Source organism: Toxorhynchites rutilus, chromosome 1, assembly GCF_029784135.1.
Source record: "Toxorhynchites rutilus septentrionalis strain SRP chromosome 1, ASM2978413v1, whole genome shotgun sequence".
In the NCBI taxonomy this organism is placed as follows: Eukaryota; Metazoa; Arthropoda; class Insecta; order Diptera; family Culicidae; genus Toxorhynchites; species Toxorhynchites rutilus.
In genome coordinates, this window is record NC_073744.1 from 24,333,982 (window position 1) to 24,824,049 (window position 490,068).

The window sequence follows — 490,068 nt, forward strand, 5'->3', positions numbered from 1 at the left end:
ATCCGCCATTTTGTAGCGGTCGCCATCTTGGATTTTCAAAATCATGAAATACGCAGTTTTATAATGACTACAGAGATAAAGGTGTGTTCAAAATTTCAGATTAACTGCTCAACAGGAAGAGGGTCATATTTCAATTAATGTGGTACCGCGCCATAGACAAAGATGTTACATACAAACATACAAATATGTCACAGCTAAACAAAACCGTTTAAAAACTCCAGCTATCAAATCGAGCGCGATTAGCCACTCATTCACTCTCCTGCTCTCCTGCTCCACATCCCAATGAAACTCCTGTCTCTCACTCTTGCGCTATCGCACCGCATACATCTCCAGCAATTGCAGCTATATCTCTTTTGCTTACAATCAATTTCTAGATATCGTCCATCCTGCTTGGCGTCCGATTATAGAGTGTGGCCAAACCCCACCATCGCTCGCTTTATATAGCCATATAGTTAACGTTGTAGGACCGCCTATATTTATTTATAATCTCTTTTTTGTCTCCCTCCTTCGCTTTGTCCATACGGTTCGCCCGTACCCGTGGTTGCTTGTAATGAATAGCTGTTTGCTGCGGGAGCGCAGACAAAATGTATGGGAAAGTAGAGAATTCTTTCTTCCAATTTTTCATCAATTTGAACTTTATATGAGTTGAAAAACCGTAATGTGTAGCATATAAACAATTGCTGAGGATATTTCCTATCAATATGTGCATTTGGAACCAAAATCCATTCATTGATTGAGGAGGTATTAGCGTTCAAAAACTGAACACTTTTTCACACCGAAATATTGAAATGGGCCCCTATATTGAAAGGTTAGACGTAGTCCTACGTCAAAATTGATGGGTTATATCTACGATACAACTACAAGGTTGACGTGGGACCATCGTTGACCTCATAATAATTTGATTGATTTGATTAAATTATTGATTGAACGAAACAATTTTCGAACTCAATTGAATTTAATATATTTGCTGCGTAAGTAAAGAATTTGTACAAACGTCATGTAATGTAAAGCATCTTGGTTTTGATACATGTATGTATTTGCAATGCCAATTTCCCCCAGGCACCTTGGTTTCGAAATCTCTGTTAGGGAAATCGTAAATCGAGCCAATCAAAACGTGGTAGTTAGCCCGTTTGGATAGAGCTCTACCCCCAATTGCTTATCTAAGGAAAAATAACATTTTATGAATTGTGATAGATGCGTAGAAATGTTTCCTATCAATTGATGCAAAAATCTTTCCGATCTATAAGCAAATGTTCGAGTTATAAGCATTCGGAATCTTTCCTTTTTTCATGCATATCCTGTGTTTAGCTTTTCATTTTACCCCCGGAGAAAACCGGAATATAGTTAGATGTAGTCCCACGTCAAAAATTACAACTAGCTGGAAGCAGGGTTGCCAATAATAATTTTCAAAAAACTGGAAGATCGCTCTTTAAAAAACTGGAAGTAAACTGGATCCTGTAAAACAATTTTATTTTAAAAAGATTGCCTTTTAAACGATTTTTTACCCATTCCAATGATTGAGAAATATAATCTCCTTTGAAGCTTCGTGTCGTATTCATATGCAGTTCATAAAATGGCGAAATAAACAATTAATTAATCATATAAGTTGAGGAGATTAAAATGATGTTTTCCACTACTCGAACATTACTGTAAATCAATATTTGAGGTTTCATTTGGGTAAAACTTGAAAAATCTCGTTTTTTTTTTGTTTCATGTCCATCATGTCCTTCATGACATGTCATGTCCAGATTAATTAAGGTGCATAGAGACACGGAAATTAACACCAATCCTATTCTTTTTCTGCACTAATGTATGCAGTGATCTATGTATCAAAATTCTAGAATATTTTTTTCATTGGGTCCCATAATATTATTCAATTATAAAAAGAGCACATTCAATACCAAAGCAACACTGCTCCAGTGTTACTGTGGTATTGAAATTATAAAATATCGGTATTGAAAGGCTATTTCTCTCCAATTTTGATATTATTCTTTAGTATTCTACTTTTATATCAGACTTGTCCGAACTAAATTTGGGTATCAAGATCAAAATGAGGTATCCTTAAGTATTTCCTCCTGCTCGTGAATATACTTTTGAAAAAATATCCATAGTATACATACTTGCTAAATAAACACTCTAGTGCTTATGTATTTTATGCAAGGCCTGCATTTTTTTTCGAAATATGCATCAAATAGGAGAGTTTAGATCATGCGTAATATTAATGCTATTTAGAACTAAAAATCATTTGAGAGATCATTAAAAACGAATATCCCATTGATGTAAACGGGGACAAGATTACTTGGGTTTTATGTTCATATCAATCAAAGTCAATGGAACTCATTGACACTAAGGTCTTCTGAAATTTAAAATGATTTGGAGGGCCTATAACATTTGATGATTATATGAACTCAAAGCCAGCATAGCACACGGGCTCTATGAACCTATTTGGGTAATACTATGAACATTGCTAGTTGAAATGGTAGTTCAATTAGTCTCAACTAGGAGGACCTAGAAATTCGGAAGTGTAAGCAAGAAAAAAATAACACTGAGTTGAGTGTGAAATAAAAGAAAGATCAATCCAAGGTAAACGCAAATTGGATCGAACGATTGATAAATGTAAAAAAAAACTAAGTTGGGCCAGGGATAGGGTGAGTGAGGGATATTGTTTATATATTTTGAATTTATTTTACATGAAATGGATAAAACTGAAGCCATTAAAAACTGGATAAAACTGGATAATATTTGAACAAACTGGAAGATTTTAGGGTGTAACTGTTTGACTGGATTGAGTGAAAAAAACTGGAAGAATCCAGTTCAAACTGGAACATTGGCAACGCTGGCTGGAAGATTTGGAAAATGTGACGCGAAAATAGCGATGTTACAGCTTCATGACTCAACACTGCACATAGAATCGTTAAATGTTCATTCTTGAAGGTAATCGCGGAATTGCGAAAGCCGTGGATTTAGGTACTGCTTTGCGTTTAAGATTTTTTTTGTCTCGGCAGTTGATGAAATGTGCTGTTATTCCTTCGGAATTAAAATTGCTCTGGGGGAACGATATTGTTTTCATATATGAATGCAGCTAAACATTCGAGAAAAAAAATTCTCAGAAAGTTTACTGATAATCGACAGGGAGCTTCTTAGTCCATAGCACGTGGGTAATATGGGTTCTTTTCTAGGTTTGGGAAAATGAGTTATTTTTGCCTTTATTTTTTTAAAGTAGATGGATAGAAATAAAGCTCCATATATTTGTTGAAAATGTTTTGGCTAGGGGTTTATACACTTTATTATCATGTTTCTTAATTATGTTAATTAAGAAACATGATAATAAAGTGTTGAAAATACCATCAAAATCGGATGCTTTCATGTTATAAGTAAATTAAACAGCTGAGTGAATCTGATCAATAGTGACTTTTGAATAATTTGGAAGGTATGAGGAAATTGTGTTTAGAATTTCATACAATGTTCCACTTGTTGCTCATATTGACTGCAGAAGTCAAGCCCAATATTATGCGAGCGGGAGAAATATTCATTAAGTGGATTAGTTTTTTCGGAAAGATAATTTACAATGAATCATCTACCTTTAAAGGTGGAATTGGTTTTAGTTTGCACAGTTATAGTTAAACAATATGCAAATATTTATAACGGACTAATGATTCTGGATCTTTTACAAGTAAACTTTAAACTTTTATGTACAAAGACAAAATGTTCAAGAGTTCTATGATTCTTAATTATTGACCCGAAAACTTGTTTCAATAGCTTAAAAATAGCATTGGTAACAGGCTATTGAAATCACACAAATCTATATATAAGCTGACGCCCGGTTTGAAATGTTCGGGCTTTTTGCGTCGTTTACATCTTTTTGACCCTCCGAGAACATTTTTTCGAACTCCGATGAACGTTGTTTTGCTCCACCGAAACAGGTTCACCAGATGTCACAATCAATATTCGGAATGTGTTCGCCCACTTCATTTTGTTTTTCACACAAAATTCGATACAGATTCTATGATCCATTTTTGCAATAGGCAAAAATCGAAGATAAACCAAAACACGTGTAAGAAAATTAACTGAACATTCAAAATAGCCGTACTTGTCAGCATAAGTGAAAGACATGAGCACCAACATAATGCCACAAAAAAAATCTAGAATCAAATAGATGTAACCCGCGTAAATTCGAATGTCGCGATACTTTTTGAACAGGAATCCTATATCCTCTTTTTTAAATAAATAACTAAATCAAAAACAGTACGATAAGGAACGAATTAATGTTGAATTATTGTTAAAAAAGATTCAAAGTATACCATAGAAAAAAATCGGATATTGTAATACATTGTTACTTACTGTTAAGAATTAGTGTAAACAGAAATTGCACTCTAATGGACAAATGTGAATACTGCATAAAACGGTATAGATAATTTGCATCAAATAACTTGCTTTTCCAAAAAGTTCGATTGAAAATCTTAAGAGCAACAAATATTCAGAATTGTGCAAGCAAATGAATACTGTTTTTAAGTGTAGAAGTTTAAAGTTTCGTCTAGAAATCATAAGTGAATCGTAATAAGTAATAGTTTAGCAAAAGAGAAACAAAATAATTGTTTTTTTTTATTAAATGAAATAATTGTGTAATACAAGCTTCATAACAAACAAATAATAGTTCCCATAAATCCATAGTTTCTCCTAGAAAACAAGAAAAACAAGAATATTTGAATGATTGAAATGAATCGGAATAAAAAAACTTGTTATAATTTGTAAAAGTAGTTTTATATTCGACACATCTGTGTTTTGAGAAAAAGCGTTATGGAAAAAATAAAAACATTTATTTATATAAACATATTAATCATAATGCAATTGCAGGTAGCAGTATTTGAAGTCGATCGTTGACATTTTATCGACCCAATCTTGGCTGTCAAAACTGAATTTGGGTAGACAATAGAGGGGTCGATTGCGGACCAGTTATCTGTAAAATTCGGACCTGATTCGGTGCTGATTGGTCAAATCTAAAGGGTTGCCAATAATATTTTAAAATACATTTCAACATAATGTATTCAAGGTAAATACTCTTATACAAATTTTCATGAAAAAAAAACAGAAAAATATAATTTGTTGCAAAATTTGCAACAGTTTTACACTTTTAATCAACCAGATTAAACTATTCTTGAATATATGATACGATCACATATATTAAGGATTTGGAAAAATAGTCTCCAGAGAATTTATTTCATTTGGAAACTGACATCTCGCGTGGTTCAGCATCCCTGTTGTTCACGTTTGGTCGAAGAGAAGGCAAAAAGAAGAGTAAGAAGCCAGTTGTCATGTCTTGTCTTAGTTCACGATAAGTTGACACGATTGTCATCGGTACTGGCATCCTGACATGATGTTTGAGCGTGATTCGTCATTTACTTAGTTTAAAATGATCGGTTCTTTGATTCATGTTCAGTGGAGTAATACTTTCATTGGAATATCATTGTGGGCAATTTTCTAGCCAGGTTTCATCGGTTATCATCGATCCATCGTATTCACCTTTCCCCTCTTTTTAGTTAGATGTCATGGAAAGAGCGTTTAAAAATTTTGTTTATCTGTTTTGCTCGTCAATTCCCGTTACTTTTTTTTGTCAGAACATTTTGTACGATATTGAGTTGATATCCACCCGGGGGTTTCATTGTCACGGCCAAACTAAAACAGATGAAAATCGATAGCTCTCAGGCCCGTCTGTGGCAACAGCTAAATTGTGATAATCCTTATTTATAGGAAGAATCACATGAACAAGACTTAAGCAAACTTCCCTTTCTAAATAGGCTGTTAATTAGTATTTATTTCGGCGTGTACATCCCGATTACCAACAGAAAATGACTTTATGTGCTTATCACAGATTATCTCCGGTGCTAATAATCTTTCTGGCTCACGTGACGCACTGGAAACGCTTGCTCGGCAGCGGCTGGCCCCCCAGCCACAGCCCCATGCTAACGGCAGGATTCCGGATAGTGTGGTTTGTGTGGTTGGATCGTTATCCTCGTCATATTTTACTGTTACACTCTCTCCCTCTCGGTGCTGTCGCTCAGACCCCCTAATGGTGGATATACATGACTCGTATTCTGCTTCCCTTTTCGTTTGCCGTTTGGATCAACTTAGCCCTAGTTGCTGACGGCCAGTAGATCAAGGATATCAATTTGGCATGTTATTTATGCCACAGTATTCCTTCGGGACCGCAGAATTCTGGCTGGCTGCTGTCACCCAGACAGTCGTGGGCCCAATTTCTCCATAGCACCCATTACCTAGGATTTCTAAGTGAACACGGATTTTGCTAGGTCATGGGTTGTTTTTGAATCTCGTCGGATATCTTCGAGGAAGTGCATTACCACACGAACGACGATCGACATTCGCACTCTGTCTAGAGACAGGAAATGTTCCTTGTTGCTGTATATCTTTGTATGCTTTCACTGCATTTTTTTTTCAACTGAGAAAAATTTTTGCTCTCGATGTCTAAGACCATTCGCGTCTTAACTGTTTTCTGATGGTTTAGTTTCTTCAATTATGGCGGCCTTTAATTCGCTCTCCCATTCACCCGAGCTTAGATGCTTTTCGTTGGGATTTTTTTTCAGTTCCAGCTCCAATTTGCATTCCAGTTACGGTTGAATAAGAGACAAGGTCATATTTTTGCGAGGTACCTAGAGTTACACGTGCCGATACTCGGCTTCCATCCAAAGTCTAAATTATTACCGGCGATTTATCTATCGCTCGAATGTTTGGGGGTAAATCTGTGATTTTGAAGATGCCTTACAGAGGTGTGAGGGCGTATTTCTTCTCTCTCAAAAACGTTGAAAAAAAAAAATACGCCCGAGCTTGTGGATGTTGGCGTTATTGATATTGAGTCATGGTCATTCAATTCAGGTCATCCCCCAGAAGCTGCCAGGGGTACTGTGTTATTTTTAGAACAAACCGCGTAGCCCGATTGGGTTGAAAAAAAAACTTTTTCTCGTTACGTTCGGGATTAATCCACGCGGTGCAGATAAATGGTATTTTGGGCAGCATTCTTCGCACAACATCTGCTACCAGGAATCCGCCTGAATGCGGTTTTATCAAGTGCACACTTTTTTCCATTTGTGTAGACGAGTTCGGGTCCGATATTTCGTTCGCTCTAAACATTCGCCAAAACCACCTTATGTTTCCATCTCCAGAAGCTAATGGGGTTTGTTTGGTTAAAAACTTGCAAAGCACTTCCTGCGTTTGATGTTCCGCTACTTTTTGTTTTTTTTTGCGTGTACCATACGCTCTGTAGATCCTTCCGGTGTGTGGGGTGTAATTGCTTACCATTACTCGACTTGAGCTTTTTTTTTTGCACTTCAATTTTGTTGTTGGGGTTGTGTGTGCGGTTCTTTTTTACCACAGCATCCATTCGGAATGTGCGCCAGTATGGAAGAATGATCGCAAAGGCTCTCGCGGGAAAATACAGAAGATGCTTAGTCAGTGTAGTTTTCAAGTAGCTTGGTTGAGTGAGCACTCATGTTTACAACATGTGCGTTTTTTGTACCATGGCTAGGGGGGAAGTTGCAATAATAATTATATTTAATAAATGGCGAAGTATTTGGAAAAAAGGTAGTGCTGAGTAACACTTGTCTGTGTTTTTGACGGTTCTTGGTTTTGGGTTGTGGTTTTTTTTCAATGATTCAATTGAATCGTCTCTTATAGAATAACCGTCTTCGCGTGGGGTGCAAAAATTATGTAATACATACAAACGAGAGCTCGCTATTTTTGTAATAGCGATGCTCACAATAGTGCCAGAGATGGAGAAGATGGCTTAACGTGGAATAGGATATTTTTCGTCAGATATCTTCAGAAAAGGTAGCACCCAAAGAAGTCGTTCAAGTGCAACGAATTGTAATGGGTTTGTTTTCGCAGGAAAGGAACACAAAGTGTGCTCGTCATGAATGTTTGAAAATTATTGGAACGTAAGACTACGTTTAACAGGAAACTACAGTGTGTAACCTAAAATCTAAACAGGATCTAAAAAGTGGACATGTAACAAAATAATGAAAGACTATAGGCGTCCAAAGTCTTTTGGATCATTTCTGGATAGAGATGTTCGCATCAATGATTGAAAGTATTTCTTCCTATCTATCACAATAAAAAAATATACATGTTTTGAAACAAACTGTAGAATAATTGTAATTTTTTTCGAATTTCGTACCTTTTCCGCGTGGTTTACTTATCTCATCAAGTAAGCCTTATTTGAAGGTATCGTTCCAGGTACTGTGCAGCCATTATATTTTGTTTCACCATCACCGATATTCCACCTTCCTTAACCACCTCGGTCTTCCTTTGGCAACGCATGGAAACAAAATCAATGTGTGCGTGAATAAATGCAAAAGCACTCTCCACCAGACGGCATGAAAATCAGAGCGAACAAAATTGCATCTCTATGGATCGGTGGCGAGAGAGCGAAGGCTCATCGTTCTCCGGTAGAAACGTGCCTCTGGATGCTTCAACATTCAACTCGTCTGGAAAAATAGTTCTGAAAAGAACTGATAAATTCACTCCTTCTGCTTGGCAAACGGTGGAATAAAACACGTTGCGACAGGAACGAAGTGTTGTTTATGCGCGTTGTTTCTTCGTTCAGATTGTGACAGGAAAAACGATGCTTGTTTGCTGTTGCTACTGCGGACAATGTTGTTTTTGTTGTTGCTGAGGTTGTTCCAGTTGATGTTGCTGCTTTGCTACCGCTCCTATTGCTGATGTTGGACTGGGGACCCTGCTTTTTCGGATTCCACCTTTTTGGTTGGTGTTACCTAATTCAAGGTTGGCAAGTATGCAGTTGGCTGCTACCGCTTCGTAGCGGGGCAGTCATTTTGATGCATACTGACTGGCAGGAAAATCACACAGGTTGCAACGCAACGATTCGCTTCTCTTCAGAAACTCAGCAATGTGTGATATTTTCCATTGCTTCAAGTGAAACCGTGATATGATAAACAAAAACACGACAAAAATGACAATATCAAGATTAAAAAAATTGTTGTTTGCTCGCTAGCTGATGCGAGACTGATGCTGACTAAAGTGAGAACTTTATTTATTTGGTGGTTTTATTTTTTCCTTGTTTCCCTTGGTACTTATGTATTGATTATTCGAATTGCATTTCGCTGCCATTTCAATTGCACCCCTCCTTTTGGTCGGTACAATTTAAGGAACATTTAGCGCGTTAATATAAAACTTAACGTTTGGTAATTATTCAATTTTTCGTTTCATAAAATATAACCTCCTTTATGAGGATAGATGCGTGGAAAAATTTCAAATCAATTTATGTATACATTTGTTTAGCGATCTATCAAGAAATGATATACGCGCTACGGACTTCAATTACGACACAATTACATATTAGAGGAGGCGATCTGGCGTAGTGGTAACATCCATGCCTCTCACGCTAAAGGTCACGAGTTCAATTCTCACTCCCGACATTCTTCCAAAAAAGGAAGTAAAAGTGACGAACCAGCCAAATGAGTTGAAAGTTACTATAATACAGATAAAAAAAAACAATTACATATTTTGAACAAAACATCGCGATTCTGCTATTTATCTTATCTGTGTGAGTAATTTTGTGTACGATTAAAAAAAGCAAGCAGTAGTAATTTATAAACCATTTACAACGGAATTTACTGTATGCGTTTGTACGTTGTACGAGTGTTTACATTCAGTTGGCTATACTTCTATTTTCAGCTAGTTTTTTTCATCAATTCAAAACAAATGACTTAGAATAAAGAACGCACAATACTATAGCTATCCATAAAAAAATCAACTCTATGATTTCATTTGTACTTTGCCTCAAAATATCACGAAATCGTAAGTATGTTCAATGTAAATTCAATGTAATCAATGACGACACATTTTTTTGTATACCAATCTAATTCCACCCTGTTATGTGTCACACTGATATTTATAAGATTAGACAGTCGAACCTCCTGCCAAAAGCTAAGTTTTGTTTTTTGTTCGTTACTACCTGTTCAACGGTTACTTATAACAAACGGTCCTTTTTATGACCACCATTTGGAGTTTCACAAGAGTTAAAATAACAGATTTCTGAACAATGAAAACATTAACATTAAAAAAAAATGTTCCGAACAATCACAGCCCTACTTCAAACTTACGTTCGTGCCCTTAGAATCAGATCCTCCACCTTTTTTGATTTCCTGAGCGTTTTGGTACATGAATATCATGAAACCGTGAATGTTTTAAACATGTTTTTTTTGTATCTTCCATTCATATTGAATGTTTATAACGACATATTTTGATTAAAAATACACCTACTACTGCACCCTCCTATGTATAACATTGGACAAAAACAATATACTGAAGTGACAGAAACACTGAGAGTTCCATTTGGTCAATAAAATAATGAACTTCATGTTTGCTGTTTTCGTTTTTTATCGTATTAATTACTCGTACATTCTACCAATTGTGGCAGGATTGGCGATTATTATCCAGATTGTTCTGATCAGAAATCTGCTAGAACCGCAAATAACTAGCGACTCATATGTCTTATGTCATCTCTACAGTAGTGATGAGAGAAAGGGGAGTGAAAAACGTTTCTAGTTAAAGAAGAGTCACAGAGAAAAAAAAATCGGGAGTATAAAATCCGCACACACTCCAATTGCTCTAACTTTTAATCCTGTGGCTGAAATTAATTGAAATTGTGCGTAGGCATAGTTGAATGTGTATTGTTTACACTCTGTTAGTTGGTTTTATCAGATGCGCAGATGTTTTCAAAATGGTGACGAAAACCAGGGGTGACATTGCGCATTTCGAAACGAGTGATTTTTGTTCGTTTCGACCACTTTGACTTAGTTTTGTTTACGAACCCAAAAATTTTACATTTCTCTACGAGACAAATTTTACTCTAAATCTAGTACACTGAAAATATTAACTTGAAAAAACTACATAATACTAAGACCATTCGATTTGAGTTTGAATTTTCTCGAAACGAGTTACTCGTACGTGAAAAAGTTTTGCACGAGTACTTCGAGAATAAGGATCTGTTGCATCGGAAAAAAGTTGGGAATCGCGAATACCAAAACTCGAGCTGAACTACGTACGTTTAAGGTTCAGAAATCCCCAAACCGGGCGGGAAACAGAATACGGTCGCAAAAAGCCGTACCCGGAAGTTGTACGACCAGAAGTTAACGAAATCACACTGCTGCGTAATGGATGACGAGATATATATGAAAGCGGACTTCAATCAAATCTCAGGAAACCTGTATGTGAATGTCAAGAATAAGTTGGATGCTTCCGAGAACCTCCGGATACAGAAGATGTCGAAGTTCACCAAGAAGTTCTTAATTTGGCACGAGGGTCCGACCATCTTCTGGCTGGATTTGGCATCATGTCACTGCACAAAGGACGTGAATCGATTCTGAGCTCGTTCAGAACCTTCTGACGACCTTCTGACCTTCTGGATAAGGTCAAGGTTCGCGCATTCGGATATAAAAGCGAGCTGAATTAAATGGATGATGCCAAAACCAACTTTAATTCTTCCTTTTTACCCCCTGAAAAAGTGGTCCCCATTGCCTAGTGGTGAGCGTTGCGCTTGCCAAGATGGGGGCTTTGGGGTCGATTCCCGTTCGGGTCAGAAATTTTATCGTCATAGATCGTTTTTCTGGCTTGCACTGGTAAAAGGGAACTGTCTAGGGTAGAGATGGGCAAAACGGTTCGTTTCAGTGAGCGGCTCAGAGCCGTGCGCTCAATGAAAAGAGCCGGCTCATTTGAGCGGCTCGGCGGCTCTTTTCAAGAAGCAGTTTATTCGAGTATGGGACGTAAAAAATTAAGCTTGAAACAATAATTAGTGCAGAGAATAGAAAAAAATTATATTTCACAGAAGGTTTTCTCATATATATTTTTATTAAAAAAATCTTCATTAAACATTTTGATTTATGAACATTATTTTTTCAATGTTTCCTGACGTAAGTCTACTACGTCTTTCACTACAAACTTGTCCTGCTTTCGAAAAATTCGCTCACATGGTACTGAAGTCGCCGGAATACATAATATTTTCAAAGCAATTTCGTAGAGCCGCGGATAGATAGATTTCCTTTCCTCCCACCAAAGCAAAGGGTCGCTTGTTCTCAGCAAATATGGCTCCACTAAATATGTATCTAACTCAGCTATTGCAGCAGCTTCTGGATCATGTGGAGCTTGAAGATTGCCAACCAATGCATCAAACTCCTCCCATACAGATGACCGCGCTTCATCACCAACGATTGGTGCTGGTTCTGCAGGCGTGTATTCTATGGATGTCATTTTTAGCGTCCTTATCAACGACTGGTATGAATTGTTGTACTTTATATTATCCCCAAAACCTTGCTGCTTGAAGCGCGGATCTATCAGTATTCATTGGGCTACCAATTCGTCTGACTCAAGATCTGCAAATCGTTTTACCAGCTCCGAAATCAATGCATTACACAGCTTTTTTATAATCACGGGAACTGATCATCATGACGAACATGAACATGACGAATCATCAGTCGGGAGATTTAATTGTTGAAGGAACACGCTCAATGCTTGATTTGCATCTCATTCCTACATACTTTCACACGCTAATGTATCCCGAAGGCAAAATCCACAGCGTAACTACTTCCATCTCTTTCACCCTGTACTTGAAGAGGATTGTTAGAATGAGAATCAATCGTTAGGTTCATTTATTCATTTCTGTTTACACTCTCGTTGATCACATTCGTGATGACAGTGGTACAGTGTCGGCGTCTGGTGGCGACCTTTAATTCGGGTCCCAAACTCGATAGTGTAATTTCTGTCAGATCATCAGGAACGAAGGCAATTTAAAAATCTTAACAATTGAATGAAAATTTCTACATCATGTTATTTAACTACTCGAAACACTAATTCCTGACTATAACGCTATACATTCCCGACATTTTTATAGAAACTTTCCATTAGAATATAAAATTGCCTTCAAACACAATTTTCGTATGAGAATTTTTCACCATCTGCAAAAAAGTGTTTTTCATTGCAATAGAATACTAATTTTGTCTATACGGAAAAGTTAATTTTCATTCATAATTTCAATTTTAAAAACGTGTTATTATTATTATTATTTATTATTATTATTATTATTATTATTATAGAGTTATGGCACTTCTCAGCATTCAGCTGGAATATTCATCAGTGAGATGGCCCACCGGGACCGGCGGAAGAATACTCGCACCAACAATTTTATTGAAACCATCGTTCCTTGTCCCAATGATTTCTTCCAGCTCCACCACATTCGAAATTGTACTGAACGCCATTACCTAAGGCTATTGCGAACGAAAACGTAACTTTTCATCAATATTTTATAAATTTATCGATGCATATAAATATTCACAATAGGAAATGCAAAAACAAATGAAAAAATCTTTCGAAGTAAATAATCTTGAATGCGCTACGGTCGCAGATTTTTTGGTTATTAATCAACAGAAACAAAATGTCATTATTTGATCTATCGAACATTTTATTTTTCCACCAATTTTTTCTATAGGAGGTTTAATCGAATGGTTTTGTCCTACATCACAATGTATGTTTTTTTCATCGAAGAAGTGCTGTGGTATTTTTGCATTTTATTAGGTTTCTTTTATTGAAATTGAAACTTCTTCCGTACTTCATTGCTTGAAATCGAATTTATTGCCCAATAAAGTTATTCGAAATTAAAATGATGGTATTTGGTGGTATTAAGGTATTAAGGTATTAAGCTATCATTTGGTGCAAAAACTTTATAATATGATTGCTTTCCAAAGACATGAAAAATTATTAATGTTGCTGTTAGATTTTTCGAACAGCTGGTCGTTAGCTGGCTAACAAAGACGTTGTAACAAATGAGTTCTTGTAGCAAACATATTATTGAAAAATAAGCAGAACAAACTTAAGTTAAACGGTTTCATTGTGATTCAACATAAAAACAAACAAATAATGTACTGAAAGCTAAGAAATTATTAGACAAGTAACCTCTTCCTTCATTAACCCCTTGGCCTATGATTGAATTTCCAAAATAATGGACCAAATGCAAACAATTCGATGGGACCACATCGAATAATTTCACTACTTTTCTGAGCGTACTAGCGCCCTATGATATGCAAGTACACCACGAGTAAAATTCGATTTTGTAGGTGAAAGGGTTAATCTAGAAGAGATCGATATTGACCCCTTAGGGTAGAATGTTACATGAACCAACCTGTTATAAGAATGACAAATATTTTAGTAGAAATATTAATGTTGTAATTTGTATTAATAATTATTAATTACACTTGATTTTTACTGAATTTTATGCGTATAAGTATTCTGTATGAACGAGAAAAAGATAAATTTTTTAGAGAAATTTGGCTATAGAGGTCGATGATATCACTTCATTCTATAAAAGGGTCTCTTGCTCAAAATAGTCTGAGAACCCCTTATATGAAACATTAAAGAGACTCAAATAAAATCGTTGAGTTATGATGAAACCATAATCCGATGCCGTCTTGGACTTTCATGTTACATAAATATACTAGTCAAGTCCTTTCATTTGATACCCATATTGATGGGGTTCCGAAAAAAATACATATTTCGCTATTTTGTGATGATGGCCATTTTGGATTTCCATTTTTCATAAATAACTGTGTTCTACTAATCAAGCCCTTTCATTTGATACCCATATTTATGGGGTTTCAAGAAAATATGTAATCCGCCAACATTTACAAACATACAAACAGCCAAATAAAAGCTATTAAACAGCAGCATGGGAAACATATATTTCTTCCGCACTGCCGCAGGCCACGGTTCGTCACAACGAGTATACGATCCACGGCTCATCACCAAAAAGCCGGCTCTTAAAAGAAACACGGTTCTTTCATGAACCGCGGTTCTTTTTTGAACCGTGGTTCTCGAATGAACGGCTCTTAAATGAACCACGGTTCACAAAAGACTCACGGTTCACAAAAGTCCCACGGTTCACAAAAGACCCACGGCTCACAAAAGTCCCACGGTTCACAAAAGACCCACGGCTCATTTAAGAGCCGTTCATTTGAGAGCCGTTCATTCGAGAGCCGCGGCTCATTTTTAATGAACCGTGGGTCGTACGCTCTTCCTGACGAACCGGCTTAAATGAGCGGCTCGTGAGTGCTCGCCCATCTCTAGTCTAGGGTGTGGTGGGTGAGCATTGGGCATTGCCAGTCCCCTGGAAAAGCCACAAAAACCCGGAAACAGCTCCTCTAAGCGAATGGACGCCGCTATAAGCGTCTTCGCCCGGTCCTGGTGCTACTCGGGACGTAAAGCAGCAGTGCCACGATGGTCCTCCTGCGAGATAGTGGTTGGTCGCAGGCCTTGCAAGCCGCACCACTAAAACACCAAGCAACGAACGATACACAAGCAAAATTGTGAATCAGGCCATGTTGTAAAGACGTTAAGCCAAAATAAATAAATACCCCCTGAAAAATTAGTGATAATCGAATAAAAACTCGAATTTCGAGAATTAATTTTGTTTGTGGAGATTTTGAACCCTTTATACGGCCGAGGCAGTTATATTGCCAACCAGAAAATTTTTTTTTTTCGCTGCGCGTGGAATATTAGTTCAATATTTTACTTAACCAAAGGCTTCCAAACGTTTATGGCTGCCTAAAATGTACGTAAAATGTACGTAAGGTTTATGGCTGCCTAAAATGTAAAAATGTCGTTGAAATTGTGATAAATTTTTCACTGGAAACGCTATTTAGGGTCTACTATGTAAAGGATCATACAGTTTTCCAATAAAATAAGTGGTGTATTTGATGAAAAAATTAAATATTCATATAGACATTTTTTGTAAGTCTATATGAAAACACATTATTCTCGCTGCACTAGAAATATTGTTTTAATTTTTGCATAACCAAAGACACAATAAAGTGAGCTTACAAGGCAGCGACAAACAGTGTTTTTGGAGCTGTTAGGATTATGTTCTCTGAAGTTGGCGTAGATTCGTTGCCTAGTTTCCACGGCCTCATATTGAATTAAACGGTGCACCGTTTAAGCAGAAGGAGAAGAAGATCAGAAGCAGAGAAGCAGATCATCGAATAAAATGCTTTTCAAATCAAGCGAATAAGAATCAAACTTCGGACAACATTTATAAAAAAAATCAAATTTCGTACACTTAATTTTGTAATTATTTGAACGAAAATTACATTACCCTTGATTATAATTTATAGTCAACTGCGAAACACTTACCAAACAATCACAGATAACGGTGATGATAACTGATGAAACACGAGAGAAATTTAAATATTGATGAAGGGATAAATTCTACGTGCTCGCGCAAACGTCAAACACAAACGATAAGGAGTAGTGCTGTTGGATTTTTTCCTACTATGTAATAATTTACATGTAATTCTCAAATGAAGTGATGGTGAAACCAAGGGATTACTCTAAAGAAGCAATTGTGATATTAGTTTTATAGTTATATCATCAGTGCATCAAACATTTCAAGATATTAGAACAAATTGTCCGAAATATGATTCAGAACGTTATTCCAAACGAAAATCAAACTGACAGATCCAGACAACCAGTGAATATGATCAAATGAACTTTTGTTTTCGAATATGGTTTGAAGTTTATTTTCCCACCCAGTGTCATTTTCGTCTTGATTATTGAAGACATCATAATTTAATTTCAGTTGTTGTTTACTTTCAACCTGAGGCTGGCTGTGTGCGGTTGGTTTTTATTTGGTTCGGTATTTTATTGTACTGCTGCTCAAGTCCTTCTAAATCTACACAGGCAAAAGGAAGATTATGATGTGTATCCATTTGACCATCGTGTCTCGAAGCAATTGTTTATCAATCGCAAATCACATGACGGTAGCTAGAGCCACTCGTATCCGTTCTGCATATGCCCTTGTTTCCGTCTCGCCAAATGAAATCCAGCGCGATTTCTTGCAAAGTTCATTTCATCTATCTCTGGCGTTTCTGTTCTCTAAATGGCTCAGCGTGACTATTTTTTTTATTTTTGAGCTTTGACTCAAATTCACTGCCAGAACGAATATCGTTTCGAATGTGATGAGTATAAATTTGTTGCTTTTGATATCCAAAGTATCAATAACAGCGAAGATATGAACCCCACTCAATGTCGCATTCATTCATTACAGCAAATTTGTTCAAGCATCAGCGATATGAATAAAATGAATTCGTTCGTTATTGTCAACAATTCGCGTTGACGGCGGAATGGTGTCGACATCTGAATACGACATTAGTTTGTATGAGGCCAACTCTTCTCTATCAGATTAGTTTGCCCAAAGGCAGTTTTAAATTACTGAAATTTGTATGAAAATTTTTCTTGGCGTTATTTACCTACTACGAGTACGTTGTTCTGACCCTAATTTAAACTATTTTGTATGAATTTTCAGATATTCTCACCAAAACTTACCATTATAATATAAAATTAATATAAAATTAATCTTTAAATACAATTTTCGTATGATATTTTTTTACTACTGTCGAGCAAAAGTGATTTTCATTTACATAGAGTACTAATTTGATTTGGGAAAAATAATTTTCATTCATGTTTTTATTTTAAAAGCATGTTCATTTCTTCTGCAAACCCACATTGTCATGCCTACTCCCCCATTCCGAAATACGAAGCTCAATGCCGTCAACGCGGATATAATGAGGGCAGTGTGTTTCAAGTTGACAAAAGTCATTTAAACTGAAACAAAATCATATTCGTTATTCGTGAATATTTGTTGATATTCTAAGACACTGTTCCCTGGCATACAAAAACACATGAGTAAACAAAAATATTACTGTTTCCGTCTACTTATAATTCCCCGATCAAGACTGCAGATGCTTTGACCACGTTTAACGATTTTGATTAACGATAACTCCGAGCAGTTCCCATTTTCGCGACGCGCGAGAATCTCGTGAATATCAATGGGGTAATGACGGTCCTATATCAATACCTTGCAATTTCGCTGATCCAGACCATGAAGAGAAGCTCGTATTTCAGCAGAACATCGATCCGAAGCATACTGCCAATAAGACTTTTTTTTTCGATCTTGTCGAAACAAATCGCTGGAATGACCCCCACAACCTCAATGATCTCCAGAACCTCAATCCGATGGAGAGTTTGGGGGCGATTCGCGATGCCAGGATTGACAAAACTAGTGTTTCAAATAACAAATTAATTATTAAAATGCTTTTCTTTTGTTTTCAATACAATTTTTTTTCCTTTAAGCAAAACTTTTTTTCTTCCAATATTCCATAAGCGAAACTTGAAAAAAATGAAAAAAAACTACAATTTGTTTACTCTAATTTGAACCAAATAAATGAGACAAGTTCAAAACATTATGAGTCGGTCACTTTATTTTGTCTATCAGTGTACATTATCGCTCAATCGATCACATTATTCGAAAAGTAACCTGCATTAAAACGAATATGTGGTATGACGGTATGAATACTGAACAGAAAACTATGGTTTCCTTACATAATTACAGCCGTTTCAATATGTTATTGGTCATATTTTTGGAGTATCCTAGGAATATCTACAATTCCTTTTGTTTAGAAGTGAACACATGAATCTCGAGAACTATTGGAGTGCTTGGCCACGTTCAACCAATTGATGAAAAGAGACATATTCGAATCAAATTTCTTACCAACATTTTTTTTAAGTGCGCTATGCATCATCCTTCATGATAAAAACTGGCTATTTTTAAAGTTTGTTTCCTCTGGTCCCGGGTGATCTTTTCGAATCGGGAAATCAACACATCACTTCGATGAAGCATGATACGCCCATCGTCTTGAAAAGAAGACTATCGACAAGTTGTGTTTCGTCCTTCCAAAACTGATGAAGCGATGTTGTTTACATTTTGAGCACTTCCTTTCCGCTCCTCCCCATCAATCAAAAGACGGTCAGGAAGGGATCTCAAACAAGTTTTTTTTTTTATAAAACATGAAAATAATTTTTATGTCGAGCAGAAAACCCTTCGAATATTGAAATGGTGGGTAACCGATCAGTTATCGCGTCCTCGCTGCTATCCCAGTTGCTGTCAACGGAATATATGGTGGAAAATTAAAGTTTTCATTTTGAAATACACTTCATTAAAATTAATCTGATTAAGCGCCCAATTTTAGCATAAGGGCACCCGGTCATGTTCCAAACATAATTTTCTTCTACAGTGTTTTGGGAATATTTAGCTGTTTCTTATGCCGCAGACAACTTTCAGACATGTATGTTTACTTACGTTCTATTTATATATCCACCTACATGTGCCGAAATCCTTCCTCACTTCCCACTGTGTAGACCTCGCTAAGGTGACACGTGCCGCATTATTATTTTGCACCCGCCAACTCAGCCCCAGGATCTAAGCTTCTTTGAAATTTAACAACCATCGGTTGAGATGACAATATAGACGTGAGAATACAACCCCCCACCCTGGCCCGCAGCCCTCGCGTCGATTGACGGCGATGGTGGCTGCTGGACGCAGTCTCCAGCGAGCAATTCGGTTTTGACAAATCGGGTAGTCCCCCTACTAGAATCTACACTTCCGGGCGGGACGGAATATCTTCGTCACAATCAGGGAAGATAAATGTTGTAAACATAAATTCGACCGTGGGATCCAGAAACAATGACACCGCTAACAAGCCGGCCGAGAGATGTGTGTATATTCATCAATCACAAATCCTTTTTATCTTTCGGCGACTCAGTGAATTTATCAATTCGCCGAACGCTCGAACTCGTTTCGTTCTGATAACCGTGTTCATAACTCTTGTTGGTGTCCCATTGTGTGCAGGTCCAGGCAGCTGGTAGGCAGGCGGCATGTTCGCTTCTCCGAAACGAGCGCCAAACGAGCGAAACTCGTTCCCCGTCCTTGATAGTGTTCAGTGAGGAAAGTGCTTGGAATTTATAGCACATTTTATCTCGGGAGTTTTACGAAATCGGTAAGGAGGATGGTGCTGAGATCTTCTCTGCCCAGAGTAACGAACAGCGACGAAGAAAGCGTTTAACGATAGCTTTGGAAGAAATGATGCATTCTTGAGTGGTTTTAACTTGAATAGTGCCCTCTGATTATTTCATGAAGCTATGAAACACAAATCAAATTCATAGTTCGATGCAGTAACGAACGATCAGGGCACGCAGTATGTCAAGTTTAATTGAACTTTCCATTTGAAGAAACGAGATTCTAGGTATTATTTCCAGAAACCCACCTTAACCAGTTTTATGAATTACCCACTACTTTCTTATTATCGATTCGTTAATATCTATAGTCATACTCTCTTCATGGTCTTTCCCTGCAACCTTCTATGTACTTTAATACGACTTCATCAGCATTAGTTGATCCTATTCAATATCTACAAGCACGTACTTGGTACTTGGCCTTGTATCAAGAGAAAAGATAAGAAAATATTTTTTGGCATCTTCAGCATAGAATTGTTTAGCTAGATTATTTTACCTTGTTTACAGAGTCCAAATCTGAAACATATTTTTTCGAAATGTTTGAAAAGAGTGGCTTTGTACCACCTGGTACAAAAACCACCTGGTACAAAAACCACCTTGGTCATTTCATACATTTATCGTGGGCTTCAGAATCATATGAACGGAAGAACTGTTAAACGATCGTTGTATTTTACATTTCCCTCTGAAGTTCTTGCATCTCGCATGCGGGTACAAAAGTATCCGAACTTGCATGAATCAATAAATTCAACTTCAATTTTTTTTACTATAGAAGCTTTGAACTTGAAAGTTCATTCGCCTCTATATTTACAATGACGATTTCCCTAGGTTTCTTTATTTTGAAGTCTGTGATAGGGAAACACATCCCGTCTGCACATATGCTTGTGGGACTCATGATGCAATACTAGAGGCGAAGGAACTGCAAAGTTTAAATTCTCTCAAATACAAACAAGGAAGATATGGCCTTATGTTTCGCTTGTACTCAATATGCATAGTGATGATACTCTGGTTGCACCTTTTAGTTGGTACAATTTGAGGAGCACAAATCGGGCTAATCAAAACGTGGAATTTAGCGTGTTTTCATAATGTGGTACGGATGTGGTACTGATTTGAATGTTTTTGGTAGAATTTCTTTCTGTACAATAAACATCTCTGGGGGCTGGGATCAGCATATGAAAGACACGAAATAACCTACAATCATTTGTCCCGCTCACAAATAAGGGAGCAATTGGGTGTTTCGGTAACGCCAAACAAGTGCAGGGGACCGCTTGGAAAGCCGAAACTGGCCGCCATCTACAAGTACAAACTACGCCCGAAATGATTAAATGTATAAGTATGACTTAACGATCTTTCGGACGAAACACGGATTCCATGTTGACGGTTGATTTGAAGCGATCCATATATAACAAGCCAATATTTGATTTCATCATAAGATCGGATCCGGCCTTTAAGAAGGACTGACGTAATAAACTGGAACAATTAGTAATCTTTGGGAACAATGTCTAAGGAATGTGGCTGGTGAGGTAGTATTTTGACGTAGGACTACGTCTTTCATTTCCATACTGGGGTGTAAATTCAAAGTTTCGAAAACGAAAGCGTTACGCCGGAGAACGAGATTTTGAGCGTTAATAGCTCCTAAACAACTGAACGAAATGGTATGATAAACACTCCATTCAAAAGACAAAATGTCTACGCGTTAAATACTTGTTACTTTTTGATCCAAAAGCTTGTTTTAATAGCCTTAAAATTGCTTTCAAAACCGGCTATTGAAATCACGAATCGGTATAAAGGGTGTGTCACATCAAATTGCATCACGGAAAAAACGCTGTAGAAATTTATTTTTTAGGAATTATATCTTCAGCTTTCGCTTTAAAATCAGATAAGAGTGTATAGATCACGTTGGCCATGCTTCACTGTCAATTTTTCGTAAATTTGGAAAAATGTCGTCGAACGAAAAAGAGCGTCGTGAATTAATCCTGCGCACTCATTTCGAGAATCCGGAGTTGTCACATCGGGACATCGGTAAGATGGTGGGAATCGTCCAATCCACGGTCAGCAGAGTACTAAAACGATACTTCGAGAACCTAATCATCGACCGGAAGGCGAAGAACGGCAAAAATAGATGCTCCGTCAGTGAAAAAGATCACAAGCGCGTAGTTAAGCAGTTTAGACGTGATCCGAGAAGTTCGGTCCGGGATGTCACCAATAAGCTGAATTTGTCAAGTTCATTCGTCCAGCGGACCAAGCAGCGGGAGGGCCTGCGTACATACAAGGTTCAGAAGGCTCCTAACCGCGACGAAAGGCAAAACATGGTGGGGAAGACGCGAGCCCGGAAGCTGTACACCGAAATGCTGACGAAGCCGCATTGCCTGGTAATGGACGACGAAACCTACGTCAAAGCGGACTTTCATCAGCTGCCGGGCCTGTTGTTCTTCTCCGCAGAGGACAAATCCAGCGTTCCGAAGGAGATTCGCAAGCAGAAACTATCCAAGTTTGCCAAAAAGTACATGGTGTGGCAAGCGATCTGCTCTTGCGGAAAGCGGAGCGCCCCCTTCGTGATGACCAGCACGGTAAACGGGCAGGTTTACCTTAAGGAGTGCCTACAGAAGCGCTTACTACCACTATTGAAGCAGCACGAGGGCCCGACCATCTTCTGGCCGGATCTCCCTTCGTGCCACTATTCAAAGGACGTGTTGGAGTGGTACGAAGCCAACGGGGTCACCTTCGTGCCAAAGGAAATGAACCCGCCCAACGCGCCGGAGCTTCGCCCAATAGAGAAATATTGGGCGATTATGAAACAGGCCCTCCGGAAGAACCCAAAAGTTGTCAAATCGGAGGCGGACTTCAAGAGAAAATGGATTTCTGTTCAAAAAAAACTACAACCTGACGTTGTACAGCACCTTATGGACGGGGTAAAGAGAAAGGTGCGAGCATACAGGCTTGGGCTCGAAGTATGAATAAAAAGAAAATGCCAAAAGTTGTTTAATAGTTTTTATTTTACTGTCTAAAATTTTCAAAAGGATCGGTCTACTGGGCGAATTTCCACAGCGTTTTTTCCGTGATGCAATTTGATGTGACACACCCTTTATAAGCGAGCACCGCTCGGAAATCCACTCAGTTATAATTGAACAGTGATTGGAGCATGTTGTCGCTGTTGTGGTGAAGCTAACTTCGTTCATCATGAAAGCGCTGATGAACAGTGTCACTAAGAGCCTGTTTGCGCACCTTAGGCCAGAAGGGATCCATCGGGAGGAGAGGGATTCTACTGAAAAGACGACCAAGAGAGTACCAGCATCGAAAATTGGTTCCGTTTGATCCATCGGATCAGCCGCCACATGCATTTGGTTCTGTGATTTTTCAATTAAGTGTAATCAACAGGAAAGCTTCTGAAGATTATTCTTCCCCATCAGTAGAATATTTTCGTATCCCACATTGGATGCATAAAACCATGTGCCCCAACTTGACGATCTCGTTTTCGAATTCCCACAAATAATCAATTATTCATTCATTCAGAACGGATTCAGATTCAACTTCAAACAAATGATCACTAAATCAACGATAGTCCTGTGTCAACCTTGCGGTTATAACACAGATATAACCAACTTCCTGTTTTTTAGTTCATTTAAAGTTCTAGTTCATTTCTAGGTAATTATTGACATATCTGGGATCATGTGGTCTGACGTTGTCATGCTATAAAGTTATCCTGTCGTGTCTATTCTCCCATTCTGGTCGTTTTTCCTTCAGAACCCTTATTAATTTCAGGCGATACCGATCACCAGTAATAATATGAGTACCGGCAAGTTTGTTCGTTTGTTTTTCAAAAAATAATGCTTTATTCTGCAAAAATGATTACAAATTTAATATTCAAAGTATTGCTCATCGCTAGTCACAACTTTTTCCCATCTTTCTGACAATTCACGGATCCCTTTGCGGAAATAATCGGCCGGTTTGTCGGCTAACTACGACTCGTTCCAATTTTTGACTTCATCAGAATTGGAAAAAAAGAAGGTAGTAATCGGACGGAGAAATGTCTGGAGAATACGGCGGGTGAGATAGGATCTCCCATTTAAGCGTTTCCAAGTATGTTTTGACCGGTTCCACGACATGCGGCCGAGCACTTTCGTGCTGTAAAATAACTTTATCGTGTCTTTGCTCGTGGCCATTTTTCCTTCAGTGCACGGCTCAAACGCATCAATTGTCGTTGGTAGAGGTCCCCCGTAATGGTTTTATTCGGTTTTAACAGCTCATAGTAGCTCATAGTCGATGCAAAAAAAACCCTTTCTTTTATGCCGTTGGAGCAGTTGTTCGTACGTGAAAAACGGCGTTCGACGTCTCGTGGCTTCAGTTCATACTGTACCCAGTGTCCTATTTTTCGGATCATTCCCATTGCTTTTAAACGATCGGATATGGTTTGCTGAGCTACTCCAAGTGTATCTGAAAGTTCTTGTTGCGTTTGTGACGGATCTTGATCGACTAAAGCCTTCAATTCTTCATCTTCAAACTTTTTTTTTCGGTCCAGAACGTTCTTCGTCTTCCAAGTCAAAATTACCAATTTTTGAACCGTGCAAACCACGTCTGACACGTTCGCTCAGTTGGAGCCTGGTCACCATAAACTTCCACCAAAATGCGATGACTTTCCGACTTTCATATTGAAGTAATGAAGTAACTCTCCCCGACATTCTTCCGAAAATGGAAGTAAAAGTGACGAACCAGCCAAAATGTAGAAAAAAAATAGAAAAAAACTCTCGTTTTTACGAAATTCGACATATTCGATGTGGCAAAAAACTATGTTGTTTACGCTTCAACTTTTTGACATGTACTGAAAAAGACGCGCAATGACGAATGTATGGAAATTTGATTCCCTAGAATGATAATAAAGTTACGCCATCTGTGTAAAACCGAAGAAACTTACCGGTACACTTAATAGTTTCAGGCAGGTGTTGTCTTGAATTGTGTGTCCTGAATTTGTTTTGTTGGTTTTCCATGTTCTTCATCAGTCACATCAGAATTATTAAGAACTGAATCTTTTGATCCACTTCCCACACATTTAAGTTTTTTAACAACATTTAAGTCCTTAACAACATTTAAGTTTTCTTTGAAAAATTACTGCAAATGTTTGACTTTCAACATTTGTTTAAATTATCTCTATTGAGGAACTTTTTTTCTATTTAGAAAAAAATCAAAAACACGTCAAAGGCAAATATTTACACACAAAAATGTTACGAGTAAAAATTATTTTTCTGGAGCATCCCTACAAAAATGTCATATATTTCCGAAACTATAAAACATAGTAAGTTGACGTCTTTGACGAAAGTTAATACTTTAAGAAGATCTAAAAAATACACTATATCGCTATCTTGACTTCAAACAAAATTAGATTTAGTCGTAATTTTTTCAAAGAAAACATGAAAAATTTTTATTTTTTTTATTTTTATAGAGACTTTGCCTAATGTGGCATTCGCCTCTATTTATAGTTAGACTATTTCCCTGTAAAAGTGCTCATCTTCTGATGAATGGATGAATTGTTGGAAATTGTAAGGACTATTGATGTTTTTTTTTGAAAATTTCAAAAAATACATTTTTGAGAAAAATGAATTTAATTTTTAATTTTTTTTTCAGTATAATTTTTTTTTAATTTACTATTTTTTTATGAAAATTTAATCAATTTGCTATACTTCATTCTCTGGTCAAAAATTTGTGGGAATTGTAGTTATATATTTTTTTTAATCTGGCCCTATTAAAAAAATAGTCTAATTCTTTTTTCAATCTTTCAAGTATGCAAAGTTGCTTAAGTGACCCACAACGTTCCACTGCAATCTAAGCTATTGCTGCCAATGGCCAGTCGGGTTGGCATAAAATTCGTCAAAAATCACAATCCGAATTACAACACGGTTTAGACATGCCCCAAATTCTAATGTTTGCATCAGTTATATCAGAAATATTTTCAAAATTAGGCCTAGCCAACTACGCAGAACTATCAACACATTCCTCAAACTGATGTATTTAAAACTTTATATAAGTGAATCATTGAGAATTCATTGATTCGACAATAAAAGTACTTCAACTTATTATCAAGTACATGCATCCACGATTTTTATTCCGCAACTTGGCGGCATGATTCATCACCATACGGCGTGAATCAGAATTGTCAAACTTTGACATTGCACCCATACATACCTGCAAGCCGACGTGGTTTCGCCGTTGCCTTGATTTGAATCAATACGCATTTATTTGGTCCGCTGGTTTACGAAGCATCGATAAGCGTGGCTCGCTTATCTCGCTCCCATTGCGAGAGATTAGGTAGCCTCTATCGCGGTGAAGGTGGTGGCACTGTATCGACCAACACAAACGTTTCAGGGTTGTATCGTGGGAAACTAAACATGTATCGGTTGAGGGTTACATATGACCGTCTGGGACTCGGATACAGGGCTTACACCCGACGTCGTTTTACACCTTATCTCATTTTCGACAGTTCGATAATGGCAAGATAGTAAAACAGCGAGTGTACAGTTGCAGTCTCGTGGAAACAGGTGGATGTTCATTTAGTTCGGGACATTTCGATTGAAAACAGTTTGTGCAGATTGAGTTCGTTTAAAATTCCTTAACAATGGCTTTCAAAGACGTGATGAGGGGAATTGGAGGTAAAGCGATTGTCGAACAACTACCATGTGATACTACATGGGTGATTCATTATTCATGTATACTCAATTCCACTTTGCAGAATTAATCCTTAACAACAAGCTGGTCACCTTCCTTAGTGTGGCCTTGTTTGCCTTCATCATAACAACGATTGTGTTGGCCACCGAAAATAATAGCAATAAAGATGCGTTGGCGGATTGCCAAGCTCAATTGTCGGCGACCACGGCTCCCCCAATTCCACCCACAACCACCCTACAACCGGGCCCAGACACTACAACATTGGAATCGGAAGCAACGACAGTTGTAACGACACCTGAACCTCCTACTACCCAACCCCCGATAAATCCATCTGAAACAAAAACTCTGCTACAAAGGATGCTGACGGCGGAATCGAATACGAATCGAATCGATCGTAAACGATAATATTTGAATTGGATTTTGAAGCTAATGCGAATTACTTATTGTGCTCCTGTAATTTGTAGTTATTAACTGTGAATATAGAACTCGAGAATCATTCCTAACTCTGTCCATTTGGGCTGATTGATTTAGGTTCTAGAATTACCAGAATTCTCTATTTCCACTACATGCTCCGCTCGAGGATTTTTCTGAGTGATTCGTGAGAGGGGTGGGGTTGAAATTTGATCGATCAGTGGGGATTGATTGTAAACTCCTCTGCAAAAAAAAGTGATCTCCGAATCGGGGGTCCATTCCATCCAGGATTCATTCTTATTCATTATTGCGATTCCTGTTGTCGATGTAGTCTTCGAGGAATTGCCGTCTTCCGAGACTGTCATCAGTCAGTCTGGATATAAGTACCATCGTGTCAAATGGCTTAATTTCCAGGATTGATCAACAGTAATGTCAACTGTTGATATCCTCTGGGCTTTACGTTGGAGGTACATCAGACGCTGGAATCCCTGCAGTAAGCGATTGTAGTCGCTCGGTTCCACCAACACTATGTGACTATGATTGTGTCACATTTACCCGAAACCCACTCACTAACTCGAATGTAACAAATACCCGAATGCAACAATTACCCGAATGTAAAATCTACCCGAATGTGACACTTACCCGAAAGAAGGATATATTCGAATAATACCCAAATATTATTATTAGGAAGTATTTGTACATTTATTTCTGATCAGTGTATATTTCCATTCAAAAAGTATGCTCGTGGGTAGTGTAATTTGAGAAATAGTGGCGTTGAATAGAATCTTTTTCAAAATAATGTGAGAAATCAAAAATAATAATGAGAAATAAAAGAATGTAGTTTTATAACGTATTATGAAGTTTATCCATTTATATGGATGACGCAGCCCGTTTACTTAAAAGAAAGCTGACAATTTTGGTACATACGTATTATGACACTGAAGTGCAATTTTTATTATGAATTATTTTTCGCAATTAAATTTATTCTGAGATCAAAATACATTACATGTATAATTAACCAAGCATACGTAATGCATCAGGTAAACGTATGCCGTCCGACGTTCGCTAACGCTCGGAACTGACCTGACTAAAGTTTCAAGCAAACCGGGCAATCAGTGGAACACAGGTTTGCTAGCGAGAGGCCGCCGCTTCCGACGCCGGGTTGGCGGTCAACACGAATTGCGTCACCTCGGTGCCGCCTCGATTCCTCATCCTCGTTAAATAGGGACTTCGCCCCCATTACGTTGACCTCAGAATAAATTTTCTCACGAAATAATAAATTCATGATACAAATTGGGCTGCGGTGGTAAATAGGTAAGTACCATTTTTTATCAATTCTTTTCACATAGTCATGGCATTTATGCTTTATATTTTTATGTTAATCTTTTTACTGCGGCCCAATCTCGGAGAAATCCATCAGCAGGTACGGCGCGTTATGCGCATGTCGGTCGTTGTGTTGCGCCAGACCAGTGACTAGTGAGCAAAGTAGTACCCGGAGTTTTGATACCATTCTTAGGATTTAAAAATAATAATTGCAAATAATATAAAAATATTCATTTATTATTTATTTTAAATAGCTTTTTAAGTATAGCATTGAATTCATCTTAGGGATTTTGTCAATTATATCAATTAAAGAAACAATTTAATAATTAGTTTCTGTATGATATATCCTAGAACATAGGTCAACGCATAAACCTACATCACATTCTTTACATTTGTATCTACTTTCTCGACGAATGCAATGTTTGCTACATACTATTGTGAAGAAGTGAAAGACTGACGAGAGCATATATATAGGCCTTTCGTAGTGGAAAGGTTAAAATTACCCGCTTAATTTTCGAAATATTGCATAACCCATGCTCATTTTTGAATGATCTTAGGGATCAATACGGAAAGGAAAGAAGACGGCATGTCAATTGTGCCTACACTAATTTTTAAAATGACACCGCGAAGCCTTCGAAATCATTTTCAAATTTCCTCATTACAATTTTTCATTTCGCTTCGTATTTTTGTTACTTTTTCATGTTGTTTTGATTTAATTTTATTTATCAACAAGAGATTCGACGAAACTCATAATCTGGTTTGTCGGAATCTTTCCTTCTCATTCGGGTAAACATTCCATTCGGGTAAATGTTGCATTCGGGTATTTGTCACATTTGGATATTTGTCGCATTTGGGTAATTGTTCATTCGGGTATATGTTGCATTCGGGTATTTGTTACATTCGGGTGAATGTCATTCGGGTATGTGTTACATTCGGGTAAATGTGTTTCGGGTAAACGTGTTTCGGATGAATGGTATTCGGGTGAATGGGACACAACCGTAACTATATCCCTCCATATTGAAAGCACCACCAAACACTTTATAAATTTGCATAATGTTGAGAACATAAAATCGTGTAAGCAGCGTATATACAGGATATATACCATGTTCTTGGTGATATATGGTGCGCCTAACTAGCATATACATGCAAAAGTGGGAGCAATATACATTAGGGTTCCAATGAATGTATGGGAAAAAACCGACTCTTAAATGTCAAAAAGTTATCCTATACAAAATATTCACCATCTCGAAAAAACACGCTATGCCGAATTTCAGCTCAATCGGACTTAAGGAAGATTGGCGCAAAGCGGTCAAAGTTTGAGTTTTTTGAAAATCGTAAAATCACCCAAGGGAACAGTAAAGGAAACCAGGGGTTTCGAAAAAAAAAATTTGATGTCAAATGTCTTAAAATTGTATGAAACGTCGAGATCTAGTGTCATCTCGAAAAAAAAACGACACTCTGGGACACTTTTTTTTCGGAGTACGAAACGAAAAGTATGGTTTAGGGTGCCAATAAAAATAGTTATCTCGATTTTTCATTCGGAACTTTCTACGAAACGATAATATACCCTATGAAAAATATTAGCTCATTCGGACTTCATTTACTCGTGTCACAAACGTTAAAATTTGAGTTTTTTGAAAACCGAAAAATCACTAGAATTGGGGTTTTAAAAAAAATTATTGAGTCCCAGAGTGCCGATTTTTGACAAAAAAAATTTTCGAGATGACACTAGATCTACGTAAAAGTAGGTAATAGGAGACCGTTTTGCCATTTCAGTATCGTTGATTTATTTTTTTAGAAAAACCAAAAAAAAAACATTTGTTTCTAAATGGGTACATCAAAAGTCCACTTGCGTCAATTTTGTTTTACCGTGTTTTTTCATAGGGGCACCAATCGGTTTTGACAGCTGGTTGTTTACCACTGACACAAACATAATTTTCGTAGCTGTTTAGTCAACTTTTCGGGCGTTGTGACGTGTTTTTGTCGCTGGAGAAGCTTCCGGAAAATGGGTGTGTGCAGTGTGTGTGCAGGTTCAGCTGGTCATTCGGAAGCATCAGATGCTCGGCAGCGTGGCCGATCGACAGTGAAAAGGACCGAAACGTAAGACTGATGCAAGAACGTACAGGCTAATCATCCGAGAAATAAAGAAAACTCACGAACGACCGTTCGGGGGTTAAAGAGCTATATTGCTACCGAAAAAAACGATTTCAGTTCGCGAGGGACCATGTCAACAAGCCGCTGGAGTTCTGGAAGCGCGTTATTTGGTCGGACGAGTCCAAGTTCGAGCTGTTTAACAATAACAGACCAATCCGAGTGTGCCAGAAGAGCGACGAGAGACTCTAGGACCGGCATCTACAACCGACTATGAAGGATGGTGGTGGAAGCATCATGGTGTGGGGCTGTTTCTCATGGGTTGGGGTGGGGAACTTAGTGCAGGTCAACGGTTTTGTGACGGTTTTGCGATGTTTCGATCGAAATTCTGTGCGAAAATCTGGAAGAATCCATGCTGAAAGTGGGTCTGAAGGATAACTACACCCTCCAGCAAGATAACATACTGCTAAGAAAACAGCAGCATTCTTTCGATCGGCCTCGATCAAACTAATGATGTGACCACCCCAAAGTCCCGAATAGAATCCAGTTGAGAATTTCTGGGCGATTTCAGACAACAAGGTGGACAAAACTGACGTTAAGAACAAGCCAAACTATGATGCTGCGTTAAAGAAGGCGGACGAGCAGGACCCCCAATATCTCCGGAACCTCGAGGAGAGTATGTCAAACCGTTACCAGTTGGTTATCGAGGCCAAAGGGGGGCATATTGACTATTAATTATTTGTTTTTATTTTTTATTATTCTTTCAAATAAACCATGAAGTTGTTTTTTTTTGGGTCATACCCTAAAAATACCCATTTAGAAACAAAAGCCATTTTTTTGTTTTTTCAAAAAATAAATCGACGATACTGAAATGGCAAAATGGTCTACTAGTTACCTACTTTTACGTAGTATTGAATTTTAAAATTGGAACACTTTGGTTTCAAATAGAGGTGGATATTTTTGCGCCCATCAGTGTATGTTTGTAGAAATAAGAATCATTTAATTTTAGTGGGAGGAGTATATGAATGTTTAAAGTAAGTGGTGGTTGATCGTTGAGATAATTGCTGCGAAGAGATTCGAACCTCGGTTGTGTGGATTATCGAGCAGCAGCTATCTCGCACGGCTTTCTGAAATATAATTCTTGAGCTGCTCAAACTCGTACATTTGATAAGGAAGAGATGCAGATGCAAACTGTCTTCGGGTCTACTGTCATTTATCAGATAATTTCCCTCCCTAAGTGTAAATCCCCACCAGACGTCGACACTGTATATGATATAATATGTACTCATTCAGGATCTAATATGATTTACTGTTGAACGATTTCCCACAGGAATACGATTATTCGCACTAATACATTGTTTTCAATTATAAGTTTATGCGACTCACGAGCTGCATCTGCCTGATTTGTATATATGAAGTCGATTAGTTCGATTTTACGATAGTGTATATCATTCGATATGCTATATCGAATTATGACTTGATGTACCGTGATGAATAAAGTCGTGGTTTTCGCATTTTATATGATTTTATATATACACGATGTATACTTTGATCGACATTTTAAATTATTGTAATTCGATCCCACTTTATAAACGTCTCGGGATATGCAAGTTGATACGATTTAATATTTGCTGGGTATAGGAGGCGATTACAGCAAGTTGGTGACCGGTATAGAAAGTACTTGTCAACCTCCCCAAGCCACAACTTAACCACACACATCTTCAGTTATCTTAAGCAATACGTTGCTGAAGAAGTCGTTAGTATTAACACCGAGTCCCGCTGTAACGTTCACCTTCTCCCATCGAAATGGTCTCTTGGACGCACGCCTTCAGGATTTCCTCGGAGATTTGTTCGTGGTATGCGAAGGAGTTTACTTCAGCTTAGAAGTCAGCGCTTCCAACGTGGTTTTGGAGTTCGACAACAATTTAACGACAAGTATGGTCCAGTTTTATCTGTAGCGATCTAGAGAGCGGTTTGATGTGCAGCGAGAGCGTTATTTATTATGCAAATGTTTACTGATAGATAATTAATGGCTTTAAAGTGTGTTACATGATTCCCGCAATCCAATTGTGCAATTCCAAATGAAATCGTCCAAAAAATGCAGATTTTAAAAACATGTATTTTTGATTCGAATGAAAGTTTGTATTCCGTTTGGGTTGGAGGAAATATGAGTATTCCACAGCAATTGGGAATTTTTTGACTCAAGCGTAACTTTTGAAAAGGGCGTATCGATTTTAGTAGGAGAAATCTTTGATAATTTATATCTAAAAAAAACTATGAGTCGTACCGAAATAGTGTCTTAGAAAGAGTTATAGCGTATCGATGTCTAAACTTGGAAAAAATATACACTGATAAAAAAAATGAATACTCTTTTTTTATTTACAAAAAAAACTTCTATTTGCAATATCCAAAATATATATTTTTTAATTTTTTTAATTTTTTTTCATATAAAATAGAAGTCATGTAGAAAATTTAAAAAATGGGTCCAAGATAATAAAACTATTTTTGACGAACTTTGTGGAACATCGAATTTTTATGAATTTTCGAAACTTCGAATTTTTGTATGTTAACAATCATTTTTAACCACAAATTATGATTTCTGATGTGATTTAAAACAAAAAATCTCATTATAAATCTCCTTCTAAATGAAGCCAATCTCGAGATATTTTAATAAATATTTTTAATTTATTGTTTTTTTATAGTAAGTATAGCATATGTTTGTCGTGTTATACCGTCATGTTCATGAAATTTTATGAATTTGCTTATAATTTCCAACAACTTTTCCAAATACATCATTATGGTAAAAAAATATGTTTAGGAGTTACGTTGAAAAACATTTGATGACATGTGAGTTAACACAAAACGTAGCCATATTAAAATATCTTTTTTTTTCATCTTAATATAAACTTTTAAGGTATTTTTGCGCGCTATAATATAGTCCTTGACAGTGTTTTGTTTGGTTAAGTCGTTCGTGAGTTATAGTGTCGCAAATATGGAGCAAAATAAAGAGAAAATCCGACATATTTTACAGTACTATTATGACAAAGGCAAAAATGCATCTCAAGCTGCCAATAAAATTTGTGCAGTTTATGGACCCGATACAGTTTCCATTTCCACCGCACAACGATGGTTTCAACGTTTTCGTTCTGGTGTAGAGGTGGTCGAAGATGCGCCACGCTCCGGAAGGCCTGTCGTCGAAAATTGCGACAAAATCGCTGAATTAGCCGAGAAAGACCGGCATAGTAGCAGCCGTAGCATCGGCCAAGAGCTGGGGATAAGTCATCAAACCGTTATTAACCATTTGACGAAGCTTGGATTCACAAAGAAGCTCGATGTATGGGTGCCACACACGTTGACGCAAAAAAACATCTTTGACCGTATCAACGCATGTGAATCGCTGCTGAATCACAACAAAATCAACCCGTTTCTGAAGCGGATGGTGACTGGCGATGAAAAGTGGGTCACTTACGACAACGTGAAGCGCAAACGGTCGTGGTCGAAGCCCGCTGAAGCGGCTCAGACGGTGGCCAAGCCCTCATTAACGGCCAGGAAGGTTCTGCTGTGTGTTTGGTGGGATTGTCAAGGAATAATCTATTATGAGCTGCTTCCATATGTCCAAACGCTCAATTCGGACCTGTACTGCCAACAACTGGACCGCTTGAAGGTAGCACTCATGAAGAAGAGGCCATCTTTGATAAACAGAGGCCGCATTGTCTTCCATCAGGACAATGCCAGGCCACACACTTCTTTGGTGACGCGCCAGAAGCTCCGGGAGCTCGGATGGGAGGTTCTTTTGCATCCGCCGTATAGTCCGGATCTTGCACCAAGTGACTACCACCTGTTTTAGTCCATGGCGAACGAGCTAGGTAGTCAGAAGTTAGCCACAAAAGAGTCATGTGAAAATTGGCTATCCGAGTTGTTTGCCAATAAGGAAGCGAGCTTCTATAACAGGGGTATTATGAAGTTGGCATCTCGTTGGGAACAAGTCATCGAATAAAACGGCGCATATTTGACTTTTGTTGATGACAGATGATTGTAACTAATTTTATGAACAAATGAAAATTCAAAAAAAAATACCGCAAGACTTTTTTGACAGCCTAATATATGGCAATTCAAGCCAAAAAACTGGCAAATAAAAAAGGTGTAGTGTCGACACCACATAGCCAATATGGACCAAGTTTAAGTGAAGATGTTAAAAATCATGAATTTTATAGTGACGACGATATCAGTCGATCATTACCTGGGGAAAGAGACTATGTTTCTGTAGCCAAAGATGGGAAGCGTCAACAAAGGTTATTAATAACATCATTACGGGAAACTTTCAACAGATTTAAGGAACTTAATCCAAATTGCAAAATTGGATTTAGCTCTTTTGCATCAATGCGTCCGAAGCATTGCAAATTGCTGAGTAGTTCAGGAAATAATAACGTTTGTGTTTGTACATTCCATGAAAATGTAAATCTTATGCTTCATAGCTCAAAAAATATTCCTTTGACATTGAATGCAAAGAATATATGGAAAAAATACTATGTAACATATCAAATAGATCAAAATACTGTTACCTTCGTGAATGTAAAAAATGCCCAACAATGGACGAGTTTGGAAACTGGTTTCTAGATGAGCTTCAGAAACGCAATTTAATTGAAATCACTTATGCACAATGGATTTCTAATGATCGATGCGACATAGAAACCCTTGAAAAACCGGCGGACGAATTTGTATCGTATTTTTGCGAAAAAATAAGAAAATTACTTACACATTAAAACCCAACAGTCCACATTCCTTAACAATATAAAAGCTAATTTGCCAGAAAATGAGGTTGTTGTGATTTGGTGAAGTTCAAAGTTATCACTGGAACAATGATCAAGCAACAATCCATCCATTCGTTGTTTACTATAGACATGAAAAAGGTTCTCTGGCAAATTCAGGCTTTGTAGATATATCTGAAGTTTTAAGTCATGACACAATAGCTGTGCAAGTATTTATTTCTAAATTGGTAAAATTTTTTAAACAACAAATGCAAGTAAAAAAAATAAAATTCATGTCGGATGGTGCTGCATCCCAGTATAAAAATAGGAAAAATTTTGCGAGTTTATGTCAGTTTAAATCGAAATACAACATTGACGCTGAATGGCATTTTTTGCAACATCACACGGCAAAGGACCTTGTGATGCAATTGGTGGTACATTAAAACGGATGGCAACAAGAGCTAGTTTGGCTAGGCAGCATGAACATCCGATTACGAATCCAAAAACGTTATTTGACTGGGCTAGCAAGCGTAAAGAAGACTATCTTACAAAATTGTCATTTTCATATATATCACAAGAAGAATATGATCAGGGTGTGGAAGTATGATAACACCAAACAAATTCCAGGTACCCAAAAGTATCATTCTTTTGTACCTGTATCCGAGAATGAAGTAGCAGCAAAGTTGTACGCTAACGAGAATACAGCAAGTTATCATAATGTGTATAAAAATATAAGAAAATAATGAAAAAAATAAATTATATACAACAAAGTTGCTAGTTGATAAAATTCTAGTATTATACTAGTAAATTCTAGCTGAAAATTCTAGTATTATTAATAGTATCTCTTAAACTCCGATAAATATAGGAATTATTTGACCAAATTGTAGAGAATTATATTTTTTCCTTTTATAAATGTTGTGTTCTGTTGGCTCAACATGTATAACATGTTAAAAGTTTGTATTAAGATAAAAAAAAAACATTTTTTAATATCGCTACATTTTATATTAACCCACATGTGTTCAAATGATGTTCAACGTAACTCCTAAACATAATTTTTTACTATGATGATGTATTTGGAAAAGTTGTTGGAAATTATAAGCAAATTAATAAAATTTCATGAACATGACGGTATAACACGACAAACATATTAAAAAGGAATATTTACTATAAAAAAGACAATAAATTAGAAATATGTTTCAAAATATCTCGAGAATGGCTACATTTAGAAGGAGATTCATAATGAGCGTTTTTGTTTTAAATCATATCAGGAATCATTATTTGTGGCTAAAAATGATTGTTAACATACAAAAATTCGAAGTTTCGAAAATTCATAAAAATTCGATGTTCCACAAAGTTTGTCAAAAATAGTTTTACCATCTTGGACCCATTTTTTAAATTTTCTACATGACTTCTATTTTATATGAAAAAATTAAAAAAAATTTAAAAGTATGTATTTTGGATAAAGGAAATTAATTTTTTTTTGTAAATAAAAAAATGAGTACTAATTTTTTTTCTCAGTGTATATTTTTTTCATGTTTAGACATCAATACTCTAGAACTCTTCCAAGACACTATTTCCGTACGACTCATAGTTTTAGAGATATAAATGATCAAAGATTTCTCCTACTAAAATCGATACGCCCTTTTCAAAAGTTACGCTTGAGTCAAAAAAATCCCAATTGCTTAGGAAAACTCATATTTCCTTCAACCCAAACGGAATACAAACTTTCATTCAAATCAAAAATACTCATGTTTTGTCATTTGTCGATTTCATTTGTGATTGCTCAATTGATTCGGATCTACAATTTTCTCTTCTGTTGACTTAGCAACGACGTAAAAATTATTAGTTCGCCATTAGTTCGTTTGTCGAAAAGAGGTGGTTCCGAAGTGTGTATGCTAATATGAAGGGTGCTTGAGTGTAAGGAATTAAACAGGTAACGTTTGTTGGAAGTAGCTAATGTTTTCGGGTGGCAACAAATAATTAGTTTCTGAAAACTCCAAAATTCCTATCCAACACAAGCTTCGTAGAATTGAATTCTAGGTAGAGTCCAAGCGACAATAATCGCAGCGAAATACATCTGTCCGCAACATTGTAACGAAAAGCCTTATAGGACACATAGTAAGTACCACAACGACACACTTAAAAAGGGCGACACAGATCCAGATCTATTGTTCGAACCACAAATGCCGCCAGATAGAACCAACGGCTCCATTCGGAAGGACATAACTCGATTGCCTTTTGTCAGCCCGCTTCGGTGTTCTTCTATTGAAAGTGACTATTGATTGACAGCGAGAAGCGTTCCACGAGTAAGTAAAATGAGAAGACGGGGAAGGTGATGGATGACAGTGTGACAGCTATTCCCGGGCATGCAATATCCGCGCGGAGGCGGCAGGGTCAAAGCTCTTTGGTCGCATTTCCTTAAAGCGGCCACAAACGAGACGCACGAAAATGAATCGAAGAAAGGCGTGAGGAAATAATCTTTTCCCCTGAAATCATTCTATCATTTCACTTTCCACGAGCCGATCAAATTTACATCACACGCTGGCGGTTATGAAATTGTATGAAATAAATTCCTGTAAATGTTCGTCCCAAATGCCAATGATACACACATTCCATTCCTGTCGCCATCGATAACTGATTTTCAGAACGGCCGCCGGCATTTGGCATGCTATTTGTAAGTATATCGAACTGCGTTACTTCTTTCTAACCAAGAATTTCGTGAGAGAGCGAATGAATGGTAAGGATACAGCAGTTTCCCGGAACCCATCAATGTTTTAGGAACGAACGTGTTAGAATTAACAATACTGGTTAAATGTGCGCAGTGTTTTCTAAATTTCTAATGTATATATTGTTCTGTAATTCGGCAGTTTCAGCCAGGAGTATCCCCGTAGCTGAAAAAAATATAAGTAATTTGCCTTCAGAAAGAGCTTCTTCTTAAGAGGTTGATTTCGGTAAAATATTCCAACACGACCAACACATGACTCTTCTCGGGAGTGAAGGAAGATAAAGTCTCAATAACTAGACTAAAAACAGGTGAATACAAGCATCAATCAAAATAGAATCGGATTTGTTCATAAACCATGGAATTTCCACATAGTGTTAATTGTCCCCATTGTTATGTCTACCTTTAATATGAAATATTGTTACAGTGTAATCGGAGCTAGACTCCGTTCGTAACTCAGGTAACTCCTATGTCACCTGATAAATATCAGTGAGGTTTGAAAATAGAGTCAGTTCTATATTCAATCATCAACAAGACCACACGTATATTCTATTCTACTCCCGAAAAACCACCGAGGTCAAATTACAATGTACCACAGAAAACACCCGAATACTAGACCAAACATCGTAATGCAGCCGAGGGTACAGGATATATATGCCGGATGTTTTGGACGAGACCGTTGTAGAACGTGTCTCAGAGAAGAACATCCTGTGGGAAATCTCACGGGATGATCTGGCAAAGGTCAGAGGCTCGGGAAAGAGGAATGCTTCTACGGTGGAATTGCCGCAATTGCGCCCATTGGAAGAACTGATTTTTTTATATTATAAAAAACGGAAATATTCAGAAATCCTACAGTGGCGATCAAGATGGCCGACACATCGAATGTAAAAATTGAAATGTTAGTCAGCTCAAACGAGTTATACTGAATTGTAAGAATAGGATTACAAAAAAAAAAAGGGGGGCGACTTTTATATCTATCTTTTATATTATAATATGTGATTTTGAAGACTATATTATTTTTTGTGTTTGAGTAAATTAAAATTGAAATCATGAGTTATTGGGTAAAAAAACATGAATAACTTTGAATAGGACTAAGATATTGACAAGTTCTGCATCGCAAAATGTTGGTATTGATAAGCTCTAAAAGTCGTACGAAGACAATTTTGATGTACAATTTTTAACATAAAAGTTAGAGTAAAAAAACAGTTTCTTCATGGTTACCCTAATACAACTTAGATAGAAAGCGCCAAAAACTACTTTGTGTGAGATATTCGTTCTTTAGACAAAAACTGTCTTCAACAAAGTTGTTACATATGATAAAGCGCTCATTTTTATGTTATCAAAATTAGGGTGACCAAAATTGTCGATGAAATGAAAAATCTAAGTTTCTTATCTTTATAGATAAGTTCATAGTTCGACAGTGTTGTAGCCCCAATTATTTTAAACAACTTTGTAGAACAAAGCTTTTTTCTATCTTTTAATATAATCGATTTAGCGCTTTTTTTTAAAGTTGCATTAGGGTGACCATGAAAAAACAAGCTTTTTTGCTTCAACTTTTATATGTCAAATTCTACATCAAAACTGTCTTCATATGACTTTTAGAGCTCATCAATTCCAACATTTTGCGATGCGGAACTTGTCAATATCACAATCCTACTCAAAGTTATTGTTATTTTTCACCCAAAAACTCATGATTTCAATTTTAATTTTCTCAAACACAAAAAAAAATATAGTGTTGAAAATCACACATCATAAAGAATGAAATATGCTCTTTCAAATGCCGCTAATGAACTTTGTTTATGTTCGTCAAAAAAAAAAGGCAAACAATTGAAGAGAGCGTATTTTTGAGAAGAATATCAATAACTTCGAGTGAAATTGAGATATTGACAAGTACTGCATCGCAAAATGTTTGTATTAGTAAGTTCTAAAAGTCTTTCGAAGACAGTTTGTATGTAGGATTTTAAATATAAAAGTTAGAGAAAAAAAAAACAGTTTTTTTCATGGTGACCCTAACTTAACTTAGAAAAAAAGCGCTATATTGGTTATTTTAAGAGATAGAGAAAAACTTTGTTCTATAAAGATGTCTTCAATAACTGGAACTACAGTATTGTCGAACTATATTTACATCTATCTATAAAGATAAGAAAATTAGATTTTTTATTTCATGTCACCCTATTTTTGAAAACATAAAAATGAGCGCTCTATTATATGTAACAACTTTGTCAAAGACAGTTTTGTCTAGAGAATAACTGTCGAACTCTAAATGCTAATTTCCACTTAAATACACCTCCTGGACAATTGTGCATTGTAGTAAATTAGATTTTTTTTTATCCCGAACATTTTTGTTTTTTGACATTTATTGTTCAATCGATCCAAGATCACTGAGCTCGCAGCATAAATCAGTGCACGGAAACGTCAGTTTGACAGTTTTGCGTGGTAACAACATTGTTTTCTTTTCGAAGTGAGTGTGAACATTGTCAACATATCCTTATATCCCATCCTTTTCCTGAAACAAAATGTCACCCTTCTAAACTCGAGCAAGCCGCGAGTAATCGGTTCTCTACTTCATTAACATTAGAATTAATAAAAAATGTTTATGTATACTTGTAACTATACAGATAGGAGTTTGGCTCCTTCAAACTTATGTAACTGAGCCTGTAAAAATAAACGATTTAATAAAAAAAAAACATTGTTTTCGTTGCAGTTTTGCCCTTCGTTGCAGTTTTCACAGAAGAATGAGGTTAGATTCAATGCAGTGATCTACAACCAGAGACCATGTCCTAATTAATCAAACAATCGAGCAGTTTTGCGACGGTTTTCTATCCGCTATTTTTTGGACGTAAAGCAATAAATACGAGATTAATGTTTTAGCCAAATAAAAGTAATGTTCTCGAGTGGTGGAAAACGTCAATTTGATCTATTTTACCATTTTAAGAACTACATATAGATACTGCAAATAGCTTCGAAGGAGATTCTAATTCTCAAGCATTGGAATGAATAAAACAAATCGTTATAGATGAATCAAAGTCGATCTTCTTAGAATAAAACGGTTTTACAGAACCTAGTTTACTTCCAGTTTTTTTAAAGCACTCTTCTAGTCTATTGAAAAATATTATTGGCAACCCTGATCATGACTGAGATTTTCAGTCTCGAGTATCTTGGGTTGTAATTGCGAAAATAAATCAATCGTGTTTCTCAATATAAAGAATCGCCACTGTATGGCGACATGAATTCACAACTCTTTTCAATAATGTTTGTTCAAATCATAAACGATAAGCTTGGATGGTTGCCCTGCCTTTTAAAATTCTCAAAGTCTCTGTAACAGGGAATTGTTAGTTCTTGGAGTCCCTTATTTTTTCTATAAATATTCTATAAAATTGACAAAGCTACCAATGTAGAGAGATCTGATCAATTAATTTAAATGCCATTCGCTCAATGAACTTGTATAATACGCATAACAAATAAACAATAGCATCAGAATATAATTTTCCATCCATTATACAGCCTTTGGTAAATTTTTTATACCCAGTTAATTTGAACAGTTCAATGGAGACGGTTGCCAACAATAGCAGCATTCTCGCTAAGTTCCATCAACGGTGGAAAACAATTGCAAAGAAATTCTCTGAAGTGGAAAATTAAATCAGTTCGGTGTTTTATTTCAATTACTTTCCAACAATAGTGCATCCCAACGGAAAATAAAATTCGTTCCAGTTTTTGAATCAGTTTCACCGTTTAATAATATTTCAGCGCTTCGGTTCCCGGAGTTCTCTCGTTAATGCCGGTTTTTTTTCTGTTAGCTCCTCGAGAGGGGAAAAAGACTCCAATAATTATTGCTATTAAGTTACAACATTTCCCATTCCGAAGTGACTGATTGACGTTTGGGTCCAATAAATCACGCCTCAACTCGGTGAATCGCAGCCAATAGTCTACCGTCATAGCCTAGACCGTAAATTTCCATTTCAATCGCTTCTAGCGTATAGATTTACAACCCATTCGCCAGAGGCGGATAAAATAAACAACAACCTAGTACAGGGTCGATGTCCACTCCCCGACATCCATTTCCGAGCTGACATGTGTGATTGATAGGTCACTGGCGGTCCATTCCGGTGAACCGACTTACACCGCGACGAAACTCACATCCAACCGGGATGGGTACCATATTGCGACTGTGGCAGCGAGCTACAGCTGAATCCTGTCTGCGGAACTCAGAGTGAAATGCGCGAGATGTCTCTGCTCGTTTGTTTATCGTTGCATGTCGTGCTGTCATGCTACAAACAACGGGTCACGCAACATGGGCACTCTTGACGGTTGGCATTGATCTTGAAAAATGCTCTTGTTTCTGGAGGCTTGGCCCCAGAATCAACTCGCGACTCTTGGCGCTGAAATTATGAAAACTAGTCCCCGCTATTAGTCTCTATCGACGATCAATCGCCTTTCGACAACAATAACGAGAGCGAAAAAAAAAGAAACACCATCCGAATCACAACCCCAGATTAGCGCTGCGGGATTGACAGGTTGCCATTTGTCAAAGTACTGCTGTGTTCTGACGGACGGTCGGTACTTCGTCAGTTGCGCATTAGGAAAAGGAACGGCTTAATGGAAAAAGTAATCCTACACAACGTGTGTTCGCTTGGTTCGGCTTGGTTCTAGTCGAGTGGTTCCTTGCGCACGGACACAAACAAGTGTGAAGAATCTAACAAAACTCGAATCCGAAACGGAGGGGATTGACCGGATTGTCGGAATTCGGCACCGAGACAGCAGCGCTAGCAGATCTTTGGCAACAGCAACAATAATATGTATGCACAGATTTGTGTGCTACGGGGGAGAAAACGCAAGTCATAATGCGTGTTTGCGAGATGAACGGAATGGGATGGTTGAGATGGTAGGGAAATCATTGCCGTCCACTTTTCGGGGCTATCGAGAGAGCTTGAAAGATAATTGCACGATTTTAATGGTGGATTTCTAGCGGTTGCGAATGTGAACAGCATAGCGAATCCATGAGAATGGATGGTTGAATTGAATTTGGGTATTCGAACCGCAGGGGACTCGGCACTTACACGGTCGGTAGATCAAACTGTCTCGAGAATTTTGGGTTTCCTTTCTAATTCAATTTTCATCATAAGACCGTTATGTTTGTATGCTGTTGACAAACAGCATAAAAAAAATATATTGACGTAGGACTACGTCTAACCGGAAGATATAGGGGGTGAAATGGAAATCTAGGCACTGAACAAGTAGGAAAAAATGCAAGATTTGGAACGCTTATAACTCGAGCATTTCTCAATAGATCACAAAGGTTTTTGCATCAATTGATAGGAAATATATCTACGCATCTATCATAACGAATAACATTTCATTTTTCTTGAGATAAATAATTGAATAATTGTGAAATATCAAGCATTGTCCAAATGCACTATGTGCCCATTTTTGATTGGTCCATTTTGTGCTCCTCAAATCGTACCGACCAAAACGGGCAACCAGAGCAGTAGCGAAATACAATGAAGCACGATTGGAAAGGAAAAAGAAAAAAAAATGAACGAAACATTGGTCGCAGTCTCACACATGCGTAATTCTCGAGCCAGCCAGTCAGCTTAAAAATCCCCGGTCCGCTGCCGTAACGATCATTCTCATCCAAACCGTACACCACATCGGTTCGCATCACAACACATCAACAAACCAACCCAAGCAGCCATGTCTGGACATGGCAAAGGAGGAAAAGTGAAGGGAAAGGCAAAATCCCGCTCGAACCGTGTTGATCTGGAGTTCCCCGCAAGGGTAGCTAGGCCGAGCGCGTTAGTACCAGTGCACCAGTCCAACTAGCCGGCGTTATATAGTTTCGGCCGCCGAAGTGATCGAGTTGGCTGTTAAAGCTGCTCGCGACGATAAGAAAAAACCCGCATTCAGAACAGAACACATCAAGACAACAACAGGCAGTTGCAGCGAGCGGTGGGTGGCAAACGCAATCGCAAAACGGCATCAGGTAGCAGAAGAAAAAAGTTTGTTCTTTATACAAACTGCTTTGGTGGCAAATCCAGAACAAGGCGGCATCGAGGGCGTTCGAAATGTTTTTTTTCAAAACCACGAGTACTAAGTTTTCTAAATTGGAACCATTCCATAAAACAAGGCGTTTTCAGGACCATTAAACCTTCCAAAAAAGAGTTTAGGAAATACAGTTCAATGCTTTCTAAAACAATATCCAAAATAATAATAAAACACAAATTGATTTTTTCATAATTTGTTTGCCAGGATATGATGAGTATGTGAATTTGGCAGTTATTCTGAGCTTATTGATAGTTGGGGACTTTCCTGATTATTCAATTTTCACCAATTCTTAAATTGTTTCCAGATTGAAAGTACAGTAATTTACAATTAGTTCGACATTTAGCTAATTGGACGGACATGTAATGCGACTTATTTAGTTGAACATTTTTGTAAACATAGAGATCCAAATTATGACCCCGCATTGAAAGTCGACACTGTACCACTGTCATCGCAAATGTTCAATTACAGGTTAAAATCGCCTCCAATGCGACACTGAGTAATTTACTGTACAACATGTCACAAAGCGGGATGGGAAGAAATTTTCCAACTGTGAAGGCTGTGGCGAGTGGCAAATGCAATCCCTAAACAGAAAGGTTTAGCCGAACAAGATGGGGATATCGAGTAATAACAAAACAATAAACTCTTTAGATTGAATATAATTTTGTGATCCTGAAAAGGACCCTTTTTAGCCTGCATGTGAATCCAACGAGCGAACAAATCGTAATGAATGTATTTTTCTTTCTTTCTTTCTTTGTTTTTAAGAGGCTTTAAACTTTGAAGTTCATTCGCCTCTAGCCCAGTGGAGAGCCACAATAAAACCAGCCCAGAGGGGACTGTCGAAAGGGAAACCAAAAAACGCAAAAACACAACGCCAAAGGTTCTTTTCAGAACCACCAACATGTTCATAAAGAGTAAACAGTACACTCATCCATTTTTCAGGTAGATAGGTAGGTATTCACGTAGGAGAAGAAAATAAAACAATATATTTAAAATATATATTTAACAAGAGCTGTCCCCTTTGTATAGTCCTACGTCACTCCGGTTATGTCCCCGACATTACCCACCCGTCTTTTTTTAGTTTATATTTTAAATTAAAATCGATCCTTCCTACCTTCATGTAATGAAAGGAAGAAAAAAAGAAAACGGTAAAATTTTTACTTGAGCTTGGGTAGACTGTACACTTCGTAGTTGCTCTCCGCGATTGGCCTGAACCAGTGAAATTGCACAAAACACACTGAATGACGCTTGGGAGGAGCAAATCATTCTCATTGTGCATGTTTCGGTGATTCGAGCTCTTAAAAATCGATAACGACGCCGAACACGTCTTTACAGTCATCAGGGGAAGGGAAGGAACGTTAGTATGCTATTCGCCGCCCGAAGGCCAGAAGGGTCGCCTGTATAGCGTGGTTCCTTAGCGATTACCATGGAAGGAAAAATTCTTAGTGGCTTAGTGGTTACGATTCACTGTGGCGAGTGATGTGATTCTGAACAGGCGAACTCTCAACTATTCGGCAAAACGAGATTTCGAAAATAATATCCATTCTGACCTCAGAAGATTACCGATCAAATTGCTTTGAAATCTCTCGAACGATATATTTTCATTCATCACTCGTATTAAATTTTATTTTTTTTTCAATTATCTCGACCGAGGTTATTTAAGGCAACCTGAGAGGGTCGCCCAAAAACTCTTTTAATATTCCTCGAATGGACGATATATTTTGCAGCCTGAGAAGACCACAGAGGGAATTCCTGACTAAGGGGTATATCCATTTAATTCTATGCATAATAACCGTGGATAACAGCTATTACAACCATCCTCCTTAGGGGCTTTGGACCCTCTGCTCTGGTTCTCAATAATTCCAGGTCCATCATTCGCAGGCGAAGTTACATTTTTACTCTATGTTTAAAAAACAAACAAAAACCTTAAATTCAGACGTGGCAAAATTAAGCGAACAGCTCAAGCTTTTCTTAATAACAAAATTAAAATCTGTTCAGAAATGTTAACAGACAACAGAATCGAACATTTGGTATTTGGTGTCCAACACTGTCTGCAAGCGCCGTGGCATTGATCCGGATTCTGGTCACTGAAGACGGAGTACTCTCCCAGATATCTTCAATTGCCGTATTGAGCTCTCCTTTGTTTCTCGGATTTTCAAACGGTTATATTCAGTTTGACCTGTTTGTATGATTGTAACTTTGTATATTTGTCTGTAGCATTGTTCCACATCAATAGAAATTTAACTACCTGTTGGCCGCTTAATTTGAAATTCGAACACCTTCATCTCTGTAGTCACTATAAAACTTCGTATTCCATGATCTTAAGGTGATACTGGAAGGAAGCCACAATGGCGCTCATTTCTTTCATCTCTCCCCTCGGCCGTTAATCAAAAATTTTTACGAAACAGTGTGTACAAAATGATCGTTTTCGCACACTTCCCATCAAGTAATATCAACCAAACTCTAATCGATTACTCACAAGAAATTCTCAAATTTTCATCTGCTGTCGCAATGTGTAATGAAAAAAACGTGGGAAAATTCGAGCTAGTGCTCTAAAAGTTAAATTTTCATTATTCAATTTTCCACAACGGTTTTGTTTGTATTGGTGAAAGCATCGTTATTTTTTTGACACTGATGGCAGACAACATCATCGAAACAGTCATAAAAGCCACTCAATAAAATGTTATTCCTGAGTCTAAGCGTTTCATGTCATGAAAATCAATAAAATAAAATTGTGTTGATATCAATACAATTATTATTTTTACGTTTAATGGGTCTTCAGGTCATATCGAGAGAGGGGTGAGGGAGGGAGATGAAAGAAATGAGCGCCATTGTGGCAGCCATTTGTGGCTTCCTTCCACCTTTATCTTAAAGCTCTCCGTCGTGAATATGTGAAAAAAATACGATCAACGAAGAAAAAAAATTGTGTTATAACTTCATCTTAAGTTTTCCGCATTTACAGTCTACTGCCTTCGCGCAGAAAAGTAAGTTTCATGCATGATTTTCATTTTGAAACGTATTTATTGGCGATCTAACGTCCAAATCTACACCTAGGCGGCGCTGCGATGAAAGTGATGATGGTTTTATGAAAAAAATTACATCCATAAATTACAATGTTATAGTCATAAATCGATTATCCGGAGACTCGATTATCCGAAGTATTTTTTTTATTTTCGAAAATTTTGAATAATTTGGCCAATATGGGTATCAAATAAAAGGGCTTGACTAGTACAGCACAGTTATTTATGAAAAATGCAAATCCAAAATGGCCGCCACCACAAGATAGCGATAATATATATTCTTTTTTCCCAACCCCATCAACCAAATGTACCAAATGAAAATGCTTGTCTAGCAGAACAAATTTATTTAATAAAAATGCAAATCCAAAATGGCGGCCACTACAAAATAGCGGATAACATTTTTTTCCAGAGCCCCATCAATATGGATATCAAATAAAAGGGATTGCCTAGTAGAACACATTTATTTATGAAAAATTCGAATCTTCGGAATATTTTGATAATGTACTGTATACTATTAGTCAAATCAATTCATTTGATACAAATATGGAGGGGATTGCAAAACATACTTAGTCGACCATTTTGTGGCGGCGACCTTTTCGAATTTATGTTGCTCATAATGTTTTATAATTAAGTAGAGTTTTTCAATGGCAGTAGAATTAAAGGTATATTCCAAATTTCAAATATATCAGTGATCAGGAACGGGGTCCGATTTCAATTAATGTGGGACACTCCTACAAACACTCAATCATACATACAAACAGGGCAAGCTGAATGAAGCCATTAAAAAGTAAGTTTTATTTGGAAACTGCGGCCATCTTGGATTTGGATTTTTCATGATCTACTGTGTTCTACCAGTCGAGCACTTTCATTTGATACCCATATTGATGGGGCTTTGAAAAAAATATGGCGCCATTTTGTGGTGGTGCCATTTTGGATTTGCATTTTTCATAAATAACTGTGTTCCACTAGTAAAGCCCTTTCATTTGATATCCATATCGAAGGGGTTCTGAGAAAATATTTAATTCGCCATTTTGTAGTGGCCGCCACCTTGGATTTGCATTTTTCATAAATGAATGTGTTCTACTAGTCAAACCCTTTTATTTGATATACATATTGATCTGCCCAAATATGCATGGTTGACGTAAGCGCCAACTGTGTTTTCCTATTGAATTAAAATAACAAAAATCATATAACCCCTCCGGGTCACTTTGAATAGAGACAGATTAATCAATATAAATTGTTTCCAGTCATGATTCTTCAGCTAAAAACAAGAAAAAAAGCATTTTAGATCACTGAGCGGTGTCGGTGGTTACGTCACCTATGCAAACATGGGCAGTGATGGGGTTCTAAGAAAATATGTAATCCGCCATTTTGTAGTGACCCCCATCTTGGACTTGAATTCTTCTAATAGTCAATCCCTTTCATTTGATATATGGGGTTCTGAGAAAATATGTAATTTGCATTTTTCATAAATACAGCGCGGACTCGAATTATATACAGTCTTCGATTTCTTTTCACTGTATATAATCGAATTCTGTCCATAATCGAGTCAAAAAAAAATGTTTTTATTTGTTTTTCATGCACCTGAATATTTCCATCAACCAAATTGAAGCTCTCTAACCGCTCTACAATTTGTTCTTTGACACCTAACTTCTAGCTTTTTTAATTTTGCCGTAATATCGTTTTCAACAATTCAACTAAATTTTCAACTAAAATCTACCAAAAGCACGGTTTTTACTTCACTGAACTTATAATAGCCAATTCACTTTCACTTTAACACTGAACGATTTCATTTTCTCTTGAAATAAGCCATACTTGAAATAAAAAAAAAAAATATTTTTTCGAACTGTATATAATCGAGTCTAAAATTGTATATAATCGAATCATATATAATCGAGTCTGTATGTAATCGAGGCTGGCCTGTAACTGTGTTCTACTAGTCTAAAGTGACCAGATGGTCAGAGGTCTAACGCGGGACACAAAAAACAAAACGTTATGTATATACGTTATGTGAACATAAACCATACTTTAGCGAGTCTAAACTGATCGGTATTATTTCTTTCTGAGTATCCCGGCACTCAGTTGGGATTTTTCAGTGATTTAGATTTTGTTTACGCCCGAAAATCACTCGGTCAATCAGAGCATTTACGCCTGGCAAGCACGATTCAAATTCTACAATTTTCTTCAAATTACCGAATTGAATGCTCGAAAATTCCAATTCATTTTTCATCGATTTTAGTGTTAACGTATGCGTTCAAAAAAATGGACTAATTTCATATGGCGATGAAAGATAATTTATAGGAACAAATTTTCTTTAAATCTTACGTTTATCAAGTCTACAACAAACATGATTCAAGGCTGTTGATTCGCAGCACAGCACTGTCAAGCAACTTGATGATTTTTCCATACTGCAAGCTCCACCCCACAGCGAAGGAGTTGGACATCTTGAGACACTTTGTGTCCACCATATATAGCCGATCTGGTATTTACAATATCATCTCTTTGCCGCCCCTTAAGCCGGGAGATCGAAGCAACCGGCCAAACGGTGGAGAAGAATCTGACCAAAATGGACATATTTATGCGGAAGCGTCAGACGAGACCGGCCGTATCTGAGCAGCAAGCAATCACCCAGAAGGAGTAGCTTGAGGTGCTAGTGAAAAACTTATTTCCGGCGAAAGAAGTAAAAAACTTCTTTTCGTACTCATAATGAAAGACGAGACGTACTTGATGCTAGAATTCAACGAATGACAGGGGACCGGGTACTTTAGGTTCCCCAGGTAAGCGATGACGTCGAATATATCATTCACATCAAGCTCTCGAAGAAGGTCCTTCTCTGACAGACGTGAAGGAAATGTCCAAGCCGCTCTTCTTTCGAGTCATATGGTGAACGGGGAGATATATAGTACGAAGTGCTTGCCGGAGTTGGGAAAGTGTGTGGGTCTTTATGCCGAACCTGGGATCAGCCCATTATGCCAAAAGATCACTGGAAGATAAACAGCTGGAGATAAACATTGTCGTGAAGACCACCAGCCTTCCCAACATTCCCCAGCTGCGCCCGATAGAAAACTTTTGGACGAATGGCCAAAATAAGAACAGAGCCACGAAAACGTAAAATAACAAGCCGATATACATCTTTTCATCGGCCATGGTTCAGGTTCCGGCAAACTTCCGTAAGACCACCCTTCGCTTCATTAACGATACTTCATCAAACAACTCTGTCTCTTCCTGTCGAGTATACACTAGTTCTTCCGGTTTATTTAAAACGTTAAGCCCTGACCGAGCTAGGGGACCAAAGATGAACTTTTCGTCTGACTCACGTTGGTCCCTGCGGATCAATAGGGTACTTTTATAAAAGTCATGTTACAATTTTGTTGCTGTCGCTTCCTGTTGACACTCTCTAAACAAAAAGCCCAATGTCGTTGCGATGAAACCAGCTCAACGTATGAATCTTTGGATGCATTAGAAGCGCTCTTGAACAGTCTGCCAAATAAAAGTTTTTTTTTGAGGTTCAACCATTTAAGAAAATCAACATGATCAAATTGTGATATTGAAATATATTGATATCGCGGGACATTTTCGTTTCTTTTGCCAAATGCGGGACGTTTCGCGGGACGGAATCTTACGCGGGACATTTTGTTGAAATGCGGGACTGTCCCGCGTAACGCGGGACGTCTGGTCAGTTTATACTAGTCAAGCTCTTTCATTTGATATACATATTGATAGGGTTCTGAGAAAAAATGTAAGCCGCCATTTTGTAGTGGCCGCTATCTTGGATTTGCATTTTTCATAAATAACTGTGTTCTCTCATTTGATATACATATCGATGGGGTTATGAGAAACTATTTAATCCGCCATTTTGTAGTGGCCGCCATCTTGGATTTTCGAGATCATGGAATACGCAGTTTTATAATGACACCAAAGATAAATATGGGTTCCAAATTTCAGATCAATCGGTCAACAGGAAGGGGATTAAATTTATATTAATGTGGTACAGCGCTACAGAAAAAGTTACAAAGTCACAAACATACAAACGGGTGCAAGCTAGATTTTTTTTTTTTTATTAAATCGTTTATTTTTACAGGCTCAGTTACATAAGTTTAAAGGAGCCAAACTCCTATCTGTATAGTTACAAGTATACATAAACATTTTTTATTAATTCTAATGTTAATGAAGTAGAGAACCGATTACTCGCGGCTTGCTCGAGTTTAGAAGGGTGACATTTTGTTTCAGGAAAAGGATGGGATATAAGGATATGTTGACAATGTTCACACTCACATTCGCACTCACATTCATCATACTCAATTCTTAAGCCTATCTTATATCTAACATGTATTTACATTTCACCTTATTCTATTGTTAGTAAGAAGGGATTTGATTTCTCGCGAAGGAAAAGGAAAAGGAGAATATAAGGATATAAGGACAATCACACACGAAGATCGATAGCTTTTAGGAAGACATATATTTGGGACATGTAATCAAGGTCTAACCGAGCCAACACATCTCTCACCGGCACATTGGGCTGCCTTCCTCTAGCCCGAAGAGTTTTCTAAATTCGATCTGGCAACGAGATACTCCTCGCACGACCAAACAACGTGTTCGATGTCGTGGTAACCTTGGCCACAAGCACAGATATTGCAATCGGCAAGATTAAAACGAAAGAGTAGCGCGTCTAACGAACAGTGATTGGACATGAGTCGGGAGAAGGTGCGAATAAAGTCCCGACTTAAGTCCAAGCTAGATAAAACCGTTTAATAAATGAGTGCAAATCATTATTATATTACGTTTACCAAGAGAAAGTTCGTTTTTTTATGATTCGATTATCCGGAGTGAAAATAAAAACAATACTCCGGATAATCGAGTTCGACCTGTATGTATATAATGTTATTTTCTTACCTTTTTCAGTAGTGAAAACTGTATAAATGTTGACAATGGTTGAATCAAAAACGGAAATTTGAGAGCAACATCAAAAACAAGTAGGAAAATGCATGGTTCCTGCATGTGAGAATTCATTGGAAAGTCCGGAGGTAAAATATACGTGATTTGTTATTGAGTTTTAGGTTAATTTCTTAGTTCAAAAACAAAATCCAGATGTCTCACTATAGAAATCGTTTACGTTTTGCGTTAGATCGCCAATTCCACCTGAAATCGGCAAGATTAAAACGAAAGAGTAGCGCGTCTAACGAACAGTGATTGGACATGAGTCGGGAGAAGGTGCGAATAAAGTCCCGACTTAAGTCCAAGCTAGATAAAACCGTTTAATAAATGAGTGCAAATCATTATTATATTACGTTTACCAAGAGAAAGTTCGTTTTTTTATGATTCGATTATCCGGAGTGAAAATAAAAACAATACTCCGGATAATCGAGTTCGACCTGTATGTATATAATGTTATTTTCTTACCTTTTTCAGTAGTGAAAACTGTATAAATGTTGACAATGGTTGAATCAAAAACGGAAATTTGAGAGCAACATCAAAAACAAGTAGGAAAATGCATGGTTCCTGCATGTGAGAATTCATTGGAAAGTCCGGAGGTAAAATATACGTGATTTGTTATTGAGTTTTAGGTTAATTTCTTAGTTCAAAAACAAAATCCAGATGTCTCACTATAGAAATCGTTTACGTTTTGCGTTAGATCGCCAATTCCACCTGAAAATCCATTATCGTTATCGCTTCACAATGATAACAAACAAGGTTTAATGCTTTGTTCAACGCGAAGGCTTTCTATTCGTCTCGGTGACAAATTTACGTTAACTAAAACAAACGCCGCAATAATTCACCCGATTTTGTGAAGCAAGTTGGCTCTATTAGATTATCAGGCCCGAAGGCGATGAATTGAATAGTTAAATTGTTGAAATTTGAATAAGTTTTACTTCTCGCGTGACTTTTGAAAAGGTCCCATGTAACAAATGTAAACAAATCGAATTAATGGATGCACGCTATTGACGAATTTACGCAAAGCTGAGTCAGCTCATGCGACACCTACATTAGAGCTCAGAACTACAAAAGTGATGACGTTTGTTTATTCTGCGCACTTGAAAGTGCGATTCGGTCGTGATTATTTTCATTAATTTCTATTTAAAATCATTTTAGCCATTAAATGCCATCAGATCAGGTAAGAAAATTAAATTTTTGTCCATTTACAATAATCTCAACACCCGATTGAACCAAAGTCATAGATAACTTCCAGACATTTTTCAGAAGCTCAAACTGTGAATAATGACGATGCAATCGATATCATATCAAGTTGAATGATATCATTGATTATGCAGGGGCTTCCTTTCGACCGATACGAGAAGGATCTGCAATATTTGAAGCGCAACAAATGTTGCCTAGTGAAAAAATTTAATTTATAAAACTTGTACTAAATCATTCGTCATATGTTATGAATGAAACAATGTAAAATGATGGTTTTCTAACCATTTCAACGTAGAAAGAATACTTGAATCCGGGAAATTTGCAGAACATTTCTGATTTTTCAAAACAAATCAAACAAATTTCATACCAAAAAACAAAACATAATCATTTTACTCGCTGCGCCATCTGGTTGCAATTCTAACGTTAATCCGACAATTAGTTTTCAATCATTGAATGCATAAAAAAACAATCGTTCACGTTTCTATCTTCTTCATCGTTTTATCGCCGATGCAAAAAATATCCAATGTACAGATTCGGATTTTAAGCACTCGGCTGTTACTTCGGACGCCACCTTCCTCCGAAGCTAGAAACGTCCGAAGTAACACAGCAGTCAAAACAACACGAAGTCGTACTTCGGTCGTTTCGAATTTTTGTTTCTTTCAGGTATTGTTATCGATTTCAGTGCAATTCAACGAGTGTTAACAATAATAATCTGTCTTTAGAACGAAATGCTGATATTTGGATTGTTGTTTAGTAGTTAGTTTCAAATTCTTTTCGTGCAACGTAAAATGTCCAATGTGCAAACACGGGCAGTCAAAACGTCCAACGTAACATTTTTCGCTCCGATGCTTCTACTTTAAGCTCAAATCACGGAATAACAAATACGATTGGTTTTTCGAGAGCTATTATTGACTGCTAGTAGTGAAAGTAGTGATAAAGATCAATACCTTTTAAGACAGCTCGCGGAATAATTTTCGGGTCTTCAACTTCGTTTTTCTCGAGTTGACGAAAATGTTACATTGGACCTTTACAAAAGTTACGCGAGACTATAATTTTTTCTATAAATTTCTATAGTATTTCCGCTAAAACCTTATCATTATAATACATATTACATATCATTATAATATGTATATATTATATACCATCTCAATTGAACAGATCCAGCTTTAGTAAAAAGCTGTGGAAAAGACTGAGAAATATACATGTTGTAAAATCTGCCAATAATAATGATCAGTTTGAATACTCCGTTGATACCATCAAAGAATATTTTGGATCTAATTTCATCTCGGATAATACTAGCTTACCAGTTGCTCCTAGAAATGTAAATGGTTTTAAATTTTGCCATATAGCCGAATATGAAGTAATTACTGCTATACATTCTATAAAATCCAATGCAATAGGGTTGGATGGAATTCCTCTCAGGTTTGTCAAAATGATTTTGTCATTAGTTTCATTTGTTTTATAATGAATTTATGCGAGAAATATTCGAAGTTTCCTCAAACTTGGAAATGTGCAAAGGTTGTATCGATAAAAAAGAAGAATAATAATCAAAACTTGAACAATTTGCGTCTCATCAGTATTCTTTGTAGTTTGTCATTTGAAAGGTATTTGAAAGAATTCTGAAAAACTAAATTCATGATTACATTAATACTTCTAATTTACTTAGTGAATTTCAATCTGGCTTTCGATCAGGTCATAGTACAACTACTGCCTTTCTCAAAGTACATGATGAACTATTGATAATAAGGGAATCGCCCTTCTTTTGCTCATTGATTTTTCTAAAGCGTTTGATCGGGTGTCACATAATAAGTTATTGATAAAATTGACTGAGTAGTACTATTTTTCAAGTAATTCGATCCGTCTCATACAATCATACTTATCTCAAAGATCTCAAACTGTTTCGATAGATGGAAAAGAATCTCATTATGTGAACATAGTATCTGGAGTGCCTCAGGGATCCATTTTAGGCCCTTTACTGTTCTCACTTTATATAAATGATCTTTCAACTATTTTAAAATCTTGCCAAATTCATATGTTTGCTGACGACGTCCAAATATATTTATGCTCTACTAATCAGTCTAATCAGTCTCTTCGATAGATGGTTAACATTTTGAATGATGATTTGAAAAGAGTTTACAATTGGTCCGGTCAAAATCATCTTCCCGTTAATTTTGATGCTCATATCTCGAAATCGAGGTCGTTTGCTGTTCCCCGATATTCTCCTTGGCCGGAATGTTATCGAATATGTTGGCAAGTGTGCTAATCTTGGTTTTATTGTTACATCTGATCTTGATCCCGATGGACATGTACACTTTATGTGCTCAAAAGTATACAATGTACTTCGATATCTTAGGCTAACATCTAACATGATGAGTACTGAAATTAAATTAAAGCTTTTCAAATCCCTAGTTTTTCCTCTTTTTATATGGTGCAGAATTTATACTTAATACTTCAGTCAGAGCTCTGGATAGATTGCGAGTTGCTCTGAACAGTTGTGTCAGATACGTTTACAATCTTAACAGGTATTCCATTTCATGAATTTTTGAAGTTGCGTGCATGCTTAACTCTTTCCAAAATAATTAACTGTTCTTCTCCTCAATATCTACAACAAAAAATGCAAAGATTCCGAAGTTCGAGAATGAGAAATTTTATAATTCCTCAGTTCAACACGTCGCATTATGACAATACTCTGTTTGTGAGGGGCATAGCATATTGGAATCTCCTTCCGAATAGTGTGAAAAATAATTATATGATCGGTGGATTTCGGCGAGATAGCATAGCCTGGTTTGATGAGGGAAATCAGCAAATTTAAAAAAAAGAACAAATTAATTGATAGATAGAATAGTTAAGATTTTTTTAAAGAGATTGATGTATCATTGTATTCGCATTAGTATCTGGTTGCGGTAATTCAAAAGGTTCCACTTTACACCGCAGTGATCAATAGAATGAATAAATAAATGAAAATAATAATCATCAGACACAATCATTATTACCGTAAACCGGGGGCAAATTGATCACTAATTTCAGAAAAATGTGAATATTTCCGATTTTTTTTGTTAGATTTATACCTTATTATTTTTTAAATCAGTACTGGTGCTAAGGCCACAAAACGTTATGGTAAGTTTTGTTCGAAAAAAATCCTTAAGCGCTAATTTAGAAATTTTTTAGCGGAAAATTTGAAAATGTAGCTTCGGGGTGAAATTGATCAATCTATATTTTTCAGGATTTTCTAGTATCATATGCACAAAAATGTATACAAAATCAATTATTTCTTCACCTACGATTATTTTAATGATAATTCAAGGGTTTGAGGTTACAAAAACCTGATTTAATCCACCTAAAGGTGTGGTCATGCCTTTCCATAACTCGATTTAAACACTGAACTGCAGGTCATCCGGAGACCATTCGGGTTATCCTAATGTGGCCAAAAACCCTTAAAATGGTCACCAATGAGCTAGTTTTGACAAACCAAGATATGTTCGATATGTCGCATGATGGGATTCGGTTCTGGTCATTTGAAACCATATTTGACACCATATTGCCATCGTGGTGCTTTTTTGTAAAATAATTTTTTCTCACTTGTTTGAATAGTAGTGTTTGATTACCTATTCAACTCATCGAATATCGACTAGAAGTGAACTAATATGTTTAGCGTCTATGAATATTGTTTTGATTTGTTGAAAATATGTTTTTTACCATAGTTAAAAATGGAAACGAAAAAGTTATTCGGAAAAGTGATAATTTGCATGCAATTTAATAAGCGATTCGTTGAGAACCATTAACAAAAAGAACCTTCAGATGATCATTGAACATGTCAGATTGAAAAAATTTAAAACTAAAATGCACAGTGTTTGCCAAATGATCCACTCATTGAAAAAATCGTTTTCGTTCGTTCAAATATGATCTTTCAGGAAACATTTCCCCCAGCGGTATTCTATTATTGTTATGTGCTGCAAATCACGATACAAAAGAGAACGAGACAACTCTGCATCGGCTCGCACTTCATTGCACACCAGCATGCAAGCAAAGCTATCATATACGCTTTCAGTGCAGAAAGCTTATTTTCTTCTTTGCCTCTAACATATGCATACCGACCTCTCCATGCATCATGAAACAGCAGGATCGTACGGACCACGCAAAGCGAAAGATTCATATTCAGCTAATGTAGCAGATCCTGATTTTTAAGTCTCAGAGAGTGCAAACTATATGATTATTTAGCTCGATAGAGGCTAAGGGAAGGGTAGTCAGATTATATTTTCCATTTTTAACGCCGCTATCCCTTGAAATGTGTATATTCATATAGACCGCATAGTTTTACTAGCAACACCGCTCCAGTGAGAAGCAAAAACTCTCCCGTTTTATCTCTTTTCCCATTCGCTGCTCTCCGCAAATGGTGACGTAATGATGACGTAATTTTTCTTGTATCATTTATTGCTTTACACTTGTCTGTGCAGTGGGTTTCGCTATAGTAAAATGAGACGATATATGCGGTTCAAACTTGTATGCAGGCTTCGAAAATAGTGTGCCATGTTTGATACAACTCGAATATGCAAACAACAGTCTTCGTTCCTCTCTTAGTTTAATCACTAAATGTTACAAAAGTGATTGCTGACATTCATACAAGTATCTGAATGATCCTCTCATATTTGGTTATATGTTCGTGAGAGTTTACTTGCATGACACATTGTGTATCATTTGATTTTGATCGAAATCCAAACACTGAAAATGCATAATACCTCTGAAAATTTATGTTTGTGTTCAGTTATACGTTTGATCAATTTCACCCCGGTGATCAATTTGCCCCCGGATGACGGTACTCATTACATCATTATTTGGCATACCTTTATCACTGAAAAAACACAAGAAAAAGCGTTTTTCATCACTGAGTGGTTACGTCATCCATGCATATTTGGGCAGAGAACTCTTCATTATTGTCAGGATTTATTAGTCGTTCCAAATCGTTTAATAAAGAATCAGTTAAATTAATTCAGGAATGTAGAAATCAGAACAATCTTTTTCGTTTGTTCAAACGCTCTATTTTCCTCCTTTCTATTCAAAATGACCGATGCAAGACCACTTCACTGCTTGAATTATATTGCTGTCCATTATTTCACAGTCAAATGATCGAAATCTCGCGACGGAGAGTGACAACTATGACAGAGTAAGACATCAGTTGCATAACGACGAACTGAAGGGAGAACAGAGCACGCCAACTCGGGAAAAGTTATAACACATTTTCTTCCCTTTTAATGGCGAGGATAAATAATCTCTCAGCTGTTAAATACAGCATTCTGTCAAACCCTAGCTTGTAGCTGTTAAGGAGGTAAGTTGTCTGGATACGAATAACTTTCTCTGAATTTATTATGCTGCATCTCTATTCATTCATTCAGTAGAAAAACATTCACCATGTTCCTCCTTGCAGCAGCCTTTTTATACAGATATTTTAGTCATTCACCGAGATCGTCAATCGTTGAATGTTTCCATTTATCTAACCAGGCGAAGGAACGCAAAGCCATCCATCAGCACAGCACCCCTTCGACAATTTTTTCCTCGAACAAAACCTTCTAGTGAATCCACAATCAGAAATATCATTCTTTAAGAATGAGTTAAATCCACACAATCCAGGAGAAAAAAATCTGCGCTGGTTGCCTCCATAGCAAATTCACTTCTAGTTGAATGCACGAGATCTACTTTTCTTCCCCGTCCCATTGTTCCCGTCATTTGTTTTCCTCTCTTCCAGCCATTGAATCCCACTTAACCAACCCCTCGCCCCAACCCCCAATCGAATGATGCTGGGGCTGCTGAGTCACCTTTCGGCATGTTCTGCTTTGGTTTGGTGCCGTGCGATGGAAAGCGATTGAACTGTTCCGATTCGATCGGCGCACGGCAAAAAGCAAAATTCGTGGGAGATGAAATACAGCAAAGAGGCTGCGATCGGTTAATGATTTGGGGCATCAGCAGCAGCCGTAAGGAATGAAGGGGGGCACGAGCGAGTTAATTGCACTTTGAAAGTCAATGCGCAAAAAAAAGCAATAGAAAAAAATCGTGTGATAGAAGACTGTTTTTGGGAAAAAAAAATACATGGAAGGAAAATAAAATCAGGAGGACCGGCAGCTATGCTGAACAGGAAGTTGAAGAGGTTTAATTGCCAGGAATGTGGAATAGTTTTTTTTGCGTGTGTGGAAAGTTCAACGAATAGTTTCGGAGCGAACTGAATTCCAGAAGTTTTTGCATGTAATTGCCTGCGGGTGGCCGGAGAAGCGTGAACGGAATCGAGCGAACTAACAATAGTTCTGACTTTTTTGTGAGGATACCAAAAACCAGGAGATCGAATTTATTGTTTCAGGGGAATAAGTTCCAGAAGCAATGTCGGGTTTGAACTAAAAGTAAAATATGTAAACATTCCAAAGAGCGTCCAATTGTGTTCTATGCGACAGAATTCGATTGGAATAGTTTTAAACGATGATTGAAAAATGTTTCGCTTCGTTATGCACTGAGGACGTATTGGCTCGAACTTCTATTCGAGATAATTTGAGTTTGAGTTTTTTTCGCGTACTGGCATGATCAGGGTTGAGCATCACTTCCATAGGCAGGCATACATTTAATCAATTTTATACACACATTTTTGTTCCACGATCTTTCGCCTTCTTTCATGCAGCTTTAAAATACTATCCTACCAGAACAATTTTGTTTTCTCGTCGAAAACTGTTCCTAGTATTTTTTATCCAGTAGCGAGCAGTACTAATATTCCATTTCTGTTTCCGTACCCAGTCTATTTTATTCTATACTAGCTGACCCGGCAAACGTTGTTGCCATATGAATTATTTCAAGTGAATATTTTGGGTGGTAAATGAAACATATATAATGTATTGTAAACGTGTTCCAATGTTTCAACAGTCTATAAAATTAATCGAATGTGATCAACAAAACAGAAGAATGAAAAGATTTAAACGAAAAGATGTATAATGTTTCGTGGTTCAATGTATTCCATTGATGTAACTGACATGTTTGATCTCTTAAAAGTTAAACGTAATGGGAAAAAAGCAATATAATTTTGTCGTAAAGTAGAAAAATGAAATTAAGAAAATCAATATCAATTTAATATTGGAGTTTTCAAGATGGGCGGTTAAATTTATAACTTTTCATGAAATGGGAACAACGACACGTCAGATAATGTCAATGGAGCTGATGTACTTGGTTATTTTGCAGCGCAATTTTTCGTCGTTTTCATTCAATGGAGTATTCACATCGGTATTCTGAATTTAAAATACAGACATATTTCAACCATATTCACGGACTTGCAAATGTGTTTAATGTTTTACATCGAATTGCAGAACTCAACATTAATATGAACATTGAGTATTTTGCTCAGCTGAGGTGAATATGGTACTGCCCCAATGAGGTACATATGAGATGGAGCAGTAGGCAGAGTATATTTGTATTGGTAAATAAAATATGGTGTTGTCATTATTTGCATTCAAAAAGGAATGTATATGGAAGAGACAAAACAATATTTAAAAAGCCCACAATTTGATGATGTCATGAGCCAAAATGCAAATGAAATCTTGTAACTGATTGTTTTCTAATAGATGATAATTGTACTGTGACTTACTTCCATCATTTAAGGAGCAAAAACGACCAGAGAACAGTCGTCCTCGGAAATAGCTCTTTAATTTCTTAGCTCCAAACTATTTTTCTCAAATCACATACACCGGTACTGGGAGCCTCCAACATATCATCATATCATCGCGAAAATAACGAAAATTTGTTTGTTTATATGAAGGTGAGAGAGTGGAAATGACACACAAAAATATTACATGTCCTCTGCACACTATCTCATCATATGCGTATTCTTTCTCCACGAAAAGATCTGTTTTCAATTGATAAAAAAAACTTGCCGAAAAAAAAACGTTTTCATATGGATGCGCGAGGCAATTGACGAATTTACGCAAAGCTGAATCAGCTTATGCGACATCTACATTAGAGCTCAGAACCACAAAAGTGAGGGTGTTTGTTTATTTTACGTACTGAAAAGCAAGATTCGGTGGTGATTATTCATTTTATTTCAATTTAGATTCATTTCAGCCATTGAATGTCATCAGTATATGGTGAGAAAGTTGGAGTTTTGTATATTTACGATGGTTTCAACACGTGATTTGACCAAAGTCATAGATAATCTTCGAAAATTTTAAGTTTGATAATGCATACCGGTTATTGATACCATGGATAATTGCGATGGAATCGACATCATATCAAATTGGCTGATATCATTGATTATGTAGGGGCCGATACGAGAAGGATTTGCAGTATTTTTAGCGCAAAACATCCTATTCATCGTTCACTTAGTTGAAAAAAATTAAAGTTACAATACTTATAACAAGCCATTCCTCGTAATATACATAGCACATTGTAAAATGATGATTTTCTAACCTTTTCAGCGTGGAAAGTATACATGAAACCGGGAAATTTGAAGACAAATTCTGATTTTTCTAAAAAATTTAAACGAATTTCATACCACAAAAACAAAACATCCTCATTTTACTCGCTGCGCCATCTGGTTGTAAATCCAACGTAAATTCGTCAATTGGCGATCTAACGTACAAGTCTACACCTAGGCGGCGCTGCGGAGAAAGTGATGATGGTTTTAAAATTTGCACTGTTAATTTATGGAAGGTTTGTAGTTCTTTCCATAAATGACAATGTTATAGTCATAAAAGATTATTTCATTGCGATGAGTTTGGAAGAAAATCAATTCTGCGCAATTTTATATATAACATGTATAACATTTTCATACCTTTTTATATATAACATTTTCATGCCTTTTTCAGTAGTGAAAATTGTATAAATGTTGGCAATGGCTGGATCAGAAAAGGAAATTCGAGAGCACAATCAAAAACAAGTTGAAAAATGCATGGTTCCTGCATGTGAGAACTACCTTGGAAAGTCCGGAAGTGAAATATACGTGATTTGATTTTGAGTTTTAGGTTACATTATCATCATTTTCTTAGTTCTAAAACAAAATCCAGATGTCGCCAATTGGCGATCTAACGACGATCTAACGCAAAATGTAAACGATCGGTGAGATCGCCAATTGAATGTAAACACAAATATTGAAGTCACAATGTGAAAAGTAGCTATTCCAGCGCATGCTAATAATAATCCTTCTCATGGGTACTGCCCAACTATTGCTAGATTTAATGTCTGCATTATTGGTTTCTGTGAATGATTGTCTGCCATTGTCAATATTACTTGGTTGATATATTGAACATCAGGGTACGCTTGGGATCGTGTCGTTGGTGCAATCTTTAGGTGAAAGCTTTCTACTAATTATATCCGCCATACAAGGTGTTACAAGGTTTCAGATTCACGCAAGAACCATGTTTGTGGTAACAATATCGAAAAGTCACCCATATCCCACAATCCGATTGGTTTGAAACTCGACTTCACGATTCGATCGAGGTCATCTGTTGCATTCTTAAATTCTTTCCTCTCAAATTCAATAGTTCTCTATAAACGTGGCAACCTTGCCTTGTCGCAAAACAAACGTTAAAATGATTCATCCGTATTTGTGGAGCTATTTACTCTCTATCAGATTGGCAGACCTGGAAACAATGATTAATTGAAAATCTATTATGTAAATTTATTTATAATATAAAGTTAATATAAAGTTATCACCAGACAAGATTTTAATTCAAGATTTTTCCCATTTGCAGAGAATGTATCACCTTTTTACTGAGAACACATTTGATTTGTAAAGCTAATTCATTTAAAATTTTCGTTTTAAAAGCGTGTTTATTTCACCCGACAATTCATAATCATTTTTGGTTCACATAAATGGAACACGGAGCTCAATGTCGCCTATGTCGAATTGTATGGCAAGGTTGCCACATTCACACAACTCGATTGGTTTTGAGTCGAACGGATTACAGAATGCAAAAGAAGAATTGTAAAAGAATGCAATCCGTTCGGGTAATTCTGATTCGATCGGATTTTAGAATAAGGGTTAGTTGTTGATCAGTAGAATTCAGGAATTCCTAAGGAAATTACATTATCGATATCCTCACGGCCTATAGATTTTGTCGGCAAACCGAAATAAAAATGTGTGTATGAGGTTATTCTCATGTCTTCCATTCAACAGAATACGTCCAGCAATATGTGGGACCGATCCAGACATGACTCAATTTTTTGTTTGAACAAACGCTCTTTACCTTCGCGCATATGTCGACTATAAATTGTTGGGACAGCTCAAGACATCGTTGGTAACGTTAGTGCTATTGGAGAAAAACACGGAGAGAGTCGTATGAATTCGATGAATTCCAGATTATTGTTTTTCTTCGAATCACAATTTCTCGCATCACTGTGCAATCGCCGAATTTACACACGTGATCTCCAGCAGGTCTTTTATCAGGATTGATGACAATAGCGTGATTGTCATTTTGTAAACAGAGCAAGTGTGATTTGAAGTATTTCAATAATTCGTTGTGCTCATTCAAAAATACTTCCAGCTCGCCGGCGATACGTTTGGCTTTAGACGAAGTGAGGTTACTTGCCAATGTGTGGATGAAAGTTCGATGTAGCGGTCGTAGCTATTTACGTTTAACAACATAAATAAATTCTTTCTGTTTGAAAAACGAAGGACGGTTGAATTATTTGAATATTGTTTTTACAAAAATACTAAAATCACAAATCAAAAAAGTCACAGGAGGGTTGTGTCCGAGACACGACCGCATAGTAGACGTAGGATTTCGTTAGGCTATCTGTTGATTTTGGATATGTTTGAAGAATAACATCGTTAAACTCTTTGATAATGATTTTGTGGCCCTGAAAAAGGCCGTTTGGTTGTTGGATATTATTTGTTCTCTTCACCAGTGTTTACCGGATGATGTTGACAGAATGATGGTAAACAGTCGTTGGATGGCGCGTATCAGATAGAAGTGGCATGAGATATGACGATAACCACCTCCTGTAACCCTAGACTAAACTAGACTAAATATAATGTATGGATGAAATAAAGAAAAAAAACTCATCAATGTAATATAAGATAATTATCAATACCGAACACAATTATCATTTTTTCTCATCACTGAAAACATGTTACTTTAATATAGAGAAAACATATTTAAAATGGAAAAGGTAATTTTCTTTTATAATTTTTACTTTTTGAGTGTTTTTTAAACCCAATGTAAATTTTAATTGGACTAACAACACCTAATACTATATGTAGAGCATATGGGAAATCACTTTTTCAAATATTTCTTCTCTTTTCCAATTTTTCTCGCCGTTTGAAGTTTCTTTATGTGAAAATGACCACAACAAAACAGACAGCTTAAACCGAATGACCTGTTCTCGAGCGGGAACAAACCTTGGTTTTTATTTACGAAAATTGAAATAAATCGTTTCATATATCAAGGCATTTTTAACACAACTGTTACCATATACAATTTAACACTTACACTTGTGCTAAATATTTCACAATAAACGATCGGTCATTGATATGAAATTTCACGAAGCAACCAACATTAAAGCTCCAAATTTGATTGTTATTTGGTGCAATTAATCGTATCACTCACCTGACTTGCAATATAAAAATGCCCCCGACTTACAATATTTGCAATGCCGATCTCCCCCAGGCAGCTTGATTTCGATGTTTCTGTTAGGGGACACGTTTCGGTAGGAACAATAGTTCCCCCGACTTTCATATTTTTGTAATGCCGATTTCCTCCAGGCAGCTTGGTTTAGATGTCTCTGTTAGGGAACCGCCGCATGTGTCATCAATTTCGACCAATCAGACGTGGATATATCTGTTAGAATAGGGGTTGAGATTTTTCAATTGTTCAGTAGTTAGTTTCATGACAAATATTATTTTCTTCAATATAAAAAATGGTTATGTACCGAAATCGATTGACGCAAAAATTTCATCAATCCATCATGAAATGACTGAGCAATAAGCGTTTGAAATTGGTATATGTTTCGGGAACATATTGCAATAAGTTCCCGAAAGACGTAATCCTACGTCAAAAAAGGGCATGGGGGTTTAAATTTTTGGTTATATCAATTATTTGAAGCCAAACTTAAGAAAAAAATCGAAGGGATGTATCAGAGACACGACCGCATAGGACGCAGGACTACGCAATCTTTTGGCGTAGAACTACGTCTTACATTAAGGGTGCCAAATTAGAAAACAGGTAACGTTTTTATGAAATAAAGTTTTTGCTGCGAGCGAATTTAGCGATATGCATACCAATCGAATCTGAAATTTTCTAAGATTTGTTTGATATGCTCTACGTTATAATCCCATAGTCGGTATATGGTTTAAATTGATGAAAATTGGAAGCATTCCCATTTCCCCATACATTTGTTCTGTCCATTTTCGAACAGAGCTGTCAATAACGTGCAACTTATGCAGCCACTAGAATAGAAACAACGAAGGAGGATAGCGAAAAGAGAATATTTGCGAAGTAAACTCCACCATTGCATAGTAAATTTGCGATCTAACGTACAAATCTACACCTAGGCGGCGCTGCGGTGAAAGTGATGATGGTTTTAAATTTTGCAATGTGAGCTTATGAAAGGTTTGTAGTTCTTTCCATAAATTAAATGTAACAATCATACAAGATTATTTGATTGCGATGAGTTTGGAAGAAATTTAATTCTGGGCAATTTTATATATAACATGTTATTTTCTTGCCTCTCTGAGTAGTAAAAACTGTATAAATGTTGACAATGGTTGAATCAGAAACAGAAATTCGAGAGCACAACCAAAAATAAGTTGAAAAATGCATGGTTCCTGCATGTGAGAACTACCTTGGAAAGCCCGGAAGTAAAATATACGGGATATATTTTTCAGTTTTAGGTTACTTTATCATCGTTTTCTTAGTTCAAAAACAAAATCCAGATGTCTCACCGATCGTTTACGTTTTGCGTTAGATCGCCAATAGCGCATTGGCTCTGTTCTGATGTAACAAGCTCCTAGCTTTGTTGACGGTTTTGACCAAGAGTCGAGCAACGATTTTTCATAAACGGTCATTCTCGCTATGTTTCATTTTTATCGCTGCAATTGTGTACATCTATTAGACGCGTGTTTGATGCACGTTGAATGGCGATGCATGGAAGATGTCTCTCGTTAAATACTCAGTGCAATGCGTGCATTGTTATAAATAAACAAATAGCGTAACATGACCAATTAGTGTATTGTTCTTGCAAATGCAAGAAAGCTTCGTTGCTTCTCGAAATGATTTTACAAAACCACGCAAGCCATTAAACATTTTCAGGGTCCCCGGAACTTTTTACTAAAGAGTTAGTTATGGAATTTCGACGTAATCGCAAATAATATCCGAAATGATAAACCAGCAAAATTTCCTACGTCCTAAGCTATCGTGTCTCGGATACAACCCCTCGAATTTTTTAAGAAACAACGTTCATCTGTGAAGTTTCCGCTCGGCGCAAGTACTTAGCACAATTTCACATTGAATTGTTAATACTTCATATTGCAACCATCGTTATAATTCACATCTGTATTGATATTTCACTTTGATCACCGAAAGGGCGTTGGAATATTCGAAAAGTTTACTCAGGTGAACAATTAGTCACTGAAACGATAATTAAAACAGAATCTGCCCCTTGGTTAATCATAAAAAGCAGTGAATAAACTGTGTCGACAGCGCAACATCATTCCAATGCAACTTTGTAGATACAGTATAATGCTACATCTGGGCAGAATTTTGCATTTTTAACTACGACCTATGGGAGCATGTTACGTGCTACTTTTCAATTCCCCGGTACGTCTGTTTCCAAACATTCCCCCGGAGAAGTTTTTCCATCACGTTCGCACCTTCGACAGAATTCAATACCAATCGAACCACAATCCGCCCCCGCTTTCTACCTGTTGTGCGCTAACATTCCTTTGATCTATGAACTCACAAACAACAAAACCCACAAAACTTCACCTCTCCCCAGGCTTCCCAAAACAGCCGGAGGTGGCCAGTTAGCAAACTCGGTTCAATCTTCCATCCAAGGCGAAACTTTCGTAAGTAAATACGTGTGCCGCCCTCCCTTCGGTCAGTCCCGGTTGTGAGTGAGCTGTATGTCAAGGATGCCACCACAATTTAGATGGCCGCTGAAAGCTTTCCCCAAAAGAAAGCATATTAGCATTCTATCTATCGAACAAGTTTCTGTTTTGAAATAACATCGCTTTAAAGTGTGGTTTGACCTAAAAGTGGTTGCGTTCACTTACCGGGCTGACGTTTCGTTATAAATTCTTCAGGATGAAATGTAAATGAATGTTCTTTGATAGCTGTGAGTTACTTTTCCTAGCAAATAAACTAATCGTGCAATCGTGATGGTAGCTAATCTTATTACACACATCTTATACTATGCACACTGAATTTTTCCCAACGGTCGGATTCCACATATCCAGAAATGCCATCGAAGAAGGAGTAAGCTTCCGGTCATGTCACCAATACTGTATTCGCATATCCTTTTTTATGCTAGCTTCATTCCGATTCTTTTTTAACCTACACATCATGCCAGACAGGGCTGAAATCGTTTTCCGAGCCGTACTTCTCGTTCACCTAATGGTAAAATATTGGTGAAAATGGTTCATCATTGAATTCAGACAACCAACCCTGTGGGAAAGTAACTGCATCCAGCACCTTCGATAGCGGGCGAATGTTTCGCACCCGGCGAGGGAACACTAGAAGCCACGTGCCAAGCACCGACCGACCTGAACAGACTTGGAAAACATCCGTCCTATAAATCACAGCAAAACACTGTTGAGAGCCATATCCGGAGTCTTTCCCCACTCTCCATTTGGTTCCGCGCTGCAGCCTTATTTGTAAACATAACTCATTGTCACTCGAGTGAATATTAACTTTCATATTGAAATTAAGCGAATTATACGGTGATTGGTGGGAGAAAAAACAGGAATTAATGGTGGAATTGTAACCTTTCGCTATATTTCGTTTGCCAGAGGAAGTGATAAATCTGAGGTAATGATAGCTTATGTGAACGTATGAATCCATCCCAATTTTCGTGCAGCAATGTGTTCTCCGGAATGTAATCCTCATGCACGATGGTATTCTCATATGGACACACTTTCCTTCTTGGTGAAGAATGTCGAAATCGAGATGAAATGTGTGAGCAATTCAGTGTATCCAATAGCAGAAAGGTCACCCTACAGGAAACACCACCTCCCTTCAGCGGAACAATTTTCAATTTTCCCAGAAAATACAGAAAATTACATCCATCCCACCCAAACCACACTAATAATTGCAACGTATAAACATTTCCTGAAATAAATTCTTCACAGTGCTCGCATCTTTGTCATTTTACACCGAATGGCGATTGGACACGTTTCCACCTTCCCGAGAAGAGAGGGTTGACTCATTCTGCATTTCCTGGTTGACTTCGCTCGGTGAGGCCAACATCGATATAATTGTCAGTTGGTAGCGAGAAGCATCCCATCGGAATGTGTTCATCGTGTACCACATGCTGACGGCCTCAGGACGTCTTATTTCACGTCGTTGTTATTCCCCATGATCACTCAGAGTTAATTTATTGTTGCGAATGAGTTTTGAATTGATATCGGGTGTTCAGAAATGACAGACACATACAGTGTAAGCAAACAACATACTACGAGGACATAGAATCACGTAACTGAAGCGGTGTCCGGGGATGAAAATGTGTTACATACTGGTTGAAGCCATACGCATATCTTCATCGCGATATACCACAGAAAATGTAAACGGTTTTGTGATAAATTGACCACACAAATTGCGTCATAACTGTGTCTATTGTAGAATTATTTAATGGGGTTCTAACAAAAGGCGAATAAGAAGGAGAGAAGGAAGAAGAACCCCCCTTTATAAGAAGAATTATTATTCTGCGGAAGACACAAAACCATTCTCTCTATATTACTTGCGTGATTAATTATGTCATGGCAACACATCTTCAAAGCTTCTCCTGCCGTGGTAAACAAACACCATATCACGTACATTACCCATTGAAATAGAGCGGAAGTAGGAAGAAAATATTTCAAAAGGTACTTTAATCTAATAATCTAATAAACAATTCGAGAAAAATACAAATAAACTTATTTTCAATAAAAGTGTTGAAGAATGAAATCTTATAATTAAAACAAAGATACGGTTCGTTCAGATAACGATAACTAATCATCATAAACCAACGGATGGTCAGGTTTGAGCTGTCTTTAATTCACTCAAATTACAATGATAGAACAAATTGGAAAATATTGAAGGAACAATGTGGCTAGACATCTACTACGTGTTAGTTCGTCTCTTCGCCGAGTTCAATTTTGCAAGAAAACACATACTGAAAAACGTGTTCATATCAACGATATTCATTCATTTGTGCGAATAATGATAAAAAAAACTTGGCACATCTGTACTGCCGTTCTACAGATAGTTGCCATGTTACTTTTTGACGATTTTCACTTTTATTCATGAAACGTTGTTTTTATGCATAATCTTACGGAAAAACACAAAAAAAAACTTATAGTTTGTTCCCAGCTTTCAAAAAGCAACATCAAGCTCGATTGTTCCATGTTGATATTCTATTCATAACGGTCCCACCATGTATTTTTTGTAGATCCATATCGAATAAATCGGTTTAAGTACAAGAATTTCATGTCACACTTTCAGCAGGGCTAATGCACTCATTTCTGGTTTGGAAGAACGAACTAATTCTCACACAAATAAGGAAACGTTTCACAGAACACGTGTAAACCTTGTTAGCGAATGCCTAATAACAATGAGATTTATATTCGGCGAAGGTGTTGCAGATCACTCATTTCTTCATAAAACGATGTTTTTATGCATAATCTTTCGGAAAAACACAAAAAATCTTATTGATTGTTCCCAGTATATCAAAAAAACAACATCAAGTTCAATTGTCCCATGTTGATATTCTAGGCATAACAGTCCCACCATAAATTTTTAAACCCGTAATCAAGCATGATTGATTCAGTGAGGAGTTCTCATCACATTTCATTAAACAATAGTATAAAAAAAAACCCGGTGTATTGCTAAACTGAAATGCTTAAAGCTTTTGGTAGACAAATATGCGAGAAAACTTTGTTTGCGTTTTTCTCAGTTGCTGATTTTGGAACATGGGACAACTATGCGTAGAACGGCAGTGTAGTAAATGTTAAACCACTTTGACTCATATGTCTTTCAATACAAATGTCGCTAATTGAAATTATTTTTTTTTAATTTGAATTCGCGTTGACGACGTTGATCTTTAAGTGCGATACACATACAGCGTCACGGTCCCGTTAACTATTCATTTGGACCTATTTTGCCGACATCAAAATTACCGTTGACGGTGTGTGTGCAATAGAGTGCCAATGAAAATGGCCATCTCGAATTTTCAAAGCGAACATGATTAAAAATGCTACCCTATGCAACATATCAGCTCAATCGGACTTCATTTACTAGTGTCGACAGCGGTCAAAGTTTGAGTTTTTTGAAAACCGAAAAATCACCCAAGGATGGAGTAAAGGAAATCGAGGTTTTCGAAAAAAAATGTCAAGATTCTTCAATCACTTGCAAATAACATGTTACTCCGTTGCATAGAATACATATTTGATACAGATAATATTGCAAAATATAGACAGCTCAAATTGGATCATTCCTTCCTCGAGTTTTGCGCTTACCAACACATTTAGCTTACCATTTCTATTTATATAGATTTAGGAATTGCCTTCAATTCACGCAGCGAATTCATGTTTATGTCTTCAATGCTGTCAAAACTGATCCCACGAAGCGATAATTTGAGTTACGGAAATAGGAAAAAATCACATCCATGTCTCGTCGCCAGGAATTTTGCGTTGAATGAACGTGGGATTAGAATTCAATCATTCCAGCATGCCTTCAGCCACTTGATTGCGATGATTTTTTTTAAGAAAATTGAGATCTTTTGGCACTAGTAGTGCTGCAACTTTTCTCATGCCCAAAACAACAACCAAAATATAACGACCGATCTCGTGGGGGATATTTTATCTACGGGCTAGCTCTCTCAAACTTAAATGATTATTTCCGAGCGCCATTCTTTTCATTCTGACAATATTTTTAACAGATGAAGCGGTCGTCTCTTCTCGGTCGTTTTTGAATGCCTTATCCCATTCATACACCCGTGTTTTCGACATAGTTGAAAGTTACAAAATTCCGGTATATACAGATCAAACGCTCACGCAACAAATTTTAAAAACTTCTACAAAAGTGAACCGATTTTTATTAAAAAAAAAACACGTAAATAAAGCTTATTTTAGGATATTTTCGATATGACCACTCCTTTTTTCGCTAACGCGTTTTAAACGGTGAACAAATTTCTTCATGCACAACTCTAACATTACGACTTCGATGCTGTTGAAAATGCGAGTTATTTCTTCTTTAAGTTCCTCCAAATTTTGTAACTTATTAACATAGCAACGGTCCTTCACGTACCCCCAGAGAAAGTAATCGACAACGAGAAATGTTGAAATTCTTACCATAAGAGGACAAAGTTTCATTAAGGATTCGGTTGCTCGAGTAATACGATTTCACTAAAAATACACGTTCTTGTAAATTGTACATATTGACACTAAAAACCACTCAATCAGACTGAACGAGTAGCCGAATATCATCGTACCGAAGTGGGGAATATCATCGACGGAGCGAAACAAAAATTATTTTTTCGTGAAATTCGAAATATCATTCAAGATCTTACGGATTATTCGATTTGGATCAAATATGCACCGTTTTGTTGCATAATTTGTTGCCATGTTGAAGCTAGCTTCATAATGCCTCTCTGATAGAAGTATTGGCTTTTATTAGCCAAAAAAAAAACTCTACTAATCGATTTTCACAATCTTCTCTTTTACGCAGCTTAAAAAAACGATCCTCTAAGAATATGCTTTCTTCCACGTCGAAAATTGTTCATTGCATTTTTTACGCTGTCAATTGGCGATCTGACGTACAAATCTACACCTAGGCGGCGCTGTGGTGAATGTGATGATGTTTTTAAATTTTGCAATGAGAGTTTATGGAGGGTTTGTATTTCTTTCGATAAATTACAATGTTATAGTCATATAAGGTTTATTTCATTGCGACGAGTTTGGAAGAAAATTAAGACTGCGCAATTTTAAATATAACATGTTATTTTCTTACCTCTTTCAGTAGTGAAAAGCAATATACAGTTAGTTTTACTTAGCCAGACCCCAATATAATGTGTCGTGTTGTCAAAGGAACTAGTAGAGGCGAATGAACTTCAAAGTTTAAAGCCTCTTAAAAACAAAGAAAGAAAGAAAGAAAGGAACTAGAAGTTTGGCGTTACTCTGATAGAACACGACGCCTATCACATTGACTAATCCTGGAAGTTTGTTCTGAATCGCTGCCTTTAATTTGTCCAGTTGCGAGCAGAATTTACCGACGGGTTACTTAGTAGATACATATAATGCAGAATTAATTCACGATTCCACCAGACACAGAGTACGACATTTTTCGGAGGAAGGCCGCCTTTTAGAGTTAGTTAATCAATTGCGAAAGATTATGCAAAGACGTCGGACTTTCTTCAAATGCTTGCGATTAAAATTTTCAATACACTATGTAGTATTCTAAAAAAAATTAATAATATATGTTATACTCTAATACGGGTTTCAAATTATATACACCAATATATTATTTGCGATCTAACTACAAATCTACACCTAGGCGGCGCTGCGGTGAAAGTGATGATGGTTTTAAATTTTGCCATGTGAGCTTATGGAAGTTTTATAGTTCTTTCCATAAATTACAATGTTATAATCATAAAAGATTATTTGATTGCGATGAGTTTGGAAGAAATTTAATCCTGCGCAATTTTATATATAACATGTTATTTATTTACCTCTTTCAGTAGAGAAAACTATAAAAATGTTGACAATGGTTGAATTAAAGAAGGAAATTCGAGAGCACAATCAAACACAAGTAGAAATATACACGATTCCTGCATGTGAGAACTACCTTGGAAAGCCCGGAAGTAAAATATACGTGATTTGTTTTTGAGTTTTAGGTTACATTAGCATCATTTTCTTAGTTCAAAAACAAAATCCAGATGTCTCACCGATCGTTTACGTTTTGCGTTAGATCGCCAATACATATAAAAGTTGTGTAAAAAAAATGTAAATCTGGAAGGTTGACGTTTTTGCTCATAATCATCCGTTCAATTCGAGCATGGTGCTGACATCTGACACAAATGCGTAGACACTAGAAGCGTTACTGAACCTGGAAAACGTTACACCGTGAAGTTGTAGTCTTTGCTAGCGTGAGCCGAAAAGATAACGGCTCTCGTGCAATTCGGCCAGACACAACTTAACCTATTATAGACCAAGCATTCGAAGACTCGAACAGCAATTTTGATCATTTTTTATGTCTTTGAAATGCAACCATATGGTAATGTTTTTGCACCAAAAGATTAATTTATTAGCTACTATACTTACTATCAAGTTCATTCAGTTTTGTATAACTTTGTTGAACAATAAATTTGATTTAAAGCAAGTATGTTTGGAAGGTGTTTTCAATTTCAATTGAAAACCCCAATAAAATACAAAAATATGTGAACTTTTCTACAGTATTACTTTGATAAAAGAACATACATTGTGATATAGAGCAAAAATTGTTCGATTGAGCCTCCTACAAGAAAATGCTGGGACAGTTGAGTGTTCGAAAAATCGAACGTTGGCCATAACGAACTTTTTTTTCTGCCAAATCAATACCAACACATCTAACCTCCGCAGCGAATTTTGATTAGTTTACTTTGGAAAACGAAAGGTTTTTCATTTGTTTTTACATTTTCAATTGTAAATGTTTGCAAATATCAATTAATTTAGCAAATTTTATCGAAAATCTGTATGATTTTTTGTCCGCCATGACCTTAGGGGCTGTCCACATACCACGTGGACAACTTTAGAGGGGATAGGGGGTATGCGAATGCCCGCGCTTGTCCATGGTGAGGGGGGTAGGGTTTATGAATAATGTCCACGTGGACACGCTTAATAAGTATAGTGTAAATGAAATCTGAAATTTGTTCAGAATTTTCCAAGATTTTTCAAAAGTGTTCACCGTTCTTACTTCGAATTTTTTTTTATATAAAAGAATTGAGCTGTCTGAGAGTGTTACCCGGTCGAACATCCATCTTTTCCTCATATTGTTGAATTTTTTCACCGTAATGTATACCTTGAGACTAACTCGCATAAAATAACTATCTCGGGATCAAATGGGTTAGATACGCAAAAGTACGCATTACGCATTTCTCCTCATTTCTGATACATCTGCTTACTTTCCTTGTGATACCTGCAATCCAACATTGCACAGCTGTAGTGTCAATCTCTTTCGATAGTTTGTCCCGAAGTTTTATTATCTGTGCAGTGTTCTTAGCTATTTTTCCAAACTTCTTTATCCTCCGCTTCAAGATTACCCAATATTTTTCTATTGGGCGGAATTGAGGACAATTGGGTGGATCTAGGTTCTTGTCAATTAAATTCAAACCAAAACAACCAAAAAGTCCATCAATATCTTGACTTTCGCTCCATCAGGGCAAATATCTTGCCAAATCACGAACTTACGAGCAAAATTATCCATGAATGTGAATTGAAATCTGCCAGGGACATCATCTAGGTAAGATTTTTTGGCCAGGAAACTGTCCAAAATCCATCTTTAAGTATGTTTTCAAGTCAAGTAAGTCGTCAATTAGCAAGTATTCTTCGTTGTACTTCCTGAACATTTGGTCATATTTGAATAGTGACGGTTTACCAAGACGGGTCAAAGAAGCATATAATCCCACGTCAGAAAAAGACAACATCTTCTGAAGAGACTTCTTTCGAAAAAGAATCCTGGTTTATCGTTGCAGGAGTTACGAAAGGTTCATTTTTCAGTATGCAGCTTTTTCAGGAATTTGACCATTTTTTATTTTGTTTTCCTGGGCAAAGTGCAGATCTAACGAGGTATTAATTTTTTTTCCAGTGTTTTCGAAAACAACGACCTTACAGTACATTCCATTATCCATCACGACGCAACCGTATTTCATCAGCAAATTCTTGGAGAGCATTCTTGAACGTTTTTTTGGTTCTAGATTTTACCTCGCATTACGGTTCGATACAACTTGTGTCTTCACATTTCTCAAACCATCATTTGTTTGTTGAATTTAGGATTGCGAAGCTCGTGCCAAATTCTCCGTGTCTATCGGTGACAAATCCGAGGTCCGTTTGAAAAGAGCAACCACTTCCGAGTGAGTTTGGGATCAGTTACCTTTGCTTCGATCTCCTGGTTTCCTGTCGATGGTTAGACCTTCTTCAAAGGATTTGAAATACCGTGAAGTTTTGGACAGTTGAACAGTTCAGCCGACTCATGAGAGGATTGTTCTGATTTCAATTGCGTCCGTGCAGGATAGATTCGATCTCATCTTGACACTTAAAATAATAAATTTATTTTCTCATACTGCTTTACGATTCATTCTTTCTTAGCAAACTGCTATATTTTCTAATATATTGGTTTTTGATTCTCCAAAAACTTTGTCAAATATCCAAGATATGATTCTCTAAGAATCAGTTGCTATTAGAATTTGTCATAAGATATCATAATATACATAATGATAGCATGTGCTTTAAATAGTCTGTTCGAAACCTATAAGTGATGTTTTGATGCGGAAATCAACAATTTGAAAAATCAAGACTACATAAATGGAGTTTGGAAGAAACCGAAGAGCGATACGAATTAATTCTTGGGTAATGTTAGTGAAAAACTCAAAAGACAGGAAAAACACGACTTCTAATAAATCCAATTAGCTTTATTTTTACAAAGCCGATCGTTTGAATTAATATTACAATCAGGATAAAACAAGATTATCGTTACAGTTCCGGTAATTTAAAATGAGCTTTAAATACAGTCGCAATTCAATTATTTCCTGGATCCGAGAAAATGCAAAAAATGTCCACGTGGACAAGAGGGGAGGGGTTCAGTAAATGTCCACGCTTGTCTACGGTGGGGGGGAGTCTAAAATCATGCTTTTTCTGTCCATGTGGTATGTGGGCAGCCACTTAGGTGATGGCGGCCTGTAGAATTTCGTTTGTGGAGGAGCTGGAGGACCTGATCGGTACGTGTAACGAGGGTTCTAATGGGATTTCTTGTGTAAATGTTATTCCGCTGGGCCAAATAATAACCTCTCAACCCTCTATGCCATTGTTTTTCGCATTATTTTGGTACTTTGCCGGCCTTGGAAAATGTTCGATTTTTCGGGAAATGGATAATTGGGAAGAAATCATTCTCAAACAATGACATTTCTCCACGGCCACCAATAAAAATGACAGCATATGCTTTTGTTTGAAAGAAAAAGCCTGCCAGTAATAAGTTAAAATTACATGAAGTAAGACGTGTCCTATCTCACCTTAGGTGAATGTATTTATGTTTACACTTAGAGTCCTCCATCCTTCTGTGCTTGTTTGTCCCGGATTGTAAAATTGATGCATTTATGAATACCGTATATTTGCTAATTGAAGTGACGTTTAGTTCGCAGTATGTTTGTACTTGCAAAAAAAAAAGGATAGGTTATATCTATGATATAACGCAAGGTTGACGTGGGACTACCTTAGCTTAGCAATCATTTGTTTGTATTGATTAAAATTTTGATTGAATGAAACAATTTCCGAATTCAATTGAATTCAATATATTTGCTTTGTGAGTAAAAAGATTGTATAATGCCATGTAAGGTCAATTCATGCAATAGATTATGTTCTTCGTTGCTAGTAAATTTAATGACGGTCCTTTTACGTTTGGTATGATGACATCTTGGTTTTGATATCTATGTTAGGCAAACACATTTCAGTCAGAACAAAAATGACCCCAATTTGCATGTATTTGCAACGCCGATTTCCCCAGACACCTTGGTTTAGAAGTCTTTATTAGGTAAACACATTTCAGTCGGAACAAAAATACCCCTGATCTGCATGAATATGTAATGTCAATTTCCTCAGACACCTTGGTTCTGAAGTCTATGTTGGGGAAACACATTTCAGTCGGAACAAAAATAACACCGACTTTCATGTATTTGCAATGCTGATTTCTCTAACGCTGCTTTGTTTTGAAGTCTGTGTTAAGGAACACATTTCGGTGCGAACAAAAGTCTCCATACTTTCATGTGTTTGCAATGCCGTTTTTCCTAAGGATGATGGGTTTTGATGGCTGTGTTGGGGAAACCGTAAATCGGACCAATCAAAACGAGGTAGTTAGGGCGTTTAGATAACGCTTAACATTTTACAGTTATTCAATTGTTTATCTAATGAAAATTAACATTTTATTAATTGCGATAGAAGCGTAAAAATATTCCGTATCAATTGATGCAAACATCTTTCCGATCCAGTAAGAAATGTTCGAGTTATAAGCATTCGGACTATTGCATTTTTTCCTGCATGTTCTATGTTTAGGTTTTCATTTTACTCCCCATATAATCCGGTTAGACGTAGTCCCACGTCAAAAATGTGTGGATTTCGGCCAATGTTTGATTTTTCGAATAGTCATTTCCCGGAAAATTGAAGATGGAAAAAAATATTTCTTGAACATTGAGTTTTTTTTAGCGTCAACAATCGAAATTACACCAATGGCTTTCATCAAAAAAATATTTTTATAGCTTGGTCGTTAAGGGGTTAATGAGTGACTATGTGAGTTCTGAAAAAGCTTCTGATTCAAATTTAAAATGTATCTGGAAATGGTTTCCATAATGGTTATTATTTTCGCTGTGTCGTCTGCATTGAAATTGGACCATAACTTGTCGAGAAAAAGTCTACAAAAACTCTACCAACTATATTATCCGTACTATTCAAATTCCTCAAAGTGCATCGTTCACTTACATTTTCCCATCGCGAAGCCACCCAATTTCTCCCGAATCAGCAAAACGGTTCTCTCTCCCTGAACAGCTTCGCCGTCGCCAAGAATGCGCGCGCGGCGTGATTCAGCTTAACCTTGGCGGAGGGATGTTTATAGTCCGCCGGTGGCATTGCAACTTAATAAAACAACGCCTCGTCATTGCATAACACTGCTTGGTGTCTTGGTGTTTTGTTCTGGGGGGGGCCGAAGGCTGGCCAGAATCTACACGGTTGGCTCCGGGGAAGCGTTAGCACTCAGTCGTTGGCGGGTTTTCGAGCGAAGCGAACATTGCGGCAAGAATGTGGCTTATCATTGCTGCCCTAGTGGTGGCGGCGAATTCGCCAGCCCAAGTCAGCGGTGAAGATAATCGGTTAAGTGTGGTGGTAAATCCTAAAAACGTGATCAACTATATTAGCAAGGAGTTTGTGTGCTTCTCCGCGAAACCACGAAATGTGTTCGAGAATTCGCTGAATCCCATCAGTGAAAAAAGCTTTCTGATGGCGAAGAATTTGGGGCCGATGTTTTTGAAAGTGTACGGAGATTCGAGCCAGCTGGAATTGCAGATCGAAAGCCGGAACGATAGAAGTGGAGACTCGGATCTCATTCAGATCACTCCGAACGGATGGAGGGCATTCAACGAGTGGGCCCAACAAGCCGGTGTTATACCCATATTCGTGTTGGACTATGAGCAAGCAAATTGGAAACCAACGGGTGCGCTGAAGGTGCTTACAGTTGCGAAAAAATTGGGAGTACAAAACTGCCTTTGGCAGCTAGGACATGGTGGGTTCATATAATATATTCACTACAAAATATATGAAAGTATTTTCTGGATTTCTAGACAACATCACCAATGCTGTGAAGTATGTTGAGGACCTTCGTGCCTTCCAAGCAATTGTGAAGGCGTTCAATTTCTGGGGCGTCGTTGCAAATGATATCGACCCGTCGAAGGCAGGAATCGAAGAAACTCGATATTTCAACTTGAATGTGGACGATGTTGCGGATGCGATCACCGTTAACTAGTAGGTGTAGTCTAGTAGTCAGTACGCATTCATTCAAAATCTAATGATATTCTTTACAAACAGCGAACCATCAACGGATGAGCATCGATTGCAGCACTTTGTGCTTCAGCGTGAATCATATCTACGAGGTCCTTCGCGGAGCCAGCTACCCGTTTGGCTGGATGTAAAATTACCAACTACTATAACACCGGAAAACAGCTGTGATCTGACATGTCTCCGAGAGGGTCTCCAATACGCAACATTGCTGGGAGACGCCGCTCGTAATGGTTTCGAAGCTGTCTTCAAACAGATCACTCGTGCGGAGGTACAAGCCTATAGTTTGAGTTATCTAATTGCCCTTCTGCACAAAAATTCTATCGGTACAAAAGTATTTGACGTTCCACAAACTCGAAACTCTGAAAACGTTCAAATATATGCCTACTGCAGCGATAACTCGAATGGGTCACTCACCTTGATGGCCGTTAATCACCTCACAGAGGACATTCTGATCGGCACTAAACTGATTACCAAGCAGCCCTCGGCAGAAATTCAGCAATTCATCATATCTGCATCGAACGGACAAATTCTACTGAACGGCGAGCCGTTCGATTTCGATGCAAGCTTGGAGCCTGTTTACAAAATACAACCCGTACTGAAAGATTTCCAACTTCAGTTACCCGCTTTAGCGATCGCATTCTGGATCTTCCCGAATCTAAACCTGCGAGAATGTTCCGAGGACTATCAGGAGCTGCGAACAAAATTTTCCAGGAGTATCTCCGAGCAGGAAACGGCCGTGGAGCAGCTCCTACAAGAATTGATCGCCGAACGGGTCACACAGGACATCACTCAACTCAGCCGCCGTAAACGGTCGACGACGACGACGAACGACGGTAACATCGAGGACATTCTGATCAATAAACTTAGCAGGAAATTACGGAAGAGGAAAGCTCAGAAATCCGCCAGGAAACCTAGGCAGACGCCGAACTACCGCAGAAGACAACGAGCCGTGCGCAAGAAAGAGAAACGAATGGAGCGGAGAAATCTGAAGAAACAGAAGCATCCCCTGCGGGAGCGTGGAAAGCGTCGCATAAACCGACTCGCGCCCAACAAATTCACAAGCAAGAAAACGAAACGTTCGTTTCTGGCGGAAGCCATGGATCAGGTGCCAATGTTCGAACCCAGCCAGAACCCAGTGGAAGAGATGAATCGATCGGGATTCCCGCAGGGCGACGTCCACTTGGTGATTTCCAAGGAACCATCCGAAGATTATGTCTCTATCGAGGAGGCGACGGTGAGGAATTCTCAGATCAAGAAGTCCCGTCGGAAGAAGTTATCATCGAAAAGCGAGCCATCGGAACAGCATTTGCGATTTGTGGTGTCAACGGACGAAAAACCTGATTCGGGTGACTATGGAAACTCACCGAGGAGGTTGGATGTAGACCGGGAGCTAATCGAAGTACGGGATATCAAGGTGATCGAGCCAAGCGCGGTAACTGCGAGTCAAGCCGAACAAGGCGCGTTGGATAATAAGCACGACAAAAGAAGTACTATGAATGATACTTCAATCATAGTGGAGCCGATCCGTGTCTTCAGCATGGAGCAACAGAAAGGTGATTCTCCCACCGGACATTCAGAATTGAATCTATCCATGCTGCCGCAGTCCGAGGAAGCTGCTCACGTGGAACAGCTTAACCGAAGGAAACGCTCCGTAGATTCCACTGAGATTGAACGACTTGAGACGTTTGTCGTCAATAATACCAAATTGCAACAGAAGTTCACCGAAATGTTCGATACACTGCTTAAGTCCTTCAAATGCCCCAACGGATCAGCGGAGACCGAAGTCGAAGAAAAAAAGGAACGAACCAAGCGCGATGCCCAGTTGCACTCACAATCATGGGATTCGAGCGAACAATCGAACACTATTGCCCAGCGTGGCGCTTCAGCGGAATCTAGCGAAAATATGATACCAACGGGACAGGGGAAGAAGGTGAAGTCAACAAACAAGGTTGACTCAAATCATCAGGACACGTCCGATTCGTCCGATAACGGCGATCGGCCAGCAGTGACAATGCTGCGATCAGTAACCAACTTCATCAAAGGTATGACGACCCAATTTCACAGAATATTCAACAACTTATTTCCACGGACTCCAACGGCATAGTTTAGTAACGAGTGATTAGGCTAATGAATTAAAAAAATATTTTGAAAATTACTGCAACGTATTTCTTCTACCTTGATCGAGTAGATGGAGTCCCTTTCCAAAATACAACTTCCATGTGGCTGTCGAACTGTTATATGAAATTGCGAATGGGTTGTTGAAACTCAGTTGAAAACAGGTGGTGCTTGCATTGTAATATTTCCTCTCTTTACATCACTCGTCGAACGAACGCTGCATTTCATGCACAGTTATATATGAATATTGAAAATAAACGGTTCAAAAGTAGAACATTATTGACAGCACGGGTAGGTAAGCACACAAATGGGTAGAACAAATGAACAAATGAATGGGAAAATATATTTTTTTCAATTTTCGGTAATTTAGTTCGTTAACGGATTAGAATGTATAGCATATCAAACAAATATTAGAGAATCTCCGGATCGATTGCAAATCATCAAAATCCATCCGTAGCGTAGTATAACCAGTCTTGCCAATGGTCACCGTCGTATGACTATTTATGGAGACGTATGTGCTGTGTCATTAATGAACAGTCAAACGACCGTCGAACTAAAAATGTCATATGACATTTCGACTTTTTTTCGTTTTGTTCATTAGATATTCATCATCCCGTAATTAAACAACAGTGTTCACGAGGAACGCTCATCGCTTAAAACGCTCATTCAACACATTCGCACTTGATAGGGGAGAGTTTGACGGTTGCTTTGATATAAGCAATCCGTCTAAATACCATCCATCGTGTATGGATGTGTGAGGAGGTGGATGCATGTGTGCAGCTACGCTTGAATGCAGAATAAAAAGAGAAAAATGCATACCACTGCAGTGTTAATGTCAAATGCAGTGCTTGGAAATATCTGTTTCACATCAATCTTTTCAGTTGAATTTCCGACCACATTCGATAATTATACCATTGCATTCGGGATACCGAAGATGAACCAACGCCAAACCTCACAATAACAGCAAGCCACTCACAGTTGAATCATCCAGTTTCGTTCATTCTCTTTTTCGTTCTGCTCTGCGTTCACGGAATGTGAGCAAAAGGAAATATTCCTAGTTTTGTCATTCATTGATAATCATATACCAGTTCATTTACTATCAGCATCATTTTCGGACACTGACGAAATGTAGAAATTCGTTGAGGAAGATAACGAAGTACAGAATGCTCATAATAGTGACAAGAAATTAAATTGTTCAAGGTTTCCGTCTCAGTTAAAATGCTTTTCATTTTTCCGTCTCAGTTAAAATGCTTTCATTTTACATAGTGAATATGCATTTTCAATTCCACTTGTCAGAAATGCTTCAAAAGACTCCAATTCCGATGTTAAAAAATACTGTCTTGACTCAAATTTCAAACATTTAATTTTTGACTCAAATTCCGAATACACGAACATAAAATGGTGGTGTCCAAGACACGACCGCAATGGGAATATTTCGAGCTTCATTTTGCAAATGGATCAAACTGTGCTATAGGATTAGCGGATGAAATTGCCAACATTCAGCTTTGGCTGACGAAGTTTGCGTTCACTACTCGGATCATTCTCCAGAATGCTTCCTCGCAGTCCAAGCCTATGCAATCCTTAGCTGTGAGTGTGCATGCAGATCTTGCTCTTTTGTTGGCATGCGCCACCGATTTGCGTTGCTTTTTCGGAGTAACTTCAAATATTACTGAATAAGTAAGGCGCTGACTCAATGAGAAAATTACACACTTATCGGTATATTGAAAATGAGCAGTCACAACATTCCTGACAATTCAATGGCAATGAATAAATGAGAATGAATTCTCATGACTCAAACTTTAAGGAAAGCTCAGATAGCACAGAATGAATATGAATGAACACAGTTGTAAATGTGTTTGACGTCAAATGAATGACAGCAGCATCGACAAGCAAAATAAACGCGTTACACTGATAAAAATATATTTTCAATATTAGTTAACAAGCTCAACATTTCCAAGTCCTGGTCGAATGACATTAAAACTACAATCATATTAGCCGGAATTAAAGGATGAGCACGAATGTTAGAATGGAAATAGCATATTATCACCGTTTTTCTGGGTACGTTCGACAGAAAGAGAGAACATATAAACGTTCAATTGATGGTCGTGTTTGCTGCTGTGCGTTTGTTTCTGATGTGACTGTTAGAAACGAGCAGTGCAATTTTGGTCACATTCGCAATATATTAGGCTGTCAAAAAAGTCCTGCGGTATTTTTTTTTTAATTTTCATTCGTTCATAAAATAAGTTACAATCATCTGTTTTAAGTCAAATATGCGCCGTTTTGCTCGATGACTTGTTCCCAACGAGATGCCAACTTCATAATACAGGCCTCTTTTGTGGCTAACTTCTGACTACCTAGCTCGTTCGCCATGGACTAAAACAGGTGGTAGTCACTTGGTGCAAGGTCCGGACTATACGGCGGATGCAAAAGAACCTCCCATCCGAGCTCCCGGAGCTTCTGGCGCGTCACCAAAGAAGTGTGTGGCCTGGCGTTGTCCTGATAGAAGAAAATGCGGCCTCTGTTTATCAAAGATGGCCTCTTCTTAATGAGTGCTACCTTCAAGCGGTCCAGTTGTTGGCAGTACAGGTCCGAATTGAGCGTTTGGCCATAGGGAAGCAGCTCATAATAGATTATTCCTTGACAATCCCACCAAACACACAGCAGAACCTTCCTGGCCGTTAATGAGGGCTTGGCCACCGTCTGAGCCGCTTCAGCGGGCTTCGACCTCGACCGTTTGCGCTTCACGTTGTCGTAAGTGACCCACTTTTCATCGCCAGTCACCATCCGCTTCAGAAACGGGTCGATTTTGTTGCGATTCACATGCGTCGATACGGTCAAAGATGTTTTTTTGCGTCAACGTGTGTGGCACCCATACATCGAGCTTCTTTGTGAATCCAAGCTTCTTCAAATGGTTAATAACGGTTTGATGACTTATCCCCAGCTCTTGGCCGATGCTACGGCTGCTACTATGCCGGTCTTTCTCGGCTAATTCAGCGAATTTGTCGCAATTTTCGACGACAGGCCTTCCGGACGCATCTTCGACGACCTCTACACCAGAACGAAAACGTTGAAACCATCATTGTGCGGTGGAAATGGAAACTGTATCGGATCCATAAACTGCACAAATTTTATTGGCAGCTTGAGATGCATTTTTGCCTTTGTCATAGTAGTACTGTAAAATATGTCTGATTTTCTCTTTATTTTGCTCCATACTTGCGACACTATAACTCACGAACGACTTAACCAAACAAAACACTGTCAAGGACTATATTATAGCGCGCAAAAATACCTTTCCAACTATAGTATGACTCGATACAATGAATACAACTAGAACTACGCGCTTACAACGACACCTCACGGAAATACCGCAGGACTTTTTTGACAGCCTAATATATTGAACAGTAACTCTCGTGCAAGGGCAGTATGTGATGGTTGAGAGAAATGTCGACCGTTTACAACACTGGTTATAACCTTAATTTTATTTTCCAAAATTCTGATTTGGCACCCTTACTGAAAGACGTAGTCCTACGTCAAAATTCTGCAATCTCATTCCAATCCTAAATACCCGCCTCATCGTTACTCCAAGATTATTTCCATAGATAACCCGGGTACAGATATTGAATGAATCGTGATGTAGTCAAAAGCATAAGAGGGTTAATATCTCATCATAAATCTCTAACCATTAATATGTCCCGTTATCTTATATTTCTCAACTTTTTCATTGCCTCCAGATAAGATTGTATGTGTTCGGTGTAGCACACAAATTACGTTACACTAAAAATTCGGTTCCCTCCTCTTTTTGAGTGAACTAATAACAAGTGACACAATTTCGACCCATCTATACCCCGTCTTCTCTCGTCACGTAATTTGTGCCCGAAGTCCTAGCAAAGGCCCTGTCGCCCGGTGATTGAAGAGAATAAAGCCCAAATCCACCCCCAGTGGCCGGTTAGTGCTGCTAATATAACTGGTGAGAAATGAAGTACCTTTTGCTATCGTTGCACTTCTTGTTCTGGGTGAGACCCTACGAAGCGAAGGTACTAGTCGCAAAAGACACTAGAGAGCCGTCCGTCCACAAGCGACCATCTCTGGACACCTACAACGAGCAAAGGCGACATGTCATCGAAACACAAGAGCAGCGCTTTTTGGGCGCTAGCTTGACTCTGACCAACGAAGAGAAGATTGTGAATGGCCACATCATGAAGCTGAAGAGACTCGAACTGGAGGAAGGATTTAAGGATAGCTTTGATTTCATTCCGGCGCGACATTTCTTCGAAACGCTGGATCAACTGAACAGTTCAAAGCTTTTTCAATTGATTCGACGAATTCCGAAGGGAGCGGTGCTGCATACTCACGACACTGCAATGGGAAGCACACATTTGCTGATTAATGCTACGTACAGACCTTATCTGTGGCAAAAGGGTAGATTCAAGCGGAATACGACTTTTATATTCTCAAAAACTAAGCCCGTCGGAAAGGGTTGGGAACTTGTGTCTAATATTCGCAATGAAATGAAAGCTGAGATTTACGATGAAAAGTTGAGAGAGTTGTTGGAAATATACACCAAGGATCCAATCAATACCTATAGAAGCATCAATGTAGTGTGGGATAAATTTAAACAGATATTCGACACCCTAGCGCCAATTCTTACTTATGAACCAGTATGGAGACAGTATTACTATGATTCCCTGAATGAATATTATAACGACCAGGTGAACTACTTGGAACTACGAGGAGTTCTGCCAGAGGTCTATGACCTCAGCGGGAGGATTTACACGCCAGAGGAAGTTGTCCAAATATATGTTGACGAGACAGAGAGATTCATGAAAAACTATCCAAATTTCCTTGGGGCTAAATTCGTGTATGCTCCCCTACGTTTCGCAGGTGACGATGTTTTCCGTGGCGTTATCAACACGTTGAAGAGTTTGCACGAGAAGTTTCCTAAGTTTGTGGCTGGATTCGATTTGGTAGGTCAGGAGGATAAAAGAATCCCACTGTTGGAGTTCGTTCCTGAGCTTCTGAAGTTACCAGAGTCTATTCAATTTTTCTTCCACGCCGGAGAGACAAACTGGTTCGGAATGGAACCCGATTCAAATATGGTGGGTACCATTTACCGATTTGTTTTCAACATAACCAAATATAAACTTCTTGTAGATCGATGCAATCCTTCTAGGGACCAAACGAATCGGCCATGGTTTCGCATTAACCAAGCATCCCCTTCTGCTGGAGAAAATTAAACAGAAACAGATATGCGTTGAAGTTAACCCCATATCGAACCAAGTGCTCAAACTAGTGGAAGACTACAGAAATCATCCGGCTGCGCTACTCTTCGCCGATGACTATCCCGTGGTTGTGTCCTCCGACGATCGATGCTTCTGGCGAGCAACTCCACTGAGTCATGATTTTTATATGGCGTTCCTAGGAATTGCTTCCGCTCAGCACGATCTGCGATTGCTGAAGCAGCTGGCGATCAATTCAATTCAGTTCAGCGCTATGGACGGGGTCGACAAGGATAGAGCCATGCATAAATGGGAAGGTGTGTGGAATTCGACGATGAGCACACTCGCCTCCGACATATTGAGTGGAAAACTAGCCTAGATAAATAGTGTCTTATGCAGGAATAATTATTGTTTGTCTCTTTTTTGCTATTTTAGTTTATTGAGAAATTACTCGAAATTGTTCATGACAATATTCGATCATGACCCAACTATTCTACTGATCCTATTGTAGGGCGGTGCTTGAAATTCGTTAAACAATTTTACATAACCAAATAAACAACTTTGTACAGTCAAACCCATTTTTGAGATATCCTTTGTCGTGTGCTTTTTTGTGCGGTATAAGTTTTTTTTCGATCTTTAATATGTACTTCGTCGCACTTCCTATGTATTTTCAGCCAATTGACAGTCTCATGCTTTGATTTGTTTGTTTTAACGTGTAAGTAGAGGCCTAATGTGCTGCGTTCCAGAAATATTACGTTAAGTTTTATTTCAAAGCGTAAATTGTAGCTTGTTCGCAACTGGCAGTGACATGATATTTCATAGCAATAAGTTCCGACTTGTAAAATTTTGCAAAGTAAGAACTAAACTGGCTGTCGATTGAGAGGTTCAAGATGGTACGCTCACGCATACTAGTTCGCCATATTTTTCCTAGATACGATCTTATATTCTCTATGTACGCCATTCAAATTAAATAAACAAACGAAGAAAAAACTGCCAATCAATATTTCTGTTATTAATAGTGATTTTTATGAACATATGATATGAACCACCATATAAGAAAAACCAGAGAATGTTGAGTTTTTCGTATTAATGCTAATCTATCTGATTTTTTTCAACAGTTTTACTATTGATAATTATTTAATCATTAGAATTGGATAATTGGATTGGAATTCATCTTTTTCAGCCCAGTTTGAAGTTAAGTTCAATTTATGGTTCAATGGTTTTACCAGGGTCACCATTTGGAGTATTCAATGAATCAAATTCACAGATTTTTGAACAGTTACAAAATCTCAATTCAGAAGTAATTGTCCCCAATAATCAAAGTCCTATGTCAAAATTTCGTCCGTGCGTCTAGGCACTGAACCTTCTAACTACTTTAAGCAAACAAAAATGTTTTTAACAGTCTCAATGTATTATTGAATTACACTCGGCAAAAGATAGAGGAACAAAGTACGAAATCGATTTTTTACATGCTGTCACTTCGTAAAAAATCGATGCATGACGATGATATTGGGTGTACAAATATGTCCCAAACGTTTGACTCAATAAGTTTGCCATATCAAACCTACACATCGGACAACACTGAACACAACTTTATTATAAAGATAAGGGTTAAGGCTTCAAGTATCAGTGCGTATTGAATCCTCAAAGTCAAAACACTATTTTTCCCATCACTCCAAAAATGTAAAATTTCGTTCCAACAAAGCCGTTTTTGCGGGGAATTCTTTTGCATAACTGCAATCAAAAGAAGGCAGCAGATGAGATACATCGGATTCTTGCGCTACCATGAAGATGGGAGAAGCTTGTAGCTAGCGATGAACAGTAATTTGAATAATCTGTGACTTCTCTTCTTTTTATTATAAAATGTTGAACGTTTCAGAAAAACGATGGAAACTTATTCGTTCTTCCAATATATATCATTTTAAAGTTTCAACTTCAAGTTTTGGAATGTCCTCTAATTTACTTCAAACTTTGATCGATCGGCTAAAAAACGGCTGTACTAATCCAATTGAAACGTTCACAGGTGTTCAGGGGATACACTACGCTAAAAAAATGCCACAAAAAACCTTGTTTTAGCATCGATATAAAATACTGAAATATTTTTTTTTCGGCAATGCAACAAATTAATCTTGTACATAATTCAATGAAGTTTTCGAGGGGAAAGCGGTAATTTTTCATTGAAACAGTAATATCTCTGCATAAAAAAGTCCACCAGCGAAGAGAAGAAAACGTTTCTCCAGTGGGCGTTTTCTCGTTTCGACTGGACAAACCAAAATCATTTACCTTACATTAAAAACTGCATGATTTCATGCAACTTTGACCGCTTCTGTACTTTTGGAGACTTTTGGAGCATTAAAAAAACTTATTTCAATTTTGTAAACTCCAATACATTCTCAAAAGTTACCAGAACTTTCAATTGAATTTGAATAAAAAAAATGTTAAAAAATTGTTTCTTATATCAACATGGAATGTTAGGGAGTCTCCGTAGCCACATTGGTTGCGCGTTCGCTTAGTAAGCGATCGATCGTGAGTTCAAAACTCAGGGCCCTCATTGACCATCTTTGTGTTGTTACAGAATAGCTACGTCCACGCAACAATCATCAGCGATGGAGATCGATCCACGGTCGAAATAAGATCGATTCATCCATACAACTGCTCTGCTCTGCAAGACACATCGGGCTGCTGTTCTATAAATAACTCAACAATGATCAAACAACTGTCTCCGCTGTCCGGTGGTCCAACTGGATAATGGAAGAACAGAAAGAATACTCTTACGCCTAAATGGCTACTGTGTGAATGTACCATATGTAATGGTATAGAAGGAATACTGGCGAATGGCAACTGTGTAATGTGCTAATTATAGATATGATAACCATGTGACATGTACACGATTAAAATTCGGCTCTGTTACAGCTAAAATGCTAATGAGCCTTAAATAAATAAATGGGATAAAAAAAACATGGAATTTTATAATCCATCCCATAATGGGGCACATCGCTCCAGTATGGAAATAAATAAAGAGAGTTAGTCAGTTCCAGTGCTACCAATTCACTCAGATATTTTCTGCAATCGCTTTATACCCAAATGATTTCTGAAAAGCATAAAACCATTTTTAAATATCTTTCTTGTATTATGTGATAAGAACCAGAACGAACAAAATCATTTCAATGTTTCTGACTACTAAAATCCATCCATGATTAATTCAATTCAATTCTTTGTTTTGAAGAGGCTTTAAACTTTGCAGTTCATTCGCCTTTAATGCCATGATTAAGAAAAGTGCAAACCAAGGCGCCTCTATATATACCAGGTGAAACAATCATATGAAATGCACTTTCAGCCATATTGGAATTGCTGTCGGTATTGTTTACAATCAGCTGCCGGCGGCATCACTTTGCGTCAATTGATAGAAAATATTTCTAGGCGTCTATCACTATTGATAAAATATTATTGTTCATGAGATGAACAATTGAATAACTGTAAAATGCCAAGCGTTATTTAAACGCCCTAACTGCCAAGTTTTGATTGGCCCGATTTACGGTTTCCCCAATTCGCTTTGCAAGTATATGCAAGTCGGGGTTTTTTTTGGTGTTGAGTACTTTTGTACTCGCTGGTCGTTGTGCAGGCCGGAATATGTTTCCCTAAAAGGTACTTTTAAACTGAGAAGCCTGGGTAAATCGTCATTTCAGATACTAGAGGTGAATGAACTTTCGCGGTTCGAGAACTACGTAAACATGAGATGTGCAATAATTTCAGAGGGAAATGTAAAATACCATGATCGTCTGACAATTCTTCCGTTCACATATTTTCACATATATTTGCCTAGGACTAGCATATTATCCAACGTAAAAGGACCTTCATCAAATTTATTTGTAACGAAGAACATAATCTATTACAAAAATTTCGATGCTTTCTAAAGTAATATTCGAAGTGGTAAACAAGTGGATTGCATAATGTAATTGCGCAGTTCTACGTCGAAAATATGCGGTCGTGTCCTAAATACAACCCATTACAATTTTTAGCGTTCTCGGCGTTTGATAACAAAAATGCCTCGAAAATTCGAGATCATATGATGATTCTAACTGGTAGAAACGTAATGAAAGAATGATGTAATATGAATGCGTTTAGAATTATTTCTGTTGGTTTGCCTATTCGTGATGGTTATTGCTCATTTCATTACAAAGAAAACAAACGTGGCTACGTTGTGGATGTGAATCGTTGAAATATGTAGTAAAAATACATGTTTCATCCTGTTTTGCTTAATAGGGGCACCTTGCCCGGGCTTTCCCTACAAGTTATTTCTCTCGTGAGAATGTTATCCGGCCGGAAGCGAGCAAAAAGCCCCGATCGAGGGTATGCCGTACTGCCCGATGGTAAGTTGATTCGGAAAATATCTAATTGAGAAGGAAATGAATCCTTAATTACCGTTTTCTTCATTTGGGATATCTATTGGAAACTCGACTCAATAAATATGACTCACAGTTATCGCCTCTGAATTGGTTGCAAGCAACAATAACCTTAGCGTCGTGCACAAAATACGTAACGCTAAAAATGAGGTTTTTGGACCCCCTACCCCCCTTTGTAACAAAAAGCAACGCAAGACGAACCCCCTCCCAATCAAAGTCGTTTGAAAAATTTTTGGCTTTTTTTAAGTAATGAGAATATCAACGTAAAAAATCAAATATCAGCCCAAGTCGGAATCAAATGTTTAGACGAAAGTTCTTTATATGCGAGTAGAGCTTCGGAAGAACTTTCGACAAGTTTATAGAATTTCGAACAGAGATGGAAAATTAATGCTCTCATCTGTTGGGATTGGTGCTTTCAAATCATCTGGCGTTTAGCTGGGAAGACCATGAACTGGTAGAAATTGATGTTGATTTACACAAAAATAACTACTCCTTCGTTCAATGTGGCAGTTCCTGCCGTTACATTTCACTACCTGCAAAAGGTCTTGGGATGTCTTTACGTGACGAGCAAACAACTCGACTTGATATTGTACTAATTCCGCTTCGTCGATTTGGGAGTTTGCGGACTTAATAGGGGAATGTCGGGAAAGACGGACACCCCTGTATTATTAATAAATTACATTTTTATTTTAAATTTCAATTATATACAAACTTGCAATACAGTGTATCAATACCTGAGACACTAACTGTGTACACATAGCTGACTTTCTGTTAAATTTATTAATAAAAACAAAAAATAATCTACAGAGAGCAGCTCGATGTAAATTATCGTCTGCAGAAGATAAGGTTCTAATTGTTATCGAGTAATTTTTTGGAGTATTTTCGCTACATGAGTATTTTACCATCACTTCTCTTCCAATTTATCAGCGGTGAAGTTTTATCATTTTTACTCCAGAAATATTTATGAAAACAAAATACTAATCAAGTCGGGTAAGACGGACACTCCACCGACTTGTAGCGTGTACCACATATTTCATTTGTGAGCCCCTCGTACAATTAATTTCTTTATAAGCTCAGAGCTTTTCACTCCTCTGTGATAGTGTATGAGATGCCCGGCAGAGCGAGTGCCGGTTTCTCCTTTTTTTTCATTTTTCAAATTCAACTGAGTGCCGCGGGCTCCGATAGCTGGTGCTAGCTGTCGGCTGCAAAGCTCTCGTGACTGGACTTTCCGCTGACGAGATTTCTCCCAGCGACGGAGAGACAACCTTAAGCGTTTTCTTTTTACTTAAAATCGAATCCCCGGCGCGAGATTCGGCTTGACCGGGACTCGGAGGGTGATAGGTTAATGCCATAGGGGATTCCGGAAACAATTCCGAAAGCGGGTGAAGAATGACTTCGGTACGACTTTTTCTAAAAAAGAGTCTGATACAAAAAAAGAATAGTCCGCTGATCTGAGGATTCTAGCTTTTGCGGAACCACTTCAGTTCGAACCGTGGAAGAAGGCAGAAGTGGACAATCTTTTTTTTCCGAAATTGCTTCTTTTTGAAATTGTTGGAAAGGTAATTCAGTGATAATTTTTTTTGTGTTAGTTGCGCGAAATACAATTTTGAATTTATCCCCGTGTAGCGATAAATTAGTGAGATAGCGTTAGTTCACCAAAAAATCCCCCTAGAGTGCGAAGAAAATTACAGAAAGGTAAATGTGCGTTTTTCTTTCCCATGTGGCTTTGGGTTTTATAATGGTGGCATCACGTTTCTTTTAAATTACTAAAAGGAGGGAACCGCTTCTGGCCCCGCGAATCGGAACTGAGGATTGGCCAATATATATTCGGCCGACGCAACAATATATTTGCGATTCTCCAACGCATTCCGGAGAGATTGACCAGTTGCTATTTCGGTGGCTAAAGCAGTGCGCCACAGCGTCAACAGCACGGCAGCGGAAGCAGGTTTGCTATAATACCACCTAATTCAATTATCCAGAGTGAGTACCCCTTAAATTACATGCGCATGTCGGGGACAATAAGCGAGTCGTCGTTACCGACACTCAATGAATAGAGCCACAAAACCATATCCACAAAAATAGATTTCCCGCTGACGAGCGGTAGACAGATTATTTGAACGCACTCTTAACAGGATTATAATATGCTAGCTAGAGAAATCGGGGATAGAGTAGGTAGTTCAGACACCAGGACTTAAGCGGATGATCAAATGATCATGGGATCGAATCCCAAAAATAAATGTACATATAGTTAAATAAAAGTTTGTAGAGTATGTAGATGTAGGTGCAATTATATGAAGTAATGAAATGATTCTGATGTGTGGGGAATAATTATAATAAATAGCTAATAATTATATATGGAGATTGATTGTGAAAATGGAATTTTTATAGATTGAGGAAAATTTAAAAAAGAAATAACATGCGAATTTGAACTTTAAAACCACAAGCTGTGATGAATTTCTGCACAGAGAGAGGAATAAATCCCCATGTTGAAGCATAAACCACGTAATCCGCCCCCTCCCGCTTAGGTGAAAGAACTTCCCCGATTGCTGCGTTTCGCGAACAACTAAGTTACAAGAACAAGAAGGGTGTTATCATTGGATTTCCTTTATTTTGTAGTTTTAGTCACGAGTCGGGTTGACTCCTTTTTTCTCAGCCCCGCTTTCACCTCCGAAGCGATTGGGAAATGTTGTGGGGCTTCGATAGTTGGATCCAGTGATGACACTTACAGCCTCTCACTGTTCTTGAGAGTCGCTGGGGTTCTTTTGTAGCCCGTGATCGGGTGATTGTGAAAGGTTTTCCCTTTGGTGTTGGCTGATTGCTTTCCAGGTACTTGGGCACAGTCGTTTCTCGAGCCGGGAATTTGGCAAGAAAGATAAACCCGCCCTAAGGTTGGGTCTCAGAAGCTGGGCAAAATTAAACCGCGGTGGTTGGTCTCCCCTATGGGAGTGGCGCATAAGCCGGCCACCTACGCACAAAGCCCCGGTCGCGACTGGCTCTCGTTACATTTGGCGCCCAACGTGGTTTTGGCACGAAATTTTTGGAAACATATTTTGGGAAATATTTTCAGCTTCGAAATTTTATCCAATCATTTTCGGATAAATTTCTAATTTCGTGGATTAACAATAATTAATATAAAATATATTTAGGATTTATTTTTTTTCGGAATTTGAATTTGAATTATTTTGCACAAATTATATTACTCGCATATATATATTTTTTTTCTCTTCTATTATTTTCATACATTTAATATTAAACATTTTTGATTTCTAGCACAAGCATCTCATACATACACGAAAATAGATTCTGTTAACATAAATACGAAATCGGGAATAATTTTTTTTTCATTCCAATTAATAATTCTAATTCTACAATTGAAAGTACTATAATTTTTTTTTAAATTAATTATAAAATTATTGCTGGTACATCCAGAAGGCGCTGAGCTTCAACCTGTAATTAAAGAATAATAATAAATTGGTATTGTCTAATATTTTTTTGAGCAAAATGGAGAAATTTCCTTTTGCTGAACACTTGAATGAAGAAGAAGTGGATTATGAACTTTTGATACGAAACAAACAAGGCGATGAAACTAGCGGCTTGGATCTTTCGGGGAAACAAAGGCTCCTGAGAAAATTACTGAAATCGGATGCAAAAGCAGGTCGAAATTATCGTTCAAATTCTAGCATTCAAGTGGAGTTACCGATTATAGAAAAGAAGTTGGATGAGATTCGAACTACAGTATGGCGAGGTGGAGTAGATGGGAAATCGGAGTCGCGTCTATTGCACTGCTACTATCGGGCAAAAAGGAGTCAGTCGGAGAATGAAGATGAGAAAATATTAAAAAGAAATTTAGTAGGTCGTATTGGGGAGATGATGAAAAAATATCGACAATGATAATGATAAATCGACAAATTCCCTGCTTAATTCTCGAAAATTTGATTGGTTTTATCCAATCAAATTTTCGAAGGGACAGGTGGGATCTAATTGAAGAAAATTAGTCCAACCGTAATTGAAAAAAAAAAATAAATAAAAAAATTGGTATTGCTGTGTGAAACTAATTGAAGAGAAGATAACTAGATACTGAACTATTCGGAGAAACTGTTGGTTGACAATAACAATCACTACCAAAATAAGAAAAAAAAATTATTTCAACAACAAAAAACTTATAAATATAACCTTTACTTCTTCTACCTCTCCACTGAGAAGGATATACGAAGACGTAAATAAAATCTATACTATCGAACTTTGTCGAAAAATGAACTGATGAATATTGTCCATTCCAACCTCCGAATAATTTCGAAGGGAGAAGGAATTAGAGCAATATTCACCTTAAATGAACCGTAAACTGTTCCTGAATACCTATACTGCCCTGGACTATTCCAAGTATCAAAAGTATCGGTTACTCAAGAACATAAATTGAACTTTACCGATTATTTCTAAATTTCTAAACGCTGGAAGTATTCCAACTACGAAATAATCAAACTCTAAATCAATTCGAAAACAACATAAAAATCAGCATTCATTCACCCCTCGCTATGTAGCGACGCATTCATACACGCACACATACAATACTCTCACTTTATCGCCAATCCAACAGGCTCTCAAAAAAGGTAAACAAGTCAGATCGAAAAAAATGTGTGAAGCGTTCGGACGATGGCGAATCATAGGCGGAAAATGACTGGAAATGGACTACGGAGGAAGGTTTTCGAAGGTTGGTCGTTCCAATTTATCAGGTGTAAAGTTGTTTTCTTCTGTTGCAGGTTGATGATATGGATATTGGCGCGACTTGCATCACCGCACAGACTAAACAGACTAAAGACGAATATTTCGTTTTTGCAACAAATTGATTATCTCCTCCTTCTTTGTTTAACAGATGCCCACTAACTACGTTTGCAAGTGCAACCAGATATCATGGATGAATAAGAAGAGCGGTTTTTAAAACCTAATCCGAATTTGTCATTCTGAATGCCGGAAGCTATTTTGGACATGGAAAAATGATACAAATTGCCTTTTAGGTGATTATAGTTTAGCCTTTATGTTCGATCAATTTTAAGGCCTTTTTGAAGACCACCAAAACTTATCAAGTACATAAACTTGCATTTTCAGACGGCGGCAAAGACGGACACCTGGGGTGGTCATCCTTCCCACCCCAGGTGTCCGTCTTTCCCGCCAAGTGTCCGTCTTCCCCGGCTCAATCTTATTTTTTTTTAAATTCGGACACATTCATTTCTTCATTTCTGCCTCAAAGACAAATTTTATTATAAAAGGCCTAGACTATCAATTGGTGGTGAGACAGCTATATATTTTTTTGTGAAGTTCACGAAAAAATCAACGTTTACTTAAGGTATTCGTCTTTACCAAGATGGTAGAATTAACAGGTGGCTCGTAATTTACACTATTTAGAAAAGACGTATGAGGAATGGCAAGACGAAAAGTTTGGATTTGTTTATGTTATTACTTACGTTGGTATGGTTACATTTGATTTCGTCGAAGGTATTTGAAGCAGTATAATAAATAAACAGTTGTCGTTGAAAATAGTAACCTAGTAACCTTTATGCATATGCTTCCGCCAGCTGGCTCGGTCAATGTGATATGATTTAATCAAGGAATGCTTTGATCGTGGTACCGCCACTGGGGCATAACTTGCAGCTTTGTTTTTTGTGCTGGTTCATAACGGCAATCAACCATGCCGGCGAAACTGTAGTCAATGTTTAGTGTTGTTTGTAGAGATGGGCAAAACAGTTCACTTTGATGAACGGTTAGTGAGTGAACCGTTCATCTACGTGAATCAGTTCTTTTGAACCGTTCTTTCGTTTAGCGGTATTAAGAACAACATAGAATGTTGGCTGGAACCCAACATCAATAGACAGCTATTAATTGATATCGTTGGATTGGATAGTGTACGTATGGTATTTATGTAATAATTTAATTCGCACAAAATATGTGCAATTTTTCATATTCTGTTTTTGGACAACACACTGGTTCCATGTAAGATTACATATTTCATAATGGTCATTCAGGGAAAAAAATCAACAGCGATTTTCACTAACAATCAATCATACAAACAATCACAATAACACGTACACGCAATAGGCCAATCAATGAATTGAAAGCCACGAAAAAACTTTTTTCTCAACATGCCCTCACTATAAAATTTTATATTTACCTAATCCATGAATCGCCCCAGCTTCCCCCAGATTTTTTTCTGATAATCACGAAATATATGAATGTTAGACGGAATTGAAAGAATACATGTAATTGAAAATATATATTTTTGCTTTTAAAACTACGAAAATCTAATTTAATTTTTAACACAAAATTGAGTATACATTAACAAAATAAACCCTGCGTTAGATGCATTTTGCTCGTCATGACAATATCGTTTTATTTTCCTTACAAGCGTTCTCGTTATATTTGTTCATTCCGTCCAGCGCAAATCAGTTCAGCTGCACTAGTTCGTTCGCAAACAGTTCGCCCGCAAACACTTCGTTCTCAAACAGTTCGTTCCCAAACAGTTCACTCTCAATCAGTTCTTTCCCATACAGTTCACTCGCAAACAGTTCGTTCTGAACCAGTTCGTTCACAAGCAGTTCACTCTCCATCAGTTCACTCTCAAACAGTTCACTCGCAAACCGTTCTTTCGGAATCAGTTCGTTCACAAACCGTTCGCTCGCAATCAGTTCGTGGGGAGAACTACCGTTCTTTGAAAAAGAACGACCGTTCGTTCACTCTTTTCGGCGAACTAGTTCGTTCGTACCGTTCGTGAACGGTTTGCCCATCTCTAGTTGTTTGGATACCATCTATGTAAATAAGTTCAAACTTACGGGATACGTCCGAACGGCGATTCTGACATTACGTTTTACCTTCCACTTCACTTACCTTGGTCTTTACCATCCTTTCCCTATATTCTGCTTTGACGGGATATCCATCGATCACTAAGTTTTTCCACAAATTAGCTAACGATTCCCCTGCATACTAAAAATATTTTATTTCCAATTCCGGGTGCCTTGTTTCGTGTTTTTATCCAAGTGAGATCCCTCATGATCCGGAAAAGAGAGACAATCCAACTCAGTTGAATGCACTGCGTGCTGGAGAATTTGTAGCAACTAATATTGCATCAAAATTCAATTGATTAAAAGAAAAGATCGAAAATATCTATGACCTTTTTAAAACGAGGGTTCTCGTCTGGTCTTCCATTCACATTAATTATGGTTACTGGCTTGATTATTCTACGGTACCGAATAATCTCGAATTCGGGCTGTTCGCACGTACTTTGAAGATCGATCCCATGAGGAAATGCGTTCGAAGAACAGTGCCTTCCTGAACAAACTGCAACGTATATTGGAACACTGCATAGAACAACTTCAGCAAAGTGCCTTAGCTTTATTTTGCATCCTGCGATAACAGACGGAATAAGCTTATGTTTTCCAGCCATGACAAAATCATGATTCGGCCCGGCAGGTGCTTTTTAGACACATCTCCTCTATATCTCCCGCTCAGCGCCAAGCGAGCGTCATGATGAGTTGCTAGGCAACGATGGCTTCTCATCTTGTTTCTGAGAGAGACGCGCCGGACTCCCCGCTCAACATTTCTCGATGCTACTCTCGGTAAACATAAATTCTCTCCGCAATGCTATCACGAGACATATTCTCTGCCACATCTGTCAGCTGGTCCCGTGATAACATAGCATTAAGTTCTTTCAGTCATCATTAATTGAATGTCGTCTAGCTAGGCTGAAATTAAACAAAACATCACAAATGAACGTCGAAGATCTGTACTGGTTCGCTTTTACGATAGTCACCATCGTGGGCTTTTTCACCTTCAAGTTAATCACCAAGCACAGGCATGTTTTCACTGCGAGGGGCGTCGCATTCGAGAAGCCACACTTTCTCTACGGCAATCAGAATGATGTGCTGAACCAAAAGGTATCTTCGCTGGTGAATGTGGAACATCTTTACCGAAAGTTCCACAATGAAAGGTGAGACGGTATGTTTAACAGTTATATTTGAAAGAAAAAGTTCCTTTTTCATTTTAGAATCTTCGGCTTCTTCAATTACTTGAGCCCCATTTTCTACATTCGCGAACCGGAACTGATAGACAAGCTGTGGGTCCATCAGTTTAGCCACTTCTCCAACCATGGGTACTTTCTGGATGAAAGTAAAGATACGATTCTGGGAAATCAGCTGCATTTACTGAAAGGTGACAAGTGGTGCCAAATGAGGGCGCTACTCAGTCCGGCTTTCGAGACAAGGAATGTCGCTATGATGTGTTCGCTTATTCGAACCAACTCGTTAGATTTGGTGGACTATCTGGCCACGGTTGTGAACTCTGAGCTGGACTCGAAGGATTTCTTCCAGAAGCACACGTTTAACGTGATTGCCAGTTGTGCCTTCGGTTTGGAGGTGAACTATTTTAATAATGACAGAGACAAGTTCTGCGAGGTTGGCAGTTCGCTTGTGTTTGGGCAGAATCCGATGCAAGCGATTAAGACGATGCTGTTTTATCTGTTTCCTCGTTTGATGGGCAAGATGGGGATACGTTTGATGGAGGAAGGCGATGTTAAGTATTTTCTAGGGGTACTGCGATCGACTAGCCAACAGAGGGAGGACAGCAACGCAAAGCGTTGCAACATGATTCAATTCTTGAATCGGATTCAAAATGGCGAGCTAGAGACGGGAGAGAATGATCCGGAAGTTGTACAAATGCTGGGTTTCGCTGAACGGAAATGGACGGACGAAGAATTGATCGCACAGAGTGTTTCATTTTTTGGAAATGGCTTCGAAAGTGTGGTTAATCTATTGTCATTCGCTGCCTACGAACTGACAGCCAATCCAGAAGTGCAGGAGAAACTGTTCGCAGAAATTCAGACTACCCTGGGAGATGTCCCCCTGACCTACGAATCTGTCTCGAAGATGACCTACTTAGACATGGTTATCAATGAGACGCTGAGAAAATGGCCCGCCATGCCAACGCTGGATAGAGAGTGCTCCAGGGACTATGACCTCAATGAGGGGGATTACAGATTACAGTTCCGAAAAGGTGATTCTGTGTGGGTTTCAACCTGGGCGCTTCATCGCGATGAGAAGTACTTTCCGGAACCGGAACGGTTTGATCCGGAGAGATTCAACGTGGAGAATAAGTTGAAGATTATTCCTCACACGTATCTACCTTTTGGAGTGGGTCCGAGAAACTGCATAGGTAATTGTTATAAAACACGATGATTGGTGGTAATGCATCAGAATTTGGTTTCATATCATTTCAGGGATTCAATTTGCGCTGCTGGTGGCGAAAATAACACTCATTGATGTGCTGCGGAATTTCCAACTCCGCCCAGGTGACTCATTCACGCAAAACCTCACATTGGCGAAAGGATCTTTTTCCCTCGAGCCGGAAGCGAAAGGATTTTGTCTGCAATTGTGCACACGGTGATGTTCCCAGATGCAATTTTCTTAGTTCAAGTTTTAGTTTCTCATAGAAATAAAATAGTTTTAGTCATAGAAATAAACTGAAATATAAAGGATATATGATGCCATTATTTAGGTGAATGTTTTGTTTTTTATATTGAACACATTCAGCTATTTCAGTAAATATGCTTTTAATAGATATGCTATAGGATGCATCCGACAACCCGGGTGTTACTGTTATGTCCTGGCTCAAACATTTCAGCATATTTGTGTACTCAACTCGTTGCTTGCTGCCTACTGAGACCATACACTGGTCTGGGAATACTTAGCCCGTGAAAGTATTTCAAAAGAATGCCACTGCGTTAAAGCCTTCTTTTAATCTCTTTCAAATACGTTCCATTCATGTCTTTGAGAAATATCAAAAGCAATGTTATGATTTTGAGACTCTATCATTTCCCAGCTGAGTGAGAGATTGCGAATAAGCGCCATTACGCACACCAAATAAAGATCGGATTCGCGTTGAAAATATGGTTGTTTTAGTGTAATCATTAGAGAATGGATACACGATTTTTTTTATTAAAGGTCTGAAATACGTGTTTAGAAGTAGAAGTACGTCTAATCGGAAGATATAGGGGGTAAAAGGTAAATCCAGACACTGAACATTTAGAAAAAAAAATGATTTAGAGCGCTTATAAATCGAGCATTTCTTAATAGACCGCAAAAATGTTTACACCAATTGATACGGATTGTTTCCACGCATCCATCACAACGAATAACATTTTCCTTTTCTTGAGTTAAACAATTAAATAATTGTGAAATGTCGAGCATTGTCCAAACGCACTATGTGCCACGTTTTGATTGGTCCAATTTGTGCTCCTCAAATGGGACCGCCCCCATGAGCAGGAATATTAGGTGGAGCAGATGGTAGAGTTTGCGAGCGTAGTGTGCGTGATAGCATGCGCTGCCTCAGCTACCTTTCACATCGTGACGTCAGTATTTCTGTGTGTTTACAATCAATTGTCTTCCACATCCATGTGAAAACGTTATTTTCAGCAAGTTTTTTTATCAAATCAAAACAGATTTTTTTTTAATTTTCCACTGAATATGAGTATAATATGACAGCGTGCAGTGGATATTTGTGAAACAATGTCGGAAAAGAAGAATAAAAGCGATATTTTTGTATGTCATTTTCACTCTCTCACCTTCATAGAAACAAACAAAATTCAGTTATTTTCGCAGTGATATGATATTTTCAGGGGTCACAGTGTCGATGTACGTGATTTGAGAAAAATTGCTCACTTTTAAGCAACATTTCATTGAAAATGCTACTATTCCCGAGGACTGAGAATAAGACTGTTCTCTAGACCCTTTTGCTCCTTAAATGATAGAAGTAAGTCACAATACAATTGCCATCTATTAAAAACAATCAGTTACAAGATTTCATGAGCAACTTGGCTCATAAAATCATGAAACCGAGAGTTTTTTTAACATTCTTTTGTTTCTTCCATATATACTTCATATTGAATGCAAATAATGACAATATCATATTTTGTTTTCCAATACAAATATACTCTGCCCAAAGCTCCACCTCATATGTACCTCATTAGGTCCGACCAAAAGAAGCAACCAGAGTAACAGCGGAATATAATTTGGATACAACCAAAGAATTATATTGTAAGCCACTTCCCTTGCCCAGTAAATTTGGGTGTTGCTTTCCGGAAACATTCATCTTCTAACCGCTAAGCAGAGCTGATATAGCTCTGTATTAATTTAGAGGTGTTCTTGAGCTTATTGTTGGTTGCCCAGCAAACATTAAATTGTATAAAAAGCCATAACTGGAGGCGATGTACATACATCCAAGTCACATTGCGATTTGACCCGACAATGTTATGAATGGAATGTACGTATAAAATACCGCACATTGCGATATATTGTAGTATAGTAGTAGGATGATTGTCATTCCAATATACGACTTAATTCATCAATGATATTGAAAACAGTGTTTCGGCATTTACTACGGTTGTTAGTTTTTGCTGGGATGGGACTTTACGATCGATCATTTATTTTTTACGAATTCGAATTTTATAAGTGTGAATAATGTACGTGTACGATACAAAAAACCACAAGCTCAGCTGTAACATATGTCAAACCACGTTGAACTCAAACATCGATACATGTAGTGATGTCTAAATTTTCCATTTATTCGATTATCGATTAATCGTTGGGGCATTTTTCAATATTCGATTCATTCGAATAATTGTCTTTCCATATTCAATTAATCGAGCGAATATTTTTTTCTCGTAATAACCACGTATCATGTTGTCATTCTGGTCGCGTGGTCTATCAGGTTGTTGATGTTCCATTATTGAATAAAAAATGTTGGAAAAAATGCCTTCTTTCATTAATCGCGATTATAGTGACAATTATTCGATGTATTCATATTTTGATTTTAAATTATTCGATACAAAATTTCTCGATTATAATTTTAGATATTCGATTATTTGAATTAATCGAACGATTAACCGACGTCTCTATATACATGTATACGTGATACATGAGAGAGAGAATCGAATTCATTTTGAGGGGAGTCACTTCAATATGAAAGAAAAGAAAGTCGAGTCGTAGAGTGAGATAGCAACTAAACGCCCGAATGACTGTTGAGTCATGTTGACGCATAATCTGCTGGAAGAAGCTAAAATTCATTTCCAATTTGATACGAAGGCGAAGTTCTTTGTAGTTTCCTGACTATCCTAAGTTGAATATGACTTTGCCGAGCCCTGGTTAACACCAACATAATCGATTTGGTTTTTTTTTGTTTCCGTTCTGCAAAAAAATATAAATCGTATAATTTGTGATTTGTGTATTGTGATATATATTTTATTTGCTTGGGAAATATGTTTTTGGGAGCGTTGAAGATTGAATTTTGCTAATAGGTACAGCAAAATTGCTCGGATATTCGACAACTTAATTAAATTGACAGCCCTTGTTGTAGTCCTACGTCTCTTCGGTTATGTCCCCGACATTATCCACCCGTTACTGGCGGCCAACCAAATGTAAATTATCCACCCATCATTTTTGCACACCTGAATGTGTTCTTCGAACTACAGAAGCAGGTACTAACACAACGCTTTGGGTCGATTATTCAAGACTGCATCGGAAGACATGCCTTGATATCTTCTCTTCACTGAATTTCTACGCATACCGTTTGATGGTTAGGTAATATTTTGATAACCTTTTGCTGCGATAACATCGGTTTATTCAACAATATGCGTTGGATGTGCATGACAAAATCTAAACTGAGTGTCTGAAGCTCATCAAATCAAGCAAACTCGCGGTTCGAGAAGTACGTACATTTTAGAGATGCAATAATTTCAGAGAAAAATGTCAAATACAATGATCGTTTGACAATTCCTTCGTTCACATATTTTTGAAGATCTAGGCCTCGTATCAAACGAAAAAGGAAAATCGTTAAATTTACTTGTAACGAAGAACATAATCTATCACAATGCATGGTTTGACCTTACAGGGTATTGATCAATTGAATTCGGAGATTGGTTTCTTTCAAACAATAATTTAATCAATACAAACAAATGATTACTAAGCCAACGGTAGTCCCACTTCAACCTTGCGGTTATATCATAGACATAACCCATCCATTTTTTTCGCTTTTGGTATGATGATGTATGATTCTTCGTTACGATTAGTCTGGAAATAGTATACGTAATTAAATGTTGTGCCTCACCGCTTCGTTAAGTACTCTTTATTGACGGCTCCGTTGGAATGCTTTCACTTTTCATCAATTTATACCATTTAGAGATTAGGGAAACGTAATATAGCATTTCACGTCTTGAAAAAATTCCTAGTCGACGGGTATGCGAATGATTAAAATCTGTTCGCAGAAAAAGAGCGATAAATGTTACAACTGTTTCATAAAAAACATGACATGTTTTCTGAATCGATACCCTTCAAGATAGACGCATGCATAGATCAGAAAGCTAATAGACCGTATGCACCTTGAAATCTGACGATATCTATCAAAAACATAAATACGCTATAACGTCTATATTTAGGGCAGGATCCTTGGTACCCGTTACGAATGCCAGCGTTAATCTATCCAAACAGATTAAGACATGCTTATTTTAATTAAATCGAGCTCAAACCATCAACCCACTGCACCAATTAGTAATTACAATTATAACTTTCATCGGGGAACATGCCAAATGCATTATGGAAATCTACGACAAGAGTGGAAGCCAGGGAACATTTTCTCTGTTTGCAAGTTTTGTGAGTATGGCATCAAATATATATCTTCATTCAATTAGTAACAATTGAATGAAAATTTGATTAAATTATATGTGCAGTTACGTATGACGAACAGAGAAATTTATGTTAGAAAAGTGATTAATATGAGTTGCATGATCACTTCCATTTTACACCCACAGAGAGTGTGATATTTGAATAGCCCCCAGACGCTGCCTCTACGAGGTACACACATATCACTCCTTGGTTTACTCAATTTCAGCAAGCTGTTCGTTCTGTTCAATGTTTATCCCTATATCCATTCTGGGATTGCATTAGATGTGGTTTGAGGCTGCAGCAATTTGCATACGGCAAACCAGGGTTGCTTCTCAGGTGTGGATGAAATTATTCACACCCAGCGGGGATTCGTCAGTCCTCTGTATTATTCTAGGAAAGAGACAGAGAGACATGAAATGGACAGCAATTTATGCAAGTCTGTTTGGATATGCTCAGTGATTCGAATAACACACCGCAGATGCTCAGCTGATAGCAATCTCACACTGTCTCGAGCATTATTTGAGAATCTGTCATTTGAATGAATTTGTGAGAAACTATTCAAATGTCTAAGAATTTTGGATCTAATTGAAAAAATTATAGGAAGTTGTGTTCAAGACACGACCATTCTACCAGTTTGGTCGCCCTGAAATGTTTTTTCATTGTAGAATCATATAATTGTTTGATGATTCTTTCTTTTGCTTGCAGAACAATACATGCTCGAGATAAGCGCAGCCGTCATCCTTAGTGGAGAAAGTTTTGCTACTGGCAAGCGAAACCAAATCACATACAACATTTCAGAACGACATTTACTTTCATGGTGACTAAATAAACGAAATAAACTCTATCTGTTAATCTCAACAAGAGTAGCACTGCTTCTTTGTGATCAAAATTAGCGCAAATACAATCCTAGTTGAAAGCAGTTCTGCGACTTGCACGCGAGCCCAAATAAATTAATAACTTGGTATTCCCCAAATATTTTTTGGTGCACAACCTTAACACCTGCTAAACCATAGCGTTAGTTCAATGCATTGATGACAGAAAACAAACAATGTTAACTGCTTGGAAAAGGCTGAATATTTGCCTCAGCAGAGATTCGTTACCAATACCCTAGCGTGAATATTTCCCTCCCGCTATCTCCTATCCTTGTTTATATCTATCATTACGACTGCATAATTTGCAACACCAAACAATCATCAATTATAGCATAAAAAATAAGCGATTGTTGCATCGTTACAGGGCCAATACACACGGGAGCAGAGACAAATGGGGTTTCAGCGTAGCGAAGATGCACTATTCCACGTACGGGTTATGACGCACGCACGTACGCACGTTGTACGTTGTGCTCCCTTGGCCGAGTGGTTAGCGTCATAACTAACACGCCGGGTGTTCGAGTTCGATTCCCGTTCTGGTCGGGGGAATTTTTCGTCAAAAGAAATTTCCTCCGACTTGCACTGTGTTCACGCGTATTCTAGAGCTTGCCACTCAGAATGCATTCAAGGCGTGTTATTTGGCATAGAAATCTCAACTAAGTACTAATAAAAATGACGCAAGTAATACTACGTTGAGACGGCGAAGTTCCTCTAGGAACGTTAGTGCCATCGAAGAAGAAGAAGAAGACGTACGCATACAAATATCCATATACGATGGCTTGAAGCAATTAAATATACACACACTTATCTCCGTTTTGCACTCTTCTTCAGAAGCCCTTTCCGTTAATATTGCCAGTCTAGATTAGCTTAGCTGTCATCCTTTGTGGAGAGAGTTTTCCTACAGTCATGCGAAACCAAATCACCGACAAAATTTCAGAACATTTATATTCTTGGTGAGCTGACGATAGTCTAGCTTGATAATTACCCACACAATTGTGTAGCTCAGAACCTTAATGTAACGACCCGTCAGCAAACGTTCAACGAAAACGACCGGCAGGATTTGTAGAAAAGTATAATTGACGGAGACGGACGGTTCATTGGGTTTTTGTCTGGCCTTTGTGTCTCGGCTTTTGTTTTGATTTAGGTTGCATTTTTTATGCCAACATATCTCATTCGCGACTAGCAGAGAAAAACAGTTTATATATTATTATTGTTGAATATGGGTTGAGACTACAGGTTTTGAGGATGTAAACAATGTAATTCAATGATTTTCATTGATTTTTTCAAAATTTAGAACTGATTCTAGGCATGATGATTTGAAAGAAGGCATTGCAACTTAAAACTGTTGTAGGTGGCGACATTATGAATAACATTAAATAAATCATTCGTTTGACATTTGACACAACGGTCCTGCTGCAAGCATTGACTGCATGTGTGAATTGATGGAGACGATGACGTTCGTTTCCGTGAATCGCACATAAAACGATAAACACAGATCTCTACCGACAACAAACGATGAATTTAAACTTTCCGTTGATGAAAAAACTAGAAGTGGGTTATATCTCTGATATAACCGCAAGGTGGACGTAAGGCTACAGTTGGCTTAGTAATCAATAAGTAACAAGCATATAGTTGTTAGACATTTCATCTTTCGAATAAAGTGATTATCGTACCACTTCGTTTAGCCGGAAACGAATATATAACGCTCAAAGGAGGAATCCATTCCTATTTTAAAATACCCAGCATAAATAACACCCCCTTCCCAACACCCGACAATTGGAATCATCGGTCGATAGCGATATTCGTGAGCGTTTGACAATAGAACTGCTGCTTTTACTAAAAAATGCTGCTCCATTTAGTCCGGCGGCAAAAAAGAAATGGGATTGGGAGAGAAGAGTATAGTGCTATGCGAGCTAGCGAGATCATTCTCATGTTACGCAATCACAACCAAATGAATTTCTTCCTCTTCTTCCTTTTCGTGTCGAATTAAGGTGAAGGTGCAAGCTAGCCACAAATGGCTGCCACAGTGGCGCTCATTTCTTTCATGTCTCTCCCTCATCCCTCGCCCGAAAATCAATAATTTTGCGAAACTGTGTGAAGAAAATGATAACTTTCGCACACTTCCCATCAAGTAATATCAACTAAACTCTAATCGATTACTCACAAGATATTAAATTTTCATCTGCTGTCGCACTGTATAGTGAAAATCGTCGGAAAACTCGAGCAAGTGCTTTGAAAGTAAATTCTCATTTTTCAATCTTCGGCCATGGTTTTGTTTGTATTGGTGAAAGCATCGTTATTTTTTCGACACTGATGCCAACCAACATCATTGAAACAGCTATAAAACTACTCAATAAAATGTTATTCCCGAGTCATAGCGTTTCATTTCATGAAAATCAATAGAATAAAATTGTGTTGATATCAATACAATTATTATTTTTACGTTTAATGGGTCTATAATGTAAGGTTTAGCAACTTTAACATTGGGTAAGAAAATTGTATTGCGGAGCTCGGAACACTTCCACGGCTGCCTATGCTTTCAAAAACAGTAAACGGAAAAGCATTACATTCAATCAAAATGCCTCGGCCAACGAAGAGAAGGGTTAAGGCTCTCCAACGTGAATATGTGAAAACAATACGATCAACGAATACGATAAACATAGAGTTACTATGCGGAAAAACTTGTTAATACCAAAAGAGCCCCAATTCGCATGTGTTATAAATTTGCTCATGTTACGCTCGCGTATAATCAGAGTTTTACTTCATATGCAAATGCACCTTCTATATATATTTATATTTGCAATTGTTCATCGGAACATATCGTTCATATATTTTATTTTAGTATTGAATTGTTATTTTTTCAAATGTATTCATTGCTCGATGCCCCTCAGCAAACCGTGTCTGTAAGAAATCGAAAGAATTTGGTAATTATTTTTTTTAATATCGTAAACAATCGAAAGAAAGACAGAGGAAAACATTACATGATAAACGCGAGCCGAGTGTACGATCCTAAAATAAACAACCTATCGGGAGCGGGTGCAATAAAACAGTGAAAGGAAAGGGACCAAAACGATCGCACACATTTCATATTGCGCTAGGCTCGGTTGGTCTTAGAATGCAATTACAAATCTTAGATAAATATTAGCCAGGAGTTGTATGGTAATGGCGATAGTTAAAGGATTTATATACAAAGAAGCGTTTATAATTTTCTCTTTCCTTCACACATTAAGTTTGAATTTAAGCTAGAATTAGGATAGAAGAAAAGTGTATAAAAACCCAAGGTTCTCTGAATAAAACAAGTAGTCTTTGGAATCGTGTCGTACGATTTAAGTCCGAAACCCCTATTGAATCGACTGACGAAATTTCTTCAGATTCAAGTTTTCCAACGTCCGCAGCAATAGTTGTATAATTTGCGTTCGGAGTTCGTGAAGATCTTGTACTCGTTGATCCTCCCGCTTAGTTGATATTTAATAGATTGATTCAGCTCCCGTTCGTTGCTCGTTCCGTACGGAATTAGTGCGAAGGCAGTCAGTTCAATTTGTTAAAAGGAATAACACTGGTTAGCTTTCGTTCGTGGCTCGTTCCTTAGGGAATTAGTGCGAAGGCAGTCAATTCAGTTTGTTCCAGGAACAAGGGTAATTCACTCGACACTTTTTCTTACCTCAACCCTGTAAAGTGCCAATCCAGATTCACAAGGTAGATTCCTTCGCATCAACCGAGTTTGTGTATTGGGCATCTTTTACAGTGTCCGTTTCAGCAAACATCAAACGACGCTCTTGAAATAGATTTCTGAGCGGGCGTTAGCTTATATATAGATTTTTATGATTTCCGTAGCCTATTTTCAAAGCAATGTATATGCTATTGAAACAAGTTTAAGTCAATAATTCAGAAGCATACAACTCTTAGGTATTTCATCTTTCGAAAGAAGTGATCACACTACCACTTCCTTTAGCTGGGAAAAAATTATTGACACTCAAAGGAGGAATCGATCTCTTCTCGAAAGTACCCAGCACAAATAATACCACCTCCCCACCAATTAGAATTATCGATCGGTTGTGGCATTCGTCACCAAATGATATTAAAACTCCTCCTTTCATCAAACAATATGGTTTGTATGATATGGTGTAATATTCTCTACACAGATAAAACATTTAATTTTATTCGCTATCAAATCCATAGCATACGTCACCATTTGTAAACAATCTGTATCGAATTGTCATCCACACTTCGTTCTTCGCTAAAGGTTCCTTTCAGTAGGCCTGCAGGAAAGAGATGGAATTGGGAGAGAAGAGCATAGTGTTTAAGCGAGCGAGCAAGACCATCTTCCCGTCTCTTTCCAATCACAACTAAATGGATTTCTTAGCGGGCACCAGCTACAGCTGCAGATTTTCATGATTTTAATAGCTTGTTTTAGAAACAATTTTTAAGCTACTGGAACAAGTGTACGGGTCAATAGTTAATAAGCATATAACGCGAAAGGATTTTATCATTCACATAAAGTGGCTATCAGCCGGCAAAGAGGTATGACCGCTCAAAATCTTGCTGTTCCGGCGTAACCTTCTCGTTATATATTTAAAACTTCGAACTTAGATTCCAGTATAGAAATGAAAGACGTAGTTCTACGTCAAAAAGAACGGAATTATCCCAAAGGCACGGTAAGAATGATGTTACCTCGAATAAAATTATTTTGATGTTCTCCTGAATATTATTTGTTTTCCTTATCGAAAAACCGAACAATTTCAACTGTCATATCTGGTGTACAAGACTATATATGAATATTACCTAATAATGAGGCGAAGCTGCAGACTCTGTCATGGGAAAAAGTATAAAGTGTTAACAGTCAAGTGAAGTAGAAATATTTTAAAAAATCTTTACCAACTTGACTTGAAAATCCTGCATCGGTTACCCTTCTCTAGAGACAGGATTGAAGCTTTCGCAAGGAATCGAATTACCGAAGCTGATTTCCGCGCCGCCTAACGATGGCATCCACCAAGTTCTATCTGGCGTTACTCTTGGCTTTGTGGCTAAATCCTGCCTGACTCCCCAGAAGCGTACGGGTTAACTCACCACGCTGATTCGCGCTAGCTAGTCGCCTCTAGTCAACGGTTGATCCAAAAATAAGCATTCTTGGAAAAATCGAGCGCGGCGTGTGCGGGACGTGCCTTCTATGAAATGAATCGAACCGAATCATAATTTTTCAAACCCCGAACGCAAATCACTGCGTGCTCCGCTCTAGGGTGAGGGGATTTTACGTAGGACAGAGGAGGGTCGGGGGGTGCGGAACACGCCCCAGCGACCATTGCTACCGTTGATATTTGGAGTTATTTTTCACTTGAAGTGATTTTCATCAAACGTTTTACGATTTGGATAAACAGACAGAAAGGGGTGGAAAATGGTTGAAATGAAAAAAATATAATCGACCCGTTTATGACTGAAATTAAAGTGGAAGTGAATCAAATGGAAGCAAAATATTTTCATAGAATTCATAGGTAAATTGTTATTGGATTTTCATGACATTAAGTTTGGACAACGTTAGCCTCTCCAATGCATACAGACACCATGTTTTTGTTGCGATGATTTTAATCTCTCAACCAAAAACGCTGGCACATCAAAATCCTGATATCAACCACTCATAATCGGAAAAGCATCCTGTCTTGGGGAGGGCGATACATCCTGCCGAGGCAGCAGATTACACCACAGTGAATAAAACACACCATTATTGTCCTGCAGACACAAACCTCCGTTTACAGGGCACCGGCCAAATGATCTCGGCAGAAGACATCGTCATCATGGAATAATTTATCATCTGTTCGTTCATGGGCTGGGAAATTGCTGGCAGTGGTGTAGAGTCTTCCGCACTTCCATGCGAGTGTGAATTTTGAGCACGAGACCTGTCGGGTGGATATAGAGACACACACACATGACGACTTCAAATTCTGACACATGTGGGCCATAGATCGAGTATCAAAATTAATTAATTGCAACGTTGGAAACGAACAAGTGCTCTGGAGTACCTCACCCCCGAGGAAAGCACAACCTTTCGACGTCAGATTTGCCACGTCAAGGATAGAGCAACACTATTCGAATTTCGTGCACTCACTGTCTGTGTGTGTGTGTCTAACCTGGTGAAAGTTTATTTCGAAAACCTGTCCTATTAATTTGAACCCCCGATGAGTGAGTGCCTGTGCCAGACCTTCGGCATAAAGCTTATGATCTCCCACCGAGCGCCCGGAATCAGCAGCATCAAATAGCACGAAGAACAACTAGAACACGAGAAGATAATAGCGACGACTGTTTGCCGGCTGAGGCATGTTGTAAAATGTTGTCACGAACAGCTGCCGTGCTAGTCTCAGGCTCATCCACCCCATTTCCAGAAGGTGGAAAAACAACATCTTCTAGTGGTTTCGTTTTTGGAAGTATCCCGAGAGTGGTGAAGCTGTTTTCGAATCTTAGAGCCGTCCATAACAATCGTGGGTCTGCTCTCTCATATAATTAGTGACATCCAGTGGTGAAGGCTCAATCCAATGTTGCGACAAAAACAACAACATGCCAGCCCATGAATCATTCGAGGTATCAGTTGAACAAATCAATTATTCGAGGTATCCGAGCTCGAAAACCTGAGAAGGACACTCCGAGTAGAAGGTGGCCATACAAAATCTAACTCAATAGGAAATGCCCAGCAAACATTAAATCGTAAAACTTTGCACATGATAAGTTACATATAAATTCGTATCAAATAACAATCGCATAAAATATCAATCAAAATACGGATCATGTATATCTAAACTCGTATAAAATGCAAAAACACGATTTTCCATGTCATCGATAGATTGAGTGTTAACATTGTCGGATTAAATCGCATGTCAGTCCAAAAAGCATCGCATATCGTTATATACGGCTTTATATGCGTACAAAATATGGCATATACGTATATCGCCTCCACTTTTGCGTGTATATGCTAGTTGTATGCATCATATATCATACAAATGTGTCTTGGTTGTATGTATATCGCCTCCAATTATAGCTAGTCATACGACCTCATGTTTGCTGGGTGGGTTTTGGCTTCTTCCAGCAGTTTCTCCGTTAATATGACAAGTCAGTCATTCGGGCGTTTAGTTACTATCTCACACTACGACTCGACTATCGCTTTTCATTCTTCTCAGTCAAATGGACTTCAATGTATATTGAAATGACTCTTCCCAAAATGAATTCGTTTCTCTCTCTCTCTCTCTCTCTCTCTCTCTCTCTCGAGTATAACATATGCATGTATTGAGTTTACCGTGATTTGACAAATGCTATAGGTGAGCTAGTTTACTCCCACTTATAAAATATAGTGCAGTGTTGTGTTCAGAAAAATTTCCAAATTTGTGAATTTTGTTGATATAAACCCGTTGTTCTCTGTTTTTTTTCACAAAATTGAACTCGGAGACAAAGTGAACTTAAATTTTGTTTAGAATTTCTCCCACACCGCACGCTATTTACTAATACTAACGCGAGGACCTTTATAGCATACCTGATAGCTGTCTAAGTTCGTTGGTTGGAGCTCACGTTAGAGAGACAATAAACCGTCCATTAATGGTGTAACTACTTTTGATGTAGGATTAAGTCTTTCGGGAATATATTGGGGGTACAAATTGAAAAACGAAAATCGATCGCATCTTGAAAAATGTCCAATTTCAAACGCTTATTGCTCAGTCATTCCATGATGGATTGATGTGATTTTTGCGTCTATCGATTTTAGCACTCTATAACGAAACTAATTATCGAACAATTGAAAAATCTCTACCCCTATCCTAACGGAAATACCCATTGGTCGAAATTGACGATACTTCGAGAACCTAACCATCGACCGGAAGGTGAAGAACGGCAAAAATGGATGCTCCGTCAGTGAAAAAGATCACAAGCGCGTAGTTAAGCAGTTTAGACGTGATCCGAAAAGTTCGGTCCGGGATGTCGCCAATAAGCTGAATTTGTCAAGTTCATTCGTCCAGCGGACCAAGCAGCGGGAGGGGCTGCGTACACACATGGTTCAGAGGGCTCCTAACCGCGACGAAAGGCAAAACATGGTGGGGAAGACGCGAGCCCGGAAGCTGTACCCCGAAATGCTGACGAAGCCGCATTGCCTGATAATGGACGACGAAACCTACGTCAAAGCGGACTTTCGTCAGCTGCCGGGCCTGTTGTTCTTCTCCGCAGAGGACAAATTCAGCGTTCCGGAGGAGATTCGCAAGCAGAAACTATCCAAGTTTGCCAAAAAGAACATGGTGTGGCAAGCGATCTGCTGTTGCGGAAAGCGGAGCGCCCCCTTCGTGATGACCGGCACGGTAAACGGGCAGGTTTACCTTAAGGAGTGCCTACAGAAGCGCTTACTACCACTATTGAAGCAGCACGAGGTCCCGACCATCTTCTGGCCGGATCTCGCTTCGTGCCACTATTCAAAGGACGTGTTGGAGTGGTACGAAGCCAACGGGGTCACCTTCGTGCCAAAGGAAATGAACCCGCCCAACGCGCCGGAGCTTCGCCCAATAGAGAAATATTGGGCGATTATGAAGCAGGCCCTCCGGAAGAACCCAAAAGTTGTCAAATCGGAGGCGGACTTCAAAAGAAAATGGATTTCTGTTCAAAAAAAACTACAACCTGACGTTTTACAGAACCTTATGGACGGGGTAAAGAAGAAGGTGCGAGCATACGGGCTTGGGGTCGAAGTATTAATAAAAAGAAAATGCCAAAATTTGTTTAATAGTTTTTATTTTACTGTCTAAAATTTTCAAACGGATCGGTCTACTGGGCGAATTTCTACAGCGTTTTTTCCGTGATGCAATTTGATGTGACACACCCTTTAGGTGCTGTTAGTCCAATTGAAATTCGCATTGAGGCATATAGCATCGTGTGCCGTTGGGTTTGAAGCGAAAAATGAAAAGGGATTGAATAAACACTCAGGAAGCAAACAAAAAAATATATAAATGAAAATAACCTTTTCCATTTCAAATACGTTTTCTCTAAAATTAAGTAGCTTTTTTTCTGGTGAGAAAAATTGATAATTGTGTTCAATAATGATAATTATCTTATATTACTTATATTACATTGATGAGTTTCTGTTTTAAATAAAACACAGGAACCATCTCGTCCAGGGCAGACATACCAGTTTATCCTGGGAGGTTCCAGTTTTTTACATTGCACTCTGCAAACAAGTTCTAAAAGTATTTAATTTCAATGATCCTTTGATCATCAACATGACGATAATTGATCCAACTAATGTCATAGAAAGGAAGCATATGTCAATTGTACCCCTTTTACAAAGTCTTCCTAATGTTATCGTTCGAAATTATAGTCAGGATATCGATTATGTATTTAGGGAAATCCAAAACTTGGATTTTACGGACTTCACTGTAAACGAACGCAAGGAAGTTTCTTTCTTTTGGGGTATAATTTTATTAATAAAAAAGAATTAATAACGAAAATTACGCTCCGGTGGTTTTAATACGTAAGTACCAATACTACATAATGACACTGTCACTGTATATACTAATTTTTATTGCTAATATATTTGAAAAATTGAAAATAAAATCAATTCATTTGCTTTTATCCAGTTCTTTTCAATTTTTTTTTATTTTTTTCCAGCTTATGGTTGGTATCTCTGGTCCAGGGCCACAAGAGGGCGGCTTTCATTATATCTTATTCCACTTCGGCATCACTATCGTGATATGCGGTCGTGTCTCGGACATAACCCCCCTGTGACTTTTTTTCAAAATTTTTAAATTATTAAATTAATTTTATGTTTCGGTCATCTGAATCGGTCCAGTAGATCCAAAGTTACGAATTTTTGTGTTGGAAAAAATAAATTTTTCGAACCATCGGTTAACTTTGAAAAATCATAACTCAAAAACGAAAAAGACGCCTCTCTGATTTTGACATATGTTGTGTGAAAAATCCTCAGCTTTCCAGAAAAAATATTAAAAAAATATAACGCCTTTGGTCCCGAGACTATGAATACAATAAAAAACGAATACAATCAATAATAACGAGAACAGAATTCGAATTTTCTAGTATTTTTTCAAAAAAGACCATGATTGGCTTTAATCATCTGAATCGATCTAGTAGTTTAACAGTTATGAATTTTTGAAAATAGTCATTTTTGGAAAAAAGAGAAAATGACAATCATGGTCAAAACACTAAAAGATGTAGTATCTTGGTTATTTCAGTCCTGATGGCAAGTTTTGTTAACTACAATCATCAAATATTAAAGGCAAATAGGGGTGATGCAGAACAATTATTCCGGATACAAATACAAACCACCAAAATTTCTCTGTCAACCTCGATCCTTAGATTCAAATAATGGTACCGGAACTCGGAACAGAAATTATATGTCACATATTAGTATAGAGAATGTGCAATCAAAAATGAATTCTGTGGATTCTACCGATACGATAGAATCCGCAGAACAACACAAATTAGATTTAGCTCATATGATGTTTTTAAGGAAAATATAAGAAATTGCTATGAGAAAAGCACTGGAACAATAGTTTCGTTATGTTATATTGTGTTGTATTACGTGTCCATGTGATAATTATTGTAAATAATATTTTTCTATAGATTTTATATGTTGCACAAAAAACAATGTTGGAATCATTCATATTGCAGGAAAAAAAAAAGATTTAAAAAATCTGTTTCGAATATATTATGTTTCCATTATGTCACGCGAACACTTTTTTTTGGCGTGAGAGAATTAAGACGTTACTTTATTATTTCTTTAACTGGAAATTTTTGTGAAAAATTAAGGAAAAAACTTTGACCCTTTTCAAAAAAGTAGTTCAATTTTGTTTTTAGTAGTTGTTTGAATGGCCAACTGCAGTTTGAGATGGTGCTTCCAACTCTCAAGAGGAGTTGGCATGAAATTCATCGACAGAATAACGAAATCCGAGCCAATAGATTAGTGATTCGTTTACTTCCGTTGTCAACGGTTAACAAATTCAATTAATTTTCCAACCGAGCGAACAGCTCTTTTATCTACAAGCTCAATCTCATTACGATGCAAATTCTTTCTGATTCCCCTCATCAGTAGACAAATTAACCGTGTGTTTACTTTCTATTTCAGATCAACAATCTGGACAGATTCCCACCACCAGAAGGGCTGGTTGGATTCTTATGATGGTCCTGTGACTATCCATCCGTTCGAACCGCAGCAAACGAGTCAACATCGTCCTGGTGACACTGAGTGAACGCTGCTGCTGCTGCAAAAACAAACCATACCGGTCGGTCGGTCGGTCACGCTGGAAATATGGGAGACGCTAATTCGAAATGGTCATTCGATTTGTTTTTTTTTTCTCTAGAAGGGGCGCTCTTCCAAGAATGCTGTTCGATTTGTTTCCTCGCCGGCCAATTAAGTTTCTCAGTGATGCCACTCCAAGCGAGTTGAAGATTTCTGTTTCGCTGGGACTCAATACCGAGAAGGCTCATTCGTGTCCTGTTCACATTACGTTGACGTAATAGTTTGGTGGATCGATGCAGCTTACGACAGATGTCTCGAATTCGCCAAAGGCGAAAGGGATTGTCGCTCGGAATTATGCATGATTCATACGACATGTATGACAGGAAGCAATAAAACTTTTGATTTATAATGAAAATGGTTCTCTGTAACGATTGATTCCTTCCCCTCGCGAGAACAATATACAAGCTTTCCATATGTCGAAATCTGTTTCTTTATCGGAAATTCTCGTACTGCATTGAGTCCCCACATTGCGTTTTGTTTTTAGTTTCGTTAAAAATTGCCAGCTTAGCAATTAAAATTTAGGAGAACAACTGTCGTTGTGATTAGACACTGTAATCTAGAACAAAACGCTAAATTTGTTCGATATTATCATAAAAAGCATATCAGAGAGAAAAACGATCGGCATTTAGTGCTCTGCCTAGATGGTGCTGATTTGAAATCGTGACAACGAGCAAACTGTTGCGTTTTTCAATGAACCCAATTCATCACATGACTCCTTCCAATCGTTCTTCAAATGAACTCCCCCTCCCTCATTGTGACATGCGCATGTCCCACTCTCAGCAAGTCATCCCAACAGCCTCACTTCGCATACATCCTCCGTCGGGGGGGAGCTTTCGCTCAGTAAGCACCTTAACTCCCGCGCAAAAGGACCTTATGCGGCGAAAGGGTGTGAAAGCATGCTGTATCAAAACTAGAGCAAACTAAGCATGGGCGCTACTTACTGTGTGTATGTGCACTTGGCTTTTGTTTTGCTTCCACTTGGCACACTCTTATCATCATTTTTGCATTCGTCGGCAGTGTCTCTGTTGGGTCAATATATTTTCACCTATTTTTAGACATAACAAGCCGCCGGCCGCACCATCTGCCACCCATTCTCGGATATGCATGCTCCATTGCAAGCATGCCAACGGTTGAACCCAAGTGCGACATCAACCGACCGGAAGTAAATGGGGTGCCTTTATGCCATCCCAACACTGTTTTGAGACTGTGTTTCTTCGGTTGGTTTTTTTTTATTCCGCTCGGTTCGGTCAGAAGGGGGATGTAAACCCGTGGCGAATGAGCGAGAGAGAGAGAGAGAAAGTGACTAGAAGCTGTGTGTTATTTTGTGTGTTTTATTTGTTGTTTTCGTTGGCGGCCTTGTTGCGCTGGCGTTGGGGGAGTTGTGCTTTGGCGCGATCGTAAGCTGAGAGGCGAGAGAAAACGCCAAGGCAAATGGGTCACTGGGGAATAATTTGGTGATGGAAAGCAACTTCCCGCGGTTTTACGGTGGCCGGTTGGGATGTGGCGTTGCCGGGGACATGGCGAAAAACATACGGAAAAAAGGACGATGGATGAAAGATTAAAGATTGATGGTGGGAACTGGCATTTAGCTAGGCAAAATGTTGATAATGCTATGCCATTTGGTAATCGTGGAGATAAGCTTCTCGATTCCTTCAACTTTTCCCAAATGATTGATTGCTCTCGTTTTCAAAAAGATAAAACGATGATTTTTTGATTTTTAGGTTGTAATTGCGTCCCGGGATTTTTAACGAAAACAAAAAGTTGTATTTATTCCTCAACATAGTTTCCTTCGAGGGCAATACACTTGGTATAGCGAGTTTGCAACATTTCGATTCCCTTTCAGTAGTATGAAGCGTCTAAGTCTTCGAAATATGCCTCAGTGCTACTCTGCAGACTGCCTATTGGACTCAGGAGTGTGGTAATGGATCCACCTTTCATACATTGTCACAAAACGTCGGAAGAAATCCACTCGATTACGCTTTAACAACGCCGAACCGGCTGATGAATCATCAAAGCGCCACTTTTTTTGGTCGACGGTCAGCAAACGCGGCACCCATCGTGCGGATAGCTTTTTCATGTCCAAAATGTATCCCACTCGTTCTTTTGAATTGCCTACGGCATCAGCTAACTCATGTAACTTCACTTTACGAACGTTCAAAACGAGTCGATGCACTTGTTCTACGATTTCTCGATTCGTAGCTTCTTGTGGCCTTCCAGAGTGAGGTGCATCTGTTGTAGAGATGGGCGAGCGCTCACGAGTCGCTCATTTGAGTCGGTTCGTCAGAACGAGCGCACGATCCACGGTTGTTTACAAATGAACCGCGGTTGAAACGAGCCGCTTTTCAACAGTCTCGGCTCAAAAAAAGCCGTGGATCAAAAAAGAGTCACTCAAATGAACCGGCTCGCTTCAATGAACGAGCTGAAATGAACCGTTTTGCCCACCTCGAATCTGCGGTGTTTTAGGGCCCATTTTCAATTCATTAAACCACCGATAAACAGTTGTTCTCGAAGGAGCAGAAATGGAATAACATTTCGTCAACCACTGCATTGATTGCTCAGGAGTTTTTCCCATCGAAGAACAATGTTTGATCAAAATACGATATTCCTCTTTTTTCATTTTCTATACGAATGTTTAGGTAGTGATACTATAAACAGAATAAACAAATAAACAAAATGTCATGAAACTTCACACATAAGCCAGTGACAAATGAACCTCTCGAACAGACATGGCACATCAGTGCAAAATGGCACGATAGATTTTTTTTTTCCCAAGATTGTGTTCAACTTGCAATCATTCTGTTTTCTGTTTCTAAACTGTTGATGATTTTCTCCAATGAAAAGAGGCCTAATTTGTGCGGCCTGACGATTCTACAGAATACAGGTGGATCTACGAATCGCATTGTAGAACCTCTCCACGAGTAGTTTTGAAGGATGATCTCCAGTGGCTTAGCTTGGATTTTGCTCTACGGGCAAACTTGATTTGAATTTTACTTCAAATCGGATTCCATTTAGTTTGTGGTGAAATGCTTAACCACATGTAGGGCTAAGTACAGCCCCAAAAAAATCGTGTTTCAAAATTATAATAATTGCTTTCACTGCTCAATTACAATTTCATGGTTGAGCACCCAGAAACTCGATTTTATGGAATGACCAGTTCGCCGTTCCGATCTAAATCCAGTGAAAATATCGGGAGAATCCGGATCATTTTCAAATTCTAAGAATGGTATCAACACTACTGGACTACCGGGACCGATTTGGTGCAACACAGCTCCACAATTAAACGGTTAAGGGGTGTCTCGAACTTTCCCGTCAAAATGAATAAACGAATAAATACGAGAGCTTTCGAGATTTTTATAACAACAATCGACTGCTAAAATGATACAGTGAACTAATCCAATCCTCATAAATCCTCCACATTCTTGGCAAACTATTTGTCAATCAATCACAAAATACCAACTACCGCTTTCGCTTAGCTCTGTATCGAACCCTTTATTTCATTTTAAATCCCTACCAAATGCAGTCATCCCGCATGAAACATGTAACATCCATTTGTCAGACTTTTTATTGACTGCCAAAACACATACACTCACTCAGCATTCATGAATGGGCAGCCGGATGGTCAATTCGTACCACTACCGATCCAAATCTGCAGCCGCCAGCAGGTCAGCAGTTCAATCCAGTCTGTGCGCTCCGGAAGGGGGCACCCATTGAAAAACCTGCAATGTCATCAAACCAGAATGCACTTTTGGACAGTTGTGCATCCCATGGAATTAGGAATCGGCACAGTAGACTGTCCCTTGCGCTATTTTGGCATCATTCCATCCCTATCGATTGGATTTTCTGAACGAACTTGTTCTCGAAATCTCATTCTGTAACCATTCTGGGAAAAAAAACACGTACCGGAAGCAACTAACTAAACGAAGTTAGCCAACCGTCTCTCATTAATCCGATCGATCGTATGTTTCGAGTTGACTTTGAACACGGCGTTTGTTTGGCTGACAGAATAAACGTCCTTTCTATCGGCTCCATCCGCTTGCCGCTCTAATCTTTATCCGAACGACGTCCAGCTGTTGTCACTGGGATAGCAGTAGCGACAGCGGCAACTAATTGAAAGTTCTGCTTACTGCACATACCGGGTGGACATGTGACCGGACGACGAACCCTCGTGCCACAGGATGTTGCAGGAAGCAAAAACAAGAGTTTCGCCTTTTTTGTGCGCTTCGGCGGGGGAACTTTTTCTGGCCGTTTTACGCTTTTGTGCCACAGGACGAAAGAGAACATATCGGGAACGGTAAATTGAACATCGTTACGAGGGGTTTGGGAGGGGGTAGCAAATATATGAATGATGGGCGAATTGATTGTGATTTTGGTTCGCGAAAAAATAACTTCGCGATTGCCGGTTGCTGGAAGAAGATGTGTAGCTGTTAAAGTGCGTATCTTGTGTGTGAATTAAATAAATAGAAATAAATAGAAATCTATACAAACAGGTTTTAGTGTAGGATTTCGTCTTTCGGGAACATTTTGGGGGAAGAAAATGAAAAACCAAAATCGATCGCATCGCGAAAAATGTGCAATTTCAAACGCTCAATTATTTCATGATGGATTGATGAGATTTATGCGTCAATCGATTTCGGCACTCCATAATTTATTTTTTTTTATTTAGTGAAATAATATACAGTCAACTCTCCCTTACTCGATGTTCTGTATCTCGATATTTTCCCTAACTCGATGGATTTCATGGCACCTTCGATTTTACAAGCATTCTTCTCTCCATAACACGATACCTCCCTAACTCGATGCCTCTCTTACTCGATGTGTTTTGATTCATTTTTCCATGGATTTTCACCTCCCTAACTCGATTGATTTTCGCGTACATGTTTTTGTGCGTTATTACCTCATATTTCAATTGCCCTTGAAAGTGAAGACGAAGTGTTCGTGTCATCAAACAATTTCTTTTCAAGTATGGAAAACCACGAGAAACCTTTCAAGCGAACAATCAAAACGCTAACCATTGCGCAAGGTTTGAGCATCATCGAGCAGGTCGAAAAATATGGACGGAAGGGGTCTGAAGCTGCAAATAATTTCAGTATTGCACAAAGTGCGGTATCAACACTACTCAAACTAAAGTAAAAATGGAATCGGAATGGAAAATTGTATCTAGACCAAAAGCATATAAGGTTGGTCAGAATCGAGAAGCTGGAGCGGTCAATGAATTTTTGTCTTGTCAAAAAAGACAACATAATTTACCCCTCTTCTATTCTTCGGGATATGGCTTGAGAATTTGTCCAGAAACTGGGAAATCCTAACTTTAAAGCACAACCAACATGGACGGGAGTGATATTCCGCTGGCATAATTAATGTGTCGTGAGCGATGTCGACGGTACAATACCGTTCGATTGCTAATGTCTTTTAATAATTAGTGCAAAAAGGACCAAAACGTGATTTGCTGTGATCTGATGTCAGATACCGATATACTAGAAAGTGTTGAAAAACCTGAGAAAAACGCTGAAGATAGTAGTTCTATTGAGATGTTAATTCGAACGTTAAATCAAACCTGAAGAATATGTCCGGAATATTGAAATCAACTGAAAATGTTCCTGTGAAACTATTCGAACATTTCTTTGTGATTGAACAGTTCCTGCGTGATCGTTACAATTCAGTTTGAGTAACATACTTAATCAATATTTTCTTTGTTAACCTAGTGCCTCGTGCAAGTCGGACTCGATTATATACAAACTCGATTATATATGATTCGATTATGTAAAATTTAGGACTCGATTGTATACAGTTTGAAAAAAAAAGTTTTTTTTTATAATTCAAATATGAATAATTTCAAGAAAAAAAATTGACCTTTCAGCATTAAGGTGAAATTTAAGTGGCTTTTATAAGTACAGTGGGTTAAAAATCGCGATTTTTGAAGATTTTGATCTTCATCAGGAATTGTTTATATCGATATTGCAGCGAAATTAAGAGAGATAAAAGGTGGGCGTCAAAGAACAAATTGTAGAGATGTTAGAGAGCTTTAATTTAATTGATAGAAACAATCAAGTTTAGTATGAATTTTTAGGATAAAATTAATAATTGCAAATAAAAAAAACTTTTAAATTTTCCACTTCAAAAATGTTTAATCCACTAATTTAGATGTTCCACTACTATATCCTGAACTAAAAAAAAGGATTTTTTTCGTGAAATATAACCGTCTATCAGCTCCTGAAAGATTCTGGAAAAAATAATTTTTTTTTATATGAGAAAGGTGTTTTTTTTCACTTTAAGGGAATGAATCAAAAATTCAAATTCATACCATAATTGGGACACTTACCCTAATATATGACAATTTGAGACATAAAAAAAATAGGAAAAAATGTTCTGTATCTCGATACCTCCCTAACTCGATGGTCACTTTGGATATCGAGTTAGGGAGAGTTGACTGTATATAGGGTTGGGGAAAATGAAATGTCGTATTTCTGATTTAACATACTTAAAATCATCCAATTTAAGTCAAATATCAGTCAGCTCGCGCAGTACGAAGCCGCCGGACGCAAAGTTGTTCGTGTCCGTTATTGTGTTGGAACAATACCGTTATCGGTTTCGCTGAAGTGATTGTTTCGCTCTAACGGGGTTTCCTTTATTGCGAGAGAGAAGTGATAAGTAATCACAACCAGCGGAATGGAGAAGTCCTCCACTGCGGGCGCTGTGAGCGTGTGCCGTTCCATCGTCATCGTATTGTGGTGCGATACACCATTGCTGTTGTGCCAAGCGATAATCACGTGATTCGATTAGAGCACCGTTACAAATCATCCGCACCGTGCGCTTCAAGTATTTTAGTATAAAAAAAAATAAAAAAAAGTATAATTGTATATCTGCAATAATGGCAGAGTGCGATCCTCTTGATATGGACATTGAATCTGATGTTTCCTCCTCACTAACTACTGGGAAGTCGCTTAAACGCGTTCCCCCCTCAGACGATGTCTTTTCAGAGGAAGAGTTAATCAACCTCAACAAGCCCCCTTCAAGAAAATTGGCAAACTTTTCCACTTCACCCCCTCAATCTCCCGCTCCCGCTTCCGATTATCTCCCGAACTTGCCTCCCAGCCCAACTGTTCCCGCTCCCGCTCAACAATCGACCTCGTCCTCCCCCTCAGTTGTCCCCGCTCCGCGTGTCAAGGTCTATCCAGAAAATGCATCTGGATCTGGCCCATGGGTTGTTTTCTTCCGGCCAAAACCCATCGGGAAATCGCTCAACGTCATTCAGATCATGAAAGATCTGACAAAAAATTATTCCTCCGTGGTCGAAATTAGAAAGGTTCGACCGAACAAACTGCGTGTTGTCGTGGCTGATCGGAAGCAAGCTAACGAGATTGTTGTCGACAATAGGATCGTACTAGAATATCGCGTCTATGTGCCCTGCCATAACGTAGAAATTTCGGGGGTGATTACAGAAACGGGTCTGACGAGCGCATTAATAAAAGAGGGAGATGGCAGATTTTTAAAGTTCCCTTTGACGAAAGTTAAAATTTTGGACTGCCATCAATTAGGAAAAGTGTCCCAGGAAGAGGGAAAAACAAAATTCACGCCGTCCGACTCGTTTCGAGTAACTTTTGCTGGTTCCGCCCTCCCTGACTACGTTATGATGGACAAATTGAGGCTTCCGCTGCGTCTCTTCGTGCCAAAGCCCATGACTTGCAACAAATGCAAGTCAGTTGGTCACACAGCAGACTACTGCGCCAACAAGGAGCGCTGTGCCACTTGCGGAGAGCAACATGTGGGCAAATCCTACAGTGCGACTGAGCATAAGTGTCCATATTGCGGGGGGACCCCACATGAGCTCTCAGCTTGTGAAACTTACAAGAGTCGCTGGGAGAAACAGAAGCGCTCTTTAAAGGAACGCTCGAAACGCACTTTTGCGGAAATTTTAAAGGGCGCTTCTCCACAGGCCCAACAACAACAACATCCAATCTCCTCACACAATATCTTTTCCACGTTGCCAGTTGACGAAATGGAAGCGGACACAGTTCACGGGGGGTGCAAAAATGTAACCACTCCCAAAATTCAATCACAAGTCCTTCCGGTGATATCTCCTGTTAGCTTGCCTAAAAAATCGAGTGCAGCGGACAAGCAAAATCAGGTTCCTCCTGGCTTCCGTGGGAATAGTTCACCTTCGAACGACCCAGCACTCGAGGGGACATCAAAAACCCCAACCATTTTTCCGTCCAGCACAACTTCCAAATCGGGATTTATAAAGTTGTCTGACCTTTTGGATCAAATCATCAAGTGTTTTAACGTTTCCGACTCCATCAGAACCATTGTCATTCCAATGCTTCCAGTATTAAAGACAATTTTGCAACAATTGATGCAAACATGGCCCCTCCTTGCAATGATTATCTCTCTTGATGTCTAATTTAAATATAGAGGTCGGAGATATCACTGTTTTACAGTGGAATTGTCGTAGTCTTATCCCTAAATTGGATACATTCAAATTTTTAATTCATAAGTTCAATTGTGACGTTTTTGCTCTGTCCGAAACTTGGCTTTCTTCGCGAGATGATCTCTCTTTCCATGATATATATCCAATATTATACGCTTGGACCGTGATGACAGATACGGAGGGGTGCTATTGGGGATCAATAAGTGCCACTCATTTTTTCGAATTGACCTTCCACCTATTGGAGGGATTGTAGCTTGCTTGTCATGCAAACATCAGAGGCAAAGACCTCTGTATTGTCAGCTTGTATTGGCCTCCGAGAGCTGCGGTTGGCCGCAAGCAACTTGTTGACATGTGCTCACTCCTTCCTGAGCCACGATTGATCTTGGGAGACTTCAACTCTCACGGAACTGCCTGGGGGGAACAGTACGACGACAATCGTTCATTGATGATATATGACCTTTGTAACAGCTTCAAAATGACCGTTTTGAACACTGGGGAAACAACAAGTGTACCTAAACCTCCTGCTAACCCAAGTGATCTTGACCTCTCGCTTTGCTCGAATTCATTATCGTTAGATTGCAAGTGGAATGTAATCCAGGACCCCAACGGTAGTGGTCACTGGCCAATCAAAATTTCCATCACCATTGGGTCGAATTCTTCTGAATCTATAAACATGGCATATGACCTCACAAGACACATTGACTGGAAAAAGTATGCGGACGCGATTGCTCTAGCCATCAATTCCAGAGATGGTTTACCTCCATTGGAGGAGTATAACTTCCTTTCTCGTTTGATCTATGACAGCGCAGTTCGCGCTCAAACGAAACCCATTCCATGTTCCACCATTTCCCGAAGGCCTCCCAATCTATGGTGGGATAGCCAATGTTCCAAGCTTTATATAGAAAAATCGAATACATTTAAAGCTTTTCGGAAACGTGGAACTCCTGGAAATTTTCTAACGTATTTAGCCCTTGAGAATCAGTTCAAAAATTTGATCAAAGAGAAAAACGTGCTTATTGGCGAAATTTCGTGGGAGGTTTGTCACGAGAAACGTCAATGAAAAAAATATGGAAAGTGGCTCGAAACATGAGAAATCGCTCTTCAACAAATGAAAGCGAAGAATATTCACATCGATGGATTTTTAATTTTGCACGAAAGGTTTGTCCCGATTCCGCTCCCGTGCAAAAAATTGTTCAAGATATGTAAGGTAGGTGCGATTTTGATTCTGAGTTTTCGATGGTAGAATTCTCTCTTGCTCTCCTTTCATGTAACAATTCTGCTCCGGGATCGGTATCTGAGTAAAAAATGCCAACAAAGAATAAACTTTCTCCGTACAATTACCGGCACCTGGTGGGGAGCCCATCCCGAAGATCTTATAATGTTGTATCGAACAACTATTCTCTCAGTGATGGAGTATGGCAGTTTCTGTTTTCAATCAGCTGCCAAAACACACCTCATTAAACTCGAGCGAATTCAGTATCTTTGTCTCCGTATTGCGTTGAGATGTATGCCCTCAACGCATACCATGAGCCTCGAGGTTTTGGCAGGCGTACTCCCACTAAAAGATCGCTTCAATTTATTATCTCTTCGGTTCCTCATCCGGTGTAAGGTTATGAACCCATTGGTGATCGGAAGGTGCACTCGCCGTACTTCCTTGAGAGAATACGAGAAATTTTGAGTGCTTTATCCAGACGCTGTTATGTCATTACCTTTGTTTGGGTCCCTTCACATTGCTCAATTCCGGGTAATGAGAGGGCTGACTTAGGTAGGTGAAATTGAAGGCGAAATTTATCAGCGTCAAATCGCCTTCAATGAATTTTATTCTTTAGTTCGTAAAAATACCATCGTTAACTGGCAACGCAAACGAACGAAGATGAATTGGGCCGGTGGCTCCACTCAATTATCCCTAAGGTTAGCCTCAATCCGTGGTTCAAAAGTCTGGACTTGAGTCGGGACTTTATTCGCACCTTCTCCCGACTCATGTCCAATCACTGTTCGTTAGACGCGCTGCTTTTTCGTTTTAATCTTGCCGACAGCAATCTCTGCGGTTGTGGCCATGGTTACCACGACATCGAACACGTTGTTTGGTCGTGCGAGTTGTATCTTCTCGCCAGATCGAATTTAGAAAACTCCCTTCGGGCTGGAGGAAAGCAGTCCAATGTGCCGGTGAGAGATGTGTTGGCTCGGTTAGACCTTGATTACATGTTTCAAATATATGTTTTCCTTAAAGCTATCGATCTTCGAGTGTGATTGTTCATACATCCTTTTCGTCCTTCGCGAGCTATCGGTTCCCTTCCTACTAACATTAGAATAAGTTAAATTATAAATACATATTAGATGTAAGGATAGTTTTAAGAATTGAGTGTGAAGTGTCAGTGTGAATGAGAATGTGAGTGCGAGTGTAAACACACATCTCCTTACATCCCATACTTTTCCTAATGAAAATGTGTCACCCTTCTAAACTCGAGTCGACCGCGAGTAATCGGTTTCCTTTTTCATTAACCATAGAATTAAGGAAACAACATGTTGATATATGCTAGTTGAAACATAGTTAAGAGTTTGGCTCCATTAAACTTATGTAACTGAACCTGTAAAAATAAACGGATTAATAAAAAAAGGCAAAAAAAAGCAGCAACTATCCAAGTTTGCCAAAAAGTACATGGTGTGGCAAGCGATCTGCTCTTGCGGAAAGCGGAGCGCCCCCTTCGTGATGAACGGCACGGTAAACGGGCCGGTTTACCTTAAGGAGTGTCTACAGAAGCGCTTACTATCACTATTGAAGCAGCACGAGGGCCCGACCATCTTCTGGCCGGATCTCGCTTCGTGCCACTATTCAAAGGACGTGTTGGAGTGGTACGAAGCCAACGGGGTCACCTTCGTGCCAAAGGAAATGAACCCGCCCAACGCGCCGGAGCTTCGCCCAATAGAGAAATATTGGGCGATTATGAAGCAGGCCCTCCGGAAGAACCCAAAAGTTGTCAAATCGGAGGCGGACTTCAAGAGAAAATGTATTTCTGTTCAAAAAAAACTACAACCTGACGTTGTACAGAACCTTATGGACGGGGTAAAGAGGAAGGTGCGAGCATACGGGCTTGGGCTCGAAGTATGAATTAAAAGAAAATGCCAAAAGTTGTTTAATAGTTTTTATTTTACTGTCTAAAATTTTCAAAAGGATCGGTCTACTGGGCGAATTTCTACAGCGTTTTTTCCGTGGTGCAATTTGATGTGACACACACTTTAAGTGCATAGAAATATTTTCAGTCAATTTGATGCGAACATCTTCTGCGTTCCTGAGTTGATCAACAAAAACCACTTATAACGGTAAGCTCGTTTTTCTCTGAGTCATAAAAATGTCACATACACCAAGGTTTTTTAAACACCAAGGTAAAAAAAAGACCAGAGCAATATTACATCTCTCACTTCTCACTCCGCTCACATTTCATTTTCATGCTCCGTCAGAGCATATGACGGTAATCAGGGCTTGCGACGGAGCTTAGCGCTCATGACGGAAATTAGGGCCGCACTCTATCACGATGCTTACGTAGATTTTAGGTGACCTGGTTTTTTTTTGCGCGGATTTTCCAATTAACGCGGTTTTTTTTACGCGGATTTTCCAATTAACCCCTTCCCGTATTATTTAATACGTCACACATGAAGTGATTTGGCTAGCCTGCTGAGCGTTCTAGCGCCCTATGTTATTCAAGTACCCACGAGTGAGACTCGATGTTGGACGGGAAAAGCTTAACGCGGTTTTTTTACGTACGTATCCCCCGTGTAAAAAAAAACCTGGGTGTAGTCCGATCTGACTGAACATGGTCGGCTGGTGACTGAACAACTTCTTCCTATATAAATAGAAACGGATCACCAAATGCGTTCGTAGGCGCAAAACTCGAGGAAAAAATCATCTGATTTGAGCGTTCTTTATTTTATTATATTTTCTGTGCCAAACATGTATTCCATGTAATGGAGAAACATGTTAGCTGCATGTAATTGAAGAATCTTGAACGAGAACCATGTCTAAAAATAACTTTATATTATAATGACGAGTTTTGGAAGTAGTACTAGTAAATTTATAGAGAAAAGTAATTGTAAAGGGTCAAAGGGTAATCAATCAATGAAGAGTTAATCTATTAGACCCATGTTTGAAATGATTCATACCGAAAACCCAATTATGGACGGAACGAAGTTCGCCGGGTTTGCTAGTAATTATACATAAAGCAATTAATGAATTAATGTTTCAGTGTGTGTCTACTGTCACTTTTTTTTCTCCCATAAACCATTCGTTAATATTTGGAAGCCATCATCATTTCAACCCCTATCATCGCCATTACTTATCTCCCGGCATCCAAGAGCTGTCCATCGCAACGGGTGTTCGCGTGAAAAACAAAAATATATGATATGGAGCCAAAAGGTGCCAAATTTGGCAGACCCTTCGCAATGCTGACGGACAGACAGCTGGGCAAGTACAAGTGGTGTGTTTATCGAACGTGATATCCCCGCGCGCGCTCTTGTTTCGCCGTTAAATCGTCAATCATGTCGGCGATGTCGGCGTCGTTGGTGTGTGATTTGGGGCATTTTATCTTTCGGCCGGACGCGAAAGAACTTATCTTCTCTTGGGCTTGTAACGGTTCGCTCGTTACTATCGCCCAACGATACGATCTGTGACATAAGACAGACAGAGGTCTAGCCTTCAGCAGCTCGCTGGGATCGAGATATTGCGCTTTAGTGTTGGGAGGAAATTTGCCAAGTTCGGGCGGAGGAATTATGAGCGAAATTGTTGTTTGTTTCGTTCTGTTCGCTTGGGTGATTGTGGTTCAGGATTTGCTGCGAGTTGATGCATTGGATGCAATCTGCGAACGGATTGATTTCAACGATATCAGCCAGAAGAAAATTGGATCCTGCTCGGGAAGCAATGCGGATATATTGAGGCTTGCCAGTTATAGTAGCTCGAAGAATTTTGAGCCGTATCGAGACAATGTTCAATACTATCTAAGTAACCAAATGCCGGGATTGAGCTGCTGTGAAACGATTGACAGTTTCTATATGCACGAGTACACGGAGATACGATTGATCTATCAGTTGATCTATCACACCCGATCGTCGATTACTTTAAGAATTTTGGACTTGGATCAACTCGATGGAGGTCAACCTATCGTCGCGCAACGCTGGACCTCGCAGCAAGCGACAACCTCCTGGAACCTTTTCTCCTGGCGCGTTGAACGGGAAATCCGCCGAGCGAAGTTGCAAATCGAGGTCGACATGGATAGTGATGGGGACGTGGCAATGGAATACGTGACTGTGTTCAACTCGTTGGTCCAGGAACAGTTTTGCAAGGAGTTGGATGAATATTTCACCTCGTCCACGGCTTCAGCGACATCCACGACAACCACAACAACAACATCTACCACGACCACGCCGCGGTCGACAACCCCTACATCAACATCTACCACGACCACGCCGCGATCAACAACGACAACTGCTAGAGCCACTACGACTACAAGTTTGAGAACAACAACAATCCCTGCCACCACAAGTAGTTCAACAACGACAAGTACAACAGTTGTTCAACCAACTAGCACACAGAGTACAACAATCGTCACAACAACATCTACAGAGTCGACAACCACAGAATCCGAGATCACATCACCTGAACCTGAACTCTCATCCTCAACAATCTCAACAACGACCACTGATTCTACTTCGATTCTTCCCGACTCAACATCGGGTGACACTGCCCCAGAGGAAACAACATCCGAAGCCACCGAAACCACCCATCACCCTCCAATAGCTGAACCCATAACACGCCCCACCGGAGCCCTGTGGATCGCACTGACTGGCGTGTTCATCACACTGTTCATCCTTACCACCGCATCCGGGGTGTACATTCACTGCAGCAGCCGACAGATCAGTCGTCAGATAATGCAGCAAACCGATGTTGACGCAGCGCCCAGAAACAACTTTCTCCCAGGCCCGCTGGATCAAACTATTCATCGAAAACTGCAGCAGCAGCTGAAGAACCGCTTGCGACAGCAGCAAAACTGCAACGGGGACGCCGAGAATGCAGTCAGTAACAGCAGTACCCTGACGACGAGTCCCATAATGTCGCCCGGCAAGTATCCGATGGTGTCGAATGTGAACCTGAACCGGCCGGACGTGCGGGAGGATAGGTTCGCGATGGAGTTTGATGTGTTGAAAGATTACGATCGATCCGGGGGCAAGTCTTGAATGCGGTGTCATAATAAATTATGTTAATTTTGAAGAAAAACTTCAATAAGTTAGAATCTTGAAACCAAATAATGTAGCATTAAAACACATTTTGAATCAAATTGCTGTAATCAAGTTTTTGTTAATTTTTTCATACGATAGTTTGGCTCTGAACTCTTTGAATTACATCGAATCGAAGGGTTGAATACATTCACTCATCTTCTGTATCGGAGTGATAGATAATTAACGACAAGGAAGCACCTAAAACTAGCAACTGATGTAATAAAACGTATCAATTACCAACACGTGATAAATATATCGTGTGCTTGGTAGCAATTTCTCGCCGGAGGTTTTATTTTGCACCTAATGATTGGATACTTCATTGGAATCTCTATTGAGTTTAATTATTTGTGTGTGTTCGTAGAACCTCGAAAACGATGAAGCGAAAGATTCGCTGAAGGCTATTTAGAATTGTTATTTATTCCGAATGGGCATTGCATAAACACTATTGATTGCCCTTCGGAAGTAAATTGGTGCATAGAAATAAAATAAAATGAAGTCTAGACCTATTCCCGAAGTAGTGACATAAATTCAGAAAGGAATGGTACACCATCAAGGACGAAATGCTCCGAAAATCGCAGACAGTGACGATGTTGATATTGGGCCTTATTCTCGTTTACACTTCCTTACGAGTAAGTGAAACGTCAATGATAATAAAAGAAATTATGAATGAAAATTAACTTCTTCGTATCAAGTTAGTGTTCAATGTGAATGGGAAACTTTATTTTCTTCATGTGGTAAAATAATTTTAAAAATTGTATCTGAAGATAATTTTATGTTATAATGATAAGTTTTAGTGGAAAACTAATTTCGTATCCAGATGTGGACACTGTACCGTTGACATCGCGGATACACTTCATTTCGTTTTACCGTGAAGTATATATGGGAATAAGGCCTCTTATCAACATGCTTGGTTTTATATCTAGAGAAAAGATGTTTCGAATGTACGCAGGACAAACAACAAGGTGTTGATCGTATGAGTATCGAGCGCCAAAGAGAGAGTTAGGCTACGGAGACAGTGGATAAGAGCTCTTACAACAAACTATTATTGCGTTGAAAGTCACTATAATTCAGATATAAAAAAAAATAAACAAACAAACTATTATGTTTGCTCGAGGCACACGAATAGCGATGGAGAAGCAATGTATCCACACCAACACAATTCTATGTAGGGGAAATCAGGGTAAAACCGACACCCCCAGATTTTTCCAGTTAAAAACAATTTTTTCGATGTCCCCTATACCAGGGCCCGAAATCTTCGAAGATGAAAAATGCAAAACTCTCCTCTCAGTAGCTTCGCTTCGTCTAGCACTACTTCAGCATTCGCCGTAAACATGATTTGATTGGACTAGAAAACGAATTGCCAAACGTTGAGAGCGAGGATGACTGATGAACTATTCAAGTCAATGATTATTCTAATTGACGTGGCTAATGAATACAAATCTGCTTCTTCATTCAACTGACTTCAATCCACACTTCTACTCACCCCTGACGTGAATCTCTTTACCCGCGTACACAATCTTATTTTACGTCCATATAAAGTGAAACGAAAACTTGTTTTCTGAGGCAAAAAAGTAGTTACACCATTAATGGACGGTTTATTGTCAACCCACCGTGAATTCAAATCAACGAACTTAGACAGTTATAAGGTATGCTATAAAGGTTCTCGCATTAGTATTAGTAAATATCGTGCAGTTTGGGAGGAATTCTAAACAAAAGTTTAGATCACTTTATCTTCGAGTTCAATTTCGTGAAAAAAACATACAGAAAAACGGGTTTATATCAACAAAATCCATAAATTTGTCAGTGGTAACTCACCTGTAGTATACGAGGGCAGTCCGATAAGTAATTAGCCTACAAAAAAAATAAAAATGGAAAAGTGACGATTTATTTCTCCTTCACTTGATTCACTTGACCCAGCGATGCTTCAACTTCTTTAATGCATCTGAAAAAACACGTTTTCTCGAGGTCTGCAAAGTAGGCCTCCGTGGCGGCGATGACCTCTTCATTCGACTCAAATTTCTGCCGGGCGAGTGACTTTTTCAAGTTTAGAAACAAAAAAAAAGTCGCACGGGGCCAAATCTGGAGAATATGGGCAGCAGTTCGTAGTGCGATTCGACCAATTTACATTTTTTCCATTTTTCTAAAATCCACGGACACGCCCGCTTCCACACACGGTCAAAACAAAACTACGAGTCCGATTCGGCTAAAATTTTGCCATTTATGAGAATGTATTACACGATAAGTAATCTCTCTTGCGATACTGACACCATCGGGCGATGAGGCTAAGTACTTATCGGACCGCCCTCATATGTCAAACCACGTTGAACTCAAACATCGAAACATGCAAACGTGATACATGAGCGAGAGAGAGAAACGAGTTCATTTTGAGGGGAGTCACTTTTAAATGCAATAAATTGTATTTTTCGGGGAAGAATGAAGTGAGATAGTCAAGTCGTAGAGTGAGATAGCAACCTAACACCCGAATGACTGTTAGGTCATGTTGACGGTGAAACTGCTTGAAGAAGCCAAAAGTCATTTCCAATTGAATACGAAGGGGAATTTCTTCGTAGTCCCCTGACTATCCTCAGTTGAATATGACTATGAACCCTGCTCTGACACACTTGTCATTTCTTACGTTTCGAGTCACTCTACAGCTGCGGAAGGCGCTTTGCTGTCAAAACCACCTACCACCTACAGGTCTTACAAAATACATTGAACAATGATGAAGATGAATCAAGCTCACACAAAAAAATAGAATTTTCCTAAATTTTACGACTAAAAAAAATTAGGATTATTCATCTTAGACCATCGTTCAGCGTGTTTTGTGAAACAGTTGGTGGTTTTGTTGCTCATAGATGATCAAAAACTTTATTATAAAAATTTCGAGTTTATTCGGGGCGATACCGACGGTTGTGTCCCATTCACCCAAAACACGTTTACCCGAAAAACATTTACCTGAATGTAACTCATACCCGAATGACATTCACCCAAATGACATTCACCCGAATGTAACAAACACACGAATGCAACAAATACCCGACTTTTGCCCGAATGCGACAAATACCCGAATGGATATTTACCGAATGTTTACCGACAAATACCCGAATGGAGTGACCTAGTTTGTGTTTCACTGACAGGAAAAATGCGTTCCTACTTAAGGCTGATTTAGACGATGCCAGTCAGCGCTCTAGTTGAAGTATCCAGTGAACAGAGAACAGACACTCTGTTCAAGTTACTTTTACCATTGTCGAACAAGTAATTGACCTCTAACTTGAACAGAGTGTCTGTTCTCTATTCACTGGATACTTCAACTAGAGCGCTGACTGGCATCGTCTAAATCAGCCTTTATTGTGGATGCCTCGATATTTGAAAGACAAAACGGTAGAGCTGGACTGATATATAGCTGAAAATAGTCAAAACCAACATTCAACAGGGCGTATCAACAAGAAAAGCCTGCCAGAGCACATGGTATCCTTCCGTTTAACGCTCATCGGTACATCTCAGGTCGATGCTCACCCAAGCTGAAATTAAAACTTTCGTGTTTACTCTAGATCAGGAGCAGGAGTTTGTCCATCACCTGCTTGGTCTTGGCTCTTGAATTGGCAAAAAAAAGACGTGAAACATCCATTCAATATGAAAAACATAAGTGCTGCCTGAGATTCTTAGACAGGAATCCGAACGATTCGTTCCGCAAACCTGAGACTACATCGGCCGCGAGAGCTGTGGGGCTCAATAAGCCATCAGTTGACAGCTTTTTCTTGCTGTCGAAAAACATGAGTTTGTTGGCTTCTTAATCCTCTAAAATCTGAGCAATGCAATACATATCATTTGCCACTATCCTTTCTCTCCCCTCCTAATGCGTGCGCGCAAAAAATTGAAACGCGTAGAAAAATTTCGCGCAATTTCGAGCAAATCGCGTGATTTCGAGACAATCTCGTAAAAAAAGATTGTCCCATCACCGGCATTCGCCCGTCACAACCACACTCGCAAACGCTCTCGCGTAAATAAATACACGCAAAAAAAAAATAGATGGGTATGAGCCTAGGGGCATGGACGAGAGCTTGACGTAGAGCTGTGATTGTTTGTAGCAATTGAATTGAGTTTTCTGTAATTTTTACTCTTTTGATACTTTCAATAGAGATCTTGGAAAAACAGCTTCTTACAAGGAGTCATCATTTATCAGTGCATTTTTAAACACAATTCAAAATAGGTTAGATTTATATAGATATAAAGCAAAGTCTAATGAACCTATAACTACAGAAATATATTTTGGATAAAAATAGCATTTCCTCCTATTGTCTGTAGAGGAGTTGATTAACTTTATAGCCAAGTGATGTATATTAACTATCCTCTGGCCATGAGTTTTCCTGGGAAAATCGTGTAGCTACTGTAATAAATTGATCTCATCTGGTGCTAACTTCTGCTCATTTATAGGGAAGGGAATGGAGAACGAGCAAATGAATTCAGGGAAGTGAAATGGGCAAAATAATAACATAATAACTTTTAAAGAAAACATATATGGGTAACAAAATATAAAGATCGCGACTACTTCAGCTATAATGATCTGACATGTTTCGAACATCTTAATCAGCAGCAAAATCAGCAACCACTCTAATTGCATTTTTTACATTACCAATTAGCATGCTTGATGTCCTGGAGAAAAAAATACCTAAATTGTTAGTAGAAAGAGCTACAGCTGTTAGTATAAAGAGGACAACAACTTGAACATCAATCTAATAAAATCTCTATCAACGTTTAACCTTTTGAGCCAGGCTCTCGTTAAATTTTCGAAGAGAATAGAGTAAAATCATTCAAGATTATTTATAAGATCATTCCCAGATCATTGATTCTGCCAACTGATGATTGCATATTATCGGTAAATGGAGAATTCATAATTCGGATCAACTCACATTGTGAGCTAACGCCCGTATGTAAGCAACAAGATTGCTCGTTTCGTTGTGGGGGAAAACGAATGGCTAGTGAAATCGCAATAACATACCCATTTTAATTATCAAGTTGTTTACTTTTTTACTATATTCACTGTACATGTTTTAAGCAAAAAAAAAATGCTGGATAAATTTCCTGTCTAATGATATACTACATAACATAATATGCGTAATATGCATTTGAAAACTCTTAATGAATCTCATTTTCAATTCGTAGAGTGAAGTAGAGTGAACCCTACATAGAGATCAAAGACGTAGTTCTACGTCAAAAATCGCGTAAAAATATAATCCAGTGCATATGGAGGGAACCTAAACACCTAAACACAGAACATGCTGGAAAAAAGAAAGATTTCGAATGCTTATAACTCGAATAATTCTTAATGAATCGGAAAGATGTATGCTTCAATTGATAGCAAATATTTCTACGCAAATTTCACAATGAATAAAATGTTATTTTTCAAGAGATAAACAATTGAATAACGAGTTTCCCCAACACAGGCTTCAAAATCAATGTCCTAAGCAGTCGTGACTTGGATACAAACTGGTGTTTCACACCATTAAGGAATGTGGCGGATCCTTCGACTGAAGCAGACCTAGAGGATGATAGCTCAGGTTGTCCATTTTGATCTTACTTGCGTGGAAAATTAACTTTGGAAAAATTCTAAACACTAATAAGATTTTTTAATGGCGATGTTACACGTTAAAATGTTGGAATTGGAATCATCGCATTGCATTGGTAGTAATGTGTATGCACTTTTATTCTGTTTTTCTGTTGCTCGGCATCGAGATATGCTGCTGTTTTAGACGTGTTATGCACCACACACACTGCAATTCGGAAATAGAAAATACTTACTCCTAATAGGGATACTTGCTCCACGTTTGCACTGTGGGGCGCTGCAATACAAATGAAATACAAATTTCTGCATAATTCGAAAACTAATCAAACAAATGAAGCCAAATTTGTCATGCGAATGTTTTAGGGGATACGAAACGTTTCCATGATGAATAGACACTCCTCTCTCTTTGAGGAGGGGGGGGACTGCCATACAAATGAAGCATACATTTATGCATAATTCAAGAACTAATCAAGCAAACTGAACCAAATTTGGCATGTGGAGGTATTAAGGGGCATGAAACATTTCCACCTTTCTGAGGGGAAAAAATTGTCCGATTTAGGGCTGTCTGTATTCTATCATATTTTCTGTAAAAAAAACATTTTTTTCCATGTAACGGAGAAACATGTTATTTGCAAGCGGTTGGAAAATCTTGAACAAGAATTGTGTCTGAAAATAATCTGATATCATAATGATGAGTTTTGTTCGAAATACTAGGAATTTTATAGTAAAAAGTAAATCGATTAGAAGATCAATCAATGGCAGTTCTGCTATTGGACCCATGAACTTGTTCATAGTAAGAAAAAGTGAATGTTTGAAGATATTGATGACAAAAAACTAATGTTGGGCGGGACGAAGTCTGCCGGGTCAGCTAGTCTACTATAAAGTATCTACTATATAGTATACTGCTATATACTATAATGATAGAAACCACAAAGTGTGAAATAGTGAAAGTTGAATAGATTGAATGTAAAATAGATTTATTGAAAAGTTGAATTTTCAAATAGGAGATGAATTCCTTCGAGTACAAAACCTTTTCTGGGAAGAGAACTGACTTCTGACGTGATCTTAGACCTTGTGATCTTAGAAAATGGTTAGATTACTGCGGAGCACTATTTCAATTATCAATTCTTCCCCAGGAACCGAACTTATAGAATATTTAATAGTTTAACATATGTAGGTTAAAAATACAAATTTTGAATTTGGAAGGCCCCCTCAAATTAGGTACTCTCTGAGATTCAGAGCTAGTCTCCCGCGCTGTCACACTTCCAAAAAACGCGCAGGAATAGGATTTTGATTTTGTGTGAAGTAGGTTAAATACATGTTTCAATTATGGACTGCGCGCTTGAAAAATCATGAAACGTATGAAATCGATTCACATTTGATAAAAAAAAATTCCCAGCATCTGAATTGGGTTGGTATTACGATGAACGCGTATTAACCAGGAATTTCAACATTTTGACTGATTTCAGGTAATCAGGTTGCATTTCAAACTATAAATCTTCTTTCCACATCTCAGTGAAATAATCTCGAAATAAGTACACTCGAATGAATCTTCGATGAACATGAATACCCATTATCCCATTCATCAGTTCACTGAGCGAAACTTTCCATGGAAAGCTCCTTCCACCCCTCCCCAGGCGGAAGCTTTATTCCAAGCTCTCGCCAAAGCATCGCACATTCAACAATGCTCGGCCGTTCTCACGTGTTCGGAAGCATCCGGGAAAATAACAGCGGAAAACAGCTGGTTCTGTCGGGAATACGGCTGTTCTAACCTTCCTCCGCTACCGTCGCCGCCGCCCTCGTCAGCCCGCCACTGCCATCCCAAATGTAAATGTGTTCGTCCTCATCTTTTTTTTTTTTTTGGGTGGCGGGAGGCGGATGCTACTTCCCGGCTGGAGTAACCAGTCAGTCAGCTTCGAGCTTTCGACGGACGATGTCGCGCCCTTTGAACTCTCCGCGCTGGTCGGCGACATCCCTTTAATCCAGTTGGTGTTTGGAGAACTGTTGTTTGTGTACTTTTTCTTAGTTTCTCTCTCACTCACCAGGAGCAACCTGAATAGCGCTCTAGTAGCTGTTGCTGTCGAAGGATTCTTGTTTTTTTCTGTTTGCTTTTTGGGGGTGTGTTGGGCGGAAGTTTCGATGGTTGGTGGCACGAACGCGTGTTCCGCGGGAGGTGAAAAATCAAGACGGGGAAAATAGCAATAATACAAATGATCGCGCCAATAATAATTAATGGACGGAACTAGTTCGCGTGTTTCGGGTGAGCTGTTTGAAGCTAATTGATTGGGTCCAGATTTCGCTCCTGCTTGTTATACGAGGGTGGGAGAAAAGAGCCAGATAGATAGGAATCGCTGAATTGGTGGCAATTAATTTGAGGCGAATGCCTCGGCGGTGGGAAAAATACGACAGCGATAATTGCTCCAACGCAACCGGCATTGATTTGCTTAAGCTGATTTCACACCACTTCGGGAGGGGGAGACGTGAAGTGTTGTCAGTTGTAGAGAGGTGTGTACATTGTGTAGCAAATTGTGTGCATTTTGTTTTGCATCGAAAACAAATAATTCTAGAACCGGATCTGGTGAAAGATTCCGTTAGACTATGATAACGGTTCAGAAAGTACAACATTTGTTACGATGGCTATACTAGAAGCAGAATGAATTGAAAAAAATCATCGCTGATATAAAGAAAACCAATCTCAAAGTGACAGTAATGTATGTCACATATAATGTAGAAGTGTTTTTCGATTGTAATATTCCTCCGAAGAGTGTAAATGTGAAGAGTTGTGATAGTTTCTGTTTGTATGTATTAAATAATTAACACCAATAGTTTATATTGATACGATGAAACCATTCCAATCAAAAGTTTTCCCAGAAATGAGGGGGAAAATACAAAGCCGACGTAGCTGAAATCAAAAAAATCAATGTAAAATTTTGTAATTGTTCGCTCAAATCAATTCCCAACTTCATATCAGCCACCAATAAAATTGGATCCTCTCGGTACGAAAAGTTTTAATTGAACCAAGTTCCACAGCTGAGCCGTGGACTGATTCCGGTCAGTGAGTGAATCGGGCAAGGAAAGCTGGAAAAAGTGAAAAATTTTGCAATGAATTTCATCCCATTACAACTCCGACCCGCGGAAGAAGAAGAGTGCGCCTGATTTGGGTGGTGTGACAGCGTGATTTGATGGTACGGTCCCGGTGGCGGAGATAACCAGGTGGGAAAGTGATCGGTGCTACTCAAGTCCTACCTTCCGGAAAGGAACAAGTTTGATGAGCATTGTCCGTTATCGCATGACTGAAGAGGATTGCGGTGTGATAGTGAGTGCATTGTGCGCGGATGAAAAAGTTTTTGCAACCCTCTATCCGGCCATCTTTTATGCAGTGTGAAATGGAGAAGAGTTGTTGGTGCTCGGGATGAGCTGTATGATCTTTCGCGTTTTATCTGACAGCAGTCACAGATAGTCACAATAGTTAGACGGAAGGTTTTTTTTATTTTTTCCCTGCTCTGGTTGCACAATAAATTCGCTCAATAAAGTTGCTGACACAAATGCTACACGGCGAGAATTACATCGACTTCTTCTGTGCAGCTTAGAGAGTGAGTGGTTGGTGATAGAGAAAAGAATAGCAGCGCTTCCAGGAGGAAATTGTAGCCAGCAGAATGGACATCGATATCATTGATATCCGGACGCTGGGCTATCTATCCAGCACAAGCACGGTAATTGATTTTTTCCTAGGATCGAGAATGTCCTGACAACAAATTCCTCACATCCATAAAATGTTCATCATAATCTAAAGAAGTGAATAAGGACTATTGTGTGTGGAACAGAATTTCGGAGATACATATAATCTTAGAGACTTGGTTTCGTAATTGTCAATTGAGCTCAATGAAATACGATTTGTATTTGGACAACTGATTTCCTGGCAGAATTACAAAACTATATGTTGTTGTTGAATACTGTTCCTGATCATTTTTTTCCTCGTCCAAATCTCTGATTTGGTAACGTTGATTGAGGATGGTGTAGAGTAACGGAATCAATTCGCTACTTATTCGGATAGTGCTTAAATTTAATGTGCAAAAAGGCACCCAAATATCCTGCAACTGAATTTTATTTTCTAACCGCGATGGGATTTTAGACGTGTACTCTATTATCTATAGCTCAACAATTATTTCTACAGCTCTCATATTCTGTTCCAGTTATCATTCGCACGAAAGGTGTAGAATCGGGGAATAACAATTCTTTTATCTGCGCTACAGGGGAAAGGTAGTAAAGACAGACATTTTAAGTGAACGTTGTTTTTTTCATGAATTTCACAAAAAAATATAGTTATCTCACCAAAAATGCAAAAGGAATGTGTCCGGTATCTTTGAAAAAATGAGAATGAGTCGAGAAAGACGGATACTTGACATGAATGGGGTGGGAAAGATGTACACTAACAGAAAATTCAACTTTATGTGCTCGATATGTTTTAGAGGTCTTCAAATAGGCCTTAAAAATAACGAACAAAAAATCTTGACTAAAATCACCTAGAAGGGCTTTTAATGTTTCTCATTTTTAAAAACGTTTTAAAAACTGCTCTGCACTGCTTTATATCGAGCTGCTCTTTATAGATTACTTTTCTGTTTTTATTTACACTTTGTACAGAAGGCCAGCTAAGTGTACACAGTAAGTTTTATCATTATCATTTATTACCTTTTTTATCATTAAAATACAAAATAAAAATGTAATTTATCAATCATACATGGGTTCCCATCTTTCCCACCCTGTCCGTCTTTCCAGACTTTCCCCTATATATAAATCAAGTTGAAAGTGTGTTTTGAACAACAGCTAATAATTTTAAATACCTATTGCATAATTATCATAGAAACTAGACTGTAATCGTGTTTTTTTATGTTTGAGACTACGTCTTCCAGTAAGGGTACCAAATCGAAGAACATGTTTTTATGGAACAATGTTAACGTAAATAGCTAATTGTGTTGCGAACGGATTTGGATGGTTTCCATATCAATCAAATTGCAAAACTCTCTAAAATTTGTTTTGGTATGCTATACTTCACGATTCCATTCTCTGTAAATGGTTTAAACCTTGATAACATAATTTTCTGCCGGCGCTTCAAAATTTTATATCATTTCTACATAAAAATTACTCCCAAATTAACACTTTACCAACCGGCCGTCGATTATTCGACTTTTGCTCCACAGCGCTTACCGACCGGTTGTCGATTAATCGACTTTCGATCTTTTTGTTAGATTTGGTTAGGTTAGGCTGACAAGTAGCAAGCAGCAAGCATTTCGTATTCTTTATTCAGATAATCGGTGCTTTTCTCAAAACTTTAGCTTTAGCAAACACTTAGTAGTGTTTCGGACGATCTGCGGCTGAATGGGCGGTGAAAAGGGCATAGTATGTTCGAACCGCTACCGGTCGGTAAAGTGTTAATATCGTAAATTTTTAGCACCCCTAAAAATATTGATGTATTGCCTTTAGAAGTCTTTGGTCAAGGGTTGAATTAACGAAACTTGAAAGAAATTCCATTTTTCCTCACATTTGTGTACTCACCTATCCGTGCTATCAATAACGAGCAACTAATGTAGCTCGAGGTAGGGTAATTGATATTGGTTTGTCCGCGAATCGATGCGAATCGATGTTTCTTCATGAAAACCACATATAATCAAGACGAGTTTGGGTTTGTTGAAAAACCCCAAATCTCTAGTTGCTAATAATGCCATAAGGCGTTCAAATTATCCAATCATACGATTGTTAACAATTTTCTTCAAAGAGAAATTAAGATCACGGTTTGTCCGGCTTTAGAAATCACCATTTTTGAATGAAGAACTTCGAATTTTCAAGTAGATGTTGCATTTCTCATTGCATGAGTTTACTGTCATCATATTGATCCATTCATGATTTAGGCTTCAAATTATTACCGTTTCTTGGGCATTTTAAAGGTGAACAGCATCCAACACAGAGAATATTTATTTCGGCTACGCAGACAACATAAACAAACTGCAGCGCGCCAATTGGTAAGTGTTCTAATCCTGAAAATTTCTGATAACGTACCAAATAATCTTCTGATGTATGATTAAAAGTTAGCTCAAATGAGGAGCGCTTTGACACCAATAGAAGGTAGAACTTTATAAACCTTTAAAACGTGTGAACCCGTAAAAATATCTAAACTACTGTAAATAATGAAACAGACTACGTTATTTATATGTTTGGAAACATTTGAATACCTGATTTGACAGCGCACCTGTGTCTAGAGGATTCAAAAAAGTGGAAAAACATCATTTGCCCTACAATATTTATACACCGCTGCGAATCAGGCGCGCGTAAATCGGTCGCTCGAAATGCAAATGCACGGAACAAACACTGCAATAAATGAACGGACAATGTGGAGAGAGAAAATATGGTAATGCCCATTTTCTATGTTATTGAATATAAATAAGTCATTCGTGATTTCAAATAGAAACAGAAAACTTTATTTGGAGTTTTTGTTGTTTACGAGTTGAAGATTTTAACACACAAATAGGGCTTTTCACGTTTCAGTCTAACTAACATAGTTTCAGTTTTGTGTCTTTCGACGATATCGCGGTATCCGCCATCGCGATCGGAAGATCGATGAAAAGTACGCGCGTTGAATATTAGAACATATAGCCGTTCCAATTATTTTTCAGGTTTCCCTTTTCGGTTTGCCTAAGTATTTTCTCTACCGCTTGTTGTGACGCACAAGATTTCCGGAATCTCGTTTCGTTGAGTTCGTCGGTCGATGTCAATTGTTCTGGTTTACATAATCATATCACTTATCTCAGTGAATCCTGATTTTACCTCATCTCACTAGCAACAACTCTTTCCATGATAATCGCTAGGGAACCACGCTATTGAGGCAACCCTTCCGGCCTACGGGCAACGACTATCATACTAACATTCCTTCCCTTCCCTCGGTGACTGTAAGGACGAGGCCGGCGTCGTTATTGACTATTTAAAGCTCGAATCACCGAAACTTGCACAATGAGAATGGTTTGCTACTCCGAAGTGTTCTTTGTGCAATTTCGCTGGTTCAGGTCAATCACGAAAAGCAGCTACGAAGTGTACAGTCTACCCAAGCTCAAGCTTTATCGCACACAACGGCTTTGCTCGATACAAAATATTAGAGAAAGAATGGCAAATTGGGCAAGAAAGCAAAATATAGTATTTTATAGATTTTATTCCGTCTTTAAATATGAGCTGTTCTCTCGCTTTTTTTTTTGTTCTAAATATATAATTTGGACCAAATGAATAATTCAAAACAATTACAATGTTACTACCACTGTGGACGAATTTCATGCCAACTCGATCAGCCACAGACAGCAACATCTCAGATTGCAGTGACATAATGTGGGTGTGAATGAGTGTGAGTGTATACGCAGAAAAACTATTTTAAAAATTGAAATTCATTTTTCTCGAAAACGTATTTTTTTAAATTATCAAAAAAAATATGAATAGTCCTCACAATTTCCAACAAGTCACTCATACATCGAAAGATGGGCACTATTACAGTTTTTCTAACGACCAGGGCTCGGCAAAGTCACATTCAACTGAGGGTAGTCAGCGAACTATGAAGAAATTCACCTTCGTATTCAATTGGAAATGAGTTTTGGCTTCTTCCAGTAGTTTCTCCATCATCATGACTCAACAGTCATTCGGGCGTCTAGTTGATATCTCACTCTACGACTCGATTATCGCATTTCATTCTCCCCGTTAAATGGACTTTAATGCATATTGAAGTGACTCCCCCCCAAATGCATTCGTTTCTCTCTCATGTATCACGTATGCATGTATCGATGTTTGAGTTCAACGTGGTTTGACATATACTATAGGTGAGCTAGATTATTTTGCATCGTACACGAAAATTACTCACACATATAAAATAGCGTGCAGTGTTGTGTTCAGAAACACTGACAAATTTATAGATTTTGTTGATATAAACCCGTTTTTCTGTATGTTTTTTTTTTCACAGAATTGAACTCGGAGACAAAGTGAACTGAAACTTTGTTTAGAATCCCTCCCAAACAGTTCGCTAATTACTAATACTAACGCGAGGACCTTTATAGCATAACTGATAACTGTCCAAGTTCGTTGATTTGAGTTCACGGTGGGTAGACAATAAACCGTCCATTAATGGTGTAAATACTTTTTTGCATCAGAAATCAAGTTTTCGTTTCATTTATATGGATGTAAAAATAAGATTGTGTACGTGGTTAACAAGATTCATGTCAGGGGGGTAGAAGTGTGAACTGAAGTCAGGTTGAATGAAGAGGCAGATTGATTCATTAGTCATGTCAATCAGAATAATCATTGACTAGAATAGTTCATCAATCATCCTCGCTTTTAACGCTTGTCAATTCAAATTATGTTGATTCCTAGTCCAGGGGTTTTCGGATTTTTTTATGGCAGAGCACTTTTTATAGCAAAAACTTTTGACGTAGCACCTGTATTTTTTAATCGATAAAACAAATCCTATTTGCATTTACATTACCCAACTGGGGACAACTCTATTTCGGTTGCGCATCGCAGTTACACGACATTTGACCCGTATTAAACAAGATAAATCATTATATGTTCAGTGAAATTGAATTAAAGAATGTTTTTTTCAAGGTGGGTTTTCAAGTGAGAGCACCATTTGAAACACCCTGTTCTAGTCGAAGCGTAGCTACTGAGTCTGCAAACGACAACTTTTTCATGTTTTCCTTGAAAAAAAAGTAGAAGGGTCTGAGCCTAGGGGTTGGACGGATATTTGACGTAGGACTGTGATTGTTCAGAAGACTCGGTTATTTTGTAATTCTTTTCATTTTTCATAAATCTGTTAGTTGACCTCTTTTGAAAATCTAAATAGTAGCCCTGAATAATGCCGTTTGTTGTATATACTATAACCTTCAAACGGTTTGTAATAAACAAAGAAAGACAATAAGCTTCTGGCAGGAAGTTCAACTGTCTAAATGAAAATGATTAATGAATATCAGTGTGACAAATAACAAAGTGGAATGGTAGATGAAGTATATGTGAATCGGTAAACAAAAGCAAATATCGTCATTGATTACATTGAATATGAAATTTATGGGGAAGAAACGAAAAAAAAAACAAGTTGAAAACACTCACGATTTCGTGATATTTTGCGGTAAAATACACATGTAATCATGAAGCTGCTCCATTTTCAATGGATAGCTACGGTATTGTGATTTCTTTCAATTGTCTTATTCTTATTAGTCTTGTTCTAAGGCATCGAGAGCAGCAGCTTTTTCGGTGAAATAATGTTTGCTTGTAGACTATCACAATCAAGTCGTTTTGGTTCTACTGCTCAACCTATCATAGAAGGAATTGAGTCATTGAGAATCATGAATATGAGTCATGAAAAATATTAATATTTTATTTCGTTTCATTTTTGTGATGCGATGTAATGCAGATCTCACTAAATCTTCGCATGATAATTGCTGCCTATTGTTCAAGCAAACCATTTGTCATGACAATTGTCATGCGAAAATGCGAAAACAGAATAGAAACTGAGAGAGGTTGGCGTCGGCATCATGCCTCATACCGTATGTTTCTATTCTGTTTTCGCATTTACGCATGACAATTGTCATGACAAATGGTTTGCTTGCTATTGTTAATTAATGAACGATCACTGTATGGGTGACACTTTCCTCGTTGCTTTGATGAAATCTTGCATCTCATTACTCTAACTTCTTGCTAACTTGCTAGATAGAAAGAATTATTGCACGCAATTTTATGTTACATACAACATTCATGGGAACGAAGTTGGAAGAAAGAATGCATAATACACGATTTACCTTCACCTCCGCTCACAAAACATACCTATTCTATTTGTTAAACTGCTCACTTGTTTTATTATTTCGACTGTTGATGTCTCAGGCGACAAAATGCTGGATAAATTTGCCGTCTAATGGTATATATTATAACATATATCGAAAGATCGATTCTGCGTAATATGCATTTGAAAACTCTTAAAAAACGTTACATTTTTCGTAGAATGACCTCCCTATATAGAAAACAAAGACGTAGTCAAAATACAACTAATCCTAATTTTGTTTAAAGTTAAGATAGCGAAATAGAGTATTGGGCAAAGTTTTAGATGTTTTCAAAATATGAACTTTTGTCGAAGGCGTCCACTTTCTGTTTTTACGTCAAAATACAACTAATCCCAATTTTGTTTAAAGTTAAGATAGCGAAATAGAGTATTGGGCAAAGTTTTAGATGTTTTCAAAATATGAACTTTTGTCGAAGACGTCCACTTTCTGTTTTTTATATTCTCTGGAATATACGACATGTTTTTGAGGAGACTCCTGAAAAAATACAAGCTTTACTCAAAACATTTTTGTGTGTAAATTCTTGCGTTTGACATGTTCTTGACATGTTTTAAAATTGAAAAACTTTTGCAGAACATGTCGATAATTTACAAATAAGAATGTTACGTTACGCGAGAATTTAAAAAAAGTAATGTTTACTGCGACACAAGTTTATATTTTGATAAGATCTAAAATCTTGTCAAATATATTATATTGTCACTATAATTGAGAGAAAAAAATATCTTGACATAAAAAAAATTGGGTTGGTTGTATTTTTTCCGAAAAAACCTGGAAAATTCGTTGTTAGAAAAACTTTTTCCCTGTAAAAGTGCCTATCTTCCGATGTATGAATGACATGTTGGTAATTTACTGGGCTATTTATATAGTTTTGTTTAATTTTTAAAAAAAACCTGTTTTTAAGAAAAAAAAATATTTTAATTTCAATTCCATAGGAATAATATCTTTTAAAAATCCACATACGCTATCACACTGAAATGTATTCACATATTTCATAATGTCTTCAAAATGTCTTCACAAAATCAAATGGCTTCAAAAATGAAGACATGCCTTCAAACCTGGCATCTCTGGTAAGCCGCAAAGTGGAAGAGAGATTTGTTTTTTACTTGACTACAAGATATTTGTTAATTGTTTTTGTTTTGATTTAATTAATTAATTTATAATGAACGAAACTTCTAATGAAAAAAACGCTTATTATTTGCTCAAAAAGAACATACCTATTATTGACCAACTTACCTCGTGTGTGGGGTTAGTTGGTCAATTTGTTCTGAAATATAAAGACGTAAAATAATGTCAAATAAGTGATTCTCTGGTTATTTTTTATTGAAAAGGTAAAAGCTACACCCAAAGTTAATTTTTAGCACATTTTCTGGCATCCCGATTTATTACATTAAATGAGCTGAAAGATAACATAAAATGTTCTACTCCCCAATACATGTATATCAATTGTATAATATATATATACTAGAGCCAATATGAGGGAGCGAAACAGAAGACACATTTAAATGATAAAAGCTTTTCGTATAGTTTGCCAAATACACGGCCCAGACAGAGAAAGATATATATCCTCGTTCATGTTCTTCTCTGTCGGCTTAAAAAACACTTTTAAACTTCATTTTATGATGAGGTGTAATATTATCACGCTCCTTTATAATAGCGCTGGCAGCTATATGGATAGCATGGTCGTGTAAAGTACCTTCGCATTCCACCCGGCCTTGGTTCGATCCACATTGACGTCGTATGGACTTTTTTTTGCACAATCCCAAATGAAAAGAGAAAAGAAAACAGAAAGAGATATCTGCTCGCATACATACAAACCAGTTTTAAGCTTCAAAATAGCTCATTATTTGCACATTTGACTCTTAGACCAGGAAATGGCATCTTTCCTGCCAAAGATGGCATGTTTTCTGCCAATGCTAGTTTGGGTGCTTCATTGTGGTTTGGGGCTTCATTGTGGTACATAACATTCTAACGCAAAACTTCGTACTACAAAGTTATAGTCAAATTTATTTAAAAATGACCAACTAGCCCCTCCCTACCCTACATGATTAATCATTTTTGACTGTCTGACTGTCCGGAAGGAGATCGTAATGGCGCGATATGTTTCAAAGAAAATTTCCCGTATGCGCTTCAGCTCATTTTCCATTATATTGTGCATGATCACTAACGCTGTGCATCTTCGGATTAATGAGCATACTTCGTTCCGAACATCCTAATTCTACACGAACCGAATCCAATCCACAAAATGAATCGTTTAACCACATCAAATGCGCGATTCATTATCCTTTTTGTCCGAAACGTGATGAATAATTTAAAAAATTTCCCTCCTTTCCACCCCCACAAAAACTGTTCTAGAAATTAGACAACCTGTATTTTCATCATCGTTATCTACATGGACATTGGACCGACAAAAGAAAAGAAATTCTTTCGAGAGTGGTACAAGAAAAAAGAAGACAACAAACCCCGTAAAACATAAAACTGTTATCTTCAACGGCCAGCTTCCGCAATTCTCGTTCTCTCTCTCAAACAAAAGACATGAAAATTACTGACGTCGCTCTTGAGGATGACGGTGGGTTGTGGGGGCATTAGAGGCCATGGCTTCCGGCCAGACTCAACGAATCACACTCGATCAATCTGCGGTAGAGTCGAGTCATTTTTTGCGGCTTCGGAGTGATTGTTGCTTCAGCCTTTCTCGGGGGGAAAGGCCACGAGAAGGGGGACGAGATTGTGTACAAATTTGTTGACATTTGGTGTGGGACGGCTTCCAACATCAGATTGCTGGATGATTTTTTGTTTGTCCTTTCCCGCTGACCAATATATTGTGAGTAATTTTTATTTTCGCCCATTTCTGGTGGAACGAAATTAGAACTTTGTACTCCGAGCGCGATGCGCGATGATTTTTTACAGTGATTAATGGCGCTCGCTCGTTGATTGTGGGCCCAAAAGAAGAATGGAATTTTACGTCCTCGAGTGCCATAGCAACGGCGGCAATCAATCAGGGATGGGGGAGGTTAAGGCCTGGGGGCGAATCTTGCATGACATAACCGTTTTGGAAGTGATTAGCTGATCCGCTGGTGGATAAAATTGTGAACTAAATTTTCCACTGTCACAGGCGGTATTTATGGATGGTGCCTGATGCGACATAATTCAACCTCTGAATTCTGATGGAAGTTTTAATTAGTTTGGAATATATATTTTTTTCAGCTTCTTCCGCAGGAAATTTCCACCGAAAGCGGGGCGAAAAGTTTGTTTGCTCAAAAATTACGAGGAAGGAAATCAATTAGAGGAAACGAAGATGAATGACGATGTTGTGTTTTTTTAATAAATGTTTGCGAACACCTAGCATGGGAGGAACTCATATCGGGAGAAGGTAGTGTTCCAAAAAGTTAACCTCTTTAAAAAGCAGACAAATTTCGCTGAAATACGGCTCCTAATATAACTTAAACTCTCGGTATTCCACCAAATTAATAATTTTCAACTTAAAACAGAAACGAGCGCATAGTTATTTTAATGAACCCATTAGTGAAGAGAAGGGTGGTGTCGGTTCATCTTTCTATTCGAGCCCAGAAAATGCCAGACTCTTTCTCTCGGCCTAACGAATGTTTATTAGTCTGGAGTTTTCGCAAACGGCTGTTCGACATATCAGACTGAACTCATAAAAGTGCCAGTCTACCTACGCCACCCTCGCAGCCTCCGGCGGCTGCGGTATCTTCGTGGCGAAGGAGAAAGTTTGGAAATTTATTGAAATAAGTTTTCTCCTTTCGTGGTCCCGCGAATTGCGCGCACTTGTGTCCTCTGTTGACGCGAGCGGCACCTGAAGGCGACAAAACAACGAGTTAGGAATGACGAACATCGAAATAATAGCGAGGGTACCGAACAGGATCGTTTGTTTTATTCTTTAAATATGTATTGCTAATAAATCAACTGCAAGGAAGTGACTACCCGTTCTCCAGTTAGAAATTTGATCCCAAAAGATCCTATTTATGATCTATAGGGACGGAAATCTATTGTAATGTTAATTTATATGAGGTGTGCAAGTATAAATTGTCTGGTTGACGTTCTTGAAAGTATGAAGTAATATTGAAAATAGGTTTTTATCAGTGGAACACGTTTATTTCACTTGTCGATACTGCTGCCATTCGTTTGACATCAAACAAATTTACTACTGTGTTCATTCATAGAGCGATTTCATGCCAAATGTAATTTCATGTATTCCCGAACTTTCCCGAAAGTTGAAGCCAGCCAGAAGAGTTAATGTTCTAGTGTTGCGATAAATCTGGAGAAACCTGGACGAATCATAAAACGGACAATCTGGATGTCTGGGTACGTCTGTCTGGAAGATTCCAGATAAATCTGGAAGACTGGCAACGCAGGTTGTACGTTTGTGCGAATGAAGTGGTTTGAAGGCTCGCTGCGAGTCTCTGGAAGTGAAGTTTCTAATTATTTTTGTACACAATGTTTAGTAATTCATCAATCCCATAAAAAGATATTTTTAATTGAAAAAGAGTGAAATTGTATATATGTTTGGATTAAAATACAGTAAGCAAAAAAAGTTTTTCCATGATACCTCCCCCCCTCCATTTTTTTTGTTTTTATGGCGGAAATCAAGTTAACCTCTAAGACCCAAATTGTTTATTTATCTAAAAAAACCCATTCCACTTTTATCTAGAATTTCCGACTTTCAACATAAAATACTCCTAGCAAAAAGCTGCCAGCATAAAACCAATGTGTATGTGTGATAGATGAAAATATTCTAAAGACGTTCAGTGGGGGTGAACACTGAAAATAATGTCTGAATAATTTGAAAGGAAAATCCGTGAAGCCCGTCTGAAGGCGGGGTTGGGTTGTAGAGGGTTAATTTGAGGAGTGTTCCTCCATGATTTATCAATTTATGTTTATTTATTACACCGCCATTGAAAATACGGCGGTTTTATTGTTTCTTGAGATTTTATGTGATGAATTATGAAAGTTTATCCACCCCCAAGCTGATACAGTGATAGACATTCATTTATCCGCACTTGAAAAAAAACTTGAAACACTTACAAAACAACTAGGAATGTTCTTTTTATCGGGATACTTATTTGCTGTACTGGTAGTATATTCAAGTAAATTTTATTGAATGGACGCGCGTCACAATCACACACGCACAAGGCGGTATCGGTGGACATAAACATTCAAACGTCGTTTTTTCCGAGACATACGTTTAGCCGTAGGGCATAAAAATCAGGTTTTCGCATAAACACCAAGCCTTTATCTGTGTTTTTTGAAAAACTACTTCGGAGTGTTCAATTTACAAGGTAAATATTAGATGTGAAACGTAAGAAGTTGGTCAGATTAGTGATTTACGTAAAATTGAAAGGAATGGCGAAAGGTATTCTGTTGATGGAAGAGGGACGAAGATAATAAAGATGTTCAAAGAACAAAAGTTTTGAGTTCAACGATGGAATCATTACCAAGAAGGTTTATGTCGACATTTTGATACGAAAACTACCAGCGTCTGAATAAAAGCTAAAGTTGAGGCGCAGATGTATGTTTCAACAAGACGGAGATCCGAAGCACATCTCAAAGCTGGTTTCGTAGTGGTTCAAAGAATAGCGTATCAAAGTCATGGAGTGGCCAGCACAGTCTCCCGTCCTTAGTCCGATCGAGCATCTCTGGTCAATCTTGAAAATAAAGCCGCAGGAGCGAAAAGTAACAAGAATCCAGAAATTGTGGCAGGTAATCTCAACTGAATTGAACAAAATAACCCCAAAAATAACTGCTAAGCTTGTTGAGTCGATGCCACGACGATGCCGAGCAGTTATTGAAGCCAAAGTACTAAAACTATGACGAAGGGGTAGATGTATTTTTTGCGCTATTTTTAATTTTTTTTTTAAATATCATGTCTCAAATGTAAGAGAATTTGTTTTTATTTTGAACCCACATAAATTGGTTTTGTTTTTACATAAATATTTTTTTCTGAAATATAATTTTTCACTGGGGGTGGATGAACTTTTTTTTTGAATATTATATGTGCCAATATAGGGGGTCTCCGTAGTCACAATGGTTGCGCGTTCGCTTAGTAAGCGATCGATCGTGAGTTCAAAACTCAGGGCCCTCATTGACCATCTTTGTGTTGTTACAGAATAACTACGTCCACGCAACAATCATCAGCGATGGAGATCGATCTGCGGTCGAAATTAGATCGATTCATCCATACAACTGCTCTGTTCTGCAAGACACATCGGGCTGCTGTTCTATAAATCACTCAACAATGCTCAAATCAACTGTCTCCGCGGTCCGGTCTAACTGGATAATGGAAGAATAGAAGGAAAACTCTTACGCCTGAATGGTGGCTACTGTGTAAATGTATACTAGATGCGCAATGGTTATAGAAAGGAATACTCCAACGCCGAAAAAATGGCAACTGTGTAATGTGCTTATTATAGATATGATAAACATGTGACATGTACACGATTAAAATTCGGCTCTGTTACAGCCTAAATGAGCCTAAAAATAAACAAAAGGGGGAAAAAATGTGCCAATATATGCTTGAATTGAATTGAATCTCAATGAAGAAAAATTCCAGTCTAAAAATACTGTGTAAATACTGTGTAAAAATTGATGCGATGAACTTTCTTTACGTTATAACACATAAACCGGTACACAATACTTTTGCGTGTATCCAACCCTAGTTTTGTTTCCCTGTCACAAATGTTATTTCGTAGAAACTCTTTCAATTTTCGAAGTAGTTTGCAACATGTCGAGACTTGAATTTGAAGCTAAAGAGAAAGTTATGTACGTTTGATATACAGAAAAGATAATAACCAGCTTTCAGATTACGAAGAAAACAATTGAAAAGTTTGGCGAGGAGAGTTCTCAAACCAGGTCTTCCTCTACTCGAGAATTAGACAAGAAGTTAAAAACCTGCATCGGGATGATTAAATGGGTGAAGGGGGTTAAGGTCGGAAAATAATGAATTTTCGTGATTTTCTTCCGTATGTTATTAAGATGTATTTTCCATTTTTTTATTGCACGAATAATGACTATTGCGTTGATGCTGTCTGAAAATCGGTACCTTGCTGGTGGCATCGGTTCTGAAGCAACGGGGTGTCGCAGAACGAATCGGTTGAGTAGATCCTGAGATATCGACATTACCATCTGAAAAAAACATGGTTTGGAGAAAAACGCGTTTAAAGATTCGAACAGTAACACTACATCCCTTGAGATGACCTGATTCTTTTGGGTGTAACTTTCCAACGGAATCAAATGTCTAAAAGTCTATTTGCCCAACATTTCTGATGGCATAAGCATCCCAAAAATGAAGAAAAATGTCACATCTCTTTTCTAACCAGATTTGGCGTCAGCACATTGGGCTAAATCTACTCTATAATGATTTACACAAAATAACACCGATTTTATTGAAAAAACATTAATCCGCCGAATTGTCTCTAGCTACGACCGATGGATGGAGTTCAGCGTTCTTATGAACAGCGTCTCTAAGAGTGCTTTGCTTCTCCAGCAACTTGAAAGGGATACAGTAATGCCTCGATTATGTCACGTTCAAAAATTTTTTTTTGCGTGATATAATGGAAACGTAATATATTTGAAACATGAAGAAATGAACTTTTAACATTACTTGTTATGTTTCGAAGAACGTGATATAAACGAAACTTATTCAGTGAATTATAAACGAGAGGTAATGAAACGGCACAGTGATATAATCGAGGCGTTACTGCACTTTCTTGAAGAAGCTTGTCTCTGGAGACGAGACTTGGGTATACCGAAATGTTATACCAAAATGTACATCGAAAACACACTATTACTTCTTGGGTCAGACTGACCTCCCGCAACACCTCGGTTCCTGGTCTGAGCCTCGGGAACCTTTGAGGTTGGGCTCTCAATGCCTCTTTTAATGCTGGCAAGCTCGATCTTGAGGCCAATCGCTCTCAGGGTCGGCTCTTCGGGGACAAGCTTATCAAGACTTGGATGTGGAGTATGAAAACCAGTGAGATATATAATTTTTATGTTTTTTTTATCACCTAACCTTACAGTTCTGTGTTGTTTTGTCAGTTTGTGGTGTTTTGTTCGCTTGATGGGTTCTTCGCACGTTGCTCGTTCTCCTCTTCGAGGTTATAATGATCCTTTTAAAGCTCTAAAACAACGGGTCCTGTTCGCAAGGAAAGTGGGAGTTACGCATGGACCTTTTTTCAAACTTGTACCTTTATTGGATACTTACCTGATTTTTCCACACTTGCGGACTCACAATATTTTGGACCACTGATTATTTTGTAGTGTAATCAATCTAAATCTTTCTCGTTTTCAAATTAAAATTTTTAAATCTTATTTTCCGTGTACTTATTTCCATTCCGTGCGATAGTCGATGCTGCCAGGAAATGAATTCTTCTGGCAATCCTTCTTTCATCTGCCCTGTACATTCTCTCTTTCTTTCGCTTTCTTCGGTCACTTCTCTCAACTTTTCTTTACTTTCCTCACTATTGGTTACTATTGTTCATTCTTATCCCCATCTCTATTTCCGCGTGACACTCATTCTCTTTTCCAGCCTTCATATGTTAGTGTAATGTTGTCTTAACCTAATCCCTAACACTGGGTAAGTATTTTTATGGCGTATTTTCCTACACTTCTTCTTCTTGAATGGCGTTAACGTTCCCTGTGGAACTTTTGCCGTCTCAACGTATGCATTAACTAGCGTTATTTATTAAATTAATTTATTAATTTATTAAAAATTAATTGAGATTTCTTAAGCCGAATAATACGCCTTGAATGTATTCCGGGGGGCAAACTCTAGAATACGCGTGACCACAGTGCAAGTCGAGGGAAATTTCTTTGACGAAAAATCCCCCGGCCAGAACGGGAATCGAACCCGAACACCCGGCATGATAATGTGAGACGCTAACCACTCGGCCACGGGTGCACCTACAACACACTAAATACAAATAATACAAAAATAACGAATAAACGACGCTAACGGTAACAACACTTGGTATAAGGAAAATAGACCTTCAACTGTGGCGGAACAGGCACTTCATTCGTAGAAGGCCCTTTCGTAAATTTGGTGGGGCTGGGAAGGTGTAGTGTACTACGAGCTCCTTCCTCAAGGTGATACAATTAATGCTGAAAAATATTGAAATCAAATGGATTATCTGACAAAAGGTGTCGTTTCCAATCATGACAACGCAAGACCGTATGTTGCGTTGACCATTGACAGTTTGATTGAGACGTTCTACCTCATCCTCCGTATCTCCCGACTTTGCTCATCCCGATTAATAATTGTTCCATTTCTTTAAAAACTCTGGTAAATGGTAAGTCTTTCAAATCAACAAACGGAATAAAAACGCACCTAGATGAATTTTTATATTTTTTCTGCCAGTGGAGAGTTTGTGTGGATTTAATGTTTTTGAGTTTATTGGTTGGTGACTTTGCGATCGATTAAATTTCAGCGAAATCGAGCATTGTTTTCGGATTCAAAGTGGCGTCAAGGTACAACACATTTTAAGCCACGGTGACCACTACAAAACTATCCTCACCGGATTTTCTGATACCGTTCTGCGAAAGGTGGCGCTGTCGATACGAAAATAATTTATTTTGAATCCAACGAAAATGATTAGACTATTATTTTTAATATTATACTAATAACACTAAACATATTCAATGCAAAACTTTTTTTACCATACCCGGTGAAATGACTGGTCAAAACGGTTATGGTATGTTTTGTGTTAACCAAGGCGCTTATATCAATGTATAACAGGTGAAACAACATCACCACTTCAATAAGAAGGGGATTACGGTATATGGAGCGGGGGTTGTTTGTTTTGCAAATCATCCCTTCTTTTTCACATAAATTCGCGAAAGCCGAACATAGTAGGCATCGTTCGAATAAGCGTCGTAGCAGTTTGGAGAGAGACGCCGGCAGCATTCTGATACTGTTTGTAAACAATACCGACTGCAATTCCAATATGGCTGAAAGTGCATTTCATATGATTGTTTCACCTGGTATATATAGAGGCGCCTTGGTGTTAATATACCGTGTTGAAATATCGCTACGATAACCACGGAGAGCAGAGAGACACGTGGAAGAAAGTACGAAAACGAAACATTGATGTTTCACATGATATTCGTAATTGCCACTGGAAAACACTACACCTGGAAATAATCTGTCCCCCCACCAAACCATCATCGCCAGGGTAAACGAGTTATTGCTTGTTTGTAAACATTTTCTCATCGCACGTTCCCAACGCCACTAAAAGCTACCGCCATCTAACGGCATGGGTGGATCAAGAATGAACGACAAAACAACATTAGCAGCCCCGGTACCGGGGCGAGGAATGTGGCGGCAAATGGCCAGGAAATGTCTCGGAATGCCAACGTCAACCAAAGTGTAACCTGCTTGCTCTTACGAAGAAGGAGTGTTCCATCATTCGAACTGAACACCCCACTAATGGCTATGAACCACTGTTATTGTTCTTAATCCACACGTTTCCGGCGACATTGGCGCGACCCGAAATGATATTTTGGAGAAGCTGCATCAGCCAGTGTATTTCGGTGCTTTCAATGTTGGTGTATTTTGGAGAAAAGGATATCAATCACCATAATCCGGTGACAGTCAGCACTGGGACAAATTTTAAAATTTCCGATATCATGACGGAGAACAAAAGGATAACAATTCGCAAACGGCTTCGTCGGGAATGTGCAAAGCTCTCCGTACCGTAAATATGATCCTCCACGTGGGGGAATGATTTCTTCCACTAGTGGCACACATTGTTGCCCAGGAAAGTACGAAGAAAAGTGTCCACTCTTTTGCCACTATGGCTATAGCCATGAACAGCGCTTGGGGCACTTACAACCCGGAACCGCCGCCCCTTGGAAGTGAAAGGGTTTCTGTCCTTACAACATGTTCGCCGCTGTATTTCGAGCACTGAGACTGGGAGCAGCAGAAGGGGCATGTTTCATAAATGGGAAAAATAACAAATTGCACTTTAACTGGATGCCATCAGTCGGATGGTTTTGGAGCGATGACCGGACAAAGGAACAAGCTTTCCTCTTAGGTATTTTGACTGATGACGGAGAATGTTATCTGCAGTATAAAGTCACTTCAAAGACATGGCAACAGCTTGAGATTTTATTTTTTCTGGTGTGTCACGCTTTCTTTTTGCTCTAATATGGTTTGACAAGTCAATCGTGTAACATGCCATTATCGTAACACGTTTTCCGTTACTATGTACTAACGAAGTGGGTTTTCTTTTGACTTGTGCTCATTATTCAAAGTTTTCTATCTGCAACATTCGAACATGCTTTATCGCCAACGAAAACAGTTTTTTTTGCGAAACACTGCATCCACCTCTTAAAGTTCGGCAAAACAAACGTTCAGTTTCTATCCGATTATCATCACCGGGGAAATGGGGAAAGTCTGTCTTCCGGTGGGAGGCGCTGAGCGTATCAAAAGTTTGGCGGATACGTTTAGGGTTATTACATCCGGACCGAAGGGGTTGCGCTGGAAGTTTTAGCATTTTCTGGGACCTTCAAGGTGAGGTGATTTCGCTCAGATACTGTTCTGACATCCCAACTTTTTATGTTTTCAAGATTGAGGCTCAAATATGCCGTTGATTTTTACACATAAAATTCTTCGATTTGGGCCAGTAAACGTGGACTCAACAATTTTGCAGGTGTAATTCTTTCGTTGCTTATAGGTATATACACTCTGTCCAACTTCTATAAGATCACGCTGATTCTATTTCGTTGCAACACAAACAGTTAGAATTTCAACAGGATTCATTCATACATTGTTGAATGCTTAGAATAAAGTAAATTTAACGTCAACTTCGTTCAAAAGAGTTGTTTGTTTATTTATTGTGCTTAATTATGATAATTTCAGCTGTCCAGTTTCTATAAGGCCACTTCAAAATTCATAAGTATTATCAATGAAAAAATCAAAACGATCGGCTGATTCACATGTCAATAATTGGCAACCTTGTCATTTCCACTAATATCCTGGAAAATTCGTGTTGGAATACTATTTACCAAATTCTGCCGAACGGATTTCTCGATATATTTCCATGTTTCCGAAATTGCGACCTTGAGCTCGTCAATCTAGGTGTGCCGTTTTCCCTCAGTGTAGATTCTGCGTACAAGGATCCCCCTAAGATTTTCAACAGGATTCAAGTCTGGAGAGCAAGCCGCCCAGTCCAAAAAATTAAGTTTTTGGTCCATAATCCATTGCTTAGTTTCCTTGCTGGTATGAATAGTAGCATTGTTTTGCTGGAATGTGAATTTTTTGTGACGATATCACGGAAAAAAAGGTAGGAGAGAGGATTTCAGAACATGTGTGTAATCCTTGAATGATTTGAAAGCTATTTTGAGCATTCCGATTGCGCAGAATCCCGCCCAAACCATGCACGAGCCTCCACCAAAATTCCTGGTTGAAAAATACTGTTCCTTCTTCCGTAAATCACACCAGTACCCGTTGAAACCATCAGAACCATCCAAATTGAACTTGTTTTCGTCAGTGATAATAACCTATACAATGAAGAATATTTCGTTGTGGTATATGGCAAAATGTATTCTGTTGGAAACATTTTTTGTCACAACATACCATGTCCCACTGTCGGTTCATGTGAGCATTGGCAAAACTCAGACGTCTTCCGATGTGAGATGGTGTAAGATGAGGAGCTTTAACCTTCCAAGCCCTCTTTATGTGAGAATTTTTTTTCCAAAACTTGACGAATTGTCTCCCGAGTAACATTCAAATTGAAATATTGCTTTATTTGCATAAGCGCTTTTGAGGTATTCGAAGCTGTTCTAACTATTTCCGCTTACCCTGGTCAGAGAGCTCCGATTTACGTGAAGCTCCCTTCTTTTTACCATATCCTTGAGGATTCGTCAAGCAGTTGAGAACTACTTCATGGGATCGTCCGACGAGCAATTTCTCTAATTCCAACATTTTCCTGATTTGTCCTTTTTTTCTATCCGTTAGCACTTTTCCTTCCGGCATTTTCCAGACTTATTGATCAAACTAACTTAATACAACGGAAAACGTAACTGGTCTTATAGAAACATGACACTTGAAAAATCAAAAATAAAAATTGTTTACGCTCAACGCTTGCATGAACACATATGAAAATCATTCAGTGTATGATAGTTAAATACCAATACAAATACACTAGAATAAATAAATTGAAGCGTTGTTTGTTTACAATGACACAAAGCAGCAAGATCATCACCTGGTCTTATAGAAGTTGGACAGAGTGTACTCAAAAGTTTTGTTTTTAAATTTCAAGCTCATTCGGAGTTAAACCAACATCCGGTTTGTATTTCACTGACAGGAAAAATGCGTACTTTTTTTGTAGATGCCTCATGTTTGTGTTTTAAAGACAAAATGACAGAACCGGACTGATAGCCAACGTTGAGTGGGGCATATTAACAAAAAAATTAACAATTAAGAACCGCTTTTATGAGCTCGTCTTGCGTTTGAGCTAACAAAAAAACAACTTGAAACTCCTGTGCAGGACGCAAAAGACAATTTCTGGTTGAGATTTCTAGGAATCCAAAACATTCGTTCCGCGAACCTGCACCAGCAGCAAGAGCTATGGGGCTCAATAAGCCAACTGTGAAATGCTTTTGTGTGCAGTCAAACTACTTTATTTTCTTCATTCACTACCATTTCAATAACGTGTCATTTACAATTATCCTCTCTCAACCCCAAACCCAATGTTCACATGGTATATGGATATTCTCTTGATACCTTGAAATTATTGCAACAAGTGGTCATTCGTTTTTCTCAAGGATTTTACCCTGACAGGGTGTCGATTTTACCCGCACTCTCATTTATTCCATCTAAAAACATCAATTTTTGTATCAAAATCCGAATTCTAGTTAATAAATGATTAACACAGGTCTATGTAACGGTTCATGAAGAGTTTAAGAGAGATTCTTTAACGATTCGAAGTCAAAGAAACATGGGAGATCTTGGAAATATGGGTAAATCCGGGTTTACACTGATTTTCCGTAGTATCATACGTTTTTGTAGTCGAATGAAGCATGTCATAAAATGAAACTAACCTGCTTTGGTGTTGTACAAATTTTCTATCTGCCAGGGCTCAGCTATCCTTCAGGCAACCGGTTAGAGAAATTTTAGCTAGTCGTGACCACTACTCTATGTTCTCCCTTTGTGTGTTCTCCAAAAGAACCGATATACTCTATTAATCTAATCCACATCAAAACAATCAACTCCATTTTTTATCCTAGTCTTAGATTCTGGTTCCGAACTGAGATCGTAGATCCTATAAAAGCTTATCTAAAAAAAATTATAGAAGGTTGTGCCCAAGATACGACCGCATTGTTGACGTAGAACTACGCTGTTATTTTATATAAGTCGCTTGTTTATACCTTCGGATATTATTCTATAATGCTGTGAAATTTTAGAAACGACTGCTTAGCAAACAACAACAATGACAACACTTGCAAGTATGAAATATCATGCTATATGATATTTAGTATTGCCTCGAAGGAATTGCACCTCTAGGCATCGTTCGAGACCAGCGCCGCTGTCATCCTTAGTGGAGACTGTCATGCTACTGTCAATCGAAACCAAATCACATACAAAATTCCAGAACGACATTTACTTCCTTGGTGACTCAATAAATGAACTGAACTATTTCTGTTAATCACAATAACCTCGAAAAGAGAAGCATTGCTTCATTGTGATGGAGATTAGCGCAATTGCAATCCTAGTTGAAGGCAGTTTTGCGACTGGCACGCGAACCCAAATAACTTATAACATTCCAGTAAGACATTCAAAGTACTTGGTATATTCCAAATTTTTTTTTGGTGCACAACCGTAACGCCTGTTTCGTCATAACGTCAGTTTAATGCATTGATGCATTCTCAAAGGCACCAATGAAGCCCTTATGATGATGGAAAACAAACAATGTTTACTGCTTGAAAAAAGACTGAATTATGCCACACAGCTTGTACTCTGCTGTAACACCCATCGATGCCAATTCGCTGATGAGTTTGTCATGAGCGACTGCCTTCACAACCAGCGGGGGGAGCTTGATTTTGATTGCTGCCTGGGTAACGGCGTTTACATTTTCGACCGACGCGCCGAAATCGCCTACTTCGCTGTTGTTTGATGCGGTGTCACACTCGCGAAGGCTCGGTTCAGTGCGAGCGCTTTTCACTGCATCAACATCGCGTGCATCATTAGATGACGCTTGCCTCGAAATTTAATTGTCCCTGGCAATGCGTTCGTTTTTTGCAGGGCTCGAGCCTGCCTCCCTCTTCTTCTTGCTCATCAGAAAAAACACACGATTCGAATAACAAATAACGAACAGAAAAAGAAAACGACGATATCCAAGTTGGATTACCACTGGTGGGGTCCAATCTCAGATCGAAGCTCAGCGAAAGCAAAGTGAACTGGATTGCTCAACAGTCCGATGCCGAATGAAAGTTTGCCTCAGCGAGATTGACTGTTTATACTCTAGGCAAGTATTCCCCTTCATTCTTCTACTTTTCCTTTGTTCACGGAGACTTCAAATCCTACGATATCCCCTTCGTTGGTCGTCGATAAGTTGCTCGTTATTGATAGCTCTGTACGGGAAAGTACACAAATGGACAAAACAAATGTATGGGAAAATGGAAACGCTTAGAGTTTTCATGAATTTTAACCATTTACAAACCAGGGGATTCTAATGTATAACATATTAAACAAATCTTAGGGAATTTCCGATTCGTTTAGTATGTAAATCGCCAAAATCCGTTCGCGGCAAATATAGTTATTAACGTTAACTTTATTTCATGAAAACGTGACCTCATGTTTTCTGATTTGGCACCCTTAATGAAAGACGTAGTTCTACGTCAAAATGAAATGCTGAAATGTAAGACATCTGAAAAATCTCTCCTGTCTCCTGTATTTTTAAAGTTTAAATTATTCCTTTTATGGTTTTGGCGAAAACTTATTTTAATTACAATTCATATATATTTCATATTTATTTCTATTTTGCAAAGTAAGTACAAGACTTTTTTTATGTTACATTAAGTAGTTTCTAGTAGAAAGTGCCTCTAATTCATATGGATTCACGAATTTTTTAATAAGAAAGATTTTAATATTTTGTGTAGCTTAAACAGAATATTGAAAACTTTCTTATCAAAAAATTATTTTTATAATAGACGAATTTCATGCCAACTCGTCTTATGAGTTGGCTGCACCATTTCAGATAGCAGCGAATCGTTGTGGGTTTAAACACATGGGTCTTTCAAGCAAATTGCATACTTGAAATATTCAAAAAAGAATTAGAATACTTTTTCGGAAGAGCCAACATTTTATTCTTGACGTAGGACTACGTCTTTCATTTCTATACCGGGGTGTAAAACCAAAGTTTCGAGAACGAAAGCGTTACGCCGGAGACCGAGATTTTGAGCGTTAATAGCTCTTAAACAACTGAACGAAATGGTATGATAAACACTTCATTTGAAAGATAAAATGTCTACGCGTCATATACTTGTTACTTTTTCATCCAAAAACTTGTTTCAATAGTCTTAAAATTGCTTTCAAAACAGGCTATTGAAATTACCAATCGGTATATAAGCGAGCGCCGCTCGTAAACCCACTCAGTTATGATTGAACAGCGATTGGAGCATGTTGACGCTGTTGTTGTGAAGCTAATTTCGTTTATCATGAAAGCGCTGATGAACGGTGTCACCAAGAGCCTGTTTGTGCACCTAAGGCCAAAAGGGAATCCGTCAGTAGGAGAGTGATGCCACGGTTCCGCTTGAAACATCGGAGCAGCCGCCACACACACACACACACACATACACGCGCGGAATTCTCGTTGCTATCATCGTTGCTGAAAAATAATCTGCCAGTTCCCCTGGGAATTGAAAAATACATTCATGCGAAATAGTTTATTTTAATGTTTTCTATCCATATAACACTGCAACCAAATACATTTGGTTTTGTTATTTTTCAATCAATCGCAATTAACAGGAAAACTTCTGAATATTTTTTCCCCATCAGTGGAAATTTTCGTATCCAATATTGCATGCATAACATGAAAAACGGAAAATGTTTCACATCGCGAAAATCAGGTCATTTTCGAGCGATTATTTGCTTTCTACTCATATAATGCTTCGACCAAATACATTTCGTTTTGGATTTTTTCAATCAAGTGCGATCAACGTAAGACCACGTCTTTCGGCAATTTATTAGAGGTGCAATGAATCTTTAGGAATTCCCGCTCTACGCGCACTGGCAAACAATGTTTACTCAACAATTTCTCAAACTAGAAATGGGTGTTGTGAGAAAGGATTAGCGAACGCGAAAACGACAAACGGGAGAAAGATTTTGGAGGTTGAAGGAAATTGGCAGAAAACTTCTTCATTCTATCCTTCAAATAATGTGATTCATACCACATCATTTTGCCAGAAAGAGATTATTAATGTTCAAAGGAGGAATCGAGTCCTCCGAGGAAATTACCCAGCGCAAATTAGAGTCGACTATCGATTGCGGCATTCGTACACAAATAATTTTATAATGCAGTTTCACCAAAGTGATTTCTTCGGATATATTCACTACATCATGTCATATATTTCATATTCTTCATTATGAAATCCATATCCATGGCACCTAACGGTAACGAATTATTATCGAAACCACGATTTTCGCTAAATGCTCCTTTCAGTTCGGCCTGTAAAAAACTTTTCTGTACTCTAATCCATCAAATTTGGAGCCCTGAAAAGGGCTGTTGATTATATGCTAAGCTAATTCAGCACGCTCTCCTCGGATACGATGGGCCAGCTGGATGTCCTTGGGCATGATGTGACGCGTTTTGCATGGATAACACACAAATTGGTATCTTCGAATAAGCCTCCTGCAGCGTCATAGCCGCGGAACTTTGGAAGCGCAAGTCGGTTTTGAAGTCCTGAGCAATTTCACGAACCAAATGCTGCAAAGGTAGCTTGCGGATCAGCAATTCGGTCGACTTCCGATAGCGATGAATTTCACGCAAAGTTCCCGGTCGATAGCGATGTGGTTTCTCCACCTATCCTGCTACTGGTGCGCTTATCCGAGCTGACTTCGTGTGCCTTACCACCGAATGACTAACGAGCTGTCTGCGAAAGACTAACGAGCTCGAGTCCTCACGGTGCGAGAGTAGAGTAAGAAATGAACGAAAGCAAAGGAAGCGTCATTTTATAAACCATAAAAGTATAGAATCTAAATCCCACCCTTATTATGTTCGTGAGTATACAGTAAGCTTATACAATAAAGAGGGTGGGGTTTACATTCGATTCTTTTATGTTTTATATAATGACCCTTCCCTTGCTTTCGTTCATTTCTTACTCTACTCTCGCACCGTGAGGACTCGCTTCATCGGGACTAAGCAGACAGTTCGTTAGTCTTTCGGTGGTAAGGCACCACGAAAGCAGCTCGGATAAGCGCATCAGCCGCAGGAAGCATGAAGAAGCCACATCGCTATCGACCGGGAACTTCGCATGAAATTCGTCGCTATCAGAAGTCGACCGAATTGCTGATCCGCAAGCTACCTTTGCAGCATTTGGTTCGTGGAATTGCTCAGGACTTCAAAACCGACTTGCGCTTCCAAAGTTCCGCGGTTATGACGCTGCAGGAGTCCTATTCGAAGATACCAATTTGTGTGCTATCCATGCAAAACGCGTCACATCATGCCCAAGGACATCCAGCTGGCCCATCGTATCCGAGGAGAGCGTGCTGAATTAGCTTAGCATATAATCAACAGGCCTTTTCAGGGCTCCAAATTTGATGGATTAGAGTTCAGAAAAGTTTTTACAGGCCGAACTGAAACGAGAATTTTCGTTTGGATGCCATACAGCATCGAGAAAATTCCGGAAAGATCTAATCGTTGCTGAAAAATAATCTGCCAGTTCCCTGGGAATTGAAGAATACATCCATGCGAAAGAGTTTATTTTAATGTTTTCTAATTATATGGCGAATACAGCGACCAAATACATTTGATTTCGTAATTTTTCAATCAAGTGTAATTAGCTGGAAAGCTTCTGAAGATTATTCTTTCCCATCAGTAGGATATTTTCGTATCCAATATTGGATGCATAACATGAAAAACGGAAAATGTTTCGTATCGCGAAAATTATATAATTTTCAATCGATTATTGCTCAGTCGCCGAAATTTTCATACTCAGAGAGTTCATTCTCCTCTAGTTTGCCTTCCAAATTGCCATCGTAAACCACACCTTCTCTCGATTCAATCACGCACGAAAAGCATACTGAAATGATATTCTGGTGGTGAAACCGATTCATTTTTCGTGAGGCGTCGTGCACAAATTACGTAACGCGATAAGGGGGGAGGGGGTAGATGTTGCGTTACTTTCTGTTTATTAGAGATAGGAAATTGCGTTACGAAAGGGGGGGGGGGGAGAGGTGGTTCAAAATTCGGATTTTTAGCGTTACGTAATTTGTGCACGACGCCTGAGGACATCGACAAGACAACATCGTTACTGAACGAGCTGAACGGCGAGGGATCGAGGGATTCATTACCTGGCCTGACCTGACCTGAAATGCAATCAGTTTGTTTTAACTGTGAGGGAGCGCAGAAAAGCCGTGATACTCTCGTGACCAAGAGAGTATCAGCATCGAAATACGGTTCCTCGGGAAGACATAGAAGCAGCCGCCACACACACACACACATACACGCGCGCAACTCTTTTCGTTTGCTGGTTATCGAGAGGAAACCTGGAAAGAAATGATCGTTGCTGAAAAATAATCTGCCAGATTTTAATGTTTTCTATCCATATAATACTGCGACCACATACATTTGGTTTTGTGATTTGTCAATCAAGTGCAGTTAGCAAGAAAGCTTCTGAAGATTATTCTTCAGAACAAGGTTTTTTGTATCCAATATTGGATGCATAAAACCTTGAGTCTCCAACGTAACACTCTCGTTTTTGAAGTCACCCAAATATTTATTTATTCATTCATTCAGGATGGATATAGATTCAACTTCAAACAAATGATCTCTAAATCAACGATAGTCCTACGTCACCCTTGCGGTTATACCATAAATATAACCCACTTCCTGTTTTTTACAAAAAATTATAACTCAAAAACTATAATACCTGCAATATTCGGGTCAAAAGATTAAATGTACGAAATTGTTTAAATTTACCTTTTTTTTTTGAGAAAAATTTCGTTGAAAAAAAATTGTTTTAAAAATAAAAATGTATTTTTCTTAAAAACGTATTTTTTTTTAAATTCTCAAAAAAATAAATAAAGAGAATAGCCTTCACCATTCCCAACAAGTCGCCCATACATCGGAAGATGGGCACTTAAACAGAGAGAAAGTTTTTCTAACAACAACTTTTCCATGTTTTCTTTGAACAAAATACAACTAATGCTAATTTTGTTTAAAATCAAGATAGCAATATAGTGTATTCGACAAAGTTTTAGAACTTATTGAAACATGAACTTCCGTTGATGATATCAACTTTCTATCTTTTATAGTTTCTGGAATAGAGGGCATTTTGGTATGGAGACCCCTGAAAAAATTATGTTTTACACGTGTGTAAATTATCGTGTTTTACATGTTCTTGACATGTAATAGAAGAAAGTTAGCAGAGCATGAACATCGCGATAATTTATACATACAAATGTTACGAATGAAACATTAATAACTAACCTGCTTTGGTTAGTTTTCAAAGAAAAACATGAAAAAGTTGTTGTTCGGAAAACTTTTTCTCTGTAAAATTACCCATCTTCCGATGTATGGGTGACTTTTTTTTTCCAAAATATATATTTTTATCAAGGCTCCTATGGCGTTAGCCTGACGGGGCCGGAGTTCAATATTTTAACAGTTTTTCTTATTATCTATGTTAGTAATATGTAACCGATTACTCGCGGTCGGCTCGAGGTTAGTATTACAAGTGTTCTCGTAATTGGGATGTTGCTGTCTCCAATGCTCTGTATGTGTGCCCGACACGGGATACTTCCTATTGGGATGCAGCTGACCATTAATCAGCAACGCCCCCCTAGTCTGTACCCCATATCTAGCGTGGTGCGTCTTCTCGAGGAATCCAGGATAGAGTGGTCACTAGCCGGCGCAATCATCAGCTCATGTAGAGTTGTCATGAGCGGTACAACCTTTGGCTCTTGTTGAATCATCAGTGGACTGCACAACCTTTGGCCCGTGTATCTGTAAAGAGTGTGTGTATGTATTGCCGCGACTAAGTAAAAGTTTATAGATCGGATAGGAGGGATATGAAACAGGGACACAACGAAGAAAACATCATTAAACGTTGACATCGGCGTTTCTGAGGAACAGGTATAGATGAAGCAGAAGATCAGGATCACGGCTACCTAAGATATCCCGGACGGGGATATCCGATTGTCTGCCTTGTGCTCTCAGTGCTCTAGAGAGCTGAGAGCGAGCAGCATGGTGACTTGTTGGAAATTGTATGTAATGTAAAAAATCAGGAAAAATCAGGATCATTTTATAAAAATCAGGGAAAATTGAGTGTTTGTCAGGATATCAGAGAGCGTGCCAAGAAGTCTGGGAAATTCTGAAAAATCAGGAAGGTCGGCATCTCTGATTGTATCTATATATTGTACATTACACAGTAGTCATTTATGCGTAAGAGTATTCCGTCCGTTCATCCATTGTTCAGTTAGACCGGACAGCGGAGACAGTTGATATGATCATTGTTGTGTTATTTATAGAACAACAGACCTATGTTTCTAGCAGAACAGAGCAGTTGTATGAAAGAATCGATCTAATTTCGACCGTGGTTCGAACTTCATCGCTGATGATTGTTGCGTGGCTGATGTTATTATTTTGTATTTTGATTCCTAGTATGCAATGTCCATTTTGCTCCTACAGCCCACGTGCACCAAACCCTTCTTTTTCAATTGTTTATATATAATTCCATTAATTTAGTGTTTCATGTTTCAGTTGTGTATAGTTCCAGAAGCAAAACCGCACATTAAACTTATGATAGTACGCGTTTCAACTTACCCCACTCTACGGGTCAAGTCAAGTAACATTCTAAAAATTGATATTTTTCATCCAGTGTGAATCTCTATTTTTTATCGAAAGTCATCTGTCTTACCTTGTATATGCTGCAGACAGATTTCAGTTTAGTGATTTTTTAAGATAACTTTCAAGTTTAACTACAACTTGCACCGATGTACATTATGAAGAGAATTAAATAGGTCCTATTATCCAGCCCTGAGGAACTTCTGATCTTATTGAGAGAAACGATGAAAAAATTACATTAACATAGCTACATACATAGCTACAGAATCATTTCAAACATCAATTAGAATGGCAGCACTGCACTGTAAATATAAATGGTTATGAAAAGCAAGCGACAAAAGTTAAGCAAATGTCAAGTTGCGGAATAAGCGATGTATAGTTATTATCAAATCAACAAATACTTCTGCGTGATAATTATTTGAAAATTAAAAAAGCCACAGGAAGGTTGTGTCGGAGACACGACCGCATAGTTGACGTAGGATTCCGTTAGGCTATCTATTGATTTTGGATATGTTTGAAGAATTACATCGTCAAACACTTTGATAATGATTCGGTGGCCCTGAGAAGGGCAATTTTGTTTGGTAGTTGGGTATTGTTTGTTCACTCCACCAGTGTTTACCGAGTGATGATGACAGAAGTATGGTAAAAAGTCGTTGGATGGTGCGTATCAGATAGAAGATGCCGAAGTGGAATGAGATATGATGAAAACCGCCTTCTGTGACCCAAGACGAGATGCCTCCTGTGTTATGTATGGATGAAATAAAGAAAAAAAAACTCACCAATGTAATATAAGATGATTACCAGTACCGAACACAATTATCAGTTTCTCTCACCAGTAAAAACATGTAACTTTAATATAGAGAAAACATATATGAAATGGAAAAGGTAGTTTTGTTTTATAATATTTACTTTCTGAGCGTTTATTGCGAATTTTGATTGGACTAACAACAACTAATACTATATTTCTCGAATATTTCTTCACTTTTCCTATTTTTTCTCGCCGCATGAACTTTCCTTGGGTGAAAATTAACACCACAAAACCGACAGGCTAAACCGAACGACTCGTTCTCAAGCGGTAACACACCTTGGTTTTTAATTTATGAAAACTGAAATAAATCGTTCCATATATCAAGTCATTTTAACACAACTGCTACCATATACAATTTTACAATTACACTTGTGCCAAATTTTCACAATACATGATCGGTCATTGATATGAAATTTCACGCACATTAAAGCTCCAAATTTAAATTTTATTTGCTAGAAATAATCGAATCACTCACCCTACTTGCAATATAAAAATGCCCCCGACTTGCATATATTTGCAATGGCGATTTCCCTCGGGCATCTTGGTTTCGATGTCTCTGATAGGGAACACATTTCGGTGGGAACAAAAGCTCTACTTTCATGTATTTGCAATGTCGATTTCCCCCAGGCAGCTTGGTTTTGATATCTCTGATAGAGAACCGCCGCATGTGTCGTCAATTTCGACCAATTAGAAGTGGATATTTCCGTTAGGATAGGGGTTGAGATTTTTCAATTGTTCGATAGTTAGTTTCATGACATATGTTATTTTATTCAATATAATAAATTGTTATGGAGAGCCGAAATCGATTAACGCAAACATTTCATCAATCCATCATGAAATAACTGAGCAATAAGCGTTTGAAATTGGACAATTTTCACGAATTGCTCGATATTCGATTTTCAATTTGTACCCCAATATGTTCCCGAAAGACGTAATCCTACGTCAAAAAATAAAATTGCACGTATCTAGCTGTTACTGTCGCCGCACGGATCACGATTTCAAAGCGTGATTCATTCCCTAGCTATAGAGCGTGTTGTTAGAACGCGCTCTATCATAAACGAACCAAGAAAGGGTGAAAGATAAACAAAGATAACCAGCGCAGGCCGGGTTTATTTCATTATTGTATGCAAGAAGGTATAGGCATCAGCTAATCTCTATACAAATAGCGAAGGACGAGAGAAATCCCAAAATAGCTAGCTTAAAAGGGATATTTGCGCCTGCGTGCGAATCTTATCAACGTTCCTCCGTCTGAGATAGGTTTAGAACAGCGATACTCAACCTGCGGCCCGGTGGGCTCTTCTGGTTGGCCCATCTGGTGTGTATGGTGTTTGGAACTCATACACAAAAATCTATAATAATGGTGAAAGTCCGTGTCCCTCACTCAGTTAAAGCATTCATTCATTGGCTCTTGTCAGTGCTACCAAATTTTTGTACTAAAAGAGTTTCATTCTTGAATTTTTATAATGTTTTATTCTCACCGGTTATAATTTCGTAGTACATTCATTTTTGTTTTGCGGCCCGCGACACCATGCCTAACATGTGTTTGTGGCCCCTCTGGCAAAAATGTTGAAAACCACTGGTTTAGAACATAATTATTTTCCGTTCCTTATGCTACGCCCTTCTGGCGTTGACAAGACCTCACAAGGAGACAATATAGGGAAAATTCATTCATAAAAAGCTTGAACGTTGACTGATAAATCACTCTCACTCGGGCCACGGACGCAGAAGCGTCGTGGACTCTCCGATTTACACATTACATAAAGCGCTTAGTAAGCGAACGCTCAACCAAGGTGGCTACGAAGACCCCCGTTTATTGCGCCTTTGGTTGTGCAAAAATATTAACAATATTTCTAGTTCAGCGAAAAAAAAAGATTTTTTATGTAGGCTTACAAAGAAAAATCATCAAATACATAAATTATTTTATTGAAAAAACTGCATGATCTCACACAGTAGATCCTGAACGTTTACAGAACGTTCACTATTGATCTTGTTGCATTTTCAACGAATTTGAACATAATTTTCTGCCGGCGCTCTAAAATCGTGGTTTTGTCACATAAAAAGAACTCCAAAATTAATATCGTACATTTTTAGCAGTTCAAAAAAATTGTGGTATTATCAGAAACATTTAGAAGTTTTTGATTTAGTAAAATATCGAAATAATATTCCAAGTGCAACGCAAACAATATATTTCGTGGGTGGCAATATAGTTGCCACGGCCTTATAAAGGGTCAAACCCAAAGGCAGAACGTGTGATTCACAAATATAACAATGTCACTAAATTCTTATAGTAGTGATTTCAAGCAGAAAAAAATAAGTCGATATATTTGGGATGTTCTCAAAGAGAAGTTAGTAAAGCATTTGGCCTTCACAAATCGGTGGTTTCCCTTATATTGAAGCGTTACAAAACGAGAGGATCGGTTGAAACGGCTAATAATGTTAATTTTTATATATTTGTGGTAGTTTAAGGAAGTGGTCCTTCTATTTTTTGTTAACTTTTTTTTATTCAGTTCACCTTTTTTGTACTGTTGACAACTTAATTATACTTCCTAACAGAAAACAGAAAGAACTGTATTAATTGGACTGAATCAGAATCCGGCCGCAGCATCCGTGACGACTAACATTAACTAGAAAAGCTTCTAACATAGTACATGTTGTCAAACGCTCCAAGCTCGCGATGGTGTGGGAAGCTTCCCAGTATACTCTTTCGTACGCACATCTGGCCACAGAACACAAACACTCGCGCTTGTTTTCACCAGTTTCCCCCGAACATCAATCTGCGTGCATTCAGTGGAAATCATTTCAATGACCCCCGCCAGCGTTTCTCGTGCTATAATCAACAGACAGGTACGCGTTTGTGTTGAACACACGCACGCACGCACCCATCCGATTCCGCGGGTGATGAAACAAAAACTAACTCGAAAACACAAAAGCCTATCAAAAGATAAGAATCGCGTACCCCACCCCCACCTGAATAGCCGGCACAGAGTGTTTTCGTATAAATTCTACATTGTCAGAGAAAAAATTGGATGATTTGAATTAATCTGCGTGTGAGTGTGTGTACACACGCGAACATCGTGGGAAAACATCATTTAGCTCTGGTTATTTCCCGCCGCCGACACCGCTGACACGTGGATGTGCGCTGCGATTACTTTTTAAATTAGCTTCACGCCAGCAGCTTCGCCCATATGTGGGTTGGGTCGCTGCGATGACTACCGGAGGAGTCAGTTTTTTTCAGACCCGAAAAAAAAGTTATCGCTCAGAACCTGTTGATTGAACGATTGCAGAGAGTGAAAAATAAAGGATGTAGGTACATATATATGTATGGCGCATATATACAGCGTACAATTTCACGTTCGAGCGCTTTTCCGCTTCCACCCATTTGACTTGATCGACCGGATGCCAATCAACGAAATCGTTGGATATTTACACGGAGGCGCACACCTAACAGGATGCCGAAGGGTGGAAGCGTGTACGCACCGCGTATGGAAGCGCAAGACTCCGGCGAAGGTACGCTCCTGTGCTGGAGAGTGTGAAAAATAGCTTTCCAATTGAATTAAATGCCTCGGTGACGAGATGATGATATAGCGGCGAAAATAAACTTGCCGTTCGTGGACGTATATCAGCATGTATGTATGAAAGTATACATGCCGTAATATAATGGTTAATATTTCGGCACACAACCGACGAGAGGGGGAGGGGGGTTGTTTTGGACTCGTGGGGTGACTGCAGAGGACGCCAAGGGCGCGAAATTGCACAGTTGGGGGGTTGTAAAATATTCATAAATTTCTTAACGTGCGATAGCAGCTCGTCAGGAATTGTGGCGTCAGATTTTTCGATTCGTTTCGTGCCATTTAGGCATTCTTGCGTGGATCCATTGCAACGTATTTTGCGCTCACACGATATATTTGATCGCAATATAAAGCTGACATTATAAATTTCAAAATAATATAGAGGGGAAGTCGGCGTATGACACCCATCCCTACCAGAACCAGCTGAAACATGTATTTTCATTGCATATTTCAATGTTTTTTTTCCACATCCGCAACGTATCCAATCAGATAAACTGAAACTCTTGCGAATAAAAAAAAACAATGAAACGCAATGGGTCAATATATCAAACGACTTCGAAACATGTTCATTGGATGATTCTCGATTCGCTTTACATAACTAAGGCTTTCGATACGTTTTCTACCAGCGTATTTTTTCGTATTTTTGAAGCATTTTGATTGTCGAACAAAAGACTCCGAGGAATTTTTCGATCCAATATTTTTATTTATAGGTGTACCGGTAAGTTTTTTCGGTTTTACAACAGACGGCGTAACTTGATTATTATTCCAGTGAATCGAATTTCCAGACATTCGTTGGAAAGCTACTGTCATTTCGCGTCTTTTTCAGTATATGTCAAAAAGTTGAAGCGTTAACAATATAGCATAGCAACATAGACGAATTTCATGCCAACTCGACTGGCCGTTGGCAGCCCCATCTCAGATAGCAGTGGAACGTTGTGGATATAAAGACATGGGTCATTGAGACATCTTTGCATACTTGAAATATTCGAAAAAAATAAGACAACTTTTTGGAAACAGCCAAATATTTTTCTTAAATTTTCACAAAAATTTATAACTTAAAAACTGATACCTACGAAGATCATGTCAAAGAGTGAAACGTAGGAAATTGTTAAAATTTTTACGAAAAAATACCAAAAAATTTTTGGGAAAAAAATTTGCTGAAAAAAAAGTTATTTTGAAATTAAAATTCATTTTTCTCAAAAATGTATTTTTTTTTAAATTCCCAAAAATATATCTATGAATAGCCCTTACAATTTTCAACAAGTCGTCCATACATCGGGAGATGGGCACTTTTACATGGAAAAAGATTTTCGAACAACAACTTTTTCATGTTTTCTTTGAAAAAAAATAAAACTTATCCTAATTTTGTTTAAAGTCAAGATAGCGATATAGTGTATTCGACAAAGTTTTAGATCTTATTAAAATGTGAACTTTTGTCGAAGACGTCAACTTTCTATCTGTTATAGTTTTTTGAATATACGTCATTTTTGTATGAAGACTCCTGAAAAAAATAATGTTTTGCTCGTGACATTTTTGTGTTTCATTCTCACGTTTGACATGTTCTTGACATGTTTCCAAATAGAGAAAAGTTAGCAGAGCATGTTAATTGCGATAATTGTTGGAAATTGTAAGGGCTATTCATATATATACAGATGAGCTTAGGCTGCTGCTGTTCCTGTGCATGCTGTTATTGCTGCTGTTACGACCACGTTGTGATAGATACATTCTTCACTTGAACCACTTCACAAATGTTAATTGAAATAATCGATATACTAATACTAATGAATCGTTATACGAAAGATTACTCATTGCTCTATTCAATTATCTATTCTAACGTGATAGTGCCTACAATGCTCCTGCGAATGTTTGTATCCCTCGTGTTGTGATGAATTGTGCACTAAAGACAGATAACTTAAATATATGTCATGTTAATATTCAAAGTCTTTGTGCGCGCCAATTAAGTAAATTTGATGAATTCAAAATGTGCTTTCATGACAGTAAGATCGATATAATTTGTTCTGAGTGAAACATGGCTGACTGCTGATGTCCCAGATTCTCTTATAGAAATTGATGGTTACAACATCGTTAGAAATGATCGCAACTACAGCCGTGGTGGGGGCGTTTGTGTTTATTACAGAAGCTTCTTAAAGTGTAAAGTACTTTCTGCATCAGAGATACTTGTCGGGGTTGGTAACATGTCTCGCACTGAATTCATGTTTCTAGAAATAGTGCATAATTCGGAGAAGTTTCTTTCGGGGGTTTGTATCAACCCTCCTAGAACAGATTGTTCTGAACTTCTTTTTGACAAACTGCGTGATATATCTGTAAATTTTAAAAATGTGATACTTTTGGGTGACTTTAATACCAACTTCAATAGAACTGATACTAGATCAGAAAGATTGAAAAGATGTCTTGAATTCTATGGCTTGAAATGCATAAATTCTACGAACACTCATTTTTTCTCAGGTGGTAGTTCGTTAATTGATTTATTTTTAACAAATAATGCAGCCTTTGTTTTAAATTTAAACCGAGTTTCTGCACCAGCATTCTCGAGACATGATGTTTTTTTTTTTCATCTATCAAAATAAGTCGATCTCATGTCGATTCTATCCATACCTTCCGCGATTATCGCAATTTGAATTTGTCGTCTCTTATGGATGCTTTTGAGAGAATCAATTGGGCATATCTCTATAGCATAACTGATGCCGATTTGGCTTTGAACTTTTTCAATGGAAATCTATTAAACCTGTTCAATTCTTTTGTTCCATTACGGACAACACGTGCTAAAAAGAATCCATGGCTTACTAATGAAATCGCGCAAGCTTTTCTGGAAATAAACATTGCGTATCGTTTCTGGATCTCGGATAGATCTGTTTATAACCAAAATCAATTCAAGCATCTTCGAAACAGAGTCACTAACTTAGTAAACACTGCAAACATTCATTATACATCCAATCAACTAACTTCGACACATTCTAGCAAGGACTTGTGGAAAAAAAAACTGAAAAGTATTAATGTGTGTCAAAATTCACAACATGTTGAACAGTTTGATAATAATAACGACGAAAGTAATAAATATTTTAACTCCAATTTCTCTACGGTCACTGAATTATTCCCTATTCCTCCAGAAAATACAAATACATTTTGCATTATCAGCAATTTCTGATAATGATATTATTATATCAATAAACTCAATTGTAACTGATGCAGTGGGTTTTGATGAATTTCCTTTGAAATTCATTAAACTTTTATTTCCTTCGGTTTGTCCTGTATTGAGATATATATTCAATCTTATTATTGCATCTTCCAAATTTCCGCAAGCTTGAAAATTTTCTAAAATAATTCCTATTCAAAAGGAAGGGAAAAGCGTTAATTTGACTAATTTAAGACCGATAAGCATTTTGTGCGCCCTATCAAAAGTCTTTGAACGATTGGTAAAAAATCAAATTCAAGACCATATTGATAGTCGTAATCTAATGCACCATCTTCAATCAAGTTTTCGCCGTGGACATAGCGCAACTTCTGCTTTTTTGAAAGTGCACGATGATATTCACTCGGTTATTGATAGGAAAGGTGTTGCTGTTTAAATACTGATTGATTTTTCTAAAGCTCTCGATAAAGTATCGCATACTAAGCTTTTGAAAAAATTATCCCCTGAGTTTTCGTTCAGCCGTTCAGCTGTTAGTTTGATTCACTCGTATCTATCGAAACGAACGCAAGCTGTTTTTTCAAATGGAAAGTATTCCAAAGTTACCATCCTTGTTCTTAGGCACCGAGAAATTAGATTACGTTGACACGGCTTGTAATCTAGGGTTTATCATCCAAAACAATCTAGAATGGGACAAACACATTAATAATCAATGTAGCAAAATGTTCGCTGGTTTACGAATTCTGAGGCTTTCATCTTACATGCTTCCAACTCCTATAAAGTTACGTCTGCTTCAATCGTTACTTCTTCCTCATTTTATGTATGGAGATGTTTTTCTGTTGAATGTATCTGCTCGAGCGATTGACAGATTTAGAATTGTCTTAAACTGTTGTATTAGATATGTTTTTAATTTAGTTAAATTTTCTAGAGTGTCTCATAAGCATCATGTTCTACTGGGCTGTCCCTTCCATGAATTTGTAAAGTTGCGAGCATGTCTAACTTTGTTCAAAATTATTCATTTTCGTTCCCCTACATACTTATTTGAAAAACTGACTGCCTTTCGTAGCAATCGTAGTAGGAACTATGTGATACCACGATATAATTCATCGCATCGCATTGGTTTTTGGGATCAGTTACCTAACGAAATTAAGAGTATTAATAGTGTGAGTGGATTTCATAGGGAATGCGTTAAATGGTTTAACAGGAGGAATCAACAACATTAATTGGTTAAATTTAGAATTATAGATAAGTAAAAGTAGATTGAGAAGCTCAATGAATTAAAACTAAATATAGTACATGAAAAGGAGAATTCCTTACGCTACAATGATTTGTGTATCAATAAATAAAAAAAAAAAATTGGGAATTTAAAAAAAAAAGTTTTTGAGAAAATTGAATTTTAATTTTTAAAATAACTTTTTTGTCAGCGAAATTTTTCTCTAAAAAATTTTTGGTAATTTTTTGTGAAAATTTAAACAATTTCCTACATTTCATCCTTTGACAAGCATTTTGTAGGTATCATAGTTTTCAAGTTATAAATTTTTGTAAAAAATTAAGAAAATTTTTTTGGCTTTTTCTAAAAAGTAGTCTAATTGTTTTCCGAATATTTCAAGTATGCAAAGATGCTTAAATGACCCGTGTTTTCTTACCCACAACGTTTCACTACTATCTGAGATGGTGCAGTTAACTCCTAGGACGAGTTGGCATGAAATTCGTCCATAGCAACACAACATCAATTATTTCCGTCTTTTTTATGTATTATATATATTAGATACTAGACAACGGTGTGATCGATGTTTTGCTCACATTTGTCTAGTCCTTTTGAACTACTCAAGTTCATCGGCTCCCTTGCCTTTCTTCCGCAGTTGTCCTTTAATCGAAGCCCTAAATTTTTAAAAAGATATAAGGAATTAGGTCTGCTATATTTCACCCGAATCAACTAAAATTTCAAGAACACTTTGAACTTCACTAGTAAAAAATAATTCGTGTCTTTCATGTTGAAGAATTCTAATAAAATCATCAAAATAACCAGCAACTTCAGTAGCAGTACATCAATTCTTTCAACAAAGCCAATAAATGTCCGAAATGTCACTAACTGATCTCTGATTTAAAGTTTGACTCAGTTTGATGCATAGGTTTTCAAACAAATCGCAAAGTACAACAGGACATTTATCTTGTGAAGGGAAATAGAAGCGCAATCCATCAAAAAATATAAGAAACCTCTCGATGGAAGGTCGAACAGGAAGGAATCATGTGTTACCATGCTCAATCAATTCAGCATAATGTTGATCAATGAAATCACAAAAATCAGCTGTAGCGTCGCATATTCATGGCACCTTCAGCCATCTTGCTGAAACGGAACAAATTAGGTTGCACGCCCAATACATTTTGAAAAATTTAATGAGTGAATAAAGCCTATAATAAAACCAAACAATCTAAAATAATTAGATTTTAATTTGTTCTTTATAGTGAAGGAATATTTTTATGATGGAGAGACTTGGCGAAGGAGATTATGATCATTAGCAATTTTATCATAAATTGTGTTGTAGTATTCCAGATCAAAGTTCTGTTTGGCGAATTATTATTGAACTCTTATTCTTCGTAGAAAAAAATTCTTTCAATCGATGTGGTACTGCAAGCAGACACAACATATGATAAATTTCTTACACTCTAGAAATTCGTTCGCAATTTCTGAAAATATTCACTCTCAGCGATTTGCAACTGACACGGATTTTTTGTACCACCTATTTATTTCATTAATTATGATTAATTTAAGCATTGTCCACTAAGAAAACCAAATATTTTCAACTGGAAGAACAGGAAGACTAAATAAATCATACTAATGCTTTTTTGAATCTCTGATCAAGAATGGGCTTTAATACAATCCATTTACACTGTCGTGCTTCTTCTAGACTAACCATCAATTTTTCAATGTACCCCAACGCAGAATCGCAAAAATTTTCCACTGTTTTGAAAAAATTTGCTGTATTTCACCTGAATCAATCAGATTTTTAAAAGCATACAGCAGTAAGTTTTATGTTTCGAACAAGTTTATTTTTATAAGAAAAAAAATGTCATGAAAATATACTTGTACACTTAATATATTCTTGCAGCTATTCTAGATCACATAATCTTTTTCGAGTAACCAACAAACAATAATTGAAACAAACGACATTGTCTAAAATAATGTGTGTGCCACAGTGAAAGCTGACACAGAGGAAAGCAAATTTTCTGTTAAATGAAATATACATCTAATCATAACAATCACCAACAGACAGATTAAATTTTAATTTCCGTACAACCTGGCATCTGCAATGATATAGTCAACGTTTAGATGCGAAGAAAGCTCTTGACAAATTCAATCTGTTTGAGACCCGCGGAAATGCGACCGCACACGCGTTTTGGATATCCAAAACTCATTTTGATCTTCTTAATGATCTAGTTCATCCCGCATTCAAGCGAAACCCCGCCGCTAGCGATAGTGTTATGCAAATGCACAAACGATGACTCCCAGAAACTGCATAATGTTCCGCATTACTCGATTGGCGCACATATACAAATACACACAGCCATACACCCACCACAGCCAGATGGCGCTACTGCAGTGCACACACACACACACACACAGAGCTGAGAATTCATTTTCCCTGATGCATATCATCTTTTCCGCTGCAGCTTCACCATGTCATCGTTTTGACTGTTTCCAAATGGCTGCATTCGAAAGAAAGTTGGCGAGGAAGTAATGGGAAAAAAAGATCAGTCCTCCGCTCGAAAAGATTCTTTCTCGTTATGATACTTTAAAAAGGGATTTAAAAGGACTCGGTACAGCACGATGCTGATATAGGGGGGAGAGGTACGAAAATGTAAAAGTACAGCACGAAGCTCAATTTAACGCTAAGAAAGTTGTCAAGTTTGTTAGCGGAGAGCATTCTAATCACGCACGTTCGCAAAATGTCGCACTGACAGCGTACGAAAAGAATTTACTGCAGTGTAACGGATGCAAACGAGCATCCGTACGATGTTTTGGGTTTCATCCCTACGAATCCGATGAGAATCCTGAAAAAAAAGCATGCTGTGTGTCAACACAGCGGGGGAGTAGGACCGCCAGCTGTTGGCGCTTGGAATGGTGATTGAACGAATTTCACTTGGAAAACAATGGCCCCTATTTCATCCACTCGTTTCCACACTGCGGGAGGCTGCCAGAGACGGATGTTTCGCCGTAAGACTGCGATGAATACCAAACGGACGGTACAATTTGACACATACCCAATCGTTTTCGTTTACGGGTTTACTCCCCCACAGCAGCACTCGAATGCGGGATTAAACAATAGAAGCACTCTGGACGTTCGACGTTCATTTCGTATGCGGAGCTGCGGTTTGTGGGTTTGCGTTAGGCTCAATCAGAGACCAACCACTTGTTAGGTTCGGAATGGTATGCTTTGGAGCGAGAGTAGGCGTCAGCATGAATCTTTTCTTCCGCCATAAGTGAAATCAGAGACAGGATGAAGGCATTTCACACAGTTAGAGGATTACTGATTTGCAAATCATTCTGTCTTTGATGCCAGATAGATTGAAAGAGACAAATAATCTGGAATGTTTCGACGAGCATTTATTTTTCATTCACCTACATGACAACACGTCGATGAATAGATATTAAAACCATGATCATTCTGACAGCTTCAATCAATTATAAAGCCGTCAGTTTTTCCTACTTCATCAGATCGCAGAGCAGGTGCCGTGCTTTTGGTTTACACCTTCAACTCCCACCCGATGTTGACTAATTTCACAGAAATAACCAAATTCCACCTCACACGAGCCGCACACCCACCAATTAGAACCCTTCTTCTTTTTGGCCGAACGGAGCGAATAGACCACCTGTGCCCGAGAGTGGGACGTGTGAAGGCTCGCCCATTACTCCAAAATGGTTCGCGGGAAAAGATTCACGCTCAAGTTTATGCCACGTTTCCACGCCTAATTAAATGACTGAGCCCCAGGTGCGCCGCCATCAATTATCGCGATAGGTGGCCACACGTTATCGCGTCTGTAATGGGGGGCCTGTGGAGTTTGGCTGTTCTGTCACATCTTCACGGAACGTTTAAGGCTAGAGTATTAGTCGATGGCTTCTGCCAAGAAAACGACAATAAATCTCATCGTCTCAATTTGTGTGGCACCTGGCTTCTCCAGCATTGTTTATGGCTTGATAATAGCCCGGCTCGGTCATATTCAACTGACGATAGTCAGCGAACTATGAAAAAATTGAATTCATTTGGTAATTACTTTTGACTTCGTCACGCAGTTTCTCCGTCAAAATCACTCAATGATCTTCGAATTTTATAGCATTGGACATTGAAACGACGTAAGATTCCTCGCAGATATTAATGCGAATGATCAAATAGAAATCTTTCAGCTCTTCATGTAGCATCGTGAATTCACGTTTTTCAGCCTGGAACAAACGATTTAATTTGTTGATCTGCGGCAAAACATACTGCAAAAAAAGCAACAAAGGTTTTGTCGTTCAATCTTTGGGGCAGTCAATATTCTGCAAGCAGTCTGATTTTTGGTACATTCATACTAAATGATGAAAAACAAAATTAACTCGGAAAATCGTGAAATGCATCTCTTCACCACCGCCACTAATGAAAGCCAACGGGTCGCCGAAGGGTGTAGGATTTTAAGCGGTTTGAGCTCCAAAATTTCTTGTATTACCTCGAATTTGTTGACATATACATTTGACGACTACTAGATCTGGGCAATCGATTTTTATCGAGCGCATTACGGAATTCGAAACCTCCATCATCACGGTCGCACCGTTCAACACGAATACTCTCAGACGATCCTTGTAAGTAATTCCGTTCCTATGAAACTGATCAATTAATTCATTGTAAATGCTTTTAAGATCAGCAGCACCAAGCGATACTGCGGCGTCAAAGTCATCATGTACCTTAATGTAACTTTGTTCAAATGTAAGAAATTTCACACGTGGAAAAAAATCTGTACCAATCTGTACTTTTTGACGAAAATCCGTACCCTGTACAGTACAGAATCTGTACCAAAAATAACTAAAAAATCTGTATCTTTGCAGATAAATCTGTACATGTGGCATCATTGGCCCTGCTTGGTATGTTCCATCAGAAAGGCCATACTACAACTACAGCTACTATTTACTGGTTGTTCCATTTTATCGGGCTCATGAAACAATTCAATGGACTGACTGATCAATGGAACATTTCCTCTTCGCAATAAAACCATCGTACGACATTATTTACAACAGTAAATCTTCGTGCGACGAACAAACGTTGAACATAAACATTTAATACGAAGATGGCGATAACGATTAGAATGATTACAGCACCAAAATGAATTATAAAATGCAATGTAACTTAAAATGAAATATAAAACAAATATTCACACAGCCCTTTTCACCAGGGGTTAGACATCAATTGAATATAGGCTACCCAAAATCAAAATCAATATGGCGTCATTTGTTTACCAGCATAACATTTGCGAGGATTGAAATCGTCGAAATCACGGAGATAGTAAAAATAAGGAAAAATACGCTGCTTTATTTCTAACTGCATGAGCGATTTTCATATTTCGGTTTCACATGGAGGTTTTCACATTTAACATGGACTTTAAAGTTAGCCACTATTCGACTATATAACCGGACCGAGTTGTAAACGACAGTAATTGACAGAACCAAAATGTCAGTGAACCGCAGCAATATTGGGTACACTGGCAATATGAGGGATTTGACGTTTTAGTCATACCCCTGCTTTTGTATAGCGGACCTTACACGGTCAACTTTATTGACAATATGATGACATTTGAGAGCATAATGACAGCTGAACATGGCCGACAACGCAGAAATCCGGATTTTCTGATTTTCGAGCATCAATATCGTGACATTTCATATGGATGCATGATGTTGACGTTTTAACTAACGGACTTCCAGACTGAGTTGCCAGATATGCAAGCGCACATTTAATTTTTGTTAGTCTTTTTTGCGATTGCAATTAAAATTTATAAACTACTGAAATTGTAGGAATCATAAATGGAAGCTTTTGGTTTGGAAAACCGATACTTTGAATAGCAAAATACGGTACTTTTCACGATACAAATCAAAACTTCAAAGTAAACTGACAATGTGATGGTGAGAGAGTGGATGAAACTTAACAACGTTTTAGGAATTTTTTAACGTTGAACTCGGTCATTCTTTGCGCTAGTGAGCGGGTTGTGTGTTTCTTCACACTCCGCTATAAAATTTGGAGAATGATCTGGGAAAATCACAGATGAAAAAACATCATGTGTTAATTCAAGCTACAGTAGAATCCCGATTATCCGCGGAATAGTCGGGCAAACTCACCGCGATTAACGAAAATCGCGGATGACCCATTAAAGGACAAAAAATGCAAACACGAAAAGAGATGTTTCAACATAAAAACTATGTTCTATCAATACAGAAATCAATAAACTATCCATCTATAAGGTCGTGTACACCAGTGACTAAATAATGTAAAAGCCATGACCACAACAAAAGAGTATGGGCCTACCACTCACTAACAAATTCTGGAAAGGCCTATTGATTTACTATGGAACTCGCAGTCACGAATAATCCGCAGGGCGGATCACCCGCTCGCGGATAATCGGGGTTCTACTGTCATAGTCTCATTTATGGAATAAAAACATTTGCTTGCAGATAAAATAACTTATATATCTATTTTCGCAAACTAAAATAATCTGGCATCTCTGAAACTGAAAGGAACAGTCTGTATTTGTGAAACGAGTATTATGATGTATTTTTGAGAAGTAAAACCGAATTCTAAAGTGTAAATTATGAATGAAAATTAACTTTTACGAATCAAATTAGTATTCTACGTGAATGTAAATCACTTTTTTTCTGCAAGTGGTGAGAAAAATCCCATACAAAAATTATGTCTGAAATTGACGTTATATTATAATAATACATTTTAGTAGGAATATCTGAAAATTCAGGGGAAATAGGTTAAGTTAAGGTTAGGACTACGCGCTTTAACTAATTCAATAATACCAAGTAGATATTTTCATTCAAATTTTACCAATTGAAAATTGCCTTTTAGCCTTCTAATCTGATAGAGAATAGTTTGGATCCCAAACTCAAATGTCGCCACTAGCCATCACGGATATTTTCGCTGTCTCGGGTTGAGGGCGATATTGACCGTGTAAGGTGGAAAAATATTGATTGAGGTTAGATCAGATGTAGGCTTTCAACACGATATTGAAGACACTTATTGTCAATCATTTTGATCGTGTAAGGTGCCCATATGACTCAATATCGTGACAGCTAGGCTTTCGACATCCGATCTAACCTCAATTAATATTTTGCCACTTTACACGGTCAATATCGCCCTCAACCCGAAACAACGAAAGTATCCGCGATGACTAGTGGCGATATTCGAGTTTGGGATCCAAACTATTCTCCATCAGAATAGAAGGCTAAAAGGCAATTTTTAATTGGTAAAAGTCGAATGAAAATATCTACTTGATATTCTTTAATTAGTTGAAGCGCTTAGTCCTCACCCTAACTTAACCTATTTCCTCTGAATTTTCAGATATTCCTACTAAAATTTATTATTATAATATAACGTCAATTTCGGACACAATTTTTGTATGGGATTTTCTCACCACTTGCAGAAAAAAAGTGATTTTCATTCACATAGAATACTAATTCGATTCGGAAAAGTTAACTTTCATTCATAATTTATACTCTGAAACTCGTTTTTCCTTCTCAAAAACACATCATAATACTCGCTTCACAAATACCGACTGTTCCTTTCAGTTTCAGAGATGCCAGATTATTTTAGTTTGCGAAAATATATGCAAGTTATATTATCTGCAAGCAAATGTTTTTATTCCATAATTAAGACTATGACAATAGAACCCGATTATCCGCGAGCGGGTGATCCGCCGTGCGGATTATTCGCGACTGCGAGTTCCGTAGTAAATCAATAGGCCTTTCCGGAATTTGTTAGTGAGTGTAGGCCCATGATCTTTTGTTGTGGTCATGGCTTTTACATTATTTAGCCACTGATATACACGAGCTTATAGATGAATAGTTTAATGATTTCTGTATTGATAAAACATAGTTTTTATGTTGAAACATCTTGTTTCAACATAAAAACTATGCATTTCTTGTTTGCATTTCTTTTTTGGTCCTTTAATGGATCATTCGCGATTTTCGTTATTCGCGGTGAGTTTACCCGACTATTCCGCGGATAATCGGGATTCTACTGTAACTTGAATTAACACTTGGTGTTTTTTTCACCTGTGATTTTCCCAGATCTTCTCATTCTCCAAATTTTATAGCGGAGTATGAAGAAACACACAACTTAGACTAAAGTGCATTCGCTAGCGCAAAGAATGACCGAGTTCAACGTTAAAAAATTCCTAAGATGTTGTTAATTTTCATTCACTCTCTCACCATCACATTGTCAGTTTACTTTGAGGTTTTGATTTGTGTCGTGAAAAGTACCGTATTTTGCTATTTAAAGTACAGTAATTTACATTTAATGCGACATTTTTCTAATTGGACAGACCTGTAATGCTTTCAATTATGATTCCTACAATTTCAGAAGTTCATAAATTTTAATTGCAATCGCAAAAAAGACTAACAAAAATTAAATGTCCGCTTGCTAATTTGGCAACTCAGTCTGGAAGTCCGTGAGGTAAAACGTCAACAGCATGCATCCATATGAAATGTCACGATATTGATGCCCGAAAATCAGAAAATTCGGATTTTTGCGTTGTCGGCCATGTTCAGCTGTCATTATGCTCTCAAATGTCATCATAAAGGGTGTGTCACATCAAATTGCATCACGGAAAAAACGCTGTAGAAATTCGCCCAGTAGACCGATCCTTTTGAAAATTTTAGACAGTAAAATAAAAACTATTAAACAACGTTTGGCATTTTCTTTTAATTCATACTTCGAGCCCAAGCCCGTATGCTCGCACCCTCCTCTTTACCCCTTCCATAAGGTTCTGTACAACGTCAGGTTGTAGTTTTTTTTGAACAGAAATCCATTTTCTCTTGAAGTCCGCCTCCGATTTGACAACTTTTGGGTTCTTCCGGAGGGCCTGCTTCATAATCGCTCAATATTTCTCTATTGGGCGAAGCTCCGGCGCGTTGGGCGGGTTCATTTCCTTTGGCACGAAGGTGACCCCGTTGGCTTCGTACCGCTCCAACACGTCCTTTGAATAGTGGCACGAAGCGAGATCCGGCTAGAAGATGGTCGGGCCCTCGTGCTGCTTCAATAGTGGTAGTAAGAGATTCTGTAGGCACTCCTTAAGGTAAACCTGCCCGTTTACCGTGCCGGTCATCACGAAGGGGGCGCTCCGCTTTCCGCAAGAGCAGATCGCTTGCCACACCATGTACTTTTTGGCAAACTTGGATAGTTTCTGCTTGCGAATCTCCTCCGGAACGCTGAATTTGTCCTCTGCGGAGAAGAACAACAGGCCCGGCAGCTGACGAAAGTCCGCTTTGACGTAGGTTTCGTCGTCCATTACCAGGCAATGCGCCTTCGTCAGCATTTCGGTGTACAGCTTCCGGGCTTGCGTCTTCCCCACCATGTTTTGCCTTTCGTCACGGTTAGGAGCCTTCTGAACCTTGTATGTACGCAGGCCCTCCCGCTGCTTGGTTCGCTGAACGAATGAACTTGACAAATTCAGCTTATTGGCGACATCCCGGACCGAACTTCTCGGATCACGTCTAAACTTCTTAACTACGCGCTTGTGATCTTTTTCACTGACGGAGCATCCATTTTTGCCGTTCTTCACCTTCCGGTCGATGGTTAGGTTCTCGAAGTATCGTTTTAGTACTCTGCTGACCGTGGATTGGACGATTCCCAGCATCTTACCGATGTCCCGATGTGACAACTCCGGATTCTCGAAATGAGATGACATTTTTCCAAATTTACGAAAAATTGACAGTGAAGCATGGTCAACGTGATCTATACACTCTTATCTGATTATAAGCGAAAGCTGAAGATATAATTCCTAAAAATTAAATTTCTACAGCGTTTTTTCCGTGATGCAATTTGATGTGACACACCCTTTATTGTCAATAAAGTTGACCGTGTAAGGTCCGCTTTTCACACACCGCTAAGATTACCCGTAACAACAACACTGGCAACACTTCTGGTTGCACCGAACGTACGTAGAATAAGAAGGTAGTCTCATTCCACTTTTATTTAAGTAGTGGAAGGCAAAAAAAGGCAAAAAATAGTAATAAGCCATCGATCGAATCCAATTAAATTCAAACATTTTTGATTTTTTTTAGATTGTATCACAAGAACTGTCACAAAATATGATTCGAAATGATGAAATAGCAGTTTACTCAATCATTTAAAAATTAAAAACAGTAAAATTATCGGGCTTGTATTATAAAAATAATGCAAAAATCGATGAACAAATGTGTGGAGAGGTTATATCGAAGCAGTGTCGTTCCCGTTCCCATTCCAAGGAACGAATGCATGGGATACATGAAAACATTCCCGATTAGTTTATCCCATTAAAAATTATTCTGCTCCGGCATTGTGGGACGTGGCACTTCGATATTTTGCTGAAGTAAACAAAAAACTGTTCAGTATGCAATCGATAAAAAATCACATAAAACCTTACTTGTAGTGAAAATGCAGTACACTATTGTGTTCATCACTTTTTATGAATTTTAGAACTTTTAAAATCAAGAAATATTGAATAAACTTCAGAACTTCGAATAAATTGGGGATTTTTTATTACTAACTTCGTTGTGTATGTAACACATGCTCTCTCCTTGTGTATACACAGAAAATTTCCCATACCTTCTATGCTAGGTACTTTGGCACCAAACATGATCGTCAAAACAAACTACACGTACAACGTACTTAGACAGTAAACAGGTGTGCTAGAAGAGTCCTCGCGTTAGTGTTTATAAATAGCGTGCAAAATCCAGACCTGCAGAAACAAAAAAGTATTAACAATCTTTATAGGAAAACACAGATAAATCTTAACGAAAAGAATAAATTACCTGGACGTTACAATGAGAGTTCCAACGCATCCTTGAGCTTCCAATCATATTCGTACACTAAGGAGTTGTAGTGTTCCAATTTATTCTCTATTTCACACATAACAGTTCGACTGAAAAGTTTATAGGGTAACACAGTTAAACCTTTTTTTTTTGCAAAATTCAATCTTATTATTCAACATAATTGCCTTCGAGGGCGATAAAGCGATTATAGCGATCTTGCAACTTTTCGATACCATTTCTATAGTATTCATACGGTTTTTCCGAATTAGGCTTCCGTTTCGGTAATCACTTCATCATCGGTCTTCAATTTCTTGCCAGCGAGCATTCTCTTCAGGTCTGCGAACAGAAAATAGTCGCTGGGGGCCAGATCTGGAGAAATTAGGATTTTTCCATTCTTTTTCACAATAACAAAAGTTGCTTCGCTCTCAATGCTGTAACTCACGAACCAATCGACCGATTGCTGTTAAATTTTGACACGCATTCCATTGAAAGATGGTGCTTTGTGATAGTCAAGTAGATTTTTGCAAGAAGCGCCATCTAGACGTCAACCTTATGAACCTTTCAGCCGAACTGTTAACAGTATGCAATCCGATTTGTTTTTGTTGAAATTCGAGGATAACTTTTCGCAAATTTTATCAATAAAATATTGTTGTTTCGTACATATTTGTCTATATCCTCAATTCGCACTTCCATAGCATAGGAGAAATCATCAGTAGCGATTGATAAACTTGAATCGTTCATATACCTTTATGTTAATTAATTTCCAGGAGGAGCATCTATTTGTTCGACATTTGTGATGAGCAAAATTCACGCGCATTCTGAATTAATACTTTGATCCTAAGAGTCCCCGTCACCAAGATGTGGGTGACACTTTACCCGTTCAATTTGAATAGGTTTTTTAAACGGAATTTGATAGAATAGGCACTTAAATGTAAATATGGGTTACGTAGAATAATCAAAAAATCAAAAACCTAAAGATATAGATTTTATACTACAGTTTTAAACGGCTTTATGCAGCATTACTTGTTGTAAATATGTTTGTATGTTTTTCTGTAGGGTTGTCCAACATAAATAGAAATTGAACCTTCTTCCTGTTGATCCATTGATCTGAAATATGGATCACGCCTTAATCTCTGCTGTCGTTTTAAAACTACGTATTCCATGATTTTGAAAATCCAAAATGACCGCCATCACAAAATGGGACCTTTTTTTCAATTCATCATTATGGGTATCAAACGTTACATAATGAAAACGAATCACGTGAAAAATCGGAGTTGCGGAATATGATATGGTTATGACGATTATTTTCCATGTGACATGTGTTCTTAGTATGATATATTCACAGAATCTTCGCAATCGATCGAACAGAATTTTCCATATTCTCCAATAAAATTGTAGTTATTCATCGTCATCGAATATAATATATAAAGCAAGTACGTTCGGTTGAATTTCATTTTTTATTATCATTGGCAACACTGTATAATTGACTGAAAAAATATTTTTTTAAGATTTCTAATCAGCAGTCGGTTGATTTCATTCGGATTCGACAGAAAAGTAGTCCTGAATCGAACCCGAATTCATTATTATCGTTGCCCGCTTATTCCTCTAGCGCACCGAAAGTTGAATTTGGGCCCCGCAAGAAACTCGACCGAATCGCTCTGGGCGACGAAAGTGTCAACCAAGCTCACACTCCGTTCCCGAATGAATTCTACATATGTTCCTGTCATCAATGGCACATATTTTGCCTACGCTTGTAGTGCCCAATTAAAAAGGAATCTTTCATAAATATCTAATATCATTGCATTCATGCCAGAATGCAGAAGCGAAGCCCTTCTCGAAGAAACCGATGCTATTCCGGTAGCTACCAGGATTATATTGGTTTAAACAAGCTTTTACAATTTCAACACCAACATCACAGCCACCAACTTCCACACTGTCGCTCTAGGGCTTGGTGCATAATTTACAGCTCTTCTATTCTGAAGTGGCACTTGTAGTCCTACCGGAATCCAACGAAATGAAATTTCGTTTGTTCCTGAGGTTATCATGGCCATCGCCTGTACGATTCCGGTACTGCTAGCTATATAAGAAATCTGGCACGTACTCATAGTTAATTACTCCTTTTTGCTCGGTGCACATCTCTCGGTACTTAAAATGGTTGTTCTCAACTTTTCTCCGGCACAGCACAATCTCGGGATTTGCGTTCCATCCTGGGATTTGGGAGCATGGCAGGGCACTGCTCGGACGTCCAGAGACGTCCACTTTTGCACCACACCCCCAAGATCCCCCTCTCCGACCAATGAGATTATTTACACATTTTAGCTCACGATTTACCGCTCTGCGATTTGATTGGAGGTACGCGTGAACGTAATTTTGGTTTCTGACTCGCTGGCAAAAATGGAAGACTTCCACTTTATTCGCCGATGGGGATTACGACGCGAGTGAGCAAGGCCTTTCAACAAATACCCCCTCCCCCACCCTTTTTGGGGGCGCGAGCGCGTTGGAAGAGGATGTGGGGAAGAGTAAAAATTATTCCCGATCATTAGCACACTCGGGCGGAAAGTTACGCTTCATTAGAGTCATTTTTTATAACCTCGCCCCTTCATGATTCGCCCCTGGCACTCTCGTCCGTGTTTCTGCGCTGATAAATTTACGACCAGCGCCGGGGCTGTGGCAGCAGACGGCAGCTGTCAGGGTCTCTGCTGTCTTTGTTCGAATGATGATTGAGAGAAGGTGTGTGTGTGTGTGTGTGGCTGTGCGAGTGTGTCTAGGAGAGTTTTCCGGCGAAGAAGACAAATGGTGTCGGTAATGAACAGAAGACAATTATTGGGTGCGATTCCATGAAACTTTCAATGCTGTGAAAGTTGACTCAACCGCCAGATGTGTACTCAGTTTTTAGGTCGAAGTTGAAGGTTTGATATAATTATTTTCGGAGTGGGAATTTTTCCAAGGTGTTTATCGAAGTGCTACATCTGTTCTCAGCCATCACAGCAAGGAATCATACTATATGCCGTTTTGATTCAAATCCCGAACACTTCATTCTTAAAATTAAATTTACTGAACATCAATATTGTTTTGACACCAACAACATTTATACACGGAAGGATATAAGGTACACCTGGGCAAGTTGAAATGCGGGGTAAGTTAAAACGGAAGCCGAAACTTTTCATTTCCCATGATTATTTAAAAAAAATTTTTTTTTTGAAAATATATTTTTAAAACCCCGATTTCCTTTACCCCTTGGATGATTTTTCGATTTTCAAAAAAAATCAAACTTTGACCGCTTTGCGGCACTTTCCAATTTTCTTAAATCCGATTGAACTGACATTTTGCATAGGGTGTTTTTTTGAAGTGGTGAACATTTTTATGGAGTTACCTTTTGAAATTCCAGATGACCATTTTCATTGACACCCTAACATCCAGCTATTCCATGCCAAATCAATATAGTGGATCTCAGATTTTCTCGAAAAGTGTTATTTTTGTTCTATATCGCAAATTATTAGACATATATATATATATATATATATATATATATATATATATATATATATATATATATATATTGAGTTGGGGAAAAAGAAATGTATATTGTCAATATATGGCAACACTTAAACATATCTTGTGTTGTACTTATCGCATCGGGTCATACTATACGGCTATTTAGAGACGACAATCTGTGCTACAAGTGTCGTTTAAACAGTGATGTTGTCCTTTTCAGTCTCAAGTTATAGCGCGTCAAAGATGAAGTCCACCAAGCAAGAAATTCGCCATATTTAACGTTTTTACTACCTGCGAGGTAAAACTGCAACGAAGGCAGTTTTATTAGTGTAGTTTATGGACACGATACTGTAACGATTCGCACAGCACAGCGTTGGTTTGATCGATTTCGTTCTGGTGTAGTGGCTGTCGAAGATACACCCCGTACTGGTAGGCCAATCGTCGTGGAAACCGATAAAATTGTTGAAATCATCAAAGTAGACTGATTTGTGAGCACTCGCTCGATTGGCCAGGAACTGGGTATAGACCATAAAACTGTTTGGAACCATTTGCAGAAGATTGGATTCCAAAAAAAAAGCTGGATGTATAGGTTCCACACGAGCTGACGCAAAAAATCTTTCAGACCAAATCAACGCCTGCGATGCACTGCTGAAACGGAACGAACTCGACCCATTTTTTAAGAATATGGTGACTGGTTATGAAAAGTGAATCACGTACGACAACCTAAAGCGAAAAAAGTCGTGGTCGAAGCGCGTTGAGCCGACCCAAACCATCTCCAAGCCCGGATTGATGGCCAGGAAGGTTTTGCTATGTGTTTGGTGGGATTGGAATGGAATCATCCACTATGAGCTGCTCAACTATGGCCAGACCCTCAATTCGGTTCTCTACTGTGAGCAGCTTGACCGTTTGAAGCAGACGATTGATCAGAAGCGGCCAGAAATGATCAATAGGAATGGTGTTGTTTTCCATCAGGACAACGCTCGGCCTCACACATCTTAGATGACCCGCCAGAAGCTACGGGAGCTCGGATGGGATGGATATTGCACCCACCATATAGTCCGGACCTGGTTCCAAGTGATTATCATCTCTTCCGGTCCAAAAAAACGCAAAACGCTCTTGGTGATACTAAGTTGGACTCAAAAGAGGCTTGCGAAAACTGACTGTCTGAGTTTTTGGCAAATAAGGAGTGGGGGGGGATAATGAAGGTGCCTTCTAAATGGCAACAAGTTTGCGAACAAAACGGCGCATATTTGACTTAAGTTGGGTAATTTTAAGTATGTTAAATAAAGCGTCAAATTTCGATCAGAAATACGACATTTCTTTTTCCCCACCCCAATATATACACTCGACAAAAAAAAAATAGAGGAACAGAGTGCGGAGTCGGAAATTTTAAGTGATTTTTGACATGCTGTATCTTCGTGAAAAATCAACGCATATCGATGGAAGGCGCAATATATTGAAGCTACAACATTCCTGTAGGACCTCCTCACAAAGATATATTTCAGTTTGAATGAAAAAACACCCCTTCGTCTTTGATGATGAATATTTAAATAAACAACCATCGCACCGCAAATCGAAAGACAGTTTTGAAAACTCCAATAAATTCTGCACAATGATAATTTGTTACTTTGACGAAAAAAAAATTATTGAAATTTTTTGCATCAATTTAAAAAAAGTGCCAAAAACAGGATTGTCATAGTGCTTTACAAAATTCACTGTAGTTCTGCAAATAACGCACCTCTAATTGATCTACTAGACAGATTTGGATGATTAACATATCAAATCGAAGTCAATGAACTTCTTCGAAAACTTGATTTTTTATATTTATAGTTTACTTTGTAAAGATAGAGGGCACTTTATTTTTTTTTATTTTTTCATGAAAGCTGAGGTTTTTTACATAAAATATCCAAATATCAGAGAAGAGTTATTTTTCATTTTTGAGTTATGATTATTCAAAGTTAACTTCTCAGTCTTCGTTCAATATTCTTATCCGAATACATTAGTTCTATGTGACCGGAATCCAACGATTTCGCAAGTTCAGTATTTTTTCATATAACACTAGGTCATTGGCTTTAATTAGATTTTTCGATTATCTGAATCGGTCCAACAGTTAAAAAGATAAGAATTTTTGAAAAAATCATTTTTGGGCCAAAAGGGAAAAACGATTTTTTGCACCATCGGTTAGCTTTGAAAAATAATAGCTCAAAAATGACAAAAACTGACTTTTGAATATGTAGAAAAAACCTCAGCTTTCAAGAAAAAATATTTTGGTTTTCGTTGAATTGATTGTATTTGCTTTTTATTGATACTAGCTTCAGACTTATTTTTTAAATAATTTTTGGTAGCAAACGTAATATTTTTTAATAGCTCATTGACTTCTGTTGGATATATTGGTCATCTGAATCGGTTAAGTAGTTCAAAAGCTATGTAATTTTTTGAAAAAAGTGGAAAAAGTTGATGTTTCGGAACATCCTAAAATAGAAATGGGCACCCTAATGAAAAAATAAGAAAAAATGGGTCTAGTATTTTGTGAAAAGGAACAAAACTACCACTTTGCATGGAAATCTTAGAACCATTATACCGCCATAATCTCGCAATGTGACGTAGCGCCAAAGTTGATGTGTTCAGTAAATTTTGTTTTAAAATGCTATAAACAAGAAAAGGCTAAAATGACTACAATGAAGATTTGCAATAAAACGAAAATGCAACATATTACCGTTCTGAATCATATTTCGGAAGCTAAAGGCGTTTGATGCAGAAAACAGATCTAAATTTAATGCACAGGTATAATTTGGTTGATATTTTAGTAAATTAGTTCAATATGCTTTTAAGCGTTCTATTGTGGTACCTATTTGATTGAAAACATGAAAAAATTATAGAATAAAAATGTTTTCGATTGAAGCGAATTAGAATCAAATTCCAGACACAGTGAATTTGTATTTCGGTTACTCTGTTTCCATAACGTTTCTTCTCGTTTTAAGCTCAATTTGTATTCCTAAAGGTTGTTATTACATAGTTTCATCTATTTTTGTCATCATCCTTTTATACCAATTTAACTTTCGAGTTTACAGCATTTTTCCTTTTTTAGTTTTCTTTCTGCTTCATCTGCGTCAGACATTTGTTTCCTCAACTAGCTAATGTTTGGATTTCTTTTTCTTTCCGTTTCAACTCAGTTTTCCTTTTCCTTTCCTCATGTTTTTGGTGCTTCGTCATTTCAATCAACATCTTCGCAGGTTCTACGTCTTTAAACAACATATCCCAGGACTCGCTTGTGGCCACTACCGTGAGTTGATGGGTTGCCAGGATACACGGCAGCATAGGGAGGATTCAACGTTTCTTCTGTTCAGTTCATCCAGTTGCACATTGTTCACTAATTATTCAGTTTCCCTCATATCTATCTGCAGGTCTGTAGTTGAAAAACATGTGTATTAGTTATACAAGATTTCAAAATATTTTGGTGCATATATGAATCTACGTTTATATTTCTTGATTATATTTCATACTCAACTGCGAAACACTTACTAAGCAACAGCATTAAACTGATAACGATGATGAGAACTGCTGAAACACGAGACAAATTTAAATATTAACACGTTAAGCCCCGATTTTTTCTTGCTGCGCTTTCTATTCAGCCCCCATCAAGAGCATTGGCACAATATCAGTGTTGGTCCCAGTTCCCAAAGATATTTATTGTATAAATAGAAAATAGTCAGCAATTTGACTAGAAAGTAGCCATATTTTGAAGACATCCGAAAACAAACCGTATTTATTTTTTATTTTATTATTTTGTAACTGTCAGTCCCAGTCAGTCAGCGCTTTCCTACCAAAAAGCTCAACGTCGGCCCCTAGGGACCGACGCTGGGCTCAACATGTTAATGAATGGTTAAATTCTACATGCTCACGCTACGCGACCGTCTAACACAAACGATAATGAGTAGTGCTGTTAGTTTCTTTAACCTACTATGTTATAATTCAAATGTAATACTCATATAAAATGATAGTGAAACCGAGGGGTACTCTAGAGAATCAATTGTGATATTAATTCTATAGATATATCATCAGGACATTAAGCATTGCAAGAAATTATTACAAAGTGTCTGAAAAACGATTCAGAACGGTACATACAATTTGCCTAGCACATTAAAAAATCAGAAGAACAGGAGTCCGGACACGTTTGGAATAGGCTTATAAATATCATGGATATTCAACATTTCATTCTACCTTACCGCACCAAACCACGGGGACGAAAAAAATACTCTCGATTCGAAGGCTTTTCGTTGTTTTAACCACCCCAGCAGACCCCGACCTCCATGGCACGGTGCTACCCGGAACGTCCGGTTCCGTAGAAAAATGTGAAGGCCTGAAACGAGCAGCATTAGAGGCAACAACAACTACAGCAACAAATGGCATGTTTACGTGTGGTTACATCATATTTAGGATTATAACTGGTGAAAGTTATGCTGGAATGGCTCGCGGTTGTTGCCAGAGCGCACCACTTTTCCGGTGGATCATACATACACACATATGTGGATATGTGGGCAGAAATGTTTGTGGCTTTGGGGTTAAGACCATGTGTGGCAAAGTGGATCAGGAGCGAACATTCCTCGTGCCAACAGCGCTTGGAAGCGTGATCGAAATCGAGGATTAATCATGATGACGCGTTTGTGGGCAGTGGGCGACCGAAGGAAACGGTTGTTGTGATCATAAATAACATTCCACAAAAGTTGTGCATATTCTGGGCGGGAAGTTAACCGGGTTGGATTGTGACTCGGAACTGCTCCGAGCTGAGTTTTATCGTTGCACTTAGAGGAAACTGAAATCAAACAAAAACACTATGTCGCAAGCAGTTTTGCAACCGATGGTTTGCAAAACAATGCAAGCGCATAGACCACAAGCATAATTCTCCCGAAGTTAGAGCGACAAACAACGTTGTGTAAAAGCACAGCACTTCTTTACAGACTGCAATTTCCGGGACAAATATTAATTTTCGGATGACAATCCTCGGCTCGGAACGGCAAATGAGGGAGAAAATCCTGACGTGTGCACTTGTTTGGCACGGGACGCAGCAGGTATGTTGGCGCAATTAAATTCAAATCTATTTTTAGCCCCCGCTCCGGCCAGGAAATTGAAATACCTTCTCCTCTGTGGCCGAGTCGTATCAAACTCACACAGAAATTCGTGTTGGGCAGCATCAGCAGCAACAGCAGAAAAGTGATTCCCACAGACAACATCGTCAGCGAAATTTATTTACCTTTTCCTCAAACAGGCTTTCAGTGAATGATGTCATCGTCCCTCGTCCCTTCAATGGCATCCATGAATTGCACCTTTGCCGGTGGAGGAATTTTGAATTAGCTTGCTGGGAATCCGCCTCATGCAGTAGCAATGTACTGGCCGTAGGCTTTTGAGTTGTACGATCAGCAAACGCAGGCACTAGCAACACTATGCCTTCACTTGGTACGAGTTTTGTAAGCAGAGTAATGTACTGACGGTGGTTTCAATTTTACATTCCAACTAGTAGGGTTCACACATTTTGTTTACATACGATAGCCAGTACTGGTGATGGCATAATTCACTGGTGTCCTTACAACCTATTCGACTAGAATGATACCTAGTCAGGATTGTACAGAACAGAACGAAATATTTGCAAGTAATCATGTATAAACATAGCACTATTCAACAGAGGAGTTTTTAATTATTCAGTTTTGAGAAAAATGTTTGGATATACAGCAATTGATTTTGATAGTTTTTCCTTAGTCAAAACGTTTAAACCCGTGTTTTCCACTCTTAGGGTGCACCATCTTGAATAAGAGAGACCTGAACAAAATATGTTTTTCTATGCATTTTTTTGAATTTGTGTTTTTCAAATCGTTTGACAGTTTTTTAATCTCTTGTTAGCAAATGAAAGGTATTTAGATGAACTTAAAAATAAAACATTAAATAGCAATTGAAATGTCTACATTAAAGCTAAACCATCTGTGGGAGATAAGAGTTAATGATCATAACAAATCATGGTGTCTTACAATATTGCTCAAAATGTCTTACTCAGCCAATATATTTATTATGAGAAATTCATCTGTCCTGAGCTTTGACCATGATGGAATTTAATAAGTTAAGAAGAATTCCTTTCTTGATTCAAAATGCATATAATTTATTGATTCTTTCAGAAAAAAAAGACGGGTGGGTAATGTCGGGGACATAACCGGAGTGACGTAGGACTATACAAAGGGAACAGCTTTTGTTAAATATATATTTAAAATATATTGTTTTATTTTCTTCTCCTACGTGAATACCTACCTATCTACCTGAAAAATGGATTAGTTTACTGTTTACTCTTTATGAATATGTTGATGGTTCTGAAAAGAACCTTTGGTGTTGTGTTTTCACAGTTTGAAAATTTTTTCCCATCCAGCTTGTTACATGTTCAGTAAATTACATTTAATGCGACGTGCCGGAGAAACACTTTGCCACTCACTGAAACTAATTGTTGCCTTGATGAGCGCCGAACCGAAGCTGCTCTGTTCTTGATGCGGGTTTTCTGATTGTCGTGAGCAGCTTTGCAAGCCAACTCGAGCACTCCGACGGCCGAAACTCAATAATCGCTGTTAGGTATACTGGTGCTCCGGCACCAATCCGTTCGGCCTAGTTACCCTTGCGGAGCAATCAGTGAATGCGACCAACAGGGAACTGGAGACCTGTTTAGCGATTTGTTGCCACTCGCCACAGCTTTCACAGTTGGAAAATTTCTTCCCATCCAGCTTTGTGACATGTTGAACAGTAAATTACATTCAATGCGACGTGCCGAAGCACCACTCAGTGTTGCATTGGAGGCGATTTTAACCTGTAATTGAACATTTGCGATGGCAGTGGTACAGTGTCGACTTTCAATGTGGGGTCATAATTTGGATCTCTATGTTTACAAAAATGTCCAACTAAATATGTCGCATTACATGTCCGTCCAATTAGCGAAATGTCGAACTAATTGTAAATTACTGTACTTTCAATCTGGAAACAATTTAAGAATTGGTGAAAATTGAATAATCAGGAAAGTCCCCAACTATCAATAAGCTCAGAACAACTGCCAAATTCACATACTCATCAGATCCTGGCAAACAAATTATGAAAAAATCAATTTGTGTTTTATTATTATTTTGGATAATGTTTTAGAAAGCATTGAACTGTATTTCCTAAACACTTTTTTGGAAGGTTTAATGGCCCTGAAAGGCGCCTTGTTTTATGGAATGGTTCCAATTTAGAAAACTTAGTACTCGTGGTTTTGAAAAAAACCATTTCGAACGCCCTCGATGCCGCCTTGTTCTGGATATGCCACCAAAGCAGTTTGTGTAAAGAACAAACTTTTTCCTTCTGCTACCTGATGCCGTTTTGCGATTGCGTTTGCCACTCGCCACTCGCTGCAACTGCCTGTTGTCTTGATGTCCCCCGAACCGAATGTGTTCTGTTCCGAATGCGGGTTTTCTTATCGTTGCGAGCAGCTTTGCCAGCTAACTCGATCACTTCGGCGGCCGAAATTATATAACGCCGGCTAGGTGGACTGGTGCACTGGTACTAACGCGCTCGGCCTAGCTACCCTTGCGGGGTAGACTCCAGATCAACACGGTTCGAGCGGGATTTTGCCTTTCCCTTCACTTTTCCTCCTTTACCATGTCCAGACATGGCTGCTTGGGTTGGTTTGTTGATGTGTTGTGATGCGAACCGATGTGGTGTACGGTTTGGATGAGAATGATCGTTACGGTAAGGTAAGGTTTTGTATTATAGAGACTTTAAACTTTTGCAGTTCATTCATCTCTAGCCTTGAGAAAGGCCCTTTGAAAACTCTACTCTACTCCAGCGCTACCACCTCCACCCTCTTGCCTTGAGAAAGGCACACGATCTCTCGCCGTCCAGCTCGTCCAGCTCGTCCAGCAACGATGTTGTCCAGTCGGTGTCCACACAAAGAATCATCGTTACGGCAGCGGAGCGGGGATTTTTAAACTGACTGGCTGGCTCGAGAATTACGCATGTGTGAGACTGCGACCAATGTTTCCCTCATTTTTTTTTTCTTCTTCCTTTCCAATCGTGCTTCATTCTATTTCGCTGCTGCTCTGGTTGCCCGTTTTGGTCGGTACAATTTGAGGAGCACAAAATGGACCAATCAAAAATGGGCACATAGTGCATTTGGACAATGCTTGATATTTCACAATTATTCAATTTATTTATCTCAAGAAAAATGAAATGTTATTCGTTATGATAGATGCGTAGATATATTTCCTATCAATTGATGCAAAAACCTTCGCGATCTATTGAGAAATGCTCGAGTTATAAGCGTTCCAAATCTTGCATTTTTCCTACTTGTTCAGTGCCTAGATTTCCATTTCACCCCCTATATCTTACGGTTAGACGTAGTCCTACGTCAAAATTGTTCACGGAGAGAAAAAAAAGACAAATTGATGAATTTCACCTAGAAAATGTTGGTATCAGAGAAATTGTTCGTCGGATTGGACGATCCCATCAAGTAGTGCTCAATTATTTCGCAAATAATACATACGGTAAGAAGAAGAGAGCTCTTCGGAAATCGAACCTCTCTAACCGGGGTATGCGGAAAATAGTTACAACAGCTTCGAATGCCACAAAATCGTTCAAATCGTCAAAATGGACAGTTCTGACTACATTAAAATTCTGGAAACCGTTAAGCGCAAATTAAGAATTTTGAGCAACCATTGGGACAATGTGTATGCAGTATGCTGCATCGAATGGGCCATATATCTTCGAACGGAATAATTCCGTTGAATGCTTCCCAGCCTTACCGAATGGTGATTACCCCATCCGATGGTCGTCTAACAAATACAACAAATAAAAGTGAACAGAATGAAAGAAATATGTAACTTTTTAATCATATGTACAACACTTGGAATTAAGACGCGATGCGGGAGATCACCACAACACACTAGAACTAGTGAGTCTTAGTGGAATATTTTTGTTGTTCTGAATTGCCAGTGGGCCATGATGGCCACGCAGGATTGTTTCGGTAGCGGACCGCGATGACCACGTTGAATTTCGTTGATACACGGATCAGAATGATTGCGCTGGATTTTATTGCTTACGGATCGGGATGACCGCCGTATATTTTGTTGATAACGGATCAGGATGACCGCGTTGGATTTTATCGATAGCGATTCGGGATGATCGCACTGGGTTTTATTGATCGCGGATCGGGTTGACCGCTAAGGAATTTGTCGATAGCGGGCTGAGATGACCGCGCGGAATTTCGATCGCGCTGGATTTAATTGATAGAACATCAGAAAGACAGCGCGGAATTTCTTGGTGCGGCAGCCTGAAACTTTTAATAAATGATAGTATGCAATCTAGATCCAGAGAAACTCTGTGTAAGCATCATCAAACACACGAGTGCAAGTGAAATGTAAATGTGATATTTGTAGTAAATAAATGAGTATACGAATACGAATATTTTCGATGGTACAGATTTTTGGAAGAAAAAGTACAGATATGTAAGATTTTTAACAGATTAAAATATGGCAACACTGGTCAGACCATCAGCTGCACATGTTAAGAGAACATTTTGAAAAGAACACCAATTTTATGTTTTGTCAATGTTTTGGCCATAGACGTAAAGCTTTCGAGCCATTTTACTGATGGTCATTAAAAAAATTTGTGACAGATATGGACAAGGATGGATATAGGAATACATATGCGTGAATTTTTATCCTGGATGTGCACGAAGAATTGATAACTTAACGAATAATAGTTAAGTGGTAGAGTTACTCTTTTAGAAATTTCTTAATTATACCATCAGAATGCGACTGAAATCTTGATGTATAGTTACAATTGCAATCGCATGGAAAGCTCTGCAAAAATGAAGGAAACCAATCTTATCATTTTAATGCAGGAATTACAGCTGTTCCTGTTCATTTGAATATGTTTATAGTCTGGGAAGAAAAAGTAAAAGCAATTGAAATAAAAAATATAACGCCATCCGGTATAACCTCAACTTATCATTATTTCAGCGGAAGTTAGGAGGAGGGGTTTTACTTTTAAAGAACTTATAAACATAAATAATTCGAATCATTTGCCCATCGACTGAGAGTAGGGTAAATGACGTTGGTTTGTTCGGTTTTGTGTGTGTGTTCACGCAACTAGTAAATGCAAATCGATTTTTCTTCATGAAAATCACATGTAATCAGGAAGAGTTTGGGTTTGTTGAAAAGCCCTAAGTCTCGAGTTGGCAATAATGCCATAAGGCGTTCTAATTATCCAAATTTTTATGTTTTTAACGATTTTCTTCAATGAGAAATAATAATAACGGTTTGTCCATCTCTGACCATAGTTTTCCGATAAATGATCAACATATATTTTTACCATAATGATCTATTTGGAAAAGTTGTTGAAAATTATAAGCAAATTCATAAAATTTCATATAACAGGTATAACACGACGAACATATTAAAAGAGCCTATTTACTGCATTTAGAAGGAGATTGATCAAGAGCTTTTCTATTTCAAATCACATCAGGATTCATAAATTGTGGCTGAAAATGATTGTTAATATACAAAAATTCGATGTTTTGAAAATTCATAAAAAATAGATTTTCCACAAAATTCGTCAAAAATAGTTTAACCATCTTGGACTCATGTTTTTAAATTTTCCACATCACTTCTATTTCATATGAAATAATTTTAAAAATACATGTATAAATAAAACAAATAAAATTGAAAAAGACAGTAATTTAGAAATGTTTTTTTTTTCAAATATCTCGAGAATGGCTGCATTAAGAAAGAGATTGATAAAGAGCTTTTTTTATTTCAAATCACATCAGGATTAATAATTTGTGGCTAAAAATGATTGTTAACATACAAATATTCGATGCTTCGAAAATTCATAAAAATTCGATGTTCCACAAAGTTCGTCAAAAAATAGTTTAACCATCTTGAACAATTTTTTTAAATTTTCCACATGACTTCTATTTTATATGAAAATTTAAAAAAAAAATACATGTATAAATAAAACAAATAAAATTGAAAAAGATAGTAAATTAGAAATGTTTTTTTCCAACAAACTCGAGAATGACTGCATTTAGAAAGAGATTGATAAAGAGCTTTTTTAATGCAAATTACATCAGGGTTAATAGTTTGTGGCTAAAAATGATTGTTAACATACAAAGATTCGAAGTTTTGAAAATTCAAAAAAATTCGATGTTCCACAAAGTTCGTCAAAAATAGTTTAACCATCTAGGACTCATTTTTTAAATTTTTTACATAATTTCTGGTTTATTTGAAAACAATAAAAAATAATTAAAAAATACATATTTTAGATATGGCAAATTAAAGTTGTTTTAGTGAATAAAAAAAAGAGTAGTAATTTTTTTCTCAGTGTATATTTTTTCACATTTTAGTCTATACGTCTTCCTAAGACACTATTTCGGTACGACTCATAGTTTTTGAGTTTTTGAGATTTCTCTTACTAAAATCGATACGCCCTTTTCAAAAGTCACAATTGAGTCAAAAAAAAAATCCCAATTGCTGTGGAAAACTCATATTTCCTCCAACCCAAACGGAATACAAACTTTCATTCGAATCAAAAATACATGTTTGTCTGCATTTTAAGGACGATTTCATTGGGAATTGCTCCAATGGAAACAATATTTTTGATGCCTATTTAACATCAGGAACAGGACCCGACTTCTGTAATTACAGTGAAATTATCATTCTCTCCGAAACCGTTCGAATCAATAATGAACGAAAAAGTCTACCAACAAATAAAAAATAAAAAATGAAATGTAAACAACATGCCCTTTTCATGGGCCATTCGACTGCTGGAAACTTATTGGAAGATGTCATTTTTATTATTTTATTATTGTGATTCTTTCATTATTATTATTGTTATTCAAATTACGGAAAATTGGAATTGAACACAGACTTCAAATTGGCTTACTACTTGACACGCTTCGAGTCATAAACAGCAAAACACGCATCAAAACATATTGGACGAAAATTATGATTATACCCATGGTACCACGGGCACAAAGCCATTTTTTTTTCAAATCGTGTTTTCCAATCGGAGGATCCAACCGGAAATAGTCGATGCTTCCCATGAGTATGTGCAAGAGCTGTATGTTGCGCACCAAACAAGAGCCATTGTGTCGGTGACATGATTTTTCCCGTCCAACCCGCTTCCCGATCGATCTCCGTGCGAAAAGAATATGCAATAAATTGATAAAATGTCGGTTATTGCTGCTGCATTGATCCGTTCGCAGTAGATTCGAATCCGATTGTGAGAATGATGATGAACGCTGGTGGTTGATGGCACAGATTTGCCTTCATTCGAGATGAAAAAGAACGAAAGTGCTGCGGAAAAGTTTTGCTGACGAGTACTCGGAACTCACGTTCAAATTCCGCTGAGAGTATGATTTTCTTTTCATTCGACACCGCCATTAAGCCCCTCGGGCAATCCGCTTCTTCCTTTGATGCGAGAAAATCGGTTACTGCGAAGCGTATTCAGCAGAAGGGATAAAGCAAAAAGAAAATCCACGCGAATAACAAATCTTCGCTTCCATCGTTGCAAAAGGGTTAACTTCCATTCTACCCTTCGCCAACCAAGCTGAGCTGGGTGTGTGGTAGGCATGAAGTATAAATGACGAGCTTTTACCAGATTGCCATGCGATTTACAAGCTGGGCTTGGCGGATTGCCGCTGCCGAACGGTAAACACACGCGGGGAAACCCTAACAATGAGTGGCCGCTTCCTAACGCGGTACCACTTCCGGTAGGCACGGGAAGCTATGCGCTTGGCGAAAGTTATTGCAACGCCGCTCGATGGGTGGCAGTCTTTTGTGTGTTTCCGAGATGGCTTCACCCAGCCGAGTGTGTTTTGCAAACATCACGCGGGAACCACAGCCCATCACATCACCCTCCCTCCGCGTTATTACTTGATAAATCAGGCCGCTGATGTACTCACGGATAGGTTATTTGCAGCGCACTCGGTAGTGCTGCAATCTGGTCGTTATTACGACAGTGAGTTATCGATCCGGAAGCGAAGCGAAGCCACGTGTATATTTGTGGGTGTGAAATTTGTTTTCCCGAGCAAACAAAACGCGACCGACATGATGAATGAAACTATTCGAGAATAAATGGCGTGCTTTTACTTAGAAAACAAAACATGCGTAATGATTTGCAAGTTACCTTTGGAGGTAACGCAAACTCAAAAAAAAACAAAAAAAACTCTAAAGAGCCCCACAGCCAACAGATTTGGATGGGGAGGGAAATACTCGCAACTATATTTTGAACCGTGGTCCGGCTGCTCATGCAATAGATAGCAATGTCATATATAATTACAAGGAGAGTCAATTTCATGATTTGTTCCGGTGAGCGATATGATCACGCAAACCCATCATTTTGATTTTCGGGAAAACAGAGATAATAATCGAATGTACTCAGTGATGAACTACGACTTGCGGTTGGAAGATTATTTCAATATTTTGCTTAACCAAAAATTTCTATAGATATCTGGCAATACTTAGGATTTTTAGGACTGCTAAAATGTACGATATTTATTTGGGAGTAATTTTTATGTTGGGAGTAATTTTTATTAGAGCACCGGTAGAAAATTGTATCAAACATAAAAATGACTTCCAAATTAAAATCGTACATTATTAGCAGCCCAAAAAAAATCAAGTATTGCCCGATACCTTTAGAAGATTTTGATTAAGTAAAATAATGAAATAATATTCAGCGAGAAGATTTTTTTTTGTTAGTGGTAATCTAGTTGCCAGTACCCGTTAAAAGGTTAAATTCGTTGAAAATGCAACAAGTTGATAAGTTTTTCACTATAAACGTACTATTGAGGATCTACTGTGTAAAATCATGCAGTTTTTTTCCAATAATTTTTTTTCAATAATTAAAAAAAAGAGTTTTTTTTCGCTGCACTAGAATTATTGTTTTGATTTTTGCATAACCAAAGGCGTAATAAAGTGAATTTACAAGGCAGTGTTTTCGGGGTTAACGAGCAGTGGCAACTGTATTGCCACCAATTTTTTCAACTGTTTCAATAGTTAATTTTTTTTAAAAGGTAAATATGTGTTATTCCTCGTGTAAGGATTATGTTCTCTGAAGTTGGAGTTGATTCGTGGCCTAGTTTCCACAAACTTATAAAGGGTTGACCAGATTGATGCTTGTTGAAGGTACAGGAAGGTAAGCAAACAAATGGGCACAACAAATCTATGGGAAAATGGAAATGCTTCCAATTTTCATTAATTTAAGCCATTTACAAACTAAGGAATTATAATGTATAGCAATAGTAATGTAAGTTTCGCGAAGACATCGAAGTAGAAGACCAGTAATGGGTAGAATATCGTCTGGAATATGCACCTTCTAGGTGTGCTGAGCTGACAAACTCATCGCAAATATTATTACCCCAAATTTCAGCAGAAATGCAAAGATTTCTCCACCAACTGTAAAATTTTCACCGAAGGAAATATGATAGGTGTTCTATCGAATTGTCAATTCAAGAAATACTTATATCAAAAAGTTCAAATTGTGCACATAGATATACTTTCCTAGAAAACAATTAAAATTTATCGATTATGGTCAGGGTTGCCAACTATAATTTTAAAAAATTAGGAAGAATGAAAATAAAAATCAGGATAGCTCATATTGGGTTGTCTGAAAAATTAATGTCAATTTTTGAGAAAATAAAAACATCATTTACAACCAAAGCATTATAATTTAATTTTATATCCATAGTTCTGTTTTACAATCTTTCACCATCTTTCACACAGCATAAGGTTGCTTGGTAGTAGCTCATAAGAAAAATTCATTTCAAATCTTACAAGAAACAGTGTATATATATATAACAGTGTATAACAAGAAACAGTGTATAAACAGTGTATTTCTTCTGACTTTTTGATCGTTTATATTTTTTCCGAAAAACCTACAGCATCACTACAGTGCAGAGTTGCAGATAAATCAATATTAAAATTTTAATTGAATTCAAATGAATGAATCTTTACTCGACAAATGAGGAAAGCATATCAGCAGTGGAAGACTTGTTGAATTTTTCCTAATTTTTATGATATTTAGTACTGCAATGGATATATTTACAATAGTCACTTTATTAAAGTTGGTTCTACTACAAATTATATATAAAATCTTTTTATATTGACTGTGAATTCAAAAATTTTCTCTTGAGTAATTTTGGAAAACCACGAAACAATTGAGGGTAGAGATAAAAAAAGGTAGGTACAGATTTGCGTCTAGAGAATTTAACTTCATGTATGATATATACAAGTGCGAACCGGAGAACTATCATGAAAGAAAACTTTGGCATGGAAACCAGTATATTTATTACCAATAATGAAAAGATTACAAAAAATCAGGAAAAATCAGGATCATTTCAGAAAAATCAGGATAAATTGAGTGTTCGTCAGGATATCAGGGAACGGGCTAAAAAGTCTGGGAAATCCTGAAAAATCAGGAAGATTGGCATATCTGATCATGGTAACAAAATAATCCATAAATTTTGAATGTTCTTTAACCCTTTAACGGACCGTGAGAACTAGGCAAGGGATCGACTTCAATTTCAGAGAACATGATCCTCACATAAGGAAGAACACATATTTGCCTTTGAAAAGCTTATAGCTATTGAAACAATTGAAAAAATTGGTGGCAATATAGTTTCCACTGCCCGTTAACCCCAAAAACACTTCACTTTATTGCGCCTTTGGTTATGCAAAAATCAAAATAATATTTCTTGTTCAGTGATACCGATTATTTCAGCGATTTACAATATTTCTAATGCAGTGAGACAATCTGTTTTTATATAGAGTTTTAAAGAAAAAATTAAAATTTCAAATTTTCATCAAATACACCATTTAAACTATTGAAAAAAGTGCATGATCTTACACAGTAGATCCCAAATAGTACATTTACAGCAAAAAACTTTTCAACATGATGCATTTCCTAAATTGGTTGAAACAGAATGTTTCGCCGGCGCTCGAAAATCGTGGTTTTGTTACATGAAAATGACTCCCAAATAATATCGTACATTTTTAGCAGCCCAAAAAAAGGGAGTATTGCTAAATAAAATATTGTAAAAATATTCCAAGTGCAGAAAAAAAAATTTTTTTTTTGTTGCAATATAGTTGCTAGTTCCCGTTGAAGGGTTAAGTACATACGAAAAAACGCCTGGAATTCTGTGAACAATCTTTCATGACCGGAGAATCACTCAATTTTTACAATTTAACCAATTAACGTGTTTTGCCAGCTATATTGCCACCAACAAAAATTATTCTTTTTTCTGCACTTGAAAAATTATTTCAATATTTTACTTAGCCAAAATAAAGCGCCTGCTGAAAATTCTGTTTGAATTCGTTGAAAATGCAACAATTTGTAAAGTTTTTCACTATAAACGTACTATTTAGGATCTACTGTGTAAGGCCATGTAGTTTTTTCAATAAAATAAATGATGTATTTGATGAAAAATTCGAATTTTTAATTTTTCCTTTGAAACTCTATATAAAATATTTTATATATATTTTTCCGCTGCACTAGAAATATTGTTTTCATTTTTGCATAACGAAAGGCGCAATAAAGTCAAGTGTTTTGGGGTTAACGGGCCGTGGCAACTATATTGCCACCAATTTTTCCAACTATTTCAATAGTTAAAATGTTTTCAAATGTAAATATGTGTTATTCCTCATGTAAGAAGTATGTCCTCTGAAGTTGGAATCGATTCGTTGCCTAGTTTCCACGGTTTGTTAAAGGATTAAATAAAATAATTCCATGTAGATATCTTAATTTAGTGTATCGCACTAATAAGTTTTTTTTAAATAAAAAAAATTGAAAAAAAAATAAATTCAAATAATAAAATAATAAATTAATTAATTATAAGTAATAAGTAAATTTAATTACTTTGCACGTATTTAACTCTTGCAGTACCGGTACCATAAACACCACTCACAATTTCAGCGGTCTGGCTTACACTTTTGCCTTTATAAAAGAAAAAGTGTAAAATGTACCGAATTTTCTCTCTGTTAACCTCCATTGTTAACACCCTGTAGCTCACAATTCAATGAAACAAACAAAAAACAGCGAAAGAATTTGTTTAGCGTGAAATGTCACCTTCACAACTAACCAAAACTTGAAATTTTATTACTGTTATTTATTATTATTTGAAAACAGTTTGATAATCTTCTCCTTCTTTTATTAACAGATGCCTATGGTTTTATAGAAACATAAAACCAGTTATAAGTGTTAGTGTGTTATCATTGTTACCTAAACAAATGATCAACTCAGATTTTTGAACATGTTAGCTTTCAAGAAAAAAAAATATATATATAGCGCCCTCTTTCTGTAAACCAATACAATAAATAATTACAAAAACAAAATCCAATTTTTTTTTTCGAGTGTAATATTTTTTTAAAGAATACTAGAATTCAAAGAAATATAATTTATTTCTATGATTTGATATGTCGATCATCTATATCGGTCCAGTAGTTCAAAAATTATGAATTTAATAAAAAAGAGTCAGTTTTGGAAAAAATGGGGAACAATCACGCTATTGTCATCAATCCTGACAAAACACCGCCTGGAGGGCAAGTGTGTCGATCCAATGTGTGTATTGTTGAAAACGATACTGGAATCATTGCAGGCAACTGCCCAGCGACGCGAGAAATTGTGATTCGAAGAAGAAATAGTAATTCAAAATTCATCGTCGAAACACACCGTTCATACAACGCTCTCCATCTTCTTCTTGCATCATTTTTCTCAGTACTCAGTTAAGATTTCTTTCAAGAAACACGCCTCAAATGTATTAGGAGTAACAAGTTTTAGACCTCAGTGCAAGTAAAAAGAAAATTCTTCGAAGAAAAATCCTGAGCTATGCCGGCATTTCATGGTCCACATGTACTCGCAGGTAGAGAGGAAGTGACTGCGATTCCTACGACACAATCAACAGTAGCGGCGTAAGGAAGAATAAATTCACTTGAGAGTCGCTGTCGTGCGCAGCGCCGACACAGCCTTTGCCATTGCCAGGTCAAAACATAATGTCATTGTCATGATATTACAGTACGTGTGTTCAATCGAAAAACACAGTTGGCGCTTACGTTTTCCATGCATATTTGGGCAGTATAGACCTTTTCACTTTCGTTCCAATCGTTTCATTCGTTCTATTGTGTCACTAAATTAATTTTATGGATGGTTAAATATTCAAACAGCACATTAATACATTAGTTATTTGTTCTGGGACGAACCAGCCTAGTATGCTGACAGCCTTAAAAATAAAAACAAAAACATTAAATATTTTTTTATTTGACAACCAAAATATTCACTAGAAATAATTTATTTGGCAGAACAACATTTGTCAGTGTGAGAAATATGATGAATCTGTTTAAACTATATGATTTTCAATAATTAGCTTCGACAATTTCATTTCAAGCTTCTTTCGGTTTTCTGTTAGGATGATTATAAGTGTGAATGAAATAACACTACAAAATATCGCAAAATAAACGCAAAATCTTATGCGATTGACAAACGCATGTTGTCGCGTGTGCTGGCATGCAAGAAAACAAAAAAAAATCAAGTAAATAAATCTTAAATCTTAAAGCGCGTAGTTAAGCAGTTTAGACCTGATCCGAGAAGTTCGGTCCGGGATGTCGCCAATAAGCTGAATTTGTCAAGTTCATTCGTCCAGCGGACCAAGCAGCGGGAGGGCCTGCGTACATACAAGGTTCAGAAGGCTCCTAACCGCGACGAAAGGCAAAACATGGTGGGGAAGACGCGAGCCCGGAAGCTGTACACCGAAATGCTGACGAAGCCGCATTGCCTGGTAATGGACGACGAAACCTACGTCAAAGCGGACTTTCGTCAGCTGCCGGGCCTGTTGTTCTTCTCCGCAGAGGACAAATTCAGCGTTCCGGAGGAGATTCGCAAGCAGAAACTATCCAAGTTTGCCAAAAAGTACATGGTGTGGCAAGCGATCTGCTCTTGCGGAAAGCGGAGCGCCCTCCTCGTGATGACCGGCACGGTAAACGGGCAGGTTTACCTTAAGGAGTGGCTACAGAAGCGCTTACTACCACTATTGAAGCAGCACGAGGGCCCGACCATCTTCTGGCCGGATCTCGCTTCGTGCCACTATTCAAAGGACGTGTTGGAGTGGTACGAAGCCAACGGGGTCACCTTCGTGCCAAAGGAAATGAACCCGCCCAACGCGCCGGAGCTTCGCCCAATAGAGAAATATTGGGCGATTATGAAGCAGGCCATCCGGAAGAACCCAAAAGTTGTCAAATCGGGGGCGGACTTCAAGAGAAAATGGATTTCTGTTCAAAAAAAACTACAACCTGACGTTGTACAGAACCTTATGGACGGGGTAAAGAGGAAGGTGCGAGCATACGGGCTTGGGCTCGAAGTATGAATAAAAAGAAAATGTCAAAAGTTGTTTAATAGTTTTTATTTTACTGTCTAAAATTTTCAAAAGGATCGGTCTACTGAGCGAATTTCTACAGCGTTTTTTCCGTGATGCAATTTGATGTGACACACCCTTTACATATTGTAACTTTAATTTTTTTCAACTAAGTAAACGATGAATAGGGCGTTTTGTGCTAAAAATACTGCAAATCCTTCTCGTATCGGCCCTTACATAATCAATGATATCAGCCAATTTGATATGATATCGATTTCATCGCAATTATCCATATTATCAATAGCCGGTATGCATTGTCAAACTTAAAATTTCCGAAAATTATCTATGACTTTGGTCAAATCGCGTGTTGAAACCATCATAAATATACAAAACTCCAACTTTCTTACCATATACTGACGACATTCAATGGCTGAAATGAATCTAAATTGAAATAAAATAAATAATCACCACCGAATCTTGCTTTTCAGTGCGTAAAATAAACATACACCCTCACTTTTGTGGTTCTGAGCTCCAATGTAGATGTCGCATGAGCTGATTCAGCTTTGCGTAAATTCGTCAATTGATGTTGATCTCCCGCGTCATTCAGTATTCGAATTTTGGTGCAGTAACATGTGGAACAAGAACAAAAAAATATCGGCAAACGAGGCATACGACAGTCAGGTTAGCTAGTTTCTCCATAAAAAACATCCCAGCGAATGAATTCCAGTAATATAAGTTAATTTGGGAACAATCATCACTGTTTATCAGTTATATGAATCCCGTTCAAAAAATTCAATAAACAAGGACACCAAACTATATACAACTCCTTCATTAAAAGTTGTTAGAATATTAAAAAAAAGATCGGATTCGGAATAACGGGTGTTCAGTAAAAATTAGAATGATTTCAATACCTTTCTAAAAAAAATAAAAATAAAAAAAGAGCTGTCCGATCGAGGATTTTTTCGGCTCCCTCAGTACCCTGGTGTACAAGAATAACTGGCGGGTCACAGGCACCTAGTAGCTGACCATGAAGATCTGCAATTGGATCCGGAAGATGGATGTCAGGGCCGTCCAGCGCTCTTGTGATAGCATCTCCACCAAGTTGCGCCGTACGGCTGAGCACGGCCCCTTTGCCAACATTCACTGTTTTTGACGTAGAACTACGTCTTTCATGAAGGGACCCAAACCAGAAAACAGGTCACGTTTTTATGAAATAAAGTTAACATTAATAACTATTTTTGCCGTGAACGGATTTTAGCGATTTACATACTAAACGAATCGGAAAATCCGTAAGATTTGTTTAATATGCTATACATTAGAATCCCTTGGTATGTAAATGGTTAAAATTCATGAAAACTTTAAGCGTTTCCATTTTCCCATACATTTGTTCTGTCCATTTGTGTGCTTTCCCGAACAGAGATATCAATAACGAGCAACTTATCGACGACCAACGGAGGGGAAATCGTAGGATTTAAAGTCTCCGTGAACAAAGGAATAGAAGAAGAATGAAGGGGAATACTTGCCTAGAGTATAAACAGTGGATCTCGCTGAGGAAAACTTTGTAGAGGCGAATGAACTGCAAAGTTTAAAGCCTCTTAAAAACAAAGAAAGAAGAAGAAGGAAAACTTTCATTCGGCATCGGACAGTTTTGAGCAATCCAGTTCACTTTGCTTTCGCTGCGCTTCGATCTAAGATTGGACCCCACCAGTGGTAATCCAACTTGGATATCGTCGTTTGCATTTTCTGTTCATTATTCGTATCGTGTGTTTTTCTTCCCGCGTCATAAATTGGACGCTTCGCGTAGTGTGTGATGAGCAAGAAGAAGAGGAAGGCAGGCTCGAGCTCTGCAAAAAACGAACGCATTGCCAGCGGCAATGAAATTTCGAGACAAGCGTCAGCTAATGATGCACGCGATGTTGGTGCAGTGAAAAGCGCTCGCTCTGAACCGAGCCTTCGCGAGTGTGACACCGCATTGATCAACAGCGAAGTAGGCGATTTCGGCGCGTCGGTCGAAAATGTAAACGTCGTTACCCAGGTAGTAACCAAAATGAAGCTCCCCCGCTGGTGGTGTGAAAGCGGTCGCTCTTGACAAACTCATCAGCGAATTCGCATCGATGGCTGTTACAGCAGAGTACAAACTGTGTGGCATGATTCAGCCTTTTTTCAAGCAGTTAACATTGTTTATTTTCCGTCATCATAAGGGCTTCTTTGGTTCCTTTGAGAATGCATCAATGCATTAAACTGACATTATGGCGAAGCAGGCGTTACGGTTGTGCTTCAAAAAAATATTTGGGGAATACCAAGCAGGTTGAATGTATTACTGGAATGTTATATGTTATTTAGGTTCGCGTGCCAGTCACAAAACTGTATTCAACTAGGATTGCATTTGCGCTAATATCGATCATAATGGAGCATTGCTACTGTTTTCGAGGTTGTTGATATTAACAAAAAGAGTTTATTTCGCTTGTTTAATCACCGAGAAAGTAAATGTCGTTCTGGAATTTTGTATGTCATTAGGTTTCCTTGCCAGTAGCAAAAATTCCTCCACTAAGGGTGACAGCTGCGCTTCTTTCGAGCATGAGAAAGTAATGGAACTTTTTTTTGAGGCCAGTAATATTAACACATGCGTTTCTTTTGAGAATTGCGCAAAATAATGAGAAGTGTTTATATTCCTAGTAGTTTCAAGTCATCAATGTATGGCTCTGTATACATGCTATGGTCAACGCTTGTTTGGCGCTTGGTTTACGCTTAGTTTGTACGAACGATGCCTGGAGATGCGATTCCTTTGAGGCAATACTAAATAACATGTAGCATGATATTTGATACTTGCAAGTGTTATCATTGTTGTTGTTTCCATGCGGTGCCAAAGATATATTGATGTAGTTATGAGATGTGGAATAATGGTGCTGGTATAACATGTATATAATCGACTGTAGCCGAGTCTAGGTCAATTGCGAAAAAGGCTACCGGAATAGCGATCGAGGTAAATTTTCAATGCATTGACATGAAATAAATTGCGACATACGATCAGCTAGTGTATTGTTTTGCGAGGGCAAGAATGAATTATCAATCAATTATCGTCAACTGATTCTACAATGAAAGAAACATTTCAGAGATTATTTTACTAAGCAGTTGTTTCGAAAATGTCACAGCAATATAGAATAATATCCGAAGGTATAAACAAGCGACTTATATAAAAAAACAGCGTAGTTCTACGTCAACCATGCGGTCGTATCTTGGACACAACCTCCTATAACTTTTTTTTTCTGAAGAACAACCGGTACTGTACTGAATCATATTTCGGACAACATCATAATTCGGACACTTTGTTCTAATATCTTGAAATGTTTAATGCACTGATGGTATAACTATAAAATTAATATCATTATTGCTTCTTTAGAGTAATCCCATGGTTTCACTATCATTTCATATGAGAACTACATTTGAATTATAACATAGTCGGCAAAAATCTATCAACACTACTCACTATCGTTTGAGTTTGACGTTTGCTTAGCGTGAGCACGTAGAATTTACCCTTTCATCAATATTTAAATTTCTCCCGTGTTTCATCAGTTCTTATCATCGTTAACAGTTAACAGTGATTGTTTGGTAAGTGTTTCGCAGTTGACTATAAAATATAATCAAGTGTAATAATTTTCGTTTAAAAAATTACAAAATAAATTGTCCGAAATTTGAATTCAATCTGTCCGAAATTTGATTTTTATTCGCTTCATTTGAAAAGCATTTTATTCGATGATATTTTTATGTTTTCAGTCAAATAGGTACCAAAGTAGAAAGCTTAAAAGCATATTAAACTAATTTATTAAAAATATCAACCAAATAATACCTGTGCATAAAGTTTAGACCTGTTTTCTGCATCATATGCCTTAAGCGTCCGAAATATGATTTATAACGGTATGTTTTTAATAAAAAAAAATACTGAATTGCTTGAATTCATTTTAGTTTTTTTACTATATCACTGAAGAAATTCTCATTTTTCATAAACCCGCACAAACATCTATCTCACAAATGACAGAAAAACCCCCAAAACATCGGATACATTTGCCCCTCCATTAAACATCCGCTTCCACCCCTAATAGGTCGTACAGCCAGTTCCCCGGAATCTGTTGGGAATCAACAACTCCAAACTTAACCCTTTGCAACGCTGCGGAAAGTGCTTCAATTGCCATTTCTCAAAAGCCATTAACATTCATCATCCAGCCGTCTTCATCAGAAAACATAGGTGGTCTACCCACAGGGATCAATCAAAATCCCATTCGCCCCGGCCCCTCTCGGAACTCGTCAAACTGCTATCGGGTCCCGCAGTTAATCATGGTGTATGTGGCTGAAACGTCGTTTGATGTGGGGCAGCCCTTGAATTATGGCAAACTTAATCGACCGGCGTCTGAGAGAGAGAGCCAAAGCCAAGAAGTACAAATTATTAAGCCACCAGCTAACTCGTGGCAGCGTAGGGGGGACGACCTAATGGATCTAAAATGAAAAATGAATCTTGGGAAACAGATGGCGAACGCATTGCTGCCTCCATTGTAAAGTTACCGTTTGTGTCAAATTGGCTGACATTTTGACAACCCATCTTCGTGTTTCGATTGGAGTCAGCAGTGTTTCTCATCACATTCGAAACAACATTGCACATCGATTGGAACCTTCGCTGCAGTTTTCAGAACTTCCGGAATGTGCAAACGATGTAATGTGTTGCCTCGAGTTGACGTTGCCCGCTGGGGGAATATTGTTCCAGAAATACCAATCGAACACCGGTATCGGTTCACCATCCTCCTTTAGGTGATAGACACTCGACGCTGTGCGTATTCCCACTCTTGTTTAGTTTGCCGGGGAACTACATCAGACTGCATCGGTCGATTATATATTATACATATATTTGTTACCTTTTCCGTCATCCCCAATGACATCGTCAATGCCAATGCAAGGGAGGGGCGCCGTATACCCTGTCAGTTTAGCATTTCTGGTGAAGATGAGGCTGTCGGTAACCCTCTGCTCCGGAACGGCTCTAACCACACCGGAGCTACCGATGATTTTATGTTCATTCCTTCGGTGTGCTCACACCGGTTGTCATGAAAGGAATGCGCGCCATTTGCGTTCCCACATCATGGCGAACACCATCACCACGACCACCACCCTTACCACTCTACCCGACATCCGGGTCTTACCACTCAGCCTCCGAAAGCACCCATAAACCTGCGAGTTTGTGTCACGTAATGCCAAGCCGCAGAATAAGGTATTAGCAGCAGCTCGTTGGCTGAATGGTAAATGTGTGTTTCAAGTGGCAGTGGTTAGCCGTAAACTTGTATGACTTTATCACCCGTGGTCACAACCAACGGACGGGCGGAGATCTTCCCGTCCGCTGGCGACAGAGTTACCGGTTGATTAACGTCTTGATGAGGATGTTTTGAGTGGAGCGTGATGCACATTGTTCTAAAATGGGTGGTTTAGTGGAGTCCCATGTGTTTCCGATGAGTAAGGCTCTCGTATTAAATTGTGTCGTTTAAGTTGTGGTTGGCAGGAAACCATTATTTTTGTTAGGGTTAAAAACTCACAATTGTGTTCGATATGCTTCACTCTAAAGAAACCCTCATCCACATTGACGAACATGAATACATGTGACTAAGCATCCAAATAACATTGGTCAATTCTATTCATTAAAGTATTGAAACTTTAAAACATCCCCCGACGTGCTAAACCTTACTTCATTAAGTAGAAAAAAAATAGTGAGTTGTTTCTAGTCTTGCAAATGGTCTCCATCATAAGACTATTTATGGATACGTATGTGCTAAGCCATTAATGAACTCCATAAAATTAACTTTCAATCGACAGCTCAAAAAGGTCGTTTGACACCATGAAATTCGTTCTTTTGGTGCATTCGGTGTTCATCGTTCTTTAATTATTCAACAGTTTTTATGAGGAGCGCTCACCGTTCCGAAAGTTCGTTCAACACATTTGTAATTCATACGAGAGAGTTTGACGGTTGGTTTTTTTTATCCCATTTGCTCATTTTTATTTAGGCTCATTAGCATTTTAGCTGTAACAGAGCCGGATTTGAATCATGTACATGTTACATGTTTTTGTCGTATCTATAAATAGCACATTACACAGTATATTAGGCGTAAAAGTATTTCTTCTATACCATTGCATATGGTGCATTACACAGTAACCATTTTGGCGTAAGAGTATTCCTTCTGTTCTTCCATTGTCCAGTTAGACCGGATAGCGGAGACAATTGATATAATCATTATTGTGTTATTAATAGAACAACAGCCCGATGTTTCTTGCAGAGCAGAGCAGTTGTATGGATGAATCGATCTTCATTCGACCTTGAATCGATCTCCATCGCTGATGGTTGTTGCGTGGACGTAGTTATTCTGTAACAACATGAAGATGGTCAATTGAGGGCCCTGAGTTTTGAACTCACGATCGATCGTTTACTACGCGCAACCAATGTGCCTACGGAGACCCCCAGCATAATTGTTATCATACAATGATAGATTGAAATCATGTATGAGGTATGCCACAATTTAAAAGATTTTGACTAAGAAATTTGTTTTGAGAAAACAGTAAATCTTGACGTTTCATGCAATTTAAGGACATTATGCATCAAACATTTTCTTTTGAAAACCCCCATTACATGTTCTTTCACCTTGGGTGATTTTTCGGTTGAAAAAATTAAATTTTGACGGCTGTAGACACTAGTAAATGACACCGATTGAGATGAAATTTTGCATAAGATAGACATTTTTAAGAAAGTCCTGTTCAAAAATTCGAAGGTCATTTTTTCTCATTCATCCGTTGGTACTCTCATGTGTATATTAGAGTCCCAATGAATGTATGGGAAAAAAGTGAACTTTGAATTTTCGAATGGGACCTCCTGCAAAATGTTGATTACCGCGAAAAAAAACGCTACACAAAATTTCACCTCTATCGGACTCTATTTACTACTGTCGCAAAGATGTATAGATGTATTGTAGATGTTATTATTGTTTCGCTGCATTGGAAATGGTTTGCGCCGCTCAGTGCAAACATCTAGTTTATTTATATTTACTATTGCATCTAGGGTGGCCACGAAAATGGTTATGTTAAATTTCAAAAACCGACCATGTACATTCTGTTTATTTGCCCAAAAAAATTACCTGTGAAAAATTTCAACTCAATCGGACAGGATTTAGGAGTGCCTCAAAACGCAAAAAGTTTGGGGATAAAAAAATCGAAGCTTTGAGCGATTTGAGGCACCCCTAAATAATGTCCGATTGAGCCGAAATTTGCACAGATGATTTTTTTTCCATACAATTTTTTCCATCTTTTGTTGTATTCGTCTCTTCCCTTAGATCAATATAGAGGAGAGAAAACCCGGAAGGTCGGAAACTTTGGAAAGGTCAATTCCCATATGTTCGACAATCACATCATGATAAGCGTTTTTAGTCCATTCGATGTTTGAGCTAACGAAATTGATCTTTGTTCGAAAGTGGAAATTAATGTCAGGTGAAATAACGCGTGTTTTGATGTGTTTTAACCCTCCTGTACTCGCGTGCATAATCATAACACGTATACTCGCGCACGGTGTCACAGACCGAAGATTGAACTTCTCTGTAATGTTGCCATTGTATATTTTTCAGACTTTATTGGCATTTATTTGAAGAAGAGGGTATGATTGAATGAAAAAACTCCAAAAAATATGTTTTCTTCATCTTTATTATGTTTTAATAGCCATCTTATTCAGCCTCCTCAAAACAGAGTAACTTTTGATACTCCAACACAAATAACGAAATTCGAATTTTTCACTGTTATTGATTAGTAGTAAGCAACTGAATATAATTCATGGAAGTATAAAGAGCTATAAAATAACATAAAAACGTATTAATTGATTGTGGTTTCATTGGAGTAAGAATCAGAACATAGCATAACTGCATGCTCGAAACAAACATATTTTTTACATTTCATGCAGTTGTTGCGTATTTTTCGAGTCTTTTACCGAGGAGAAGAATGTATAACGACCTTCTAGATGATTACCAGGTGATAAAGGTTCTGGAATATAAAGTTTGCATGTTTCTAATATTATTTGTTTCTGTATTCTTGGTGAACTAGAAATTAATGTTTTTTTAGATGGGGCATAAAAAGATGATATAAAAGGATTTCTAGGAACTTCCTTTTCTTTTTCTTGTTTTCTTGTCGATATTGTCCACTATAAAAAATATCCCCAAAACTGTAACTGTTTAAAATTACCATAAGCCACCGATTAGTTTATAATTTACTGTTTACAATTATTCCACAAGTGAAATTCTTTCACAAGTATGTATATGAGTTAAGTTCCCTCCATGAACTTCGGAGTTTTTAAAAACTAAAAATGTCAAACCGTTTTCGATGGTCGCTAAATCTAGACTAACTTTATTTCATTTCCTTATACAGAGGCCTGCCGATTTCTTAGTTTATACAAAGATACTATTTTCTGGGAATCGAAAGCGTGCACTCGGTGTCCCGTTATCGTTGATGCTGATTCTGCATTCTCTTCTATCGCGTCCGCGCTGCGTGTGGAGTTGGGTTCGCGATAAAGCGAACGATGATGTGTCTTACTGGTGGGATGATGATCGCGCTGTTTGTTGATGTTCTGGTTCCAATGAAATGATTGTTTCCGCCAATTGCCGCTGATGTTGCTGCAATCGGTCGAGTTGGCGATTCAAGGTGGTCTCAAGAGGAATGTTAACTTCTTCCTCCTTTAGTTCGAGCCGTCTCGGATCGATGTTTGATTTTGATCTTCCAAGTTTTAATACTGGGCAAATGTTAATATTCTTTATACAAAGAATTACGGCTATGAAGCAAATCACTGTTGACAAAGAAATTCCTCCGAATGTTGTCCATAGACTGAAACGAAGACTATTCTGTCGTAAATGAATGTGATCTAATTTCTGTCTGTTGATAATCGCTGTGTCGCGTATTTCTGTAATGTCATGCTCTTTTTGTAATGTCCAGTGAATTAGAGTGTTATAAAGTGCTCCGTACAGAACTTCGGTTTCACCGATTATTTCTGAATTTTGAAACTTATGACCGTTGAACTTGACTGTACAATTTGCGAATTTGATTATGAAATTTCCGGTGATAGTTCTATCATCGGGTCCACAGTTGGATTTGAGTGTCTGGTTTCGGGCGTTTGAGATTAATATAGTGTTTTCGTTGATCAACTGCTGTATTGTGTCATTCTTGAAAATTGAGATGCAGCGAGACTCCTTTCCGAGTATGATTGGTTTGATACAGTCATCTTCGATTTCGTCAATGTAGGATGATCTTTGTACAAAATCTTCAGGTTTACTGGTTTTGAAGAGTTTCGGCCCATGTCGTATTACGTGGCTTGGGTAGGTTTTGATAATTTGATCGTTTACGATGAGCGGAAAAATTCTTGTAATTGTAGATGTAGAGTTTTCCAATTCGGGAACGTGCAGAATGTACAGTAAGTCTCCATTATTGACGGCAATTTTGGGTGTGACAAATTGTAGCGCTTCGTCCGGAAAGTTGATTTCTACTCCTTGGTCCTGAAGAGCAGATTTGATCACATTTATTTCACGTGTTGTTAGAATTTTGTTATTGATGACAGAAATTCTGGTGAGTGCGATTGCTTCTTGAATGTTATCTAAAAGTTCATTGACAATATCAACGTTCAACATCGTGGTAACTGCTTGTAAAATATCCAATTCTTTCGTACTGTTATTTATTGAACTAGCTATTTGATTAATCGCCTGTGTCAGTTGGGTAATTCGGTTGTTGATATTTTCGTTGATTTGATATTGTTGATTATTCTGATTGATGAGGTCATTCATGGATGAATTGATTATTCTCAGGTCCTGTGCATCAGGTGAACCGGCGATCCATTTCCACGCGGTGCCTATTGTATCCCATCTCTTTTGTCGGTGCGCTTTTTGTGGTTTTAATGCGTAGAGGGACGAGTACAGCTTTTTGATTCGGAATTTTATAACTTCGTGCAATGGGTTAGTTGATGTTAGTTGAGCATAAAATTTTGCTGTTACAAGTTCTGCGCTTTCCTCAATTTGATCTAAGTTGATTGGATGTATAATGTTTATTGTTCCAGTCTGTATTTTGCAATTAATTTGTTTGATTAACACTATTGGGTTATTTCCAAGATCCACGATATTTAAAATTGGATCACTGTGTATTTGGGTGAGAGCTGTCAGCCATGCTATCAGTATATTCCGTAACATTTTCCTATACATTTGATCAGATAGTAATATAAAGAGTTGTTTTTTTTTGTTTTGTTTTGATATGAGGAATTTGAAGAAATAAAATTACAATGTATTTTATTCACTTAAGATAAATGTTAGTAAATGTTATTATCAATATAGTTGTTGCTTTAGAAAAAGTATAATTTTGAAATTGCATGAATTCGAGATATTTTCTTGTTGATAAATTTCGTGAATTTTATATAAAATACTGTATCTGAGGAATATTACATACTTATTTTTTTTATTACCTTTCTGTTTGAATTTATTATTATTTATTTACTTTATTTTCTCTCCCCTTTACACAATTTTTTCTGATGAATAAGAATACCTGCAAAAAAAATGAAATATTAGTGTGTTTGTTAAGTTATTTAATTTTATTTTATTCAATTTTGAAAAATTGTTCTGTTCTCTATTTTTCATATGTTAGTCGCAGGTTACGCGTTTCAAAACAATTCTTCTGTTTTTTATGAAATGTGTATAATGAATATTGTGTGGTTATATAATGAATGTATAATGGATATTGTGTGGTCCTTGTTGATTTTCCAGAATTTTACCGGGTCGTGTGCCTCTAAAAAGATATGAAAAAGAAATTATTCAGTATTTTTGGTAATGAATATCTTCATTTAGTTGTAATCATTCTGGGATTATGGATATTCCGTTCTATTGTGTCGCGTAGGTCGTCAACTAAATCGGTAAGATATTTTGTACATTGTTTCGCAAAGTTCTGTCTTACGGCGGCTCCTGCAGCAAGCTCAAAGAAGCAATTGATTATTTTTAACTGGGCTCTAGCTTCGGCGCTTGTAAACTGCAGCGGTTGACGTTGGGTGAATTTTTCCTCAATCGCTTTGAGGTGCATTAAGCACAGCGAGAATAGGAGCTGGTCGCTGGATTCGTGATTCATGTTCGTCTGTGAAAAGAAGAGACGGTGTGCCAACTGTCACTTTCTGATTCTGCGCAATTTAGCTTTATGAAGTTTCCGATTGTTTCTGTCCTTATAAGTTCTGGTTCGATCTGTTACAACAAGAACGGGTTCATATCGATCTCTAGTCTTAGATTTTATACCTTGAACCTTATTTAAGGTACTAGTTCCAGGTTCTAACACAGGGGGGTCTTCTTTCTTGGAATTATGGTAATTATTTTGTTGTTTTTGCATTTTAGTAATTTGCAGAATTGCTTCATCATAGAGTTTACTTCTGGACTCGATAATGGCGTTTAAGTTTAAAGGTCGCTCAGTTCCATCTTTCAGTCCATAGAATACTTCGCGGGGTTTGAGTTTTGTAGCAGAGTGTATAACGTTATTATAAAGGGAACATGCTATCAAGAATTTCTCCTTATTCGAAAGTGCTTCGTATTTATGTTTATTGGTTCTAAAAATTTCGCTAATAGTGGAATGAAAGCGTTCCACTATTCCGTTCACTTGGCTATAATTAGAGGGTGTGAAGTATTGTTCGACATTCAAATCGTGCAGAAGTCCTCTGATTTCTATGGAGTTAATAGCTGGTTCATTATCTGAAACTAATAGCCTTGGGGTTCCGTATAGTGAAAAATATTTGAGTAGGGCTTTCCGAATATCGGGAATACTGCGTGATTTGATTGGAAGAAGAGTTCCAAACCTTGAAAGTTTATCCACTACAGAGAGGAATAAATCAGGTTGGTTGATGAAAATATCCACATGAACGATGTCTAAAGGCTGTTTAGGAATTGGGGTGTCCGCAAATTTTATTTTGTAGGGATGTCTTTCGTATTTTTGTTTGTTACAGACTCCACACAAAATTACGTATTGTCTAATTTTCTCTTTCATTTTTGGAAAATAAAATTGTCTAGATATTTCTGCTTTGTTTTCAAGTATACCTCTATGTGCTGTTTCATGGATAACTTCAATAGTCTGGTTTTGTTCTTCTGCTGATCGGATATCCGTCAGGATTTTCTGGGTTATTTTAATTTTGAATGTCTTACACCTACTGAAATAGTTTTTGTAAACTACTTGCAGGGATGGTATGAGTGATTCTGGACAATGGATACAATTAACTTTGCCTGGGTCCAGGTAATCTCGGAATATTCGGATAAGTGAAGGTACGCCGAAAGCGAACTTTGTTATAGTTCTTCGGTACATTTTCGGGAATATTTCTTCAAACTTTTCAGAATCAATTTCGCCGTTTTTAGAATGATTTGATTATGAAATTCGTTCAGGGGTCGTTGGGTGCATTCTATGAATTCCGAAACATCAGTATCTGCTGAGTGAATTGAGCTTGAATCTTCTTCATTCAAGTTAATTTCGACAGGTATTCTAGAAAGAGCGTCGGCTACTATATTTTGTTTTCCGGGCCGATGTTTTATATCGAAGTCGAATTCAGTCATCTGTAATCTCCATTTGACCAGTTTGGAGTTTGGGGTTTTGAGATTAAGTGCATATGTGAGAGGTTGGTGGTCGGTATAGAGTGTGAATTTCTTTCCAAATAGATAGGGTCGGAAATACTTTGCGGCCCATACTATGGCGAGAAGTTCTTTTTCAATGGCTGAATAATTTTCTTCACTTTTTGTCAAGGTTCTTGATGCGTATGCAATAGGTCTGTCTTGTCCAATGACTCCTTGGGATAACACTGCTCCTATTGCAAATTTACTGGCGTCCGTGGTTAATATAAATGGGCGCTCGAAATCAGGATATTGTAATATGTTACTCTGAGTTAGCAAAGTCTTACACGTTTCAAAAGTTTTTACGAAAATAGGGGTGTGTTCTATACATTCACCTTTACGAAGCTGGGCGGTCAGAGGCTTGGTTATTTTCGCGAAATCGCGTATGAACTTTCTATAATATCCCAAAATTCCTAGGAACCCTTTCAGCTCTTTTTGATTTTTGGGTAAAGGCCATTTTTTAATTGCTTCAATCTTGTCAGGATTCGGTTTCACACCCTGATCCGTAACAATATGTCCGAGAAATGAAACGTCTTTCTTTAAGAACTCACTCTTATCTAGTTGGATTTTTAAATTTGCGTTTTGTAAGGCGACAAAGATTTTTCTGAGGTTTTCCATGTGTTCTTGAATGGATGTTGAAAAGATGATTATATCATCCATATAAACGAGACAACATTTTCCTATTAGACCACGGAGAACATGGTCCATGACCCGTTGGAATGTCGCGGGCGCATTTTTCAGACCAAACGGCATTCTAATATATTCATATAAACCGTGTTCGACTGAAAACGCTGTTTTGGGAATATCCTTAGGATGTACCTCGATTTGGTGAAATCCAGAGGTCAAATCGAGAGTAGTGAAGTATTGGCACCTTCCTAACTTATCCAGAATATCAGTTATGTTTGGCAGGGGGTATTTGTCATCTACAGTCTTCTCGTTAAGTTTCCTGTAGTCAACTACCAGTCGCCATTTTTGTTTTCCCGATGCATCTATTTTTTTTGGTACAATCCATATCGGTGAGCTCCAGGGTGATGTGCTTGGTTGAATGATTCCTTTTAATAACATGTCGGATATTTGCCTTTGAACCTCTTCTTTGTGAATAAATGGGTAACGATAACTTTTGCTGTGAACGGGGATGTCATCTTTAGTCTCTATTTTGTGTTTTATTACGTTAGAGAAAGAAAGATCTGAGCCTTCCTGATAGAAAACATCTTTGTATTCCTGAATAACGTCGAAAAGTTTTGTTTTCTCCTCGTGGTTTAGGTGTGAGGTTCGAATTTCTTGAAATATTTTAGTTTCTGCAGAGGGGTTTTTTGGAAAATTTAGAATCTCTTCGAAATTATGAATTTCTTTGATGGGAATCTCGGTATCAAATTGCAGAATGGTTGGTTTATTTTTCATATTAGTGATGGGGAATATTGCTTGGTTTCTCTTAGCAGTGTAGACACCAGTCGGTATTAGGATGTTAGGCGTGATGAAAATGTCTTTTTCAACATAAAAGTCACCTTGAACAATAGATACGGGAATCGATTTGGTAATGGTTTCATTGCTATTCAAGTTTATCAGTAGGTAATTAGGGTATTTTTTCTTCATCGGGATGGCAATATCACCAATGTTGAGTGTGTTAGATGAAGTGTCGATGATAGCACCTAATGAATTCAAAGACTCGTATCCAATGAGTCCATCGAAGAAATCATGAAATTTAAATAGATAGTATTTTTGTTTAGGAAAAGATTGGTACTTGAAAAATATGTCTGATTCAATATATTGGGTTAAATCGAAAGAACCGTTTATATTCTTGAATCTACTAGGGGGTCCGATTTTCCGTGCAGAAGGGTTTGTACACTGGGGGGAAATGTAGTTTTTGTTTGCTCCGGTGTCTACTAAAAACTTTAAAGTTTTATACTTTGTTTGAATTTCGAGATAAGGGAGAAAATTATTTGGTGTTATTCGGTCTGAATCGGATTTTGATCCGATGGAAAATTTACTTCGTCATCTATGGAGATTGGTTCTTCAGGTGTTTCGTATGTTTCTTGATAACCGTATGTTTCATCCAATTGTTCTTCTGGTTTCTCATTGAATTCCTGATAATGAATGTGATTTTCCGTATTGGGAACCCTTCTGAAATTATTTTGCGATCTTGGTTCTTGCTTTATGGCAGTTAACATGGGTTTAGCTTGCATATAATTTTTGTTAAACATGAAGTTCGAGCTAGATGGTTGATTCTCTAATGCACGTGGAGGGTAATTTTGGTTTGAGTTCATATTGGCATTTTGGGGTTGAGCTCCTTGTATGGGTCGATGGAAATTCCTGTTAGAAATAAAGTTTGGATTCTGAAAATTGGAATTGTAGGGAATTCTTTGTACGAAGTTTGAATTTGTTGCAGGCTGAAAGCGTTGCGGGCTCGGAAGTTTATCTATAGAAAGTTTAGTATTATTTTCCCTGCGTCTCCTACTTGCATTTTCATGTTCCATTGCATGCTGAAAAGCAGAATTTAATTTTACTGCTCTTCCAGTGCGAGTTAAAGAGGAAATAGGTTCTCGTAGCCCATCTATAAAAGAATTTGTTAGCATGGCTTCATATGAAGCCATTACTGCCTTTGCACAATCTTTCAGCTCAGGATCCAACAAAACTTTTGCGTTCATATCTGCCAAAATTTCAGAACATTCATCGTAATATTCTTCGACTGTTCTATTGTTTTGCCTAATGTACGGAATTTTGCTAATTATTGAAGATAAATCTCTTTTATCGCCAAATCTATCTTTGAGGTGAGCTTTTATAGCTTCCCATTGGCATTCAGTTTGATTGCTTATGAGAGCCTCATTAGCTTTCCCCGATATTTTATCTCTAATAATTAGAGTCCACACTTTAACGGCATTTTCCCTGTTTGGTTCGGGTACGTGCAATATTGCAGCTTCCAATTTCTGCTCAACAGAATTGATCCACGCAGGTAATCCCTTAATGTCACCATTGTATTCTGGAATCATTTTAATGATATCCGGAATTCTAGTAACATCAAAATTATTTGCTGGTAGGTCGGGAACTGTTATTTGTCTAGAAGAGTTTTGCATTCTATCTAGTTGTAGCTTCTGCTGTTCTAGCAGGCGCTCTAACTCCTCAATTCTGTCTAATAGATTTTCACTCATATTTCGGGTTAACATCAAATGCACAGAAACAGAATAAAAAAAATTCTCACTTTCTTGCTATTTTAAGTTTCTTCGCTAATTTTCACTTTTTTCACACTTGTTTTATTCTCTAAAACTATTTTTCTCTTATTTTATAAAAATGTTTTTTTTTTTATCGTTTGGATTGGTTTATGTTAGAACACTTTTTGTTTGTGATATTCAGAGGGTCGCTTACAGGTGGTCTGGGCTAACCTCTCTTAATTAGTAATGATTATTGTGCTGGAACAAGATAGCGCTTTTGTTTTTTTCAGTAAAGCGTTTATCTGTTCTTTTTGAAATTAGAGAAAAATTAAAATTTCTTACAATTTATTTATCGATGTCCCCTCGATAGTGTAGGTTCAACGCTGATTCCGGGTGCTTCTGTTGGAGGTCCTCAAATCATCAATATCCTCTTGATGATGCTTTTTCCTTCGATGTCCTTTCGATGGAATACGCCGGTTTTTTCTCACATTAATCACTCGCGGAACGCGTTTAACTAATCCACAAAGACTGCGCCAGTTAAGTTCCCTCCATGAACTTCGGAGTTTTTAGAAACTAAAAATGTCAAACCGTTTTCGATGGTCGCTAAATCTAGACTAACTTTATTTCATTTCCTTATACAGAGGCCTGCCGATTTCTTAGTTTATACAAAGATACTATTTTCTGGGAATCGAAAGCGTGCACTCGGTGTCCCGTTATCGTTGATGCTGATTCTGCATTCTCTTCTATCGCGTCCGCGCTGCGTGTGGAGTTGGGTTCGCGATAAAGCGAACGATGATGTGTCTTACTGGTGGGATGATGATCGCGCTGTTTGTTGATGTTCTGGTTCCAATGAAATGATTGTTTCCGCCAATTGCCGCTGATGTTGCTGCAATCGGTCGAGTTGGCGATTCAAGGTGGTCTCAAGAGGAATGTTAACTTATGTATGACCATTATATTTAGCGAATAACTATATGAAAGTCGAACATTTATGTTTTGCTTTCGAACGTATGATTCTAACGACGAATATATCGACGAATAATTAATATATGGATCAGTTCAATCCAGTTACAAAAGGGACTTAAATCAAATAAGAATAGTCCGGTAATGATCTTATGCATTATATGCAATAAATATTCCACGTCACTAACATTAATTCATACACTTCATTCAACAATATTCTAGAATATGGAAAAAGGCACTTGTCCAAAAAAGTTACTCCTATACTCGCGTCGGTGTGTCAGACCGAAAGTGTTTAAAAAGTGACACACGTCCCCTCTGTATCAACACATGCGATACGCTAAACGATGACGAACGACGAATAACGGAGCTAGAGAGAATCGCAAAGTCGTAGTGTTGATATTTTCTAAGAAATGAACGAATTATTGATTTCTCGGTCTGACAGACCAATGCGCGAGTATAGGAGTGTTAAGCATGCAAACAACATAAAAAAGTTAATAACAACCTGTTTTTGTGCGGTCCCTTTTGGCGTGATTCTTCGTTTGTGCGACACTTTTTGTGCGATTTTATTATGGCATCTGGTCTTGAATCACGCAAACTAATTGAACAAATAACAAAATCGTACCTAAACAGTCACACAAATGAGAAATCGCAGAAAAAGCAACCGCACAAAAACAGGTTTGCTTGTAGATAGACTTAATTGCTTCTCATCACCGTATTTATTGCCAGGCATCGCGACTTGATTGATTTGTTTACTTTCTATTATAGAAGCGGTAAACTATAAAGTTCATTCGCCTCAGCCTTGAAAAATTCCAATTTGAAGAATAGTTCAGGGATTAAACATACGAACGTTCGTTTAGTTAAAAAACGTCAATTTAGGCGGGACGAAGTTCGTCGGGTCAGCTAGTTGTAAAATGAAAAAAAAAACTTATTTTCCGGCCATTGTCCACGTCGTTTATTCACCTTGCTGAATAGTTCTCATTTTAACGTAAGTAACTTAAAATGAGACTTATTGACCATTGCACAATGGTCCAGGAGATGCATTTAAGTGGAAATTAGCATTTAGAGCTGGACAGTTATTCTCTAGACAAAAACTGTCTTAAACAAAGTTGTTACATATGATAGAGCGCTCGTTTTTATGTTATCAAAAATAGGGTGACCAAAATTGTCGATGGAATAAAAAATATAACTTTCTTATCTTTAGAGATAGAGATAAACATAGTTCGACAATGTTGTAGCTCCAATTATTCAAGACATCTTTGTAGAACAAAGTTTTTCTCTATCTCTTAGAATAATCGATATAGTGCATTTTTTCTATGTTACGTTAGGGTCACCATGAAAAAAAATATTTTTTCGCTCTAACTTTTATATTTAAAATTCTACATGCAAACTGTCTTGGAAAGACTTTTAGAGCTAACTAATACAAACATTTTTCGATGCAGAACTTGTCGATATCTCAACTTCACTCAAAGTTATTGATATTTCTTCCCAAAAAATACGCTCTCTTCAATTGTTTGTCATTCTTTCTGGGGCAAACGCAAACAAAGTTTATTGGCAGCATTTGAAAGAGCATATTCCATTCTACATGGTATGTGATTTTAAAAACTATGTTATTTTTCGTGTTCGAGTAAATTAAAATGGAAATCATGAGTTTTTTGGGTAAAAACCACCAATAACTTTGAGTAGGATTAAGATATATACAAGTTCTGCATCGCAAAATGTTGGTATCGATAAGCTCTGAAGGTCGTCCGAATACAGTTTTGATGTAGAATTTGAAATATAAAAGTTAAAGCAAAAAAAACACGTTTTTTCATTGTCACCCTAATGTAACTTAGAAAAAAGCGCTAAATCGATTATTTAAAAAGATAGAAAAAAGATTTGTTATACAAAGTTATTCAAAATAACTGGGGCTACAATATTGTTGAACTTTGATTATCTCTATCTATAGATATAAGAAAGTTGGATTTTTCATTTCATCGACAAATTTGGCCACCCTATTTCTGATAACATAAAAATGAGCGCGAGTAACATCTTTGTCTAAGACAGTTTTTGTCTAAACAATAAATATCTCAAACAAAGTTGTTTTTAGCGCTTTCTATCTGAGTTGCATTAGGGTAACTAGGAAAAAACGGGGGTTTTTACTCTAACTTTTATATTTAAAATTCTACATCAAAATGATCTTCGTACGACTTTTAGAGCTTGTCAATACCAACATTTTCCGATACAGAACATGTCAATATCGTAATCCTGTTCAAAGTTATTGATGGGTTTTCATCCAAAAACTCATGATTTCAATTTTAATTTACTCAAACACAAAAAATAACATAGTTTTGAAAATTACATATTATATAGAGTGAAATCTGTTCTTTCAAATTCCGTCAACAAACATTTTTTATGTTTGCCCCAGAAAGAATGACAAACAAATGAAAAGAGTGTGTTGTTTGGGAAAAAATATCAATAACTTTGAGTAAAGTCGAGATATCGACAAGTCCTGCATCGAAAAAAGTTTGTATTTGTTAGCTCTAATAGTCTTTCGAAGGCAGTTTGCATGTAAAATTTGATACATAAAAGTTAGAGCAAAAAAAAAAGTTTTTTTCATGGTGACCCTAACGTAGCTTAGAAAAAAGGCACTATATCGGTTATTTCAGGAGATAAAGAAAAACTTTGTTCTACAAAGATGTCTCAAATAATTGGAGTTATAACATTGTCGAACAATGTTTACCTCTATCTATAAAGCTAAGAAAGTTAGATTTTTTATTTCATTGACATAAACATAAAACATAAAAACAACATAAAAACGAGCGCTCTATCATAAGTAACAACTGTACCTAAGACAGTTTTTGTCTAGAGAATAACTGTCAAGCTATAAATGCTAATTTCCACTTAAATGCATCTCCTGGACCATTGTACATTGACCATGCTATGAATTTCCTACCACAAACATAATTTTGGTTGCACATCATTTGCATACACCGAACATCATTCAAGATTCAACAGTCATCCGCTAGCAGCCTTTCTCAAGGCCGAAAGATGAGCGTTCAGGTTCAGTTTTCCATGTTTAAAGCTGTAAAGATGGTAAAAAACATAAAGCTTCCTAAAAGGGAAAAATACACATCTGAAAGTGTCACTATTATAAATAATAGAATATTCCTGATTTATCGGCTCAAACTGAATAATCCGGAGAACCATTTGATTTGATTACGATTTTTTTCATTGACTTAAAGGGATAATGTATCCTACTTTTGAGGACTGATGTAAACAGATAAAGCCCGTTTCAACGTCTCATCGAAGATATATCACTTTGGACATTATAATCCACATTGGATTTCAATGGAGATTGATTGACTCGAGCTCATCCGATCGATTATTTTTTACAACAGCCAACCCAAGCAGCAATTTCCTTGATTTCTCTCATCTTCCATTAACACAAATAAATTACAGAACAACGATTCCACTGTCTGCATGTGCGGTGCTTTTGAACGCTAAGATTTTAGATAATCTTGTTACTTGAATATGTGATTCAAATGATGAACAATATTGGAAAATGACTAAAATAATGGTTGAATCCCTAAAATCTGACATGCAATGCGAAGAACATAATTCAAGCTAAATTTAATTACATGGTTGTCGAACAACACTCTACTCCTTCACCCCAGTGAAAAATTATCAAACACAAACAAAGACTGATCGCTTTTAATCGAGAGCAGCGTTTCCTCCCGACGGGAACATTTTATCAACCCGACAACCCGTCAACATATCTTCGAGATTAGCGAACTCTCGAGCGCGATAGAATCCAAGTATACCGCTCGTGTAATACCCGTGAAGGAACACAGAAACATCACGCTGGAAGGAATGGGGATGGAGTCATATCCCTGGCAAGATAAGTAGTAACACATACACAATCTCGACACGTGCCATCTTTCAACGGAAGCGGGGGTAAAATGGGGTGGTAAAATGAAGACTAATGCGTTCCGTTCCGAGTCGGGAAAGGAATAAATTGGTTGAGGTAATATTTAATTATCCCGGAAGGCCCGAGGACATCCGAGCGAGCGAGTGAAGTGAAGAATCGGTTCAAATCGGGAAGGAATATGAACAAAAAAAGACGGGGCAGGATTGTCTGTAGGATACAGTGATTTAACGCCCGTACGATTGGATCCGTTTGGCCCGCGACGCGGAAGCAGGCTTCAACATCGTCTCATAACGAGAGGTACCTGAACTGTATCGGAGGCAACGAAGAAAAAGTCTCAACATGGAGCAGAATGCTGACAAGAGGTTGCCGTAAGCAAGCTAAGCTATGATGGTGGCGATGGGAAGGAAATTCTTAATTAATGGATTAAAAAGCAACAGTGGAGGCATAAAAATGAAGAGGAAAAGATGGTACAGGCCTCTATTCATCGGCGACTTATTTCTGTTCACGTTTTCATCCAGACAAAACACCGATGAGTGGGGAAAAAGGTCTGGAAAAAACTGTAATTAAAAAGTTTCTCTTTCGGATATGAAATTGTGTTGATTTTTTGCCTTGTTCTCGAGTCTATCAACGGGAGCCGGGATGTCCCGTTAACAGAGAGTTTAAAAGTTGTCATCGTTTTGGAAATGCTGGAGATTTGGGGTTGCCCCCAATACCGGATGGCCGATTCCAGTTTATATAACTCATTATTTATTAATCTATGCACATTCACTCAATGTAGGTCAGATATATCAGACAGGAGACAAATTGCAGACAACCCGTGGGAAGCTGCTAATGTGCAGCATCATCAATCTTCATCGTCCCTCCAACTGAGATGGGAAGCAGAGCCGGAGAAAGAGATGCTTTCGCCGTTCGATCTCGCCTTCGCTGCATTCTGGTTGAGAAAAAAAAATCTATAAAGGATACATTAGGACTGACAGGAAGTATGGAGCGATGCAATTTCCGCCGATTGAATAAATTATCGTGGCGCTGAGCGTCGTTTCGATTTTGGAAGAAAGCCCATCAATGATTGAATCATGAAGCCACTGCATGGATTGTGCCGTTCGGAGGGAAACGCGTGATGGATTGATAATGTTTGTAAATAAATTGATGTAAATCATCTTATTTTTTTCTTAACCGAGATCAACGCATAACGTATCTGTATCCGCGTAGGATAACCTTGACACGTTGTATGTGTCTGAAAAGACTGTGATAGATTCTGACATTTAGTGAGTACTGTTCAATGTGATCAGTACTCACTAAAACAGTTAAAAAGGCCACATTACCTTACTAATTTGTTAGATGTTCGGAAAATGTTTTTAGGCTTATTCAATGAAGCCATATTTTGAACTCTCGAATAATTCAAATAGGGCCCATTTTTTATAATACGCTTCGCTGAAAAAAAAAACACAACCCGGGGGGAGAATAATAATCGCCGACAGCACGGAAGAGTGCCCATAAATCAGGGCCAATTCATTATAATACCAATTAAAATGCAATAAAAGAACATATCATTGGAAAGCATCAGCGTCATCATCAGTGTTGTAACAGCAATAAATGAAAATTTATTGCCCCGAGGACACACGCGCCACAGTCCGAAACAGATTTAATTATTTTCAACAGCTACTCCACCGGTAATAATGAATGATTGATGTTCGGATAATAAGGATTTTTTTTTCATTAGCCGGAAATCAGCAAACATCACAAATGTGAATGTGAATTGATGGTTTCGTAACCGAAGCTTGGGCGAACATCAAACAGTAGTTTAATATGATCGATGTAGTTTGCATTAAGTGACTGAAATCAATCGAAACAATTTACCTTTCGCACCCAGTGTGGACTTTTGTGTAAAAACAATCCGAACGCCTACAGCATTAAATTGAACTTGATCTGCGATAGATTATGACGAGATCACACAATAATCTATTCATAATTCCTTAATCCAGAAATTGAAATTGAGATTTGAAGCAAGAAATTGCCTGTTGAAGAAGAAAGAAAATGTGATAGTCGAAGGAGGAGAAGCCTAATAATTTCAATAAATAACGATGATTGATCCTTGAAAAAGGCGTGATTTTTTTACGATCTCTTAAACAGCAGTAATCATCACATTTTCTTGTGTTTTGAAATAAATCCCCCATCACTGATCTGCCATACCATGCTCTGAAAGCAAATTTTATTATTGAGCTGAGTATTCCAAATATTATTCGCGTTTCCGCTCAGAGCTTGATTTCTTGCTGCAGAGTTTCTACCCAGAGAGCACCAATTCAACTGAGAAAACATCTTTTTTCCAGTGCGTTGAATTGATTGACTGTGGAATTTAATCAAAATTGAATTATTCCGCTGCTGCTCGGTCAACGATGTGAAGGAAGCTATTTTTTGCCCGCGTATTTGAACAACAGCTGGTGGAAACTGGGTCTAGAAATAATGGAAAGTAAATAATATTCGAGTGGAAATCATAACTGAGAATTGTTTCTAATTTTGTTTCTATGAGAAACGGTTTGTTGAGGGATGTAAATTGAATAATTGAATTCGCGCGGAATCCAGTTTGAAAGAATCGAATATAACCTAATCTAGCCTATCGATCGAATACTTGTTCTAGACAAATTTGAATTGCTTATGGTTCAATCAAGAATTGTCGTTGAGCTTAAGCTTGGGTAGACTGTACAATTCGTAGTTGCTCTCCGTGATTGACCTGAACCAACCAAATTGCACAAAGAACACACAGATCGACGCTTGGGACTAACAAATCATTCTCGTTGTGCAATTTTCGGTGATTCGAGCTTTAAATGGTCAATAACGACGCCGGCCACGTCCTTACAGTCACCAGGGGAAGGAAAGGAATGTTAGTATGATATTCGCCGCCCGAAGGCCAGAAGGGTCGCCTCCCTAGCGTTTATCATGGAAGGGATATTTGTTAGTGGGATAGGTTAAAAATCAGGATTCACTGCGGTAAGTGATGTGATTCTGTATACACAAACTGTCAACCATTCCACGAAGCGCAAATCCAAGAATCTCATTTGTCACAGCACGCGACAGAGATTATCTTTAGGTATCCTGAGAAGAAAGACCTACCCAATCAATTGCTGAATATTCTATCATTTATCGCATGTACTTTTATCAAATTCAATCGCGACTGCGTAGAGTAAACTTTGGGAAACTTTAGAAGGTAACCGAGAAAACTCATGTAAAACCAATAAGATCAAAAATATATAACGTTATTAATCGGTTAAGTGATCGATTATGTTAATAATCGAGTATACTCTTCAATCGCGACGGCGCGATGAAGCTAAAGAATTAAAGAATGAAAAATGAAAGAACCGAAGATTGAAAATAAAAAATAATAAATAAAAAAATAAACTAATAATGACAATGACTATCAATGAATTTTAAAAAAAACATAGAGATGGCGCCCGGCATCACTCCACTGGAATCCTATGTGGAAATAAATCTTGTAATTGATTCAACAGAATATCATACAAAAATTATACACAAATTGTCACTAACACACTAACGAGAAACATTGTATATGAAATGTTTGAGGTACAAAGAAAGTAGGATAAAAATATTTTGACTTTTGGCCTGCGTAACGGACACTCACTCAGGAATTTGCAGAGCATGTATCAACACATACAAACACATATGAATGTGCCCCGAAACATAAATAACATAAAATAAGTGATCATTGAAACTTTTTGATTGGTTCCAATCAAGAATTGTTGTCGAACTGGGATTCACGGGTCGAGGGGCCAACTCTACTATTAGTGGTTTGGTATGTTACATTTAAGAACTGTCCAACAACAGTTAAGACAGTCGTGCCGTGCCGATGACCAAAATTCCGTTTTGCCTACCAAGATTGGGTCGAATATAATGTCAACGATTGACCACAAATAGTGCCACCTTGCAATCGTTTATCGTTCTTTTGTATGTGTTTTTTGCCAACATGTGTAAAACATCGACTTGCAGCGGTGCTCGATCCACATAACGGGGGTATTTCTAATGTTTTGAAGTGAACAGAAAATTAAAAAAAAAATCACTGCTCACAAACAATTATTTTATTTGAAATTTATTAATAATCACAAAAAAAGCGAAACAATTACCCTAATCCTAGGTTAAAAAATGAAAGAATTCAAATGCTTATAACTCAAGCATTTCTTAATATATCGGAGAGATGTTTGCATCAATTGTTAGGGAATAGTTCTACGCACCTATCACAACTAATAATGTCAATGTCATTTTTCGCGAGATAAGCAATTAAATAACTGTAAAATGTCAAGCGTTATCTAAACGTCGTAGCTACCCCGTTTTGATTGGCCCGATCTATGGTTTCCCCAACACAGCCATTAAAACCAAGCCGCCTGGGGAAATTGACATTGCAAATACATGCCAGTTGGGAAAACTTTTGTTCCCACCGATATATGTTCCCTAACACAGCCATCGAAACCAATGTGCCTAACATTACATGGCGTTTGTTCAAATTCTTTACTTACGCAGCGAATATGTTGAATTGAATTCTTTCAATCAATTAATAACTTTATCAATACAAACCAATTATTACTAAGCCAACGGTAGTTCCACGTGAACCTTGCGGTTATAAATATCATAGATATAACTCACCCCTTTTTTTTTTTGATGAAAATACAGATATAGAGGAAATGCAGGTAACACGAACAGGGGGGTATGATAACTATTCAAATCGATCACATATTTGAATAGTTAACTGTTGAATTTCATATTTATGTTGATTAGCACCCCTCCTACATGTTATTTTATGATATTTGAACCTCCCTATAACATGTACGGCCTGTCAAAAGTGGAAAAAGTAAACAAAAACATAAGACCATATGTGAATCTGCGTGCGGATGTAGCTTTTGCGGCTACGAAATTAAGCTTTTCGAGTGGTTTAACTCCAAATTTTTATTCACCTGAGCTTATCTTTCGGAAGGTACGTTAACATCGAGGCGATTTTAAGATGTACCAAACAGATAAATTCATTTGTGAGTGATAAATTGAAATGTTTCAAATAATCGTATAAGTGGGAGGAAACGGACAACTGCCAGTGGGGGTGAAATGAACAGTTTTTATGCGTTTGATGTTTCTATTCCCTAGGAATGCCTCGCGTCTTCAGGCGAAAATCAGATCGCTAAAGTTGGACTTCGAAGCAACTAGCTGCAGCCAGAAGAGAAGTAAATGATGGTATGCTCGTTAATGCTGCCGCGATCAAATACCAAATCCCTAGAAGTACATTGATCAGACGTTTGGCAGCACCTGAAATGTCTATGAAAATGGGGCCGAGGGAGAGAATTTTCTCTGCGGAACAAAAACGTGAATTTGTGCGATATTTGTTGGACTTGGAATGTCGGTTTTATGGCATTAGAAAAAAAGACGTGTCAAAACTAGCATATGAGTTAGCTGAACAAAACTCCATTGTCCATCCTTTTAACAAAGTTTAAAAAAGGCAGGACGTGACTGCCTTGACGGATTTCTAAAGCGAAATCCAGAAATATCATTCCGAAAACCAGAAGGTGCATCGGCTGCGCGCGCTCGTAGGTTTACCAAACCAGCAGTTCATGCTTTTTTCGAACTCTATGAAAAAGTGTTGAAGGATAAGCGATTTTCTCCAGCCCAGATATACAACGCGAATGAAACCGGAATTAGCACGGTATATAATTGGTATGGTAATACAATACCTGATTCAAGGTTTTTATTTTTAGGTTCCTCCTAAGAAACAAAAAATTGCAGCATAAAAGGGAAAAAGCAAGTGGGGTCGATTAACTCCGCAGAACGTAGAGAAACAACATCCGTAATGATGTGTATGTCAGCTACGGGGCATTATTTGTCGCCTTTCATAATTTTCCTACGGGCAAGGATGACCGAAGAATTGAAAAAAGGAGCCCCAGCTGGAACTAAATTCCGGTGTAATACGTCAGGTTACATGACGACAGAAGTATTTATCGAATGTTTTGATCATTTCTTGGAATACAAGAAAAAGTGACGAAGCACCAGTTTTGCTTATCGTGGATGGACATAGCAGTCATACAAAGAACTTTGAATTTGCTCAAAAGGTGCAGATGAACTTTGTAACAGTTCTTGTGCTGCCCTCCCATTGCAGCAATAAAATGCAGCCACTTGACGTTAAATTCATGGGGCCATTTAAGCGTCAGTATGCAAACGCCTCTGAAGTGTCCTTGTTCCAACACCCAGGAAGAGTTATTGGTTATTGGCTGCTTGCACGAGAATCGCTGTATCTGGATTTAGAGCATCTGGAATACGGCCTTGCAACCGTCATATGTTTCTGGATGATTCGTATGCACCGTCAGAGGTCACGAATATACCTGAGTCGCAGCCCGAAGAAAAACCAGTGGCGATGCAACCTCTTCCCATTATGCCAGAGAGACAGATTGTCGGTGAACAATCACCTGAGGTAAACACATCTTTAATCGAGGTCACTAACAACAGCGTTCAAGAATCTAGTTTCAACGTTACACCAGAATACATTTGTCCACTTTCGAAAGTCAAAGGATCAAGAAATTCAAAGAAAAATTCAAAGGATACTGCCAAGGAGGTCAGATTGATTAATAAAGTAAAAAAGACAGCAAAACGAACGAAGCCGGAAAATATTCCGGAGGATATACTTTGTGACCGGTGTGTTTCACTAACTCCATAAATGGCTCGGGATGGAGTAAATGTTTCAAATGTGCTACTCGTTTCCATAAAATTTGTCATGAAAGAAAATGAGTACACGGTGATCTGTATATTGAACCTCTTTACCAAGTAGTTTTACATAAGTTTTATTTGCTTTCATGAATTGAAATAGGACTGACAACCATGAAACGAAATATGTATTGTAACTTTCGTCTCTTCTCATAGCATCAAGGCTATAAATTGCCAGAAAACCAGACTTTTATTTTGAACTCGCCGATCTAAGCAAATGTGTCTATCTGTATTTATGTTACATTATTCTAGATAGATTTTCAAGAAGTGTCCAGATTAATTTGCACATAACAAGTTTTATTATAAATTTCCAATTCTATAAAACTGTAATGGATTAAATAATCATCACTTGACAGGTTTCGGATATATGAGATGAACATGTTCCGTGGTATGATAAATGTACAATATCACTTATACGTGATTCAATTCAGTTTTTCGACATTCGAAATATATTCATGACATCGCTGAAATAATCGCGACAGATAAATTTCTACGCCCTGCGTATTATTTAAGCTGTCCATATTCCCCCCACCACATGTCCGTTATACCCGCACCTAAAAAAAAAGTTAAACTTTTCGGTCTGTTTTCATTTCAGTGGAAAACACATTTCTGTGAAACATTTCACCGATTTATTCGAAAAACATAATGATGAACTGCAAAATATTCCGTTCAAATTTTGTTGAGAACTAGCTTTTCAACGATATAATCGATGTTCTTCTTAACATGTTCATCTTACCCCAACAGATTATTTTTACCATTTTTACCAAATTTTACCACATTTACCCTGATTAAAATGATCATGTCAACCAGGGTTGGCACATTTAATTATGTCAATTTTTCTGAAAAAGTCTGTTTATCTGTATTTTTGGGTTATTATGCCAGGCGCAAGTTGAGACGCGTATAGCGCGAGTAACTTGCCGCGATATAGCGCCTGTTTTTGTGGCTAATGAAAACAGATAGAACGGCGCAAATTAGCCAGATGACGCGAGATTGTGGAGCGCTCGTGAGACACGACTCGCGTAACGCTGTGGCTGAACCATAGTTTCTCGTGCTGGTCGTACCGGTCGGGTGATTGTGTTAGTAAATAAATATATCGCGCAACTCTGTGTTAATCATTCATTGTATGCGAGTGGCATGTTATTTACACCAAACTGCGACTGAATATGCGCTCCACCACGCTACGTTTGTGGCACGTATGAGTCGTGTTGGTGGTCTCGTGTTCGTTTACGAGCGCTATACGCTTCTCAATTTGCGCCTTGCTCTAACAGCATGATAGCCCGATGTTTCTTGCAGAGCAGAGCAGTTGTATGGATGAATCGATCTTCATTCGACCGTGGATCGATTTCCATCACTGATGATTGTAGCGTGTTCGTAGTTATTCTGTAACAACACGTAGATGGTCAACTGGGCACCCTGAGTTTTGAACTCACAATCGATCGCATAGTAATCGAACGCGCAACCATTGTGGCTACGAAGGCCCACAATAATTGTTCATGATTAACATCAACAATATTGTAGCGCACATTTTAAATAAGTAGAACTCATTCACATAAATTAAAAATTAGAATTGATTGGATGTAGTATACACGCTCAAATTGTTTTTTATCCTTTAAATGAGCGTAAAAATGACAGAAAATATCATGACTCTCAAATACTGGAAAGCATTTGTATAATATATATGGTACGGTAATATAAGATTAATACGAGCGAGCGAAACAAGAGGACGTTTCAAATAAGCACGCATTATTTTGCAACGGCCCAGACCGAGATGGATATAGATCTCCTTTATGCTGGAAAGTGTTTTCTAGGAGTAAAATTAGAAAACACTTTCCACCTTCAATTTGTAATGAGATGTAGCATTATTACGCTCCTCCCCAACAGCATCATTAGCTATATGGATAGTGTGATCGTGTAAAACAGTCTTGCATTCCAACCGGCCTTTGCTCGATTCCCGTTGACGTCGATTGGACTTTTTTTTTGTGTGCAATCCCGAAAAATATGAAAAAAGAAAAAAGAAAAGAAAGATGTCTTTTGTGTGCTTTTCCCGAACAGAGCTGTCAATAACGGGCAACTTCTGCAGCCGCTAGAATAGAAACAACGAAAGGGGATAGCGAAAAGAGAATATTTGCGAGATAAACTCCACTCTTCCATAATAAGTAAGCTGTCGCTAGCGTATAAGTATTGCATCTCTGAGGAAAATTCTCAGAATCTTTCTGCGCCCGAAACCACAAAAAGTTTTTTTTTCCTTTTTTTTATTTTTTTGCATGTTGAATTAATGTGACTGACAGTTACGATTGTATCAATTTAGTGTGATGTCAATCATTGTAGCATTGTTCACATTAGAAAATGGCAAAAATTAAAACAAATATTTTTCACAACCCAATGTCCGGAATAAAAACATGATGATTTTAAATCCGGACGACGGATCAAAGTAAATGATGAAATTCTTTATTGAAGGAGTTGCATAAAGCGGCCCTTACATGATCATTAGTAGTGACATTAGTTGTACAGAATGACATGACAAATTATCGTGTGATACCATAAAGTTGGAATGACTGGCAATAATGACGAAAATCCGGATTTTATGATATCGAAATAGGGCAGGGCACGTTCATTTTATTAATAACGGTGGATAAAGTGAGGATAAAGTTTGACTGAGTTATTTTCAGGGCTGAAAATACGGTGGCGACATCTAGAAACGTTTTGACCGAGTGAAGCAAGCTTATGACATTAAAATAACTATGGAAAAGGCAGTAAAACTGCCTCAATCTAAAAGATCAACGAAAATAATTACTAATAGTATTTTTAATTATAAATTTTTTTATTCTCAAAACATGCTATTCTATACATTTTCCCACTATTTCTGGAGGACATTATTACGATAAATCAATTTTTTGAAATTATAATTAAAAACAAGAAGTGGGTTATATATATATATATATATATATATATATATATATATATATATATATATATATATATATATATAATATAACCGCAAGGTAGACGTAGGACTACCGTTGGCTCGTTGATCATCTACTTGACATTGCATCTGAATCAATTCCTAATTAATGAATTAATTAATACTTTGAAAGTTTCTCTTTTAAGTGTGTGGGTGGATGAGTATAAGTATGGAATTGTTATTAACATAAAATTCAACTCTTTTGAACTTGTTGGTGGTCCCGAAGCAAACCGATGAAATTTGAGTGGCCTTGTTAAAGCAACTGAAGATGTTAGATACGTGATTCATTTTTGTTTTCGTTAGAATAACACGAGATTTTTCATGATCACTTCATGCGCAGAATAGAACCTTAGGGCGCAATTTCATGCTGAAAACGAAATGAAGTCTATATAATATTGCATAAAATTTATTCCGTTTTTATCGTGATGTGGCAATTTTTCATGACTGTTCCATGCGAAAGTAGAACAGAAACAGATGCTATTGGATTGCATCACGGTAACACCAAGTCAAATGCGTACATGGTTGCGAATATTCCTCCGCTCGGACGCATTCATACGCGAACAATTGTTTCACGACTGTTCCATGCGAAAGCAGAACAGAAACTGATGCGAGTAAAAGTACTCACACCTAGCATGTGTTCGCTATGGTTTCCCAAACACCAATGCAAGTGAGCAAAAGAAATCACAGCTTGCATGTATTCGCTATGACGGTTTCTCCAGGTGCCTAGATTTTGCGTCCGTGTACGGGAACACATTGCGATCACCAATCATTATAAATGAGCTAGATTGCTTTGAAAGCAATTTTTAAGCTATTGAAACGATTTTTTGGACCAATAAGTGACAATCATAAAACTCGTTGACATTTTAACTTTTGGATGGAGTGATTATTATACCACTCAATTCAGCCGGTAAAGAAGTATTAACGTTCAAAACCTTGCAGTCCAGCGTCACTCTCTCGGTTTCGAAACTCTGAACTTACACCCCGGTATAGAAATGAAAGACGTAGTCCTACGTCAAAACCGTTAGAAATATTTTTCGTTCTATCTTTCACTGCTTGGAGAAAATTCTCCAGACTATCAATTAGAATATTGATTTGATATAGAAAAGATAATTTTCATTTTGCAAACGTGTTAAACGTGAAAATGTGAGTGCTACACTCCTACAAGCTTTCAAAATCGGCTTCTTTGTCGTGAATAATTGTACATATCAGGCTAGGCGCAAATTGAGAAGCGTATAGCGCTCGTAAGCGAACGCGAGACTACCAACACGACTCATACGTGCCACAAACGTAGCGTGGTGGAGCGCATATTGAGTCGCAGTTTGGTGTAAATAACATGCCACTCGCATACAATGACTGATTAACACAGAGTGGCGCGATATATTTATTTACTAACACAATCACCCGACCAGTACAGCCATACAGTGTCAAACCCACGGCGCTATATGATTGTTCACCAACACAACTACCACAACCGGCATGACCAGCAAGAGAAACTGTGGTTCAGCCACAGCGTCGCGCGAGTCGTGTCTCACGAGCGCTCCACCATCTCGCGTCATCTGGCCAATTTGCGCCGTTCTATCTGTTTTCATTAGCCACAAAAACAGGCGCTATATCGCGCCAAGTTACTCGCGCTATATGCGTCTCAATTTGCGCCTTGCCTCACAGGTGTATGACACGATTCTCGCTATCTCACTCTACCTACCGTCGCCGCCTATCTCACAATCCCTCTGATGTAAAAGCTCATCATCGACATCACTATATGTCAGATGGTGGTAAATTCAGGGGTACGACTAAAACGTCAAATCCCTCATATTGCCAGTGTACCCAATATTGCTGCGGTTTACTGACATTTTGGTTCAATCAATTACTGTTGTGTACAACTCGGTGCGGTTATATAGTCGAATAGTGGCTAACTTTAAACTCCATGTTAAATGTGAACACCTCCATGTGAAACCGGAATATGAAAATCGTTCATGCAGTTAGAATAAAGCAGCGCATTTTTCGATTTCAATCCTCGTAAATGATATGTGGATAAACAAATGACGCCATATTGATTTTGATTTTGGGTAGCCTATATTCAATTGATGTCTAACCCCTGGGTAAATTGGTAATTCGCGATAACAGTGGCATGGTGTCGACGTCTGGTGGCAACTTCGAATTAGGGCCATATTTTGGGTCCCAAACTCGTTAGTGTAATCTCTACCAGATTACAAAACACGAAGCCGGTTTCTAAATTTTAAAATTTGAATGAAAATTTTCACATCATGTTATTTAATTACTTGAATCACGTATTTCTGACTTTCATTCAAGCATATGGCTATACAATTCCAATATTGTTACTGAATTTTTTCATTATAATATAAAGTTGTTTTCATAAACAATTTTCGTATGAGACTTTTTCACCACCTGCAAATAAAAATGTTTTTAATTTAAATAGAATACTAATTTGATATGGATAAGCTAATTTTCACTCATAATTTTAATTTTGAAAACGTTCATTCCGACTGAAAATCAGCTATTCTTTGACGCTCCCCTAAACTAGTAAGAGAAGCTCAATGCCGTCAACGCGGATCGCTGTTTTGAAGAAAACAAATACTTCTGACGTTTGGGATGTTGGCAACAAAAACATGGCGGGTGTCATACAGCTGATATATCCAGTTATACTGGTGTGCTATAAGCAAACTATACCAAAAAATAAAACTCAACAACCATTTTCAGGGCCTCGAAATTATTATCAAAGAGTTCAATAAGCATTTTTTCAAATACATTCATAATCAACATGCACCAATTGACCTAACGTAATCCTATGCAACTTTGCGTTCGTTTCTCGAATACAACCCTCCTATAACTTTTTTCTAAGTTCACTTTTTTCCTTGAAGTGAAGTTTGTCACTTGAAGTTTAGGCATAAGCTTCGTTCAAGATTCTGAGAATCGTCATTGTTTTTCAGATAAATTCATTACAAAATCACGGCGTTTTATGTTGGTCAATAAACATTGTTTGTTTGATTTCTATCAAAATGAAAGGAACATGTATGTGGCTTCGATAAAATAGTACAATACAAACAAAGTCATAATCTACAAACAGTGGATTGTGTTGATTCCGCTTTGATATTTAGCTCTGTATATATTATCATTGGGCGGTACGAATTGATTATTCAGACCAATTGATGGAATGATTTGGTAGGCATTCATCGACCCACAATCCACCACCGATTCAATCCTTGCTATTTCGGATTCCGGAATTGCTTTTTTTTTCTCCTTTCATCCGGCGATACCCAAATGCTCACCCAGGCGTGCCGATTTCGGACGACATTACTCAAGTAAACCAACTCGGCCTCGGTCCCTTCCGGGAAAATTTCTGCTTTGCCTAGAATTTCCCGTTTGTGACCTTGGGAGGAGCTCGGGACCGAACGGTAGTCACCACGGAGATGCGGACAAGATCAATATTTGCTCTGTTTGATGAGCACGTCTAATACAATATTTTCCGCTTCTTCCGGCGGCCAGCGAAGGAAGGAAAAATACATCTCTCGGTCCCGGTTTTGCGGTGACTGCAAAACAACACTCCCATGCTCCACTATGGGGGCAGGACAAAACACTAACGACAGGTGTTCAGTGGGAGTGGAAATGTTTCCCCGTTATATGCTTATTTTTTTGTTCCTTCTGCAATCGGGGAGTTTCCCTGCCGTCCGTTGTACAGACGATTTCGGATACACAAGGGAGAGGTGGTAACGGAGTGATCATTTTATTAAGATCATTTCCTAAGATTTCATTTTTCCTGTGTTTTGTGTTCGTCTGTGCCATTTTGCCACGAGTTTGTGGCGCCTCTGTTGTTCCCCCAGGCTCTGCTATGTTGGAGTAAGATGAATCACGGAACGAATTAATTCGATAAATGGGAATGAAGATGACGACAGAACCAAAAAACATTATCACAGTCTCTGATAACAACGGAGCTCTTTTTGCGGACACTGTCAGGAAAAAAAACTCAATTTGAAATCGTAATGAATCAGTTTTAAAAAGCGAGATTCGATTCCGGCTCAACGATGAAAAATCAATCTTGATTTCATCCAATCGCCGGCACGGATCAAGCGAAGCAAAGGCATAAAGTCAACAACAATTATCGACTGAACCGGTCTGGTCTGGATCCGAACCGGTCCAGAAGGCATGACTCGAGATTCAAACAGAGCGAAGATATTCCGATATTGCTGTCCGGTGCTTCCTGCCTGTGGGAAAACCAGCGGGTCGGATAAAAAAAAGCGTTAAATGCGAGAAGAAAATGGAAAAAGTGGCATAAACGACACGATAAGGGAATTATTTACAGCTACAGCCATATTTTTTTTTCTCTCGTCTCGATGAACCGACGTGTTGAAAGTTCCCATTTATCCGGGCGAGTACGAAAAGCCACGGCCTGCGGCGTTCCTTCCCGTACCCATTGCTGTTGCAGACGTGTCCCGTACAGTTTGGTCCTCCATGAGCCACGAACAACGAAGAAAGGTTGGAATAATGGCAGCCCGATTTGTTCGATGGGGAGAAAAGTGCATCGAAAATTGACTGCTGTCGGAAGGAAGTGGGGCAATCTATGGACACGTCTAGCCTGGAGGGAACTGCTGTGTGGAATCTTGGGTTGAAAGCGCATTGTTTCCACTCTGTGACAGTAGTGGATTAAAATAAGTGCTTTTTGGGTGGACTGACGCTAAGGTTTTGAATATTGTATCATAACCTAGCGTTAGTTTCTCTTTTCGGTACGAAAACACGATTGTAATTCCAACCGAGTGATTGTCGATAGATAGAAAAATGGGTTTGAAAAACCTTTGATTTCAATTGACAAAGATGCTTGATAAGTGGTGAAATTACATTTGAGTTGTTTGTTTCTCCTCTAAGTTCAATGTGTAGTATCGAAGCAAGAATAGTAATAAATTATACGGGGGTTGTATCCAAGACAGGACTGCTTAGGACGTAGTACCACGAATTCATTTTATTTAATTTGCTTGTTTATCATTTCGGATAATATTTATAAATGCAAAGAAATTTCATAAATCACTAAAGTTTTGGTGAGCTTGAAAAGGGTAAATCATTAACCCTTGGCTTTGTACACCCAAACTAGCGTTGTCAGAAAGCATTTCATTTTCTACAGAAAACATGTCATTTCGTGCCTTTGAACGTCAAATAGGCAAAAAAAAGTCATATGTCCTCCAACCCTTTAAAATGTTTGTATGTATGGAAGCAGACATCTCTTTCGTTTTTTCATTTTTTTTGACGTAGGACTACGTCTAACCGGAAGATATAGGGGGTGAAATGAAAATCTAGGCACTGAACAAGTAGGAAAAAATGCAAGATTTGGAACGCTTATAACTCGGGCATTTCTCAATAGATCGCACAGGTGTTTGCATCAATTGATAGGAAATATATCTACGCATCTATCATAACGAATAACATTCCATTTTTCTTGAGATAAATAATTGAATAATTGTGAAATATCAAGCATTGTCCAAATACACTATGTGCCCATTTTTGATTGGTCCATTTTGTGCTCCTCAAATCATACCGACCAAGACGGGCAACCAGAGCAGCAGCGAAATACAATGAAGCACGAGTGGAAAGGAAAAAGAAAAAAATTAACGAAACATTGGTCGCAGTCTCACACATGCGTAATTCTCGAGTCAGCCAGTCAGCTTAAAAATCCCCGCTCCGCTGCCGTAACGATCATTCTTTGTGTGGACACCGACTAGACAACATCGTTGCTGGACGAGCTGAACGGCGAGGGTTCGAGTGCCTTTCTCAAGGCAAGAGAGCGGAGGTGGTAGCGCTGGAGTAGATTAGTAGAGTAGAGTAGAGTTTTCAAAGGGCCTTTCTCAAGGCTAGAGACGAATGAACTGCAGAAGTTTAAAGTCTCTATAATACAATACCTTCCTTCCTTCCGTAACGATCATTCTCATCCAAACCATACACCACATCGTTTCACATCACATCACATCAACAAACCAACACAAGCAGCCATGTCTGGACATGGCAAAGGAGCAAAGGAGGATCGCGACGATAAGAAAACCCGCATTCAGAACAGACCACAATCGGTTCCGTGGACACCAAGACAACAACAAGCAGTTGCAGCGAGTGGCGAGTGGCAATCGCAATCGCAAAACCGCAGCAGGTAGCAGAAGAAAAAAGCTTGTTTTTTATACAAACTGCTTTGGTGGTAAATCCAGAACAAGGCGGCATCGAGAGTGTTCGAAGTGGTTTTTTTCAAAACCACAAGTACTAAGTTTTCTAAATTATAACATGCATTCTAAAATAATATCCAAAATAATAATAAAACTCAAATTGATTTTTTCATAATTTGTTTGCCAGGAAATGATGAGTATGTGAATTTGGCAGTTGTTCTGAGCTTATTGATAGTTGGGGACTTTCCAGATTATTCAATTTTCACCAATTCTTAAATTGCTTCCAGATTGAAAGTACAGTAATTTACATTTATTTCGACATTTAGCTAATTGGACGGACCTTTAATGCGACATATTTAGTTGGTCATTTTTGTAAACATAGAGTCCAAATTATGACCCCACATTGAAGGTCGATACTGTACCACTGGAAACAGGAAAGTTTAGCCAAACAAGATGGGGATATCGAGTGATAACGAAACAATAAACTCTTTAGATGGAAGATAATTTTGTGATCCTGGAAAGGACCCTTTTTAGCCTGCATGTGAATCCAACGAGCGAACAAATCGTAATGAGTGTATTTTTTTGCCATCGCTGCCTTTTAAAGCTCATTCGTTCGTCTCGTTGGACTCGCCCCTTTGGCTGAGTCTGCCGATTTGTCTCTATCCTGTGAGTGTGTACCGCTAGAGTACAAAACGCGCGCCCCCCAAAAAAATTCTCATTTTCTTTCAAGCCGTAAATCAAGCCGTAATCGCATCACATCATAAAAACAAAACACAACACCAAAGGTTCTTTTCAGAACCACCAACATGTCCATAAAGAGTAAACAGTAAACTAATTCATTTTTCAGGTAGATAGGTAGGTATTCACGTAGGAGAACAAAATAAAACAATATATTTAAAATATATATTCAACAAAAGCTGTCCCCTTTGTATAGTCCTACGTCACTCCGGTTATGTCCCCGACATTACCCACCCGTCTTTTTGGGATTGCACCCAAAAAAAAGTCCAAAAGACGTCAACGGAAATCGAACCGGCTGGAATACTAGACTGTTTTGAGGTGAAGATGGAAGGAAGCCACAAATGGCTGCCACAATGGCGCTAATTTCTTTCATCTCCCTTTCTCATCCCTCGCCCGAAAATTAATAATTTTTCGAAATAGTGTGAAGAAAATGACCGTTTTCGCACACTTACCATCAAGTAATATCAACCAAACTTTAATCGATTACTCACAAGATATCGCACTGTATAGTGAAAAACGTCGGAAAACTCGAGCTAGTACTCTGAAAGCTGAATTTTTCAATGATAGATGATAGCAATGATAGACTAATTTTTCAATTTTCCGGAATGGTTTTGTTTGTATTGATGAAAGAATTATTATTTTCTTGACATTGATGCCAGACAACATAATAGAAACAGATATAAAAACCACTCAATAAAATGTTATTCCTGAATCATAGCGTTTCATGTCATGAAAATCAATAAAATATAATTGTGTTGATAACAATACAATTATTATTTTTACGTTTAATGGGTCTATAATATAAGTTTTAGCAACATGAACATTGGTTAAGAAAATTATATTGCAGAGCTTGGAACACTGCCACGGCTGCGTAAAAACGTAAACCTAAAAGTATTACATTCAATCCAAAATGCCTCGGCCAACGAAGAGAAGGGTTAAGGCTCTTCAACGTGAATATGTGAAAACAATACGATCAAAGAAGGAAATGATTGAGGAATTATCAACATTGAGTTTCTGTGCGGAAGAACTTCTTCTTCTTCTTTTGGCTTTAAGAGGGTTTAAACTTTTCAGTTCATTCGCCTCTAGACGGAAGAACTTGTTAATACCAACAGAGCCCCAATTCGCATGTGTTATATATTTGCTCATGTTACCCTCGCGTATAATCAGAATTTTATTTCATATGCAAATACACCTTCTATATATATTTATATTTGCAATTGTTCATACACTTAACTTCAGTATTGAATTGTTATTTTTTTCAAATGTATTCTAAGACCCGTGTCAGTGAAGCGCCACACAGTCTGATAAGTGAATTGATCTATTTACGTACGAAGATCAACACAAATTGTTCTTCTCCCACAAACACTACGCCTGATCACGAACATCACTGTCACAAACGTTTTCACGTCACCTACACTGCACTTAATCTTTTTGTGTCTATCATCATTGTCACGGACAGTTGCGTGTAAAAATAAACTCCGTGAAGTGAAAGAGTTCATTCCCGTTTATAAGAGACATGTCAGTTGCATATTTTCGGGCGTTTGAACGTCATGTAGGTAAAATAAATAAATGTATGAGATAATGTTCCATTTAATTGAACGTATGTTTTAGAATGACAAGTTTGCGATTATATCTCGATGATTTCAATGTCAACTATTCGGACTCATTCCATGAATCATTTGCTTGGTGCGTTATGGCGGGTTTACATTGGGGAGATCCATAGCTATAGATGGATTTATTCACGTGAAAATAGGTGTAAACGGGTGAGAATAAATATGATACACTTATTCGAGGTATATATAACTTGAATAAATTCAGCATATGTAAACACTTGTTAATTTCTCACTGGTGAGAAATGACTAAAGTTGGATGCAGTTCTACTTCAGGCGAATAATTCTCCAAAAATATATATATTCATTATAGAAGTTCACGCTAGTGTAAACGGTTGATGCGATTTCTATAAATCTCATCATATTTCTTCTCACGAATATATCACTAGTCTAAACCCACCCTTAGTTTGCTGAATCAAACGCTGTTTCAAAGATGAGGATGAATACTAGGTTGCTCTTGAATAATGTAGTTGTTGAACATATGGGAATGTAATTTTATTTCCTGTTTCTATAAATTACTCTAGAGATAAAGCATGACTATCATGAGTTTAATAATCGATATCTCGCATACTCTTGTACTCAGCTCTGTCTTACTCGCTTGAATAGTGAGAAGTATTTAGTATAGGTCAACGTTAAAATCATTTTTTAAGAACCGTTTCTACCATTTTTATGCATAACAATATCTTCTATATCTCAGAATAAACTTCCCATCCTTCCCATTTTCGTGTAATTTGATACGGGACATGAGCTTTGATATAATTATTTAAACAGAAACTGGTCAGTAGCATCGATCAGAAGCATAATTTTCATATGAAACATTTGATGAGTTTCAAGGAATTTGCCTAAAGCAAAAAATGATTCAGATTTTCATTAGACGGATATTAAAATATTAAAATTGAAAAATTATTAATTTAAAAGCTTTGCAATGATAGATTATTTTTTTCCTTATTTGAAACTAAAATATTCTTTCATTCAAAGTATGTCTTCAAAACAATATCGTTGAAAATATCTATTACGTAAAAACAAAAGATCAATGGCCTTATTCGATATAACTATCGTCCTGATTCGGGTCTTGTCCACCAATTGCGAATGTTTGAATTACAAAAAACCAGCTCTGCATTGTTGGAAAAACATTACAGTGATTATTTTATATTGAAAATATCAACAAAACAATATTATGAATAATCAATCATAATGATCGTTTTGGGTCAGTGGCCTCCATTGTCATTTTATGGGGTTGCAACTCTCTGTTAGTCTAATCCTTAAAATAGAAACAAAAAAATTCTATTCATTTAGGACAATCGAAATTAGACCTTTCGCCATGTTTCAATCGGTCTACGGAAGCTACAATTTTAGTCCTCAATTACATCCCATAGTGCATTTATCGAATCCTAATAAACAAATTTACGTCCTCTGGATACGTCAGGACTTCGTTCTAAAAATTCCACCAAGCGGGTAAATTGCAGTTTTTTATCTTTTCTTTCTTAAAAAGCAGAACAAGATTCAAAATGCTAGCAAAAAAGCTAAATAAATCCGAAATTAAACTTACTCCATTCCGCGTGACTAGCTTTCACCATCTAAAACACAAGTGATAAATATACTTGTGTTTCCCCATGACGTGACAGTATCGTGATATTCATAATAACACCGAGTTCATCGAAGGCCGTGGCCAAGTAATGCGTGCTTATTTGAAACGTGTCTCTTGTTTCGCTCGTTCGTTTTAATTTTATATTGCCGTACCATATATATTATACAAGTGCTTACCAGTATTTGTGAGCCATGGTTTTTTCTGTCATTTTTACACTCATTTAAATAAATCGGGATGACAAAACATGAGCTAAAAATCATATTTGGGTGTAGAAGCAGTTCTAGAATCAGCAAATCTTTGTTGCCTTTGTGAGGAACAGTAGTACAAACCATCCGTAATGTAAATTATTAAAAAGTATAGAAGAAACATTCGATAAAAATGAAACATCACGAGAATGACAGTTTCTCGAATTCTCGGTAATAACCGTCAACAAAACTAGCAGATTGTTGCAACGGAACGGAGCCGATGCGCACGAGAACAAATACAAATGGCAGCTAAGAGTAGCGAAGGTGCGCCATTCATACGGATATGAGCAATTTAAAAGTTTCGCGCAACTGGTGGATTGAACCAACTTAACCCCTTCGCATACAACATCGAGTCTCACTTGTGGTGTTCTTGGTGCTCAGCAGAGTAGTGAAATCACTTGATGTGTGAAGTATCCAGTAATACGCTAAGGGGTTGATATACACACACCTGTAATCATTTTGCACTCTTCTCAAAATAAACTCTTTTGCTAGTATTATTCGCCTTGAAGGGACGATTGCTTTATGAGGTGCAGTTGCAGTTGTGTAGCTAAGAAGTCATCCTTGGTGGAGGCAGTTTTGCGGCTAGAACGCGAAACTAAATCACATATGAGCAATTCGACAGAAATCGACAAATGACAAAATATGAATATTTTTGATTCGAATGAAAGTTTGTATTCCGTTTGAGTTGGAGGAGATATGAGTTTTCCACAGCAATTGGGAATTTTTTTGAACAAATGTTACTTTTCAATTGGGCGTAATCTTTGATAAATTACATATCAAGAAAAATAAGTCTAACCGAAATAGTGTCTTTGAAAGAGTTATAGACTATTGGTACTTAAACGTGAAAAAAATATACACTGAGAACAAAATTAATACTTTTCTTTTTTCTACGAAAAAAAGCTTGAATTTGCAATATTTGAAATATGAATATACAAAAATATTTTTCCTCATATAAATTAGAAGTTATGAAGAAAACTCAAAAAAATAAGTTCAAGATGGTTAAACTATTTTTGACGAACTTTGTGGAAATCGAATTTTCATGAATTTTAGAAACTTTTAATTTGTTAACAAATGTTAACAAACCATTTTAGCCACAAATCATGAATTCTGATGTGATTTAAAACAAAAAAAGCTCATTATCAATATTCTTCTAAATGCAGCTGTTCTTCAGAAAATATGATAAAAACAGCCCTAAATCGGATAATTTCTTTCTCGACTTTTGCTCTTATCAACACATTTGGCGATCCATTCTTATTTATATAGATAGAAGAAGATATAACGGGTGTGAAATAAAAAATGAGAACTTTTTCAATACCTTTCAGTAACTCAAATAAAGAGCTTAAAATTTTCTTTCTCCAAGAAAATTGCTCTTTGGGCTCCCTAGAAACAGTAGGCGTGTTTGGTTTTGCTAGTTTGAATTTAGTCAAAGCAAAGATGGCGTCGAAACAGCACGTGCTCCGCGAACGCATTGTACGGTTCTACGAAACGCATTTCCAGCAAGGAAAAAAGTTCACGGTAGCACATTTTAAGGAAAAAAATGTACCTGTCAGTACGGTATATCGTATCGTGGGTTCCCTGAACGTAGAGCGGAAGGTCGAAAGTGGTCGTCCGGTGACGATAATGACGAAGCAAAGGAAGACATCGTTAAAGAAGCTATTTGACAACAAGGATGCAACCAGCCTGCGTGACGCCGGTCGGAAATATGGCTGCTCCCACGTATTGATCCATCGGACCCTCAAGATGGAAGGAATCGTCTGCAGGAAGATGACAAGGTCGCCGGAGTACACGGAGGAGCAGATTGAGACGGTTAAATCACAGTGTCGATGGATGACCAAAAAATACCGTGGGACGTCTTTCGTTCTGGACGACGAAAGCTATTTTCCGCTGTCCAAAACGCATACGCTGTCCAAAATGATAATTACTACTCCAGCGACAAGTCATCCACACCGCCTGAAGTGAAATACAAGTTCAAGCACAAGTTTGAAAAAAAGATTATGTTGTACATCGCCATTTCCGATCGGGGCATTTCAAAGCCTAGGTTTAAGCCGAGCGGTCTGGCAATCAACCAACAAATCTATCGAGAAGAGTGCCTCGATAAAATCCTGCTGTCGTTTCTGAACGAGCATCACGCGGATGGGAAGTACGTCTTCTGGCCGGACAAGGCGTCTTCCCATTACGCCAAGAAGACGCTGGTGTATCTTGAGGAGAAAAAGATGCCATTCGTGCCGAAAGATCGTAACCCAACAAACTTGCCCCAATGCCTCCCAACAGAGGATTTCGTTGGCTCACTCAGTGCCCTAGTGTATAAAAACAATTGGAGGGCCAAGGACACGAAGCAACTGACTACAAGAATCCGAAATTGTATCCGGAAAATGGACGTAAGTGCCGTACAACGTTCTTGTGAGAGCATCGCGACAAAGTTGCGTCGAACAGCAGACCACGGCCCTTACTCAAACATTCACTGACATTTTTTTGAAGAAAATACATTATGTTATTAATAAAAAATACTGAAATCGATGGAAAAAAAAATTATATGTGATTGAAAAAAATTCTCATTTTTTATTTAACACCCGTTAGGAGAGCGTTTTATCACATTAAAATCAATTTCCACTTTCGAACAAAGATCAATTTCTTCAGGGCAAACTTCAAATGGACTAACAACACTTGTCACTATGTAATTGTAGAACATATGCGAATTGAATTTTCCGAATTTTTCCATTGTCCTTCAGAGTTTTCTGAATATTTTCTATGGCAGTTGAAAATTGGTTGGAATATGTTTGGTTGAAATATGCGTGATATTTTTATAGGACCTCCTATTCATTACAGAGGAGAGAGGGGTGTCATACTATCATAGAATTTTTTCTCGTACCCAAAAACCCTCAAATCCCAAATTTGGCTCCAATTGCTTGTTTAGTTCTCGAGTTATGCAGAAGTTTGTGTTTCATTTGTATGGCAACCCCCTTAGGAAGGGGGGAGGAGTGTTAAACTCCACAGAAACATTTATTGCCTCCTAAAACCTCCATATACCAAATTTGGCTCCTTTTGCTTGATTAGTTTTTGAGTTAAATTTGTGTTTCATTTGTATGGCAGCCTCCCCTTAGAAAGGGGATAGAAGTGTCGAATCACCATAACAACGTTAATCGATCCTAAACCTCTATATGTCAAGTTTGATTCCATTTGCTTGATTAGTTCTCGAGTTTTTCAGCAACTCCCCCCACCCTTTAGAGAGGTGGAGGAGTGTTGAACCACCTTGAAAACGTTTTTTCCTCCTAAAATCTCCACATGCCAAATTTGATTCCGTCCGCTTGATTAGTTCTTGAGTTATGTCGAAATTTATGCTCCAATTGATAGGATAGTAGTTTGTCCGGATACCGGATACATACTGTTCAAGGGCGGATAGCCGGATATTCGGCTCCTTTTTTGCGAATACGAAACTGGGAGAAACAGCATGTGTGCATGAATCTAATGAATGATTACATTTTAGGAAGTAATAAGCACATCTTTACATAAAAATAATGAACTATGATTAAATTTTCGGTATAAAATGAATATACCTCAATAGAGTATCATGTTTTCTGCATGAAATATGTGTTCATTTTTTCTGTCAATGATTTTTTATCATCATGATGAATTTTTTGTGGATATATTGAAATAATTTTAATACTTGTCGAGTTAGAGAAAGTACTAAGAATTCAAACAAACAAAGAACATTAATCAATTATTTTCATTCAAGATTAAAAAACTTGGAACTGTCTTCAGGGATAATAATCTGAGAGATGGTGCACTTGCTTCGACACAAATCCAATTAAACGAAGCAGAAGAGACGATACTGAATTAAACCTCATACGCGATGCTCGCAACACCTTTTGGGACTGTTTCAACGAAGTGACAAATGAAAAAACAAAGCGTAATCGGTCGGTTAAAAAAATATATAATAAAAGTAATAGTGTTAATGAATTTATGTTATAAGTTAATATTATTGTAATTTTAATTAATATTTAATTTAATTATTTTATTCGGTATCCGGCCGGATAGCAAATATTGGCCGGATAGGCCGGATACCAGATATCCGTTTCATCTCTAGTAAAAATATATTAAAAGAGCCTATTTACGATAAAAAATGGGTGGGTTATATCTATGATATAACCGCAAAGTTGACGTGGGACTACCTTAGCAAGTATTGATTAAATTTTTGATTGAATGAAACAATTTCCGGATTCAATCGAACTCAATATATTTGCTTTGTCGGTAAAGAGATTGAATAAATGCCATGTAATGTCAATTCATGCATTGTGATAGATTATGTTCTTCGTTACAAGTAAATTTAATGTCAGTCCTTTTACGTTTGGTATGATGCCTAGGAGGAATTATCAAACGATTATTTTATTTTACATTTACATATGAAGTTTGCATATCTCAAGTGTACGTACTTCTCGAACCGCGAATTTGCTTGATTTGATGAACTTCTGGCACTCAGTGCCAGAAATTCAGTGAGCAGAAGATATGAAGGCATATCTTTCAATGCATCCTGAATAACCGAACCAAAACGTTGTGTTCGTACCCGTTTTTGTAATCCGTGTTAGGAAAACACTTTTCGGAGTGCAAAAAAAACATGCGGGTGCAAAAGTACCCTAGGCTTGCATGAATAAACAACTTCAACTAATACTTTTTATAATATAGAGCCTATAAACTTGAAAGTTCATTCGCCTTTAACGTCTGCAAGATTTTCCCAGGTTCCTAAGTTTAGAAGACCATGTTAAGGAAACATATTCTAGTCTGCACAAAGGCAAGCGAGTTCGAAAGTACTCGCAGATTGAATTTATTTGCAATGCCGATTTTCCCAGACACCTTGGTTTAGAAGTCTGTGTTGGGTAAACACATTTCAGTCGAAACAAAAATACCCCAAACCTGCAGCAATTTACAATGTTAATTTCCTCAGACACCTTGGTTCTGAAGTCTGTGTTGGGGAAACACAATTCAGTCTGAACAAAAATACCCCTGACTTGCATGAATTTGCAATGCCAATTTTCCCACGCTCCATGGATTTGAAGTCTTTGTTAGGAAAACACATTTCAGTCGGAAAAAAAATACCTCCGAATTCCATGTATTTGCAATGCCGATTTCTCCAACACTGCTTGGTTTTGGAGTCTGTGTTAGGGAACATATTTCGGTGAGAACAAAAATCCCCATGCTTTCATGTATTTGCATTGCCGATTTCCCCAAGAGTGCTTGGTTAAGACGGCTGTGTTGGGGAAACCGTAAATCGGGCCAATCAAAACGAGGCAGTTAGGGAGTTTAGATAACGCTTAACATTTTACACTTATTCAATTGTTTATCTAATGAAAAATAACATTTTATTAATTGTGATAGATGCGTAGAAATATTCCCTGTCAATTGATGCAAACATCTTTCCGATCCAGCAGGAAATGTTCGCGTTATAATCATTCGGAATCTTTCATTTTTTCCTGCATGTTCTGTATTTATGTTTTTATTTTAACCCCCATCTACTCCGGTTAGACGTAGTTCCACGTAAAAAGACAATAAATTAGAGAAAGGTTTTTTTAAATATCTCGAGAACTGCTGCTAAAGTGATTGATAAATAGTTTTTTTGTTTTAAATCACATCAGGATTCATAATTTGTGGCTAAAAATTATTGTCATCATACAAAAATTCGAAATTTCGAAAATTAATAAAAATTCGATGTTCGTCAGAAATAGTTTTACCATCTTGGTCTTTCAAATTTTCTACATGACTGCTATTTTATATAAAAAAATTTAAAAAAATTTAAATTATATATTTAAGATATTGTAAATTAAAGTTTTTTTTGTAAATGAAAAACAATACTAATTTTTTCTCAGTGTATATTTTTTCACATTTTAACATCAATAATCTATAACTCTTTCTAAGATAATATTTCGGTACGACTCATAGTTCTTGAGATATAAATTATCAAAGACGTTTCTTACTAAACTCGATACACCCTTTTCAAAAGTTCCACTTGAGTCAAAAAATCTCAATTGCTATTAAACTCATATTTCCTCCAACCCAAACGGGATACGAACTTTCGTTCGAATGACGATTTCGATTTGGAATTACTCAATACAATGATCAATAAAGCAAATATTATGTTCATAAAAAGATTTAGTTACATTTTCAGGGATCCATACACAATAAAAACATTGTATATAAGTTTTGTGAGATCTATTTTAAAATATTGCAGTGTTGTATAGGCACCCTATCAAGAACTGCACTCCAATCGAATAGAATCAGTATAAACACAATTTTTATTATTTGCCCTGAGAGAGTTACATCTCCCCTTCCTTCATATGAATCTCGTTGCATGTTTATAAATATTGAAACACTTGAGAAACAAAGAGAAAATGCCGCAATTTCATGTCTGAATACTTACATGAAAATTAAAATTTTTATGCACCATCCTGTGCCTTGGGAGCACGGAATTTGTTCAAACCAACTTCATTTCGAACGTTATATGCTATGAACGAGCCACTTGATAGAATAATGAGAATATACAATAAGTACAGTATCGTACAGAATGGGTTCGACTATAATTTTTTTGCAATGTCAACATTTAGCATTTTTGAAAGGAGAAACTAAAATCAGCGTCCGTTAATTTTATCGTTTGAAAAAAAAAGCCATTTGCAGCCAGACGAGGTCACACTCGACGGAATTCTCCACGCGCAGCATGTGAATAACCACATGGAAAAAGTCAGCAGCAAAGCCTCAACTAAATCTGCCACCGTTTGTTATTTTCTACATAATACACAAAAGCAATTGTAAATGGTCATAATGAAGATAGAAAAAGGTATACTCTTTCCTGTTATACACCGTGTGATAGTGTGCCCTTGATACGCTAAATCTCACCAGTTAGTCATAAAAAAACATATAAAGAGTTCATGTTCATGATGATTTTCGCAGCTTTGACCGAAATCTGCTTTTAGCAAGTCTTTCTAATAACGAGAAGCAACAGAACTACTAAACCTGGAATCGATGATAATATAAACAAAATGCAATGGGTATGAAAGATGTCAAGAACCAGTTGCTGCTGGAAAGAGAATTGAAATAAAATAAACCAATAAAAACCAAAACCAACGTTTTACATCAATTTTCAACGAACACGCTCCGGCGCTTTTGGCGCGCTTGAACGATTTCACGACATTTCACAGAACAGAATCTTCGATGCGATTACAGGAGCGACTCGAAATAGAACAGGAAAATTGCTTCTTCAATCTTCGCCGGAAACCTGAAGCAGCTCCGGAGGGGGAAAAAATTAAATTATGACTCAGAAATTATTCAACCCCACCAGATTGATCCCTTCGAGGGGAAGAAAAAGTTCGCAATAAAACGATTATCGGCAGAGATAAAATGATTTTACCCAAGCGATTCGCTTTGATGAACTCTTGCGGCTGCTGTCACTGCTGCTACGGGTGTCATCTATCGAAGGGAAACATCCCCTCAATGGGGTGACACACGGAACGGGTGAAGAGGAATTTCATCAAATCATTACTAACCTCGGCTGCAAGTGAACGCGATGGGGAAAAAGCCGTACGAAGCGCGCTCAGAACGTTCAATGATAGCAAACAGGATTAAAATAATAATCGCGTTCTGATGGATTCCACGGAACGGTGGAGGATTTTGATTGCGAACTCAGGTTGTTAGTTTAACGAAATTTTCTGGATTTTATTTTTGTATGCTCGCACCCAACCCAGAAGGCGTTTCCGGAGGCAGTCAAGATGTAATGCAATTAAATTTGAAGGAGCAAAAAGTCAGAAAGAGTTGTAACGAGACGAAATGCAATTTGGAACGAAGTGTGAATAAAAATTTTAATATTGAGTTATGATCAAAGGTGGAATGGGAAGATTTGCCAACCGTCGGCTGACGTCGGGTCAGAGACCAAAAAGTACTTACGCTCAAGTATGATTAGCCAGCTATTGGCTGGCGCAGGGGCAACGTAAAGCCATTCAACAGCCGCCACGGAGGATGACCTCTTGAGAACTCGAGTAAGCGCACACAGGCCACCGGGATGCTGAAAGGGATACACACTTCGCTTCAAGTGGGCCAGGGTATAGTGGCCGGCAAAAAAAATCTCTATTACAAGGTAATGTTGCCTGCGGCTCAGTTACTGTTCTTTCGTTGTCAATGACCCTTGACGTGAGTGACACGAGCCATGTGTTGTCGAGAAAGGATGCTGTAAGAAATGGTACCGTTTTGAGAGCTTGTTACGCATTTTAACTCGTCATTTGAAAGTTCATTTCTCCAGACAAACATCACAGCGGCTATAACCTCACTAACAACCGGTCTGAAGGTTAAGCAGGAAGAATTTCTTTCATTTCCGCTCGCCACCCAAATTAGAGCGGCAGAATACAAAGCGGCGATAAAAAGTATCATCATCACCATCTTTATCGGCATGTACTTCAGCGGAGGGGTCGTCGCATTGTTGACTCCACAAAGTGTTGACCTCGAAACCTTGAAAATTTTCCCTCCGAGTGTTTTGTGAAGCATCTTCAAGATTATCTTCTTCTGGGAGCTTGCCCCGCTCACGCGTATATTGCTGCGTTTCGTCCTTGTTTCATTGTTCTCTTTTCGCGTGTCTAGTTTCCTCACAACAGGGAAGAAACAATTCATGACATTGAAGCCTACCTACTTTTGTCCTAGGAGCCGGCTCCCGTGGCCAAGTGGACAATGGCGTCTCTTTTCTTGTCACTCGAACTGCACACAAAGAGTGAGACGACAAAGATCCTCCGTGGAACGTAGTGCCATTGAGGAATACTATTCGTACCGGTGAAGCAAGAACCCCTTTTTCTTATCCCCGAGGCAAATCGTCGTTAATCCTGACATTGACTTGCTTAGACTCACTGTGCGGTAGCTTCTCGCTATGACCAGAGATGGCGAAGAAGAGTTTAATTATTATTTGGGTTATGGTTGGATTGCCATGGGGATTAAATCCACCAAGAGTTTTGCTTGAAGGTGTTCAAGGTCTCGTGTCAGACTGTGACTTAAGATTGCAAAAAAGCGTTCTGTGATTATTATTTTTTCCAGTAGAGGAAAACGGAATAAAACCGCGAACATTAGTAATTCTTTTCCGGCTAAACGATGGGTATGTTAATCACTCTCTTCGACAGAAAAAATTTCCTTAACCTTAACTCGGTCATTTTCAGGACCTCTAACAAGTTTAAATGAGCTGAATTTAATGTGTATCCCTGTACAAATAATTCCATACTTTTACTCATCTGAATCGTTCGGCGTGAATATTTTCATTAATTCATCAATTGATAATTGATTCAGATGCAACTTCAAACGAATGTTTACTGAACCTGCGGTAGTCCTTTGTCTACCTTGAGGTTGTATAACTTCTAGTTTTTTTATGCGATTACCTTGCGCTTTGGTGGTGAATCCATCTCGATGCTTTGTTCGTACTGCAAGTCTAAAATTTTCATCCTCAGTTTCTCACCAAAGAACGCAGCTCTCATCGCCAAAATACCTTTTTCACACCCGAGAACCACACATAGGACTTGTGTCCTTATTGCCAATGCACGTAGCGCAATCAGTTATCACGATTGTTCTTCTCGTGATACATACGTTATCTATTTGATAACGCATGAAACCAAAAAATCGTACGTGTGATTCAATCATACTCAGGCAATCTCTACATAACCGTATGAGAACCGACGCGCTACGTCCTATTCAATATATCTCTTCTGCTTTCATGACTTGAAGGGAAGTTCAAGCATATTTATAGAATTTTACGATTTCATCAATGTTTATAGATTTTTGCGATTTCAATAGTTTGCTTTCAAAACAGTTTTTTAAACTATGGGAAGATCATAACGAATTATAAAAAATACAATCAAGAAAATAATAAAATGTGAATTTGGTGGTAGATAAACATACTCATTTAGTTTACGTAAACTTGTAACGTTTAGTGGAAAAGAATAAGCAGAGGAAAAAAAACAATTAAAAAAATGGGTAGGTTATATCTATGATATAACCGCAAGGTTGACGTGGGACTAACTTGGTTTAGCAATCATTTGTTTGTATTGAATAAATTTTTGATTGAATTAAACAATTTCCGAATTCAATTGCATTCAATATATTTGCTTTGTGAGTAAAAAGTTAGTATAATGTAATGTAAGGTCAATTCATGCATTGTGATAGATTATGTTCTTAGTTACAAGTAAATTTATTGACAGTCCTGTTACGTTTAGTATGATGCCCAGGACAAAATATGAGAACGAAAAAATTATCAAACGATTATTCTATTTTAGGTTTCCTTCCGAAGTTTGCATCTCTCAAGTGTACGACTTCTCGAACCGCGAATTTGCTTGATTTGATGAACTTCAGGCACTCAGATTCGATTTTGACATGCACGTCGAACGCATATTGTTTAACCAATAGGCGTTATCGCAGCAAATGGTTATCAGTATTTTGCCTAATCATCAAATGGTACGCGTAGAAATTCAGTGAGCAGAAGATATGAAGGCATATCCTTCAATGCAATCATGAATAACCGAGCCAAAGCGTTGTGTTCGTACCCGAAGTACCCCCGGCTTGCATGAATAAACAACTTAAACTTCTACGTTGTATACTATAGAGGATTTAATCCTGAAAGTTCATTCGCCTCTAGTCTAGTCTGCACGATTTTCCCAGGTTCCTATGTTTAGGAGATCGTGTTAAGGAAAAATATTCCAGTTTGCACCAAGGCAAGCGAGTACTTAAGTACTCGCAGTTTGCATTTATTCGCAAAGCCGATTTCCTCAGACACTTTGGTTTTGAAGTCTGTGTTGGGGAAAGACACTTCAGTCGGAACAAAAATACCCCCGACCTGCATGTATTTGCAATGTCGATTTCCCTACGCTCCATGGATTTGAAATCTGTGTTAGGGAAACACATTTCAGTCGGAACAAAAATACCCCCGACTTTCATGTATTTGCAATGTCGATTTCTCCAACGGTGCTTGGTTTTGAAGTCTGTGTTAGGGAACACATTTCGGCGAGAACACAAGCCCCCATACTTTCATGTATTTGCAATGTCGATTTCCCCAAGGCTGCTTGGTTTTGATGGCTGTGTTAGGTAAACCGTGAATCGGGCCAATCAAAACGAGGCAGTTAGGGCGTTTAGATAACGCTTAACATTTTACAGTTTTTTAATTGTTTATCTAATGAAAAATAACATTTTATTAATTGCGATAGGAGCGTAGAAATATTCCCTATCAATTGATGCGCACATCTTTCCGATTCAGTAAGAAAAGTTGGAGGTCTAAGCATTCGGAATCTTTCATTTTTTCCTGCATGTTCTGTGTTTAGGTTTTTATTTTACTCCCCATATACTCCGGTTAGACGTAGTCCCACGTCAAAACATTTCAATATATATATACAGCCAGTCCATGCCAAACCGATAAAATGGTTCTCAGATTTTCGTGCAAAGTGGTTATTTTGATCTTTATCGCAAAGCATTAGACCCGTATTGCCATTTTAAGGTGGTCCTTAAAATCAATTTTTCCCCTTTATCCAAAAATGACATTTACACTACACCGATTTCGATGATCGATATATCAAATTAAAGACACTAAACTAGTCTTCTCTAAAAAAAATTACACTCGCCACAGAAGTGGATTTTGATTTCATAAATATTGACTGTATTTGTTTTTCATATTTTCTCTTTATATTTTTTTCTTGAAAACTGAGGATTTTTTACATAACACATTCAAAAGTCAGAGAGGTGTTTTTTTTTTGTTTTGAAGTTATGATTTTTCAAAGTTAACCGATGGTCCAAAAATTCATATTTTCCCTTTTTTTCAAAAATGCCTTTATTCAAAAAATCATAATTTTTGAACTACTGGACTGATTCAGATGATCCATATATCAAAATGAAGTGTGTGAACCAAATTTTTTTTAAATATCACACTTGCAAAAAAAATTATTTCCCATGTTCATATTTTCTGTCAATTAAGCTATGGAATCAAAACATCTAAAAACCATAACTCAAAAACGAACAGGGAACCCTGTCTGAATTTTGGATATGTTGTGTAGAAAACCTCAGCTATCAAGAAAAAAATTTAAAAACATGTAGCCATTTAAACTATAAAAGACGAATACAATCAATAATTAAAAAACAAAATCCATTTTTTGTGAGTGTATTATTTTTTCAATGAGTATTATGCCATTGGCTTCAATTTGATATGTCGATCATCTGAATCGGTCCAGTATTTTAAAAGTTATGAATTTTTCATTTTTGGAAAAAGGGGAATAAATTGATTTTTTGGAACATCGGTTGACATTTAAAAAAATCATAACTTCAAAACAAAAAAACACCTCTCTAATTTTTGGATATGTTATGTAAAAATACTCAGCTTTCAAGAAAAAGCTGAGTATTTTTACATAACATATCCCGAAAACCATGAAAACCATCAAAAACATATATTAGGTTGGGGAAAAAGTAATCCATTATTTATGGGTGAAATTCAAAACTATTTTTAATATGCTTCGGATTGTCCGATTTGGGTCAAATATGCACCGTTTTGTTGGAGAATTTGTAGCCTTTCTAAAAGTGTTTCATGATGTCTCTATCATAGAGGTCTTAGTCCTTATTAGCGGAAAACCATAGCAATAGATGTTTACAATCTTCTCTTGATCCCAATTTCTTATCGCTCGGGAAATTTTCCAATGCGAGAAAAAGGTGAAAATCGTTTGGTGCCATGTCCGAATTATTTGGTTAATGCATTAAAACATCCCAATCAAGCTTCCGGAATTGTGTGGCTTTGCGTTGTCCTGATGGAACACAACATCTCTTCTGTTTCTGGTCAATCGCTATCTTTAAACGGTCTATTTTTTGACAGTAGAGATCATAATTTAGTGTGTTTGCATGCGCACCGAGCAGGGTTTTTTTTCTTTTCGAATAAAATATCACAACCATTCTAATCGGTTACACAATCCAGACTCCCCGTTTATTTCTAACCTTTTTATCTCTCATCACTAAGGATGAGGAATCCAATTCCGTAACTAATACTATTAACTGTGAATGTGGGAGGTACCACATTGATATATGAAGTCTAAATTCTTATACAATTCTAATAAGATTTTTCCTATTATATATATTTTTAAATTGACAATATTTATTCCTAAGAGGAGCACTTCATGTTGCACCACCCAGAAAATAATGGGTGGGTTATATCTATGATATAACTGCAAGGTTGACGTTGGACTACCTTTGCTCAGCAATCATTTGTTTGTATTGATTAAATTTTTGATTGAACGAAACAATTTCCGAATTCAATTGAATTCAATATATTTGCTTTGTGAGTAAAGAGATTGAATAAATGCCATGTAAGGTCAATTCAGGCCGGGGAAGGTTTTTATGATAGTTCGATACCCCTCCCCCTCTCTAAGCAGGGGCTGCCATACAAATGAAACACAAATTTCTGCATAACTCGAAAACTTATCAAGCAAATGGAGCCAAATTTGGCAAGTGAAAGTTGTAGGGAGCACCAAACATTTATATGGTGAATAAACTCTCCTCTTCCCTCTGTAAGAGAGGGCTGCCATACAAATGAAGCATTTATTTCTGCATAACTCAAGAACTAATCAAGCAAATAGAACCAAATTTGGTATATGAAGGATTTAGGGGGCAATAAATGTTTCTATGGTGGTTTGACACTCCTCCCCCCTTAATGGTGGTCTGCACTACTTGATAACCGGATCGCTTCAATACAATTCATCTTCTACCTGTATTTTGCCTGAAAGATTGATCAAGCTTGTGGTTTTGGTGCATATGTTGAAAAATAGCAGTTTCTAGGCAATGCCTCTTTTAAAAAAAATAAGACTTGTACACCTAATACTTTGTTTGTCTAGAATCTCGAGGATTTCGTTTCAAACTAGCTGAACCCGTCTAACCCTGCTGGCCCTGCATTCACTTCTCCTGTCTTAATCGTACACACAAAACCAGAATTTATCCCATTCAATGTAATAAATGGATTCCATTCTCTTTCCAATTACAGGTAAATGAGAACTCAGGGTTCTGGAATTTAAATATTCATCACATGGATCATTAGACTTCTCCCGAGAATCGAACCTCGCTTCCCGCCCACAGAGTGATACGGTGTGGAATTGGAACGCCTCGAGCTGAGACGGGGATGTCATAACATTATTTCTCACAATTGCGCGCACCATATTCGATGCCAGCTCGCGGCCAAGCAAATAAAACGTTACAACCAGCATCAGTGTTCAGTGTTCTCGTCGTTTTTATCATCAGTAGGTAAACACTCGGAATCCTCAGGTCTGATTTTCAACGTGGGCTTGCTTCTGAGAGTAAGGCAAATAGGTTTTTTTTTAAACCATTTCAAAAATATATATGATTTCCACAAATTTAAATTATGGAATGCATTACAAGTTCAGAACCAAACGGCTGCCACCGTAATGACGAATACCTTACTCTAATTATAAAATTAAAATAACGCCAAGCGATAATTGGAATCACAACAAACCCCCCACGGCGTCTGGCACTCCATGAAAAATAGGTCGAACTGTGGGGAATCACGTTAAATTGCAACACAGTAGCAACCGCCCGATAGAAATTCAAACCACGGTCATTCCACCAATTGCCAGATGCGCTTCCACCCTTGAAAACCCCGTGAAAACAGTGAGTGCGACAGAACGTGACGAGGCTGCTGGCTGTGCTGCATTCGAAGGTTCGGTTTTCCGGTCAACGGTTAACGCTCTCCCCGCTGCTGAATGGTGTCGATTTGGGTCCGGATATCACTTCCGGACTCCGATGCCCGTTGTGGAAAGCAACGGAAGCGTCGCGCACCGTCGGAGGGAACTAATCGTCCAAAAGAAAAATCGTAAAAACCACTGCTGAATAAAACATGAACACGTTTGCTACCTGGCTGGATGGTTGGAATGTTTTCACTGTTAGCCCCACTAGGAAGTAACCCAATGAGGGGGGGAAGCTTGGTGGTATTTCCCCATTTCGTATGCATTATTCAGTCATGTTTTCGTGTGCTCGCATGCCACACTAGGGAATTCACCGTATTCCAATATCGAAAATGAGTTTTGAAAGTAACAAGTTGTAAGCGGAAAAATTGTTGAGTAAACAAAACGATTACTCTATGCAATCCTGCATAGAGAATTGATAACGACGAGGGTGTCATTGGCCTGTCATTCTCCGTCTTATTATCTCGTTCCCAACAAAACGGTTCCGGGGGCTGCCCAAAGGTCGAGAAGCAGAAATGGCGCGCTGCGGCGAGAGTTAATTTTTAATGAGCCCCGCCAGACCCGCTGCGTGAGTGTCATTTTCATTGCCACTTATCACCACCGGCAGGAACAGCAGCAGTCAGCCTGTTAACATTGTGGGAACAGTTCCTTCCTTCCTTGCTCCTTCAGAGCCTTTCTATTGCTCGTCTTATATTCCCGCCATAGTCCATCTGCGAACAGAGCGATGGATTGTCATCAGCATTAACACCTATTAGGGTAATAACCATTAAAGCTCATTACGGTTAGAGGCGGATCTCGTTTTTCTGCCCATTCCGGACGGCTTTTTATGCACTCCTGAATGGTGTCTCGAGCATTATCATAACGAATTTTGGTAAATAGTTGCTTCTGGCAGGTAGCCGAATCGTCTTCTGTCGCTAGCAGTGCAAACAATGTGATTCATTTTTATTGTAAGCAGAGTCTTGATTTTGTTCTATATTGAAATTGCCTCCGAAGATCGTTTGTACAATTTTATTAGTATCCATGAATTTGATTAATTTTCGATTGATTCAACAGATTCTACAAATATTACCTAAATCCAAATGATTGAGTAAAATGAGGACCAAAATTTACCCTTTCACATCTGTTGGTATTTATTTTAGTGCACCCGTGGCCGAGTGGTTAGCGTCTCACATTATCATGCCGGGTGTTCGGGTTCGATTCCCGTTCTGGCCGGGGGATTTTTCGTCAGGGAATTTTTCCTCCGACTTGCACTGTGGTCACTCGTATTCTAGAGCTTGCCCCTCCGAATACATTCAAGGCGTGTTTTTTGGCTTAAGAAATCTCAACTAAGTATTAATCAATGACGCTAGCTAATACATACATTGAGACGGCAAAAGTTCCACAGGGAACGTTAACGCCATTCAAGAAGAAGAAGGTATTTATTTTTATAATCATACCTCCAAACATCCACATTTTCTTACTAACCGAATGTTCATGGGTCCAATCACAGAACTGTTCATTGATTGATCTTTGAATCGAACCATTACTATTTCCTTTAGCTATAAGTTTACTATTACTCCGACCAAAACTTGTCATAAAATATCAAATTATTTTCAGACACAATTCTCGTTCAAGATTTCCCATCACTTGCAAATAACATGTTCCTCCGTTACATGGAATAAATGTTTGATACAAAAAATATGATAGAATGAAGACAGCCCTAAATCGGACATCGGAGTTTTGCTCTTATCAACCCATTCGGCGATCCAATTTTATTTATATATATATATATATATATATATATATATATATATATATATATATATATATATATATATATATATATATATAGAAGAAGAAGATATGAGAGTACGTTTTATCACATTAAAATTCATTACCACTTTCGAGCAAAGATCAATTCCGTTAGCGAAAATATCGAATAAAGTAACAACGCTTGTCACTATGTAATTGTAGAACACATGGGGATTGAATTTTCCAAATTTTCCCAGTTGTTTTTTATTTATTTTTTTAATGATGATGGTCCCACCTCTTCCCCTTATTGATAATAACTATATTACGGTATTTATATTTTTTCATCAACTAACCAGTAGGCAAACTAAATTGAAAAGAAAACGGACTGGTTATCTCGCAGGCATAGATTACTAATCGAAAGAACAATTTAAGCCATTACATGAACGTTATTATTCCATGGCGTGTCGAAGGAATTTCCAACCCAGGAAGACCCTAGACCGATCGGGAATAGAACCCAATACCTATGTCAGTATTAGCCAAGAATTTAAGAGGGAATTCCCGCTTTATTAGATCCCCGGCCACGATGCGATCGTTCCCGAGTTCAAGCAGCTGAGCAAACCCAAGCCTAACTCTAGCCGATACATCAGGCCCATTACTTATCTCAGGGCATGTCAAGAAAATTTCCATTCCGAAAAAATTCTTGAGCGATCAGGAATTAAACCCAATACCTATGTCACCATTAGCCTTGAATTTACAAAGGAATTCCCGCTTTACTAGATACCCAACAACATTCTGCAAATGTGATCGAGACCAGACAGCTGAGCAAACCTAAGCCTAATTCCAGCCGCCACAACACAGAAAAATCTCGTTATAATTATCAGTTGAGAAGATGAATTTACGAGTATTCTGGTTGAGCTATCCCTAGCTTCATTCTGGTTTCCACAATGAGCCCATTGGAATGTTTTTTTTAAATTTTATTCGAGACAAATTGCTTTTACTTGTGTTGAATCTCATGCTTCTCTGTGTCTATCATCGCGCGCTGGCTCAAACTATTGTTTAAAGTTCAATTTGGGTCTACGACTAAAGGAAAAGAATATACTGCAAAACTAAACAAACAATTAAAATAACATCATCATCACAGTCTTAAGATAAGAAACACAAATATCCGTTATAACTTCGTCATCTTACACACTAACATTGATTAACATTGCATACGGGGTTAAAAATCTAGATCATGCTTCAAAAACTCTTCACAAATACTACGGAACGTTCGAAGGCTTCTTGCTATCTTTGCTTCATTTAGTAATGTGTTGTATAGTCTATATCCTAGGTGCTCCCGTGGCCGAGTGGTTAGCGTCAAAACCTAACATGCCGGGGGTTCGGGTTCGATTCCCGATCTGGTCGGGGGAATTTTTCGTAAAAGAACTTTCCTCCGACTTGCACTGTGGTCACGCGTATTCTAGAGCTTGCCACTCAGAATGCATTCAAGGCGTGTTATTTGGCATAGAAATCTCAACTAAGTACTAGTAAAAATGACGCAAGTAATATTACGTTGAGACGGCGAAGTTCCTCTAGGAACGTTGGTGCCATTTAAGAAGAAGAAGAAAAAGTCTATATCATTTACAAAAAAAAAGAATTTTTGGTACCGTTCTGAATCATATTTCGGACACTTTGTATTAATATCTTGAAATGCTTAATGCACTGATGATATAACTATAAAATTGACATCACAATTGCATCTTTAGAGTAATCCCTTGGTTTCAGTATCATTTCATATGAGAACTACATTTGCATTAAAACATAATCGGCAAAAATCTGTAAACACTTCTCATTATCGTTTGTGTTTGACGTTTCCTTAGCGTGAACACGTAGAATTTACCCGTTCATAAATAATTAAATTACCGTTCTGAATCATATTTCGGACACTTTGTTCTAATATCTTGAAATGCTTGATGCACTGATGATATAACTATAAAATTGACATCACAATTGCATCTTTAGAGTAATCCCTTGGTTTCAGTATCATTTCATATGAGAACTACATTTGCATTAAAACATAATCGGCAAAAATCTGTAAACACTTCTCATTATCGTTTGTGTTTGACGTTTCCTTAGCGTGAACACGTAGAATTTACCCGTTCATAAATAATTAAATTACCGTTCTGAATCATATTTCGGACACTTTGTTCTAATATCTTGAAATGCTTGATGCACTGATGATATAACTATAAAATTGACATCACAATTGCATCTTTAGAGTAATCCCTTGGTTTCAGTATCATTTCATATGAGAACTACATTTGCATTAAAACATAATCGGCAAAAATCTGTAAACACTTCTCATTATCGTTTGTGTTTGACGTTTGCTTAGCGTGAACACGTAGAATTTACCCGTTCATAAATAATTAAATTACCGTTCTGAATCATATTTCGGACACTTTGTTCTAATATCTTGAAATGCTTGATGCACTGATGATATAACTATAAAATTGACATCACAATTGCATCTTTAGAGTAATCCCTTGGTTTCAGTATCATTTCATATGAGAACTACATTTGCATTAAAACATAATCGGCAAAAATCTGTAAACACTTCTCATTATCGTTTGTGTTTGACGTTTCCTTAGCGTGAACACGTAGAATTTACCCGTTCATAAATAATTAAATTACCGTTCTGAATCATATTTCGAGCACTTTGTTCTAATATCTTGAAATGCTTGATGCACTGATGATATAACTATACAATTAATATCACAATTGCTTCTTTAGAGTAATCCCTCGGTTTCACTATCATTTCATATGAGAACTACATTTGAATTATAACAAGCTTGTGTTTGACGTTTGCTTAGCGTGAGCACGTAGAATTTACCTGTTTATCAATATTTAAATTTCTCCCGTGTTTCATCAGTTCTCATCATTGTTAACAGTTTAATGTGATTGCTTGGTAAGTGTTTTGCAGTTGACTATAAAATATAATCAAGTGTAAGGTAATTATCGTCCAAAAAATTACAAAATAAAGTGTCCGAAATTTGAATTCAATCTGTCCGAAATTTAATTTAGTGTCCAAAGTTTGATTCTTATTCGCTTCATTTAAAAAGCATTTTATTCGATGATTTTTTTATATTTTCAATCAAATAGGTACCAAAATAGAAAGCTTAAAAGCATATTGAACTAATTTATAAAAAATATCAACCAAATAATACCTGTGCATAAAGTTTAGTTCTGTTTTCTGCATCATATGCCTTAAGCTGCCTTCTATATAGTATAGTTGATATGTTCATTGAAGTGTAGAGTTACGTCAAGAATAACGCCAAGATATTTGATCGATGATGCTCTTTCCACCGTTTGCCCATCAATATTTATACTAAGACCTTCACTGCCAAAATTGCGTGTTGTATTTACTTGGCCAAATCACGAATAGCTGCAGACCTGTTCTTCTGAATATAATTTACAACTTTTCGGTCCCATTCGGGATTACTTGGTCCAGGGTTTCGTCCACTTCTGCTGAGATCCTTGAAAGAACACTCATTACCGAACTTTTACGTGGAACAACGTTTTTCAGGAAGGGTGCCAAATCAGAAAACCGGTCACGTTTTTATGAAATAAAGTTAACGTTAATAACTATTTTCACTGTGAAAGAATGCTGAGATGCATGCATGCATGAGATGTGCAATAATTTCAGAGGGAAATGTAAAATGCACTGATCGTTTGACAATTCTTCTGTTCACATATTTTGGTAGTCCTAGGCATCATGTCAAACGAAAAGGACGTTTATCAAATTTATTTGTAACGAAGAACATAATCTATTACAAAAATTTCGATGCATTCTAAAATAATATTCGAAGTGGTGAACATGCATTGTGGTTGTTTTAATCGCCTTGAATATATTCTGGAGTGGCAACCTCAAGAATATGCGTGACCACAGTGCAAGTCGAAAGAAATTTCTTTTACGAAAAACGGTAATCGATCCCGAACCCCCAACATGTTAGGTGTGACGTTAACTACTCGACCTCAGGAGCACGGAAAGTGAACTCGAAAGCTTTAAAATCAACGCTCAGGCTTAACAAAGACTGTTGACTGATCGCTTTCTAGAACTAGATCACAGAAAAAAAAACTTCTTTAATATTATCGCACGGTGAATTGTGCCTCTTCGTTACCTTACTTGCTCTTTTCTGACGGCTGATAGTGGTATCAGGAAAGTGATGAAAGTAGAAGTTCTCAAAATTTTCTAGAAATATAACGCATATTATATTTGTATCGTCGATCTCAGAACTCGTCCAATGATTATAAACCCCAACCACAAATACTGAAATGGAACCCAAGCTATCCCAAAAAAAGAGGGAGGGGCAATTTTCGCTTCAAACCAAATTAACTCATATTACAAATTGGCTAAATCTCACATGTGTTCACGACAAACTCAATTAAACTTCACGGATGAAACAGGGAGGAAAAATTACCTTCGATTGCACGACGATATTCCAACGGTGCTTATTCAAATGGAGCTCAGAGTTACCATCTACCTTATTTCTGTAAGTCGCTTCATTTTTTGAATTTCATTTACAGGCAACACGCAAAAGAATAAATCTCTATCACACACACACTCTTCATTCAGTGTCACAGCGCGTGTGTCACTTAGTCTTCTTTTCAGAATGACAAGTCATTGTCATAATAAACTTTATAGCACTGCAGGTGGTGAGTGGGAGCGCGGGGTGGGTGTACACAAAGCCAGGTTCAAATGTGGCAAAGAAAAGCCGCAGGGTAGAATAATGGCTGCCATTGTGTGTTCCAGTACGTGAGAACCCGGCGGGAAGGGGTGGTTCTCGTGTCCGTGAATTTGTGACTGAAAAAGAACACATATAAAAAGTGATAAGAATTGCCCGAATGAGAAAAAAAAAGAAAAGAAAAATCCGAAGGAACGAAGGATTCCACTGCTTTTCCGCCGTGAGCAGATGATGATGCTTCAAGGTAGGGTTTTTAGGAAACATCAAGAAAAATTACCCTTTGTCTGTACGGGAAGCGAGTGAGGAGGAAGTAAGAAAGCGTTTTATGGCTTCAGAGTCTCGTTGTGCAAATAATGCCAGGAAAAATTACTCGGTTGCATTTGTTCCGACTCGGCGCAAAGTGGTTCCTCTCGATTTACCCCGTTCCGCTGTATGAAGGATGGATTATTTGCACGTACGAACGCACGCAAGTGTTGATGATGGATGGCGGTAGGAACGGAAAAGCTTCCTTTCATTACCTGGTGACCCTAATTCGTTGCGGAATGAGAAGAAGATATATGGAGTATAAAACATTCCCCGAAAACTCACAAATGGAAAGAACCGACGAGTAGATTTTCGTGTACCCACGGGGCAGTGGCTGACCATTGACAAAACTTTCACTCTTCACAGCCTCAGGACTATTTCTGAGTTGGTATTCTACTTGAACTCAACGAAATAGTTTCAAGTGCGGCAGGGGAAGTTTTTTCCACTCAGTGACGTGCAATGAATTGCAGCCCTTCCGATGACCCTGGTGGGGATTGAGTAGGAAATTAGTGTTGGTTGATGAGCGAAAAGTTTTGTGTACAAAAAAAAACAGGTTACGGTGGCTCGCCACAGTGGAAAACAACCCGCTGTTCACATGTCGAAATGGTGGGAATGTTGAACCAGAATGTTTGCTGGCAAGTGAGTTGCGGAAGCTCATTATTCATTTAACTAATTATTTGAAGTTGAACACGGAGAGCGAGCAGCAGCTCTGCAGAAGAGTGGTCCATTAGCGATGTCACGGCTTCTCCCATCGGGAGTGATGTAAATATGTGCATATGGAAAAGAACAAGTGCACTCCAGGATGCGCCATCGTACGCTGGGAAATGTATAATTAATCTGTGCTGTCATCCTAGAAGTGGGTGTGTTTGGTGTGCATCGGTTCGAATTTCACTCAACTTCCTGTCTGCGAGCTATCGGCTCGTAGCGAATAGCAAGATAAAGTTAGTTCCATGGAAGCCGAATGATCAAATTATGGATACAGTAACTTAGTTGTTGCGAGTACTACTTGTGAAGTTAAGTTGAGTTCGGAGGATTGCAGTTTTACCAAAACTTTTGAGAGTTGCAGAGTGAATTCTACTGTTGGGGGGGTTAATGAACATTTTGAATAATTCATCATTACCATTACATTTTGTAGCTAAAGCACACAGAATTCGTATTGAGAACGCTCCAAAATTAATCATACCCATTATGGTAATAAAAAACCAGAGAGAGCTATCGACTACATTGATGGCTTTCATTTGAGCATTGAAGGAAAAACGACTGATATGGGAGCAAAGTCGAGCCAAAGTGATTTAAAACACGACAGTACACAGCCACATGTTGCAAAACCGATGAATACCTACTTGTAAATGCCTAATCCACATGACTAGATGGTTTTTTTTCCGACATAGAATCCAAATGCTGCCAGAATAAAGGAAAAAGTTGAGACAAACGATAGACGATATTTTCATCGACGTTCTTTTTCTAAAAAGTATGATTGCAAAAATCGGAACACGTTCAAAACATTGTAACTTTTGAAATACTTCAGCCATTGGGGAAATATTTTTTATCTGCAAAAAAGTGTCAAATATTTGACCTCTGCACACTGCAGTCCATAGCTGTGCAGCAACAGCACTGCCAATATTCTCAGCAGAAGGTACACTGGAGAAATAGTTTAGTAAAAGCAGCTACCAAATCTTTAGTAGCAAAAACATTGGTAAAATATACTCATTTTTTGTAAATATTACTAAAATTGCGTAAAAAAGATGTCAGACGCAATGAATGTTCCCACCAGGAATTCGTATATTTTACTTCATACCATTAGTAAGTTTGTTTTTATTGTCATACCTAACAACTGTGATGTGCGCACTTTGCAATCGCCATTTGTCTTTTGGAGACGAAGCGATTCGGAGGTAAGCACTTTGTTTTTATTGAATTCAATTATGTATTCATCTCCCCCGAGAATTTGTTTTCATATTTTCGGCGGGGAAAATATCACAAGAAATTTTGATCCATATTAACATAATTGACCTAATACCATTTTTTTTCTTTTTTAGTTGGCCTTAAAATTATATGCATTACAATCATTCATCATAAACAAATCGGAGATAAGTATTCGTTTTTTTTTACATCATTACATCAGTCACCTCGGTCGGGAAACTATTTTCATATTCCCGCCAAGGATAAACATCAGTTATATTCTATACATTACAACACTATTGACCTTTTTCCTTGTCTTTACAGCTGGCATGATCCCAGACTCGTAATAGAGAGAACTTGCTTTGGAAATGCTCATCAAATTGAGGTGGTTGAAGCTGCGATTAAAATTTGCCTCTTGTACGCAGATTATAGAATGATTCCAACGAGAATTATTGATGTTGTTTATAGAATAAGTTATTAGTATAATATATTCTAAGTATGTAGAATTAAACGCAATCAAATACAATTTTTTAAATTAAAAATAATTATTAATAAATATTGTCATTATCCCTGATGATTACCTCTCACAAAATTTTCACTGTTATTGCACCAATGTTGGACCAACAATTTGTAGTTTGTTTGACATATGTGCCTACCATTCTTTTTTTGTAACATGTACCAATGATTAGTAGGGTAGAAAATGACTAGAGAATTGGTAACATGTACCAAAAAATTCGTCATATTTACTAAATTTTCCTCTCAGTGTAGCAGAAGCAACAGCCAACGGGTTTTTGTTTTCCTGGCATCAAGAGGACAACCATCACCCATCGCTTCCGTGTGATCGATGCATTCAGTTCATCTAGGAAAGAGCATTGACAAAAGAAGAGCACCAAAGGCCTGACTGAGTAAGGAAGTAAAAAGAGCCCCAAAAAAAATAACTCGCTCTATGGAAAATATTGTGTAGGGTACCAAAACAGAAATTTGGTAAAAAATACTGAAAGTACATCTTACTATGGTGTAGCGAGAAATATCATCAAAAAAATCATCCAAAATTGAAGCACTGAAAAAAATCTTGAAATATTTTAATTTTTTTGGGGAATTTAGAGATTCACTATTACTCTAATTCGTTTAAAATGTGTTTTTATGCCTTTTCTCGATATGTGTGTTTTTCTTCAGATTTTTAACACTGTTGCGCTATACAAAAAATATATATTAGGTTGGGGAAAAAGTTATCAATATCTTGTGTAATATCGATCATACAATTTCAAGTATAGGCTCTTTTAAAGGTGACATTTCTCATTAAAAAATTTTTCAAGATCAAGATCTCTAACATAGGAACGCTGCCTTTGAAGCTACCTCTAGAAAGGCAACAAATTTTACAACAAAATGATGCATATTTTACACAAATCAGACAATCCGAAGCATATTTAAAACAGTTTTGAATTTCACCCAAAAATAATGTATTACTTTTTCCCCAAACTAATATGTTAGTATGTGTTTTTGGATATTTGTGTTTCAGAAACACAATCCAATATTGTTTTCTAAAAACAAATTTTTCCTATTTTGTTTATTCTCTAATATTTTTTTTCCTACAATCTATAATTGTATTGTATTCATGTGTTCGTGAAAGGTACTCCAAACCATATCACCAGCGCTATGAAAATTTTTTCGAATCGAAAATTGGTACATTGAAATGAAAATTATAGGAGCACAAATGGAAATAGAAATGAAAAAATCCAAAATTTCGAAGTACAAAAAAATAGTGCAATCATATTTTTTTCTCTAAAATAATGTTATAATTTGTAGCTGTACACCGTAATAGACGCACTTTGAGTATTTTTTCGAATTTTCATTTCCTATTGAGTAAAAAAGAAAAAAATGAAAACTACGTTTTTCACTACAGCTCTTATAGTAAACCATATAGAAGAATTACCTAATTTTCTAATTTATTACCTTATACATGAAATCGATGATTAATAAAAACGTGGGTTTAAATTCATAAGACTAACATCTGATCTATTTATAGAATTATCAAATTTTGTATAAAAAAATTTGAATATCAAAAAGAATTTTGAATTTTTAACACTAGAAAGACCGAAACTTGGGGGTCTTCGTAGCCACTTGGTTACGCGTTCGCTTAATAAGCGATCGATCGTGAGTTCAAACTCAGAGCCCTCAATTGACCATCTTTGTGTTGTTATAGAATCACTACGTCCACGCAACCATCATCAGCTTTGGAGATCGATCCACGGTGGAACAAAGATCGATTCATCCATACAACTGCTCTGCTCTGCAAGAAACATCGGACTGCTGTTCTATAAATAACCCAAAAATCTAGATCAACATGTCAAAAGGGTCTATCTTCTTTTATCGATTCTCTTCATCTACATTCTCTTCCATTAATAACTCAGCAGTAACAGGATTTCCTGATGTGTTCAACGATAAGGAGTGTGAAAGGGGACCTCGATTATCAAACTACATGGCAAAACTGGAGCAAAATCTGTATGAAAGGCCGTGGTTATCGAAAGAGAAAGACGGTGAAGAGAATCGATCATAGAAGATAGACCCTTTTGACATGTTGATCTAGAAATGATCGATTTCAACTGTCTCCGCTGTCCGGTCTGCTGAACAATGGAAGAACAGATATAATACCCTTACGCCTAAATGGCTACTACTGTATAATTTACCATAATGTAATGGAACAGAAAAACGTAACGCCTAAATGGCTACTCTACTACTGTGTAATTTACAATTTATAGAAACATAATTATATGTACATGTACACGATAAAAAACCCGGCTTTGTTACAGATAAAATGCTAATGAGCCTGATAAATAAATAAATGGGATAAAAAAAAAGACCGAAACTTAGTGTATACCTATATTGTCCAGAGGCATTCAAAATGACTGCTTTGTGAAATAATATCTGATGTGTAAAGAAATTTATTTAAAATTAATTTTCAATATTTTTATGTCATTTGCAGTTACATAACAAGTTTTTAGTGAATATTAACAATCAATGAATTATTTTACTTATAAATCATTATTGGACTATTTATGATTTTTTTTTTTGAAATGAAGGTGGAAATCTTTTCATGTGCTTTTTATTACTTTTATAAATGTTCGCATATTCATGCTTAGAATCTAGAACAGCTACTCTTTTATTTAGTCCGCTTTTATATACTGTAAGAACACAATTCTCTGATTTACATAACAGAGTTGAAAAACGAGGCATGTTATCTTCAGTTTGATAAGCTGATTTAGATAGTTCCCTTTTGTTTCCTCTAATGGTTCCAACTAGAATTGTTTTTTTTTTTGTCAATAATTTTGTCGCGAGTGACATGCTAGAGAAAATTGGTCGTGATATTTTTTGAACATCTTGTAAATGGCTTGACAAGTTTCAGTACAACGTGTTCACTGAGAAGCATTGATGATATTTCCCCAAATAAGAAAAACCATTCAAAACATTCATTCCAATTGTATGTCAAGTATGTTTGTATGTTTATTGAGTTTATAAGGCATGTACTGTGAGAATCTGCATCTGGTTTTTGTCGAAAATAATTGCTCGTCAACTGTTATATTTTGCCCTGGTTGATAGCAAGCTTGACTATTCTCAATATTCTCAAAGCTCCACAAGCATATAAAATCCCAATAAATGCACATAAAGGGTGTGTCACATCAAATTGCGATTTGACAACTTTTGGGTTCTTCCGGAGGGCCTCGTTCATAATCGCCCAATATTTCTCTATTGGGCGAAGCTCCGGCGCGTTGGGCGGGTTCATTTCCTTTGGCACGAAGGTGACCCCGTGGGCTTCGAACCACTCCAACACGTCCTTTGAATAGTGGCACGAAGCGAGATCCGGCCAGAAGATGATCGGGCCCTCGTGCTGCTTCAATAGTGGTAGTAAGCGCTTCTGTAGGCACTCTTTAAGGTAAACCTGCCCGTTTACCGTGCCGGTCATCATGAAGGGGGCACTCCGCTTTCCGCAAGAGCAGATCGCTTATTTATCGCTTCAGCTTATTGGCGACATCCCGGACCGAACTTCTCGGATCACGTCTAAACTGCTTATCTACGCGCTTGTGATCTTTTTCACTGACGGAGCATCCATTTTTGCCGTTCTTCACTTTCCGGTCGATGGTTAGGTTCTCAAAGTATCGTTTTAGTACTCTGCTGACCGTGGATTGGACAATTCCCAGCACCTTACCGATGTCCCGATGTGACAACTCCGGATTCTCGAAATGAGTGCGCAGGATTAATTCACGACGCTCTTTTTCGTTCGACGACATTTTTCCAAATTTACGAAAAATTGACAGTAAAGCATGGCCAACGTGATCTATACACTCTTATCTGATTATAAGCGAAAGCTGATAATATAATTCCTAAAAATTAAATTTCTACAGCGTTTTTTCCGTGATGCAATTTGATGTGACACACTCTTTATTTCAGATAATTCTGTTGTTCAATCATTCCTCAAAATACAAGTAGATGGTAACCTTCCAGGAACACCAGTTTCGTCAAATTTTGACCACACAGTACCATCGACAACTGTTCTGGTCTGCACTGCTTAGCACCCTACACCTTTTCCCGGATATATTGATGACCATTTAATTTCATTGGTGATCGACTCCTCAATGTTATCTTCAGTGTCAGATGTTTCACTTTGAATACAATCTGCCTCATCTCCACATGATAGTTCAGGATTTATTGCATCTGATTCTACAGTACATCGAAGCACTTTTCACTTATGTTCGTTTACCTTTCCAATAACTCATTTTTCTGGCATTTAGGCCTCAAACGAAATAAAATAAACAACTTGTTAGAACAAGTATTACCACATAAAAATTCGAATAACAATTACTACTTTAGATTTTTGAGAAACTGCAACTTATCAAGTTTACGCCCAAAGTGACAATTCATCATATACTTGTATGTTATCATGTTACGGTAATCGAAAAAAAATGAAAACTGCCTTCCAATACAATGCCGAAACTAGTCATATACGAATTTTACTGAATTCAATTATAAAAGTCATTTTATTTTCCAAAATTCCTCAAGCAGTCGAAATGACTTCTTTTGGGCTGTATAGATATCTATATATATAAAAATGGATTTCTGTCTGGGGGTTTGGTCTGCCGTAAAAATGAAACACAAATTTCTGCATAACTCGAGAACTAATCAAGCAAATAGAGCCAAATTAGGCCTATGGAGGGTATAGGGTACAATAAATGTTTCTATGGTGGTTAAACACTCCACCCCCTCTCTAAGGGAGGGCTGCCATACAAATGAAACACAAATTACAGGGGACACACAAACACAAACTTCTGCATAACTCGAGAACTAATCAAGCACAATTTGCGATGTGAGGGTTTCTTGATATGAGAAATGTTTCTATGATGGTATGACACCACTACCTCCTCTGGAATGGAGAGGGAGTCCCATAAAAATTATACAAATATTTCAACCAAAAATATTCCAACCAAACATGACAGTTGAATATTTTCGGAAAACTCTGAAGGAAAAAAGGAAAATTAAATTCCCATATGTTCTACAATTACATAGTGACATGTGTTGGACTAGATGGTTGCGCTAGCGAAATTGATCTTTGTTCGAAACTGGAAATGGATTTTAATGTGATGAAACGCATTCCTATATCTTCTTCTATCTATACCAAAAAAAGGCTCGCCGGATGTGTTGATAAGAGCAGAACTCGAGTAAGTAATTGTCCGATTTAGGGCTGTCTTTATTCTATCATATTTTCTGTATAAAAAATTTCTTCCATGTAACGAAGAAACCCATTATTTGCAAGTGGTTGAAATATCTTGAACGAGAATTATGTCTGAAAATAATCTGATAATATAATGATGAGTGTGAGCTTGAGCTTGAGCTTGGGTAGACTGTACAATTCGTAGTTGCTCTCCGTGATTGACCTGAACCAACCAAATTGCACAAAGAACACACAGAATGACGCTTGGGACTAGCAAATCATTCTCGTTGAGCAATTTTCGGTGATTCGAGCTTTAAATGGTCAATAACGACGCCGGCCACGTCCTTACAGTCACCAGGGGAAGGGAAGGAATGTTAGTATGATAATCGCCGCCCGAAGGCCAGAAGGGTCGCCTCTATAGCGTGGTTCCCTAGCGATTATCATGAGAGGGATAGTTGTTAGTGGGCAGAGGTAAGAATGGAAGGAAAGAGAAGGAAAACCTGTAAAATTAAAAAGCGTCGACGAAGAGTTAGCAGTGAGAAACCTGACAAGGTAATAGCCGGAACTCATCTAAAGGTAATCGTCCCGACGAAATGTTTCGTTATTTTTTTTTGGTAAACTTTAGAAGGTCACCGAGAAAACTTTCCTAGAAACAATTGTACTCTGTATCGATCTTCATTCGCGGTGACGGAGAGCTATCTTTGGAAAACCTAAGAAGGTCACCGAAAAAAACTTCTCCGGAAACACACGTCCCGGTGACATTTTCCGTTATTCATCGCGCGTACGCTTTTGCGCCGGTTCGATTGGTCCCAGAGGAGCTCTCCCGGCAACTCTCCCTCAGGTCTCCGAAAGACCACTCTGCGGCATTGCGATTAGATATCTAATTGCGACGGCGAAGAGCCATTTTTTATTATTACTACTTATCTTTCATTGCATGGTACACCCTGTGCTGTTCTTCTCTTTCTCATATTCTCTCCGAGAAAGCTTCCACTCTTTTTTCCAGAGAAAGACATCACCTCTAACATCTGGTATCATGCACTCAACACAAAAAAACTTTATACATATATAATCTATAATCTAAAATATGAAACTAAATATGGATTCAAAATATAAAATATACACTGTCATAAGAAACCACAGTCCATCTGTTAGGGTATGGTGATACAATCACTGCAAAAATTCGATTTCTAATTTCCAAATATTTTGCTAAAAACCACTCGAAACGTAAGCATTTCACACACGCACTTTACTATCGTAAAAATAAAAAAAGAGACTGAAATACAAAGCTAACCCAAAATTTTCGCACTGAGCGATTTTATTCACTTCACACATCAATTTCCAATTGGAAATTTGAAACCGATTGGATTATTCTTCAATGCACGGACTATTTGCGCAGCTTTAACGCACACATACAGTAGATTCACGCGGTTAGCACAGCAATACACTTTTTACCATAACTTAGCATCGGAAAATTCGAATAATCAACACACTGCAGCGCAATATTCACATAACCGGAATCATCTCAATAAAACACAACTCAACACATATAAATGGTTTCATTACATATACACACACTGACACATACGATGAACACGCGACGAAAAGGGACAAGTAGCAACAAGAAATCGAGAGAGCAGCGAACGCGACCACACTGAACATGACAAAATGAGAACGTTCGCCAATCAAATCATTTTTTCATTTCTACTTTTTCGTAAAATAATCCTGGTATATGCCGAGGCAGAAGGACACTTTCCACGAGATTAAAATAATTTTTCAAACGAAACGCCGCACAAATACCGATACTCCAGCACCAAGCGCAACGGGATCTTGTTCGCGGGGTCAGCTAGTAACATATATATATATATATATATATATATATATATATATATATATATATATATATATATATATATATATATATATATATATATATATATATATATATATATATATATATATATATATATATATATATATATATATATATATATATATATATATATATATATATATATATATATATATATATATATATATATATATATCTGGAAATGAAGGAAGGGGGAGGTAATTACAATTATGAATAAACACAGTTATATGTTGTGTAAAAAGGCACAACACTCCAACAAGCTATTGGGAATGTCGTCAAAAGCAATAGAAAAGCCATAGCTCTTACAGTGACCCATATAGGGTTTCAGAAAAATTATGTAATTTTTTAATGTGCAACAATACTTTCCATAACGCTGGTGATAAGATTTGAAGTTTTTCTACGAATACACGATTAAAATACAATAATATATTTTAGGAAAATAAGACAATATTAGAATAAATAATAAATATGAAAAATTTATTAGATATTTTCGTACCGCGCAATTCTCGAAGTATTCTGGAAAAAGACCACCAATATCAAAAACACACATACACAAACAAAGAAACATACATATTTAAATATGAATTTAACCTGTGATGGGTCTCAAAATTAAAAAAAACAAATTTTGAAGTATTTTTTTTGTGTCGCGCAACTCTATCAAAATTCTGGAAAAAACACATATATCTACAAAAGGCATTGAAAAACATCTAAATACGAATTAGAGTAGTACTGAATCTCTAAATCTTTTAATCACACGCACACATACACACACGCACATTGTTGTTTTTTTCATGTCTTGAAAAATGTAGACTGAAATAATTGCCAAAAATGGGTTTTAATTTTTTGTTCATTAGAATTGTGTAATATAGGTGATGGTGGAACAAACATGTAAACAAATATAATTCTCATAAGGGAGAGAACAAATCATGAATCAACCATCTTCAGCTGGTTCTACAGAACCATGTAAATAATCGTTTCAGGGCCACCAAAACATTCCAGTAAGGAGTTATTTCTAAAAATTTGATGCATTCTAAAACTATATCTGAAATAATAAACGAGCGAATTACATAAAATAATTTCGAAATCCTTCGTCATCAGAGCGGTTGTGTCCCGGAAACAAGCCCCAACAATTTTTATAAGTTTTCAATATTTTTTTGATCAATACGGAAAATACAATTGGTTATGTAGTCAACGTTGTTAAACTTCTTATAAGAACTTAAGAACTCTTTTCAAACAGAATTATGTATTGAAATTTTGCATTATTTTTTCTGATAAACCGTAGGGCTATGAAGTTTGATCCAAATTGAAGTTTAAATTCTCATAAAACATGCGAAACCCGTGAAGGTCAAACAGCTAGTTGATTACATACCTGCTGTTTACACTTAAACATTCGCAACAAATCAAAATATATTATTGTCTTTTTGATCCAGTGTAGCTTATAATTCATGCTTGCAAACCAACAAATGTTTGGGAACGCCCCAACATTGTGGCTCGTCTTGGGGAGAAAATCCCTCACATTTTCATGGCCATCCCCAACATCTGGTCACGAAATGCCTGTTTTCCGGAGCAATAACAAGGCAACAGCTAAAGATAAAGTCCTGTGAGTAAGTTTGGAAATTCGATATGTCTCGGAGGGAGGAAAACGAAGCCTCTCCACTCGCACTGTCTGATCGGGGCCAAATGCTTTGACTTTTATTAAAATGTGATTTGCCATTGTCGTTTTTTTTATTTCTATTTGGCACTCCCACGAACTTCCCTAACGAAAAGCGCAAAGGAATTTCACTAACTTTGTCGAAGCTTCTGCTGCTGATACTCTCGGTGCTTACCGATAGCTACTGAACTGAGAAAATAGGAAATGAAACAAACCTGTGTGATTTGATTTGGAACCAAATTTGGAAACACCCGGCGTGTCTCTTCGTGACCGCCTAAGATCAATGAAGTAATTCGATTACCACTTCATCCAATTTCTCTATAATTTAGTTGCGACCTTCTGTCGTGACTGCAAATTGAGTGTGTGACTGGATAAGTCGAAGCTTCGTTTGATGTGCGTTTCCATTGTCGAGTGCGCGAATCGGGTTCCGTATGTTGAATATTAACATTTCTATTACCTCAAACTTCCAAGTCATGTCATCCGGCAGCATTCGGTATGTTTATTAGGGTTTTCTATCCGCGCAAAAGCTATTTCCTCGATTCACATCGTTTTTATTAGTCGTTTTTACTCGTTTTGGAAGATGTTGCTCGTGTGATGCTTGGCGGACAACAGAAGCAAAATCATTGTGGGAAAACTCCGCCTGTCGTTATCCGTTCATCCATCTGCTCTCTGGCCACATATATTTTCCTACCACAAGCACCTGCGGAAGTGGTTCTGCTGTTACCTACAATGTAACAAACCATCTCTAGGTGGTGGGAAACCCACTCAACGTCAGTGACCGGAGGTTGGTGCGCACTTGCAATGATACACTATTATGATTAAATTTAGAAATTTTCCAACTTTGTTCCATATTATACAGCTCACAAGGCAGCAGGTTTCCCGGCCGCAGAGTGCATGTAGCACAAAAAAACGATGGAGGGAACCGTGAATTTACTATCTTTGATAGGATCGACCAAGTTTTGTACGGATGGTAGCTCTATGAGCGGCCTTGTTACAACAACAGGGCCTAGATGTTTTTGGAAAAAAGTGAATTTCTGAGGAGAATTATGATTATTCAATCCAATTGAAAATTGCGAAACCAAACTTTCTGAATATCACAGAAAATTCAAGAGTTTTTAATAGAAAAAAAAACTTTTGAAGTAAGTCGAAGCAGTTTCTAGGTAGATGCTAAACCTTGACTAGCCAGAATTACTGGGTAATATTTTCTGGACGATACCTAATAGTGCAACAAACATCTTCCGTGGGAAAAGCGTAAAAGCGGATAATAGAGTTTTTTCCAACATGTGATGACATCTGACGTCCAGCGTGCAGCTAAAATTCCCTCTTCGGGTTCTTCTGATCAGGAATCAACCCGCGAGTGGCGCTCCGGAATGTTTCGCTCCCGGCGAAAGGGACTGTCAGGATATCTGCGAACATTCAGGATATCTGCGTGTAATGGATAACGTGTAACGTATTCTGACAAAAAAAATCAAGTTTCTTTCTAGTCGAAGAATTCAGGAACGCCATACTCATTTCCATCTGTGTCGGTCGGAATGCTTCCTGAGTTTTGCGTAAAGTGTTTTATTGCTGATAGTAGCTGTATGGTACCCTGTAATTTGGTGCAAGTAATTTGAATTACGTCGACAATTTGAGTTTCACGAGAATAATACATTGCGATCGATGGTTATCTTGGTTACCGGTTATGGTTCGGAAGAATGAACAAGATGCAAAGGTACAATACCCAGATTTTTTCGAAATACTAGCACATGAAATCATGTACAGAAAAAAAGAACGGGTAGGAAATGTCGGGGACATAACCAAAGAGACGTAGGACTACACCAAGGGCTGTCAATTCAAATTACTTATAGCATATCTAAGTAGTTTTTCTTCAACTATTAGCAAAATTGCATCTCCAACGCTCCCAAAATAAATAATTCACAAATTAAGTTATTCAGCATCTTTCGCAGCACGGTAACAAAAAAATCCGAAATCGATTGTGTTGGTGGTAGCTATAACAATGAACACAGCTCTCGCTATAGTTATAAGGAAGATTGTTCGACTGATGATCGATGTTTGAATCTGAGAAAATTTACATACATGTACATGTACCTTGAAGATACTTGACTTCAGGTCAGAGCTTGGAATATGAGCTTGTTAGGTAATATTGAAAATTAAATTTTAACAATGTAACGCGGTTATTTTGCTTGTTCATTCGATGTCCAACAAATTTACAACTGTGTTCATTCATATTCATTCTGTGCTATCTGAGCATCCATTAAAGTTCGGGTCATGAGAATCCGTTCACATTTACTAATTGCCATTGAATTGTCAGGAATGTTGTGACTGTTCATTTTCAATATCCCGAAAAGTGTGTGATTTTCAATATTTATAACAACATTTATAAATATCAAAACAACTTTAATGTTCAGTAAATTTGGCTTTTGAAATTAAGTGTTCGGAATTTGAGACTTTTGAAGTATTTCTGACGAATGGAATTGGAACTGCATGTTCATGTAAAATGAATTTTAACTGAGACGAAAACCTTGCTTGCTTGAACAATTTAAAAACGCCTCTTCCTCGGCTTAAGGTGGAACCAGAATGCCGTCGCGACGCGGCAATTATGCTTTGACAGATCATTTTGAGTATGTATGTTTCCATTTAGTGGCCCACAGTGATGCGGCGCGTCATTAGCATCGTTGTACTAAATCCTGACATTTGTTCTAAATCCTTGCGTCGAGTATGTCAACGTGTTGTTTTAGAAACATTCAAACTGATGCCGTGAACACAACAAACACGAAATATTCCAACAATCTAAATTCGATGAAAAATGGAGTTTGAAACAAATTTCATCGAGTTGGTGAAAACAAACGAGTGCCTCTGGTTGAAAGGATATTGACCAAAAACAGCCACGTAAAGAAGAAGATTTAGAATGGTATAGAAAATTCATTGAAACAAGAAGGTAGGTTGCAGATTTTTTTTTGATTAGGACATCTCATTTTATTTGTTTTTAATGCTTTTATTCTGTAGTGGAAATGGTAAAAGGAAGATGGAAGAGCCTCCGTGATAAATATGTTGGCGGAATAAATGCACTATCGTAAGCTTCAAGATCAGGGTCAGCAGCGACTGCAGTTTCATCGAGGCCATGTTTTGTAGTTTTAATGTTTTTGAAATTACATATACGCAATATGAAGTGAATTATAACTATAGCTAGCATGAAACTCAACAAAAATTTTATATTGTAGGACTGCCCCTGAATCTACTTTCTCCATCTTCGATTCTTGTGGGGACGACTCCGGTGAAACATCCCGTGAACTGAATACCAGAGATAACCGCAAAACTCCACGGAAAAGGAATAAACAGCAGCATAACGCTGTTGATCGCCGCATCATGGAGTTTATGGATAAGGTGGAAACAATGTGTGCAGCTGAACCTGTGAGACATGATAGCGTCGCAAAATACCTTGCAAATTGATGGAGAAGATGCCGATATCGATTAATAGATCGCTGGAGGCTGAGTTCTTAGACAGATGCCACACCGTTCTTCAAATTCACGAAACTGTTAACCTCACTGAGTTCTAAAATGTTTAGAATTATAACCAATGCGAGAATGAAATAAAAACGACATGTTATCAATTTTTCAATTATTTTATTCAAATTTAATTACCTCTTTATTCAAATTTATTTATCTTGAAAATAATCAGCAAGTGTGTCACGTAGCTGATACGAAGCTCCACGAGCATTGATTACTATTTGAATTTCTGACGCTGACAAATCAACGAGAAGTGTAACTTGAGAACGTCATTCCCTCAAACTCATGTTGAATGATGTTGAATGACAAATCGCTTCATCGCTTCGCTTCATCGAACTTTCATCCATCCATGAGCAAAAACCTCAATTTGTATTAGTACTTAGTTGGGATTTCTTTGCCAAGCAACACGCCTTGAATATATTCTGAGTAACAAGCTCTAAATTATGCGTGACCACGCTTAACTTTTCAATATGACCTATCTGTTTCGATCGATTCTCTTCATCTACATTCTTCACTGTTGAAAATTCAGCGGTAAAGGTATTTCCCAATCTGTCCGACGATCAGGAGTGTAGAAGGGAACCTTGTTAACCAAACTATGTGACAAAACTGGCACAAAATTCATCTAGAAGGCTGTGTTTACCGAAAGAGAAAATCAGTAAAGAGAATCGATCGAAACAGATAGGTCTTATTGAAAAGTTAAGCGTGAGTTGCTCAAAGAGGATAATAACAAATAAATTTTAATGGGTTGTATCTAGGACACGACAATAGTTTTCGACGTAGAACTACAGAATTATATTATTCAATCCACTTTTTTATCACTTCGGATATTCTTTTAGAATGCATCGAAATTTTTGTAATAACTTTTGACGTAGAACTACGTCTTTCATTAAGGGTGCCAAATTAGAAAACAGGTCACGTTTTTATGAAATAAAGTTAACGTTAATAACTATTTTTGCCGCGAACGGATTTTGACGATTTACATACCAAACAAATCGGAAATTCCCCAAGATTTGTTTGATATACTATATGTTACAATCCACTGGTGTGTAAATGGTTAAAATTCATGAAAACTATAAGCGTTTCCATTTTCCCATACATTTGTTATGCCGATTTGTGAGCTTTTCTACCCGTGCCGTCAATAACGAGCAATCTATCGACGAGCAACGAAGGGGAAATCGTTACTTATAAAGTCTCCGTGAACAAAGAAAAAGAAGAAGAACGAAGGGGAATATTTGCCTAGAGTATAAACAGTGGATCGCGCTCTTCCATTCCAAACTTCCATTCTTCGTGAGGACACCGACTAAACAACATCGTTGCTGGTCGAGCTGGATGGCGAGGGATCGAGTGTCTTTCTCAAGGCAATGGGGGTGGAGGAGTAATACGAGGAAAAAGTAAAGTTTTCCAAGGGCCTTTTTGAAGGTTAGAGACGAATGAACTGAAGAAGTTTAAAGTCTCACATTTCTTCATTTCGGATTGAGCTGTGGACGCGACCAAATTACTCACTCGCAGTTTGATTGCAATCATTGCATCAAACTACGCCATTGCGTTAAGGTTTTGAGCTACACAATCATCAAGCTAGGCTATCGTCAGCTCACCAAGAAAATAAATGTTCTGGAATTATGTTTATGATTTAGTTTCGCATGACGGTACCAAAACTCTCTCCACAAACGATGACAGCTAAGCTGATCGAGACGGGCAATATTAACAAAAAGGACTTCTTTTAAAAAGAGGAGATAAGTGTTTGTATATTTAATTGCTTCAAGCCGTCGATATATGGATATTTGTGTGCGTATGCGCATGCTTCATAACCTGTTTGGTGTTGCAAATTATGCAACCGTAATGATAAATATAAACAAGGAGTGAAGATAGCGGGAGGGAAACATTTGCGCTAGGGTATTAGTAATGAATCTCTGCTGAGGTAAATATTCAGCCTTTTTCCAGGCAGTTAACATTGTTTGTTTTCCGTCATCATACAGGTTTCGTTAGTGCCTTTGACATTGCATCAATGCATTGAACTGACGATATGGTGAAGCAGGTGTTAAGGTTGTGCACTAAAAAAATATTTGAGGAATACCAAGTTATTCAATAAGATATAATAAGTTATTAATTTATTTGGGTTCGCGGGCCAGTTGCAAAACTCCCTTCAACTAGGATCGCATTTGATCTTGATCATAATGAAACATTACAGCATTGGGATGTTACAGAGCATTGCGGACTGCAGCATCCCAATTATGAGAACACTTGTACTACTAACCTCGAGCCAACTGTGAGTAATCGGTCACATATTACTAACATAGTTGTAAGGCAAACATTGTCGGAATATTGAACTCCCGGCCCCGTCCGGCTGACGCCATACGAGCCTTAATAAAAATATATATTTTGGAAAAAAAATATAATGAAGCGGTGCAATTCTTTTCGAGGTTGTTGAAATTAACAGAAAGAGTTTTTTTCGCTTATTTATTCACCAAGAAAGTTAATGTCGTCCTGAAATTTTGTATGTGCTTTGGTTTCGCTTGCCTTCTCACTTTCTCCACTAAGGATGGTAGCTGCGCTTATCTCGAGCATGCATTGTTCTGCGAGAACAAGAATGAGTCATCAAACAATTATCGTCAAATGATTCTACAATAAATCAAAATATATCAGGGCGACCAAACTGGTAGAATGGTTATTTCTAAAATAAAATAATACCCGCAGCTATAAATAAGCGACTTGAATTACACTACAACGTAGTTCTACGTCAACAATGCAGTCGTGTCTTGGATACAACCTCTTATAATTTTTTAGCTGTTTAATTTTTTATTACTTTAGTAGACTCGAAAGAGTCGAGTAGAGTCGAAAGCTATCAGCACTTCTCATTTATTTGATTCAACCCGCATCAGGCTTTCTCCTTCCCACTCAGATATCGATCACAAACTATGAAAACGTGACCTTTTTTCTGATTTGGCACCCTTCCTGAAAAAGTAGTTCTACGTCAAAAATCGATCAAGGTGCGTCAAATGCAGTGTATAACCTCTTCGGTCATTAGTGATGAATCATGGATCTATAAACATAAACTGGAAACCATACAGCAGTTGACTTTGTGGGTCATTCAGAGACAACCTAACCAAACCAAAGCTGTACGAACTTGAACCTCTTCATGTTCGGCTGAGTGCTGCTCTGCAAGTGAATGCCCCATTGAAGCAAAATGATGATAATTTGGCGGGACCAGGTCTGACGGATACGTTAATGGTTCTTATTGTGTCCTCAACGGCTTTAGCGGTGTGCTCCGGAGCGTTGTCATGCTCTAATATCAGTTCACCGTGCCATGTTACATTGGACCTTTTGAAAAGTTGCTCGAGAAATACTGTCTTCGCAGGAGAATTTTCATGTACTGAGAGGCTGCAAACACAATGCTTACTGCAGCATATTCTACATCCTAGCTAGCAAGACAATATTGGCGACAGACAGGATACAGGAAACTATCACCGTCCACTACGGACAATTTACGCCATCGATCAAATTAAGTGTCCAATCTTGAACGAACGTCCGAAAAACTGCGACCCAAATTCCATCCAAAACAGCAGGACGACGTATGCAAACCAGCGCTTTCATAACGCTGCAGTCATTCGCGACAAACGACGATTCAAGGGGGCCTACCAAATGCAATTTTCATCAAGCCTTCCCGCCCGCAGCATCGATTATCCCCGTTTATCGCCCGAACCGGATACCGTTGAGATGTACCCCACACGGGCGGTAGACGCTCGGTAAATTTGGGATGTGTTTTTATGCAACTGCTAACTCCTCTGTGTGCAGGAGATTTTCACGACATGGTCTTCCTTCTGTTCGTTGTGATAGATGATGGATGAACGTGTTTTGCAGAGGGAGCCCACAAAAAAGTTGCACTACAAGTGCAAAGAGTATATTGCATAACCATGAATATATTTATGCCCGAACTTTGCACAACTTCCACAAAATACCACATGAAAGCAGGCAACTGCGCACATTTGGAAAACTTTGGACATGAAAGATGAGTTGGATGATGTGTTGAGATTGAGCTGAGGAAGTTTACTTGGGAGGAAAAATTACGGGACATCAAATAATTTTGCATAGGAATTGTGTGGAAAATGTGAATATCAAACATTTCATTCCAATATTGTTAGTCATCAAAAGCCCCCAATTACCTACTCGGCTGACACAAGTCGCGTCTTAATTATCTGTTAAAGCGGCGAAGTTGCTCTTATCGATTATTATGCTGGCGCTAGTTGGCTTGTTTAATTATTAGCCCCTTTTCCAGTCTCCCAACAACCGCTTGCAAACTGTATATACTCATAATAATAGCTCCAGCTAACCATAACTCAACTCATACTGTAATTATCCGACGCCCACTCGTCGTCGGTTGTATATCTCTCACGCCGGCCGAGGCTCCCAGTGACGATGGCAGCAGATGACCTAAATTTTGCAGCCTTCGCCGGAAGTTATTTCCCTCGTCACCCACGGGCGAAGTGTCCTGTTTGCGAACGAACGAAACATGACAAACGAGCGCTCAAGCGTTCTGCCGTCCGCTTGTTTTCCCATAAATTATTCGCTGGAAAGCATTGCAACTCCATTGAAGATTTCAATTAAACCACATAAAGCTGCAGTGACCCTGCAAAAATTGCCATCCCCCGCAATTCCCACGCTTCTCGGAATGCATCGAGACTGCAAGCAACGAGAAAATGGGTCCGATTAACAGAGGTTTAATGAATGATGTCTATGAAAATTAACTTCCTCTCCGCCAGGATGGGATGCACTGCACTGTGTTAAGATATTCGCGCGCGCTTTCAACAACACCATCAACTCGTACGATCGCACTTAAACTCGGTATCGGTTCAAACTTTCATGGTGAAACAGGCAGGAAGCAAGTGGCGCATCGCACGGAAAAACAGAATTGGATTTTGTTGGACAAATAATTAAATAATACTTCGCTCTGGCTAATGCCCCGAAACATGCTTCTCGCTTCTATGGCTGTGAGGGATGCAGTGCCAGAAGATAAGTGCATTTCTGCTTTGCAAAAGCCCTTCATGTAGCTTTATTTTCAATTAGCTTTTCATAAACGAGGGAAAGTTTTATGTTCGAACCACACACACAGAGAGAGAGAGAGAGAGAGAGAGAGAGAGAGAGAGAGAGAGAGAGAGAGAGAGAGAGAGAGAGAGAGAGAGCAGTAACCGTTTAATGTTATGACCTACTGCTCGATTCATGCTCTCGACTTTCCGAGAAAGGTTTCTTAATCGTTCTTTAAGTTGACTTTTTGAAACAAAACATTAGAAACGACGGAAACACGAATCAACCAACGCCGTTTCCTCGGCGCGATTAGTACCGTTTCCGTGCCATCCTAAAACCTAATGTATTATTCATCAGCATACACAATCGGAAGCATTCTGCGGATGCCCCTTACCTGCGTCGTTCCATTGTCTCGTTGATCCTGAGCAAACGGAATCCTGGAAGCCAACTATACATATATGAAACAAACGCACGTCGCCCGAGGAACGCTCGAAGGGTAAACGGCTTCCGCAGTGACCTCCAAACCTGAAAATATTTCTTCCGCATTACCCATTACACACTATCGGGGGAGAATTGTGCTAACCTTACTGATTCCGCTACCACCCCCGCAAGAGCATTACGTTACCTTATGGCGCGCGCGACCATTGGTGAATTTAAAGCAGCCCTGAGTGTAAACATAGTTATGGCGGGCCAATATGTATATTTTGCCTTTCCAAGCCCTAGCGAGGAATTGCAGGAAATGCAAAACTTCGCGATAAATACAGATTGGATCAATTCAATGAACAACTTTTTGTTACTTACGCCCACGGCTCCCCGAAACACGAAAAATGAATTATATAAACGGTGGTGTCTTTTTTGGAATCACGAAAAGAGAAATGCTTCATAAATTGTTATTCGACACTTCACTGCACAATGGTGGAATAATTGATATTTGAACATTGGAATTTGTTCGCTTCTAAAAGCTATTGTCAGAAGCACAAATCCACAGTGTACGACATGAAGTACTTTTGGATAAAATTTAATTCATCTATTGTATTCATACGTTTTCACTAATAACTGTTATACACTATGTCCAATTTCTATAAGACCAGGTGATGATCTTGCTGCTTTTCACCCTTGTAAACAAACAATCCTTCAATTTATATTCTAGTGTATTAGTATTGGTGGCTACCATACACTGCATGAGTTTCATATGTGTGTGTGCGAGCGCTGAGCGTAAACCAAAGGTTTTGAATTTCAAGTGTCAAGTGTCAAGTTTCTATAAGACCAGTTATATTTTTCCTTTGTTTTAGTTGTTTTGATCCATAAATCTGGAAAATGTTCCCTTCGACCCTTCGTTCCCTGCTCACGGAGAGAGTAGAAAGACAAATCGAAGCTTTTCACCAAGAAAATGCTGGTAAAGGGTGTGTCACATCAAATTGAATCACGGAAAAAACGCTGTAGAAATTTAATTTTTAGGAATTATATCTTCAGCTTTAGCTTATAATCAGATAAGAGCCAATAAGCTGAATTTGTCAAGTTCATTCGTCCAGCGGACCAAGCAGCGGGAGGGCCTGCGTACATACAAGGTTCAGAAGGCTCCTAACCGCGACGAAAGCCAAAACATGGTGGGGAAGACGCGAGCCCGGAAGCTGTACACCGAAATGCTGACGAAGCCGCATTGCCTGGTAATGGACGACGAAACCTACGTCAAAGTGGACTTTCGTCAGCTGCCGGGCCTGTTGTTCTTCTCCGCAGAGGACAAATTCAGCGTTCCGGAGGACATTCGCAAGCAGAAACTATCCAAGTTTGCCAAAAAGTACATGGTGTGGCAAGCGATCTGCTCTTGCGGAAAGCGGAGCGCTCCCTTCGTGATGACCGGCACGGTAAACGGACAGGTTTACCTTAAGGAGTGCCTACAGAAGCGCTTACTACCACTATTGAAGCAGCACGAGGGCCCGACCATCTTCTGGCCGGATCTCGCTTCGTGCCACTATTCAAAGGACGTGTTGGAGTGGTACGAAGCCAACGGAGTCACCTTCGTGCCAAAGGAAATGAACCCGCCCAACGCGCCGGAGCTTCGCCCAATAGAGAAATATTGGGCGATTATGAAGCAGGCCCTCCGGAAGAACCCACAAGTTGTCAAATCGGAGGCGGACTTCAAGAGAAAAAGGATTTCTGTTCAAAAAAAAACTACAACCTGACGTTGTACAGAACCTTCTGGACGGGGTAAAGAGGAAGGTGCGAGCATACGGGCTTGGGCTCGAAGTATGAATAAAAAGAAAATGCCAAAAGTTGTTTAATAGTTTTTATTTTACTGTCTAAAATTTTCAAAAGGATCGGTCTACTGGGCGAATTTCTACAGCGCGATAAATATTCAGTCAATCAATCTAGTTTTCGATGAATCGTATATTGTTGATATTTTGTCTCTTCCTTTTCACCGAAAATTCTTTTTCAGAGAGAAAGAGATGTGGAAAATCTCTATCTCGGAAGTTCAACGAGAATGCTTTTTCGTCTCTCATTTGGTACTGAATATATGGAGCGAAAAATCAAAGCTAACTTCACCAACGTTAGTCTGTTAAGACAGCGTCCAAACGATCTGCATTTGGACAGCGTCTGAATTGTACAAGTATTAATCCATCTTATGTTCACTTCACGATGAAACCCAATATTGCCGCGTGTTTTCATGCAATGTTTTCAGCTGTACTGAAGAAGTGAAAAACCATTATCGGCATCAAGGAGTCACTGAAAACGAAAACATTTTTCGGCAATCATAACTCGACGAAAAATAAAAATCGGCATTGAATTTCTCGCGAGAATCGAAGTGAGCGTATAACATTCTCTCGCCTCCTATATTCTCAGCTATTTTTCCCCGTGGGTGAAAACGGATGTTTTTCTTCTCAAATCGACGAGCATTTCGATCTCTGATTTAAATGTTACTTGGGTGATAATTCGTTAAGTTTTGGTAAAAAATCCTCACATAAAGAGGGTTTAAAAGGTCAAAGCTCCTCATCTCACACCATTTCACATCGGAAGACGTCCGAGTTTTGCCAAAGCTCACATGAACCGACAGTGGGACATGGTATGTTATGACAAAGAATGTTTCCAAAAAAATACATTTTACATATACCATAACGAAAAGTTCTTCAATGTATAGGTTATCTTCACTGACGAAAAAAAGTTCTATTAGGATGGTCCTGATGGTTTCAACGGGTACTGACGTAATTTACGGAAGAAGGAACAGTATTTTTCAACCAGGAATTTCGGTGGAGGTTCGTGCATGGTTTGGGCGGGATTCTGTGCAACCGGGAAGCTCAAGATAGCTTTTAGGATTACATACATGTTCTGAAATCCTCTCTCCTACCGTTTTTGCGTGGATACCGTCACAAAAAATTCACATTCCAGCAAAACAATGCTACTATCCATATCAGCAAGGAATCTAAGCAATGGATTAAGTACCAAAAACTTATTTTTTTGGACTGATCGGCTCGCTTTCAGATTTGATCCTGTTGAAAATCTTAGGGGGATCTTTGTTCGCAGAATCTACACTGAGGGAAAACGGTACACCACGATTGAAGAGCTCAAGGTCGCAATTTCGGAAACATGGAAAAATATCGAGATATCCGTTCAGCAGCATTTGGAAAATGGTATTCCAACACGAATTTTCCAGATTATTAGCCGAAATGGCAAGGTTGCCAATTATTGACATGTGAATCAGCCGATCGTTTCGAATTTTTCATTGATAATACTTATGAATTTTGAAATGGTCCTATAGAAACTGGACAGCTGAAATTATAATGTTTACCCGAACCCCCCGTTCACTTCATGACTAGGGGAACCTAGCCAGAATATTCACCTGCGCCCGGGCTTCTGAACGGCACTGCGAAATGCACGTATCTGCGTACTGTTCAGTCCTGATCGAGGAATTGTCGGACAATCGCGCAGGTGCTAAGGACAACCGACTTTTGGACGCCGGCCAATTCCTTAGGTCTTAGGACCTCCCTTAGCCCCTACAGTTCCTTGAGTTCCATGGCCAACTCTAGTCGTAAACCATTGTATCTGGAGGTGGGCAAAACAGTTCATTTCAGTGAGCGGCTCAGAGTCGCTCGTTGATTCAAAAAATCCGTCTTATTTGAGCGGCTTTTCTTTGAACCGTGGCTCATTTTGAAGTGAGACTCTTTTGAATCGCGTTTATTTTTTGAGCCGAGATTCTTTCCAAGAGCGGCTTTTTTTTGAGCCGAGACTCTTTCCAAAAGCGGCTCTTTTTGGAGCTGAGACTCTTTCCAAAAGAGGATTTTTTTTAAACCGCGGCTCTTTTTGAGCCGAGACTCTTTTGGAATGCGGTTCTTTTTAAACGTGGTTCATTTCTAAAGAGCCGAGGATCGTACGCTCGTTCTGGCAAACCGGCTCAATTGGGCGGCTCGTGAGCGCTCGCCCATCTCTAGTGAAATCTCAGTACAGCTTGAAACGGTACGTTGTCTTCTGATAGACCGTATTGGAGCGCCAGTTGTCGATGAACAATGCAGGCCACGTTGTTGTGGCGCTCGGTGTAGGCTTCGTTGGCCAAAACGGGACAATCTCCCATAATGTGATCTATATTTTCACTTGGTTGATGGCATATTCAACAACTGTCATCAACGTCTTGATGCCAGACGTACCACCTGCAGTTTCTTGTCGGCATTATCCTGTCCTGGATGGCTATCATGCCGGCTTCTACTACTGAAGAGAGTTCACCTCGCGTTATCCACAGATTAGATGCGGCCTTGTTGACGTATGGCTGGTCCAATTGATGGGAGTGGGCACCATGCAGTGCCCTCTGCTTCCAAGCAGCAATCTTCTTCTCCACTGTCTGCCGATTGCAGTTCAATTGGTACTCCGCTTGCGCCAAGTGCAGAGCGCTGTATCCTAAGATACGCCACTAACCATGTCCCTGATAAATTCGCCGTCTTAGACTTCGTAGTCTCCGGATACGGTAAGTTGTCCTTTCAGCAGATAGACACAGCGGCACTTGACGAGGCCGAACTCCATGCAGAGTTCCCTGCTTATGTCTTCGACAACCCGGATATCTACACCTTGACGCAGACGTGAATTAGCATAGACCTTGTGACCTTGTGGGTCATTTCTTCGTGGGCACCGTCGTCATACCGTCCTACTGAGGGGGTTCAGTGCCAGGCAGAAAAAAGGGGGCTGAAAGAGTCGCCTTGGAATATCTTCCCCAGCGTTCTAGACTGCAACACATTTTCCCCATCGATGAGGTGTAGAGATGAACATTTTTTTTAATTTATATTTTTTTAGTTTGATACAATAAATTCAGACCTCTACTGTCCGTTTGGACCGTTTGAAGTTAACGATCGACCAGAAACGTCCAGAATCGGCCAACTGACGAGGTGTTGTGTTGTGGTCAGACACTATAGACATGATTCGTCAGAAGCTCCGGGAGCTTGATTGGGATATTTTAGTGCATCCACCATGTAGTCCGGAAGTGGCACCACACGATTATAATCTTTTTCTCGCATTGCAAAACTTCCCGAGTAATAAGAATTTCAGATCTAGAAAATATTGTAAAAATCGATTGCTAGAGTTATTCGCCAATAAGAACCAAAACTTCTATGATAGAGACATTATGAAGCTACCTTCAGAATGGCAATAAATTATATATTTGGCCCAAATCGGTGAATCTGAAGCAGATTAAATAAAGTTTTGAATTTTACGCAGATTTACGCTTTTGGTACAGATTAAAAAGTGGCAACACTGGTCCATGTTACTACATGGTGTCATAACCAGAGATGCACTGTTTCATCAATATCACTGACAACTGACGAGCCAAGGTAGTCACTTCCTTTTGACAAAAATCTTGGTCAAATGGTGACTGACGGGATACGATGCAACACTTTGCCTGTTGCTGGGCTTCGTCAATATGCTTCGACCGATCAAGTAGGCGGTAAAATTGTCGGTAACGGAAGCCGATTGTCACAGATTGCATTTTATCCTCATCGAGAGAAGCTTCTATTTTCGATGCGGTTGTTGTTTCTTGTATTTATTGAAGTAAACACTATGTCGAACACGCGATAACGCGTGAACGATCTAAACGAAAATCATTTAGGCAACAGAATATATATTTGACCAAAGCTTAAACAATCAATACATGCTGAAATAATGAAAAAAAATCTCTCTTCGTTGAAATTTCCACCCGATAATTCACGTATTTGAAAGTCCGTTTAGACTCATTTATGTCCTTTGTTCCTCTCGAAGTTTTAGAATTTTATATAAGAATGGTAATCAGGTAGCTCAACGTAAACAAATGCACCCTGGTAAACGTGTAAACTTCCATTACATCAAGTGACATGGTATTCTTCGTCTTGATGATCATAGTGCGCTGATTTGCAACATGATTTGACCGTCAAAACACTCTAACAAACTATTTAGCATCAAAGAGTGAAGAACTTGCTTTGTCGGTTTATGTTTTGTTGCACGTCGTTTGGTGGTGATGTTACAGTGGTCGTCATAGTAGCCAAAATATATGCAGTGACAGAGGCAATTTGTAGCTCTGGTCATAACAAGTATTCTGTTGCTGGTATGGATCCGCAATTTTGGTCGTCGTTAGCAGAGATGCCAGGTTCAAAGATATGTCTTCTTTTGAAGACATTTGACTTTGTGAAGACATTTTGAAGACATTATGAAGTATTTGAAGACAATTCAGTGGAATAGTGTATGTGGATTTTTGGGAGATATTATTTCCATAAAATTCCTACTATTGACCAAAAATATCGTCAAAACAAATAAGGCTTTTTTCTTAGTGCCGTTCACTCATTTTTTTAACAGTCATTTGTTCACTTTTGTCCTTAATCCTCGCTTTTTTCCACTTCACAAATCGAAGATTTTCCGGTTACATACCATTCCAATAATTAGCATAACATACAAAACAAATTGACTTATTTATATAAATTGTTTAACAAATGACATCCAAGCGTCATTTAGTGTGTTCTTTGTGGAATTTCGCTAGTTCAGGTCAATCACGGAGAGCAAATACGAAGTGTACAGTCTTACCAAGCTCAAGTTCAAGTTCAAAATTCGTTCAGCCCATCTCAACTTATCACAACTTATCACATCATTTCTAAACTCATAAATTTAGTTCGCGGTTGCGAACATTTATATTCTTTTTTCACATTTATTGAAATGAACTTCAAACCCTTCAGGTAAGTTTAACACTTCTATAGTCGCGCATTGGTCTGTCAGATCGAGAAATGAATAATTCGTTCATTTCTCAAAAAACATCAACACTACGACTTTGCGATCCTCTCTAGCTTCGTTATTCGTCGTTCGTCATCGTTTAGCGTATCGCATGTGTTGGTACAAAGGGGACGTGTGCCACTTTTTTAACACTTTCGGTCTGACACACCGACGCGAGTATAGGAGTAACTTTTTTGGACAAGTGCCTTTTTTCATATTCTAGAACATTGTTGAATGAAATGTATAAATTAATGTTAGTGACGTAGAATATTTATTGTATGTAATGCATAAGATCATTACAGGACTATTCTTATTTGATTTCAGTCCCTTTTGTAACTGGATTGAACGGATCCATATATTAGCTATTCGTCGTTAGATTCATACGTTTAAAAGCAAAATATAAATGTTTGACTTTCGTATATTATTCTTGTTATTCCCACTTGTGAAAGAACTTCACTTGTGGAAGAATTGTAAACAGTAAACTACAAACTAATCGGTAGCTTATGATAATTTTTAACAGTTACAGTTTCGGGGATATTTTTTTATAATGGACAATATCGACAAGAAAACAAGAAAAAGAAAAGGAAGTTCCTAGAAACCCTTTTATATGCAATCTTTTTATTCCAGAACCTTTATCATCTGATGATTATCTAGAAGGTCGTTATACATTCTTCTCTTCGATAAAAGACCCGAAAAATACGCAACAACTGCATGAAATGTAAAAAATATGTTTGTTTCAAGCATGTAGTTATGCTATGTTCTGATCCTTACTCCAATGAAACCACTATCGATTAATACGTTTTTATGTTATTTTATAGCTCTTTATACTTTCATGAATTATATTCAGTTGCTTACATTTAATTAATAACAGTGAAAAATTCGAATTTCGTTATTTTGTGTTGGAGTACCAACAATTACTCTTTTTTGAAGAGGCTGCGTTAGATGACTATTAAAACATAATAAAGACGAAGAAAACATATTTTTTGGAGTTTTTTCATTCAATCGTACCCTCTTCTTCAAATAAATGCCAATAAATCCTGAAAAATACACAATGGCAACATTACAGAGAAGTTCAATTTTCGGTCTGTGACACCGTGCGCGAGTATACGTGTTATGATTTTGCACGCGAGTACAGGAGGGTTAATGAACGCTCTATATAACGATATCAACATGACGGAACAGTCGCGAGTATATTGAGTACTTCAGATTCATGATGATTGGGCTATCGAATTAAATAAGCCATTAGTCCACTGAAGTCGGACGGATGAGGGGTCTCAGATTCTGGACTGGTCGGCTTGTTTACTAGATCAAAACCCAATCAATAATCTGTGGGTGTTGTCGTACGAATGGCGGGGGCTAAAGGGTGGAACGAACAAAATTCAATGAATTTAAGCTTGACGTATTTTCTTTGAGTGCGCATTTAAAAAATCTGAATACTCTTCATTTTTTAGTTGTGTTTCTGCGTGTCAAATGCGTCCTCTGTTATGATTTTGACGTTTGCGCTCCAATTCCCAAAATTGCGTTCCAGGTCACTTGGTGCAAGGTCCGGACTATGCGACGGATGCAAAAGAACCTCCCATCCGACCTCCCGGAGCTTCTGGCGCGTCACCAAAGAAGTGTGTGGCCTGGCGCTGTCCTGATGGAAGACAATGCGGCCTCTGTTTATCAAAGATGGCCTCTTCTTCATGAGTGCTACCTTCAAGCGGTCCAGTTGTTGGCAGTACAGGTCCGAATTGAGCGTTTGGCCATAGGGAAGCAGCTCATAATAGATTATTCCTTGACAATCCCACCACAAACACACAGCAGAACCTTCCTGGCCGTTAATGAGGGCTTGGCCACCGTCTGAGCCGCTTCAGCGGGCTTCGACCACGACCGTTTGCGCTTCACGTTGTCGTAAGTGACCCACTTTTCATCGCCAGTCACCATCCGCTACAGAAACGGGTCGATTTTGTTGCGATTCAGCAGCGATTCACATGCGTCGATACGGTCAAAGATGTTTTTTTGCGTCAACGTGTGTGGCACCCATACATCGAGCTTCTTTGTGAATCCAAGTTTCTTCAAATGGTTAATAACGGTTTGATGACTTATCCCCAGCTCTTGGCCGATGCTACGGCTGCTACTATGCCGGTCTTTCTCGGCTAATTCAGCGATTTTGTCGCAATTTTCGACGACAGGCCTTCCGGAGCGAGGCGCATCTTCGACGACCTCTACACCAGAACGAAAACGTTGAAACCATCGTTGTGCGGTGGAAATGGAAACTGTATCGGGTCCATAAACTGCACAAATTTTATTGGCAGCTTGAGATGCATTTTTGCCTTTGTCATAGTAGTACTGTAAAATATGTCGGATTTTCTCTTTATTTTGCTCCATATTTGCGACACTATAACTCACGAACGACTTAACCAAACAAAACACTGTCAAGAACTATATTATAGCGCGCAAAAATACCTTTCCAACAAGCTATAGTATGACTCGATACAATGAATACAACTAGAACTACGCGCTTACAACGACACCTCGCGGAAATACCGCAGGACTGCCATACAAATGAAGTTTACATTTCTGCATAATTCAACAACTAATCAAACGAACTGAACCAAATTTGGCATGTGGAGGTTTTAGGAGGCAAGAAACATTTCTAAGGTGGATCAACACACCTCCCACCTTTCTAAGGGGCGGCTGCCATGGAAATGAAACAAAAATAACTCGAGAACTAATCAAGCTAATCGAGCCAAATTTGGAATGAGAGGGTTTTTGGGTACGAGAAAAGTTTATATGATAGTATGACACCCCTCCCTCCTCTGGAATGAAGAGGGGACCCATAACAATATTACAAATATGTCATTCCAACCAAACGTAACAGTTGAAAATTTTCGGAAAACTCTGAAGGAAAAAGGTAAAATTCGGAAAATTGAATTCCATTATGTTCTAAAGTTATATTGTGATAAGCGTTGTTAGTCCATTTGATGTTTGCGCTAACGAAATTGATCTCTGATCGAAAGTGGAAATGGATTTTCAGGTTATGAAACGCACTCCTATATCTTCTTCTATCTATACCAATAAAAATGTATCGCCGAATGTGTTGATAAGAGCAAAACTCGATTTAGGGCTGTCTTTATTCTATCATATGTTCTGTATCAAACATTTATTCCATGTAACGGAGAAACATGTTATTTGCAAGTGGTTGGAAAATCTTGAACGAGAATTGTGTCTGATAATATTCAGATATTATTAAGATGAGTTTTGGTAGAAATACTAGGAATTTTATAGTAAAAGGTGAATTCAACATGGTCGATTAGAAGATCTCAATGAACAGTTCTGCGATTGGACCCATGAACTTGCGCATAGTAAGAAAACGTGAATGTTTGAAGGTATTGATAACAGAAAACAAATTTTGGGCGGGACGAAGTTTGCCGGGCTAGTTTCGTTATAAACAATGAACATTTCATTTGTGTTTTCGTATCTCTATACACCACTTCAAAATAACTTCGAAGGCCTCAATTATTGAACCCCACAAAATCAGAGCCAATCCCAGATCGATGTTGATTGATGAACTAAAAAGTAACCACACAAAACGCTGAGTCCTATGCAAAGCACGCACCAAACGAAAGACCAAAAAATATCCATCATAACGCTATCCGGTTGTGTCTTCGTAACTTTCCGCACTTCCTAACGAAGTCATATTGGAAATCTCCTCGGCAAACACAAACTTAGCCTATATTACCATAAACAAGCTTCAGTCCATCAATGGTTTGGGCCGAATAGGCAGAATCGAACAGTCCCCAGACCAGGGGAAGGGGATTGGAAAAGTCAATCAAAAAGGAATTACTCTATGATGCTTCTTCAAAAGAACGAGAAAAAATATACCACCATCTCCCATTTTTTTCTATGAAGATGGGGAAAAAGACAATATTGTTGTGGGATTCGTTTCTATCCACTTTGTTCCAACGCTTTGCGTCGATGTCGATGGGGGGAAGCGCTGAAATCATTTTGTCTGACAGAATATCTCCCGCTGGAAGTGACCCGAAAAAAACCATCCTACACATATGTTTTATAGCACCCGCGCACCCACGCCCTTTGCCCGCACACACACACACACACACACGTCGCGGCGGTTGTCATCCTAGCACACGGATAATAGCACCCGCACGATGGACACGTGGAAGATTCTATTTTTATGAACCTCCCGGAGTGTGTGTGTCTCTCTCTCTCTGCAAAAGGAATATGGCGACTCCTTCGAAGTGGCAATAATGTTTAGTCCATAACGATACCGGCACCGGAAGGCGGGGACCAGTAAACGTTCGAATAAACGCACCACCGAACGATCGTACGTCGGGAGATACGTCGCTTCAGGGACCGACAGGAAACCTATAAAAATAACATCAACACCAAGGAGAGAGAGAGTAAAAAAAAGACGGAATCCGAAGCCATCGGAAATTGTGGGTTTCGCACGCGCTCTTGATATGTATATTTTTATAGAGGCATTTGTGGTGAGATTTATTGATGTTCTCTGGTTTGAACTTGATTGCGGGTTCGATTGCGGTGGTTCGGGATACAATTGAGTCGTAACTAGAACCGGCTGCTCAATCGGTGACTTATTACGGGTATAAATATGACCCGATGTCAATATAATTGAGTGTTAGGGTATAGTTAAACTGATCCCTATAAAAGAATGCACTAAATACCACCAACAATTCCAGCTGTTAACTTCATTTGATTGAGATATTATATTTTGGGGGTTCTATTTCACTGTTGGCATCAGCTAAGCAAACATTTGCACCCCAAAATGCAACCGTTTCCGCTCCGGAAGAATATAAATACAATGCAAATCAGCTGTCTGCGCTGTTTACCTCGAAGATTATCTGCCCATCTACCATCATCCCGTAAATCGTAAGATTAATGGAAACAAATTAGAATATTAAAATGAAGCTCAAGTCAACCTCCGGGGGGGTCAAGCAAAGTATATCTCCGCGGTAATACAACAGCTAACAGCTAATAAAATTTCAAACCCCGCAAACCGGTAGCCGGCCAACCCGGGTGAATGAGAAACGACCGTCATTTTTCAAATTATGAAAATGAAAGGTGAGAAAGTTGTGAGTGAGGTTCGCTTGCTGTTATTTCTGCTCCCGCCCCCAAAAGTGTAATTGGTGATGCGTAACAAGCGGTTTTGACAATGGCAAAGTTTGTTTGGGGTGTGGTTTTGGGACCTCGAGAGCCATCCTCGATGAATTGCAGCGGAGGGTTGCCATTACTTCGGACCTTTCGGTGAAATATCGCTGCAGATTCATAATACACCCCCAATTCATCTTCGCGGAAGGTTTTTTTGATTTAATGGACGCACCGAAAAGTTATTTTGGCATCCCGAATTCGGCCATTGAAGCAACTCTGTGTTCAAAAATAAATAATGATAGTCGCACAAAAAATGGTAGACTTCACAGTCGGAAGTTTCAGCCTGATTCGGATTTACGAAATTGGCACACCGCTGCAATACCCGTCCAGTCCGATTCGTGGTTTTTCCACGGAACTCTCTCGCTGCCGCTTTTATTCTATAGATTTTGCGTGAATATTTCACTAGCTTCCAGCCAGATCGATACGACAATAGATGGCACTGTTGGGAGTGTTCCGCGTTCGGGCGGCAATAGCGCTCTCGAGCGAACTCTGGGAAAAGTTTTTCCGTTCGTGCTCTAAATTGCACAGTCTTGTAGTACGAGGAGGGTTAACAACGGACCCGCCCGGTGGCTCACGGTGGCCATATTCGGTGCCGAATAATTTACAATTCAATGTGGAACGGTTGAATACGTGAAACAGTTGTAAATTCGAAGTTAGTTGTCGATAAATGTTTCAGTTCTCATGGTTGATTCGGTCCATTGCGTCGCTATTTTATCCACTGGCTTGGGGGGATCGATGTTTAGTCAATTTATTGTTACAGTTATGAGGTTTATTGTGTCTGTTACCCATTCGTATTGGATTGTTAAGTCGGCGACAAAGCGTTACTCTTGAGTAGAATAACCTGGAACAACGTACGAACATATTCCCTTTCCTGAAACTGAACTTTTTATGAATTTTATTCAGTCTGCATTTAGAGTATCTGTCACGACCGTGACGAACCTCCGATAGGGCAGACCACATTCTCCTCTGGATGTGTAAATCTTGCCAACATAATGACAAAGTATCGCGGCCATTTGTAAACAAAGTAAACAATAGATATCGAGAGTAAAAGGTTCTTGTTCAAAAGTAAAGAAAATATTTTATCACAATTAAATTTGTTTTTTTTTAAATTAAACATAAAAGCGGTAAAAGCAGTTTTCAAAAATTACTGGAGCAGATTAAACGTGAGTGATTAATTTGAACAATTGTTAAATTTTAATGGAACTTCCATATGACCTGAAAAGCGAGAAAATTCATTAGATTATTACCTGAAACCAATGTAATACTTACCTTGCATACCATTTATGGTTTAATACTTACCACATCCTAGTTCTAAAAATAAAATTTTGTCATTTAAGGGATTGTTTGAACAACCAAATAAAAAAGTTATAAAACCGGAATCCTGCAGTAATTTTTTCAGCAGTTTCAGTCGTTGTGAGTATCCGATGGTTTGATCTCTTTTTATAAAACAAGAGGAGAACGATTTGCATGGTAATTTGATATCAAATTGGTAAATCATTGTTCATACTTCGATAGTTATCAACGTTTATTTTTTCCTCTTTTTTGTGGATCGGAAGAATGTATGCTCCAAAGCGAAGGAAAGGTACACGTTGAAAAGAAAACGCTGAATGAATACCGCATTGGAGACAGCAGCCCAAAAGTATATACAGTAGAACCCCGATTATCCGCGGAATAGTGTGGCTAGCTCACCGCGAATAACGAAAATCGCGGATAACGCAATAAAGGCCTAAAAATGGGTTCCAAACACGAACATAATATATTTCAGCATGAAAACTATGTTTTATCAATAGACAAATCATTAAACTATCCATCTATAAGGTCGTGTACACCAGTGGCCAAAACAAAAGTGTATGAGCCTATCAATTACTGACAAATTCCTGGAAAGCCTATAGATTTACCATGCAACTCACTGTCGCGAATAATCCGCTCGCGGATAATCGAGGTTCCACTGTATTTTTAAATAGACGTTCAAAGGTCCAGCTCCGATGAATTTCAAAGATTTAAATTTGTAGAACGCTGATTGTAGCATTGAATTTTCGACAGCGATGCAGAAAGTGGACCGTGGAACTGAAGTGGAACACCTCTTGTATTCATTGAGAATTGAATTTGAGAAATACTCTCACTTGAGAAAACGCTTGAAAACTTCGCTGAGAGAGGGTCCCTTGAACATCAGACATACCTTGTCCGTTATGGAACATAGACGACGGAAGTCCAGACATTTTACGTTGCTCATCGACGTATTTCCAAAATGATTTAGGATCCCTTCTGAAGTTTCGTTGAACCCCACGTAGACATATTTCATGGCATCATTCACCTGCTCTTTTGTACTGATAGTCCAGTCACGAATGGTGTTGCCTGAAGAATGGCAGACCTGAGTGCAGCCCTCTTGGCAGTTTTGAGTCATCGAATTTCGATGGTCTGCCACGGTTGGTAGGTAGATGTATGTGTATTTCTCTTGGGAACGTGCCTGTCAATTAGATAGCTCGGAACCTTCGAGAATATGCGTGAAGGTTGCAATCACCCCTATTCTGGAACCCGAACGAGTTTAGAAGCTTCACATTCCGATAGAGATCGACTTTTGTATTTTGCAACTCGAACGAGATCGCATCCAAGATTCGGACCCAATCGACATATGATAACATTGTCTTGAAGCAATACAAAAGTCGAAATAATTCATCCGTATTCGTGAAGCTATTTACTCTCTACCATATTAACACGCCCAAATGCAGTTTTAAATTGTTGAAATATGAATGAGAATTATTACTTGGTGTTATTTAAATTCTTTGAACACGTATATCTCATCCGAACTCAACAATCTATATATATATATATAAAAATCTGCGAAAAGCTATCAAAAGCAACGCTCACACAGCCTTTTCTATTGCCAGGCTAAAACGCAATGCATTGTTATGGAAATCGATAGTGTAATTGCCTCGGATATTCCAGATCCGTCAACTGATCAACTACTCACCCGTATTATGAAATACGATCGAATCAGAATAACTCGAGCGGATCGCATTTTTCATTCTGTAATCCGTTCGACACAAGTCCAATCAAGTTGCGATAATGTGATAATGCATGGCAATTTTACATAGACGACATTGAGCTTTGTGTTCTATTTCTGTAAAAATAGAAACGGATTTTCGGGTGGAATAAACACTCTTTTAAAACTAAAAATATTTATGGAATCCGATCGGGTTTCAGACCAATCGGATTCCGGAATATGGGTTAGTGTTTGATATTGTTCCCACAAATATTGTTCATGACCCATGCGGTGATCTGAAGCTTTTTACCGCTTTGCGTTGCAGATGGAAAAGACGATCACAAGGGGGACATTCAATATAAAAACAAAGAAACGGACAACCATTGACAAATATCAGTAACACAGACGTTGACGTTCCAGTCCGTTGGGTAGTACCACATTGGCCTCAACTGAGCAAAACATTCAAAGTTCTTATTAATGTTGAGATCCGCTGGTTGGCGAAAAGCAGTAAATACAAATAAAAATTCGTGAATAAGGGAAGCAATATGACTGTGTTTCGAATTCAGTATATCGATGTTACTACTTCTCGATTCAATGACAACAACGAAATAATGCGCCAAGAAATTGGCCGGTATATCAGCACCAATGAAGTTGTTTGTCATATTTTTGGTTTCACAATTCATGAACGGGACCCAACAGTCATAAATTTGGCTGTCCATTCAGGAAACCTGTTTTTCACTAACGAGACCGTAATTGAAGAAAATTAATTTAGATTTTCTTCATTTCATTTTCTACTTTAAGATAAAAATATATTACTTTCTTTCACTTCACATTTTACTTATTAACATAATTTATTTTTTACCTATTTACATATTAACATTTCAGATCAAACACATCAGTTACATAAATGAAATACATTGGAATAAGATGGTTTGAATGATTTGATTTTTTTTGTCGGCGGTGGTCATCGCCTAAAGCGCTCAATTCCTCTGTATGTCATAGCTCTTGACACCACATATTCATTTGATCTTCATCAACGAATGGATCAAATACATAAAATCATTCAAACATACTTACAATATATTAGTTATTGTTTATTCAATCATCAAAATATTCACCAGAAATAATTTATTTGGCGGAACAACGTTTGCCGGGTCAGCTAGTTTTTTTTTTCATAATTTTCATAGCATTTCCGCTGATATTTTATCAAAAATCTGAAAATAAACGCTGACCCGGCAAACTTTGCCCCGCGCAAAATGGATTTTTTGTTATCAATACCTTCAAACATTTACGTTTTCTTACTAAGCAAACGTTCATGGGTCCAATCGCAGAACTGTTCATTGATTTATCTTCTTTTTGACCCTTCACAATTTCCTTTTACTATACATTTCCTGGTACTTCTACCATAACTCGTCATTATAATGTCAAATTATTTTCAGACACAACTTTCGTTCAAGATTTTTCAATCGCTTGCAAATCACATGTTTATCCGTCACATGGAATAACTGTCGTTCTACGCATAGTTGTCCCATGTTACTTTTTGACGATTTTCACTTTTCTTCATAAAACGTTGTTTTTATGCATAATCTTACGGAAAAACACAAAAAAAAACATATGGTTTGTTCCCGGTTTTTAAAAAAACAACATCAAGCTCAATTGTCCCATGTTGATATTATATTCATAACTGTCCCACCATGTATTTTTTGTAGATCCATATCGAATAAATCGGTTCAAGTGCAAGAATTTAATGTCACTCTTTCAGCAGGACTAATGCACTTATTTCTGGTTTGGAAGAACGAACTAATTCTCGAATAAATAAGAAAAACTTTGACAGAACACGTGTACACCTTGTTAGCGAATGCCTAATAACAATGAGATTTATATTCTGCGAAGGTGTTGCAGATCACTCATTTCTTCATAAAACGATGTTTCTATACATAATCTTTAGAAAAACACAAAAAAAAATATTATAATTCCCCGTATATCAAAAAATAACATCAAGTTCAATTGTCCCATGTTGATATTCTAGGCACAACAGTTCCACCATGAATTTTTAAACCCGTAATCAAGGTTGACTGATTCAGTGAGGGGATCTCATCACATTTCATTAAACAATAGCTTCTAAAAAACCCGGTGTATTGCTAAATTGAAATGCTTAAAGCTTTTGGTAGACAAATGTGCGAGAAAACTTTGATTGCGTTTTTCTCAGTTGCTGATTTTGGAACATGGGACAACTATGCGTAGAACGGCAGAATACATGTTTGATACAGAAAATATAATAAAATGAAGACATCTCAAATCGGACAATTTTTTCCTCGAGTTTTTGCGCTTACCAACACATTTGGCGATCCGTTTTTAACGGGTTTTTCAATAAGAGTGCTACAAAGGTTTTTTTTTTAATAAAACAAAAACGGTTTTGGATATCATTGAAATTCTTTATTCATGTGTATGGAACTCGATTTCTTCTACATGGCCACCACGGGCACGCTTGTAGAAGCTCAGACCCTGAACCCAATTTTCGACGGTTTTCAAGCATAAATCGGCCGATACTGCTGTAATTTCACGTTCGATATTCGTACCAAGTTCAACAATCGTCGGTGGCTTATTGACATAGACCACAGACTTGACGTAGCCCCACAGGAAATAGTCTAGAAAATAGCTGCCTGACCAATAACGCATAGTTTACTTATTGACGAAACCATAAAAGCTGGTTGATAAGGTTAATTGTATTTGCTGTTGAGTTGGTTAGAAAAAAATTGTGTTAGTCCAGAACATTCTTGAAAAAACAAAGAAAAAACGATTTTTCATTTCTTCCCGATATTGTTGCCCACTACACCTACACACATCAAGGTAAAAATATGTACGCAAAATATTCTAATACCTGAAAAGTGCAGCTTCAAAATGATGCAAATCAAATCCATATGCGTTAATTTTTCACGAAGTTACAGTATGTCAAAAATCACTTAAGATATCCGGCTTCGCACTCTGTTCCTCTAATTTTTTTCATCGAGTGCATAAAAAACCAATACAATCAATAATTCCGGATACCAAATCCTATTTTTTAGAGAGTGTAGTATTTCTTCAAAATAGTATATGAAATTTGGGAAATCGAAGTTTTTGTTCGATGCCAAATGACTTACAAATGCATAAAACGTCGAAATCTGGTGTCATCTCGAAAAAAAAAATTGGCTGAAAATCGATCTTCCGGCACTTTTTGGCAATGAAGGCATGGAACAAAATTATTCATCGAATTTATAGAACCGATCATGTACAGTTTGTTTTTTGGCCCAAAAAAACATTTACGTTAAATTTCAGCTCAATCGGACATGATTTAGGGGTGCCTCGAAGCACTCAAAGTTTTGATCGCGCTTAGAGGCAGCCTTAAATCACGTCTAATAGTGCTGATACTTTGCACAGGTCATTTTTTTGGGTCAAAAAAAAAAGAAACATGGTCGGCTTTCGATATTCAATGATGAATTTTTTTTTCATACATCCATTGTCACCCTAGTATATATAGATTAGGGTGGCAATGGATGTATGGGAAAAAATCATCATCGAATTTCAAAAATCGACCATGTACATTTTGTTTATTGGCCCAAAATATGACCTATACAAAATTTCAGCTCAATCGGACATGATTTAGGGGTGCCTCAAAGTTTTGATTTTTTGATCCTCGAATTTTTTTTTTCGAGACAACATCAGATCTCGACGTTTTACGCATTTTAAAGTTATTTGGCATCGAAAAAAAATTCAATTTTCCAAATTTCTTTTACTCCCCTATATGAAGATTTTCGAGGATCAAAAAACCAAAATATTGAGCGCTTTGAGGCACCCCTAAATCATGTCCGATTGAGCTGAAACTTTGCACAGGTCATTGTTTTGGGCATGGTTTTGTACATGGTCGGTTTTTGAAATTTGACATGACCATTTTCGCTGCCACCCTAACATAGATAGATAGATCATCAGACACAATTTTGTTTCGCGTTAAAGCAATGTTGCCAATTTTATATACGACGAATTTCATGCCTCGACTCGTATTAGTAGTTGGTAGCAGCATCTCAGACAGCAATGCAATGTTGTGGGGTTCAAGACATTGGTCATTTAAGCATCTTTGCATACTTAATATATTCAAAAAAGATGTTCGCGACCAAAGCGCGAATTTTAAACAAGTGTTCCGAATTCCCGGATTCCCAGGTCCATCCCAATCCTTTTTTCCATCCAATCCATTTCCCATCCGACCCACTCCCTTACTTTCAGAACGCAGTGTGTGGTGTATGGCACGAACACTTCTTTCCTAGAATATACCCCAACGCAATGCAGAAGAACCGAACGCATACAAAAAAAATAAGTGTAGGCATAATATCCTTCCCAATATAATATCATTGGAATTCCAACTTTTACTAGTGTCAGATCGCTAATAAATCCATCCAATGTTTAGTAGTATCCATAGTGTTTGATTTTCCAAGTGTATAATTCTCCAGTGCAAGGCACATCCAAATGGTCTACTATAAGACCAAAGTGCGATATTATCCCGAGTCTGAGCTATCAACCCAGGCCTCCTTCAGCCGAAGGATTCACCATATTTCTCAATGGTGTGATCCACAAAGAATTTGACTATTTTTCGAAAGGGCCAAAAAATGTTTCTTAATTTTTCACAAAACCTACAAAATTTTGGTTGAAGAATGAAATGGAAGAAAAAAAAATTGTTTTTAAATTACACTGAAAAAAAAATTGAGATTGACATGTTTCTAAATAGAAAATAGTTTGCGGAGCTTGTCAATCGCTATAATTTACTCATGAAAATGTCACGAGCTAAACATTAGTAGAAATTTCTCAAAGAAAACATTAAAAAATGGTTGCAGGGAAAACTTTCGAAAAAAAAGTTGAAACAAATTCAAAACTTCAAAAAAATCTCACTCAAAAGCAATAAGAACTACAAAATGTTTCGAACAACCACAGTCCTACGTTAAACCTACGTCCGTGCCCCTAGGCTCAGACCCTTCTATTTTTTTTTCTATTATCCGGTATCCGACCGGATAGTAAATCACTATCCGAATAACAAATATGGCCGGATACCGGATAGTTACCGAATATCCGATTCGTCACTAATAGAGAGTATCATCGGACTCGTTTCGGAGGTTTGTTCTGCATATCTTCATAATAACAAACGGGGTGTTGTCAAGTCCAGGATGGTAATTTTTCAAAGATTTTGACAGGAAAAGATATTATACTCGGTATACATTGATCAAAAAACATTAGAAATTTTCATGACACAACCCCACCACAACAACCATAAATTTTAGTTACAGTTACATTAAACGGCTTTCAAGGTGCATTATCTGGTCGTCATGAGTCACTTTGCTTGACAAGCTTTTTTTGCAAGCTTTGAACGATTTGTGGGGAAAAAAAATCATAACATCTGTAAAACCACATAAATGTGAACAAGTTTTTCTGCGGAATTTTCAACAGCGTCGTTTACAGTTTATCAATGTTTCCCGGTCTTGATGATGCGCTTGCGATACCGTCTATGGAAGCACTTTGAAGGAGAAAATATTGAATTGTTATTAATGAACCCTTATTGGGAAATTAGGGTGTGAAAAATGAAAAATGTAGTCGAATAAAACCGTAAAGTATAACTCTTCCAGTCTCGCGTCACTTACATCAATCCCAGACTTTGGACACTTCCCAATAATGTGTCGTCAAGATTCAGTAGACAGTAGAAAACCCCAGACACATATTGGAGCACGAGGACCGCATAAATCCCGCCGTTATGTTGATTTCGGAAGGACCCGGAACGAAACCAATTCGCAATCGCTGTAAATCGCATGTGTAAACGAGTGAAGCAGACAGACGGATTTGTTGCTGGCTTCATCACCTGATCGCATCGTATCCCATCGTATTGCGCATCAACAGACAGCAGCCACTGAGCATATAGGGTGAAGTGGACCATCAAACACTCTCAGTGAACGCTTATTTACATATAACTGTTGGTAACATTTATTGCATGTAACAAGTTTAAACTAACATTACAAAAGTGAGCTGCACTCCAACTGAGTAAGAGTTTTTATTTCATGTTAAATCAGATTGTACACGTTCCATCATTCTTCAAATTTGTCGATTCAAACCGATTCGCTGTTAGGCACATTAGAAAGGGCATGGCGTTTAGTTCCGCTATCCCCTACTACTCGAGGAAAAATCGTCCCGTGTGGTGGCAGCCCACGAGAGCGGGGGATGGTAGCGACAGAGGAAGACAGCATTATAATGGGAGTGTTTATTGTGAACAAAATGGGTTTCCGTTGGATTAGGGAAGATTTCCCAGCGAGATGTATGGCTGCTCGTCTGTCTTTCGAAAGTGGAACCGTAGGATTATGTGGATGCAGGAGAGAATGGAAACCATTTTTTTTTGCAGTGAAAACGGGTGCTTTTACTTTCTATTATTCGAAAAAACCAGCGGAATGAGGAGCTAACTACTCGATGAAAAGAATACTGTTTTTGAAGCCATGATTGGCAATCAAATTATTCTAAAGGAAGTGATAGAACATGAAATTTGATTACACGCTCCATTAAGTTGTTTTTTATCATTGATATAGCCGTTTGATTGAGTTTCCTTTGGAGGATCGAGAGGATTTCGACTCGATAAAGTGGCTCGAATGAAATCAATTTTGCAGAAAATTGGTAATACCTACGCGCGGTCAATGAATTGTAATGTTGTAGGCTTGCATGGAAATGAACTGGAAGCAATATTTACTGAGCTTTAGTGAGCTTCACCTCTTCGTGCTGAAATTTAATTCTAGTCAGTGTTGTGGTCGTCATAAAAATATTGAACCATCAAAAAATTGTGTCAAACAGGATTAGCACTGCTAAAAGCAATGGAATCAAAGAACTCCTCCAATAAAATTTTGTATAAAAACATCGCTTGCTAAAGGAAACTATCCATCGTAATCAAATATTAACATATATGACTCCAAACAGTGAACAATACGTGAGCCCCCTTAGCGCGAGCCCCGCTTTATGCTGCCTACGCTCAATTTGCATTGGTTGGGATAGGGTTGCCAGAGCCCCCGTTAGAACCGACCGAGAACGCTATATTGTGGGATTTGACCCACGCGGTAGCTCATTTGTGAGTGGGAATCCTCCCAATTATGTTGCATCGCTGGAAAATTGATTTGCGAACATCCAATCTAATTGGACACGGTATGTGGAACAGCATGAAAGTGTAACATTTAGTCGTTAGTATTGCACACGGAAAAAAAATATTGAATATAAAATTCAGTTGATTCAAAGTAGCGAGAAATTGTTACGAAGAGCGATTACATTATTGTTTCAACGATTTTAGATGTAGCGATGCCGTGTCGTAACAAATCACTGGTAGACGGAATCCCAATATCACAATCGTGTCATTTCTCCGACCAGAACAATTTCGATCCTTCCAATGACCGAACTCCAGATGCCATTTCTTCTCGATGTCAGCATTCCAGCCCAGAGACGAAAATGAAACATTCCATCAAGCCATCCCATCATTCGGCAACAATTTTGTGACAAAACTGATTAAAGTTTCGCGGGAAATTCCTATTCGAATGGTGAACGTGTCTCCCAGCGGATGGCATACCGCAATACCGCAACCCAGCCCCGCCCCGTCAAAACAGTGTTCAACTTCCGGCGAAGTTCCCTACGGTCTTTTCGCTCCCCCACCCTCTTTCAAACGATTAAGTTAATTGATCGAAAAAGAGAAACAAGAATTTCGCCCAACATTTCATGAGTTTGAAACTCTCCGGCAGCTCTGATAAACATGAAATATGAAATATCCATAATTAACCATAATGGGGATCGAATTAATCTTCAACAGCTGCTACTTTGTGGAGGGGGCGGGGGAGAGGGATGTTTGGCGAAGTAAACAACACAAACGAATGGTTTCTCTGTTGATTGGTGTGTTTTCAGTAAATTATCCCGGTGCGAACCGGGAGGGTTCGGAAGCAATGACATTGATGTTATTTTGACGTAGTCAATCCACCGGTGATGTTTCAGGAAGAAAGGGATGCTGATCTCCTGAGGGTTATTGAATCAAACTTTTGTATGGCAATTGAGATTATTTTGAACTTAGGAGAAGAAATTTTCAGTTTTCGAGTTCTGATGGGTAAAACTTTGAAAGATATTCTAGATATATTTATCAGTGATGTGTAAATCAGCGATGATCGTTTACTGCGAAAAAAAAATAGAGAAAGGGTTTAAGGGGGGCCCCTGTCTGGAAGGTCAGAAAATAATTAATTTTCGTGGATTTTTTTCGGATGCGGATGGAATAAAGTGAAGTGTTCGTGTGTTTTAATTATTATTTAAGGTATTTTTGAAGATGTATTTCCCATCTTTTGAGTGCACGAATAATGACGCTGTTGACAGCTGGATGCGTAGATACTGTCTGAAAATCGGTACCTTGCTGCTGGTATCGTTTCTAAAGCAACGGGGTGTCGTAGAACAAATTCCAAAGAATATTTTGAAACTTTAGGACAATACCTAAAGCGTTACATAAGGCTTCTTGAAAATTCGAAAAATTTCCAAAACTACGGCTATTTTTGTTAAAAATTAGATAATCTCTTAAAAAATCTCTAAATAACGATTTTTAAAAATCGAAAAAATGAAATATCGAAGAATGGCTATGTAACGACTTAGATAATTCATTTTTACATGCTGATAAAAAATTTCAGCCAAATCAGTGGAGTAGATCCTGAGATATCGATACCACCAGTTGAAATAAAATGGTTTCGAGAAGAACGCGTTTTAAAATTCGCACAGGAATACTATATCCCTTGAGGTAACTTCATACTCTTGGCTGTAACTTTCCGACGAAATTAAATATCGTAAAATCATTTAGGACAACATTTCTGAGGGCATAAGCTTCGCAAAAATGCAAAAAACCAAAAGTTCATTTTATTCGATTTTCCAGACCGGAGTCCCCCCTTTAATGAGAAACGAATAGTCTCGATTTAATTCCTAGGCTATGGCCATGAGATGGTAAAATAAAATAAATATTAACATTGTGAGGGTATATGACTTACCAAACCTTCAGATCCTTAACCGACAGTTCGTTATTGTGAGTTATGATGAATGTGAATTCATTCAAACCTATTACATGTTGGAATAATACCGCCGGAATATACAGCTAATGCACAGTGGACCGTCCAATCAGCAAAAAACGAGTGTCTCCGCCCAGAGAGGTATCTGAGCAGAGTTCCAGAATGATGAGATGAAAGATCGAATATAGTCAATAGTATGATCTATACTGATCGAAGGTTTTATTGCGACTGACCTGTTCTGAACATGATCTATACTGATCTAAGGTTTTATTGCGACTGATCTGTTCTGAACATTTCTTGCCTTATTTATACGATTGGTCCCATAGTCATTTAGATAGCGCAATTGTTGTATGGGTTGCGTCTAGAATATTCGCCATAAACAATTACGCTTTGTATAGCGGGTTCGTTTCCACGCGTTCCTATCCTTTGACAATTTGCTTGTTATTGTTTCTGTGTTGTGATTGTTTGTACGTTGTTTTGTTAAGCTGTTGTGCTGTGTTTTGTTAACTGCTAGTGTGTAATACAAATAAAGTTTTTATCAGGTGTTGTCCCGGGTGAAGAAGGTAAGTAACAATATGTATTCATATTAAATAGCTAGACTAATTGCCTTTTGTTTACAGGATCTGACTCAGTCTGATTTGTTGCGGATTTAAGTGTTTTTTAGTGTACAGTGCTTATAATTTTGTGCGTTGAATAAAGTGTTTTATGAAAATGAAAATTTGTGTTGTTTCTTTGTCCGGGCCGAAACAACGAGGTCAAATCACCTTTGGACTCACGTGGAGTAAAAGAAAAAAAATCGAGGGATTGTATCCGAGCACAACCGCTTAGGACATATGACTACGCAATCCTTTTTTTTTTAATTTGTTGGTTTATCATTTCGGATATTATTTGCGAATATGTCGAAATTTCATAAATAACTCTTTAGTAAAGTTCCGAGGACCCTGGAAAGGTTTAATGGCTTGCGTGGTTTTGTAGAATTATTTCGAGAAGCAACGATTATTTCTTGCCTTTGCGAGAACAATAGGCTAATTGGTCGTATGTCGACAAATCAAAAAAGGTATGAAAATTGTACTATTAAATCATGCGGGGTGAGGATGGCCACCATTAGGGGTGAGACGGCCAAAATAAAATAACTCGTATCTCTAGCCGATCAACCTATAACGTGCTTTATGCGCAACCCTTGTTGGGATTATCACAATGAAAAAAGTTTTATATGTGTGTGGTATCTGAAAAAAAAAATTTATCATGAATGCGCCTTGAGATATTTAACCAACAATTCAAGTGGTGTGATATTCTAAATCTATTCGTCAATTACGTGCGTTCAAATGATATCTTTCATGGCAAATAATATCTCTTACAATCTAGGCCATCTTAAGGGAGTATTCTAGTCTAGAAATTTTAAAAAAATCAAACGCTTATTGCTCAGTCATTTCATGATAGATTGATGAAATTTTTGCGTCAATCGATTTCGGCACTCCATAACAATTTTTAATATTGATTAAAATAATATATGTCATGAAACTAACTATCGAACAATTGAAAAATCTCCACCCCTATCCTAACGGAAATACCCACTTCTGATTGGTCGAAATTGACGACTCAAGCGACGGTTCCCTAACAGAGACATCAAAACCAAGCTGCCTGAGGGAAATCGGCATTACAAATATATATAAGTCGAGGACATTTTTATATTGCATGTAAGGTGAGTGATACGATTAATTCTAGCAAATAAAATTTAAATTTGGAAATCTAGCAATTCTAGCAAATTGAATTAAAACTTGGAAATTTAATGTTGGTTGCTTCGTGGAATTTCATATCAATGACCGATCGTGTATTGAGAAAAATTTAGCACAAGTGTAAGTGTAAAACTGTATATAGTAGCAGATGTGTTAAAATTACTCGATATATGAAACGGTTTATTTCAAGTTTCACAAATAAAAACCAAGATATGTCCCGCTCGAGAACGGGTCGTTCGGTTTAAGCTGTTTGTTTTGTTGTGTTCATTTTCACCTAAGGAAATTTCATGCGGCGAGAATATTGGAAATGTGAAGAAATATTCGAAAAAGTGATTTTCCATATGCTCTAGATATAATATTAGGTGTTGTTAGTCCAATTAAAATTCGCATTGGGTTGAAAGTAAAACTTATAAAAGAAAATTACCTTTTTCATTTCTTTTCCATATGTTTTCTCTATATTAAAGTAACATGTTTTTACTGATGAGAAAAATTGATAACTGTGTTATATAACATTGGTATTGATAATTATCTTATATAACATTGATGAGTATTTTCTTTCTTCATTCCATCCATACTTAACACAGGAGGCATCTCGTCTAGGGTCACAGAGCAATACCCAACAATCAAACAAAACGGCCCTTTTCAGGGCCACCAAATCATTATCAAAGAGTTTAATTCTTCAAACATATCCAAAATCAATAGATAGCCTAACGGAATCCTACGTCAACTATGCGGTCGTGTCTCAGACACAACCCTACTGTGACTTTTTCCTTCATATTTCTGTATTTTAGGCATTCAAGAATATACTCTAGAAAGGACTTATCGAAAATCCTATTATTTATCGAGTTAGAGCCATTTTAGTGATGCGGTATCTATCCTGGTACGGCCATAACAATGAGCTTCAAACGCGTTTTTCTCGAGACTAGTTTTATTCAAACTGGCGTACACGATATCTCAAGTTCTACTGAACCGATTCATGTCGAATTTATATGAATACAATCTGCATACATCTCTCTATCGCATGAACCTCTAAAAAATAATATTTTTCATTTTTTACTATTGTTTATTTACTGTTGATTTGTCCTAGGTTCATGCGATAGCAGCATCTTCACTGATTCAGAATCTGTTCGATTTTTTGGTTCAGATAACCAGAAGGGCTGCAATCGTGTACGCCATGACACAATTTTTTTTAACACCCGCACTTCATCAGCTAGTTATGAATATTTTTTCTCCGTTAATTTTTTGTTATAAGATAGATGAACAAATAATGATAAAATGGATAAAAAAAATAATCTATGTTTTATTTTTGCGGAGCTCGAAAAAATGTCCCAAATTCGTGTCTCTACACTAGAATACCCCCTCAACCCCGGTATGAGTCGAATAAAAGTGCAATAAATCTATGAACTGCATAAAAACATACCGTTCTCTATATGAGCACACATAACAGACCTCTGTGTTTACTATTATAATATTGGTTTCGCGGGACATGTACATATTCACCACTAAAACACATAATTTCTTACAAGCAAAATAATAAATCAGTGCTTGTCGCCATCTAAAAAGTTTATTTTTTGTTGCTATATCATAACGTTCCATCTATACACGCACACACACACACATCAAAATTTATGTTAGCCGTTATCCAATCCATATGACTGGAAACATTGGTGAAAACTGAATACACATTTCCGCAGCCCATCTCGAACGAAACGAATGCCATCTGCACGAAAGGAAATTGTTCTATTTTTTTGGGGTCGAAAAGAATGAAAGAGTAATAGCCTATGATTGCGCCCGGAGGCGTTCGGCATGGATCACTTGCAAAAGCCCTTTCTTCCATGCAAAACTGGTTCGCATCCAAGATGATTCCTTTCGATTCCAACACTCGATTCCGATGTAGCGCCAATTTCTGTTTTCTCTAATCGTTGGCATACCCAATCGAACTTTGTACCTTTAACACAAGCAGATTTCAACTAGAATCAACTGAAACCGGTCAACACTTACGGTGGCATATCACTGCTGGCACAATGGGCGGCGGTAAGAACGTAACGTTTGCTAATCAACGTCCCAGAGCAATTTAATAGAGGACTATCTTTCGCTAATCCCTTGTATTGCAAAGCGGCATGCCAGGTGAGATAATTTTCGGTGACCCCACAAAACCTAGGCAAATGGTTAGCGTATGTTTTCGAGGGATCGAACACTTCCGCATCACAGCCATCTACTAGGTTACTTTCCAGTAGTTTGTCACTTTCGGAAACGGCTTCCTGGATGCTGCCTCTTATCTGTAAGGCGATTACAATCGCGATTATTATCGCACTGTGTATGGAATTTGACATTCTCCCGGTGCTCGCGGTATGAGCTGTGAAACCTTTCAGCCTTTCGGTTAGAGCTGCTAGAATTGAATGATTCAATCCACTGGGTTCCCTCATCCATCGTTATCAGTGTTCACTGTTATTTGTATAAATTTGTTTTTAGCTGGAAGAATTCAAATAATAAACTGACGAATGTCATTTCGAGCCGCAAGGACACAAGGTCAAGGGCATTCTACAGAGAGTTTCCGAAATGTGGCACTAAAACCATTATCGGATACCCAAATGACTGTTCAATTTCCGGCTCATAATTATATACTCATAATCGACTTGTCACCAATGTTAAAAAATAAAAGACCGTTTTTTTTCACCACAACTGTTCGGAAACACGTTCACCGTTTATCGTAACGATCGAAATCCACGTAAAATCTCCAAATCCCACGGCGGTGGCCTTTTGATAGACATCTCATCCATGTTATTGGTTTTATTGATCCCACTCCAGTGTGTCAAATCCGGATGAAAGGTTTGATCGTTAGTATCGGTGTTATTTATTAACCACCCGATATTGACAGCACTGGAGCCACCATTTCTCAACTTGGAGCACAGGACGTTGCATTTACGTTCGGCGACTGCAATCAGTCTGGTTTAGTGTGGAACATCCCATTGCATTCTCCACCCTCTATCCACTGCTTACGATCACTTTTTATCGACTGCTTCCTTGCTTGGCCTTACTCGATGGCTTCTGTTTCCATGGACTGATGCAGATCAATCCAGTGCTGAACAGGAATGGCCGCTTGCTCGACCCAGTGCTGCTTTATCAAGGTGCCCGATCACCAAGGCTACCGATCCAGTTATCCCGCTCGACACCGAAGTCGAAGAAGTCCCGTCCGACACTAGAAGTTGATGTCAATCTACCGTCGCCAACTGGTTTTGAAGATGCACCAGATCTGACTCGCTTCAATTTCCAAAAAGTTGTTGATTGGGAATCTCTGTATACCATCGAGGTTACGGATGCTGCTGTTGCCAGGTTCATCGATGTCATGACTCGTATCATATCATTGCGAACCAGCGCGGAGGACTGCACAGAAACCAGATTGCAATTATCCGGCGTTTCTGTACGCTGCGCTGTCCGTTTGCGAAACAAAAGCTGAACCGGAAGAGCAATGAATACCATTTGTGCAATCGTTTCCTGTATAAGCAGTATACCAGGTGTATGCAGGGGAATCTCCATAGAAACCCAAAGCTTTTCTGGTCCTTCCTCAACTCCAATATAACGGAAAAAGGCTTGCGCTTATGGTGAACCATTGCACTCGAATGCCGTTTATTCTACGCGCACGACGTGAAAATCTATATCATAACCAGGAACGCACTAGATTGCCGTAGGCTTCAGAATCTGCTGGTCGACCGCTTTGAAGAATGCTGTTAGAGAAATATGATGTCGCTCGGAATCTCGATATGAAACACTATTTCACAGTCACAGTTGTCTGGTGTCCGTTTCAAGCCAACGGGTATTAAGGAATTCTAGGATTGAGTCTATTCAGCGGAAGCGTGTACGACATGCTCTTCGGATTTCTCATATATACAGAATACTCTGTATTTTACAGATTTTACGCCAAATTTCAGATACAGAATCTGTATATACAGAATTACAGATTTTCTGCAAAGATACAGAATTGAAAGATTTTTTTTTTCGAATTTAAATTTAAATCTAATTAATTACAGTTCATTTTTTTCTGTCTTCCTTCTTACTAATAAACTTTGTTTTTTTAACGTTGAGTCATGAAGATATGTAGGGTAACACGGGTTGATTTGGTCATATGGGGTGATTTGGACCACCCCTTTATCTCAAAAATTACGGCTCAACTTGGATTTTCTATAATGTCCTTCCTTCTATTGTTGAACCGTATGTACCCAAAGTAAAAAACCTTTGGTAAAACTTCACAAGTAGAGGGAAACGGTAGCATCATCACAGTAAGCACTTTGATCGTCAAAAAATGTGAGTCTTCCGATAGTGGTTTTAAGGTTTTTCCCGCTTATTAAATAAACTTTTCATGTATTGTGCAGTACAGTTCTGTTCGCCTACAGACGAGGAACAATTTGATGTAGCGAAACTGTGAGTTTGATAACAATAAATGAAATTGATTGCATTTTAATTTTTGCGTGTTGTGTGGGGTGACATGGACACGTTTCTGTGGGGTGAATTGGTCCTACAGGTTTAATACTTTTTTTCGGTCTAATTGATTTCAGATGCCTCTGAATTACTAAAATAGGATGGACAAACAACGTTGGAAGAAGGAGGAACTTGAAAGAGCAACGCATGCCATCGAGAACGGACTTTCTTTGACCAAGCATCAAAGGTGTTTGAAAATGCTCGACCAACAGTGAAAAGATTCATGCAGAATTCGAGATGGTGTCAATCCAACTTTTCTGGTCTGGAATTTGGCCAAGACACCTGGTATCGAACCAAAAACATTGTTACTGATTGTAAAATTATCCCAAAATACTTTACATAAACATAAGTATGTTTTTTTCGATGAAACACACACTGGACCAAATCACCCCACAGACGGTCCAAATCACCCCGCATCATATTTTAATGTCCAAAAATCATATCTTTTATTTTATGATATATTTGGTAGATTGAAGCTTTATACAGGGTGGGCCATTTAAAGTGGAAGGATTTGTTTTTGCAATAGCAAAGTAAAGAAGTGGAATTTAAATTTTTTTTTTTTGAAATTCATTTATTTTGGTCCAAGGAGATTTGTTCTAACTACTTTTTGATTATGATATCTCGTAAATGACCGCTTCTGGCCTTGACCGCAAAATGTGCCCTTTTTTCGGCATTTTCCATCACTTTGCCCAATGTTTCGGCCGATATGGTAGCAATTTCTTGTCGGATATTGTCTTTCAGCGCAGCCAGGGTCCTTGGTTTACCAGTGTATACCTTGGATTTTAAATATCTCCATAAAAAAAAGTCAGGAGGCGTCAAATCAGGTGATCTCGGTGGCCAGTCATAATCGCCGTTTTTCGATATTAATCTTCCGGGGAACATTTCGCGCAATAATTTGGTCGTGGCAGCCGCTGTATGGCATGTAGCGCCGTCCTGTTGGAACCAGTAATTGTCCAATTCATTTTCACGAACAAATGGCAATAAAAAGATGCCTAACTCTTGCGAACGATGGCGACCTGATGTCGATGGAGTCTCTGCAACACTGGCTCGAACGTTATCAATATTCTCGTCGAAACGTCTTGGTCGTTGTCTGGACAGATGACTGGCATTACCAACACTACCAGACGATATAAATTTGGCATATAATCGACGTATAGTGTTGTCTCCAGGCGATGTTTTAACTTTATTTTTATTTTTCCACGCACGTTTAGTTAACACAATTGAGAAGTTATTTTGAATGTACAGCTGAACAATTTCAGCGCGTTGTTTAGGTGTGTATTGTTCCATGGTTAAAATTGTACTGAAATGACGCTTCCAACGCGGTATGACATTTGTTAATCTGACATCTCTGTCAAAACTTATGGGGTTGCCAGATGCTTCCACTTTAAATGGCCCACCCTGTATAATAATTAAACATTATCCATTGAATCGAGAGAAAACAAGTGTAGCTTAGTATACTATGTGACATTTTTTATTTAGACCGTATTGGTTTGGAACTATTAGGCGATTCGCTTAGGTGGTCCAAATTCCCCCCTTTTCCCCTACCTTGATTTATAAAAATGTATATGAAGTGTCACCTCACTTCTCCATTTCTGCAAAGGATGTTTTTGGGATACTTTTTGACAATTCCACATTCAGCATGTGTTGAGTGAATATTCTCGCTTCACAGTTCCAACAAAACAATGTTTTGAAATCGGTTGGCTTGTACAATGATGGACTCTATTTTAAAAGCAATGAACTATGTATCGGCTCAAGGAGGAGCTTCAAGGATGAAAATTTAAGAAAAAGCAAAGTTCAACAAAACCATGTATACATATCATACAATTGATTATGAGAAATGACGATTTTTAATGATTTATTTTGTTGTATTGATACGACTGGAGCAAATCATAAATAAGAGCAATAAATTCAAAATGAAAATAAATCTTTCTTTCCATTTTTTCCGTTAGTTTTTTGATACAGATTTTTTTTATAATAATACAGATATACAGATTTTTTCAGAAAATTTTACAGGATCAAATGTGGCAACGCTGGTCATTCTTATAACAGGGTGATTAGCATAACGTTCTCTGTATTTTAAACATATACGCGATTTAACGCGAAGGAAGTCATCATCAAATCAATTTTCAAGCATGCTCCTGATATTTTACTGTATGAGAAGCTTGTCCTTAGGTTGTGCGTTCTGAAATACATGGGAACTCGAATGATAATGTACTCAAATTCTAATTTAATCAAGAGACTACAAGGTATTTACCTAGCTAAATGAAGTGAACTGAAAGAAAATGATTGAAAAAGAATTTACAAAATACTTGGTCATCTATGTACATGACGTAACAAAAAAAGTTTTTTTTTCAATTATTTCAGGAATCTTGAAAATATGGAGCATCTTGAATATTTCAAATAAGAATTTGTGTTATTTTACAGGGGTCGATATTCAGACCTCGTCGACCCCCAAAATGAATTTTCGTCTCTGTCGACCCCTGGAAAACCGGAGTCGACTCCAGGGGGTCGATATCGACCACTTTGAGAAACCCTGTTATAGATCTATAAAGAACACCAAATCTTTTCAAACGACTGCGAAGTTTTACAGAAATGTGAAAAATGACTCCGTAAAAGCTTGAAAACGGAATGGCGTAAGCGACATTTCTACTGTGATGTGATGCGATGTGATTTTTGATCCGTTCTGATGACATAGAATGAACGAGCAGGGACAACAAATTTCACATAACAACATCAATCAAGGGACAAAGCATCTTGACGATGTTCACATACCTCACTTGCTCAATTTCTCTCTCGGGTACTCAACTATGTTAGGCAAATGAGAAAAATATTCGTATTTGATGATCCGACGCTCAGGGCTGCGGCAATGTTAAATCCCAGCAATTTGAATATACAATATCTTGAGAATTAATTCCGTAGATAAAATTACTCCGTAAGGAAATCAAAGTTCCTGAAAACGAGCATTTTCAGGATTGGTGGATAAAAATGAGATGCCTAAAAATAATTGACAATTCGCTCGCATTTTCGGCGCTTCGATTGTAACTTCAAACAAAATAAACGGCACGCCACTGAACTACGTTTTACGAGTTAGTGAAGTGTCGAAGATAGTAATGAGTTTTCAGGCAGAATGAGTACTATTCAAATGAAAATTAACTTCTTCGTATTAAACTGGTGCTCAATGTGAATGGAAAACTTTGTTTTCTTCAAGTGGTATAATAATCTCATACAATAATTTTATCTGAAGATAATTTGATATTATAATGATAAGTTTTAGTTGAAAACTAACCTCACTCCTCGGCAACTGTCGAGTGATTTTTCTTTTGAATATAATCAGAGCAAAAATAAGCTTCTAAATAGGCTCAGCAACGATACGATGAACGCTTTTATGAGATCAAAAGATTTGATTAAGCTCGAACATTTTAATAAATGATAGTAGGCAATCTAGATTCAAAAAATCTACGTATAAGGATCATCAAACACACGAATGACTTGCTAAAGTAAATGTAGTATTTGTAATAAATAAATCAGTATCAAATTAAACGAAGCAAAAGAGACGAAACTGGATTAAACCTTACACACGAAGCTAACGACACCTATTCGGACAGTTTCAACAAAGTGGCAAATAAAAATGATAGTCAGCGTTGCGTTCAGGAAAAAAAATCCCATTGCCAAAGAATCAACTGTCATGCGAAAACACTTCGAATCGATCGCAATCACGTTCAATACGTTTGATGGTCATTGAACTCTAAGCAATACCCCCAACTGACAAGGTTTACTAAAGTTTATCACAGTTATCGCTCGGTTTAAAAATGTATAATAAAAGTTATAGTGTTAATGAATTAGTGTTATGATTTACTATTAATTTAATTTTAAATAAAATATATTATTTATATATAATATTAATATAATAGTATATTTATATATAATAATAATATTATTTATCTTGTGAAAATGAGAAATTATTATCTTTTTCTAATATCCGGTGTCCGGCCGAATAGTAGTTCACTATCCAGTATCCGGCCGGATGGCAAATATTGGCCGGATAGGCCGGATACCGGATAGTTACCAGATATCCGTTTCTTCTCTAATCAGGATTAAATATGAGGACAGTTTCTAAATTTCTAATATAGCTGTAAATATTGTATTCGGGTGAATGTCGCATTAGGGTATATGTTGCATTCGGGTATTTGTTGCATTCGGGTAAATGCAAATGATGTAAATTGCGGAAAATAGCAGCTGCTGTCGGAAGAACCCACACTTCAGAAAAGAAAATCATAAACAAGTGGAAATACGAAGGAACCATGGGAATATCTCGGGTAGAGGGAGCAAACGGTTCCTATCTTCTGATGATGTACGGGTAGGATTTCTGGAACAACATTTTTTATACGGATGAGCCGGAAACAAATCTCAATGATTTGTTGGCGGTCCGGAACGTTCTTCGTCTTCCAAGTCAAAATTACCACTTTTAAACCGTGCAAACCACGTCTGATACGTTCGCTCAGTTGGAACATGGTCACCATAAACTTCCACTTCATATTGAAGTGATTAAGTAACACTCCCCGCCAAAACACTCTCGTTGGTACGTAACTCGACATATTCGAAGTGGCAAAAAACTATGTTGTTTACGCTTCAACTTTTTGACACATACTGAAAAAGACGCGCAATGACAGTAGCTTTCCAACAAATGTCTGGAAATTTGATTCACTGGAATAATAATCAAGTTACGTGTTGTAAAACCGAAGAAACTTACCGGTACACTTAATAACATTACTGAACTGATTCAACTTTCTTTTTATGAATAACTTGAACTGTACACTCAATTTTACCACGTCCTAATTGGAGATTTTTTTTGTATTTTAAAAATGAAGAAGAAATGTTACCATTTTCTTTTTTTTTCTTATCACTACATGAGATTAAAATGGATCGATTTTACGATGAATATATGTCGCATTCAATTATTTACTTTTTAACCCCGAATATGAAACCAGGTAGTGTCAATCGCGTTCAGCGTGATTTGGAATAATTTATTCGTATCGTTTTGTGTTCATAATCCGTGTCAGTACATAATCAGACACGATTCTCTACATAATACTGTCCATACCATAATCATCTGAAGTTTAATCTCATCGCTCATCAAAACAGATATAACTACCCATTATTGATCGGGCTCAATTGCTGGGCGTGAACTGACACTTGTAATCGTTCTAATTACAAACTGTCAATTAGTTGGACTAGCTTGTTCAACCAAAAAGGTGCCACCCGCAAGCAATTTACATTGGTTGTTTGCCAAGTGGGATACGCACATCAAACCTGCCGAAATAAGCCGGCAGAACTTATCGGCTCCGCATCGAACCATCGGCTAGACGCCGAGCAACAAATTGCTTCAATCTCGTGTTGTTTTTATTGCCCCCATTTCTCCACGCCCTCGCCAAACAACGCGGGGGAGTTAATGGAACCGAATGTATGACAGAGTACACACATAAACATTTATGGATTACGGCTTCGGTCGCTCCGTCAGACGGCAGCGACGGATGTCACACAGAGCCGTGGGAAAACGGTGTTATTCTTATCGTTGGTGTTCCCATTGCCTCGGCGCCATTGCGTGATTCGTCGTCCTCGTGCATTGTGTTCCCCGGCCCAAAATCGTGCGATTGTGTTTTCAATGATTTATGTCCTACATCACCTACCAGAAACGCACCCGTCGTCCCCGTCGTCGTTGTCGTCCTGTTGACACAATTTTACTGCCGGCGTGTCCTTAGTGTCTCGACGAGGACCCCCCCCCCCTGTCTCTGGGGAGCGATTTGGTGATGCATGAATTGCCTTTTGTATTGTTTGTATGGTTGTTACCATTGCTGGGTAGTTTGACAGACTGCCGAAACGATCTGTTTTGGCGGATGATTTTGGAGACAAATTTGATTCCATTGAACCGTTGGTTGCTATTTCTTCGAAATTCAACGATGGTGTCAAACACCACATCAAACAAGATCACTTTCCGAGGAGCTCCAACCTGTTTAAGAATTAATCGCTAAGAATAACACTTCGGAGATATTCAAGCCGAAGGAAAATAATCACGAATCGCGCCAGTCTGATATCAAATTCAAAAGAATCTGCAAGTGCCGCAGGGAGAACGTAATAAAAATAAACGCATCTCCGATTACGTCCCGCCGACTGGGGATCGTTCCATTTTATCCGCTCCATCTTCAGTCGAATCCCGATGCGCTCCGACGACCCGACGGAACGATTCACTTCATTATATCAAAAGTGGAAAGAGTAAGCAAGCGCGCAATATGGTCGGCCGCACGAATGGAATCCTCTTGACATATAATGGAGCATGCACTCGAGAAGAGGATGCTGGAAGTCAGCCAACCAGCCAGCCCCCGGAGCACTTTCAATTAGCTGAAATATTGAAATTGATAACGATGATGATAGCAGCCTGCACACTCTCGGGCAAGAGGGAGTAATCTCAAGAACCCATCCAAATGGAAGGTAATTTCTGAGTTCGCTCCGGCTTACTCGGGAAAGCTTTCGTCTGTGTGCGTATTGTTATTACGGTATTCACATTTGGTTCTCAGTTAGGCGAGGGAAAGGAAAATATTCGTTCCGAAATCCTTTCTTCTTATCGGATGCCCGAAATGGGTGCACATCGAGCGGAACGAATTGTACACATTGTTCGGCAAACGGTTTTGATTTTCCGAGGTGATACTCGGATAATATCCCTTCCCGGGAGGCAATTGGCATCATTTGAGATCAATATTTGGATTGCTTGCGTCTGAATGCTGGAGAACGCTGTAGAACTGTTTGGCAAAGCATGGTTATTCAAAATAATTCCCCCTTCATTTCTTTCATCGAATTGTGTGATTGTGACATGAAGATACAATCATTTCTAACTCGATGTTTGTACTTTCATCCACACGTAGGAAAAAGTCATATTTTTCAATGACACTAACGTTTCATGAGGAGCAGAGATGGGCAAAATGGCTAATTTCAGTGAGTGCCTCATCAGCTCATTTGAGCCATTCAATGGTTTCTTTTCTTTCCCGATAAACGAGGTCTGATCAAAAAGTATCGCGACTTTCGAATTTACGCGGATTACGTGTATTCGATTCTAGATTTTTTTGTGGCATTATGTTGGTACTAATGACTCTCACTTATGCTGACAAGTGCGGCTATTTTGAATGTTGAATGTTTTAATTTTTGGACAACTGCCTATTCACACGTGTTTTGGTTCATCTTCGATTTCTTCGATTTTTTCAATTTTGCAATTGGCGATCTAACGTACAAATGTACACCTAGGCGGCGCTGCGGTGAACGTGATGATGGTTTTAAATTTTACAATGTGATTTTATGGAAGATTTTTAGTTCTTTCCGAAAATTACAATGTTATAATCATAAAAGATTATTTGATTACGATGAGTTTGGAAGAAATTTAATTCTGCGCAATTTTATATATAACATGCTATTTTTTATCTCCTACAGTAGTGAAAACTGTATAAATATTGACGAACTTCGTCCCGCCTAAAATAGATTTTTTCGATTTGAATACTTTCAAACATCCACGTTTTCTTACTAAGTGAACGTTAGTGAATCCAATCACTGAACTCTTCATTGATTGATTACCCTTTGACCATTTACAATTTCCTTTTACTATAAATTGTCTAGTAATTCTACAAAAATTCGTCCTTATAATATAAAATTATTTTCAGACTCAATTCTCATTCAAGATTCTTCAAGCAGTTGGCAATAACATGTTTCTCCGTTGCATGGAATACATGTTTGATACAGAGAATATTACAAAATAAAGACAGCTCAAATCGGACCATTCCTTCCTCGAGTTTAGGGCACACCAACACATTTTTTTTTTAATTTTCTTTATTTCATCAAACTATAGTAGACAACAATTACATACATTGCATTACAATTACAATATACTTAATGAATAATTAATAGTTATATTTATGAAAATCAATTATTAGAGATATCATGTATTTTGTATTAATAATGAATTACGAAATGCAACGCAGCAAACATATATGACAAAACTGTAATTCACGAATACAATGATCTTTCAGTCAATGACTTTTTCAATAATTTCTTCGTCATTGTCACATCAATTACATTACTGTACTTATTGTACGTTCTCATCATTCTATTAAGTGGACCATTCATAGCATATAAAGTTCGAAATGAAGTTGGTTTGAACAAATTGAGTGCTCGCAAGGCTCGTGTTGGTGCATAAAAATTTAGATTTTCAAGTAAGTTTTCAGAACTAATCCTGTGTGAAACTAAGTCAATTAAACATGACATTGTGGCAATTTCTCTGCGTTTCTCAAGTGTTTCAATATTTATTAACATACAACGAGCTTCATATGGGGGAAGGGGATATGTTGTCCAGCCTAGCTTTCTCAGGGCAAATAATAAAAATTGTTGTTGTACTGATTCTATTCGATTGGAGTGCAGTTCTTGATAGGGTGCCCATACAACACTGCAATATTCTAAAATAGATCTAACAAAACTTATATACAATGTTTTTATCGTGTATGGATCACTGAAATTGTAACTAAATCTTTTTATGAAACAGAGCATACTATTTGCTTTATTGATCATTGTATTGTAATGTTCGCCAAAAGTGAGTTTCGAATCAAGAATTATACCTAAATCTCTAATTTTGACGCATCTCTCTACAGTTTCAAATCCTAGAGAACATATGAAGTCATAAGTTTCATGTTTTCGAGTATACGATATAATATTACATTTTTTCACATTAATATCTAAAAGACTTTTCATGCACCATTCGAAGAAAACATCTACTTCTTGTTGGAAAATCACAAGATCACTACATTTGGTTACTTCCATGTACAATTTCATATCATCAGCATATATTAGAATGTTGAGGTTAGTGAATACTAGTGACACATCTTTTACGAATAGGATAAAAAGTAAAGGGCCTAAGTGAGAACCTTGTGGAACTCCGGATGTGACATACACTGGACTAGAGATTTTTCCTCTAAAGCGAACAAACTGTGTTCTATTGGTGAGGTAAGATTCTACCCACTTCAATAGAGTTCCAGTTACTCCCATACGTTGGAGCTTGAAAATAAGCATTGGAATATCTACTCTGTCGAAAGCCTTGCTGAAGTCTGTATGAAGAGTCTTGACAACGTTGCCTCTATCCATTACCGCAAGAGAATAGGATACAAATTCTAACAGATTTGTGGCAGTGGATCTTCCTTTATAAAAACCATGTTGATTCGGTGAAATATAATGTTTTAACTGATTGAACATTTTAGTATAGACAATGGATTCAAATAATTTGGGAATACAAGATAATATGGCGATGCCACGATAGTTATTTATGTCAGAACGGTTACCAGATTTGAATATGGGTAGTAGGAATGATTTTTTCCAAACAGAAGGAAATATTGCCAATTTTAGCGATAAATTGAAAAGCAAGGACATAGGATGAACGAAAGCCGATGCCAACTTTTTCAACAACATTGGAGGGATACCATCCGGCCCGGGACCTTTAGATGACTCTAGATCCTCCAGCGCGACAAGAAGTTCGTTAGCGGTAATATTATCAATTGAGACCGAGGTTGCACATTCGGGTAAAAACGAAAAATAATCGTAATCTCGAACCACGTTATTTGTTGTGTAGTTACCTTGGAAAAAACGGGCGAATTGATTACTAATATCACTATCATTTGATCCAACGTATTCTCCAAATTTCATAGTTGATGGGAAATTATTAGATTTCACCTTATCGCTGGCAAAATTGAAAAATTTCATATGATCGGATTTAATATTATTTTCTATCCTTGTAATATAGCTTTCATATTGTAGTGATATTTTCGTATCAAGGTTTTTACAAATATCTTTGTATATTGTTAAATTATCCAAAGTATGGTTTGCTTTGTATCTTTTATGAGCTTTTTCTTTTTTGTTTTTGAGATTTTTAATATCACGGGTGAACCATACTGGTGTTTTTGAATTTGTATTAAGTTTTTTCTTTCTTGTTGGAACATGTTCGCTTATGATTCTATACAGATTATCATCAAAAATTTCAACAGCTTTGTCTATGTTCCTTTCATCTTTAAGTAAAAATGACCAATTTATATCATTAAGCTTACAATTAATTTGCTCGTAGTCTGCTATTTTGAAATCAAAATTGATCTCAAATTCGCAATCGGCGGGGCGTGCTATCCATAAATAAAGAGTATTCGATAGTGGTGTGGAATTTTTCATTTTTCCAAAGAGGACATTCGACTTTCGAAACATGGAAATCTTCTGTGCAATTAGTAAACAACAAGTCTAGGAAACAATTTAGTTCATTTGAAATAGAATTGATTTGACATAGACCTAGTTGACTTGTTTTATCGAAAATAAGTTGCAATGTCTCATTTTCGCCTACAATCGGGAGTAAGATTGATTCTTTCTCCTTGTCTACAATGAAATCAATTGTATTTTGATTGAAGTCCCCGTAAATATGGATTTTAATTTTAGGGTCGAGTTCATCAACAAATGGCTCTATAATATTTAAAAATTTCTCATAAGAATGTTTTTTGACAAAATTAGGAAGGAACTAGATAGATACAAAAATATGTGTTTGGCCATTAATACATACTTTAACCCACACATCATCAAATTCTTTATGTTGTTCACTAGGAATACGAACTGCGTTTAACAGGGCATTAACACCACTCCCCGATTTTTTATCACACAATGACAAATCTCGATCACACCTAAACACCGTAAAATTGCTACCAAATAATTCTTCACTTTTCACTGTGTCGTTCCAACTGGTTTCAGTGGCCAGTATTACATTGTACAGGCAAGCATTAACTGCTTTATATATTTGTTTCATTTACGCCGCACTACGCATTCTATTGAAATTTTAACAATAAATAATTATTTCAAGTAGACCTTCATCCGAAGAATGCATCAGTGGTGGTGAAAACTCGAGCAACCGTTATTGGTCGTACAGCAGCATGGCATGCACCTGTTAGACGATGAATGTAGCTGCGTTGTGTGTGAAGGTTGATGATCCACAGGATATGGGTTAAGCACCTCTCCTCTTTGGAAGTTGATCATTCGTGGATTCGTTTCGGGTGGCCTAGAGAACTGATGTTTAGCCGCTGCCAAGAGTACTCTGTCCGGTGGTAGAAGCACGGTATTGTTTCTCGTTTGATGATTGTTGATGATGTTCCTGCGTTGATGATTGTTAATGTTGTTCCTGCGTTGATTATTGTTCCTGCTGCTGGATTCGCTGGAAAATCGAATGTTGTTCATGTTGAATGTACTGTCATATCTGTTTGGGTTATGATGGCGGATGTTATTAATGTATGAGTTGCTCCTGATATTTCTGTGGAGCGCATTATTGTTATTATTTGTAGCTGAGTTGCTGTAATTCCTTCTACTGTCAACATTTCGACGATTATTCCTATTGGGTTGGTTCATCCTTTGATTCCTTCTGCGACGGTTCCTGGCCTTTTCAGCTTCCTTTTGTTGATTGAGCCTACGGAGTTGTCGCGCGTCATATACGGTCCAGTCAGCTTTCCACCTTCTGGTAGATCCTAGAACTCGCCAGCCTGGATTTGCTGTATTTCGTTCTACACTTGCGCTCAGTTCTTCTGCCAAGCTGGGACTCGATTCTGGTGGGGGTGGAAGGGATCGTTCGGTATGACTACTCGATTTAGCCTTCCATTTTTGTTTATATAGATAGAAGATATAGGAATGCGTTATTCCGTCTGAAAATCCTTTTCCAACATCAAATGGACTAACAACGCTAAGCTAATTGTAGAACATATGGGAATTCAATTTTCCGAATTTTCCGATTTTGATCTCCGCTATATTGATCTACGGGAAGAGACGAATACAACGAAATATCGGATTTTGCGCTTACAAACACATTTGGCCTTCCATTTTTATTTATAGATATAAGATATGGAAATGCTTTATTTCGCATGAAAGTCCATTTCCACTTACAAACAAGGATCAATTTCGATAGCGCAAATATCGAATGAACTAACAACGCTTATTATGATGTAATTTTCGAACATGTGGGAATTCAATTTTCCGAATTTTCCGACCTTCCTTCAGGATTTCCCAAAAATTTTACAGGATATACAGGAATACAGGAGGCTAAAATCGGACCATCCCTTCTTCGGGTTTTCTGCTTACCAACAGATTTTGCCTTGCATTTTTATTTACATAGATGGTTGGATCAAAAAAGGAAATTCGAGAGAACAATCAAAAGCAAGTAGAAAAATGCATGGCTTCTGCATGTGAGAACTACCTTGGAAAGCTCGGAAGTAAAATATACGAGATTTGTTTTTGAGTTTTAGGTTACATTATCATCATTTTCTTAGTTTAAAAACAAAATCTAGATGTCTCACCGATCGTTTACGTTTTGCATTAGATCGCCAATAGCTTAAAAATTGCTTTGAAAACAGGCTATTGGCGATCTAACGCAAAATGTAAACGATCGATAAGACATCTGGATTCATGGTAAAATTTAAAACCATCACCGCAGCGCCGCCTAGGTATAGAATTGTACGTTAGATCGCCAATTGAAATCTTAACAATCTAGCTCATTGATGATGATTGCCTTTGTGGTGATCGGAATATGTTCCCGAACACGGACTCAAAATCAAGGCAGATATGATCTGATCTTTGTTTTAAAGAGGCTTTAAACAGCCAAGGCACCTGGAGAAACCGTTATCGCGAACGAATACAGGCTATGACTTCTTTCACTCGCATGCAAATGCGCTCGAGCAAAGGAAGATTTACGCATTCGGTTCCCGTGATGCAATCGTATCCAAGAGCATCAGTTTCCATTCTGCTTCCGCTACGAGTGGTCATGAAAACTCTCGTGTACTATTCTCACGAGAACGAAATAGAGTTATGTATCAAACTTCATCAGTTGATTCTGCAAAACCACGCATAACCCAATGGTTCTTTTCTGGACCTCCAACAAGTTCAAAATAATTCGAAATAGTGAATTTCATGTTAATAACAATTTCATACTCAAACTCATCCGCTCACACACTAACAAGAAAAACTTTCAGCAAATTTTAGAAATAATTATTCATGCGTTCATTGAGAAAAGATTCAGATGCAATTTCAAAGGAATGATTACAGAGCCAACGGGAGTCCTACGTCTACCTTGCGGTTATATAACAGATATAACACCCTTCTAGTTTTTTTTTTCAATCTAAATGCATCTTCATTGTAAAAAAATTATATAGATGATGGTGTCCGAAACACGGCCGCATTGTTAACGTAGGACTACGAAATCACTTTATTCAATTCGCCTGTTCGTCACTTTGGATCCTAAAAACTGAATGAAACAAAATTTGATAACTAACTGATTCTTGACTAATCTAAACATTGTTTCTTGAACACGAATATTGGTTTCTGATATTGGAGCTGTGAAATAATGTTTTGACGTAGAACAATTTCACGACGGCCGCTGTCTCAAACATCTCCGATTTGTTTTTAATGTAATTTTGAGTAGCCTTCAACGTACCTTCAAAACGGTGACGGCAACAAAGCAATTGAAAAGCTTTGAAAAATGCTGTTGCCTTGCCGTTGGCCCGGGGACTTGTGAAGAATTCTCTTCTTCGATAACGGAGACTTGCGAGGAGCACCTTTCAACATAAGATTTTGTATTTCGGGAACATATTGGGGGTACAGATTGAAAAATACTAGATTCTATCGCTTATTGCTCGTCCATTCGATGGTTTAAAAAATGGCACTTGAAAATCTAAAGCTTTTATAAATATACCCAAACCCATTCGCATTTTTGCATATTTTGCTCCGCACTCAAACGGTAAAATATTTTGATGCATTTGTCTCCGGGCCGCAATTTGGTTGATTTTTTATTGTTTTTTTTCTTTTATAGAGGCTTTAAACTTCAAAGTTCATTCGTCTCTAGCCTTGAAAAAGGCAATCGATGGAGGATGCTGGAATTTGTTCGCACCACCTGGCTTCAAACAGTCTAATTGTTGACAGATCAGAATTTAGTGTATTGCGCTAAAAAAATCAAAAAAATGTTAAAAACTAAAAAAATTAAATTGCACTAGCATTTTCTGTCACAACATTATTTTTAAGGTTGAAAGTTGAAAGCACGGTTAGGTAAGCACACAAATGGATAGAACAAATGTACGGGAAAATGGAAATGCTTCCAATTTTCATCAGTTTAAACCATTTTCAGACTTTCAGACTAATGTATAGCTCATCAAACAAATCTTAGAGAACTTTTGATTCGATTGGTATGCAAACGATTCAAATCCATTCGCAGCAAAATCATTGTTAACGTTATTTTTATTTCATTAAAACGTGACATGTTTTCTGATTTGACACCATTAATGGAAGACGTAGTCCTGCGTAAGAATCACAAAAATGAGCCATGCAAATATTTTCCATCGTGAGTTACAGCTTCTTTGCATCTTATGGCAGAGGTTTTTTTTCGAGACTATCCCCAAATCAAGCCATGTCTCGATGTCTACATAAAACGGGATTGCTGTTCAGGAAGACTATGTCAGAATCGGACAACGCAATAGCTGGGGTAGGGGTAGGACTTCCCATGTGGGTGTTTTCAAATATGTTTTAACTGAGGCTGAGCGTTGTCATGCTGTCAATAACTCGCTCGTACTGTGGCATTTTTTCGCGTAGTGCCCTGCCCAATCGTATCAATTGAATTCAATACCGTTCCCCAATAATGGTTTCGTACGTTTTTAACAGATCATAATAAATAACACCGACCTGGTCCCAGAAAAACACAGCATGAGTTTCGCATCAACAATTTTGGCAAGTTATTTATTCCCTCAAACACGACAATACTCTTATCATCAATTACAACAAAGACTTTTTTTTCATTTGACGTATTTCAATCAACACTCTCAATTGAAGATATTATATAAATTCTTAGCTGCAGTGATTAACACAAATAATTTAAAAAAAATCTCAAATAATCCGGACGAAAGAATAGCCAGGAATCCATCGAGTAGCTTTTCGAGCCATTCCCATTGCTTGCACACGTTTTGAAACAGTGGATCGATAGATATTTATAATGCGGTTAATTCTAGTTGTGTTTCAGTACAAAAAGTCACAGGAGGGTTGTGTCCGAGACACGACCGCATAGTTGACGTAGGATTCTGTTAGGCTATCTGTTGATTTTGGATATGTTTGAAGAATTACATCGTTAAACTTTTTGATAACGATTTGGTGGCCTCCTGAAGAGGACCGTTTTGTTTAGCTGTTGGGTATTGTGTGTTCACTCCACCAGTGTTTACCGAGTAATGATGACAGAATGATGGTAAACAGTCGTTGGATGGTGCGTATCAGATAAAAGACACCGAAGTGGAACGAGATATGATAAAAACCGCCCTCTGCCAAACGACCCGTTCTCTAGGGGGAACACACGTTGATTTTTATTTATGAAAATTTAAATAAATCGATTCATATATCAAGTTATTTTTAACACAACTGCTACCATATACAATTTTACATTTACACTTGTGCTAAATTTTTCACAATACACGATCGGTCGTTGATATGAAATTTCACGAAGCAATCAACATTAAAGTTCCAAATTTTGAACGATTATACGATTCTTAATCGTATCACTCACCTTACTTGAATTATGAAAATGCCCCCGACTTGCATATATTTGTAATGTCGATCTCCCCCAGGCAGCTTGGTTTTGATGTCTCTGTTAGGGACCCGCCGCATGTGTTGTCAATTTCGAACAATCAGAAATGGGTATTTCCGTTAGGATAGGGGTTGAGATTTTTCAATTGTTCGATAGTTAGTTTCATGACATATATTATTTTCTTCAATATAAAAAATTGTTATGCAGTGCCGCAATCGATTGACGCAAAAATTTCATCAATCCATCATGAAATGATAAGCGTTTTAAATTGGACAATTTCCACGATGTGCTCAATTTTCGATTTCCAATTTGTACCCCAATATGTTCCCGAAAGACGTAATCCTACGCCAAAACCAACACCTGAGTCTTCCATTCTTCCTATGACATTAAACATTGTATCACTCGATGATTATGCTTCAACTGACGTCCTGAAGGTCACACAATCATCTAATGAAACACACACTCTCACTGACCCTCCCAACATCGGCAACTGTTCACAGCTTACCGCAACTAGTTTGTCATTCTCCACGCAAAATACCCTTTCCTTCCGGTCAGGGAATTGAATAAACGTCAGTTATTTTAGCAAATACCCTCAAGCAGCTGTTCGACAAAGAAACCCAGCAGACCCGATAAATGATAAATCACTCACGTTTGTGGCATCGTGATACGATCCGTTCCAACTCCAGTGGACAGTACTCAATCCAGTTGTCGGATTGATATATGTTTCTGTATCTATTCCAGATTCCATCGGAGCGACGAACGGCGAGAGGAGATGAAAAATCGCAACTGATAACCTCGTTATCCAATTGTTGTAAAGCGGGGTAAAGCGCAATCCACTTATCCAATTCAGAGTTGGGAGCGGGAAAAGAAACACACTCGAACGGAACGGCAGACAACGATCTTGCGCCTCGACGAAGGTTGCCATATCGCAATGCTATCCCGGTTTGACCCACTGGTGGCACCGCCGGGCCAAACAGTTCTATCGGGACCGGTGGTACGACTACGAAGAAGTCGATTCGCGCGGTTGAGGTGTTTTGCTAGGCCCTGCTGTGGCAACGGTTAATTGGAGGTTTACCCTCGGTTTTAGTGCTTTCGTGGTGTGATTCACACTCTCGCGTGTGGATCGATTGAGGTTAGGGGTTTGAGTTTCCAGATATTTGTGCGGGACTTTAGCGAGAATTGGAAGCTGTGAGTGCTGATGAGCTGCCATTGTCAGCGCGGAGAGTTGGCTGTGGATGGAGTGGTTGCTGCTGAAGGTAAATGGATTCAGCGCGTGTGACAACATAAATCTGCTCTAACTGGAACGGCGAGTAATGTGATAGCAAAATAGGATGATATCCGTCGGTTGCACGAATCCAAGAGAATATGGTGCGTGTCTCCATGAAGCCAGACGTCAATCATCCCAACGGGGAGAATTTAGTGAACGGGAATAGCAATATGTTTTTCGGAGCATGAAAAAAAACCTCACTGTGGCTTTAAATATTTAGTGGTGAATTGATCCTCACGCGTTCGGAAACCAACATGAAAATACAACCTTTTCATTGAGCTTTTTGCGCACACGGCGATAGATAAGTAACAAACAACTGTCATTATGGGTGATCAAAACTCGAACGACTACAAAATAAGTTCTCAAAATCAATACTAGCATGATTTGAGAACTATTCGCTATTCGCTATTCGCTATTCGCTATTTGCTATTCGCTATTCGCTATTCGCTATTCGCTATTCGCTATTCGCTATTCGCTATTCGCTATTCGCTATTCGCTATTGTTTTCCCATTTTTATTTTATTCTATTTTTCTTATGCATTTTTTTACTATTTTTTCCAATTCTTATAATTTTTTTTATTGATTCCTATTTTCGAACTTTTCCCATTTTTTCATGTTTTTCCTAATTTACCAATTAGTTTTTTTTTATTTATATTATTTTTTTTCTAATTTTTGTATTCTTAATATTATTCTTACGACCTGTTGCCTGTTGCTGACGCTCCCAATGCCGGATGTTCCGGTACATCGCAGGGTGCCATCAGGAAAAGAAAAATTACTTCTTTTCCATCACTCCCCAGAAAGAATACCGAAACTTCCCAAGTTGGAATGAAGCCTCGAACTGAACGTGCTGAGAATAGGCCGAAGCAAGTACCTCACGGTTTACGTGGTCATGCTACCAACCAGGGGTCCTCAGCACTTCCCGGAACAACAACGAACAAGTCAGTTCCATTTTCGCGGTCGAAGCAACAGCCACTACCTGGCCTGCTTGCGCTTTCAGACCTTGTGGATAACATTTTAAATGCTTCAAATATAAATGATCCTCTTAAAAGCATAGTATTATGTTTGCTTCCGGTTGTGAGAACATTTTTGAAAGAAAAATGTGGCTTTTTAGCAGCGTTCATTTCCCTCGATGCCTAATTCAGCGCAAGAGGTCAAGGATTTGACCACTGTCATACAGTGGAATTGCAGAAGCATCATCCCTAAACTAGACCAATTTAAATTTTTAGTTCACAGTTCTAACTGTGATGTATTTTCTCTCTGTGAAACATGGCTTTGTTCAGCCGACGAGCTGAATTTTCACGATTTCAACATTATTCGCATTATTGGGGATCAAAAAACATCACTCCTTCTATAGAGTCACTATCCCATCGATTACAGGCATTGAAGTTGTCGCTTGCCAGATACAAATCAATGGCAAAGAACTCTGCATTGCTTCGATATATATTCCTCCCAGGACTACGGTAGGCCGCCATCAGTTCTTTGATATTATTGAGGCATTGCCGGAGCCGCGGTTAATCTTAGGTGACTTCAACTCCCATGGAACAGCATGGGGGTCACTCTACGATGACAACCGAGCCACGTTGATTTATGATCTGTGCGACAACTTCAACATGACAGTTTTAAATACTGGGGAAGCAACTAGGATAGCCAACCCTCCTGCACGGGCAAGCATGCTAGACATATTTCTCTGCTCTTCTTCATTATCCCTGGATTGCACATGGAAGGTAATCCAAGATCCCCACGGTAGTGATCCCCTACCAATAATTTTATCGATCGCCAATGAATCAAAATCTAGTGAGTCAGTCGATGTTGCGTATGACCTCACGAAGAATATTGACTGGAGAAAATTTGCGGAATTAATATCTGAAGCAATTATTTCGATTCATGAACTTCCTCCACTCGAAGAGTATAACTTTATATCGAGTTTGATTTACGAAAGCGCACTTCAAGCTCAAAAGAAACGTGTTCCTGCTACCACTTTCCGACGTCGTCCTCCATCACTTTGGTGGGACAAGGAGTGTTCAAAGGTCTACCTTGAAAAATCATCCGCTTTCAAAAAATTCAGGAAAACTGGATTAGTGGAATGGTTTCGAAAGTACCAAGCTCTAGAAGCCAAACTAAAAGGTCTGATTAAAGCAAAAAAGCGTGGATATTGGCGGAAATTCGTCAATGGTTTGTCAAGGGAGACCGCTATGAGTACTCTTTGGAATACGGCTAGGAGAATGCGTGGCTGGAACCATACCAATGAAAGTGAGGAATACTCTGACCGTTGGATTTTCAAATTTGCAAGGAAGGTTTGTCCCGATTCTGTTCCTGCACAAAGCGTCGTACGCGATATTCCGCTCCAATGCGATTATGAGAATTTTTCGATGGTAGAATTCTCAATTGCCCTCCTCTCATGTAACAATTCAGCTCCGGGGTCGGACAAGATTAAATTCAACTTGTTGAAGAATCTTCCCGACTTGGCAAAACAGCGTTTGCTGAACTTGTTTAACAAGTTCTGGAGCTGAATATTGTCCCGCATGACTGGAGACAAGTGAGAGTGATAGCCATACGGAAACCCAACAAGCCGGCTTGCGATCACAACTCGTATAGGCCGATTGCAATGTTATCCTGTATTCGCAAATTGTTAGAGAAAATAATTCTACTTCGTTTGGACAAGTGGGTCGAAACGAACAATTTGCTGTCAAATACGCAGTTTGGCTTCCGCCGAGGTAAAGGGACGAATGATTGTCTCGCGCTGCTATCTTCTGAAATCCAAATCGCATTTGCTCGCAAAGAACAAATGGCTTCCATTTTCCTCGATATCAAAGGGGCATTTGATGCAGTTTCCATGGAAATTCTCTCAGAGAAGCTTCATAATCGTGGACTTTCACCAATTCTGAATAATTTCCTGTACAATTTACTGTCAGAAAAGCACATGAATTTCTCTCATGGCAACTCAAAATCTTCTCGTTACAGTTTTATGGGCCTACCGCAAGGCTCCTGCCTAAGCCCCCTCTTGTACAGTTTTTACGTCAATGATATGGATGATTGTCTAACTAGAGACTGCACGCTGAGACAACTTGCAGACGATGGAGTTATTTCCATCACGGGTACTAATCCCGTCGCTCTGCAAAAGTCGTTGCAAGATACCCTGAACAATCTGTTCACGTGGGCCCTCAAGCTGGGTATCGAATTCTCTACGGAGAAAACTGAAATGGTCGTTTTTTCTAGGAAGCACGAATCCGCTCAATTCCAGCTTCACCTATCCGGCAAAACGATCCAACATTCTATGTTTTTCAAATACCTGGGTGTATATTTTGATTCGAAATGTACCTGGGGGAGACACATTGCGTATTTGAAACAGAAATGCCAGCAAAGAATCAATTTTCTCCAAACAATAACCGGAACATGGTGGGGTGCCCATCCAGGAGACCTCATTCAGTTGTACAAAACAACGATATTGTCAGTGTTAGAATATGGCAGTTTTTGCTTCCGATCAGCTGCCAGGATTCATATTCTCAAGCTTGAGAGGATACAATATCGTTGCTTGCGTATAGCCATGGGGTGTTTGCATTCGACACATACGATGAGTCTCGAAGTTTTGGCAGGAGTACCCCCGCTTCTTCAGATTTCTCATCCGTTGCAAGATCATGAATCCATTGGTGATTGATAACTTCGAAAATCTACTACAACTGACTCCTCAGTCAAGTTTTATGTCTTTATACCATGAGTACCTTACCCACGACGTGCACCCTTCACCAGGCATCTCCAACCAAGTTTGCTTCCCATACTTCTGCAATTCCTCTGTCATTTTTGATCTGTCCATGCGACAAAAAATCCATGGAATCCCAGATCACCTACGCTCCGATTCTATTCCGCCGATATTTTCGGCAGAATATGGGAAAGTTGGATCTGATAAAATGTTCTTTACTGACGGTTCATACATAAACGGGTCCACTGGCTTCGGCATCTTCAATGAAAATTCCAGTGCCTCTTTCAAACTCAAAGATCCTTGTTCCGTGTATGGCGCAGAAATGGGTGCGATATACTATGCTCTAGGGATCATTGAAACACTGCCCATCGACTATTATTTTATTTTTTCAGACAGTCTCAGCTCAATAGAGGCAATCCGCTCAATGAAAGTTGATAAACGCTCATCTTATTTCCTAACAAGAATAAGACATCTATTGAGTGTTTTGGTCGAAAAATTATTCAAGATTACCTTAGCATGGGTTCCCTCTCATTGCTCGATTCCGGGGAATGAGAAAGCGGACTCGCTAGCTAAGGTGGGCGCTTCAGAAGGCACACTTTTTGAAAGGCAAATTGCCTATAATGAATATTTTCACATTCCTCGTCAGGACACAATCGTTAGTTGGCAGCGCATGTGGAGTGAAGATGAGTTCGGTCGTTGGTTACACACGATTATCCCTAAGGTTTCGACGAGTGCTTGGTTTAAGGGATTGAATGTAGGTCGTGATTTCATTCGCGTGATATCTCGGCTCATGTCCAATCACTACAACCTAAACGCGCATCTCTATCGCATTGGGCTCGCAGCAAACAATCTTTGTGATTGTGGCGATGGCTACCACGACATCGAGCATGTTGTCTGGTCGTGTATCCGGTTCCATGCTGCTCGCTCTCAGCTCTCTAGAGCACTGAGAGCAGAAGGCAGACAATCGGATATCCCCGTCCGGGATATCTTAGGTAGCCGTGATCCTGATCTTCTGCTTCATCTATACCTGTTCCTCAGAAACGCCGATGTCAACGTTTAATGATGTTTCCTTCGTTGTGTCCCCGTTTTATATCCCTCCTATCCGATCGATAAACTTTTACTTAGTCGCGGCAATACATACACACACTCTTTACAGATACACGGGCCAAAGGTTGTGCAGTCCACTGATGATTCAACAAGAGCCAAAGGTTGTACCGCTCATGACAACTCTACACGAGCTGATGATTGCGCCGGTTAGTGACCATTATATCCTGGATTCCTCGAGTCGAGAAGACGCACCACGCTAGATATGGGGTACAGACTAGGGGGGCGTTGCTGATTAATGGTCAGCTGCATCCAAATAGGAAGTATCCCGTGTCGGGCACACGTACAGAGCATTGGAGACAGCAACATCCCAATTACGAGAACACTTGTAATACTAACCTCGAGTAATCGGTTACATATTACTAACATAGATAATAAGAAAAACTGTTAAAATATTGAACTCCGTCAGGCTAACGCCATAGGAGCCTTGATAAAAATATATATTTTGGAAAAAAAAATTATTCTTATTCTAATTCTTATTCTTTTCACTTTTACTTTTTTCCTATTGTACCCATCTTTGAATGTTTTTTTTTTGAAAAATTCTTCATGTTATTTCTGTGTTGTCTATGATTTGATATTATTTTTTCACAACCCCATTAATATGGATATCAAATGGAAGGGCTCGACAAGTAGAACACAGTTTTTTTTATGAAAAATGCAAATCCATAATGGCCGCCCCCACAAGATGGTGCCATATATATTTTGGATTTGCATTTTTCATAAACAACTTTGCTCTACTAGTCAATCATTTGATATACAAATTGAAAGGGTTCTGAGAAAATATGTAATTCGCCATTTTGTAGCGGCCGCCATCTTTTTCATCATTTTTCATAAATAACTGTGTTCTATTGATCAAGCTCTTTCTTTCGATGCCCCTATTGATGGGGTTTTGGGAAACCCATATTGATGGGATTTTGAGGAAATATGTCCAGAATCTGCCATTTTGTACAGGCCGCCATCATGGATTTTCAAGAATACGCAGTTTTATAATGACACCAGAGATAAAGATGTAATCCAAGTTTCAGATCAAACGGTCAACAGGAAGGGTGTTAAATTTCTATTATTGTGGTACAGCGCTACAGACAAAATTACAAAGTTAAAAAGTGACAAAGTCACAAACATACAAACGGGTCAAACTAGATAAAACCGTTTAATAAATAAGAGCTAATCATGATTATATTACGTTTACCAGGAGAACTTTGTTTTTTTTTTATGATTCGATTATCCGAAGTGAAAAAAAAATCAATACTCCAGATAATCGAGTCCGACCTGTATTCCCATTTTTTTTTATTTTTCCTACTTTTCTGTTCTCATATTTTTCCGTCTTTTTTTATGGTTTTCTCCATTTTTCAGGCTTTCTTTTTTTCCTATTTTTTCGTTTTATTCCAGTTTTCCTTATTTTCCTTTTTTTTAATTTTTCTTATATTTTTTATTTTTTTCTTAACTCGTTTGGCACCCACACATATCGACCTTCCTTCAGTATTCAGCCATGATTTCAAATGTTTTCAGTTTCACTAGAGTTGATCCCTTATCCACCAGATTTAGTCTCCCTTGTTTGAACCTGAAAAATGATCCAGTGGTAAAATATTATTGAACGAAGAAGAGATAGTGAACAGCTTAAAATAAGACAAGGTCATTGAAGAACATACACTTCCTCCCGTTTCCAGTTTATAAAATACAATTTCTAAACCCGTCATATCTACTGTCACATATTTTGGAATCGCCCAGTTTTCGCCTTCTATCCATTCATATGGCTTCATACTCCAAGACAAAAATCATCCAACATCAAAAGAATGAATACAATGTAAAATTGCTTTTTTCCTCCCGACGTAAAGAATGTTGCAGTTTTATTATTCCGGAGTTGCCGGAATAGCTTTCTACTCCTCAGATTTTTCCCAACCAAGCAAAACCGCATCAACATATCAAAAGTTCCGTCGTTCGGTCCTTGAGCGTGGGTGCCCAACCGTTGGGACAATGTTGACAAATTCGACGAATTAATTATTCAGTCACACATACGCGAAACATCATCAAGTTGTGTGAAAACCGCATTCGCAATGAAACACTGTCGAAATGCTCGCACACTGGAAGACACAATTTTCCTCTCAGTCTGTCGTGGAAAAAAAGCATGTGAATCTGTCTCATTGTTCTTTCTTCTCTTCGCGGAAAATGTTTTGAATAATTCCGGGTGCTTCATGACTTTTCCACTGCCGAGTGCCGGCGGGGAAAAACTCATCCGGAGTCGCAAATATTCATCAAATGAACAAGCTGCGATGATTGATGTTGTGAGAAGAGCGCAATGAAAATAAAAAAGTGGTTTTTATTAGCTGAGTACGGAAGCGGACAGCCTCCTGACAGGAATATAAACGGAGCCCAAAGTGGATCGTAAAGTGTGGGGGTGCGAAATGCCGCGTCAAGCGGCTCTCCAATGGAGCCGCACTAAATTATGTGCCGAGAGATGAGTCGCTCCCCGAATCCAATGAATGTCAAACCAAGTGATTTTTATCTAATTGTTCCGCTGATGTTTTTTTTTAATTCTTCAAATACAATTATGCCTTTCGAAATCATCGAACATGTAACGAAACTAGTCATGTTAGTTGGAATCGACACAAAATGAAACAGAAACTCAAATATTCCCAGCATAGGAGGAAGCCGAACAAGTGCAATATTTCATTATTTTCAAATGCATTGTCGGGATACCGGAAGATGCCTGGGAGCGTGGTGTGGTTGCGCCGCAGGGGGATCTAAAAAAGGATAACTGATTCTGCACATGTTCGTATAATATGACATAAAATTGGCAACAATAGCTGGTTCTACTTGCCTCCACAGGCACAACGGGTATTCCGGTGAAAAAGGATTTACTTGTATAGGTGGAAAAGTGTAATGTATTGTTCCCGGAGGGGACCGGTGATTGGGGTGGATCCTGGCGAAGCAGACTAGAGTATAATTTTAAGGGCAAAATAGCGCAGAACATTCCGGCAAGACGAACTGACCTTTTGGATGAATCAGTTTAATTTTCGGTAGTGATAAATTGTTCCTGAATTCACCTGGAATCGATTTCGGTGCTCCAGAGTAGCAAACAATCTCTCTCGGGATCTTTCGAATTCGATATATAATAATTCCACAACACTCAGACGAGCACTCTGTGAAGAATGATTAACCGTTAAACAACCAAGCTGTGTTTTTTTTACGAAAGCTATTGGTGTAATTTCGATTATTGGTACTTAAGAAACCCTATAGTCCAAGAAGTCAGGCAGCAATCCACACGTACTCCATGAGTCACCATTGCATCCCAAAAAATACCGTTTGGTGCGGTTTATGGTCCGGCGGCGTCATTGGACCGTACTGCTTCCGCGATTATCAAGACCGGCACGTCACTATGAATGGGAATCTTGAATCTCTTGATAACCGAATATTTTTGGCCCGAATCGGTTGATATGGACTCGGACAATATGTGGTTTCAGCAGGACGGCACCGCAAGATGTACTTTCACATGAATTAAGAATTTCATTGATATTCAAAACCGTTTTTGTTTTATTAAAAAAAATGTTTGTAGCGCTCTTATTTAAAAACCTAGAACTGTATACATTACCAACGAACAATTGCGGCCGAGAACATAGTTAAGATTCTACTGAATGTACAGCTTCGTTTCATCGAAATTAATCACGCAACTGTTGTGATTCTGCATTGGATATCATTTAGATCATTCTTCTCTCTATTCAAAATTCTACTAAATTCAAAATTTGATGGCTTATTTTCCCACTCAAGAATGATTGAATGGGTTAAAAAACGACAACTGTGCTGCTCAAAATGCGGCCGATAGTGCCGATGTAATGTGTTACTAATTGATGTTTTCCGTTTACGAGATGATGATGTGTTTAATGCCGTTCAGATCCGATGTCCAAATGATTACCGCGAATTGAAACACTTCCCCAATGAACGGAAGGTTCCCGCATGCACATTCACCCAAGGTTTCCGTTACGAGATCTCGCCTCGGTTAAGGCCACACGCATATGCCAAAAAGTCCCCCCTCCCCCTACTATGCCACAGCCAAGGGCAACAGCAAGATCCATTCGGTTCCGATCCACTGCCAGGCAATCCGAGCTGTGTGTGAGCTTTGCTTGGCTGCCATCCAACGGTAGAGTGCCACTAATAAAGCCCAAAGATTCGGCTGGCTGACTGCTGTTGATACACTGCGTTTCACAACTATAGCACCATTTATGTTTTCTGAGTTTCCAGAGATATGCAAGAAGTCGGTTAAATTGAAGTATACAGTGTAGAATACAATAACTATCTTCATTTGTAGGACTGGCCATTTGAACTTTATTGTTGTGTTCAGGCACGAACAATTAAAAAAACCATCTCCAAAGCTGCGAGTCCAAAAACCAATGTGGAAGCTAATCCTATGGGTTTCACTATTTCAGGAGAACTTCTCTGATAAAAACAAATTCAACTTGAATAGAATTTCTTCATACTGGAAGGATTTTCAACTGATAACTTTGCAGGCGGCAGTTTGATGGTTTGGGGAGAATTTTCTCAAAAAGGCCTGGTTTAGATTAGAGGCGTGCAATCCAGCTCATTATGATGAACAGCTCAGATCATCTAAAAGAGCTGTTCTTTCAATCTGGTGACGACTTTCAATTTGGGCCCCAACTCGATAGTGTGATCTTCAGATTAGAAGACACAGAGCCAGTTTTAAAATGATTAAATTTAAATGAAATTTTTCACACCATGTTATTTAATTACCTGAAACACGTATTCGTGACTCTTAATTAACCATTTGTGTACACATTTTCAACATTTTTTGTGAGAGTTTTCATTATAATACAGCCATTCCATGTCAAACCGATAGAGTAGTACTCAGATTTTCGTAAAAGGTGGTAGTTTCGTTCTTTATCGCAAACTATTAGATCCGCATTTTTTTATTTTTTCGTTAGGGTGCCCATTCTGATTTTAGGGTGATTCGAAATAACGACTTTTTCCCCTTTTTTCCCAAAAATGACTTTTTCCAAAAAAATTATTACTTTTGAACTACTGAACCGATTCAGATGATCGACATATCAAATTAAAGCCTACTAGCTATCTTTTTTTGAAAAAATAACACACTTGCCAATTAATTGGATTATAGTCACATACATCCAGTCTAGTCGCATAGAAATATTGAACGAAAACTTAATACGTGTTATCTTTGAAAAATCATAACTTAAAAACGAAAAATAACACCTCGCTGGTACTCGGATATATTATGTGAAAAAACCTCAGCTTTCAGGAAAAAATATAAAAAATATAGAGCACCCTTGGTCCCGAAACGATGTTAGCTATAAAAAACAAATATAATCAATAATTACGAAAACAAAATCCATTTTTAATCAGAGTGTAATATTTTTTCCGACAATACTAGCTCATTGGCTTTAATTTGATAAGTCGATCATCTGAATCGGTTTAGTAGATGAAAAGTTATATTTTTTTGTAGTGGAAAAATGGGAAAAAATGATGTTTCGGACCATCGGTAATTTTTCAAAGTTGCCTGATGGTTCAAAAAATCATTTTTCCCTTTTTTCCCAAAAAAATATTACTTTTGAACTACTTGTCCAATTCAGATGATCGACATATCAAATTAAAGCCTACTAGCTAGCTTTTTTTTAAAAAAATAACACACTTACCAATTAATTAGATTATAGTCACATACATCCAGTCTAGTCGCATAGAAATATTGAACGAAAACTGAATACGTGGTAACTTTGAAAAATCATAATTCAACAACGAAAAAAAACGCCTCCCTAGTTTCGAGATACATTATGTGAAAAATCCTCAACTTTCCAGAAAAAATATAAAATAATATAGCGCCTTTGGTCCCGAGACCATGAAAACTATAAAAAACAAATACAATCAATAATAACGAAGACATAATTTAAAATTTCTGCAACTGCAGTATTTTCCCAAAAAAGACCAGCCAATTGGCTTTAATTTAATATGTCGAATGCCTGAATTGGTCCAGTAATTCGAAAGTTATGAATTTTTGAAAAAAATAATTTTTGGCAAAAATGCGAGAAAATAGATTCTTCGGACCACCCTAAAATGAGAATGGTCACCCTAACAAAAAAATAAAAAAATACGGGTCTAATAATTTGTGATAAAGAACAAAACTACCACTTTTGACGAAAATCTGAGAACCGCTATATCGTGTTGGCATGGAATGGCTGAATATAAAGTTGTCCTTAAAAAACAATTTTGTTATGAGATTTTTTCAACGCCTGCAAACAAAGTGTTTTCCATTGAAATAGAATACTAATTTAATGCACAGAAGTGAATTTTCATTCATAATTTTAATTTTAAAAACGTGTTCATTCTGCCTGAAAGTCAATTATTATTTTGGCGCCCCTTAAGCTGGTAAACAATTGAGCTTTGCCAACGCCGTCAACGCGAATATAACAGTTGAAAAGATGAGGAACAATTGAAACTGAACTGATGTCATAACACGAAGAGCGAGAGGCGGTCAGTTCATTTGAATCTTACAGCTCACACACTCGCTGCAATTCTACAGCTCTTTTCTCTCCTGCATCATTACCAAAGTGAGCTGAAGAGCTGTATTGTTTTTTTTTGCGAGCCGTTCCGTGTCAACTCACTTCAAAGAGTCGATTCTTCGGAACAGCTCATGAGCGGATGGCTCATCTCTAGTTTAGATAGATTACCATAGACCCGAATTAACAGTAAGAAGTGTAACTAAGTATTTCAGAATCATTTACTGTTATTTTTGCATCAAAAACAATTTGATAATTTCCGAATAGAACTCATTTCTACGATAGTTGATGTTCCCTCTTGGATCTGTTAATAACAAACAAGCCTGATGACGTTATTGTTTTTGATCAAGTATCTACACTGGTGGAAATATATATAACGCCACAATCATTTTTGATGTTAGCTTTTGCATCAGTGTAACTGTCAATTCCGTAGGTTTATTATTGTACGCACACTAGTATACACAGCCAAATAATGGAAACCTTTTGAGCTTTAACTGTGTGTGTGTAAGCAAATAGCACTTGTTTTGTGTATTTTGAGATGGAAATATATATATAACGCCACCATGTCGTTTACATAGTTTAGCTCGTTTACTTACGCTTAACGTTAGTGTAATTCGAAGACTGGGACGAAAACTGGGAGTCAAGTCAATTAAAGGTTGTTAGCAATAATTGAAAAAAGCATAGACACATTTTAAGTAATATATTTTTCCAATTTTCAAGGACCATGCCGAGGGGAACGATTTTAACGGAGAAGGTAATGGTAAAATCGATGTTTTGAAGGAGGAAGGATTTTCTCTCGCGAGATAGCGCGTAGAATTGGAACGAGCAGAGTTGCCGTGACAAACTATATCCGGTTGGGTGCTCAGTACGTCTCAAAGAAGCGTCCCAGGCGACGTCCTCGCTTAACAGATAGGGACAAACGACATATCAAGCGCCTCGCTGTTGAGTCTAAACTTTCATCAGCAAAGATAAAAGCTGAAATGAATATTTCAGTAACCAGTCGTCGTATCCGTCAAGTTCTAAGCTCCGACGCGAACCTTTCGTACAGGAAATCCGTACCTGTACCGCGACTACTTCCTCTGCATAAGAAGGCACGACTGAATTTCGCCGAGAAATTCCAATTCTGGGATGAAGAGTGGTCTAGAGTGGTTTTCAGCGATGAGAAAAAGGTTAATTTGAACGGTCCTGACGGTTCTGCTGACTGTTGGCAATATAAACGGAAGAAAAAATTAACAAGAGAATCTCGCAACTTCGGAGGAGGAACCGTAATGGTTTGGGCAGGCATCAGTGACGCTGGGAAAACTCCAATCTGCTTCATATCAACAAGAATAAATTCCGAGAAGTACTGCGAACTGCTGGAGGAGGTTTTGATTCCTTTTATGGAAGACGTTATGAACGAAAATGCTATTTTTCAGTAAGATAACGCTTGATGTCATGCAGCAAGTAACACCAAAAACTTTCTAAAGGCCCATAACATTCCTGTTCTTGATTGGCCACCGTGTAGTCCGGACTTAAATCCCATTGAGAATGCTTGGGGAATTTTGTCAGCAAATGTATTTGCACAGGGCAAGAAATTTGAAACTGCTGGACATCTGAAAAAAATTATCATCAACGAGTGAGCTAAAATTACTCCGAACACGGTAAAATCCCTCATTCAGTATATGCCAAGGAGGCTGCAAGAGGTTATTGTGAAGAAAGGCGAAGCAACACACTACTAATTACATTTGTTTCGATTTTGGACTGGAAATAAAGTAAATAAATACTTATTTTCAAAGTGGTGTTATATTTATTTCCACCTCAAAATAACGGAATAAACCAGCACTTTATGCATAGCCCTTTAATTCAATTGCTCAACCGGAATCAAATGATAGGTGATCGTCAAAACACTAGGCGTTGGTAATTTTAAGGAAAATGAAGAATGTCTTTTCGATCCGGACTCCGTTAACGCATCATATTCGGATAATTTTACTGCTCGTGACCTTCAGACTCGATTGTTCAACGCTGGGGAGGAAACGCCACTAGGTTAGAATTCCAACCCATTCTTACTCATGAGGTTATAAATGCGATCTACGAGATCAAATCAAATGCGGCTGGTGTAGACGGAATTCTTCCGTTGATCGCTGATCCTGGTTCTTCAATAACATTCTTGCTGATGCAGTGTTTCCATCTCTCTGGAAAAAAGCGAAAGTATTGCCACTTCGCAAGAAAAAGCACATCAACGCAATTAATAATTTGCGTCCTATAAGTCTTCTGTATGGATTATCTAAAACTTTGGAAAAGCTAATCAAGAGACAGATTTGAATACATATCAAAAGATTTAACCTTAATCAGCAGGCTGGTTTCAGAGAAGACCAGAGCGTCAAAACAGCCTTACTTGACGTTTATGAAGACATCGCAGTAGCCGTTGATATCAAGAATAAAGTGATGTTGTTGTTGTTGGACTTCTCAAAAGCATACGATACGATCTCACACACTCGTTTATGCAGCAAGTTGTTAATCGCTAATTCTTTAGCAACACAGCTATATCATTGATTTAATCCTATCTGAGTGAAATAAGTGGTTGTTTGTAATGGAAAGGTTTCCCAATCGGTTGCTGTAACATCCGGTGTTCCGCAAGGCTTCGTGCTTGGACCAGTTATTTTCGTGATGTACATTGTTGATCTTCAGAACGTATTGAGGTATTGTGAAGCCAAAATGTTTGCTGATGATGTTCAGCTTTCTGTATATGTCCTGATGAGTCGCCTGCTGAGTTGATACATCTGATTAATGAGGATCTGACTAGACTTCATCGATGAGCTATGAGAAATAAGTTATTTATAAACCAAAATAAAAGCAAGGCTTCGCTGTTTGGAGTGAACAGGGACGAGTGCATTATACAACCAGATTTGGTAATTGACGATAATAACATCGAGCTCACCAGTGAAGCAGTAAATCTTTGGATAGTGGTTCAAGACAATCTAAAATGGGATAAATCTGTTTCACGTCAATGCGGAAAAATCTACAGCGGATTGAGGACTTTACGAGCAGTCACGGAGGACATGTCTATGCAAACGAAGCTAAAATTGTTTAAATCACTGCTGTTACCGCACTTCATATTTGCAGATGTTATCTACATGAATATGACCATGGGACAATTTTCTAAATATGAAGTTGCTTTGAATGACCGTGTAAGGTATGTTTATAACATAAATCGATGAACATCAGTACGTCATCTTCAAGGAACTCTTCTGGGTTGTCCTTTTCACAACTTTCATGCTTTAAGATCATGTTTGTTCTTGAAAAAGATTCGGAATCGGAGAACACCAAATTATCTTTCTTCCAAGCTTACGCCGCTACGAGGGAGACGCACTATGGGTTTCGTTGTTCCGTTTCATGACACTGTTCTTTATGGAGAATCGTTTTTCGTGAAGAGTGTGGTGTATTATAATTCACTCCCACTTGATTGAAAACGTGATTGTTCGGACGCAATGTTCAAGAAAGGCTGCACTTCATTTTTCCCACAGAGGTTTCAATCTCAAGTAATTTTTGTTGTATAAGTATAATGTTAATGCATATGGTGTTATACGTACATGCTACCGATATGGCAAGAAAAAGACATTAGTCTTAAGTCATGAATTATAAATAAACTAAACTAAACTAAATAGTAGATACAGCTAACAAGCAGTATGAGTGATTTAAAGAGCTTGATCGAGCAGTATCCTCTGCGTAGAACGAGATACACACTAGAACATGGCGCAGCATGGTCATAACCACCCCGAATGGGTTATTTGAACTGATTGAAAACTAAGGATGATCTACGAATTAGAAAGTTATTGTAATTCATGTTAAATTTACGTTAATTTTGTAAAGGGGTGAGAGTATTTCCATCTGGTTCTATAGTTATGAAACACTGAAATTTTGGTTTTGTTAATGTTTCGCGCCTGAACACAACAATAATATTAAAATGGCCAATCTTATAAATGAAGATCGTTGTTGTATTCTACACTACATACTTCAATTCAACCGTTTTCTTACTTATATCTGGAAACTTATAAAAAATGAGTGGTTCTATAGTTGTGAAACCGAGTGTATTAATGTGTATTAATCACCAACGAACTGATGGAGTATCTCAGGCGAAGACATAGGGCGCTTCAAATCGTTGCCAACCGCAGGGCTCTGTTATCAAGTTAAATACACATTTTTGGGTAAATCGATACAGTCATGAAGATGGAAGATTTTCCCATGTGTCCGGCGATTTCATCCTGGGAGCTGAAGCTATCGATCAAATGGTCCACAGACGACCCACATAAAGCGAAGCTAAGAGCATAAATCCTTAATTACCAACCACTGCCCGAACGTTCGTAGAAAATCAAAGCCCTCTCGAGAGAGGTGGAATTACCAATGAAATTGATTAAGACGTACGATGCGTTGTTACTGGTTGATGGTTAGCAAACGGATCGGATGGGGCACAGGACAGGAGGGCGTTATTTGATGTGTGTAACAGATATTGGCATTGGGGCTAAAACATACAGATCTGGCAGCTTGACTAATTTGATTGAGCACTTACGGAGAAAGCTATCAACAAGCCACCCACAGTGGCTCATGCTGAATACTAAAAAAAGTTCCGTATTAAGCTTCCTCATTCCTTCCGTCTTTTTCGCAGATTTCAAATACATACTGAAAAAAACATAAACCCACTCCATCTGCATTTCCCATGTTTCATGCCAATGGAAAATCGAGAAAAAGCAACCGAAGCGCATTGCTCACCCAGGCAGAGTATTGCAAGAGTAGGATATTTTTTCCACTCAACCGGGCGGAAAAGTAAGTCCATTGATGTGCTTTCAATGGGCAACAAACAAGGGCGATGGAAGAATGGAACCTGCTGTGTTGTGTTGGAATTGAACAATTGTTTCCATTGTTGTATGTTTTTCACACTTCTGCTGGGATTCCCGCCAACAGCAGCAATATTGCTGTCTGACTGAGCGCTAGGAGTTCTGTAGCTGTGTTTATATTTTATTTTTCTCTCATGATTTGCTACGAAATCCAATAAGAAATAGTTTACTGAATATGGATGGGAGCTTCAATCGTGTAAATCAAGTGTACGAATGCAAACGGAGCACGCCAATTCCCTTAAATGTAAGTAAATATTTCAGGAAAAGCACGGAATATCTTACAGCCGTGCACAGCTCTAGTATTTCTTCCGGAAACAGACTGATAGAGTCGAAACGTGACGGCAACCGTTGGGTGGGGCAATATTCAAAGAATACTACTTCCATTGATCAAACACCAGCTGCACGTTGCAATTTTAGCCACCCAAAATCTCTTTTCCAGTTTCCATTGTTTGTTCCATGTCCCGTCTCCACACAGTCCTCCGACAGAAATTGAATTATTTTATTACACTGATAACGGCACGAACAAACAAATTTCTTCCGGGCACAGAATGTCCCGAAAACTGTCTTCAAAATTTGTTTTCGTTCACGGGCCTCTTTCCGCGCGAGTTCGTTCTTTATATCTTGGAGGAGCTCCAACAACAGATGCGGCTAACTTTATGCAGCTTTGTAGTTTCGTTGTGATGACGAAAGCTTGCGAACGTGAGGGAACTTCACTGCGATTCTTTGAAACCATCGGCGCAGTATGGCCTGCAGCCATTTGGAATAACATTTGAAACGTGCGATGGTGGATATTATGATTATTTTCCAGCGGACCTACATAATATCAATGTGGCATGGGATGGGCCGAAAATTTGCTCGATTCAATTGTTTTTTCGTCGAAAATATCATGATTAATTACTGGACGGGTTTGTAAGTCGGATAATTGTTGGAAAATTTGTTTACTATTTCATTACGTTCGGCTTATTGGAAGACGATTAATTTTTCGGATGATCAAAGTTGGTCTCTCGTTGGGCGTTGATCGCACTCATTTCAGAGCTTGTTTAACCTCTGTAGAGGCGCTATTGGCCCATTCCATGAGGTTATGCACCAAAGAACCAATGGGCCTGATCGGGTCAGGGAATAAAAAGTGCGTCCAAACCAAATCACCAGCTGTATGTATAGGATATTAAATAAGAAATATTGGTTAAACCCATATGTGGTTTAACAAATGATGTATAGTGAAAAACGTACTTTTCCGTTTATTTCACGCCTTCCTCAAAAGCATCGAGATAAAATAAAAATAAAACTGAATGTGCATCTTACTAAGAAGTACTAAGAAAAATTATCAAAAGAAATTTTCATGAAAAAGTACTAAAATAAATATTGAAATTTTGAAAAAAAAAAGGGTACGTTATATCTATGATATAACCACAAGGTTGACGTGGGACTACCTAGCTTAGCAATCATTTTTTAATTTGCATTGATTAAATTTTTGATTGAATGAAACAATATTTTTCTCTATTATAGTGACTTTCAACACATTTAGCTGGTTCGTCACTTTTACTTCCATTTTTGGAAGAATGTCGGGCGGAGAATTTAACTCGTGATCTTTAGCGTTAGAGGTATGGATGCTTCCACAAATGAAACAATTTCCGAATTCAATAGAATTCAATATATTTGCTTTGTGAGTAAAAAGATTGTATAATGACATATAAGACAATTCACGCATTGTGATAGATTATGTTGTTCGTTACAAGTAAATTTAATGACAGTCCTTTTACGTTTGTTATGATGACATCTTGGTTTAGAAGTCTGTGTTATGCAAACACATTTCAGTCGGAACAAAAATGCCCCCGATTTGCATGTATTTGCAATGCCGATTTCCCCAGACACCTCGGTTTAAAAGTCTGTATTAGGTAAACACATTTCAATCGGAACAAAAATGCCCCCGACTTACATGTATTCGCAATGCCAATTTCCCCACGCTCCATGAATTTAAAGTACGTGTTAGGGAAACACATTTCAATCGGAACAAAAATACCCCCGTAATGTATTCGCAATGCCAATTTCCCCACGCTCCTTGTGTTCAGAGTCTGTGTTAGGGAAACACATTTCAGTCGGAAAAAAACCCCGATCTGCATGAATTTGCAATGCCAATTTCCCCAGACACCTTGGTTCTGAAGTCTGTGTTGGGGCAACACAATATAGTAGGAACAAAAATGGCCCCGACATACATGTCTTCGTAATGTTAATTTCTCCACGCTTCATGGATTTGAAGTCTGTGTTAGGAAAACACATTTCAGTCGGAACAAAAATGCTCCCGACTTACATGTGAATACATGTACATGCAATGCCAATTTCCTCACGCTCCTTGGATTTGAAGTCTGTGTTGGGGAAACACATTTCAATCGGAACAAAAATACCCCCGACTTTGAAGTATTTGCAATTCCTATTTCTCTAACGCTGCTTGATTTTGATGGCTGTGTTGGGGAAACCGTGAATCGGGCCAATCAAAACGAGGTAGTTAGGGCCTTTAGATAACGCTTAACATTTTATTAATAGCGATAGAAGCGTAGCCATATTGCCTATCAATTGATGCAAACATCTTTTCGATCCAGTAAGAAAAGTTCGAGTTATAAGTATTTGGAATCTTTAATTTTTTTCCTGCATGTTTTGTGTTTAGGTTTTCATTTATCCTCCATATACTCCGGTTAGACGTAGTCCCACGTCAAAAATTTCGGGTTTAGAGATTCGGTACTACTCTAATTCATATTCAAATGTGTTTCTACGGCTTCTCTAGATATTTGTGATTTTTTTTTCAGATTTTATTACGCGCGGTACAAAAAATTTTTTTTTATATTTCCAAAGGGTCTGGCTGGGTAAGGGAGTAAAAAGTTCCCCCAAACCAAATCATCAGCTGTGTGGAAAAAATTGTAATTGTATTATAAAACATTTTGGCAGTAGTACCATATATTCGAGTCCTTATATATGGTCCCATAGAATCTATGGTGAAGAATGCACCTTTTCGTTTTGACGTGGGACTACGTCTAACCGGAGTATATGGGGGGTAAAATGAAAACCTAAACACAGAACATGCAGGAAAAAATGAAAGATTCCAAATGCTTATAACTCGAACATTTCTTACTGGATCGGAAAGATGTTTGCATCAATTGATACGGAATATTTCTACGCTTCTATCGCAATTAATAAAATGTTATTTTTCATTAGATAAACAATTGAATATCTGTGAAATATCAAGCGTTATCTAAACGCCCTAACTGCCTAGTTTTGATTGGCCCGATTTACGGTTTCCCGAACACAGACTTCAAAATCAATGTACCTGTAGGAATCCGCTTAGCAAATGTACATGCAAGTAGGGAGTATCTTTGTTCCAACCGAGCTGTGTTTCCCTAACACGGACTTCAAAGTCAATGTGCCTGGGGGAATCCACTTTGCAAATACAAGAGAGTCGGGGGTATTTTTGTTCCGACTGAAATGTGTTTCCCTAACGCAGACTTCAAATCCATGGAGCGTACGGAAATTGGCATTGCAAATACATGCAAGTCGCGGACATTTTTATTCCGACTGAAATGTGTTTCCCTAACACAGACTTCGAATCCATGGAGTGTGGGGAAATTGGTATTGAAAATACATGCTAGTCGGGGACATTTTTGTTCCGGCTGTAATGTGTTTATCCAACACAGACTTCAAATCCAAGGAGCGTGGGGAAATTGGCGTTACAAATACATGCAATTCGGGGGCATTTTTATTCCGGCTGAAATGTGTTTATCTATTACAGACTTCTAAACGAAGGTGTCTGGGGAACTCGGAATTGCAAATACATGTAAATCGGGGGCATATTTGTTCAGACTGAAATGTGTTTGTCTAACACAGACCTCAAAACCAACATGTCATCATACCAAACGTAAATGGATTGTCATTAAATTTACTTGTAACGAAGAATATAATCCATCCAAATGCATGAATTGACCTCACATGGTATGATACAATCGTTTTACTTACAAGGCAAATATATTCAATTCAATTGAATTCGGAAATTGTTTCATTCAATCAAAAATTAAATCAATACAAACAAATGAATGCTAAGCTAAGGTAGTCCCACGTCAACCTTGCGGTTATATCATAGATACAACCCAACCACTTTTTTTTTCACGCCATTTTTCAACGCCAGTATATCGATCAATATTTTCAAACAATTTTTTCATCAAAGAATCAAATACTAAAACAATTTTTGAATCAATTTTTATTTTTATTTTAAACTAGCTGACCCGGCAAACTTCGTCCCGCCCAAAATTTGTTTTTTGTTATCAATACCTTCAAACATTCACGTTTTCTTACTGTGAGCAAGTTCATGGGTCCAATCGCAGAACTGTTCATTGATTGATCTTCTAATCGACCCCGTTGAATTTACCTTCTACTATAAAATTCCTAATATTTCCAACAAAACTCATCATTATAATATAAGATTATTTTCAGGCAAAATTCTTGTTCAAGATTTTTCAACCACTTGCAAATAACATTTTTCTCCGTTACATGGAATAAATGTTTTATACAGAATATATGATAGAATAAAGACAGCCCTAAATCGGATAATTTCTTCCTCGAGTTCGGCTCTTATCAACACATTCGGCGATCCTTTTTTATTGGTATAGATAGAAGAAGATATAGGAGTGCGTTTCATCACATTAAAATCCATTTGCAGTTTCGAACAAAGACCAATTTCGCTAGCGCAAACATCAAATGGACTAACAGTACTTGTCACTATATAATTGTAGAACATATGGGAATTTAATTTTCCGAATTTTACCTTTTCCCTACAGAGTTTTCTGAAAATTTTCAATTGTCATGTTTGGTTGGAATATTTTTGGTTGAAATATGTGTAATATTTTTATGGGATCTCCTCTCCATTCTAGAGGAGGGAGGGGTGTCATACCATCATAGAAACATTTCTCATACCCAAAAACCCTCACATCCCAAATTGTGCTTGATTAGTTCTCGAATTATGCAGAAGTTTGTGTGCCCCCTGTAATTTGTGTTTCATTTGTATGGCCCCTAAATTTATTGCACCCTAAAACTTCCGCATGCCAAATTTGGTTTCATTTGCTTGATTAATTCTCGAGTAATGCTGAAATTTGTGCTTCATTTGTATGGCAGATTAGAGAGGATCCTATGGTGTACCATATAAGGACTCAAATATATGGTAATACTGCCAAAATGTTTTATTTAGTACTGAGACGAACCAGCCCAGGAGGCTGAAAGTCTCATAAATGAAGAATAAAAAAAAATATTTAGTACCCTATACAATATTTTCCATACAGCAGATGATTTGGTTTGGGGGCACTTTTTACTCCCTTACCCAGCCAGACCCTTTGGAAATATAAAAAAATATTTTTCGTACACGCGCAAAACTGAAAAAAGAACTTTAAAAAATCACAAATATCTAGAAAAGCCGTAGGAACACATTTGAATATGAATTAGATTAGTACTGAATCTCTAAATCCCAAAAAAGTTTTTTTCAAAATTTCAATATTTTTTTAGTACTTCAATTTTTCATGAAGTTTTTTTTTTGATAATTTTTTATGATACACCGTAGTGAGATGCACATTCAGTATTTTTTTCGAATTTTTATCTTGAAGCTTTTGAGGATATTGTGAAATAAACGAAAAAGTACGTTTTTCACTATAGATCATATGTTAAATCACAAAGGGGTTCAAAAAAATCGCCAAAATTTCTCATTTAATATTCTATACAATATTTGCCATACAGCTGGTGATTTGGTTTGGGGGCACTTTTTACTGGCCCTTACCCGGCCAGGCCCTATCAAATTTAGTTTTAAGAAATAAAAAAATAAGAACGTAGTTTGAATGAGTACTAATCATATCATGAATTCCTTGAAACGAATTTGATTTTTATGCGCCAACCTTCGAGAGAGGCGAGTTTAAAAAACTATATAATTATATTTAAAATATTTTAGGTTTTCAGTATTTTTATGTTTCGTGAAATATCTCTGCACTTGCTTAACCAAAATTCAATGTATATATACCATTGAATGGATAATTAAAAACTTGTTTGAAGAGCCGTGAGTAGATCTAGGTTTCATTTTGTAATTTATAAGAAACAAGCATTTGAAAAACAGGTATTTTGAAGCGTTTTAATGTCACAAAAATAGAGCATTTTTTAATTTATCAGCTGAACATCAATTGAAACCTTTTTATACTTGGGTTTCCCTGAGCAAACAATGAGAGTCAACAACCCACAAAATTCGGTTAAGATCGGTCCACAAATAGAGGAGTATCAACTGTCTCAAGAAGTTGTTGTTACGTCACGCGATAGTATACGATCCATTCCAGCGTGACTTGATAATATTTTGACTCAACACAAAGGTTTTTGACGTAGAATTACGTCTTTCGAGAACATATTGGGGTACAAATTGAGAATCGAAAATCGAGCATATCGTGAAAATTGTCCAATTTCGAACGTTTATTGCACAGTCATTTCATGGTGGATTGATGAAATTTTTGCGTCAATCGATGTCGGCATTCCATAACAATTTTTTATATTGAAGAAAATAATATATGTCATGAAACTAACTATCGAACAATTGAAAAATCTCAACTCCTATCCTAACGGAAATACCCACTTCTGATCGGTTGAAATTGACATGTGGTCCCTAACAGAGACATCAAAATCAAGTTGCCTGGGCAAAATCGAAATTGCAAATACATGAAAGTAGGGGGAACTTTTGTTCCTAACGAAATGTGTTTCCTAACAGAGACATCTAAAACCAAGCTGCTTGGGGGAATTGCAAATATATGCAAGTCGGGAGCATTTTTGTATTGCAAGTAAGGTGCGCGATACGATGCTTCGTGAAATTTCATATCAATGACCGATCGTGTATTGTGAAAAATTTAGCACAAGTGTATGTGTAGAATTGTATATGGTAGCGGTTGTGTTAAAAATGACTTGATATATGAAACGATTTATTTCAGTTTTCATAAATAAAAACCAAGGTGTGTTCCCGCTCGAGAACGGGTCGTTTGGTTTAAGCTGTCTGTTTTGTTGTGTTCATTTTCACCCAAGGAAAGTTTATACGGCAAGAGAAATTGGAAAAGTGAAGAAATAGTGATTTTCCATATGATCTACATATAGTATTAGGCGTTGTTTTTTTTTTATCCCATTTATTTATTTAAGGCTCATTAGCATTTTAGCAGTAAAGGAGCCGAATTTTAATCGTGTACATGTCACATGGTTATCATGTCTATAATTAGCACATTACACAGTTACCATTCGCCAGTATTCCTTCTATACCATTACAAATGGTACATTCACACAGTAGCCATTTAGGCGTAAGAGTATTCTTTCTGTTCTTCCATTATCCAGCTAGGCCACCGGACAGCGGAGACAGTTGATTGATCATTGTTGAGTTATTTATAGAACAGCAGCCCGTAGGCGTTGTTAGTCCAATTAAATTGCGCATTGGGTTGAATAAACACTCAGAAAGTAAAAATTATAAAAGAAAATTACCTTTTCCATTTCAAATATGTTTTCTCTATATTAAAGTAATATGTTTTTACGGATGAGAAAAATTGATAATTGTGTTCGGTATTGATAATTATCTTATATTGCATTGGTGAGTTTTTTTTTCTTTATTTCATCCATACATATCACAGGAGGCATCTCGTCTAGGATCACAGAGAGCGGTTTTCATCATATCTTGTTCCACTTCGGTGTCTTTTATCTGATACGCACCATCCAACGACTGTGTACCATTCTTTTGTCATCATTACTCGGTTGTGAACACTGGTGGAGTGAACAAACAATACCCAACAACCAAACCAAACGGCCGTTTTCTCAGGACTACCAAATCATTATCAAAGAGTTTAACGATACAAATTCTCAAACATATCCAAAATCAACAGATAGCCTAACGAAATCCTACGTCAACTATGCGGTCGTGTCTCGAACACAACCCTCCTGTGACTTTTTTTTGCGTTTTTATGTATGAAACACACAAAATTAAACGATGTTTTAGTGAAATTGAGAAAATTTACTACAAGAAGCATCAGTTGGAGAATATTTTATAGATAGATTGGCTTGTTGTCTGTCGAATACTTTTGTGACGGAACAACACCTGACTTTGTTTCGGACTGTTGTACATTCATGTTTGAAACGGAACTGAAACCGTTACAAAACATACAAATGAACTATGTTTTGTCAACAATAGATGAACATAGATTCCACAATATAGAATTGATTCTTGTTTCGATTTCCGGTTTGCTGATAATAATATTGAATGACAAAAAATACGGAAATCCGATACGATTTGGGTATTTCGATGCAGGTGTCTTACCAGCGGTAGTAGATTGTCATATTCCGATGTCATTTTAAAACCGAGGATAGTGACTTCCGGTTCGTTAAAAACGGATCTAAAAGACCGACAATAGCATGAAATTCCACATGGTAGCGTTGGCATATATCCATGGGTACGCGAAGAAGAAGGAAAAAAGAAAATAAAGTTTGATAGTGAGCATGTAGGATTCAAGCGAGAGGGAGATAATATTTGAGTGGTTCTTACCACTTAGCCTTAGAGTGCCTTACTTAGCCTTAGAGTGACGCGTGTGGAGTTAGATAAAGAAAGTACACATCCAAATTCACATGCAAACATCAACGGTTAACGATCAAAGTCAACGTCCAAGTCAAAGTCAAAGTCATCTTTAACACGCAAACATAAACGCCCTTGCACAGGTACGCGCACATGCACACAGATGCATACAAAAAGGTTGAGCAAAAATTTCTGATAGCAAAATCAAATGCGTTCCCCCTGTAGTGAGCGCCACTCGATGAACCAGGATTGTGCTAGCCATTGATGGCAAGCGCCAGAGTGAACGTGTTAAACAACCACGATGTAAGAATTGGAGGTCGGTTTAGGATAACCCCGAACTTTCCTAAATAACGGCATACCGTGTATTACAAGTATCAGGTAGATTCAATTTATAAAGTTTATTTTAATGAACACACCATAAGCAATTACAATTGCCTTGTTTCGCAATGTTTCGCAATCTAAAAGAACGTTGAACTCATTTTGCATACAGGACAAAAATATTTCTTCTCTATTTTTGAAGCAATGAAAACGCAAAATGGCGCTAAAACGCTAGAATTAAGAGAGCCAGAAAAATGACACCTTTCATTTGACACTTCTGAAAATTCGCTAGGAAGTATCGTTCCTGAGATACAAAGAGGGTTAGGTTCAGGATCACCGGTCACGTTAGGATCACATACCCCTATAGGATGGACCTTTCACGTCAAAAAATGAATGAGGATTTTTTTCAATGTTCTTGCGAGTTTTTTGAAAAACTCGATATACAAGAATCACCGTTCATCTTTTGTTGAAAAATCATAGAACAAAATTGATTTGTATGTTTTGAAACGGAACTGAAAATACAACATTAATGTTCAAAAGTCGGAAACGGCAAAAAGACAGGTGTTGTCACGTCACAAAAGTATTGGGCTGGTAACAAGCGAATTGAACTGTAAAATATTCTTTAACTGAAGATTCTTGTAAGAAATTTTCTCTATTTTACTTTAATAACGTTTACTATTTGAAAATCGTGTGATTTACACGTGAAAACGAGAAAAACAACCTGTTTTTAGTGAGTCAAAACGTTGTCGCGTCACGCTGGAATGGGTATATTGTTTAAAGTCTTGTGCAAATACTGGAACACTGACTTTCATTCAGAATTTTTAATTCTATTACTATTTCCAATTTTTAGTAAATATCAAAAAATCATCATTCAGGAGAAATTTTGAAATCTTTAGATGGCCGGATTACCCGGGGAATCCCAAAAAGCTGTGCTGCATACACTAGATCACCCGCGTGTCGTTTAACAACGTAAGATGTAAGTTCGATGTCCTTCTTCAAAATACGTTGCTGGGGGATTACCAGTTGCTTCATCATCTTACGTTTAGACTGATTCGAAGTTCGACAAATACACTGTTCAACTATTCCCATCGTGGATCTGACGGAACACTTATGTCCAGATGTTTGTTGAGCTTTCCATGAACCAGTCTCCTTGAACCGTTCGATGGTGCAAAGGAAGAATCTTCTGCTTTTCAGGAATTAATTTACCAGTACCTTTTTCACGTCCATGGCGTCTCAAATTTTAGTCCGTTATAGTTTTGATGATTTTTCGTACTTTTCTTCGGATACATTCCATCAAAATTTGGACTCTCTGTTGGTCAACCTCAGCGTCCTCAGCAGCCATTTTATTCCACAGCCTCTCCATGTCTGTAGCATCCCTAGTCACTTTGGCACCCTTTTTCAATTTCCGCTCAACAATTGCCCAATATTTTCCGATCGGACGGAATTAGAGTTTCGGGTTTGCATTGAGGCCTACAAGAAAATCCGCTAAAAGTCACAATCAATACACAATAAAAATAGCAACTTAAGTTCCGGGAAGCAATAACAAGCTGAAATGAACCTCTTTGTGACAATGGAAAACTTTTCCCCCATCAAGTTGTATCTCCAGCAGCGACACAAATGAAATATAAAAATTCAAACTCGTGCAACAGCCGGTCGATAATCGTTGGAAGCAATTGCCTGCTGTCTTCTGCCGAGAAATCATAGGAAAATAAAAATCACACCAAGAGCAAAACTTACTCCTGCAAACGATCCTCACCTAATTGAGAAACTTCTCTGATGGGAAAGCGGAGAGAACGATAGGAAAAAAGGCGCACTTTCACGCCTTGAAAATTAAACATTTTCCCGCTCGAGAAGCCTAGCGTCTGAAAAGCGGGAATTCAAAGCGGAAAATATCGATTCTTATTGTTCGAATATTCCATCCGATTCGTATCCGTCACATCCGTCGGTGGAGGCGCACATTTCATATTTATATGCTGCTCCGCAGCTGAGCTTATAAATATTAATATCGAAAATATTTATACCCACACTTTCGAATCCTATTAGCGCTCCCCATCATACCATACAGCTTATCCCTGTGTCTCTGTATTTATTGATGGTTTTCCCTCTCTCTCACTTCGATGCTCGTTCCAGGTGGTGTCGGCAACTGCAATATGTAACCTGACGGCGACCAACCAGACCGATAGCAGCGGCGACGGTGGCGGAAGTGGTGGCCGAGCGGGAAGCGGCGCAACCGGAGGACCGGAGGACAATGACGACGACGACGTCGACGCTTTATCGCCCCTATCGATGTCGTCTCTCGGTGGGTATTGTTGGGTGGGCTGTGGATCGGTGGGGTCGCCTTGTCGTTCATGAGTGCTAAGCGGTGTGTAAACAAAGTGTGCGTGTGAGGTATGAAAAGGTGTTTGCTGAGAATTTGGCTTAATCTTAAGAACATTCAAACTGTATTATTGATCCCAAAAAAAATTTTCCTGGAAAGCTCAGGATTTTCCACATTATATATCTCGAAACCAGGGAGGCGTTGTTTCGTTTTTGAGTTATGATTTTTCAAAGTTAACCGATGGTCCAAAAAATCATTTTTTCCCATTTTTTCCACTACAAAGAATCATAACTTTTGATCTACTGGACTGATTCAAATGATCAGCATATCAAATTAAAGCCAATAGGCTGGTCCATAGTCCAGCTAATTGGCTTCAATTTCGTATGTCGATCCTCTGAATCAGTTCAGTGGTTCGAACGTTATGAATTTTTGAAAAAAAGTCATTTTTGGCAAAAATGCGAAAAAAATGATTTTTCGGGCCACCTTAAAATGGAAATGGACACCCTAATAATTTTTTTTTTAAAATACGTGTTCAATATTTTGCGATAAAGAACAAAACTACCACTTTTCGTGGAAATCTGAGAACCACTTATAGGTTTAGCATGGAATGGCTGTATAAGGAGTGTATCGAAAAGTAGTCCTCAACTTTCAAACATCAAAATAAAACTGAAAACGTTCAGAAAGTGTTTACAAAAGTGAATTTTATTAAAGAATATTAAGTTTACATAGCAATGAAATGAAAAAATCAAGCTTATTGAAGTTTTCTAAAAAATGATCGAACTTTATATTTAACTCCACTCATCAAATTCTGCACAGTACACTTTGTCCAACTTCTATAAGACCAGCCTGATTCTATTTCGTTGCAACACAAACAATTAGAATTTCAACAAGATACATTCATACATTTCAGACTGCATAGAATAAAGTATATTCAACGTCAATTCCGTTCAAAAGAGTTGTTTGTTTATTTATTGTGCTTAAATATGATAATTTCAGCTGTCCAGTTTCTATAAGACCACTTCAAAATTCATAAGGATTATCAATGCAAAACCAAATTCTGCTGAACGGATTTCTCGATTTTTTTCCATTTTCCCGAAATTTCGACCTTGAGATCGTGGTGTACCATTTTCCCTTAGTGTAGATTCTGCGTACAAGGATCCCCCCTAAGATTTTCAACAGGATTCAAGTCTGGAGAGCGAGCCGGCCTGTCCAAAAAATTAGATTTTTGATCCTTAATCCATTGCCTAGTTTACTTGCTGGTATGAATAGGAGTATTGTTTTGCTGGAATGTGATTTTTTTGTGACGATATCCACGCAAAAACGGTAGGGGAGAGAACATGTGTGTAATCATTGTGATGTGAAAGCTATTTTGAGCTTTCCGGTTGCTCAGAATCCCGCCCAAACCATGCACGAGCCTCCAACAAAATTCCTGGTTGAAAAATACTGTTCATTCTTTCGTAAATCACGTCAGTACCCGTTGAACACATCAGGACCATCCTAATTGAACTTTTTTCGTCAGTGAAGATAACCTATACATTGAAGAACTTTTCGTTATGGTATATAGCAAAATGTATTCTTTTGGAAACATTTTTTGTTACAACATACCATGTCCTACTGTCGGTTCATGTGAGCTTTGGCAAAACTCAGACGTCTTCCGATGTGAGATGGTGTGAGATGAGGAGTTTTAACCTTTTAAGCCTTCTTTATGTGAGGATTTTCTACCAAAATTTTATGAATTGTCACCCGAGCAGTTGAGTAGTTGAAATATTGCTTTATTTGCACATGCGATTGTGAGGTATTCAAAGCTGTTCTATCTATTTCCCGCTTATCCCGGTCAGAGAGCTTCGATTTACGTGGAGCTCTCTTCCTTTACCGTATTCTTGAGGATTTGCCAAATAATTGAGCACTACTTGATTGGATTGTCCAATCCGACGAGAAATTTCTCTGATACCAACATTTTCTTGGTGAAATGCGTCAAAAACTTTCGTTTACGCTCAGCGCTTGCACACACACACATTTGAAAATCATACAGTGTATGGTAGTCACCAATACCTACACACTAGAATATAAATTGAAGCATTGTTTGTTCACAATGACACAAAGCAGCAAGATCATCACCTGGTCTTATAGAAGTTGGACAGAGTGTAGTCTTTGTGCACTTTCTGGACGCAGCAGACCAATTCTTCTTGAACTCTGACATATTTTCAGACACTGTCCCTTCCTTCTTGAATTTGGCCTTGACAATTGCCCAGTATCATTCAATTGGCCGCAGCTGGAGACAGTTAGGTGGGTTGTGGTCTTTTTCGACGAACATGATGTTGTTTTCCGAAAACCATTGTAGAGTGGATTTGGCATAATGTGCCGATGCCCGATGTTTGTTTAGCCACTTTTTGCTTTTTATAGGACTTTACACCATGTCTCTGTTAAATCCGCTGAATCATCCAAATCAAGAATAGATGCAGACCTGTTCTTCTGAATGTAATTTACAACTTTGGTCCGGGTTTTCGTCCACTTATGCTGAGATCCTCGAAAGAACACTCATTACCGAACTTTGCGACGATTCGTTTAACACTTTCTGGACACACTTTGAATTGTTTTGCTATTTTGTGGTATGTAACACCTTTTTCGGTACACCAATTGTGCGAAATTTTCTTTTTAGTTTCCAATTTAATCCGCGACATTTCGGAAACAACTTTATGACTTGAATTTCGATTTTTGACATGTAAACAAAGCGTGTTCTGATTACTCGACAAAAAAAATCACCCGTTTGTGTGTAATAACGTGTTAAATGTTTGAGACTACTCTTCGATACACTTCTTAGATTATCGCGTTTTACATGTTCTACAAAGTTTTTCATATTTAGAAACATGTTAAGAGCATGTCAAACGGGAGAATTTACACACAAAAATGATACGAGCAAAACATTATTTCTTCAGGAGTCTCCATTTGTGCCATGTATTCCAGAAACTATAAAAGATAGAAAGTTTATGTCTTCGACAAAAGTTCATATTTTAATAAGATCTAAAACTTTGTCGAATACACTATATGGCTATCTTGACTTTAAACAAAATGAGGATTAGTCGTAATTTTTTTTCAAAGAAAACAGAAAAAAGTTGTTGTTGGAAAAACTTTATCCCTGTAATATTGCCCATCTTCCGATGTATGGGTGACACATATTTTTTGTGAATTTAAAAAATACGATTTTGAGAAAAATGAATTTAAATTAAAAAAAAAATTTCAGTGTTATTTTTCTTTAAAAAAATTAAAAAACACTTCTTTATGACAATTCAGACAATTTCCTAAGACTAAGACGAGTTGGCATGAAAACCGCCATTTAGCGGAAGGGATAATACCTCGAGTGAAAGTAGATTTTTTGGTGAATTTCACAAAAAATATTAGATTGGGGAATAAGTAATCCATTATATTCTCTATAGCTGGCTTTAGTGATCAATATCTCGCGTTATATCGATCATACAATTTCAAGTCAAGTTTTTCAAATGAGTTGTGAGTTACAGGGTGTTATCAATGGAGGTCATCAAGGAGAAAAATTCGGTACATTTTACACTTTTCCTTTTGTAAAGGCGACAATGCAAGCCAGGCCGCTGAAATTACGAATAGTGTTTATGGTGTCGATACTGCAACGGTAAAATACGAGCATTTAAATTTAATTAAAAAAATCAATTTTTTGTTTTTTGTTTTAGTGCAATACACTAAATTCTGATCTATACTGTCAACGGATGGACCGTTTGAAGCTAGCGATTGACCAGAAACGTCCAGAATTGGCTAAAGGAAGAGGCTTCGTGTTCCATCCAGGCAACGCAAGGCCACACAATTTCAAAAGCTTGAGTTAAAAATAAAAGCTAATTTATTGTGATGGGAGCGAAGCTCCTTGTTTATTGAGGACTAAAAAGGGACTGAACATTATGTCTATACTAGAGTTTCACAAAGTCTATCTGGCTCCAGCATTATCGTTCTTGTTCTTCGTTCCTCTCTTTTCGTTATCTCGTTCTTATTCCCATTCCGATGTTTTTGGTGGTAAGCATAATCACGGCAGAGGTCTAGTTTTTATGACTAATCGTTATTCCAGGATGCGTGGTGATGGAATGGTTTTGTACCGATTGCTGTACTGTGTGTTAAATCTTGATTGGCATGTTTCAATGCATCCACCATATAAAGGGTGTGTCACATCAAATTGCATCACGGAAAATACGCTGTAGAAATTAATTTTTAGGAATTATATCTTCAGCTTTCGCTTATAATCAGATAAGAGTGTATAGATCACGTTGGCCATGCTTCACTGTCAATTTTTCGTAAATTTGGAAAAATGTCGTCGAACGAAAAAGAGCGTCGTGAATTAATCCTGTGCACTCATTTCGAGAATCCGGAGTTGTCACATCGGGACATCGGTAAGATGCTGGGAATCGTCCAATCCACGGTCAGCAGAGTACTAAAACGAAACTTCGAGAACCTAACCATCGACCGGAAGGTGAAGAACGGCAAAAATGGATGCTCCGTCAGTGAAAAAGATCACAAGCGCGTAGTTAAGCAGTTTAGACGTGATCCGAGAAGTTCGGTCCGGGGAAAATGATGTTTTGGACCTTCGGGTAACCTTGAAAAATCATAACTCAAAAACGGAAAATAACACCTCTCTGGTATTCGGATATCTACGTGAAAAAACCTCAGCATTCAGGAAGAAATATAAAAAAATATGGCGCCCTTGGTCCCGAAACGATGTTAGCTATAAAAAACCACTATATTCAATAATTACGGAAACAAAATCCATTTTTATTCAGAGTATAATATTTTTTCAAACAAGAATAGCTTATTGGCTTTAATTTGATATGTCGAACATCTGAATCGATCCAGTAGATCAAAAGTTATGATTTTTTGTACTGGAAAAAATTGGAAAAAAATTTTTTGGACCATCGGCTAACATTGAAAGATCATAACTCAAAAACGAGAAGAAACGCTGCCCTGGTTTCGAGATGTGATGTGTGAAAAATCCTCAGCTTTCCAGAAAAAATATAAAAAACTATAGCGCCCTTGGTCCCGAGACTATGAAAACAATAAAAAAACGAATACAATCAATAATAACGAGAGCAGAATTCCAATTTTCTGCAGGTATAGTATTTCTTCAAAAAATACCAGGTGATTGACTTTAATTTGATATTTCGATCATCTGAAACGGTCTAGTAGATCAAAAGTTATAAATTTTTGAAAAAAAGTCATTTTTGGCAAAAATGCAAAAAAATTGTTTTTGGGCGACCCTAAAATGGAAATGGTCACCCTAACAAAAAATAAAAAAATACGGATCTCATAATTTACGATAAAGAACAAAACTACCACTTTTAACGAAAATCTGAGAACCACTATAACGGTTTGGCATGGAATGGATGTCATTGCAAAACTGGCACAGTTATAGGAAATTTGGATCAAGAGAAGATTGTAAAAATCTATTTCTAGAGTTTTTCGCCAATAAGGACCAAGGCTTCTATGATAGAGATACTATGAAGCTACTTCAGAAAGGTAACATATTTTCCAACAAAACGGTGCTTATTTGACCCAAATCGAACAATCCGAACCCAATTAAAAATAATTTTGAATCTCACCCAAAAATAATGGATAACTTTTTCCCCAACCTACTATATAGCTGTTAATAATACAAATTCTGGGGCAAAATGGACAACTCAAAAGTTATGTTTTGAAATTCAAGTTGATGTGCTGAATAGATTTTTTCGGTCATCAAAAAAGGCTTACAAATGATTGAATGGCTTAACTAAAATCACTTAGAAGGGTCTTGTAATTTTCCCATTTTTTCATGTCTTGAATAGCTTCCGGTATCCGGAATGACAGATTCGAATTATGTTTTAAAAACCGTTAAGATAGGCTTTTCAACCATCCGAGCTGGTTTATTAAACGAATGCCCCAGTCCGACTTTTTCCGTCAGTTTCCAATTTTCTGACTTCCGGCATGGACGTATCTCCTCTCTAGGTCGAGGTTCCATTTGCATTTTTTATAATTTGTTCCGAAAACTGTCTGAAGTAATCCAAGCTGTGGTGAAAAATTAGAATGTGCCATATGAATGTTTCTCTTGGAATGTTGGAATTCAACGTAGCTGTGTTCTCGGGGTACCCTCCCTTAACATTTTCTTCCATCCGCTGGTTCGTCCATGACTTCCGGTTGCTCTTGCAAACCGATAGTTAGTGGGCAACTTTTGAAAAAACGAAGGGATAATCAAATTGTTCAAAAGAACAGTTCCCTTCGGTGGAGTGTCCGTCTTTCCCAGCTTGATTAGTATTTTTAACATCAATATTTCTGGAGTAGAAGCGAGAGAAATTACCGTTAATTCGATAAAAAGGAAGGGAAGTGATGGTTCCCCAAATATTCCCTAAAAAATTACTCGATAACAATGAAAACTTTTTTTCTGCAAACGAAAATTAACATCGAGCTGCTCTACGTAGATTACTTTTATGTTTTTATTTACAATTTTAACGAAAGGCCAGCTAGGTGTACACAGTAAGTGTCAAAAGAATTGATACACTGTATTGCAAGTTTGTACATCACAAATATTTAAAATAAAAATGTAATTTATCAATCATACATACACTATTCCCACATTCTATAAACGCACCCCCACTTTATGCAAATAACAATGTTTACGCTTTAATCAGCATGTGAACCATATGCCACCGTGTAAGTATTAGTGAATCATATATATTCCACATTGAATAGTGATAGTGTGTTAGTTGCATCTGTCAAAAACACGATATATCTTTTTTCGAATCTCCCATTTTTATAAACGCAGTGAGCAAATGCAGGCAAACTTTTGAATTTGAATAAATTTTCTCGGTGGTATTGCTTGAAAATGCCAAAAGGAAGTGTTCTAAGTGAAAGAGAAAGGGAAATGGTTGAAGCCTACCGACGAGAAAAGGTGCCTCTTCGCGAAATTGCCCGTAGACTCAGTAGATCAGATTCGGTGATAAGAAACTTCTTGAAGAATCCGAGAAAGTATGCAACAACCAAACGAAAGGCTAAACAATCAAAGCTGTCGGCGCGAGATGAACGAAGAATTGTGAAATTGGCGTCGAATTCAACAATATCGGTGTCCAAGATCAAATCTGAGCTGGATCTATCTGTTGCGGATGAGACTATTCGTCAGTTTTTGCACTCCAGCCCCAACATAATTCGATCTAAAATGCACAAGGCTCCGAATCTAACACCAGATCACAAGCAAAAACGTTTGGATTCCGCAAAAGTGAACATGGCTCGTCAGTGGGACAAGGTAAAGTCTTCGTTGTTTCCTGTATTTTTCTCAGATAAATGTTAGAATGCGATTACAAGCTATTAGAGTTTATGATTTTTATTTATTCATCTTCAGGTTATTTTTTCTGATGAGAATAAATTCAATCTGGATGGCCCCGATGGATTTACGGGATATTGGAGAGATTTGGGGAAGGAACCAATGTACTTCTCAACACGGAACTTTGGTGGAGAATCTTTGATGGTCTGGATCGGATTTTGCGCAAAAGGAAAGCTCAACCTAGCATTCACATCTTGCAAAATGAGTTCGCCAGACTACATAGAGGTCTTGGAAAACAGCCTGATTCCATTCGAAGCGAAGTATCGTCGCCAAAAATTCGTGTTTCAGCAAGAAAATGCTAGTATTCACACGAGTTCAGTGACTAAATCCTGGTTTGAGTCCCGAAAAAATGAACTGATGTGGTGGCCAGCCCGCAGCCCGGATCTGAATCCTGTAGAAAACATCTGGGGAATAATCGTGCGACGAATCTACGCCAACTGAAAGTAGTATAACAGCATTGCTGAACTAAAACTGGCAATTTCGGCGGCCTGGGAAAATTTTGAAATGGAAACTATAAAGAACTTGGTCAAAAGCACGCCCAACCGGATTTTCCAGGTGATCGAGCGTGGCGGCAGACCAACTGACTACTAAAATGCAGAAATTTGTCAACCCATTGAGTAATACAACGTTCCACACCTTAAAACAGCCGGTGCGTTTATAGAAGGTGGGAACCGGTATTTATGAAATAAGCACAAATCATGAATTCTTGTTACACGTTTTTGTTTTTGTTATGGATTTTGGTTTTTAAATACATCTCTTTTGAAATAAAATACATGAAACTGGTCAATTTTTCCTGGTGAAATCTTTGAAAATCCAACGAAATAATGAGGCAAAGGGTGTTCTAAAAATGTAGTTGCAGATATTTTTTGGCATTATCTTACATCTCCACATTCGTGCCAGAAAAAAACTTCGATGTGAATGAAGGAGTTCAAAAGCTATAGAATAGTAAATGCACGTTTTTTGGATACCCTTGTGAGCCTTCAGTCTTCATAAACGTAGATTTTTTTATATTTGAGCTATTAAAAGAAAACTATACAAATCTCGAAAATCAGGAAGCCTTTATGAAGACTGACTGAAGACTGAAGAAGATTATCAGTCTATTATATTAGGCTGTCAAAAAAGTCCTGCGGTATTTTTTTTGAATTTTCATTTGTTCATAAAATTAGTTACAATCATCTGTTTTAAGTCAAATATGCGCCGTTTTGTTCGATGACTTGTTCCCAACGAGATGCCAACTTCATAATACCCCTGTTATAGAAGCTCGCTTCCTTATTGGCAAAAAACTCGGATAGCCAATTTTCACAGGCCTCTTTTGAGGCTAACTTCTGACTACCTAGCTCGTTCGCCATGGACAAAAAACGGTGGTAGTCACTTGGTGCAAGGTCCGGACTATACGGCAGATGCGAAAGAACCTCCCATCCGAGCTCCCGGAGCTTCTGGCGCGTCACCAAAGAAGTGTGTGGCCTGGCGTTGTCCTGATGGAAGACAATGCGGCCTCTGTCTATCAAAGATGGCCTCTTCCTCATGAGTGCTACCTTCAAGCGGTCCAATTGTTGGCAGTACAGGTCCGAATTGAGCGTTTGGCAACTCATAATAGATTATTCCTTGACAATCCCACCAAACACACAGCAGAATCTTCCTGGCCGTTAATGAGGACTTGGCCACCATCTGAGCCGCTTCAGTGGGCTTCGACCACGACCGTTTACGCTTCACGTTGTCGTGCAACGGTAAAATACGAGCATTTAAATTTAATTAAAAAAATCAATTTTTTGTTTTTTGTTTTAGTGCAATACACTAAATTCTGATCTATACTGTCAACGGATGGACCGTTTGAAGCTAGCGATTGACCAGAAACGTCCAGAATTGGCTAAAGGAAGAGGCTTCGTGTTCCATCCAGGCAACGCAAGGCCACACAATTTCAAAAGCTTGAGTTAAAAATAAAAGCTAATTTATTGTGATGGGAGCGAAGCTCCTTGTTTATTGAGGACTAAAAAGGGACTGAACATTATGTCTATACTAGAGTTTCACAAAGTCTATCTGGCTCCAGCATTATCGTTCTTGTTCTTCGTTCCTCTCTTTTCGTTATCTCGTTCTTATTCCCATTCCGATGTTTTTGGTGGTAAGCATAATCACGGCAGAGGTCTAGTTTTTATGACTAATCGTTATTCCAGGATGCGTGGTGATGGAATGGTTTTGTACCGATTGCTGTACTGTGTGTTAAATCTTGATTGGCATGTTTCAATGCATCCACCATATAAAGGGTGTGTCACATCAAATTGCATCACGGAAAATACGCTGTAGAAATTAATTTTTAGGAATTATATCTTCAGCTTTCGCTTATAATCAGATAAGAGTGTATAGATCACGTTGGCCATGCTTCACTGTCAATTTTTCGTAAATTTGGAAAAATGTCGTCGAACGAAAAAGAGCGTCGTGAATTAATCCTGTGCACTCATTTCGAGAATCCGGAGTTGTCACATCGGGACATCGGTAAGATGCTGGGAATCGTCCAATCCACGGTCAGCAGAGTACTAAAACGAAACTTCGAGAACCTAACCATCGACCGGAAGGTGAAGAACGGCAAAAATGGATGCTCCGTCAGTGAAAAAGATCACAAGCGCGTAGTTAAGCAGTTTAGACGTGATCCGAGAAGTTCGGTCCGGGGAAAATGATGTTTTGGACCTTCGGGTAACCTTGAAAAATCATAACTCAAAAACGGAAAATAACACCTCTCTGGTATTCGGATATCTACGTGAAAAAACCTCAGCATTCAGGAAGAAATATAAAAAAATATGGCGCCCTTGGTCCCGAAACGATGTTAGCTATAAAAAACCACTATATTCAATAATTACGGAAACAAAATCCATTTTTATTCAGAGTATAATATTTTTTCAAACAAGAATAGCTTATTGGCTTTAATTTGATATGTCGAACATCTGAATCGATCCAGTAGATCAAAAGTTATGATTTTTTGTACTGGAAAAAATTGGAAAAAAATTTTTTGGACCATCGGCTAACATTGAAAGATCATAACTCAAAAACGAGAAGAAACGCTGCCCTGGTTTCGAGATGTGATGTGTGAAAAATCCTCAGCTTTCCAGAAAAAATATAAAAAACTATAGCGCCCTTGGTCCCGAGACTATGAAAACAATAAAAAAACGAATACAATCAATAATAACGAGAGCAGAATTCCAATTTTCTGCAGGTATAGTATTTCTTCAAAAAATACCAGGTGATTGACTTTAATTTGATATTTCGATCATCTGAAACGGTCTAGTAGATCAAAAGTTATAAATTTTTGAAAAAAAGTCATTTTTGGCAAAAATGCAAAAAAATTGTTTTTGGGCGACCCTAAAATGGAAATGGTCACCCTAACAAAAAATAAAAAAATACGGATCTCATAATTTACGATAAAGAACAAAACTACCACTTTTAACGAAAATCTGAGAACCACTATAACGGTTTGGCATGGAATGGATGTCATTGCAAAACTGGCACAGTTATAGGAAATTTGGATCAAGAGAAGATTGTAAAAATCTATTTCTAGAGTTTTTCGCCAATAAGGACCAAGGCTTCTATGATAGAGATACTATGAAGCTACTTCAGAAAGGTAACATATTTTCCAACAAAACGGTGCTTATTTGACCCAAATCGAACAATCCGAACCCAATTAAAAATAGTTTTGAATCTCACCCAAAAATAATGGATAACTTTTTCCCCAACCTACTATATAGCTGTTAATAATACAAATTCTGGGGCAAAATGGACAACTCAAAAGTTATGTTTTGAAATTCAAGTTGATGTGCTGAATAGATTTTTTCGGTCATCAAAAAAGGCTTACAAATGATTGAATGGCTTAACTAAAATCACTTAGAAGGGTCTTGTAATTTTCCCATTTTTTCATGTCTTGAATAGCTTCCGGTATCCGGAATGACAGATTCGAATTATGTTTTAAAAACCGTTAAGATAGGCTTTTCAACCATCCGAGCTGGTTTATTAAACGAATGCCCCAGTCCGACTTTTTCCGTCAGTTTCCAATTTTCTGACTTCCGGCATGGACGTATCTCCTCTCTAGGTCGAGGTTCCATTTGCATTTTTTATAATTTGTTCCGAAAACTGTCTGAAGTAATCCAAGCTGTGGTGAAAAATTAGAATGTGCCATATGAATGTTTCTCTTGGAATGTTGGAATTCAACGTAGCTGTGTTCTCGGGGTACCCTCCCTTAACATTTTCTTCCATCCGCTGGTTCGTCCATGACTTCCGGTTGCTCTTGCAAACCGATAGTTAGTGGGCAACTTTTGAAAAAACGAAGGGATAATCAAATTGTTCAAAAGAACAGTTCCCTTCGGTGGAGTGTCCGTCTTTCCCAGCTTGATTAGTATTTTTAACATCAATATTTCTGGAGTAGAAGCGAGAGAAATTACCGTTAATTCGATAAAAAGGAAGGGAAGTGATGGTTCCCCAAATATTCCCTAAAAAATTACTCGATAACAATGAAAACTTTTTTTCTGCAAACGAAAATTAACATCGAGCTGCTCTACGTAGATTACTTTTATGTTTTTATTTACAATTTTAACGAAAGGCCAGCTAGGTGTACACAGTAAGTGTCAAAAGAATTGATACACTGTATTGCAAGTTTGTACATCACAAATATTTAAAATAAAAATGTAATTTATCAATCATACATACACTATTCCCACATTCTATAAACGCACCCCCACTTTATGCAAATAACAATGTTTACGCTTTAATCAGCATGTGAACCATATGCCACCGTGTAAGTATTAGTGAATCATATATATTCCACATTGAATAGTGATAGTGTGTTAGTTGCATCTGTCAAAAACACGATATATCTTTTTTCGAATCTCCCATTTTTATAAACGCAGTGAGCAAATGCAGGCAAACTTTTGAATTTGAATAAATTTTCTCGGTGGTATTGCTTGAAAATGCCAAAAGGAAGTGTTCTAAGTGAAAGAGAAAGGGAAATGGTTGAAGCCTACCGACGAGAAAAGGTGCCTCTTCGCGAAATTGCCCGTAGACTCAGTAGATCAGATTCGGTGATAAGAAACTTCTTGAAGAATCCGAGAAAGTATGCAACAACCAAACGAAAGGCTAAACAATCAAAGCTGTCGGCGCGAGATGAACGAAGAATTGTGAAATTGGCGTCGAATTCAACAATATCGGTGTCCAAGATCAAATCTGAGCTGGATCTATCTGTTGCGGATGAGACTATTCGTCAGTTTTTGCACTCCAGCCCCAACATAATTCGATCTAAAATGCACAAGGCTCCGAATCTAACACCAGATCACAAGCAAAAACGTTTGGATTCCGCAAAAGTGAACATGGCTCGTCAGTGGGACAAGGTAAAGTCTTCGTTGTTTCCTGTATTTTTCTCAGATAAATGTTAGAATGCGATTACAAGCTATTAGAGTTTATGATTTTTATTTATTCATCTTCAGGTTATTTTTTCTGATGAGAATAAATTCAATCTGGATGGCCCCGATGGATTTACGGGATATTGGAGAGATTTGGGGAAGGAACCAATGTACTTCTCAACACGGAACTTTGGTGGAGAATCTTTGATGGTCTGGATCGGATTTTGCGCAAAAGGAAAGCTCAACCTAGCATTCACATCTTGCAAAATGAGTTCGCCAGACTACATAGAGGTCTTGGAAAACAGCCTGATTCCATTCGAAGCGAAGTATCGTCGCCAAAAATTCGTGTTTCAGCAAGAAAATGCTAGTATTCACACGAGTTCAGTGACTAAATCCTGGTTTGAGTCCCGAAAAAATGAACTGATGTGGTGGCCAGCCCGCAGCCCGGATCTGAATCCTGTAGAAAACATTGCTGAACTAAAACTGGCAATTTCGGCGGCCTGGGAAAATTTTGAAATGGAAACTATAAAGAACTTGGTCAAAAGCACGCCCAACCGGATTTTCCAGGTGATCGAGCGTGGCGGCAGACCAACTGACTACTAAAATGCAGAAATTTGTCAACCCATTGAGTAATACAACGTTCCACACCTTAAAACAGCCGGTGCGTTTATAGAAGGTGGGAACCGGTATTTATGAAATAAGCACAAATCATGAATTCTTGTTACACGTTTTTGTTTTTGTTATGGATTTTGGTTTTTAAATACATCTCTTTTGAAATAAAATACATGAAACTGGTCAATTTTTCCTGGTGAAATCTTTGAAAATCCAACGAAATAATGAGGCAAAGGGTGTTCTAAAAATGTAGTTGCAGATATTTTTTGGCATTATCTTACATCTCCACATTCGTGCCAGAAAAAAACTTCGATGTGAATGAAGGAGTTCAAAAGCTATAGAATAGTAAATGCACGTTTTTTGGATACCCTTGTGAGCCTTCAGTCTTCATAAACGTAGATTTTTTTATATTTGAGCTATTAAAAGAAAACTATACAAATCTCGAAAATCAGGAAGCCTTTATGAAGACTGACTGAAGACTGAAGAAGATTATCAGTCTATTATATTAGGCTGTCAAAAAAGTCCTGCGGTATTTTTTTTGAATTTTCATTTGTTCATAAAATTAGTTACAATCATCTGTTTTAAGTCAAATATGCGCCGTTTTGTTCGATGACTTGTTCCCAACGAGATGCCAACTTCATAATACCCCTGTTATAGAAGCTCGCTTCCTTATTGGCAAAAAACTCGGATAGCCAATTTTCACAGGCCTCTTTTGAGGCTAACTTCTGACTACCTAGCTCGTTCGCCATGGACAAAAAACGGTGGTAGTCACTTGGTGCAAGGTCCGGACTATACGGCAGATGCGAAAGAACCTCCCATCCGAGCTCCCGGAGCTTCTGGCGCGTCACCAAAGAAGTGTGTGGCCTGGCGTTGTCCTGATGGAAGACAATGCGGCCTCTGTCTATCAAAGATGGCCTCTTCCTCATGAGTGCTACCTTCAAGCGGTCCAATTGTTGGCAGTACAGGTCCGAATTGAGCGTTTGGCCATAGGGAAGCAACTCATAATAGATTATTCCTTGACAATCCCACCAAACACACAGCAGAATCTTCCTGGCCGTTAATGAGGACTTGGCCACCATCTGAGCCGCTTCAGTGGGCTTCGACCACGACCGTTTACGCTTCACGTTGTCGTAAGTGACCCACTTTTCATCGCCAGTCACCATCCGCGTCAGAAACGGATCGATTTTGTTGCGATTCAGCAGCGATCCATATGCGTCGATACGGTCAAAGATGTTTTTTTGCGTCAACGTGTGTGGCACCCATACATCGAGCTTCTTTGTGAATCCAAGCTTCTTCAAATGGTTAATAACGGTTTGATGACTTATCCCCAGCTCTTGGCCGATGCTACGGCTGCTACTATGCCGGTCTTTCTCGGCTAATTCAGCGATTTTGTCGCAATTTTCGACGACAGGCCTTCCGGAGCGTGGCGCATCTTCGACGACCTCTACACCAGAACGAAAACGTTGAAACCATCGTTGTGCGGTGGAAATGGAAACTGTATCGGGTCCATAAACTGCATAAATTTTATTGGCAGATTGAGATGCATTTTTGCCTATGTCATAGTAGTACTGTAAAATATGTCGGATTTTCTCTTTATTTTGCTCCATATTTGCGACACTATAACTCACGAACGACTTAACCAAACAAAACACTGTCAAGGACTATATTATAGCGCGAAAATACCTTTCCAACAAGCTATAGTATGACTCGATGCAATGAATACAACTAGAACTACGCGCTTACAACGACACCTCGCGGAAATACCGCAGGACTTTTTTGACAGCCTAATATTTACGCAGAATTCCAAACAATATAACTATGGAAAATCGAGTATTCTTTTCGAAAGTATTAAAACAATAAAATAAACTCCAGATGAACTGAATCAACTCCGAATTTCTTGGAATTATTTAAATGCCTCCCGAAAACCACAAAACCGCCTCCACCTCCGGCTGCGGTCCATTAATTCACCGTTTGTATGCCATTAAACTAAGTGTTGCCATTCATTTTCCCCCTCCACCTCTCTTCCGTTGCAGGTGTTTTCCTGTCGATTGTGATATTTCTTTCGGTAGCTGGTAATATTTTAGTGTGCATAGCAATTTACACCGAGCGAAGCCTGCGACGGATTGGGAACCTGTTCCTGGCCTCTCTTGCCATAGCCGATTTGTTTGTGGCATCGCTGGTGATGACTTTCGCCGGTGTCAATGATTTATTAGGTAAGTGCAGGCACCAATTACGGTCACGTTAATGAAATCCCGGGAAGAGCGATCGCTCAGCCTGGATGTTCCTACCACTCCTGCCTTGCCCGAGACACAAACTGTACGATAAAACGCTGCTGCGAGAGAAATATGTTGGATCATCAATTTAGCTGCAACTGACGTGAGCTTTTTCGCAATCTTCCACTTTCAATCGCCATCAAATATAATCGGCACACGGCAGTCTTTACAGTCTTTCCTATCAACGTTCGAAAAACTGGCGTCGAGGTAATGAACGCTTCGAACGCCTGCAGACATTCTCATTAAAGCTTCCGTCTTTCAACCACCGCTCCTCTCACTGCAACAAACCCACACACCAGCTCCAACACTAGAGATCGAATTTTACAGCTTCGCAGTGAGACTCGCCTGAAGCAACTTCCGCCCCGACTCCCGTCCCCATTTAGGTACAAGCTATCTCCTCGCCATCCTGTGAAGCCATATCCAGGTGCGAGCCATCGTCGTCGTCACCATCGACTCGAGGCTCGAGGCCACGACGCGAAAAAGCTTTTTCGCTTGTAATTATTTGCAATAGAACTTGATTGCACGTTTTATCGCAGTTTGTCGCCATCACAGGAAGTGTCACTTCTTTTGGTTCGAGTTTTCCGAATGAGCGCCGATTCCGCGCTGCAGATGTCGAAAGCAATTTCGGCAAAAACAAAGATTTCCTGTTTGTATTGCTTTCTCTTTTTTTTGTTACTGTTCGTAGGTTACTGGATATTTGGTGCCCAATTCTGCGACACCTGGGTGGCGTTCGACGTCATGTGTTCAACTGCTTCCATCCTTAATCTGTGCGCTATCTCGCTGGATCGGTACATCCACATCAAGGACCCCCTGAGGTGAGTATAATAAGCTGGTCCATCGCAAAGCTAAGAAAAATTTGGAAAGAGCCCGGTATCTGACGAATCAAAACTTTTGAGAAGATTAAACTACAAACAATATCTGAGCATTAGGATATTAAAGGCAGCTAATCGAAAAAAAACATATATCAGGAAAAAAAAATGTCAACAACCTCTGTAAGGAAAGGTGGCGGAACCATCATCATCAAAAATACAAAATGAATAATGCTTATTCGAATCACCCTGACTTGTGAACTGAAAATGGGTTTATCATTAAATTCCGATTCCTTTCGTTTGAAGGTAAACACTATCTGGAAGTTTCATCGTCCTATACAATATATCTTTTCCCTCTCGATAACCGTAACATTCCTTCCTGGTAGTGAGATCTATGCTATGGCAACGGAAGCTTCCCAGGTTGCAACATTGAAGTTGGAATATATTCACATAGTGCCCCTTCTTGCTCATAAACAACATGCTCGTCTTCTTCGAAATGAGTATTGATCCATTGGAGTATTTGGCTCATCACAATGAACTTTATGGAGTTCCATATTTACCTTAACACCAGTTTCGATGAAAACCGAGGGCATTTCCAATCCGTGAGAAGGGCCACCGCTCGGCATGCCAGGAGGGGGATGTTTGGAAGTAAACATTAAATTCACATTCGCTGGAATAGTCAATAGAATAGTTTCGTCATCAAAAAAAGCATTGCTTGATCGTTTGAAATTGGTTAACATCATCAATTGAAACCCGAAAGGGATCATTGTCAAACGAAAGCTATTCCATCTCATTTGAATGAGATGAATGTATTGAGTACTACGAAAACAAATAATTTATTTTCTCAACCACGGCTTTCCGCATTAACACGTTCGTCCATCCAGATATGGGTAACACTTTCCTCGTTCAAATTGAATTATAATTATTATAATTATAATGATTGTATAGAGTCTTTCAGATTAAACGCATACGCAACACATTTTAATACCTTCTACAAAAGTGAACCGATTTTTATTTAAAAAAACGAAAATGGAGCTTATTTTAGGACATTTTCGATGTGACCATCCCTTTTTTCGATAACGCGTTTTAAACGGTGAACAAAATTCTTCATGCACTTCTCTAACATTACGACTTCGATGCTGTTGAAAATCCGAGTTATTTCTTCTCTAAACTCCTTCAAATTTTGTGGCTTATTAACATTCGATTCTACTCAGCATAGCGCGTCGCTCAGCATTCTTTCCTGAATTCAGCAGACATTCAATGAAAATACAAATGATTGGCAATGATTTGTTGTTCGTCTTAGAGGCGAAAATGAAGATTCTGAATGAAAATTGGCTTTCCTGTAGCGTATATGTTTTCAATGTAATAAAGTAACATGTTTGATAGCAATTTGAGGAAACATATTCAACGAAAATTGTGCCTAACAATGATTGATTAATATAATCATCAATCAAACATCAGTAAATGTATAGAAAATTTGTTGAGTATGGGACAGAGTACGTGTTTTTTGTACTCAAATAAAAATAATAAAAATTGGTCTCCCAAGCACGAATTTTACGAGCATACATATGGCATCTGTGCCAGATGTGCACATTTTCCTGCAAAGGTGTAAATTTTATTATAAATCTTCCCATTTTGATTTCATTGTAGAGTTTTCAAAAGTGTTATGGGGAATTTACCTTCAATTTGATGAAATTTGCAAAATTAGGTAGTTTTATTTTTTTTTTCTTCTTGCTCGAGCTAAGAAAAACTCACTTAAAGTAGACTTTTAAAAAAAACATTTTCCGTCATTCGCTCTTCATAAGATTTGATGTGCTCTCGTGGCCGAATGGTTAGCGTCACACATTATCATGCCGGGGGTTCGGGTTCGATTCCCGTTCTGGTCGGGGGGAATTTTTCGTCAAAGAAATTTTTTCCGACTTGCGTTGTGGTCACGTGCAGTGTGAATATCAACGAATATTCACGAGAAACGAATATGATTTTGTTTCAGTGTAAATGACTTTTTTTCAGCTTGAAACACACTGCCCTCATTATATTGATGACAATAACAAACGAGTTCATTTTGTTCATATCGCTGTTACATGAGCAAATTTGCTATAATGAATGAATGCGACATTGAGTGCGGTTCATAACTTCGCTGTTATTTATACTTTGGATATCAAAAGCAACAAATTGATATTCATCACATCCGAAACGATATTCGTTCTGGCAGTGAATTTAAGTTCAAAATAAATTTTATTTGGCGAGACGGTGGCAACGGCATATGCAGAATGGATACAACGAGTGGTTTTAGCTACCGTCAAGTCATTTGCGACATCGGGAATTTCATAAGGTATTTCCGATTACGGCATCCGGCAACTGCAAAACCCAACCGCACACAGCAGCCTCAGGTTAGAAGTTAACAACAGCTGATATTCATTTGGCTGAAATGAAATTCAGATCTGACGTTTCCTATAATCAAGATGAAAATGACACTGGGTGGAAAAAATAAACATCAAAACATATTGAAGGATAAAAGTTCATTTGCTCATATTCAATGGTTGCCCGGATCTGTCATTTTAATTTTCGTTTGGAATATATAGGTTTTCGATGCAACCTAGTCCGAAAATCTATGCAATTGATCTTAGCGAAGATGATTTTTTCCAACACTGGTCACGTGTATTCTAAAGCTTGCCACTCAGAATGTATTCAAGGCGTGTTATTTGGTATAGAAATCTCAACTAAGTACTAATAAAAATGACGCAAGCAATACTATGTTGAGACAGCGAAGTTCCTCTAGGAACGATAAGGCGGAATTCCATTCATTCAACATGCTACATGGTACAAGTCAATGGTTCTTGCATATTGGAGTATCTCTTTTTATGACATTATTGGTTTTTTCGAGCAATGTTGGCCTTATCCAATTGCCTGCGGATCGGTGCGTCTTGTGTAGCACGACAATACTGGAGCAACTGGAACTCACCACAATAATGGAACAACAGAATGTTTGATCATAAAAACAATAACATCAGAACAGATATCTTGGAGCAGTGAGCGTTCGCATACTACTGTGTAGTGGAAGAGGTGGAAACAAAATAAAAAATTGCGCAAGTTTCATATCCATTGTTGTTTACCACTGATTTGTAGCATACAGCATGTTGAATATGTGGAATTCCGCCTTTAGAACCATTTAAGAAGAAGAAGATTTTTTATGGCAGATAAAGAAATGGCATCTCTGCAAGCGATTATGCAGTTTATGATGACAGATGAAAACTTAACGATCACACACGTTTGAGTTGCCTCAATTTGCAGAGCTAAGATTGCGATACGATTGACATCGCCAACATAGATCAGGTTGCGGTTGCCTTATGAGTAGAAGACCTAAGGCCGAGGTGACATTGAGTCGGAGTACGCACGAAAATTTGTACGATAACGGACGAAGAGAAACATATTTATATAAACTTAGGGGAAACATGATTTCTCCAAAAAAAGGCATTTTTGAAAAAGGTAGAAAAAATGATTTTTCGGACCACCCTAAAACGAAAATGGTCACCTTAACGAAAAAATTTAAAATATCGGTCGAATTGTTTGCGATAAAGATCAAATCTACCACTTTTCACGAAAATCTGAGAACCACTATATCGGTTTGGCATGCAATGGCGATCAAAATGGGGAAAAGCGACCAAATGAACCTAAGAAATATGCCCATTTACTGCGTCCACATGCTGCTGCAATTTCCGTTCTTCGAAGAATTAAATAGCTTAACTAACCGTTGTTCAAGATGTCAAACGGTTTTTATTATAAAAAATAAAAATAGTACATTTTTCATTGAAAGAAAATAAGATGTAAAACCGAGCATTTTTTTATCGTGCGGTTAAAATGATCACATGGTGATGGTAAAATGAACAATTACACATATCATGCTAAATGGGATAGATTTATGCATTGTTCCTTATCTAAATTTGTTGAAATCATTATTGATATAGTAGGTACTTGTATGAATCAAGCTGAGCTTATTCACCTAGAGTAGCAATTAGAATTTACTCATACATGCGAAAAAGTAGTAAGAAACACATAACGCTTCACATATTGAGTTTTGGTTATACTCGAGGCGGCATATTTTTTTAGAGTCAGAGCCACAAAAGGAACCCATTGAAAAGCAACATTTGATGAGGTAGATCAGCTTTGGAAAACATGACATTGTTAGTCGTTATCCAGTGGTGGCTCATTTTGCCCCAAACAAAAAAGTAATTTCGAATGCGAATTAACCACTGAAACCAAACAAAATATCTGTTCACCTCTCATTGAATATATGAACAGTTGTCCAAACTGATGATTTGTCGAAGATATCAGGACGAATAATTTAAATTTCACGGGAAATTCCTTGAATACGATGCGCACAAAATTACATCAAAATGGCTACCGTGAGAGAAATGGAATGTGATAATGAAGAAGTATCAATTTATTTATAGCTTAATTATCGAAGTTTGAGCACTGGTTCATTTTAACCGTATTTTCCCTATATGTATTTATCGATCTACCCTCTGTATTTGACAACCAATTACGAGCCAAATCAATGCCAATGTCGATATTGCGTCGACCGACTCAGCACTGTTCGACCTTTGTTATAGCTGCATCTGTTTTAAAGAGAGATGAAATAAAAAAAATTCTAACTAACGGCGATAACAATGAACTTCAAACGCGTTTTTCTCGAAACTAGTTTTTTCAAACTGGCGTACACGATATGTCTAGTTCTACTGAACCGATTTATGTCGAATTTATGTGGATAAAATCTGCAGGCATCTCTCTATCGCATGAACCTCCAAAAACGATATTTTAAAATTTTGCTATTTTTAAAAAATCGGGAAACGTAAGAAAAAACGTTTTAAATCGCATTTTGTTTTTCAAACGGCCACCATTTTGTCAAAAAAGATGTTTTTGACTTGTCCGAGGTTCATGCGATAGCGGCATCTTTACTGATTCAGAATCTGTTCGATTTTTTTGTTTCAGATAACCAGAAGGGCTGGAAACGTGTACGCCATGGCGCAACTTTTCTTCTAACCCTCTCACTTCATCAGCTCCTCACTATTCTCGTTATGAATATTTTTTTCTCCACCCAGTTTTTTTTTATTGTTAAAAGATAGATGAACAAATAATGATGTAATGGATAGTAAAAATATTCTTCGTTTTATTTTTACGGAGCACGAAAAAACGTCCTTAATTCGTGTCTCTACACTAGAACACCCCTTCAAGCTAAACATTTTCGACTAGGGGAAGCGCGGGTAAGACAGTAAGAATGGTCTTCAAAAACAGAGTTCAAACTACTTAAAAAGCATACTTTTGTATACTTTTAAACTAAAATAGAATATTTATTCGCAAATTTCTGTAAGTTGATGACATCTTTCCTCCATATTTGATACAGCTACCCTATATTGAACTGCAAAAATCGGTCTTGAAGTTTTGGAATATATAAGTTTCCAAAGATGCAAACAAAATTCTTCTTAAGCTGTCCGTATTCCCCTCAGTTCACCTACTAACTTTGAGTGAATCGAGGCTTAGATTGTCACAGTATTTCTTTCATGGGTTTGCCTTCGTTGTTACAACGATTTTCAATGCTACTGAACAATAATAAGGTTTTCAGGAGTTTATGCGTTACCGCTGCTGTAGTTTGGCGCCGCTCTCAGATTGTCATTTGTAGAAAGGCGATGTGATCCGCAACCGATCTTCTATTTTTGAGATTTTTTGTTGTTTTTGAGAGGCACAAAGTAATGGAACAAAACATTCAAGCGAAAAACTACAAGAGGCGATTTAGCATTATTTTGTTCGGCGATTGAAGCAATGGAAAAACAAGATGGCGCAAAAACACTAGAATTGAAGGGAAAAGGAATCACTTCACTATACAACCAAATTGTTTGGTATGTACCACAGAACATTCGGTAGGCAGCACTGTTCCTAAGATACATGGTTTCGCTTGGGACGGTTTAGGAACATCCTTTTCATGCCTGCTTGAAAACATAGTAGATAACACTTGCTATTCAATGTAATGTTAGAGTCACCAACAACCCAATATTTTTGGTACTTAATGGCCTTTACGATTTCGGGGATCAGTTCAAGACCTATTTACTCACTACAATGCCATCTATGTTTCTATTTAGGATACTTTTCAGCCCAAATAATAAGAAAATAAAACAGTATTATCAAGGTTAAACACATTCCAACGTATTTTTTCCGACACTGCATTCAAACATCAATTTACGCATAACTATCAAGCCAGATTTCGGGTTTCCAAAGTTTTTATCTGTAACCATCGAGTTTATGTGTCCCAACGAAGAAAAAACAGTTCCCGAAGACCCAAAATTGCTAACGATTTAACCAGCAACGCAATCTTATTTTCTGCGTAAGCTGCGTCTCACATTTTACAATCCCCGGCACAGGCTGGCCCGTGTCGTGTCGCGTGCAGGCGAAACTTTCCGCGGAACAAACATTATCGACGGTCGTTCCAGATTGTGGCCAAAAGTTTGCGCAAATAAATAATCAAATAATTACCCTCGAACGTGAGAGACAGGGAGACCGAATTCCCCGAGAGTAAATTCGAGGGTCATGCAAATTCAGCAAATTGCGAAAGTAAGTACAGATTGTTAGGTGTTAAATTTACAATGGCTCTCGTTTTTCACGCTCTTCGGTTCGTCTGCGAGGCGAACATGGGACCGGGAACTTCCTCGTGCAGCCGGATGTGGATGATTACATGCACCACGACATCAAAGCGACGGTGTGGATGTCAGCAAATAGGAAAACTCTCTCTCCCTGCCGGTTCCGGACAAGTCATACACAAGAAGTGTTCCATTATGATTCCATCCGTGTGGGGACCCTCGGAGATGCCGTTTAAAGTAGCGTTGCTCCGCTCGCAACTTAAACAGACAGGAACTGGCGAATGAAAACGTTTATTGCTGGCACCGTTTCTGTCGTAAACGGTTTCGCTCACGAAGATGCTTTTTAACGTGTGTATGAGATATTATATTATTATATGATTACTTCTTACAAACAACCTGTCTTGTGATCATCACTTGCCGATACTTTGATAAAGAATATACAAGTGGTCTTTGTGTGAGGAGGGGTTTTATTCGGCTTAATCGTCGCTTTATTGTGTCGTTACATTTTCTCCCTCCAAACATACGTGTCTTCAGTCCAGTCAGCAAAAACCGCATTCAGCGATGTGGTGAGCGGCAAACCGTCAATGGCGCCCCCTAGGGGAGGGACAATCCCGAAAGTTGGGACAAGTGTCGTCTATAATCATCGCAACAACACCATCATCACTTTCGACGAGGTACAGTTTTGGTCCTGCTTATGGTGCCGCGTCGGTCGCATGGTCCCCAGTTGAGGCGCCTCATTCATATTCTCGGCCCGTTTGGGGAAATGTTTCGGTACCAATCAAAAACCGGTGGGCGATAATGATGATGTTGGACACGTACACGTGCGCGTTCACCGGACAGGTGTTACAGAGCAAATCATAATCATTCCAATGGAATGTGGAATCGGGATCGTCGTGACGAGGAGATGGTTGATCTCTCGTCACTGCGTGAAAACGTAATTTCATTTGGGAAAATCGGCGTTCTGCTGGATGATGAAGCTGCCATGGTCAATGAGTACGACCGTGTAGCGATTTCTCGTTATTATTACCATTGATTGCCACAGTCAAAGTTTCATTGTAGCGTTCGATAACTGTGTGGGCGACGTAATGCAGTCACGATTGAAATTTGGCATCCCATCCCATCAATTACTGCCGAATACAGTGATTAAAACAAGGCTACGAGCCCTTTCCGCCACGCTCAGCTAATCTGGATGACATTGTCTTTGCATATTCAAAACTCACATCGTAAATTGTGGCATCTTCTAAACTCATCCAATTTCTCTTGAAACAACATTGCATCTGCCGAATTTGTTTTCGCTGGGGAAACACACAACTTCCGTGTGGCATGGCAGTAGCAATAAATAGACGGTATAACGAACTGAAACTCGTTTCCCAACTATTTTGCTTTCCAAAAAATGCGGAAAAGTTTGGCCTCAAGATGCAAGCAGAAGTGAGGTGAAAAAGTCTTGACTCGATCTGTGTCTGTTCCTGGCAGAGAGCATTTCAAAGTGCACAAGGTGCACATTATTGTAATCTTGAATCCTTGGCTGACTTTTCTTGAACAAGGGCGGGTGAGAGAGTGAGTCAATTTTGTCAAGGAGTTACGAGGACAAGGATAGGCAAGGAGGTATCTTATTTTTGAGAAAACTGTGCACAATGGATGGCGGTGAGTGGTTCCGTGCAGTTTTCGAACAGAACACTCGACAAATATTATATTGAATTTTAAGCCTTGTGGAATGTTTCAAGTATGATGATTTGAGATAATCAAAATTGTTCTCGACTTCGAATGGAGACAGTGTGGATGTAGCCGCTCAGCCTTAAACGTATCCGTTTGCCAGTCAATGGGATACTCTCTACCATTTAATGACAATGGAATAATCCCTCTCGTGACTCCAGTTTTTTTTTTAAATTTTTAGTTCAGAATGGGCTAAACAATTTTAACCAGATCGACCACTTGAGCTAGTTTATTTCTTGTATTTTGTTTGCTCTCGATTAGCCTGATGTTCATCTAAGCGATTTGCAGAAACATCGTTTCCCATTTCAATTAAAAAATTGTATAGGATTGACCGAGCCATTCCATATGCCATACAAATGAAACACAAATTTCTTCATTACTCGGGAATTAATCAAGGAAACGAAACCAAATTTATCATGTGAAGGTTTTAGGGTGCATAAAATGTTTCTATGATGCATAGACACTCCTCCCCTCTCTCTAAGGGGTGCCTACCATACAAATAAAACACAAACTTCTGCATAACTCGAGAATCAAGCAAATTGAGCCATTTAGCATCTTTACACGTTACACAATACACATATTTCAGCCAAACATAGCAATTGAAAATTTTCGGAAAACTCTGAAAAAAAATGTGTTCTATGTGTGTAAATATGTTCTACAATTACATATTTACAAGCGTTATTAGTCCATTTGAGGTTTGCGCTAACAAAATTGATCTTCAATCGAAAGTGGAAAGAAAACGTGGATGTGATAACGAAAAATAAATTTTGGGCGAGACGAAGTTTGCCGGGTCAGCTAGTGCACAATAAAGAGACTTGACACATTGTATGTCCTTGAAGTTTTTTTGTGATATGAAACATGAAACCCAGGATTCTGGAACGGAGCATTTAAATTTTTTTCGCAATATTCATCCAAAATGTCAAGTTGTTCCTGTAAGCAGGTTTCAACATTTTCGAAGATGAAACACGAAAATCGGCTTTCATCTCAGTCGCTTCGCTTCGAGCAGAACTACTTTCCCTAAACATCTTTCTTTCTCTTGCTACTGAGTCACAACGAACGCATTAGCCGTCAAACATGACTCGTTCATCGGTTATCCTAGCTCTTAACGCTCGTCAATTCATTTCTAGTTGGAGCAAATGGATATTCCAGTTGGCGTGACGAACGAATACAACTCTGCCTGACTTGACTCCATCACTACTAGGTCCACATCGACATGTACCTCATTGCCCGCGTACACAATCTTATTTTAACGTCCATATAAACGAAACGAAAAGTTGATTTCTGTTGCAAAAAACAGTTACACCATTAATGGATTTCCATTGAATACGCACCGTGAACTCATCCACAATTTGTAAATGAGAGATAGAGATGTATAGAGAGTAATGTCCCGTGGAGTTCATCTGACGGTGAAAAATGAAATGAACACGAACCATCGTAGAGCAGATAGCAACGAAAGCGCCTGAATGACTTTTGATTTACGTTGACAGAGGAACTCATTTCCAATTGAATGCGAAGGCTCATGGCTCCACAGTCCCCTGACGATCCTCAGTTGAATATGACTTTATCGAGCCCTGTCTGTAACTTTTCGCGAGAGCTAACATCTTTGAGATAAAGTAAGAAGATGTAAGGACCGAGGTGGGTTCCTTGCGGCACGCCGGAGGTTACTATAAGAGGGGCGTCACCGATTTTTGCTGACATCATACGGTCACAACATAATAATTTTTCCATCACTCGGATCATGTTGATAAGCTGATGGATAATCGACACAGAGGAGACGAAAGACTGGTAGAGCACTTTTTGAACATAATGATCAGATTGCCATCTAGTCCAGGATTCGTAGAGTTCTTCATTTCAGAAAAGATATGTTGGACTCTGCGGGAGCTGCTAACGCGTTGTTCAAACATTCATAGTTTCTGTTGATGACAGAGTAACGAACTTTCTAGAAATTGGAATTTTGAGAAATTTTTCAAAGTGAATTGTTTTTCTTTCAGAATTTCATTCCAGTTTATCGTTGAGAAAAAAAAACGGTTCAGCGATGAGAAATTCGCCTTACGGCAATTTTGATGGATTGAAAGCATTCGATTTGCCAACATAAAGCTTGGAGCACTAGCTATCCCACCATGGATTAGGAGGCCTTCGACGAATAATGGAACCTTGAATGGGTTTCGCTGGGCGCCTTGTGAGCAGGGTTACCATATCTACAGAATAATCTGTATTTATGCAGATTTTTCAGACTTTTAGAAACCAAGAATCTGTAGTTACAGATTACAGATTTTTTTGAGTTTCATATTGATTTACAGTTTTTTTAAAATAACGTTTCAATACTTGTTATGGTTCGATACCAATAATACTTTTTCCCAAAGACTTTCAATCTCCAAATGATTTTTATTTTAGATTTAACAATTTAGCAACTAAAGAAGCCACAAGAATCTACGTCGCCGTTAAAGCTGTAGAAACAGAATCTACTGAACCGGACGAAAGCAGAAAAAATATAAATCTAAATACCCGTCAGAACCTGTCCGTACCCTAAGCATGTGTCTTCGAAGCATTTTGACATTTTTTCAAGCTTTGGGAGTTCTTCTATTTTTGAATTATTACCTTATTATGTTGTTGTAATTGTTCTAACAAAACTACCCATGTGGCGCAATGTAAACAAGCAGGCCCCGGTAACTGTGTCAACTTCCATTAAACCTCAATGAAGAATTGTATTTTACTATACTTACCATCAACATCGTCGAATTCATAATAACTATGTCAATCAATTTTACTGCAACTAAAATTATGCTTCAAATTTGATACAGATTTCAAAACAGATTTTCTGAGCAACAAAAAATTTAGATAAAAAGAGACGACCGCATAGTTGACGTAGGATTCCGTTAGGCTATCTGTTGATTTTGGATGTGTTTGAAGAATTACATCGTTAAACTCTGTGATAATGATTTGGTTTAAATGTCTCTGTTAAGGAACACATTTTGGTAGGAACAAAAGTTCCCCCTGCTTTCATGTATTTGCAATGCCGATTTCCCCCATGCAGCTTGGTTTTGTTGTCTTTGTTAGGGAACACATTTCGATGGGAACAAAAGTTCCCCTTAATTTCATGTATTTGCACTGACAATTTCCCCCTGGCAGCTTGGTTTTGATGTCTCTGTTAGGGAACACATGTCGGTGGGAACATAAGCTCCCCTTAATTTCATGTATTTGCAATGCCGGTTTCCCTCAGGCAGCTTGGTTTTGATGTCTCTGTTAAGGAACACATTTCGGTTGAAACAAAAGCTCCCACTACTTTTATTAAGGTGGCAATGGATGTATGGGAAAAATTCATCATCGAATTTCAAAAACCGACCATGTACATTTTGTTTACTGGCCCAAAAAAATGATCTGTGCAAAGTTTCAGCTCGATCGGACATGATTTAGAGGTGCCTCAAAGCGCTCATAGTTTTGAAGTTTTGATCCTCGAAAATCTTCCAAGGAGAGATCATTTTTTGGACCGATAAACAAAATGTACATTGTCGGTTCTTGATATTCGATAATTATTTTTTTTCCATACCTTCATTGCTTCTCAGGTCCCAAAAAGTCGATTTTTGGCCAAAAATTGCTTTTCCGAGATGACACCAGATCTGCATTTATTATGAGTTTTATGCATTTTTAAGTCATTTGGCATCGACAATAAAATTCGTCCTTGCTATTGAGAGAATATTTCAGGGATTTTTGATTATTTATATATTTTCCCCAAAAACCTACAGCATCACTTCATTGGATTGCAGAGAAATCAATTTTCAAAATTTCTTTGAATTCTTCGTCCACACTTTGGAATGAATCTTTACATATTAAATGTAAATTATTGATATATTTACTATAGTTTCACCATTGAAGTTTATTCTACTTTCAATCTTACGAGCAAATGTTATAGAGAATTATGTTGTATTGACATTGAACTCAAAAAACTTCTCTTGAGCAATATTAAACTCTGAAATGTATTCCTATATCAATAACTCTGCGGCTACTCGTATATACATATCATACAAGGTAAAATTGTTCTCGTTATTATTTCTTAAATTCGTCAATTATGCTGGTCTCTTAAAATTATCCAGCACTGTTTTGAAAAGCCTCAAAATATTTGTGTGTAGTGAAAACAATTCAGGATTCTCGTTCTGCAGAAGCTTATTCAGTTGATTTGCAACGATAATACATATGGATAAAAAAAAGTTTGCGTCAACTATAATAATTAGAATAGCTCATCAACGCTTGTCAATTCATTTTCTAGTCAAGTCAAATCATATTGACGGCGAATGCCGAAGTATTGCTATTCGAAGCGAAGCGACTGAGAGGAGAGTCGATATTCATTTTTCATCTTCGAAGATTTCGGGCCCTGTCTATTATAATGTTTTAATTATGAGGAAATAGTAGACAATTCAACGAAAAATAGTAAAGCTCAGGGTGACGTGTTCTAAGTATTCAAATAACATCAAATAATAACATTCAATCAAATGTCAATAATTTGAAACCTCACAAATAGCTTCACGAATACGGATGAATTATGTTGTTGTTTGTTTTGCGTCAACGCAATGTTGCCACTTTTGCATCCGTCGATTGGGTTTAAATCTCGAGTGTATTGCGGAAGGCAAAAGTCGATCTCGATCGGATTGCGAAGTTTCACATCCGATCGGGTTCCGGAATAGTTTGCACTGGAATCCTTTGTTAACAATTGTAGCGCCTTCCTTCCCATAATTTTAATCTGCTAAAATTCGAACGTTGAAAGCACCGAGCACCGTCTCATGCGATTTCGAGAAATATGTGGCAACCAATTGAGTTCAAAACAGGTGATTGAAACATACCCGTTAAAGTGTTGTTCAATCTATCGACTATTTCTCCTTATTTATTCATCTCGAGTGCGAGCTACCAACAAGCCCCTTTTCGAGCCCAGTCTCAACGGGAAACCCTTCGAGGTTGTTGAATGTTCGCCTTCCCCGTTTCTCGGGTCCCGCCTTGAAAAATGGGGTTGGGTTTGCTCGAGAGTATTCCACAATCCTCAAGCACATCTTGGTTAATCCACGTGATCTGGCATTCCACTGGAATTTGTTGTTTTTTCTCCTCATCTCGAAATAGCGGATGCATACTAATGAGATAGGGGCACTGTTTATCTGACGTTTTCACTCATCCCGAATTGGAAATGAGATGAACGTTGCTTAAGCTGTCCATCAAGCATCAATCCATCAATGTTCGGAGGCAGGTGAAAACATACCCATTTTTCGGGGGCACCATCCGCATCGAGCTTCGCCAATCAATAACAATAACTGGGGAATTATTTTGACTGAGGTGTACAATGGCACACTTTTTGTATGCTAAATTGATTCCACCGGAAGCCAAATAAAAAATCTCACAAAAATCTCATTTCACAATCGTATACCGTTTCCCATGGCGGGGTCTTCTTCCCGTGTTTGTACGATCCGGTTTATTTACCTGCCGAGCTTCCGAGGTATTTTCCTTTCAAACGCATGGCGTCGCATGGGATGCATGGGATGGGGAGGGGTGTGGGAGAAGAATGATAATGCAAAAAGTCTTCCCATCCCATCACACGGAACCGACGGAACAATTTCCGGTATCTGCTGTTTGAATTGGCTATCATTTCGGGACTTGTTCGTAAGAGCCAGTCCGTCAGTCAATCCTTCCTGGCCGGTGGCACCGAATATTTATCCTTTCTTTTTTGTTGGGCCGACTTACGAGAAATGCTCGGAATCTTTTGGATGGTGGAATCTGACCCATCGACCCGAACTAGTGTAGGAAGACTTACTGGGGGAAACCTAATGTTTGTGTGAATGTGTGGGAGGAGGGAAATATGCAGATGATGAAGGTTGGACAGAGAAAAGAGAGAAAGAACAGAAAGTTTTCGCAATTTTGGTTCAACAATTCTGATGGCTTCCGCTCGTTTAATAAGCCTATTGAAAGTTGTGCAGTAATATAGGACGTCTTAGTAAAGTTTGAGGAAAGTGATATTGTCCCGGGCAATACTTTTGTGAGTTGTTCAATATATCAATAGCTTCGTCGAAAAAAGGGGGTGTATCTTCTCACCACATTCTGGTGGGAAAACCACAAAAGTTTGCACTTCGAAACAGAAGTTAATATCTTAATCTTCCAGCTGTCTTCAAATAGTGGATTGAACTTTTCTGTTGAGAGTTCAGTGAGCATTGCAAAAATCGAGCTATGGACTGCTAAAATATACCAAAGTGACAGCTCCTAATACGGAGCTACATACACACTAACACACAGTCAACACAAAACTATGGCTGCCGTGGTCTGACGAAGAGAAAGTTTTAATTAATTCAATTCTTTGCACAAGCAGGAAGATAAACGGAGGAAAGCATCTTTCTCTTGACTTTCTTGTCGGGGAGGAGTATTCGGAAGTTCGATCCCAGAGACCCCTCCGGCTCCTATTCACTTCTTGGCTCGGTGTTGTTTACATGTCATTTACATGAATTTCTTTGGCTCATTCAGCATTAATCGGTTGACTTCAGGACTTGGAGTGCTCAGACTGGCTGTGCATTCGCAAAAATTGCAATCCCACTGAAATTGAACGTTCAATTATCATCATTCGTATGACTGCGTCTGTTTGCGTAGTCTGCCTTCAAACAGAAAGTGGAGAAATTCAATATTCAACCTACGAATAGAAATATTTGGCAACCGTTTCATTGAAAAAATTTCGAAACCAAATAATCCTCTCGGAAAAGATTCCACGAGTAGGACGCAATCTAATTTCAACCGCCATTCCTGCTGTCGAACGAATGGGGTGGATTCTTGATGAACAAAAAACGAATTCGGTCGTTTTGGCGGGAGCATCAATTGTTATTCCATCGGATGGTGGGTGGACGTGGCGTCAATGTTGTGTTTCACAGTACATATCGTTGAGCATTAGAGAAGCCTCGCCGCACAGAATCAATTAACCGGAGGACCGTATCGGGGATTCGCTTTCATTGTGTGTTCTTGTGCGCGCTTCGGCACTTCTGCGGTTCGCAAATGGAACCCCATTAGCATCATCTGCGCCGGCCCGAGTCCAACCAATCGAACTCTGGTTGAACTCTGGTTGAACTGCACGTTTCGATTGGATTGTTTTCACAGTGGATTTGTAAACTCAACTGGCGGTTCGGAATTGTTTCGGCGGAATGTCAAATGTTGTAGATGTTAAATCTCCCGGTAATGTCGGGTAATCCCACTGCCGAAATTCGGTTGGCAAAACTGCCTAAGTAATAATATACATTAGCAATGTAAATTCTTCGGCCTGGTAGCTGTTATTCAAATGTTCGATTTCCCTAGGCAGCATTCACTTTCAAACAAAATTGGTGAACCGACGGTACTAGGAATTTGTTCAACTCGATGCTAAAATGGTAACACTCTACTTTAATGTATTGCCTGCCATGTTCGAGAGACGATACAGAATTTCATTGGCTGTCATCCGATGTCTTATTTCCTCTGGTACTCGTCACTACATTAGGCATTAGGAAATGTTGTGTGAAAAAGAAGCCATTCGCGATTTTCGTTACAGAGTCTTGCTCCAGCTAGCGAGTCATCAACATTCTCCCTCTCAATACTGATGTCACACACACACATCGGTTTTCCTTGATCCTCATGTTGTCACATTGCAATGCACTCGATGGAATGATACACCGCGTCGATTTCCATGCCTTTCGGTGGAGAGTGCTTGTGTATTTTTGCATCACATGCATATATTGTTTACTGCGAAAAAGACCTCTCGGATAACTTTTATATTTATAATGCAAAGAAAGAAGAGCGGTCGCGAGGAATACCCACTGCAGTGTGTGTATTGACGTACAGAAACAAATTGCGACAGCAACAGCAACAGTGAATTTTTAATCAACTATCTTCAACGGCAAGTAATTTAAATTAACGTGGTTTGTTTGTATTTCGTAAAAAAAAATTCTTCAATGCGGATTGATAAATAAAATGCTATTGCAATAGTGAAAATCGATTATCCTCATCCTCTATTAGAAATACAGATACCCTACTTTTGTGCTCCTTTTTCATGCGGATTGTTTTTGTGCGAATTTTTTGCGATTTTTTTGCGTTTTTTAGCCCATTTTTTTGTGTTGTGTTGTGTTTTTCTGTTGCAGTTGTTTTCTGGAGCGACTTTTTTCCAGTCACGATGAAAAAGATCATATATGAAGAAGTTCTATGCCATTTAGTTTTTTTCTCGATGTCAAAGTAAAATTGAGGAAATTTCCTACAAGAATCATCAGTCGGAGAATATTTTACAGTTGAATTGGCTTGTTGCCAGTCCAATACAGTCCAATACACCTGACTTGTTGCGGTTTCGGACTCTTGAACATTGATGTTGTATTTCCAGTTCGGTTTCAAGTCATACAAATAAACTTTGTTCTATGATCTGTCAACAAAAGAGAAACGTATATTCCTGTATACTCAGTTTTTCAAAAAACTCGCAAGAACCTTGCGAAAATCGGTATGCATTTTGTGACGTGACAACACGCTCTGTGTGAAAAAACAGTCTCCACAGAGCGATGTCAGGTCACAAAATCAATAAAGTATATGAATTTCACCGTATTGGTGACAATAACGGTCGCCATGATTATCCTGGATACATCTGACTTTCCTCTGTAATCTCCCCTTCCCCTTCCGAAGGTCTAAAATGAAAACCCAAACACAGAACATGCAGGAAAAAATTAAAGATTCCGAATGCTTATAACTCGAACATTTCTTGATAGATCGGAAAGAAGTTTGCATCAATTGATAGGAAATATCTCTACGCGATACGAACGATTGCGAATAGACTAACCAACGGCAAAAACGAGAAACGCATTCATATTACACCATATACACACCATTGGGCTGCCAGACTTTTGGCCATTATATTCATGAGTTTTTATTTCGTTTCTAAGGTTTGTATCATTCTGAAACAATTGCAGAAAATATCTGAGTGATTTGGTAACACTGGAATTGACTAAGAGCCCCCGCATACTACAGACTTTCTGTCAACCAACAGTTTGGTCGGGTCGACCTTCTGGTGCAAAAACCGAACCGAATCGGCGTAATGTGCGTACATGCATACCTCTCCGTACTGATTAAGAAGCCGACCAAACTATCGGCCGACAAATCAGTCTGCAGTCTGCGGGGGCTCTAACTCTTTATCAATCTCCATACTGGAGCGATATACCCCTTTATGAGATGGATTAAAAATTGCATTTTGATATAAAACATTATTTTTAACATTATTTCATTCAAACCCAATCGATAGCTCTCGTAACAATTGAGAATGTGTTGAAGTTTACAAAATTTAAATATGTTTCTTATGACAGTCTTACGACAGAAGCGGTCAAAATTGCATGAAATCATGCATTTTTTATATACAGTCTATCGCAAAATTGAGTGTACAAATGCTACTTGACGATACTTTCCATTTATTTGGTATGAAATGTTTTGAATACATTGATCCTTTTGATGCGTATTTATTACTCACACATTGATCTAGCTGTACGCGCAATAAAATTCCGAGAAAAGTTTTCTGCTAATTGCTTATTCCCAAAAATTGAAAACAATCTCTATTCTAGGCATCGCAAAATTGAATGTACACCTTAAATTTCTCCGAACAAATTAGTCTTGTAAGAAAGTTTCATTGCGAATTAGCGTCCTTTTTTTCATCAGTGATTGGTCTCAACACTTAACCATTGCTTGGGCAGCGTTGGTGTTTGGTTTTTATTGATGTTTGATTTTTTTTTATCAAAATGGCAAGTTAGAGAAAAGAAATAGATATTGTTGCACGTACAATGAAAATAAATATGAATTGTCGTGGAAACACATTGCAGGAAATAGCAGATATAGTCGGAAGAACTAACTTTACAGCAAATAAAATCATAAACAAGTGGGAATACGAAGGAATCATGGAAAAATTTCCTAGTAGAAGACGCAAATGTATCCTGTCTTCTGATGATGAACGAGTAATTATGCGAACATTGCGAAAGAACCCTATAACAAACATTCCTAAACTGACTACCGAAGTGGCCGGCATCAATGCAAGACCTGTCAGCGCAGATACTGTCCGGAGAGCAGCTTACAGGAGCAATGTGAGAGGTCGTATTGGCCGTGAACATTATTTCATCTCAAAGGTGAATATAAAAAAAAACGACTATAGTTTGCTAATGCATGTGTAAACAGACCTAAGGAGTTCTTTTATACGGATGAGCCGAAAACCAATCTCTCCAGGCTCCAGAAAACCAAGTGCTCCAGGTTAAGCATTTTGTTCCCACAGTAAAACACGGCTGCGGTAGTCAGATGATGTATGGTACATTGGCGACTTCTGGATTTGGAACCATGGAGTAATTGATCTTCCTGAAACGTAACCTGCAGTCTTCCGTTCTGACATTGGGTCTCCCTCGTGATTACTACTTTCAACAGAATAATGACCCGAAGCAAACTGACCTCATCGTACGGGAATACCTGCTCTATAATGTCCCAATCAACTCAAAACACCTCCGCAATCACCGGACTTCAACACTATTGAGTATCTATGGTGAGAAATAAAGAACCATCTGAAGAATAAAAATCCAGGGGACAAAGCGGAACTCAAAACGACGATAACGGAAATCTGGGAGGCACTTCCGTCTACAGTGTTCAGAAATCTCAACACGGCGCTTGCAAAAAGTGCTGGACGCCTAAGGGGGACCATACCAGATACTAGGGGATTGATTTTTGTTATCTGTTAACATTTCTGAACTGATTTAAATTTTCTTTTTAAGAAAAACTTAAACTGTACACTCAATTTTGCCACGTCTTAATTGGAGATTTTTCGTTTGTATATGAAATATGAAGTAGAAATATGACAATTTTAATTCTTTTCTTATCACTACATGAGAGTAAAATGGACCAATTTTACGATGAATTGTGCTGAAGGGCGAACACGAAATTATTGCGACACATTCAACAGGGCATAACTTTTTTACCATTGCGTAAAAATCAACCAAATTTTGCACACTTTCTCTTTGATGTGTATTGTCTACATGCTGTCAAACTCGAAGTCGCGTTTTTCGATTCAACGAAAATGGAGGTGAACCAACTCGAGTCGAGAGAAAAAAGTTGAACATTCACCATTCAACCGTCTCCAGAGTGTTGAAGCGGTTCCAGGAACGGTTGACGTTGGACCACGACAAAGGAGCTGGAAGGAAACCGGGACCGGAGAACAAAAAGACGGAGGGAAAGGTGAAGCGGATGATTAAAGCAAATCCCAAGCAAAGCCGTGATTTGGCTAAAAAGATCGGCATGTCGCAGAGCTACGTCCAGAATGCAAAGAAGAGAACTGGACTACATACATACAAGGTACAGAACTTCCCAAACCGCGATGAGCGGCAACAATCGACGGCTAAAACTCGGGCTCGGAAGCTCTACGAGAAGATGCTGACAAAATATGGCTGCTGTGTGATGGACGACGAAACGTATATAAAAGCCGATTTTAAGCAAATTCCGTGGTTGGAGTTTTTCACCGACAAGAGCAAGTTCGATGTGGACGACAAATTTAAGAAGAAGAAAATGTCGAAGTTCGCCTCCAAATATCTCGTTTGGCGGGCCATCTGCTCTAGCGGACTGAGGCGTGAGCCTTTCGTGACAAAGGGCACAGTAAATGGCGAGATCTACAAATCTGAATGCCTCGAGAAGCGCCTTTTGCCGTTCTTGCAGCAGCACGACGAAGCTTCGCTATTTTAGCCAGATTTGGCATCATGCCACTATTCTAAAAGTGTCCTGGTGTGGTATGAGGCCAATTCTGTCATTGGTCCATTTTGTTCCAAAGGGCATGAACCCTCCAAACTGTCCGGAGCTGCGCCCGGTGGAGCAGTACTGGGCAATAATGAAGCGGGAACTTCGGAAGAGCAAGAAGACAGTCAAAGACGAGAAGGACATGTTAAGAAAATGGAGAAAAAACTGAGAAACTGGTACCGGATGACACTGTAAAGACTTTGATGGAGGGCATCAAGCGAAAATGCGTTCAATTTTACACTCAAGGCTCCATCGATTAACTTTTCTTCTGATTTTTTAAGTAAATATATGTATAAAACTACCCTAAAATTTTGGTTTGATTCTAAACATTATAAGAAAATTGGCATGACATTTTCGGTGTCGCAATAATTTCGTGTTCGCCCTTTACAATACATTTAATTTTATTTATAATGAAAAAAGGAAGTACCGTTCTGAATCATATTTCGGACAACATGTTTCGGACACTTTGTTGTAATATCTTGAAATGCTTAATGCACTGATGATATAACTATAAAATTAATATGTTTTCAATCAAATAGGTACCAAAGTAGAAAGCTTAAATGCATATTGGACTAATTTATTGAAAATATCAACCACAAAATACCTGTGAATAAAGTTTAGATCTGTTTTCTGCATCATATGCCTTAAGCGTCCGAAATATGATTCAGAACGGTAATAAGCGCTGAAAAATTCCGCCGATTACTGCGTTTTCCATGATTTTTCATGGTGCGCGTCTTACCCAAAGTTCCTATATAGAAAGTAGAAGTTGAAGTTGTTGAATAGAGTGAAGTCGCATGTTTTTTTCAACTCCGGAATGAATGTCTAACGCGGTTATTCGGTTATTCAAGGCTGCATTGGAAGATAAGCCTTCATATCTTCTGCTCACTGAATTTCTCCGCATACCGTTTGATGATAAGTTAAAATTCTGTCATCAAATTTACTTCTAACGAAGACCATAATCTATTACAATGTGATTGCCTGCTGCTCGAACACGACATAAAAATGTCCAAATTTTTTATGCTTGACGTGATAAAAACATGTCCTGTTTTCTGGTAACATCAATAATTATTTTCACCATCCAACGTACAGCAGGTGTACATAATTGGGAAATATCCTCCCCCTCTAGACTGTGTCATACAATTCAGCACAACTTGCTTGGTTGACAAAGTGGTGAAAAGTTCCGTAATTGAATTAACCCATTTTCGAAACTTGTTTGTTTCCACCGTGATCCGTGCGGATGCTTTCAATTACCACTTTTCTTCTGTCAACATTAATGATGCATTGTGAAATCAGCGAAAATAAACGGGAATATATTGAAACTTGGTCAAATGGTGGCCGATGAAATCAATTATTCGTGTAAACCCCCGTTGTGGGAGGTGATGTTCCGGATTTTCAACGGAATGAAGCGAACAATTTTCCTCCGCGCTAACGGTTATTTCGTGGATGCAAGTGAGCAATAATCGAATGATTGTATTATGGAAACCGGCTGGGAATATCGATAACGCGCGTAATGGTTAATATAATTAGGTTTCTATATCAATTAGCACTCCGTAGCGCTCTTAGCAGAACAGCAAACGAAGCGAAGTCATTTGTCCTCAGTCGTATCGATTGATTCGCTTCAGGCTGTTGAATCTCACATCTCCGCCGCCGCCACAGCACCAGCCATAGATCGTTTATTTTCACGTTGATGTAAAAATAGAATCCTTTAAATATATCGTTCCAGGCTAACATCCGGGTTTCATGTCACACGAGTGGTTACTGCCGATCAATAAACACACAGAACGGGTTCGATGTTGGGCCTCGGTAAACCTTTTTGTGTCCACACCCTCGCGCACAGCCACCCGTACCGGATGCAATAGTCTGTGGAGCGCATCCGACTAAACAAATCCATTCAATGTGTCTGTGTGTGGGGTTCTTTTACCGAGAATTTTCCACCCAGTGTACCGAGTGTTTCCACATTTCACACTGTGTGTGGTTTTAATATCTTCGTAATGTGTATTTTGTTGTCTAGATCGATATTGCCACATAAAGGATGGTTGATATAATGCGGTGTGGTGTTTTTGTGTTACTTTTGAATATTGTGTTATATTACCATTCTCGATGAATGCTAACAAATGTAGGCTCACGAAGCGATCTGGTTTCGGGAAATCGTTAGCGGAAGCGTATACTTTAGTTGAACAAAGCTACCGACATCGAACCACAGACTCGATACTGGCAGATCTTATCACAACATGAACTATTGTGTTCACCAAAACGTGACAGATCATTTTAGCAAGCATCTACAGAACTAGGTTTAGTAAATCAGCGATGCCAATCGAAGCCAGACATCAGGTAATCCATCTATTACTGAAGTCCCTGCGACTTATTGTAAATCATAAACAAATTTCCGGTGCTTAGAATCTGTTCGAACAACCGGAATACGACGCCCGGGCACGTTCTGCAGCTCAATTTCGCCTCATCAACCCAAACAATCAGACCGAATACATTTTCCTCTCCAACTTCAAGGCAAGCTTCCGGTGAATGGAATTGGGGTCCCCCACCCGCCCCCGCACACAGGCCGACTGCCTCCATTATTTATGCAAATTGGGATAATTTTTATTCAATCAGCTATTGTACTCTGCCGGGCGACGCCATTGAAGTGAAGTAAAAGCAGCCATCGCGTTTTCTCGGCACAAGCACAGAGGGCATAACGAGAAGCATTTTTCACCCAGTCCGTTTCGAAGTTCTTCTCGAAAGTCGGGTCCAGGCAAATGTAGCCATTGTGTGAAACTTGTTGTTATTGCATGGACTTCCGTCATCCGTCCAGTGCTTCGCATGTAAACATATCCTCATGGGAACACTACATAATTTATGACTTTGCATTGCTTCGAAATCCCGGAATTCACTTGTGTGTCTGAACGGGGGCCGATACTTCTCAGGCAGAATCATGGGGGGTAATCCAATCAATCTGGAATCAATTGGGGGATTATACGTTTCAGTCCTGCTGTTACCTAGATGGTTCCGACAAGCCGAGGTCGGATTATGCGGATGGGAGAAAATCCCAAGAGGGAATCAAATCGGCTCATGGCTCTTGCCTTCAGCTATTCGGTTTGCATCAAACTGACCTCAGGATTGAGGCGTGCATCTAAGCGATGCAATCTAATCGATGTGCGTGTGTGTTGATCTTCAATTTTCCTATCCGCCCACATATGATTCCATACGCACAGTTAGATTGGTCAAGTCTCCAAACCAAACAGTTTAATGCCTTGATGTATGGGAATGGAAAATGGATGCCTGGGGAGATGAGGATTAGAAAATAAGTTTTTAATCACATCAAATTTCTCACAGGATTTGATCAGGGCTGAGTTGTTTACCTCATGTGCAGGAAACTCGAGGCTGAGGAATAGTGAACTCTATTGAATTTGTACCATTAAAAAGTGGGTATCAATATGGCATCAGTAGGTCATCCATTAGTTAGACTTTCTATTCGTTCGTTCAGTAAGAATTGTTCTCTAAGAGGGAGCATTTATCAAAACTTATCGTGAGGATAAACTTCTGTTATTCGATCATGTGCTTTGGGTGCCAACTATGAATCGATTTGCGTATTATGAGATCTGTTCCAAAGTTTATTTATTTATTTTGGTCTAACGTCTTTACAACATGGCCCATTTGTGCAGGATAGTTTTCCGACATTCTTGCAACATGCCATGCCCAGCGTATGCTTCCAGCTTTGGTCAATTTCTGGACACTGGGTTTACCGGTGAGTTGCGTAAGTTCGTGATTCATCCTTCGTCTCTGTGTGGACCCCAGAATGCATATGGATAGCACTGTCAGCTATAACTGTCTCGCCATACTCGTTCATCCCACCATTCACATATACCCCTTTCATAGCAACCCTTGAGCTCGGTCTGACGGTTCATATGAGCACGTCACACGGAAACTTTATTGTCACCGCGGATCGTGACGACCGCACAAGGTTTGATTGAAAGTGGATCGCGAAGACCGCGCTAGTATAAATTGAAAGCGGATCGAGACGACCGCACTAGTTTTGAATGAAGCGGATTGTGACGACCGCGCTAGGTTTAAGGTGGAAGCTAGCCATTGTGGTAGTATAGGTGAACCCAAGTGTAAAAATTGGGTAATAGTGTTTGTGATGGAAGGGCAAAGCACACGTAAATAGATCAATTCACTTATCAGACTGTGTGGCGCTTCATTGACATGAGTCGTTGAATACATTTGAAAAAAAACAATTCAATACTAAAGTAAAATGTGTGAACGATATGTTCCGATGAACAATTGCAAATACAAGTAAAATTCTGATCATACGCGAGCGTAACATGAGCAAATTTATAACACATGCGAATTGGGGCTCTTTTGGTATTAACAATTCTTCCACATAGTAACTCGATGTTGATAATTCCTTAGTATTTTTCTTCGTTGATCATATTGTTTTCACATATTCACGTTGGAGAGCTTTAACCCTTCTCTTCGTTGGCCGAGGCATTTTGATTAAATGTAATACTTTTCCGTTTACTGTTTTTGGAAGCATAGGCAGCCGTGGCTGTGTTCCGAGCTCTGCAATACAATTTGCTTAATAATTGTATTGATATCAACACAATTTTATTCTATGATTTTCATGACAAGAAACGCTATGACTCAGGAATAACATTTTATTGAGTGGTTTTTATAGCTGTTTCGATGATGTTGTCTGGCATCAGTGTCGAAAAAATAACGATGCTTTCGCCAATACAAACAAAACATTGCCGAAAATTGAAAAATGAAAATTTAACTTTCAGAGCACAAGCTCGAGTATCCCGACGTTTTTCATTATACAGTGCGACAGCAGATTAAAATTCAATATCTTGTGAGTAATCGATTAGAGTTTGGTTGATATTACTTGATGGGAAGTGTGCGAAAACGATAATTTTCTTCATACTGTTTCGCAAACGATGCTTTCGCCAACCGCGACGACCACGCTATGTTTCATTAAAAGCGGATCGCAACGACCGCGCTAGTTTAAATTGAATGCAGATCGAAGCGACCACGCTAGATTTAAAAGAAGCGAATCTTGACGACTGCACTAGTATAAAATGGAAAACGATCGAAACGACCTCTTTTGTTTTGAACGAAGTGGATCGTGAGGACCGTGCTAGGTTTAATTGAAAGCGGATTGCGACGACCGCGCTAGTACAATTGGAAACGTATCGAGACCACCGCGCTAGTTTAATTGAAAGCGGATCGCCATGATTGCGCTAGTATAAATTAGAAACGTATCGAGACGACCGCGCTAGGTTTGGATGAAGCAGGTCGCGAAAACCGCGCTAGTATAAAATGGAAGCGTATCGAGACGATCGCGCTAAGTTTGAATGAAGTGGATCTTGATGACCGCGCCGATACGAAAGGATTTTTCAATATTTCTAGCGAAACACATGCTACTCATCGTTCACCTAGTTGGAAAAAAATTAACTTATACCAAGCCATTCTTCAAAATATACATACCACATTGTAATATGGCGATTTTCTAACCTTTTTAACGAAGAATACGTGAAACCGGGAAATTTGAAGATAAATTCTGATTTTTCTAAAAAAATTTAATAAATTTCATACCAAAAAAAGCAAAACATCATCATTTTTCTCGCTGCGCCATCTGGTTGTAAATCCAACGTAAATTCTTCAATTGGCGATCTAACTAGAGATGCCAGGTTTGAAGACATGTCTCCATTTTGAAGACGTTTGACTTACTGTGAAGATATTTGATATTGTTAAGACATTTTGAAGACATTATGCAATATAGGTCAATTCATTTCAGTATGACAGCGTCATGGGTTATTGAGAGATATTATTTCCACGAAATTCTAACTGTTGGCCGAAAATATCGTCAAAAGAAGTAGGACTTTTGTCTCAGTGTCATTCGCTCGCTTTTTTATCAGTGTCACTTGTTTACTTTTGTTCATAGCAATCAACGGAGACTTTTGTCTCGGGATCTTTCAATTACTTTTTTTATACTTTTTCACGCAGAATATCCACAAGCATATAAAATGAATTCAACAAAGGGACAATTACTTCAAATTTCGGAAAACTTCAAGCGGTCTGAATATATATTGTCTCCTGAAGTCATTAGTTCATTTGCGCAAGAGCATTCGAATGATTGTGACATTGTATTTTCATTATTTTGGGCCGATACTATACAATAAAATAACCTAGATCTTTCAAACGACCACTTCACAAATCGAAGGTTTTCACAGAAGAAAGCTGTCGATTCGAAATTCGCTAAGAAGTTCCTTATTTGGCAAGCAAATAGTACTTGCCGAAAGCAGAGTACACCTTTCGATACCGCAAGCACCATGAATGAACAGGTATAGAGTTTCCATGAATGAACAGGTGAAGAGTTTTTCCAAAAGCGGCTTCTCCCTCTCCTGAAGGTGACGGAGGCTCCGACGAACTTCTGGCGGGATTTGACATCATGCCACTACACGAAGGACGTGCTAGAGTGGTATAAGACGAATGATGTCGATTTCGTGCAGAATGAAATGAATGATGCTGCCAAAACTTTAATTGTTTCTTTTTGCTTCCTGAAAATTCGGTGATAATCGGTGAAAGAATCGAATTTTGAGAATGATTTTTTTGTATGCGTATTTTGAACGGTACACCCTTTAGCATTACATTTTTTCTTGAAATAAATCATATTTGAAATATAAAAAAAGTTCAAACTGTATATAATCGAGTCCAAAATAGTATATAATCAAGTCCAACCTGAAATGATTTGACTATTTCGAGTAAAATTCAATTATATAAATCGATTATATCGTCACACATAGACTACTGTTCATCCATTCTTTTCCTTGCTATTGAAACACAAATGTTGAGGTTACAACGTTTACAAAATAAAGTAATGCGTTTGATTTTGCGTTGTAACAGATTCACTTCCTCAGCTCTCATACTAAACACACTTCAATGGCTATCTGTGAAGCAAAGGATTGTGTATTTAACCATGGTGTTCGTTTTTAAAATCATAAAAGGATTGCTGCCTCGATATTTGTGTGATCGAATTGAAAGAGGAAGTGATATTCATCGATATAATACCAGGAATTCTGACGAAGTACGAACACCTTTTAAGTTGAATGTCACAGAACTCTATATTTTTTAAAGGTGTTACTTATTTCAATTCGATGTCTAGGCACATTAAAAGAGTAACTACAATAGCAAACAGCAGTGCATTTCACATGTCAAAAATGTAATATTATGTTGAGATTGTAATCGACGAAGTTGTTTTTCAACTAATTTGCAAGAAAGAACTGCAATCTTCATCTCAATGATATTGAAGGATTTTTTACATGTTTATTTAAAAAAATAGAAAGTAGTCTACAATAGTATGAGCACGCGCGCGTTATTGTAGCCATGATAAATCTTAATTGTGATAGCGATTTAAACATAGTAGAGTTTGTGTTCATAGTGGAATTGAATATGTAAGGAGCATAGCTATGATTGAGGTTTGGTTGAATGATCGAGAGAGCGAATGTTGTCAAGTGAAGAAGGCCCATGAGCGATTTCTGAAGGACCAAGCAGACAACCGTCAAAATAAACGGAAAGGCCACAACCTGATTAAGGCTGTTTGATTAATCTGGAGATCAAAACAGTTTGTCAGACAAATTTGGCAGTCATGTTTCAGTGAACTCAGAAAATGCTATTGGATGGCTTGACGGGACAGCAAACGCGTCTTTGTGTGACTTGATAAAACTGAAAGATTTGCTGTTTACTTCTTACAAGTATTCCAAAGAGTTATTTCTTATTTATGAAATAGCTATAAATTGCTCAAATACGCAATTTTACAGGGAATAAATTGACAGTTAGAACAATTTGATGGTAAATTTCATATTTAACCCCTTCGCGTACAACATCGAGTCTCACTCGTGGTGTACGTTGCGTAACATAGGGCGCTAGAACGCTCAGCAGAATGATGAAATCATTTGATGTATGACGTATTTAATAATACGCTAAGGGGTTAATATTTATACGCCTGATATAATTTTACAAATCATACTTTTCGTGCCATTTAGCTCAACTCTCAATTGAGTTTTACTTAATTAAACTTTGCTTAAGAGTGTTTTCCCCGTTAATACAAACCAGTTAAGTTACAGATATTTAATCCGACGTCCGCGAAAAAGCTGAAACAGAGTTAGACTGAAAAACTGTATCAGTTAAATTGAGATTAAAATCATGGCCCTTATGTTGCCTTCATCAGCTCCAACTACCCTCCTAGAGCGAGATGCATTTTCAACATTAAACAGTTTTGTACTGTTCTGCATCAAAGTGAATTGAAAACCAATAAACGGACTGCCGGAATTACGCCACCAGTTACCGTGAAGTATTATTTTGCACACGATTGCACTGCAATAAGTCCGAACGCATCCGGCTGCACAATTTTATGTGATGTTCCCCTTCCCTCAGAGGCGTGTGGAAAATTCATAGCTGACGCTGTAAAACCCATTAAAATGCTACACTGGTCGTCACTGTTTCGATTTAATCTTCCAAAAGCTGTTGATGCGACAAAAAACCGAAAACTGAGCAAACCGAAACTGAGTTCTGATGTTTTTAATTAAGAATTAATTGCGAGCATAAATTGATACGCTATTAACCTTTTTTTCCCTCGCTTTTCACGACTCACCACGCAGATACGGACGCTGGGTAACGCGGCGGGTTGCCATCGGAACGATCGTCGTCATCTGGCTGCTGGCGGCCCTGGTGTCCTTCGTGCCGATCTCGCTGGACCTGCACCGGGACAAGCGGGACGAGACGGACACCTCGCTCATCATCAACGGCGTCAAGTACGAAACGTGCGCCCTGGATCTGACGCCCACCTACGCCGTCGTCTCTAGTTGTATAAGTTTCTACGTACCTTGTGTAGTTATGATCGGAATCTACTGCAGGTGAGTCGAGGCTGGCTTCTGAACTGTACCACAACCATTTCTGCGATAAATGGATGCACATTCAGCACTCCCACCTGATCTAAATCACTCCCATTTATCGCCTAATCTCCGGGGCGTAGCGCTCATTCATTCAGGCGGTCATATTTCACCTGTGCACGGGGTGAAAAAAAAAGTGAGCAAACGATGGCAGCCGGTGAATCGCTGACTCCACTTTATCTTTTTTCTAATTGAAACGGTTGCCATCATTTGCACCTCAAGCAGAAAGAATCGTTCGCCGTAATCCACTAAGCTGATGCCCTCGTCGACTGTTGGAAAATGGTTACCATCCCTCCGGCGAGGAGCCACCCCCCAGCGATAAGGCTATCTTTGCCCCGATCGTTTTCAAGCCACCGACCACCGAAGGGAGCAACAGTAAGATAGGAAAAAAAAGTGGGTGTGAAAATCCTCTACTCGGGAAGCATTTCACCGCATTATATATCAAGTTAATCGCATTTTCTAGGAGAGAAGATTTTCCGTGGATGTTTGTAGACAGCGTTGAAGATTTGCAGTAAATTTAAAGTGACTTACAAGGAAAAAAAATAGGAGGCCCTTTATAACAAGTTTAAACATTAATTAACTCTGCGAACATTCATGAGCAGGGATTAATTAAACTGAACTCTGAACACGCAGACGATTTATGTTTACGTATGGTGACGAGAAAACGAGTGTTATTTCCTTCCAAAGCCCCAGCGGACCGCCATTTAATCCCGTTCCCAAAACGAATCAATCCTTGACTAGAACGAGTCCCTCATTGGCGGAGCTTTGGCGGAGCCGTATAACTTAATCATCACCACCATCTTCATCAACAGCAACCAGTAGCATGTGTCTAATTAGGGGTAAAATGTTTCCCTTTCCCCCGGACGGAAGGAAACTCTCCAGTTCCGTTCGGTGAACCCCTTCCCTACATGCAGTGATGCCAGTTGTTTATTGATTGATTCGTATTCATAGAAAATCATTGAAAATTTGAAAATAGGCTTGCTTAGGAGAATTCAAATCTACCTTCCGATTTGCGGTGCGAGTGTTATTTATTGAATTACTAGCTGACCCGGCAAACTTCGCCCCGCCCAAAATTTATTTTTCGCTATCACATCCACGTTTTCTCACTAAGCGCTGTTCATGGATCCAATCGCAGAATTAATCATTGATTGATCTTCTAATCTACCCTTTAAAATTATCTTTTTCTATAAAATTCCTAGTACTTCTGCCAAAACTCGACATTATAATATCATATTATTTTCAGACACAATTCTTGTTCAAGATTTTTCAACCACTTGCAAATAGCATGTTTCTCCGTTACGTTACATGCCAAATTTGGTTTCATTTGCTTGATTAATTCTCGAGTAATTCAGAAATTTGTGCTTCATTTGTATGGCAGTAGTTTATTTGTCAACATGACTCAACAGTCATTCGGGCGTTAAGTTTCTATCTCTCTCTACGACTGGACTATCATCTCATTTCATTCTTCCGCCTCAAATGGACTTCAATGCATATTGAAGTGATTTCCCCTAAAATGAATTCGTTTCTCTCTCTCTCATATATCACGTATGCATGTATCGATTTTTTTTCTCTATTATAGTGACTTTCAACACATTTCGGCTGGTTCGTCACTTTTACTTCCATTTTTGGAAGAATGTCGGGAGTGAGAATTGAACTCGTGATCTCTGCGTGAGAAGTATGGATGTTACCACTACGCCAGATCACCTCCTTGCATTTATCGATGTTTGAGTTCAACTTTATTTGACATACACTACAGATGAGCTAGTCCAGCTAGACCATGAATGCTTCACGAATATCGTGTCAATCTGCCGGATCATGATTTTATCATGGCTGCTAAACATAAGCTGATTCCGTTTGTTATCGCAGGATGCTAGCTAGGGCACCTTGGTCATGCTCAAGCAGTTGAATACAGTGGTCCAATGTACGTTGCAGTTCGTTCTGGAAGGCACTGTTTTTCGAACGCGATTATTCGACGTCAATGAATAATCTAGCCAGTTCAGAGTTCATAATTAATGTAGATGGAGGACCAGACGAGAACCGTTGTTATGAAAAAATCATAGATATTTTCGATTGAATCTCGATGCAATATTCGATTATTTGTAAATGCTTTCAACCAAGTTGAACTTCGGATAGCTCCTCTTTCCCGGGATTTGAATGGTTCAATACCAGCATTGTCAGCGTTATCTGGAAAAGTACAGATATTTTTGGATTTTTTGATACAGATTCTGTACGGTACAGATTATAGATTTTTGTCCGAAAGTACAGTTAGGTACAGTTTGTTTAGTTAAGTTGTGAGTTTGTCAAGCAGATGGAAAAGAAATTTAGTTTCGATAATTTGACTCTTTTTTGACGTAGGACTACGCCTCTTTTGACCTAGGGCTGCCTCTTTTGACGTAGGACTACGTCTTTAATTTCTATATAGAGGGGTCACACTGCGAAAAATGTAACGAGAAATTTAGGAATTTGAAATGCTTATTTAACATAATCGTTATTGCGATATATATTATACTATATACCATTAGATGGAGAATTCATTTGGCAATGTTTTGCTTAAGACACATTTAGTGATGATAATAAAAAAGTAAACATTTTCACGAATAGAGTGGGTATGATTTTTAAATTTTACTCGCTGGTTGCGCTGTGGGAAAAGAACAGCAAACAACATGTTTGCATTGGTTGCGCGTTCGCTTAGTAAGCGATCGATCGTGAGTTCAAAATTCAGGGCCCTCAATTGACCATCTTTGTGTTGTTACAGAATAACTACGTCCACGCAACAATCATCAGCGATGGAGATCGATCCATGTTCGGATAAAGGTCGGGCTGTGGTTCTATTAATAACACAACAATGATCAACTGTCTCCGCTATCAGGTGGTTTAACTGAACAATGGAAAAACAGAAGGAAGACTCTTACGCCTAAATGGCTACTGTGTAATGTACCATATGCATTGGTATAGAAAGAATACTCTTACGCGTAAAATGGCAACTGTGTAATGTGCTATCTAAAACACGACAAAACATGTGACATGTACACGATTGAAATTCAACTCTGTTACAGCTAAAATGCTAATGAGCCTAAATAAATGAACAAATGGGATAAAACTTTTTTTTTTGCATATAATTCGCCAACGCACGAATTCCATGATACAGATGGGCAACCAGTTCGCGAAAGGTACGGATGAATTAGTTCGCGAAAAAAAAATGGTTTGGGAACGAATGAAGTGCAGCTGAGCTAAACTATTTTGTTATTGTACTAAATCGAAGTATCTTGTAATTTAATTTGTTTTGGCATGCTCAATTTCAACTTTCAAATTAGGATTGGTTTCATCATTGAATTTAAAACAGATTTTCAGCAAATCTGTAAATTTACAATTTAATGCATTTTTTTAAATTCATGTGTAATATTGATATACTTTCAATTTATCGAAGAAAATCCGCTAAGAAAATTCATAAATTGGGTCAAATTTCAAAAATAAAAAACAATATCTTATAATAGTGAGAAAAAATATCGTCTAGTGAGAAAGCAAATTGAAAAAAAAGTTAATTAACGTTAATTAATGTTAATAACGATATCAATGCCAGGACTTGAATAGATGTGAAGCTTGTTCGTTGGATACCAGCTAACATTCAATGTTGTTCTCAATACCGGTATTTATACCGCTAAACGAATGAGCGAAAGTGCGGTTCGGGAGAACTGATTCACTTGATAGAGTTGATAGAGATTTTATTAGAAAGGTTGTTGTCTAATGTGGGATATGATTTTGTCATACAACAGTTTACTATTGAAAATGGAAATTGTTATTATTATGTTTCCGGATTATTTCTACCACTACAACCCGTTTGAAGTTCATTATATGGAACGAGTTTTTAGAGTCCTCATTTGGAGTATTAAATGAAATAAATTTACGGATTTTCTCAATTCAAAGACAATTGTCCTCAAAGACCTACGTCAAGTTTCCGTTCGTGCCTCTAGGCAGAGACCCTTCTACTTTTTTGATATTCTCATCATGCCTCACAACGATACGACGAACGCAATCTTGAGATCTAAATAATATTTTATTAAACAGCGTGGGACAGCTCGAAACCGCATTTTTTTACGGTACGTAATTTGTGTTCCACGCTTTATGGAGATTGAAGGTGGAAAAATTGTAAGGGGTTGTATCTAGGACACGACCGCATATTTTCGACGTAGAACTACGCAATTATATTATGCAATCCACTTGTTTACCATTTCGAATATTATTTTAGAATGCATCGAAATTTTTGTAATAGATTATGTTATTCGTTACAAATAAATTTGATGAACGTCCTTTTACGTTTGATGCCTAGGACTACCAAAATATATGAATGGAAGAATGGTCAAACGATCATTGTATTTTACATTTCCCTCTGAAATTATTGCACATCTCATGTTTACGTAGTTCTCGAACAGCGAAAGTTCATTCACCTGAAATGACGATTTTCCAAGGGTTCTCAGTTTAAAAGTACGTTTTAGGAAAACATATTCCGGTCTGCACAACGACAAGTGAGTACAAAGGTACTCAATACCAAAAACTACCCCCGACTTGCATGTATTTGCAAAGCGTATTCCCCCAGGCACATTGATTTGGAAGTCCGTGTTAGGGAAACACAGCTCAGTGGGAAAAAATACCCCCGACTTGCATATATATATTTGCAAAGCGGTACATCGATTCTGAAGTCTGTGTTGGGGAAACCGTAAATCGGGCCAATCAAAACTTGGCAGTTAGGGCATTTAAATAACGCTTGACATTTTACAGTTATTAAATTGTTTATCTCATGAAAAATAATATTTTATTAATTGTGCAGACGCGTAGAAATATTTCCTATCAATTGATGCAAACACCTTCCCGATCTATTGAGAAATGTTCGAGTTATAAGCATTCGAAATACGGTTAGTGCAAAAATGTATGGGAAAAAAGGAAGTTCTTCCAGTTTTCATGAATTTAAACCGTTTAGAGATTAGCGGATTAGCAATGTACATCACATCAAACAAATTTTAGAGAATTTCCGATTCGATTGGTATGCAAATCATGAGAATTCGTTCACAGTGAGAATAGTTATTAACGTTAACTTTATTTCATGAAAACGTGACCTGTTTTCTGATTTGGCACCCTTCCTGAAAGACGTAGTTCTACGTCAAAATAAATGAGTGCACGAATGGAAGCTTAACGTATGTATGTATGTATTGATGATTTTGAAAAGTTCGTAGGTTTCACGATTCAACTTCAGATCAATAGAGCGAAATGAATCAATCAAAAATAAGCCTGGCAGGAATGGAAGGAACACGTAAGAATCATTTAAATTTCTTAGATTCGAAAATAACAAACCTTGATCCGTATTTCCACAAAAATCCGACGATTTGCCACCTCTGTCTGCAACCACGCTCACCCACAGATGTAGCAGATAAAGGGTTGACGTTCCCTTGTTGCGGCGATACGCTCTACTTACCCGGGCTGCTAACACATATTTCTGGCCTTGTTGTCTTGTGCTGTCGGCCCGAACGCCCGGAATTAAAGCGAAACGGAACCATCTCACGTATTCATGGAAGCTCAGACACACAAAAAGGTCTGCAATACCTGCCATCTGTCTGTATCGTTGTATCGTCGTCGTCGTCGTCGTTGTTTCGCCAAAATCCGGCGTGGGAGAGGACAGGGGATTACTTTGGAGGCTTTTCACCTGACAACGGTGTGCCGTTGGTCTGGTTTTTTCGTGCAAATAATCGCGTGAGCAACACATTGGCTGGTGGTTTCGATCGCAAAGGTTAACTTCCACTGCTCGTATGGAGTATGGATCGTATGGAGAACCTCCTGCAACTTTAACTTCAAATTTAAGTTCCAAAAAAATTGGTCATTCGAAGAACAACCAACACTGAAAAAACAAAAACCTGTAAGCAGCAGGCGAAAGCCCAAGCTCACCATGAGACAGACCACTGGAGAATAATCAAATTAGAACTCGAATGGCTCGTGTTGGAATTATAAAATGGCTGCTGCTTGAGAGGAAGCACCTACCAATGAGCAACTATTCGAACGGTTTTGGTAATTCAAACAAAACAAAATTCAAGAGGGGGAGCTTTGGGCAACTTTGGAGCTGTGGGGCTCGAAAATTTCCCTGTGAATAGAAGTGTAATGATAATATTTTTCATGCGTGTGGTGGATGAGGTACATGAATGCGTGTTTGCCACATTCGGTATGTTATCCTTTTTTCCGTTTCCGTTTTGAAAAGGGGTTTTTGGTGGGAGGGGAAAATTCCTGTCGATACAGGAGAACAATTATCCATTATGAGTCCGTACCCTAGAGGGAGATCGAAAGCTGTTTCAGGTTGTAGATAAATTGTGTATATTTATTATACACTCCAAGTTACAATGTTATTCAAAACAAAGGGTACGGTATCAGGGGAATTTGGAAGTGTTGTGAGAGATGATTAGGAATGAATGTTTGTGAGTTTATTAATAAACAACCCGAGATATGCAATATTTAACATAGCTTAAACTCAACCAATCCCAACCTCGATTACCACATGATTATTACAGTTTTGGAATGGGGCCATTCCACACATGATCCGCCAACAAAGGGATTATGGCAACCCGAGATACCCATCATTTCATTTTCATATGGCCTAATCCTATCCAAGAGACTTTTTTTTGAATATTAGTGATCCTGCGTTTCATCACTGGAATATATTATTTTTAGCAGATGCTCGTAGGATGAGATTGATTAAAAATTCCCACACTTTCTCCAACTCCATCAGAAGTCACAAAATCCAACATTTTCATTTACGGATCCCACAAATTTGAATATTGAGCAATTCCACGTCAAATCAGTCGGTCACTGACACGTTCATCTCCGATTTTTTTTTAAAACCTTGTACGGTAGCAACTATATAAAATCACAATTTTCATTACAATATGACCGATTTTTCATAAGGGTGTATGCTAAACTGACCAGACGTCCCGCGTTACGCGGGACAGTCCCGCATTTCAACAAAATGTCCCGCGTAAGATTCCGTCCCGCGAAACGTTCCGCATTTGGCAAAAGAAACGAAAATGTCCCGCGATATCAATATATTTCAATACCACAAGTTGATCATGTTGATTTTCTTAAATGGATAAACCTAAAAAAAACTTTTATTTGGCAGACTGTTCAAGAGCACTTCTAATAATCCAAAGATTAATACGTTGAGCTGGTTTCATCGCACCGACATTGGGCTTTTTGTTTAGAGAGTGTCAACTGGAAGCGACAGCAACAAAATTGGAAAATGATTTTTATAAAAGTCCCCTATTGATCCGCAGGGTCCAACGTGGGTCAGACGAAAAGTTCATCTTTGGTCCGCTAGCTCGGTCAGGGCTTAATGTTTTAAATAAGCCGGAAAAACTCGACAGGAAGAGGCAGGGTTGTTTAATGAAGATTCTAATCCACCGTTTGGCTGGTTGCTTCGATCTCCCGGCTTAAGGAGCGGCAAAGAGATGATATTGTAAATACCAGATCGGCTATATCTGGCGGACACAAAGTGCCTCAGGATATACAACTCTTTCGCTGTGGGGTGGAGCTTGCAGTATGGAAAAATCATCAAGTTGCTTGACAGTGCTACTGCAGTGAATCAACAGCCTTGAGTCATTTTTGTTGTAGACTTAATAAACGTAAGGTTTAAAGAAAATTTGTTCCTATAAATTATCTTTCATCGCCATCCGAAATTAGTTCATTTTTTTTTTGAATGCATACGTTAACACTAAAATCGATGAAAAATGAATTGGAATTTTCGAGCATTCCATTCGGTAATTTGAAGAAAATTGTAGAATTTGAATCGTGCTTGCCAGGCGTAAATGCTCTGATTGAGCAAGTCATTTTCGGGTGTAAACAAAATATAAACCACCGAAAAATCACAACTCAGTGCCGATACTCAGAAAGAAATAATACTGATCAGTTTAGACTCGCTAAACTATGGTTTATGTTTACATAACGTATATACATAACGTTTTGTTTTTGTGTCCCGCGTTAGACCTTTGACCATCTGGTCACTTTAGTGTATGCAGACACATTGTACTTTTTTCAGAAAATTGTAACTTGAAATCGAGATATTAATTACTGCCATACAAATGAAAACAAAAATCTGCATAACTCAAGAACTATTGAGGGGGCAATAATTTTTTCTATGGTGGTTTGACTATCTAAAAGGAAGGGAGGCTAAATAACTCGAGAATTAATCAAGCAAATTGAATCAAACTTGGCATATCGAGGTTTTAGGGATCGATAAACGTTTCTATGGAGGTTCAACACCAAATTTGGTATGTGGAGGTTTCAGGAACAGTGAATGTTTCTGTGGTGGTTTGACACTCCAAACGGAACCAAATTTGGCATATGGAAATATTAGAAGGCACGAAATGTTCCTATGGTGGTTCGACACACCTATCCCCTCTCTAAGAGGAAGGGGGCTGCCATACAAATGAGACACAAACTTCTACATAACTCGAGAACTAATCAAGCAAATGGAGCCAAATTTAGGATGTTAAGGTTTTTGGGTACGAGAAATGTTTCTATTATGGCCCATGTTACTTTTTGACCATAACTATCCCACCATGAGTTTTAAGCCCGTAATCAAGCTTTATTCATTCAAGTGAGAGAATATCGTCACATTTCATTAAACAGTAATTTAGTGCTTATAAAAAGCCCGGTGTATTGCTGAACTGAAATGCTTAAAGCTTCTGATAGACAATAAAGGTAGAAAACCTTGATTGCGTTTTCTCTTTTTTGCTGATTTTGGAACATGGGACAACTATGTAAGCTTAACCTATTGTTCGTGAAATCGGGAGGTACTGTCGTTATTCCTGTTATTTTGTAATGCGTTATTGTTTCTGCAGCGTTCGAATTTATAAACATGGAAGATTCGGTGTCATATGTCGAAATATTCCAAGACAGTGACTTAGATCCAGGGTTTATTCCAAATTTTGATACTACAAGAAGCTCAGCTGTTAATGAAATTTCATAGCAAAGAAAGAAAACGAGAAATGAAACCGAACTAGAGATAAAACGATTAGCATCGGGATCCGGAACCGCTTGGTAAACTACAACACCTGTATTCAAGTTCACCAAAAACTGAAGAATCGACGTTGAACGGAAAGTCGAAAAGTTTGCAGCAATTTGAGTCTAAAACATTCGAGAAAAAGAACACTTCGTAGTTCCATGATTGTAAGCATCTGATGAAATCGGTTTTATGAGCGGTTAAAGCCTATCGCAAGCTATTCATCCATTGCCGTTACAAAATTATAGTCAAAGAACGGCAGCACTAACTGCGCTATTCAAGAGATATCCGTGATACACATTATAGAGCAAGTATGCATATCTCGTTTACTAGCCCTCTAGTAAGGATAGTAATAATATAATAATGAGTATAACATGTAGTCGAAACTATACATACTTGTGAATCGCGGAGTTCACAAAGAATGCCTTAGACCACTGTGATCAAAATGCACTTTTATGCACTTTCATTGAGAGATTCGATTTTATTCACAGGATTAATACATGAGGCCGTCCCACTACTTAAAAACCATAACTGTAGTTACATCAAATGCAAGGTATCCTTTCCATCAAAATTATCAGAGCAATCCGTAAAACAAAAGGGGTAATTTTGAGAAAGAAAAGCCATTCACATTATTTTGCAAATATACTTTGAGCAAGGATGATCGGATAAATGTATTGAAAAAAGATGAACCGTCTAAATCAAATGTCATTAAATTTGAGCCTCCAAACCATCAAGTGGCAATTAAAACAGCTAAATATAAAAAATAATAAAATAATAACACCGAATACAAAAGATATACAATTTCACAAAACACTTGCACGTAATACGCTGAAGGAGCTGCGTATCCATGTAATCCATGTAATGAAGAGGCCGGCGAAGGTGATGAAGCAAATGATCTCTCTAATACTGATGAATAGTCTCGACCAATTTTAATGAAATTATGCACAAAATGTTTGTTAGGCATGAGAATAGGTCATAAACTATATTACATACCGCTAGGACAGCGATTATCGTACATTTAATATCGATTAGAATGACACTATGCAGAAAAATTCCATTTTTCTGAATATTCTGAATATTGAATTCTGATTTTTTTTTTAAATTTGGTTTCAGAAAAAGCATAAGGACCCAAAATTTTTATCCTTTTAATCCCGTCCCATTTTTCTTATTTTTTATTTCGCGATTTTAGTATTTTTGTGAACACAATATCCAAATTAAATAATAAACTGCCGCTCAATTTTCCAACAGGACAAATTTATTCACGTTGTTGAATGACAAATGGCGCTACGTACGCTTCATAGAACTTTCACCCTCACATGTGGAAGTAGCCTAAATTCGTCTAAAGCTAGGGGCACCGACGAGGTGCTAAAACCTCATCGAATAAGCACAATGAATTATTGGAATCCTTCAGATCACACATGCTTGGATAGCAATATGCTAATCACGCTGTTGTCATCAATCCAGAAAAAATATCAGCTAGAGAACACGTGTATTGATTCAATTAATATTTATGAATATGTAGTTACAAGACGAAACAAACAAGAGAGCTCGATGGATTTTTTTATCGAACGATGATTCAACGCAGCTACAGCAACGTCATTCTACGATGTCGTGAGCTGTGCCAACAATTCATGGTCGGCATGTACGCAAAGGTAGGGAGCGAACGACTGCGATTCCTAAGACACAATCGACAGAAGCAGCATAAGGACGAATAAATGCACCTGCGAGAGGCTATCAAAAGCAACGCCGACACAGTCTTTGCTATTGCAAGGCTAAAACCCAATACATTGTTTTGGACATCGATAGTGCAATTGCCTCAGGAATTCCAGATCCGCCTACTGATCAACTACTCACCCGTATTCTGAATTACGATCGAGTAAGAACAACTCGAACGGATCGCATTTTTCATTCTGTAATCCGTTCGACTCAAGTCCAACCAAATTGTGATAATGTGATAAGGAATGGCAATTTGACATAGACGACATTGTGCTTCGTGTTCTATTTCTGTAAAATTAGATTCGGATTTTCGGGCGGAATAACCACGCCTTTAGAACGAAAAATATTGATGGAAATTAGTGAAAAAATATCGAAAAAAAAATTGAGTTAGGGTTAGGACTATGTCATCTAAGTATTCAAATAACATGAAGTAATAATCTTCATTCAAATGTTAACAATGTAAAATTGCTTTCGGTCTGCTACTCTGATAGAAAGTAAATTGCTCCACAACTTCTATTTTTCATCAAGGCAAGGTTGCCACATTTCCATAGATCGATTAAATTTAAGTCGAACAGATTTCAGAATGCAAAAGTCGACTTCGTTCGAATCGTGGAATCCGATCGGTTCTCAGACCAATCGAAATCCGGAATATGGGTTAGTGTTTGATATTGCTCCCACAAACATGGTTCATGGTGATCTGAACCTCTTACCGCCTTGCGTTGCAAATGAAAAACACGATCACAAGGGTCGGTGGATATCCAATATAAAAACGAAAAAACGGACAACCATTGACAAATATCAGTAACGTAAACGTTGACGGACTGGAAATCGTTGGGTAGTACTATATTCGCCTCAGCTGAGCAAAACATTCAATGTTCATATTAACCCTTAAATGCATGATGATGTATATGTACATCAGTGTTTTCTTCCTTACATAATTTGTAAACGGTAATCCAAACACAGTATTTTTTATTTTTAATAGATATTTCAAAAGGGAAAATCATGCATTTAAGGGTAAATGAGTTCCGCTGTTCGGCGGAAAGCAGTAAATATAAATAAGAGTCCATTAATAAGGGAAGCAATAAAAATCAGAATATCGATGTGACTACTCCTCGATTGAATGACAACGACGAAATAATTCGCCAACAAATTGACCGGTATATCAGCACCAATGAAGTCATATCTGTCATATCTTTGGTTTCACAATTCATGAACGGGACCCGGCATGTCATGTATTTGGCTGTCCATTCAGAAAACCTATTTTTTATTTTATATTTATTCAATTACGGTCTCGTCAGTACCTTAATTGAATAAATATTGATTTTCTTTATTTCATTTTCTACTTTAAGACAAAAATATATTACTTTCTTTCACTTCACGTTTTACTTATCTACATATTAATACTTTACATCAAACACATTGGTTACGTAAATGAAATACATTGAAATAAGATGGTTTGAATGATTTGATTTTTTTTATTGTCAGCGGTCATCGTCTAAAGCGCTCAATTCCTCTGTATGTCATAGCTCAAATCGCCACATATTTACTTGATCTTCATCAACGAATGGATCAAAAAAGTAAAATTATTCAAACATACTTACAGTAAATTAGTTATTACTTAATCAATCACCAAAATACTCACTAGATATAATTAATTTGGCAGAACAACGTTTGCCGGGTCAGATAGTTAGATATGACATATTGTATGGATTGAACAAGTTGAAACATATGAACTCAATATTATTACTTCTTAATACTTTGGAGTGACAAGAGTACAAGTGCACATCTTGGAAGGAAAGAAGTAAAAGTGAAAATACAGATTTCAAAAAAAAAGTAATTCTAATCCTCAATATAAAAGTTTTATTTCAATCTGCAACAAGATCTAATTAAGTACAGTTAACTAAACCTTAACGCTACATTAGTTTTGATATATGGATGCTTCAATTGCCAAATCGATTAACTCCATAAAACAAGATGTTGAGAAACATGATGAAACATTATATGTTTGATTATTATTTATTATTCAATGGCTAACAAGATTTTGTTGTCTAGTGATGTTAATACTTATTATTAAAGAAATTTGTTTTGAATATATACAGTTAGGGGCTATTCATGTGCTTTGATACTGAAATTTAATAATAATCAAAGAATGGAGTTAATCGATTTGGCAAGAGAAGCATCCATATAACATCTGACGAATTTTCTATATGATTTTAAATTTGCACGCGATGTACTCTGAATTCACTGTTTGTCATTTACACCCCTTTCCTTCTGACCCCCTCAATTGTGATTTTGGGTAGTTGCCACCATATGTAGAAGGTTTCAAAGAAATCGGAGAGGGTCGCGTCAAAATCTGCTGTTTTTCGGCTGGTTCGGCGTGGAATTACTGTATTTCAAACGCTGTTGGTTCTGTCAATCAACAATGGCCTGAATTTAGAACCAAGTACCAAGCTGCTCCATGGAGGACGCCCTGGAACTCACGCCGGAGTGACGGGACTTTTGCCTAACAGTAGTATTGACACATTACGCCCAAAAATACGAGTGAGATTATCCTCAAAAAATTATCAAATGCCAATAAATGCTAATGACTCATGTAAAACGGCGTTACATCAACAGCTGATTCAGACAAGCATAACACTCTTAGTTCATCCATCACCTCGGTTCGTACATATCACCATCACATTAGACGGGATAATGGGGAACCATTTCAACTACTGTGATACAACCAGTAGCTTCTACGAAACATCATCATCATTTATTGCTGTCAATTACGGAGAAATCGCCCTGATTGTCATTGTTTATGACCTCGGTCCTTGCTGCATCCACCAGCAGCAAGCGGGCGAATAGACAAGCAAGTATTCACATCCCCATCGTCATCATCATTAGCATAGACATGTTCGCAGCCAGCCCTAATATGAATCTCCCACACGAGCACTTTGAGCGGCGGCGCTCAAAGTGATTAAACACTTTCATTCTGGCGAACAGTTTCATCCATTTTCTGCAGCGTTCGCATAATAGTTAGCAGCTGGATAATTGCCACACCTCCAGCCACCCGTGGGGCTCTCTTCCTGGTGGGAAACTTCCCCGAAGATTAGTTCCCATAAATTTAATCGTCCAATTACAACCACTGCATGCATGCGCTCTCTCGGTTCGTGCTCACATCAGCGTGGAATAAAAAGCCCCGTCACGGCGGAGTGTCGTCCCCTGATTAACCCTTGTCTTCGGTACTTAGCTGCGTTGCTCTGATAAACCGACAAGATTAAAGGAAAAAAACTAAGAAAAAGAATCACTGAGGGCGCCCTAAAATCGTTTCGCCAGCAACAATCCCCAATTTGAATGACATAAAACACGGGATGTTTTCCGTGTTGTCGTTTCGGAGATTGGCATCATTTCCGTGTTTACCGACAAAGTTATGCAGACGCGTTTCTCAACTGATATGTGTGAGTTGTTCAATTTTGTATATTTAAATACCATGGTTTTTGCCCGGACTCCAGTGAACGCGGAAAGGGCTATAAAAATCGAAACAAAATGAGGAACAGCGTCCCACGAGTCGATCCTGCCCCATCACTCACGCACCTGAACGCTCTGAATCCTAATTTAATTCACTACCACTTTATCGGCATCTCGAGTCCCATTATCGGGCCCCTCTCATCTATAATTTCAGCAGGAAATAAAGAATGTGTGCACCTTCTCCCCAGCATACACCCGCATCTGACGCCTATCTCATGAATATGAAATTTGGCACTGAACCCCGAACCCGGGTACAGTTCATAAATCTGATATTTTTCATTCACAGCACGGATGGGTTTCGATAACATACTCGGAAGGTCTGTTCCGACGGGTTCGAATTTGTCACTTTCATGTTACGTGCCTAATAAGAGGCGGCACTTGAGCGTAAATGTGTAAAGCGTCACGTTTCTCGATGTCTAAATATTCCCAGAAATTTTATGGTGTAAAAAACCCTGAAAGAATTATATTTACGAGTGCTTTTTGTTCCATTTCAGGCTCTACTGCTACGCCCAAAAGCACGTTAAATCGATACGGGCCGTGACGCGACCGGGTGAGATCAGCGAGAAGCGCTACCGCAGCATACGAAGGCCCAAACCGAACAAAAACAAGCTGAAACTGCGCCAGCTGGCGCAGCAGGCCTCCTCGCCGTACCACGTATCCGACCATAAGGCGGCCATCACCGTGGGCGTCATCATGGGCGTCTTCCTGGTGTGCTGGGTGCCGTTCTTCTGTGTAAATATCATAGCGGCGTTCTGCAAGACCTGCATCGGGCCGCAAACGTTCAAGGTGCTCTCGTGGCTCGGGTACTCGAACTCGGCGTTCAACCCGATCATCTACTCGATCTTCAACACCGAGTTCCGGGCCGCCTTCAAGCGGATCCTGACCACGCGGAGTTCCTGCTACGGCCAGGAGATCAGCAACATCTATCCCCGCCACAGCGATCGCTACGTGACGGACTACGCGGCCAAGAACGTCGTCATGCACTCGGGCCGATCGTCGGCCGACCTGGAGCAGGTATCAGCGATATGACCTTACTAGAATAACATCAACAACACCGAGGTTTAGGGTGGAAACTCACTGCTGCACTGCTGCACTGGGTGGATTATTTGTTTTAATTTTTTTCCTCAGGTTTGTGAATCAAGGATCGTAGTTTCTCGAGTAGAGGTTGAGGTTGCACGTTCTCACGTTACTCACCCCTGCCCTCCATAACTAATTTGCTTCCAGGAATATTCGCGGAAAAAGTGGAATATCGTTTTTTGATCAACAATTGTTTTTTGTTGGGAAAAACTCCTGGACAATCAATGCAGTGGTTGATGAAATGTTATTCCACTTGTGCTCCGTCGAGAACAACAGTTTATCGGTGGTTTAGTGAATTTAAAATGGGCCGTACAAACACCGCAGATGCACTTCGCTCTTGAAGGCCGAAAGTGAGTTAGGCGAGTGAGGCCGTAGGCATTTCAAAAGAACTAGTGGGATACATTTTGCGCGACATTTTGGACATGACAAAGCTATCCGCGCGATGGGTGCCGCGTTTGCTAACCATCGACCAAAAACAGCGCGTTGATGATTCAAGTGATTTTCTTTCGCCGTTTATGGCAATTGATCAAACGTGGATCCATTACCACACTTCAGAATCCAAAAGGCAGCCTGCAGAGTGGCACTGAGGCATATTTCGAAGACTTAGACGCTTCATACTACTGAAAGGGAGTCGAAATGTTGGAAACTCGCTATACCAAGCTCTCGGAGGAAACTATGTTGAGGAATAAATATTACCCAAAAAACGATTGTTTTCATTTGAAATCACGGGACTTTTCAGCCCATGTACTATGATAAGAACCAGTTTTAGGCCCGATATAACGCTATCAGTAAAACATGGTCCATCTAGTAATGGAACCACAACTTTTGCGAATATTTCGGTTTTCAATTGATGTATTGAAAATCTGAATCATGTAAATCTGTCTCTGCAAATGTCTGTACTAAAGAGTTTCATTATTGAATATCTATAATGATTTTTTCTCCCCGATTATAATTCCGACTTCCTACGTTTACAATGCGGTCGTGTCTTGGGCGGTGTGCGTTTACGAGTTTTTGTACGGCCCGCGACCCAATTACTAACACGTATTTGTGAAAAATAGGTGGGTTATATCTATGATATAACCGTAAGGTTGACGTGGGATTGTATTGATTAAATTATCGATTGAATGAAACAATCTTCGAATTCTATTGAATTCAATATATTTGCTTTGTAAGTAAAGAGTTTGAACAGTTGTCATGTAAGATCGATTCATGCATTGTACTAGATTATGTTCTTCGCTACAAGTAAATTTGATGACCCCGACCCCTTGGGGTCGATATTGGTTCCTCAGGGGTCGACATGAACGGAAATGTATGTTGGTCTAAAAATTGACCCCCATTAATTAACACAAGTTCTTATTTGAAACATTCAAGATACAGTATAAGTTGTGTTGCGTGTTCCAACTTCATTTCTAGTAGAAAGTATTATTGTTGTACTTTTCAAAAACCCAACAATAAGATGAGCGCGCATAAGTTCGCATGAGATGAAAAATTTGGCAAGTGAATTTGGCAATTGCATTTTGAAATTTGTTGGAACTTGATTACACTCATTTACTAATTTAATTCAAGAGATTATATTAATAGAACTGGAAATAAAGTCATGAATTATTTATTGAGCTGGTTTGGCAAGCCAGTTTGTGCTAGTTTTCTTGAAAAAGTTATGCAAAATGGTATCACTGATGTCACCGAAGGGATTGGGAGGCCAGACTGAGCTGGCTTTCTCAGACCACCGATAAGCATGCTTAGTTCTACAAAGTATGTAGTAATGGCATAAAGTGTAGTGTTACCATCTGTCCTGATTTAGCAGGACATGTCCTGATTTTGAGAGCTATTGGTATCCATTTGGTTACTATGGGTATCCATTTCAAAATCCATGCTGAACTATGTGGTGCAGAAATTCAGCCGTCCAGAAAATTTGGGTCGCAGAAGGAGCTCTTGCGTTTCATAGTCGTGGCTTCTTCACTTCTTGTTTGGTGGTCATCGGAGCAGCATCGTTGCCGGCGAGCGTCGAGCTGGAATAAATTGTCTTTCTTAAGACAGATAAAGGAAGAGTAATGGAGTAGTTTTATTTCCACAAAGACCCTCCTCAGGGCTAGAGACAAATGAGTTGCAAAAGCTTAAAGTCTCTATAAACCAGCCCAAGAAGGAAGGATACCCGTGGCTTGTACTTCGGCACTATTGCGCTTGATATTCGATGACTCTGAAACCACCAAAAAAACAGAAGCCATCATCTCCGGAGTATTTTTACCGCATGGATCGACCAAGAAATATGTTAAATAAATAAATTTCCCATGTTTTTATTTAATTATATCTCTTCACAAATGAGTTAATACAAACGCTAAAAGATCTGAATAAAGTTGCGTTTGATGAACAAAGTTACGAGAGCTTGGAAAATGTCTGAACTTCTTTTTAGGGAGTACGTAAACGATGGAAAAACATCTGTTGATCGGCTCAACGAATTTAAGGCTAATCAAATGCATCGACTTCAACTTCAACGACTCGGTCATGATAAATCTGACCATGTCATAAGAACAGAACTTCAAACCATTTTACCGCTTACTGAAAACTTTCCTTATTTGTTTACCAGAGTCCTGAGAAGGGCCCTTGTGGACAAACCCAATGCAAACTCCTTCTTCACCTGCCTTGAGAAAGACACTTCATTGTCATTGCTCGTCCGCTTCCACAAACATCAAACGACGTTCTCGTGAAAATGTTCAATAAAATTCGCAAGTAAATATAAAAAATGTCGACAAAAATCCAGACAAATTCAAACTTTTGATTTTCCAACATCCAGATTTTTGTTCAATACACCTGGTAACCCTGGCTTAATACTTCATAAGGCCGTGGAAACTAGACGAGAGATCGACTCGAACTTCAGAGAACATAATCCTTACATGAGGAAGAACACATTATCTTTGATAAAAAAATAAACTATCGAAACAGTTGAAAAAATTGTGGCAATATAGTTGCCACTGCCCGTTAACCCTAAAACACTGCTTGCCGCTGTCTTGTAAGCTCATTTTATTGTGTCCTTGGTTATACAAAAAGTGAAACAATATCTCTAGCGCAGCGAACAAAATTTATTTAAAAAACTGCATGAATTTACACAGTATATCCCAAATAGAACGTTTACAGTGAAAAACTTATGAACTTGTTACATGTTCAACGAATTTAAACAGATTTTTTGCCAGCGTCTGAAATCGCGGTTTATTTGTAACTAAAAATTGGGGAGTCATTAATTTCGTATTAATATCGTACCAGCCTTAAAAAAATGGAGTATTACAGATACTTTTAGAAGTCTTTGGTTAAGCGAAATATTGAAAGAATATTTAAAGTGCGACAAAAAGAATTGTTGTTGGCTACATAGTTGCTAAGGCCTTATAACAGGTTAACCAACCGCAAAGTCTTTAAATTAGTAAGAATTTTGTATGAATAAAACAAAAACCAGAGATAGATTTCGGTTTAAAAAATTTGGCTATAGGGGTCTGAGATATTACTTTGTTCTGGGGTCTATTGCACAAAATAGTTTGAGAGCCCATGCTGTAGATCATCATTGCGCTGGTGTCTCAATGGTCATCAATTGTCCAATTAATGTGATCTTGTGCCCACTTCAGCTATTTTGGATTTTCCGACATCCATTGTTTTTTAACATATTAAGGACCGCTCACGTGTTTTCTACGCTTATTGGTTACAACCTTGGATCGCCTTCGTCTCATCCACACCGAAGGAAACGATCTCATTCGTGGAATCCGAACGAATGAAGCGTACAAGTTTGCCCCAAAACGTCCTAGGCGTGTGTCTTACAAATTCCTTTGCGGTATGTTAAGTGCCAATCGGCCCTCGGTAATTTGACCGTAGATTGTTTCTAGTATCAGTTTTCGGATACTTAGCGAACATTTGTGGGTTTTGGGGATTGAAGCAAAATATCATCATCTTTGATCACGAAACCTTCCAAACAAGTGTAACCCGAGACGATCGAACTGAATGAATGGAGGAGTTACAAGTTAACGGCTTAAGCGCCACTCCTGAAGAAGACCGTTCACCACTGTTTCTGTGTCCAGCTGGGACTCTTCCAAAGGGCAGGTTTTATCTTTGTACCCCCAAACACAGGAAAGTGTCAAGTTCGCCCCAGGCACGTTGGGAAACCAATAATTGCTGTGGTAATTGTTGCTCGCAACAATCGACCTCAGATCGATAAAGCAGATCTCTAGTTTGCCAGTGTTACGATCACAGGTAATTACTTATACGATCAACGTTTTCCCTTCTCGCTTGGGAAACCAAGACCGACATAAAATCAACCAAAAACCAACGAGGAAATCAATGTCGGCTATTCGGAACCAGTTTTAGGACTTTATTGTCTCCAAAAACAACAAAAAAGAAACTAAAGTAGACCTCTTACTAAAAAACACAATTGCCACAGAAGTGCGCAAGTACATAACGTTTCTAAAGTCAATTATCCCGCGCAACACTTGCCCCAATCATTAAGGGCATCCACCTTTAATCCCAAGTGTCTGATCTTGCCGGACCTTCAGTCCAACCCATATTTGGAGACAAGGCACCAGCTCTTCGGTATAGTTTCAAACCTGAAACAGGAACAGTTCTTCCATTCCCCCTTTGGTTGAGAATACAGCTCAAAGTTTCCACAAAAGACATGTTCCTAAAAGAAAAAGAAGAAAATGCTGAGTGCCGCGTCGCTACAATGGAATGATTTCCGCCATCCCAGTTCTATCGACGTCTAAGCACTCAGTGGAACCATACAAATGTCTCTTGTGGGAAGTTGCCGAAAGAAGTTGTTCTGAAGCTTTGCAGAATCAGGAAATAATAACTGTATGCAATTTTTACATTCAACAAAGTGATAGAAACGACGTTGTACACAGCAAATTTGTACTAATTTGTATTTGGGTATATATCTGGGTGGATAAACTTTTTTGCATGTTTTCGTTTTTAGTTTCTAACGACAAAATCCTTGAAGAAGAAGCACATTTGATTTGCTAATCATAGGTACTAAAAAAATTATAAAACAAACAAATAGCCGAATAATTTTCCCAGTTTTCAAACGAAAAACGAAACATTTGCAAATGTGGAGCAGGGATGGATAAATGTTGTCTACATACTGTAGGTCGGATTGTCGCGCATTTCTACAACATTTCGCAGCTTCCAAACGTCGAATTCGAAAGGGTAGCTCCGTTACTTCAATATCAGCCAGCGTTAATAACTTGTGATGTTAGTACGGGTGCTCACCACTTCATTTTCGTGCCGCAATTCAACCCAAACTCGAGAAACTACGACATGAGAAAGTCAAAAGTCCCGAGCAAAACACAAGATCGCAAGCCACTTAATCTCTACCGCCCAAACTGACATCAGAGTGGGAAATGCAACAGAAGAAAGGAATACTGCACAAACCCATAATACCAAAAATTGGACACGAAAAGCAATGGTTAAACTAAGCTAGTCATGTTTTGAGTGGCAAAGGAAGACTGCAAATGCCACACGCTGCATAAATAATGTAACAAGTTACACAAGTTTCTTGCAGCTTGTGTCGGTTTTGGCAAAACATTCATTCACATGTCAACATCAACACAAAGCGGGAAATAAGTTATTTCCATCCAAACCACATATTGCCAATTAAAACACCCTTTGTGGAACCCCGCAGGAGGGGGACAAGAAAGCAAACCAACGTTTCTGTAAATAGTTCACATCGTACGAGTAAGCATCCCAGAAACCAGAGAGTTCTTTTCTACAAAACCACCCAAAGGGCGGTACAGAAGTGAAATTTCCTCACAATAAACTCGGGCGAGCAGAAAAACTAGGTCGGGTAGAGCCCCGAATTGAGATTTATGTGTTTCGCTGTTGTTGATGTTTAAACAAACCGGGAGAAGTAACTTTAAGACGAAACCAAGCACCAAAAAACTATGTAGGAGTTACTTTTCAACTCTCTGTCTCTTCCATCCTATGAACACAAAGCCATTACCCGGAGGTTACACCAAATCGTTTAAAAGCGGAAAGGCGATGTAACCGATTCCACATATCCTTAGCAAACTAGGGCCAGTTTCTCTCTTGGATGTGAGAAGAAAACTCCAAACGCTTAATGTGTTAGAACAACCTCTCCCCCGATAGTATTAGAATTTGTAATTTGAGTAACGATGAGTAGAAAATATTGAAACTGATAATAGTTATCAGTTCTGGGTGCGATACCCCGCATGTTTTGGCGTTTAGATTTTAAGACCAAACCAAAGCATAGCAAGACGGACAAGACAAACACATACAAACACACATACACATCTTCCTACGCGCGTAAGCACACTGACACATACACATAAATATTACGATTATGTGAAAATAAGACTGATTATTGTTTATTTGAAAACGTGGTGAAAATGTGGACACTACCAAGAAAAATCAAAAATATTTGAATGGAAAGATTCACATTAAGAAGGAAAAGAAAACAAAATGTAACACAAACACAAAAGCAAATAATTTGTTTTTAACAAGATACCCTCGTCTTATGCTCACACGAAAGTCACCGTGAACAATCCTGATGATATAAATAATTGTTACTATACTTAGCGAATACCTAAAATGCAAGTCAAAGCGAATGACATCAACTCGATCCGGGAAAAGGGAACCTTTTTCCGGTTCGATATTCTCCTACAGGAAGTATGTGAATGCTAGACTCTAGGAATCAAAACTAGGCGAAGAATCTCTATTTTGAAAATTGCAAACCAAATACTCTATGAAATGATATAAAGCAAAGAGAAAATACAGAAACAACACAAAAATAGGTCTATGATTGTTCTTCGTTGTGAATAGTTTAACAGAAAAAAAACTGAATGATGAAACAGAAAATACAGTTCGGATTCGAAAAACTAACCGCTCCACTTGGGATTGTGTGTGTGTGATCCGAAAATGGCAACCCTAGCCTCACACGTGAATATTTATGTTTTGTTTCAGAAATAATAATCACGTACCCGAAAAAAGCTGGAAATCGGAAAAAGCAAATTTTCTCGCCGGGGGGATTCCCAAGGCACATCACCGAGAGCTGTCATCCTTTCATCATCATTCATTCCCATGAGTTTCCATCCAAAGCTCTGGAACAGTTTCCACCGCACGGCGGAACTTCACGGGATCGGACGGGGGTGGCGAACGAAAAACGAAAACGAACGAAGTCTATCAACGTCGCAGTCGGACAGGCAATTTGTGTAAATATGGCGGTAAAACATCGAGTCCCGGCACCTTTTTCTGTACCCGTTTTGTTTAAACATTATGTTTTTCTTCAAACTTTGTGTTTTTTTCCCGGAGTCCTGTCGGGGCCCGGCTCTGGGGGGGATGATCAAAGCTCTGTGGTCCAGTAGAGCTAGCGGAAAACAGGGAGAGAGAAAAAAAACGTTTAACGGGGAAGCCATACCATTGTGAGAGGCCGCAGTGAAACGAGATTGAACTTTCGGCTTTAGTGTAACGATTTTGCAAGGACTTGCTTTTCATGCCTTTTAACAGTATTGTTAGCAAACTTTGTTCAATCTCATATAAATTTATCTCACCACATTATGGTTAATTAAATGTAAAAACTTTACATGATTATAGAAAAAAAATATACAGTTCAATTTTTCTAAATTTAGACAGCTGAATAAAGACGGAATCGAGAAGTAAATGTAAACCCCCATGAACGCAAAAGTGCAAGAAAATGTTATTGGAACAAGTCGAGCAATAGTCCGTACTTTAAATATATATATATACAATAGGGTGCCAATAAAAATGATCGAATTTCAAAAAGTTACCCCATAGAAATGTTCACCACCTCGAAAAAACACCTTGTGCCAAATATCAGCCCAATCGGACTTAAGGGAGAGCAGCGCAAAACGGTCAAAGTTTGGGTTTTTTTTTTTTTTGATACCAAATGCCTTAAAATTGCATAAAACGTCGAGATCTACTGTCATCTAAAAAAATAATTTTTTGTCGAAAATCGACACTCTGGGACTTAGTTTTTTTTTCGGATCAGACGAAACGTATGATTTTGGGTGCCAATAAAAAAATTAAAATAAAATAAAAATTAAAATAGTTAATAGTTTTCATGCGGAACTTGCTGCGCAATGTTGATTTGCACTATAATATACTCTATGCAAAGTATTAGCTAATTTTGGACTTCATTTACTAGTGTCGCAGACGTTAAAATTTGAGTTTTTTTTAAAACCGAAAAATCACCGAAAATCGGGGTTTTCGAAAAATATTTTTAATGCCAAATATCTTAAAATCGCATGACTGGTCAAGATTCACTGTTATCTCGAAAAAATGGTTGTCAAAAAAAAATTAATTGACGCTTGGTAGTTTTTTTTTGTCTGAAAATTGGATTTTTCACAAAAAAAAATTTAAGATAACTGTAAATCTCGAAGTGTGATGCAATTTTAAGACATTTGGCACACAAAAAAAACTCCAATTTCCGGCGATTTTTCGGATTTAAAAAAACTCAAATTTTGAGTGGCTCTAAGATTTTCTTGAAAAGTTGTAGAATTGTTCCTTATCGCAAAATATAAGACCCGATGTTTTTTTTTATTTTTTCGTGAGGGTGACTATTTCCATTTTTCCAAAAATGACTTTTTTTCAAAAATTCATAACTTTTGAAATACTGGACCGATTCAGGTAATCGACATATAGAATTAAAGCCAATTAGCTGGTCTTTTTAGAAATAAAAAACTACAGTTGCAGAAAAATTGAATTTTGTTTCCGTTATTATTGATTGTATTTGATTTTTATAGTTTTCATGGTCTCGGGACCAAGGGCACTAATTTTTGTTAATTTTTCTTGAAAGCTTAACATAACACATCCAAAAATAAGAGATGTGTTATTTTTCGTTTTTAGTTATGATGTTTCATATTATGAAAAATCATTTTTCCTAACTTCATTGGAAAATGCATAGCTTTTAGATTCATAACTGAACCGATTCAGATGATCGACACATCAAATTGTCGCCAATTAGCTGGTCTTTTTTAAAAAAACACTACAAAAAATTAGATATTTTCTCGTAATCATTGATTGTATTAGTTTTTTATAGTATACTAGCTGACCCGGCAAACTTCGTCTTACCCAAAATTTGTTTTTCGTTATCAATACCTTCAAACATTCACGTGTTTTTACTAAGCACAAGTTCATGAGTCCAATCGCAGAACTGTTCATTGATTGATCTTCTAATCGACCTCTTTGAATTTACCTTTTACTAAAAAAAACTCATCATTATAATATCAGATTATTTTCAGACACAATTCTCGTTCAAGATTTTTCAACCACTTGCAAATAACATGTTTCTCCGTTACATGGAATAAATGTTTGATACAGAAAATATGATAGAATAAGACAAACCCCTCCCCTCTTCTCCCCTTAGAGAGAGGAGTGTCCATTCACCATAGAAACGTTTCGTGCCCCCTAAAATCTTCACATGCCAAATTTGGCTCCATTTGCTTGATTAGTTTTCGAGTTATGGAGAAATTTGTTCTTCATTTGTATGGCAGCCTCCCCTAAGAGAAGAGGGAGGAGTATCTAACCACCATAGAAATATCTATTGCACCCAAAAACATCCATATGCCTAATTTGGTTTCATTTGCTTGATTAATTCTCGAGTAATGCAGAAATTTGTGTTTCATTTGTATGGCAGCCCCCTAACAGAAGGGGGAGGAGTATCTAACCATCGTAGAAACATTTTGTGTACCTTAAAACCTTCACATGCCACATTTGGTTTCGTTCACTTGATTAATTCTCGAGTAATACAGAAATTTGTGTTTCATTTGTATGGCAGTCCCCCTTGGAGAGAGAGGTGGAGTGTCTAACCACTATGAAACACTATAGAAACATTACAATCAAATACAATCAATAATAACGAAAAAATAATTCAAATTTTCTGCAACTGTAGTATTTTTCCAAGAAGACCAGCTAATTGACCCGGTAAACGTGGTTCTGCCATATAAATTATTTGTATTGAATATTTTGGTTGTTAGATAAAATATATCTAATATATTGCAAAGAATAGAAGAGAAAGATTTATATGAATAATCGAATGTGGTCGATAAAATAGAAAAAAATAAAATAAAAACATTTTGAAGCCACTCGAAAATCCCTTACTATTTTCGCTTCACAGCAATGGAACGCGAAGCTCCATGATTGGACTCGAATCGAACGAGTTCCAGGATGCAAAATTGGACTCCGTCTGGGCAATTCTGACACTATTGAATTTCAAAATACGGATCTGGAATTGCCGAGGAAATTACACTATCGATTTCAGGGTATATTCTGTCGACTAACCAAACTAGAAATGGTGTATGAGGTAATCCTCGCTCTTGTCATTCAACCGAATACACCCAGCAACGTGTGGAATCGAATACTTGTAATGTTGTAATGAAGCTAATTAAAGAATTTTTTTTTTGTTTGAACACGCGTGTTGTAATGTCATGACAATGCATTGCGTCTAGCAATAACAAAAGCTGTATCCGCGTTGCTCATGATAGCGCGAGACGCTATGAATGTATTCTTCTTCTGGTCACTTTTGTTGATTGTGTCGTATCGCATTCGTTCGTGACATATACTCAGAATACATTCCAGGCGTGATTCTTGACATAGAAATCACAACTACGTACTAATGAAAATAACACAAGTAATACTACGTTGAGACGGCAAAAGTTGGCAAAAGCTTTGATTTCTTCATGTGGTAAAATTATCTCTCACATTTTTGTATCCAAATTGTATCCGAATATAATTCTATATTATAATGATAAGTTTTAGTGGAAAACTAATTTCCTATCCAGATGTCGTACCTTTGTCATCGCGGATACACTTGATTTCGTTTCACCGTAAAGTGTAAAGCTTTCAAGAAAAATGTATAAAAAATATAGCGCCCCTTGTCTCTTAACCATGTAAACTATAAAAAAACACATATAATCAGTAATTACAAAGCCAAAATCAGATTATTTTTTCATGCGGTCGTTTGTCTGCTCTCAGGCACCACAGCAAGGCATTATTCTAAATACTTCATTCAGCCATGGCGTGGTTTAAACTTTGTTTCTATGATTAATAAATAAAGGTTATTAGCGTAGAAAGATAAGAGGACCTCTTTCAAGGGATATTTATTCCTACCGCAAATGGTTGAAGAAGACTAGCTCATTGATATGTCGATCATCTGAATCGGTCCAGTTATGAATTTTTGAAAGGAGGTCATTTAAAAAAAAGAGAAACCATGATTTTTCGAACCACTCTAAATGTATCAATAGTTGGTACGGATGCGTATTGCTTCTGACATTCATTTTACATACTGTTGGTATATGTACAAAAAAAATGGACGTTCTACTGATGTTTGCATTACTAACGATTTGGTCGTCTCTTTTACTAATGATTTTTATTGGTATATGTGATAACGTCTCACTCTCAAGTAAGATTATATTCTCATTGCAGCGGGGCGTCAGCGTGGCTTGGGCGGGGCGTGTGACGCTTGAGGTTAATCGTGAGTGTTCTAACCAATATGTTCACACCAGGCTGATGTACTAAAAACCATCCGATTAGACTGAACGAGTAGCCGAATATTATCGTCCCGAAGTAGGGAATGCAGTGTTACGACGGAGCGAAAAAAAGGAGCTATTCGATTTTTTTTTGTGTGAGCATTTAATCTGAAAGACTCTGTACATGCCTTTATTTTGATTTTATTTTTTTCCCATTTCATTCACTACGAAAATATTTAGTTTTGTGAAGACATGGCCTCATACCACTCCAGGACACTTTTAGAATAGTGGCATGATGCCAAATCTGGACAAAATAGCGAAGCTTCGTCGTGCTGCTGCAAGAACGGCAAAAGGCGCTTCTCGAGGCACTCAGAGTTGTAGATCTCGCCATTTACTGTGCCCTTTGTCACGAAAGGCTCACTCCTCAGTCCGCAAGAGCAGATTGCCTGCCAAACGAGATATTTGGAGGCGAACTTCGACATTTTCTTCTTCTTAAATTTGTCGTCCACATCGAACTTGCTCTTGCCGGTGAAAAACTCCAACCCTGGAATTTTCTTAAAATCGGCTTTTATATACGTTTCGCCGTCCATCACACAGCAGCCATATTTTGTCAGCATATTCTCGTAGAGCTTCCGTGCCCGAGTTTTAGCCGTCGATTGTTGCCGCTCATCGCGGTTTGGGAAGTTCTGTTCCTTGTATGTATGAGGTCCAGCTCTCTTCTTTGCATTCTGGACGTAGCTCTGCGACATGCCGATTTTTTTAGCCAAATCACGACTTGAGACGTTGGGATTTGCTTTAATCATCCGCTTCACCTTTCCCTCCGTCTTTTTGTTCTCCGGTCCCGGTTTTCTTTCAGCTCCTTTGCCGTGGTCCAACGTCAACCGCTCCTGGAACCGCTCCAACACTCTGGAGACGGTTGAATGGTGAATGTTCAACATTTTTCCCAACTGCCGGAGCGACAGGTCAGGAAATTCCAGGTGTTTGGAAAGAATTTGTTCTCTCGACTCGCGTTGGTTCACCTCCGTTTTCGTTGAATCGAAAAACACGACTTCGATTTTGACAGCATGTAGACAATACACATCAATGCGAAAGTGTGCAAAATTTGGTTGGTTTTTACCCAATGGTAAAAAAGTTATGCCCTGTTGAATGTGTCGCAATAATTTCGTGTTCGCCCTTTACCAATCGATAACTTCTGGATTTGCGTGTATCGTGTTGTGACAACATGAAGCGAGGACACCTAATGTGTGTTCTGAAACTCTTCTCGCTTGAGATAGGCATTAATTGAAAATATGTTTTTCTTCGCCTACGTTTTGACCCGGATACGTTCAACGGTGCTGGAATATTTCAAAACAAAACCAAATGTCATTATTTGTTATACACACACATTGACAATTTTAATAAAACACGCCGCTGGTACGGCTTCCTTCCTTGTTTGTATTAGAGAGGCTTTAAACTTTGCAGTTCATTCGCCTCTAACTGACACGGTGCAATGTGAGTGAATGAAAATATAGTGGCGAGAAGTGAACACGTCCTGCTCAAGCCACGTTGACGCCCCGCTGCAGTGAGAACAGGGCCTAATGCAGTCACTATTCTTTATCCCTACACAATCTCCATTGTCATTACTTTCCTACAGTATTGCTATGGTCTCTAATTCAACAGGTATGCTCGAATTTTTATATCTCACAAACAAATAATAATATAACAAATAAAAATAGTTTGCAGAACTACGATGTTTTTGCACAAAATATGTTGATGCTTGTTTACTAATACTAATGCGAGAATCTTTATAGCATACCAGGGTAACTGTAAATGTACAATGCTTCACGACAAAGAAGCCAATTTTGACAGCATGTAGGAGTGCAGCAACTCTAGTTCTTATATCCGTGGAAGAAATGAACACGTTTTCGGAATGTAAATTATATTTTCTGTATCAAACAAATATTCTTATTGATGATTTTTAAAGTTTTCTGCAAGCAATGAAAGAATCTTGAATTTTCGTCATTATTGCCAATCATTCCAACTTAGCGACTTCACAAGATCATTGTTAATGTCATTCTGTTGAATTAATGTCAATACGAACAATCGTGTTAGGGCCACTTATTGATTGATTTAATGATTTGCTGCGCTGCCAATGCTAGTCAGCCTCCAGTACAGTAATCGTTCGCTAACTGGTTCTGGTTTAACTGGTCGGATTTTTAACTGGGCAAACGTTAACTGGTCCATGGATGAAAATTGACATTATTTTGGTATGACAAAAACATTGATTAAATTACAGAAAAATAATTTCCTCAAATTATATTTCATACCTGTTGTCGCACTCAATGCAAAATTTCTTTTGGAATCCTTCTGTTTATCCAATTTCATGATCAACGCGAATCAAACAATTCAGTGAAGTTCCTCCGATTTCATTTGACGTTTTACATACCTGACCAGTTGAAACGCGAATGTCGATAACTGGTCTTCCATTTTCACCCAGTTAGCGAATGTTTACTGTATCTGAGTCGTGTTCCAAGTTCAAGAAATATAGCAGGTAACATTGAGCACTGAGATTAAAGAAAATTATTAAGGACTACATGAAGAATGAAACACTCCATACAATTGCCAACAATAATCTACAGACCACATGATTCCACTTGAAGAATCAAATAACAAATTACGGTCAATAAAAAGCTGACTCGCAGTATTACTAACAGGATATCCGGTGTAGTTGGGTGAGGAACAAACATACATACCTAATAGAGCAACACACCCGCACGTAATCTTCCCTATTACCTATTTCTGCCCATGACACCCACGTAAATCGCACCGTTCATTCCGATTATTGTTCCACACTGGAGAGGTAAGAATCATGCACAAATTTTTCTCCTCAAGCAGAAGCAGCACAAATCATGACTGACAGCGTGCGAAGGAAGGTGTTTGTCCGATGGCCCAAATGTACGCTTCGTCCACTCATTCTTGCTCACGAAGCACGAACCCCCCCAGGACATAAATCAATTTTCGTCTGGTCCAGCAACCCGCAGTCCATCGCTGCTGTCAGAAATGCTTACGACAAAAGACGTCGCCACCGTGACCGCCACTGAGCTCACATTGTAATTAGTCTCGACTGTCAGTTCCGAGTTGCTCCTGAAGTTCAACCCCCAAACCGGTGCGTGGGTGTCACACGAGGGGGAAAATCCGTACAAATGTGTGCTGGCACGTCAGATTTATACAATAATAATTTGAATTGCTAACCCGGACAGCAGTTTGATCTACAACTTCATGCAGCTGCGAAGTGTGCAATGTCATTAGGAGTCAACAGCGAAAAAAGAAACTTCAGAGCACACAAACAAGTGACATTAATTAACATTTGTGTCATGTTTCCACAGCACTTCTCGTTCTGAGTTGCTAATGACGAAGGAGGATCACACACGACCACATTTCGTGTTTTGTCTCCTTCCTGCTCTCGAACTATTCAGTTTCACTCTTAACTTATTTCGCTGCATTCGCGGAAACTTTTTGCTTTCCACCAAGCAACTAACGGTTGGGATTGTTTCAAGTGCCACATTGAGACAAATGAATGGCTGCGAATGCAGCATGGCGGCCATAGTAATTTCATTTGTCAATCAGTTTGAAGTTTTTATTTTAATTTAAACTTTGTTTCATTTCTGCTTTCGATCCGTGGTGGAGAAAATCAGCACAACACCGCACACTGGTGGCAAGAAAAAGTTTTCTTTTCTTTAGGATCTTGACTTTTTTTGTTTTCGGTACCACTTTTTCATGTTTTTATTCATCTCATTTTCTTCGTCATCAACAGGACGACGATCAAGACGACCAGCAGTATTTCTCGATCTTCTGACCGGATGGAGCGACGCTTAATTCAATTAGGAGATTATTTTTGTAGTTTATGACTCAACGAATCTATTTTTTGTAAACTATTTTTAGGTGGTGATTGAATATAGCTGTAGGATAGAGCAAAAACTCTTTTTTTATAATTTCATGCCGAATGACAGCGAGCTGGATGAAGTTTTTGCATCTATTCCACCACCATCGCCGTAAAGGGACGGGACACAGGAAGATGATAATGTTTTCCAGTTCGACTCTTGCTACGACACAAATTCCAGCGAAAACTTGGTCTTCGTAATGCGGTACAAACTCCGACTGCGGGACGAGATAGGGATTGCATAGAGTAGTTTTCTGTTCGTTAATAAATGCAAGGTACTATACATAAAACCAGATTAACACTGACTTACATAATACTAAAATGTCGCATTACAGGCAGCGGTTTGAGATGCATGATAGAAGCACACTGAATGATGTCGCAATTATGGATTCATGTTTCTTATTTGTGCTCCCGTGGTCGAGGTTAGCGTCACACATTATCGAGCCGGGGGTTCGGGTTCGAACCCCGTTCTGGCCGGGAGATTTTTCTTTAAAGAAATTTCCTCCGACTTACACTGTGGTCACGCATATTTTAGAGCTTGTCACTTCAGAATACTTTCAAGGCGTGTTTTTCGGCATAGAAATCTCAACTAAGTAATACTAATAAATATGACGCAAGTAATACCTTCGTTGAGAAGGCAAAAGTTTTACTAGGAACGTTAGTGTTTCATGAAGAAGAAGAAGAAGAAGAAGAAGAAGAGGAAGAAAATTTTTCAGTGTTCAGAATGGAAGTAACTAATTCACCCAAAGTCTGTAAAAGGATGCCTGAGACGATTGTGTCACATTAACCCGAAACCCACTCACCCGAAAGACATTCACCCGAATTTCACTCACCCGAATGTAATAAGTACCGGTAAGTTTCTTCGTTTTTTTTTTAATATATAAGCATTAATAATAAATAAAGCATTAATGATGCAAACATGGTTACAAATTTAATATTCAAAGTATTACCCATCGCTAGTCACAACTTTTGCCCATCTTTCTGGGAATCCACGGATCCCTTTGCGGAAATAATCGGCCGGTTTGTCGGCTAACCAAGAATCGATCCAATTTTTGACTTCATAAAAATTGGAAAAATGCTGATCGAAACAGGAAGTAATCGGACGGAGCAATGTCTGGAGAATACTGCGGGTGGGATAGGACCTTCCATTTCAGCGTTTCCAAGTATGTGTTGACCAGTTTCGCAACATGCGGCCGAGCACTGTCGTGCTGCAAAATAACTTAACAAAATAACGTTCAGTGCACGGCCCAAACGCATCAATTGTCGTCGGTAGAGGTCCCCGGTAATGGTTTCATTCGGCTTTAGCGGCTCATAGTACACCATACCCAGCTGGGACCATCAAATAGACAGCATAACCTTCTGGCCGTGAATATTATGCGCGGCCGTCGATGTTGATGCATGGCTGGGGTAGCCGTACGTTGCCCGACGCTTAGGATTGTCGTAATGGACCCACTTTTCATCGCCAGCAACGATTCGATGCAAAAAACCCTTTCTTTTATGCCGCTGGAGCAGTTGTTCGCAGGTGAAAAAACGGCGTTCGACGTCTCGTGGCTTCAATTCATACGGCACCCAATGTCCTATCTTTCGGATCATTCCCATTGCATTTGAACAATCAGATATGATTCGCTGAGCTACTCCAAATGTATCTGCAAGTTCTTGTTGCGTTTGTGATGGATCTTGATCGAGTAAAGCCTCCAATTCTCCCTCTTCAAACTTTTTCGGCGGCTCGGAACGTTCTTCGTCTTCCAAGTCAAAATTTCCACTTTTAAACCGTGCAAACCACGTTCGTTCAGTTGGAGCATGGTCACCATAAATTTCCACCAAAATGCGATGACTCTCCGCAGCTTTTTTCTTCATATTGAAGTAATGAAACGAAACTCCCCGCAAAAACACTCTCGTTGGTACGAAATTCGACATATTCGAAGTGGCAAAAAACTATGTTGTTCACGCTTCAACTTTTTGACATATACGCGCAATGACAGTAGCTTTCCAACGAATGTCTGGAAATTAGATTCACTGGAATAATAATCAAGTTACGCCATCTATTGTAAAACCGAAGAAACTTACCGGTACACCTAATATAAATACAGGGTCTTCCAGATTAAACGCTCACGCAACAAATTTTAATAACTTCTACAAAAGTAAATCGATATTTATTTTTAAAAAACGCTTATTTTAGCTTCAAAAGCTTATTTTAGGACATTTTCGATGTGACCACCCCATTTTCGACAACGCGTTTTAAACGGTGAACAAAATTCTTCATGCACAACTCTAACATTACAACTTCGATGCTGTCGAAAATCCGAGTTATTTCTTCTTTAAGTTCCTCCAAATTTTGTGGCTTATTAACATAGCAACGTAGCAACGGTCCATCACGTACCCCCAAAAGAAGTAATCGACAACGAGAAATATTGAAATTCTTACCATAAAAGGATAAAGTTTCATTAAGGCTACGGTTGCTCGACTAATACGATTTCAATAAAAATACACGTTCTTGTCAATTGTACATCTTGACACTAAAAACCATCCGATCAGACTGAGCGAGTAGCCGAATTTTATCATCCCGAAGTGGAAAATGCAGTACAGGGAAACTTCGATATAACGTACCCTCGTTATAACGTACCCTCGATATAACGTCACTCGATATAACGTACATTTTACCTCGATATAACGTACACATTTCCAAAGTGTAAAGGAAAATTTTTTTCAATATTTTTTTTCTGATAGAACAATGAATTATCTTTATTGTGATGCTAAAACAAGTTTTGTACCTTCAATCAATTCCGAAATACAGCTGGTTTTGTGATTCCGGATTCTAAATGAATCATGCTTTAATCAACAGTACGAAGGGAAACATCATGAGAAAGGCTGGCTTCGTCTTCTGATTGAAGTTATTTATTAACTTTACTAAAACAGCAACACAATAATGTAATATAGACTACGTTTGTGAGTACTTTATTATGCTTCGATATAACGTACAATTCGATACAACGTACAATTTTGAAAGTGAAATGTACGTTATATCGAAGTTTACCTGTATTACTATCGACGGAGCGAAAACAACATTTTTATAAGGAACTATTCGAGTTTTTTTTTTGCGTGAGCGTTTAATCTGAAATACCCTGTAAAACCATAAAATTCCATGAACATAACGGTATAACATGACAAACATATTAAAAGGGTCTATTTACTCGAAATAAGTAAATAAGTAAAAACTATAACTAGTGCAGTCTGTGAGGGTATGTGGGATCGGCACGAGTGCCAGAGTGCAATTTCGGGAACTTTTCAAGTACTACGGTCGATATCAGCACGATAAAAATTCAAAGCGAGCTGGAGCCCACTAAACAACTTGAGAGGGGTTGGCACGATAATCCACCTGCCCTCGTGCTATTGGCTTCCGAAATTAGGCGTTCACCACTTGTCAGGGACGCGTGAAACTGGAGTGCGTTTTGGAAACACTTCGTAAACGCTCAGGCCGCTTCGCTCGAACCACACAAGCCTATGATTACGGTGCAAAATTTTACCCGGCGGGCAGCTTTGCCTGGGACTGGTACAATTTTACCACCCGTTGAGTGGGGGGAGTCCTGCAATCGTATTCAATCGAAATCGTGCAAAACTACACACGAAGAGCTCTTAATTTTTATACTCAAGGCAATCGGCGGTAGTCTTTTTGCGTGGCAACTTGGCTTAATTTATTTCTGCGGTCGGTTAGTACCGAAAACAGTTACGGACAGCATTCTGGGGTCGTTGTTTAACCTTTACGTGGTTATCCCACGCGCCAGGAAATGTGCGATACCGAAACGTGTGGAATTATTGCATGTATTGTCCGTAATTTGTGCGGGAAGATTACCATTCCCGTTGCTTGGAAGTTGCATCGGTTGAAATTTGAATTTGATAGCTAGATAGTTCAGGATATCAATTCATAAAACACCCTACAAACGAATTTGCTTATGAATATCGAACACACAAGGGTGTTTGCGATCAGAGCTAATATTAGTAATATCAGCATTTGTAACTCCTCACTGTTGTTCGTCACTCAGAGTGATCCGAACCAGTTCGGTGATATGAAAGAGCAAAACCATCTAAACCGCCAAATTTCAACCTGTCTGTCAGCGGCTATTTGCATCTAAAGCACACATTTTGTGGGAAAGGATCTGCATAAACATCGAGCGGTGAAACATAACAAACCACTGTGTCGTTCGGTACGAGCATTTTCCAATCTGGATGAATTTCTCTTCTCTGTAGCTGACTTTGTGGTTTTAGCTTATGCTTTGTTACCAGTACACGAGATGCAATATGGTAGGAAGTCAATACCTGTGGTTCCACCATGAATGGCATTGCGAGATTTGAATTTTGATGGTGCCTTTTCACTTTTATTGCTTACGAAGCAATGAATTCCCATTGGAAGCGTTCGGCTTTAATCACAAACACACAAATGTCCATTCAAAGCAGTTCTCTACGTAAATCAAATCTCGACCGGACCCATCGCATTTTTCCGCCACCTTTTCCCCCGGGGGTTAATCGAATAAAGTTACCTGCCGTGCGCACAGTATGAAACCCTTGCCCAGTCTCTTCCAGTGACAAATTATTATTATGACTACTGGATGCCTAACCATTATTCATCCACCTGCACCTGGGTTTCCATACATTGGGAGATGCAGTGCTTCATCTAACTCAGTAGCAAAACTTTACGTGGGAATTAACAATTATTCAAATAAAATCATGGTTTCCAAACTACAACTTTCAATTCTCATTCTCATTCTCATTCTCATTCTCATTCTCATTCTCATTCTCATTCTCATTCTCATTCTCATTCTCATTCTCATTCTCATTCTCATTCTCATTCTCATTCTCATTCTCATTCTCATTCTCATTCTCATTCTCATTCTCATTCTCATTCTCATTCTCATTCTCATTCTCATTCTCATTCTCATTCTCATTCTCATTCTCATTCTCATTCTCATTCTCATTCTCATTCTCATTCTCATTCTCATTCTCATTCTCATTCTCATTCTCATTCTCATTCTCATTCTCATTCTCATTCTCATTCTCATTCTCATTCTCATTCTCATTCTCATTCTCATTCTCATTCTCATTCTCATTCTCATTCTCATTCTCATTCTCATTCTCATTCTCATTCTCATTCTCATTCTCATTCTCATTCTCATTCTCATTCTCATTCTCATTCTCATTCTCATTCTCATTCTCATTCTCATTCTCATTCTCATTCTCATTCTCATTCTCATTCTCATTCTCATTCTCATTCTCATTCTCATTCTCATTCTCATTCTCATTCTCATTCTCATTCTCATTCTCATTCTCATTCTCATTCTCATTCTCATTCTCATTCTCATTCTCATTCTCATTCTCATTCTCATTCTCATTCTCATTCTCATTCTCATTCTCATTCTCATTCTCATTCTCATTCTCATTCTCATTCTCATTCTCATTCTCATTCTCATTCTCATTCTCATTCTCATTCTCATTCTCATTCTCATTCTCATTCTCATTCTCATTCTCATTCTCATTCTCATTCTCATTCTCATTCTCATTCTCATTCTCATTCTCATTCTCATTCTCATAATAACCATCCAAACACTGATGTAACGTTTACATCAAAAATATACTTTTTTCGGAAGGTGATAGAAAAAAAACTAAGACACATAATTGAGTTTACGCCCTTACGAGTGGCCTTCTGGGACATTCGCCATAGCGGACGAAAACATGCGCGTAGGACTAACATAGATAATTGAGTTTGAAAAAACCAGCCGTATGACACCCACCTCGTTTTTGGTGCCAACAACTCAAACGTCAGAAGTATTTGTTTTCTTCACAACAGCGATCCGCGTTGACGGCATTGAGCTTCGTTTATTAGTTTATGGGAGCGTCAAAGAATAGCTGATTTTCAGTCGGAATGAACGATTTCAAAATTTAAATTATGAGTGATAATTAGCTTATCCATATCAAATTAGTATTCTCTTTAAATTAAAAACATTTTTGTTTGCAGGTAGTGAAAAAGTTTCATACGAAAATTGTTTATGAACACGACTTTATACTATAATGAAAAAATTCAGCAACAATGTTGGAATTGTATCGCCATATGATTGAATGAAAGTCAGAAATACGTGTTTCAAGTAATTAAGTAAAATGATGTGAAAATTTTCATTCAAATTTTAAAATTTGAAAACCGGCATCGTGTCTTGTAATCTGATAAAGATTACACTAACGAGTTTGGGGCCCAAATTACGGCCCTAATTCAAAGTTGACACCAGACGTCGACACCAAGCCACTGTCATCGGGAATTACCAATTTACCACCATCTGACATATCGTGATGTCGATGATGAGCTTTTACAGCAGAGGGATAGTGAGATATGCATGAGATAGCGAGAATCGTGTCATACACCTGGAAAAAACGGAGTAGCTTCACTGTTTTCGCCATCACGGGAAGAGTTCGACTGATAGAGCTGTCAATTTTCTTCTGCTGGCTCACGGGTTACTATGATTGATGCTGCATGGGTAGTTTCGTCAATGTGTGTGATGGTAAATCCATGGAAAATCGGAAATTCTTGTCCATTTTTTTGTGCAAACGTTAGTTTAGTGCCATCTTTAAGTGCCATCTTGAGGATTTTAAAGTTGTCTCGTATTTCTTCAAATCTCCTCAGTTTTTCCTACGTTTCCTACGTCTACGTCAATCATCTGCGGTTTATTGACAAAGGCTAGAGACTTCACATAGCACCACAAAAAGCAGTTCAAGCGTGTTAAATCGCAAAATCTTGGAAGTTATTTCAAGGATCAATTGCGCGGAATCATTCGTTCTAGCTTTCCAAAAAAAATCAATTGTGGCATGTTGCAACGTTTGGTTGAAACCTCAACTCCTACACATTGAGGGTACGCAATTTTGATACAAAATAAGGCGGTGTTCGTGACCCTGTACTGGTCACCATCAACTGTTACCTTCTGGCTGTATCATTTTTGGAGAACGACCGTTTTGTTGACGTAAGACTAAGAAATTCCTTCAATCAATTCGCTCGCTTATCACTTAGGATACTATTTTAGAACATATAGAAATTTTCGATAAAACTTTTTAGTAAAATTTAGGTTCCAGTTGATTACACGGTCACAATTTACACCACCACCATTTTTTTTCACATTTTTTTCAAAACTGTAGATTCTAGTCGGGAGGTACACAGTTAAACTGAGAGGACCGTGCCTCTGGACGCTGAAGCTCGAAAGTCCACAGCGGAATCTCTTTTGGAAGCTAGTTGAAATAGTGAAAAGAACTGATCATTTACTATTCGATGAGCCGGTAGGAAAATACACGCCGCGACAGAAGCGAAGTGCGAACACGTGCGCCATCCTTAATTTCACGCCGTCACAGGAAATAAAACCCTCTTCCGCTGCTAAGGTTGTTGATATTGCTGATCCTGATGTTGCTACTACTTTGCTACTACTATTTTTTCTGCTTCTACTAATTCAGTGCTATTCACTAAGACGCGACGCGAGACAAGACAGACTTATTGTTTTTACTATTAAACGGTTTAAAAATTACCTTAAGTGTCGACCGGTTTCGAGCGCGAAGCTGCCCATCTACGGGACAAATTTATTCATTCAAAAATAGTGATTTCTAAAACCGGACAAACCTTGATCATTTTTCGGACAAACCATGATCAGAGGTGGACAAACCACGATCGTTAAAAAACATAAAAATTGTTTGGATAATTTAAACGCTTTATGGTATCATTAGCAACTAGAGTCTTGGGGCTTTTCAACAAACCCAAATTCGTCTCGATTATATGTGATTTTCATCAAGAAAAATCGATTTGCATTTACTAGTTGCATGAAAACATCCTAAATTGGACAAACCAAAATAATTTACCCTATTTTCATAAAATCTCTTTAGTGTTCTCAGACAGTGTCCATACTATAGCTGCTACAGTCATTTGCTTTGATTTTTCTTAAAGGAAGAAACTGAGAGAGTAACAAATCTGGTTCTCGATAAAGGAATAATTTTTTTGCTCCGCAAAAGGCCTGATTGTGAACCCCATCGAGATGGTATCCCTATCAACAAATGACCATCCGTTTCGTGCTGCCACCCTGCGTGGATCCCGGCAGGCAACAGTTACGGCAGTGAAGAGAACGGCAAACGAACTTGTTGTTCATTCGAATTTGGAATCAATTTGTCAGAGAGTGTCAGCAGAAATAGGACTGTCCCTTCCCGAAGCGGATTTTCGTACGCCAACATCATAATTCACTGGTGTCGAATTGGAACGGGGATGGGGATCTGCACAGTTGAACAACATTGGTGGAAAAAAATGGATTGGATGATTTCCCGAAGCACCATTACGATGAGCCCCATAGCCAAGATAGCCTCCGATCCACAATATGTTCTTCCAATGTCCCAATGCGGATTGAGTAATCCATTAATTTTACACCTCGACTCGAATGGGATACGTTCCAAAGTACACAGACGAATTTCCTTTCTAATTTTTTTCGATTTTCCTTTTCTCTCTGAATAGGTCGGTCGGTCGCCGGGAAAGGCAGAGGTGAAAATTCAATTTATTTGTCATTTTTAGATCCCATCAGAAGTTTCAATGTACGGCGCGACATAATACGATGACGACGACGACAACGTCCTCTACATGGCTCTTCTACCGAACATGTGTTTTTTTGCAGGTGGGATTTATTCGAGAACTTCATCACAAAACAAACACAATATTGATAACTTTCCTGGCAACATTTGACATTCCCCATGTGGGACGAAATGGTGCCGATATCGTGCGAACAGGTTGAATTTAAACGGTGCGGTGTAATCCGATTACCCTTTCATTCCTCGGAGGACTTTCCGGAAATTAAGTTTTGGGGACATTTTTCATTGTCTAGTAGGATTAGAAATTTTAAATGAACCTCCCCTTAAGCTTTTTTCGAACTTTTCGAATAGTCTTGAACTTTTCCGATGAGAAAGCTAATAAGCTTAACAGTTTGCTGGCCAGAAATTCATTTATCCGAGGAAAGAATCATCACCAACTAAGCGTGGCACAACAAAAAATCACAAAATAAACAACTCTTCCGCCAAATTGCGTCTATTCAGTGAGATGAATACACACTCAAACACCGTCCCACGCTGTGCAGCAAAAAAAGCAACAAGTCAGCCGGACTCAATTGAAGCTAATTTTCGCCCGGGGCCAAAAGCTTTATCGTCCCCTCCTGCAATTAGCTCGAGATTTTCAATCTAATTAATTTCTCCTTTCAAATCACCCACTTGAAGAAGCACTTCCTCCTGCTGCGAGTCGCCCGCCGAGGAGTAAAAGCCGCGTTGATAATCTTCGTGTTGGGAGGAAAAAAATTAAATGCGCCTGAGATGAAATTTTAAGTTTACTTACGAGTGTCCCTCGTCCTCGATATAACTCTATCCGTTGGTCGGATTCCGAGCCTGCGCTGGAAGACTATGGGGACGTGATGGCTCGCTAAATTAAACGCTCAAGTAAACAGAACGAGAAAAGAAATTCAAGCCACTCTGCTCAGTCTATTTGATCCTGAGAAACGATTCCTTTTTTGCTGCATTTTGGAAGCCAAGTACTTGTAAACAAACCACACAACGATCAGATGAAGGAGTCTTATCGCAATAAACGCTCGAACATGACCGAACAGCATTCCACATCCCCTCCCCTCCCCATCGTTTTTCACATGATTGAAGTTAACTTCAAAGCTTTATCGAAGGATAACCACTGTTTGAATGCTTTACCCACACTCCTTCACTCGCAAAGTGCCTACACGAGGAAGACGAGAATGAGTTTGTCTTACGCCTTCGGAAAAAGATCCGTGAAAGGAGCAACTTTGTCCTGGCTCCCGATGCCCGAGAAACATAATCGTATATTCACTCTCGGTTTAGTGAAGTGATTCATTGATTCCGCCCAATGCTCCTTGCCTTTTATCCTGCTTTCAGTTAGGCGAATTTTATGGAACACTAAATTACTGAACGAACGAAGTCCCGAGCCCGGAGCCGTTGTTTCAATGATTCGCCTTTTTCCTCCATCCTTCCACTCCCCACTCGTGAAGCACATAATGAAGATGTAATCAAGTGGAAAAAGTGTATCAAGGAATCATTTATGGGAACGAATGAATAAAACTTTACGAGTTATTTATGGAGCTCGCTCGGGGAAGGCATCGACGCCCGGAGGGGCGAGAGGCCGAGTGAAATTCTTCCTAATATGCTGGGCGGTGTGATGATACTTCCCGGAAACAGGCGCTCCGATGAGAGACGCAAACCAAATGCTGCGGTATATTAACGGCAGCATTCGGCAAGATTGATAATGATGATTACGTCAAATGTGCGGTTTCGAAATACTCCAAGTAGAAAAATTCTCGTTCTTGTGGGAAACCGTTAAGACCTGGGCGTATTAAATGCAACGTTATTTATGTGGTATTGAATTTACACCTCCTGGAATATCTTCCAGGTGAATAAAGTTCTAGAGAAAGCAACTAAATCAATTCTTGAGACCCCTCCTATGAATCTTTGATTTTCATGCCATCTTACTGAGTTTGTTTTGGTTTTCTTACGAGCTTTTTTACGAGCGGAGCGAATGGTATATTTTCCATAAGCTTCTATCTCCGGCCTCCACCTCCTTCATGAGTGGTTGCCGCCATCAATAGCTATGAAATCCTAGATGTCATATTCAATATCCTAGATGACCCGATGGAAGAACCGAGATTAATAATGTCAAAAGGATTAGAGATATGAGATGTACTTCCGTAGCTCTTTGCGAAATTTGGCCTTTCACGCTGTTACTTTTTGTATACATGAACTTGTCTACAAACTGAGTTTGATCTTCATTTAATAATTTAACCGCAAGCTGAGCCCCACAAGAAACTCAAAAACGTCGCGTTGGGCGACGAACGTGTTAAACATGAGAGCGGGTTTCGAACACGACACAGAATTCAGATACGAAACATCACTTATGTGATGGGTGCCTCATATTACATAAAGAGTGTATAAAAAAATATCGTAACATATACGATATTTTGCGTAACATATATACAAATATAACTCTGACATATTTTGGGCACTGTACCTTCCTTCTTGAACTTGGTTTTAATAGTTGCCCAGTAACGTTCAATTGGCTGGGGACAGTTAGGTGGGTTGAGGTCTTTTTCGACGAACATGATGTTGTTTTCCGAAAACCATTGCAGAGTGGATTTGGCATAATGCGCCGATGCCAAATCCTATCAGAATAGAGTAGGAACCTCGTGCTTTCTATAAAGTGGAAGCAATCTCTTCTTCAAGCATTCTTCCACATAAATTCGAGTATTTATAGTCCCTTTTATGAAAAAAGTTAACGATCGCATGCCACACGTGCAAATGGTATGCCAAACGAGCACTTTTTGGCCGAATTTGTCCTTCACAACAACATCCGCAAATGGTACACTTTCTCCAATCGATTTGGTATAAAATTGAGGTCCCGGCAGCGTTCTGGAATCTTCTTTGACGTATGTTTCGTATGTTTATTCGAACAATTTTTCATGTTTTCTGTTGGAGTATCAACCTGGGTTCCACCAAAAACCATGAATAATAATAGTTCAATCAGAGAAAAAAAAATCCGTATCGACATTTTTCAATTGTCACAAACAAATCAATAGTGGTTATCACGACAAAACGTACTCACAATAGGCCAAACAATGGCTTGAAAGCAACGAAAAACCATTTTTCCAATTCACTTTCCCACCGGATCACTATTTGTTTACCCAATTCATGAATTGTCTCAGATTTCTTCGGATGTTTTATGATAAACAGAAAGTATATAACTATTACACATGAATTGATCCTTGAAAAAAAATTTATACAAAAATATACCACTTTGCCAAAAATCTAATTTAATTGCAAGTATGAGACCAATCCTAATATTCTTGACTTCAAAATGGAGCACACATTAAAAAAAATAAGCCACGTGTTACATGCTTTTTCCTTGTAAATGACATATGACATTTGAATGACAGTTTTCTACAAGTGTTCCCGCTATATTCATCCGTTCCGTTCAAACCATTCTGCACTTCATTCGTTTCCAAACAATTCACTCACAACCAGTTCGTATGGCAAACTGATTGTTCGTTTACTCGTGTTGGCTAGCTACAGCCAACAGTAAAACCTGTTTTGTGCGGTTTTTTTGTGCGATTGTTTTTGTGCGATTTTTTCTGTGCGGTGTATGAAAAGAAGCATATTTGACAAAGTTATCGTCCATTTAGTTTTTTCGATGGTTTATATGCATTTTAGTGCGAAAAAAGCATATTTGCGTCTCAATTATCCACTTCTGCAATCATTCCCTTCCTCTCATCAAATGCTCTAAGTTTTTACATGACATGATTTCTAACAGCAACACGTTTTGACATGCAACTAAAAGCACAAAACAGCCACGCGCAACCGAAAAGGCAAAGTGTCCCATCGCAAAGTAAGGAAACAAAAGGAAATTGAACGATGAATGGCGTGGATTTGATTTATTTTCTTGAGGAAACCTTTTTTTATGCGGTCCCTATCTACCGCACAAAAAAAAGTTTTTTTCAAAATGTGTACCGAACACGATTTTTTAAAGCTGTTGGTGAAGTTTTGCACGATTTGTTTTTATGCGACTTTTTTTGAGCGGTCCCTATCCCCCGCACAAAAAAGGTTTGCCTGTAGTTCTTTCGTACTGTTCGCGGTTTGCGGTTTGTCCATCTATGGACGCTAACGCCCGAATTGTATGCAAACATGTTGTTTGTTCCTCTTTCCACGCAGCGCAAGCAGCGAGTAAAATCTAAAAATACACATCTACTTTATCCGATAAATTGTCAACATAATGACGTAGGACTGCATCCAACAGGACTATAGGGGGTAGAATGAAAATCTAAACACTGCACATATAGCAATCAATGAATGATTCTGAACGCCTATAGCTCGGCCATTTCTTAATCTATAACGTCTATAACGTTATAGAAAACTATATATTTTTTGAGATAAACGATTGAATAATTTTAAAATGGCAAGCATTATTCAAACGCGCTAAGTACCACATTCTGATTAGCTCAATTTGTGCTCCGGTAAAAACGGGTAACTAGAGTAACAGCAGAATACAATTTGAATACATCAATACCAATGATATGCTGATATCCGTGACCGGAATAAATCGCTGCAGTAAGCAACTTAGACAACAGCTTAGAAAAAGTTGGGCCTGATTCTCGAATACACTTCACGGTGTAAACGAAATAAACGGCACGCCATTGAACTACGTTTTACGAGTTAGTGAAGTGTCGAAGATAATGATGAATTTTCAGGCAGAATGAGCACTTTTCAAATAAAAAATCATTAATGAAAATTAACTTCTTCGTATCAAACTGGTGTTTAATGTGAATGTGAAACTTTGTTTTCTTCATGAGGTATAATAATCTCATACAAAAATTTCATCTGAAGATAATTTGATATTATAATGATAAGTTTAGTGGGAAACTAATCTCGTATCCAGATGTCGACATCATACCGTTGTCATCGCGAATACGTTTCATTCCGTTTCCACCGTGAAGTGTATTCGTAGTGTATTCTAGAATCAGGCCCGTTGTGACAAGTCACTTGCTAGCTCTCGCTGTTTGTCGAAGCTTGCCTCCGCCCACGATATTACTAAAATTTAAAAAAAAAGGGAAAAACACACATTCATAGGAAAAAATAAATAAAAAGCTCAATAGCGTCCTTCGCATAAAATTAATAAAAACTATATACCTATAATTTCAATAAATCAAACCTAATGAAAATTAAATGACAGATTAAAATAAAATAGCTTTTTAAGGATTAAAAAGACTGCACATAGTCATACACAACACGAGTTAAGGTTTATATACAGCACGAACAACATTACACGACACATTAAAACATCGCTGCGGTTGGCAGTACTGAGGGCGATGAAAACAAATCCGGATTTGGCAGGCCGTAAAAGGTTCCGGTGAGTTCGAGCTGCTCTTTGTAGATTACTTGTTTGTTTTTATTTACAATTTTAACAGAAAGTCAGCTAGATGTACACAGTGAGTAAGGTATTGATACTCACTCATATTCACAAGTTTGTACTTCATTAAAATTTAAAGTAAAAATGTAATTTATCAATTATACAGTGTCCGTCTTTCCCGGCTTTCCCCTAAAAGGTTGATGAAACGATTGACGAATTTACGTTATATTCACAACCAGATGGCGCAGCGAGTAAAATGATGATGTTTTTTTAGTATGAAATTCGTTTGACGAATTCACGCAAAGCTGAATCAGCTCATTCGACATCTACATCAGAGCTCAGAACCACAAAAGTGAGGGTGTTTGTTTAATTTTACGCACTGAAAAGCAAGATTCGGTTGTGATTATTCATTTTATTTCAATTTAGATTCATTTCAGCCATTGAATGTCGTCAGTATATGGTAAGAAAGTTGGAGTTTTGTATATTTACGATGGTTTCAACACGCGATTTGACCAAAGTCATAGATAATCTTCGAAAATTTTAAGTTTGATAATGCATACCGGTTATTGATACTATGGATAATTGCGATGAAATCGATATCATATTAAATTGGCTGATATCATTGATTATGTAGGGGCCGATACGAGAAGGATTTGCAGTATTTTTAGCGCAAAACACGCTATTCATCGTTTACCTAGTTGAAAAAAAATAAAGTTACAATACTTATAACAAGCCATTCCTCGTAATATACATACCACATTGTAAAATAATGATTTTCTAACCTTTTCAGCGTGGAAAGAATACTTGAACTCGGGAAATTTGAAGGAAAATTCGGATTTTTCTAACAAATTTAAACGAATTTCATATTAAAAAAAAAAACAAACATCATCACTTTACTCGCTGCGCCATCTGTTTGTAAATCTAACGTAAATTCGTCATTTAAGTTTATTAGAAAAATCCGAATTTTCCTTCAAATTTCCCGAATTAAAGTTTTCTTTTAACACTGAAATGGTTGAAAAATCATCATTTTACAATGTGGTACGTATATTATGAAGAATGGTTTGGTATAAGAGTTGTAACTTTATTTTTTTCAACTATTTAAACGATGAGTAGCTTGTGTTGCGCTAAAAATTCTGCAAATCCTTCTCGTATTACCCTTACATATTCTATGATATCAATCAACTTAACATGATATCAATTTCATCGCCATTATACACAGTATGCATAATTTGTATGCATTATCAAACTTAAAAAGTTCGAAGATTACCTATGACTTTGGTCAAATCGCGTGTTGAAACCATCGTAATTATACAAACCTCTACCTTTCTTTCTGACGACATTTAATGGTTGAAATGAATCTAAATAGAAATAAAATGAATAATCACGACCGAATCTCACTTTAGAGTGGGTAGTAATACAAACATCATCATTTCTGTGATTCTGAGCTCTAATGTAGGTGTCTGATTCAACTTTGCGTGAATTCGTCAATTGTGTTGTTCGTTGACGCTTGGGTTATGCGAATAGAATCAAATTGGTTGTCAAAAAGTATCCAATAGAAACGTCAAAAGAAATCCAATAATCAGGAGGGGGAAAAGCAAGTAGTGGCGTCCAAATTGAACCCCTATTGAACTGACAGGAGACAGGAACATATCGAGTTCCCCACTGACATTTTCCCTTTGTTTTCGCATGAATTGGGTATCCCACTGACAGCTCTGCTTGAGATTTAGCTAACGATCCTAGCATCAATCAGAGCACCCGGCTGGAAAAAAGTGTTACTTTTCTTATACAACAAGTTACTTCTAATTCGACATCTAACTAATTGTAAGTTACCTCTAATTCGTCATCTAACTAATTGGACAAAACTGTTATGAGACAAGAATAATTGGACATTTTTGTAAACATCGAGTTTGGGACACAAAATATGGCCACTAGACGTCGACACTGCACCACTGTTATCACGAGTGTCCGACTACATGTCGCAATCGTCTCTAATGTGACACTGAGTGGTACCACGGTATGTCGAATAAGAGGTAACTATATGTAATAATCCACTGTATGGAGAAAGTAATGTTATTAAAAGCAAAAATAATCGAATTAACAAAAATACACGAACTACATTTTTTCATCAAATTATGTTCAAGATCATAATAGCCCAGCTGCCATTTTAGCAGGATCTAAAATTTCAGTTTTATTGTTTTATGTTCGAAACTTAATTACAATTCAATTTTACTTCTCGTCAGATGTTAGCTTTTTTATGATTTTGAACGCTAGAATTATATTATTTGAACTTTTCTTTCAGTTTCATTTCATTTTTCATTCACAACATTTATTACATATGAGTTCATTCAACGGGAGAACATCAAGATCAATTCATAATACATACTTTGGCTCTTGTGCTTAGTTTTTCTCATTTTCCATAGTTGTTTCCGTATTCAATCTGTGCTGTATCGACGATTCAATGCGAAAACGCTCCAAACCGTGGCAGTTAAGTATAACTATTGAAACCGGTAAAGAATTCATATGTTTCGAATAAACGCTTCGTGAATATTCGATACCTTCGTCTTGCAGCTGGGTGTAGCGGAAATCAAGATCAGTGAAAGAAAACCAAGATCAGTGAAGGTTTAAGGTTTAACGATTTGTCAAAATTGCCGCTCGCCGTTACTCGCGTATTGATCAAATTTATTTACAAACATTGATCGTATCTGAGCAGCACATCAACACTAAACATTGATTGCAGTTCAGCCGGCACAGTTGATTGTTATTCAGAACCGGTAGAAAACTGAGCAACAAATGGTGCACTATTTATAGAAACAGGAACAAAGTAAAGTAAAGAGTCTCACTCGATGTGAAATGATTGTGCCAAAACGTACAATATCGAGTCTCTCCCGTGGTGCGCTTGCATATCACACGGCGCTAAGACGCTCGGCAGGGTAGTGAAATTACTCAATTCGTGACCCATCAAAGCGTTTGCATTTGGTTCGCCCTTTTGGAAATTTAATCATACGCGAAGGGATCAAACGACAATAATTGTTTATACTTATGACAAACATACATGACAATTGACAATTGTACTTCGAAAATTGTATGTCTGTCACCATGTACATGAACCATGCAAGCAACTCGGTACAATCGCTGTACCTGTACCGACCTATTTTACCGCTGTACATGGCTACAGTTGTACTGTGCGCAGCGCCACAAATGGTTAGTGGTGGGCAGCATGAACAAACTGAATCAAAACACTTGGTAAATATTTTTTTCATTGACTTTCTCTTGAGTTAATAACTCAGATTGGAAACTTGTTTGTTGTGTTTGATGGTTCAGACGCTAAATAAAAAACTTTTTCATTGAAACATGTGGTGAAAATTGGTCGAATTTTTGATTGTCAGTTTCACATACGGTGCAATGTGCAACCAAAGTATGTCTGTCATGCTACAATGGTACCTGTACAACGCTGTACACGTAAAACGCTAGTACAGCTGTATGTCTGTCCCTGGTATAAGCAACTCTTTACAATCGCTGTATCTCTACCGACCTGTTTCACCGTTGTACATGGCTATAGCTTGTCGATTCCAACTGGGCGCAGCGCCATAGACGGGTAGTGGTGGGTAGCATGAACAAAACGAATCAAAACACTTGGTAAACATTCTTTTCAATAACTTTCTCTTGAGTTATCAACTGAGATTGGGAACTTGTTTGTTATGTTTGATAGGTTAGACGCTAAATAGAAACCTTTTTCATTGAAATATGTGGTGAAAAATTGTCTAATTTCTGATTGTCAGTTTGACATGCGGTACAATGTACAACCAAAGTATGTGTGTCACGCTACTATGGTACCTGTACTACGCTGTACACGTACAACGCTAGTACAGTTGTATGTCTGTTCATGGTCCATGGTGTATTAGATATAATGTTGCTTCAAATACCTTCATCGACGAAATCAAATGTAACCATATCAACGCATGTAACAAAATGCAAATTGTCATTTAGTTTGTGTACAGCGTCATTAAGATCAAGTTTACTTTTTTTGCACTGCGATTTTTGATGTGGATATTCTGTTGTTCAAAGATTTTGTGAGAAATTGTGTGTTGCAAACAGAATTTCTTGTGCCGAAACGTAAACAGTATTGCAAAATACATTTGATGACTCAACTATGGCGAAAACACGGGTGTATGAATGGTATAAGGGATTCAAAGACGGCCGAGAAGACATCAAGGTCGTCAAGGACAACCTTCCACCTCTTCAACTGATGAAAACATCCACAAAATAAAAGGAATGGTGCTCGGAAATCATCATTTATGTTTGAGAGCTAGCCCGTGAAACAGACCGTTCGTCATATTTTGCTTTAAAATATAGAATAAATCGCAGTACGACTAGTGTCAAAAGAGCTCAATTTTATTCGAAAATTTCATCGCAATCAAGTGACTGAAAGCATGCCCGAACGATCAAATTCTGATCCCAGGTTCATCCATTTCATGTTTCCGAAACTCAAATTACCGCTCGTTTTGACAGCATTGGAGACGTAAAAACGAATTCGATGCGTGAACTGAAGACAATTCCTGAATACAGCCATAAAATGTGTTTCAATGACTGGATTGTTCGTTGGCAAAAAAAATATTTCTTCAGAAGGGGCACGACAATTAGAGTTCGTGACCAATTGTCGAAGTGATCACAGCGTCGTACAATTCATGATTCATGATTTGAAGATCCTTTAAACAAAAGCTCAATAAAAGTATGGAGATAGCAGTTGGGTATCTTAAACCTTGGTTAGAGTGCTTTAATTAGGTTGATAAAAACAATGAAGTTTATCATGCATTTTTAGGACAAAATGAGTGCTGAGTGTCATTGAAATTATGTGTTGATTTAGAAATGAAAGTTACACATACGAGGAACACAAAGCTGAGAATGATATAATTAAAACAGACAGCAATTCAATAAACAGAATTAGAAATATGACTTTTCTTTCAATAATCACTTCAGACCTAAGTGGAGTATAAACGCGACAGTTAACATAGAAGTCACTTTCTCGACACCCTTCTTTGCACGCGGGAGCAATCACCGACGGCGATCGTAAATGAAAAAGTAGAAGGTAAAAAATTTGCAAAAAGTTCCATAATTAGTTGTGACAAGTTTTGTGTCCAAGTTTGTTTGCATAGTTTAACTGTGCAGAGAAAAGTCGCACCTTATTACCTGTCCGGAAACAGGGAAAAAGAGCAAAATATAATTGAAACGTTTTTTTTGTTGTCACACCATATCCGAGTGTATACCAGAAAAGCATTGAACGAATACACGGCATAGGTCCTTATACATCATCTCCCCACACAAATTGAACCTCGAGCGACTAAATGGTGGACATAAGCGGTCGATAACTTGTCCAACATCAACCGTCGTATGCGAGGTCCAAGTGAGTATGATATTTATTTACAATTTCCGCCCGGTCATCGTTCATTTGTCGGGATGATAGGAAAGGCCAGCTCTGGTCATTGCATGAATTCCCACCGAGCCGAGAAGGAGGAGATGATGCAAAGGTGCCCAGCCATCGCTCCAAAGCGTATAAATGTTCGAAATTGAAAAACACCACCTCTTCGACATCTGGCCCGGGATGTTCTAACCTGCGGGGTTTGCGGGGTCTTCTTGGTGCCCAACGGTCATTCGGCCGGTCGATCAAAGAGGAAAACGGGAAAATCTGCAATCTATATGTCTCTGTTACCTTTTGGCCAAACGGGCAATTGGGGAAGCATGAAAGGATTCTATTGGTATTGGTTTTTCTTGCTGCTGGACTGAGTTCATTTCAATTTATTCTTGTATCATCACTGACCCGAAAAATCTCTCGTAAGGTTTGTCGGGTCGGTTTTATATCACGGTATAATTCGACAAAGGCCGCGGTTTTCGTCCTCTCTTTTTATTAGACTAATCTTTACAGAGTATCATAGTGGATTTGAAAAAGAATCTGTTGTATTATGAGATGTGCAAACACAAAAAAACGAGTATTCCATCAACCAAATTGTTGCACAAACTAATCATATAATGGTCAGATTTAATATTCTGACAATGTTGAACAAATATAAAACTTAATTTAACATCTAACTATGTGTCGGTGCATCCGTGTGATCCTGAGCCATAGCAAAAAAAATACAATTTAGTTCGTTTCGCAGAGAAGCATATGCCGAAATAGTGCAGCACTGGCACAGTTCCATGCTAACACAATTATGTCCGCTCCCCAACCAGGTAATCCCTTTACAAACATGCAGCTAACCACCCTTCCCACCTTCGCCCGGTTGCCGGTAACAGGAAAATTTTCTCCGAAAATCGCCTGCCAATGTGTATACATTAATCCTATACCTTACATCTCCTGTACTCTTTTTTCTCGTTTCAACGAATTCAAAAGCGAATCAGTTTTTAAATCTTCTTTCGCTATAAAACATACAGCAGTTGGGGGAATTGAATTACATTCATGAAAAAAATATATATCTGAAATATGAATTTTTCCAGCAACAGGACTATATGTGAGATGGGTTCGGCGAATTGTAGAATTTTCATATGATAATTACTTTCCGAGCGAGCAAACTTTTCCTCCCCCCGGCTGGGCCCGATGTATAAATGTGTAATTGGCAAATGAAGAGGAATTTTCGAACCAGACGAAGGAGGCTTATTAGGAAGTTTCGTTCGCTCTCCTAGAAGGAACAAAAATTGGAATAAAAATAACCGAGAAGAGGGATTTTTTCGTGGGCTGCTTGGCGTCTTCTCGTCTGGCGGAAGCCTTCTAGCGGGACATGAGCGAGTTTCTTCTGGGAATGTGAAAAGTGGTACGTACTGATTAGTTAGAGGAAATGAAGAAGGATATAAATTGGCATTTTGAATGTTGAATCCTGAATATGTTTTTGGAGTCTGGTGTAGATGGCATCTAGAAGACGGTTCGCTTTCAGAGTCTAAATGAAATTTTGTTGCGTTTTGATTATGACGGATCAAGGGGAAGGACTTAAATCTCGTTGAGCACTTTTTATGACGAAATGGGTTCCTGAAATGTACTTACTCTTGGTTCTGCCCCGATCGATGTGCTATATTTAAGTTGCAAACATTTGCCCATAAGCACAAAGCTTCGATAGGTCCGTTATATCAAGTAACCCCTATGAATTGTAAATTAATCATTGCTACAAATTTCAGTACACAGAAAAAGTTTTTAAAATGATTTTATTAGTTTTCTCAATATACATTAGGTTGCCAATGGATGTATGGGAAAGAGTCGACTCTAAAATTTCAAAAAGTTACAATAAAATCGTAGGACATATGATGAAGTTGCTAATTGTGGATAATGGAAATCCAACGTGTCCCACGATTTTATTTTAGTCTTATCAATGCCCTAGACTAATGAAGGAGAGGTGTGATAACTACTAACTGCTACTTGCCTAATTATTTTCTAGCTTTCAGTACATTATTATGTTTAATCACAATTAAACCGTTTAACTTAAAAAGTTTTTTTTACTTATTTTATTTTCTAGTTTTTAGTACATTATCTGTTTCGTTAGAATATTTCTCTACAATAAAACCATTGTATTGTATTCTATCAGTCAAATAATTTCATTAGATACCGATGTTGAGTGCATTGCAGAAAATACATAGTGTGTTCTCCAAGTCAAATTCGTTCGTTTGATACACCTCAATCATCCTTTTTTTGAGATGATATGGAATCAGCTATTTTGTAGCGGCGGCCAAATTGGATTTTTCAAGATAAGCAGTTTTAAAATGACAGCAGAGATAAAGGTGTTTTATAAATTCGGTCAGTTCCTATTGGTCAAATTTCTATTAATTTGGGACAACCCTACAAACATACATACAAACAGTTCAAGCTAAATAAAACCGTTTAATAAAGTAATTTGCTATTTTGTGATTGCGGCCTTCTTGGGTTTGGATTTTTCATGATCTGCTGTGATCGACTATTCGCCCTTTTATTTGATACCCATATTAATTGGGATTTGAGAAAATATGTAGCCCGCCATTTGGTAGTTGTAGCCACCTTGGATTTGCATTTACATAAATAACTGTGTTCTACTAGTCGAGCCCTTTCATTTGATACCCATATTAATGGTGTTTTTAATAAATAATAGAATACGGTTCTACTAGTCAAGCCCTTTCATTTGATATGGTTTTGAGAAAATATGTAGTTCGCCATTTTGTAGTTGAAGCCATCTTTGATTTGCATTTTTCGTAAATTACTGCCGTGAGTCCTAATAATTGTTTGCTAATCCACGGAAGAATGTTAAGTAGTATTGTAGTATTATCGGGTTGATTGATTTCGGAGGAGTTCTCTCGATTACCTTCACAGGGTTCCCAAGACTCGCCGTCATCGCGATTAGATGTCTATAAATGGTACACACGATAAATGGCGGAATATATATCGCGGAACTGATTGGTTTTAGAGAAGTTATCTTTGGGAAACCTTAGAAGGTAACCAAAAGTTGTCGTGATCAGATTTGTATAATACGTACGCACGATGAATAACTGAATATATCGCCGAGTCAAATGACTTTAGAGGAGTTCTCTTGGTTACCTTCTTAAATTTCCTGGTTAATAGTCAATTGGTTTTAGAGGAGTTTCTTTTTTTTGGCTACCTTCTCAGGTTTCCCAAACTTAACTCTCCGCCGTCGCGATTGAATTTAGATAAAAAATACGTGCGATAAATAATAGAATATATAGTCGGTCTAATTAATTGTACAGGCTTTCCTTCTCAGGATACCTAAAGATAATCTCTGCCACATGTTGAGATACATGAGATTTTCGATTTTCATTTCATCAAGTGGTCGATAGATTGAGGTGTTCTAAACTTAATTTCGATTCAATTTTTCTTTTCGTTACGTCGACCAAAAACGTAAATGAACAAAGTCAGGGTCACAGAATCGTTTGTTCTTTTGACGGAGAAACATTTGACAGTGCATGTTTTTTTTAGTAAAATGCATTTGAAAAATAAATTTGATTGACTTCGTATGACCTAGATTGAGACGAAAAGTTTTCCGCTTGCTTCCTAGTTCAAGACCTGGGGTTCTCAAACTATTTTTGGCAATAGACCCTTTTTCCAGAATTAAGTGATACCTTAGACCCCGATAGCCAATTTTGTAAACAAAAATCTATCTCTATTTCTTGTCTTATTAATACTATATTTTTACTAATTTGAAGACGTTGCGGTTGACTAACCTGATATAAGGCCGTAACAACTATATTGCCACCCGAAGAAAATATTTTTTTTGCTGCACTTGAATTATTATTTGGATTTTTTGCTTAACCAAAAACTTCTAAAAGTATCTGGCAACACTCCATTTTTTTAGGACTTCTACAAATGTACGATATTAAGTTTACTTAAAGTGTTAAGCGTTCTATTTTGGGTCTACTGTTTAACTTCATGCAGTTTCTTGAATAAAAAAAAAGCTGTATTTGATGAAAAATTAAAAGATTATATTTTTTCTTTGTATGTCTATATAAAAAAAATTTCACTGCACTAGAAATGTTGTTTTAATTTTTGTTTAACCAAAGGCACAATATAATGAGCTTGCATGTAAGGATTTTGTTCTCTGAAATTTGAGTCGATTCCTTTCCTAGCTTCCACGGCCTCATAAAGGGTTATGCCAGGATTGCCAGGAAATCTGGATGTCGGAAAATCAAAAGTCTGGATTTGTCTGGATTTTTGTCGAAATTTGTTATGTTTAATTGCGAAATTTATTGAACATTTTCACGAGAACGTCGTTTGAAGTTTGTGGAAGCGGACACGGTTTGCTGACGAGCAATTATAATGAAGTGTCTTTCTCAAGGCAGGTGAACCAGGAATTTGATTGAGTTTGTCCACAAGGGCCTTTCTCAGGACTAGAACTGCAAAAGTTTAAAGTTTCTATAATTCAACACAAATAATCAATCAACATTTTTACGTCTGATATGTAAAACATTGTTTAACAGTTATTTCTTCTTATCATATATCGCCGCATTACACTTAAACTAAATGGTTGCAGACATGTGCATCAAACCACTTTCTTCGGTGTTCAGTAAATTTTTGGGGTAAATTTTCTTAATTGCGGCCATGCAGAATGCCATTTCACCACCACGGGTAGTTGTGGCTAGAACTTAACCCCAAAACATGACTACAATGGTTCGTTCATTCGGAGAATAATCTGAAAAATCAACATTGCGCAGTTCTCTAAATCATTTCTCCGGGAACCAGATTAGGAAAATTTTCAGTAAGCGGTAGAATGATTTGATGTTTTCTTCTGGTGATATTGGACGGGTCCAGCATGGTCAGATTTATCATAACCGAGTCGTTGAAGTTAAAGTAGATGCATTACATTAGCCTTAAATTCGTTGAACCGATCTACGGATATTTTTTAATTGTTTACGTACTCCCTAATGAGTAGTTCAGCCGTTGTCCCAACCTACAGATTTTTCAAGCTCTCATAATTTTGTTGATCAAACGCAACTTGATTCAGATCATTTAGCGTTCGCATGAACTAATTTGTGAAAAAAATATCCAATACCGTGCGGAAAAGTCGTAAAATGCTCGAATGAAGAATCGGTAGAACTCTCACTTGTTCACGTTGTCAATCACTTTGAGTATGTATGACAAAAATATCAAATAAATATTAGTCTGCCACTTTGGCGTTCTCAACATGATTAATATGTTTCACAAATTCAAAGTGGATTCGGAGTGGTTCATATCTGTCAAGCACTCGCAAGCGCAATTTCAAGGGCTTTAATTCCAGAATTTCCTGAATCTCATGACACATACTAGTCCGCAAGGGACTGCAGCTAAGACAGCTATTAGTTTGCTCAATTTCATCTGGAATATGCGTACAAGCATACGAAGAGCATAAGGCAGAGCTATAGCAAATAAACTTCATAATGAAAAGCGATGGACAATATCTTCTAAGCAAAGCGCCAAGCGAGTTGCCCGGTGAGGTCGGAGGACCATGACTTCAGCCCCATAGTCAATTAAATAAATTTAATATGCAAATTTTGTCCTTCTTGGACCAAGAAACCATCTTGTCGTACAACGTTCCAGAATTCGTTTCGGTAACCTGTAGAAGGTCATAAAAAAAATCAAACAGTATACCTTCCTTCCAATAGCTAGCTCTGGCTAATAAGGGTGCTGATACACTGTTTGACTGAAGCCAAGTATTTGACTCTTTTTGACAGATAAAATTTGATCAACGTGTATGGCAATCAAACTGAACCTATTGCTTCGCAAATGATCAATGGGCTCCTCGTGTTGATCATCTCCGAGAACATCCGTGATCACAGCAGTCGCTTTTGTGCTACTCAGTCGCAGCATGCTTCAAGAAATCCTTCAATCCTCCAAGATACTTTATGTCTCAACTACATATTTTTTATGCTCATCGGTGCTTTGAGAAAGCCAGCTCAATCTGGCCTCCCAATCCCTTCGGTGAAATCAGTGATGCCATTTTGAATAACTGTTTCAGCAAAACTAGCACAAACTAGCTTCCCAAACCAACTCAATAAAGTCAAATGTGATTGTAGATTTGTTTTAATTTGGAAAAGTCTGGGTAAAGTGCGGAAAGTCTGGACTACTCAGTTTGGATATCTGGATGCTTCACCAAAGGCTTGAAGATTCCAGACAAATCTGGAAGTCTGGTGACCGTGATAACCCACGGGTAAACTTGACATTATTTTCTCATCAAAATTCAACAAAATAAATAGATGTAAATTTATATAAGTATTAATTTAATCGTAAATATGTTGATACAAATTACTCACAAAAACTGGAGTAGGCAGTTGATAAAAAAGTGAAAGGCATTTACAATTGCTGACAAGAGATACACTTCCATAAAGTTACATCAGAATACTAATTCTGATACAAGGAAAAATAAAAAAAAAATTTTTTTTAGTATTGACATGTTCTGTTTTAAATGACGAATGTAGTGCGAAAAATATAATTTGGACATATGTAATTAGTTTCTGTATATCCTCTTTCAACGTTATTCGTTGATACATTCAATTTTGTACCACTTGATTAACTGACTGGTATGCCTGGTATGTGAACTTCCTATCATCATGGCTACTAATACAACCGCAAATCTTCCCACCTTCTATTCTTCATCTCGCTGATAGAGTATACGGATCAATTATGTTGACGTTTTTTTTTTTGCAACAAAGCAAGGTTGCCACTTTTGCATATGTCGATTGGATTCGAATCTCGAACAGAATGCAGAATGCAACAGTCAATCTCGATCAGATTGCGAAATCCGATCGGGTTCAGCAATATGGCTGATGAATTGTTGGCAGCAGAACTGAAGGCAAGTTAGCAATTGGCATAATTGTCAATGTTTCGTAGTTTTCCCAATGTTAAATAAGAATCCTGTGACGAGAAAAAACACATCAGCAAAACTTATCTTCGCATGCTTATTGAAGCTATTCAACGCGTGCTGAAGGGGATTCATTTTTTTTCGTGCACACATTATCCGGGAGAAAAAGTCACAGGAGGGTTGTGTCCAAGACACGACCGTATCGTTGACGTAGGATTCCGTTAGGCTATCTACTGCATGCTGATTTTGGATATGTTTGAAGAATAACATTGTTAAGCTCTGTTTTTTCTGGTTGTTAGGTATTGTTGGTTCACTCCACCAGTGTCCATAACCGAGTGACAATGATAGAAGGATGGTGAATAGTCATTAGATGGTGCGTATCACGTACCAAAGCCGCCCTCTCTGGTCCTGGACGAGATGGCTCCTGTGTTATGTATGGGTGAACTAAGGAAAAAAAGCTCATCAATGTAATATAAGATAATTATCATCATCGAACACAAGTTTTCTCACCAGAAAAAAAAGTGTTACTTTAGTATAGAGAAAATATATTTGAAGTGGAAAAGGTAATTTCATTTATAATTTTTTATTTTCGGAATGTTTATTCAACCCATTTCCTTTTTGCTTTAAACCCAACGGAACACGATGCTACTTACCTCAATGCGAGTTTCAAGTATGAGCATATGTGCATATGTGAAATTACTTTTTTGAATACTCCTTCATTTTTCCAATTTTGTTCGTCGCATGAACTTTCCTTGGGGGAAAAAATCGTTTCATAATTCAAGTCATGTTAACACAAGAGCTACCATATACAATTTTACACTTACAGTTGTGCTAAAAGTTTCACAATACATGATCGGTCATTGATATAAAATTTTACGAAGCAACCAACATAAAAGTTCCAAATTTAAATTTTATTTATATTTTATCAAGCATAAGTTCTCTTCAGTTCATTGAAACATCATTCTTCAATCAACCAATCGAAAGATTTTTATTGGAACGAAAATAACAAAAACACACTCGTTCATCGCTCCCAACTTATTCGTCAGCACGTATGCAATCAGCGATGTCCACACTAGTTACAATGAGCACTATCCTTTTTTGCGCGTCTTTAGTTAAACTATCGATCACAAGGGTATTTACATGATTTCCCCCAGACACCTTGGATTTGAAATCTCTGTTAGGGAATACATGTCGGTGGGGATAAAATTCCCCCTTCTTTCATGTATCTGCAATGCCGATTCCCCCCAGGCAGCTTGGTTTTGATGTCTCTGTTAGGGAACACATTTCGATGGGAACAAAAGCTCCCCCTACTTTCATGTGTTTGCAATGCCGATTTCCCTCAGGCAGCTTGGTTTTGATGTCTCTGTTAGGGACCCGCCGCATGTGTCGTCAATTTCGACCAATCAGAAGTGGGTATTTCCTTTTGGATAGGGGTTGAGATTTTTCAATTGTTCGATAGTTAGTTTCATGGCATATATTATTTTATTCAATGTAAAAAATTGTTATGGAGTGCCGAAATTGATTGACGCAAAAATCTCATCAATCCATCATGAAATGGCAATGAGCGTTTGAAATTGGACAATTTTCACGATGTGCTCGATTTTCGATTTTCAATTTGTACCACAATATGTTCCCGAAAGACGTAATCCTACGTCAAAAATCTCCCACACAATGAATTGCAGATTAGATGGCATCATTAATACAAAACTTTCTTCTCCCTCTGAGACACGTACACACGTCAACACCCCCTTTGTTGTGGAACAATACAGTGTTTCATGTGGGTGCTATGCTGGTGTCAATATAGATAATAGAACGGTTCTCAGACCCCTCCCGCCGGGAGTCACCGGAAAATTCGTATGAGAAAAGTTGCGTACCCACAGGGGGAATCTGACCGGCAGCGAGGTCTCGTTCGGATGCAAAGCAAAAGTGAGACTCTGGTGGCATGCATTATGCTATCATTCATCGTATTTTCTTTTTCTCGGTCGTTCGCACTGAGTTGGGTAGTTTAGGTGATGAAGAGCGCTGTTGCATAATGTGAATGAGAATGTTTTAGAGTAAGCAACAAGTTATTTCACGTTCCACAGTATGAAATGCTGTGGTTGATGAATAATATTATTATGTCGCACAGACACAGAAGAATACATGTTCGAATGCAAAAAGAGATATCAAATCAATTCCACCAAACCTTTTATAAGGGTTCTATTTCACCGAGCTATCTTTTCCACTACCTTAAAAGCAAGGACAAACGTTTTACCGTGATAATGATGAATATCATACAGGTACATACAGGAAGTAAACTGAGCTCACGTATCAATTTCACAACTAGCTTGTACCATTATGCTGCAACGAACATACCCCCACTTTCCTTTGTAGTATGTACTGTTAATCTCTTCACAATCCGGCGTTCATCTTATTTCGGGCAGCATTTATATTGCTGTCTTCGTTCTCTCTCTCTCCATGTGCACTGACTCAAACCCTATGTCCTTATCCGTGTTCCTCTCAAGTACACAATACGGTTACGAAAAAGCACTTCTATTTTTACTAATCCTCTTACCGCTCTTGAATACCGAATCTCCTTTTTCCAGAAGCTGTAAACATCAGAATCTATTTACGTTACTCTATCCACCCGACGGCACAATGTTCCGTCTTTGGAAATTTATTTAGTGCTACTCATTTCCCTTCCACCCCCCCCCATTCCAAAATTAACTCGATCCATCCTCCCCATGAGTGGTTTCCGCTTCGTTCGGCTTTGTTATCCGTGTGATGAATTTGCCTAGGGAAGTGAATCTGAAGCAGGTTTCCCCAGAATCATCCATAGGTCTCATTTCCTGTGTTTGGGTAAGTGGGTGTCCCATTTTTGTAACGCCTCTCGACTGTCATCACCCTCTTTCGAAGTGCTGTTTTGGGTAGTTTAGGTTGTCTTCAAACTACAAATATGTTGAGGAGATGTGTTCAAATTGTCATCAGCATATGTAATCTCATACGAGTCCCATCGTATCGGGTTCAATAGGATTGGTGAACTCATTCGGCATGTGGAATTCAAGCTACGCTATCCCACCGACAAAGTTTTGTGTCCGTTTTTCATAATATGCTCTTGTAGTTCCGACAATATTTCCGATACGCAAGGAGCATAAATTCTTTCTATTTTATACTTTTTCATAATAGGTACAGCCTCTGGGAAAGTCTGATTGTTATTCCTGATAACGACACCAGCTTTTCTATCTACAATCTATTTTTTAACTAATGTTTTCTCAAATGGTAATGATTCAGAAAGAGATCAAGATTTGATCAATTTTTGAAAATTCATATCTCCATTTTAGTGAACCCAAGATGGCAACACTTTCCGTCGAACTTGGTTTAATCTAAACATTGTTACAATAAATTTATATGAAAATTGTCGAAGAAAGAAGCCTGTTGCAAGACATAACTATTTTCAAGTAGGATTGCATCTTTCGGTAGCATTTTGGGATTGCATATTAAATATCGAAAAATCGGCCACACCTCGAAAAATAATCCAATTTTGAGCGCTTATTGCACAGCCATTTTCAAAGAATTTACGAAATTTTTAAATCAATAGAAAATTTTAAATTTTTCAATAGTTATTTTGTTGCTTTGAATACATTTGTCCCGTGTCGTCAATACCGAGCAACTAATGTAGCGGTGAGGCTCACTGATTATATACCACTGTGAATCAGTCGCTGGGTCTTACTGCAACGAACGCGAGCAGAAAATATGTAATTTGTCATTTGTGAATTCTATTATACAGTCTTGCTCTAGCCAGCGAGCAACCAACAGCCTTTCTCAAAGCTAAGAGAAAGGGGTCTTCTTAGCCGAATGGTAGCCAGTTTTTTCACCATGAGTATCACTGCAAAGGAACCGTCTGAGAAGTCCGTAGGCCAACCGACCGAAAAGAAAAAAATATAAGCCTGCGTCCACCACCATTGCTGCTTGTGGATCCTGAAACGAAAAGGCTGCTCCGGAGAAGATGAAACCTGCAAAAAATAAGCATGCTGTTAAGAAGAAACCCAGCGAAATGAAAACTGCTAAGAAGCCCGCTACCCCAGCTGATACCGGTGAGGTATACACATGACTTAACATCATCAGTATCCTTTTCCTTTAAGTAGTTGGCATGCGATGTAGTTAAGGAATGTATAAAATCACTTTCCATAGGAAGCCAATGGATCGATATGCGATATGACCATACGGAGTTATCGAAGGGATTTAGATCTGGTGATCAAGAAGGTCATTCATCTTTGACCAAAACGTCGGTCAAATTATCACAACATCCCAGGTCATGTTGGAGCACACTTTGCGTTGTCGATTTCCAACCATTGAGATCGGCGGCCAATTTACGCACAGAGCGTTGCGATTCAAATTCGCTCCCTGACGATCCTAATCACTCGCTCATTTCTTGCTGAACGTCTTCTGCCGGATTTTTTTCCGGTCACCTAACGAAGAAGTCTCATGGTACCTCTTAATGTTCCGATAAACAAAATCATACTCCGCTCCCAGGTTTTTCGAACTTATGGAAGCTTATAGATTGAAAATAAATTAAAGTAATCGAACAGCTCCGTCAATGAATTGTGTAAACATAGTGCCAGATTACACCAGCACAAATATAGTGTATGCGCTGCTGTTTCACCACTACTGAGAGGTAAAAAAAGTGTATGAGAATACGTTGGACACGATGTACCCCTCACAATACCAGTGCATCCGTTTCACAGAAAAAAAGGACAACCGAAAGCACGAAGACTCCACCGGCTGCCATGTCGTGTTTCATGACGTTGCCGTTCGCTGTTATCTGTCCTGTATTGCCCATGTTTGCATACGAGACGTAATCACCAACACCAGTAGTGTTGGGAAAACGCAATTTTGTTGGGTTTTTTTTTTGCCTAAAAGCATAACCATGCAAATTTCCAATGAAATAATCTGTCCAGTTGAAAGATATTAACGACAAAAAGAGGACCTAGGAGATTTTGCGAACTAAAGAATATTTTTTTCCATTTGGAAAACGCTTGCGTCTATTCATGCGGACAATCAATCGTTTCAATGAACATTTGTTCGCATAGCTTGACATAATCACCAGCTTGCTCTGTCTGTTGCGTCATAATTATGCTAGCATAATGCTAAGAATCAATTTTATTTTAATTTTACTACTGATCTGATTATTTCATTATCTACTTGAAGATTCAAATGCACAAATTTAGGTAATTATAACATCAAAAGATATAATTGCTTCTCTTTGTTCATCACAGTACAGTGTACAGAAAATTGTAATTATGTGAGCAGTGTTTCAATGGTTTCTTATATTCATCTATTAGGAAACACTAAGTAATAAGACACTACCGTGACAGGCATATTTGGACTCTACGAAGAATGTGATTCAAATATAGATTTAACTTATAGTACATAATACTTATAATTGTTGATCTTCGAACAATGTATGAAAGCTGTATGGAACTACGTCTGTTATGCGGACAAACAGTGATTTTTCGGAAAAGTTTTTTCAAAATTGCTCAAACGTTTTCGAACAAAAAATGTTTGTTTGCATGTTGAGCAAACGTATTACATTGTGTAGAATGCAAAACGGCAAAAAAGTCGATTTTGTTTATTTTGTCGCTAACGTCTCCTATACCAACATGGGCAGTGTAGTAAGTCGTCGTTTTCCGTCATGGCGATGGCGATGAAAATAAAAATTCTGCAAATAATACAATGGAACAAATTTTCCCAAAATCCTTCGTGCATTAGGCCTTCTACATAAATGTTTGGATCCCCTCCTCAATTGGTTTGCAGCAGCCATGGCGAGAACAGTGTCTTCATCGTTCCAAACCTTGGACAAGGAAGTCGGAGCAATCGGCTGAACGGTGAAGTGACAGGCAGGACCGATAGTGTCTGAGCAACAGGCAACCACCCAGAAAGAACGGCTCCCTTCAAACCTTGTACAGCGAGTGGTTCGATCAGAAACCGAAAGATCCAGTCTATCCAATACCCAGATAGTGACGGGTGGAACTGTTTTGATCTCACGGATCATAATAGCAGAGAAGAGAAGTGGAACTTGTGAGAAAAAAGTGGCAACGGTTTGTAGCAAGAAAATGTAAACAGTAAAAGAATTGACAGATGGTTTACGCTCTAAAAAATTCACAGAATGTTGAGATGTCTCTAAAACGGTGGGAGACATCATCTATAAGGTGGAGGTTCATATATAATGTTATTAATGTTAGCATAAAGGGTGTGTCACATCAAATTGCATCACGGAAAAAACGCTGTAGAAATTCGCCCAGTAGACCGATCCTTTTGAAATTTTTAGACAGTAAAATAAAAACTATTAAACAACTTTTGGCATTTTCTTTTTATTCATACTTCGAGCCCAAGCCCGTAAGCTCGCACCTTCCTCTTTACCCGGTCCATAAGGTTCTGTACAACGTCAGGTTGTAGTTTTTTTTTTGAACAGAAATCCATTTTCTCTTGAAGTCCGCCTCCGATTTGACAACTTTTGGGTTCTTCCGGAGGGCCTGCTTCATAATCGCCCAATATTTCTCTATTGGGCGAAGCTCCGGCGCGTTGGGCGGGTTCATTTCCTTTGGAACGAAGGTGACCCCGTTGGCTTCGTACCACTTCAACACGTCCTTTGAATAGTGGCACGAAGCGAGATCCGGCCAGAAGATGGTCGGGCCCTCGTGCTGCTTCAATAGTGGTAGTAAGCGCTTCTGTAGGCACTCCTTAAGGTAAACCTGCCCGTTTACCGTGCCGGTCATCACGAAGGGGGCGCTCCGCTTTCCGCAGGAGCAGATCGCTTGCCACACCATGTACTTTTTGGCAAACTTGGATAGTTTCTGCTTGCGAATCTCCTCCGGAACGCTGAATTTGTCCTTTGCGGAGAAGAACAACAGGCTCGGCAGCTGACGAAAGTCCGCTTTGACGTAGGTTTCGTCGTCCATTACCAGGCAATGCGGCTTCGTCAGCATTTCGGTGCACAACTTCCGGGCTCGCGTCTTCCCCACCATGTTTTGCCTTTCGTCGCGGTTAGGAGCCTTCTGAACCTTGTATGTACGCAGGCCCTCCCGCTGCTTGGTCCGCTGGACGAATGAACTTGACAAATTCAGCTTATTGGCGACATCCCGGACCGAACTTCTCGGAGCACGTCTAAACTCTAAACGTCTAAACGTTACTACGCGCTTGTGATCTTTTTCACTGACGGAGCATCCATTTTTGCCGTTCTTCACCTTCCGGTCGATGGTTAGGTTCTCAAAGTATCGTTTTAGTACTCTGTTGACCGTGGATTGGACGATTCCCAGCATCTTACCGATGTCCCGATGTGACAACTCCGGATTCTCGAAATGAGTGCGCAGGATTGATTCACGACGCTCTTTTTCGTTCGACGACATTTTTCCAAATTTACGAAAAATTGACAGTGAAGCATGGCCAACGTGATCTATACACTCTTATCTGATTATAAGCGAAAGCTGAAGATATAATTCCTAAAAATTAACTTTCTACAGCGTTTTTTCCGTGATGCAATTTGATGTGACACAAAATTGAAATTACGAACTGTACATTGAATAAAATGTATATATAGACGTTGAAAGAAGCTGTGGACAAATATTATAACGCATTTTTGTCGGTTTATGTATAATGTCGGCTGAAATTCTGAGGAATAAGGAGTTTAGAAAATATTGAGAATGATATAAGTAATCAGTCATTACATACCAAACCGAAATAGTGGTTCTCTGATTTCCGTCAAAAGTGGTAATTTTGTTGTTTATCGTTTATAGCATTATATTGTTTAACATATTAGACCCGTATTTTTTAACATTTTTATTAGGGTGCCCATTTATATTTTAGGGTGATCCGAAAAATCATTTTTTCCGCTTTTTCCCAAAAATGGATTTTTTCACAAATTCATAACATTTGAACAACTGAACCGATTAAGATAATCGACACATCAAATGTAAGCCAGTGGGTTAGTCTTTTATTAAATAATATTGAACTTGCAAAAAGATGGAGCTTATTTTTGTAATCATTGATTGTAGTCGATTTTTATTGTTTTCATGGCTTTGATTAGAGGGCGCTATATTTTTTTCTTTAAGCTGAGGATTTTTTACCGTACATATCAAGTTATCAGAAAAGCTTTTTTTGTTTTTGAGAAATGATTTTCCAAAGTTAACTGTTGGTCCGAAAAATCAATTTTCCTCTTCTATCCAAAAATGACTTTTTGCAATAATTCATAACATTTGAACTACTGAACCGATTTAGATGATCAACATATTAAATTAAAGCCAATAAAACCTTCTTTGAAAAAATATCACACTTGCGGGAAGATCGGTGTCTAGTCGCATAGGTCTAGTCTAGTCACATAGGGATATTGAACGAAGACTTACAACATGTTAAATTTGCAAAATAATAACTCAAAAACGAAAAATAACACCTCTCTTTGTTTTTCGGATATATTATGTAAAAAAAGCTTTCCAGGAAAATATACAAAGCATATAGCTCCCTCTATCTCCAACCGAATAAACTATGAAAAATTAACTCAATCAATAATTACAAAAACAAAAATCCAAATTTTTGGAAAAAGTCATATGTTTTCAAAGGAAACTAACTCGGTAGTTCAAAAGTTATGAATTTTTGTGGTGGAAAAAAAGAGGGAATTTTTTTTTGAACCATCGGTTAATTTTGAAAAATTATATCTCTAAAACGAAAAAAAAAGCCTCTCTGATGTCAAGATGTAAAAAATCCTCACCTTTCTAGAAAAAATATTAAAAAAGCGCCCTCTAGTCCAAAGCCATGAAAAAATGAAAAACGACTACAATCAATGAATACAGAAATAAAATCCATTTTTTTCGGGTTCAATATTCAATGATATATTTTGAAAAAAAAAAATGCCAAACTAGAACATTTTATATTGTGATTTTATTTTTGAGTTTAACATTCAAAGACCCTTCAATAAAAATGGCATTGAAACAACAGAGTAAAACCGACATACAATTATGAAGGATGATTGCTTTTTGATTGGCGTGTGCTCCGCTTAAACTAGCGAACCGCCAATTAAAAAGCACTCCAACTAAAAAAATGCCTATAAGCGAATGTGTACTGTATGTATATTGATATTTTTTCAAATGTTTTTTCAGATATCACCTTCGCAAGCGTGATATTTTTTGTATATAATTAAATTTTATCATATAATATTTTTTATCATTATATATCCTACAATCAAAGACACTTTTTGTCGTTTTAAGTGAGGTTTTTTGAATTACTACCAGTCACGTTTGCGGATTCATAGAAAGATAAAATTCCATTTGATATGTCGATCGTTGAAATAAGCTCATTGGAATAAGCGCATTTTTTTCGTAATTTTAACCTCTCAAATTGTACTGTCAAAAAGATAGGTCAATGAACGAAAAGCAGGAAAAATTGACAAATGATGGGAGCTAAGTGATAAAGAAAAGGTAATCATGGATTTTTAATAATCGTATCAGATTTAAAAAAAAAAACACATTCCTTTTCTAATTTCTCTTTCAAATTTTGATTAAATTGCACTGAATAGTTAATATAAGAGCAATATTAATATATCAATAAACTTATGTAATTATGAAGATATTTATATAAACCTTCCCATCTTATCATTCTACATTAAAGACCTTGCGTCAAGACAGCTAGAAATCGATACACTCTCAAATCAAGTATGCCTGAAAAAAAATAATTCTTCATGTAAACAAGGATCGAAAATCTGGACACTTCTTAGTCAGTGAATTATATGAAGTTCCACTGCTGTGATAATAGTGTCATTCGTGAATCAATTTATCAGAATGATGAGCAAATCACATTTTAAACCCAAAAATGTTGCGGCTTTGATTGTTCACTATATCCTGAGATCCCCCACAACTACTCGCAAGCAAGGTACTGGAAGATCAGTTATAATTATGGACGCAAAAGGATTACGTTCTCTTTCCCGTTGCTTCAACAACAACGTTGTTGCCAACGGGATGCCACAAAAAAAGTTCAACTTATCTCACCAATACATCGGCAAAACACTGAAAAGAGTACACTGAGAAACATATTTCGACGCTGAAATCCCAATGCCTTTGGTTGATAAAAAAATATTCCGGAAAATGTTTTGTTTTGGACGACGAAAGTACCTTCTCTCTTTCAAAGACGCACATTCCCGGGAACGATCGATACTATTCCATGGATAGTGCTACTGCATCTCCGATCATAAAATATAAGCTTAAACATAACTTTTCACAGAAAGTGATGCTGCACATTGCCAATTTCAAGAGAGGTATTTCTAAGCCATGATTCAAGCCCCCTGGTTTGTCTATCAATCAAGATATGTTTCAACAAAAAACATCATGCTCATGGACGTGTTTTGGCCGAATAAAGCGTCATCGTATTACGCAAAAAAAAACAATCGTTCTTGAATACCCATCCGATCCCATTTGTCCAAAAAGACCCCAAATCGACAAATCTGCATCAGTGTCGCCCAACCGAAGATTTCTTCGGGATTTTGATCTTCATGGTGTACAAAAATAACTGGAGAGTCACGAATTGCAAACAGTTGATTGGTAGAATCAAGAGATGCATTTGCAAAATTGACATGACAGTAGTACAACACTCCTGATCCGACATCAAACGGGAGCTTTACCAAACAGCCCATTACGGATCGTTTTCTAATGTTCACTTTTTTCCAACGATGGACAATGTATCTTTCATTTTCCGAAATTAGTTTAAAACTATAAAAGCCAAATGAGAAATCACTAATGGAATTACACAAACCGTTAAACAAAGAAAATGCGCGAAGACACGATTAAAATCAAAAATGGGTACCCGGACCAATATCATTTCATTTCTTAAATATATTGACTAGAACAGACTGAAATGAAAATATGTATTCTCCAGAACTGCCGAACGAGCGTTCATTGCTTGTTAACCTTGACTTTCTTCATATCACAATCCGCAAGTTACATAACGACATTTCTGCCGAACCGTCAAAACAAACAAACGTCTGGAAGTTACCCAAAGTTATTCTAGATTTTGTTTTCTATAAACGTCTGTATCTTATCTAGCAATGAGCCAAAAATAGTTTTATCGGTAAACGGAGGACATAAACAACGTACCATTCGACATGGCTTGGGAAAAACATTGCAGCCATGAACTGTGTTCCCCCAACGTCATTGATACTATAACCATCGGTTCAATAGTTATTGCTTTGCGGGAAGGACAAAGCGCAACACAAACACTGTTCTATTCCTGCCCGGAGATTTCCTTTCTAAAAGAGAAAAGAAGTACCGAGTAATTAACAGGTACACAATCAGCTTGTTGGTTCAAGCCAAGGTGATTACAGCTGATCTCAAAGCGAGTGGGTGAAAAACGTAATTGAATTTTTTAGAGAGTCTCATTCAACGGTTTCATTACCACATAAGGTACAAACAACATTGAGCGAATGAGATTAGAAAGCTGAGAAAGCTGAGTAAAGGGTGTGTCACATCAAATTGCATCACGGAAAAAACGCTGTAGAAATTCGCCCAGTGGACCGATCCTTTTGAAAATTTTAGACAGTAAAATAAAAACTATTAAACATCTTCTGGCATTTTCTTTTTATTCATACTTCGAGCCCAAGCCCGTATGCTCGCACCTTCCTCTTTACCCCGTCCATAAGGTTCTGTACAACGTCAGGTTGTAGTTTTTTTTTTGAACAGAAATCCATTTTCTCTTGAAGTCCGCCTCCGATTTGACAACTTTTGGGTTCTTGCGGAGGGCCTGCTTCATAATCGCCCAATATTTCTCTATTGGGCGAAGCTCAGGCGCGTTGGGCGGGTTCATTTCCTTTGGCACGAAGGTGACCCCGTTGGCTTCGTATCACTCCAACACGTCCTTTGAATAGTGGCACGAAGCGAGATCCGGCCAGAAGATAGTCGGGCCCTCGTGCTGCTTCAATAGTGGTAGTAAGCGCTTCTGTAGGCACTCCTTAAGGTAAAAAAGCTCCGCTTTCCGCAAGAGCAGATCGCTTGCCACACCATGTACTTTTTGGCAAACTTGGATAGTTTCTGCTTGCGAATCTCCTCCGGAACGCTGAATTTGTCCTCTGCGGAGAAGAACAACAGGCCCGGCAGCTGACGAAAGTCCGCTTTGACGTAGGTTTCGTCGTCCATTACCAGGCAATGCGGCTGCGTCAGCATTTCGGTGTACAGCTTCCGGGCTCGCGTCTTCCCCACCATGTTTTGCCTTTCGTCGCGGTTAGGAGCCTTCTGAACCTTGTATGTACGCAGGCCCTCCCGCTGCTTGGTCCGCTGGACGAATGAACTTGATAAATTCAGCTTATTGGCGACATCCCAGACCGAACTTCTCGGATCACGTCTAAACTGCTTAACTACGCGCTTGCGATCTTTTTCACTGACGGAGCATCCATTTTTGCCGTTCTTCACCTTCCGGTCGATGGTTAGGTTCTCGAAGTATCGTTTTAGTACTCTGCTGACCGTGGATTGGACGATTCCCAGCATCTTACCGATGTCCCGATGTGACAACTCCGGATTCTCGAAATGAGTGCATAGGATTAATTCACGACGCTCTTTTTCGTTCGACGACATTTTTCCAAATTTACAAAAAATTGACAGTGAAGCATGGCCAACGTGATCTATACACTCTTATCTGATTATAAGCGAATGCAGAAGATATAATTCCTAAAAATTAAATTTCTACAGCGTTTTTTCCGTCATGCAATTTGATGTGACACACCCTTTACATGCACCCATAAAAGACACCATAATCGGGTGGAGTTTTAATTAAAAATATCAATACACAGAGAAATGCAGATCATGAGCTTAGTGGTCAGGTTGAGATAACGTACTTTTCCTAACGATCTGTGAATGGACTCTATGAAGAATCCGTGCTCCCCAGAATGAAAATAGCGACCATCAATACTAAATTGCCCATAAATAATGGATGGATTAAAAAGGGCCGGCGGAAAATCTCAACACGTGAAAACGTTTTATGGTTGAATTTTTCTGCCTCGCCTTCCGAGGGTTCCCTGGATAATGTATTCTCCCTAGCATGTTGATTGGGGCTACAGCCCCAATCTCAGGAGCTAACAGCGCATGGAATATTGATAACCAAACATCAGGGCGCCAAACTTTACTCCAACTGAGGCGCTTCCCAGAAGAGCAGCAGTTGTTTGAATTTCAACTGGATTATTGGCACTCAACCGGCAGCAAAAGTTAGTTTCAGTTGTTGCCTCAAATCCTCTTTTGACCAACAGATAGGACGACCCTTCGAATCGACAAAAAGTTATGCTAACAAACGGTGGCTCACGATGTCGCACTTCATTAGGCAAAACCCAATTCCTTTATTGCCACTTGATATTTTGATACCGAATTGCTCTCTGCTCACTAACCACGGTTTGCCAATAATTTCCACAAGATGCTCTTCACGCCACAGCATCGAGACCGCTAAACGGAAAGTGCCATTAGCCTCAAAATTCTTGACGAGACAATAATCGTTCACTTATTAGAATTCAGTTTCTTAGGAAAAACGAAGTTTCCTTCCGAGGAGAAACGGCGCTCCTTTGATACGACCATGATACGTAAAATCCTGTCGAGGCGCGCCAAAAAGCGCTGTGGTCGATTGAGTGGTGGCACGAGTTTCCTGCTAATTAGATAAAGTGTCAAGAGTTCTCTATAAATAGATGGCTGATTTTTGCAACTAATTTGTCTGCCAACGTCGATAATCGTCGCATCAGTTCTAATCGAGAAAAACTTTCTCAATCATGGATACATACAAATTAAACTGCAAAGAAATATTTTATGACTTCAAGGTAAATTAAATTAGTCATTGTCAGGGTAGGATTTTTCGAGATACACCTGAAGATGACTTATTTAATTCAACTCAAGTATATACTAGAAGCTTTCGAGTACCCTTGATACCGATATACATTATTTTAAATCGCACATATTACTTGAGAGCACTTCAATCGAGTGTTTAATTTCCTAGTATCGAAACTAGACATTTTTTATTCATATCTAATCGGTTTCTTCAAGCTAGATTCACTGGATTATCATGCGCCATTGAAATTCACTACCCACGGCATCGCTCTAGGGAAATAGAGTTATTTGTTCTGCTTCAGTGTAAATAGGATGCGTGTTTTTTGAAAGTGACTTTTGTTTTCAAAAATGAGCAACTCATTTCACAACCAATGTAAAAACTGTCTTAGACAAAGTTGTTGCTCATGATAGAGCGCTCGTTTTTATGTTGTCAAAATTGTCGATGAAATAAAAAATCTAACTTATCTTCATTCATTCTTATCTTTTTAGTTAGAGGTAAACATAGTTCGACAATATTGTAGCTCCAATTATCTGAGACAACTTTGTAGAACAAAGTTTTTCTCTATCTCTTGAAATAACCGATATAGCGCCTTTTTTTCTAAGTTACGTTAGGGTCATCATGAAGAAAATTGTTTTTTTGCGCTAACTTTTATACTTCAAATTTTACATGCAAACTGTCTTCGAAAGACTTATATAGAGTATAATATAAACTTTGTTTACGTTTGCCCCAGAAAGAATGACATACAAATGCAAAGAGCATGTTTTTTTTGGAAGAAATATCAATAACTTTGAGTAAAGTTAAGATATTGACAAGTTCTGCATCGAAAAATATTTGTATTAGTAAGCTCTAAAAGTCTTTCGAAGACAGTTTGCATGTAAAATTTGAAACATAAAAATTAAAGCAAAAAACAGTTTTTTTCATGGTGACCCTAACGTAACTTAGAAAAAAGGCGCTATATCGGTTATTTCAAGAGATAGAGAAAAACTTTGTTCCAAAAAGATGTCTGAAATATTTGGAGCTACCAAATTGTCGAACTATGTTTACCACTATCTATAAAGATAAGAAAGTTAGATTTTTTATTCCATCGAAAATTTTGGTCACCCTATTTTTGACAAATTAAAAACAAACGCTCTATCATATGTGACAACTTTGTCTAAGACAGTTTTTGTCTAGAGAATAACTGTCGAGCTCTAAATGCTAATTTCCACTTAAATGCATCTCCTAGACCATTGTGCAATGTAGTGATCCAATTTTTTGTAAGGTGATGAAAAACATGGGTAGTGGAAAAGGGGGGAATTCGGACCACCTAAGCAAATCGCCTAATATTTCCAAACCATTAACATGGGTTGAAATGTTTATGAAGGCTCATAAGCTATCTTTGAGAAAGCCAGAAAATACCTCAACGGCTCGATTAATAGCGTTCAATAGAGAAAATTGTGACTCATTTTTTCGAACTTTGGAAGATATACGAGCTCAGTATCGTTTTCCTGCGTGTGACATTTACAGTGTTGATGAAAATGGCATTTCCACTGTTCCAACCAAGGATAAATAAATAATTACATCACATTTTGTTGATTTTTAGGTGACCAAACCATATTCGTCAACTTGCCTCCAGGCAGATGGCGAATTCAACGCTTTTTGCGCAAAGCTTTTGGGTGGACAAGTTTTTTAGTTTTTTGCCCATCCAATAGATAATATGATAGAAAACACTTCAGGCTATATGAATCAGCATCAACAATTAAAAAAAAAAATCAAAGATCCAGGGCTCGCCAAAGCTTAACGTCGCCAACTTGCATCCCTCTCCCCTACAGTGTTGTGCTCAAAAACACCAACAAATTGGTAAATAATGTTGATATAAACCCGTTTTTCTGTATGGTTTTTTCACGAAATTGAACTCGGTCCATCAATGGAGTAACTACTTTTTTGCATCAGAAATCATGTTTTAGTTTAACTTTATATGGACATAAAAATAAGATTGCGTACGCGGGTAACGAGATTCGTGTCAGGGGGAGGAGAAGTGTGGATTGAAGTTAGGTTGAGTGAAGAGGCAGATTTGTGTTCATTAGTTACGTTACTTAGAATAACCATTTGCTAGATAGTTCACCAGTCATCCTCACTCTCAACGATCGTCAATTTATTTTCTAGTCAAATTAGTTTGACGACGAATTCCGAAGTAGTCCTAGTCGAAGCAAAGCTACTGGGAGGAGAGTCGATTCTCATTTTTCATCTTTGAAGATTTTGGGCCCTGTTAACGATTTCCAAATAACGCTTGCTCTCCACCCACTTTTCCACTCAAGAAAAATACTGACAAACGAACAGCAGCATCAATATTTACCACTACAAGCTCGAGCATCGCCAGTCTGGTTCTCGGTACTGCAGCGCTGTAGCAGTTGAAAAATGTTGCACGGTGCGGTCGAGTACCCCCTCCATGGTTTGAGAGATCTAATTTCAAATCAAATATCTTCCGGCACTATTCAGTGTTGCTCCTGCTGCACCTGCAGAAAAGCATAATTAGGATGGAATAAGAAAAAAATTATTATGCTTTAATCAACTGCTGCTGCAGATTATGGTAGTCATACTTTAACTTTAAACAACAGGTCTTAACGAGAATCAAGCGCTGATAGGTTTAACAATTAAACAAAGAGTAAGTATGAGTCAAAAATTAATAAACTGTTTTATTACCAATAGTTACACAGTTTCTAGAAATGAAGTTATAAACGTAAATTTGATGTACCTCGTCAAAAACACTTAACTGGTAAAACAAACAGATGTTTCCGAGCAGCAAAATTCCATCCAGTGATTTCAAACCCAATATAGTCGCATTTCCTGAAGCTTATTTTAACTTTCGTTTCTGTTGCTAACTTTTTAATCCATCGAGTGGGAGGCACGAGAATTGATTTCTGAAGCCTGCATCAGTCAGTTTGCAGTCTCGTCTATGTTTCGGCATTGCTACAAAAACGTATATCGAACATCGCTGTTCACATGAGATATCGCACTCCCCCCATGAAGTATATCGTCTTTCTGGTGAATAGAACCAGGCAAAGAGGCGTATACGACCGACGATAGCTGTTTTCCTGTTCCCAGCCCACACCATGAAAAATGGATCGTCGTCCCATCAGTGCATCTACCATTTCCTGTTTTGTGAGCTTCTTACGGTGCGAATCGGTTCGCAACAGAAACACGACATGAAATCAATTCTGCACCAAAAAAGCTATTCCATGTTTCAGATCGATCCCGCTCATTCGACTCGCCTTCTGTCCGAACTGCCTGATTTTCTGTTTTCTTTCGGTTAATCCGAAAGAAAAACTGCTCAGCAGCTGACGAAAGGATTAAACCGAGCAGCTCTCGTTCGCTAGTCAACCGGGTAAATTAGTAGCGATCAGGCGGAAGCGGATTCGATGAAGGAGAAGCGGAAGTAAGCTCTTCCCGAAGCAGGTGCCTTCGATATTCCAGGACTTTACGATCGATTGTGAATCTACGGATGGACAGCAGAGGACGACGGTAGTGCCGAAAAATTGTTACCATAAATAAATGAGGCTTGTAAATTTGTAATAAAAGTCCATTGCAAACCCATCACGTGTTACAACCACAACGTATGAGCGGTCCATTACACATGATTCTCCCAGAAAGGATTTATTCAATATACCAACACTGGAATTTTGTCCGCACCCAGTCGCTTATAAGCGGGGGATTATGAATTAATCAATTTGCAATAAAAAAAATACGCGTGGTTCCGGCTGACGCATCCAGTTAATGCGTTGAAATCCGATTCCATATGCAATGTTACAGTTAAGTCACTGTTTCTGACAGAGTATGATATGGAGTGAAGACAATTTCGAACCAAAAATTCATCCATCAACAAATTTATTATTCCAGAGTTGTTTATCATCCATCACCATTGCTGTCAGCTAAACACCTAAATTAAAGGAAGAGGTGATAAAATGAACACCCAAAGCAGTATGACCTTTTACTGCGTCCACATACCGCTACAATCACCGTTTTTCGAAGAATATTCTAGCCTAGCTAAGTATTATTCAAGATATCAAACGATTTTTAGTATAAAAAATAAAAAGAATACAGAGGTACAGTTCTTTAAACGAAAAAAAAATCGTCAAATCGAACATATTTGAAGTGAACAATTACACATATCAGTCTAAATGGGATAGATTCATATGTTGTTTCTTATCTAAATTTGTTTAAATCATTATTGGAATAGTAGGTACACAACAGAAACACGAGGCTGGGTTTTGGTTGGAGTGGTTTATTGGGTCAAGGCTACAAAAGGAACCCCTTAAAGAGCAACAGAATTCAGTTTCTGTTAATTCGCGTTGACGGCGAAATGGTGTCGACATCTGGATACGACATTAGTTTGTATGAAGGCAACTATTCTCTATCAGATTATCATTCATAATTTTTATTTTGAAAGTGTGTTCATTTCTTCTGCAAACCCATATTGTCATGCCACTCCCCCATTCCGTAGTACCGAAACTCAATGCAGCCAACGCGGATTATTTTCCAAAGTACGTAAAATAGAAGGTAAGCGAAATCGCCTGTGCGACGGAGAGCGAATGTGTTACACACACAAAGAAGTTAATAATAAAGAATCCTCAATTTGTTCGAAGCTCTGAAGTTTTTTTAATACTTCTTGATTTTAAAAGTTCTAAAACCATAAAAAATGACAAAATCGCAAGTCGATCCCACGAATTGTCGAAGTGCCACGTCCGCGATGCCGGAGCAGAATAATTTTGAATAGTAGCAGAACCGAAAGTTTTGAAGAAAGCCGGATAACTTTTCACCATTTTCCGACCAACAAAACAAATAATCAGCAAAGAAGACATTTTCGTACTGGAGGTAAGTGTGTTTTACATAAATTGCGATGAGATAAACTAATCGAAGATGTTTCCAGCTATCCCATACATTCGCTCCTTGGATCTTCCAAAACGTTCCGCTGCCATTCGTAGCGTATCTAACATTACCAAAGAATCTGGTGAAGCTGCTACCGGAATCCATTCCGATGTTTCCTATTGCCAATCTTTCATCATATTACCAATTTGCGGGAACGACACTCCTTCGACATAACCTTTCCTCACATTTGTACATCGGTTTTTGCATTATTTCTATAATACAGGTGCGATAATTTTACTGTTTTAAATTATATTTTGAGACAGATCTTGTGGTACAATTTGAAAAAATTAGAAAATGTTCGAGTTTGTCGATCGATGGTTTATTACTATTTTTTGCTTTTTTTCTTTGCCTACCACCACTTGAACAAAGTAGGGAGGGGACTACCTTCTTATTCTACGTACTTTGATTATTTTCCTTGTTTGACAGATTCATGCATAATAGAGTGGTCATGAAGTAAAAATTGGTTTTTAGTTTAATTATTGAAATTTAAGCACCATTTCATTTTACCACCTCTCCACCACCTGAATTTGTCCTATATTCAGTAATGGCCATTAAAATACACCAAGCTCCATGCGATGTTTGAAAAAAGTTAATATCTTTGAACATTTGATAAACTATTTCCAGCCGTGTATCCGTATACACAACAAACTGTCACAATAAGAGCCCGCAGACTGCAGACTGACTTGTCGACCGATAGTTCGGTCGGCTTCTTAATCAGTACGGGGAGGTAGGCATGTGCGCACGTTATACCGATTCAGTTGGGTTGGGTTTTGCACCAGTAGGCCGATCCGACCAAACTGTCGGCTGGAAAAAAGTCTGTAGTGTGCGGGGGCTCTAAAGGTGGACAAGGAGAGTGCACCCGAAATGAAGAAT

The 490,068-nt window shown here is 38.1% G+C and overlaps 6 protein-coding genes and 1 long non-coding RNA gene across 11 annotated transcripts; 6 read left to right on the forward strand and 1 right to left on the reverse strand.

The window, feature by feature from the left end:
* Positions 1–26,409: 26,409 nt before the first annotated feature.
* Positions 26,410–27,080, forward strand: LOC129762621 (uncharacterized). Of its 2 annotated transcripts, XM_055761070.1 has the most exons (3): positions 26,410–26,561; positions 26,642–26,873; positions 26,919–27,080. In XM_055761070.1, the coding sequence occupies exons 1-3, from the start codon at positions 26,528–26,530 to the stop codon at positions 26,980–26,982; spliced, it is 330 nt and encodes a 109-aa protein (XP_055617045.1). In that variant the 5' UTR covers positions 26,410–26,527; the 3' UTR covers positions 26,983–27,080. The 2 variants fall into 2 exon arrangements, with proteins under 2 accessions (XP_055617045.1, XP_055617044.1); XM_055761069.1 differs by having other exon boundaries at positions 26,642–27,080.
* Positions 27,081–78,201: 51,121 nt separating this feature from the next.
* On the forward strand, positions 78,202–81,115 carry LOC129779970 (uncharacterized). Its single transcript, XM_055787785.1, has 3 exons — positions 78,202–78,736; positions 78,795–78,975; positions 79,039–81,115. The coding sequence occupies exons 1-3, from the start codon at positions 78,256–78,258 to the stop codon at positions 81,113–81,115; spliced, it is 2,739 nt and encodes a 912-aa protein (XP_055643760.1). The 5' UTR covers positions 78,202–78,255.
* A 3,975-nt stretch (positions 81,116–85,090) lies between these two features.
* LOC129762604 (adenosine deaminase 2-like) lies at positions 85,091–86,879 on the forward strand. Its single transcript, XM_055761034.1, has 2 exons — positions 85,091–86,222; positions 86,278–86,879. The coding sequence occupies exons 1-2, from the start codon at positions 85,101–85,103 to the stop codon at positions 86,719–86,721; spliced, it is 1,566 nt and encodes a 521-aa protein (XP_055617009.1). The 5' UTR covers positions 85,091–85,100; the 3' UTR covers positions 86,722–86,879.
* Positions 86,880–98,387: 11,508 nt separating this feature from the next.
* On the forward strand, positions 98,388–100,268 carry LOC129775624 (cytochrome P450 9b2-like). Its single transcript, XM_055780587.1, has 3 exons — positions 98,388–98,720; positions 98,778–99,940; positions 100,005–100,268. Exons 1-3 carry the CDS (start codon positions 98,500–98,502, stop codon positions 100,169–100,171), a joined length of 1,551 nt encoding a protein of 516 aa, XP_055636562.1. The 5' UTR covers positions 98,388–98,499; the 3' UTR covers positions 100,172–100,268.
* Positions 100,269–138,757: 38,489 nt separating this feature from the next.
* On the forward strand, positions 138,758–445,036 carry LOC129762552 (dopamine receptor 1). 4 transcript variants are annotated; one of them, XM_055760944.1, is made up of 8 exons: positions 138,758–140,548; positions 367,818–367,986; positions 383,388–383,567; positions 384,313–384,442; positions 413,202–413,456; positions 428,247–428,766; positions 444,094–444,494; positions 444,555–445,036. In XM_055760944.1, the coding sequence occupies exons 1-7, from the start codon at positions 140,492–140,494 to the stop codon at positions 444,133–444,135; spliced, it is 1,353 nt and encodes a 450-aa protein (XP_055616919.1). In that variant the 5' UTR covers positions 138,758–140,491; the 3' UTR covers positions 444,136–444,494; positions 444,555–445,036. The 4 variants fall into 4 exon arrangements, with proteins under 4 accessions (XP_055616919.1, XP_055616948.1, XP_055616928.1 ...); XM_055760962.1 differs by lacking the exon at positions 138,758–140,548 and adding an exon at positions 340,217–340,567 and having other exon boundaries at positions 444,555–445,035; XM_055760973.1 differs by lacking the exons at positions 444,094–444,494; positions 444,555–445,036 and adding an exon at positions 435,778–436,621.
* LOC129762587 (uncharacterized) lies at positions 236,697–238,871 on the forward strand. Its single transcript, XR_008740671.1, has 3 exons — positions 236,697–236,820; positions 236,985–237,537; positions 237,590–238,871. It is a non-coding gene; the product is annotated as an uncharacterized LOC129762587 (long non-coding RNA).
* On the reverse strand, positions 320,518–321,568 carry LOC129762578 (spaetzle-processing enzyme-like). Its single transcript, XM_055761008.1, has 2 exons — positions 321,185–321,568; positions 320,518–321,131 (listed from the first exon to the last, which is right to left on the reverse strand). Exons 1-2 carry the CDS (start codon positions 321,514–321,516, stop codon positions 320,963–320,965), a joined length of 501 nt encoding a protein of 166 aa, XP_055616983.1. The 5' UTR covers positions 321,517–321,568; the 3' UTR covers positions 320,518–320,962.
* Positions 445,037–490,068: the final 45,032 nt, after the last annotated feature.

Coding starts and splice junctions, on each gene's coding strand:
- LOC129762621 (XM_055761069.1), top strand. CDS start 26,528: ATGGCTTTCAAAGACGTGATGAGGGGAATTGGAG. Junction 26,562..26,641: donor CGTGATGAGGGGAATTGGAG/GTAAAGCGATTG, acceptor TCCACTTTGCAG/AATTAATCCTTAACAACAAG.
- LOC129779970 (XM_055787785.1), top strand. CDS start 78,256: ATGTGGCTTATCATTGCTGCCCTAGTGGTGGCGGCGAATTCGCCAGCC. Junction 78,737..78,794: donor CCTTTGGCAGCTAGGACATG/GTGGGTTCATAT, acceptor CTGGATTTCTAG/ACAACATCACCAATGCTGTG. Junction 78,976..79,038: donor GATGCGATCACCGTTAACTA/GTAGGTGTAGTC, acceptor CTTTACAAACAG/CGAACCATCAACGGATGAGC.
- LOC129762604 (XM_055761034.1), top strand. CDS start 85,101: ATGAAGTACCTTTTGCTATCGTTGCACTTCTTGTTCTGGGTGAGACCC. Junction 86,223..86,277: donor TGGAACCCGATTCAAATATG/GTGGGTACCATT, acceptor AACTTCTTGTAG/ATCGATGCAATCCTTCTAGG.
- LOC129775624 (XM_055780587.1), top strand. CDS start 98,500: ATGAACGTCGAAGATCTGTACTGGTTCGCTTTTACGATAGTCACCATC. Junction 98,721..98,777: donor CGAAAGTTCCACAATGAAAG/GTGAGACGGTAT, acceptor TTTTCATTTTAG/AATCTTCGGCTTCTTCAATT. Junction 99,941..100,004: donor GGGTCCGAGAAACTGCATAG/GTAATTGTTATA, acceptor ATATCATTTCAG/GGATTCAATTTGCGCTGCTG.
- LOC129762552 (XM_055760944.1), top strand. CDS start 140,492: ATGGACATCGATATCATTGATATCCGGACGCTGGGCTATCTATCCAGC. Junction 384,443..413,201: donor CACATCAAGGACCCCCTGAG/GTGAGTATAATA, acceptor CTCACCACGCAG/ATACGGACGCTGGGTAACGC. Junction 413,457..428,246: donor ATGATCGGAATCTACTGCAG/GTGAGTCGAGGC, acceptor GTTCCATTTCAG/GCTCTACTGCTACGCCCAAA.
- LOC129762578 (XM_055761008.1), bottom strand. CDS start 321,516: ATGTCAAATTCCATACACAGTGCGATAATAATCGCGATTGTAATCGCC. Junction 321,132..321,184: donor GCCAGCAGTGATATGCCACC/GTAAGTGTTGAC, acceptor CTTGTGTTAAAG/GTACAAAGTTCGATTGGGTA.